At 36.3% G+C, this 576716-nt stretch overlaps 8 protein-coding genes, 3 long non-coding RNA genes and 1 other non-coding gene across 15 annotated transcripts in view; 5 read left to right on the top strand and 7 right to left on the bottom strand.

The window, feature by feature from the left end:
• Nucleotides 1–6929: 6929 nt before the first annotated feature.
• On the top strand, nucleotides 6930–11347 carry FABP2 (fatty acid binding protein 2). Its single transcript, XM_026697967.2, has 4 exons — nucleotides 6930–7794; nucleotides 9372–9544; nucleotides 10207–10314; nucleotides 11085–11347. Exons 1-4 carry the CDS (start codon nucleotides 7728–7730, stop codon nucleotides 11133–11135), a joined length of 399 nt encoding a protein of 132 aa, XP_026553752.1. The 5' UTR covers nucleotides 6930–7727; the 3' UTR covers nucleotides 11136–11347.
• A 3076-nt stretch (nucleotides 11348–14423) lies between these two features.
• Nucleotides 14424–18271, top strand: LOC113434678 (uncharacterized). The gene is made up of 2 exons (XR_003373836.2): nucleotides 14424–14760; nucleotides 17411–18271. It is a non-coding gene; the product is annotated as an uncharacterized LOC113434678 (long non-coding RNA).
• USP53 (ubiquitin specific peptidase 53) lies at nucleotides 18125–43911 on the bottom strand. The gene is given in 16 exon segments (XM_026697964.2): nucleotides 18125–22562; nucleotides 22564–23523; nucleotides 27012–27093; nucleotides 29121–29197; nucleotides 29933–30650; nucleotides 30804–30950; nucleotides 32343–32483; nucleotides 33557–33728; nucleotides 34458–34607; nucleotides 35052–35198; nucleotides 36430–36535; nucleotides 38134–38216; nucleotides 38302–38415; nucleotides 38983–39117; nucleotides 40583–40675; nucleotides 43768–43911. Coding segments are annotated over 16 exon segments (3288 nt in total). The 3' UTR covers nucleotides 18125–22543.
• Nucleotides 43912–52432: 8521 nt separating this feature from the next.
• On the top strand, nucleotides 52433–148088 carry LOC148125447 (uncharacterized). Its single transcript, XR_015744133.1, has 6 exons — nucleotides 52433–52654; nucleotides 56612–56763; nucleotides 87150–87309; nucleotides 142401–143097; nucleotides 143831–143852; nucleotides 147234–148088. It is a non-coding gene; the product is annotated as an uncharacterized LOC148125447 (long non-coding RNA).
• MYOZ2 (myozenin 2) lies at nucleotides 58209–85305 on the bottom strand. Of its 2 annotated transcripts, none has more exons than XM_087936209.1 (7): nucleotides 85134–85305; nucleotides 84440–84541; nucleotides 81849–82018; nucleotides 78386–78515; nucleotides 72542–72725; nucleotides 62171–62408; nucleotides 58209–60240 (listed from the first exon to the last, which is right to left on the bottom strand). In XM_087936209.1, the coding sequence occupies exons 2-6, from the start codon at nucleotides 84513–84515 to the stop codon at nucleotides 62174–62176; spliced, it is 795 nt and encodes a 264-aa protein (XP_087792335.1). In that variant the 5' UTR covers nucleotides 84516–84541; nucleotides 85134–85305; the 3' UTR covers nucleotides 58209–60240; nucleotides 62171–62173. The 2 variants fall into 2 exon arrangements, with proteins under 2 accessions (XP_087792335.1, XP_087792334.1); XM_087936208.1 differs by having other exon boundaries at nucleotides 58209–60473.
• On the bottom strand, nucleotides 108532–205040 carry SYNPO2 (synaptopodin 2). The gene is made up of 5 exons (XM_026697962.2): nucleotides 204765–205040; nucleotides 138801–138952; nucleotides 134994–135772; nucleotides 128169–130405; nucleotides 108532–116889 (listed from the first exon to the last, which is right to left on the bottom strand). Exons 1-5 carry the CDS (start codon nucleotides 204867–204869, stop codon nucleotides 116317–116319), a joined length of 3846 nt encoding a protein of 1281 aa, XP_026553747.2. The 5' UTR covers nucleotides 204870–205040; the 3' UTR covers nucleotides 108532–116316.
• Nucleotides 205041–210265: 5225 nt separating this feature from the next.
• On the top strand, nucleotides 210266–266962 carry SEC24D (SEC24 homolog D, COPII component). Of its 2 annotated transcripts, none has more exons than XM_026697956.2 (23): nucleotides 210266–210382; nucleotides 215568–215735; nucleotides 216223–216352; nucleotides 219807–219931; nucleotides 221777–222043; nucleotides 223186–223307; nucleotides 224302–224413; nucleotides 225100–225227; nucleotides 239546–239684; nucleotides 242713–242828; nucleotides 245933–246057; nucleotides 247235–247423; nucleotides 247695–247788; nucleotides 251427–251543; nucleotides 254007–254177; nucleotides 255901–255997; nucleotides 256568–256713; nucleotides 258149–258287; nucleotides 258800–258918; nucleotides 261869–262048; nucleotides 263389–263580; nucleotides 265506–265595; nucleotides 265757–266962. In XM_026697956.2, exons 2-23 carry the CDS (start codon nucleotides 215585–215587, stop codon nucleotides 265895–265897), a joined length of 3090 nt encoding a protein of 1029 aa, XP_026553741.1. In that variant the 5' UTR covers nucleotides 210266–210382; nucleotides 215568–215584; the 3' UTR covers nucleotides 265898–266962. The 2 variants fall into 2 exon arrangements, with proteins under 2 accessions (XP_026553741.1, XP_087792336.1); XM_087936210.1 differs by lacking the exon at nucleotides 210266–210382 and adding an exon at nucleotides 212351–212501.
• A 671-nt stretch (nucleotides 266963–267633) lies between these two features.
• On the bottom strand, nucleotides 267634–293085 carry METTL14 (methyltransferase 14, N6-adenosine-methyltransferase non-catalytic subunit). Of its 2 annotated transcripts, XM_026697960.2 has the most exons (12): nucleotides 292941–293085; nucleotides 281597–281807; nucleotides 281262–281350; nucleotides 280220–280307; nucleotides 278809–278889; nucleotides 278091–278178; nucleotides 276867–276957; nucleotides 275603–275744; nucleotides 274056–274148; nucleotides 272596–272712; nucleotides 269006–269216; nucleotides 267634–268131 (listed from the first exon to the last, which is right to left on the bottom strand). In XM_026697960.2, the coding sequence occupies exons 2-12, from the start codon at nucleotides 281756–281758 to the stop codon at nucleotides 267827–267829; spliced, it is 1467 nt and encodes a 488-aa protein (XP_026553745.1). In that variant the 5' UTR covers nucleotides 281759–281807; nucleotides 292941–293085; the 3' UTR covers nucleotides 267634–267826. The 2 variants fall into 2 exon arrangements, with proteins under 2 accessions (XP_026553745.1, XP_087792338.1); XM_087936212.1 differs by lacking the exon at nucleotides 292941–293085 and having other exon boundaries at nucleotides 281597–281753.
• On the top strand, nucleotides 291921–333043 carry PRSS12 (serine protease 12). The gene is made up of 13 exons (XM_026697958.2): nucleotides 291921–292623; nucleotides 301470–301608; nucleotides 304571–304749; nucleotides 306747–306897; nucleotides 313910–314088; nucleotides 315054–315195; nucleotides 316454–316650; nucleotides 322830–322971; nucleotides 326306–326505; nucleotides 326678–326756; nucleotides 328359–328481; nucleotides 330394–330671; nucleotides 332210–333043. Exons 1-13 carry the CDS (start codon nucleotides 292200–292202, stop codon nucleotides 332515–332517), a joined length of 2541 nt encoding a protein of 846 aa, XP_026553743.1. The 5' UTR covers nucleotides 291921–292199; the 3' UTR covers nucleotides 332518–333043.
• Nucleotides 333044–333745: 702 nt separating this feature from the next.
• Nucleotides 333746–336738, bottom strand: LOC113434671 (uncharacterized). The gene is made up of 2 exons (XR_003373835.2): nucleotides 336602–336738; nucleotides 333746–334139 (listed from the first exon to the last, which is right to left on the bottom strand). It is a non-coding gene; the product is annotated as an uncharacterized LOC113434671 (long non-coding RNA).
• On the bottom strand, nucleotides 336000–336133 carry LOC113434886 (small nucleolar RNA SNORA24). The gene has a single exon (XR_003373864.1). It is a non-coding gene; the product is annotated as a small nucleolar RNA SNORA24 (small nucleolar RNA).
• A 124265-nt stretch (nucleotides 336739–461003) lies between the features above and the next one.
• The window catches only part of SGCZ (sarcoglycan zeta), a 562549-nt gene continuing 446836 nt past the window's right edge, over nucleotides 461004–576716 (bottom strand). The window contains exons 3-8 of the mRNA XM_026697804.2: nucleotides 575960–576061; nucleotides 529071–529158; nucleotides 493720–493842; nucleotides 479437–479509; nucleotides 465530–465653; nucleotides 461004–463115 (exon numbers count right to left, since the gene is read on the bottom strand). Of these exons, the coding sequence (XP_026553589.2) occupies nucleotides 462918–463115; nucleotides 465530–465653; nucleotides 479437–479509; nucleotides 493720–493842; nucleotides 529071–529158; nucleotides 575960–576061 (708 nt within the window). The 3' untranslated portion in view covers nucleotides 461004–462917. The remainder of the gene's footprint in view (nucleotides 463116–465529; nucleotides 465654–479436; nucleotides 479510–493719; nucleotides 493843–529070; nucleotides 529159–575959; nucleotides 576062–576716) is intronic.

Consider the following 576716-nt stretch of genomic DNA (forward strand, 5'->3'; position numbering starts at 1 on the left):
TTGCAGCCGTGAAAAAGTTTCACGAATTCCTTTTTGGCCATTTCTTGAACTGGTCACTGACCATAAGCCCCTCCTGGGCCTACTGGCCGCGACAAACAGACACCTCAAGTCCTCTCCCCTCGTATGACAAGGTGGACACTTTTCCTGGCGGCCTACTCATACAAACTTATCCACCGCCCGGGCAAAACTCTATCCCACGCTGGCGCGCTCAGTCGCTGCCTTACCCGCTCCGGCTGAAGACCCAGCTCCTGTCAATGCCATTTTTGAAATCACTCAGTTGGACCTGCCCATCGCCGCCCTTGACATCGCCGCCAAAACCAAGGCAGACCAAACGCTCGCCCAGGTGCTCGACTGGGTGAGGAGGGGTGGCCGGGAGGCAACGTTGATAACAAATTCGCACCCTTTAAGACTCGCATGCAGGAGCTGTCCAGTTTGCAGGGTTGTCTACTGTGGGGCACTCGGTGGTCATTCCGACCTCGCTGCGTACCCGAGTCCTGGAGGCGTTGCGAGGACACCCGGCATTGTGAGAATGAAGGCGTTGGCACGCAGCTACGTGTGGTGGCCGGGTCTAGGCGAGGACATTGTCAATTGGGTAAGTTCCTGCAGCATTTGCCAGGAATCCCGTCCTGCTCCCCCCATCGCCACCCCTACCAGATGGGAGAGCGCCAGCGCCCCTTGGTCTAGAATCCATATCGATCTGGCCGGCCCGTGCATGGAAAGATGTTCCTAGTGGTCGTGGACGCTTATTCCAAATGGATAGACGTGGCACAGCTATCCACAACCACCACACCAGCAATCACCAACGTGTTAACGCCCTGTTAGTTACACATGGACTACCCGACTCCTTGGTCTCCGATAATGGCCCACAGTTCGCATCAGTAGAATTCAGCCGTTTTGCAGCCAACCTAGGCATTCGCCACATTTTCACAGCCCCATTTCACCCTGCGAGTAATGGGTTGGCTGAAAGGGCCGTCAGGACCACCAAAGAGGCCCTCGCTAGGTTTGGCAGAGATGACTGGCACCACAAACTCTCACGGTTCCTGATGAGCCAGCACTCAACCCCTGTGCAGTCACCAATAAGTCCCCAGCGGAACTTCTGATGGGCCGGCGCCTGAGGACTGTATTAGATAGACTGCACCCACAATACTGCCCTGACTCTCCCTCGCTTCCACTTGGGGTTAGACATTTTATGTTACAGGGCCCGGTATTCGCAAGGAATTTCGCTGGGGACCCACTTTGGATTCCGGGCGAGGTCATCGCCGTCACCGGGCCGAGATCGTATAGAGTCAGGCTGGAGGATGGTCGCGTCTGGAGGAGACACATAGACCAACTCAGAAGGCGCCTCAGCAACCTCGCAAACAAGAATCCAGAGTCTCCAGTCGAAGGGGAACCGTCTCATCCGCCGCCCAGCCACACCGCACCCAGCGACCAGTCTGCGCCAGCGTCGTTCCGGTCATCCCAAACTCGGACAACAGCGCCCAGAGAGTTGACCAACCTGATCCAACCCACGAGAGCTCGACCCCAGAAACCAACCCGGTGGTTTCTGAGGATGCCAGTCCAGAGAGAGTGTTGGCGACACTATGCCAGCTCAACCGTCACAGACTGATACCGAACAGTCAGACAATGTTCCCGAGTTGCGCCGCTCCGGCGCCAACACAAACCCCGTCTACCTCAAGGACTATGCGTGTTCGCATCTGGGGGAAGGGTGTGTTATGTCCTGAGGACTCAGGGAGTTCTCACTCAGGTCCACTCACTTTGTGTGGGCGATATTCCCCATTCCCATTGGTTGGGTCTCCCCAGCAGCCAGCTATAAAAGCAGGCTGCAGGGTCCAACTGGTTGCTGATTGCTGCGAGCCAGTTCCAGGCGTGGCAAGCACGGTCAGCCCTTTATTTGTTAAATAAAGTACTGTTGCACTCATGCTCTGGTCAGCCTCTCATTGCTCAAACTTAACAAAAACCTTCTACGCACCAATTGCACCTGCACTTTCTACAGTTTTGTAAACAACAAACTAAAAGACTCCAGATCCATCCCACCCCTGAAAGGACCTAATGGTAAAGACTGCAACGATGACACCATTAAAGCCAACCTCTTTAACACATTATTTGGCTCAGTATTTGTAAACAACAATGGATCATGCCCAGTATTTCCTAGTTGAACCACAGACAACTACAATGATCTAATACATATCGATTTTACAGAAAACAATGTTGAGAAAGCACTATGCAATCTAAAACCATCTCTATCTATTGGACTGGATGGAATATGTGCCTACTTCTAAAAAAAGCTATCCACTGTCATAGCTGAACCTCTAAGCATGATCTTTGAAAAATCCTTCAGGGCCAGCTCCTTGCTAAACCTATGGTCACTAGCCACGGTCATCCCCATGTTCAAAAAGGGAGATCCCAGCCTAGTTGAAAATTACAGACCAATCTCTTTATGCTGCATCACCTGTAAAGTTATGGAATCAATTATTATCCAATCCATTATCCTCCATTTAGAGACAAACAACCTACTCTCTAATAAACAATTTGGTTTCAGAAAAAAACTATCCTTTAATCTGCAATTCTTACATTGCAAAAACATATGGACTACACAACTCGATCAGGGCAAAGCAATAGATGCAATCTACATAGACTTCTGTGAAACTGTTAATTCAGTGGTACACGACAAACTACTCCTAAAACTAAAATCTTATGGTACCTCTGGACACCAGCATAACTGGATAGAAGCATTCCTGTCAAATAGACAACAAATGGTCAAAATTGGGAGCGTCCTATCAAATTCTGTACCTGTCAACAATGGTGTCCCCCAAGGCAATGTTCTAGGACCAACCCTCTTCATATTCTACATAAATGACCTCTGTGATCATATTAAGAACAACTGCATTCTTTTCGCTGATGATGTAAAGCTATTCAACACCACCAACAATACTACTAACTTTCAAAAAGACCTCGACTATGTATCAGAATGGTCAACCAAATGGCAACTTCAAATCTCAACAAATAAATGCTCTTTCTTACATATTGACAAAAAAAAAACCAAAAAATAAAAGACAAGCTGAATAGTCAAGACCTTGTTGATGATCCAAACTCTGTCAAGGACCTTGGAGTACTCATCTCTAATGATCTAAGTGCTAGAGCCCACTGTAACTACATAGCCAAAAAGGCACTAAGAGTTGTTAACCTAATCCTGCGTAGTTTTTTCTCCAGTAATATCACACTACTAACTAGAGCATACAAAACATTTGCTAGACCAATACTTGTATATAGCTCATCAGTCTGGAACCTGCATTACGTATCTGATATTAACACAGTTGAGAAAGTCCACAAATATTTCACAAGAAGAATTCTCCACTCCTCTACTTGTTGCAGAATATCTTATGCCACCAGACTTGAAATTCTAGACCTAGACAATCTAGAACTATGCCGCCTTTGGTCCGATCTAACTATAGTATATAAAATCATACATTGCAATGTCCTACCTGTCAATGAATACTTCAGCTTCAACCATAACAATACAAGAGCAAACAATAGATACAAACTCAAGGTTAATCGCACCAAACTTGATTGCAGGAAATACGACTTCAGTAACAGAGTGGTCAATGTCTGGAATACCTGACTCTGTGGTTTCTTCCCCATACTCCAAAAACTTTAACCTTAGACTGTCTACTATCGACCTCACCCCTTTCCTAAGAGGTCTGTAGAGGGCATGCAAAAGCGCACCAATGTCCCTGTCGTAATGTTTTTTTATATATATATCCCCTTCATGTACTCATAACTATGTTTATACTTATACCTGTTATCTTATAATTGCTTGAATAAATAAATAAATAAATAAATAAATAAATAAATAAGGTGAGTCTCCAAAGACCTACTACCTATGGAGACCTGGCTAAGGGGGAATAGGTAGGGTGAATGTTGCAGTGCCTTTGCGGTCATTCGTGTGAACAACTGCCATGGTGCTGCAACATTCGTACCTTTGGGACCATGTCCTAATTACATGGGGTGGTGGTGGTGCTATATTTTAACTTCGATTGGTCGCTAAATGAACCATCACAATTTGAGGATTACCTGTATAGAAAATGCACTTCTTTCTTTGCCATTCCCAGAAGATCAGTTGGAAAGAGCTATAAAAGCCTCAAAATAAGGAAAGCCACTGGTTTTGATGGGATGTTCCCAGAGTTTATTAAATATTTATTACCATATGCTGGAAAATAAATCCTTAGTAAGACTACAGCTGCAATACTGCATCCAGTTTTGGTCACCACATTACAAAAAAATTGTTGAGACTTTGGAAAAAGTGCAAAGAACAACTAAGAAGATTAAAGGCCTGGAGACAAAAACATATGAAGAATGGTTTCAGAAATTGGGTATGGCCAGTCTAGTGAAAAGAACGATTAGGGATGACATGATAGCAGTATTCCAGTATTTGAGGAGCTGCCACAAAGAAGAGCAGGGTCAATTTACTGTATTTTCCAAAGTACCAGAAGGCAAGACAAGAAACTATGGATTGAAACTAATCAAGGAGAGAAACAACCTAGAATTAAGGAGAAACTTCCTAACAGTGAGGACAATTTACCAGTGGAACAGCTTGCCTTTAGAAGTTGTAGGTGCTTCATCACTTGAGGTTTTTGAGAAAAGACTGGACGACCACCTATCTGAAATGGTATAGGGCAGTGGTAGCTAACCTTTTTGGGCTCCTGTGCCCAAAATTGTGCACATGTTTGCATGCTCGTGCTCCCGTGCCAGCACCCAGAAAGCAATGCACACGCCCTCATGCCCCCTACGCACGCACGTGCAATACCCACCCACCCCCTTACCTGCACTGCACCTCACAGCTGATTTTCAGCTGGTTTGAGGCCTCCCAGAGGCTTCTGCAGGCTTTGCAGGCCGAAAACTAGGCCCGTTTCATCACTACTGGTATTTCCGGAAAAACAGGAAGTGACGAAACGGACCTAGTTTTTGTCCTGCAAAGCCTGCAGAAGCCTTCTTCAAGCCCCTGGGAGGCCGAAGAAGGCCTCAAACCTGCTGAAAATCAGCTGTGAGGCGCGCGCATGCCCAGTCAGGTAAGTTTGCCTGCAGTTCGCGTACTGGCACAAATGGCTCTGTGTGCCACCTGTGACACGCGTGCCATAGGTTCACCATCATGGGTATAAGGTCTCCTGCTTGAGAAGGGGGTTGGACTAGAAGACCTCTAAGGTCCCTTCCAGCTCTTTTCTGATTGATTAAGATGGCTACAATTTTATACAGAAATTTTAAACAATGGAAAAATCTGCAGTCAGTTCAAGATATCCCAAACCCTTGCCATCCTAAAACCCAGAAAAAAAACACACGATGATCCAGCAAGCTACTGCCCTATAGCTCTGTTGAACATTTGCTATAAACTTCTGGAACTATTACTTTATATCAATGTATACATGTTGATCGAGTTGTCCCTTCTTTCCAGACTGGGTTCTGCCTGGCTGCCAGAGAAGCTGCTGCAAAGCAAGTTCTGGCTCTTACTTCATTTATCAAAGCTGGTTTCCAAAAAAGGACTGAACATTTTTGTGGCTTTTGTTGATTTGACTGTAGCAGCATATGACCCGTTGTGGCTTGATGGTTTGATGTTCAAGCTGAAGAAAATATTCTGTGTCTTAAAATGTCAAGCCTTCTGGAAAAACACTGTTTTTAAAATACCGATACTTTAAAAATCATTGTAGGAGGTATCACTGGTAAATTCTTTTCTATTAAAAATGGCTTGCCACAGGGATCAGCTCTAGCCCTATTTATTCTATGTTCTAGTGATTTACCAGAAACCATCTCTGAAAATTTTTGCTATGCCGATGATATGCAATAGCTATCCAAACCAAGGATTTCGAGGAAGAAAAGAGGAAGTAAGATTGTAAGTGCAGTCATTGTTTAATGATTGAGTTGCCAGCGCCAATTATGGTTACTAAATGAAGTCTACATTTACCACAGGACTTGATTTGCTACTTCCATCTATTTTACCCACATTCTAAATCATTTTAAGAATTTTTAACAAATCATTAAATTTAACAATTTAAAGAATTGAAGAGTTAAAGCATGCTGGCTGAGGAATTCTGGGAGTTGAAGTCCACAAGTCTTAAACAGGCCAAGATTGGAGACCACTGAATTATTGCTTCCCTTTCATTCTATTGCCTGCATATTATTCTCCAGGAGGCTTTCTTAGTTCTCTAGAACACTTCAAAGTAAATGGAAAATTTTTTGTTTGTTTGAACCAGTCATAAAATTATCTGCTAATATAATGCACAATTGCAAAATCATTACAAATTATTGATATTCTCTCCAGGGGTGGCATTGACAGTTTTGGCCATGACATTAGCTGTATCAAGAAACTGCAGAAAAAAAAGCTCATCATTTTATCATGCTCCCCAAACTGTTTATCTAACATAGTTGATTGCTGCATAGTGAAGATGTTATCTTATCTGTGATAATATAGGTTGTGAATTGTAACTGAAAGATACCTAAGTCCAGTTGGGCAATTTGAAGACATCTGAACAGCCCAGGACCATAAATTTATGTAGCCTAAATATAGTCACCAGACTTCATTTTAGATTTGTGAAGTAATGTTAAATTTGCAGCAGTAATAGGAAATTAAGAGGAATTAAGGCCTCTGTTCCCACTCTTCTCCAACTATCTACATCACGGGTGTCAAACTCGTGGCCTCTCATTGCCATCATGTGGCCTTTCATGACTTTTTTCCCATTTGCAAAGCTGGGGTGGGCATGATCTGTGTGTGACGCATCCACCCAAGTGGGCCACCAGTTTGACACCCCTGATCTACATAGATATGGTTATTTGCATTTCTTAGATTTTTAACTCTTAAAATTAAGTATAATTCTTCAAACATGATGCTTAGATATTCCACTGCTGTTTATATTAAAATATTAGATAGGACATCTGTAAAATAGATTATGCAGTTATTGTGAAATCAATCTTCTATTAAGGTGGGAGAGAGGTGGTGGGGGGGCGTATGAACACATATGTTCAAGCAAACAGTCCATTGTTTCTCAGCTCCATGTGATTTGGTTTGATTGGCTTTCTATATTAAAATCACTTTCTGCCTCAGATCTATCTCCTACATTTCAGAACAGAAAAAGTAGGCCTCACATGATTAGGGTTGAAGGGAACTATAATCAATTGTTCCCAGAGTAAATAACCTGTCACCCATTATTTATATCTTTATCTTACTCGGTGAACAGTTTCCAAAGAGAACACATATTTAAAGGGGAAGGAAGAGTTGTCCTTGCTTGAGCAGATATAAGGAATAAAAGGAAGCATGACAAAAATCTTACAGTACAGAACATTCGCTACTTAAAATAAGTGTTGCTTCATTTAAACAGAGCACCATTTTCATTTTCATTCTTTCTCCGTACTAGTAATCATCTACGCTTTTTTTGTGTGTTGTCCATCCTATTCCGAGTAAAAAAGAGAACTTAGTAATCACAACTTTACTGAACAATACAGGCAATATTTTTAAGAGATAGGATTAAATATAATAGATTTCTTCTAATTATAATGAATTGTATACGTTGTGATTTAAACTTGTAAGATCACCTGACTGATTGCACTTTAGTCAGCCACATCAGTGTATGAATTGCTTTCAAGATAAGTAAAGATATAAATCACCCCTTCAGAAAGCTTTACTCTAGGTTGGATAGGAAACCTTCTTTTAGTTCTACGTTTTGTTATAATACCTAACAACCATGGCATTTGATGGTGTCTGGAAAGTAGAGAAGAGTGAAAACTATGACAAGTTCATGGAAATAATGGGTAAGATCTGTATTCCCTTGCTTAAGAAAAACAAATTGTTGATGTAATTCAAGATGCTTGCTACCAATCTCTGGCATTCTTCTTTATTATTCACTGGATTTTCATGTCAGTTTTTTTTTTTTAATTTTCCTTCCCTCAAAGACTTACTGGTTAACTTACATACTTTCAGGTTTGTACATTTCTTTCTGTGACAAACAGAAATGTTGACAAATGATTTTTTTTCTTCATGACTAAAACCACTTAAACCAAAGCCCACAAGGCATCCTCCTTTTTTTCCATGTTGGCTCTTCAAATCTTAGACATTTGATTTTCCTGCTTCCAAATATATACAATTCCAACCCTTACTTTCTTGTACACGTCCACTCTATAAGGCTTTGCTTTCTTTCTCTTTTTTCCGTATTTAATTTATAGTGTCATTCTGCTGTTTATTGGTAAGAAGTCATTGCTGACTTTCATTTTGTCAAAAACTAGTTTTCTGAGACTCTCATAAACTTTCTGGCTTCCTAAGACTCTGAGACTCTCAGAATCTAACCTAAGTGGCTTTACATTCTACAAAATGTAATGATTTTGTGATTTCTTAAACATCAACTGCACCCAGGGATCGGTATCAAAAAATGTAGCATTCTGGCAACTGTAGACTATGAACATAAAAATCAGACAATGAAAGCATTAGTTTCTTTAGCAAGTTTCAGTTATCAATTCCTTCTCACATATCATCTCACAACCAGTCTGGGTAGATTCTGCTCTGGAATCTGGGCAAGATGGTGTGCAGCAGATGGAGAGATGAGAGTCAGAAGTCCTCCAGCAAGATTTTTTATTTCATCCTCTGTTTGTAACATTCTCATTATTATTGTCTCAAACATGATATACGTTATTTCCCAGATTCTCCTCTAGTCTGTATTTCCTTTTTCAATGGAATTTATTATTTATTTTCACATGTGCTACTTCCCATTAGTTATTTGACTCTAGAATGATCAGTTTTCTATTGTTAACACATACTAATTGCACTGATGTCTAGTTTTCCCTTGGTACTTTCTTTAGGCTTTTTATTACAAAGGTAAGCTAAAGTAATTTTAATTAATTCTATACCCAGAGCTTCACCTTCTCCTTTTCAGTAATGTTATTTTCCAGTTCAGAAGTATCAGATCATGTATATTTAGCTAATCTACGCAATTTGACCTTTGACAATATTTTGGCTTCTTTGCATCAAAAAGGATTTGACTATTGTTAAGTGGGGGGTTGGGTTTATGTGCTTATTCATCACTCATATTTTGCTTGATTTTGTGAACTCAGCTACTGGCAGATATGGAAAAGAGAAGGGATGCCACATTAGTAGTCCGAGATGTATATCATGTATAATTCCACATTGATTAAAATCCCTAAAGAAACCATGAACAGATCCTTGTAAACTGGTTGTTTTAGCCTTTAAAACCAAAACCTAGACAAATAAGAATTACAGAGGACAGACTCAAATTGTCCAATTCTAGCCACCCCATTTAGACAATTTATTTAAAATAAGTATTTGAAAAGCATCTGTCTGCTGTGCAACTGACTCACACTCATGTTAATTTTCACAGGTATTAATATAGTGAAGAGGAAGCTTGGAGCCCATGACAACCTGAAGCTCACAATCAAACAAGAGGGAAACAAATTCACCATTCAAGAAAACAGTAACTTCCGCAACATAGAGATAGTGTTCACTTTGGGAGTGAATTTTGACTACAGTTTAGCTGATGGAACTGAACTCAATGTAAGAAAACTTTTTCTTCTTCTTAGTATTATAGAGTTTTCCTGTTGATGTGGGCTACCATAACCCACCTCAATTACTGTTCTCATGGATAAAGATTCCTGGTTTCCTTAATCTTTTCTCATAGGAGTTAGTTTCCGATCCCCTGGGTTAGCTGACAAGATGGTTGAGAGGCTATACAGCAAAGGGTTCCAAAACACACCCACTTTAGTTACAAATATGTTCAACCATAATAAAAATCTTCCTTCCTCTCTTTTTTCCCTCTTTCCTTCAGCTTCAGTCATAGCAATACAAGAGCACACAATAGATACAAACTCAAGGTTAACAGCACCAAACTTGACTGCAGAAAATACAACTTCAGCAACAGAGTAGTCAATGTTTGGAATACTCTAACTGACTCTGTGGTTTCTTCCCCAAACCCCAAAAACTTTAACCTTAGACTGTCTACTATTGACCTCATCCCCTTCCTAAGAGGCCTGTAGGGGGCGTGCATAAGCGCACCAAACATGCCTACCGTCCCTGTCCTATTGTTCCTTTTTATTTTTCTTATAAGTATCTATCCCCTGTATTCGAAACTGTTTATTCTTATACCTGTATCTTGTAAGCGATTGAAAAATCAAATAAATACTAAATAAATACTAAAATATGCATGTCGTGTACTGTAGGGAACCTGGGACATGAAAGGAACCCAACTGGTAGGTTCATTCACCCGGAAGGATAATGGAAAGAAACTTGACGCACTGCGGGAAATTGTAGGAGACGAAATGATTCAGGTAAGTGTATCATAGATATTTTTTATATACAGTAATCAACAGCAATAGAAACGTATATTATCTTACCAAGGAACTGAGAAGATTTAACAAACAAAAAAAACCCACTATTAAATATTTACTTGCAGTTGTAAGAAAAAAATAGTTGAGAAGCCAGTTATGGGGCTAAAGCAAAAGAAAAGAAAATCAGATCGCAACCTGAAATAATAACCTCTTCTTAAATTCAAAACATGAAAAACCAATTGTAAAATGTTTGACAATATATTAATCATAAGTGGGGCCTTGTCGTGAACCCTGGCCACATGCAGTGCTCCTTGCAGGATTCCATTCCACAATCTGGTTTTGCCTACATTTGCTTTCTCCAATGGTCTCATCTCTGTCTCTTTGCTAATATGGGCCCTACCACAATAAACAATGTCCTGATCCAAGTGCTTCTTGGGTTTTACTGTAGCCCAACTTGGGAATGAACTTAACTTCTGAGACAATTTAATTAATAATTCCAGGAGCATTTCTCTTTCTGGATGCAGTGGCTGTATTGTTGAGTAAATACTAGGATTAATCAAAACTGTTCAAACAGGACTATGTGTCATCTATTTTTGGGTCATTATTTAACAATAAATATTTGATTTTAGCCTATTTATGCCACTTTAAAAAGAGCTGGTTTCTGGAATATAGAATTAAACTATTTCTGAGAAAATAAGCACTGTAGATCCAGAAAAATATTGCTGATATTCTGACCTGTTTTACTTATTTTAAAAATAAAATCTTTTCAGACTTATACCTATGAAGGAGTAATAGCCAAAAGATTCTTCAAGAAAGCATAAACAACTATTGCTGAAGACTGAAAACTATCAGAAGATCACTTGTGTTTTCTTTATATTTTCTTAACCAAATACAAAGTAGCTAAATACTAATATTCACTTAAGATATATTTATCTTTTATGCACCATGACTATTTAGCTAAATGGTGTTGCTGTATCAATATTAAATTTACTTTTTATAAATGGGAAAAAATAAACCTTATTTCTATTCCATATTCTAGAAACATTGTCTTTCATTGTTGCTGTGACTTAAGTGTGGATAATCGTTTATTTAACTGAATATTTAAAATAAATTATCACTCTTTTATAAAACACTTATAAGAATTATCTAGTCTGACCCAAATACTATACAAGTATGTTAGTTTTTTCAAATTCACTTAGTTCTATTATTTTTGCCATATTAGTTTTTATTTTTGTGATTTCTTAAAAACACAACTATTTTTATGTAGATTTGGAAAGAACAAATTTTGTACACACCTTCTCATACACTTTCTCAAAATGTCACTTAATATAATGTATCCTAATTACTGTCCTGTCCAAATTTAAGTCCAAATTTAAAATTTATAGTACACATTAAAATACAACTATAAGAAACTCTATCTCATCTGTCTTGAAATTAATCTGCCTTTAAAATGAAGAACAAGCCCAGACAAATGTATTCGTTGACCAATTTTCCTTTAAATAAAAATTACTGGAGCATCTATTAATACGCAGATCTAACTCAGTGTATAACCAAGCCTATTGCCCCCATATCATTTAACAAATAATATCCACATTAGACCACAACAGAGATTCAGTGTCGTGTGATTTTTAGTATTTGCCAGTGAAATCCTAATACAAATAATTAGAAAAGATAGAGAATTTCAGCTGAGGCCTTCTTGTTCAAGATTATTTGCTGTTAAATAAGTGTCAACTTTTAATTGTCACATAATTAGATTTTCTATAGCAGGCCTGTCAAACTCACAGCCCACAGGCCGGATGCCTCACGCGCTGGCCACACTCACGCCCAGTTTAGCAAAGAGGAAAAAAGACAATATGTCACGTGATACCATCTTGACGATGCGAGTTTGACACCTCTGTTCTATAGGATTACAAATAGTCCTCAATTCATTGGTGACTGTTCAAAATGAAAACATTGACTTATGACTGTTTTTCACACTTAACAATCCTTGCATAGTCTTGTGATCAAAATGTGGATGTCCTGTAACTTTAGTTATGATGGCTGTAACATCCAGGGGTTATGTGTTCACCTTTTGTGACCTTCTGACAAGCACAATCAATAGAGAAGCCAGATTCACTTAACAATTGCAGCAAGAAAGATTGTAAAATGAGGCAAAATTCATTTAACATCTGTCTTGCTTAGCAAAGACTATTTTGGGCTCGATCGCATGTTGAGGTCTATCTATATTTTCAGCTTGATCTTTCAAATCTTTTTAGTCTATGTCTGCTATACTTGAGTCTACCATCTGTGACTGGCTATCCTGTTCTTTTTTCTTCCACTTTTCCCAACAACAGCGATTTGTCAAAGAATCTCAAAACATTATTTTTCATAAATGAGTTAAAATACTTTAACTCAAAGAAATACATGTAAAACTGTTCATAGAGACAGCATTGGCTCCACCTGTTGATAATCTTAGCTGGAACCAGGATGATGGTAGTACACCCATTTTTGTGCTCCTTGAAGCTCCCAACGGTCAAAGCTCTTTGACAGTTTTTGATACTATCAATCAAACTATCTTTCTGAACCAACCACAAAATTTGGTAGGAGATACTGTACTATTGTTGCAGGAAATTAAGAGACTCAGACCTTGGACTCCAAAAATAAATTGGTTTTATTTCCGCAAACAGGTTCAGAATATTTAGTAAGAGTCACTTCCGAACAAATTTCTTACAGAACAGCACATGCCTATACGCTTCTTCAGAAGGGGCAAAAACATAGAAATATAACTTGTCAGTCATTCATTGGTTACTTGAAACACAGCTCTCCCCCTCCCTGTTGCTAGGCTAGGATGGCTGGATGTCACAAACCCATCTTGCTAAACTCCCTAGCTTGTGGTTTTGTTACAGGCAAGACAAGGTTTCTTGGCAAATATGACTTTGTGACCGATAGATGAACCTTGTGGTTTGTCATTTCACATTTCCTTGTTCTTTCTTTTGCTAATAGCATGTATTTCACCATCTATATTTCTCTAAAATTAATATATTTTTAATGCCCTGCCTTATTATGGTTTATTTATTTGTTAGATTTTTATCCTACCTTTACTATTCATAAGAAACTCAAGGCTGTGAATATACATAGGGCTCCATCTTCCCCTGCAATAACCCTATGAAGTGGGGTGGGCTGAAAATGGGAATACAGAATATGAGTTGCAGAATTTGGGAGGTCTTCTAATCTCTCCTCAAGCAGGAGACCATCCCAGGCAAATGACTGTCCAATATCTTTTTTAAAATCTCCAGTGATGACCCACAACTTCTGGATATAAACCATTCCACTAATGTTTATCCTGCCTTCAGATGCTTTGGAGAATTGAAATCCCAACACGATTCAAAAGCAGATACGCAACTAAGGAGGGGACTGGAACTTAAGTGTCCTTGTTTTTAGGCCAATACCTTTACCACTACACCACATTGATTCTCTTTCCTCTGTGGCTTGTTACAATTTCTGTTGACAAAGGGCAGAGATGTGTTCCTCTGTTTCTCCCTGGGACCTGCCTCAGAGCTCAATGCCCCCTTTTCTTTTGCTATCCATTTGAAACCATTGGGTGAAGAGGTCATCCCTTAGTTGGGAGTCTTGTATCAATTGGTCAGCAGACGGTAGATGCGCTTGTATCCCTCCAGCATTCTGACTAGAGCAGGAGTCTCCAACCTTGGCAATTTTAAGAGTTTATCTTACTAAAATTCCCAGAATTCCTCAGCCAGCAAAGCAAGTTGAAGTCCACAAGTCTTAAAGTTGCCAAGGTTGGAGACCCATGGACAACTCTGCTAATTCCGCACTTCTTAAAAAGTTGCCAACTCTGGGGGAGGGAGGGGGGGGGCGACGGACGGGACTGTAAATTAACCTCTACGGCGAGAAAAACGATTGCTTCTTTTTTGAGCCTAAATGAAAACCACACAACTTTTCAAGGAATGTAAACTCCTTATTATCTGTATGCACCGCCGCGGACATCCAAGCCCACTACCCCGCCCACCAGAGCTTCTATGCCGTACAGAATTCCCCTTCGCAGGGGTCAACCACAGGCTCCTCCCCCTGTCTCAACAGACATAAAATGGCTCCACCTCACCGGAAGTCTCTACCGGAAACTTGACTATTGCGCCTCTCCTTTTTTTTTATCTCTATGGTGATAAACTGTCCTATGTACGCCGGGCGCGGTTTCGTAGAATAAGTCATCCTTTTCCGTGTGAGGGGGGATAATGGAGGCTGCGGAAGGCGTTGAGGTACGAGGCCGCCGAAAGGCTGAACATGAACCGGACCGGCTCGCAGCCGAGGTGGCCGAAACAAGGCAGAACATCTCCTGCGGGCCCCCTCTCTCCGGGACGTCCTACTGGCTGGACCTCTGGCTGATGATCCTCTTCGACCTCGTACTCTTCGTCTTCGTTTATTTGCTCCCTTAGCGGCAGCATCGGAGGGGTGAGTCGAAAGTGGGGTGGGCGGCGGCGGCGGCGCAGGAAAACGAAGGAGACGCCTTGGGGACACGGGGGGATAACGGAGTCCCAGGAGTTCAAGGTTTGAAGAGAAATCGGCAGGATGCCGTTTGAGCGCTTTGGAGTTTCGTATAAATCGAGTGAAGCCGGCGGTGTGGGCTTGGGATGTGCGGTCTCACATCTTTTGGGATGTGCGGACACGAATTGATGTTAAGTTGAAGAGCCTAATAAGTCTTAAACTGCCAAAACATTTTAATGTGGTGGATGAGAAATTATGGAATTCACTATAGTTTTAATAGGAAAATGATCAAACAGAAAAGAGTTAGAGGAACACATTGCGTAACACTTAAAGAAATACAACCAATGCATTTGCCTAAGTCCAGATGCTGTCAGGTTTGTATATATTGGGACAATGGTAATTTTGGGGGGCATTTGGCCTCCGTACACATTGAATTTGAAATGAAATGGTCAAGATGTGAGTAAAGTGGAAGCAGTCAGCTTTAATTCAAGAGATTTGACAAAAAGTGTGGCGTTTAACATTGAGGAATTACAGCCATTTTAACATTTAAAGATGGAACAAACTAACATAATTACAAATATAAACATTGTTTTTAATAGTTGGATGAAAATCCTTTGCAGTCAATGACTGCATGAAGTCTATAACCCAAGACCATAACTACTGAGTTTGCTCATTTGAAATGCTTTGCCACACCTTTATTGCAGCTGCTTTTATCTGTTGCTTGTTTGCAGGTCTTGTCATTGTACCAACATGTACCAACCTGATTATAATTCCCTTTTCCTCAAGCTGGAGCAGGTAGTTCCCTTTCCTTTAATACCGATGCTTTTTGTGCTCCAAAATATTCAACCCCAGGACCCAGTTTCCTTTCCCTTCTTGCTAAGAAGCAATTTAATTCTTAAGCATTTTGCCACTAAATAGCTAGTCCTGTTTCAGCAGTATGTGTAGCTCAGGGTTGAACTGTGGAGTTCTTGGTGCTCCATAAGCTTTTGTGTTTATTTGCATGTTTCTTTACATGACTAGGTAATACCATTAGTGTCTGTGTGGGGCTTTCTTGGTGATTTCTTGATTGGTTTTTTTTTTTGCCTGATTATCTGGTGTTAATCCTTAGTTATCTAAACATTGACTGCTGGAGGGGATAGTTTGTAGCCTTTTTGTTTCTTTCCTATGTTTTCATAGGAAGAATACAGCTGCCTGAATTTGCATCTACTGGAAAGTTTTAGATGGTATCTAAAATTGCTGAGGCAAAGAATGAATGAAAGTGATTATGAAAGTTTGATATCCAAATATTACTGTTGTACATTTCAGGACATAGTGTAGCAACAAACAATAGTAAACACTGTAAATATATGAGGGAGATAAATATGTCTAATTCTAAGGAAGCGATATGTTTAAAACTTTTTAACAATTGTATTTATGAAGTATCAAGTTTTCAAAACAGGGATTTTGTGTGTGTGTTTGAAAAAAATCAATTTTAAATGGTTTGATTTTGGAGTTATTGATTGAGAATGTTGGACTAATTCAGAAAATAGATTTTTTTGCAATTAAAAAATGTAATGCCATTTATATCTTAATGGATATGATTGTTTTTTACTTGTTGCAATCAAGACAGACCAAGTAAAAATGTAAATCACTTTATGCCATAAAGAAAAAAAAAATGGCTGACTGGTTATGTCTTCTTATGGCTCCATAGCATTATACCAGGGGGTGTCAAACTGGCGGCCTGTGGGCCGGATGTGTCACGTGCAGGCCATGGGAAAGAAATCAAGCTCAGGTCGGCCCGGCTCTTTTGGTTGGCAGGAGGGCGCACACCCGCAGCTCGCTTTCCCGGATCTGCCCAGCCCGCCCGGCTCTGGCGGGATGAGCGGAGGGTCTGGCAGGGAGGCGCTCGCTGCCTTGGCGAGAGCTCCACCACTGGACAGGAGGGCCCGCCTGCCGGCTGCGCTGGGCGCTCCAGGCGAAGCTCTTCATGCTCTGCCCGGCACCAGGCAGGGATGGCAACTGGGCGCTTCTCCCAGGGTGGGCTGTTCCTGCGCTGCGGCTCCGGGAGATTCGCCTCCCCATGTGGGGTTGGGCTGCCCTCTTGGGCAGGGGAGTCTTTTTCATACTGGTAGTAGGGCGTCATTTTTAAAAGAATTGGCTTTGCCTTCGATGGTGAAGGGAAGGCAGCGACAGGAGCGCCTGAAGCTGAGTGTTTCCGCCGGGCTCCGGTTGCAGGGAGGAGCCCTGGCTGGTCACACGTGGTTGTGCGAAACGCCACGGCGTTGCTCTAAACGCCGCGGCAGCACGGGGAGAAGGGAAAGCAACGGTGGTGGAAGGTCTCCCGATACGAAGTGCCCCACCAAGGCCAAGTTCAGCGCAGGCAGCACCATATCTGGGTATGCCACAAAAGTACTTCCTAATGGGAAGCCCCCCCATTCCCCCTCATTTCACATGTTTAATATAGGCCTTAAATTGGGGGGAGGGGCGTAATTTGATTTTATGCCTATAAAGCATGCTGGGACTTCCTATTGGGGGAGGCCGTATTGTTGGAGAAACACGGTTAGAATTCTGATGCACATTATATTGGGTACAGGTTTTTTCACTGATTGATTTAATTTTTGTTTTCTTTATACTGCAGACAATCAGACTGCCTTCAAGAAAAACCAGCTAATGCTACTCCTTTAGCTGCTCTTGCTTCACGACCAAAATAAAACAACACTGGAAAACTCTTTCATCAGAAATCTCAATAATAACTGCTCTTTCTATATTTGAAGTATTGACATATTTTTGATGAGCAATTGGATGTGGTGAACTTGCTCTATGATGAACTGTCATGTTTCACATTATTCAATAAGTGCAAATTGTGCCTTACATTAAATATAACACTATCATTGAACTGTTCAATTAAGTTTGAAGTTATCTATTTTCAGCAATCAACTCTGTACTACCATCCAAGTGGACTGGAGAGGAATATCTCTGTAATAGTAATCTATGAACTCCTAGCATAAAATTCTGGTCTGCATTTACAAAGTACAGCAATAATAGCAATACAATCATTTTCTTCACTGAGAAACTGAATATTTAGAATTTTTCTCCTCAAATTCTGAACAAGCAAATAGGAATGTGCCCCAAAATACTAAGTTCTCAATTTTCTTAGTTGAGAAAGTCAGTGTAATATGTAAGAGAGTTATAAGGCGTATGAATAGAACTGAATTCACCGCTACTTGCTTTACTGTTGGGTCTAATACTATTCAGAATGGATAAGTGTCTTAAAGAAATGGGCGATTCATAGCCACACTCTGAATGAGAAAACCATTACATGTGAATTCAAGTAAAACAATCCATACTATGATTTACCTAAATTTACATATTTATTAAATATATCTAGTAATGTTATTTAGAATCTTTTATACTGATAGTATGTCCATCCCTATCCATTTAAACATTTGGAGTCTTGGTAAGCTTAGCAGTTAAATAAAAACCGGCTTATTTAAATGCATAAGGATTTAACAAGTATTCATTTGATAGAATTTCATCTGCTTTTACAGAAATATAAATCAACTGCAGTTAAGAGGTGATACTGAATATGATACGGAGCAGAATGCAAGTGTTATATTTTTACCAGGTGTTTGGTCACTATTATTTGCTAGCAAATATTTACTCTCTCAAACTGAGCAGCACTGTATTCTTAAAACTAAAAAATAATAGTGTGCTCCTGATTCACAGAAAAATTATACATATGTAAACTAAGCAGAGAGATATTGGATATCTTATTTTTGTTTTATCAGCAGGTACATGCAGGACAATTTTAAACAGTGTTAAATTTTTTAAAAGTTTTAAAAAGATATTCCTCTATATCACGTTAAATGTATATAACATTACAAAAGCCATACAAATCTATAGTCTCAAGGGAACAATTATAAAAATAAAGTTTAAAAAATCAAATATTGGAAGCAAATATTAAGACTATATAGCCAGTTGACCAAGTTCCCCTTATTTGATAGCAATAAATTTGTGCAAAAATGGTCTATTAAGACTTTTATATTTCTTTAAAGCACATATACTCACAAATCCAACATTTCTCATTTATACAGAAATGAACATTTGCTTTACATTTTTAAAATACAGTAATAGTCTTAACAGAGGTAATTCACATTAGTGTTTACATAAATATTACAAATTCAAATTACTTCAGTAACAGTTTTCAGTTGAACACTTTGATTCCAGTACTTATAGTTCCATTTTTACCTATAAAGGCATTACATTATTACTTATTACCTGCATATCAGGAATGAAGTGACTTTTTTAATTTAAAAAAACTTAAAATATCAAAAATTAATTTTATAGTTACTCTGAGATGAAGTTACTTCTGTTTTATTTGTAATCATGAATATGCTAACTACATGCTTTAAACTAACCAGTAACTTCTGAAACAGCACTCTAGCATGATAGATACCAATAAGATTAAAAGCTAAGTCATAACAAGAAACCAACAATGTGGAGTAACATTCATAGTTAAGACAGTCAGTTTGGTGTGGTGGTTAAAGCCAGACCAGACTAAAAAGCAGAGTTCTAGTTCCACCTTAGGCACTAAGTCAGCTGGGCGACTTGGACCAGCTTACTCTTTCTTAATCCTAGGAAGGTAATGGTAAACTACTTTTAAAAATGTCAAGACAGCAAAGGCCTTGTCCAGGGACTTGTCAGGAGTCAAGACTAAATTGAAGATATGGGTAAGAAAATTTGTTTGGGGCCTTCAACTTAAATCGTGATTGCAATTTTCTAGAATATTTTGCTAGTGCCTTCTTTCTAAGGCTGAGAGACCACTTGCCTCAAAGTCACTCAGTTGGGTTTTGTATCTAAGGCAGGACAAGAACTCCAGGCCTCTGCCTTAATCTCATCTCTTAGTCACTAGACCTACTGGTAGTCTTCAACTTAGGACCACAACTGGAGCTGGAAAATTTGTTGTTAAGCAATGCAGTTTTAAATGAGACGTGGCCTGACCCAGTTTTATGAGCTTTTTGCCGCTAAGCAAATCACTAGTTTTTAAGGAAAAGGTGACTGACTTGCAACTTTCCCTACCATCTTTCCCATTGACTTTACCGGAAGCTGACAGGGAAGGTCACAAATGGTGATCCCATGACACTTCAACAGGGATCAAATACTCAGATCACAATCATATGATAGAGCAATTTTTACAATGGTGGTTAAGTGCCAGACGTGGTCACAAGCCACTTTTTCCAGGGCCATTGTGACTTCAAAGGGCCATTGAACAAATGGTCGTAAGTCAAGCACTGCCAATATTTTTCAGACATTGTCCCTGAAAATTTAGAGAGCAGGAAGACTCCTTCATTAACATAAATGTGGAACTTTAACATAATCATATTCCTTATTGAAGGGAAGCATGCAAGTACCACTATTTTACACTACTAATAATGTTCTGAATAGGCCCAATCACCAATTGTAATAGCATTTTCCCCATTTGGCCAAAGTCACAATTTGCATTTGTATTAATCCAATTATAGTGCAAACTTATAATGGAGTATTCCAAAATACATAGCAGCTATCATGCTAAAAACTAAAACATATTTACATTTTTAGGACCATCTTTGTAGTCAGTTTAATAGAAAATCCTTATAATTTTTTTTTTAAAGTTACAGTGTCATACATTTTTACCTAACAACTGCATATATATTCCATTTCAATCTTTAAAAAGGAATATCTTCGGCCTGAATTGATCAGAATCCATCTTTGTGCCTCTGCTGGTAGTATCAAAGAAAGGTTTTAAGAAAATCAGAGTACTTTTTATACATGCAATGATTTAAATATTCTCTACAGCAGCTTTAATATAAAAATATATTTATACAATTTATCACATTTTTGCAGCCCAACAATATACTTAAATATTTTTATTACAAACAACTGCTATGCATAATTTTTGTATTTAAAATACTGCACAATGCAAGAAACTATTGTTTAAAACTCTAGCTACCATAATATATACTGTATATTAAAATAAAATCTAAGACTTCATTAAGGCATTATTTCAAATATTTAAAAGATAATGAGATCCTGCATAACTGATTCAAGAAAATAGATAAATGGTTAATATTTGTCTACAAAAAATGTAAATTTTTAATGATTATATATCATTCTGTGCATATTTCTAATATCAGCATATGCTTCCAGCATTTAACAGATTATTGATTTGTCTAACAAGGAGTTTTAAAATAATTCTGTCATAAAATTTCTTATGCTGCTACTCTCATATGGCAAACAGTAGTGTGACTATTAAATTTCTAATTAAGAGTACCTGAATATAAGGGGAAGTGAATACCCATTTAATGCACTTTTTCACTTTCTTACAAAAGTTCTAAATATCTCACAACCAGAATTTTTAAGTATTTCATAAATACTTTCCTTGTTACTCTCTGGCTATTCAGTTCATTAACACGAATCATGCTTCTTAGGAAGCCAATTTAATACACTTGTAACTGTGTAGAAAATGCAATATTTCACACTGTGAAAGTTTTGTCCTGGAGCTAATCAGTTCACAAGGAAGTCATAACTACAAAATGAGATCAGACACAAAAGCCTGGAAAATTGCTACAACATGCAGCCCATCTATATCAACCAATAAGGCTCTCTCTATATCTTTCACTTGAAAGGGAGCATTTCAAAACTGAAGTGTTTGACACACTTCTGATATATACACACATGACACACAACACATACTTTGTGTGTGTGTGTGTATATATATATGTGTGTGTGTGTGTGTGTGTACATACACTAAGCATAATATATACAGTACGCGTGTGCATACACACACACACGTATGTGTATATATAAATATATGCTATACATACGTACTAAAAATAATCCCATATTGTCATACTGAGGTAGTACAGTGTATGTAGACTATATTCAATTTTTACATAGCAAGCTTGAAAGTGCCTTTACATGAAAAAAAAAATGCATGTAAACATTTCATATCATTAAAAATCTCCTTTTGTGGCAAACTTTTCATAAAGAACACAATTTTCAAAAGGAGACAAAAACTCTCAAGGCCATTATAAAGATCATACTACCTTGTTATTGCATGTATCCTTTGGTGCATAAGAATAATCCTTCTATTTCAATCATGTTTCTTTAAAGCAGTACAAATTACTTTACACACTGGTGAGGGTCAACTTATCTGTAAAAGGGCTTCTCTGAGATGATATATCACACTCTCCATTTCAAATTTTGTGAAATATTTTTTCATGAGAATTTAACATTTAAAATAAATTTAAATACTTAAAAATGTTCTATGGTCTTCATATGGGAATTGAAAATGGATACATGATTTAGGTTTTTATAACCTATAAAAGTGCTATAATTAGTGTGAAATTTTAACCAACTATGGAAATCAAATCCAAAACCTACTTTCAAATGTATTTATGGTATTTTGAAATGTTCTAAATCAAGTCATTTTTAAAAGAAATGGTATTCAAGCTTTTATTTTAAAAAAGCTTCATCTATTTATCATATGAAAGCAATTTAAATATAAGTTCCTCATTTAAAAGAATAGCCACTTTAATTGAACTTATGCAAAACCAGCATTTCCACAAGATAAAACCATCTTTGATATTTCTTGATCCCACATGCACATGCAAGGGACAGTTCATTAATGTGTACTTTCCAAATGAAATGTAGCTAAAGTATGTAAACTTAAACATCACATTAGGTTGGAGTTCTAAGGATTTATATTCATCCCCAAATCATTCGTATTACACTACACATTTCCAATATTATTTATGCTTTTGCTGAGCTGTGGGATGGTTTGATTCAGAAGTGTGGTGGTAAGACGTGTCCAACTGCATTCCAGTGGCTAACAAAGATCTCTCTTTGTTTGTCCCACTAGTATCTGCAAAATACAGTTTTGGTCGCTGGTGGTATTTAATTCTATAGGTATCGGTCATACAGTTATCAACTGAGAAATAAGTAGTAAGTGATATAACATCATTTGCATTTGCATCCAGGGAACTAGAATTTGGTTCAATAAAACAAGTCTGTTTGTTTAAAGGATTACTGGATATGGTGCATAAATCCTTTCCTAACGAACTTGGTGAAAAACTCATCTTAGAGGACTCATTGCAATGAAATGCTTTTAATCTTTCTTCATTTCCAAATGAACTTGTTTCTGGTATACTTTTTGAAGTAGCAATAGCAACTTGCTTTTCAATTTTTGGATGATCTCTAAAGTTTAACTCCACAGTGGATTCTTGTTCTATGCCATGCAAATGGGACAAAGTATATTTCTTTGGTGGTAAAGGTGGTGGAAGATTTTGGTAAACTGTTTCTGTTGCATCATCATACTTGTTCCTGTACATGCTGGTTTTATGTCCAGTAGAGGGAGCAGATTCAGTACAACAAGGCTTGGTTTTATTCTGTTGTAAGAAAAATGCAAGAGCAGGAGTAGAATTAACGGTCTTTGTATGAGATACTGGGCAGGGGACTGGCAAACTGGTAGATGAAGATTCACAGTTGTTTTGAACTCTTTCAGAAATGATTCCATGCTCTCCAATATAAGAAAAAACTGAACTGTCAGCACTATAAGTATTTGTCTCAGTAGGTACATTTTCACCAGACTGTGGTAAAGAGCTTTGCTCATTGATTGTACTGTTTCTTATTTCTTTTTCAATGTGATCTTTTAAAGCTGTCTGCACTGTTAACGTAGGTAAAGACTTCTTATTGCAATCTGGTATGTCAGTCCTAGAAAGCAAAATATTTACGGATGTAAGTATTAATATAACTATTGCAAAACAGTAAATATAATCCAATTCTATTTGAAATCACTAAAATAAAATAATCTTTGTTATTTCATGGTGGGGTTGAGGTAAGCCTGTAAGTTTTAAAGAATCTAGTCAGATGCAAACATGGCAATATTGCAGAATCCAGAATTTTGTAAACAAGTATACAGGTATAAACAGGCTTTATATTCATGACTTAAATCAGTAAAGACAGCAAACACTCTTGGAAAAAAAATAAATCAGCCAGAAACTACGATAGACAATAAACTGGTAGAGGGAAATTATGGAAGAAACATTCAGATTGTCTGTCTCCATTAACTATGCATTAATGTCTGTCTAGTTGCCAGACAAAGCCAGTGCTTTAGGCTCTGAAAATATAACATTTATAAAAAATAAAAAGATTGCAATGATAGTTGATATAAAGAAAGTCATCAAAAGATGGGAGTGCTTCTCCCTTTTATTACATGATGTCAAATATATGTCTACATGACATTTGACATAAACTGATACAATAAACCAATGATTTTCAAACTATTCCATAGAACTCAAGAGTTTTGTGAGAGCCTAAGATCAAAAGAAAAAGGGGGAAAAAAGTTCACTGAAACAGTCAATTTTCTATCATGAGAGCTTTAACTTTTGATCAGTAGTTCCAGGTTTAGTTTTTTAGCTAAGTTTCTATAACTTGAAAAAATTTAAATCCCCCTGAAAAATAGTACTGACTTTAAAACCCCTGAATGAATTGAAAATTCTAGAGATATCTAGAAACATGTTTTAGGATACAATACCCGATTCCTATTCCCAAAGTAATAGATTCTTTGCTGCCTCATTTTCATATGTATGTTTAGCCATCAGATATAATCTGCATTGTCCAATGGCCAATTTCTAATCTGTTTAAATAACAAGGTTTGAGAGTAATCTCACCCTTACAAATTAACTCTGGGACAATACAAGAGCCGTGATTGGTAGATTTTCCTGAATTCATATTCCATCCATCCAGGGTCACCAGCCAACAGGACAAAAATCATCAATTGTTCTATTTACTGTGGGGCAGGACAGACTGCATAATCTCGGGCAAGAGTCAGAGGATTTTCCTTTTTGTAGTTTCCTAAGTGAAAGATTGCTGCTGGTAGGTGTTCAGTTCCAACAATCTGTCACTTGTGTTATTTCTGAAAGTGTGAAAGCTGATAATAGGGGAACAGTTCTGTGAAAACTACAGGCAAGTAGTCTGAAACCAGACTATCTCGGTTTCCAAAAAAACAAAAGACAGATGGAAACTATCTGTTATGCCAAAAATAGAGTAACTTCAGGCCCATTACACTACACAGGCAGGAGAAAAGGTCCAAGAATATGAACATTGTTTTTATTGTAAGTGGAACTTGCATTTGATAAATAGCTGTTGCTGGTATTCTTTCATAATGGTTTCATTAATTTACCAATGCTCAAATCAAACTCGGTCCCAGAGGTGTAGAAGCCAGCCATTTTTAAAAGGAATTATAAGCCAGTTATATTAGCAGTTGTTTCAGGGAAAGGAATCAAAGGAATTAAGAACAAAGAGGAAGATTTGCTGAATAAAAATTGGCATGGATTTTGCAAGGATATAATAAAGGATATAATAAAGCAGGAAAAGATACAGAAGTGGAATACCAAAATAATCAGGAGTTCAAATATCTTCTCTGTGACGTAAGCTACTATTAGCTTGGAAAAACAATGGATATGATCAAGTTTATTGAATCATACATGACATGGACAAAGTGAACAAGAAAAAGCCCCCCCCACCCCCAAAAAATTACTATGACCATGGGCTACCTAGTCAGAATAACTGGAAGATGATTTAAAGTATACAAAAGGAAACAATTCTTCCTCTAAAACAGCGTCCCCAACCTTTCCACTTTGTGTACTGGTGGCGGCAGCAGCAAGGGGGGGGGGGGGATGGTCCTGGGTGAACGGCAGACGAGTACACTTTTGCACGCAGCTTCATTTGCATAAGCAGCAGATGTGTGTGCCAGCTGCTCAAACAAATATAGCTTCACTTGCAAGCACCCATGCCTGCTGCTCACTCAAGTGGAGCTGTGCATGCACTCATTGTGCAGCCCAGTTCCAAATGGGCCACGGTCCAGTACCAGTGTGGTCTAGAAGTTGGGAACCCTTCCTCTAATCTAAAACATAATTAACTTATGGAATTCATTTCCACAGGACATGATGATGGCCACCAATTCTGATAGTTCGTAAAAGGGATTAGGTAAATTCATGGAAATTTTTCAAAGGGTCTTAAAGAGTAAATGTTATCTCTAAGATAACATGTCCCCAAATACTAAATGTAGAATAACAAAAGCAGTAGAGAGATATGTGTCTACTTTGTGAGCACGGGCAGTTTGACCATTATGAAAAACAAAATGTGGGATTAAGATAGCTCTATTTCAAAGGAATTGTTCTTACACAGATATAAATCCCATGCTAATACAGCACTTTAGTATAATCCTATTTTTTTCTGAACAAATAAAAATAATAGTTCATATTTATGGAGGAAAGCAATAGAATGTAATCAATCTTAGATCACTAATGAACATAAGCTGCTCCCTATCTGTGAGTCTGAATGGCCTGGATAGTAACAGAAGAGTGCAGCATGTGAGCATGAACATAAAAACTTAGTTTTTCACAGATTTTGTCATAGTTGAAGAAAAGATGATATAGATACCACATTCCTTTTTTGACAATGTATTTGACATCTCTAAAATGGTAAGTTATAGTACTTAATCTTTTTCTGTTGTTCAAATATTCACCTGTGCAATATTGATTTTATCTGGCATTAGAAAAATAGAAGACTCCATATAACACAAGTAGACCTTGACTTACAACAGTAATGGAGCCTGGTTATTACTGTTTAAGTTGTAAAGGTCCTAACATTTGACCAACCAGATTTTATAACCTTTTTAGTGGTCATTAAGCAAACACTGCAGTCATTAGACGAACCCATTTTTCAGTATGGGATGTTTTTGCTAAAACCTTGAAGTAAATATCAGGTTTTTCAGTTACCAGAGGACACTGTCAGCAAGCTGTAAATGAAGGTTGGTTGATAAGCACTCAAATAGGGTATTGTGGTGGTGGTGGGCAGCCCTCAGAACTTTGGAACTAGGTCATAAATATCTTTTTTTTGGGGGGGGGGGCATAGCAACTTTGACCAGTCATAAGTGGAGGACCGCCTATACCTATTTACAGAAGTCATTGAAACCCCAATGCATCCCCAATGTGAAAATTTGCTACCAATCTAAATTGAAAGCAAGGTATTTGCCAGTAGTCTTAGTATATGGCAGTTGCAAAAAAAATAGGACATGCTGTTTAGAATTGGAGAGAGTAATTTCAGAACTCCAAGGAATATCTGGAGACCTATAGAGCCATACATAATATAACATATCCCTGCTACACATTACAAGGTGCATAGGTAAAAATTACCTTTGTATCTGCAGATGAGAAGTTGATGAGAAGTTAGGTGGCTTGTAGTTAACATGCGTATTAACTTCATCTTTCCTCAGTGCTGAAAAACAATCTTTGTTATTTACTTTCAACATATTCCTTCATAGTTAAGATTTACTTAAGTTAGACTGGTACAGGCAAATCCTTCCATCATAACACTCATAATTTTAAAATTCAAGGTAAAAGTATCAACATTTGTTCATCTACGTTTTTCAAAATTATCCTTTGAAATGCCATAATTAACAGTGAATAACATTCAAGATATTCAAAAGATCCTTTCAGACCCTAAGGAAATCAACCTAACATAAACTCCTTCAAACCCAGAGTTTTCAACACAAAAAATATGTATGCATTTGACACAGATATAGGCCAACAATAATATTTGGCTCGCTGAACATTTTCAGTGCCATGTTCTACGGAACTTTTCAAACTGGTTGCTCGTTTGTCTGCTGTTGACTTACAACTGGACTGGAGAATCCCCACAAAAGATCCTGCCAAACTACAATGTTAGCATTCCTTCTCATTTAGCCCTGTTGGCTGGAACTGCTGAAGAATTTTAAGTCAGTAACACCTGCAAGACTATGGGTTCAACATTCTTAGATTATTATTATAAACACAGCTAGATTTGAAGGAAGTTAGGAAATTGGAATACTAGAAGAAAGAATGAAAAGCAAGAGTTCTCAATTTCAAATGTGTACTGCAATATGTATCCTAGACTTAAAAATAAAGAAAAGACAGTTATAGGTAGTCCTTGACTTACAACAATTCATTTAGTGACCGTTCAAAGTTACAGCGGCATTGAAAAAAGTGACTTATGACAGTTTTTCACACCAATGACCATTGTAGCATCCCCATATTGTAATACTGTTATTTGGTTTCTTAAATTAAGCAGGGATTATACTACAGAGCTTAATGGTCTTTTCCAACTCCAGCTATAGGTAATCCTTGTTTAATCAGTTACAATAATAATGAAAAAGTCACCTTATGATCAAGTCTCACATTTATGACCGTATAAAGCAAAGGAAAACTGAAGTAAGAAAAACTGAAGCACAGTCTTGGTTTTACTTAGCAATCACTTTGATTAATGACTGAGTTGACGGTCCCAATTTTGGTTGCTAAGTGAGAACTATCTGTATAAACATCAATATGAACCTACCATGATAAACAACATGTAAAATTAATGTTAAAAGAAAAAGGCAAGATAGCTTAATCCTACATCTGCTACATTTACAGATGTGTGATCTGAAAGGGTATTTCTACTATTTGTTTTCCCTGACTAGATAATGGTAATTAGGCATAAATAAGTAAATGTTTAAAGGGCCAAATATAATTAAATTATCCTATGAGATATTGTTTTGAAAATATTTTCTAAATACATTTTCAAGCCAACATACATTTTTTACTGGTACTGGTACTATTTTAAATTAGATAAAAGTAACAAAGTATCTTGAAACTCCATGAAACATTATTATTATTATTATTATTATTATTATTATTATTATTATTATTATTATTATTTTATTATTTATTATTATTATTATTATTAAATTACTATATATCTTCAACAGGAGGTGGCAGTGCAAGCTTGCAACCAAATACTCCCAATATAGCAGCACTGTGGCAAACATTCAATGAGAGCAGCTCGCTGCTGTGCCTTCAGAATTCCAACTAATATAAAAATAGATGTGTTATTTTTCTCTTCTGCTGACATGAAGATCCATGCATGGTTAAAATCAGACACAGCTCAAAAGGAATTTTGACTCTATGTTCTAGTCATATTAATATGTCTGATGTTAGAACTGCACTTTTATTGCCACTATTAATGAAACATTAATATTTTAGAAGTTGAGAATAAATCTCATTTATTTATTTTTTAATTATTATTTGAACATAAATTTCCACAAATTGGGTACTAGTTTTTTTTCAAGAATTGATAAGTAATTTGCTAGAAAACCTGCCAATTTGTATCAAGAAAGAATTTGTAGATAGTAAGTTATAATAACCCTAACATTTAAACAATACATTTTTTAATACTCAGAAATCAATTAACAATTCAATAAGATGACGAAACACATATATTAACTTTACCTTCCAAAGAGTTTTTGTTCAGCTGGGAGAAAGACTGCAAGACATTTCCAGAATATCTAACTGATAGATTTTGGTCACTATGAAAAAGGATACACTAATTATCAACTGCCTGTACAAATAGTATAACAGAATTCACCAACCCTGAAACATTCTACTGAAACTTTTAAAAAACAGCTAACTATTTCTACACAGCAGTCTAGAATTTCAACAAAGAAATGTATTTTATATAAAGTCAAACCTTGTTCCTCTTTTCTCTCACCCCTATTACCCTCTATTATAACTGGCAATATAAAGCAATCATCAAGAGAACATACCCAACTAAAGAAAAATTAAATGGAAAAAAGAAAGTGACAATATTTTACATGATTATAATCTTAATATTTTACAAAACTCAGTGTCGTTATTCTATTTAAATAACTTAAATACTGCCATCTAAATATAAGTAATGTTACATCTGGATCTTAATAAAATGTGTTTAACTCCCCCCCTCCAATATAGGAAATCTACATAATGTCCATAGTAAAGATTTGATTTGATAAATTAGCAAATATTTTCTATAATTTATACTCAAATATAAATAGAAAATCAATGGAAGGAATTCTACTTATTACACAATTGGTTTTGTATTTCTTTTCTCTCAAGCTTTTAATTACCAACAGAATTGGAATACCATGAAGTCTATTATTATTAAAAAAGAATGTCTATTTCATTTTAAAAGTTAAAATTTGGTAGGGTTGTTTGTATTCTGGTATTCTTATATAATAATGTATATGTACTTTGTACAATCACAAATACATATTTAATATCATTACCTGCAGAAAATGTTTTCTTTCAGATTGTTGGGATCAACTGAGCTGTTTCCTTCAGCAACTGGTGAATCCAAATTAGCAGATGCATTGCTGATATGATCACTGCTTTCATAGCCAGATTCAGTCCTTTGTGCCTGCCAATTATCAGGATGAGCCTTTCTCTCTATAAATCCTGTTGTTTTTTCTCTATTTCGTTTCTTTTCCAAATCCAGTGAATTCTGGCTTCCTCCTTGTTTTCCTTCATCTTCATATATAGTCATCAGACCCTTCAGGCTCTGAATTTCTTTGGGGCAGTTGATTGAACTCTGCTCCTTTTCATGTTTTGGTTTATTGCTTGCATTTAGCTTGGATTTTGAGCTGTGCTCTCTTTTCTCTGAATCAATAAAGATGCTATCAACATTCAGTGTTTCTCGCATGGGTTTCCAGCCTCTGCTTCGACTTCTGCTGCTACTGATGCTTCCTTTATCTTTGGAATCTTGGCTACTATCTGTTTCATAACCAGCTGTGTTGTCAGTTTTCATACGGTTCACCTTCGCTCCATCTTCTGTTTTATTTGAGTTGAATATCTGTACAGTGGATCTAATTTGATTGTGCACCTTTTCATGTCGATAAGATCCTCTCCCTTGACTTCCATATAGATGTTCATTGGAATGATGCCTAAATCCAGTTCCAGAAGGTGGTGATCCTGGTTTAAGATTAGTGTGTATTTCTCCTGATAGATCTTAAACAAAGTACCAAAACAGATTTATTTATAGTATTCACATTTATACGTTCTTCTTTATATAAAATATCTTTCATTTCCTTAGAATTTCAAGGCAAAGATAGATTGGTTTAATGTATATGGGAGGAATTAGCCAGAGGAAAATTCTGTTACCTTTTTGTTTCCCAGATTCTCTCCTGGATCCTCTGTCAGGATTTTTTCTTAATGATGATGGGTTACTTTTCATCTCAGCTGCCTTTTGAGCACATTCTCTGGAAAGATCTTTTGTTTTTTCCCTATGATCATTATGTCCCAATTTACCTGCAGCAATAAATGAATTATGCTGTTCACATTTACAGTAATGGAAGAGACAAGAAGACAATCTAATTCAAATTTCTCTAAACTTTTGAACAGAAAATAACCTCAGCAGATATAAAGAAGTTTAACTCTTGCAACCTATAATGCTTAACAGATTACAATCATATTATTTAAAAAAAAACAGTGGGTTATATCCTCTATTTTGGGGGGATTCTCTAATTTTTCTTCAGAAGGTATTGGAAAAATGTTGGATCTCAGGTTTCTTTTTTTTTCTGAAGAAAGTACTGAAAATGATAAATCTTAAGAAGTAGCATATATAGGTTCATTCTCATACCTTCCCTTTTCCAAAGCTTACTTAGACCAGGAATGAGAAAAGCAACAATAAGACTACTCCCAGAAATGATATATTATAGATTCTGGGGTTAAGAACCCAATAATTCTAAAAAAACCCTTAGGTTTTTAAATATACTGAGTATACCCTCCATATTCAACTGGATTTGGAACAATCAGACTGGATTTGGAATAATCAGACTATTTGAAACTACAAGTAGTCCTCAACTTATGACCACAATTGGCACCAGAATTTCCACTGCTATGCAAGGTGGTCATTAAGTGAGTCATGCACAATTTTTTGATCTTTTTTTGTCCTGGTTGTTAATTACCACAGTTGTTAAATGAACCATTCAGTCATTCAGCGAATCTAGCTTCCTCCACTGACTGCTTATCAGAAGCTAGATGGGAAGGCCGCAAATGGTGATCACGTGACCTCAAAATGCTGCAATAACTGCAGATACATGCTGGTTGCCAAATGTCAAAATTTTGATCACATGACTATGGAGATTCAGCAATGGTCATAAGTTTGAGGACCAGATCTAATATTCTTTTCAGTGCCATTGTAATGTTGAATGGTCATTAATGAATAATTATAAGTTGACCGCCTGTAATTTCAAATATTGTTTTTGATTCATTTGTTTCATTGGATTCTCTTTATCTAGTTTGAAGATTTATGTCAGGGGTCTTCAAACTTTAAGACTTGTGGACTTCAATTCCCAGAATTCCTTTTGCAGTCACGTTAGCTCAGGAATTCTGGGATTTGGTACACAAGTCTTAAACTTGCCAAGTTTGAAGATCCTTGATTTATATGGAGAACATATTATATTTTAGGTCATGTTTACGTAGAAATATTGAAATTTCAAAAGGATCTGATTCAGAAAATTTGAGCAACATTGTACCATGGTATGTTGCTAGACATTTTATATAATTAGCTTATATAATGTTCAATCACTTGTAATGATAACATTTTTAAAAGCTGAACAAAAATTATGTATGGTTAACCTTCAATTAATCTAACTATAATTCATCCCAGAAATTAAAAAAACCATGTATGATACATACTCGACCCCCTGATATTAGTAGGTTGAGTATAGTTCCTAGTAAAGTTTTCTAGCTGAACTTTTTTACTCTTCTGGTTAGAAGTTTCTTCAAATCCATTCTCCTTTACACAATCTGATTTAAGAAAAGTATATTTCTCAAATCCTAGAAAAAAGAAACATTAAAAAACATTACTTTTAAGAAGAAAAAGTTTACTCATTTTATCTCTGAAATTGATTTTCTGATGAATAGCCTGCCTAACAAATTAAAAATAAATGCCTGAATAAAAACTATACTAGGCACACTACATAATTTAAATTTAATAGGAAAAATATTTGAAGAATGATCAAACTTCATCGTTTACTAATAAATAAATTCAAAGTAAAATTCCATTTCAGACTTAAAAAACCCCATGTTTTAAAAACATTTAGTTATTGGAAAAAAAAGAAACCACAACCAAATAAGAGAACAACCAAGTTTAGAGAGTAGCAAGGGCTCCACAGTTCAACAATGAACTACATGTATTCTCTGATAGAATGCTAGTATCTGAGGTTTTTTTGGGGGGGGCGGGGGGGGGCGGAGGGGAAATCATGTATCTATCTTGCATATACTCCATCCAATGTGAAAAATTAAATACGCCTCAGACTCAATTTCTTAATAACGAAAGATCCCACAACTTTTCTATCCCTAGAACTGACAGCAAAAAATTATGCATTAATACATTAATGTTAAGGGCACCAAAGTTCATTCAATCAATTGCCTAATTTTATTAGCGTTTCAGAGAAAACCTGTTTTAGCAGCCTTGGGAATCCCATGGGCACAGGAGGTTCTCAAGTGATTATATTGTATTTAGGATGTTGGCCCATTCTTAGTTATATTTATGATTAATTGTTTTAAAATGATTGTATATATTTGTTTAAAATGTTTATTATATGCCATTTATTATAAGTCATGTTTGTAAGATGGGTTGGTATATAAAATTGCTAAATAAAATAAAAACAAAATAAACATGCGGTCAACTGGAAAATTTTGGGAGAATTACTATCTTTACTCCAACTTGCCACACAGTCAGTCTGAGGATAAAACTAGAGAAGACTTTCATGTATAATGAGCGGGGAAAAAAGATGGCTTACGGATATAATGTTGGCAGGCCAATTTTCAGTTTATTCACACCATATTAAGCATCTCCACATCTTACTAAATAAATATGAAGTTGCAAATATTCAAATTTCTATTACCAAATTCTTCTCCATTTCCTGCAGAGGCTTTATAATGTGACCAATGAATTATATGCTGAAGTGCATCTTCTGTTGATACCGGCGTACCATCTGGGTTTGCATAAAATAATAGCAATGGCTGAAAGTGACACCGGATGCACTTGGATACCACATCTTTCCATTTTGTTCCAACCTAAAAGAGAAGTAATCAGTTAAAAAAAAGTAGCAATCCAAACAAATCAAAACTTCTTTAAATAGTTTAGATATGTGAAAAATAACTCTACAGCCCTTTTGTGTAATGCATGTTAGTGAAGCAACAAAGTCCTGCACGACTTAGAACAAACCTAAACCTTTCATTTGCAATAGTGGTGAATATCTGTAGCTCGGGTGTAGGATGAGGATGAACTTTCACTGTTGAGCTTGTGGATTGGTTTCAGAATCCAAATCAACTGCGCAGCCAACCAGACACAGCACCACCATCAACCAACCCAAGTGACACCCCCCAGTTCACCTCTCAATGACTCTGACCTGATATAATTTCATCACAAGACCCACTGATGACTCATAGCTGACCCATCACAAGATGCTCATTACACACCCACACCTGAAGCCCTTATAAACAGAAAAACATTGACACAGACGTCTCCTAAACTCCGCTGAAGAGGTTACCTAGCCTGGTAATTAAATGTACAGAAACCAACCCACAAGCTTGGAGAACGAACCTTCACTCCCATCCAAACCTTTCACCTTAGGTCATGTGCATTATAAAATATTCTGACTGCCTTAATTTTGATATCAAGACATTACTTCATGTCTCAATATCAAAATTAAGGATGTCAGAACATTATATAAAATATGTTTAACTATCTTTAGGAGCTATTTGGATGCCTCTATATAAAATTCAATACCACAACTAACTTACCTCTTTAACATTAGCATCATCAAATAAAACCCATTTACAACTCTTCGTGTGAAATGCGAAGGCACAATAATGTCTGCTTGCATAGCATATCATCCCCACAAGAAAAAGCTCACTGTTTTTGGCATGTTCATCAGTAACCCTATAAAATAACTGTAAAAATGATAGGTAAGCAAGTAAGAAATAAAGCTGAGAATTATCACAACAATTTTACATAGCCAGATTGAAAGAGTTCACTCAGTTTATTTAGCAAACCATGTACTGTAAAATAAAGCATTTGAATCCTTTAAACTGTAATCTGAGAGATGCCTTTTTCAGAATAAACCATTATAGAACCGATTCCCTCATTAGAAGTTTTATGTTCTACTTGAGTCATATACAATCCAGTTATAAAGTTTTTTTAAAAAAATCCTTTAGCATGGAATACTATGTATGCTTTTCAGGGAGAAATTCCAACTTCATTTGATTGAGTTCCTTCTGAATATAGGATTGTAGTATTAGACAAGACACAGACAGAACTCTGTTCTCAGTAATTTCAAAGTTCTTTTAATGTGTTCAGAGAACACAGAAAATTAAATATGTTAATATGTTCAATACCCCTGGAAGATAAAGTTGTGTTGCCAGATTTCGGATGACATCTTCTGTTAGGTCAGAATGTTCAGAATCCCAAACTAATCCAATAGTAACTATTTCTGGAGAATTCATTAGAACACGGCGAATTTTAATTCTTTGGCCACAGTTGCTCTACAAAAAAAGAAGGGACAATGCTGTACATGCTTTTGAATGTCAAGAGCTTTATATAAACCGGTTTATATAAATTCACTAAAAGACTATGTTCAATAATAGACAACATCTCCAATTTATTCACATCCCAAATTCCATTATTTCTGATCTAAATAATCAGTTATAAAACTTAAATATGCTAACAATATGTAGCAATTCATCTGAGTTTCCTACCACTTTTCTTTAAAGTAGATTTCTTTAGAGACTAAAACAAATTACCATAATTTGATTTTTGGTCACTACTGTTGCATAGTGTCAGACATTTCTGCAACTCTTATAGAGGCATAATGGAAAAACTACTCACAACAAAAACTAATTTTGAAAACTAATTGTTAAGATAATCTAATTTAATAACTATTAAGATATGCCATTATGTTTTCTAAAAGTGAAGTATTTAATTGCAATTAATTGTTCTGTGTATCAATAAACTATATGATTTTTCTAAAACCATGCAAATCACAAGTTATTTTAAAGTCTCCAAAATGATAATTTTTACACTTGATAATGTAAAGACTTTCTGTACAATAAATTTTGATATATTATTTTAAAAACAGTTAACCTTGTTCTTTTTTCTTTTAAAAATAAACTTTATTAAACATTTAAAAATATATACATAACACAAAATATTTCGTAAAATATAAAACCAAAAAGTTATACATAACCAATAAATGTAATAACATAAAATATTTCTAATTGCTTAGACAGTGAGTTTTTATCAAACAATTTTCCAATACTTAGGTCCTATATCTGGTATATACTCCTATCATGACCTCTTCATATTTTCCCTTACCTATCTGTTTATTCACAGGTTTCTATCCTTTCTATATGGATAAACTCACCCAAAAGTTAAAAGATAAGGAAGACTCAAAATGTTTTACAGTTTGGGAAAACTGGTATAATTGGATAAAGGATAGAAAACAATTAACCTTTTTCAAATAGCTATTATTTTATCTGAGAGCCAAAACAAAACAATTATTTAAGAATTACTTTCCTGGGATCTTGTTTTAACTTTGTGATAGCAACATGTGTTCATTTAATTTATGATTTAAATTAAAGGCTACATTGAATTGGCTACATTAAATTAAGCTACATTGAGCTGCCAAGACAGACTTCACTTAATGTTTGAATTTATCATTATAAGGGGGGAAACCCCCACCAAAATAGAAGAGCACTATTTCTTTGGTAAACTTACAGGACAGTTTCTGAAGTCATCTGTAGTATTTGCAGCCTGAAGCAGCTGAGCAAACATTTCTGGCTTGAGTCTTTCATGTCTTTCCACCATTCTATCAATTTCATTGCTGCAAATGAAAAATTTGATTTAGTCCATTTTATTATTGCAATTAACAGAATGTTCTTGTATTTATTAGATTTATATTCCAATTTTCACTGAATACAATATAGCACAATAGCACTAATTCATCCCATTCTTCCATATAATAACCCTGTATGGTAGATTGAGATGAGATCATGATTAGCATTTCCCAAGTGAATTTCCATGGTTGAAGGTGAACATTTTAATATTTACATTAAAGATGGTGAGCAAAATTAGGGCAAAAAACATTATTTCTTTTACAGATATGGATCTATGTAAATCTTACAGGATATTACACATACAAAAGGGTTCAAGAAAAGAAAATATATTATGGAAATATGAATATAAGTATTTTCAAGGATGGAAAAAGCAGATGCTTAAAACCAGACAGGGTACCTTAACAGCTTATGAACTGAGCTCTGGTCCACATTACAACGGTTTGCTATTGTTCTTATGACTTAAAAAATGCTTCTGGAAAAAAAATGCTTTGACCATTTCTGATCATATGAAGCAAATATACTGCAATAATCTTCTCCATTGTAATTAAAAATATTGGGCTATATAGATGAAATAAAACATTTTGCTATAATTTCAACATTCCTAGACATTTCATTTGTAGAAAGCATTATTTATAGGTTTAAAATCTGTAGTGATGTCTAAAAATTATGTTTGTTATTCCATTCCATCACAATAACAAGATTATACTTGTTAAATGGATACATCTAGCTTACCTATAAATGTCCATTCTACTTGGAAGTAGGATTACAGCTTGGACTGATGGGAAATCGTTTATGTAGGAGAATATGATAATTTATTCCAAGGAGAAATTTCCTCTGCTGTGCCTTGTGAAATACTTTAGTTAAATTCTCATTTCCACCATCTGGGAGGAAGCAACTTCCTATTAGTTCAAGCTGTTATTTTAGTTCCCAAAGAAGTAAGATAAAGGCTGATCTAATAACCCTAAAAAAGATTTGATCAGGTCAGAAATTGCCAACTGTCACAACTTCTGAACCTTAAAAACCTTTATGTCTGTGATTTTTATTTGATTGTTGTGCACCACACAGAATTCTTTTTGTAAGATGGGTGGCTATTTAAGTGTAACTAATAAATACTAAATAAAAAGCTAAGCAGAATCAGATTTAGTTACTTCAATGGGAGACTGTCACAAGAAAATCCTAATGCTATAACGCCAGACAGTTGGAAAAACATCCAAGAAAGCAATTGCAAAATGTTTCTGCACAACTGTGACAAAAACTATGTAGACTTGTCCATCAAGTCACCAGAAGCTGAGTGTGTAATATATGTAATTATGTTCATATCACCCAAGGCTACTTAGAGTAAATATTTCATTCTCATTTAACAACAAATACAATGGAATTTCAGAACATAAATATATCCCTCCCCAAGAATTGATTACACTTTCAGATGTGAATATTCTTCAGCTTCAACATGATAAAGAGTTAGGTTATTCATCAAAGCTAGTATTTTGTTCTAAGCTGCATCTCACTATTTACACTAAAATTGTTAACTTATGAGAACAATGGAGGAAAAAGGACAAAGCACAATAAAAATACATTTCCTTACCATAATGCTGTTGTTGAAATGTAACGTACAAATTCTGTAAAAGGTAAAGGGTCTGAAGATGCCCCACAAGTACAACATACACACTGTAAATAAAACAAAGGGTTTTTAATTTTTTTTTTAGAGATTTCAAATGGCAAAGAGTAAAATAAACATGAATAAATATCTTACCTGTTCATATAATGTCATAGCAAACTTTTGATGTGTTATGCAGGATTTGGAAGTGCACATATCTGTTCCATTGCTTGGTACTATGTGATAGTGAATTCTCTCAAGGATATTTTCCTAAACAAGTAAATGTTTTATTTTAATCATGATAATGATAGGCAATCAAGTTGGAGTTGAGTATTAGAGATTTTATATGCAAACATTATCTGTCCCCAACCTGCTCTTTCAGGTAATACATTTCACCAATTGAATCTTCAAAATGGCTTGTATATGTTTCAATATAGTCATTTTTATCTCACAAGAACAATTTCTGTTTCATTCTGAAATAAACCAGGCTCCTTTGCTCTATGTTCTTATCCACAGAATAAAGGGACAATAGCGATTTGAAAAAAAATTAAGGGAACCCTCCCCATTGTATTCAGAATTATAATCTTTGTATCAAATGAAATGATGACCCAATTCTATCTATCTGGGTATATATAACAGCTCAAAAAATTTTAATATTGCAAATTACCTTTATTTTCAATCTTAAAAAAAAAATGTTATAATCCTTTTCAGAATCCAAAAGAATATTGCCCTAAACTGATTCATCTTTTGAAATATCAAATATGGTTCTTCTGCAGTCATTCCAAGAATCAAAACAATACCTAAAATAAATGTTAAATACTATAATATCATACTTACAAAACATTCTGCTGCATCATCCATAAAACCAAGCTGAAATCGCTGTTCATCTTTAAAACTTTCAGCCAAGGCATGCCTCATGTTATTTGAAGGAAGAGCCTTTTCTCGACTGTGTTGGAATTGGGAAAATATTGTCTGGAAATCAATAGCAATATTTATACATTTTATAAATGACTGGGAACAGTATAGCGTACTTGAATACAACAAAACAGGGAGACCAGCATTTGGTGGTGTTGAGAATTTGTGATTCTCCAGATGTCATTGAACTACTGTAGAACAAAGATTTTTCGCTATTAGCTGGCTATGACTTCTGGAAGTTGACCTTCAGCAACTGTTCCTTTTCTGATATAGAAACACAACTTACCCTATACACAATACCATTTACCCATGATATGCCATAATTCACTTCTGCTTTATTCCTCATACAAATTGATAGGCTAAAAAGAACCCAAAATCTATATCCTTGGCTGTTTACAATATGCATGAATTGGAATCTGCTGCTTCCTCTGCTATCAAATCTCATTAATAAGCCAAGAAGCTGGAATCTGTAACAAACTGGAATACACAATCATGAACCATGGTGGCACAGTGTTTAGAATGCAATATTGCAGGATAACTCTGCCCATTGCCATGAGTTTGATCTTGACTGGCTAAAGATTGACAGCCTTCCATTCTTCTGAGATTGGTAAAATAAGGACCCAGACTGTTGGAGGCAATATGCTGATTCTGTAAACTGAGACTGCAGTTAGAGACTGCTGTAAAGCTCTATGTGCTATTGCTATATTTGTGCTTATTCCTTTCAAATAAGAGATAAATATGTGAAATGGATTATAGTATTATCATGATTAGAAATATATACAAAAAATTCAGCAAGAGAAGAACTTTCTTGACATTTGAGCTCATTGAAAGTCAGAAAAGTTGAGCCAGAATGGCAACACAGTTTGCTTCTGCTACAACTATAATAATAAAAGGCTAAAATATCAACATTCAGTACTACAGCAACTCAATTCCCACAATGGCTAAACATGGCATGAAAGCTGTATCTTTACCCTCTCTAAACAAAGAACAGCAACATGAGACAATGTAATAATCCTAGTAGTAAATGAAGTAACAACTGTTATCCAACAATTACACTTGTTTTTATTATCTAGTTCTTTTCCTTAATTAAGCTACATCTGTTTTAGATAAAGAGCACACAATTACTATCCTTAAGCCAATTCATGTACTTCAGTCTAATTCCAAAACATCCATACAAGGAATCAATCCAAACATTGATTATTTATTTTTTAGTTGGGTCCTCCAGTTTTGGGGAAATAAAGAGCATCATAAAAAAATAAATAAAGATGTTCTAATCAATTTCACAATGCTACCATTATTATATGGTAATCCACAAATTTTAACAGAAGGAACAAGTCCTTTCAAAGAAAAAAAAAGTCTATATCTGCTTTAGGGTTTATGCACAGAATATTGATCAAAACCAATTAAAACAATTAGCAAATCCTACAATTTATTAGATGTGTTAATGAATCAGAGATTTTTATGAATAGTTGCCAGAATTAATTTCCATTAAACAAAATAAGTAAGAAAATTATGAGGTTACCTTCAAAGCACAAAATATGCAGGCATCACCTTGGCAAACATGTCCCGTGAGACCTCTTAAACTTCGACGGAATATATCAAGTTGCCATAAAACCTACAAAGAAGGAAAAACTAATATCCATTTTTGCCAAAGATTTATTTTTATTCTAAACGTCAATTAATTGCTACAGATACACCACGATAACATGAAATACTATATTTACATTGCTTTTGAGAGGATGCTCTTTAGTAGAACCTGCAATAATTCTGAATAGATATTAAATGATAATTGTTTCCTACCCAACTTGTTTTCTTTCGTCTATTATTGTTTAAACCAATGTATAATTTTACGCTATATTTTACCTAGTAATTTTCTTGAATTGTTATGGTTATTCTGACAGGATATAGGACATGGCTGTATATATTATATGTGTGTGTATGTATATATAATTTTATTTATCATAGTACTCATAAATTTAATCATAATCATTTCACTGAGCATAAAAATGAGCACAAACACTAAAATAGTTATTGTTATATTAATATGTCACATTGCAGCAACATTCTTCAAAACTGTGATTTAAAAAACAATGGGCATTACTTGATCACTTCATAAAGCTCAAAATAATTAAACCTATAATTCCACACAGTATTTTGTACTGTTTGGAAAAGAAACAGTAGTTAAGCAGCCTTTTAAATTAAGAACATATCACTTGATAGGACAAAAATAAACCAGATTCCATTTAATAAAAAAAACTTGTCATCACTTCCTGCTAGGAACAAATATGGTGTACATGAGAATATATTAACTCTCAATTAGAATTCATATCAAATAACCATATATCCAGTCATTTCAATTTCTAAGAAAAGAAAAAAAGTTTAATTTTAACTTTGTATTATTTCAGAAACAATTCCAATTATTAAATATATCTCATAATCATCCATCATATCATATCATGTAATTCTCTCCATGAACAAATGTCAAATTGTCATATTTTAACCCAGTGCAGGAGGAGAGATACATGTAAAAAGCATGCTTAAAACATTTACGGAAACCCTTGCCAGCTTAGTTAGATGCACATGCTTTCAAGGCAATGTATACCAATTATACACTTCATTCATATATAGCACTTTTCAATAAGAGTTTAGGAAACATAGGTACTAATGAAATACAAAGAATTTCAATTGGAGTATCTGAAGTGCTTATGAGGTTGGTCATAATTCAATTATTATTCTATGTATAATAATTCTCTGGAAAGGATATTGTACATTGGAGGATGTTATGACAACAACACAGCTTTGCATTAATAATGTTATATGAAAAATTTCACTAATAAATGAATATTAAAGCATAATTTTAAAATATCATATATTATCAATAATTAAAATCCCATTCTAATTTTATATATTATCCAAAATTCAAAGATATCCAACATACATTGACATACAAATTCAGTACCACAGAATAAGGGTATATAAACAAATAAACTATATAAACATGGACCTTTCAAAAATATCCAGTCACTTTAATGACATTGTTACTTACTTACTTACTTACTTACTTACTTACTTACATACATACATACATACAACCATACACACACACATAAATATATAAAACAAATGGGAAGTTTCAATATTGTTATGTTTCCAATATTCAAACTGCAATCATTAATTTTTTGATGTATTAGCTAATTGTTATTACAGTTTACCTAAAGAACCTTGTTGGAATTAATATTCTACATCTTTCTGAAAGGAGCTCGTTACCACATACTGATTAATATTTATTTCAATTACAATTGTAAGAAATTCCTATTTTGGGAATGGACTTTGAAGTATATAATTAATAGGGATTTGTTAAATTTTTTTTTCAATAAACGTTGCATCAATTTTCAATATTTTTATATGAATTATTTTATTTACTCTTTGTGATCAGTTTGTGTCAGAAACAGATACTTAGAATGGCCTTTATTAAAATAGATAAAATTATAGCAAAAAAACATGTTTGAAGAAGCAGTAAAATGTCCAAACATGAATTCTTTTATTGGAAGAATTTAAACATAAAACCATTAAAAACAATCTGGCTTCTTTCTTGATCAGTCAAAGAAACCTTTCACAGAAGTTAAAGTTTACCTTGAATGTTTACTTTGAATGAATACTTTGAAAATGTTATGCTTGTAGAATTGGGGAGTATTATGGTATAGAACAGGCTTGCACAAATTGTAGAGGCAAAAGGGCACTGATAAATTAAAAATCACTGTGCACCACCTGGTGTGTCAATCAGTGGCAGCAAGGCATAGAAGTGCTTGACAGTCCTTTTTCAGGTCAGAGATGAATTTATAGCAGTTTCAAATAATGCTAGCAGGCCGCTTGGAATTCTGAAAGAAGCCTGAGAGTTGAATGTTGCATAGGCCTGGTATAAAGTATTTTACATCACAAATTTAGTTTTAATGTAATAGAAGTATTGAATATAGTATTGATTTCAATTACTATAATTTTAGCAGTTTTTATATTGCCTTAAAGAGCATTTGGCTATATTTTGAATTTTATGTAATCTTTATATATGAGAGCCAGTTCAGTCTAGTGGTTAAAGCATCTGGTTAGAGGTTAGGGGGCTGTGAGTTCTAGTCCTGCCTTAGGCATGAAAAACCGGAGCCAGTCAGTCTCTTTTAGTCCAATTCACCTCACAGGATTGTTGTTGTGGAGAAAATAGGAGGAGAAAGGAGAATTGCATGTGTTTGCCACCTTGAGTTATTTATAAAAATAATAATGGTGGGACATAAATAAAATTAAGCACTGCACTGATGAAGAACGTTGAAATCCATTGTACTATTTTTTTTCCAAAATAAATTATCTTTTTAGCATCCTATAAAATTTGTCCTTTCATTCTGGTATTTTATCCATCCTGTTTTGATATCTTGGTCTGGTCTATAATTTTTCCCCTGATTATCTTGTCTTAACAGACAATCAAAAATAAACTGTACTGGAGTTTATGACCAGTCAGAGTAATAATTTACTCTCTGTTGCCACTAGAAAGACTTTTCTCTTAATAAAGGTTATCAAAACTATAAAAAATATGAACTGGAATAGTTTACACATATACATATAGTAACAGGAACATAGATTAACATATCTGTAATACAACATGTTTTCAATGCTTTCACAACTCATGGAGCTCTTTGGAATTGATGTGTAGTTCTTCCTTACCTGTACAGCACTGTTAAGAAAGCAGCTGTTTTGTCCTGGTTCATTTAACAAGCCTTTGGTGGGAGCCAGGGACATCACACTTCCAGGCTGATATACTTTTCCAAGATTTCCTCCAGGTTTTCTCAAGAATTTTACCCATGCCATTATTTAGGAAACAAATATAGACTTATATAAAGGAAACTGTTTGTAATCTGAGCTAAACAAAGGCAATTCAGACAATGGGCTTTAAAAAATTATGGCACTGTGATCCTGCTTCCAAGTCTTCAGCTTGCACTTAAATAATGTGGTTATGCTCTATTTGATTTATGAAAATAGTTTTTAAAATCTGGTCAAAATAGAGCATAAGAATATCAGAAACTCCAGTGAATAAAGTTGATGTAATTTGAAAAACTGTAAAAATACTTATAATGTTCATCTTTCTTTTACATTCTAATGTAGTATCATTGTTAAAAGTTTTAAAAATAAAGTCGCAACTATCAAAAATCAGGAGTTCTTAGCTCGTATTGTATGCAGGTATTTTATGCTGATTCTTCTTTCTCAATATTGGCAATATATCACATTTCTTCTTTTGTGTTGCCGCAATAATTCTATGCATACTTCATATCACCTTTCAAAATCTGAAAGAAAGGGGAGGGGAATTATAATTATACACTTTCTTCACCAGTAATAATTTTCTCTGCCTCCACCCAGAGAAGAAAAATATACAAGACAGAAACAACATCAGGAGGCCTGCACCAAAGTAACAAAACACAGGAGCAACGCTTCTAGTTACAGCCCCTGGGACAGACTCTGCTCGATACCTCCTACTTAGTGAGCAAAAGAAGAAAGGGAGTGGCCACTAAGCATATAAATAAAGATACTGCCTGCAACAAGATGTCAAAAACATGCTTCAGGTTTTGTGTTGCTGTTTATTTCACAGGTCAGGGTATCACCTAAACACAAGCAGACCTCCCCCCCAATACTAATTTACTTCTCATTCTTTCCCATTACAAACTGGCTTAGGTATCTTTCACACCCCACCCTCTCTCTCTCTCTCTCTCTCTCTCTCTCTCTCTCTCTCACACACACACACACACACACACACACACGGTTTTACCTTGGGGAGACTTTTGATTTCAGACGTTGTTTACACAGAGACTTGTGATTTGCTAGGAATGCTGCTTTATTGGGACAGATACTTATAATTTATTATTACACTGATTTAAGTAACACTGTGATTTCATATGAAATGTATGATATATAGTAAATGTTGGTTTAGCAATGGATATGTGATTTCATTCATATTTTTGTTTTGGATAAAAATATTAAACTTTATTTAATACGCATAGGGAACCATTATTTTTCAAAAGCACCATTGCAGCTAGTGTTTATAATTTTTTTGAGTGGTTTAGAGAAGAAAACTGTTAGCATTTAATAAATATACTGTAGCTTCATCAGAAAGTGCCTTGTGTTTTCATGACACTGACTTTATTAACAAAGACATGATTTCATAGAAGAAACACTAACTAAATTGCAAGAGACATGTGATTTCATATCACATACATTGATTTAATTGGCAAAGAGGCATGGCACACATTCTCTCTCTCAGTAGATCTTTTAACAAATACTTGTTTATTGGGAATGAGCTTTACAATTTTATAAAAGTTCTTGTTTATGATTTATTTATTTTTTCTTCAGAGAAATTTGTTAGAGACAAATCACTTAGGACTCGTTTATTAGGGTGGGTACCTTGTAACTTAGTTAGAAACACTGGTTTACCAAGCTACAGACTTATATTTTCATATTTATATATTTCATATCATATGAAGAATGTTATATTAGACTAGAGTCTCATACTTTTGTGCCATAAAAGTATAGCAGCTCAGAAATCAAATTGTGATTTCAATTTCTGAGAATTTGTCACAAAGATAGAGAAAAAATGTGTGTGAGAGAAATTATGTAGAGATTATTTAACAAGCAGATATAGATTATCAGGGGAAGAAACATCAGGAGGTCAACTTTCATTGTTTGACAAATTTAATATTTTCATTTTATTCTAAAAAAAATGATGTCAAGTCTAAGTTGATATGGTTGAAAAAAATAGGAAGCCACATGCTTGGCATATAGAACTTCTAATCAATAAATGAGTGGTTTGCAAAATCAGTGGGGTATCACTATTTTAATTCTTTAGATTAAGGCAGGATCAGAATCTTTAAGAAAAGATGCTACTAATCTGCAATAAATTAAGAGGCATGTTCAATGTCAGTAATATTGTGAGCGTGGTTTGACCTGACTGACTTAACTGTTTCTAGTGGTAGGAAACTTTGAATCCATAAACACTGGTTGACTTCTTACAAGTAATGGCATATAAGAAGGAGAAATGTCTGAATTATAACAGACGGTGGTTTGTAAAGAGCAAAGGATACTGATTTTAAAACTTCATGCTCAGTCAGCCCTATTGGTAGTCACTAAAGAAATAGTTTGAGATATGTGCAGATTTTAAAGTAACAAAAATCAGGAAAGTACAGTTCATTATATTGTATTATTTTAATAATTTATGGGTTTTATATTGTCTTTATAATTATAATCATCACCCGCAGTAATGCATTTAGGACAGGTGATTGTATGAATAGTATAAAATTAAAAAGTATGGTTTAATTACATAATAATCCCATTCTTAGGTTTCAAAAATTAAAATATGGAAACCTTAACATAAAGCAAATGTGCAAGGCTGAATATAGAGCAATGGTCGCCAACCGATGGGTCACGGCCCACTGGTGGTCCGTGAGAAAATTTTGGTGGTCCACAGAGAAATGTCACCCCCAGAGCACTCCCCAAAGCAATTAATCCAGACTGCGGAAACACAAGGCTGCACTGGAACAACACGAGGTAGTGAGGGGAGGGGGGGAAAGGGCAGAGGGGGAAACTTGCCTGGCCACCGGGCTGCTTTTTTCCGCTTCTTCTTTTGCTTTTGGCTGCATGCAAGGAAAGCAGCAAAAGTCTTTCTTTCTGTCCCCTAAACTCCACCAGAAATGAGTCTTGCACCAGCAAAGACTCATTTCTGGCAGAGTTTGGGGGGAGAGAAAGGAAGACTTCTGCTGCTTCTGCTGCTTTCCTTGCATGAAGCCAAAAGATCCCAAATAAAGAATGATCGATCGATGGGAAAACAGGGTGGGGAATTTTCCTGCAGACTTTTTGGGGGATTTTGGCAGAGACCCAGGGAAAATCCCCAAAAAAGTCTGCAGGAAAATCCCCCACCCCGTTTTTCTACCTATCACAGAATACTATCTCTCTCTCCCCTGCCAAAGAATGGAGCTCAAAATCAGGTTAGGAATGTGGCTGCCTTGGAGGGGGTGGGAGTGTGTGAGGGACCTGTGTGTGTGTGTATGTGAGAGAGAGAGGGCGGGAGGGAAAGAGAGAACATCACCACCAGCCCTCTGAGGTTCGATGAGATCTCTCTCTCTCTCCCTCTCCAACGTCAGCAAGCCACCGTCAGTCAAAATTCATATTAGTGGTCTGTGGGATTTAAAATTATGAGTGTGGTGGTCCCTGAGGTCCAAAAGGTTGGCAACCCCTGATACAGAAGACACAGAATATACCTGTAGCAAGAAATCTAGGAAAAATGTGCAGAATATTAAGAATCTTTTTTATAATCATCAAACTAAAAAAATGCTAATCAGCTTTTAGAACTGAAGTGTGTGAATTGTTCCAATTAAAGAGGCTTGTAGTTTTACATAAAATCAATAAAAGCAATTTGTAATCCATCAAAAGAAAAGAAATTGGGAGAGGACTGTTCCATAACCTATAAAGATGGGTGTATTTATTATGCTCTTTTATCAAAGCACGGTATAAAAGAAACAGTAAGAAAATCATAATGATTAAAAATAACTCCAATGAAATTGCTCAGAATCAAATAAAATTGAGACAGATCCAGTCACAGATACACATTTTGGACAAAAATGTTCATGATGGTAGATAGTGGGGAACAGACAAGGGTATTATTTATAATGTATAATGTTTTCTAAGGTGAGCAGATGTAAATGGCAAAAAATTATTTTTGGTTGCATAATTATATCATTATGGTCTTGAAAAAACGCTTAAGATCTTTTGAGTTGTTAGCTGTATTTTCATCCATTCTTTCATTCTATGGAAGACAAGAAAGAGAAGGAACACCGTAACTCAAGGAATGAAAGAACTAGGTTCACAAATGAAGTGAATGGAGGGATTTGAGTCTCCCTAAATTATGACTGGAATTATTCAGATGGTATATTATTGATAGTAAATACACTATTCCTCAGAAGGCTTGGAAGAAATATTTTGTATCACAGCATGGTAATTTTCTTTAGCAAGACTTGAAAAGGCTCAGAAAGAGAATTCCTCAAATGATGATCTTGGATAAAGAGCTGTTTGCTGTAGAAAGAGAAGGTGTTGAAGTCTATAGAGATTCTCAGTCAACCAGGTCATGGTTGTCCCAAAGGTGCTTTTTCAGGAGGCAACTGGACTTTCTTGTTTTTTCTTTGAAGATGTTTCACTTCTTATCCAAGAAGCTTCTTCAGCTCTGACAGGATAGTGGGGAATAGAAGGATTTATATTCCTTGAAGACAGCTGGTCATTTGCATCCTTTTATAGGGTTGTTGAAGCACTTGGAGGTTTATGTGTGTCTCAGGGTCACTTGAGTAGAGCTCCTGATTACTGTAGTCTGCAATTTTTTCGCTGGCAGATCCCACACCATTGAAAGGATGTTCATTCCAAATTGTATAGCTAAAAGTCTGTAGAGATTCTCAGTCATCCATGGTTGTACCGAAGGTGCTTTTTTAGGAGGCAATTGGACTTTCTTGTTTTTTTCTTTGAAGATGTTTCACTTCTCATCCAAAAAGCTTCTTCAACTCTGAGAGCTGAAGAAGCTTCTTGGATGAGAAGCGAAACATCTTCAAAGAAAAAACAAGAAAGTCCAGTTGCTTCCTGAAAAAGCACCCTTGGGGCAGAAGGCGTTGAAGTAAAAGCTCTTAAATCAGTAAAAAAATACATATACTGTATGAATATTGATGGATAAAATATGCAACCTTTATTGTCTACACATTTAATATTTAAAGATAAAGGTTTCCCCATTTCAGTCATGTCTGACTCTAGGGGGCAGTGTTCATCTTCATTTCCTAGCCAAAGGATTCAGCATTGTCTGACAACGCTTCTGTGGTCACGTGGCCCGCATGATTACAATTCTAAGGCGCACAGAGCACCGTTACTTTCCCACTGAAGAGATACTAGCATTTGCATGCTTTTGAATAGTTAGGTTAGCAGGAGATGGGGCAAGATGGGAGCTTACCCTGTCACACTGTATTTAACATTTTAGCATCAGTGAAGCTTCTCAACCGGTAGGCCACTGCACCCTCCCAGATTAATATTTACAATATGAGAAATACGATGATTTTAGGCTTTGTTATAGAACATAAATATAATAATGGATACCTGGTAGAATGGTTTTCATGACTAGATTATAGTAACTAAAAGATGCAATTTGTTCAGAAGGAACAGAAACAATAGAAATAGAGAAGGAATTGTACTATTTGTTAAAAATATCTCAGGAATCCAAATTAAACTTGATAAAACTATAAAATCAACTGAAAAAGATAAAGAAAAGTACTATTGGCATCTACTATTGCTTGTCTCCGCAACAAGATATGGTTGAAATCTTTATAATGCAAATTGTAGATGTTTCAAACAAACATAAAACTGTAGATACAGGAAGCTCTATCATCTGTTGGAAGATGATATCAGCACACTGCTTCCAGGAATCTGTGAACTTTCTTTATGATAACTTTCTCTTGTAGAGGAAGGAAGGCACAAGAGAATCAGCCAGCCTTAACATGATACTAATCGATACTTAGTTGATTAAGTGGAAGTGAATGAACAAAAGCATATCTTACACTTCAAGAAAGCAGATTTTAATAAACTCAGAGCATTGCTAAATAGGGGACCTTGACAAAAGAAACTAAGGGAAACCAGGCTTAAAGTTTCAAAGTTTCTAAATAAGAGATACTTAAAATACAACTGCAAACAATGTGGTAAAACTGGAGATAGCAGAAACAGATAAAATATGAAAATCTGAAACAAAAAAGTTCATAGGAAACAAATGCAATGTGAAATCAACAAGAAAACAAAGAGGTAACCTGGAATTTCCTGGTCTGAGAACCTCTACTTTTTAATATTTTCATGAATGAGTTATATGAAAAGTTAAAAGGAAGTTTATGAGATTTGGAAATGATACAAAGTTGAATGGGATATGGTAGCTAATACTGTAGAAGACAGGGGGAAAAAAATCAAAATTATCTGGATGAGCTACCAGCTAAAATAGTGATATTTGATAGAGACAAATGCAGAAGTTTAAAAAACACAACTCAAAATGTAGAATACTTAACCTGACACAGTATTTCTGAAAATGACATTGAATAATAGTAATTATTAGTAATAGTGGAGTGCAAACTATTACATGAGTATGAGCTAGCAGAATAACATGCTAGAAAAATAATAATTGCAGCATAAATATTAGCCTTAGTATAATTTCCAAATCAGACATTTTTTCTCCTTTGGTTAGACTTGGGCCCAGGTCTGAAGGATTTAGAACAAAATGGAACTGATTCAGAGAAGGAAAAAAAGAGAATGTTCAGGGCACTACACTACCTAAAAAAATCGTATTAAGAAAGATTGAAGAGATGGATATACTTAGCCTTCAGAAAATGAGTGAAGACATAATGACAGCACAGCTGTAAATAGGAGCAGAACACTGCAGAAAGGCTTTTGCCTATAGGCTTTTACTATTAAGACTTCCAGGAAACACCTGGTAATTACATTTGAAAACAGCATGCCTATAAAGAACCCTTTCTGTGATTAATATAACTTTTATAGCCTTAGATAGTATTAAGCCATCCCTAATGTAATCTCTGTGATGTCAGTCATTATTCCACTATCAATAATAAAAGCAATCCTGATGGAGGCGTCCCATTCTGGAGATAGCTAATAGAACAGAAAAGATTTCACCTCTAACCTGTTTATACATTAGTCTTTTTATCCACTTTGTTATTAATTTTAATATTTTAACTTTCAGTGCCCAATGTTTTAACCTTTTAATTGTTTTATACTGTTATTTATGGTATTTTAAACCATGCAATCATTGGATAGTGACATGGGCACCATATAAATTTAATAAATAATACTATAATCATCTTGTCTAGTATGAAATGTATCAGTATTATCTTAGCAATTTCCACTAAGAGAAGACTGAAATGAACTCATTTTCAACTCATGTATATCTTTTCAATCTGCCTTTTAATTCTAGGTCCTGTCCTTTGCTCTTTAATTGCTACATTGTAGTAAAATATCTACAACAATGCATTATTATATTTATTAATACTTGAAGAAAAATCTTGGTTATTTTACTATTATTTTGAAAGTGCTTTTTTATTTTAAGATATTTTTTACATGGACATGAAACACTGATGCTTGAAAGCATATATACACATACACAGATGCCCACACACACACAATATCAGTATACTCACATACATGATTTTGCAGATAAATCTTAATCTTCTCCATATAATGAGAATGAAAATGAGCCCTTTTGGTTATTTCTAAAATAATTTGTATCTGTACATTATACAGAACATGAATGTATCAATAAGTGATTATGCATCCATCTTTCAAATGATAATTAATTTAATTTAATTTAACTCCCCCCACTCCAATTTCAACTCATGTTTCCAGGGGAAACCAATCCCTAATTGAGAAGCAGCTGAATAGTTTTATTTAATAATTTGTATTTTTATTAATTGGATAGAGGAGGTTATAAGACTAGAAACAAGTACAGATAACCTAAGTATTAAATTTAAATTTACAATGACAACCGTACATCAAATGCAAATTTCATCAGGCACTAACATAATGCAAATTAACAATCTCAGCTAACTATTCTTAAGAGAAAAACATATTTTGCTAAAATATTTTTCATGATAATGAAATTAAAACATGCACTTCAATTTAATTTGTATTAAGTTGTAGGCTTAAATATATATTTATACGTTAGTTCTAAAATTACTCAAAACATATTTAGATTTCATTAAAGTCAGTGTCTTAATCCTATGTTATAAGCAACAGCATTTTAAGAAATTGATAACTATCAAATCTATACCTACTTGTATTAATATGTACTATTTTCAAGAAATACATAGAACAGGTTTCATACACTTCCCTTGAACCTGAATATAGACATACATGGTTAAAACGTAACCCAGTTACATAACATTCCAAAATTATCATTAATTTTGAAACTTGAATTTTGTTAAACCTTTAATGCAAATATTGATAGATATCCCAAATAGTCTTTACACAAACCAAGTTTATTATTTTTCAGCGCCCATAAAATTTCAAAATGCTAAGTATCTAACTTGAAATACACACATTTGTCTGACTATTCTATAGAATCTCTGCTTCGGCTTAAGCTCTGCAAACGGAAGCGAATCACAAATAATAGAACATCCGATCATTTTAACAATCTTTAGGCTTTGACGGATCTCAATTCCTTACTGTAAATAAAAACTACACCTTCCGGTACTTTCCTTCCTCTTTCCCCTATTGAGGTAGCCAAAGGTTGGCGAATGTTTGGAGGCGGGCATTGGGAGGGATAACTCCTCAGCCTCCCCTTACAAAAGCCTCCAGGTTAAGATAACCTTTGTTGTCATTTTCTTACGATGAGCACATTGGCTGGCACCCATTAAAAAGGAAATTGTGTTGCCTGCTCTCAAGAGAAAGTATATATCTACTTTTGAAGAGCCAGACCGGGGGGTCATCTTCCACGTTGCTTAAGAGTTAAGGCACTAATTGTGGAGCCTGACGGAAGAAGTCGCGCACGCAGGTAAACAAGAAGGAGCGGAGTTAATTAAGGCGGCGGGAAGGCGCAGCAACCAGAACGGAGAAATGGGGGGGTGTATAAACAAAAGAAAATGCTTCTTAGTTGCCCTTCATCTTTTCCTCTCAGAGCCCTCAAGGGACTTCCACCAAGCACCCCGCGGGCACTTCCAGGAGGCTGGGTCCAAGCGAGCCAGAAGCAAAAGCCGCACCTACTCCAAGCACCCTCCACTCTTCACACACACACACACACACACACACACCCCACCCCGGAGGTTTTCGCACCTGCCGCCCCAAGGAAAACCTTTCCGCTCCGGTTGGTTTGAGCACGCAGGCGGGCAAGGCACTGACCCCCCCCTTCGACTCCCTCGCTCCCACTTCGCGACTCAGACGAAGCAGCGGCGGGGCCCTCCTTCCCGGCCGGGCTCTGCCCTCTCGCTCTTCGTCTCCGTTTCAGAAGAAGCCGCCCGAGTCCCGCGGGGGAAATAATTTGGCCCTCCGTCCATCCGCCCACCCGCCTTTCGCCTTAAGATAAACCTCAATCTCCGCTTTCCCGCGGGGGGGCTTACCTCCGGCCGCCTCCACGGCTGCTCTTCCCCATCCCGATCGCGACTCCTGCGGACGATCCGGCTGCGCCCGAAGCGACCGAGCTCCTTCCCCCGCCCCCATCGTCCTGCTCCCGCCCACCTCGCTTCTCAGTAACTTTCTTCCTCCTGCCTCCAAGCGAAGCACGCGCGCCCGCGGCTGGGAAGGGGCGGGGCGGAGAAACAAACCGTCCCGGAGCGGCTCGAGAGGCGGGCGGGCGCGCGCTCGGTGGGGGAGGGGGGCGTGGGGGGGGCGGAGGAGCAGCTGACTCGCTGACTCTCGGGCGGGGGGGGAGGAGTCAGGCCTCCTTCAGACGCCAGCGAGAGGGCGGCTTCCGATTGGAAGGAGAGGGAAAGCGCAAGGAAGGTACGCGGGAAGTGATTGGAAGTGCGCGGTTGGGAGGACCCTGCCGGAAGAGCCAATTCGGATCTCTCTCTGGCACCTGCCCCTCCCCCGCCGATTTCTGTTTTGGGCGAACGGGGCGTCTGGCCCGGCGGAGAGCCTGCTGGGCGGGCTGGGCGGGTCCGCGTGGCGGCTGGCGCGTGGAGCGCTCGAAGGAGAACATGCGATATGGCGGGGTGTGTGTGTGAAGAAATCAGATTGGGCATGTGTGCATAGACAAACGTGGCTGCTCTGCTTAAAATTGTTTAACCCGAGTTGAATCAACAACGGATTAGATTCCTGCAGTGTGCCTAAGCATCATGATTGTAAACAACCCACTAGCCGGGATAATACAACATGCAAACCCGCGAACAGGCAAACTTTTGGGTTGGCTTTGATGATGCATAAGCTTCAGGCTCTCCAACCTTGGGCAACTTTAAACCTGGCGTACTTCAACTCCCAGAATTCAGAATTAAAGTTGCCAAGGTTGGAGAGCCCTGGCCTAAACGATCCTTTCCTTCCTTCCCTGATTTAGATGTATGGTTGCAGCCTGTCTTTGCACAATGTGCTTAATGGATCTGGAAAGCATTGAAAAGAGATGCTTCACAAAATATTTTTGCATCAGTGAAGTTTAATGTCTATGGAGGTTCTCAATCATCCAGGTCATGGTTTTCCCCAAAGGTGCTTTTTCAAAGAGGCACCTGATTTTTCAAGAGGCAACTGTTTCAAGCTTAAAACATTAAAATAGACCATTCCTAGCTGATCGTTGAGTCACCCAGACAAACCTCCATTGGAATCTATAGTGACTAAACACCTTTAGAAGCAACTTCAAATTTCCAAAGCATGAAAGTGCTTTAGTGTTTTGAGCACAGGTGTTTTGCTTTTGCTGACTTGCGTTATATGGATCTACTACTGACCTATCGCTAATTATGGTTCATATCAATTTCTGAGTTTTGCCACATCAAAAACTGTAAGGCCTGGATTCACACAGGCTAGATAGTTCGGCTTCAGGATTTGAATCCACAACAACTTTTTTGGGGGAAGCAGAGGAGAACAGTTGTCCACCACAACTTCTTGACATTGTTCTGTTGTCACTGAGTCAAAACTGAGTACGTAGTTAAAGGTAACAGTTTTCCTTTATATCCCACACTTGCTCTACTACGGGGGAGTCAAACTCACGGTGTCACAATGGCATCACGTAACATATTGGGACTTTTCCCCCCTTCGCTAAACCAGGCATGGGCAGATGACATATCCAGCCCACCAGCCGGGAGTTTGACAGCCCTGTTCTACTATCTCTATCATTGCCTGAACTTAGGAAGCTTTCAGCAGGGCCGTTCCATTTGGAACAGTGTTGGGAAAGGCAATAAATATCAATCCCTAATTCACTGTTACAAAATAATAGGAACTATCTTCACTGGTCAGATAATCTGAGTCCATGTACCATCAATGTGAGCTACAGCACATGCATCCCCAGCTGAATGCATGGCTGGAGTTCAGAACAAGCGCCTTGCCAGCTGTATGAGATGGGGACTGGAACCCCACATTGTTTCCAAAAGTGGACCTATACATTATGATGGCGGATAGAAGACATAGCCTTCACTATTGTTTTCTGGGAAATATTTGAATTTGGCTCTGCCCCCTTCTCCACCATTAGGTGTTACAAATACATATCTGTAGCAGCATTAAAAAAATAGCTCTTTCCTTGAAAGATTCAGCAGACAGAGTATGACTCGTGACTCTGCCATTCAAAATGCTGAGATGGATACTACTGCTCCTGGTGCTGCATTATCTATTGCTTATTAGTGAGTAAGTTCTGGAGGCAGTGATGATCCTTCCTTTCTCTTTGGACAGTGGAAAACATTGATCCTCTTGGAAGGTTCATTTTCTTGACCCATTAGACATATTTTTCTTTTTCAAAACATGGAATAAAACTCAGGAAACTTGTTCTTCTCATTTGTAAATACAGGCTCAAATCTAGATATGTGTACTCATTGTGAAGTAAATACAAATTTCATCATGGAAATTTGATGAACATTCCAATGGCTGTGTAAATGAATCAGTATTTTTTTTTTAAAAAAAAATTAAGCCACTGTGAAGAAGACAAAAGAGTGACTTAGCCAAAAATCCTAGACCTCAGGCAGAAAGAACTGTGGAAAGAATGCTGAGTTGAAAAAAGTCTCATGAGATAATTCAAGACACAGAAAACTCAGATATGCATTGTTTTATAGGAGAGAAAACAGGATTCATTTAGTTATGGATCAGAACCTTGAACAAAGGCATGTGTAGAATATAGCACATAAATTAATAAGGTTTTTAAAGGAGGGATATCTCAGAAAGGAAAATACAGGAAGCTCATAATGCTGAAGGCCATTTTCGATCTATGGCCTAGCCTGCCTGCATTCCAAAAAGTGGGAAAGACAAAAGATGCAAGCGGGGCATATACTATAGTTAATTTTAGATCACATGTAAACATAGTTACTATTTGTAACAGTATTGGATGGATTACTCCCTGTGCACTTTAAAGTTTGTAGTTCAGTCAGTGGCAACTTCTGGAGGAAGATTTTTGCCCTGCCCTCATTTAATGGAACAAAGACATTTTTATCATTATTTCATTTAACTCCCTTTATAATGATGAATGGCCTTACAAGACTCCATTATTATATATGCATTGGGGCGGGGGAGCTGTATACACACACCCATATATATACTAATTCTATTATCAAAGCTTTATGAACTCTATGGTAAAATGTTTTGGGACCTTTTCCTGCATCTTTCCCCACATTCCAATACAGTTAGCTCTCAACTTACAACCATTCATAAATTTTAACAACTGAAGTAACAACGCCACTGAAAAATTTACAATAGGTCCTCACACTTATGACTGTTGAAACATCCGCATAGTCCAGTGTCAAACTGTTCTTCCAGATGAAAGACTTGGCTTGCCACCAGTGAAAACACCTGAACTACACTGTATTTTGTTTTTGTTTTTTAACAGCTTTTTCCCCCTCTAAGGATGAGGGGAAAAGAAGAAAATTGTGAAGAACACAAGAGAGTTACAAAGAGGAGATGATGCTTGCATTCCATTTAAAATTTTGAACATGAACTTAGATAATTGAAAGAAGGAAGGCCCTGCTGGATCGTCAATATGTAGTTGAAATAAATTGCTGCTTTGAGAGAATAATTGCATTAACTCTTATCACCTAATAATTGTATATGTTTGCAGTTAACCTCAATTGCACTAACTTATGACATTAAGATTATTTCTTGGCAGGTACTCCTAATATTAATCAATATTTTTTTCCTTTTCTGATGTAAACTTTAAGAAATATATATATATATATATTTATATTGCTTTATTGGGAATATTACTCTTTCTGTAAGTTTACCTTGCTCTGTCTCAGTAACAGTTACAGTTATGCACTTGTGAGACCAGTTTCAGTTTGGTACATGTTTAGTGTAACCATGTTTAGTTTAGTTCCATGTTTTTCTTTGTGTTCTAGTAGAGAAACATTGGCCATTATCTAGGATTGAATTCTCAACCTTCTGAGTGGGAGCTGGGCACTAAACCACCAAGCTTCTCCCTCCCTCCTTCCCCCCCTCCGTCTCTGTCTCTCTCTCTCTGTATGTCTGTCTCTCTATACACACACACACACACACAAATGTTCACCTTTTAATACATTGGAACATAAATGATAACCATTACAAATTACAATGGATGAATACTGAATAGTGTTACTTTTTAATTCTCACTATATATCCTTTGTATTTAAAAAGGTAGAAGCATAGAGTGGGTCTTTTGTGTGTATGTGTTTGTACAGTATTTTATATACATTGTATTGTATTTTATATAGCATAGTGAATGAACAAATTATGGCAATTTCAGTCAACTGTCTAATGTAGAAACAGCCCAAAATTCTTATTAATAATAGGGATGTCACACTGGAGGTTCTATTTGTCACGGCTAATTTAAGGATGAATCTCAAAATATGTTCTACAGTAGGGGTGTCAAACTCAAGGCCCAGGGGTTGGATCTGGCCCGTGGGGTGCTTAGATCTGGCCCATGGGGCTGCCTGGAAATAGCAAAGGACCAGCCCGTGGTGCCTCTGCCAGCAAAAATGGGGCGGGTGAGGGCCATGCGTGGCCCTCCCGAGCTCCGTTTTCACTGGAAGAGATTGCAGGAGGCCATCTCAGCTGAAACAGAGTTCACGTGCCCTCCCGAGTTCCATTTTTACTGGCAGAAGGTTTCAGGAGGCTATCGCAGCCAAAAACTACGCAAGTGTGCGCAGGCCACTACAGGCGCTACCAACACAAGTAACTTCATGCTGGCCATGCCCACCCTGGCCCCCTGAGGTCAAACACAACCCTGATGTGGCTGTCAATAAAATAGAGCTCGACATCCCAGTTCTATAGAGAGGGGTCTCCTATTCAGTCAAATGAACTTTTTGTTTATGTACAGTTTGAGATTTCAAAGGAAAGACTGGAAATATATCATAGTTTGGAATACTTATTATTTTGGAGGAACACTCACATCTTTTTGTCAATTCCAATATCTGACTTTAGTTTTAGCAACTTTGAATGAAACAAATTTATGTGTGGAATGGGAAAATATCTTTATTTTCATAACCGAACACCAAAGATGAGTAGAAGAATTAGATACATAGAAATAAGTGGAACATGAGCACAATGTGCATGCGATTATTGAAATTATAAATAATATGATGGGAAAATTATTCAATGTACAACACTGCAGTTAATATTATTGAACAATATTTTATAAACACAGCAAAATAAAGAAACTACCTTCTTTTTCCACCAATTGAAGCTTTTGGAAAGTATTAGTTACTCTGCAGAACATATAATAGTTTATTATAGGAAATACATTGTCAATTTTGTTCTGCAGACATGTAGGAAGCTCTTTTCATTATAAGATCCTTTCATTACATATATTTCAATTTTCAGAACTTATGTCTGAAAAAAACAAAAATGTCAACTATAACAGTGAGGTTTCTACTCAAGAAATACACTCCATTGAGATCAATAGGATTCATTCTCAGGGAAGCATTTGCATTGTCTATATAAGTTACATTACATATTCAAGATTGAAAATAATTTTTAAAATGGTATTTCAATTCATTTTATCATAACTTTTAAATTATTTAACTTTTTCATCACTTGGCTTCATTATCAAACAGATCATAAAATGTGTATTAAACTTGATGGCAAATTTTATATTCAAATTTTCTATATCATCTGCAAAAATAATAAACATATTTAAGGGCATCTTTTATAAAGAATCTTCAGTCTGCTAGAACAAATTGTATTACAAATAGTGTCTAATGAATATGCACATAATTGTATCTTTAATATTTTACAAAGTGAGTCATTTAAATGCTGCTTGGAAATCACCATTCCCCTCCCATTCTATCCTGTAACTTTGAATTCATACATTGCACTAAACCAATAACATTAAACTTGATTGTGGTTTAGTGCAAAGTATTATTCTAGTCATATTGGTTTGTAATCAAGGACTTGTGACCTGTTCTATATAACCCAGTCAATTATGGCTTATTCTACAAATCAATTGCTAGAGTCACAGTGGTATGCTGAAAAAGTAGTGAACATAACTGACAGTTTAACAAACCAGCAAGATGGAGTGTTTGTGCATCAGACAAAGAAATCTTCAATATCTCAGAAATACTTCTTTAGGGTTTAATATCTGACAAAGTGCTACACAAAAAAGGGGACTTATATTAAATATTACGGTAGCAAAAAGGAAAGAGAAATTTGGAAAATAGCAAGAAAGACCTTGTACAGCTTGATCTACAAGGAACAGAGTGACTGTTCTCTACAGAAGGGATCAAAAGAATTGATAGAAACCAGTAGAGCAGCTCTGTTGATACACCAACAATGTGTTTTTATGAGATGTTAATGAGCTCTTGCCAAAAGTAGGCAGCCACAGGGCAGTTTCCCATTGAATATTAGGATATTGGGGAATTTGTCCTAACTTGAGTATTCTGTTCCTCTCTTCTCACTATGTGATATGTTTTCATTCCCCAAATGAAAAACTTTTTAGATGAAGCCTGTTGAATTTCTCAGGACTAATCAGGGAAGTTTTACTTCCTAGATTAGGTTTAATTTTTTATGAAGTTGATTCCACATCTTGCAGCACAGATATTAAAATATAGCCAATACTAGCAGTCCCATTCTTTCCTTTTCAAAGTGTTCTTGTTTGACATGCTCTGTTTCATACATTAGTATCAAATGATGTCTGCCTTAGAACCTTTTCCCACTGCTTTTGAATACTATCTACACATCCTTAATTTGGGAGAAAACTATTTTCCACTCAGGTTGTTGACATCTATCTTGCTCCTTTGCAGGGGGCTACAGGCACCTGACTTTGTTCCAAGATAATGTAAAGTTAATAGACATATATGCCTTGTGGCTACCCTTTGATAGTATCAGAATAAGGAAGAAAACAACATTTTAACACCAGTACATCTAAGGTTGATTCAAGCTTGCTCAATGGACTGGGGATGAGATGAATGTGTTGTCCAAGAGACTTGACATTAAAAGGAGATTCCCAGGGCATGTTTGTAGTGTGATTAGGTTCAAGAAGGAGATTGCCTTTAGATAAGCAGATTATGAAACAAAGCTCCTGTCAGAAATGCATCTGATGAAATAGTATTTGCAATATACTATAATAAATCATCTCTATCCTATTAAACCCTTGTGACTAATATTTGTGGATAAATGAATGTACATAAAACAGCAACGCTGGTTGTGAAAAATTTGCTTAATTCCATCTATCTTACAGTTGATGCATTTTGTAGTGTGATTAGGTTCATGAAGGAGAGTGCCTATAAATAAACAGATGGATATTTCTTGTATGAATCTACAGCCATAAAAGACATTAATGGGTCCCTGCCACGAACAACTCACATATAGCTCTGTGCATAGATTCACAGGAGTCATGCAACATGTGATCATAACATTTGAAAACATCTCAAACAATAAATGACATTGTGTCTTACATATACTTTCAAAATTGAAATTAGGTGCATAAATATATAGGCCTATTTAGGATCAGTTTAATACAGGTAGTTCTTGAATTACGACCATAAGGGAGCCTGCCCATTAGAGTCATAAATCGTGACAATTGTTAAACAAGGTGCCCACATGATTGCCTCACTTAACAATCTCAGGCCCTGCTCTCACCATTGTGGTTGTTAAACAACCATTCTGGTTCAAATGAACAATGGGGGTGCCTCAGTGGTGGTGGGGTCACCTTTGGATTGACTCCTTGGGAGTCCTAATGCAGTTCCAGTCCTACATTGCAGCACCTCCTCGGTTCGCACATGGCCTGCTCCCACTTCCCAAGGTCTCCCACATCCCTACAGCACCCTGTGCTCTGTTTCCCTCTCTACTGGGACTCCACAGCCTTGGAGGCTGTATGGGGAAACTGATGGGGAAGAGCTAGCCCTCCTTCCCAAACACAATTGCCCCTCAGCCCCCGCCCCATACAGTACTGGGACCTCATGTGCCATTCCAGAAGTGGGCACCATTTCTGAGTGGCCACACATCGCAGCCATTCCCCAAATGGCATCTGCTGTCCGTATGATGCCATGTGGCTTCCATGGAGATCTATGGAAAAAGTAAGAAACTGAGTCATTATGAGGGTGGAGAGGACGGTGTAAGACCAAGCAGGGTCAGAAGCAGGCCCAAGGCCTATAGGAATCCAACTAGGTGTGAAGTGGACACAAAGCCTAAGAGGACCAGAAGGGTGGGTGGGGAAAGCATTCAACATTTTTTCACTTGACCTTAGGCTTTAGTGGACATAACTAGGTAGGGGTTGTAAGTTCCTTTGTTCAGCTTTGTTATAATTTCCAATAGCTGCAGAAGAAATGGTCATAAGTCAAGGACAACCGCTAAACTGAAAGACTTATATTAAATTGCAACTTCCTTATGGTGTTCTAGAAAATACAACATGCAAAAATTTGATTGTTTCCAAAAATCATTTTTTACTCAGATTCCTAATGGCATACCTACTTAACAAAAGTACACTCTTTATTTTGGTCAGTTTAAATCTGCACATAAATATGCCATCAGATTCACAAAATGATGTCATTTTAATTTTATATGATGTACAAATTGGGTCAGTTCATAGAAATATATAGTTTAACCAAGAGTACGTAAACATTTGCCACTATATCTCAGTAGGAAGCCTAATCAAACTAGAATTGATAGATAAATTTTGAAATTTTAATCATTATTCTGATCTCTTAATATTAAAATTGACCAATGAGAATCAATCAAGATTATATTTAATATGTAGAATGTAAAGATTGAATTAAAGAGTCAAATATAGTTTTTTTAAAAGATGCTTTGGCCACATAGTTTTATTTGTATTAGCAATCAATTGCAATATTAGTTAATCTCAGAATACAACTGCATCATCATATCATATTACATTTCAATATAACATAAAATAGGATGTTGGAACAGATGTAAAAGATTAAAACACTGCCAGGCTGAATTTGATGTGTGAGGCACTTACTTTTCACAAATCATCTGTTTCTGGAACACCATTGACCTCTGTAGGCTGTATAGTTATCATTATGGGAATATTCTCAGTTGTCCAACCTTTAGGAGTCCTGTTGAATGATCTCCTGGTAGAAAGTGGGTTGGCAAGGACCATAAATCGTGGATCATTTAGCAGCAGAAAATTAAAATCTGGGACTTTGTACTTGATAAGTTTTGACGCTCTTTCAAAACCACCAAAAGGAGTGGCAACTCTGTAGATGATGGGGAGGGGGGGGACAGAAATAAGACAAATGCTTATTCTTCTTTATCATTTGCATCTGAAAAGGGGATTTCAAAAAAATTGTTATAAAAACCTTGTCCTTCTATTTACAATGACCAGCACAATTTAAAACACATCAAATTTCTTCTAGATGAAGAGTACCAAACTGCAACCTTAGTATGCAGGTTTAATTTCACTTACTATATCTCCATAAAAATAATCTACTTTGTGATTTATATTTCATTTTTGTGGTTTGTAAAACCAACATCCCAACCATCATATAAAAAAGAAGCTTATCATATTTGAGGCAAACTATAGATTTCTTGATTACTAGTTCCTCTGGGAATGGTGCTCATGTCCATTGGGATTATGTACCTGTCTTTCATTTTTTAACAACCAAATGCTATAGCCAACTGATTGCTCCTTTCTTATCATTCTTCTTCAAGTAGCCATATCTATTTATTTTGAACATTATATGAATGTCAGAATATTGTTGCTCCAAGATTTTGGACTTATAAAGGAAGCCATTATTAAATCATCACGATCATCATCTAGCCTTTTATAACAAAAGCCAAGAAGGTAACTCTGGTAGATCACAAGGAGCTTGTTAGTTGGTAACAGTGAGGCATGATGGAGCTGATTACAACATAATATTTTGGTAGCTTGTCATTCCAATGCACAAATATAATAAATATTCATACATTATTTTACTACTTCTTACATACATGAGAAAGAACAAAATGAAAACTATGTTTGACATCAAGCCCTCTTAATTCAAATCTATGAATATCATGCTATGAGAAATCCACACAAGTTATTTCCTATTCTGTGTAAACAGGTTTCCTTGTTAAGATGACCAGGGCATGGGAGAGAAATTGAATGGCAATAAAATTGTTGATGAAAGGATGGCAATGTTGCCTGAATAATCTATTCAAGCTTTCTATAACAAAACACACAGATTGTACATTAAAAGATGTGTTTGGGAAGGGCAATTGGCTGAATAACAGTTATTACTAATAGGTTATTATAATTCTTACATATACTAAAGGTGGTAAAGAAACTGATCTCTCATAAAAACTAATGATACTGAAATCCTGCCATAGATCATGTCAAGAAATACAATATTAGATTGTAGTTTGTTTTTTCATTTCAACTAATACTTATTTAATACAATTACAATTAAAAAGCAAATAGTGAATACGTGATTACAGGGCACTGCAACAAAAATGTGAACCAGTTGCAAAGTGCCCAAATTGTGATCACATGATCACGGTGTACTGTATAACCAGAACTTCAAGGACCAGTTGTAACCATGATTCTTTGAACACACAATCATAGCTTGATCTATAAGTTGTCTGGCTCCAAATAATTTGAGTATGAACAAGATCTCTAATCTCTGATAAAATGAATAAATCTGGCAAATTTATGAAAGCCAGTAAATTATATTTTAATACACTAAAGTAACATTATTGACTATATGAATAATACATATGATTTGTATGCTAGTTTAACCAAAAAAGGAGTAGTACAGTTCAATATGGCAAAGTAAATTTCTTGAAGTAATCATCCAGATGATGTCAAGAATTGTAATGCTTTATACTTCTTTAAACCATGACATGAGGTCTGACTCATTTTGTACAAAGACAATAAAATCTCATTAACTGAGTTCAGGGAAGTTCAGGTATTTTATGCAAATAAAATAAAATTAGCCTAGATCTTGTTTCCCTACCCCCTCGAGTTTTGTGATTTATGGTAGTGGTACAACAATACTTTCTGTTTAGAAGGTGAATGTATTCAGGTGTAGTAATCAATACATAGATGTAAAAGGATCTGTTCTAGAGAAGGAATATTACGAGTAATTCTAGAATATTTTGTTCTTCCAGACCATGCTGATCCTATTATTCTGGGAGTGGTCTGGCTGTTTAAAAAATGACCAAATCAGCCCCAGAATATCTGGATCCATTGTTGTCTAAGGTAAGCAGGACCCAAATATAAATATTAATGATATTGACAACTCAGAGGCAACATGTACTTTAATTGCAGGTTTACATATTCCCACCTACTTTCCACCCTACGTAGGTAGTTGATTTGCAAAGCCTATTGACCTATCTAAAATTTGATTTACAAATCATGCTAAATGATTTGGCACAAGTAGTGAATAGATAGAATCAAGCCTTAATATACCTGGAACTGCTATTTCTTCAGTGTACTTGGCAAGTCTTTTAATTTTAAGTAAAGGTAACATATACCAGGTTTGCATGTTCAGTTGTAGTAACAGTATCAGAGAAATCCATGTAAAATCATGGATTTTGAAGTTTGCATAATTTCCAGAGCTGACATTGTGGTTAATTAAAATCAAAAGTGACATTTTTTTTATTTGCAAACTGCAAATGACTTAATTTTAATTAATATTTAAATGCAAATAAACTTAGTTTTCACTCTGACTGCTTATTGGATTGGCTCCCTCCCAAACCAGTCTAAGATAAGTGGGGTCGTCAGTATGAAAGTGCACAGCTTTATATAAAGCATGATTTAACAGGAATTGCACATATAGCCAGAGTGGGAAATTTAACCCTGCTGGAAGGAAGAGATATTTGAGTAATAACAATTAGGTTTCAATCAGTAAAGAAGAGGGAAAGTGACATTAATCTTCTGCATAAAGACCTATTGTTTTTTGGTTTCTTTTTCTAATTATATGCAAGAAAGCCAGTTTATATATTACACATATAGAAAATGTTTGAAAGGAATTACTATATCTAATTTGTTGCAATTTTGAATTGCAAGGAGAAAACTGGTTTAATACTTTGGACATCTATAGTATGTATCCACTGATCGTCTTAAAATAAAAATTAGTTAAAGCCACCATATTGTAATTGTTTAAAATTAAATACTGATGAAATTGGCATGCTTCAAAGCAACATGATAGCCTCTACTATTATCTTTACTTCCAAGAATGTCTGTAGATCCCACAGAGGCGCCATAGGAGTCTTAGGATGTATAAATGGCTGTGGCTGCAGTCCAGACCTTTGTTTAGAAATTTCACCTTCCCAGAAAAACAAACAGGCTGAGATTAGCTGTAGGGAGCATTCTGGGGCAATGGGAGTTTAAAAACAGCAGCAGAAAAACTTTCAGTTTAGAAAGAAAAGAAAAAAGAGGCAGCACCCAGTCAATCTCATTTGGATTTGGAAATTAAACAGTATCAGTCCTACTTAGTCCTTGAGTGGACATACCCAGCAGAAACAATGACAAACTTCTGACAAGATTTATCTGGACACATTAATAGAGTCATCAGACAGTTGGACTTAAAGGACAAGCTACCTTTTAAATAAAGAGTTCTGTTAATATTGTAGCCATTTTATGGGAACTTAATTCAGAATTACAGCAGTTTACCTTGTTTAAATGGGGGCTGGGGTCTTAGATAACATTTTCAGGCTGCTAGAGGATAATTATACTGTTAGTTGTTTAATAATTGTTCCAATGGCACTCAGTAGGAGATGCTTCATGTGTTACAGGATTGGGCTTGCTATATGTAGATTAGTAATACAGACCTACATCCAGATGGATTGGATTCCTTTACTGCTTTGAAAACAATCCATTCAGGAAGGGAATTTGACTTATTTAACAAGATAGGAGGCATAACTAGTCAATCCAGTTTACTGTTACATCTAGGCATCCTGCAGTGCTCCACTTCTGATTGGAGTTCTATTTAAGAGATTATATTAACTAAGGGGGGAAATGGCTTAGAATTGGGGAAAAACAGGGCAGAGGAAATAGTTTTGCAGTTAATTTCATCACCCCGACCTAAATAAATAGGCTAGCAGTTTTGAAATGTATTAATCACAGAAGTGAGTTGTGGTGTTCTTCCAAGCTGACTCAATTTATTCTTTATGAAATCCTAGGACATTTCCATGGCAAGGAACATATACAAGTAGTCCTCAGCTTACAACCAGAAATGACCCCAAAATTTATGTTGTTAAGTGAGAAATTTGTTAAGTGAGTTTTGCCTCATTTTACTACTTCTTGCCACATTTGTTAAATGAATCACTGCAGTTGTTAAATTAGTAACAATATTGTTAATTGAATCTGACTTCCCCATTGCCTTTGCTTGTCAGAAAGTCATAAAAGATGATCACATGACCCCAGGACACTGCAACCATCATAAATATGAACTAGTTGTCCAGCATCTGAATGTAAATCACATGACCATGGGAATGCTGCAACAGTGATAAGTGTGAAAAATGGTCGTAAGTCACTTTTTTCAGTGCCGTTGTAACTTTGAATGGCCACTAAATGAACTGTTACAAATCAAGAACTACCTATAGTTATAATTTGGAGGGGGGGAGTGCTGTAGTCAAACTGAAGATGCAAAGTCAGTGAGAAGACATTATATCCCTATTGGGGTTTTTCTTTTCCTTTTTTTCCTTTACCCAAATGTATTAAGCTTATTTTTACAGTTTTCTCCCTCATACAGGGGTGTCAAACTGGTGGCCCACAGACTGGATGCATCACATACAGGCCACACCCACCCCAGCTCTGTGGAGGGAAAAAATATCATGTGACGGCAACATGATGTCGTGAGTTTGACACCCGAGCAGAGTAAGAAACCATGCAGCTGTGAATTCACAATTGCAGTCCAAATTGGTCAAAGAGAGCTTAGAGGACTCAAAGCAGGGGTGGGATGCTACCGGTTCTACCTGGTTCTATAGAGCCGGTAGCTCTGAAGAGCAGCAGACACAGAACCGGTTCTGTGTTGGCTGCTATTCGGCCCACCCGCCTGCCCGGGCTCTTACCTGTCCTTTATTTCCTGCTTTTTCAACTTCAGCTGCTTTGCGCGGCACAGCTGAGGTTGAAAAAGCAGGGATAAAGAGGTTTTTTGAATGCTGTGCACCTGCATGCAGCGCTTTTCAGCTGTCCGGGTGGCATAGCCTACGGTTATTATATATGTGCACATGCATGTGAAGCGGGGCGCAAAAAGTAATCACCAAACTCCGGTTGAATCCCACCCCTAATTCAAAGAATATATTCCTTTGCTTTCTAGGGACTTTAGCACTAGTTTTCAATGTTATCAAGATGATTTTTTCCATGAGGAAAGAGGTTTACATTTCAAATAGTTAAGATTTCCATTTACAAGTTACATTGTGAATGCTATTTACATGGCTTTTCCTCCCTTCTGTTAAATTTTGTCAATTCTCAGAGACTGCCTGGATAAATCACAAAGCTGGCATTTAATTCAGTTAGATTTCCTGAATAAATAGTCTTAATTTAATAATATATTCAATGAAAAACTATTGTTTGCAGAACCGTAGAAGGTAATAATAATATTTCCAAATATTGTATCCCTTTTGGAAATGGAGTGATACAATATGTCTCAGAATCTTTCCTCCACTCATGAAGCCTCCTTTTCCTCCTCCTCTTCCTCCCAGTGAACATCAGATTAGAGAGGTATAATTTTTATCTCATTAAAGATTTAATTAACGATTAGAAGTTTGGTAGAACATAATCTTGCCTTTCTATAAGAAATAAAGCTTCTATGTTATTTTCAAGTGACCAACAAGGCAACAAGGATTGACAGAAAGTTGGGAGTTATTGTGACACATAACACAATATATTGTGCAATATATTGTGCATAATATGGTGTCTACTTGCTGTAGGCAAGCTATCACACCCTTCTCTAGAAATTGCTAGTTTTGTTCCCCACTCCCTGCTCCCTCCAATTTTCTTCCAAATCCTGAATATTTTTTGGCAGGGGTGTCTCTAGTTTTTTTCTTAGCACAAGAGCTCTAGTTCCCAAAATCAAGGAATCCAGTCAGTCAAAACAAGGGAGAAATGACTGTGGAGTGGAAATACAATTTTAAAGACAGTTTGGAAAAGAAAGTGAATTGGGAGAATAGGACACTCATGAATTCCCGACTTCAGAACTGTATCTTGTGTGGGTCATTTGGAACAGGTTAGGGATTGTTTGGACAAGGACTCACCGCTGAACTGCCTCACTATTAGAAATAATGGAGATTGAGTTGGGTTTGATATGTGGGTCCCATTAGGATTTTAATATCCAGGGTACTGTCAGAGTAGCTGCTGGTTTCATGGTCACCATCAGATTATGGTACAGGAACATGTTTGCAGACTTGAATTACTTGGTTTAGTTCAGTTTTATGTGCTTATTAGTTTATTATTCGTTTACTTCAGTTTGATCCCACTTATTAGGCTTAAATCTAAGACAGACAGGATAGATACTGTTTTTATCAACTACTGTTTCATATACATTTTTAAAAAATACTGAATTTTATGTTAGATGAATTTTACTCTAATTAATGTGCTATAAGACTTATTGCGACAGCAAATGACTCATACATAAAAAACTAAAGCAATGAAATAATAATAAGTAGCACTTTTCTTTTATGCCCTTTAAATCCTTTTAGCTGCTTTCTGAATCCATTCCAGCTCCTTTTGAATTGTCACAGCTAGACGTGAAAATATTTCAATGTGGTTGTGCCTGATAACTAAACGGATGTTGCAGCTGTATTCAGTCTTTTTATCTGAGCTTGTTCTGTTACAGTTGCAAACAAAAAGGAGTTAGGTAACACAAAATCTTGGTTGGTGAATGGGGAACATGGAAGATAGTCAACCTTTATAGTTCTTTGATAGCAATAAACATGCAGCTGAGGTATTAAACTCAGAGTTATATTTCCGTGATGTTCTTGCAATGACATCATATAGATGTAAGGGTCTGACTCACTCAGAGACTGATCTCACAGTTTATGTGACATCATTTGACTTTGACCCCAAAGTTGTAACCTCCAAAATAGGAAATTGACATAGATATAGAAAAAATAGAAAGGGGAGTACATTTTGTAAGATTGTCAGTTTATTACTAAAGTGTCATTCTTACCTAGTTAAATCTAATAGTGTTTTCTGAATTGTATAGAGTTTCAAAGTTTAAGTCTTGGGTGCTAGTAAGCCATGATGACATTGCATGTGTCATGATTCACTAATACACATTGCATGTGTCATGATTCACTAATTATTTCCTAATGTTTCTATGATTTAAGAGCAAAACCTCATATTATTGTAAATTCATTAAGAGACCATCTTGCATACAGGCTCCCAACAGCCCTTTTCATTTTTATTAGGGCCCATGGGGTATTGATTTCCTTACTATTAGCTTAATTATGTTCATGGTTGTAAATATGGGATTTATGACAGCACGGGTGTTCTAACCAAGGCTTCCTGAGACAGTAACAATCACACACTGTTTTCAAAAATCTTGTTTTTATTTCAACAGCTGTGAATTATATGCATTCACAGCCCATAATGAGTCCCAAACAGTTTGTGAATAGTCCAACAGAAATCTGCCACAGTCTTTTTGGGATAAGGCTGATAAGCACCCACCTTTATCTCCCTTGAAGTGCTACCAACGACTAAATTGCCAATTAGCTGTACAAGGCCAAACGGAGCACAAAGTCAACACGGAGCTTCAGATTTTAAACCAACCAGAACGAACAAAGTTGGTTCCTGCAAAGGCTCATGTCCCTTTGCTCCTCTTTTATGTCTTATTGGAGGGACCAAGCCTTACTCCTGAGTCACTCCTTTTGTCTTAACTGTTCTTGCCTTCTGGCAGCTCTGCGCAAGCAGGCACTGGGAACAAGCTCCCCTGTTCCTCTGCTTCACTGATGTCAGATTCTGGAAGCTCTGGAATCAGCACGTAACTCTCAGATGGCCCTGTCCCTATCTCTGTGTTGGACACAGATCCCTCGTCTGAGCCCTCCCCAGACTCCAGGACTGGCCCATGTTCCTCCCCACTGTCCAATTCTGCTGCCAGCTCCACAGGCTGCCAGCGGACCACAACAACAGGTATAGTTGAAAATAATGTTTTTTCTTAAGAGAATGACACAACAGTGATATTATCTTATTTTTTCCTTGTCTTAGTTTTGTAGGAGAAAAATACTGAAAAACTTAAGGTTCTCCACATGAATATTTTTTGTTTTAAATATTCCAAAACAATCTTTGCCTTTTTTATTTATAACGTATAGTAATCATGAAATCATATCTGTCAATGTCATTCTGTATTTTCCCAGGATGGGCAAATCTTCTTGAGAAAAGGATCATGCATGGTCTAGGTACAGTATTTATATACATTTATTTGGCATATTTATTTATCACATTTATATAATATAAACATCTGCTCAGATTATCCTGCCAATTCTGGTTAATTTTGAATAAGCTCCTTACAATAACTAATGAAAGGGGATTTCTGGTGGTATCTGAAGAAATAATAAGAGATTCCTTGTTGATAATACATCTGTTTCATGTGTCCATGATAGCTAGGGTTATGCATACAGTACCCTGAACTATAGTTAGTTTTTTTTAGTTCAAGTTTCATATGTTGAATGAGCTTAGCCACTATGTTTTGTACATGTGATTCAGTACATTGTATGATTCCATGCAAATGGCTTATTAAGCAAACCATGATTTGCTTAAGCTTAGCATGATGTGTTAACCCTAGTCTGGATGTGTTATCAAATCTTTAGTAATCAACCATAATTTTTTGTTAGTTGTCTTAAGAGATATTTGTGATGTCTTATTTTGCAGAGCAGAAAACCAGTCCTGACCAGCTGCTAGAAGCATGTTGTGTCTGTTTCCTGTTTTCAGAAGCAGTGAACCTTTTGATAGTTTTGTCTGTGTGTATTTTGTGAGTATGATATATTAGTCACTCAGCATTAGCTACAAGCTATTAAAAACAGAGACAGTCTCTTAATAAATGAGATTACTATATTGAATATGAATAAACATGATCCACAACCTGGATATTTTATAAAAACACTCCCAAAATATTTTGAGTCAATGTCAACATGTTTAGAACTTTTGCTAAAAGCTACAGATTATGATTTAACTGATGAATAGTGGTATTTATTTATTTATTTATTTATTTATGTCAATCTCCTTAACGTATGTGCTGCATTTATATGACACTTTCATTCTATTTTGTATGCATTATCCATTTTGATTGTTTAAAAATCCTATCCATCTAATTAAAAAAAATTGCAAGAGTCAGTTTATTACTAAAGCAAAAGTTCCTTTTACTGCCGAATAAGACTGATTGCAATATTCTGAGTCTCCAGTTTATACAAAAATGTGTGGCAATTAAGTAAGATTACATCTCAACCCCTAAACTTCAAAATGGTTTAACATGGAACCTATACATCTATAAAAGCAGAGGGAGAGAAGAAATAGTAACCTATATATTTCTAAAAAGAGCTTGGGCAACCATTTGGTGGTTGAATAAATATTTAACATGTAGATGGTGAAGTTTGCAGTGGGAATCATGATTGTGATGTAAAGTCAGAATTGGGATCATGTCATATATATGGGCAAGGTTTTGTGCTTTTTTCCAGGGGTTGCTTGTTTTTGTTTGTGAGAATTATGTTTAATTTTTAAAAAAAATAGAAGAGATTATCTGTAGCTGAGTTGAACTGTAGAGTCCTTGATGCTCTCTGAATTTGGTTGTTTGGTTGTAGTCATTTCATTACTCAACTGGATAACATAATTACAGAGTGCCAAGAACTGCACATTCAATTTGTCCTCCTGGAGCTCAAGATGGTAAACAGTGCATGCCTTCTCCTTATATTTTTCCCACAAAATCAAAATGTACAGTATTTGGGGGGTATAAAAGAATGACTGGCTCAAAGGTAATCAGGAAGTTTCCATGGCTGAGGGTGACCTAGAACCTCAGCTGCATGCTTTCCTGGTCCAACAAATTAACCATTCCATTAAAGTGATGATGGGGAGGGTGATTGTTGTTTTTTTAAGAAGAGCAAAGTGTATGTTTAACTTATGTTAGGGCCAACTGTGGAATATGGAAATATGGATTCTCACAGCAGCCTTCACCAACTACATGTTAACCTCCACACATTTCATTTCAATGAATGATCCAAATTTTATCCTACCTTTTATCCTACCTTTATCCTTACTGGGTAATTTTATGCACTTCTGTCATATTATCCCTAACTGTTACCCAAATCCGTGACATAATTTATGTAGTAATGAATTGCTGCTAATAACTATTTTGGTCGTACTCTTTTTGCATATTTTCCCATTCTGTAACATCTTCTCTGTGATCAAAATTACCTGTTAAAACTCTTAAAGCTGGGTAGTTCTGGTATTTCTTCTGGCATAAACAATTTAGGATACAAAGCTTCCAGCAGCTCAGGATCATTACTGATGGCCTCAATCCAAGGTGATTGATAGTATTTTGGTACAGATGTAGTGTTGAATTTTTCAGGAGGAATTGTCTTCAAAGGTCCAGAGTAACCTTTAGGACAAGGAGGATACTAACACATTTGAATTTGATAATAGCAATTTCCCAATATATTTAGACAATTCATTGTTACTACATCTCCAGTGACTCTGATACAACATTATAACTACATTTTAATAATATTTTAAAAATAGGTAGCTTTAGGTCATATTCTGTACCCTGTACCTTTAAAGTATTCTTGTTGAATATCAGTGGCTTTGCTCTGGAAATAACAATTTGGTTTTACATTTTCATGTATTATGTACCAGATATTATGAAGAAAAATCATATTTGGAAAGGATGGATGGAAAAACGCAAAAGTTAAGCTTTAGATTCAAAACTTGTAAACATGAACTCTCCACCCTGTGCAAGATTTACAGCAGCTGTACCCTCCCTATAATAATATGAAACAACTTAAATATCTTCAGTAATACAGGTACAGATGGATATATAGAAATGTGAACAGTCAAGGAATTGAGGAGCAGCATGTCAGTCAAATGAGCAACCTACCCTGAATGACCCAGATCAGGAGAAACCAGCTTGGCTAATTTCCAGCAGAAGTGAGGCATGCACTAATTAGCTGCCTTTGCGGCATCATTCCCCTTCCTAGCATGGTTTTTAAGTAGGTTAAGAAATAAAAGGATTTTAAAAATAATAAAGTGACAAGTAACTTTAATAGAAGATAATCCACTTGAACCAGTTAAGATCAAGAAGCCCTTATTAGCTTATTATTTTAACAAAATATGTGTGATGTGTAAAACCATGGGAAGGGGAGACAAACTTGTACTAAAAACTAGGCTATACGGATATATGGGGGCACTTTGCTTCAGTGAAGCAATACTATGGATCTACAATGTGCCTCAGTGTTAGAACAGGATGGACAAATGGAGTGAAGCAGCTGACTGGATTGATTCATCTTCTGGGAATGGTGTAGCTCATTTTTTTGAGTCAAGAGTCACTGTCTTGAATTGGATTCCTACAATGATTCAAAACAACATATATGTAGCCTCCCTTTATTTAAAGCAAGTACATCTTGGCTATTTAATGGAAATGCTATCATTTAAGAAAACAACAAGTTGCAACTAGCATGAGAATACAGCTGATCCCATGATTGTGTGCATGTACACACACTATCAATATTTATTCAGCAGTAAGTCATGCTGCGTTCAATAGTTTACAATTTCAGGAAATTGTGATGACAGTTCCAGCTTTAATTAAATAAATCTCCTTTGAGTCAAATCCATTATGTGGCACTCATAAAAGAAAAAAAATAGACTATGATCATTTTATACAGTAATTTATTTCTTACAAATTAGACAGCTCATGTTTTCCAAATGGTAAGAGAAAGATTTTTTGTGTCTTGATGTTTCTGAATAAATAAAACAAGTTTTCTTACAGGAAGAGGTTTTTAAATATGTCAGCAGAAAGTGTTTTTGCTGCCAGAAAATTAAATTATCCTCAGTAACGCTCATATAAAGGTTCCTTTAAATCTTTTTATTTGATTTAGAACAGGGGTAGGATTCAAATTTTTAACAACCAGTTCTGTGGGCGTGGCTTAGGTGGTGAGCGTGGCTTGGTGGTCATGTGAGTGGGTGGACATGGCTTGGTGGTCATGTTATTGGCTGGGCCTGGCCAACTCAATATCACTCACATCGAGGCACGCAGCTCCTTGCCTGGCCTCTCATGACTGTGGGGATACTGGAATAGTCGTAAGTGTGAAAAATGGTCATGTCACTTTTTCAGTGCCATTGTAACTTTGAATGGTCACTCCACGCAAGCAAAGTACCAGCAAAGTAAGAAAAAAAAACTCCAGATAAGTTCCTGAGACAGGAAGTCTAGCCCTGCCAAGAATGTAATAAGGGTTAACGGAGAGGCAGTATCTGTAAGCAACACCAGAATGTTTCCTTCCTGTCTTCCTTACAGGATTAGGCCAGTGATTTCTTCTAACAACCGGTTCTCCCAACTACTTAGAATGTTAACAACCGGTTCTAGAGAATAGGTGCAAACTGGTAGAATCCCACCCCTGATTCAGAACCTGCATCTTCTAGGTAAACATGATAATACTGTGTCCATCTAGAAAATGTTATCAGTAACAGCAACCAGAACAACAAAATGCTAGTTTTATATAGCTTCCTTATTCACAAAGAATGCTCTGTGACTTCTCTTAAACCTAATTTTTTTAAAAAAAAAATCATGAAAATTAATGCCTGACATTTATCAAAACAAATTGCATGAAGTGTCATCTTACTAAATTCTAATCCAAACACACTTAAAATAAACATCCAACTAAATTAAAATCTTCCAGGTAATCCACAGTAAATACACAAAGGAAGAATCAGAACTCTTTCCTCAAATCAAATTGTTGTTTTGGAACTATTGTATTTTTAAAATATGCATAATATTTTCATTTAAAGTATTATTGTGTCATCCTCCCAACCCACACAGAATATCAGTTTCTACTGTGAAGATTTCATAGCAGATAACTGCATTCAGTACGTGTAAATTAACAGATTATCTCTATTTCAAAATCTCCCACTATATATCAATGGAGACTTATGGAAAGAGTTCATAGTTTTAAATTTCTAGGAACTCAAATTTCTGACAACCTTACTTGGTCAGTCCACACTATGGCCACTGCAAAGAAGGCCCAACAGTGCCTGCACTTTCTGAGGCTGCTGAAAAAGAGTGGTCTGGGTGAGAAGTTGCTGGTTACTTTTTACCTTTCTACCATCAAGAGCATTTTGACATACTGTGGAACAGTGTGGTATGCTGGATGCTCTGTAGTAGATAAGAAGATGCTCCAGAGAGTTATAAACACAGCACAAAAAATCATCAGTTGCTCTCTTTCTTCTTTGGAAGAGATTGCGAAGACCAGACTCTTCTCTAGAGCACTAAAAATCTCCACAGACCATTCTCATCCTGGAACATTCATATTTCGAACTGTTACCATCAGGGAGGCATTATAGGTGTCTTAAAATGAGGAATAATAGACTGAGAAACAGTTTCTTTTCCAAGGCAATAATTGTCTTGAATCAAACAATGCATATGTGATTTAGCCCTATGTATATAGTGGCATTTTTAAACTATCTAACTTATTATATGTTTTGCATAGGTTTTAGACTAGGTGTTAAGTTTGAGCAATGAGAGGCTGAACCAGAGCATGAGTGCAACAGTACTTTATTTTACAAATAAAGGGCTGACCGTGCTTGCCAAGCCTGGAACTGGCTCGCAGCAATCAGCAACCAGTTGGACCCCGCAGCCTGCTTTTATAGCTGGCTGCTGGGGAGAACCAACCAATGGGAATGGGGGAATATCGCCCACACAAAGTGAGTGGACCTGAGTGAGAACTCCTTGAGTCCTCAGGACATAACACTAGGGTTTTAATTATTATTGTTTTAATTATTTTAATTTTTAAATACTCTGTAGTGTGATTGTGATGTGGTGTTTGGGGCACTGTGCTGGAGTAGCTTTCAAATTTCATTGTATTTGTAGAATGCAATGACAATAAAGGTATTCTATTGTATTCTGTTCTGTTCTGTTCTGTTCTTTTCCATTCCATTCCATTCCATTCCATTCTATTCTATTCTATTCTATTCTATTCTATTCTATTCTTTAACAAATGAGCATCCATTTATAACTGCCATGACTTATAACTGAAATTCCAGGCTTCACTGTGGCTGAAAGTTGAAGACTATTTATTCACTTCTATTATATTAGAAAAAATAGAATAACAAAATTGAAGGGAGCCTTTGAAGTCTTTTCATCCAACCACTGTCAAACAGGAGATTCTATACTATTTCAGACAAATGGCTGTCCAGTTTCTTCTTAAAATCTTCAGTGACGGAGCACCCACCACTTCAGGAGACAAGCATATTGGAGTTCTTTATGCCTATTTATTGCTTTTAGATGCTGGCTTAGAAACTAGGAAACTGATTTCTTGTCCCATTTTAGACATAAAAGCCAGCTGGGTGACGTTGGCCAATCATACTGTCTTGGTCCAACCCACCTCACAGGATTGTTGTGGTGAAAATTAGACTCTTGATTCTTTTCCTAGAAGCTGTATTCCAAATTTTTTAAATCTACCTTATTTAAGCATTGTATATTTATAATATATTTGTATTTATATTTGATATATTAAAGTCCTACTTAAATTTGGTTATATTTCTGTTATACATATGTATGGTCAGTTGTGCTATTGCTACATATTCAACTAATTTGAACACCCTATCTTTGGCAGATTTTCACTTTTCCAATGTTATTCCAGGTTTATTCTTACCGTGGTCAGCATACAACTTTAATAGTTGGGATACCCTTCATTTATGTGAAAATTGTGAAATTATTCCCAATAATATAGCTATGATTTTAATTCAGATTTAATTTTTAAAATTTTCAAAATATTGCAATATATTTCTTCTAATACTTTAGAGTTGTTGTTTGCATAAGTCCCATATTTGATAAAATGCCATAGTCAATTCCACCTACAGACCATTTTACAGATTTTTTTTCCATAGTTCTTCCCATTGTTCCAGTGTAATTACAACTTTGAAATTTTACATCTACTTTATCATGAAATGTTCAATTTATTTACATCTTTTTATCAAATTGCAAATTCATCTCCAGTAAAGATTCAGTTCTTCTGGATTGAGGGCTTCTAACAAAAAGTCCACTCTAAATTACCAAAGGCTTTTCCTTCATTCAACCTGCCTCTCTGTCCATACTACTTTTGCCTTTTTTTCTTGTTGTTAATATATTCTAGTGTATTTATTATTAATCTAATATCTGTCATCTTTTTGGGAGGAATTTAATCTATTTTGCCTACATGTATACTTTTGGAAATATATTACCTTGTATATTCAATTAGTACATTTCTATCCAGGTTTGGATCAGTTTCATACTTGCTTCAGCCAATATATTCAATGGGAAATTTATTCTTACAATACTGTATTTCTATAGTTCTGCTTTGTTTATTATTGCAGTTTATGAATCTCAGTACATGCCTGGCTATAAGTTTAATTTACTGAATTAATGACAACATTAGTTGCCTCCTCTTACCTAATACCAAGAAACTTACATTACCTGCAAAATTATTTATTTATTTTGACATAATCAAAATTATGAACCTGTTTATTATTGACTTAAAAACTACAATTTATCTAATCTAATAGTAATTGGAACTTCATATCTGATCTTATCCACTAGAAGTTAAATGTAAGATCTGTATTCTGCACTGAACTATAATTCTTCCCCGAGTTTCTAAAGAAAGCACTGTGATTGATTTGTTTAGATGCTAGTTCAAAAGTTTTACTTACAATACCTGTAAAATCTCCTAGCTGGAATGTTTCTATCCCAGTCACATTGTAGGATTGCTATTTTATCTATTATATAGCTATACTAGAAATTGCATCACTAAGAAAGCTAGATGGATTACTATCCTATAAACAAAATCTAAAAATGTTTTATTTATTTCAACTGTAGAATAATCCTTAAATGTAAGATATAAAAGTTCCATTCCTCTCACAGTAACTATTATGATTCACCTGCATCATTTTGATGTGAATATAGACGTTTCATTATCTTTCTGGAGTGGTATTTAAGAATAGTTGTCCTAGAGACTAATTAATTCTTTGTGATTTTTTAAAAAGATTGTTTAATATAAAAGCTGTGCAATAGCTTACCTGGGGCAATAGTTTCAGGATTGGGTGGACCCCTTGGATCAGGTGTATTAGGAGGTGTCATTGGTGCATTTAGATGACTAGGTTCCATGCCATGAGCATCCAACTGGACACACTGTATGATCTCATTGCGCTATAATTGAATAGGAATAAGAATCACATCTATTAACTGCAAAAGAGATGCCAGAGTGTGTCTTGGCTAATCAGCTTTCCCTAACTCGAAAAGTGATAGTATAGCTCAGGGGTGTCAAACTCAGGTCATCATGGCAGCATCACATGATGTATTGGGACTTTTTTCCCCTTCGCTAAACCAGGTGTGGGCATGGTCAGTGCGTGACACATCTGGCCCATGGGCCGGGAGTTTGACAGCCCTGGAATGTAGCTGGTCTTTTTAATTGCTTTCTAGCCATTTTTTTTGCCTCTCTCTCTTTTTGTACTTTAGTGAGTATGTCATGATGATCTGGATGAACTGGTTAATTACTACTAATGTTGAATGGAGGCTGGGGTAGGGGGGAGGTGCACAGGGTTTAATTAGCTTGCAAACCTACAATGAAAACTATCTGACATGCTGAGAATGATAGGCTTCTAGTGCTCTAAGCAAATAAGTTTATCAATAATTTTCTGAATGAAATATCTATCATAAAAGCATAATCAATAGCCTCAATTTTAGGACCTTCTTCATAGAGATACTACAAAACCACTAATAGGTGAAATGAGAGAACCACACAGTGGTTTCAGTGAGGTATTGGATTCTAGACCATTCAAGCTAAGCTGATCAGAAATCTTTAGTTTTTTTATGCATAAGGGAGTTTACATTTTCCAACAATTGAAGTCCAGACTAAATATAATGCAAAGGATACATAGTTTTTTAAAATATCATTCTTCTAAAAGCAGTTGTAAGTGGTCTGATTTAATTTGGAACTAGATTATTGGGAATAGGTCTGTTTTCTGTATATCATGGACTTGATCAAAATTGCTCTCTTGAAGTTAACACATGCACTTCTCCTTTCACATTACATCCTGATCCAAAATTATACCCCAGAGTTTGCTTTTGTCTAAGAAAAAGATACTGGGAAATTCATTTTGACATCTCACATATCCCATTTAAGAGAAAGTCATATAGAGCTCTAAGCAAGGAAATGTCAACACTTACAGAAACTGAAAAAGTTGTTACCATACTCTTTACAGAATTATAGTTCAAATGCAGCTGGAGATTTACATTTGGCTTTAAAAATTAGGACATTTCTATTGATTTTATTTTATTCAACATCACATCCATAAAGAATTTTCTCAACATTGTTTCAATTGGCAATCATAATAATAACCTTAGTTCTGGCTACCACATGAAGATTAAAAGCAGGGTGGTATTATCCACTCTTTCTACTGGCTCATTAATTCCAATAGTGCATCCCAAGCCTTATTCATTGTTTTGTTAACATAGAGTTATAGCAGTCTAAAATGTCAGATGCTAATTTTAGCTATGACATTGAAATGAAAAAAATATTACATACAAGACTGTGTTAAAGTACAATTTTCCATGGATAAGGGGAAAAACTAAAACATGAAGAAACAGAAGATTTAAAAATAAGTCTTCTATGGAAAGGCTGACACTGATTCAGGTATTTCATTTTTTTAGAATTCATAGACTAAGAGAAAGTATTAAGATATGGGTATCAGAGTTTTAAAAAGGAAAGGAAATGTTCACACACACACACACACATCACACACACATACACACACACACACACACACAAAGCAGTGGTAATCACACCACCCCTACTGCATTAAGATTAGCATTGCTGCAATCATATGTCTCATTAGTTTGGAACAAGCATCATTAAACTCTCTGGAACTTATTTCTAAGAACATACTTCTTTAAAACACACAGGGAGATAATTGTGATCAACTGCAAAATGAACCCCTGCCCTCTGATTCTCTGATTTCTTCATACCAAATCTTGATTATTTTAGATCATAGGTTACAGTTTTCCTCCCTAAATCAGAATCTGAGGGCTAAAAAATGTTCTAGCTTGATTATGTATGATCTTTAGAAGTTTCCTTTTTAAGTTGTATCACAGCATACTTCAAATATGCACCCTTTATTTTGAATTTGGTTTTAGTATGTCTTGCTTTTCATATTCTGAAAATATTAAAGACATTGCAAGGTGAAGTAGAGTATAGAATTCTGCTATATGTATATGATATTTTTACGGATGTCAGAGACTTTTTTTGCTGTTTGGATTTGAATTTTGATTTTTTTAAAAAATGGACTTTTTGACCTGACACTTTACTGCTGGAAATTCCATAGCTATTAATATTGAAAGAGTCAGTTATGTTTCCTAGGCATTTTTATGTACATTTTTATTAGAAGTAATTTTATTAAAATTGTATTAATTATTTATCTGGATTTGCAATAATAAAATTCAATGTCATTTTTTTCAAATAAGTAAAAGTTTACTTAAAATGATATTTAATTTTATTTTGATCTTAAATAAAAAGTTAGTGCAACATAACATATTTTATATATAGGTAGTCCTTGATATATAAATAAAAGATTGAATATGAGAAGAAGAGATCATTTATTGTATTTTAAAATAAGGCAATAAGTTACTAAACTTATTTATACTTGTTGTGATGGAGGGGAAATCATTTCTTTATATATATATTTTTTCTTTCCATTTTCCTATATTTTTCTTTTCTGAGCTTTCTATTTTTCTTTTTATTCTTTTAGTTTGTATTAGTTTTTATCTTTGCAATTATAATTTTTAATAAAATTACTATTAAAAAAGTAAATGCTAGTTTCAAGGATTATCCCAGAAAAATATAGAATTCAATCCCAGAATATGCTTGTAAAGAAGCTCAGAGGTATAAGACTATCTACATTTTATTATGAAATCAAAGTGCATCTGTTTCTCATTTGTGGTCTCAGTCCTCACATTTTTGCTTCAATGTTTGCTTCTGCTTAGTGAGATTGAATTTCCAAGTATGCAAAGAATAATATTTTGTAACAGGAAAGATAATGTTTCTTTTCGTCAAACAGAAATATCAGACATGATCTTCCCTGAAATAATGAATGTATACAGTAAGATGTGCTAACATTTTTGTAATTCATCTAGAATTCAAGGATTCACTCTAAGAGCCAAGGGTTAAACTAGATGTTTACTTGGCAAGTAACTGTATTCAAGTTTGGTGATGGTGAATACTCTTTTTTGCTATTGACCATTATTTTGAATTAAATGTCCTAAAACTATAGGAAATCCTTTCAAAGTAAGTGATGCCTATAAGCCGATCTACTTTCTGACACTTGGAGCTAAGTCAAATTACTAAATCTAGAAACTCACCAGTTACTCAATAGTATTTTGACAAATTAAGTCCATAATCAATCAGCTTTACTGAGTTTAGGAACTCATGAATTTTCCTAGGACTCTCATGCTTCCTTAGAACAGAAAACTAAATAAAATACTCACATTTCTTGGTTTGCTAGATAAAAAATGAAGATTTTCATATGTGTACTTGTCAGATCTCTTTTGCCGCATTTTGAACAGCCTTGCTCCTCGATTACTGAGCAGTGATAGTTCTTCCAGCATGATATCCCTGGGGATGCTAACCTTTTTTCCAAGATCCATTTGAGGGAATTCTACAAAATAAACATATTTCTATGAGAATTCTCTTAAAATATTGAGATGATTAATATGATAATAAGTCAATTTCAATGGTAGATTATTTTTTCCCACTAATAAAGCTGACTAATCACCTTCAGATAAATCCCAATTCAAAAGACTACCTTTAGACAGATGAATAAAATAAGATATTATCTTTGCAACAATATATCATGTTAAAGGTATAGAAGGCAATTATGGCAAGGACAGAACCTTAAATTTGAGAGAAGAAATAGTAACAAGGTTGCTTCTTACATTTATGAAATCCGTTCTTTTCAATATATCAAATTATTGCTAATATACATCAAAATCATAATTACATATATCCATACCAGTAAGATTTGAGGTATAGGAGATGCGAGAATTTCATGGAGGAAAGGTCCATCACTGGCTATAGAAATTTGTACACTATGGAATTTTATGTTCAGAAGTATGTAACCAGTTATCGGGGGCAAACTGTCTAAGAGGATAGTTATGTATTTCCAGAGACATCTATTTTATCAGCAGGATAATGGACTGTTTGAATATCCACTGACTGCTGCAAGGGTATTTGTGGATATTGAAATGAATGATTTTTTAAAAGCGTTCTCTTTATCATGTCTAATATTCTAAAGCGAAAATATACAATTTCTATTACAGGTTGACCTATTCTCCAATGTAATGTATTTTATTGCACAATACAAACTCTTTAAGCATTCAGACTTAACCAGATTTTGCAAACAGACTTAAAGTGATATTAATATATCCTTCATTCTTGTTTCCCTCCTGAATCAAAATGTGGAAAATGGCAACTTTTTGATTTTACTCTGGTAAACTGTTTTCCTGGGTCAAAAGTGGCCCAAAATTTATTAAGTGCCTATTATTGTTCTTACATTAGGCTTAAAAACAATTCCACATTGAGAAAGGTCTAGCAGAAAATATGTGGATTTGTCTGCCTTCTAGTTGTACTACTTCTGTTGTAGTATGTCTGTTCTGTAATATAAGGATTGGAAAGGTAAATCTGGCCAATGGAATTATTTATTGAAGTTCCACATTAGAATGTGGATGTTGTAAAGTATATTTTTTTCTCATCAACTTAAAAACCCGCTTGTGAGGTGAAATGAACAGGACAAGAGTTGTTTATAAAATTGAATTATAATATATTTGATGCAGTGGAAACTTTTATAATATATCCACCCACCAATCAAAACCTTACAAGTGTAAATGGAATTCTTACATTAAAATACTATCATGTAAAATGGTATGGAATTTGAGAAGACGGAAAATCACATTACCAGCATGATTTTATCATCATATTAAATCAAAAAATATGATTCCAGATCTTCTATATCACATCTAGCACGGACCCCAGATTTGTTTAAACACTACTACTGATATTAAATAAAGCCTTGGGAGTTGGGTCAAGAGCTGGTTGCCCTAGATAAAATTTTAACTTTGCAGACAACAAATTATTTCAATTTTTTAAGAGAAATATAATATAAATTACTTATTTTTAATTTATTAATAATAATGTTTTAAGTTATAAGATTCAATTTCACTTGTAGTGCAGATGCAAGTTTTTTGTTTAATGTCTAAAGGTTAAATTCCAACAGTAACTTGAACAGTGTTAAAGCAAGGTAAGAAATTTTTGAAATTTAAATGTACAGGTATATTCATTTCTATTTGAACATGTGCACATATGTTTTAGGACAAGTTCCAAAATCAAACCTTAGTTCTGTTTTTTAACTTGAGAAGGAAGAGTAATATTTGGACTATTTATTCTGAGGTACACAACTCCCCTAAAATAGCATTAAATTCAGTTGAAGATTGTGTCATTCTTTGCTTTCAGAGAAAAGAAGGCCAGTCTTGATCAGCCAAAGACTTTCAGAATGCCATCCTTGTGATGGGAAAAAAAAGACTATGTTGCAAAATATTTCTTAAAATAAATTATCTGGGAAGTATGCCTTCTTGTTGTTGGATATAAGTACAAACGTCCTTGAGTGGGAGAGGCAGACACTGAAAGATAACAATGCATATACTTTGCTTTTTAATTTAAAATTGCATATGTTTACACCTTTAAAGATAGTTTTAAGTCAAAGATGGAAACATTTTTTCTAGGAATTCTATAATACAGTGTCCAGACATTAGCCTCTCTTCAAAAAATATTCCAAAAGTCAATTCTAGGCAGAATATGCATCAGCTGTTGAGTTACTTCATTCCTCCACAACAGTTGTTCATCTGAAAATAGCTTTCAAATGAAAAGAAGCCATTACAAAAGGATTCGTTACCATAGGCAGTGCAATAGCTGCATGAGATTATTTATGGCAACATACACAGAGGGAAAGCTATAGGAGAAATATTCTGTAAGATTAAAAAGAAAGATGTGACACTAACATGGTAGCAGGTATTTAACTATGTACCATTTAGCTGGATCTCCTTCATGATGGCTGATGCTTGCTGTTTTCTCTCTTTGATCATGTCAGAATGTGAGAGCATTGTTGTGATCAGCAAAAAATTTCTTACTAGAAAAAAGAGAAGATAGTTAAATGTTATACCAACAAGTACATCTTCTAGTTTGTATTTTAAATCCCTGCTCCAGAAGTTTACAAAGGCTGTAGTTCTAATCTGAGTTCTTGGCAAATTATACAAAGTATATTCTACGACGCTGCATATACACCTCAAAGCATCAACAGTTCCTTGTTAAACTAATTATGTGACAGGGTGAGGATTGGCCTTCTTATTTTTTTTTTCTGTAGATGTTCATCTTTGCTAAAATATAGGTAATATTACCAAACTAATATTTACCAAAGTGTATTTGTTGTCTCAATGCTGCAGATATATCCTCAATTAACTTCAGTGATTTCCCTCCCTGTTGTCAGCCTTTAAAAAAATAAAGTCTTTTGCAATTTCTATTAGGGGGCTCCTAGAAAATTAGTGAAGGCATCAATCTCTGAATTAGCCTCTATTAATAAGCAACAATATAGACAGAGAACCATCTTTGTAATGCCGCAGTACCTCTCTACAGTAAATTGCCTGTTTGTTTCTGCAAGCTGAAGCATTGTACTCATAGGACAATCAAAGTCATTTATTCCAGGAAACAATATGCTCACTTACCTTATTGTTCAAGAAAACAGTGGTCTTGATGCTTTGAGCAGGGTTTATGGAACTTGGTATGAATGGGGATGACCTATCCAGTCCTAGGAGGTTTCTATGCTTCTTCTAGGGTTTGCATGATGCCTAGTACCAAGACAAACTGGGGACTGACCCTCTTCAAAAGATTGGCATCTAGCTGACATAAAGTAGCTATTTATAGATGCAAACATCCAGCCACTCATATCTTCCTGGCAAAAGAAGAGAACAGAAATGATTCTGCTCCATGCATCACAAAAGAGTATGCATTTCTTCCACATGTTATTGAAATATTTGATAGAACAATTATACATGTACAGCTCATCCTGTCATCACCTTTGAGAATACTATTCTCTATGTTTTAAGTAGGAAGAAAGACATGTAAAAATAAGATCAACTAAGTGTATAGCAAGAACTAAATGAATTGAAATGGAGTAATTCTTAGCTGACAAGTATAAAATGTTCCTGTAGTAATAGCTAAAGTTAATACTTGGACAAAAACCTTGCTAGATATTATTCAGTGTTGTCTGTACTGAAAAAGAATTCTCACACCTAAAAGTAAGATCCCACTTGTAATAGAGAAAACTGTAATGTTAGTAGCATTTGACAGAGCATCCTTTCCTTTTTTTAAGGCTAGCTGTGCCACAACTTCAACATTAATGTGGAGGCTTACTTTTGTAGCTGATGTTCATTTCAGGTGGAAAAAGGGAGATATTTATTCCCAGATATGTAATAGTGTCCCAGTATTACGCAGTAGTAGTTTTAAAAATTAACATATCCGTTTCTGGTCTGTAAAAACTGGATTGGATCACCTCCAGGTGAGGAGGGTGGCATATAAATTGAATAAATCAATAAATAGATCCAGAATATCCAGATATGCTCATATCTGATAGAATATTATTACAATAATGATACAATAGCTATATAATATCGCCTAGAGAGAGGAAAGTATATGATTTAGTATATAAATAGTGCACAAATTGCTACACATCTAAAATAGCTTTACCAAACTTCGTTCAATCATCTGCTGCATCATTATTTTCATCACCTTTCATAAAATTAACCACCATTCATTGTGTTCTCTACTACTATATAAATTCCTGATATTCTGTACTATAAACATAATAATTTCAAGTTGCTACATTATTTTATGAAGCCACATATAATTTAGAGATTGATTCTTGCCTTACGCTGTATAACTTTATTTGGGCTAGTTATATGTATTTCTACTAAGATCATGTAGTTCTAGAACAAACTGGATAAATTTCACATTTTATGTAAGATTGTAAAAATTTGAAAGCTATAGAAACCTAAAGTTAATGTTTTACTTCTCTGCCTGTGTGATATGCCAGTCCCATTTTAAAAAGTAAGCTAATTATAGTTGACTGAACTTTCCAATATGCCACTTACATTTTTCCCCCTATGCTATAATCCTTTAACGATCAGAGGTGTTCAATGGTGCTAAAGATAACAGTGCATTGGCTCAAGCTCATACAGAAACAGCACAGATCAGATGTAATGGTATGTGGGAATGACCTTGGGAGAGTGAGGGGGAAGAGATGCTGAATGATCAGGTAAGGGCATAGCCTGCAGCTGCATAATGCGCAGAGAAAGAGACTCAGAAAGGAACATCCTTAACTTCTTTGGTAGTGAAAGAGAAAGCTGCCAGACTTGCATGATTCTATTAATGTAGCTTTACAATAAAGTAAAATTAGCTGATCTAGTCATGTTTCCTATCTGTTGTACTTGGGAAGGCTGGTAGATATAGCCCATTGATTTAAGATGATATTGCTATATAATTTTTCTGCCTTCTGGAATATCATTCCCTCTATCTCCCAAGGGCCATTTACCCTGACCCATTTGTCCTTTAGGAAGCTTTTTAAAAATGTCTTTTCAAACAGGTAAGCTCTTTTGACTGATGATGGGTGGTTGGAAATGTCTTGTTTGCATCTTTCCAGTGGTGCAATTCAACCTGTGTAACAACCTGTTTTCTCCATCCAGACCCTTGAAGCCTGCAGGCACTCTGTCAGCATCACAACAACATCACCTGTCTGGCTAGTGGTGGAGATGTCTAGCAAGGCATCATCAGCATACTGTTGTTACTATGCTATCAGATAACCTCGCCCAGAAATTGCATGTGGATGTTAAAGAAGAAAGTTAAGTCCCAAGCTGTGGAGCACTCCACGTTGAAGGCGTAATGTGGAGGGCTTGACCGCTCTTCTTGAAACTAGATTTCTTCTTCAAAATCTCAACCTATTCACCTTATTTTTTTATCTTTCCAATTTAATAGAATGAAAGAAATTTTGTTCAGTGTCTCAGAATTCTTTCCATCCATTAGCAGGATAACACTCAGAAAATAGAAAAGAATGAGGCCAAGTTCAGTCTAACGGAAGAAACTGGCACTCTGAGTTCAAAAATGGGATGGATCCGACTGAATTGTGCTGGGGGAAAATATCCAGAAAATTTTCCCCTTGTATGTGGGAACAGAATGCTGGACCCTGCTTTACTCTTATACCTTTCCCTCCAAAACAAAGAATTGGAAAGAATTTTAGAAGCCATGCCTTACATCCCTTTCCTATCTTTTTGCCTCCTCCGGCATGCATTAATTCAAAAAAGAAAGGGATATCCATTAGGCACAGAGAACTTTTACCTATAGACTTAACAGTATAAATGTTAATCATTAAACAATCTCTTGTGAAATGCCTCTAAGAATCTTTTTTAAAAAAACAAACCTTGGAAATAGAGCCAAATTTAAATAAAACAAGATTTGTTCAGCCAGGTATTTTCTACCCAAGTGCTCATGAATCCAAAGAACCCTAATTAAATGTTTGTTCACCAAGAGCTGAACTCTAAATTTGTTGCACTAACCTTCGAAAGCTGCAGAAAGAATTATTATTCCAGTTCAGAATGAGCTCAGTGGTTGAGAGAGACAGACAACCAGCCTAGAAAAGGAGCTTAAAACTAATAACTCTCATTTGCAAGTTTTTATTAATTATGGTGTGGTGAAGATATGCTAAGACTGAAAGGGTAGTCAGTGTAAACCAGCTATGGCAGATATTTATGTAGTAGTGTTATTGGCTAACATTAAATATTTCAAATCTGACAACCTTGAATATGGTGATCTGATCCATTTTCTACCTGTCCAGGTATATTCTCCATACCATAACTTCTCCATACCATACCTCCATACTCCATATCTTCTGATCTTCTGAATATTTAAGCCCTCTTTCTCTTGAATTACAGAGAAATGTGTTCATTATAAATTATTTTGCGACTAATTTTTAAAACATATTTTAGGTTTCTTTTAAAGAAAACACTAAAGTAACCTATCAAAAACAATTTCTCTAAACATTGTTGCTTTGATCACAACAGCAGATAGTTCCTGGTTGGTGCAACAAAAATGACACATTAAATATTTAACCAATTTAACCAATTTCTAATTTTATTCTGACTTTTAAAAAGTTGCCAACTTGTTCCACTTGCTAACAAGTCTTAGTTGCATATTAACATTCTCTACAAAAGCTTTGGGTTTTTTTGGCACAGCAGGAAAAACCATAAATGAATTGGATTGCTGTGAAAGGAAATACTTTTCTAGATGGCAGACATCTGTCTATCTGGAGGGCAGGGCAATACTGACCTCAGTTCTTCCTCTGAAAAGTTATAGCCTAAATGAGCCAACAGTTTCCACATCTGCTGCTTATGGGATGATCTTCATTGCACAGTTTGCAGAATTAGTCAGAATGGAAAAACCAGTTTGGTGAGAAATAAACATAAGGACTATAATCTCTTCTTCTTCTTCTTCTTCTTCTTCTTCTTCTTCTTCTTCTTCTTCTTCTTCTTCTTCTTCTTCTTCTTCTTCTTCTTCTTCTTCTTCTTCTTCTTCTTCTTCTTCTTCTTCTCCTTCTCCTTCTCCTTCTCCTTCTTCTTCTTCTTCTTCTTCTTCTTCTTCTTCTTCTTCTTTTTCTCCTCCTCCCCCTCCTCCTCCCCCTCCCCCTCCCCTCCTGGCTACAGCCTTGCCTTCGTAAAACATAAACATTCAGGGTTAAAAATAAACATATAAGTGTAGTTCGATTTTAAGCTTAGATTGAATCCCCATCCCCACCTCAATATTTCATGAAACTGGTTGATTTAATGAATTTATTCATTGGTATTCACTTAATACCAGACATTATCTTAATAAATGCAACAGTATCAAACTGATATTATAGACTTTGCATGAAGAAGATGAAGAGTTTCCTTTCAACATTGTGGGTTCTAGTAGTGTTGAATTCTTTTTTGAGGAGCCATATATCCATTATAAGATGTATAATGAGCCATTAATTTGAATTAATAAATACAATAAATATAACATTCAAAACCATTCTGAAAAATAAAGAAAATTTTAGGACTCAGAGTTTTGCTTTGCATCATGTTTCCTTATTAAATTTTAAATAAAATTAATATTTGAAATATTTGAAAGTGAAGAGAGAGAGTTTGTCAGGCATAAATACTGTATACATATAGAAAATCTAGTGCCTAGCAGTTGTAGGGTTTGCTGACTAGAAGATGTGATTATTAAAATGAGTCTTAGAATTCTGGGTAGATTTAGGAGGTCTAGTTCCTAACTTTGTTACAAAAGATGAATATAGGCACTTGCTTAGTGCAGATTATTATATTTCACACTCAATTCTCTCTTAATAAAATGCAGGTTACAGACATGGATCTTTAATCAGCCATAGTGCTGTGCTAAGCCTTATGTAACACAGAGAATGCATAAGACGCCATCCATAGCTTCTTCGTTTATGTAATTCCATTTGTAAAAACTCCAGGGAAACAGGTTTCTCTACTCTCCCAAGCACTATTCTATTGCATAGTTACTTTTGTAGTTAAGATTTCCCATCTCAGTCTGAAGCAATGCAAGGATGCCCTTGGTACACCATCCTTTCATATACACCATGAAATTACTGGTCAGTTTTTTTGCTTTGTATCAGCAAAGTCTTGAAATGTTTGGTATTTGGTTACTGTTGTCATATTTGTTGTAGCTCAGTCACTATGATAGTGTCTGATTCTTCACAACCAGTGGTGGTATTCTACCGGTTCAGCCTGGTTCTGCAGAGCCGGTAGCCATGATGAGCAGCAGAGACTGAATGAGTTATCTCCGCCACTCTGCTGTTGGGCCTATCCACGTGCCCGGGTTCCCATACTCACTTTTATCCTTTAAATTTGAACTGCAGCTGCTTTGCAGGCTTGCAGGAGGTGAGTTAGAACACCTCTGCCACCTGCGCAAACGGCTCTGCACCTTCGCAAAGTGCACATTTGGCATGCACATGCATGCAAAGTGTGTGCATGTGTGGAAAGCGTGCCCACCAAGCCACGCCCACCGAACTGGTGGTAAAACTATTTGAATCCCACCACTGTTCACAACCCTATAATCATAGCATGCCAAGACCTCTGCCTTCCATTGTCTCCCAGACTTTGCTGTTGTCATATATTCATTTGTAATTAGGATATATTTTTGCCTTTTTCTAATCTTACCCAAACGTTCTTGTCTACCTTATGTCTGCAAAATGCAAGAAATTCTACTACTGCTCTCAAATTTCTTTTTTTTTTCTGCATATACATTAATGGTAAACGTAGGTTTAAGTTTGCAACAGGCTTGCATTCCATTCATTTCCTTTAAAACAAACCAAAAAAGGCAAGCTCAGTAGGGCAGGAAGCCTGGCAGGTGCCAAAGGAAACACCTGTAAGGCAATCAGTCTCCATGAATGGCCTTTTGACCAGCCTTGTTTAAAAAGAGATGACCCTGTGCTGCAATATTTGGTGCAAGACACTATTCCATGGATCTATTGGTTAAGGTACCAGGCTAGAAACTAGGTGACCCATGAGTTCTAATCCTGCCTTGGCCATGAAAGTTGGCTGACTGACCTTAGGCCAGTTACTTTCCCTCAGCCCAATTTACCTTAAAGGGTTGTTGTTGTGGGGACAATGTAAGAATCATGATTATATTTTAACAGTTGTGACATGAGAGGAAATTTTCATTTATTTGCTTTTTTACTGATCAACATATAAATACATATAAATATTAACTTCACAGTGATAATATTGCTCAGTAATAATATATGCAAGAGTATTCAATGTTAATAATGAATCACCATGCCCTTTAAGTACAGTTGTGCATTTAAAACAAACCTGCTGTAATTGTAATAATTTGATATTACATATTGCTGTTATTACTTGATTATCACATATATATTATCTTTTCTTGTTATATATGAATTTAAATTGCTTTTATATTCAGTTGAGTTTTTATGAACCATTTTAGGCCAGTATTGAGTTAAGCATATGTGGATGTTATGAATACATTGGCTAATATATACTAAAAATTAAGTTGCCAAAGTCTGGAAGTTTTTGCTTCCAGAACTTTAATAAGTAGTGAGGAGAAATGAAAATCTGGTGTCTGGCTTGTGAAAAGAAAAACCACTTTCTGTTGAAATCCAGCACTGTAAGAAATTTGTCATCTTAAAATGCCTCTTTTATTTTGCCTTTAATATTGCAAACCTGTTCCAAACAAAAATAAAAAATGCAGTTTTTGAAGGAATCAAATACCTGCTTATTATGCAACAGCTTTTGATATTCCATCTTTTTGTAGTATTTTTTTAAATGGTTTCCGTTTTATGTTAGTTTTTCTAAACTCTCATTCCCCAAGGAAGTAGAAGTTCAAAGGAAAGTTTCTCAGAGTCAGCATGTTCTGCCAAGTATTCATGCTTCTCTTTAGAAAGAACTTGGCAAAGTCTCTGCCTTTCAGTGGAGGTAAAATGTCACAGGAAGAGATCCTGTTTGAAATGTGCTTTTAAGGGCACTATTAACTGCAGGTTGTTTTCTGATCCTTGGAGTGGCTGGTTTAAAGAACATAGGATGGGCCATTTTTGTGAAGAATGCTACTGGTATGAAAAATAAACCTACTTTGTTTGTTTGTTTTTCTTGCATTTATATGTTCTATAGAAATGTTTACATAATTATTGTTTTACCCATTCAGGGACATATTCAAAGAAAACATGGAAGGGTGGACCAAGCCATATCAGCTGGCTGTGGTTGTTATTTAATGAGTTCTTATATTGCTCATTATGTTGTAGCGTGCATGGGTTTAAATGTTACATGATAAAAATTCATGACCAAAGCACTACAGGTTCTTTTAAGAACTTTTAAAAACAATATGAACATTTTTTATTGTGTCCTAAAAATACTGTCTGAAATCTATTTTTGTTTATGTTTCTTTAGATGTTGAATGAGAGTTACTACAATGAGTTTTAGATTGTTGCTAGTGATTTGACGTTATCTGTATTTTATAGAAATGTTTTATTCTGAATGTAAGTCAGTTATGATATACATTATGTTAAGCCACAAGCTTTAAACTGTGGCTATTTAATAAACCACAGTAGCTGGGCTCACATGTAATGCCACATGAATGTAATGAGTGGGTAGATTCATCCATCTTGCTGACCCAAAACTAAAAAATATTTAGCTTGATGGAATCACCTAGCCATTAAAACAATAACCTGTATAACCTAGAAGAAGCTATACCTTCTATAGTGTATGTAGCACAGCTCTATCCCATTCCCATCATCAAATTTACTTAAGAAGAAGATATAAATCTATCTGCTTAGCATGCCTTCTTCGGAGTAGGAAGTCTCCAGCTTGCATTCTGTAGTGTTTATTCTATAAGAGAATAAATTAACAAACTATTATGTAATTTATTTTCCAGATTTATTTCCCATAATTTCTGAATTGGCCACAAATTGATTTTTAGAAGTTTAAAAACTACCCTGAAATAAACATAGCATTTGAATGGCCATCACCCCAGAGAACAACAACATTATTCCACAGATGAGATACTAATTTTTGAGAGAAAGGAGGATGGAAGAAGTGCAATTCTTAAATAGTCAGGGTGAGATATTGATTATATTCCTGGTAATCCAGCAGATGCAGATCCTAATGATAGATATAAATTATATCTTATGTTACAATCTTTTGTTTAATATTTAAAACTTCTCCCAAGGATTTTATTTATGATCTGCAACTCAGTTTCATATTTTGCTGGGCTGCCAAAGCATGGGGTGCGGTTTCTGGTGAATGTGGGATGTGTTATTGAGTTCAGAAAATCAAGGGTGTGTCATGTTTTTTAAAAAACAAAATAAGATATTTTGGCCTTAGAGAAAACCACTTGGACAGTTGCTTTTCATAACTAGATGTTTTTTCACTGCATCCCAAATTACTTTTTTATCTATCATACTGCATTATTGACATGTTTAGCATTTGGGCTACATGTGCTGACTTCTTATACTTCAGTCCTAGGGACAATGCCCAGGAATCCCCATATTAAACCTTTACTTATCTTTATTTAAAAATAATGTAAGTAGTAATACTACTAGGGTTAGGATAAAATGGGAAAACTACTACATCTATTGCTATGAATTTGTTGGAGGAAGACTTGGATGTACAGTATATGGAATATTTTCCTTGAGAATGCAGTGAAATAGTTCAATAATTTTTCAGTTTTTTTCATAAACTACTTCTATGTGCCATGTGTTTGTTATTATTCACATATATAAATGACTAAATACTAATAATTACTCAATAAGTGAGTTCACTATTGATGAAGCAGCATGGGGTGGTTTTACTGTATTCATCCCAACTTGGAACAAGCCCTTATCAGAGATATCTTTGCTTGTAGAACCGAATGAGAAAGCACTGGTCTGTGACCTCAGTGAATTGCATAATGCTCTTTACTGCTTTGGTAAAACTATTTGGACAAAGTTACACTGGAAGCAATGAGCTGGCTGAAACACAATCTTATTTTTAAAACACATACAGGATATTGTTAATTATATATCTATATCTATATCTATATCTATATCTATATCTATATCTATATATTAAGTTGACAAAGAAGGGCCTTGTGTTATACATGTCAATTTCCCCACTGTGTGAAGGGTGTACACATTGTACCACCAAGAAGTCAACAAGAAATGCCCTCTCCTTTTGAATTGTTACATTGTTTCTAGGTATGAATGATTTTTAGAAATACATGTTCATTCATCATGCTGATCTTTCTCTTTCCTCTATCTGTGGTGAACAATTTACAATACTTTCCAAGTGGGATTTATAATAAATAAATATTATGGTGGAGACAGGAAAGGAAAAGTTGAAGAACAAGAATAGAATGGACGGACAAGGTTTCTGTGGGATATGAAGCTACGTTGAATTTCAGTGCTCTCAGCAGAAGTAACTTACCAAAATACTGTATGTATCCACTTCTCAGTAGCTTTGTGTAATGTCTTGAGATGAAATTTAACTGGAAGTGTGTGTGTGTGTGTGTGTGTGTGTGTGTGTGTGTGTGTGTGTACGCAAATACATAAACACACATATTTAGCAACAATGTAGAGCCAATTCATATCTCACTAAAAAGTTGACATTCTATCCATCTCTACTAATCTTTGGGGACAGTGTAATGAATACAAACCAAACTAAGAAGTAGGCAACAAATAAAGCTGCACTTTAACTTCACAAACAAATACCTAAGAAATCATCTTTTGAAATGCATCTTTGTATATTGGTGTCTCTCCTCCAGTTCATGTTAGAAATATCTTTAGACATAAAATGCAATAAGCAACATCGATTGGGCTTTGAAATTGATAGATATTAAAATATTTAACTGTCATTATCAAGCCCGAAATATATGATCCCCCAATTATTCAATTTTAATACTATAAACAGTGTTCCATACATACATTTTCATGCAATATCCAGTCACTCAAATCACATAGCTGAATTATTCTATGTCTTATAACAATAGGACATTCTATTTTAAAAGAAATCTAAAAGAAAAGGAACATATGGTTAGTTTTATTGTTTACAACTATGTGTCATTTCCTAATTTCTTGTGAAAAGAAAAGTAGATGTAAGATTCTTAGGAATATCTGTTTCAGTAAACATTTTTTTAAAAAGCTTTTACAATTTTGGGAGGCAATGGTGTTGACAACTGATAAAATTATTTCAGTAACACTCAGACTCTTCTGGATAACATGTCTGCCCTATACTGAAGAGGTCTATCCTATTAAGTGCTTAATTTGAAAGCTTCAAAGGAGAAATGAAATATTACATCTCTGCCAGTGCTTCCATCTTTGTGGAAAAATAGATTCAGTAGCTAACCTGTACTCCTGAATTACTTCTAAGTAGCTAAGCCTCATTTTTATAGGCTTTTGATGATGTGAAACTTAGCATGTTCCTGTACTTCATTTTATTAGCCTTTTTTCAGATTCTGTTTTATCTTCCCACAGAAAAGAAAAGGATAAACATGTTACATTAGTTAAGTATTTCACCATCTGAAGCATGTTCTTTTCAAATGATTAACAGAAAACAATGATTTCATTAGCTCAGGCTTTCCCATTTACAACAGAAGTGCCAGAAATGCATTCCATTCTTAGGTCCTATCCCAAACAATTGCATAATTAAACTTGGCTTAAGATCTTGAAGTTTATGATAGTTACTTTTTTGTGCGGAATTATATAATATATATAAACTAACTTTTGCAGTGGTTGAAGCAAGATAGTATTGCCTGAATTGGTTGTGTCCTTAGGCTGCTCTTTGCCAGTGTGACCACTCAGCACAATGAAGGTGCCTAAGGATTTAAGAAAAGCATCTTCAGATGGATCAAAGATAAACTGAGTTTTGTGTGACATGTGAAAATCCTTGCTTCAAAAGTCAAGAAACAATTTAGAGATGGAAGGCTAGAAGAACAGGAGATGAATGCATGATATAAACATTTATAAGGCTTGAGAAATGTTGTTATCTATGAATACACAAAAGTGCAAAAACATAGGCCAAAGGCTTGTTTCTTCAACTCTAGGAAGATATAAGGGTCCTCAAGACAGATTTTGTTGGGCTGCGTAAAGGTCCCAAACTGTTCTTTTTGCCCTGCTGGCTTAATAAGTTGATTTCTGCTTTCATAATTGTACCCATACATGTTCATTAAAAGGACATTTTACACAAAAATCTCTCAAGAATCAGACATCTCATGACATTTGATGTCAATGATGATGTCCCTTCCAACTCTGTTAATTTGTAATCTGAAACTTACATATCATGAAGTGGTTGCTGACTCAGTGACAACATAGATTTTCTCCATGATGACTCCATCACATCTGTAGCTGAATCCATCCATCTTACTACTTGTCTTTTTTCTTTCATATTTACTACCCTCAAAACCTTCTAAGCTAAGTTTTCACATAATGTGTCCAAAGTGAATAATTTAAGCCATTTTTTTTCTGAGCACTTTTCAAAGCTAAATGTGATCAACACAATCAAAGGCCTTTCTATCAATCAAGCACATAATGAATCTCCCTCCCTCAATCTCTCTGTGACTGTGTGTGTGTAGTTCAAACCTGACAGGACCCAGATCGTTTGTGGCAATATGTTGACATTGGTAAACTGCTCAGAGTGCTGTAAAGAACTATGGAGCAGTATATAAGTCTGAGTGCTATTGCTATTGCTATATATACATATACACTTATAGACACACTTTCTCAATTTTCCAGCAAGAGAATAGCTCAAGATATTTGGAAACTATCATCACTAATATACAGTAGAAATTGTGCAATTAAAAATGATCAGAGTTTTCAATTTAAAACTTGATTGAACATTTCAACAGCTAAAAGCCAACCATGTTATAAAATCCCATCATGGAGTTTAGGAAGAGGAAGTACATTTCAAAGCTCAGGAGCAGCTCCTGAAAGGGTCAGATTCTAAGTCAACACCAGATAAGTCATGGTTCTTTCATGTTAATTCTAACAAAAGGTGGACAACATGTTCATATCAAAATTATACAGAAACAAGGCATGGTGTGTTAAAGACTTCAGATTGGTGTTATTATTCAGATGAACCTCCATCTGCTTCTTTATACTGTTTTTAATATGTTTTTTTAAATCATTTTACATCTTGTCTTTCACCACAAGATGTCAAAACAAAAGAAACCTGCAACTGAAAAGTAAACAATGTAATTGATAATTGAAAGGCTATCTTATATGACTAAAATGTGTTGGTATATGACAATGATATCTGGCAGCAGTGAAAAAATAAAGAAAATATTTCTTAGAGGGAGGTATTTTGCTATCACTACAGAGATCTTTTAGCCAACAGGACTGTGTTTTGAAAGCTGTGTTTTGGGCAAGAAAGCAATCTGTAAAGGCGCATGCATAAGCACACCAATATGCCTGCCGTCCCTATTCTACTGTTCCCATTTATCCATTCATTCGTACTGATTTATTATGTATATATTTATACCTGTTTATATGTTGTGTTCATACTTATACTTGTTTTCTCATACATGCTTGACAAACAAACAAAATAAATAAATAAATATCCACCCTCCAGTTCTTTAAAAAAAAGTTTGGAAGATATAGGTAAAGAGTTCAGAAATAGGGCATTTGCATTCAATTTTGTTTAATTAAATAGTTGGATTTTTTTTAAAAAAGGATTTAACTCAAAATGCTTAAGACTCATAAGTTTTATTGCTCTGTAAATTAAAAACAACAACAATATAGTATCATTAGAATAAGCCTCTTCAGCAAAGTCTGCAAGGAAGTTATTATAATAGTTGTTGACTGCGTGTCCCAAGGAATTCAAGAGACAGAGGCAACCAAGGTGATCACAACAGCAAGGGATTGCTTGTAGAAAAGAAACTGTTCTTCAGGTAATAAAATTACACCAGAATAAAATAAAAATAAAAAATGATATTATTACAATTGTAAGTCTCCAGCGACTATGTCATCTGATCACAATCTCCTCACTTGGAAAAGGGAACCACTTTTACTATTCAGGAAAGGGAGATGTAAGTAAGAAATTCTATGCCTCATATTTAAATAATTTCACTTGCCATTATTGGCCAAAATGGTGAAAATGTATCTTGACTGGAATGGAGAAGAAGTCAGGGAAGGTGACTTCTCTTGGACCAGCTCTGCTTTGTCCCTCAGCTAGGAACAGAGTGATTCCTTGGCAATGCCTAGTTGTTTTTGACATAAATGTTAACCAGATTGTATTGTCACTGATAGGTATATTTTGTCCTTGTGGAAGCCTTTCTGTTGAAACATGTTGGGCAGGATTTTTCTCCCTAGCAATTCATCTTTCATTCACTAATGTGGGATTTTGCCTCTGCTTTAGCTATCTTTGCTAAATTACTAAAGATATAAATGTATAAGATATATTTAATACATTGTCCTTGCTCCAAGTTACTGGGGTCAAGGGTCAAGCACAACTCTTTAACCGCAGCCCCATTATCTGAATTAAAAAAGCATTGATTCCTTTGAAAAATAGCATGGCAGAAAAGTTGAAATAACCTTACCTAAAAACTAGTACGGGGCAGAAAGGCTCTAAGAATTTGTTAGCTACAAGTGCAGCCCAGCAGTGAAAGGCTATTTGCTTACTACAGAACACTTGGTAATTTTAAAATTACCAAGAGGCTTACTTGATAAATAAGAGATGGGTGGTTCAAAACTGAAAAACAAATAAAATAAAAGTGAGGAAAACTCATAATAGGTCCAGGAAGAACTGCATAGAGCGCATATTGGGCTTGTTATTAAAACAGAAGCATGTTTGTACAGTTTTAGCTTAAAATACTTAATTTAACAATAAATAAAGTCTATTGGTCAACCATTATAACAGGGTTTACCGCCTACTTTATTAGAGTTGTACAACTGTAATTAGACATTAAAAGAAAACTATTATTGCCATTTTTTCTCACTGTTCTTAATAAGGACAGCACTATGTATTTTATGCAGCTCCTGAGGTGCAGAGAAAGATGCTGTCCTATCACATCTGCCTGGGACTTGGGATATGGTACCTTATTCTTGTTTCTGGTTACAGAATGTCTTGAATAAGAAACAGAAGTATGAATATTAAGTGTATTAAGTAAGTGCATATGTATGTATAATGGTGACACTATTCTCTTTTGGGTAAGCAACATCGTATAAACTCAGAAAAGGGATAAGAAATGTAAATCAAAGGCATGAAATAAAGGGAAAAAAGGAAATAGAGCTGTAATAAATGTAGTTTACACCATCATTTTTTCACCTCCCTATCTCCCCCTCTATAAACCATCTGTTTATAGAGATGGAGTTTCTATCATGATTTTGAAACATTATTTTGAAACATTATCTACAGTGCTCATTCATCATATGATATAATATTTGCTGTTAATTTCTGATTAACAACATGAATCAACTTGCATACTTCTCTACACATTATATTCTTATCCCTAAGTACCATCACAATGACACTCCATGTATAGTTTTGTATACATAAGTAAGGGGATGTCATGCTTTTGTATTTTATTCCCACCACGTTACGCAACATCTTTTTTCTTTCTATTAGTATTACAGTCGTATCTACACTTTTCCTTGATTAGTTATTTCATGCTCTTTATTGTTTAATCTCTTTACATTCCAAGTTGCAGTTCTTGTACACCTGCCAAATTCCTCACCCAGAGTACCACAGATAATTGTATCTGCCTTTCATAATGGTTGGTTAATTTTAGGGAGACGAAGATTGTTGACTTCATTACCAACCATAGTCATACCTGAATTACATGCAGCATTTTGTGATAACAAAAGAAGAGCATTTATCAGCTTATATTTACAATGTTACCGTAAATTTGTATCTTTGTTTATAATTAATATTAATAAGTTATTAAGTTAAATTAATAGAATATGTTTTATTAAATCCTAGCATGATTATTATAAACAATAATAATCAGGACCTACTAAAACTCAGAATTCAACTGTCACAAAAATTGCATATCTACAGCATTGTTCATTTGATATGTGAGGAGTCCCTAATTCTCTAAATCATTCTCACGATGAACCATAAATGCTACACAGTCATCTGCTGGTGGAAGTTTTTACATGGTATGAAAACTTCCACTTCACCTGAAATTCTGATGCTATGCCATCTATCATTCCACTGATTTGGAAGGGTGATTCATTCACTTTGCAGAATGCTCTTCAAAATATTTGCGTGGTCTCAATATAATTAAAACTTGAATATTTGAAAAATACATGGAAACTATTGCATTATATACAATTGAGCTTTTAGGGGCCATCTTACATAGGCATAGGAAAACAAGGATGCCCATTTTAATTAGTTCCTTGGTGAATAGATGCTTATTCCCAAGTAGATGCAGATAAGATTACAACCTTAATAAATTATGGAGTTTGTAAGATTCAGATAGTTTGCTTGTAACTTTTTAGTTCTGGAACACTTTGTAACTCAGATTGTGCTCAGGACTGAAACTTAAATAATTATGTAAGAAATAAAATAGTACATGCTTTAGGCAAGGAGTGGCCTAAGACGTGGGAGTGGAAAAAGAATGCACAGCACACCCTCTGTAATGACTCTTTCTTAAAAGCAAAACAGTCTAGCAGAATGCTAATAGACTATGCACTTTGGCCATGGAAATTCATTGCTTGACTAGTAAAGTATTTTCATTCAGAGACAATGACTCAAAGTGCTTGAAAGAAAGGATCCTAGAAGAGATAGACTAGACTAGAATATAGAATAGAATTCTTTATTGGTCAAGTGTGATTGGACGCACAAGGAATTTGTCTTGTTGCAGATCGTGTAACAGAATGGAGCTGGAAGATTAAACTGAATATACATTAAATTACACAAGTAGTGTTTCTCGTTTAAGCAAGCTTCTTGTTCTTGGCTGCAAAAGAGTTAATCCAGCATTGACCTGAGACATAACTACAACTCTACTCACATTTACACTTAACTTGTGTAGTTAGTCGCTTCCTGTACTGCGCCTTGTCTTAATTTTTTAACAATTCATACTTGATGGCAGTAGACGGAAAGTGCACCTGGGGAGATATCCTTTCCCTACAGAGAAAGAGCCAGTGGTTTCATATGTATCAGGGACAGGTACCTGAGAAAAATCATTGTATGATCAGAAACAGTGCATTTAGAAACATATACTTGATTAGAAACTTGATTTTAGCAATTTTGCAGTGATTCAGTTTATGTGTATGTGTGTTTTTGAACATGTCATATTTACGTTGCATTTTCATATTTCAATTTACCTTGTACACTTAAAAGTCAACATAAAGTCACTTAGTAGCGAACCATTTCATCAGGTCATAGTAGAAGAAAAGAATGAAAGAAAGACCAATCTATCTACTCTGCTGATATACCTTCAGCTTAGGGGTGGGATTCTACCAATTCGCACCTATTCGCTAGAACCGGTTGTTAACATTCTAAGCAGTTCAGAGAACCAATTGTTAGAAGAAATTGCTGGCCTAATCCTGTAAGGAAGGCAGGAAGGAAACATTCTGGTGTTGCTTACAGAAACCGCCTCTCCATTAACCCTTATTACATTCTTGGCAGGACTAGACTTCCTGTCTCAGGAACTTCTCAGGAGTTTTCCCCCCCTTCTTTGCTGGTAGTTTGTTTGTGTGGAATAACCATTCAAAGTTACAGTGGCACTGAAAAAAGTGACTTATGACCATTTTTCACACTTACGGCTGTTGCAGCATCCCCACGGTCTTGAGAGACCAGGCAAGAAGATGCGTGCCTCGATGTGAGTGATATTGAGTTGGCCACACCCAGCCAATAACATGACCACCAAGCCACACCCACCAACTAAGCCACACCCACAGAACCGGTTGTTAAAAAATTGAATCCCACCCCTGCTTCAGCTCTTAAAAAAAAGCTTCCTTTTATGATAGAGTCAGGGTGACTGGATGGAACTGAGTGTTTACTGGCTGGATACCCCTCCTGATGCCTATGTAGAGTTTGCAGCAGATATTTTCTCTTTGCATCCTTTTTGCATTTGCTGCTACTAGGATTGAGGATCTCAACCTTCTTAGTGGGAGATGAGAGTCTTCACCACTAGACCACTTAATCATCCTAAATTCTATTTGATTGTTGATGTTTAATAAATGTCATACAACTTTTAAAAAGTGGTGCCAAATCTGAAAATTTAGGTTTGGTTTAACATACTGTACATTTTTATTTTCTAAATTTTTGTTTGCTTTGCTAAAACGAATTATTGTGAAGTATCATTTGATTCCCAATTCATACTCACTATTCTTACTAATCATTAAATATTTATTTGATTTTAATATGATCTGAAGCTCTACATTAATGCAAAGTTTAAAAAAATGTGGGACAAAGCAAATGTTTCTTTAAAAAAAATCTTTTTAGCTAACCATATACAGGTGAAACTCAAAAAAATAGAATATCATGCAAAAGTTCATTTATTTCATTGATGCAACTTAAAAGGTGAAACTAATACATGAGATAGACTCATTACATGCAAAGCAAGATAGTTCAAGCTGTGATTTGTCATAATTGTGATGATTATGACTTACAGCTCATGAAAACCCCAAATCTACAATCTCAGAAAATTAGAATATTACATGCAATCAATAAAACAAGGATTGTACATAGAACAATATTGGACCTCTGAAAAGTATAAACATGCATATGTACTCAGTACTTGGTTTGGGCTCCTTTTGTAGCAATTACTGCCTCAATTACTGCAGCGTGGCATGGAAGCTATCAGCCTGTTGCACTGCTGAAGTGTTATGGAAGACCAGGATGCTTCATTAGCGGCCTTCAGCTCTTCTGCATTGTTTGGTCTCATGTCTCTCATCTTTCTCTTGGCGATGCCCCATAGATTCTCTATGGGGTTCAGGTCAGGCAAGTTTGCTGGCCAATCAAGCACAATAATCCCATGGTCATTGAACCAGGTTTTGGTGCTTTTGGCAGTGTGGGCAGGTTCCAAGTCCTGCTGGAAAATGAATTCAGCATCCCCATAAAGCTCGTCTGCGGAAGAAAGCATGAAGTGCTCCAAAATCTCCTGGTAGATGGCTGCGTTGTCCCTGGACTTAATGAAGCACAGTGGACCAACACTAGCAGATGGCATGGCTCCCCAAATCAACACAGACTGGAAATTTCACACTGGACTTCAAGCATCTTGCAGTGTGTGCCTCTCCATTCTTCCTCCAGACTCTGGGTCCTTAGTTTCCAAATGAGATGCAAAAGTTGCTCTCATCAGAAAAGAGGACTTTGGACCACTGAGCAACAGAGCAGTTCTGTTTTTCTTTAGCCCAGGTAAGACACTTCTGACATTGTTGGTTGTTCATCAGCGGCTTGACAAGAAGAATATGACATTTGAAGCCCATGTCCAGGATCTGTCTGTGTGTGATGGCTCTTGATGCGCTGACTCCAGCCTCAGTCCACTCCTTGTGAAAGTCCCCAACACTTTTGAATGGCCTTTTCCTGACAATCTTCTCCAGGCTGCAGTCATCCCTGCCACTTGTGCACCTTTTTCTTCCACACTTTTCCCTTCCACGTAACTTTCTATTAATGTGCTTTGATACAGCACTTTGGGAACATCCAGCTTCTTTTGCAATTACCTTTTGAGGCTTTCCCTCCTTCTGGAGGGTGTCAATGATGGACATAATCATTTCAATTATGCCACATCACGGCTTGAACTATCTTGCTTTGCATGTAGTGAGTCTATCTCATATATTAGGTTCACCTTTTAAGTTGCATTCCTGAAATAAATGAAATTTTGCACGATATTCTAATTTTTCGAGTTTCATCCCTAATGCTTGTAAATCCCCTTCCTGGTTATCTTTCTTACTCTTTTCTTTCTTCTTCGCCAATGTCTTAAATATCTAATCAAATATAGAATACAAAAATAAGTACAAGATAAAATAAAATAAAGATGAGTACCTGAATTACCCTGTTTCTTCTGTTCCCCACACCCTTTCTCTCCTGTAGAATACATTAAAAGTTTTAAATTTAAAAGCAGATTTTTTCCCCCACAGATTGCATAAAGCATCTGAATATCTTTTCTGGCCAAGCAGCAAAGTAAAATAAAAATACCATAAGTAAACAAACAAATAAATAAATAAATACATCTTTCAGTTTTAGATTCCAATGCATATTCCCAGTTACTTTGAGTAATAGAAAAATAGTCTATGCCATAATACAATGGATTAAAATGTGAACAGGTACAAAGAGAAATAGTCTATGGAATAAAACTGTTATATGGGCTGGTTTGTTTCAGAATGAAGTCTTGGTGTCTGTTATTTATAATATTTTAAAAAATATTACACATTGATCACTGAAGAATTAAATATATCTGTATGACCATGGTTATACGCAGTATTGTCTTTGAAAGCACTTCATAGGTTAGTTTACAATATTATATAGCAACCTCTTCACAGTAGTATCTGTCTCACGGTATTTCATCTTAATGTAACTGACTCCATTTGGCTGCCCTTAAAAAGTTTTTAAAAGATTCTTGTTCTCTCTGGTTATTAATTGAAATGATTTTGTGGCATTTACTGATATTTCTATTTCTTAGCTTTAAATCTTAAGCCTTATAAAGATATACAATAGTTCTGAATGGGGTCTACCTGGTATAAGCAACAAGCAAGATTTCAGCTAATGTAGCTTTAACCAGGGAGAGGAATTAGATAAAGTATGATCTACAAGTCATTGAAATGCCATTAGACGAGAGTTTGTCCACCACTTCTTAACGGTAGCAATAACCACAGGCAACCCTTGAGACTTTTAAAATATCTGATTGGACCTGGGAATATTCCACTATAGATGACTAATTTGCTCTTATTCATCTTGTCTCTTAGTCATTATTCATCTTGTTTGTGGACTCTCAAGCAACCAAGCAACAAACAAAATAAGATGTTATAAGTAGCTATTGTTTTAGGAAAAACAAAATTCTTCTGAAAGTCCTATAATCAACTCAGCCAAAGTCACAAAAGTGAACTATCATCATTTAAAATGTATTTAAAATATCCTTCATAACTTTCAAACAGAAAACTTCATAAAACAGGTCTGGATGAAGATTTATATCTTATTGGTTTTTTCCTTATGATCAAGAGAATGGAAATTTAATGCCATTCCTGTCAGAGGGGTTTCTCCAGTAAGAATGGTGCTGGTGGACCAACTAAAGCTGCTTTAAAAAAGTAATCAAAACTAGTCTGTATGGCCCTGTAGCATACTTGAGTGCCTAAAAGAGGCCAATGCCAATTACTTCACTTCCTTATTTTGTAGAATGAAGGAGTAGCTAGGACAGAGTTAAACTGAGAACCCACAGTGGGAATCTTGTTCAAAGGTATGCAAAAATGCCTATACTGTTTACATCGTTCCATGTGTTCTTTCAAAAATAGTTGGTCGTAGCCCTTCCTTGAACTGAAAGCTACACCTTCTGATTCACAGTCACAAGAATTCTGTGTAATATATTAGACAGATCTGATTCACATTAACAATATAATCTTACCTTAAAAGCTAACAAATGACTATTGTAATCAAAACAAAGGGAAATAATGATGTAACTATTTCAAATGATTACTCAAGGCTAAAGAATGCATAAATGCCAAAAATAACTTTGAAAATTAGTTATAATCTCATAGTTAATTCATACTGGCTTTTTTGGCCTATCGTAGATATCTAGCAATTGCTCAGAACTGTTGAAGGCAATTGTCAAAACAACAACAACAACAACAACAACAAAAGATAATATAGTGGCATTCAAAGTGGAACAGCCTGACAAAACCAGTGTTGTGATACAAGTCCCACCCCTTCTCTATGTGAAATATGAAGTCTCATTTATCATCCATCCCCTCCCACTTGTGACTGTATGACTGTAACTTTGTTGCTTGTATCCTTACGATTTACATTGACTGTTTCCTAATATGATTTGATTGCCTATTTGTACCCTATGACTAATATGTTGTACCTTATGATTCTTGACGAATGTATCTTTTCTTTTTATGTACACATATTCACCAAGACAAATTCCTTGTGTGTCTATTCACACTTGGACAATAAAGAATTCATTCATTCATTCTTATTTAAAGACTGCCCATTTCCCTCATTGAGTGATTCTGGGCAATGTTGTGTACATTTCATTTATCTGTATCCAACATTTATTATTTTTACAAACAATTCAAGGCAACAAACATATCTCGTATAACTTCTTTCTCCTATTTCCCCTTACAACAACAACTCTATGAGGTGGGTTGGGCTGAGAGAGAATGACTAGCTTAAAGTCACCCAACTGGTTTTCATGGCTAAAGTAGGACTAGAACTCACCATCTCCTGCTTTCTAGCCTGATGCCTTAACTGGACCAAAATGGATTTTAAACAGGCAGAGTTTATGGCATGATGCCGCTGACCCATTCGTCCACAGAAGACAAAAGGAATGGATGCTATAATTTATTACACAAACATGAGTTTACCAGGCTCAAAGTAGTTACAATCTGATAAAGCAATCTCTATTGGATCACACAGGATTTGTCAGGTGCCAAGAATCAGGACCGTGCATTAAGTTCCAGTTAAGAACATTTATTACTTATGCCTACACACAAGAATATGGCGCTAGATAAGAGTCAACAGAATTCAAGGATGGTGGTGGTTGGACTTGAACTACTTGTGGGGATGTAGGGACTCCAGACTGATTCCCCTCTTGATTTCCCACCAGGCTCTGCCTCTTCCTCTCCCACAGTATTGGAAATAACTGAAAACAATAGTCAAAATACCTATACCTCATGTTAAATAGATCAATGAAAGAAAATGTCATCATTAAATTATATGAAGTTTCATCACTAAAGTATTAATACCACAAATTCAAAGGACTATAAAACTACCATGAGAACTTTAGAAAATAAGCATTTTTAGTTTAAAATATCAGATGTTTCCCAGTTAAAATTTAAAATAGAAATATGTTTGTTTAGCACCATTTCAAGGTGGTAAAGCTACGTGTTCTTTTTAAATGTATGTTTCTATACTTTTCTTCAACCTATCACAATCCAACAAAGTTGAATTAAAATCATTATTATTCGCAATCAGGAAAGCTAAGGGAAGACTAGTTGGGTGGCTTTCATGAGTGAAGATAAGTTTAAGATAAGATTGCCTGAAGAGAAACAACAACAGCCCTTGAATAAGCAAATTCTTCTGAGGCAAAAGCATTTCACATAATCAATGGTGAGAGAGAAGGAAGAAAGAAAGGAAAAAGAAACAATGAACCTCAACCAGATTCCTTTCCACTTTAGTCTCTTCAAATATTTTGCCTGTTGGACAGATTACAAGTATCCTTTCTGGCAAAAATCAAAGATCATAAATATAAGAGCTGACATAGGGCTACATTACTTAAATTGGGTGTTAATATGTTTTAAATAGTTTTAATATAGTTTATGACACTAAGATATTGCTGCCCTCTCATGGGCAAACATAGATCTGCAATCAATATTTTGGCCACTTAATATGAATGGTTCCCCTTCATACTTAAAATAAATTTATTAAATATATATGTATGAACAACAGAGTTAGTAAATAAAATATGTAATACCCAGTGACATATTGCAAACATAGCATTGGTTCATATTTTCTCAATAAAAAGAAGCTATTAAGACATATTTCTTTATTTGCCAATGTAACTTAAGCAATATTTCAATGTAGTAAGTCAGATTTTAAGCATATCAAGTTTGACTTTTATATTCAGGCAACCTATGGACATAGCAGTTGATAACAAGAGAAAGAAAAGCCAAAGTTGATTGTTAATATGCCAGAGTACCTGATTAAATATAAAAGAGCTTAGTATATTGAACAGCTTTAAATATAATCTGCAGTCCTCTAAATGTAGTGTTAATCAAGGAAATAGTCAATGTATTCACAGTTAAGGAACTAATTGATTTATGGCATACATTTCTTTTGGAGAAGTTTATATTATTTGGCTAACCAATAATTAATCAAGACAGATTAAATTATATCTTGCTTGATCCTGGCAGGAAAAAAAAATCAGTTCTCAATTAAATGAATCGAGGTTTTTGAATATTATACTAAATATGTAATGAAGAACTAATTAATATTTTACTACCTGGAGAAGTAACATTGGAGAAGTAACTAAAATTGCAATAGTTATCTGCAACATCCCAGTTCTTTCCCTCCTCACATAAAACCTCAAAATATGTCTCAGCTGAGACTAAAATTCACATCTCCTAGGTTCTACCCTGATATTTTAACCATTATACCATACTGATTCTAATGTAGAAATATTACATATGAACAATTCAGAAAAGTACAGAATCTCAAAAATAATCCCTTTTAAGTTGAAGAAAGAAATATTTATATGTGTTTTAATAATGGTACAGAAGTTATGATGCTGTGCATTTTCTCTAGTGCATAGATTACCCTTGTTGTACTTGAGGACTGAAAACAGAAATGGATTAAAGACATATGGAAAATATGTGGGTCAAAATAATGAATTCAAATTATGTTGAGAAAAACATGAATTATGAGAAAATAAAATTAGGTCTTTCATCCGATTGACAAAAGTATTTTTATTAGATGATACAGTTTTACATCTCTATCATGCATTCTAATGAAGTGTCTTCTTATTCAATCTATCAGTTTGTGAAATTGAGATACAATTATTTAATAACAGCATAAAAGTTTCCTGTTACATAGAGGCAGTGGCAATAAGTATTAACTTGCACCAAAGCTAATAAAAATAAACACAAAGATATCTCTATTTTTGTATAAACTCTCACAATCCATGGGATGATTATACAGAGATCTCTGAGATATTAGGATGTCCATAACAGATACCTGAATGCTGACTGTCATATTTTATGATATAAAGTGAGGAAAAATAATACTTTGAGTGTCTTAAAATTCATATAAATCTCATGCTTATTTCAGTAGAAAAGTATTCATTCAAAAACAGATGGAAAGATATATGTGTGTGCAAAACAAACAAAAAATACCCTTAATGAAGACTTAAAACCATGTGTTTTCCAACCCTGATGACTTTTCTGATAGTCCTTTTAAAGAACTTTGCATCATCATCTTAGAAATGTGTAAATGAATGCCATAGTTTCATTTGGATTTATTTCTAGACATCTATGTTCCTGTTTTAACAAAGTGTAATGAATGAACACTACTGTAATTTTCAATTTTCTAACCGCTAGCTCTAACAAGTTTTAAATTTATTTTTATTTTCATTACTATCTCTTTTAATTAAACATGAAACTCAGTCAACTGAATATTTTAAAAAGTATCACAAATAATAGTGACTGATGCTAATGGTTGATACCGGTTGCTGCCAGCGTCCTAGGTATCAACCAAGTATCTTCTTAAAATATACAATGTTCCGAGTAGCGCAGTTTTTTTGTAGTTCCACTAGTGTTATCGCAGGGAGCTGCCTTTTCTTGATGTGTTTTGTAAAATTCTTGGACATGTAAAATTATTATTATTATTATTATTATTATTATTATTATTATTATTATTATTATTATTTTGCCCTTTTCTGGGAACTTTGCTTTTACTCTGATAGTCAAACTGTGCATTGTTGGAGACTTTAGCAAATTTTGAAAACAACTGAATGGCCACTCAGACCAGTGATATGCAGTTAATCATTGTATGTGCAGTCAGTGGTTCATACGATACACAATAAATATACAGTATCATTGATTCAAACTATACACCACTAAAATTCACACCTGTTTACTCTTTAAGTGACAATGGCTCTTCTCAAGTGAGGACTGCTCTAATCTGTGATTGGTGCCCTTCTTTCCATAACACTGGAATTTCTAAGGCTTGGAAAGCCTAGATCCTGTTTCAGAAGAAATGTTGTAAATACAGCAGATCCTTGGAATAGCAGTGTGAGGCTTTCAGATTAGTAGGAACTTCAACCTTCTTTACTCTCCCAGGATTTCCCCCCTTCCCCTAACTGCAAAGCACCAACACATCCTACTATTACCCCCTTCTCTTCCAAAGTTGCATCAACAAAAGATTTGACACATCTTTAACACAGTGGTTGGTAGGATATTTCACTTTCCCCACTTAAAAAATCTTCAGCATGGAAAAAAGGAGGGCTGTGGGGGTGGGAAGAGCTAGCTCCTGATTTTTGTACCCTTCCACTGACCATGAAAGAATCATGACAATGAGGACACTTGCTGGTTTTTGGAAGATAAGAGAGGTGAAATCAATATGCTCTCAAGATAAACATCTGTTTTCTGTTTTAAGCTAGCTTTATGGTACCTTCCAGGTCTGGGAATTTAGGGAGTAGCATTTCAACATATCTGTAGAGCATCAGATGGAGAAACTCTATTCTGATTAGATCTTACATATATTGCTTTTGTCTAGCCTTTTTAGAAAATGCTACCAAGGTATGTTTTTCCCCCAGCTAAGTACTAAATTTAAGGAGATGTAAATTTATCAGATCAGATCTAGGACTCCTACTTTTGTATTGTGAAATTCTAGGCAACCACAGTAAAATTCCAAATAAACTCTATTTGTGCCATCAAATGGCAGCTTAGCTTTTTGCAGTCCAGTCTGCTATTCCTAATCAGAGAAAAATATATAGTAAATCCCAGCAAGCAAGTTAAATTTTTACTAATGTGATTTCTTAGATGGAAATTCCTTCTGAATCACAATAGATATCTTACAAGATGCATTTCTATATTTTTGTCAGCAGATGGATGAGATCTAGATAAGAGCTTTTACTACACTAGAATATTTAAATCAATTTCTTTTTCATATATAAAGCACAACAGTAGAAATTGCCTCCATATTTTTGCTTGTATGCCATACAAATGTATTACCACACATTTTAGCAAAAAATATAAATCAATGCAAATCTCAAAATACTGCTTTTTTTTGTAAAGAAAAGGACTGGCACCGATAATATTCAATCTGTACAAAAGTATAATGGACAGAATGTAAATAACTGGTTTTTACATCTCATTTATTTGTATTTTCGGAAGCAGGGTAAATTTACCTTTTGCTTATATGAAGAAAAATAGACATTATTTCCTGTTTCTGATAGAAATATTTTTCTGCCAAGAAAGAAGTAAGACACTAAGAAATATATTTCTAAAGTTAATGGAACTGTATTTACACTCAAACCAGCATTGGAATATTGGTAAGAATCTATCAATATGAAAAGTAGGAATGTTTATATGAAATATCTATATGTATATCCTCATGGAATTAAATTACACTTCAGATTGTAATCTTAGAGAGTTCTATTTAGTTCTGTATAAAGGTAAAGGTTCCCTTCCATACATGCTAGTAATTTCTGGTTCTAGGGGAGGTGCTCATCTCCGTTACAAGCCGAAGAGCCAGCGCTGTCCGAAGATGTCTCCCTGGTCATGTGGCCGGCATGACTAAATGCTGAAGGCACATGGAATGCTGTTACCTTCCCATCAAAGTGGTTCCTATTTTTCTACTTGCATTTTACATGCTTTCGAACTGCTAGGTTGGCAGAAGCTGGGACAAGTAACAGGAGCTCACTCCTTTATGTAGTGCTAGGCATTCGAACCATTGAACTGCCAAATTTTCTGATCGACAAGCTCAGCATCTTAGATACTGAGCTACCGCGTCCCTCTTAGTTCTATATATGGGCTCTTATATAATTAAGTACATTGGTTTCTGCATATTATTTTAGTATTGTCATCTTCTATGGATCTTCATTTTTATTCTTTTAACTTTAAACGAAACTGCCATGAACAAAATGCATTAGTCTGCAGCTATAAATTTTTTTATTTTTTTTAACTGTTTAAATTTGTTTTAGTTTGTCTTAATAAGGGTTATTCCTGTCTCAAGCTTTTCTGTCATGGCATAGTGACAATAGTTGGACTAACTTCTTAGAATAGAGCTAGTTCTGATAGTCTTAGAGCAGGGGTCTCCAAACTTGACAACTTTTAAGGCTTGTGGACTTCAAGGCTACCTGGGGAATTCTGGGAGTTAAAGTCCACAGGTCTTAAAGTTGTCAAGTTTGGAGGTCGCTGTCTTAGAGAAAGAGAAGAACAATTTCAGTTCAAACCACAATATGGTCAGAGTAGTTTTGTTAGAATAAATGAAGCAAAATCTCAATCTCATCCTGTCACATGATACTTAGAAACACACAATCCTCTGCTTATCTCATGACATTCTTTGGCCTGCTATAGTCATGGTAGGCTTAAATTTCAACACCCACAATCATTGTTCTGATGATGGATCTAATAATCAAATGCATTTGCAGACAAATATAAAACCACCATTGTGTTCCTTTAAGGCACAACAGAAAACTCAGTCTGGAACCAAAAGCTACACTGATCCTTTAATTCCTAGCAAGAATAAGAAATTGAGAGCTTAAGAAAAGTAAACTGCATTGCCTGTTGTTCTTTGGCAGCTCTCCTTCCTTTCAGATGAATGAAGAAAATAATTATTTTCTTCCTTGAAATCAAAACCATATTAATCTATGTTGAGATCGGATATTATTTTGTGCTTTGAACCATCAAAGCTAAATTTAGAAATATTTTTATTTTCACACAATGATTAATCACAGCCAAGAAAAAAATAAAATATTGCAATCAGACCTGATGACTTAAAACAGAACACATTCCAGTGAGGTCAATAAAAAAGTAACACATCATTTATATGGTAAAAGTAGAATTACTGAGTAAAACAAATTAAAATTTCTGGAAATTCTAGGGTATACATATCCCACAAATTCCTTGTTTATCTTCTGATTGTGAAAAATTATCAGAATTCTAGGGATCGTACTGTCACTTAAAAATGATTGCCCATATTTGCTTTGTATCAAAGAGACTCAGTTGGTTAAAACCAAATCTTTTGCTTAAACTAATCTATAAGTTATAGAATATATGCTTTTCTAATGAGTTTCTCTAAACTACCCTCAAACCACAGAACACTTACTTTTATCCAAAAACATATTTCCTATAAGCTAAACCGTTCTTGTTCTATAGCTTCTGCTCATAAAACTTAAAAAAAAATCAGGCATATGACAAACACTGATCTGCAGTACTAGGGACCCAGGAGAATGTGATTCACTGCATTACAACATAAGTATTTCACAAAAAGCCTGCAACTTCCCTAGTCACCAAAGAGATTGCATATTTCATAAGTATTGCAACATATGTCTCCTACTCATTTTACTGAAATCCATGCCACTGTTTTCCGCTTATGTTACCTACTAGAACATCTTGAAGTCATTCCCTCCATATGACACATAATTTCTTCGTATACCAAATCTTCCATACCGTTCTTAAACAGGTGATATTCTGAAAATAGCCTACCATGTTTACACTTTAAATTAACATTTCTCTTTTTCTGCTATTAAAATGAAACTAAGTCACAATGGTTTAGCTCTATAAGCATTGCAAATGTTTTTAAACTCAGTGGGTTTCATTAAAAAGAACATTTTTATTTACCTTTCTGAATATTGTGAGGTTTTGTTTATTATTTATTTATTGAATTTATATAGCTGTCCATCTCATTGCTGTGTCTCTGGCTTACAAAGTTAAATGGTATATCTTACCATAATAAAGGAAAATGCTGTATTCTGAAGTGCACATTTTTATTCAAACAAAATCCCTCTTCGTGTATTCGGTTTTGAATATGTAAAGAGGTTCCAGGATTTGGAGAGTTCTACACTTACTGGATGATATTCTTTGACATTCTATATTGTATCAAATATCTAAGCTAACCCAAGATGGCCTTGAGGCCAAACGCAGTTGCTCTCGGGATTGATATGGTGACAGAATTTTGATTAGTCAGGAAAAAGAGCTCATTTCATATATTCATCAAACTCTGGCTTGCAACCCATTTAACTGGGGTTCTTCATGCAGAAGCTGGTGGGAAACTCTTAGCTAGGGAAAAAAATCTGTTTTGTTTTCCTATGTAGGAACTTTACTTTTCTTATATACTGAGGCATGTAACTTGTTTATATCTACATCCTGAATGGCTTTTCCCCTCATGCTTCAACTTTCTTTGTGCTGGTTATGAGAATAATGTTTTTCAGGAGCCCAGCATGTCGGTCTAGCCAATTCAGTGTCTTAATTTAAAAAGCCAATATCTTTACTGAAACAGTATTTCAGATACTGAGCTAGAAAAAAAGAGTGGTGCACAAGCTGCATAACCAATTTACAATAAGGTAAGATTCCTTCTTTTTAGAAAAGTTGTATTATTCTTTGGAAAGGAATGACTTATACCAGACAATATGAAGATAGGCTGTAACCTTAATCCTTACCAGAAAGTACCATTGAATTTAATGGCATTTGTTCCTGAGTTAACATTCATGAGATACTAGCAGCGGAAATGAAAAACCAATACAGTTAGTCCTCAATTTATGACCACAATGGAGCCCCCCAAATTATGTTGTTAAGTGAGAAATTTAAGTGACTTTTGATCCATTTTATGACTTTTCTTGCCCACATTTATTAAGTGATATCTTGTAGTTGTTAAATTAGTAACATGTTTGCTAAGTGAATCTGATTTCCTATTTACTTTGCTTGTCAGAAAGTTGCCAAAGGGGCTCACATGACAGTGCAACCATCATAAATATGAGTCAGTTGTCAAGCATCTTGTTTAGCATCATGCTAAATCATGTGACCATGGGGATTCTACAATGGTCGTAAGTGTGAAAAATGGTCAGTGCCAAAGAAGCAAATGAAATGAATTTTAATTTCCAGGATTATAGTATATCGTACTGCAGTCAGAGTGCAATCAGTAATAATATATTCCAAGGAAGGGATACAGAAGTTGCTGATTTATAATTCACAGCAGCTCGCGTGACCAGTGTGAGAGATGCTGGGATTGGAGTGTATCACTCTCTAGAAGATACAAGTTGTCCATTTACATTTGTACATTTGTACTGGACTAGGAGGGACATGATAGCAATATTCCAGTATGGAAATATAGATGGAAACTAATCAAGGAAAGAAGCAACCTGGAATTAAGGAGAAAGTTCTTAACAGCGAGGACAACTAACCAGTAGAACAGCTTGCCTTCAGTTGTTGTGGGAGCTTCATCCCTGGAGATTTTAAAGAAGAGACTGGACAGTCACGTTTTCTGAAATGGTATAGGATCTCCTGCTTGAGCAGAGGGCTGGACTAGAGGACCTCCAAGGTCCCTTCCAGCTCTATTCTGCTTCTGACTCCCTCATGCTCTGAAGACTGATTTACATCAGAAACTGAGTTGGGGGAAATATAATGTCTTTCCATTTCTTGTCATCTGCTATGTGTTATTCATTTCTAATTGCACTTTTGTTGTTATACCTCTAGTCATAAAAATGATTTTCTGACACTGAGGGTATTTGTGCAAATGTGTTTCCCCAATCTAAGCAAAAACAATGTAGAATGAGTGAGTGTAACATGAGTTTGTAGATGCCTTCAAGAAGGTAATTGTCAATTCAGATGACAGCTTCTTTTCAGAATCTCAGCAAGAAGACTTTCCCTTCAACTCAAATAATTCATCTAGGACAGGAGTCTTCAAACTTGACAGCTTTAAGACTTGTGGATTTCAACTCTCAGAATTCCTTCTCCAGTCATGTTAGCTCAGGAATTCTGGGAGTTGAAGTCTGCAAGTCTTAAAATTGCCAAGTTTGAAGATCCTTGATCTTGGACCTTCTGAAAGCAAAATCTGTGTTCATTCACTGAAGTGTGTTTCTCCATCTAGAAAACTTTGAAGTATCAGCTTAATGAAACTTTAGACCCTATTACAGTATCTTTCCTAAGCAGTTAAGAAAAAAAAATCGTATTTGAGTCTCAGAAAGATAAAAATAATGCAACTGAACTCTTTAGGTTAGGAATAATATTTGCATAGTCAATAACAAAGATCAAAACACAACATGTCACAACTTAGCCGGTGGTACAAATAGACACTTACTGGTAGTTAACCATAAGGTGGCTTGTATAAGAAACAGCAGGAAATAACTGCTTTCATGTCCCCTACGATTACATTTTATGATGATTAATTGGATAACTCACTGGTGTTGATATTGCACAATTATAACCTTCCCAGTTTAAAATTTCACATATGGAAGCACATCAAAACACCATGTTGTGATTTGCTTTTATATAAACTAGATTTCATCTTATGTTGATTATACATGTTTCTCTCAAGGACACACACACACACACACACACACACAAGGCAAAGAAAATCTGGGATCAAGGTCTTATAATACTGACAAATCATGAGCACTGGGTCCCACTCTAGATAAATCTTGATTTTTACCAGGCTAGAAAACATCTATTCATACTTATCATTCTCATTCTAGACCTTCAAGGAAGGAAACTACAGCAGACACATTTGCTTTTCATGTTTGACGTCTCCATCCTTTTGGATGTGGATTATAATTGGAGTCAGACATTGATACGCAGTAATCAGACCTGGACTCCATGGAAATCATACCAGGATCAGTTTGGGCACGTTGGCTACAATATACAGGCTGCAGACGGGAACCATAATGGCCAATGGAGCTAGGAGCAGACATTGAGATCTTGGCAGGTAATGTGGCCACCGAATAGCTCCTTCCAAGTGAAGCTAACTTAGCATGGACACTTGGAGCTGGATGCTCATAAGCCACTTTTCTCTTCCAGTCATCAGGTGGTGTAGATAACGTTTTCCTACGAGCCGCTGATATGACGTTTGTAACAATAGATTCTTGAATGGTTTGGGGACCAAAAGCGTCATCCACAAATCCAAGGGGAGATTTAGCTGCTGCTTCCCAAGGGGTCAGCCTCTTTCCAGGTTTGTCAATTGCTGCTGGTGCTTTGGTAATATAATCAGGAGTGGATTGGGACATCACAGGAGAAACCGGGGACATGGATCTGGAAGAGGTGGTAGGTAGCCATCCAGGAACTGATAAAGATCGTCCACTGCCCCTTTCCTAGAAATAGTGAAGTCTTAGAGTTATTACATTCTTGAATATCGGTGACAAAAATTACAAAAGTAGAATGAAAATAAATAAATAAATATATATATATATATATATATATATATATGGATATATATATATATATATATATATATGGGTTTTCTCCTCGCATAAGATTTGAAGTATCTAGGCAACGTTTCGATGAAGTCTCATCGAGCGTTGCCTAGGTACTCAAATCTTCGTGGAGAAAACCCGACAACCAAAGATCCACATACAAATACCATGAGAACCACAGAAAACATATATATATATATATATATATATATATATATATATATATATATATATATATATATATATATATATATATATATATATATTTTTCTTAAGTTTTGCAGGTACTTATGTATGGTATTCAGCTTTGTTCGGGTATTTTCCCACGTCATTGTAGTTGTGCTTTTAAAGTTGTAGCAAAATTTTGACAGAATCTCATCTGCCATCATCAGGCTTCTGTTCCAGACAAACACTATACAGAAGCCTGATGATGGCAGATGAGATTCTGCCGAAACATTGCTACAACTTTAAAAGCACAACTACAATGATGTGGGAAAATACCCGAACAAAGCTGAACACCATATATGTAAGTACCCGTGAAAACTTAATTATATATGAAGTAGTAAGATTGCTTTTATAAATACTTAAGTAGCTTTTCAATGTTATAAAACAAGCATTCTGAAAAACATTTTAAAAAGCTGGTGCATTTTTGTTGAAAAAATACATTCAAAGGAAAATATAATTTCATATTTTTTTTCTTTTTTAATGAAACTATTTCCAGAACCTGTGATCAGCTATTATTAACAAATTTTAAAAAGCATTAAAATAAGAAATCCAAATATCAGTGTCAACAACAAGTGCATTTTGGGAGATAGTCTAAGGTTTTATACTATCTGGTCCATGGCAGTATCACATTTAGTCAGGAAATAAATGAAGAGCAGAGCTGCACTAACAGTAGTATATTCTAACATTAGAATGGTAAATTCTACTATGATGTACCATAGATGCAAAGAAATCAGTATTGATGTGTCTCTTTCTGTTGTTTGATTTTTGTTTTGTTTCTTATGCTAGTCTTTAATAAAGTTAGTCTCTCTAATAAAGATGACTGAATGAATTTGTGTAGCATACTACAGAGTTTGTCTGGTTCTGTGACCTTTTTGCTACTATGGAAGCAAAGAAAATACTGGAAGGAAAGAATTATTGTTTGAAATATCAAGCTATGAAAACCTAAAAATAAATTGTAGACGCTATCTGCAATCTAAAATTTGAACTGAACATTGCACAAGCATTACTGTTATGGTGCAACATTGCCAGCAGATCATAACCCAAGGTCATCATGGCAAGAGATGATGATATCATGTTATATTTTTGTTGTACTGTTGCATCAGCTTAAAGCCACAATTGTTCACCAGACTGCTTTAAATTAATTGTTTAGTAACGTCCCACATTTACTTGGGTAGCTTTGCTATTGCTTGGTATGAAGGTAATATTAAGAAAATGGCAGCTGTTGTGCTATAATGGTCAATAAAGTCTACAGTATTACGCCTGTTCCAGTTTATGTGATCTTAAAACAAAAGGCATAACTTGTTAACCCAGTTTGTAATCGGAAGTATCAAGAATCCTAACAAGAGCAGTGGGAGGTTTAAAAAGAATATCAAGATTTTCCTAGGTATTTTGCTGGTGATGATCATTTTCTAATATATTATTTCTAAATAAAAATTTGCATCCAACTTGCCTTTTGCTTGTCTCAGTGCCCTGAAAAATCTGCTCTAATGTTCTGTACTTCTAAACTGTTATATAAGTAGCCCTGAAACAGAAGCACTTGCTTATCCTGGCTTATTAATGGACCCCAGCTTCAGAAAACCTGCAAGCAATTCTCATTCTGGTCTGATGTCCCATAAACCAAAATTTGCATCTTCATTGCTGATCTAGTTCTTAATCACTATAGAAAATTCTCTTGGCAGGGAATGCACCCTTGAAAGAAAGAATTGTCTTATAAATAATGGCAACAATCCTTGTAAATCAGGTTATTGGAATGAGAGCTCAGCGAAGGATCAAAAGGATAAAGAAATGCCTAGCACCAGAATAGTCACATTTTCATGGAGGTATCTACCTGAACCAAAACCAGTATAGCATGATTTGCAAAAATTAGCTGCATTTCTTCATCCTTTCAAACTGATTATAAAAGGCAAAATAGGCAAAAATTGGCAACCTTACAATTTCTTAGAAATGTTAAAATAAATAAGCCAGCAAATGCTAATACATAATTAAGATAGCTTGCTTTCATTGCTTTGTTTAGTCCATAGTCGTAAAGTAGAATAGTGGCCATACTTTAGTAGATTTCTATGAGAGAATCTTGGGCTTTTCAATGCTTTTCCCTTCATGGTTGAAAAATGGTTCTCTTACAATAATAATGCTATACCAAGTCCAAACCCAATAGCTGTTCTTAAATAAAATAAAAAAGAATTATTGGCTTCAATCCATGGTTTATTATTCAGATTTTTCTCTTAAGATTAATCACAGCCTTGGGTATTCAGCAGGTTCTGACCAGTTCTGGAGAACCAGTAGCAGAAATTTTGAGTAGTCCGGAGAACCAGCAAATACCACCTCTGACTGGAGATTTTACAGGATCCTTCCCCTGCCACGCCCACAGAACTGGTAGTAAAATTTTTTGAATCCCACCACTGGAGTAAACATTTAGACATAGTGAAAGGAGGAGATAGAAAATGGAAACACAAAACCTGAAGCTTATATATGTAAACCCAACATGGATTAACACTAGAATTACATCGAATTATGCCATTACTAGTTTAAAAGACCACAAGCTTTCTGCTTGTAATAAATGCATTTCATGATAGTTCAGTATTACTCCCTTGAATTCTGTTGTTTAAAACAACAGACTAGGTTGTACAATAAAAAGACATTCAGCATAGCCACCCTCTGAAAACCAGGAAAAATATCTCACAAGAATGAATTACCTAGGACAAGATGCTAAAGAATTTCGCAAATGGGTGCAGTTATTGAGATTATTTATTTTTGGTCCAAAATTAATTGGCAGATTATGTCAATTAATATAAACATTAAGGCTGTCATAATTCTTTCTCTACGTTTTAAAAAAGAATCTTCTGCAATGATGACTTAAAAGACACACAGCCATACCATGAAAGCACAGAGTCAGCCTCATATTTCTTAGAATTGCATGATTCTTAATGATTGCATAAAACAGTCTTGAAGCATTTCATAGAAAATGATCTTGCGGTATTCTTGCCAGCACCAGCACCATTGTCTGATATCCTGGCATTCTAACGTTTTTTAGAATATACTGGGAGATTCCTCTTTGAAAGGCCCCAACAGCTGAGCATCTCCGTAATTCAGAGAGCTCATTAGGGTAAGGGAATGGATACTGTATGGAAGAAATTCTCTCTAAGGGCCATCTTTCTCTTTCAAAGTTGTGCTCTTCTCTCTGCCTGCAAAGAGACCTTGCAAACAACCATTATTTTATTTGCAAGACCTGATGGAGAAATGTCCACACAGTATGCACATATAGCTTACCAAATAGAAAGAGCTAAATTTCTCCTAGATGTTATGGTGCCCTCTAAGAATTGTGGTGATTTAAATCTAAAACATCTGTAGAAATTCTACTATCATAGGGAATAAAATAAATACTGCTGTGCAAAAATATCTGTAATTTCTAACATTTTGCACATCTCAATCTAACTAATTTATTCAGAACAATGGAATTTCTTTTTTTTAAATATTTGCCTATGCAATTTAAAACCAGAATGTGGTATAAAGGTAAACTAATTTGAATTCCCCTTACCCAAACCACAAATAATGATCAGTAAAATATATATTTGTTACATAACTTAATATTTAGTAAGTAATAGTATGCTTCTTTGGTAACATAGCTGAATGTATCTGATCATTCCATTTACCAAATTAATGTTTACTTTTGTTTTATTTCAATTTTTCTTCCCACTGATTATCTATCTTTAAAAGTCTCTTCTAAAAATTATGAAACTGGATGGATGATTGATAGAAATTTTATTTATTTTAAATAACTAGCATAGCTGCTTCTATCCATCCTTTCCCCTGTTCTTCCTATTTGAATTAGACTCCTGATATAGCAATAGCACTTAGACTTACAGTATATATCACTTCACAGTGCTTTTATAGCCGTCTCTAAGCAGTTTACAGAGTCAGCCAATTGCCCCCAACAACCTGGGTCTTAATTTTACCCACCTTGGAGGGATGGAAGACTGAGTCAACCTTGAGCCTGGCAAATTGCAGTCAGCCGACAATCTGCAAAAGTAGCCTGCAGTACTACATTCTAACCACTGTGCCACTACTAATATGACACATTATATTATTTTAACTTTTCCCCCCCTGCTGCAACTCTAATCTAGATTAGCATTCTCTATATCTTCACATATCTTCTATATCTCATGACTGTTTATACCTTCACAACAGAAAAGAATATTAGGATTACTGTCATTTAGATAATCCTAAAGAGGTTGGAAAAGTATGGAAGATTATATGGGCACCAAAAAATACCACTGAATTCTATTGCTATAATTTCTCTGTTAATTAGAATTGTGCTTTTACAATGAGAGAATTATTTTGGAAAAGTGCACCATGAATACATTCTAATTGTATTTCCAAATAAATATGTGATAGAACAGGTGACTCTTGGTCCATGGACTGTTGAGAACTGGGCTGTGCAAGCAGTGGGCAAGCATGTGAAGCTTCATTTGCACATGTGCAGGATCTAGACTGCCCATGCAGTGCCCTCCTGCCTACTGCCGCCACCTTTCCATGGAGTCAGAAATGTTGGGAACTACTGCTAGAGAAGGTAAATGTTTCCCCTATCCAGTTGTTTCTGACTCTAGGGGGCAGTGCTCATCTGTTTCTTAGCTGAAGGAGCCAGAATTGTCCAAAGACATTTGCATGATCATGTGGTCAGCATGACTATATGCCAAGGCACACGGAACACTGTTTTCTTCCCACCAATGTTATATCTATTTATGTACTCTCATTTGCATACTTTCAAACTGCTAGGTGGGCAGGAACTGGAGCAAGTAGTGGAAGTTCACCCCGTTACCTGGCACTCAAGTCTCAAACCTGGGCTGTCAACTTTCCAACTGACAAACTCAGTTGCTAGCCATCACTCCCCCTCCTATGCTGTATGCTATAGAACAGTTGGGTAATTTGAAAGAAGATGATGATATGTTTCTAAAACATAAACACACTCAGTTCAGTGTCACTGAATTCAGTAGCATGTTTTTACTTTTTGGGTTTGTCAAGAAAAAAATGTTGCTCTAAACCCAAAGGTGTTTTTTCAAAAGGCAACTGGACTTTCTTGGTTTTTTTTTCCTTGAAAATGTTTCACTTCTCATACAAGAAGTTCAGTTGTTGCTCTAAAGCTTTCCTACTTCCTTAGTGAGAATCTATACAAAGCACTTATTTCACAAATTCATATTTGTCAGGGACTGCAACATGAATGTTGGGACTGCAAGAATTTGATGAGGGTGGCTATCTGGAAGGTGTGTACCACTTTCCATAGGCCATTCTGCCAATTGGGTCTTTTTGTGTAATAAACTTGGGAGATAGGAAAGAGAAGCATCTGAAGAAGCAGCTCTAGTAGGAAAACACCCACTGCTTTGTGACTATATATATCCTTTCACAACATTCATTCTTATAACTTTACTTAAAAGTAAAGTCCTGCACTTAGTCAAGAAAAACCAAAAGTACACATATAGACTGGGTGAAACCAAGCTCAATAGCAGTAACTGAGAGAGGGATCTTGGAATCTTAGTGGACAACCAGCTAAATATGAGCCAGCAGTGTGCAAGCAGCAGCCAAAAAAGCTAATGCAATCCTAAGTTGCATTAACAGAGAAATACAATCAAGATCAAGTGAGGTACTAATACCACTCTATAAAGCTTTAGTAGGGCCACACCTAGAGTACTGCATCCAGTTTTGGTCACCACATTATAAAAAAGATATTGAATGCTAGAAAAAGTACAGAGAAGAGCAACCAGGATGATGTGGGGACTGGAGACTAAAACATGAAGAACGGTTACATGAACTGGGCATGGCTAGTCTAGTGAAGAGAAGGACCAGCGGAGACATGATAGCAGTCTTCCAATATTTGAGGGGCTGCCACAGAGAGAAGGGGGTCAAGCTATTTTCTGAAGCACCTGTAGGCTAGACAAGGAATAATGGATGGGAACTGAACAAAGAGAGATTTAACCTGAGAATAAGGAGAAACTTTCTGACAGTGAGAACAATCAACCAATGGAACAGCTTGCCCTTGGAAGTTGTGGGAGCACCATCACTTGAGACTTTCAAGAAGAGATTGGGCTGCCATTTGTCAGAAATGGTATAAGGTCTCCTGCTTGGGTGGTGGGTTGGACTAGATGACCTATAAGGTCCCTTCCAACTCTGATTATCTGTATCTGTTATCATTCAGAATAATATCCAACTCTGATTTCACAGGTTGTCCTTATGTCATACCAGCTTTTGTAAAAGTAGGATAAAAATATATATTTCTGCATTTAACAATTGAAGCTTAATTATGATTTGGAGCATGAAAGTTATGTAGAGCATACTTTTAACAAAGCAACAGTGGCAAAATTCAGTGAAGTTTAATAATTTCCACAACTGTCCAGAGTTTTGTTTTCCTTATCTTATTTGCTGGCTTCTCAATGTGTCTCTTTTCTAATGAATGTTTTACAAATTTTCCCCCAAAAGTGAAAAAAAACATGGGTATTTCAAAAATAAAACAAAGCATGGTGATTCCTTGACAATTCAGACTGGCTTGAGAATATTCTACAAAAACTTAAGTCATTATTTCTATTTTTCCTTGATACTTCTGTGCCTTTCAATAAGAATGCCAGTCAGTGCTTATTAAAGTTGTGGGTTAGGAGTGATAGTAATTGGTTTATTTAAACAGTAGGAACAGATACCATTCATTGAAGTCACTCACACTACTCAGCAGCTGGCCGTGGCTTTCAGTCATTCCTATCCCTAGGCCATATTTGACCAAGAGGCGAGAAGCACTGTATTCTATTACCAATCCCCTTTGGGAACCATTCCCTGTGAAGTAAAATATGAAAAGCATTCTAAAGCTCTCTCCAACTCAGGAAGAGAACATGCCTTCCCTGGGCCATATAGGGGGGCATGGTAGTGTTTCCAGAAAATGCTCTTTAAAAGTAAACATTGAAGTGGCACCTTATGCAAATCCACAACATCTTCATAAATAAATTTGTAGGTGGTTATTTTTGAAAAGAGCACTTAATAAATGTAAGCGTAATATTCTTTTTTGGGAGAAACCTGGAGAGAGATTATTATAAAAGATACCTTTACATAGAAGCAATCTTTGATTTGAATAAATATGTTCAACAAGTTAAAACTAACATTTATTTTGCAGACTTCTTTGTAGACAAATCATGCTACATTATGAATGCTATGAATGAAGTTATGTCAGAATCGTAATTCTCAATAACTTGGTCAGTCAGTGGGCAGTGGGGGATGGGAGCCAGGGTAAAAAAAAAAATCAAGACAGTGATCATAATCCTTTTGTATATTTCTTCATATCACACACAAGAAAGGAGTGGAGCTTTGGTTATAAGATCATGGCTGCTGTTTTCACTTTTTTTGTTCAGGCCCCAAAGCATTCATTAATCTACTTTAGAAAGCATAGATTTCAATAAAAAGCAAGGATCCCACCCTATTAGTTTCAATTTATAATCCAATCCTGATGCATAGGATAAGAGTCAGTCACCATACTTCAAGCTGAGGAATTCTCTAGGGGAGAACTTGAGAAGAACAACATAAATATGAAATTACAGAATAATAAAAGATACATAGAAGCAGAATAACCATCCTTGGGAGAATAAGCCACTGAAACAAAATGACATTATGGGTCAGCAGAACTGGGAAATGATTCCAATTAATTAATTCCTAGGTCCAGCATTTGGTAGAAAGACATAAGATTATGTTAATCTAAGAGCCAGTTTGCTAGTGGTAATATAGTTAAGGGGCAGTCTATTCATTCAAGAATATGGATTCAGTGGAGTTATTGATTGGATTCAGTGGAGTATTCTGAGTTATTTTAGGGAAGGAAACAAATTAGGAAGAAAGAAAAGCTAATATTTTAAAATTGCCGATCAATATTTGGGAAATGAAAGAAAATAAAAACAAAGAAGAAAGGAACAATTTTAATGTAAGGGAAAAATACAGCAAATTGCAATTGGAAAATGAACAAAAAGATCTCAAGAGGATTAAAATATTGGTACCATATAATCTTAGTTTGTGTTGAAAAGAATCCTTTGTATAGATTTCTGTGCAGAATACATTGAGTCATTAAAAAAACCAGTCACCCTTGACTTCCAATATTGGCTAATTCAGATAAATAATTTATCTAAAGCCAACTAGCACTTGAACACCAGACACAGGTCCTGTGGTAATTAAGATAAATACTTGTTCAATATATTTAAGACCGAGGTGCTAGTCTAGCAGTTTTTTATGCAATATTGATAAAAATATGTATTGTCAAGGAATGCTTGATCTGCATATATAAAACGTTAAATCTCTTCCAAACACATAATACTATAAGGCACATTTCATAACTTTTTCCTTTTTAAATTTGACCTTCAACGTGCCCAAATCTTCAACCTCACAATGACCCCAAAAAAACCCCATCTATATTATAGAGGAAATACTATTCTCCCTTGTCTTGTGTCCATAATTTCACAGTCTCCAGCAATCTGTTCATATAACATATTCTATGGCTTCTCTTACATTTTTCTTTTTAATCATGATGTCATGCCATAATGGTGGAAATGGAAACCAGGAAATGATGCTTTGGTTTATGTTTCTGTGTATCAGGGCATACATTGTCTATAAAGACATTTTAATTATGATTATTGGTAAAGGTGAGTAGGTGCATGTATATGATTCACAATCATTTATATTTTAGTAATATTGAATCAGAAGTTTCTGAAATTAATTTCATATCATTCTTTTAATGGCTGGACAAATTATAATATGTCTCTTTCTTGGGTTGCCCTAGCCAAGTGATTATTGTGAACAGAGTACAAGTTAATTTCATTTTCAAAGAAATATAAGAAGTCAAGAAGTTTCAATAGATGATTGACAGAAGAGCTCCTTGGCATCTCCAATTAACAGGACAAAGTAGCAGTGTTGACAAAGATCTTATCCTGAGCTTCAGAGACAAAATAGACAACACTAAACTTGATGGGTACTGTGCAGTTCCTAAAGCAGACTTCAATATGTTTTTCCCGTCAGTAGTACATAAAATGTCTTTACATAAAATGTTATTATTCAACTGTTTCACTATATTTGCAGCTTATCGCAAATTAAGACTAGAATTTTCATAGTTTTAAATTAATTCATACTATTTAGGTACAATCCTACGGGAAAATATTCTGAAGGTAAATTCTTCAGACAATAGTAGGAATTACCTTGTAAAAGACATAGGACCATGCTATTGGTTTGTTGTACTAGTTTGACTAATTATTAGCAAACAAATTCAGTGAAAGAACAGGAAAAGTCCATCAATTAGTTATTTCATGTGAAAATAAACTCATCTGAGTGCATTGATCTGTAAATATCCACCTACTGATTGAAACATTACTGGACATAAAAATGTTGTCCGTTTGTATGCACAGACTGAAATAAGCAGGTATAATCTTAGCAGAAGGTGGCATGGTAACAGTGTCTTGATCCTCCTGGTCCACCACATATTAATTAAAAGAGTGAGAACAAGAATATAATGAAAAGAAATACAAGTGAAAGAAGCAAGATTAGAAAGTCCCAAGTGAAAACAAGAATGTGCCCCAGAGATGAGCAATGAGGTGAGGAATCAAGCTATATCATATTTCAATCAGGTTTTAGGCACATCACTACTCTGGTTGCAAGACTGATATGTCCTTTCAGATTTTAGTCACTCTGCTTTCACAATGACATATTGCACCATTTCCAAAGCTGTAGAAGCCAGTTTATCTTCTTGGCTCTTCAAGAGCTCTAATAGTTTTTTTCTAATGATACATAATATGACAGTTGTAGAACTATGCTAATGTTGAAGAGATCAACATTATTTAAAAAGGGAAACACCCTAAACTTCCTTCCCTAATGTCCTTCTTTTTCCAAAACTTGCTATAATCTTCCTTAAAAGATATTTATAGTTGCAAGAAGTCGGAGATCAGAGGTAATTCATGACAGTGTGTCATATTTAATCTACCCTGAAGGCCCCATTCTATGAAAGTATCACAACTGAACAACAACAACAAAAAAGCAACCTATCTGTGCTTAATGTATACAAATTATCCTCTTACGGTGATAGGAATTAAATGAAACACAGCCTTATTATCTGATTGTCTGCACAAGGATTAATGTTTACATAGATATATTCTCAAAATCATGTACTTCTGCTGGCCTATCTGTAATCTTAGCTGAGAATCAAGGAATTGCCACTTTGATTTTACAATTTTGCATATTCAACTTTTGATTGTGGGAACATAAAAAGAAAGTTATACATTCCCACTCTCATGATGTAATACAAAAAGTTAACAGTAAGATTCACCCCATTATAATGAGGAGGCTTAACAGAATTTTTATAAGGATTCAGTTGCAGAATTGAGTCAGATCTATATTGTATACACAATGAATTCATGAGTAATAATATTGCCATTTTCCAGAAATAATTGGTTGGCTATACTCAGGCATTTGGATTAGCATATTTTCGTTCCCTAACAGTAGAACTTTATGAAAACTACGTTCTAATTGATAAAATGCAGGAACAGAATCCACTGAGTATGTGTGTATCAAAGCACTGCCTACTCACTTTATACTAGTACATGACTGTGATAGAATATCCTATGTGCCTACTTGAATAATAGTAATAACATTATTGTATACATAAATGCATACAATTTTTGCAAGTTAATATTCATTTTAATTCATGTAAAATAATTGATGTATGCACAGTTACCTGAAGTAATTATCTCTGAATTTATTACATCATGATAAATGTGCATAAATTTTCAGGCTTAAGCCTTTTTGGGACCCCAATTTTATGTGATATATTTGAAAATTATTAAGTAAGCTGAGGATCATTTTTGGCTGTCAGGTTATGATTATAAAGAATTCATGACAAGTGAATAGTGAGTTGTATCTATGTTTTACTCTTCAATGACTGTCGGTTTCCACACCTGTGCTGTGACACCAACTTTCTTGGCTGAGAATTTTGGCTTGGGAACAGAAAATACAGGAGATGCTGCTGGTTCTTGCTTCAAAAATGTAGGACAGCCCATTGATGTATAGGGCTCAATTACAGGACTAGAAGCACTTGATGGGAAGAATGGTTGTGAGCTGTAGGCTGGTACAGAATATACTGAAGAAGCTTGAGCATTAGAGGGAGAACCAGCATTGAGTACCCTTGATGGTACAGCTTGTTTCAAGGCAGACACTGAATCGATCTTTGAAGGATGTTTGGGAAGGAGATTTTCCTTAGTATCAAATGGAGGTTGGAAAGTAAATAAAGATGCATTAAGCTGGTATGGCTGATGCTTCATCACTTCTAAGGAGCTTAATTGTTTCTTAGATTTTTTCTTAGTAGTTTTGGTAGCTCCAGATTGCTGTGACTGAGACTTGACAGCAGCAAGAGGATAAGATGGACACTGAATGGGATTATAAGCTACAGGAGGCGGTGCTCGGACATTAGATGAATATTTCCAAGATGCTGGTAATGAAGGAGTTGGGGATGAAGGCCGGGGCCGATTGGCCTGCACAGTTTCTGAGTCTACTACATACTTTTCCATCCGTGATTGCCTTTTAGCGAAGAGCTGAGCCCCCTTACCACTCATAGCTGGAGGCATCTCAAAAGCTGGCCCCACTCCACCAGCAAGGACAGCATTTCCTAATGGAGTGATGGGTGTTGTTTTGGGGGTATAATTTTGGTGGGGTGATGAAACTTGAGGACCCTTAAAAGAAGATTCCAGGTGAAGAGTACCAGGAGGCTGTGGAGGTTGTGGAGGCTGTGGAGGGGGATAAGCTGGTTGTGCTACTTTGATGGCTGCTGGGCTTGCTACTTCTGGAGATTTTGGAACCGGAAAGATGGGAGCTTGAGCAACAGCAACAACTGGAGGTGACCAGACTGGTGAAATAGGTGTTGTGGAAGTCGGAGAAACCTTTACTGAGGGTTTGGGAGCAACTGGGGGTGGGATCTTTTGTTTGGCAGCCTGGATTTGCATGAAATTGCAGGCCTCTGCTCCCAAACTGAGGTAGTCTTCTTCAGGACCAGATTCAAAGCCACCAGTGGCAGGTTTTTTGCCTTCTGTATTCTGTACGAGGGACAAAAGAGCAGGATTTGGACTCATTTTGGGGGCTTCTTTAAATGTAAACATAGGCTTTGCAGTGCTTCTTCTCTTGGCCTCCTGTAATATTCCAGTTCTTATTGCAGGCACAGCAATCCGTTCATCCCTGGATGCAATCTGCTCTGTTGATTCTGTTGGAGACCACAATGTTGACTGACTCATGCTTGTGGCCATTGGAGTCAAAACAGTTCTATATAATGTTTCAGGTGGTGGGCTAACTGAAGTATAGGGAGGTGGGGCAGGAAGATCGGAGGGAAGAGCCACCATGCTTCTTGGGGGTGAAAAGGGAGCCGCTGCTCTGTTCTGAACACCAGGGAAAGGCTTGGCTGTTCTGTTTGAAGTAGGTAAGCTAACAGCTTCTGGAGGGGGATGTATCATATTTATCTCTGGGACAACCCTGATGCCATTTTGCTGAACTATTGTTCTAGGACTATGGTTCATTTCTATGTAGCTTTTGCTGATGTGGCTTTTCTGCATTCTGGCAGATTCTTCTTGTTTTGCTTGATAAAAGGAAGAACTCATATTTTGGATGGTGTCTGTTGAAGTGGCCTCTTGGTGTGCCTCAATTCTATGCACACTCTGCATCTTCACTGCTTCTTGTTCAGCAGTGACCTGGTCTACCCTTTGACGTCTTTTGGCAAACATGAGTGCCCCTTTGCCCTTGGTCTCTGGAAGCAGCTGTGACATCTCGTCCCCACGTTTGGGTGTTTTTTCAATCTCAAGTAGTCCAGTATCCCAATCAAATGTCACAATGCGTTCTTCTTTATCCAGGTCAGAGAAGAAATCTTCATCAATTTCTGACTCACTTGTGCCAAATAAAGTTACTTCAAAAGTGTTCTCCTTCTCACCTTCTTCACCCTCGTCTTCTTCACCTTCGTCTTCGTAACGTTCTAGTTCCCCAGTGCCGTAGCTAACTAAAGTGTATTTTCTGGCCCTTTGGCGACGCTTCTTAAACATCAACACTCCTTTGGAATTGGGATTTGGAGCTGCTGTCAGTAAGAGAGCAATACTTTTACATTTAGACTTGGCTTCCTTCACCTGCTTCTCTGATAGGCTCTCACTCCTTCTCAGCCCTATAGGAAAAGAGTAAAGAACATATTTTAGTGCATAATATGACAACAATTTTAACAATAGCTATGTGGGTTATAAGACTGTAATACAATTCTTTCTTTCTTTGGAGCCTGATTCCTCTCCCCTACAAAGGAAGTATGGGCAGGGCATTAAGATTAATCTTTTCCCACAGTTGCAACCATGACCATTCCATAGCAAGCATTCCTTCATTGGTGACATTCTTTGATTAATCTTTTCTTCTCACAGATTTGCTATCTCAACTTACACAAAATTTCGATGTTATATATTCACCCAGAAAGAAGCAGATATATGGACCAAGTAAGAGAGAAGATAAATAAGTGGGCCATATTTTTATGATGGATATTAACTTGGATCTGCAGAGCTTTGAGAGGTTTTAGGATTTAGATATACTAATTCAAAGAAGACTCATTTATGTAATGATTAATAATTCATACAGGAAATTTTCTTGCTGAAACATTAGCTGGATGGAAATAATCACATTTAAGTAATTTATTACTAAATTTTAATCTAGTACAAGTTCTCCTTCTCTCCAACTTTGGGCTAGTAGGCTTTAGGATGAATTTTTTTTTTTCTGGTATGTGCACTATTAGAATTTGATTTTTAAATTTTAGTTTAAAAAAAAAATTTAAAATGTAAATTATTTTGTTAATTTTTATTTATTTTGTGCCTTTGGGTTGGTTTCTGACTCCTGGAAACTGGTTGGACAAGCCCCTGCAGTTTTATGCTAAGATTTTAGTTGTGGTTTGCCATTGCCTTCTTCCTAGGGCTAAGAGAGAGGGACTGGCTCAAAGTCACCCAACCAGAAGGGTTTCATTGGAGTCATTTTTTAAGGAGAAGAATCCTACAGTAATCTCCATGAAAGTACACTGTTTAATAATTATCTATTACCAACTTTTGAATAAAAGGGAGCAGAATATAATAAATCTCTTCTAGTAGAGACTGCAGAGGTAATAACATAAATATACTATGAGATCAGACCACAATATATAGATTCTAAGTGGTAGCAGTGGTAACAATGGGACTTAAAATGTGTGTGAGTGTATGTATGTGTATGAATACCTAAAATAAAGTAGGAATATTTTATGCCATTCCTAACCAATAAATATAAAAAATAAACCTTGATTATTTGGAATTTTGAGAACATGTGGGATTTGGAGAGGCAGTTTGTTTGTGTGTACGTGGTATATGTATATGTATGTGAGTTTGTTGATAAAATTCAATCATGTGAGAATAATCAGCCTCAAGGCATCAATTGATCAAAATGCTACCTGTCAACTCTTCTCTGCTTACTTGTCTTCATTTTCTGGATAGTATGCTACTTTTTTTTAAATGAAGGAATGGACTGTGGCCACCCACAATTTAAATATTCTTACGGGCCTGATGTATATCATAGAAGCATTCTTCAATTGATCCTGAAACTGCATAGTTGCATATTCCCCTTCTTTTAATTTTTAAATAGTATGAAATATCTAAAAGGCCAGGAGGGAAAAGGAAGCTTGCTAACACCAATGGTTCCATACTACGTCTCTAGGTGACATGTTGAGGTTTCCAGACCTAGGGCAAGGAAATGACAACACGCAATGGATCCTTCGCCATTTAGTCTGGCATTTTCTTTAGACTCTAGAGAGAATATTTTTGCCAACATGTATTCTTAGAATGAACAGTATGTCCCTGTCAAGAATATATTCTGGAATACCAGATGGCTGACAATGGTGGACTGGAAGACATGTAAACTAATTGATGCTTTATTTTCATAAAATTGATTTATTTTCATTTATTTTCATAAGCAATGTATTTTATTTCACCCCCTTTTTATTGAATAATTGCTATCTGGTTTGAAATGGATTGTCCATATTGAGCATTCAGGACAAGCAGGTCACCAATTCATATAGTTAGCTGAATAAAGTCTAATGGATGCAGGCTATAGACTATATAGGCTACAAAGTATATATATTATGCCCAAGTTGTGATATGTTGTTCATTCAAATGAAAAGATCAGATTCAAAGGGAACAAACAGATCTAACTTATATAATGTATTATTGATGACATGCAGATACTACAAGAAACCATTGGCTATCTTACTATCAAACTGTCTGAAAGTAATAATGAAAGTAATTTAAATTAAACCAAGGGTGAAAAATAAGTTGATGTATTATTGGAGCCCAAGCAGGAATGAACATCCAAAGAGGATTTATGTCTGTGTAGCTTTTCATAACATGTAAAAATTGTGTTTGCAATTGGTTTTAAAAGCAGTTCATTATAAAATAGAGTAACCTACTGAGCTCATAGTCCAGTTTCAGATAAAATCCTAAAATATTATGAACACCTATTTTTGATTCCCTTTGCTCCCTGAAAGTAAGACTTGTACAAATATTTACATGTTTTCTAACACATTTATTTTTAAATTAGAACACAAATCTGTCCAAATGCTTTATGAATGCAATGTGATTGCTGATTGGAAATATACCTGACTTTAGAAAGTTTAAAGCTAAACTAATATGGAACAAAAATACTAAATAGTGTGGGTTTATAATCTAAAATGAACATAAATTTTATATATAATCAGGCTGCTAATAACATTTTTAAGAGCTGAAGAGGATAGAAACTTGATCCTGTTTAAATCATCCTGTTTTAATCTACATTGCCTGTTATACAGTATTACATTTTCACATTTTAGTTCAAGTATCGCCCATTCTGCAATGCAAAGATATTTGTCCAAATATTAGGAAATAGAATCTAAGCTGCACTACCTGGGAATCAGTCCAATGGATAGGAACATACTTTTGAGAACACAAACAAAGGACTGGCTCATAAAATCCCCATATATTTGGCAAAAAATAACGGAAGCAGATAATTGTAATGTAATTCTTATATTAGAGACATATATTATATTATATTAAATCAGAGCTCTGTCAAAATTATAAAGTGTAGGATAGTTATTTATTTGATTTTATACTGCAAAACATGTAGATGCTCTGTTGGTTTATTCGGCTGTAATCTGCTTGAGAGTTAGACTAAGGTTAGAAGTATAAAATGGCACCAGCTCCACCCCAACCGGTTAGGCTATTTCGGAATTTGAATCTTTTCCATGGTAGTGAAAATGTAATAATAATACATTATAGGTAACAATTTGCTGTTGCTTCATAAAAATAAAACCAGTTATCCTAAAAGTTAGCTCTTATGCTTCATAAACCATCTCTATTGTTACATTGCTATGTTATAGGTAGAGCCACATAAATATAATCACTTGCAAGGTGTCCTTGAAATTGTGAGTACTTCCTAAATTAATTTGTGACATGGAAATCTATCTTTATCTTTTCTCTTTTCATGTTAAGTTTTGGAATCCTAAGTGCATTCAAGCTGAAGTAGCTCCACGTATCAGTTGAAAAATATTAGTATGATTGCTTTGTTCTACTCATTTCTCTTTAAAGTAATGATGTAATCTGTCAGGCATAAGTAGGCCAAAATGCCAAGGTTGTGTGCTCTTCCTTTATACATCATTTAATATGACATAAATATGTGGCTCACATATGGACACGTTATATCTAAGCAACAGTTTAATCCACAGGTTACTACAAATGGCTGTTTTCCTAAAAATACGCATACGGAGGAATTTGCAATGGGTGAACATGCCTAACCTGGCATGCTCTGTTAAGATAGTTCAGGGCTAGAGTATGTCATCATGCCTTGGCCATTTTGCAATGAAATCCTTTGATGGAATTCTTGAAATAGTCAGAAATGATTGCCCAGATGCCAACAATAGAATTGAAAAAACAAGCAGATGCTCTGACAAAATATTTTTCAAGTAAGTCTTTTCAAATTTTATTACTGCTTGGTCCTTAGGTTACTTCCAGTTGCAGTCTTTGCCTAGATTTTCTACTCATTTCCAGGTATACGAAGCAGAAGGAATAGTCAGTTCACCTTACAAACTGGGGAAGCCTTGCAAAACTGAAAAGATCATATAACTAGCCAAAAATACACATGCTGGTGTCTGTCAAAGTAACCTTCAGCAAGCATCATCAAACCTCACTACTTGGTCCTTTCCTTTCCTTTCCTTTCCTTTCCTTTCCTTTCCTTTCCTTTCCTTTCTTTCCTTTCCTGTCTTTCCTTTCCTTTCCTTTCCCCTTCCCTTCTCTTCCCTTCTCTTTCCTCTTTTCTTTCTTATTTTCTTCTGGGATTTTTTAAAAGTTAAGTTTTAAGCCATTCTTAAATTATCTAATAGCCTTTTTATACAAACATATCCAGAAGAAAAAAGTTAGTCAATATCTCAGACACAAACAGGTTTGTGTTACAAAACGTGCTCTGCAGTTAGAGTTACAAAGCTTATCGCCTGCTTGTCATAATTCATTTTAACTGAGTTTGCAAAAACAGTTTGAAAGCATTAATAAAGAAATAGCAGTTGTTTAAGGAAGAGTGAAGAAAGAAGAAAATGAAGACTTATTCAGGTAATCCCTCTTTGAAATATTTATTGCTGCTAAGCAGATGGTTGCAACTGTTCTCTGCCAGATTGCCTTTCACAAAGTATAACCCTCATGCTCTGCCACCCAGTTTAGCCACGCTGTACTTACTGGCGTGCCTTGCCCGGTGTTTGTGAGGTCTGCTGGGTTCCTTCTCGGAGGGCTGTTCGTCTTCCCCCTGCTCTGTGCCTTCTGATGAGATTCCAAAGGAGACTACAGAAGGAGGTGCTTCTGACTGCCCTCCTTCCACTTGAGACTCTACACACCCCTTTTCGGCCAGAAATCTGGATGCTTCTGTTGCCTGGTCAGAACAGTCCAGAATCACTTCAACCTTAGTTAGAGAGGGTTCCTTTCTCTCACCTTCATGAGTCTCTTGGATCTCTTTGCCACCAACAATCTGGACTATCTTGCCTGTCCACTGGGCAGAGGGCTCTTTTAGCCAGCTAATCGCTTCTTGTCTTAGGACTGATCCTGTCTCCAGAGGCTTGCTCTCTTGGACTTCCACAACAGTCAGACCAGACCCAGTGCTGCTGCTTTTATTCCTGTCAGGTGGAAAGGACAACTGTAACTCAACTGTAGAGCCGGGCTTGCCTCCAGTGAAGGCAGATGCCTCCGTGCAGTGTACTTTAGGGGCTTCAATCACTTTGGGAGGGATTTTGTAGCAGGGGATTATTTCTTGCTTTGCTTCAGAAAAATCCACAGTAGTTTGCTTTGTATTTGTTGGGAGTGTTTCCTCAGTTGGCACTATGATCTGCGATTCCTGGTGGGGACTTGGCATTGCTGTTCTGATTTGTAGGGTTGTGCTTTCTTTATATTCCTTATTTTTAATGTCAGTGAGGTTTTCGTTTTCTAGTTCAGAACTTAAAGTTTCATTTGCCCCATTGGAGAATCTGCAGATATACAAACATACAACAAATTGTACAAAGTGTGCATAATTTGATATTCATGACCTTGAAAACCATTTTATCTATTAGTATTATATATAGAAAACTGCCAGTTTGGTGTAGTGGTTAAAGCATCAAGTTAAACCTGGGAGGCCACATTGCAATGGCTAATATAAATATCATCTGGAAAAGCAGATATATTGATATAAATATAAAAAGCAGGCTAGTTAGAACAATGGTCTGTAATGATATATGGGAATGAGAACTGGACATTAAGAATGGCTGATCGAAGAAGTGTTATTGCAAATCCTATTACAGGCAATGCTAATCTTACTATACATCTAAGGCTACAATTCTGGATGATAATGTGCACATATTCTACCTGTCTACATAGATTTTTTTGCCACAGGTGAATTTAAAATAAAATTAGAAGCGGGTCATAAATCTGGAGAATCTACAGCTATTATATTACATGGCACAGTCATTCGAAAAGTTATATATGATATATGAAAGGCACGTTGCTCAGTATTGCTGTGATACTTCACAACTAGTTTGCACCAGTTGCTGGAAATACAATTTGGCTTTGGACCAATCCATAACATTTATTCAAACATGACGGAACTAGCATGAAAGACAAACATATTAATTTATGAAGTCCTGTGATTGTAGATGGTTTTGATCACGTTATATTACTTGGACAATCAATGCTTGAGCTCCATACTTACACATAATAAATTCATAAACATTTCCTTGTAAGAAGAAAAACTGGGTATAAGCCAGATACTTGTTAATCTTTATTGGTAGCTTGGGTTCTTAGGTTGTATATGTGCAGGGAAAAATCAAGAGAGAGAGAGAGAGAGAGGGAGGGAGGGAGGAGGAAGGGAGAGAGAGAGAGAGAGACAGACTGGATTTTGAAAATCTCTCTGTGTGTGTGTGTGTGTGTGCGCGCGCGCATGTAGACTTATTTTCTCTACAGTCTCACACACAGTAAGGCCGAAATATTTGGATCTTATTGGTAAGAATCATGTACTTTCATCAAATAATTACTTATCCTGTAAGGAATTTGATCAGAAAACCCAACTTGCTCAATTCTCCACAAATTATATTTGCTATTTGGTAAAGATGACCAGGAGATCATTTCCAGTTCTTTTACACTCATTATTCTCTCTCTGTCAAAGTGTCTGGAGCCTTCTTATATGAAGGCTGCACCAATTCAAAACAGTGGTGGGATTCAATTTTTTTTACTACCGGTTCTGTAGGCGTGGCTTGGTGGGCGTGGCAGGGGAAGGATACTTTAAAACCTCCAGTCAGAGGTGGTATTTGCTGGTTCTGCAAACTACTCAAAATTTCTACTACCGGTTCTCCAGAACTGGTCAGAACCTGCTGAATACCACCTCTGGGTATCACCCATGAGGCCCTGGGCTTTTATTAAATTCAGAAATCTACCAGTTCAGCTCCTGCTGCAGAGAAACTGCTAAAAACAGTTTTGCAATATCTCCTTTGTAGTTCTGCAGCAGTTTCCCCTCATTCTCATTACCTTCTGGCTCCCCTGAAAGAAGCCCATACAGAAGCCCATTTTTAATTTGTTTGGGTACTTTAAGACAAGAAGAAATGTGCATTAGCACAAAAGTCAGCTTAGAATTGGGAAAAGGCTATGTAAAGCCATTCTGTGGAGAAGACTTTAACGTAGATTTCCTAAGCACCTTTTCTCTGTCCTGACAATATAGGTACTAATATTTGGCTAATATTACTTTGATTATGCAATACAGTAGGAATTAAATTGGCCAAGAAGACATGGGTAATTCTTATTTCTCCTCCCCTGTTATATAAATTAAGTATCTGCACAATACTTAAGATAGGTGCAATTGAAATGCAATTATTGAACTGAGATGTAATTATTGAACTGTTAATGCTTCAATGGGAGGGAAGGAGGAAGGGAGGGAGGGACGAAGGAAGGAAGAAAGGAAGGAAAGAAGAAGGAAGGAAGGAATCTAAGAACTGTAATTTAGAAGAGAAAACCAGGAAGACTTCATATCATGATACATTACCTTATGATTAGCTGATATAATTTCATTAATAAATGTTGCATTACAGAAAAAACGTCTATCTCTACAAACTTGATTTTGAGGAATTTAAATTCTATATAACATAGCTTTGAAATATCATTACACAGAATAAAGTTCCACACAGTAATAACATATGAAAGAACATTAATCTTATTAATCATTGCTCAACCTGACATTTATTTATTTATTTGTTTATTTATTTATTTAGTAGTTACCCACCACAAACCAGAAACCTGAATAACAAAAGATAATTTAATTCTTTTGGTCCCATGTATGGAGAAAAAGCTTTGCTTTTAGGTTCCCAAAACTGCCTGGTCTAGCACATAAAACCTGCAAATTACATAAACTAGTTTGAAATTTTGCATCTTCTCAATCTCAAATAATTTTATGTTGCAACTGATAGCACAATCAGTCCTGCTCATGTTTACTCAAAAGCCATTTGGTAGATTTAAGGCTACAAGCTTAACTCTTTTAGTTAATTACCATTTCATTATTCATGTAAGCACGTTTGCTCTAACAAATATGTAGTCATTGTGGTAAGTGAATTTATAGTAGCATTAGCATAAAAAAGGAGTGTAGATTGCATAAACTTCCATAAGGGTCTACATCCCCTTTTCTCTGAAAAAATAAACTGAAAAATTGTTAGTGTCTTGGGTGATGGTGCAAGTCAAAGAAACAGAACTCATATCAACAATTTTGTGTTGAAATTGTTTTCCAGATGTGTTTCTGGATTTAATTCAGAATGATTGTGACTAGCTACTTAAGAATCTGCTTACAAATATCTAAACTTTCCTGGGAATTATGATCTGTTAAGTTCACAATCAAAAAAATCACCTCTAGGCAAGATGGGTGGCATATAAGTTTCATAATAAATAAAATTAAATACATAATTAAAAGAATGTAATCCATAGGCTAATGGTTGAGGTTGTACTATATCAAGATAAGAAATAAATCTGAATTCCTTATACCTTTTGATAAGCATTTGAAGAGTGTCAGTCAGGCCTTCCATCAGAAGAAGAACTTCAGAATAAGTCAACTCAGCGCAAGGTTTGCCGTTGATAGATATCACTTCATCTCCTTCACATAACCCAGCCTTGGATGCTTTACTCTTATTTCGAATCTAAAACAGATTTGAAGTTTGAAAAAAAATGAAATATTATTAATCAACCAGTGTGTTTGGCTTATTTAGAGAAAATAGACCTGTCAAAACATCTGAGTTGATGTTTTTCTTTATAGCGATGAAATAGTTTCCTTGTACATTTTTAACCCATAAAAATACTTTTGTTACAATTATCAGTTTTAAATTTAGATTTTAACAATACATAATTGTGCAGGATTTTTTTTTAACAAACCAAGAATCTCAGAATGTATTTCTGCACTGGACTATGCTTTGTCCTGCATTCAAAATGCTAATGAGAGATTTGTCATATGAATGAACAGATGATTCAATTAGTTCATTAGTACTTCAATATATATTTAAATTCAGCTACATATAAGAAGACTCGGAGAATGGACTATGAAGCTAACTGGTCATTCACATAGCATATTAATCTCACCATTGCAAGTTAAAGAGAGATGTAAATGTTAATTTAAAGAAATAACTGAATATTTGAATATCACTTTAATAGTACAATAGGAATATCTGTAACCAGTTTTTTTTCTATCTCTAATGCATCTCATGAAATCAACAATAATTGCACTTGAGTGTTGATAATACTGCATTAACCAGAACAACAGAATATATATAAACATTTTTCTTTGTAAGTTACTATAAGCAGGGAATACTTTCTTTTTTTCTGTAATTGTATAATGTGTCTCTGTGTGTTCTGAAATTCCAACGTAAAATGCTAAAATGCAATATTCCACTTTAATCTTCTATTTTATCCTGTTGCATATGTAGGCCTGATTTGGTATCAATGGAATTAATGTGAACTTAAGAGCCTTAGAGAAGGGGGGAGCTTTCTTCCAAATGTAATATCTCCTGCCTTACCAATATTCAACATTCCTGCAAGATTCGCTAAGCATGAGTCATACTGAGCTGCATTAAAAATAACTTTAAAACCCAAACTCTTGGCTCATTGGAAACCCAGCTGCTACACAGACTGGGTTAGAGATAGATTGGGATTTTAGTGGAATTAAAAAGGTACAAGTCTTCATCAAAGCATTTCCATCTTTAAATGACACCTAAAATGTTTAATAGGTTCCAAGACCAACATTAAATCTACATTCTTGTATGTTTGCATAATAAAAAAGTATAAAATTTTGATATGAGCTACATACAATATTAGCTGGACTGTTGCATAAGCACTAGATATATTATCAAGTATGGTCATGTATAGTTGGAAAGACTCGGATAATAGTTTTAAGAGCACTCAGCAGTGCAGTAACCAAGGCTTAATAAAAATAACAGTTTAAATAATGAAAGAACCTTGGATTGCTATGCCCCCTTAACATTCTATATGTGATGCTACTTTACTAACAAGTCATACTTTAGGCATTATCTTTAATAGGGAAGGAACTTTTGTGCATATAGTTCCACAAAAACAGGCAGCCCTGAAAATTTGGAAAATGATATTTGGTGATAAATGTATAGGCAAGTGAGAACAACATTGAGGAATGGAAGATCTACATGTTTGCTCAATTTATGGCATTGTGCATTGCGCTTAATGGCATATCTGAAACTATGTGCAATGGAGCTGAGGCGCATGAATATGCATAATTGATTACACTAGAATTACTTAATAAAAATAAAGCACATAATAATTGCTAAAAAGTCATACATCAATTCAAGAATGAGGTTATCACATTGTTCATTGTATCACTCGTTTTTTGATATCAGGTATACTTTCCAGAACATTGAATTCAGTTAGATTTTTGCTTCCACCGTGCAACTTTCCTGTGGTGACCATTGTGGCAGCCGAGTCACATCAATACTGAATCCATTTCAACTTGTTTAAAAACTACAATTCAATTTTCAGGGCTGCCTGTTTTTGTGGAACTATATGCACAAAAGTTCCTTCCCTATTAAAGATAATGCCTAAAGTATGACTTGTTAGTAAAGTAGCATACCATTTTACCACCTTTACAATGCATTGGAATCAGACCTTGGCTAAGCATGCTTTAAGCTCTCATGAATCTGTCCTTAAAAGAAACTGCAAATCATTAGTCTCTTGAGAACAATTTCCAGTTAGTAATGCTTGGCATTATTGTGGGCCATTCATCTTAATTGTATAAAATACCAGGCGTTCATTAGGACAATAACAAAGCACTCTGTAGCTTTTTGTTCCTTCCATAAAAGATAAACATTTACAAATATGGTGTGGTATGCTGCGAATGTGTTTCCTTGAGGAAATACATAAACATTTGTGCTGCCTTGGAAAAAGCAAACTTTGGAACTGTTTAATACCAGTTGCTATTAAATACAATGTTTGTTGCTTGGAACATCAATAGAATTCGTTCCCATTTTGCACCTTTCAGTAGTATTGCATTGTATTTGCCATAATTTCTAGCCAGCATGGCATTTGAACTGAAATCCACTCTAGTTGAAGACCTTGTATACCAGGGGTATCAAACTCACATCATCATGGTGGCATCATGTGTCATCTTGGGACTTTTTCCCCCTTTGTTAAACCGGGCATGGGTGTGGCCAGCACGTGACATATCTGGCCTACGGGCCAGGAGTTTGACAGCCCTGCAGTATACTATCCAGTATGATTTAAAATAGCCTTATACGTGGTAATGTGATAATAGATAGGTGATAACATACTAGTATTTGTTCTCTTACAACAAAGAAGTATGCATATTTTACAAAATAATGAATATTAAAGGAATATTTCCTTCTATAACATGATATAAGGAAGGAACAAATAATGTAGAACCATTTTGGTCTAGTGGTTAAGACACCAGGCTATAAACCAGAAAACAGTGATTTCTAGTCCTGCCATAGGCATAAAAGCCAGCTGGATGACCTTGGGCCAGTCATTCTCTCTTAGCCCAATCCACCTCAAAGAGTTGTTGTGGGGAAAATAGGAGGAAAATATGTTGGATATGTCTTTGAATATTAGTAGCTCAGGTTGGTAGTAATGTTATTGGTTTGAGTTCTGAGCTTGGCAATTTGGCTGCAAACATTTCATCCCCATTTGAAGAGACATATTCAGTGCGCTTTGGATTGTGCTTGTCTGTAGGAGCACTTTTGTATCTGTACACAGTTGTAACTGTGATGGCCCGGGGCATGGCACAATGGCAACACAGGCAGCTGGCAGTTCAAACCACTCCTTTATTGCTCCAAATTTCCCAAAATGCTCCCATGTTTCTGGGAAATCCCAGAGCAAGCCTGACTTGGCCTGACTTGGCCTGGTCTTCCCCATTTTCTTCCAAAGCCAATGAAGCCACCCCCTTGATCTCAGTTCTGGCTCATCTTCCTCCGCAGAATCAGGTTCTGACGGGGGCATGACAGTAACCCAGGCAAAGTCAAGGAGGAAAAGGGAATTCCTGGAAGCCTGGTTTTCTACCAATAAATCAATAAATAGACACATTGCCATTGATCCCTTCTTTCTTTCTTTCCAGAGAAAGCAAAGGCTGGAGAAAGTATTTGGATAATTCTAAGTGGAGATCGACCCACCACTTAGAATGAAAGAACAACACCAAGCACCATCCTGAAGGCAGCATTTAAAGACCAACAAATGGTCACACTGCAAATAAAGTTATATCTTTACAGATCGTAAAAAATCAGACCACATCACACACAGCCGATCAAATCAACCTGAAATCAGACCATGACATCATCAGAAGACATCTGAAGAACAACCCCAGCATTAATTTACATCACGCAGATGGTACTCAAAACCAACAACTATGACTCAGCAACTACAGCCAGCCAATCATACAACCTGAAATTAGACCAGGACTCAGAAAGTATTTAAAGGCCAGTCTCCCCAGATAAACACAATCCAAAGCGCACTGAAAATGTCTCTTCCAATGGGGATGAAATGTTTGCAACTAAATCGCCAAGCTCAGAGCTCAAACCAACAACACACGTTGGATATGTTTGCCGTCTTTGTCTTATTTGTAAAAGTAATAAAAGTGGGATAAAAATAAATAAAGTAAAGAGAATATTCTAGTTTCCATATCCCATATAATTAAAGACTATGATGGAAGACTGGTTTTAAGCAATTTCCCCATCTTGTTTTCTCTGGTGGATTATAGCTCCCAGTGACATTCAGCAAAAAGGACGCTGAAAATAAAAATTCTACCATGATTGAAAAGGTAAACCCACAGCCCTAATTCTCTATTTCCCACTTAATCCCTTCTTTCTTTCTCTCCAGAGAAAGCAAAGGCTCGGGAGAAAGTATTTGGAGAATTTAATATGGCTCAATAAGGCTTTTATACTTCGGGGCCCTAAAGATTGATCCAATAGTTTGGATTTGATAGCACCACTTAAAGAGAGTTGTCTGAAAACATCAAGTTATGAAAAGATGCTTTAAAGGGATAACCTCAAAATGACTTCCTTTCAGTTTTATAAACTTTGACTCCCAGAATTTCCCACCTATCATAACCATCAATGAGATTTCTGGGAGTCAAACTCACATCTGTAAGGCCATCAGGTTTGAGAAGTCTTTCTTAAAGCATTTATTTATTTATTTATTTGTTTGTTTGTTTGTTTGTTAAATATATCATATCTTATCCACAATGACTCTGGATCTAGATTAAACAAAAATTTTCATAATAATGATGAGGATCTTAAATTCATCACAGTAGCTGTGCCAGGAATACAGTTTTGTGCAAGTATATCAACATTTTGTTTTGATGTCTTTTTTAACAGAATTCTGGAAAAGACAAATTCCCTTCATTTAAGATACCATTATCTTTCTATGCTAAGTTCCTTCTGACAAGCAGGGTACTTTTTGTGTATCTTAAAATATCCTGATGTTTGATATGTCTAGATAGCAGCTGCCTACTAGAACTCTCAAAGGTTTCCTCTTCTTTTCCTCTGTTGCAGAGAATGTTGTTCCCCATGAAAGGTGAGTATCAGAAGATAAAGTGTTCTTTTAAGCATCTTCAGTCAGTCACAAAGTATTGCACAGGAATATGTTCCATTAATGCAAGGCCAAATTATCTGGAACATAATGTCTATCTTTCTTGAGACTACCTTTCTATCTCTCTGTGGTCCATTCTATAATCAGAGCCTTACCTATGCCTAGGTATACACTATACTGCATTTGGCTAAATACAGACTAATAATTGCAAGCTAACAAAATATATACCAGCAGACCTTAGAAATCATGTCAGTAATGGACTACGTTCTTGTGATTAACCAGTGCTGGTTTCCATTCACTTTCAGTTCCAATTTAAGTGGCTGTCTCTTATTTATAAAACTGAACTGAAACACTGACTCAGAGGCATTCCAACAGGGTTTTCCAAACCAACAGTTGTTATCTTTTTTGTTTACATCTTACCAACCATTCTATCAAAGAATCTGAATTTTACCATGATTGAAACAAAATTCCCACTTACATCAAGAATTTCTAATTTAACTAGCATTAGTCAAAAAGCAGTTATTTATACATCTGTTCTCCATCTCTCAACACACATTCTCTCAAGTCTTAAGGGTTTCGAAAATGAATATTGCCCAAATGCAAAAAAACATGCAAAAAAGTGCTCCATGTCTTTCTTCCATTGCACATGTTGCTGACTGTAATCACCTCCGTATTCCCACATTTTCAAGTAGGGAATCCAGAAAGTTGTTACTGAATGCACACATTTCCTGATTGACAACTAGCAAGTGGAACACAGGTGTCCTCTTTTCCCTGCCCACCCAGTTTTATTCTTCCCATCATGCCTTGCAGTTCATCCCTCAGCCCATTCCTAAGTATTTAGCCAGCTGGAGATTGCTTTCTGTCTTATGCAGCAAAGGAGTCATTCTCTCACACATTCTCTGCCACTAAAAACCACAAATTCTATGGCAGTTAGTAGGATATCATTTAAATCATGTCTGCATCCTACACATGGTACACCAGCTATCTGTTGAGAACCAGTCTTCTATATCACACTCACTTGAAATATTTTCAAAGGACCAATACACATTTAAAAATAAGAATGTCTTAGCCAAAAGCCTTGACATTGAGTAGAAAGGTCTAAATTGTATTTAAGATAGAATTTCACCTGAAGCAACAGAGCAGTAAGTCTTGAATTCACTGGGTTAGGGTGACAGTGAAAATCTAGCTCTGCTAACAGATGTTTGAAAAAATGATGAGCTGCTTTGGTTCTTCTGTATATTTTCATTAGTAATTTCATATACTGAGATCATGTGGAATGTTTATTTTGGAAAATAATTCTACTTCTTACTTTCAGATAAATGCTTAGAAATGAATTCATATTGAACAATTAAATTGTTCTGCCTATATGCTTCAATGCTCATCCATTTCAATTGAAAAATAAAATTAAGGATAAATAAACCTAGGCAGTTTGTGTTAATATTTAATTGTATAAATATTTTCTTTAGAACAAACTATGTTGGAAAACTGCAGAAATCATCCTAGATAACCTGTCAAATCTGTTACAATAATAACATACTGAATGATAACAGAAATTGCTTGCACTATTGAATAATGCATACCATGCCTCAGGAAATACTGTACCTAAATCTGATCAGTGGAAGAGTCAAACTCACTTATTTTCTAATCTGAAAATAAGAACTTTGGTAATGAAATTCTAGATTAAACTCACATCATAATATACCAGATATAGATTGCATGAAAAGTTCCATCTATATATTAGTAAATGTGGTCACTTTTCATATGTTACCCGAATAGACGAGAGTTGCTTATGGCTAAAACAGATGTTTGCTTTAATAATAACAATACAGGGCAGAAGTGAATTAACAAACATACCATAAGGGAAGAAATTTACATCTGAATCTACATGTCTACAATTATCATAGTACATTAGTACATGCTAATGTACTAATTGACACCTATTCTAGCTGCCTCTCCATTTTACAATGACTCAGTTACTTTGGGTTCTAAATGGGGCTACTAAAATACAAAACATGCTATGTCCCAACAAATAAACCACATAAAGGCTTAACTCAATGGCCTAGTTCACACAATATGCCAAGGCAATGGTTGACTTCTCACAAAATTGCTAAACTTCAAACTATGCAATCACTCTAGCATGCTACTGAATATAAAATCACCTTGTGAGTTTTGTTTTTCAGGTATCTTCCTAATGCACCAAGTGAAAAGTGATGGAAACTCTAACAAACATTTAATTCAATTTTACAGCTGAAATGATATGCAAAATAATATCTCAGGGCTAAAATATAAGAAAGAAATTTAAATTGAACTTCTGATTGTTTTTCACTACTATGAATGGGTTTGCAATTCTGGCAGACAAAAATCTACTCATAGTTGAACCAGCTACATCCATCCCATAAGCCCAATTTACAGTATGGGACTAACTCATTCAAAAGAGGTTTTTCTAAAGTACTGAGTTCAGTTCCCTGTTTTGTAGAAGGAAGTGAAAATATTTCAGGCAGATATAGGTCCATCTCTTCAGAAGATGGTCCTGTGAATATACTCCTCCATCTATCTGGGTAACTGATTAATGATCAATATGACTTCAGGTACATGTGTTTTTTCCCCTAAGTGTTCTTTGATCTATCTACAGTATGCTACTAAAACTCTTACGGTGCAAAAACGGTGCATCATAGCACACAACTTACACAACTAAATGGGCTAACTTACAGATTGTGTCCAAAAACTTGGATCTATAACTCCTGTGGAAATAAAAATTTGGCAAATTTTATAGAACATTTTATGACATAAAACATCATAAAACATTAGCTTTGGTCAAATGCTAATGTCTGGTTGTGCTGTACCATTCAACATGGGCTCTTTCAGGGCAGATACATCTCTGAATATCTTACTGAATTTTAAAGAATTTCTCCAGTACATTAGAAGCTGTCCCATTGTTGAAGGCCATAGTTAAAGGAATACAATAAGAAAATATCTCTGAAGAAATGACCCAGTAGATCAAGGGTTGTCTTATCAAATCTAAATATGCCCAGATCTTTTGCTCTCTCTTCATAAATTTAGTCTGAATTATAATTGAGATACCCAGAATCTGAAAAGGAGTCTGAATAAAGCAGAATAAAAACCAATTTCCTATTATTTGGTAACCATCCTTTCATTAACGTGCTTACAATATGTAGAGCACAGTGCAGTAATCCAAACAGCAGGTGACTAAGCCATGAGTGACTATGAGCTTTTGATCCAGGACTTGTCCTTCTTTCATCTCCAATTTCAGAACTTCACCAGTTTTTTGTGCAGTCATGTTGTTTCTTTAACTAGCTTTTTCTTTATATGGATTTTAATTGTCTTGCTGTCATGTAACTAATACAGGATGGATGGATGGCTGAAGATCACACCTAAATACATGGCAGTGAAATGGGGTAAGACATAGTTCTGGATCCTGCACAAACATTACCTGGGATAATTGATACTAATCCACTTTGACATTAATAGGCTATTTCTAGCTGAAAATAAAGTGTCAAAGGGATAAAGATTCTTGAATAATTTAAAAAATTTCTTTAAAAAATGAAAGAAAGCAGCGGAGGGAAAAAGGAAAAAAGAGGGTAGAATCTGGAAAATGGAGGAGACCACCTGGAACTTAAAAAAAATGATAGTGGAATTTTAACAAGGCTTGCAAAAGATATATTGTAGCTGAAACTTTGTTACAAAAGAACAAAGCCCCTGGAAAGAGAAAGTGAGAAAAGAAGCAAGAAACAGTTTTGGATTATTGGATGATTCCTGGAATTTTGGATGGAGGATCCTAATGAAATAAAATAAAATCAATTGGGGGTTGTTTAAAATTTTTTCAAATGGCATCACTCCTTGAAGAGTTAAAAATGAGACTTAAAGAACAAAAAGAAGAAGCACAAGATGGAAGAGGATCTTTTGGCTTCGTATTTCAATTTTTAGAAGATCCTGAACTATGAAAAACAACAAGAAATGCTAGCAGAACAAGAAGGGTGGGACAACGAAGAAGCCATCTTCAATGACCAAGCAATTTTAAGCGGGGTAAAAAAGGAAAAACTTCAGTACTGAAGCAAAACCAAAAAAAAAAATTGAAAGTAATTTAAGTAATTTGAAAAGTAATCATAATATCAGGAAGAAGCAGAAGGGAGGATCACAGAAGGGAGAATCAGATAGAAAAGGGAATAAAAAGGGGAGGGAGAAGAAGAGAGGGAAGAAGGAAAGGAAAAGAAGCTACAAAAGACAGAAACAAGATATAGAGGTTCAGGAAAAATGTACAAGAATTAAAGGAATAAACCTATTTAAAAGACACAGAGACAAAATTTAACTTAAGGAGAGGATTCTGCAAAGGTGCATGGGATAGCATTTTTATATAATATGTTAGATGATTAAAGTGATAGAAAAAATTTATATTGATGTGTAGTGGAATATTTATTTGTAAAGAGAATAAGGCTCTCAATGATTTAAAAAGAACGTTTAAAAAAAACTGAAAAGAAACATGGAAGATTTTTATCAGTTGATAAGATGAACTTGAATAAGAATAATAACTTTATTGACTACTGTTAATAACTACTGTTTGGTTTTTTATTTAAAGACAGTAATAAATAAAATATGAAATATAGATGATTAAAATGAAAGACAACTGATATTACTAGGTAATGTTTGTTAAAAGAAATAGAAATGTAAAAGATTGTTATTAATATTAATGGCAGAGCTGTACTTGAATAGAATAATTATTCCATTTACTATTGTTATACATATATACACAGATATATATACATACATACTTTTTTCCTTTAAGAATTTAGTGTGTTTTTAATGGAATGTACCAAGCAGAATTCAACTGAAAATAGGTATGTGTTATAAAATAGAGGTTAGAAAATGAATGTTATAACTGTACAGATGTAACTTAATTTTTTAAATAAGATTTGAAAAAAGATACAAAGGTGTTACACTCCAGTCTAGTAATTACAGGGGAAAATTTGTTTTATGAGAAAAGATAATATGAAATTATAAATAGGACAGATGAAAGTATAAAAACATTGATTTGAAAGATTTTAAAAATTAGAAAAAGATATGTAATTGAATTAAGAAAGGAATGAGATAATTTAAAATAAGGCTATAGGAAGTAAAGAAAGGGAAAAGCTATTGAAAAAATTGTGAAAATAGTTATAAGATATGGATTAGAATGTATAAGATAAATATGTATTAAGTTTATGTCTGTATGGAGAAGTGATAACCTGGGGCCATGTTGTTCTCAAAAAAAGATATTTTATTTGTATGTTTTGTGAAAACTTAAATAAAACTTTTATTTAAAAAAACCCACATTAGCTGGGATGAATGCATTCTTAGGCCCTCTGAGCAACCTTATTTTCCTTTATTCTATTTACTACATACTGTGTATATACCTTTCCTGGTCCTCTTCTCTATGATTCTAAATATATGGATCAGTGTTCAAACATAGGGCAAAAGGGGTCTTTTTGACAAAGGCAAAGAAATAACCGATTGCTTGAAGATTTGCTTGAGTTTCAAAAGTTATATCTAAATGGGTACTTATTATCATCATGTTAATGAATGCTCTTTGGCAGGAGTCCAGGATGAGCAACTGAGGAGGGATGAAGTAATGATCCTCAAAATATTATCTGGCAAACTGACGATACAGCACATTTCCAAACAGTGAGCACCATGCATCATACTAGAGCTTCATGTTTTAAGAGAGGATATTGTGCCAGTCTCTATTTCTATTTTAATGGCGTTTGTTCTTATTTTCTCTACTCTCAAATATCTTCTATAGAAATAACGTTTATATCACCTCTCTTGCTAATGCTTTCAGTATGCCTGGAAAAAGAATAACATATAGTACTACTCTTAAGGTACCACTATCTACTTACCTAATACAGCCTTTATTATTGCTGGATCTATGCACTAAGATACGCTTCTTAATAAACCTCTTAGAAAAACATTATTTTGGGGTACTAATGGAAATGAATTATTTTCTTCCTTCTTTTTCACAAAGGGCAAATAATGAAAACAAAATGTCATGAAAGCCTGACCTTGGATTATCCTCTAACTGCACAACTGGGACCAAGGAGATCATTAAAGCACCTTCTTTGTACGAAAAAGTATATATTTGTACACTCCTTCCACACAAAGAAGGTTCCTGTAATAAGGAAATGCTGGAAACTTTGTAGAATTCAAACAAACATACTTGCTTTTCCTTAAATGCATTTTTGCTTTCTATGCAGCATCAGGTCCAAAATTGTTGGAATTGTATTCACTATGATTTATGCTTGATTACAATCACAGTAGAAACAAGCTTCAGAGCAGCTGCTAATTGTACCTTCAGCCCCCTGGGTCTAGTTTATTGCTTTCCTGTCCATAGTGACACAAATAAACCAGGAAGACATACTTCCTTTTGCCCAGGGGGAATACTGGGAGCAACCCAAAGTGAAGGAAATATATTTTATAAGGATCTTTTTCACTCAGTGTGCAATTATCACTCATGGTGATGTCACTTGTTAGTGCTGAAACAAGCACTCAAAGTGGTATTTTTTGTGACTTGTCTCATTGCTCGAGTAGCCTTTCAGTTAGCACTAGGAGCTACAAAGCAGACAGAAATCCAGTTTGTGCCTAGCTTGTAAGTAAGGCAGTTATATCAGGAATTAACACAGTGCTCAGATTTCTTGGGAATGGCTTAGTCTCTGTCTGCTGCTTCTTGCGACACTTCCTTTAGTTGTTCTTCTTAAAGGCAAGTTTTTTTAAAAAGAATAAAATAGGGGGTAGGGTGTTTTTTTTCACCATTTACTATTAGTATCAGATTGAAAATATTTTTACTCTAAACATGCTACTAAATTCCCTGGGGCTACCAAGAAAAAAAGAGACCCTTTCATTTTCAAAAGAACACTTTTCATTTTAAATGCATGACAAACATATTGTTTTAAAGTCAAGACATTGGAGTCCCAAGTTCCAATCCAACTTGATGAATGTTTCTCCTAAGTTACACTTTTTTTAGTGGAACATAAGAAATGCCCATTTGTTCACAATAATTTTGTTCTCTTTGTGTTCTTTGTTTTTGGACTTTTGGCCTGACAAATGTTGATTTGGTGCATTAAGGAATCAATATTCACTTTCCAGGACTAGATTAAAGTTGGCAGAGGCCCAGGACAGATTCACTTAGAAAATTCTTCAGAATACTAAGCACTTATTCCTCTGTTCATGACTCAACATTGTTTGTTCAGTGTTTAGGTCCATGTGTGGGATTCAGATTTCCCAAATATTTGACCTTGTCCCTTCTTTGAATAGGAAACTCAGCTGAAATTTCCGGTATTTATTCATTTAGTATATCTCCAGGCAGCCTTTATTGAAAAAATAGAAGAAAGAAACAAGTACTGGAATATTGCTCAACAGCTCAATCCAGAATTCCTAGATTGTACTTCTAATCTATTTCTTTTGGTTGGCTTTGTCTTGCACTGCCCTGCCCTGCCCTGCGCTGAGCTGCCCTGCCATGCCCTTTCTCTCCTTGTAATTTATATGAACTGCTTACATTATCCATTTTCTGCCTATTTTATCCATGCAAAGCCTGTTTTGACTTGGAAAACAAAATTTAGAAATGTGGAAACAAAGTTTCATAGCTAATATGATTCTCCCCTTTTATTTCTCTTCTGCAGAATGAAGTAACTATTAAATCCATCTTGACAAATTTCCAGAATAAGTTGGCCTGGTCTTTTTTCTTAAATTACCCTGCACAAATAAAATCAGATCAGTGCTCTGGGGTAAAAGTTGCATCCATAACCAATGCAATCCATTTCAGTGCCTCCACTGAGGTGGCTTCTGGGGATTATAAATTGTACCCAAGAAAAGATTTAACCTCCAAAATTGTAACTTGAGAAGCCTCAAATCAAAGTCATTCTCTGTTGAATCACACCAAATAAGAATGTTTCCACTTGTGGTTACCCAGTTCCACAAGGCTTCATTGGTCAGCTCGTTTATTTTATTCTGTTGCCAGACAATTAAAATAATCCTGGGAACATATTCCAAATGTCAGCATGAAATATAGCAGTTTTCATGTTGCCTGTCAAGTCCAAGCCAAAGACAACACTATTTTTAGATGGGCATCCCATTCACCCACCTATATAAGGCTGTGCTAGAGCGGTTGGTGCTTTTGTATAATACATACAAGTGACAGCTATTTGAAAGAAAAAAGAACTGGTTTTTCTCACAGGAACAAGAACGTAATTAGAGGATAGCTTACTGATATTGATATCAAATCTGTCAATATAAATTAGCATTTATAATAGTGTTTTAATCTTACAAAAGTATTTGCATATTTGTTTCTTTTAGACTATATGTATCCTTCCTATCTGCCTAGTGCCACATATTTTTTTCTCATACATTAATTTAATTGTTTTAAAAACTAGGACCAGGCAAAGGATTTTAATGTAAGCGTGTCTTCTATTTTGTTTTTTTTACTCTGCAATATCTGAAACTAAGATTTTTTTAGAAAACAGGTAATACTCACTGGGGGCATTTCTCTGCTGCTCACTTGAACCAACAGAAAACTAAACCAGCATAAAAGCTGCTGTTCTCACTCCTGATCCCTACCTGGTCTTTATAACTACTATTCCAGTTTACATGGGTTGCTGGTGTCCTCATTTCTACTGTGAAGACAGGCTAAGCAAAGCCAATGATTAAAGTATTCTCTGTATTGAATACTATGATGAAAATTTATGTGGCAGTTGATTGCAGTTGTCTGTCCAAATGAAATGAAGCCACTTCCTTTACCTGCAGTGATTTAGCTATTACGTTTCTTTTTCCTGTCTATCCTACTGCTTAATTGAACCCTTCCCTTGTGCAGTCTCAGAATTAAGTAGCTGTTGGTTGCTGACATAACCAACATTTTAGCCCTGAGAATCGCTAGCTCCAGGCCAAGCTCCCAGCATTGTTCCTACAAATTTCACAATCAACACCCAGCAATCCCAGGAAATTGCATTTGTATATCCTCTTAGTAGAGTTTCTCCCTCTTTTTTAAAAAAAATTCTGGGGCTCTTATTATTTTATTTATCTTTTGTTTCATAACAGTTATGAGTGCAGTAAATTTCCATAAGATTTTATAGGAAAAAGAGGCTTTGACCATTAGATGGTGTTCTGTATCACTTTCCACTTTTCAAAGTTCTTTTCTTTTCTCTTTTAATTATGTTAAACATTAATTTCCAGACATTTCCACAGTTAATTTTCTTAATAATAACCAATTCCAGGCAGTCCAGCATTTTATCCAATGCCTAATTAATGCCAATTTATATTATTCAAGATTTAGTCTCTAATTTCATTGTAACTTTTTATACTCCAGTTTTGTTTACTTTGTATTTTCCTCTTATTTTCTGTTCGCCGCTGTGGTACTCTTCCAGTGACGGGACATCTGGTGGCATTTCCGTTGATAACGGATAGAGACCGCAATCATGCGTGACTTTGATCCATGTTTCCCTTGTTGGAAGGGTCCCCACGGGACCGGAGTCATCTGACCCACCTTGGAGGCGTGGGAGACCACCAGTTGGGTCAATGGGAGCTGCATCTCCCCTCCCCAGATAGGTATTAATCCCCTGGAAGTCAGGGAGAAATGGCAGTCTAAAATGGCTGCCCTGAAGACAGAAAGTTGCCGGGACCCTAAGTTTTGTGCTGGAGCAGTGAAGTGGTAAGCGACATGTAATGGGATAGTTTTTTCAGTTGAAATTGCAGAAATCATTATTAGGACATAAACCATTATTAGGAGTTTGAAGTGGTTTAGTAATCTTGACTAATCTCCCCAAAAGCTAAGCAAGACTAGATCTGGTTAGTATTGGAATAGAAAACAACATTAAAATACCAAAGTTGTATCTAGAAAGTCAAACAAGAAGATGTCATTGGCAAACCAATTCAAATTGTTACCAAAAGAAGTAAATGGACATGAAAATGTAATCATCCAAGAGCCAAGCTTCATATTTACTAAAATAAAGTGGACTGAATGATATAAGCCCTAGCAAAAGATATAACCCCCCCTCCCCCCAAATACAGTACATTGACTCTGAGAAGGACGAAAACATCTGGACTGGAATTTGATTCAGATTCTTTGTCTGCCTTAATCTTTAAGGAATAGGATTGGTTTTGAATCACTGCACATAGGTAAGAGAACAGTGCAGCAGCGAATCCACATCTAACAGCCTGGGCATATGCCAAAGCCTCACGTAGGCAAAGGAGTTTTGATATATGCCAAAGCCTCACGTAGGCAAAGGAGTTTTGATATATGCCAAGCCTCACGTAGGCAAAGGAGTTTTCGATACCTGCAAGACCTCACGTAGGCTGGAAGCAGGTATCAGGAACAAAAGGATGCTGCCCACCTTGGGCTACTGGCTGGACTGCAGGCGCGGATTGGTTACTTTGCATCCCTTAAGCACTGTGATTGGGTGCTACAATGTATCCACTGAGACCCCCTACTCTTTTAACATGTAAAGTAGACTGAACTCTCTCTTTTGTGACGTTTAACAATGTGTGTTCAATAAAAGAGCTTCCCTGAGCGCATGCTCGGGGCTGCTCATCCAAGACTGAACCGGCTTGGTCTCTTTCTTGATGCATTGGACTCAATGAGAAGCCCTCCTAATGCGGAGCAAAGCCGCAGAACAGCCCCAAACCTTTGCAGCAGCAGTAGGATCAATAGATCACACAGCAGACTTCAGAAAGCCTCTTTCCTTCAATACTCAGGGTTACATAGAACACGAAGGCTAATTTAAGGACAGAAATTCCATGCTTTCCATTAATGTTGTATGAATGTTATATCAGAAGGTAAAAGAAGAATAATTTTTAGCCTAGGGGCAGTTACTGGGCTGTATAAAATTTCAAACCCCTAGAAGTCAAAGTCTGGCTCTAAAATCATGGCACTGAATATTGTAGATTAGGATTGAATTAAACCCCATGCATAGCATTTTTATTCCTTATTTTCATAGCACCAGAACAAGCATGTATAATTTGACCTGACAAGTACACACATACAAAGTGATATATATTGGTGCTATTTAGTTTAGTATAGTTTGGTCCATAGTATCTTTAGAGGTAAAGGTTTTCATGTCCAATCATGTCCGACTCTAGGGAGCGGTGCTTATCTCTGTTTCTTGGCTGAGGGAGCCAGCATTGTCCGAATGCAATTTTCTGTAGTCATGTGACCAGTGCGGCTATATGCTAAAGGTGCACAGAATTCTGTTACCTTCCTACTGGAGTGGTACCTATCTATTTGCATTTGCATGCTTTTGAACTGCTAAGTGGACAGGAGCTGGGCAAGTAACGAAACTCACCCCAATGCACGATGCTCAGTTCTGAAACCTAGGCTATTAGCTCTCCAGCTGACAAGTGCAGTGTCTTTAACTGCTGAGCCATCACACACACACACACATGCGCGCGCGCACACACACAAACACACATGGTATCTTCTTTGCTCTGCAGCTAATATCTTAAAATTCTTTGTATGGATTTAACAATATTCTAAGTAAGCACAACAATTTAAAAAAAAAAGATTCGTACACTGCTCTTTTGTAAGTATGAGCTGGACTGAATAGTCTTTTCCCTGAAGTTATACTTAAGTTATACTCCACTATGTGGAAGACTCAACCAACTTTTGCATTAACTAGTCCCCCTGTATAAATGGGATTAGTGTGCTGTATTAACATGAATAATAAAAACCAAAAATGACTTAAGAAATTGAAGAACTGAACAAATGGCAGTAACAAATTAAAGCATGAATTCTCAGAATTCATTCTAATAAGAGCTGAATTTTACTTGTTCTCCTTTATTTTAGTGAGTACCAGTGCAGCTATGACTGTTGGAAAGAAATTTTTATTGAACTAAGATTAGAGCAGTAAACAGAAAATCTCATTTCCCCCCATGTAATTTCTTTCACCTTGAAGGAAATAACCACGTCTGGCCTTCAATCATTCTGAACTCTCAATAAGTTTTCATTAAGTAAGGGCTACTAAATCTGAGCTTCAAAAATCCAGATGTCAACTAGATTGCAGAAAAGAGATACATAAAATTCTAATATTTTGCTTCCATCTCATTCTCACCCGGACCTTACTAAATTGAACAGCTTTTCCTTTCTTCAAAGAAAACTTTTGGAAGGTGGGGGGAGGGAAACTCTTAAATCCGATAATATGATTTAAAGATTACAACCACCACTCCCAAAGTTTTGTTATTTTCAGTTAATGTTTTCTGAGTGGGGAGGGGACTGAATATCATAACACAAGAGACTATCAGTCTTCAGTAACATGTGCAAGACATCAAGTGAGAAAATGAAGGTTAAGATATAGAATTATAATGTAAGCCAAACGCATTGTAAAATAAGACAATACTGCCACCCTGTGGTAATGTCATTCAATTCAAACTTTCTCCAGGATGGAAAGAGAGAAGGAATATTCTTAATGTCTTGAACTTAAATCAATCAAGAGTCAAGTAATGTAAACACCAAATAATGTATTATTTCATCAACTTTCAAGGATGATAGTCCTTTTGATCAAATATATAGAGCATATTCCTGAGAAAACAGTATCATATCTATGATACTCATTAAAAATGAGACTTTTAAAATAATACTAGAAAGAATGACTGATATCGAGAGGCTGCATATTCAAAATTAGCTGACAGACAAGTGCTCTAAAGCACACTTTTTTTACTAAATGTGATTGCTCTCTGTCAGTTTTTTTAGCTCCATAAAATGTGTCCCACCTAATGGACTGGGGTGGCCCTACAATAGCATACATTAATAAGAAATTGGTGTGAATGGGATGGTATAATTCTGGCAGATATCTGTTCCCCTGGATCTTGGGTCTTACACCAACTTTGACATTAAGGAAGACGTGTGTGAGAGAAGGAGTAGGAAAGAAAGAGTTAAAGAAAGAAAAATAGAAACAGAGATGGTTTTCCAGGACAACTTATTAGTGATCTGTTATACTTTCTTAGTTTTGTTTTCATCTATCCATTCATGTTATCAGCTTATTCTGCTAAACTGAATTCATTCAGAATAGCAGAGATTTTCCAAATGTTGAGATCCTCTATTATCACAATTCATTGGAGTGTAAATGTACAACTATCGCCCTCAGATGGATTCTTAATTTGCACCCGCAACAACATAGATACTGATTGGTATAGTCTAAAATATTTTTGATCTCTTCTTTACAGATAGTACTCAACTTACAATTCCAATTGAGCCCAAAATTTATGTTGCCAAGTGAGACAGTTATTAAGTGAATTTTGCCCCATTTTACAGCCTTTTTTGTCACAGTTGTTAAATGCATCCCTGCAATTGTTAAGTTAGTAACATGGTTTTTAAGTGAACCTGGCTTCCCCATTTGACTTTGCTCATCACAAAATCACAAGATGTGATCACATATCCCTGGGACACAGCAACCGTCATAAATATGAGTCAGTCGCCATGCATCTGAATTTTGATCATGCGACCATAGGATGCTGCAACACAAAAGTGTGAAAAATGGTCATAAATCCCTTTTTTATGCCTTTGTAACTTTGAACAGTCAATAAATGAACTGTCGAGGACTACCTGCAATTATTAAATATAGACTTTCATTTCCTTCAAGCATCTATTACCAGCCATCCTCAGGATCAGGTTATTTTCCTTTAAGTCTATTACAAATCTTTTCCTTTTTTTATTTTTACACATACACAAATAATTATTTTTCATTTATTTTTATTCCATGTTTATTAATTCATGCTCCTTACCATTTGTTATTTGATTCATATAAATGAATCCAAGGATTCTAAACCATGTACAAGAGTAACAGTGTTGGAAACCAATAAAAAAGTTTTTTTTCCCAATCGTCTTGAGTTCTGACTACTGCCTCATGGGCACAAAAATGCCTGCAGATCTCCCCCTCAATTAATGGTAAGCTTTCTATTCGAAGTTCTCTTTGAATGTTATAATTGTATGGATTCCTTTCATGGAAAACCATCCTCAATGCCTGAATATACTTCCTAGCTAATGAGATATAAACGTGTTCTAGATTAGAAATATCCACTTGCATAGAATGGCAAGTTGGCTGGAGATAAAACTGGACTTTTGCTTGTGGGACACTGCATTGGCCTTGTTAGCAGCAAATTCTGCATGTAGCAATTGAAATATCCAGGAAAGGAATTCAGTTACATAAATTACAAGTTATCTAGTTACTGACATAAACAAGGTATTACATTTTAGTAAATCATCTGGACCTATTTATTTTCTAATTTACTTATTTCATTTGCCTGCTACTCAATCCTAAATGCTAACGAACTCAAAATAAAATGTGAAAGAAAATATAACCCAACACTTACATGAAAAAAAATCAAAATCAAAAAGTAAAATAAAAATAAAAAAAATACAGAAAATGCAAAAACTCTCCCATTGTGAATGCTACAGACAATTATACCAGACCCTTTTCCTCCTATGCTAGGTATGACGGATAAATCTTGACAGCATTCTGAAAATCCAGAGATGACAAAATTTCTATATAAAAATTTGGCTAAGAAGCAGGAGACCATATGTTCTGATCCTTCCTTAGTCATGAAAGCCAGCTGGATAACCTTGGGTTGGTCATTTTCTCTCTCAGCCCAACCTCCCTCAGAAATTTGTTGTTGTGGGAAAATAGGAGGAACAAAGTAATAAGATATCTTGGCCACTTTGAATTGTTTGTAAAAATATTAAAGTTGGAATACAAATAAATAGATAAAAATAAAATATAAAGAGAGTTCCAAAGGTGGGGGTAGCCCAATGACACCTGAAAAAAACAATGTGCCTATTTGATTTGGTCAGACAGAGGCACTGAAAAAATGACTTATGACCATTTTTCACACTTATGACTGTTGCAGCAGTCCAATTCAGACAGTTGGTAACTGACTGATATTTATTACGTTTGCAATGTCCGAGGGCCATGTGTTAATATTTTGTGACCTTTTGAAAAGCAAAGTCAATGGGGAAGACTGATTCACTTAACAACTGTGTTACTAGTTTAACAACTGCAATGAATCACTTAACAACTTGGGCAAGAAATGTCATAAAATGGGGCAAAATTCACTTAACAAATGTCTTGTTTAGCACCAGAAATTTTAGGCTCAATTGTGGTAATAGGTCAAGAACTACCTACATATAAAAATTATATAGGGGGTGAGCACAGAACCCTAGATCATCCAAGCTATAATTATTCATTTAGAGAAAATAAATTTATGAATTCAGAGGAATGGAATTTATAAATACAGAGACCCTTGTTTTCAATTGACAAGTAGCCATTTGATGTTGTTCTTATTTATTTGTAAAGAAATCTGCATGTTTTTCTGGAATTGCTTTTATTAAATTGTAGGCAACCATCCTGTTTTATACAGATAATATTTTGGAACAGCATTTTTATGTATGTGTTATCTTGATTCTACAATCTCTGTGCTAATATGAACCACACCAGCATTGGATTGAATATGGTCTTCTAAGTTTAAATAATTCGTATGGTTCTTGTTAAAGTTAAATGGGTAACCTGATATGAAATCTGAATTTTAGATAAGAGAATCCTGTTTAAAATGAGTTGCAAAAAATCTCTTAAGCTGCTATTTTCTATAAGTCTATGGGCAACATAATGTTGGTGAGTTAATATAATGTAATATAATATAATGAAATGCAATTTACTCATGACTGTCTAGATGTATAGATATGTTGATGCTATTAGTAGAACTGTTGTCACTATCATATTGCTTCTAGCTCTTTAAAAATGTTGAATATATCAGTGACAAATTAGCATTCCCATTCTTGTATCTGGTCATGAATTCTAACAGTTGAAACTCCTAGCACTACTAAACTGAATACATTTGTATTACATAGCTGTAGATATATTAAGATGATACTGTTGATCTGAAGAAATGAAAGCATCACTGATATTATTTCAGCTAAATTTATATTGCACCTGCAATCTTGGTTCTCCTGCTGAGGCATTAAATGGTCAGTTTAACTCTTTTCTTCAGATTCAAAGTTCTTGTAGAAATATCAACAGCTCTGATGTTGATGATATATTAATTGTATGGATATATTCATTATGCTTTTCTAAACTAGATCCTCATGTATCTTTACAATACTAGCTCAATACATTTTTAGCTTGTGTAAGTCCTAAATAGTTAATCCCTTGTACCCCAAGACTTTAAAAGTCTTGCAGAAGCAGTAAGGAAACATTTTTTTCCTCCTAATGATGCTGCTGAAGCAGAGTTGCTTTGTAAGTGATGGTTTTACATCATTATAGGTTCTCTGAAATCAACAATTCCACCTTATTGTTTAAACAGGCATAAAAAACGAGTTGGATCCAGGTGGAGTCATAGTCCCATTGAAATTAGTTAACCCAAAGTAGTTCTGACTAGTTGGCATCCTACTTGTTTCAATGGGTCAAGAGAAGCTTATATATTTATCTTCTCTCATTTTTATGGATCCATTAATTCAATTCCAAATGTAAAACAATAAGATACAAATAGATATTTAATTTATCAGTCAATGTGTGTTTCTGGCCTGGATAGAGAATCTTTAAGAAAACTTTATTCTATGCACCTTTCAAGCTTTTGGACTCCAGCCCACCAGTATTTCTAATTAATGGGGGTTCTCATTACAATGTGAACATTTCTTTTATCAAACGTAAAGACTCTAATAGAGGTCACTGGACAGCAGCCAATATTTTTTGCTTTCAAATTGTGTTCTTATTCAAGTATGTTCATTAGCTTTCCTTGAAATAGAATCAATGTGTCTTGCTATTTTCTTTTCTTTTCTTTTTTTAGCTTACCTACCAGAACATGGACCCCTATGTGAGAAAATTGGAGCTCGTTTTCTAATGAAAATAAGAATTGTTTGGAAAGTTCACAATCTAATTTGAACTTTAACTCCCATAAGCATCATATTAAATAACTAATAGAAATACTAGCTAAGATTTATGGGCACTGAAGTCCAGGAGAGGGAGAGGTGATATTTTTCCAACTCTCAAAAGCTTTTAGTATTTCAAAGTTTTGCCTTACCAGTAGTGTCATTTTGGGTGAATAGGAGGATAGACTTTAACAATCTACCCTGGGATTATAAAGAGACCATAGTCGGGTCTCTGTTCGGATAAATTTCCTACTACCTATCTGGCATGTAGATTTATGAAATCATGTGTAAGCATAGCATACAATTAATTGTTAAAGTCAAGTATAAAGATGAGTTATATTTTGTTACAGCAACCTTTTTTTTTTCTTAATCTGCTTTTGCTGTACTGTATTGTCAGAAAAGATGGTTGTTTTCGTTTGGCAGTCATGATGATTTTTGCAACTCTGTTGAGTGAATAAAGTTGATACAATCCAGGGAAAGATTAAAATGTTAAGAATTTAGGAAATAAAGATTCAAACTGGGATTCCTTGTTGTTTGACCAGTTGCTAGATAAGGTAGCTGCAGAGATAGAAATAGAAATGAGAGAAAAAGTTAGTTGTGGAATAAGCAGAATTAGTTCAGGTATAATATTAAAAATAGCAGGGCAGAATAGCAGGGCAAAAAAAAAATAAAGAGAAAAAGAGAAAGAAGAAAAGAAGAGCATTCAGAACCTTCTACTGGCAGAAACAAAAAGAGAATTAAGAATAAGCAAGAGATGAGAAAGTGAGCCCAATGCTTTTTCCCTGTAGTTTTTTTTTTTCTAATTGAAATTCTACTTTTTGCAGCTAACAAAGGCAGAGGATTAATCTGGTCAGCATGCAGAGGTACCCAAACCATTCATAGAGAAAGTGAAAGGCTAGCAGTTTTCACCTCTAAGGAAATTGCCCAGAGAGTCAAGGCTGCAACTGACCTTATCAGTTACTTGTGATAACTGCAAGGCCGTGAGCTCCTGGCCAAAAGGCTGCAAATTAAGTTCTGGCAAGCAGTTTCTGTGGCATGAAATGAGCAAAATCTTCAGAAAGAAAAACTGTTATCTCCTATGACAACTACTCCCCTTTCCTTCTATTTATTCCCCAGTCAGGGAGGGGCCATTCAGCATCCATATGTGCTTTGCTTCCTGAGTCGACTCCTTGTCCTCCATTGTTCCCCTCTCCTAACAGCTCTGCACATACATGCATCTGAAACAGGCCCCAGCTGTTCTTCCTCCTCACTCATATCAACCTCCACAGGCAGCTGCCTCTCTGGTGGCTGGGAAACGTCAGATGTCCCTGGCTCTATCTCTGTATTTGATGCAGAGCATCCATCAGAGCCTTCCCCAGACTCCAGTACTGGCCCAAGTTCCTCCCCATTCTCCTCATCATCTGAGTCTGCCGCCAGCTCTGCTGGCAGCTGGTGGGTCACAACAAGTTCAGAGTAGGCCACACTGCATAGGTTAGTACATCCACCAACAATGCACAACTGATTTCTGGAACTTCTGAGCAGCACAAGAAGCAGTGAATACCACAAATTCACCTAAGGTTACAATAATGAAGAAACTTGATACAGAATAAATCTCATTAAATTCCACAGGTTTATTTTTAAGCAGATATTTATGAAGTTCAATCTGGGTAATTTTGAAAAGAACTAGACCATCATTTTCCAACCTGGTGGTCTCCAGATGTGTGGGAATATGACTCAGTCTGCCAAATACTGGGGTTGCGCTTTAAGGAGACTGGTTTAGAAAACTGTAGATTTCGAGTTACTAGAGACCTGATTAGCCAAAGAATCTCAAAAGTATAAGTTACACTGAAACGTCTAATTACAGTCTTGATGAGGAGCAAACATCAAGGAAGAGCATTCAGGCTTTCCAGTGGAATCAGCCTGATCTCTTAAAGCAGAACTGATTTCAAGGGTATTCAGGTGATTCATTGGTTGTACTCTTAAGTAAGGAAACAGCAAATGTAGTAATTAATGAACATTTAATGTTTAATGTTTTGTTATATTTTAAATACCTTCTTTTTAAGATATTCCACGTATTTTTCACTCATGAAAGAAAAATATAGAAATCAGACTTTAAGAAGAGCAAAATATTTTTCCATCTAGACAGCTATTCTCAATCATTTGCTTTCTGTTTGTGTACATACTGTATAGTCCTCGACTTACAACAGTTCATTCAGTGATTGTTCAAAGTTACAACAGAACTGGAAAAAAAATGACTGTTTTTCACACTTACAACCCTTACAGCATCCCTATGCTCACTTGATCAAAATTAGGATGCTTGGCAACAGATTCATATTTATGACAGATGTCCTGGGATCCTGCAATTTCTTTAGCAATCTTCTGATAAGTAAAGTCAATGGAGAAGCCAGAAGCACTTAACAACCATGTTACCAACTTAACAGCTGCAGTTAAGCGATTCACTTAACAACTGTGTTAAGAAGGATTGTAAAATGAGGCAAAACTCTCTTAACAACTGCCTCATTTAGGAACTGAAATTTTGGGCTCAATTGTGGTCATAAGTTGAGGACTACCTGTATTAGGTTTGTAATTTCCAAAATTTCCACCCGACATGAATTCACAATCTGAGATTAAATCAGATTAAATAAAGTATTGTGTAGGAATAAATACGGAGTTTCCGAACTGTCTGAATGGCAATGACATAACTTAGTGCTAGAAATAGCAGAAATCACCTTCAAATTTTCTTATAAATGTAAACCAATTGTTTTATAGCCTATATATGAATAAATGGCACCATTGCTGCTCTTTCTGCTTTCTACCATCTTGTCTGTATTACTGCTTTTTATAGTTGTAAACTATCAGCCTAACATGGCTTTCCTGATCTTCACTGAGCACTACTTTCTAGGACCTGGATGAAATCTGTGTCCTAATGTATCTAATGTGTCATTTGTCAGCATTATACTCTTGGTACGTGTTCAGTTCATTAGCTACAATAACTCCATGTCTTCTTCGAAATGCTACTGCCTAGGCAACTAATACCTCTCTATGTGTACTGGTTGGTCTTGTCTAATATTTCAGATTTATTGCCCTTTTGAATATGAGTAGTGCTTTCTAGTTTTATGAGTTCTTGCAGAAATTGGAAAAGAATGCATTTCCTTTCTGATTTAATTCCTTTAAGTTTACTTAGGCACATGATGGATCATTTTAGCTAGTTGAGATATGCATAAATGAATACATAGATAAGCCCCCACCCTGCTGTATTATTCAGTTCAACATTTTTGGCAGAGCATTTCTTCCCATGTGTCTCTATCATCTTTCTCGCCCGTTAATGAAATCATCCAATTGACATCCAGCTAGTGTTGTGAAGAAGAAACAGACGATTTGCTCTGTGCTTGAGACAGAGCTTGATTGGAATGAAAAGTGTCCCAAGCTGGTTTTTCTCTTGAAAAAAAAAGTGCTGGGTTCAGGTATACGTGATTCAGGTATACAAAAATGTATCTGAATCAAGTCACTATTTTAAGAGACCTGAAGGATTGTATAAATACACACGTTTATATTACCCTTGAATGTAGCCTTTCCCAACATGATATATATATATATATATATATATATATATATATATATATATATATATATATATATATATATATATATATATATATATATATTTGGGCTTCAAAAATTTCAGCAACCGGTTCCCTGCCTGATTGCTGGGTGGGCATGGCCATGGCGGGCGTGGCCTAGCTGACCTCCTGCACCACAGTGGGGGGCATTTATCATCCTCTCCAGGCTCCGGAGGCTTTCCTTGAGCCTCTGGGAGGGTGAAAATAGCCTCCCAGGGCACCAGAGGCCCACTTGCGGCCTTTTGGAGCTTCCGGGAGGCCTGTTTTTTGCCCTCCCCAAGCCTCCTCATGGGCCCTGTACTTACATGGCATCCAAAATGGGCCACTTGGGGACTCCTGGGAAGGGTGGGGTGGGTGGCGTGGTGTGAGCCAGGGGTGGGATTTACCAGTTCACCGAACAGGTAATTAAAAATTGTAAAATTAGCTGCCATTTTGCCTGAACCAGGGCAAACCGGTAGCAGCCCACCCCTGGATATACTCTAGTTGTGTTTAGATTATAGATCCTAGCATTTTCACTGAAGATACAGTGGTTGTGCTAGCTGGGGATTCTAGGAATTGTATCTTAACTACATCTAAACAGATGAGGTTTAGATGAAGATACAAGATTACCCCAGTTTTCCACCACCAAAACAAAAAAACAAGCTGGTACAAGGTCTGTATCTCATCACTGAGATCATGATATTCCCCGACTCTGATTTTTTTTATTTCTAGCATTTTTGTCTGTAAATTCAGGGTCCACTTTTTTTCCAGATCTACAAAGTATTGATTCATTGGTTGCAACAGTAATTGACTAACCATCTTATCACCTGACTTTGACACTGTGGGCTGAAAAAGAATGACTAGACAACTTTTCATGCCTAAAAAAGGACGAGAACTCACAGTCTCCTGGTTTCTAGCCTGATACTTTAACCACTAGACCAAACTGGCTAACTTGCCTGAGCCAAATCCAGGGTATTTTTAGACTGTATGGATGCAGTTTGTCTTAACTGTATGTTCGTTACTAGGGAAAAATTGTTTTTCTTACATTTGGGTTTAAACAGCAAATAAATCCCCCCCCCTCCCAGTTTCTCTAGTTCAGAACTAAGCTTGTGAAGGAAATCTTTATTACAGATAACACAGAGAATTGAAAAAATAATATCAGGGAGAAAGACTTTGGTTAAAGCTATACCTTTATTTAGCTTAATGTCACTTTCTGTTTCCTTCATTGTAATGCATATGCTTTTGATTATAAAAGAAAGAACTTGTTGAATTTTGAATTGTGTAGAGGAATTGCATTGTGGATGGAAAAACTAATGTCAGGCACAAAAAACCAAGAGCCAGGATAGAGTTCAAAAGTACCATAAGTTTATTTCATGGTACTTATGCAGACATGCTATTAATGGGCATTGCAAATTGGCAAAGAGTGAACAGAATTCACAGAGGTGAGGTAGGGAACGGGATGACTGGACTTGGATCTCTTGAGCACAATGACTCCAAACTGATGGTGCATTTGACCCGGCCTTTGGGCACAGCCTGGTCTTCTTCTACAAAGGATTTCTCAAAAGTGAAGCCCAATGAACTTGACCTAATTACTGTAAATAAATATGCACCAACATACTGTATATTGAAAATTACTTTTAAAATGTCATCTGTGCATGTCTCTTCTAAAACGGGTCCCATTCATTTCAGTGGGATAACCCTAAGAAAGTAGGCCTGGGAATATTAAATGCTGCTATGTCTGAGAGTATCTGCCATGTCATGGATTCTCTTCTTCTAAAATATGCTTTTTCACTTGATGACAGGAAGTGTCATCAAGGAGGAGTCTGCGTCTTATACTGGTAGTTCTTGTGGTAGGAGCCTGCCCATCACAGTTGTAACTTGTGGCAGTCATTAAATGGTTGGTCCTGTGACCAATCTGGTTTTATTGCTTTTATTGTGTTGGTTGTTAAACAAACCAATGGCTTACATGGGTGCAGTTTTATCAAAAATCAGAAGTAAACGCCAGTTTTTTCAAGTGCAATCATGTGACTATGAGATGCTGCAAACAATCATAAATGAGGTCTGGTTATCGATGCCCAAATTATGATCATGTGACTGCCGGGAGGATGTTGGTGGCTGTCAAAACTTCAAACCTGGGTTGCAAGACCAGATAGGTCTATTGAAAATTTGAATGGTTCCTAAGAATGGACTATATGTATAAAAATACAAAGCCTGTTTTAAAATCAAGTTCCCGAACTACAGTTTTGATAATCAATTCAATTTATAATAATGTTAGGAATCTGCTGCCTGGATAATTCTGTTGGCATACAAACATATTTAATTTATTGGTCTAACTGTTCAATTAACTAATAGCACTAACCCAGAGCTGCTTCATTCTGTGGTGCTAACCCTTAGATTAGGAAATACGTAGAGTGCTGTGGGCTATTTTATATGCAGAGATATACGGATATTTTGGGGTTATTACAAAGTACCATATTAAACTAGAACACTTGGATGTAGAACATTCATTCACAATGTTTTTATGAACATTGTGCTAACTATTTCTTTACTGGTTCTCAAAAAACTGCAGATTAGAAGAAGTTATTTTAACTTGCATGTGAGTATATCATTGTGCCAGGTCAAAAGTACACATTGTCCTCCTGCTATGCCTATCCATTACTTTAATGGGAATTAACAAAACCCTTTTTGGTATTTTAAACCTCCTGTCTTGATAATTCCCACTCTTCAGTAACTTTGCCATAAAAGGTGATTCATAAATGGTGCCTACAATTTTTTGACAAGATAAGCAATCTGATGTTCTTCAAAGTTTTAGACTGCAGCTCCCAATAAAGTTCGTTCTCAGATTTTGTTTCTGTCTGCCTATAGATTATGGGAGTTGTAATCCAAACCATCTGAAGGGCTGCTTATCCATCATGCTTATCCTTGATGAACACTTGTGTTACTGTAAGAGGAAACTGTTATTTTTTTAGCACCAGGGTCTCTGTAAAACTGCCATAAGCATTTGATGTAAAAGCCCAGCCAACTGGCAGCATCTTGTGGATGTTATTTTATCTGAAAAACAAACAAACAAAAAACCAAAACAAAACAGGATCTGGATGGTCCTTGGAGATTACTAAGAAATTCCAGGATTGAAATAAAACAAAAACAAAAAAGCAGTGGCAAAACACTTCATTATTGCTTTTAAAAATCCATGCATGTACCTATCTCATTAGGTTTGCTTCAAGGGATTCTTTATACCTTATACAAAAAGTACACCCTGTATACTTTCTTATACAATATATTAAAAAATGCATATCTCTCTCTCTCTCTTCCCTCCCCTTTTCTTGTTGGGTCTTCTTCCTGACTTGTTCATATCACGACATAATTATGTCCTAGTAAAACCTTTAAATTAGTTTTTGCTGTAACCTTCACCCTATCTTCAGCCCATGAGTGGAGGTTTCGGTTATCCTTTGCTGAATCAGTATTAAGGGGGCACTTCGACTTTTATTGCATTGTTTTCAAAAGGTTACTTCAAATTGAATAAAATCTGTTTGGCTTTGTTACAGGAGCATTTGAGTCAGTGGTGGGATTCAATTTTTTTTTACTACCGGTTCTGGGGGCATGGTTTGGTAGGCATGGCAGGGGAAGGATATTGTAAAACCTCCAGTCAGAGATGCTATTTGCCGGTTCTTCGAACTACTCAACATTTCTGCTACCGGTTCTCTAGAACTGGTCAGAACCTGCTGAATACCACCCCTGATTTGAGTGCCTTGAAATGGAGACAATAGAAACAGGATAAGGATCACCAATGGGGATAGGAAATGTCATGCTTATATTATTCTCTCTTTACTCAAGTTACCTCTTCATCAAACAAGAGTTACAAAAAGACAGTGGACGGTAGAAGGAACTGTGTGGGTGTGTCATACAATTGTATAAATTGCAGCCATGCAGTTGTAATTTAGAAGATTCCTCTTCATATTCTAGTTTTCCATTCTCAAGATGAGAGGATCAGGAAAGGAGAAAGGGAGTCTTATAGAAGAGAATATATATATACAGGTGGTCCTCTACTTACCACAGTTCATTTAGTTACCGTTCAAAGTTACAATGGCAATAAAAAGTGACTCCTGACTGTTTTTCATATTGATGACTATTGCTGCATCCCTATGGTCACATGATCAAAATTCAGATACTTGGCAACTGATTCATATTTATGATGGTTGCAGGGTCCCAGCGTCTTGTGATCCCTTGTTATGACCTTCTGACAAGCAAAGTCAATGGGGATACCAGATTCATTTAATAGTCATATTACTAACTTAACAAATGGTAGTGATTCCCTTAGCAACTGTGGCTAGATAGGCTGTAAAATGGAGCAAAATTCATATAACCACTGTCCCACTTAGCAACACAAATTTTGGGCTCAATTGTGATCAGAGGTTGAGGACTACCTGTATAGAGGCTCTGGGTTAAGCTATGGAGTTTCGTTCTGAGCTTGGGATCAACACCAACAAACAATCAGGCAGAAAAACATTGCTCTCAATGCTCTACCAAGGAACCACCAGGGAGGAAGCCATGTCTTCAGTATGCAGTAGCATATAAATCAGCAACAAACTCAAGACTACTTGAATAGGTTTTATTGCTATTGCTACTGCTACTGGGCTTGGATATTTTCTTTTAATTTTCTGGGAACCCAGTCATATCGATTCCCTTCCCTTTCCTGTTGCTGTCCTGAAAAAAAGGTATTAAACTGATATTTGATTTATATTTGGTAGGAGATCAATACCAAATGATACCAATTTCTCTCTAAAAGAGAAATGAACCATTCCAATCAAGAAAAGAATTAAATTTCCATCCTTGCACATTAAGATGCACGTGTAATCTAGCCTTTTCTCCAGTTTCAGTCGTCTTTCTTGGGGGTTGGAATATTATCCAGATTCCCAGGAGGGAGGGAGTGCACTCCAGAAAAGCAAGAGACAATGCAGTTTAGATAGTTTGTGTGAGAGAAAGAGGATGAAGACAGGCCTTCCCTAATAGTTCCCAGAGTGTATAAGGTGCAAGTAGCTTGCTTTAATTTGGCAAGATTTTAGTCGATAGTTGAGAAACAATAAAGAAAACTGCTTAAATGAATACCAATATGTCTTTTTTGGTTTTTGGAAACCAATTTAGTCCAAGCACAAGATAAATCTCACTTTTTTTTTTTTACAATGTCTCTCCATGGAATAATTACAACCTGAAAATGAGTCTCTCCCATTTTCTATATTTATGGGAATGTGAATGTTATGGTTATTTCTTTTTACTCAAATGTTCCTCAGACGAAGCATGTACAGCATCAATTCGTTATGTGACATGAAGCAAAGATGCTTAAAAGCACATCTGCCAATCATTCTCTAAGCCAAATATTTTTAAAGTAAAAATACCCATATGTTCTAACATCATTCTTTTTGCTTTTCTTCTCCCCTCGCCCTATGGGGGACCCAAGAACTAGGGGGAAGAAGGATCCCTAAGATGACCGTGCATGTGCAGCTGGTCTTCCTTAAATTCAGATTCCTGGGGGTAGCAACCCATAGGGCAGGCAAGAAGCTCTGAGGAGGAAAAGATTGGCTCTTTATGACAAAACTCAACAGTAACCCTACACGTCTTTCCTGTGCTCAGTTTCACTGCTGAGGCCACACAGGTCTAAAAGCACCTGAAAATGATTTAGCAAATTCCTTAGACATTACAATCTTGGATTGCATTTAGGCTTCGAGATGTCAGCATGAAAGAGGCTCAGTCCATCAGTGACATATGAAACTAAAGATATGGGGAGGGGGCTGGGAAGGGGGCTGGGAGCAGATGCTAAAAATGTCACCAAGAGTATGTGATTTTTTTTTTTTTTGTAGCTATGGGAAACTGCTTTAGGTATAGAAGTGAATTCCTTCAACTATATCTTGGCTTCTGCAGATATCCCAGCTCCAGCTTCCCTGAAGCATATCTAGGGAGCTTATTCATATGCACTAAATGAAAGATATGGAAGAGTTGACAGACCATCATTATTTTGGATTAATCACTAACCAAGACTAGGACTTCATGCTACTTTATATGAACTGGAAATATAGACCATTAATATAGTTTATGAGTTACAGATGCAGCTCTTTAACACTATATTTGCTTTTTTTAAAAGGAAAAGAGACAGACTAGAATATTTGGATCTTTTTGTTACAGTACAATATGTGAGAATGGCTCTAGGAGGAAAGATTTCTGCTGTTCATAATTTTTCATTGGTAATAACTAGAAATGTATAAATTGTTCTGTATAGAAATCTACATACTCGAACCGCAACCCGGATTGGCTAAAACGCACTGCCACCGGATTGGCTGAGTGCGGCACTGATTGGTCGCTCGATTGCCCGCGATTGGCTGAGCCGATCGCGGGCGATTCAAAACGAATCTGATTGGCCGCAGCACTCAGCAGAAGGTCTTTTTAAGCCGTGCTTCTTCCCCACTTTCCCCACTTGTGTTTTACCCGAATAAAGAGCTGAACCAAGTCACTGCCTCGCGTCCTTTGTGCGTATGAGATATACGACACTGGCGACGAGGATGGGATTCTAGCAAATCCCACACCGCACGGGCCCACGGAACCGCAACCGGCAACATGGCCAGCGGCAGCGTGCCACCCGCTCCTTTCAACGCCGCTACTGAAGAATGGGAATCTTACATCGACCGATTCCTCATGTTCTTGGAGAGCAACAATCTCAAGGACGCGAACGGACAAAGAAAACGGGCCGCTTTTCTCACGCACTGCGGCCCGCGGTTTTCAAAATGGCAAAAGCCCTTGCCAAGCCGCTCGATGTGAAGGTCATGGACTGGGACGACCTCGAACCCTGCTGAGGAGCCACTACGCACCCGCTGTGCCCACCCTCATTCGTCGGCACGAATTCTACCGCCGCGACCAGAAGCAAGGTGAGAGCGTCAGCAAGTTTGTGGCAGAGCTCAGGGACCTCGGAGGGCTATGCGGGTTTACCGATCTAGACGAAGCCCTGAGGGACCGCGCTGGCGTCCTCGGCCTCCGGGATTCCGTCCTGCAAAGCCGGATCATGGCAAAAGGCGACATCTCCTCGCGGATGCCCTCGCAGACGCCACGGCAGCAGAAGCGACCCGGAGATCCGCAGCCCAACTGAAGCAAACCAGCACCGCAGAACGGACCACCGCAGCCGCGACCGACGACAACTACCGAACAGCCACCTCCACGCACCACGGCGACCTCGAGTCCTCCTCAGGCTCGGAAGACGACGAGGAAGATGTCCATCGCATGCAGACGGGCGCGACCGGCGCGACCCACGGAACCGAAGATCAAAGTTCCAGTGTGCCGCTGCGGGGTGAGCACCCAAGGTCAGAATGCCGCTTTTTAGACGCGATCTGCCGCCATTGCGACAAACGGGACACATCGCAAAGGTCTGCCGCCTAAAGAGGAACCACAGCCCCGCCACCGAGACACAACCCCCGAAGACGCGACACCACCAGGCGCAACAACACTCCACCAAGAAACCGCGATCGGGACAGCGAGAGCCGCTGGAGCCGGGAAGCGAGGAACCGCCGTTTACACGAAGGCCGCCAGCGTGAGGAAACCCACCAAACGGTCATCGTCGGCCATTCCTCCAACTGGGACAGCCGGAAGGTCCACGTGGAGGTCGAGATCGAGGACCGCCCTGCAAAATGGAAGTCGACTCCGGGTCGTACCTGTCCATGGTCGCATGGCGGAAATTAAGCGACTAGTACCTTCCATGAAGCGGCACGAGCTGGAGAGCCAAACACTCGTCCTCAAAGATTACCAGGGGAATCGCATCCCCGTGGTGGGGACCGGGCACTTCAAGGTCACTTTTAAAGGGCGCACCGAAATACTTCCGCTAACAGTCGCCGAGCGAGACCGCCCCAGCCTATTGGGACTACAATGGTTTGCGCCGCTGGGACTAGAAGTGACCGGCACCAACCACATCGCCGAAGCAGACTGGGAGGAACAGCTCGTGCGCGACTTCCAGGAGGTCTTCGACGGGAACCTAGGCAAGTACCGGGCCCCCAATATCGTCAGCCTAGACCCCACCATTGCACCCATCCGCCTCAAACCCAGGCGAGTACCTTTCGCCCTCCGACCCAAAATCGATGAGCAATTAAACAAGCTCATCGAACAGGGAGTCCTCGAGGCCACAGATCATGCCCGATGGGAGACCCCATAGTCACCCCGATAAAGCCAGGCGGGTCGGTGAGAATCTGTGGGGACTACAAGGCCACCCTAAACCGCGTGCTACAACAAAGCGCCTACCCGTCCCAGTAGTACAACACCTCTTGCACTCACTGGGAGGAGGCAGGGTTCGCCAAACTCGACCTGGCACAAGCCTATCAGCAACTGCCGGTAGACGCAGGAAACCGCCGAAGCGCAGACAATAGTCACACACCGGGGCCTTCCGCTGCAAGAGGCTGCAATTCGGAGTCAGCGTAGCCCGGGGTATTTCAAAGCCTGATGGAAAGACTCCTCCGGGGCATAAAAGGGGTGGTGCCGTACTTTGACGATGTATTGGTAGCCGGGCTGATCGGAAACAATTAGAGGGCCGCCACGGAAGTACTGAGGAGATTCCAAAGCGGGCTCAAGGTTAAGAGAGAGAAGTGCCAACTGCACACAACAAGGGTCGAGTTCCTGGGGTATTTACTAGATCAGCATGGAATCCACCCCACCGAGGGCAAAATAAAAGCCATTAAAGAAGCCCGAAGCCCGAAACAAAACGGAATTACAAGCGTTCCTGGGGTTAATAAATTTCTACAATGTTTTCCTGCCCCAAAAGGCGACCGGCGGAGCCATTGCATAGGCTGCTCGACAAGGCAGCCACCTGGACGTGGGGGGAGACGAGAAGAGGACGCCTTCAACAGAACCAAGGACCTTCTCACATCAGACGCTGTCCTCATCCAGTACAGTGAGACACTCCCCATCACGGTAACGTGCGACGCATCCCCTTCGGAGTAGGAGCCATCCTCAGCCACACCTCGCAGACGGAAAAGAAGCGCCCATCGCTTTTTCTCGAGGACCCTCTCAAAACCCGAACGAAACTACAGCCAATTGGATAAGGAGGCTTTAGCCGTTCGCGCGCCGTAAAGAAATTCCACGAATACCTTTACGGCAGGACCTTCACCATAATCACGGACCATAAACCACTGCTGGGAATACTGGCAGGAGACCGGGCCACACAATCATCCTCTCCCCAAGGATGACAAGGTGGTCCGAATTTCTTGCCGCCTACAATTACCGACTAATCCACCGCCCCGGCAAAACAATTCCGCACGCAGACGCCCTCAGCCGCACACCGTTGCCAACCCTGGACGACGACCCAGCACCAACCACGTCTACCCTGAGCATCGAGACCTTACCCAACCTACCCCTGACCGCGTCAGACATTGCCCTAGCAACCAATAAAGACAGATGTCTGGCGCAGGTCCTGAGATGGGTGGGGAAAGGCTGGCCAGAAAAAGAGGAAGACAGCGAGTTCAAAGCTTACCGGGCCGACAAACAGAACTGTCAACACAAAAAGGTTGTTTATTGTGGGGGACAGGGTCGTAATCCCGGAAAAATTACAAAAAAAGTCCTAAGCATGCTACACGAAGGGCACCCGGCATCGTTAGGACAAAAGCCCTGGCCAGAAGCCACGCCTGGTGGCCAGGGATGGACAAAGAGATCGAAGCCTGGGTAGCCTCCTGCAAGCAGTGCCAGGAATCAAGACCAAACCCACCCGCCGCCCGAGCCGAGAGTGGGAAACCCCAGGGGTCCATGGTCCCGAATCCACGTAGATTTCGGGACCAACCAAAGGACACACCTTCCTGATAACCGTAGACGCTTACTCAAACTGGCTGGAGGTAAGCAACATGAAGACGACCACCACAGACTCCGTCATCAGAGAACTCAGCAAACTCTTCGCAACCCACGGCCTCCCAGATGTCATCAGATCGGACAACGCCCCCAGTTCACCGCACTACCGTTAGAAAATTCCTAGCAGAACGAGGGATCCGACACGCATTAACAGCGCCCGGCACACCCGGCGGCGAACGGTAGGGGCGGAGAAAATGGTCCAATTCACAAAAGACCATCCAAAAAGATCGAAACCGGCGACATACAGGACAAGATAAATCGAATGCTCCTAATTCAACACATAACCCAGTACCACAACAAACAAGAGCCCAGCGAGCTATTAATGGGAAGAAAACTGCGATCCCGCTCGACCGCCTGCACCCCACATACAACCCGGAAAGACCCCTGATTCTACCAGCAAACACAGAACATTCTCACCGGGAGACAAGGTTTACGCAAAAACCTCACCGGAGACCCCTCTGGGTACCGGCAGCGATCACCCAAGCAACAGGGCCACTCTCGTACCGCCTCCAAACAGCTGACGGACGAGCGTGGAAGCGCCACATCGACCAACTGAGATCAAGAACCACCGCGGGAAACACAACCGACACGCAGATACCAGGTACAGAAGGGAACCGGCAGGACACCAACCAAGAGGGGAGGGAAGACCCCAAAGAACAAACCCACCCGAAAAGGAACCAGCAGTACTCACCACCTGAAGAACCGGAGAGCGACCCACTCGAAGCCTCGCCTGGAAGGAGCAGCCGAGCCAGCTCAACCGACCCCGGAAGCCCGAGCGGGAGCAGCCAAGCCAGCTCAACCAGCCCGGAAAAGCCGGCGGGAGCAGCGGAGCCAGCAGCTCGACCGACCCGGGAAGACCAGGAGGGAGCCGCGGCGAGAGGCCTGACTCACCCTTCCAGGCGGTTCCATCAACGAGGCGGAGAGCGACAGGAGTCCCACCCGAACCGGCCAACAACCAGATGACAACTGACCAACGCAAGTCAAGTAGGAAAATACGGAGCCCGCCTACTTACGGGACTACGTCACGTAGGACCAAACCAAGAGGGAGGGTGTTCTGTATAGAAATCTACATACTGAAATCCGGCAACCCGGATTGGCTAAAACGCACTGCCACCGGATTGGCTGAGTGCGCGGCACTGATTGGTCGCTCGGGATCGCCTCGCGATTGGCTGAGCCGATCGCGGGCGATTCAAACGACTCCGATTGGCCGCAGCACTCAGCAGAAGGTCTTTTAAGCCGTGCTTCTTCCCACTTTCCCCACTTGTGTTTTTACCGAATAAAGAGCTGAACCAAGTCACTGCCTCGCGTCCTTTGTGCGTATGAGATATACGACATAAATGATATGCTGATTTTTGATCCCATTGCTCTTTAAAGTTACTTTTACTTTTTCCTAATTAAACATTTTAGTTACTGAATTTCTGTTGGATACAGTTATTCCTAAATGGTCTCAGTTTTTTGTGGTTTCCAAGTATTAGCCTCTACCTAGGATCAAACTCACAGCCTCCTGATTGTGAGGCAAGAGTTCCACTTCTAGGCCACGGCACTGGTTTTGTCATCTTCTCAAGAAAGGTTGTAAAATGGGGCAAAACTCTCTTTAACAATTGTCACTGATATATAGGGAGAAGACAAGTGGAGGAAGCACACAGCCTTGGGAGGCCCTGGGCTAATTGTTCAAGTATCCGATGTGATTCTGCCTAGCTTCACCTGCTGCCTCCTGTCTGTTAGTAAGCTTATGATCTTACTAACAAGTGTGTTCAGGTACCGCTAATTGGTTTACTTTACTTAGAAGAATGTCTGGGCTGATGGTATTGAATGCTGAACTGAAATCTACAAAGAGGACCCTTGCGTAGGTATTTGGAGATTGAAAGTGTTCTGCAGAGCCATATTAACAGCATCATCTGTTAATCTATTTGCTCGGTATGCAAACTGCATGGGATCTAACAGCGGATCCGTGATGGATTTTAGGTGGGACAGCACTAGCCTTTCAAAGGTTATTCTGTAGTCATTCAATTCCTTAATGGAGGGCTTCTTTGGCACTGGGATGATAGTAGAACGTTTGAAGCAGGAAGGAACATAGCACATCTCTAGTGATTTATTGAAGATTTGGGTGACGATGGGGGGCCAATTGGTCAGCACAGACTTTTAAGCAAGAATGAGTTATCTCGTCTGGCCCTGGTGCTTTTCCTGGCTTTTGTCTGAGAAATAGATCTTGCATTTCTTTTTCTGTGATCACCAGAGGTTGTGAACCCAATGAGTTGGGGTCAGTTGTAGGAGGCTTGGCTGTTATTGGTGTGTTTGAGATGGGGTTGTGGAGATAGGTGGCTGTAGTTTCCTTTCAAACCTGCAATAAAACACATTCAGGTCATCTGCTAGTTGTTGATTTCCTTCTGCCTGGGAAGGAGGTTTGCTGTAGCCAGTGATGTTTTTAAGAGTTTTCCACATGTTTGCTGGTTCATTTGTTGAGAACTGACTCCTTAAGTTTTCAGAGTAACTTCTTTTTGCTACTCTGATCTCTCTTGTTAATACATTTCTGGCCTGATTGTATAGCATTCTGTCACCTTTTCTGTAGGCTTCCTCTTTGGAACAATGTAGCTGCTTAAGGTTAGCTGTGAACCAAGGTTTATTGTTACTATATATTTGCAGGTTCCTTGTTGGTACACATAAGTCTTTGCAGAAGCTGACATATGATGTTACAGTATCTGTGAGCTCATCTAGGTCTGCAGAGGTATCTTCAAAAACTTTCCAATCAGTGCAAGCAAATCCAAGCAAGACTGAAGCTTCAGCTTTGCCTCATCAGTCCAAGTCCTCACTGATTTAGCTAAGCAGAGAATCTAGCTAAGCAGAAAAGTCTTGCTTCTTCATCTAATGAATAAAACTTGTTGCTGTTTATTTTTTCAGTGCTTTTCATGCTAAATTCAATGCAACATGAGCACACAATAAAAATGTCCTAAATAGGACAAAACACGAGTCTTGTTCAGATCAGCCGTGCTCTTCCAGGCTAAAATGTACATTATTTGTTTTTTTGCATTTTGACAGTGATCTTAGTTTGTGTGGGTAAATGTGTATGTCTGTGCATAAACATATGCACATCGCTGAGAGGCAAGCCATTTTTAAAATGCCATGATATAAACTGGAGAATCAACAACTGCACCATTTATAAATGGTGGGTAAATGTCTTCATGCTCCAAAATTAGTCATATTAGTTTTGGAGAATGAAATCTCCCAATCTTAGTCAATGTTGGCACTCATATTTTTGGCAGTTGGAAAACTGATGATCATAAGTCGCATCTATTGACTCTCATTTGTGGGTCTACCCAGACGTTTCCTTAGTGATGTGAGTGTTGTTGGACAATTAGGCAATGAACCTAGAACAATGTTTTTCCTATCTGATAGGAGGAAATTTTATTTGATTTTAAAGGAACCAGCTGTCACATGGTTCTGAGCTTCTTTTGTTGTTGCTACAGTAATGTGGAAAGGAGAAACTTTCAAGATTTTTTTTATATGGGTAAGGCTTGTTAATTATTTATCTTTCCTGCTGTCAGTCTGATCCATCTGCCTATGGTCCAAAATTGGGGTTTGATTTAGTAATAATTTATTATTAGTTTTAGTTCCCTAAAACAAGGCAGCTGAAAATAAAACACAGATAGGCTTTATTATACTGTAAATCATAAAATGTTACAGCTGATAGCAGGACCCAAAACAAATCTTGTCTATTAGGACAGGAGGGAGGGAGGGAGGAAAGGAGGGAGGGAGGAAGAAGGAATTTCAGTGCTGTAGTTGAAAGCAAATCCAGGAGAAGACAATAGGAAAAAACTCAATTTTGTTGCCAGGAACATGAATATGTGTATATAATTAGCAGTTTGATTTAAGAAGTTTTGAACTGGCCTTAGACAGAGATCAGCCAACAAAGCCATTAATGAGCAACTCAGATATATCTTTAAAAACATAGAAATACAATCCTGGCTATCACCAAATGTAGGCACACAGGTTTATTTTTGAAATGTTGAATATATCAGAGTAATAACATAAATCACCAAGGAGAGTAACCCAAAGGGTTCAAAGAACCCGTAGACGCTCAACAATAACCCTGTGTAACCTCAAAATCTTTGCCCCAATAAGTCATTGTATGGTCATGAAAGGAACTTACAGGATTTTGAGGAGACATCCTGCTTTAATAAAGGATTCATCTAGGCAATGAAAGTATTAAGCAGTGGTGGGATTCAAATTTTTTTTATTACTGGTTCTGTGGGCATGGCTTGGTGGGTGTGTCAGAAGAAGGATACTGTAAAATCTCCAGTCAGAGGTGGTATTTGCTGGTTCTCCGAACTACACAAAATTTCCGCTACCGGTTCTCCAGAACTGGTCAGAACCTGCTGAATACCACATCTGGTATTAAGTATGCCAATAGTGCCAAACAATTATATATAAAACTTTTGTTCTGCTTTTCTGGTTAAAACCATTCAAGCTCCTAATGGATTTAATGACTATAAATCAAAGCAAGCACATTTGAGTGCAAATGCTGTCCAGAATATAATCACAGAAGTCAATAATCTTGTCTCCTGTAGTTACTTTCTGGCTTAAAATGTGGCCACTGATTTGAGTATTCAAAGCCATGCCTCAGACAACTCCCACTCTCACCCCTGCTCTCAAGTAAAAACTCAGGAAGAATTGTGCAGCTCAGTTCAGGAAGAATTGAGCAGATATTTGGTTGTAATGGGTTAACCCTACCATATTTTCCAGCTATTATGGTCATTTGCAAATATATACCTATTGTTTTCTAATTGCCCAACCAATGGATTTAGTTACCTGACAAATCATAAAACTTAAAGGCAGTATGTGGTTCTCTACTATCCTTAAAATGAAATCTTTAAAAAGATGATATTATTTGAGACTTGCAGCCAAGCATACTATTATACCATTTTATAATATAATTAGCCATAATTAAAAATCATTCACATTTGTTTTTGAAAAAAATATCCTGTTCCTTTTTTTGGAATGCCTACATTGTAAAATCTACTTTGCTTAGCATCAAATTTTCCCAAGCAATTTTCCTAATGAAAGGTTCTTCCAGTTAGTTAACTACTACACATTTTGGGGATATAAGTTTTGAATGGAGAGCTGATCCATGACATTTGGTATGATGAACATTACAAAGATTCTTGAGCTTCGGATTGTGCATTACTCTGAAACTGAAAAATTAAGTATATTCATCTTAAGATGCAAACTGAACCATATTTTTGTTTCCCTGAGGGATTCTCCATTCAGACAATAACTATGTTTAATCAGAAATAAACAGTTAAAACGTGAACTCATAGATGATCTTCAACTTAAAATTGACTCCATTTGAAGACTCAAAGCATGACCTCCTGGAGAAACTGCCTCTCAAATGAACACACTCTGCACCTGGAGGCTTGGGATTGTTGCCAACTACATTAAAATGCATCATTTATCATCTAAGAATCTCCAGTATCTTAATCTTATATTGTTCAGCATAGTTTATGGCCCTGTTCATCGTGAAGAGGCATTGTATGTGTCTTCTGAATAGTCACACTACAAATGAAAGTGATTTGAATAGAGTTAGGGAAGTTGGGGTTTTCATATGTTTTGGACTTAGAGCTTTCATAATCCCAGTTAGGGGCTATGCTCTCTGGGGCTTAAAGGAGCATTAACTCAGTACATTCAGAGGGGACTTGGTTACTTGGATTTGAATAACTTCTTTATGGAGAAATGCACTGAAATTTCATCATCACGATAAATAAATAAATGTAGGATATGGAAGCAACTGCACTTTCATGACCTCTTCTGTTTTCAATTATTGTTTTTTTTCTTCCTAGCATTTCCCCACAAATGCAGGCTTTTTTCAAGTGTTGATCCATTGGTTGTGACAGGAATTAACAAATTGGCTTGTCACCTGAGCCTGACATTGTGGACTGAGAGAGAGTGACTGGCTCAAAGTCACCCAGCTTGCTTTTATGATTAAGGCAACAATAAAACTCACAGTCTCCTGGTCTCTAGCTTAGTGCTTTAACCACTAGATCAAACTGGCTCTCTTTCTGTGTACGTTAAATGCACTTTGTCATTTACATTTATCTCCTCTTACTTTTCCAGATATTATTGAGAATTTAAAAGTGCCATGCAGCAGGCAAATGCCAGCTCCCGCTGCAACTTTTCACTATTAGAGGTTTCCCTATGCTTGGAGGCCCCCCTCAACACAGCCATATGGATAAACAAAGTGAAATTGGCAGTACTCAGAGCTGCTTCAGCTAAGTAGTATTACTCAGGGCATAAGAAATCAGCAAGAACAGAGGCAGAAGCTGGAAGCAACAAAGGTGCAATGTCTCTCAGAAAACACCAGCTGGGAGACGAGCAGACTTCACTGTGCAAAGGAGAAACACCGTCCCTGCCAAGAAGCGGGAAGATGGAAGGGCTTGTATTTATTATATTTTATTTATTTATTCAATCGCTTACAAGATAATAGATATAAGAATAAACAAGAGTATGAATACAGGAAATAGGTACAAATAAATGGGGATAATAGGACAGGAACAGTAGGCATGATTGTGTGCTTATGCACGTCCCTTACAGACCTCTTAGGAATGGGATGAGGTCAATAGTGGATAGTTTGAGGAGTGGGGGGTTGAGCAGGTAACAACAGAGTCAGGAAGTGCATTCCAGGCATTGACCACTCTGTTACTGAAGTTGTACTTTCTGCAATCAAGTTTGGAGTGGTTAACATTGGGTTTGTATCTGTTATGTGTGGTTGAAGCTGAAGTAGTCATTGACTGGTAGGACACTGTAGCAGATAATTTTGTGTACTACACTTAAGTCCAACCATAGGTGGCATAGTTCTAGGTTGTCCAAGCCCAAAATCTCAAGCCTGGTGGTGTAGGGTATTCTGTTGCGAGTAGAGGGGTGTAATACTCTTCTTGTGAAATACTTCTGGACTCGCTCAATTGTATTAATGTTTGATATACAGTGTGGATTCCAGACAATTGAGCTGTATTCAAGTATTGGTCTAGCAAAGGTTTTATATGCCCTAGTTAGCAATTCAGTATTATTGGAGGCGAAGCTTTGCAAGATTAGATTTACAACTCTTAAAGCCTTTTTGGCAATATTGGTGCTATGAGTTCTGATGCTTAGGCTTTTCAGAAATCTATATAAATTGTATCTATTGCTTTACCCTGGTCGAGTAGTGTAGTCCATATGTTTTTGTAGTGTAGGAGTTGAAGATTGCAGGACATTTTTTTTCTGAAACCAAATTTTTTTCTGTTCTGATGTGACACCAGAAAGCTATACTGTGCCAAGGAGAAGAAGCTCCCCATCTTCCTTGTCTATTACCCAGAATCTGTGCATAGATATGGGAGAGTAGCACATTTAGTTACTTTCTTCCTGGCAGTAAATTACTCCCACCTATGTATCCCCCAGGGCTTGTTCCAGTTTTTGCTCCTTGGCTGATTTCATCAGGTAACAATCATATTAGTTGGGTGAGTCTTAGCAAAAATCTTAAACTTGGTGCAAATCACCAAACCTCCATGCTTTCCTATTTAGTATAGCAGGAGCTATAAATGAAATCTGAAATTAAGCTGTATCTACTGGAAATATTCCCTCTTGTGAGACAAAGATCTGCCAATTTGAAGGTAAATCCTCTTTTTTAGAACTACTAATATAATTTTGATTTGGAGGCAGAATTTGAAATAACTTTCTGTGAATGTTACCTCTTCTGAAGGAATAAAGTCTGTCTAGTTTCCGATGATTAGGTTCAAGAGTTCAATGTTTTTTAACAATAAAACCAAATAATGTTCTGGATAATAAGCAATGCTGCCAGATAAGGAGCCAAAATGAAATAGTGATAAAATAGCTCTTTTTCACAGTATTGTTTTACATCTAGGTTTAATGACCCGCTGTGATATTCTTCATTTCATTCATCATTTCCTTTTTTAAAATAATTTGTATGTCATCTACTTGTCAGACTCTAGGTGGCTTACATATTAAACCATAAAACACTTTAAAACAAAATTCAGTATTAAAAAATATCATGTTTTGACTTACTACAGACTTTTGTATTACTGCAGCAAAAACTTTCAGAACTATAACCCATAAAATAATGAACTGGCCTTCACAAGGATAAGTTATCCATGCCTTAAATTATTGAAAAATTATCCTCTAGTAAGATTTCTCACAGAACTTACTATCCCAGATACCTGTCCAATGTACATTAATTATGTCTGATTCCTAATAAACTTTAGGGGAAAAAATCTTTTTTAGTAAGCAACATGAACTGACTATCACATAAAGTAGGCAGGAATTGGAGAACAATTTATCTTATCAAATACTTCCACTTATTTCAAATAATTAAGAATTATTGACACAAGTTTTGGAATCTACCAGGATAGAAAATCATTTTCGGGAGTTGTTTTTACATGACTGCTATAATTACACTGATTACATACTCATGGCCTTTTCTTCGACTTACAACCATTCATTTAGTGACCATTCTAAGTGACAATAGCACAGAAAACAGTGTCTTACAATCAGTCTTCACATTTAGAGTAGGACCATTGTAGTATCCCTATGGTCACATGATCAAAATCCTAGCACTTGGCAACTGGCATATATTTACAATGCAGCATCCTGGGCAGTGGTGGGATTCAAAAACTTTTTACTACTGGTTCTGTGGGCATGGCTTGATGGGTGTGGCTTGGTGGGCATGGCGGGGAAGGATGTTGTAAAATCTCCAGGGAAGGTTACCACCAGTTCTCCTAACTACTCAAAATTTCTGCAACTGGTTCTCTAGGTATTCAGAACCTGCTGAATACCATCCCTGATCCTGGGGCTGGATGATCATAATTTACGACCTTCCCAGCCAGCTTTTGACAAAGTCAGTAGGGGAAGCCAGATTCACTTAAAACCATGTGATTCACTTAGCTGTAGTGATTTGCTTAACTATGACACAATGTTATAATATCAGGTGTGACTCATGTAACAATCAGCTTGCTTAGCAATGGAAATTCTGCTCTCAATTGTAGTCATAAATTAAGGAATATCTGTATATGCAATGGGTAAAACAGGAGGACAAATCATGTTGAGAGAAAACGTTGCTAAGAATTTTATCTACTAAGAAATTACAATAGGATAAACGATTAAAGTCTTCTATAGACTGTAGAACTTCATATATCTATGTAATTTGCAAGCATATAAAAGAAAATGACAGAAGAAATAAGAACAAGAAAGAGAAATGAAGCAAAATACAAACAACTCCCTTTGAGCTTTTTGATCTGAACTGTTTGGTTTCAATCCTTGGATTAGACGGGGTATGTTCTTAGACCTCCCTTTAAGTTCACGTTTATTTTATTTATTTTGGTTGTTTTATGATAGTTTGCTGCCTGGGTCACTCTATTGTGAAACAAGCAGCTATAACAAACAAATAATAAGATTGCTTCATGTCAAATAGGAACAACATGGTCCTCTTCATGCATCTAGCTCTCTGGTGAAGTTGAATAATCCAAATGGATCAGATTTATTTCTACTTGTTTCTGGATAATAACTTCAAAATTTGAAAATGTCTTCAGAATAGCTTGCAATTTTTAAAAGACTTATTCAACTATAGTTAAACGAATCATTCCACTTCACATCTAGGAAAAATGAGAAACTTTCCTCAGAACTGCCTTTTCAGATAATACCACAACTCCCCCTGTATGCTTTAAAGCTGAAGTATGTTAACACACCAAACATAGGTCAACTGATCATATCTTCTTAGTTTAATTGCTTTGCTCACAGCTTCAATTACTGCTGGGGGGGGGGGGGGTTGTAGTAGGATGGGGGTGATTGTCCATGCATCACATTCCTATTCTTAATCCATAACAATGTGGAAAGGACAGCTTGGTTTGGTTAAATGGGAGAAGGATTAAGCATCTTTCCCAAGTTTTGTGCAGTTTGGTTTTCTGGCTGTAAGCATCAGTATACCTCCACTCAGACTAATCATTTCAAAAGCACATTTTTAAATCTACAAACACCACATATGGAATGCATAACAAAAGTTTGGCACATTATATCCCGTATATTTCTTCACCTTTGCTTTGCAAGCTATTTCTATAAAGTATAATTTTTTCAACATACTGTATTTCTTTCCAGACAATTGCTCCACCATTTGGCAATTATAACATCAGGGCCTGTTGCCTGTGGTCCATCTAAAGTCCCAAACAGATTCTACAAATTGAAATTCAAATAACAACAGATGCAACTAACTTTCTCCATACATTGTGTCTCTGTTTATATGACACACCATTAATTAATTTAACTACAGTGGATAAGCTAAGAAGACTGGCTAGTTTTATACATATTAGGTTAAAATGTTGGTTAGTGGCGGTTTAAATGATTTATGATCACAGTCAATACCTTGCAAATAAATTACAACAATTTAATTATGTTCATCTCTTCCAATGGCCAAAATATGAGTCTCCAGTTTTCTCTCTAGGTATCTGACATACTACAGATTCAAAGATGTCAAATTCATAATATGTTATTTAGTTCTAAAGTAGGTTTAAATATGTGCATTTGTTATACAGTACCAAAAATAATGAGCATAATTTATAATCTCATTCATATACTCACACATTTTAAAATAACTGACATTTTAAATAAGCATTTATCTTAGCATAGAAGGGAAAACTGGCAGATGATTTTGGTGTCATCTGAACCTGTTGCCCAGTTGTTAATTCTTGCAATCAATTTTACTGTTTCTCTTTTGACTCTCTGTTTAACTGAATTCTGTTAAGTTGTTAGACCATCAATAAGAAGATTGTCTTCTGCAAAACAGAACACACAATCACTTAGTTATTTGCCTTTGTCCAATTAAATGATCACCACTCTTGTTTTCAAGCTCTCACATTTCTGGGAAATGGGGCTTTTCAATAAAAAAGGGGCTGAAGGAGCAATTGATTCATGTTGTTTTCAGTTAACAACAAATTTATTTAAAATAAGATTACCAGATTTGAGTTTCAAAGTTCAAAGAGTCTTTGGCAGTTCTATGCTGTTATCTAAAGATGCTCTAAATTTTTGCAATCTAAATCTGGTTCCCTTAATCTAGTGGCATCAAGAGAATATATTTAGATATTAAAGAAAAGTTATTACTACAGCAATTTCTTTTCCTACAGCAAAATTGGCCTCTGGAGAAGATTCAAACACTATTGGGAATTGTACAATTTGTGATTTTGCTCATGAACTAATTATCCCTGAATTCTGCATGAGCAAGGTTGAAATGATGCAATAGCTTAATTCAATCTACTATCATTGTTGATTCAATTCTGTGAAACTTTTTGAAGTCCTTAAAATTTACAACACTTAGGCACTTGCAAAATAACAATTCCTCCAAGACTAGATTCTCTTTGAGGCTGACATAAAAAAAAATAAACTAGACTTTTATTGTCTGTTTTAGATGAATTTTATTATTATTTCATAAGTATTTTATATAATATTGTTTAATTCTTCAGTTAGTACATTGCTTTGGGATTAAAAAAAAATATGTCGATACTCTTCCCCCTCTTAATATTATTAAGAAGATAGCAAGCAAAGGAAATTACAGTAACAGCAACTGTAGCATCTTTAAACTTTGTCTGACTAGTAAATGCAACACATTTTACTATTAATTCTTTGTGGTTTGCAAACTTTAAAACATGGCCATCACATTTGTTTCACAAGAAGCAGATTTTTTTGCAGCAAGGTCAACACCAATATTTGAAATTTAACTCCATTGCTGCTTGTCCTGAAAGATAAACTTACTGTGTTGCCTTAAAACCTTTTGAAAGTTTCCTCCTTAAGAAAAAGTCTGCCTTTCAGTATTGTGGGGTCTGTTTTATTAAAATCCTATCTGAACTTTGTGTAGCTATGGTCCCTCCAATGAGTCATACAATAACAATTCCCAGTTTGTAGCCAGTTCTCCAGAGAGGCAGAAGAAAAACGGAGCTGCTTCCTTTTAAGGGAATCAGATCTGTTTGCTGTGATAACTTCTTTCCAGTCCTATTTGAAGACATTCTCCATACCCTAACAATTAAGACTGATAAAAATACAACTTTTATTTAGAAGGCATATAGATATAGAAGAATATTTTATTTATTTATTTTAATTTATTTTTCAATTTGTACATGCAATGACTTACACGTTTGCTTTGTATTAGAATTTTTTTTGTGTTTTTTCCTTTGGTAAAATTAGGTTGTTATCTAGAGATGTCTTAAGTTTTCTATTATCCCATATTTAATTTATATAAGCATGCAATGTTGTTCTATAAAACTATACGACAAGCTATCTGCACTTATCATGACTTTATTACTCGAAGGCTGGATTCAAATAGTTGTGACTTGGAAGAAGAAGAATTGCCAAACCCTAGTGCATAGAAGTCTCTGAGAAGCCTTTTGCAAAAATTTACTTACAGTTATAACAGTTCTCATGGTTAATCTCTGCAGGTAACATTTTTAAATTTTAGTTTTTGCCTTCTTTGCAGTTATGAAAGGGGCAAAACCATGTTACAGGTTGCAAGTGTACCACTTGATCCAACCTATTGTTCATTTAGATTCCACCATCAACTTTAAATATTAGGTGCAGCTCCATCAATATTTGGATCAAGATCATGGTGTTTCATTATGATTCCATGAAAATATAAGAAATATAGGTATATGCCCATAGCCTTTAGGGGAAGTAAACACAACATCCAAGGAAAACTGAAGGTCTGACTTCAAAATAAATAATAAATATCAATTTTTTGGAAAATATTATTTATTCTTATTTATATCCCACCTTTATTATTACAAATAGTAATGAAGTATATTTACTAAAATGCAATAAATATACTTTATACTCCTTGTTCTTCTTATTTTCCCCACAACAACCCTCCTGTGAGATGAGTTGGGCTGAGAGACAGTGATAGACATAAGATCACCAAGTTGGCTTTCATGGCTAAGGCTGAACTAGATCTCAAGGTTTCTAGCCTAGTGCATTAAAAACACTATTTCAATCTGATATAGAATCTGTAATCACCTTCATTATGGTCTTCCCAGAACGTTTGTGGATTCTAATATAAAATATGCAATGACTCTGGGGATATTAATATAACAATTTCATTTGACTTTCTTCTGATCAGGAAGGAATAATTCACAACTTATATTAAACAGTGTTCTTACCAAGTTTGTTGTATAGCAGTTAGAAAGCCCACTGTCATGCCCCTGTCAGAATATGATTCTGAGGGGGAGGCTGAACAGATGACAGGGAGTGGGAGTGTGGCTCAGGTGGCTGTGGAAGAAACTGGGGAAGGGCAAAAATCCTGCTGGGCAGAGCAAGGCAGAGGGAATTCAGAGGAAGATCCAGGCCCAACCTCTCTTCATCCAAGGGCACGCAGGGAGGAATGGAGAAGGGAGCAATGTGAGTTGCTTGGCTTACAGGGGAGGAAAGGGCCCTGATTCCCTTCATTAGCTGCAGCTGGGAACACAGTGTTTAAAAAGGGAGTTTGTGCACAGCAACTCATGGGAAGCAAATCGTAAGTTATCTTTAATGATCAAGGCTTATCTGGCATCTGGAATCTTCCCAAGTGTGTGTGTTTTGTTGGCCTTTGAAGCCTGCAATTCCTTATCCTGTCCTATCCAGTTAATTGCTGCAGCATGGTTTGTGTGGATTTTTATTTACAGTTTATATGTACTTCGTTTTTGGACTGAATTTCCTTCATTTAAAGACTGTTCTTGGGAGAGTTTTTTTCTCCAGCTGAAAGTAACTGGACATTGAGGGCAATGTTGGAGATATTAAAGAGACTTTTTTAAACTTATGTGACTGTGTTGCCTTTGTGCCATGCCCTGGATCACCACACCCACTGTATTCCTTAATAAATTATCTTTTTCTTTTAATTTCTGGTGTTCCTTCAGAATCATCCTCTGTCCTGTCTCGGGCTTTAATTGGCACTCCACAAATATTTATATATTCTTAAAATGTAAGTTCTGTCTTTATCTCAGTACTTCAAGGTGATGTTTCTCTTCCAATTTTAATTCACAAAAAAGGTAGTATGACAGAAGAGAGAATGTCTAGTTCAAGAGAAACCCAGTGAGTTTTGATTAGTGAGGGTGGATTGGAACTGGAGCTTCCACATTTGGTCTCTGTAGCTAATTTTTCTTGTGCTTCTCTTCAGGCTTTCTCCATTGCTGCTTTGATAAGTTTCAGAAGTCCACCAGGAGGCTTCTACCAAGAGTCTTCTTACAGCTTAATTGCTCACAAAGGAACTCTATAACTCTTTTAATTTTTCTGCCATGATCCCGGTGGGTGGGTGCATGTCCAGTTAATAGTCAACAATAGCATTCATCTGGTTTGGGCATTCCAGTTCTAGTGACAATAAAGAAGGTTTATTTATATCTAGGAAAACAAAAACTGCACTATTGGAAATCTCCAGGCTGCTGAATCTCAGAATCGTCAAGCTGAGAATGTCTTCCTTTGTCCTGTACTGATTTTTACATTTATCATTCATTTCAATATTTGCAATGGAAGCATGCAATTTTTGTATATGTTTTTTTTAATTTAAAGTAATATAAAGAGTGTAAAAATTGGTGCCTCTCTTCCTTGTCCTCCTTTTGTTGCCTGAAATAATTTTCAAAGAGACTTGTCAAAAACTTCTACTATTTCATCTATTAAAAATTTACATGATAAGATGGGAAATGGCATGTCAATATGTATATAAGGTTATTTTACAGTCTGTAAGCTGCCTTGAGTTGCCATGGGTGAATAGGCGTCAATATAAAATAAACAAACAAACAAATAAATAAATAAATATTAACTGGAGCAGGTGGCTTCAATTTTGTGATTGTATCAATCAATGAACAGAACACACTGTATCAATTAATGAATAGAAACTACAATTCAAATTAATGAACAGAAAATACAGTTCAAATTATATGTGCAGGTCAGTTTTTTTTAAGTGTTGCTTTATCTTGGCGTGGAAGTTGTCCTCATTCTCACAAGGTTAATATCAGTGGCACTATATGACATGATTATAGTCACTGGACTGGATTATACCAAATCACTATAATTCCGTACACATTTCTGAAGGCATATGTTTGACTCAATTATCAAGTTCTTTTGTATCCGAAGTGGGGTGAGGAAGATCAAAACAGAAAACATGGTAGTTGCAGCATCATAATTATACCCTTATCTATTTCTATGTGTATCTGATATCAACCAACCAACTGGCTGAGCTGAAGGTATCAGGGCTCAAAAGTCAGAATGAATGAAAGAATGAATGAGTGAGTGGGTGAGTGAATGAATGAATGAGAATTTAAGAATCCAAATGTGTATTCTTCAGTGTTACTACAATGGCCATTGTTTATATTGCCATGTATTAGTCTCCTATCATTTTGGAATTATAAATTGATTGTAACATAAATTTAACAGAGGCCATTTCAAGTATGATTGTCCAGAAGAATTATTTTCTCTGCCCTTGCAAAAACATTTCTTAATAAGCCATTATTGTGACAGCATTATTTGTTGAAACTCACATTTGACAAATTATTTGTTAAAGATTTTACTTGACAAAATTAACTTTATCAATTTTCAGTTTATTGCAATAAAGTTATTTGTATACTACTTCTAAGCAAGAGTTTAACCCATTATATCATTTTTATTTCTTAAAATAATCAAGCTATATAATATGATATCATTTTAATTAATTAAATGTGAAGGAAAAGTTTTACAGCTAACTACAAAAATTACAAAAAACATAGTTCACATTTTCCCATAAAACAGATTTTAAAGGGCTGGAAAGTCTTTAAATAAAAGTCAGAAGTAATTGCCACTATAAATGATGGTAAAGTTAAAATGTATGCTGTTTCCTGTTTCTTTTTATAATTCTGAGCTGAAACCTACCTTTATCTAGTGAATCTGTATGGAATTATGTTAAAAAAGAATTCCACCCCAAACTTTCTGTTTCTAAAATGTTAATTTTATCTAATTCTTCTAATCTTTCCATTTTTTAGTTCATAGGGAGGTCTAAAACTTCTGGTTTCTAGTTTTATTTTTCTTGATTACATACAGAAGATTTGGTATAAACTGTTTGGTTTGCATGTTTGTAACTGTCAGAGTAGAAAGAACTACAGAGCTGGAAGTAGCTTCAGAGGTCATATAAGCCAGAGCTCTGCTTGGTATAAGGCACTGTGGTTAATGACAATACAGTGAACACTAAGCATTTTGTTGACCTGTATTATCTGGCTTTCCTGACTTTCAATTTGTTTGGTGCTGTATATTCCTTTCACTGTATGACAAGCCTTTTGTTATTCTTATTTGCAAACTAAATAGTTCCATCTCTTTTAACTATTCATCATAGGACTTGGTTTATAACTTTTTTAATATTGCTTTTCTGAATATATTCCATTTTGTGATCATCCTTTTATACAGTGGTGAGATTCAAAAATTTTTTACTACTGGTTCTGTGGGTGTGGCTTGTTGGGCGTGGCAGGGGAAGGATACTGTAAAATCTCCAGTCAGAGGTGGGATTTGCCGGTTCTCAGAACTACTCAAAATTTCCGCTACCGGTTCTCGAGAACTGGTCAGAACCTGCTGAATACACCTCTGCTTTTATACTGCAGTGGGCAACATTGGGGGAACTATTCCAGTTGGGGCTTGACCAAGGTAGCTTGGAGTGGGACAATATATTCACTTGATTTGTATTCTATGCTGCATTTAATAGATTTCAAAATAGCATATCTTTTTCTCCCTAGAGAAGAAATTAGGATGTACACATCCCCAAATTCATGTTTGCAAAAGTAACATAAATATTGAGAAGAAATATTCATTGGGAGAAATAGTAGCATTTCCTCTACACTGACAAATGCATTCTTCTTTCTTCCTCCATTTGCATGACTGATATTACTTCTGATTCTATACAGTTGTTTCAGAAAATAAAAACAAAGCAAAGCAAAACTAATGTAGGGGGATATATTTACAGGTGAGAATTAGAACACAAGAAACCATTTATTTTGAATTTTCACTAGAGATTCTCTGAGCTTTACACTATATTGCTTCCCCCCAAAACATTTTCTTCCCAATAGTTAATATTAATCTTTTGGAATTCCCAGTTAGTTCTAATTTAAAATAAATTGCTAAATTAGCAAAGTTGGCCTCCTATATGTATGTTAGTAGGATGTATGCCACAAAATAGCATGTTGATTAGAGGTCCTGTCCTTAAAAAAAGCATAGGAACATCCTTGTGGGGAAAAACTGGTCTTGATTGGACTTGGGATCTACTCAGAAATATGGCAAAAATACCTAACTAATTAACTATTAGTAGAATAGTATTATTATTCCCCTTTCCTTACCACTTTCTATAGAGGGACAATTGAAAGTATCCTCTTGTTTTGTATTGCTGTTTGGTTTGAAAGTATTTCTGTTTTGGACAGGAGAGCTGTGCAGAAAAGACAGCAGAAAAGATTATTGAATGTTCACTTCCTTCTATTCAGGGCATGGCATATATAAACCATAACCCTTGATCAAGGTCTGCAGTATTGGCAGGGAAGCTACACATCCTCTCTATGATCAATTTTCATTGTTGCCTTCTGGAAGGAGGCTTTGTGGTATCCGAAGCAGAATAACTAGATTCTGTAATAGCTTTGTACCGTATAGTATCAACCTTTGTATATGTATGTGCATGTGTGTGTATGTGTATATATTTATTTTCTTTTGAGAGCGGGCATCATAATTTCATTTTTAATGTGTTTCAGTGTATTCACAGGAAAAAACTGACAAAGGTTATCTTGTCCTGTCCTATCCTGTCCTCTTTTTATATATCCTCCTTGTTTATGTACCAGCAAGTCTGTCATAACTGTTAGCAACCACATAGAAAGATTTTCTCCTGGCAAGAACAGTTCTGACCTTAATATAAATAGGGAATCTAGACAGAAAGAAAGAAAGTGATGAAATACTTTGAATGTGGGACAAACTATCATTTGGTATTGCGAAAATAGTTGCTTAGAAAAAAAATGAGCTCGAAGTAAAAGAAAAATCCAAGAGAAATTAAAGAGGAACTGCAGATCTTAAAAATCTGGATGGTGCTGACTTATTTATTTCTTCATCTCATTAAATATAGGTACTGCCTGACTCCAAAATTCTGAAAGACACCAAACTTTTAAAGAAAAAAAAGGGCAATATATGAATTGGTGTATGGAATGTTTCCACATAGTGGACATAAGGATGGTTTATAAAGATAGAGAGAGATATAGAAACATAGTACGAATACAGTTGGTATAAATTGTAGTTAGCTATATTGATTCTTTTTATTGCCTCATGTTCTTAATTTGTTTGGCTTTTAATGTTTATTCCTTTTCTTCACTTTGCAGTATGTTACTTACACCAACATGGTATATATGTATGCACAGCAAATAAACAAAACATTGTAATGGATGTGCCTTAAAGGCTGCTTATAATAACCTGTCTTACACATGTGTAAACCAGAGGTGGTATTCAGCAGGTTCTGATCAGTTCTGGAGAACCAGTAGCGGAAAATTTGAATAGTTCGGAGGAGCAGCAAATACCACATTTGATTGGAGATTTTACAGTATCCTTCCCCTGCCACACCCACAAGCCACACTCACAGAACCAGTAGTAAAAAAATTTGAATCCCACCACTGGTGTAAACTATTTAATTGTGAAAACTGAGTTCACTTAAAAATCATTAAGGTTTAAGAATGGTCAGGTATTTAAATTCTATCTGTCCCATTTTATTTAGATTTCACTTCAAAGTTACAAGGACAATTGTGAGTTTATATCATCATTAACTTTTTATGTAACATAGAATGTATGTTTGTCTTGTTCTCATGTTTATAGGCTATATGCCCAGTTACTATTCTACAAATACAGATTCATCATAAAACATGTTGTTTTTCTAATATGACAAAGATTTACCTAAAGCTGCTTATATTTTCTTAGACAAATCCTGTCACAATTTCAGTTGTGCTTAGGTGTCTCATCTTTCTTTCATCCAGACTGGCTAAGTAACAATCCTGAAATCCAAATGTCTTGGTCTTGTTAAAAAAGTTTACTAAAATGTATTTTTAGTTTCTCAAATGGTATCACCAGTATGCTTTTGTTCAATGTGATCACTGGAACTTTTTCTAAAGCAGATAGGCAAAGCAACAGCTGATGAAAGAGCAAACAAAAGATTTAATTTATTTAAAATTAATACATTAATTATATTATTAATTTTTATGCCACCCTTTTCTTCTATAATCATATATGCCCATATTCATATATGCATGAATATATCTTGTTTCTCAATTATTCATGTATTTTTAAGGCTAAAGGTGATAGCCTTCCCAGAATCTGGGACTTAATAACAGGTGTATGCATTCTAATAAAGACTCCATCAGTTCACATTCAATAATGCTATTAATTTTTTCACTCAGAGTGGTTTTAACCATTATCACAAGAAAGGAAAGATTATTACATGTTTCCATTGTAGAGAAATTGAAGCCTGAATTTCAGATTGATCTTTTAGCCAAAATTGTTCACACAAGATGCTGAAAACCACATAAGCTATGCTGAGGATATTCTAGTCATTTTCTTTGCCTACTGTTGAACATTAGTTAAACACTGAGCATTTGAACAGTCAAGACTGAAAAATGTCCTTATTAGTCTGATACAGATAAGTCATTTCAGTATTTTATTCTGAAATGTAAGTAAAGTGATATAACTATGTTTTATTATCTTTCAAGGGATGATTTAATCCAAAGCTTAACCATCAATAGTTTATTTTATTTATTTATTAAATTTATATGCACCCACCTGCCTATCCAAAGTGACTCCTAATATGCAAATAGAGCAGACACTGTTCTGACCGAATTGAAGCTAGATTAGAACTCCATTTAATTTTGTTAATTTTTCAGAATAGTTCTGTTATGGAAAATAAATCTTGATCCTGATTTTTATTACCTTAGTTTATACATGAAATATAGGATGATTATAGCTTGCTTAATACATTTATTCTCACACAATATTTGTCTAAAATGAATATTTGTACCAATCTTCCAAATATTTTTGATGTAATCAGTTAACAGAGAATTAAATTAAATGTTATTTAGTTGCTAGTATTTTACTTTCACTACCAAGTTATCAATTTTGCCTTTCTATGTGATTTTCTATGTAAATAAACCAGTTAACCCTGGCCTCCAGTCTTTGAAATCATTAAAAAACAATGCATGAAAAATACACCAACATTTCACTTCAATGTTTCATTTCACTTCAATGTTTCCCAACACAAAGGCCGATCTTCAAACACTAACACTGAAACCACTGCTTACATCAAGGGTGCATAATTTCTGATAGCTCCAGAAATCACCATGTTTTACCCAGAAGTTCAAGAGCTGTGCATTTAAAAGTGAGGCCGGTTGAAGATTCCATGTGGATCCAAAGCTAAAATTGAAATGATCCATTTTTCTTGAGAAAATTTTCCCTATCCTGGCAAATTCTTATTCTGGAGTCACACAAGGCTACACATAATTCATTGTACACCTGCCTTGAATAAACACAGTGATATGTTATGTAAACACAGGGAGGGTGGAGATTTCTCTCATTCCAAAATGCACACAAAATAGGCAAGAGAACTTTGGACCAACATGAAAAACACAACAGTATAAAAAAGGGCAATATCAATATCTATTTTGCTGGGATACTATGACAGTAATGAAAATAGATAGGGATCTATTCCTAAAATATCACAACATAGGTGCAATTATTTTAAGTGTGAAACCTGAAGAACCAATACCCCTTTGTGACAGCTGCCTTAGCAAACTGACATAAAGGGTACTTATGTAATCACATAGTAATGGTTAAAATTACAATATAATTGATACATTCAATAAGATTTATGTCTTATATCAGTAATATGTTACACTGGTCTTATAATACATATAATTTTTTTGCAAAAAAATTAATTAAAAATGTGTCAAAAATGGTTTTCAGAAGTAGTTTGCCATTCTTCCCAACAAGTCCAGCTGGCTTTGCGCCTAAGGCAGGACTAGGATTCATCATCTCCCATTTCTGATCTGATTCCTTAATCACTCTACCAAACTAGTTCTCTGTTGATTTCACAAGTAGGAGATATTTCCATAGGAATAAGATTTTCATTATATATTTTTTTATTATATGTCCTGACTCTTCACCAAGGAGATGGTGGTTCTTCCTGCAATAACATATTCTCGAGGTTATAATTGTCTTAGAGAATAAATGGCTACATTTAGAATGTTGAGAAGATGGGATGAGCACTATCATGGAGAGAAAGTTATCTGTTCAAAATGGTTCTTATTTTAGGGGTAGCCATTACAGTGAATCATTTAGGAAAAGAAATGCTGGGAAAGTAGCTCTACACTAAAATCTCTGTACCCTGCCTCCATTAGAAGAAAAGAAGAGTTCTGGTGGTTCAGGCAAATGGTCTTCATAATCTGCTATTTTCATACAATGATCAAGAAGATACATTCAGAAAATTCATAAACACAGGCAGGGGGAGCATAATTCTTTTCTATATTGCTTCCATTATTCTACCTATGATATTGGAAAGTACCAAACAGTTATTAAGATTAATAGCCACTGATATTCCAACCATTTCATAAATGTTTCCCGTCCCTCATTATGAACAATAGCCACCCCCCCTCATTGAATTTCAGTAAATTCCACAGCCATTATAAAGAAATGGTTCCGTTTATTGATCCTGACTCTTCTTGGAATTTATTTCTCTAAACTTATTAGCACATAAAAACCTCTCTAAGCCATATTCCATAACATACTTCTGTGTATTCATGTTTCTCTTACTATATTCTCTATGTCTTTTATCAAGGTCGGGGTGTCCAGCCTTGGTAACTTGAAGACTTCTGGAATTCCCAGAATAGGCTGGCTGGGGAATTCTGGGGGTTCAAGTCCACAAGTCTTAAAGTTGTCAGAATTGGATACCCATGATCTAGGCAATTACTATCACTTTACATTCTTGTAAATATAGCTGGTTTCAACCATACCAGCTTTATACATAAAGATGTTTGAAATAACCATTTAAACAAATTACATACTGAAATGAGGTTCAACATTGAATTTGGTTGGTGCATCTATCTCACATGGAGAGGGAGGGGAAGAGGGAGAGAGAGAAAGAAAAAGAGAGAGAATGAGAATAAAATCCATCCAATGCTATTGTTGAAAAGAATTCTCTTGGAAAGGAGACAGAACTACCTACATTCCTGTTCCAATTGCTTATTTACAGTTCCGTAGGGCAATGACAATGACTAAAACTATCTTTACCTTTTGGGCTGAATCGCCCAAAGGCCTGAGAATGTATATTTAAAAGAGTATCCAGTTTCAGTGAACACTGTAAAACAAATGTACACATTTGCTCATCTTTAATCATGTTTCAGATTTATGTTTAAGCAAGGATTTACATATTTCTGCCAAAATATAACAGAGAGTAAAAAAAGTAATTTCTCTTTCTATGATAATAGATAACTGCAATAGAAAATGAATATTGGACATGTTCTAAATGTTTAAAAATATTACTTGGTGCTGCAGTAATCTCCATTTTCCAAGATGTCATAGGAGTAGCTCTCTTTTGACTCCTATTTAGCATCCATGTCTATATGAAATGCCTGACTGAGATTCAATATAATGATGATACTCAGTTTTACATGTCTGTCTTGGATGGCCCAAATGATGGTGGTGAGATACTTGTTCCATGTCTAGAAACTAGATAATCTGGATGGGAAAGAACCAACTGACAACACTAAGGGGCTGTAAGTTTTAGGGTTACCCTCATCTAATGATTTGACAGCTTTAGTTCTTGCTGCAATTATACTTCCCCAGCAGAGTTTGTGAACAATCTTGGTTCTTCCTGGACTCTCAGTTCCTGCTTAAACTTGCAGCTGCAGCCAAGAAAGCCTTTTGAGTCTGCACAAATACATTGGTTTCACCCATTCCTAGATTAGCAGTCACTTCTCTCACTCACACATTAGTCACAATTAGATAACTGCAATGACCTCTACTTGAAGCTTCAGCTGATCCAGAATGCGGTGATGGGTGCTTTACAAAATACCATTGTAACAAGGGTGTCAAACTCAATTTCATTGCGGGCTACATCAGAGCTGTGTTTGATCTCAGGGGTCTGGGGTTGGGTGGGGTCATGGTGGGGGCCAGGATGGGCATGGCCAGCTTCACGTCACTCACCAAGGTTCCATTTTTGGCTGTGATAGTCTCCTGCAGCTCTCTGCCAATGAAAACAGAGCTTGAGGAAGCTGTGCATGGCTGGCCAGGGCTCTGTTTTTGCTGGCAGAGGGCTGCAGGAGGCTGTCGTGTCTGAAAATGGAGGCTGGGCAGGCTGTGTGCAGCCTCCTTGAGCTCCATTTTTGTTGGCAGAGGGCTGCAGGTGGCCATTGCGGCCAAAAACGGAGCCCAGGCCACAGGCCAGTTCTTCGTTGTTTCCAGGGTGGGCCCGTGGGCCAGATCTAAGCACCCCATGGGCTGGATATGGCCCCCAGGCTTTGAGTTTGACACCCCTGCATTACAACATAATTGCTATGTGAATTGCACTGGCTTATAATAGGCTTCCTGGTACAAATCAAAGTACTAGTCATCACTTGCAAAGACCTTCATGGTGTAGAGCAAAATTGTTTGCAGGACCACCAAAACCTGGTTTTTGCATGCCTTACTAGCATGGGCACAGTCTTGGTTCCCTTTGTGAAACAGTGACACCTGATGGGGCCTCAAAAGTGTGACTTCTCTTCCATAGCACCTATGAAAATGTTCTCTTGCATAGCACCTACCTCAGGGAGCAGCCCCGTTCCTGAGATCTAGATGATCCCAATCTTATTGCCTTCGTAAACACAGTGAAGACCTGGCTTTTTGCCTGAGCATTGTACCCAGGAAATTATTTGACTTATGGATATGACATTTTTATGGGGCTTTGACTTTATGGGTCTTTTAATTTTTTTCCTCTTTGCCACTCAAAGTTCCCGTGGTAGAGGAGCAGCCATATACATTTGTTTAGCCAACAAATAAAGATTTTGAAATCACAAAGAGTATCTAAAATCCAACTTTATAGGAACTCACAAAACATAATACCATGTTTCTCCAACAATATGGCCTCCACCAATAGTAAGGCCCAGCATGATTTCTAGGCAGGAGGTGAAATTAAGCCCCATCCCCAAAATTTAGGCCTATTTAAACCATGCGTTTCCCCACCATTTCTCACATCATTCGTTAGAACTACACAAGGTGAAGAGAAATGGGAGGGGAGGGTGGAGGGTGGGGAGAAAATTTGCCTTTAGGAGCGCCCTGCAGGTAGCCTAGGCTAGAATACCCCGATCTACTACTGATAGAACATCAGCTGATAGAAGCTTCCCGAAGGCAGAGTCACGAGCCACTTCGATTGGCCGGTAGAAGTGGCCTTGAGGCAAGCGCCCATGCACAATTCCCACTCCACGAGGCCATTTCTATCAGCCGACGAAAGCTTCCCAAAGGCAGAGTCCCCAGCCACTTCAGGGTGAGGCGTGGCTGCCCGTGTCCCCTCACCATTAGGCAGTGTCTTTCGGGTGATGGAAGCTCCCCAAGGGCAGTCACCAGCCACTTCAATCAGCTAATAGAAGTGGCCTTGTGGTGAGGGGAGTGTGCGTGCGTGCTCTCCCCGAGGCTGCTTCTACTCGCTGATTGAAGTGGCTGGTGACTGCCCTTGGGAAACTTCCATCGCCCAAAAGACACTGCCTAATGGTGAGGAGACATGGGCAGCCCCGAAGTGGCTGGGGATTCTGCCTTTGGGGAGCTTTTATCTGCCGATAGAAATGGCCTCATGGAGAGGTATGTGCGCATGGGCCATTCTAGGTGGGGGAGGAAATTAAGTCACCCCCGAAAAGATGGCCTATCTGTTTTTTGGGGGGTCAAAAAAATAAGACCCGGCCTTATTTTGTGAGAAACACAGTAGTTGCACCAGCAAAGTATTACTTAATAGAACATAAATAAGCAGTGAACCCATTTATTAAAATGGAACCTCAGTACATGTCTACTATGTGAATAATGGGTTTTCCTATGGAAAAGAATAGGAATCCTTATATTTCAAATCTGTAGTTATGTTTACTGTGAAAAATGATTCTAGCATTATCTTGTAATATATGGAAAGGTTGTAATAGGGCTATGTTTTTAAACATTAATAGTGCTATGTTTTTAAATGTTAAGAAATCAATAGACTCTACTGGAATAGATTATTTCTTTGATATGCCAAGCAGTTAATCTAGTCTAAATTCTGGATCAGTGCCCAAACTATGACTGATATATAAATCTAGCTATAAAATAAACTCATCCCATAATGCTGAGGAAGCATGAGAGATTCTCACTCTTTTCCTGGGTTGATCACATAAATATTTCCCATATGAACTGTATCATCCAAAATATCAAGACAAGTTACATGTGATCAGTGTAGACATCAGGAGAACCATGAAGGAAAGCCCTTCATAGTTTTTTGTTGGATGATTTTTTTCAAATCTATAATACAATATGCTGCATGTTAAGATCCCATTTTAGTTTTAAAAATTGCTTATCTTTAAGACAGCCTCTTATGTCTTAATAATTTAAAACATTGATTTGCTAAAAATGATGAAAACAAAATTCTTTTAGCAACTTAAATCAAAAAGTGATGAAAATCATCAAAATCTGTGCCAAAATAAAAATGTCTAAACAATGAATTGGAATACAACTTAATATCCTTAGAGTACGAATTAATGGACTTAGAAGAGTCAGAGTTAATTGAAGTTCAATTGATTATTCTAAGTCTGGATCAAAGTATTTTTCCTTTCATATCTAAATACTTTGCAGGATCTTTCTTGAAATATTTATATGTCTTATATGTCATGATATCATTAAGAAAGCAAGTTCAGAAGTTCATACCATGTGTTCAGATCTGCCTTATTCCTATTGTATAATTTTTGGTTCGCGAGAGTGTAACAAACAGAAAATACTTGGCAAAAATATTCAGACAGGAAACGTTAAACTAAAACACAAGACAGTTAACTCATACACTCCCATATTCCATCTTCTAGCCCTTTAGCTTACTTCAGTAGACATTCAAAAATAACTGGCCTTTAAATCTGTCAACTGGTTAAGCTGATCCAAATGTGATATGCAAAATGGGAAATTTAATTTATCTATTTAAAAATGTATTCTTAGTTTCACAATCAGTCAGATTGCATTTATATAGTATTGTAATTCCTACATTCACAGATTATTCTTTATGTCTAATTTAGAAAGATGATGGATTATGACCTAGGTATGATACATTCAGTATTATACCTCAATAAGCTTTGAAATAGCTATTTTAAAAAGCCGAGATCTTCATTCAAATCTGTTGTTGTTCTGCAACAAAATTTACTTACAAAGCAAAAATATTTATTGATTACATTCTTTTGATATTACTTAGACTGGTTTCATTAAGCATTTATTGTCAATGGTTAAAAATAATTTTCTACTGTTTTTGGTTATACTAATGGAAGATTTCAAAGCAATCAGAATTATTATATGATCATTGTTATTTTGTTTTTATATGCAAAATACATATTAAATAAAAGATGCATCCCATCAACAGTGTTTAAAATTGTTCGCTTGCATAATATGCCCTCATGATTGAGTTGTCCAAATTAAATGAAGTGATTTTTGGTTGCATGGTCAGCCAGGTGTTTTGATAGCATCTGGCATTTTTATCCACCTATCAACCTGGGATAAGCAGATATTGTCTGATAGTGTTAAAGGTATTGAGGAGGATGTAAGCTGTTGTAAGTAAAGCTGTCTTTTGCAATTTATTGTCAATGTTTAAAAAGGTATATATGCTTAATATGTGTGTATATATGTATGTATGTATGTATGTATGTATGTATGTATGTATGTACACACACACACACATACATACACAGAGAGAGCTTTCCCTTGTCACAGTTGTTCCATTTCTATCTGCAGGACATTGGATTTTCTCTTTCTCTTTTATTCTGCTTTCTCCAGGAACTGCCACTATCCAAACTACTTTATGTTTCTTATTGGCGATTGTTAAGTCTGGAATGTAATGGCCAATTGTTAAGTCTGAGGGGTAACGTTGCAGGTGCTTATCTCTCTAAATTCTAAAGTCCCAGAGCACTTATCATTGTCTATTACTTGGTGTAATTTAAACTCCTATCAGTTCTTGCTTTCTGATATTTCAATGCACAGTCGTTGATACTTTGACATGCCTTACTTGTAGTTCGTCTGTATAATCACCTTGCAGCAGCTAACTAGGTAGTCCACTGCAACAATATATATTCAGCAATGTTTAGTCTGAAGACAGTAGAAGAGTTTTTCAACTGGTACTCCAAACTGCAATACCATATTTTTTCATATCCAAATGTGGCAAATGCTATGTAGTTTGTTTGATTATGTGAAGGCAAGCATAAAATGATGGTGTGTCACTTAGTTCAATGCATAAATTCAGTCAGTTGGGATTATAATCCGAATTATGTCTAAAAGAAAACATAACCTCCCACAGTGTATGAATCCAGCCAGTAGAAACTTAGACCTGGAAATATAATCTCAATTATACTTCTTCCTCAATAGGGTCTGATAGCAGAACTGGAAAACCACATGAAAGTTAGTGAGAATCCCATTAGATTCTGGAAGGCTCTTAAATATGCATTTATAGGGAATGTCTTATACAAATCAAAGACAAAAATAAGCTTTGGGGGTCACATTCCCCCCCAAAATGGAGACTAGTCACATAAATCTAAGTTTAAAAGATGCAGAGCAAAATAGATAGAAATAGTTCAAGAAGCTTCCAGTACCATCCATGCCTGAAGCCCCAGAATTTTTCAGAGAGCATAGATGTCCAAGCAGGATGCTTAGAAGATCTGCTGAATCACCAGTTCTCTTGGGAAATTTAGATAAGAGAACATGCTGGAGATTTGGCAACTTTCCTTCTCACACAGGCCAACAGTGTGCTGGGAAAGATTCTAAGCAGATGCAGTCCCATGACTGTCATGAAAAGTTTTATAAGGGTTTGTTTCAAAGCTTGCTATCTTTAAATAAAAAAAAAAAATGAAAATATCTTACTACAGTTTTTTCTCATCCATACAAAGGTAAAGATATTATAGTAAGTAATGTTTCACATTAAGCAGAAGGAAAATTACTGGAACAGGCATTAGACTGCATTCTATATTTATCAAAGCAGCTATCTTATTGTGCCTTTTGCTCTTTGTTTTTACAACTGTTCTTCCAAAAATTACAGGATCTTGAGATACCTCACAGACTGACAGAAAATAATTGCCTACATTTTCATGGATTAGGATTCCTTTCATCCACAACTTTATGACTCCATTTTCACTTTAAACAGCTACCATAGATAAGTGTTGAGACATTCATTTCAGCACAGTTTGTTCTGTAGGCTCATCACCAAGAACTTGAATATTATCTGATCACTATATAAGCAGTTATTCATTTGAAAGAATCATCATTAATACTTTGGGAAGAAAATGCAATTATATGAGTTATAACTAACTCTGTTCAGTGACTGGCTTGAAGTCGCTGTACATATTTTTCTGTTCCAACTTTCTACTTGTGTTATGTAGTCCTTTAATTAATCCTTTGTTCTACACATTTGAATAAATTAATCTTTTTCTATCCACAAGATCTCTTGTGGATCTGGGGTTCTCAGTTCTCCTTCTGCTAATCCTATTGATACTTTGTCAGAAAGGATCACCATTGCTGTTACACGATTACACGAGTTCATGAAACCAGTGTGATGAAACCAGTTCTATCAGGAACCTCAACTTCAAGTCTATCTTCTGTCACAAAAATTCACTGTCCAGTCACCCTTTCTTAGCTTGAACACTACATGTGCTCTTGCACAGATAAAGCTGAAAGAAGCTGTGACACATGTATAGGAGTTCTTGGAGGAAAGGTGAAATATTACTGAACAATCAATGAAAACAAGAGGGGGCTAGCAAAGGAAGCTGATGCAAGACTTAAAAGGAAACACCATATGCAGAGGTGCTATATCACTGAAAATCACATGCCAAAAAAAAGAGCATAAATGATAGGCAACTCCTTTATCACCTGCTGGACTATATATATTTACTTTGAGTCAGCAGGACAGTTTTTATATTTGCAGCGATAGATATCTACTAACCAACCATCCCTAATCTCTGCATACAATGAACGTAGCTTCCACTCTGATAAGAATGCACCATTAAATCCATGTTGAAAGAGACATAGCTTTTTCTTTTTCTTTTATTCACTGGATTTCAGCCAGCAATGTCTTTCAATAATTCTAATGCATGCTATCAGCTTTGCCTTGCATTCGTCCTACAACTGTGCTCGTTCCGTTAATTTCTATAGTTCATTTTCCTGTGTCACTAGGTGGCAGAATTCCATTATCACAGCTGTGTTCAAACTATAATTACATTCAAAATAGAAAGCTCTTTTTTATTGGTTTTCCAAAAGAAAATTTACTTCCAGAGTACAAAATACTTAATGATAACATTCTTTTGATATTAGTACACTGATTTCATTAACCATTTATTGTCAAAGTACCCAAAGAATTTGCTGTTGGTCTTTCAAGATACAGGAAGAACATGAAAGACATCTGGTCCTTGACTGAAATAAGGTAGTTGCTATAAACTTTATTTTATTTTAAATACTAAAAATGAACTGATAAAAATGGTTCAACAAAATATTACAGTAAACTTTGGCAGTCCTCCAACTACTATATCATATTCATAAATCAATGAAAATGTCTCCTTGTTCCTTATTTGTTTCTTAATAAAAGCAAGCTGTATAATAAAAATAAATTTCAATGAATCAAAGTATCTTTATATATGCACAGGATAAAGAAAGCATGATCTTTTTTGATATTAGTACACTGATTTCATTAACTACTTATTGCCAATGTTTTTTTTTAAAATACTATTGGTTTTGGCTATGCTATTGGAGGATCTTAAAGCAATTAGTTAGAATTCTCATATCCTTGTTATTTTGCTTTCACCAATAAAATACATAGCAAGTAAAAGACATTTGTCATCAACAATATTTTAACACTGTCAGTTTACATAAAATGAGACAATAGCCTCATGACTGAGTTGTCCAAACTAAGTGAAAGGTTAGGTGCAATTTTTCCCTTGCAGCCATAAGTTTACTTCTTTGTCAAAACTGAAGAAAAAGTATCACAAATCTCTCATCAAATGAGGTTCTGCTCATTCAAAGCCTAGTGCTTACTGCAGAGTGTCTTTTTAATGCCATTCAACAAGTTCAACAGAAGTTAAAATTAATGAACATTTCAGAAGATACACATATATATGGGGAATCCCTTTGTACTTTCCAAGATATTAAAGTAGGAATGTTTTAAAATGATAGTTTTCTTAAAAAGTGCATCTGATAATTCATTTGAAGAAGTTCTGTAAGTACTCCCAAGTGTTCTAACTATCAAATTATACTATACATAGCTTTTATTTCTTTCTCTACACACATGTACAAATTCATACACTGATTAAAACAGGAAGGAAGATACTCTTATTTTCTTACCTTGGCAATCTGCAAAGGCTGCTTTTCTTCCTTGCCACCCTGAAGTCTGAAACCCCAAGGTGCCCCTCCAGTCATAGTGATGCAAATATAATCCTGCACACCCATTATCTTTCTGGGAAAATCAGTCAATGTTCATTTAAAAAAAATGTATCTCTAAAAAATCCTGCAGCTGGAGATTTGCAGCTGGACTTTGCCTTCTAGATGCTGTTAGCAGAGGAGAGTCAGGATCACTGCTGTTGGCACTGCCTGTGTTCTGCACTTGGTTAACACAATCATTGACTGAGAGCAAGGAAGTGCTCCCAGTCCAAGGGATCAACCCACTTTTTCGTCAGATTTGCTGTGCTCAGCCCACCTTCGTGGTAATGTCAGAGGAACACAAATGAAAAGCACTCGGCTGTGAGGGTAAAAAAGGGCTATATTTAAATCCAAGAGCATTTGCCTATGACAGCTAAATCAAAACAGCCAGGTCAAAGGACTTGTTAATCTCCCTGCAATGATTTAGGACAGAGAGTTTACTTTTGTAAGTGTTACCAGACTTGTTAAGCTATAGTTGCAACAAGTTCTGTGTTCTCATAACCCAAACAAAGTGTAGGAGGGGAAGAGAAAAAACGTTGTCTTCCTCCCCAGTTCTTCATCAGATACCAGCATGAAGCATCCCACTGAGACTTACCCACAGACCTGCTGTGATAGGATGTTTACAATTATCAAATGATAGCCTGAGTTTTTGACATATGCCTGGATCTTTCTGGCATAAATTTTCCAGTGCCTGGATTCACACCCCACGTGTTATGCCATGATATGCTCAAGTATTGGCTGGTTTTGAACTATGAACTAAGCAATAACTCATGTTTTATAAAACTCAATTCAATGCAGCAAATCAAAACCAAAGCAATATGTTGCATGAATTGGGCATATGTGTTCTTTTTCCCATCGTTATGTGTAAAAGCTACAATTTGTATTTGCTTCCTTCAAAAAAAAATTAAAAATTAAAGAGCAAACAGCAAGACTTAACTTTTACATTTTAATGCAAATGGAGGAAGATCAGTTTCATATCAAAGGAGGCAATGATTAAAATGACTGAAGATCATACCTGTGGCCATTCAGATCTGCAATTCACAGCAGCACAAGAGAGAAGTAGCAATGGTGAATTATGCTGCAAACTTTGGTTCAGAATTTTTTAACAAAGAAATAAAATCTGGGGGAACCTCAAAATTGAAATTAAGATTAATGGACAGGAATTTATACTCATTCCTTAATTCTTGTGGCAAGTCCATATTCCTACCTGATGCAAATACATGTACTGTGACGTCATCGTGCACATTTTGTTTTGTTTTTTAAACATAGTAATGGACATTTGTTTTTGGAGAGTTGAATTACTTCAATATTTGTTGGAAGACAAACGGCCAGGCATGTTCATGCCAGGAAATTCTTGACTTATGTTACTGACAAGTTTTTCCTTTGGAAGAAAAAGGAAGTAACAAGGGAATCAGTTGATTTGATAATAATCAATAGCAAAGACTTTATTGAGGAAGTAAAAGTACCAGGAATTTTGAAATTCTGTTATGTAATGCTAAAAAGAATTTAAAATGGAGGTCAAGGTGAATAAATTAAAAAATGGTGTGGAGGGATGACAAGGAAGAAGAGAAAGAGATGCTAAAACGACAACTGTAAACAAACTGAATGAAAGAAAAGGTGGAAAACAACAGGCTGGAAAATTAAGATCTTTTAAAAAATATTTATTTTAAAAAGAACATATGTAATTTGAAAAGGTGGACATATTACTATATACAAAGATGCTTTTTCAGGAGACAACAGGACTTTGGTTTTTCTTTTGAAGACATTTTGCTTTTTATCCAAGAAGAAAGTCCAGAAATATTTCACAAGAAGAGTTCTCCACTCCTCTACTCGTTGTAGAATACCTTATGCCACCAGACTTGAAATTCTAGACCTAGAAAACCTTGAATTATACCATCTTCGTTCTGATCTAAGTATGGTATATAAAATCATACATTGCAATGACTTACCTGTCAATGAATACTTCAGCTTCAACCATAACAACACAAGAGCACACAACAGAAACAAACTCAAGGTTAACCACACCAAACTTGATTGCAGGAAATATGATTTCAGCAACAGAGTGGTCAATGTCTGGAATATTCTACCTGACTCTGTGGTTTCTTCCCCAAACCCCAAAAACTTTAACCTTAGACTGTCTACTATTGACCGCACCCCTTTCCTAAGAGGTCTGTAGGGGTCGTGCATAAGCGCACCAACGTGCCTACCATTGCTGTCTTATTGTTTCTTTTATTTTTCTTACGTGCACCCATTTCATGCATTTATAACTATGTATATACTTATACCTATTATCTTGTAAATGATTGACAAATCAAAATAAATAAATAAATAAAAATAAATAAATGATTTCTTTCAACTCTATGATTCTAGACAGCTGCTGCTTCCTGCTCTTTATATATGTAAAATGGGAGAAAACCAAAACACTGAACATAACGTCAACATCTTATCTTAGAAGGTATTTCCTACTTTAAAAGAACCTCTAGTACTAAATTAAACTAGCTTTCTGGTCATTACCAAGTCAAAAACTACAGGAATTGAAGGAATGCCCCTTGAAATATGACAAGCAACAGAGAAAAACACCAGTAGAGATTTTAAACAAGTTAGTCAGCAAATCTGGAGAAACACACAGTGATCAGCAGATTAGAAGAGGTCAACCTACATTACCAATTTTTTAAAAAAAGACAGAGAGTCTTAACATATTGTGCAAATTACCATAAAATATCCTTAATTTCAAATGCTAGCAAAATAATATTTAGCCTATCCAATACAGTTTAGAGTCCTACATGGAAAAAGAGATGCCAGATGTTTCATCTGGCTTTAGAAAAGACAGAGGAACATAGACATAGCAGATGCATGCTGGATAATTAAGAAAGCCAAAATAATATGCTTCATTGATTGTAGAAAAGCCTTTGACTGTGTCAATTGCATCAAGTTGCGGAATATGCACAGAAAAAATGGGAATCCCAGAACATCTGTTTTTATGAGAAACCTATATAACTCATGTTTCCCTGAAAATAAGACTGGGTTTTATTTTCTTTTAGGTCCCATAAGAAACACTAGGGCTTATTATTTTGGGGGGTGTCTTATTTTTCCCCATGTATGGGAGGCCCACTTCTGCTTGCTCCTGCTGGTGCAGGATGCCATGCAGCATGTCAGTGCTGCCGCCTTGAGGAGGGGGATGGACCTGTCCATGAGCCCCACACTGACTTACCTCAAGACCCTTGCAGTCAGGCCATCTACACTCTGACACCTGCCTCACCTTACACCACTCAGCCTCCTGCTCCATTGCAGCCAAGAGCAAGCAGAAGAAGTGGGCCAGCAGCCACGTGGGCTCCTGTTGCATGGCTGCCACCTGGCTGCCAGTGCTGCTGCCATAAGGCAGATGTCAGGTCATGAATAGCCTGGCTGTGGGGGCCTTGAGGTAAGCCTGCGCAGGGCATGTGGGGCAGCTTCACCCTTCCCCTTGCTTTGTGATTGCAGCACTACAAACAACCAGACAGAATGGGCAGGTGGCCGGCTGTGCAGGCTCTTAAGTGGGGTTTAATTTGGAGATAGGGCTTATATTAGGCACACATAAAAACATGCTAAGTCTAATTTTCAGGATAGGTCTTAAAACATTGAACAAACAAAACAATAAGACAAGTAGAAATAGACTGAGTTCACATATTATACTGAATTAGTTTGGTTAATGTGCTTTGTTGAGTCAGACAGAATTGGCTAGGTTTAAGCAGTGCACTAAGCCAAAACCTATCAAATCACATTATCATTAGGTGTCAAGAAACAAATAAGTCCCACATCAAATGAAACCCATACCCATGAGTAATGGGAGATATAAGAGCTTTCTGGGAACCACATAACAGACGTTTAACAACTAAAAGGAAGTCACACCTGATTTTATTGTCAGATGAAGTGTGGCCAAATTCACACATCATAAACAGCAATATAAATGTCTGCTTGTGTCTTAGTTGTTGGTTATGATAGGTGTTTGAAATATAATATCATGAACATCTTCCTAATATCATTGTACAAATATGAATTATTTTGATGCTATTAATGTAATCATTCAGACTATACCTCTTGCTTGCTTGACTTGAAGAAATTGTATCCCATCTTTCTTCCAGCAAAGAAGATCTTTGGTAGAAAAACAAACAAACATATGATTGATGGACCTTAATTTCTAATTTTGTCTAGTGTATCCAATTCAGCTTGCGACCAATCGATGAAAGCTGCAGACTATCAAATAATTAGAACAGTTGAAGTATTTGTGGCTTTAATTGAATTGAATTTTGTTTTTAAACTATACCAGAATAATTTTATATGATTGGACCAAGTATTATTTTACTTGTTTGTGTAGTAAGACAGTAATTCTAAGCGTTTGTATCTTTTTCTGGTACCAATTGTCCCATTTCCATTCATTAGCTGTATTCTTATTCAACAAGTATTTCTCCTCCAAAGCAACCTCCAAAGATATACATTAGTAGAATAGAATAGAATAGAATAGAATAGAATAGAATAGAATAGAATAGAACAGAATTCTTTATTGGCCAAGTGTGATTGGACACACAAGGAATTTGTCTTGATGTAAATACTCTCAGTATACATAAAGGAAAAGATACATTCATCAGGAGTTGAGAATCATAAGGTACGACACTTAAGGATAGTTATAGGGTACAATAAGCAATCAATCATACTGGGATACAGTCAATATAAATTGTAAGGATACAAGTGACAAAGTTAGTCATACAGTCACAAGTGGGAGGGATGAGTGATAAGGAGTGATGACAAGATTTAACAGTAATAGCAGTGCAGACTTTGTAATAGTTGAACAGGATTGAGGGAATTATTTGTTTATTATTTATTAAAAAGGCAGACAATATTTGGCCCAATGTTTGTAAATTGAATGCTCTCTAAAGGATGGTACATTTGTTCACTCCATTGAAACGGAAAACATTCAACCACATTTTAACAGATCACATTGATCAAGTTCACTGTATAATTAAGATATAGTTCCATGTGACATGTAAATCCGTAAAAATTGGATAAACCATGGTGGGTTAAACAGGTACTATGAAGACAACCACCGTTGCTCTCTTCAAATGGCGGAATTAAATTTCCCTGTCAATCTTTCATTCCTTATTAAAACCTAGGTGCGTTACCTTTTTCTCTTTTGCATGCTATTTTTACAAGATGCGATTACTGGAACGCAACCTAAGGGCAAAATGCTTCACTGCAGGCAGTACGCATGCTCTCCTTCCTTTCGGGTTTTTTTTTTTTTTTTTTTTTGGTGGGGGGAGCATGCTCGCAGCCTGGCTGGCAGCTTAGAGCAGAGCACAGCTTGCGTGGCGGCGGCAATGCGCGCTTCGAGGCCAGCTGTGGCCTCAGCGCGCGCTCCCGCGAGCGCTGTTACACGTGGCAGTTCTGTGAGCGCTCCCGGGGAGGGAGAGCCTGAAGGCAGCCGGCTTGTTGCGCGGCTCTCTGACAAGCGTCTGCGGGACCGGCTTAGAGCAGGGCGAGGTAGCGAACTGAAAGCTGGGGACGGCCAGGTAAGAGGAACGACCTTCGGTAGATATTGGGGGGGGGGGGGCAAGAGAAATTAGAAGCGTTTTGGGACGTGCCGTCTGGACACGAGAGCGCCTCTGAACGTCGTCTGTATTTGTTAGGTAGGGCAGTCAGGGATGATAGCATCCTTTTGAACCAAGGGGCATCTGGGGCTGGAAAAAAACTTTTGAATTTCCATAGAAGAGGAGGAAGAGAAGATTTATCTCGGAGCAAGAGATGCAGATGTCAAATTGGATGTCTCATAGGCAACATTGCTAATGCAGGGGCCAATCTGTCTATCCTTAGGAGGACTAGCTGGATTTGCTTTAAAGGGCATCCGGTGATTTAGTCTGCGACCTCCTCAGTTATCCTGAAGCTGTTCAGGTTCTAAATATGTTTAATTCTTTTAAGAAAGTTAGATTCAAAACAATTGAAAAGCCCAGTCAAGCCCCATCCTCCCAGCTTGGGTGCAACTAACCTTAATTTTATTGCAAGACTGAAGGATTTGTAACATGTTCAAAAACTGTGAACAATGGGCTGATTGCATGCAGTGCAAGGTTTTCACACTTAATGTTGAAATAGTAATTTTTAAAACGGTTTTCTGTAAATACTATATATTAAAGATATTGGCATTGATTTTTGGATTGGGATGAATCGTCACTACACACAAGCTACCTGAATCCACAGTGTGTTGTGGTGGGGGGTGGGGGCAGGGAGAGTGACCCTGCCATATTGTATGACAAGAATGGGGAAATAGTTATTTTGACATATGTGCTGCAGTGGTGGCATACATCTTTTGTCCTTAACTTGCATCCCAATTGTCACCCTTTAATTATGAGCTGAGTAGATTGTGATTAAGCTCTTATGTCTTCATATATTAAAGAATACATGGGACAATCGTAACATATTATCTCAGTTATAGGAATATGGCAACTTGACATTTCAATACTGTTTTATCTGCTATCATTACAAAAGCATTGACTTTGTTGATTCAGTGTAATGTAGTGATTATTTTTATTTTATATCTTCTCTGGTTTTTAATAGCTAGGTACATAAAATGTGCATGTTTACTGTTAATTATGATTCTCATCATCATTAATGGGGGAGCCTTAAACATGTAGTCTGACTTTCAATCAAATTTTGGTTGGCATCCTGGACCATGCTCCATGTTCACAGTCTTCAATTTCATACCAATGTTTCCTGATTGCAGCGATTGTTATTTGCTGGGGTGTTTGGATTGGCCAAGCTGTCACAAACCAGAGATCACTTCCAAACGAGACTTAGGGACTATGACTCCAACTGGATTTTCAAAACCAGTTCTGTCATATATCATGCAGCAAATAAGAAAGCGAGAGAAGTCAAGAGTACTGCATAATGGGACCCAAAGAGGTTATAGCAAAACAGAGGAGGAAGTCATCCCCTGTATTAAAGAAATTAAGCTCCTCCTGCTATCTGTTGTTACCTAGCATCAACCATCCCATTTGGCTATATAATAGAATAAAAAGGAAAAATAGGAAGACATTCTGCTGACTTAGTTAAGAAAGTGTTTGTTGTTTGGATCATTTTCTATGTAGGTAGTAATTAATAGCTATACAACTAAGCCTTAAAATCTGAATTACTTTTTTTTGCGTCTTACCTAAAAATGGTTTTCTTTGACCTCTTTTTGGAAAGTCTAATTGCAGGGATGTTTTCAAACTAATATGTAAACTACTACATAAGTATGATTGACGGATTACCTTCTTAGTATTGAGATGCTTTATAAAATAGGTTTTAATTTGCATCTTGTTGATACACATTGTTGGAAGGGAAGAGAAGAAGGAAGGGAGATACATTTATTAGGTTACTTTGTTTATCATGAAAGTGAAAGTAGATTGAAGTCATTTAAGCACAGTTATGTTTGCATTTCCTTCTTGGCCTTTGGTTTACGTAAGATGTTCTGATGTGGCACATTTTTTTTCTCTCTCAACTGTGCAGGAAGTTGTTTTATTGGCTCAGAATACTATCAATTGTAACTGGCTAGAATGCTGACAATCAGCATGGCTTTAATATCAAGCAGTTAAATGCACCTGTTGAGATGACTACAGCTCTAAACTGCCACGTTTCTATCCACGAAAGAAAAAGGAAGTATGTGTCTCTTTGTGGGGGGAGGAGAGGGAAATCACTGGCAGCAATCTGATCCTTTCATAGAATGTGTTTAATTAACAAGTGCCACCTCACCAAAAATAGTTTTCTCATTTTATGTGCATGGATGGCAATTGAAAAATCACAATTTTAAAAGTTCTAATTTAAATTACAAAAAATATGTGTCTTCAAAATATGAAAAGAAATAGCATGATACAGATCAGATGTACACGTTGGCATTCATAATTAAGAATACTGCTGATTGGTTATCATTTCTTTCAGTGTCTACAGTTTTAGTAAGTTGTGAGTAAGTAGTCATGGATACCTTTCCGTCTGTATAAATGTTGTTGTAATCAACAAAGCTTACGTTGTATGTGTGTGTGCAATCTGTGTTTGTTCTTATGATGTACAAGATATACAATTTATTTGATTTTTATATACCTTTTATGCATTTCATATTTTTGCATAAATTCATTTCCCAGAAATTTGATAACTTTATTTGGTACATCCAGTTATTGCAAACAACAAATGTACCATTTTGTTAGTCATGCTGATATAGGACCCACAGTGGTATGTCAGAGAAGAGAGCAAGGTTTGTGTGAGCCTCTCCTAGTTTTGCACATACGAATTAGTGGTAAAGAAATAAAGATTTATAATTATTTTAACTGAACCTGTTTACAGGTCTACTGTAATTTTTTCTCTCACTTTGTCCTGTTGTTTTCTCCTGTTGTTTCAACTTGGCAGTGGAAAAATTGAGAAGTGACTGGGAGAAATTTTAGACAGCTGCTCCTTTGACTGCATTTTTGTACATATTTACTTAGCATTAAAGGCATTAGCCTTTTTGACATTTGTGGAGCTTGTTTCTTGGTAAACTTTTATAGAATCTAAATTTGCATTTATGAAGGTAGAGTGATAGATACAAATTCTTGTCTTTCCCCCTTCATTCTAGTTGTCTCTCCTGGACTCACACCTTTTGCGTGAAGAACAGTTGGCAGCTACAGCCAGAGGGGCTCTTTAGAACTGTTTCTTGTGCAATAATTATTCCCATACAAGAAGCAGCTCATGGTTGCTCACACCTAGTCATGTCCTAATTGTACCACTGCAACACACTCAAGGTAGGGTTGCCCTTAGAGAGTATAGGAAAGGTTTAGTTGGTCCAGAATACAATAGTATGGATGCACCTCAATATGCTCTGTAATACTGCTATAGTGTTGGTCCAGAATGCATTGGTTTCCGTTAGTCTTCTGGATGTGATTCAAGGTGCTGCTTATTACCTTTAATGCTTTACATGGCACAGGGCTGGGTTTTTTTGTTGAAGGACACTTTCTTCCAAGAACATCTGCCTGTCCCACATGCTCCCACAGGGCGACATGGTCCAGGCTTCTTTAAATCTTGTCGTCTTCTGGAACCTAGGAAGTGTGCTTTTTCTGAAGTTGCTTCTGTCCTCTGGAATGAAACCTACCTCCATCTACCGTATGATAAGGCTTCTGCTTCTGCTTGACTTTAGGAAAACCATTAAGACTTGGCTTTTCCCCCAGGCATTAGTGGAATCCTCTTTTTTGGGGGGTGCTTGGTGATAGTTTATGTTTTGTATTTTACATTTTTATATCACATAGCTTTTAATGTTACTGATAGATAGATATGCGTAGTAGTTTTTGTTGTGGTTATTGTTGTATGATACCCAAAGTCACATTGTCTGATTTGGATATTATAAATCTAATAAACAGAAAAACACACTGCACAGAAATTTGGGAACTCTTATGAATTGAAAACTTCATTCTTTCAAAGAGCATGTTCTTAAATGTGAATCCTATTATTCTTTTCAACTGTAATTGCCACTTTAAATAACATCCTCATCAATTATAAATTTTAACACATCAAATCTTATATGGTTCTTCTAATGAGTAAGTAATGTAATGCAAGTAAATAGGATTTTCTTGCAAGTAGTGAACCATAGAACTGCAGAAGTTGATATTTTGTTTGTACAAATAGGAGAAATATACATGTGAATTTTACCCATGTCAGAGACTTATTTATTTATTTAAAAGATTTAGAGGCCCCTGCCCCCTTCATAAGCAACTCTGGGGGCCTTCAAATTAGGGTCTTCGCTTCTCTATGAGTTGAAGTAATGCTACCTTTGAGTTGGCACAAAATTCATAACATTTGTTTTTTCCTTTACCAATTCTTACCAGTTCTATTTTTTTTTTATTCCAAGGCTTGGTTGGGAATTATTTTGCACCACTCATTGCTTAGGCAAAATGATTGCTGTGTTTTTCTGGCTTTGATGCCATCCTTTTCCAAGCAGCCAGGGCAAATACCTACCAGTGAGGGCTCTGCAGCAGGATTTGAGGAATTCTCATTTTTTGGTTTTTTTAATCTTCTCTGGGCTGGTTTATCCCTTCACCCAACTGTATTTGGGCATTCCCCAAATTAAAAGAATATGATGTGCAGAAATATGGAAATATGCTGTGCACCAATAACCTTATAGAGAATGGAGGCAGACCCTTTCACAGCTAGTGAGCTAGCTAATTCTTGTAGAGCAGGAACACTAAGAAACTGACTGCTAAATAATTCGGGGCTCCACCCCCCATGGAATTAGGAGGATTTATTTAAAAGCTACCCAACTCTGAGCATTCATATTTTAAAAGCAAGAAACACTAAAATTAGGGATGAAATTGATAAATACCAGGAAAAGTACAAATAAGCATTCACCTTAAATAAAATTAAGATGCTTTGTTTTCTTGTTGCTGAATATCAGTGTTTCTTAGTGTTCACAACTTTAAGGTGTTTGAACTTCAACTCCCAGAAGTCCTTAGCCAGTATTCTGGGAATTGGTTGAAAGCCTGTAGAGATGCTGTGGTCAAAAACAGCAGATCTAAAAAGAACTTGATTTGAACCTGATTCTGTTTCTTAATAGTAAGAAACAGGATCAGAGCCCTTCCATAATATAATAGTAATATATAATATATATTATATATTAATATAATAATATATAGTATAATAATAATTCAATTCACATTTTTAGTGCATGAAAATTATAATTTTACTATTTATTCACATTTTTATAAGGAAAAAATACTGCTGAAATGAATCACCAAGGATATGTTGCAGCACCTCCATATTCCCAGGCCCAGCCAGGAATGGGTGGATTTTCTTCTGGCTTCGGACAAACAGTTTCTTCATCTCTGCATGGACATTATAATGATCCAAATACAGTACCTTTTGCATCTCAGTCAGGTATTGTTACTTCATGTTTACTTTATGGTCTGTTGTGTTCTGGTTCTTTCTCACAATAATGGGTTGTATTTTTCACATTCTCAGCCAGGACAATGTTTCAGGGGAATTCTGGATGTAATGAGTTGGGAAAAAGGGGGTTCATTATCATAAAACTAACTAAAATTAGAACAAATTATCATGGTCTGTGGACTCGGGCTGTATGTGATTCTGGATTTAAAGCCTGGGAAAAAAAACAATACTTATGAACTTCTTTCACTGAGGTCTTTCTTCCTTTTAAGTATAGCTATAAAGTTAACTTTTAAAAAGTTTATTGTTTTCTCTTCTTTCCTGATACTGATATAAATGGAAGACACTGAATAATTTGTAATTTAATTCAGTTTATTAATGTATTTCTTTGACATCCATTATTTTCACTTTGACTTTTATAGTGTACTCCTTTAAATGCAATGGTTTTCCATTGTTATCAGTTTGTTTACTTTTACTTTAGGTATATTGAAAACAAATGTGCCTTTTGGAGTTCCTCCTGTCATGGGATCTCCACCTCAGAACCTCCACTCACCTAAGCAGAGTAATTTCCAGAATGGACCCAGCACTGCAGCAGCTCCACAGGCAAACAGGTGATTTGAAACAAAGCAGAATAAAACATTAGGAATGTTCCCAAAGGTGCTTTTTCAAGAGGCAAATGGACTTTCTTGTTTTTCTTTAAAGACGTTTTGCTTCTCATCCAAGAAATTTCTTCAGTTCAGTACTGAAGAAGTTTCTTGGATGAGCAGCAAAACATCTTCAAAGAAAAACAAGAAAGTCCACTTGCCTCTTGAAAAAGCACCTTTGGGACAGTCATGACCTGAATGACCTAGAATCTCCATAAACATTAGGAATATTTTTTATGCTTTTAAGGACTGCGCAGAGCCTTTGATGAAATTCTTTGCTCATGCGACATGAAGCAGGCTCAGAAGGGACATTTCTGTCCTTCCAGAAATGTCTTTTGTGCAAACACATACATGCTCAGAAAATTTGGGGGTAGGTGGGCTGCAGAGGAGGGTACACTAAACCTACAAAGGACTTGTGGTTGCTTTGTGTTTTTGCACGGTAGATCTAAAAATACTTTTAAAAAAATGGACTTCTATGATACATCCATTCCTGAAAACATTTTGTTAATATTTATCAGGAACTTGTTTTGTAAATTCAGTAGGCCGTGCTCAGTCCATGATATGATGTAAGCAGCATCTGCTTTCCTTTGGCAGTATGCACAATTTTACAAGCTCCTTAGTCTGACAGAAGTTCTATGGATCATATGCTGTATAAGCAGCATGGAATCATAATACTGGAAGGAACTAACCTATGCTCAGTGCAGAATTCCAACTTAAAGCAGTGCCCCGAAAGGGTAATCCATCCCTGGTTCAACATATAGAGGAACCACCTCCCTTAATGATTGATTCCACTAAAAAAACTGCCCTAATTGTTATGAAGTTTTTCCTAATATTCATCTGGAAGCTGCTTAAAAACATTATTCCAAATTCAGGCACAACAGAGTATAAGTCTTTGATTTGTATTGTATGATATGGCTTCCCCTATTAGAAGACTACTGTCGTATTTGTTCTAGTACTTCACTTCTCAAGGCTAAATATAAACAACTCTGTCAATATTTTCTCATTGGATTTGCTGGATAACTTTTTCACCATCTTATTACTGTTTTAAGAGTTTACACCAGTTTATCTCAGTCTTACGATGACCCAAATAGAACAGAATACTTGAAGTAATATCTGACTGATGAGAACACAATGGAGTCATTACTTTCTGTCATTTGGAAGCATACTTATATTGGCTATCACTAGACTTTGATTTTACAAACTTTTATGCAATGAAATTTGAATATAACAATCATATTGTGTTAGAATTCATGTTGTGTGTATAATATATTATGTATCTGACATGTATGGTAACGTCAATATACATATGACATTTGTGCCAATTGATACCATTTGCATAATGACAACGTAAGGCAGATAATGTAATCTGCATCACTATACTGACATACCTGTTGATTTACTGGACTTTGGGAAAAATCAGACACTGTCCTCCCTGATCAGTTTACTAAAATGAGATTTTTATTATATTGCATATGCCAAGGACACAAAGTAACATAATCTTTTTCAAAAATAAATCATTTTTGTACTGAGTTCTAAAATATTGATAAATAATTTGGTTAATTGGATTAACCAAAAGGAAAAGCCTAATTCTTTTACTATTGTATCAAGCAGTTATTATAATTAGAATCCAAGGCCTAATTCAATCCATATGTTTTGAGCATCCATAATGCAGAACATATTCTGTGGCCAGAAAATCGCCTTTGACCTTTATGTCTAACTTAAAAGATCAGAGCTGAAGGTCGGTGCGCCATGAGATGAGATTTAATCTATTTCAGTTCCTTTTTGTTTCTTGGTCATTAAATAAGCAGTGTATGCAGGAATTAATAATGTCATATTTTGTAGAAGTTGTTAAGTTACTTATGCATGACTTTGAGAAATAATTTTTGAATAAGGGCATATTATTCAGATTGAGCTGCTTACCAGTTGAAATCATTCTTCTATAACCCTATTAAGTTTTGCTTTGTTTAAGTTTTAAGAAAAAATAGCTTAGTTTATATGTTGTATTTCTTTATTAATTAATTCATTTATTTTTGTTTCAAGATTTGAAGAGAAAGGGAGAGAAAATTCTCTTTATTAAGAGAATTTAATAAAACATGTTTGCTAATATGGATTAAAAGAGAGAAGGAAAGATTTTTAGACTAAGTAAAATCCACACTAAGCACAATGTTACTAAGTAATCTTCATGATTACTCAGATTTTGGACTTCTGCATCATGCAAAGTTACAATGTAAATGTTTGGTCTTAGTTTAGCAAATTCTATAAATCCTGTCATTATGGTTTGTAAACCATAGTTTAGGGTTTAGTCCAGTCTCAAACCAGCCAAATTGTGCCTGACTTGTGTGGAATAGTTCTCACTTTGCACACTCTAATGCCTTCTGTATACACACGGTTATGTGTTGCCATTATAAATTAGAAAAAATATTGCAAAGGAAAAAGACCAAAATGAAGGAGTAGAAAGAATAAGGAAAAAACACCCCTTAAATACAGAATTATCCATAATGCTATTTGTAAGTACATGGTTGTTTTTCCTAGGGAATATTAACTTTTTGCAAACTGAGATCATTTGTGTTAGATTACATTTAATTGCAAAGCACCAATTTCAAGTTAAGTTTTTTGCAATATGAAAAAAGGTCAATTTCCAAGGATTCTTTTCCCAGCTGTTTAGGTTGGAAATGAATTTTGGTAAGACTGCTTCCAACTATTTAGTCTCCTAATAAAATTACTTCTAATCATCTCAGCTCATCTCTATTGTGTTTGTAAAGCATAATGTCACAAAGGAAACCCTTTTTTAGAAGAGAAGTTTCAGTTGTGCAAAACGATTCTAACAATTGAAAGTGTCTGTGTCTTCATAAACTGTATTTTATTATCCGGAGAATGAGCCTTGGTCAATTTAGGACTTACACTCTATTACTGCTGAGCAGTCATATGAAGAAGAAATTGGAAACTTCGACATTTGATTAGCTGCAGTTTAGTAATAAATAATTTTTAAAAACTGGTTAAGTGCTTTATTGAAACAACCTGGCTATATTTTTTTTCAATAAGCTACAGTGAAAGCTAACCATAGTATTTATGGGTTTATTCATAATGATAAACTGTTATTAGTAGAAGTGGAAGAAAACCTCTTATTATGAAAGTGCCTGAAAAAAAATACAAGGGACAAATAATATATCTGAGGATGGCTCATCTGGAATTGTTCTCCTATAAATAATAATTAAATACAAAGTTGTGGTACAGCATGTGATGAATAAACCTGCTACAGACAAAGCCTCTTTTTAGTTTCCTGGACATTTTAAGTGCAGTATTTTCTCTGCAGAGTCTGTAGGAGTGATTCATGTGCATCTTGGCTGATATGTTTTATGAGCAAAATAATATACTGTATGGTGATTTCCTGAGTTTCCATAATGTTATTTTTTGTTTTCAGATTTCCAGGTCCTCCAGCTTCTTATCCTTCCAACCATCATTCTTTACATTCTGGTCTTAACAGCCCCCCTCTGCCTGCAGTACAGCTGACAAATCAGCTTGGCAACATGCAGATAAGTAATTATGGTATGAATTGCATAATTCATGCATAAAGTTTTTTCTTTTCTTTTTTACTTTTTGTGATTCAGTATAAAAACAAAAAGGAGAAAAAATAAAGGCAGAAAGTCAAAATAAAATAAAATCTTTTAAGAAGAATATATATTAGATATATTTATTCATATTTATACAAATATAAAAAGTTCTATGTTAGCATTTCAGTGAAGGATAATCATATTTCATTATAGGCATCCATAATCTATCTATTCCTTTATAAATTGCTAAAACATCAACTTGGCAAATCACCGAAAGATTAGAATTTTAACTATTGGTTTGTTTTAAATTGAATTGGATTTAAATAATGTTTAGTGTTTCTACACTTAATGCTTAGAAACCAGGGGTGGGATTCAAATTTTTTAACAACCGGTTCTGTGGGCATGGCTTAGTTGGTGGGCGTGGCTTGGTGGTCATGTAACTGGGTGGACATGGCTTGGGGGTCATGTTATTGGCTGGATGTGGCCAACTCAATATCACTCACATCGAGGCACACATCTTCTTGCCTGGTCTCTCAAGACCGTGGGGATGCTGCTACAGCCATAAGTGTGAAAAATGGTCATAAGTCACTTTTTTTAGTGCCATTGTAACTTTGAATGGTTATTCCACACAAGCAAAGTACCAGCAAAGGAGGAAATAAAACTCCAGAGATGCTCCAGAGACAGGAAGTCTAGTCCTGCTAAGAATGTAATAAGAGTTAATGGAGAGGCAGTTTCTGTAAGCAACACCAGAATGTTTCCTTCCTGCCTTCCTTACAGGATTAGGCCAGTAATTTCTTCTAACAACCAGTTCTCTGAACTGCTTAGAATGTTAACAACCAGTTCTAGTGAATAGGTGAGAACTGGTAGAATCCCACCCCTGGTAGAACACTAATTTAAATTCCATAGAATTCCATAGAGATTCAGTGATTCGATCCAAATTGAATTAGCTAGAAACAAAGTTAATTCAATCTGAAGAACCGCTACAGGAACTGGGCATGGCTAGTCTAGTAAAGAGAAGGACCAGGGGAGACATGATAGCAGTCTTCCAATATTTGAGGGGCTGCCAGAGAGAGGAAGGGGTCAAGCTATTTTCTAAATCACCTGTAGGCCAGACAAGGAATAATGGACACTGAACAAGGAGAGATTTAACCTGGAAATAAGGAGAAACTTCCTGACAGAACAATCAACCAATGGAACAGCTTGCCCTTGGAAGTTGTGGGTGTGCCATCACTTGAGACTTTCAAGAAGAGATTGGACTGCCATTTGTCAGAAATGGTATAGGGTCTCCCGCTTGGGTGGTGGGTTGGACTAGATGACCTATAAGGTCCCTTCCAACTGTGATTATCTGTTTAGCCAGCTGGTCTTCTCAGCTCTGCCAAATATGCATGGGTGGTGGTGGGGTGCATACAGGGGGATGGGACACGTGTGCGGAGGACACACATGCTGTGCGGGGGGCAGGGCACATGTGCGGAGGCATGCTTTGCATTTTGGGGCTGCATGCACACTTTGGGCACCCAGTGCTGAAAAGATGAGCCATCACCAATCTAGACTACGGATGAAAAATAAAACCAGAAGAAAGCAGTGGCAAACCACTTCTTTGTTGTTGCCAATAGTACTATATAAATATATCCATGAAATCACCAGGACTCTAGTCTTACTTGAGGTGCACCATGCCTCTGTGCAGACTTTAAATATAATTAAACGTATGTAATTCATTGTAATCTCATATTCATTAACAAAAAATATTTATTGTAAATGTCTAGAAGACAAATTACTCAGATGTGATTACAAGACAATTTTGAGTTTTAGACGCATAAATCATAATTGTATTCTTGCATAGGTCCCAGTAATGCTCAGAATTCACCTTCTTCTGGGCCTTCAGGCCTACCATCACATTTGCAAGGTCCACCACTTCAGCCACATCAAATGGCTTTGCCAACAAGTCCTCCTGTTTCTCTACCAAATAACTTGAATAGTCACTGCACTCCATCTTTACCTCCTTCAATGGCCAGGCAGGAGGGAATCCCTGGCCCAAATCCATTGAACACCAACTTGCCACAGCAATTTGCAGGTGAACCTTCAGGTCCTGGGTTTCCTTCTCAGTATGGTAAGTATAGATGTACCTATAGTACATTTCATTTCATTTCATTTATTATTAAATTTCTACACTGTTCATCTCTCCTAAGCGACATAGGATTAGAAGGCTGTAATTTCTGTTTTGAAGATAGAGAAGGGAGTAGCATGTAATGAGAAATGAGAGAAGCATCCAATGCTATAATTAAGAATAGACAAGATTTAAATGGGGGGTTGGATTAGATGACCTACAAGGTCCCTTCCAACTCTGATTATCGGTATCTGAACCCAGAGACAAAATGCTTGAGTGATGCAAAATAGGACATGATTTTTTTCACCTTTTTCTAAGCCTGGCAGAAGAAGAATTTTAAAAATAGGTATATGTAACCAATGCCTAACTGGACCATCACAGAAGGTGTAGAAATGTTTAAATTGGGTCTGTGATGTAGATTTGTTATCTGCAGATAATTTATACTGTCTTTGAATGCCATCAATTACATGTGTTACCAATTACTGTATTTGAGCTTTTAAGTCAACATGACCCACCTAGAGTTGCTTTTGCAAGATGAACCCCCATATAAACTGGTTAAAATAATATTTTTAACAGTATTACAGTAAAAATAATTGTTAGGGAGATAACAGTTGGCCAGTTACCAGAATATTGCTGATCATACACTAAGAAAATGACCTTTGTTTTCTGGATTATCTAAATCAGATGTCCATAGGAGGAATAGTTTACTGATAGACAGCATGCATGTTCAGCAAACACACTCACCAGGACAAAGGAGAGAAAACAACTTTGAAATAGAAAATTCAATAGTCAGCAGGATTACCCCACGTCTTCATATTTGGATAACATATACTCCTCACCGTTTCGAAAGAAAACAATAGAAATATTTGGAAAGCATTTTATTTTACATATGTTAAACCATTCTCTCCTTTGTTTTTCACCATTTTCCATGAAATATTCCCAACATATCTTTATTTATAGAGATCACTCTTTTTCGTTCCCCATCATATGAGAGAGAAAATAGCTATGTCCTGTTTGGAGTATAGATTTTAAGCAGGGAATAGCTTTTTCACTTCTTTAAAAAAAAAACAGATAGAAAACACGGGTTATAAAATAAAGTTGTAATCATTGGTGAGATTATTACATTTTCACCTTTTTTTTTGCAGGAAATTATGGTCCTCCAATGGCAGGGGCACAACTGTCTTATCCAGGTGGCCTCCCCTCAGGTCCAGCACCATTAGCTGGACCACAGCAAAGAAAACTTGATCCAGATTCCATTCCAAGCCCAGTGAGTAAGAATTTCATCCTTTTGGTTCCCTGGATGTGGCATGCAAGCTGTATCATGCCCCAAATCTCCTGAGCCTGGGATTTTCATTTAAGTGCTTAAAGTAAAAAAAAAAAGTAACTGAAAACAAAATCCCATATTATTTTGAATAGTCTGCTCAACAAGCTCTTGCTTCCTTGGTTTTTTTTTTTTAAATCTTAGGACTACAGATGTAATTTGATTGCTGATACTTACCATCAAAAGCACAGGGGGTAATTTAATAAATAAATAAATAAATAATTCCAACAACTATGCAGGCAGACGACAAAAAATGTTGCTAAATTTCTCTGGAATAATTCCAATTTACTTTCAGGATGAAAAACAAAGCAGCAATCATTTTTACTAGTTTTCTTTGCTTCTGAGATAAGACATTTGTTCTAATTGGCATTCTCTCGCTTACTTAAAATGTTCATATGGGATGTTTGAATTAATCTAGAGAAATTTTCTTGGTTTATTTCATTATAAACGTGGAAATGTAATTCTTATTATTCTTTCTTTTTAAAAAACAAAGTTCCAACTTTCCTTTTTTAGCTTGTGTTAAACTTTTTTTGTGTGTCATTTATCCGGTCATTTTATTTTGGTTATTGTAATTTTGTGATTAGCTGCAGAAAATCCATTCTTTGGACTGTCCATACTTTGTAGAGCAGAGAACAACAAAAACCGTTCTGGAATAAATGCTTGAATGTTAGTATCATGGGTGAAAGATGGGAGAGAGTTTGAATCAATTATAGTACTATTCTAATGCTTAAAGACATTTTTGAGGCATATAAGGTTCTTCATTTTTTTTGAAATTGTATTCTAAGATTTCTTCCAAGCAACATCAAAACCTATTGCTTTCTTGATCTACAAAACCTGCTTTGATTTTTGAACTATGATAACATGTCTGTAAACATTAATTTTAAAAAATTATAAAGTCTGCTTCCAATTCTTATATTGTTTATTTACTTTTATCCATAAGATTCAAGTAATTGAAAATGATAAAGTTTCCAGAGGAGGTCAGACCTATGCTACTAATATCAGAGGTCAAGTCCCTCCTCTTGTTACAACTGATTGTTTGATCCAAGATCAAGGTAAATATCGGTGAACTTCAATTATAATTTGTATTGATTTGAATATTCATATTTAATTTCTCTAATATTTGTTAAATTGATCTAGAAGTCAAAATGACAATGTGTTAAAGTGTTTTTTTTATTGGTGAACTCATAGAATTCTGCCACACTGAAATTAATGTAGCTTCTTCTGGAAATAACTTGTGTAGTTGCATAGTAACTTGGTTAAAACTAAGCTTTAATGGGAGACAATTCATTTTTTTTACATTCCTTTAGGGATTTAATATTTTTGTAAACTTCTTAGTACAAAACTTAATATTTTCTTGGTTACTTCTACCTTGGAAAGGAGCTCTTGGGCAATTCCTCTTTCCTATGAGTGTACAAAATCTTCTCTGTGGAACTGAAAAAAATTCTGTAGCTTATTGGGATAAACTGTACCAGGATTGGAAAGGGGGAGAAACAACACTGAAAAAAAGGAATTTTTACTTACATAGTTCTGAGTTTCACCCTATTAGGATTTTTTGTTTTTGTAGATAAGCACTAGAGATTTCAATGAAAGGAACAGAACCTAAGTGGCTTTATCATTAGGTTGAACTCAGTCAAAATATATTTATTTTTCATTCTTTCTGAAGGAATATTATCTGATTTTAAGATCCAAATGTATCTGTTTTTATCATCTAACATTGTCACTGTTTGAAATTATTCAGGTAATTCCAGTCCTCGTTATATTCGATGTACCTCTTATTGCTTTCCTTCAACCTCAGACCTCGCAAAACAGGCTCAGATTCCACTGGCTGCTATCATCAAGCCTTTTGCCAATATTCCAGCAAATGAGGTAAGTGAGAAAATTGACAAAACATACATTTGTTCATAAATTACATTTTTAGTTATTTTACATGTAAAGAATATGCATCTGTTTATAGCAGAGCATAATATAATGCATCTGTCCATGGCAAAGCCGTGTTACAGGAATGAATCAATAAAATCAGTCAAGTCCAGCGATGGTTCAATTATCATGGAGCAACTTCAGGACATTGTGAAATTCTCCCATTATCATTGTGAAGTTAATTCACTATTCAGGATTTCAACCTACTGATAGTGTGAATAGAACTCTTTAGTGTAAAGCTTTACATCTATAACCTTCGTTTTACAACTTTTATATATATTTCAAGTACTGGATAAAACTGAGAGCTATTTTTCTGATTAAATCGCTAAAGAAAAGGAGTGAACATCCATAATAGTTACCAGTACTTCTTTTATGCATAGCTCTTGGTTCTTTTGTATAATCTGATTAATCTGGAATGTACAGTTTAAAGAGCTGTTTTACCAACCATTAAGTTTTTATTTAGCTGATTAGTATTCAGCATGAATCTTATATATGTGAAATACCACAATACATTTATCATTTGTAGGAAAGCCTACATTACTAGAATGGTATGAAAGTTCTATATCTTTATTACAAAGAAACAGAATTTTTAGGTTTTTAAATTCCATTTTTAAAATATTGGACAATGCATAAGTATTTAGGTAGTTACAGATGTTCCTGGATATTTTTGATGAGTTATTTTGTTTTCTTTATTCAATTTGAATGAACTCACATCTTACCTAAATAATTCTGGGTGGCTCACAGCCATTAAAAACAACAATCTGATCAAGTTAAACAAGCATATAAAAATAATATCTGCTTTGCACAAAAATAACCATAATCAGTGGAAAAATCCATCATTATATCTCACAATAGTGTAAAAAAGGTTGGGACAGGGACCAATCTAAGGCCAAGGGGATGATATCTTACATGAGCACCGTTGAAGAAAATACTCACTTCCTGCATCCCCCACCCCACCAGTGTTACATAGACAGGATCCATAACATGCTTCTCCTGGCAATCTTGATGGAATGGGTAAATGTAAATGGAGAGAGCAATTGCTCAAATAAATCGGTCCCACATCATATAAAGCCATATATTACCAGCATCTTGAACTGAACCAGGAAGCATAATGACAGATAATCCAATATGAGAACAAAGGTGTAATATGCACTGATTAAAGAGTACACATAATGCCAACACTGCCACATTTTATGCTAGTTGCAGCATTTGGATGCTCACTAAGGACAGCACCATGCATTTTATTAATTCAAGAGTTGACCAGGGTAAGAGTGACTATGAGCAGGGCCTCCTAATCTAGGAATGGGCACAACTGGCACATAACACAAAGTTGTGCAAAGGTTCTCCGAACCATAGAAGCTACCTGCTGTCTGAGCAGGAGTTGTGAGTCCAACAAAACCCAGATTGCATATGCTACTCCATTAATTTCAGTGGAGGCTGCATTTTTTTGGCAGAAATCCTTCATATTCACATCCTTGTTAGTTTAGGAAGATACATGCATAATTCACACTTGGTCTAAAGAATCATTTCACTGTTATGTGAAATGTATTCCACAGGCTTATATATTTTGGGATTATATTGGAAGTAGTAATTATAATTTAGCAAGAGATAAATTTATCAAAAACTCATAAGCATTGAATTACAGTTAAAACATCCTCAGGTTCAGAAGAAACGGAGAAGGGATTTTTTACTGAAATATTAAGATTTTCAGTGTATACAGAAATCAGTGAATACCATGTTTTTTCTTTTACATGTGCGTTTACAAACTAATGACAAATATTTGAGCATAGCTTGGAGTAGGCAAGCTAACAGAAATTTTTTAGGAGAAGATGTTATGGCAACAATCAGAGCATTACATAAAGATATATAATTCTGTAGTTTGGGAAACTATTTGTAAATATTTTGCTGTTAGGAAATGTGATCTATGATATTGCTTGTTACCATCCAAGGATGTAAAAGTCTAGGGACTATTGAGGCTTTTATAAGTGTATGAAGAAAAAGAAATCAGGAACTGATTAGTTCTGAATATTTTGGATAAGATTTTGTCCCAGATGTTACTTATCTGTTGGCTTCAAATTTTGGAGGTGCTATGTGAATGATAACAAATTTAATCAACGGCCAGTTTTAAGACAAGAGAACCTTAATGGGACAACTCCACCCATAGTAAGGTCATCCAAAGGAACCTATTGAAGTGATACAGATGGAAAACCCAAGTAGGAAAAAAAGTTTGGTATCAAGCCTCAAGATCTATTTGCTGTGGAAAAGACTTTTACTTCCAAGAGTTCAACTATCTTGGCATCCCATAAATGGATGTGGAATGAGTCCAGAACCATTCGCAGTGGAGCTTATTTTGAAAAATAACTTTCTCAAACCTATATTTGACCAAGGTATTTTTTGGGCTTGGATTAGCACCAGCTTTATTTTATGAACTGATAGAGATCTTGTGTTTTTTTAAAAAAACTTTTTTTAAATAAAAGTTTTTCAAGACTTATCAAACCACCAACTGAAACCCTGGTGCTGACATTCAGTGATGTCAGTGATACAGTATACTGTTGTAACCACTGATAGTAGCAAGTATAAAAAAGGTAGAGTTTTGCTTCAGGATCATGAAGGGATGTTGATGCCAATAGTTCACAATTTCAGAATAGTCTGAGATCCGTATATATAATATGTCCAAACTCTTAGTATATTGCAGTGTGTGAACAATTCTCAAAGTATCTTAATGGACTGGAATAGTAACCACAATATACAGACCAGCCTTTCCAAGCAAAACATTCAATTTGAAAGTTTCAGACTGGCATCTGGTAGTCCTCTGAGTCCACCAAAATTTAGAACTGGAGTCTCCCTACATTAATTGCTCAGTGCCTGCTCAGTATCTTAGCTGCTTTTCTTTCCATTCATCACCAATCAGCTGGTTAGATCAGACCCTATTTATTTATCCACAACCTACCACAATTGTTAAATAAATGTGTTTTTTCTAAGAAATATTAAAAAGACCTTTTGAAATGAAATGGTATGGGAAGACATGCACAAATAATTGTCGTTTACTATAGTTACATTATTTGCTATAAGGAAAACAAACAGGAATTTTAATGCTTTTAAAAATAAACGTGAAGGGTGGAGATGTTAGTTTAATTGGATAGTCACACATTTGTTAAAGTTTTATTTAGTAACCTATGATTGTGGAAAGTTTGAAAAACACTGCTTTAGAAGAAGTGGAAAGGGACTAACCATCAAAAAATATTGTAGGCTTTACCATGTTCTTAATAGATTTTTTCAGTGTGTACACACATTATTGCTTCTTATCCAGGACTATAAACAATGTTCAACTTTATACACATTAGTTGGCTGTCACACATGCAAACATCTTGCCTACCTCACTCAATCTATTACTGTTTCTTTGAAGAGAGAAGATTTATGGTATCACAGGGACTATTTCTCTATGGTAACAGAGTTGTTATTCCAGCTGAGATGCAACAAGAAGTACTGAAAAAAATCATTTAGGCAGCTCCGAATGCACAGAATGGGCAAGAATATCTCTTTTTGGCCATAGATGAGTGAAAATCTTGAACAGATTATAGTAAGTTTTGTTTTTTTCCCACAAAAATTACTTTCTCCTCAGAAGAAAAATGTGATAATTACAACAATGCCAGATAGAACCTAGAAGATAATTAGAGCTGATGTTTTTGATATAGGAGGTTGTAATTATTTAGTTGTCATGGCCTGTATTTTTCACGAATCTATAGATTGCAAGTACCAGCAGGTTTAAAAACTAGAACTCTAGGCAATGAACAAGAACAAGAACAATAGAATAATAAAAATAAAGATTTAAATGATAAGTGGGTGAGACTATTCTGAGGGAGGAAAGACATTTTGCCTAGGCCACAAGAATTTCTAGAGATAGGTTGTGAGATAAGCTAACCAACTGACAAAAATTCCAAGACTGAGTTATACCTCTATCCCCTAGAACAGTTATTGTTCTCAAGTGAATTCTAGAACAGAATGACCTGAAACTCTACACATTGTGGAAACTAGTTTATGTATATTATTTATTAGGTCAGAATGCTGCTCAAATACTGTTAGAGGTGACTGGAGATCTGTACTGCAGCGTTATAGAAAGCATTAATATTTATTTTTGGCGGGGGGGGGGTTACACATAATTTGTGTCTTAAACAAAGGAAAATAAGAGCTGAGAAATACAACCTTCTACTGCGAAAAGCAGACTAAGGATTGGATGCAATTTATATGTGTCACTGTAAATAAACCAAATGTTGTTTAACTAGAAACCACAGGGAAGTTTATAAAGAACAGGGAAAACTGAAAAATTGAAGCTGTCCATTACAGACTTTACTGTAGAGTCCTGGTAGCCAATGAACAAACCTTTTCCCTGTTGGTTGACTGCATTGTCAAAGCCTTACCCACTGCTGCCTGTTTGACTACTGATGCAACAAACCTCACCTGGGACAATGGCTTTAGGATACATGCATACCCTGCCAGAAATAAGTGAGCATTGTATTCCCTAAAACAGCAGGTTTCAAAGCAGTTATCATAATTGTTTGTTTCTAGAACCCACTAAGAAGGAACTGTTGCCAGAATAATGGCTGATTAGCTTAAACATTATACTAACAGAGCCATGGAATAGTAATCAAAACCTTTAGTACTTAGCAGTTGCACTTATTCTCAGTTGCAATATGTTCAGAACAAAATGCAAATGATCAGTTTTATTGGAAATACAAAGCAAACGTAAGACAATAGAATACATATTAAGAGATACATGGTGATGATCTAACAGTCATCAAATACCATTATAAATTCATGCACCCAGATATGCAGAGGCTCTTCCTTGAATAGGATAGAAATAATGTATAGACTTCTAGGGAGAAATGGAAGTTTATAATTTTATATATCATTATTTTATCCCTGTTGATTTCATCTCCATTTTGACAATTCAAGTTGTTTTTCTTTTCTGTGATCCGTGAGGAATATTCATAAATCCTTTCCCCCTTTCCTCCTTCCCATTCCCCTCTTTTGCCCTTGTTTTCTTTCCCCTTTCCCCTCCTTTACTTTTCCCTCCTTTCCTCTTTCCTCTCGTTAATGCAATATAATTGTTTGACATAATGTATTTTTAGCAAACTTTTGCTTTAGCAACAGATCATGGAAACAAAAGCCAAAAGCTAACATGGTCGTCCAAGCATTTTGCACGTTGGTTTTTGGAATGTATTAATAATGGCCAGGGTTGGATAAACTAGATGATCTTTGTTTAACATTTAATGCAGCTTGTTATTATTATCTTGGATAGATGATCTCTTTTTATATTTTTAGAAGTCTCCCTGACTTTTTCATCTTTGCAGTGTCTAGAAGAAATTAGTTCCTAAAAATTACTATTGCTGAGTGTAGAAAATTTAAGCAGATGCTTTATTTAAAAAAAAAACTCTTTAAAAATATGGCTATAGTAAGAATACGGTTGCAGGTATGTAACTGTTTTTAATTTTTAACTTTTCTCAGTGGAAACTGGCAGGAAACTGGCACATTTCCCACTGAAAAAAATGAAAAGTTAAATACATGGAATAGAAATACCTGGTTTTAAATGGGTTATGTTTTGTTCTAAATATGTTAGACAATGGGAGTTTTGCAGGGTTGGCAAGATTTGGTTAGCAAGAAGAATTAATATTAATGAGAATTATAATAGTAATTGAGAATCATTTTGAGATAGTTTCCATCTAACTGGGAAAAGTAGACAGATCATTGTTATTGTGGGTCAGAGTTGATGTATTGTGGGATACCAGGCAGACTGTTCTAGGGAAAGGAGGCTCAATATTATACCATCAATTCCTACTTCCATGTGGTGGATCCAACCCTGTATCCTTATTGTCAAGTTGCTGGTGACCTTAGCCTTAGTTTTTTGATTAACAGTGCAGACTTCTGATGGAGATATGGCAAACCGAAATTGGTTCTGCAAAAGTGGAGCCAATGGCCTCAGTCAAGACTGTGGAACTGGTGGGCAGACTGGTTCCTGGGAACCACTCTGGAAAGGGAGAGAATGGGAAATCATGGTGCTCAGATGGTGCTATCCATGAGGAGGTGCAAGACTGTAGTTTTCCTCAATTTTAAGCACCGAAACAATGAGATTAGCCATCTTGCAACTCTGGAAACACTTTTAAAGGACACTAACTGTCCAGTAGAACAGAGTTGGTATTCAGCAGGTTCTGACCGGTTCTGGAGACCTGGTAGCAGAAATTTTGAGTAGTTCAGAGAACCGGTGGTAACCTTCCCCCTGGAATGGGGTGGGAATAGAGATTTTGAAGTATCTTTCCCCTGCCACTCCCACCAAGCCACACCCACAGAACCGGTAGTAAAAAATGTTTGAATCCCACCACTGCAATAGACACTTAATTGGGATAGTCTGTACCAGGCATCTCATGGATCCAGATAGTTTGCTATGGGGAACTTCCAAGTGACTTGGCAAGGAATTCTATTGATTGCCTCATTGCAACTGTCAACAGGAGAGAACTTGGTTTCTCCCTTGGAAATGGAGGGGCATTCTGTTCTCTAGTTGCCAAAATTCAGTAAACACAATCATTATGAATATAAGAACATGGAACAGTGCAAACTTTGACTTACAACCTTAAGGGACTTGGTGCAATTTCTTAGGTAGAGTTCATTGAATAAAATTTAATGTTTTGATTTTAGAGAAATCATGACAATGTTGTTTTAATAAAGGAAAACTGTCCCAATTATTTTATATACAGTATATAGATTAGCATTTTAATTTAACTCTCGTTACTTCAGTAGTTTGGATCAAAAAGCTATTTAAATGAATTTCTATAAAACTTAAATTGATTTTATGGAAGTGATACCTTTTTAAAAACAAACAGTTTTTAAAGTGAATTGATTCCTCCTCCTGTTATGGCAGGATTGGGCATTTCACAAGTCTTATGCAGTGCCTAGGACAGTGGTAGCTAAACTTTTGGGCTCCTGTGCTGAAAATTGTGCCCACGCTCACATGCCAGCACCCAGAAGGCAATGCACACAGCCCCCCTCATGCCCCCTACACATGCGCACTCCCCCCCGCATCTTTGCATATGCGTGTGGGTCTCCCACGCCCCACACCCCCGCGCATGCACTCCAGATACCCAACAATCAGCTCAGTGGTGGGATTCAATTTTTTTTACTACCAGTTCTGTGGGTGTGGCTTGGTGGGCGTGGCAGGGGAAGGATACCGTAAAATCTCCAGTCAGAGGTGGTATTTGCCGGTTCTCTGAACTACTCAAAATTTCCACTACCAGTTTTCCAGAACTGGGAAGAACCTGCTGAATACCACCTCTGAATCAGCTGTTAGGCAGGTAGCATGCACGCATACGCAGCGGGGCTCTTCCAGGCGACCTCTCACATGCTGGCAGAAGTGGCTCGGCATGCCACTTCTGTCATGCATGCCATAGGTTTGCCATCACAGCCCTAGGTTATCTTGATGCTCTATTAAGTGTCCCCCTGCCATGGAAATTTATACTGTGCCTGAACTAACCATTTGTCTGAAATGATACAGAGTCTTCTGCTTGAGCAGGCTGTTGGGTTAGAAGACCTCCAAGGTTCCTTCCAACTCTATTACTCTATTATATCACTAAATTGGAATTGTTATTTGGAAAAATAATTGTATTTACATTTCCAGTGAGGGCAAAATACATTGCATCTTCTTTCTTTTGCTGGGCAGAAAATGCAAATTCACAACATGTCGCTGTCAGGTTCCCATTGGAGCTTGGCAGTAAATCACAGATTTTCTATTACTTCTTGGTTAACTTGTCAGCTTGACTTTTATAAATCTTAATCATTTCCCATAAATCATATTACTGTTCTCTTTTTACTAACAAGAAACAAAGGAGAATATGATTGTAGAATTTTAAAGCCTTGTAGTCTAAACGTGGTGCTAGATTGATTTCTAGAATGGATCAATGTAGCCCATAAAAGTTTCCCTTTTCTCCTCTTTCATTCTTGTAAATTAGCCAATAGGGTGCATTCAGCAAAAACTAAATATTTATTTTCCAGAGCTCACAAGAGCAGTTTATAAAAGAAGCCTTGCCCAGATACATCAGATACTATCTCTATGTATGGTCTTCTAAATGTCAGTAATCCAAATGTCAGTTCAGTGCTAAGTGAAAGCTATGAAAGGCAGAAGATTAGCATGAAAAAAGCACTTTGCAGTCAATTATTTTCATGACCTTCTAGCAATAAAGTTAAAACTACTGTTCTGATATTATGGCAATTTACCATATGTTTTGCATATTAGGTTGTTAATTTTTTCTTTCCAGTTCCTTTGTTCTGATTGGTTCTGCTCCCTGACATTTTGGAAATCCATTGTTTAATAGAGACTTTTAATTACCATGATGTGTTCTGATTTGATATTTGTGTTTTTATCATTGGTTAATCCTGATTACTGACCTTCCCTTGATAAACAGCACCACCCAACTGCCATATAACAATCAACATGTCAAAGTAAGGAAAGTCATTGGTATTGTAATTTGAGCACACCCTGCTTAGTTACTACAGTTATTAGAATGGGTGGGACTCTGAATATGTCATACTTTGGCTGAAGGAAACTGGAACTAGAACTCTTGAAATTAATGAACCCTATAAGATGTCAGGATAATTGTTGAAAATGAACTTTATTATTTATTTATTAAATGTCTGTGCTGCCCCTACACGGTGACACCTGAACTTGCATAAATGTGCTGCAGGCAATTTGTAGAATTCTTTGGCCACAAGTCATGATTTGATAGAGGAGATCTAGAAAAGATTATAGTGGGCAATGTAGTCTTTCAGAATTTCCGAGGCCAGATAACCCATGCAGGGGCAGCGCTAGGCTTTTATTTTTAAATTTAGATTAAGGTTAGTTGTGGTTATGCTTTAGTTTTATCTGTTTTATGCCACAAATTTTGCTAAATGAAATTGCCAATGCCAATATAATTCTTGGTCATGCAATAAACTGCGCATTAGCGATCTACCAATAAACACTAATCTTGTGATGTAATATTGCTATTGACTAGAACCAAGCACACTCCTTGCTTTGTTACAAGATAAAACATCCATTAATTACTTAAGTAACTACTTAAGTAACTACTTAATTACTTAAGTAATTACTTGCTGAATTCAGAATCTGAATTTGAATATTTTACTGTAAAAATCTTTAAAAATAATGGCATCTTTATTATCTATCTATCTATCTATCTATCTATCTATCTATCTATCTATCATCTATCTAAGAATTCTTTATTGGCCAAGTGTGATTGGGCACACAAGGAATTTGTTTTAGTGCAAATGTTATCAGTGTTCATAAAAAGAAAAAGAAAAAAATACATTCATCAAGAATCATAGGGGGCGTTCGAGGTGCTGCAGAGCCGGCAGCACTTTGGGAAAGTAGAGCAAAGCCAGAGTGGCTCTACTTTCCCAAAGTGCCTCCGCTGTTACATTCTGTCTGTCTCTCTGTATGTCCATCCATCCATCCATCCATCCATCCATCCAAAAGGTTTGCCTGCCTGACTGCCTGCCTTCCTGCCTTCCTGCCTACCTACCTACTTGCCTGCCTGCCTGTCTTTCTGTCTACCTACCTACTTACCTACCTACCTATCTACCAATATAGATCGATCTATCTATCTATCTATCTATCTATCTATCTATCTATCTATCTATCTATCCTTCTATCCCTCCATCCATCTAATTTTTATGCTGTGCATCCCCTTGATGACTTTGGGTGGATTACATGTTTACAGTCCATACTACAAATGGACGACTGCTGAAAGTGACTATAAATATATTCACATTCAATATTTTGTTCTTCTGTCATTTTTTTTAGCAATAAAACTGCAGGGGTGGGATTCTACCAGTTCACACCTATTTGCTAGAACCGGTTGTTAACATTCTAAGCAGTTCGGAGAACCAGTTGTTAGAAGAAATTACTGGCCTAATCCTGTAAGGAAGGCAGGAAGGAAACATTCTGGTGTTGCTTACAGAAACTGCCTCTCCGTTAACCCTAATTACATTCTTGACAGGACTAGACTTCCTGTCTCAGGAACTTCTCTGGAGTTGTTTTTTTCTTCCTTTGCTGGTACTTTGCTTGTGTGGAATGACCATTCAAAGTTACAATAGCACTGAAAAAAGTGACTTATGACCATTTTTCACACTTACGACTGTTGCGGCATCTCCACAGTCATGAGAGGCCAGGCTAGGAGATATGTGCCATGATGTGAGTGATATTGAGTTGGCTACGCCCAGCCAATAACATGACCACCAAGACATGTCCACCCAATCACATGACCACCAAGCCATGCCCACCAACTAAGCCACGCCCACAGAACCAGTTGTTAAAAAATTTGAATTCTACTCCTGGTTAACAGATAATGGAATGTATAACAGTTTCATTTTAGTTAATAGCTAATGTCTTCATTGATTTGGCTTTGTTGTGTGGCTTTAGGAGAACCTGGTTTTTTTTATACCTTTCTGATTTTATGATATGTCAATAAATATGATATGTCAGTAAATATTTTATGATATTTCAGTAAATATCCTTGACAACTACAAATGTGTTGACTGCCCTGGTTTGCACTTTGTTACTTGTTGAATGATACAAATGCAGAGAACGAACATATACTATTCATAGGAAGAAATTATTTAACAGTATATAACATTATCATTGGTCTTAATGCATACACAGATACAGATGCACACATAAATATATACCATACATATCTATATATTGTATATAACACACACATGTATTATATTGTGCTACATACAGTACCTGATTCCGGATACAATTTTCACAAATCTCATTTGATTTTCTTAATAAATATCACATTAATAGAATATATATTCTGTTTATTCAATTGCTGCAAAACCACAGTAGAGAATAGATCTTAAATTCCAATAATCTGTTAACATAACTCTATCAGAAGAATATTTGATAAATAATGCATCTAAAATCAGCTTAGTTCTTACTCTGCCAAGAGTCAAATGCTGCTTTTTTGCCCAAGAGTTTACAAAATGCTTCCACTAGATTATTCTGATTAAATGTGTCAGTGTTTTAAATGATACATTAAATAACTTTGTAAAACACTAACATCACCCACACTTTCTCACAAACAACAGTCTAGTGAAATCATAACATGGCCATTGGAAAATCTGGCATAGCAACATTATATATCATAGCATTTCATTGCCAGTTGCTTTGATAGTAGTTTTGGTCTTCATTAGGAAAAAAATTGAATTAATTAATGTTCATATTGAACACGTTTTTCAGTTATTAACCTTAGCACATTATTTTATTGGGAGGCAAATGAATAACATTTGTTTGGTCTTTCTCAATCTCATGGGATTTTAGCATTTACAGAAATTGATCTGGTACTGGAGTCAGGACAAATCTGTTGCTTATTATGAGTATTGTATCTCTATGGGCACAGTGACCTCTACAGATAGCACACAGCACAAAGAAGGTTTTGCTCAGCTGACTCATTGTCTTTTCTTGTAGGCAATTATAGATGAAATCATACTTGAATGAACTTCTTAGTTTTATTTTAGATGAATGGAATAAAATATTGCATTTAAAAATAATAAAATTACTGCGTATAATTTAATGTTAAATTGGGTATTAAAAAACCAAGATTTCTGTTGTTTTCACTTTGAAATGAATTAATAAGCGTGTTTAGAAAATGAATGGCCATAAATATAAATAAGTGAAATTGTTGGAAAAATTATAGTAAACAGTGCTAATTTAAAATTATAGAGGCATTGGGAAAAAAATGAGAAAGGAATGACATTTCAGGCAATAAGAATTTTCTCTAACTATAGTAGTTTTTTTCTTGAAGAATGTGGATTTGATACAAATAGGAGAATACCAGAGAAAGCAGTGTGCAACAACATGCATTTCCTTTGAAATTTATTGTTTTTTTGGATAAATAGATGATTTCTGCAGATTTTGGCATTTTAATCAATTCATACATATAAACCAAATAAAATAGTTGAAGCGGGGGTATCAAACTTAAGGCCCATGGGGTGCTTAAATCTGGCCCATGGGGCCAGCCTAGAAATATCAAGGGAACAACCCATGGTGCCTCTGGTGGCTAAAATGGGCCACGTATGGAGGCCGCATCTCATTTTCACCCTCCATGGTCTCCTGCAGCACTCTGCTGGCCAAAAACAGGCTGAAAATGGGCCCAAAATGGTCTGAAAATGGTCTGAAAACAGCTGAAAAATGGGCCCAAAATGGGCCACGTGGCTCATTTTTGGCCACCAGAATGCTGCAGGAGGCCATGGAGGGTGAAAATGAGGTGCAGAGGGGCTACGTGCAGACCCTTGAGCCCCGTTTTGCCTGGCAGGGTTCCCCCTGCCAACCCCCACCCTCCTGCTGCTGGCCCACTGAGAACTACAATGTTGAGCTGGCCCTCAAAGAAATCCAGTTTGATACTTCTGTAGTAGTGTGAGAGGTTTTTCCCCCTCCAAAGTATTAGTTTTAATTATATTTCAGTTGTAATATTTGTTTGCAACAACTGTATTTAATTTGTATTTAACTGACAATTAAAAAAGCAAGACAATTCTTAAAAACATTCAGTGTGAAGTCAAAATGATATGTTGCTAACTTGAGTTTTTTATGGACATCAGAATAAGTATAAAGATAACCTTTCTACTTCTAATAAGAAATCATTAGAAAAATCTATTTTGTTTTGATTTCATTCAGTGTGTCTCTAGTGACATATTAGATACAAGCAAGCAGATTAATATATCTGCAGCCTGTTAACCTCAACCAATGACTTTTTTGAGCATTTCTTTTGAACTTGCTTATTTGAAGAAATAATTCATGGACGATAAATTGCTCACAAATTATTTTTCTTAACATAGCCATGTTTCAATACAAAACAATTTCACTGAAAGACGTGGTAGATTAAATAATATAATGTTTATAAATCAAAGCAAATAAATAATTGTGTTAATGACTAAACCATTTAAATGCTGTAACCAAACTACTAGCATATTGGACACAATCCAGCTCAAACAGTCCAGTTTCATGTATTTTTATTCAAAATAATTCTTGCTGAGTTTAGAAGCCTTTATTCCTTACCCTGTGAGTTTCAGTAGATGAAATTATGTATGTTTATCTCTTTTGTTAAATCCTATAGATTTTGAAGTGGAAAATGTTCAACATTTAAAAATTTAAAAATTAACTTTATATCTCTTGCTTTGAGATAATAACTTATAGTTGCTATCTATTGTGGTAACCTCAATTGGTGTCCTTATCTTTACACTAGTATGTGAGAGAGACACATCCTGTCATATAGAAATGCACTGGATGTCTAGTGATTAACAATGTAAATGAAAGGGGAAAAAGAATTTTAATGATCCACAAATTGGCTGACTAAAATTAATCTATTGAAATAAGATTTTTACTGTTTTTTCGTGTATTTAATGTGCTGAAGTTCATATTGACAAAAAATTTCAGAGCCATTGTGACAGTGACAGTGGTTATAATGCAGTGTTGCAGGCTAACTCTGTCCACTGTCAGGAGCTCAATCCTGACTGATTCAAGGTTGATTCAACTTTCCATCCTTCTGAGGTTGGTAAAATGAGGACCCATATTTGTGGGGACAATATGCTGACATTTGTAAACTTCTCAGAAAGTGCTGTAAAGCACTATGAAGTGTTATATAAGTCTAAGTGCTATGGCTATTGTATTTATATATTCATAAGTACATTGCACATTCTTAGTAGAAACCTTGTCATTATTACCGGTATGATAATTATTTCCGAATAAATATTGTCACTATGTTATACTATGCAATTATATACAATTAGGTGCTCTAATTTTTGTTTAGAATGGAGAGATTTAGCCCCAAATTAAGTACTTTCAAATCCCATTCATTTTAGTGGGAAAGATTTGTACTGAACTCTCCCATAAGAAAAGCTTGAGTGATATATGATTAGTGAACTACTTTGTGCTAGTTAAGGATAATGTAATTTTTTTAGAGATACTTTTACATTGTGAAGTATTGATGCATGCAGTGATAGTTCATGTTGATTCAATCAACAAGAACAGTACAGTAAATTACAAAACATTAAAAAATACTACGTGGAAGAAAGCCCACAGGATTCAAATTCATTTAGAAAACTGTTAATTTAAATGTTCCCTCATAACCATATGAAACCAGTGACCCTTCAGGTGTAACTATCTATAGTCAGGGCACTGACCTATTCAAGTTACATCACCATTTTTTTCAAAATCTCTGCAGACACCACTTTATTTGGTAAACCTTGGGGAAAATGGACCAATTCGATGCAATCGATGTAAAGCTTACATGTGTCCTTTCATGCAGTTCATTGAGGGAGGAAGAAAATATCAGTGTGGATTTTGTAACTGTGTGAATGATGGTAAGTTGCGTTGGTTTTCTGGTTGTTGTTTTTGAAATGATAGAAAACTCATTCTCCAAATAAATTTTAAAATAGTTAAATTAATTTTTTTAAAAACACATAATCTTTCACATTATTCCAACTAGAAATACTGTTTCTTAAAAAATGTGTCACTTATGTGGAAATCTCATCTAGTGTAAAAAAGAATGTGTGCATCTCAGTTGTTTCCAGAGACAGTGCTGAAGAGCAAAGGAAGTTGTGTGAGAGCAAAGAAAATGTGTTTTGATGCAGCTCTTGTCTTTTGAATAAAGCTATTGCTTGCAAATTATGACTATTTCTGAGTTTTGCAATAGTTATTAAATGGAGCACCCCTGACTAAAGAATTGATTTGCATTTATTCAAATACTATATATATATATTCAAATATAAGCTAGACAATATATTTCAGGGATTCTTATTTTGGATTCTTGAACTGACTACAGGGCTGGACATGATGACATAATAGGCCCTTTCCAACCCTGTGGTTTCAGAGAATGAAGGAATGATCAATTTAAAAAGACCAAAGGAAATGAAGATTAGATGTTCATGCTAATCTTCTACTCAAGGGCCATTGGAAAACTCTGCTGAACTTTCTTCAGTCTCTGCCCTATTCTGTCTATTCAGCATCTTTTTTATTTCTGTTCCAATATGAAAATACACATTACAGTCATTTTTCAAATGTGTATTCTTGTGTATTATCACAAGACATGTAGGTATAAAATTGCAATATTGAAGTAAGAGTCTGCATCCTGCCAGGACAAATTGGTATTTTGCTTAATCATTTTATTTCATATGAACTGGAATTTTGAATTTGTCAATTGAAAAGATTCCAGCATGCTCCTTCATGCATTGCCTCATTGAAAGTAGACTTCTCAAAGCCTTGTATTATCCTGGCAATTGAAAATGTACAATGAAGTTGTTCAATCTTTGCTCTAGGAATTATCTGGAAATATTTCATATTGAAAAGACAAAAGACAAAACAGCTTATCTGTTTTCTATAAGGTTAAAACGACAACCAAAGCTAAGCTAGAAACCTTTGTAGAAAGACTTTCCCTAAGATATATATGTAGATACATGTACTGGGTATGCTCAGCAAAGATTAACAGCAAGAACAGTTAATCTTTCTTTAGAAAAGTACTTGAATTTTTCTATAAGACCACTTTTGTAAATAATAGCTGTGAATTTTATACTCTGTGTAAAATAGGCAAGGAAGGAAGGAAAGATATAATAATTAAATCAAACTGTTTTCTATATAGATTTAAATACATTTTTGAACCGCTTAGCAAAGAATAAATATTAAGGACTTTGCCTCACTTTATATCAGAGGACTACCATGGTTAAAACATCCATTAATTTTACTAGGCTTAAAGTTGCTTTGAACAGTAGATGCCATGCCATATTTGTCCAAGTACAACTGCATGTGACTCATAAATACAAGTTCCTGGACTTCTGGGTGAGTCCCAAGGCTTTGCCAGAATGCCTTTTTCAAGATGCTTGCATCTAGTTGGATTTCCTCAGCTGGATCAAAGTGCCACAGAGCTTTCCCTAATACAGTAATCTTTTCAACTGTGAAACATGAACCTTAAACATGAACTTATGCCAACTCTTATTTGCCTCAAAGCTTAATCTGTGGAAAGAAAGAGAAGGCAGTTGGCTGCTGGGACTGTTTATTCAGCAGAAAGTTCTCACAAATGTATATAACAGTGAGCTATCAAACATTTAGACTGATATTGCCATTTATAAACAGAGTTGTTTGCATGCCTGCAATATTACTTTTGTGTGATTTTTTTTTGCACTCTGATTTTCATCATAAGCATGAGGGCAATGTCCAGTCTTGTGGAGAAAATGATGGCCATAGTAAAATAATAGTGATATTAGTTCCAGGTTCACAGTAGCCTCCTATGCAGCAGCTAAGGTGATACATTTATACTCTCAAGTAAGGTTTTAAAACTGAAACTTTGCACGTGCAAAATATTTGCTGGGTTCATAACAGAAAGGCTACTAATGAGTATTGTATGAATGTTGGAAGAGGTCAGATGTTTCTACAATGAATAGTTGTTTGAGATCTGAGAGCTGCTGCATTTCACAGCCATTATTTATCTTTGTTATTTACACACATGAAATAGTTCAGTGTAAGATATATTGTTCTAGTATATTTTTTGCATTTGTCTGGTGTGCTGATTTTTTTTTAAATTGCTGTCTACTGCCAGAAAGCTGCTTTTCCTCAAGGACAGATCTAAGGAAAGCCCTTTTTCTTTTCAAATCCTTAAATCTAATTGCATCAGATAAGAAAAAATGTAGAGGCAGCCCCTCTTTGCTTTTCCCACAGAGAACAAAAATCTCTTGGGTTCTTTTGAGGTGCAGGATCAGCCTTTTCCGAATACTTTTATAGGCAATCCAAGCCCACCCCAGTTCTTTTCTTCTTCCCTCCCTTTGCATTTTAGCATACTCTAAAGCAGAGGTGTCAAACTCACGTCATCATGTGATGTATCTGGATTTTTCCCCCTTTGCTAAACCCAGCATGGGCGTGGCCAGCATGTGATGCATCCGGCCCATGGGCTGAGAGTTTGACAGCCCTGCTCTAAAGGAAATGCCCTTACCATGTTGAAAGCTGTGCAAAGGATATTGCAGTTGTGTAACATGCGAATACTAGAGTAACCAGTAAGACACCTCGCTGGACAAGCAGCATATCAACAGACTGAAACTCTCTTAAATCCTAAAACTGAAAGATGTGTGATTAGATTGACAGAAAGAATAGGGATGACACAAGTAAAAGAAATCTCTTTAAGGTCGATATATTTGGTTGTAAATGTGAACTTATATTACAAGTGGTTTCATCGTTACCAAAAATTGTAAAGCAAAATCAATACAAAGAGTTCCTTGCATCACTGTTCCTTTCATGTAAAATCTATTGCATATCAGGTATTATCACTTTCAGAATAATACCCTGAGATTTTATGTGGTTATTTCTGTTGAACAAAAGGAGAAAGTAATCCCTTCTCTTTTTTAGTTCCTCCATTTTATTTTCAACATCTGGATCACATTGGTAGAAGAATAGACCATTATGAAAGACCAGAGCTATCACTTGGATCATATGAGTATGTTGCTACTTTAGATTATTGCAAGGTAAGTCTGATCAGCATGGAAAAAATTGCAATATGTGCTAAATCAGAGATTTACATGTTGTATCTGTAGAAAGAATGCAGCCCTATCTATTTAAAATTAAAATGTACACCTAGAGCAATATGAAATATAATCCAATTGAATTGTATAATTCATCTGCTCAGGTTACATGCTTAATATGATTGCCAAATTGGTTCTTTTGGTTTTTTTTTTTTTTGGTATTTGCACAGAACGCTATTATAAATTGTCTCACTTCACAGAATATACTAAGTTTCATAAAATTGCAACCTGATAACCTGGTAAGCTGAGTTCCCCCACTGATTTCACTTGGAATCTCTAACGTTTCAAAGCACATCTGTCTGGTTCTCCTTTTTGACCACATGAGTCAAAAAGTTAGTATGAACCACCTGTGTGATATGGCTGCTAAGAGCTAAATCCTGTGTTGGGTTCCTTAAACAGGACCATACAGTTAAGAACAATGTAAATGATTGTTTCGCTCTGCTCAGTTTTCAGTTCTGGGCACCTCAGTTCAAATAGGACTGTGACTAGTTGGTGAAAGTATAGAACAGGGTTGTCAAAACTCCCGGCCCATGGTGGCCTGGATGCATCACGCGATGCCCATGCCCATGCCTGGTTTAGCGAAGGAGGGGAAAGTCCCAATATGTCACGTGATGCTGCCGTGACAACGTGAGTTTGACATCCTTGGTATAGAGTAGGGCTACTAAGATAGTGAAGAGTCATGGGGGGAAAAGCCATTAAACAATGTCAGTTCAAAAGTATAGGGCAATAGCTATATTGTTTGATGGTGTCACTTCCCACTGATGTGGAGATTTGGATTTTTAGAGTGATTTGGAAGAAGGAGTGGCATTGCCCACCCCCTAAATTTTATAATCCTGAGCCAGTGCCTACCCAGCCTTAGCCTTAGCCTAAAACCAGTCCAGCCTATTAGGAACAGCTAAAGGATCTGGATATGTTTAACCTATAAAAGACAACTGAGGAGAGATACAATAGCAATTTTCAAATCCCCATCACATGAAAGAGAGAATAAGCATGTTCTCTATTGCACCAGATAGCTGAAACTGGACCAAGATTGGGATCTGAATCAATGGGTTAAAGGTACAATGAAGTACCATACATCAACAGGAAATTCCAAAATATAGAAGTGTCAGTCTGTGGAACAGGTTGTCACATGAAATGGAATGTTATCATTTGCTAGAAGTCTTCAAATAAAGTCTGGGTAGTTTTCTCTTAGAGGTACTGTAATGAATCCTCCACTGAGCAATGAGTGGATCAGATGACCTCAAAATTCTCTTAGGCTATAATTTTACATACTGTGTCTTGTTCTTGACCTTGCATGAATTTCTGGATAATCTTGTGGATAAAGTGTAGGATTAGCAATAAGATAATGTGTTTGTTAGTAGGAGTCACTGGGTTAGGGACTCTCACAATAAAGGTTGATTTGATTTGATTGTTTTTTTCTGTCTAGTTTGTAAAATGTTCATAATTAAGCTAAATGACCAACTGTCCATGCTTCTTTTATAACTGGTATTTCATGCTGAAACTTTCCCACTAGTGTAGAGCATTTATAATTTGCCGAAGATGTTTGAATCCTCCACCTCAATATCTCAGGAAAAGAGAACTTTCTATTCTGTTTATTGATGATAAAGATGTAGAAATATTAGCCATGATGATAAATATCTAGGTAGAATTTAATATACAGATAGGTGTTTTGTGGTAGTATTTGGGGATTGATTAGAAAAGCTTTTAAAAACTCAGACTTTATAAATTTTTGTAGTTCTCTTATTTCTCTGAGCGACATCATTTTCTCTACAACTGAAAGGAGAAGTAACGGTTGTTATTGTTAACATAATGACTTTTGTTGCAATTTCTTGGAGTTGCATTCCTAATTGACTTGTTGTTGGTTTTCAGCAATTAACCTATGAATGTAAAGAGGAGCTTTATGAGTTACTTATGGCACAGGAAGTACTTTTCATAAAGCATTCTACTCCTGCTAAGAGTTCAGGCTCATTATTTGAAAGAGGAAACAAGGGAGTATTTTCTAACTTTATATTTGGCTTCAAGGGATAGTCTGTGTTAGATTGGAGCAGAGGAAACGTTTTATCATTTTTATGTTTCTGGAGCAAAGATGACTTATGAGTGCTTGCAGTGGATAACTGATATCCTTAAGCGTATTCTCATAAATTGTCTTAATGCTGAGTATTTTCTTCAGAAAAGATCTGACAAACACATTTTTGCCTGCTTAAACTATTGATTAATATTATTACTACCTTAAGTTCATAAAATACCTGATCATTCTACTGTCAGAGTGAAGTAAAATTGTGGAACATCAGAATATTTTACAACTCCAGAATGTAGGGAACATATGTACATGCATATATAAAACATGAAAGGGAATAAATATATGAGAACATTCCACATGTAGGAGGAGGAACAGGATATTATTATAAATGTATTTTTCACCCTTCAGTCCCTTGTGCCTTGTAGCTTAAACAAGGTGGTATTAGGGAAGTGCAAATGGGATACAGTGAACATTATATCCCTTTATTATATCCCTAAGCATATATTCTGCATCCCCATGTTACACATCGTACTGTTTATATCTTTTCACTTTGCATCATCATCTTGATGAAAATTTCCCACTCCTTTTTCTTCTGCATTAGTCACTTGGCAGTCAAAGGATATGCCTGACTTTTAATGATGTCACAGTACAGTTTGAAATGACTACATCATGTTATGTGGTTAGATCATATTTTCATGCACTAGCTGCATAATTATAAATTTCATGACAAAGAAGAGTGTGAAAACAGAATAATAAATAAAAGATAGATTATTAGTAGAAAATTAGTCCAATATATTGTGCTTAGGTTTTATAATGTTGCAATACTTTCACTGAAATGAATCTTAATATCAGAATAGATTGAGTCTTAAATTGGCTATAAGTAGTGTATGTAATAGTAATAATAGGAGTACAATAGTAGTAGTAGTAGTAGTACAGTATTTGTACTATTTCATGGTTGGTTTGAGAACCTTGGAAAAATAATCTAATTTGTCATACTACTATTGGTTTTTCCCCTTCTTTTTCATAGAACAACAAGCCTCCTCAGCCACCAGCCTATATTTTTATGATTGATGTGTCATACAATAACATAAAAAGTGGTCTTGTTAAGCTCATTTGTGAAGAACTAAAAACTGTACTGAACAGACTTCCAAAGTAAGAAAAAAGTATAATAAATATTCAGCAAATATTCTTAATTTAGAAACAACTGAGGGGTAAAGATGAATTGAACAATAAATAAATTGTCTTCTGCTTTCATTTCTGTAATGATGCATAATGATGCACATCATGTTGTCATCTTCAATTCCCTGCCCTCTGTTTCAAGAAAATATTTAATGTAATAAAGACGACCAAAACTGCCACATGTTTATAATTTGTTTGGATTTTCCTTCTCTCTCTTTCTTAAGCCAACTTAAGAGGATCAAGCTTATCTCTGCCAAACCCCAAAAGCAAAGCAGGTCTGCACCTGAATAGAGCTTGGGTGGGAAGCCATCAGGAAAGTGCAGGTCTAAAAGCAAATAGCCTCTATATTATGAGCAAGAAAGTGGCATCCCCCCACCCAATAAAGCCATCTGAGGTTTGAGTCTGAATTAAGGAGATTCTAGTGTTATTTTGTCAGTAGGAGCAGTAGGAGTGTTTAGAAGGCATATAACAGCGATCCAGAATAGTTCATAGAGGTACCTGTTCTGCCCTTTAATTACTGACTGAATGTATAAAGGCAGACACATAACTCTACAAAGCATCTATACAAAGTTTCTTTATTGGTTCATCAGGTATCCTCATATATAACTCATGGTTACGTTGAGATTCATCTCAATGCCCAAATCTGTGCATAGCTGAATTCATAGTGTAAAAGGATAGTGCTCTTTTCATTCCCATAATGAAGAATCAAGGGAGTGAGGCACCAGCATGCTCAGCGCAGTACCAGTGTTTATCTCTTTGGTGTCCACCAGGCTACTTATCCAATCTAACTTGGTTTTTTAAAGGTAGCTTTAATTAAAACAAAATAATTAAAAATACTTCTGAAGTATACATGATTTATATAGTTACCTTTAAAAAAACAACAACCCATTGGGTGTCTAATCCAATGCTTGCTTTAAAAGTCAGTCAGTGTTCTCCATAGTTGATTTATTCTTTCTAACTCAGACCCAGATTCTACCTCATCTAACTGTCCAGAAATGTCCTATACACATATGTATCTGTCCTATACATATGTGTGGATGAAGTCTTTTATCTAATATGTTCAGATAAAATTCAAATGTTTGGGTAAGATGAAGATAAAGGGCTAAAAAATTTCCTGTAACTATATTTTCTAAAACTATTTCTCTTCAAGAGAGGAACAAGACGTTTCAACAATTCGGGTTGGATTTGTCACTTACAATAAAATCCTTCACTTCTTCAATGTAAAAAGTTCTCTTGCACAACCTCAAATGATGGTAGTCACTGACGTCAGTGAAGTGTTTGTACCTTTGTTGGATGGCTTCCTTGTCAACTTCCAAGAATCACAATCTGTTATAAACAAGTAAGCAAATATTTTATACGTTTTTATCATATTAATATCTAATTATATTTGTAAAAAAACCCACCATGCACTAGTGTTGAAAAGACTGATAATGGGGGAAAAATGGATGTTTATAATTTCCCAGCTTTCATAAACATTTTAATTGAAAATAAGTCCCATAGTAGGCAAGCTACTTTTTTATTATGGGACTTGAGCACCAGAGCTGCAGAAGGATTGTTTCTTCTGTCTAGTCCAGTCTTTTGAACAACCATTTTTTTCTTCCTTTCTCTAGTTTGCTGGACCAGATTCCTGAGATGTTTGGAGATACAAATGAGAGTGAGACAGTCTTTGCTCCTGTGATTCAAGCAGGCATGGAAGCACTCAAGGTTAGACTCCTTTTCACCATAGAGCCTCGCTAAGCTATGAAAAGCTCTCCTTGACAAATATTGATCACCATAAAACTACTGCTGTTTTCTATCAGTAGGATTTTGTACTATACCTGCGTGCTGCCTTATACATGGTATTTTCCCTAATAGGGACCAAAAAGTAAACATAAGTAAATGTTTAAAATTTATTTGAAAAAGGGTAAAATCTCATTTGAGTTGATCACTTGAACAGCGTTGACTTCATGGATGCATCCCTGTGGTATTTCTTGATGACTACAGAAATTGATTTCCTGTCAAGATAATTATTCAGATTTCTTTCAACTATTCAGTCTAGCCTACAATCCTGATATTTTTCTGGTGGTTTATCATTGAGCTACCAACCAGGTTTGACCCTGATTAGCTTTTCAAGATTAGTCAAAGCTGGTTAGGCGTTGCCACAAACTACTATAGAAAACCATAACTCTTTTACTTGCACATATACATTACCATTTTCAGCATTCCAATGCATAATATATAGCAAGATACTTTTTACATATTGTGCATACTTCTAGTTGACACCCCTCAAAAAGGATATAATGGACATGAGGAGATTCAGAGGGACAGCAACTAAGATGATGAAAAGGGCTGGAGTAATTTCCCTCAGAGAAAAGCTTGTAAAATTTGGAACGTTTTACTCAAGGAAAGAAGCAGATAATAGGGAATGTGATTGAGTATGCAAAAATTATGCATGATGTGGATAAAATTACAAGGATAACTTATTTTCTCCTTCTTAAAATACTAGAATCAGATCAGCCAATGAAATCCTAAAAGAATCAGGAGAAACAAAAGGAAATATCCTTTTTTACCCAATGTGTAATTAAACTTTTTGGAATTTACTACTGTGAGACATGATGCTATCTACTAACTTGCCTGGCTTCAAAAAAGGATGGAGCAATTCATAGAACTCATGGGGGTCCTTGGTATTAGACTTGATGACACTTTAACCGCCTCTGAAGGCCATCTGTTCAGAGACTACTGGGCTTCCTTGTTGCAGTTGATTGGCCACTGTAAAAGACTGCTGGACTTAATGGGATTGAGGTCCAGTCCAACAGGGCACTACTTATGTTCTTAAAATTCCCACACAGAATCTATAAAATATTCCATCTAGCATTATTCCCTTCGGTTATATTCCACATTATCTCACTGCTTTTCTTTTTAATGCCATTTATATGCAGGAGGTCTCCTGCTTAGCTCTCTTCACCCATTTTCAAAACATGCTTATTCACAAGGAAATTAAAACCAAATTCCATACACTGAATACATCATAACTTCAAAGCGGATTCATCTGGAATGGTGTGTATGTGTATATATTTACCATGAAAGTGATATCAGTGGCTCAGCAGACTTCTAGTCTCTCAATTTATTTTCCTTTATTTTTTGCTCACAATGCCAACTGTGAACAAATTCAGTATCACATGCTTTGCTACATAAATCAAATGATCACAGCATTTTTGTGTTTCACCATCTTCCCAGGAAAAGGAAATTTATGTTTGAATAATAATAATGTCTGTTTGAAAAGATGTGGTGGTGGAATGAAAAATTACAATTCAAACTGTTTATAAAGGTACTAAGTATCAGATAGGCTTCCTCTCATAAGAAATTACTGAAACTCTTGTGTGGGTGGATAAATTAATGGTCTGTATGTATATACACACACACAACTATCATACTTCTGTGACAAATGCAAAATTAAATCTTAAGAAATATGAAAAGGATTGATGCAAATTTAACTGCTTTCTTTCCCAAGTGATCATATATTTTTAATGATAGCTCATTTCTTTGGTTTTTCTGATGTGAAACATTTTTATTACCTCTTTTTTCATGCTTTATGTTAGGCAACATGCTTGGTTCACTATTTCAATGTAAATGATTTAGGAGGTAATTCATCTTAAATATGGTGAAACCATTATGAAAACTTAGTATTTTTAATGCTACTGGTAACTTCACTTGATTCCCAATAATTATTCAGGATGCAATTTACTTATGAAGGACAGCCATTCAACAATGTACTTTGAAAGATTGCATTCACATTCAGTAGAATGTAATGATGATTTAAGTAATAATGCATCATACATTTTTTGGATTTTCCATATTTAAATAATCAGTATTTCAGCCTCAGTGGACATTTATATTTAAATAAATACATATTTCTTTAGGCTTCTTCACTGATTTCTGAATGACATGAAAGAACCAAGTAAGCTCCAATAATCAGTGATGGATAGCATATGTCTATGTATTCCAAGGGAAGTGGAGACTCAGTGGCTAAGACGTTGACCTTGTCAATCAAAAAGGTCGGCAGTTTGGCGATTCAAATCCCTAGCACTATGTAAACGGAGTGACTTGTCCCAGCTTCTGCCAAACTAGCAGTCGAAAGCATGTAAAATGCAAGTAGAAAAATAGGGACCACTTTGGTGGGAAGGTAGCAGTGTTCCATGCACCTTCAGTGTTTAGTCATGCTGGCCACATGACCACAGAAGTCTTTGGATAGTGCAGGCTCTTTGGCTTTGTAACAGAGATGAGCACTGCCCCTTAGAGCTGCCTAGCACCTCTGTGTGAGGGATCTAGCACGTATGTGTGAGGGAAACCTTTACCTTTATGTATTCCAAGTACTTTGGGAAAGTATCTCTGAAGTAAAATTTATTTACTTCACAAAAATGTTGTGAATTTATTTTGCTTCTTTATTTATTCCAAGTGTGGCAATCTGTAGAGAGAGTCAGAGTTAACATTGGTGAAAGAACTCAAGAGCTGTTAACTGATAAAAGAGACTGTACAAGAAATCTTAGCCCTGGGAGAGTAGGAAGCACAGAAACTGAGTAGTATATAAGAGGACAAAGGAAAAATTGGGAAAGCTTTCAAGATTCTATTTATTATACTTACAAAAATAAAGCCCCACTAAATCTTGTGAATTCTCTTCCCTGACCTGGCCTGTACAGGCAGCTTAAAGTGTAGCTTTGCTGCAGTTGAATAAACTTCGTTATTATAGCAATATACTTCAGCTAATTTCATTATAAAGATGTTTAAACTTGTACATCCACTCTAACAGTTTTTAGATAAACCTATACTGTTTTTCCAGGCTCAAGTAAACCCTGTGTAAACCCTACTGAATCAATAAAGGAGAATATTTGTAGCACAGGTTGAAATGGGGGGTGTTTGGGTCCTCTCTGAGCTTGATTGTTTTCTTGCAGACTTTTCATTATCCAAACTAGATAACATTATCAGGGCATTCTAAGGCACTCAAGTTTAACTGTATTGAACTTTGCATCTGGACAGTCTTGGTTTTCCCAGTGTGCCTATTAATGCACAGACTACACACAGATGCACAGAGAGAGAAAGTTTTAACTGCATAGATGACCCAGATACTACTATGTTAAGTATTTGTGAATACTAGATCTTTTCTATTCTTGTGGTGGTAGAGGTGAAATTTTAGTGTATCAAATAAAGTTCAAACTATAAACAAATGGACTATTTAGTTTATAAAGTCGCTGAGAGTTTATACTGGAATAACAGAACTGTATAAGTCTCTATCTCAGAAGTTTATATCTGCAGGAGAATAAAAGTCATTTTTGTTTCTTGCTTTTTTTCCCCTATTTTTGTTACAGGCAGCGGAGTGCGCTGGAAAACTGTTTATCTTCCACTCTTCATTGCCAACTGCAGAGGCACCAGGGAAGCTGAAGAACAGAGATGATAGGAAATTGGTCAATACAGAAAAAGAGAAGGTATTCATTAAAAAAGGAATAATTCTACAACTTGCTGTATAAAAGAGTAAACACGTTTCTGCATTTCATTTTTACCAAGTTCACAGAAATCATACAAATAGATTTAGCGTAATATAGTCAGTTTAATTCTCAGTATAGGAAAGACAGTTGCAATCAAGGTGCTTTCACTATTGAATTCTGACTCAATAGCACTGACACAAATTCCAAGGGAAGCTTCCGAGGTATGCAAGTCATCCAGTTAGCAATGATAACAAATTATGAAAATAGCTCTGGATAAATGTTACATAGTAATAGTTAGGTAATAGTAATGAATATAAAGCTTAACAACTGATATGAACCTCCAGCATTATAATAGTTTTGAACTCTGTTTTAAGATGTATTGCTGTCAAGTATATAAATTAATCTGTTCAATGTTTTTCTACTAGTTTTCATTTAGTTTGATCAAATCAGATTAGTTGCAGAAATTATTTTAAAAACAAAAAGAAGAAAATTTTGGAGAAAGTCCTATGGAGGTGGTGGGCTTCTTTCATTTAGCTGGGAATATTACAGTAGATTAAAATGCAGATGAGTAACTTGTGGTTCAGCATGTCATATTAATTCAGCCATTGGTCAATATTTTATGAACTAGACTATCAGGTTAAGAGATGGGTTATTTATTTGGGCATAAGATGTTATATGTATGTTGTTAACTAAGATGATAGATAGATAGATAGATAGATAGATAGATAGATAGATAGATAGATAGATAGATAGATAGATAGATAGAAAATTAGAGATAGAGAGATAGATAATCAATTAAATGTATAACCATATTTAAAATAAAATGTAAACTCTATAAAATAGCTAAAAGAAAACACAATAATGAAATACATATCTGGTGAAATACAAAGAATTAATCTTCGAATAAATATACTGCCTTTACATTATACCATGACTTTCAATATAACACATTCTTAGCTCCACTGCTTTGTCTATCAGCTTTGCAGTTCTGCTAACAACATATATATTAGAGTCAAAGAGGAAATAGGAGAATCTATGATTCAGGTCCTAGTGAGCTATTCATTGAAGTAGGAATTTTAAATATCTAACTCGAAAAGTAGCATACAATTGATGATCAAATAAAACATGAAAACATATACAGATCCTCTCATAATATGGCAGATGAAGGAAATTCCCATATTAGGCCATGGATTCCAACAATTCAATTCTTCCATCAGAATAGGCCCTTCTTAGGAATTGCCTCTAATTCATTGTCTGATTTTTTTTTGGCTTGGAAAGTGAGTTTTTTCCCCCTAATCAACCAGTTTAAAGATCTGTTATTTTAACCAATATCTCCATATCGGTTTGGACACTGATATCTAAGATCCTCTTTTTAAAAAAAAAATCCTTTGCTTGGAAGGCAGAAGAAAGTCAATATTGGGTGGGAAACCCCTACTGTAAAATGAGTGATATGAAGGTTTGGATCATTTGCCTTAATGAGCTATCTCAATTAAAAATGATCACCCTCTTTTGTAGTAGTTGGAGTTGGGCAAGGGTTGGATGCTTAGTGATACTAAGAATTCTCTGGTAGAAAAGTTCTTCATCCAGAAGGCTATAAGGAGTTTACAAGGAGAAGGGAAACCTTAGCAGAGCTTTCAGCTTTCTCTGGACTTAGCATCCTCTGCTCCCAGAAGAGTGTCAGTTGCGTTTGTGTGCCACAAAATTTTTGTTTCAAATAATTAATTTGTGTCAGTCATATATACAGTAATATTCACTTAATATCCACTCATTCCAGCAAAGAAAGTTACAATGGCACCAAATAAGGGAGATTTATGACAGGTTCTCATTGTTCCCTTCTTCACAGCATCCTTGCAGTCATTAGATCGCAATTCAGGTTCTTGGTAACCAGCTCACAATTACAACAGTGCAGTATCTCACAGTCATGTAACTGCCATTTGTGACTTTCACTGCAGGCTTCCAACAAGCAAAGTTAATAGGGAAGCTGGCTGGAAGTAGCAAATGGCAATTGTGTGGTTGCAGGATGCTGTGGCTGTATGGGATTTGCTTTATGATGGCAGCTGGGACTGTCCAAACTTCAGTCATAAATCGTCGCAGTCACATTAACACTGTACTTTACAATCTCAATGCTTAGCAACAAAGTTAACAAAATTAGTAGGCAGAGCGAATTAGTAACCAATGGTAAGCGAAGACTACTTATTCCAGTTAATGAACATATTTGTGCATGAACATATTTGTGTAAATTTTTCTTAATACATTTATATATTTGATTAATACCTGAAATAGATAGTATATTCTTGTCAAGAAAACCTGCAGCTGCCTTTTTGGTTAATGCTTAGCTCTTAAAACTATAGTTTAATTTCATATATGTTTTTGTTTGCCTCCTTATTCTTTGCAACATCTTGTTCTTTTGCTTGCTGGTTACTTAAAATGCTTAATTCTTTTATATTCTTTTATATTCTCCAGACACTGTTTCAGGCCCAGACAAATATTTATGAGGCCTTAGCCAAGGACTGTGTTGCCAACGGTTGCTGTGTAAATCTATTTCTTTTCCCAAACCAGTATGTAGATATCGCTTCCATGGGCCTTGTCACTTTTCATACTGGAGGAACATTATACAAGTACAACAATTTTCAGGTAACTGTCAAAGGCTTCTTTTTTTGTTTCAGTAGTTTGCAACCTGAGGTCTGTAGATATTGTAGATGGTGTCAGTTGTCCTATTGGCATATATAGCAAAAGAAACTTCTGGGACATTATTTTACCAAGAGTATAATTTTACTGATAGGTCCATACAGGGACAGAAGAAGCAACAGTAGCTCTGAGGTTTTCACACAAAAACAGCACAGTTAATTGCCCCTTTTTCTTATTTGAACCATCCATTAACCATTGTCCAGAAATCCAACACTTTCTTTTTATTTTGAGAAAACATTCTATGCCTTCAGAAGGTTCTTATCACATGGCCTTGAAGATCCGCAGCTTCTCAGACTGCAAACAGCTCACATAAATTCCTCACCGCCCTCCCAGCTCCCAATATATTCCAAGAATTGTCCTCTCCCTTCCCTTTGTTTCTGTTGTCAAGTTGCAAGTAGAGGTGTGTTATGAGTCAGCCTTGACAGATGGTTTATGTAACAGCTGCAAAAATAAAGTAAAAAATGTAAGTGGCCAAAAATGGATTCTTTCCTGGAATCTCATAAGATTTTTCCAGGTTTTCAAGATTTCAGTGCATTTTAAATGTATGTATGTATGTATGTATGTATGTATGTATGTATGTATATGCATGTATGCATATATTAAATTGAAATGCATACATAGTTAGATAAAAGAGTCATAAATTCTACTGTGTAATCTGATGACAATTTGCTAACACTGGCCATTTTAGCTAACTCTTATGGGACATATAGATTAGCAACTCACCTACAATAGGATAAAAGTAATGTGGTGTTTGGGCAATGGAAAATCTTATGATAAGACCTCTGAAAATGTGATGCAATGGTTAAGATGTTGAATAGGGACCAAAGAGATAAAGGTTCAGGTTCACGTGCAATCAGAGGATTAGGGTTGAAAATTTGTCAGGACATAGTCACTGCCTGAACTATTTCACAGTGTTCTGTGGAAAAATATGAGGAATTTTGAGCACTTATAGGAACAAATAAAGAAGAATGCAATACATATTTCTCTTAGCAATGAGTAAAAAACTTTGTTTTGCAGCCTTTTATACAACTGGAACTAAAATTTTAATCTGATTTTCTTCTCCATTCCAAATAGGATAAAGAAATATATGGATTATGTCCCTCTCTGCTTATTAGTGCTAGACTCCCACAGGAACCATTTATGTTTAGTGGCATTTCAGTCCTTTTTCTGATATTAAATAATTATAAATCACACTGTTATTTTTGCATTCCTACACGTCCTCTAAGTTTATGATGACAATGAACAACATAATCTTGTAAGATTATGAAAATCTTACAATTATTTTATTAAACTGGGAATGTAATATGTAGCCAACTTCTAACATAAATACATGCTTACTCTAATGTTGGCTTGTTTTTTAAATAATAAAGATAACCTATTTTCTAAATATCTGTTACTTTCACACATATTTTAAAAGAATAGGTTTTCTTTACTAATATTGTATTTTTTCTATGTATAACAAGCAGTTTGATTTTTCTCTTAGTCTGCATGACCATGTGAGAATGTGAAAGATCTGCAAGTATTAACTAAATAAATTCTTTATTTAGGAGTGATTTAGTGCTATTAATTCCTAACAGTTTATATCCTGAAACAATTTATGTTGTGCTGCTGCCATCTAGCGGTAGACATTATTTATTCAAGTTTTTTCCAATCTCTTGTTTTTGTTTAGATACATTCTGACAGCCATCAGTTTCTTAATGACCTGAGGAAGGATATAGAAAAAAAAGTGGGTTTTGATGCAATTATGAGAGTTCGAACTAGCACAGGTAATAATGATTACTATAGACATTTTTATTTGCTTGTTTTTACATGGTTTAACAGGTAGTTTTAATATGTCTTTTTTTTCCTGGAACAAAATGTGAAGCATTCGGAATTAGTAAACCTCGATGCAAAATCTGTAAAATCTTTCCAAATGCATTCTGGATTTGGCTTGGTTTATAGATGAGAAACCACCCTGGTTTCCTCCTGAAACATTCAATTACATAGCGCAGAATAAATCCATCATTGTTGGCATAATTATAGTGGAACATTTGAAAAAAATGTCATGATTATCAGTCTGAATTTCAAACACACTTTTCTTTTTGAAAGTAAGTTTTCTGATTGCTGCTTCAGCTACGAATAATGGGACTTTTCACTGGTTTCAGGTTAATGTTTCTTATAAGTAAGGTAACTATAGTATTTATTATTTAACAAATCAGCTTCTCACATTAAAGAGGATGCAGATTGTCATGGGTGGGTGAATAGTGAACTATGTCCTTTGAAGTAATCAGCTATCTTACCTAGTGCAAAAATGGTGCTGGTGGCTTTTATTAACTGTATAACTTATCATCTCTTAGGTTTTAGAGCAACAGACTTCCTGGGATCTATTTACATGAACAATACCACAGATGTTGAACTGGCAGCAATAGATTGTGACAAAGCTGTGACTGTGGAGTTCAAGCATGATGATAAATTGAGTGAAGATGGTGGGGCTTTAATCCAGGTAAGAAGTTCCTAGATCCCATGCCTCTTTGGTGTCTTTCTGGATGACCATTACTGTACATTGCTATGCATAATTGGTACATACAGGCAGTATTGAGCAACCTGCACACTGTCATATGACTTCCCTAACATATGAGCAGTGATTTACCTCAGGAAAAATGCCATCATTCTGGCTACCTTTACTGTAATTGACATATGCCAAATGCAGCATTGGAATTTTCATTGGATCATTGTGTGTGGCTGACCACAGTCAACACTAGCTGTTGTGTTCATGCAGCGCTTTTCTGTTTTCCTGGTAGAGAGCTGAAGCTTAGCTGTTTATGACAAGACTATGAATAGCACAGTAGAGAAGCTCCCATCCACCTTCAGTAAACTCCTGATTCAGATGACCACATGTTGTCTTAGCTTATTTCTTAGTGTCTTTATAATATTTGCTGCTTCAGCTGCTGTCATAGTAGGGAAACACAGCAGCATTGAAAGCAAATGTAGGTGGGCCTTTTATACATCCTGATTTGTTATAGTTATGGTTTATGGGCTTTTTGATCTTAGAAGTGATAAAGACATCCTTTACTTTAAAATATAGGCAACATGTAAACCTTCATTTGTAGTGAAGACTTATTTGTCAAGACTGCATTCCTTTTTTCCTGCCAGTTATAAGCAATTTCCAAAGTTATTTCAACATTTTGCTACAATTACAATTATTCACATACCTTGAAATATCAGAACTCTTCATGTAAGTGTGGTAAACAGTGATTCTTGGCAAAGAAAGCCCCATTCCTTAGTAAAGTATGCCCATATTTAAAGCTCCAACATACCAAAGTTATTAGTGTCTTTCTTCAGAATAAAGGGCACAGGTACACTAAATGAAAGTGAGTGTAAGTCATGAAAAATCTATAATAATTTTTAAAGAGACATTTAATTTTCTAAGTATGGGAAAATTATTACAATGAACAAATATTACAATTCATAGGCTGTGGTTATATAATTTTGAGTATAAAGTACATGTGAAGAAGAAAATAGTTAAGTCCCTGGCATGTCAAATTATAGGGGTAGGGAGGACCTCTGTGAAGTACCTTGGAAGTCAGTTTAGCGTTGCTAGCTTAAAATGGTCCTTGGTCCAATTCGTTATAATGTGTTACTACGTTTTGGTTCATTTGGACTCATACTCAAAAGAAAAGAATAAAACTCTACCTGAATTTTTCAATATTTCACATCTTACTCTGTTACAGTGCCAACCCAAGTCTAAACCCTGTGTGTGCCATTTAAAGTTGTAATGGTGAGATAGGTGGCTGCATAAATAAACATAATAAATAAATAAATCTTTTGAGTCAGTGTCCCAAATTACTGTTTTAAAAACAAGTTGAAATACCTTTGTAGAAAATGCAAATAACTTAACCATTTTAACTTATCTATCATCTTGATTTTTGTCATTGCAGTGTGCAGTCCTTTACACATCCATGAATGGTCAAAGAAGACTGCGCATACATAACATTGGACTCAGTTGTAGTTCCCAGTTAGCTGATATCTACAAGAGCTGTGAGACTGATGCACTAGTAAATTTCTTTGCAAAATCAGGTCAGCATATAATATGTGTTTTGGGAGTGGGGAGGGAGGCTGGAAAGTGATGCTGGACATTTAAAATCCGATAAAACACATGGTATTAAAAATCAGAAATAACCAATTCCTGTCATAGATATATAAGAAATTGCCACAAGACAGTTATGTAAATTAGCAATAGTTGCTGAATGCTTTTCATATATCTAATTTAAGTTCCTGGATAAATCATAAGTTCATACTTCAGTATTTCTGTGTATCATAGTAATATTAATAGAGCACTATGGTTAAGCCACTATTATAGCATTGGAGCAAAAGTATAGGCCATTTTTGTTGAGGTTGACCATAGATGCCAGGTGAATAATTTTCTCACAGTTTATTAATTTAATCCTAATATACAAAGTTTTATACTCTGTTTAGAAAGAGTAGATAGATGAAACTTTTTCAAATATCTGAAGTCTGAATTTTTTTCTTCTGTGAAAAGGTATAATGGTTAACATAACATATTTTATCACTTCTTTATATAATGATAGCTTATAAAGCCATTCTCAGCCAGCCCTTGAAGACTGTTCGTGAGATCCTGGTGAATCAAACAGCTCGCATGTTGGCATGTTACAGAAAGAACTGTGCTAGTCCATCTGCAGTGAGCCAGGTATTTCACGTTTCCAGCCATAGAAGTTTTATTTGGGGATTATTTGGGTATTATTTTCACACGTAAGCAAAAATTATCTGATATCAGGGTCAGAAATACTGCATTTCCATGTGCAAATTTTATTTTTCCCTTAAGTAGACTAGGTGCTTGTAAACATTAGTGAGCCTTCTGCCCCACTGCCTACAGTTAAATGAGTTTAGGGACTGAAATCTGATATGCTGCAGAAGTCCATTATAGAATATAAATTTATTTCAAGAATATGCTGCTAAATTTTCAAAATGATGCTGTCAAGTCTTGTCTCAGCAAATAGAGGGGCTGCTGGGGTCTGGATGCGAGAAAATCACGCTTAACTCTAGCAAGACCAAGTATTAGCATATCTTTGGATCTCTTAGTTCTGGATTTTCCATCTTTGGTCTTAAATGGGATAGCTATGTTAGAATGTATCTACAAAGAAGGAAGCAATGTGATGAACTATAGCAATACCAGGAAGAAGGGAGTACATTCCTAGGAGGGGGCGGGGGTTGAGATAAGAGACAGCACAATCCAGAGCTGAATTGTGAAGAAAGAGAGATTTAGCATAACCACCCTCTAGATCAGGGGTGTCAAATTCAAGGCCCATTGGCCGGATGTGGTTGGATCCAGCCCACAGGACCACCCTGGAAAATGTATGGGGCTAGCTCGTGTCACTTCAACCTGGTCTACCCAATGTGAAGAGAAAACATTGGGCCAGCGTGACTTTAGCCCAGTCTATCCAATGCGAAGAAGAAATATTGGGGCAGTGTGGCTTCAGCCTGGTCTACCCAATGCAAAGAGGAAACATGCAGTTTGGGGAGTAGCATCAAGCTAGCCATGCCCACTCACCCAGCTGGCCATGCCCACTCAGTTGGCCATGCCCTCCAGCCCTCCCAAGATCAACCACAGTCCTAAAGCGGCCCTCAATAAAATTGAGTTTAAATCCCTGCTCTAGATTATCCATTCATTTAGGATAGCATAGGTGTAGTCTGGCAAGTTTCAATCTACGTGGTGTAAGCAAATAAAGAACTGAATCTGGGCTGGATTGTTATGTCCCTTTTGGGACTTAGCCTAACAATAACATTCCCCCATTTGAAAGTAGTGTGCAATGTAGGGGTTTTTCTAGACTTTTTGGGCATGTTGTCTGGTTGGCCATTCTAAGTTGAGGTCCTCAGTTAATGACTACTTATACAGCAATGGTTTGAAGTTACAACTACTGGTCCTCAAAGTTCCAGCCATCCCAGCAACCCCAGTAGATGGAGTTCTGGGTGCTTGGCAGTTACAATGATTGCAGTGTACTGTGGTCATGTGATTGTAAATGGCAATCTTCTCTCCCAGCTTTCTGGCAAGGTCAATAGGAAAACCAGCAGGGAAAGTTGTATCCCCTTCCCAGTTCACAAAGGCAATAGCGATTACAGAGATTGACATTACAATGCAATGCAGTCATATTATGTTGTATTCTATATAATATCAAAAAGTGTTGCCTAATGATAGAAATGTGGGTCCCAATTGTTGTAACCTGAGAATTATCTGAATAGTATATTTTTCTGTTGAGTGGCTTAGAAATTGGATGAATGGATGGTTGGGTGGATGGATGGATGGTTAAATAAAGCAGCAAGCCGAAGACAATACAGATTTTCTCAGTGTAGACACAGCCAGATAAAATTGTAATATAAAAATTTCTCATGGCACTATTCCAGTTATTGATTTTAAACTAGTGGATATGGATGGTTTGTGCTCCATGGATTTTTTTTTTCAATTCAAAGAACAAAATATTTAGAATCCAAGTCAAGATTATAATATTTTGTGCTTTGTTTCCTCCAAATGTTAACTGATTTAAGTTAACATGTTTTCTTATGCTGATTTTTAATAAGCTTACAAAGACATAAATTGCAATCTGAAATAAACACCCTTCTTCACCTATTTTTGCTCAATTATTTTGTGGCCAGGACTGTAAATTATGCAATATAAAAATATAAAACCACAATACAAAAATAGCACTTGCCTAAAGCCTAATTATTCAGTGAAGAAGCACAGCGAAGAATTTAGCATTAACCCTTTATTTTTCATCTTTAGCTAGCACCTTTTATGGTCAGTATTAGCCCAGGCTGACTATGAGGAAAGATTTAACGTATTTATCATTCCCATATGTGCTACACAGTAATGCTGCATGTTCATTGGATTTTGTAGCAACTGCTTGCTTAAAAACTTGGCCTTCAACAGTCTTGGCATCTCTGTATGTGCAGGATAAGATAATCCCTAAATGTCATTGTGCTATAAATAATGCAATACAGTTTTTAACTACATGCAATTTTGTATATATATCTCAGAACAATTTTTGCTTTGTATGGTATATGGCTAACAGAATGTTCTTTCATAAAAGGAAACATATTTTATTGTCCTATAACTGAACTGCAATTTTGAATTTATACTTCTGTATTTTTAAAAAAGCACAACTTTCAAAAATTCGGACACTTTTGTTCAGACTCAAATCACTTGATAAATTTATCCTTTTCTAATTACCAAGATCCGATCATAAGAGCAGTTATAATTGGGCAGGCTGGATTAAGTCCCAAATCATGTGATCCTTGATTTGTAATGTGTGTATATGATACCAAAAAACAGATTTCACCTTTATATTATAGGTACAAAATAAGAATGTTTAGGCAGGGAGAAAAAAAATCAGAAGTTGAATATATTTCATATTTGTTTTATTTTAATTATTGAATATACTTTTTCTCATAACACTGATTTATGGATTGAAATATAAACAGAGTTGTGACATTTGAAGACAGGAAAACCATTTAAATTAAACTAATATTTGTTTATAAAAGTCTATCAGACAAAAGCAGTTGATTGTGGGACTGATCAGATGCAAATTCTGCTGGAGAACATGAACGACAAGACACTTTAGCTGATGCCTTTTCTTCTTTTTCAGCTTATTCTCCCTGATTCAATGAAGGTATTTCCTGTCTACATGAATAGCCTTCTGAAAAGCTGTGTGCTGTTGGGCAAGTCAGAGATTCCCACGGATGAAAGAACTTTTCATAGACAGCTGGTCATGTCAATGGATGTTGCTAGCACCCAACTTTTATTCTACCCACAGCTTTTGCCAATTGTAAGTGTTTTGCTATCAGCAGATATTGGGCAATATCACAGGGCAGTTGTTGCGACATGGAGAATATGGTACAGTAGGTTAAGGCACAAGGCTATCTCTAGCATAGTCTTGCAGATGCTGGTCAGTCCATTTGTCTGAGCTAGTGGTTCTACCATTATAATTTCTTCAGCTCCCAGAGATTGTAAAAAGCCAATATAAGTATGATAGTGTGATGGCACTGAGGAAGCACAGTTCATGTTGCTCAATGACAAATTCCTCTGGATCACTTGTAGCTATTGTCAATAAGCAGGTAGTTGGCGACCCTCTCACTCCCTTCCAGTGGCAAAAACGGACAGACAGTAAGTTGTGTAGTATTGTCCGGTATTGTTGAGCAGAGAAAAATCAGAGCAACTTTTACAATTTGTTCCCTTGCATAAACCTGATAATTGCAGGTAGATTTTCACCCCAAAATAAATTATTTTGCAAAATGTATTAATCTTAAGAATATTGCACTCATTTTTGTGCCTAAATCATTATTCTTTGTATATACCGCATAATATGTAGAGTTGCCAATGTAGGAATAGTCTCCTAAATTCATAGATTTACAGTCATCATTTGATTGATTCAGAATCTATGTATCCAAGCTTATTAGGAAAAGGAAAGTTGTATTCAATGAATTATATTTGTCCTGACCAGCAAAAAAAAGCATATATTCTGCTGAAATGTCGCTACAACTTTAAAAGCACAACTATAAAGACATGGGAAAATACCCAAACAAAGCTGAATGCCATACATATAAATACCCATGAAAACATAAGAATGTATGTATGTATGTTTGTATGTTTGTATGTATATTTCAGAAAAGGTTAAATATAAATTTAGAAAGGTTAAAAGGTGTAAAGAGTTAATAAAGCTGTTAATTGTTCAGTATTTTATGTTAATCTTAATCTGTTAATCTCAGTGTAGTCTGTGGGCTGCTGCTGATCTTCTCAACCCTCCTTTGGTTGTGTCTCATTGCTCTGTCTCTCAATATTTTTCCTACGTACCAATACAAGATTGCCTATTCCAAGACTAATCACAGTATTAATTATGTGGTTTTTATGTGTACAGGTGGCTTCAGGTTGCTGGCAACTATCTGGACAAGTCCATACAATGTCATTGGTATGCCATTGCCTGCTTCCTAGGGCTGAGAAATAGTAACTGGCCTAACGGCATCCTGCCTGCTCTGTGTATAAAACTCATGGTTTCCCACTTTTGACCCTCGTGCTTTAAATCACTACATCAAATTTACTCTCATAGTTATTTGGATTTTTATTTTTTAAAAATTCAATGAATTTAAGAACTTAAATTTTATCCCACAGCATTCTATGGATGTAAATAAAGATACAATTCCTCCTGCTGTTCGCTGCTCAGAAGAACGTCTCTCCGAAGGAGGAGTATTCCTATTGGCAAATTCTCTACAAATGTTTCTATGGCTTGGAGTCAGTGCCCCACCAGAGCTTATCCAAGGGATATTTAATGTGCCTTCCTTTGCACATGTCAGCACTGAGGTTGTGAGTATAGTGTTATGTATTTGAGAAAGAGCTGCTGAATGCTTGCTTATTAATACTTCATTTCCAAACTGCATTGCAAGTGTCAGATGATATGATACGAACCATGCAGCCTTGACATCATTGCTCCTTTATAAAGATGAGAATGCAGATGTGTAGGAACAGACACAGAAAAAGTGGGTAGTTTTCTATACCTAAGTTATTTCACAAGTCTATTGATTTCCCAAAACAATGCCTCTATTACTTTCTCCCTGAAACCAGTCTGAATTGCTAAGATGCAATATGCCAGGACTGATTAATGTATAGGCAAGTTTTCAGAATGAAGCACACAAATTTAAAGTAAAGTGAATTGGATTTACTGTATTTTTCAGAGTATAAGAGGCTCCAAAGTATAAGGCGCACCTAGCTTTTAGGGAAGAAAACAAGAAAAAAATATCTGCCTCTGCCTCCCAGCAATTTGCCTCCTTGCAGCCAACAGCCTGGTCAGCTTCAGGACAGCCTGATTAGCATAAGCTGCTGATTGTCGGTTGGATCAGCCTCCCGACGATCAGCTGTTTCAGGCTGTAGGAATCGCCATTGCCTATTGCTACCTCCGCATGCCCCATTTTCAACTTCCACGCGCCCCATTTTCTGCCCGTTCTGATCCTTGCTGCCCAAAATGGGTCGAAAATGGGGTGTGCGGAGGCTGAAAATGGGGCTTGTGGAGGCCGGAAACGGGATGCAGAGTCCAAAAATGGGGGGCACGGAGGCGGCAATAGGCAATGGCGATCTCTGCAGCCTGAAACAGCTGATTGTCGGGAGGCCGGTCTGACAATCAGCTGCTTGTGCTAATCTGTCCTGAAGCTGTCCAGGCTGTTGGCTGTTTGCTGCACAGAGGCAAACTGCTGGGAGGCAGAGGCCAAAAGGTGGGGGTCGGTGGGTGGGCGGGGCATCAACATTCGCTGTGTAAGACACACAAACAGTTCCACCCACTTTTTTTGGGGGGGGGGAGTGCGTCTTATACACTGAAAAATATGGTATATCATTCCATCACAAGGGTTGCAAGGCACCTCAAAGATTGCCTAGTCCTATCACCTTCTTATTGCAAGAACTGCTGAAACATTCTAGAATCTAGAAGACAGCTAGTATCCATCCTCTGAATATTCCAGCAAAGGGAAGTATATCATTTCATATTTATCTCACTGGTTGACATCTATTAATGTGAGGAAATTGCTTATAGCTAACCTGAAACAAATTCCCTGTATATTTCAAACAGTTGCATCCTAGGCAAAGGGAACAATGCCATTCAGTTCTCTATGTGACTCTTTAGATATCTGAAGATCGCTATCATATCTTCTCTTAGTCTTCTTATCTGCATGATAAACAACTCTTTAACAACGCTCATAGGAATTGGTTTCCAGTTCCTTCATTATCTTGGTAGCCTTCCACTGAATTTGCTTCTGTTTGTTAACTGTCTTATACTTGCCTTTTAATCTGGCCTTTTAATGATGCCTTTATTAATGGCTGTGTCAAATTGTATGTGAATATTGTCCTATTAACCATATGTCCTAGATTACCTCCAGATTTGCTAAATACAGTACTTTTCAATTATCATTTCTTATGGTGGTTCAATAAGACCATTGAATAGTTGTTTTGATGAAATTCTATTTTAGCTTCCAAATCTTCCTTGTAATTTATCTCATCTTTGATCATGAATACAATATTTATCAATGATCTTGATGAATTTGTCAATGAAATTACATTCACAGAGAATTTTAAGGAATTTTTTTTCTGTAGCAAATAATTTGCTCTTTTCATTGTTACAAGTCAGCAACTTTTAGCCTTTCAAATCCATTGCAAGTATCCATATGTTGTACAATCTTTGTTTTTCCAAAATAGCAATTTTCATGTGTGCTAATTCTGTATGTGTATTTATTCATTACATATAGTCACGTCTTCCAGAACTGGATAATCCCTACTCTTCAAAACTGAGGTCTATAATAGATCAGCTCCAAAGTAGAACACCTTATTCCATGAAGGTAAAAGATTACTTAAAAAATTACTTATGATTGCCTAATTCCCTCCTCTGAAAACATTTTAATATAACCTTAAACATTTTTTGCTCTTTAATTAAGCTGAGAAATAAGACTCAAAGCAGCATTTGTACATTTCATTCATTCTTAAACCATTTTTTTTAAAGATTCTGATTGTGAAGCAACGAGAACAAACAGAGATGGTTTTCAAGCAGTTTTTGATTGAAGACAAGAACATCTACGGAGGAGTTTCTTATGTGGACTTCTTATGTTGTGTTCATAAAGAAATATGTCAACTTCTCAACTAATGGATTTTAATTTTGTTCTCTGTGCATTTGTTCAGAACCTATTCAAGAATGGCCAACCACCATCACAAGGTGCTTTGTATCGCTACCTTATTGTACAGTTTCTAATTTTGTAGATTAGTGCTTTGTTTCATAATAATGTAGCCATCTATAATTATGTAAACTAGGCAAATATTTGCTCAGGTATAACTCCTATGGGAGAGCCTTTATCCTTCTTTAAAAGGAAGTTTTCTAATGGCAAGGTTTGAAATCCTGGAATCTGTGTAAAACATGCAATTCTCACTTCACACATTTAATAAATTACAAAGCATTAAGCCCCGTTATATATAATTTGTATTACTCATATAATTTCCAATCCTTTTTATTGTACATTTTGACTTAATAACTTTTTTCTTCTAGCTTACGTTTAATTTAATGTTATTGTGCCTTTTATTATTTTGCATACTGTGATACTGTCACACAGCTAGAAGACTATTCAGCCCCAGCAAAACATCCAAAGACTGGGGCCACTGGAGATTGTGCCTCTCTAGATATAATTGGCCCATCTGTGCCTCCCAATCATATGTTCATTTTGTAAATACTTTAAAAACTAATTATTTCTTGGGTTTAATAAGGAGAAGGTGTAATGAACTCAATTGGGCGGGGGGGGGGGGTAATTCTTTTACATGCAATTTGTAGTTAGGACGAAACTATTTTGTGTTGACCATGTCCAGAAGCAATCTCAACATATTCACATGGCTTCTCCACCAAAGGTTTGTTTAACATACTCCAAACTCTTGTTATTGTACATGAAAACAACTGAATTGTAACACTTTCTCTATGAGACAGTATTAAGGAATTTGCGATAGTTTTGTTTAGGTCATAGTAAAATTTAATGCCTTGCAAAAAGCAAAGTAGAAATTGCTATTACTGCAGTTTACCTAAAGAATAATTATTGGAGTAAATTAACATTTAAACATTTAAACCTGTTCAACATACTAACTTCCCAGACCTGGAAAATGTATTATTACTTGAAGGATACTATTGTTAATTTTATTCCTAAAATAAAAATTCTTTATTTGACTAAAACCACACATTTATATGTAACTCTTTTAATGGCTTTAGAATTATTAGACCATTATCTATTTTTTTTCAGGTTTTACACTGTCATATTGGGAATCACATAATCTGGACATTAATGGATGGGTTCACACTATACTAAGCCAGTATAATGTCCATTTCAAAACAAAAGTACTTTACTTAAACCCCCTTTTTAAAAAAACCTATGTTCTGTTAATAACATATTACTGAAATTGATCTGATTTACTTAATGATGTTTTATACATACATACATACGCTTTTATATGTACATACATACATACATACACACATACGTGTGTGTTTGCATTTTTTGTGTTTTTGGAAGATTACTATGAGACTAATATATATTTGAAATTTCTGTTAATAAGAGCATTAATTTTCTATTATTGGAACCTAAGTTGTAATATAATTCAGTTGCCTGAAAAGTAACAGAAAGAGCAATATTTGTCCTATAAAGGTGTCCTAGAATGATATTAAAAGGGTTTTTTTAAAAAAAAAATCCACAATATTGGAAAATAAAAAACATGATTTCTTAAAATTAAAGCTAAAGCTATCAAGTGCAAAGTCAATTTTGATAGTAAATGTGCTTGATAGAAAAAAGACTCATGCTACCAGTGAGGTAATAAAACAACTGCAACAAAACAACCAAGTTCAGAGAATTCAATTGTAAATGTGCTTTATTGTAAGATCTCGATTATTGTACAAGACTGGTTCATAATAGGTACAAAAATATTTTGGTGAGTAGATCTTAGAGTGAGCTGCCAATAAAGGTAACTGGAGAACTAAGACTGTATTTTTTAAACAAAAACTCAGTAGGATAAAGGCAGGCAAAAAGATGAAGATTCTCATTGCTCAGCGAGGGGGAAAGCCACCCCGGTGAGTACCTCCCCGTCCCCCTCTGAATCCCCCTCTTTCCCCCCTGAAATTAGTTCGGTTTCTCTCTCTGCCTCTTTCTCCACGACCAGCTGAAGTCCCGCCTCTTCCTCCACCCCTTGGTGCACCACCACCTCGATCTTTTGGTGGTGGTGATTTTGGTCTGAGTCTCTCAATCTCTTCTGTACAGCCAGTCAGGTGGGAGTTGGGAGCTGTGAAATATGATGTATATGTTTCAGCATTGAAGTTACTATTTGTGAGTGTGGGTCCAACAGTTAACCAGCCTAAAGGGAGGGAAGGGAACAAAAGGGGAACGTGAGCTGCATATAAAATTGTACCCCTTAATCATTTCCTGATTGGTTCTTTTAATACTACTTAAATTTTGCATAATTTATATTGTCCAAGTAGAAGCACAAGCAACTATTCCCATAAAATAAGAGCAGGTAGAATTATTAATAAAACTCTACATGATGTAGCTGAATGTCATTTTTGGAAATTATAGATGCTTAAAATTAATCCATTAGGACTATTTCAATGATATCAGACATTTACCTCTTTAGCTTTTAAAACACATAGGAGAATAATCACTCTCAATTATTAATAAAATTATTGAAAGTCAGGTATCATACCCAGAAGTGATACACTTGTTTCTGCCTTTCATATTTATTTACTTAGATGTCAGTTTCATACCCATATTTCTGCCTTAACATCTAAATACTGTAATATACAAATGGGAAATTAATTTCGTTTCGAGTCCTGAATGAAACAGCTCTGGGGTGGCTAGTTTTAAGGATGAATTTTATGATTGGAATGCTTGAACTGCTACTATATAAAATGACACAGTTGAGGATAGAGAAAAATTCTAGAACGTTTGGAACGCACAGCAACCATTCTGAGCAAAAAACAAAACAAAGCCCAACCATTTGTGCCTGTATGCTGAATGCATACGTCCTCATTATATCTACAGTCATTTAGTAAGAAAATAGGCTTGGTAAAGTTGTCCTTTATGCTCAATGGGACCACTATACTGCGCTGAAAGCCATAACTACTCCTTTAAAATCTACATTTTTCTAAAGCACACAAATTAATGTTATGAAATTTTCATATTTACTGTAAAGTTTTTGAAATGATATAGTACAAAACAAGCCTGAGAATAACCTGGACGAATGGTGCTATCACGTCCAAAAAGATGAAGCCGCCTTCTTCCAAGACAAAAATGTTCAATAATATGAAATATTTCCACAGGTTTTTCTATGTTACCAATTTCTGGCTCTTCTGTGATAATTAAATCAATGTCAACGTTAGCATGGATAAAATCCCCATCTGTACTACGGCGGACAGTTCCTTTAATGCCCATAAGGCAATGTTCCTAAAGAGAAAACAAAAACATTTTTTTCTATCAAAAGTATATAAAAATGATGGGAGAGATGGGAGAAATTAAAAGAGAATGTGACTTTTTTGTAAGTTCAGTTATGCAATTCATTAAAAATGTTCTGAAATAAAAATATTTGCTATAAAATCAGTAATGCCAAACTGCAAGGTAAAGAAAGAAGAAAGAAGTCTACAATTAATACTATATTACATTGATACTATAAGATACATATTTTGCCTTTGCTTTGGAGAAAAGGCAAAATATGTATGTAACATGTATATCAAAATATGTATATCAATGTAATTTAGCTCAACAGCATTCCTACATTTTCCCCCAACAACAACAAACCTACATGGTGGGTTAGAAGAGAATGATTGGCCCAAAGTAATGCTTGTTTTACTGCCCAAATTACTGCTCTGAATAGAATTAAATCATATGATACATGTTATCGATCAAATTACTCACATCTGTGTCAACTCATCATACTACTCAACCCATACTTAGCATTTTGTGTGTGTGTGTGTATGTGTCCACATAAATTTCAGCATAGTATATATTATCTCTAACAACTCTATGAAACTCTTTTTTATAAACTATTTTCTAAGCTCTGCATATTCCTTGTATACAGTCATAAATCACAATTTAAGTAAACATTTGAAGTCTAAAATATCCCCAGAAGTATCATACAACATGGATACAACATGAAATTTGAACAAACTGGTTTTAGCATCCATTCCCCAGCCCAAAAAAGAAAGAAAAGAAACAGACAATGACATTTTATATCTTCTTTTTAAAGATCATATTGGGATGCAATTGTATAAGAGGCCTCTAGGTGGGAAGTCTACAGTTACCTGGGGGTGGGGAAGATTTATCTTGTTTCAGAAGAATGTGATCCAAAAGGGCAATTTTCCACAAATTATTAAATGCTGCTTTACTAAAGCCACCTGATGGTTTTTACAAAATTGTGAGTAAAGATGAATAATAATTTCCAGAACTCTCCAAAAAGCTGTGTAAGTTCCAAATTCTGAAAAAGCAGGGAAGGGAAAATGTCCCTTCAGATATAGAAAACAGTTCACTTTTACTGTCTCTGGCAAGCAACACTACTTGGATTAGGCAAGATACTATCTTAAGCCAACTTTCTCTCACCTGGCAACTTCCAGATGGATTAAACTTCGATTCCCATAATCCCTAAACATCATAGTAACACATCTGGAATCACCCGTTTGAAGAACGTTGATATTGTATGTCAATCCTAATATTTCTAGACCTTGATTTACAAAAAAAGACTAAACCACTGTGGAAGTAATCGATTAAGAAGAAGAAAAATACAGCACACAAATATCTAGTTATTACTTTTTCTTTATGTTTTGAGACTTGCAGTCTCTAAAAAAATCCATAAAAGTAACAAATATTTTTAGACACAATCATTATTAATGACTATGGAATACTTTATTTCTATGAGACTCATGATATATTTAAAAATGTTAAATTTTGTTTGGTGACATACAATTTACTACTACCAAAAATGATACGGAGTATTATCAGGAACCTAGTTTTTCTTTTTTCCTCTAGGAAAAAGAGGTATTTTATGCAGCAGTTTGGAAGTCTTGAGGAAAATGCTCCAATAGCCCCTGAAACTATTTTCTAGGGAGTGATTTTCTAAGTGTGGCTGTAGATCATCACTTACTGCAATCTTCTCACAATCATGGTCCACAGCCCATTTGTCACCTCAATCCTCTCCACAAATGATGACATTTAGCCACTGAGCCTGCATATTTACTGCCTCAGCCTTCAATCCACACAATGAATCTTTACACTACCAAACAATTCTATAAACAATATTAGCCCTCATCAGAAACACATCAAAAAACTGGCAATAGTAAACAAGTCTCAAATTACCAGCTGCAAGATCATATGCATTCTGTCAAGTGGAATTGTGATTTCACACAAGCAGTCCTCCAAAAAGTGCAAATAGGATATAAGATGAACGTCTAACATTGCGATTTCATTAGGGTAAAGATCAATTCACTCTTTCATCCACTTTGTTAATGCTCAAACATTTTGCGCTAAACATACTTGACCAGCAGATTTGTGTTTATGAATTATTATGGCACAAGGTGTATACAAATTTTAAATAATACTGACAATTTTGTATTAAACGTTGTGATAAAAGTTTGAAAATGCTTTAGAAATAGCAAGAGTAAAAGGAAATACACAAATATAGGTAGTCCTTATCTGATGACCATTTGATCAGCAATCATTTGTAGTTATGTCAGCCCTGAACAAATGCTACTTATGTCCAGTCTCCAAAGTTACAGCCATTGCTGTAACTCCACAGAATGTCCACAGAATCAAAATTTGAGCATTCAGCTGCCTGCCTGCAGTTAGTAACTGCAGAAGTACTTCCTCCAGCCACTTCTCTTCCCAACATCTATGCCCTTTTGGCCACCTTGCACAGTGACTCTCCTTGACAGCACTGGCAATGCCAGCAGGGCCTGGTCTGAAGTAAAAGCTCGGGGCCTTCAGTCTCAGTCAGCCACTACTACCCTGGCCAGCCATTGGCAAAAAGGCAGGGATGTTGAAGATAGGTGGGAGGAGCTTGAGAGGAGCTGGTTTGCACTCATGTTGATCATGTGACTACGAAAGTGTGCACACATGAGGACCAATAAGAAGTCACTTTTTTCAGCACTGTTGTAACTTCAAAAATTTGCTAAACAAATGTCAAGGACTATCAGTATTTATTTTATGGTCCATGATAAGGTAAAGAGTGAGGAAGATTTCATGAATTTCTGTCAAACAGAAATATCTCAAAATCTGCTTTTCTTACAAAATAATTGGTCTAGCAATAAGTATAGTTGTCAAAGCAATAGGCAAAGGTTCAAATATTGCTGAAGTACTGAATACCAGAAAGAAGTTAACACAGCCCCAAACTATTCTAAAGAAAATCAGAATAATTCTCTGTTGCCTCCATTTAATTTATATCTCAATATAGAACAAAATGACAGCTAATCATGTTGAACTCCTAACTACAGCAACTGTTCAGCAAAAAAAAACCTATAAAAGATATTCTACAGCTCTTCCATCATCTCTCTGAAAGGTGAAAAAAAGCCTACATTTTTCCATGATACTTTGATTTGCATTTCAGTAAAATAAGTGAGTCAGGTGTTTCCCAGAATTAATGTTCCAGAGTTTCCTGTTGTAGACAGAAGTTCAATACCGTATTGTATCTCTCATTTGTAAACACAAGTAGTAAGTGAATACATTTGTTCTGCAAGTATTTTCATAAAACTAAATTACCATCAACAGCAACAGAGCATTTAAAAAGCATCTACTGTCATAACGCAGGGAGAAGACAAAAAGAAATTCAAAGATGTACCTTCGTTCTTTGAAAAACAGCTTTGGGATCCAGAGTCTTGGTCTTCCCAGGATTATTTTTATTTGTTTTAATCCAACATATATCTTCACATCTTCTGTATCCCCATTTGCGCAAACACTACCAGAGTTCAATAAAACAGAATTATTGTACAATACAGCAAAGAACAAGAACAGTGCGTTGGAGACAACAAGGCTGCTGAAAGCAAATTCCTTCTTTTCATTTTTCATTCACTAATTTTTCCTGAAGAGAATGCTAGCAGATCCTATTGAATGGGATAGTGCATCGCTAATATACCTCTGGGCTCAATATGAGATCCCCTTTTTCCTGAACTAGCCTATCCCCGTGATGGCGAACCGATAGCACACGTGCCAGAAGTGGCATATAGAGCCATTTCTACAGGCATGCGAGAGGTCGCTTGGAAGAGCCCTACTGCACATGCATGTGCCCCCGCCAGCTGATTGTCGGGTATCTGCTGCGCATCTGCAGGGGGAGATGTGTGCGCATGCACAGGGGGTGGGGTGCGTGGTTGCACACTCATGCACAGAGCACAGGGGGGTTGTGCACACATGTGCAGGGGTGGGAGTGGGGGGTCACGCGCGCATTGCATTTTGGCACGCAATGTGGAAAAGGTTAGCCATCATTGGCCTATCCCATTCAGTAGGAATTGTGATCCTTTTATAGGAAGACTGAAATACAAGTACAAGGAGGATGAAACTCCACTATTGTTAACCAACTATGTAAGCTTAACTCTAGATATAGTCCAATTTATTAATTCAATTTTTTAAAGAAAAACCTGAATTCTTCTATAATTTTCCTTCAAACTTCAAGCAATTAACAGATTTTCAAGCAATGCCTCCATTATAGTATATATTTATTTGAACCCCTTCAACATTTTAAAAATATGTTGCATATCAGCTCATATGGGTGATTTATACATTATTACCTATGGCATTAAACACACTGATGGCACAATTTTATGTATATATGCCTGCATGTATGTATGTGCGATGTCTCAGCAGTTAAGATGCTGGGCCTGTCAGCTTGAAAGCCGACAGCCCAGGTTTGAGACCCTACATCATGTGACGCAGTGAGCACCCCTCACCCTAGCTCCTGCCAACGTGGTTCGAAAACATGCAAATGCAAGTAGATAAATAGGTACCAGTTCGATGGGAAGGTAATAGCACTCCATGACATTATCATGGCCACATGATCTCAGAAAGTGCTGACTCAACAGTCCTTGAAATGGAGCCCCACTCACTATAGTCAGCAATAATTAGTGGAGTAAAATCTGTGGGGACAAAAATGGACTCTACAAATATATGTAGGCCTTGGCTTTCAAGACTTCCTGTAGTTGATTCTTAGTCAGAGACTCTAGACAGATACTTTTGTATATGCTGGCCTTGAAAACTTCATTGAATAAGTTGTTATTATTCTTAATGCATAGAACTACATGATCTTACCACCCTGCCGAGATCCAGGCCCTCACCAGAACCACACCAAAGAAAGACAAATGATCGTGGGGCAGCAATTTCTTCAATGTCCAGTTTCATAATCTGCAAAAAGTAGAAAATGTGTAATGTTTTAAGCAAAACCATTTGCACAGCAGAGTGCAGCACACACCCTGGTCTTTCTTAAATAATACACAATTTTTAGCTACAACTGTAGAATTGTCAGTGTCAAAAATAAAGGCAAAGAAATACAATCATGCAGTCATTCAGTAATGCATAAACAGCTCTAGATATAGAGGCAAAGATAAAAAATAACTTTTTAACATAACTTATCAGAGATAAGCGGTTTTAACATATTATATCCAGAGATTTGATATAAGAAATTCATGATCGAAGGATACAAAGTTATTTTTATTATGAAGTTCAACCAATATTTCAAATGCAAAATTTTAATAGCTTCTTTTCTATTATCTTACCTGTTCTCCATAGCAACATACTGTTCTGACCTAGACTTCCTTAGAAAGCATAAAACACAATCTTAGTCCTGGTAAAATCTTTTATTTCCACGGCTGTGAATTATGTTCATTCACAGCCTGCAAGGCTTCACAAACAATCTTTCAGGGGAATGTTTATAAACACCCACCTTATCATACTTGGAATGCTTCCAGAGAACTAATTGCCGAATGCAGGGCAAGGCCAAACTTGACGCAGAGTCAAACAGAACTTTTCGAAACTTGAATTGACCAGATGAACTAATTGCTTTCTGCAAAAGCTCACATCCCGTTCGCTCCTCTCTTATGTCCCGGAGGCGGGGGGGCGGCAATCATCTCCGAGTTGTGGCCTTACTCCTGAGTCAACCCTGCTTTCTCAATTGTTCTTGTCTTCTGGTAGCCCTGCGCATGTGCAGGCTGGGAACCGGTACCAGAAACTCCCCCACCTCACTGCTGTCTGAGTCTGAAGGCAGCTGATAACTGCCAGCTTGCCCTGGCTCCATCTCTGCCTCTGATGCAGAGCCCTCGTCCGAGTTTTCCTCAGCCTCCAAGACTGGCCCAGGTTCCTCCCCAATCTCCTCACTACTGTCTGACTCTGCTGCCAGCTCCATCAGGCAGCGGGCCACAACACATACAGAGTGATTTATCTGGCACATGTTACTTAGAAAACCTTGCTTTTTTAAAAAAAAGTCTCCTTACAATTACCACCAAAGATTTAAAGTTCACTTCTTTACACATTTTGTTCCAAGAAAAGTGAAGGATTCTTCTGGTTCATATTATTTTTATGCAACAGTTCTTACTTTATTGCTTCATAACTGCATATTGTATAAATTGTAAATACCAATTAGAAATAGATGATGGTAGCTGCAGCTGCAATTTTAAAGTTAGCTAAATGTTAACATGACAGAATTAATAATGATCCACAGTTTTAAAAATTGCTCATCTTTCATATTTTAAAGGATGAAAGAGCATTCACGGGAAAAGCAGCTAGATAGAAGGCATTTCAAAAAAACAATTCATGTAAAACAGTAACAAGACATGTCTTAATGTTTTCTATAGCAAACTCACATCATCCCATGTCCAGCATTTCTCATTAGCAGTAATGCCAGTCTCTCTATAGTATTCTTCCAATGGTGGTTCTAAAAGTATCACATCAAACTTAGACTTGAGTTCACGAAGATCAAAAGCTTCTAGTTCAGCTTGTAAATACCTATCATACAAATGAGAAATACATCATTATTTCATTAGTTTTATAAGTTGACAATTTCATAGTGTCTATTTTTCAACTGTGATATTTAAAACAAGTTGTCCAATTGTCCTAGATTGAGATATGCTATTTACACATGCAACACACTTTGAAAAAATAGTACTTTGTGCACAAAAGCAGTTTTATTGCTTTGAGAAAGCAATTCACATTTGTAGAATAATTTGTAAATAAAATGCTGGTAACTGTTTATCTTAGTATTCACAAACTAAATTCTGAAAGATAATCTGGTTACCCTTACCTTATTAAAATTCACAAATACTGCTATAAAATTACCATTCAAATTAATAAAAATTAATTTGTGATAAACAACCTCTGCACTAAGCACCAGTTAAATTTAAAAACCGACTTCCAAAATTAATTTAAATGGGCTGTATCCAATAATTGAGTAGTCTATCAGTGTTGAAACAGCATCTATTAGTTGAACAGATTATTCCTGCTTCACTTTTGCCCCATTACCTTTAAAATACTGTACTTTGTGAAGCAGCTGGAAACTTTCAAAACAAATGAGAACCAAGAGAGAGGAATCACAAGAAGAATTCTAGCTATGGAAATGCAACCTTGCTGTTCAATATGGGATTCAGTCCAATGATTTGTAAAGCGTCTTTACATCAAAAGTTTTTTAGACTATGGTAGGCAATCTGTGGGCTAATTGATATTGCTGAACTACATCTCCCTATCTATTAGCATTGATCCCAAAGAATGAGGGAGTGGCACAAGTTATCTATTCCTGGTTTATTAACAAGAAGCCTTTACGCCAAGAAAATTATTCTTATTTTAATCCATTGATGTAGTAAATGTGTGTTATTTACACATTTCAAACTAAGGCTTATGAACTGTAGATATTTGCAAACAGCAGAAGAAAAAAACCTGAACAAATGGTCAAGAGCAAAAATTCACTAAGAAAGCACACCAAATAAAATTGATTAATAATTTTGAAGTTTATATATACAATCTAAATATAAACATTCCCACTGTCAACAGGTGTTCACAGAAAAATCTTAATTTGCAGTCAACTAAAGATAAGCCTGTCTGGACAAAAGAATCCAGTTTATTCAAAGTATTTACATTGGAGGGGTGTTAGATTTAGATATTAGCTCATCTTTCAGCCTGATGAGTTCCCGGAGTTTTGGATATTCTTCAAATCTATCTGCTAAACCTAAGAGGAAAACACATACACGTTATCCTACAGAAATAACTTTCAAATACATGTATCACAAAATAGACACCTTAACATATTTGATTTAGATCACAGCTTATTATTTATTTTCATTATGATTTGAGCTAGCACAATTAGCCAAGTACTTAATAAGTTTGTCTAGTGTTAGCACATCTTCTAAACCCATTTATTATTTTGCACAACTTCTAAACCTATTTATTATTTTGAACCATGTGCTTAAATTAGTATGAAATGCAATGCATAGGCATAACATAAAATAAAACTTTTCATATTAATTTTCAGAGTTTAACATATCTCAATGCAAATTAATGTCTGTGTCTCTGGATTTTTAAAGAAGATTAATAAGAGCTCTTACTTATTTGAAACTCTTTATGGCATGACTGGTATTATTTTGGCCGTGTACAACTCAAACAACTGTTGATACTTCCAGCTTGCAGATTTAAAATGCTTAACTGTGATGGTTTACTGTCTTATTTTTATATATAATTTTGATTATAATAACACCTAAAACAAACTGTTTACTTTAGTTTCAGAGGCTGCTATTTGAATTGAAATGATTATAGTCTTTATGAAATTGAGTATACAATATCATGATGGCTACAATGTTTACAATGTTTGTTGGAGTGAAGGTTGTTAATCAAATACTGCAACTGTAAAACTAACACCATGGTTATTAAGAAAACTCATTGTTTACTATGGGGCAATTTTTGCCAAAAAATTATGGTCACGTGATGTGTTGCAAATGTCCATAAATGTAGGCCAGTAACCAAGCCTTCAAAATGTGGTCATGTGACCATGGGGGTAGATATCAGAACTTCAAATTTGGATCATATATATTACAGGACTATATTACAGGACTATATTACAGGAACAGACCTCTCTTCTAAAACTAGGGAACTTTTGACCATGCAATTGATAATCACCACACCTATTAAAATCAATTATTACTCACATCTAAACATAATTCCCAACTCCACTGTTACTTTTCATTTGGCTGATAGTTCAAATACATCTATGAATAGAAAATTGAAAGCCTGTACTTTTCTAAGAATAAATAAAACCTCTTACAACCTGTACACAGAAATCTTATATTATAAATTCCTTTGACATACCCACATCTCTGATGAAATTTTGAGGTCTGTGTCCAGTGTCCACAAAATGCTGACAGTAGTCATTATGAGGATTTAAGCTCTGTGTCCCCTAAGGGAAGAAAATCACCTAAGAATAAACATTAACAAAATAAGGCAGATCACTGACACACTGATTTGATATTATTGCCTGCATATGGAAACAATTATCCATGTCTCCTAGATTTTTCCAGACTGCTTATACAATAATTTATTGTAATGATGACCTCTGGACAATATATTCCATTTCTCTCTTTTTCAACAAAGAATGTGTTACTTATATATTCAAGATAATGCATTTTTCTTTAGCATATAATGCCCAAATGAAACAGCTATTTTGGGGTGAGATGTTTCCTCTGCTTTCCATCAAACCATCATTTGGTACAGCAGATGCAACCTGGAACTCTGAAATATTATTCAAGTTAGCTACAGTGAAATAGATAAATAAAACACCCGTGATCAGATTTGTTAAAAGCATATTCGAATCCTAAATTTGTGTAACCAGAGATCTCAATAACATCCAACTGGAAGGTAGAACATTAAAGCTGAAATATTCTGTAAATTTATTTTCAGCCCTTTTCGGTCATACAAAATCTAAAGACCTCTGAATGTAAAAATAAGCTATAAAATGCAAATAATATAATACAAACCAATAAGTAAATATAAAAACATAATACATTTAAAAATCGTAACAGCTATTTACCTTAAGAAAAGTACTGGAATCTTTGTAAATTTCTTCTTCGTATAATACATTCTCTTCATCTGGCTGAAGCTCCACTTCATCCTGTGAAATAAAGCACATTTTATATGTGGGTAGAAACAGGGTGTTTCTCGTCTCATTAGCATTCCGCTTCTTAATGAAGAAAGAAGACAGCTGTCTATGAACACTGCCTCCCTGAAACAGTAGATCATGAGTAGCCCCAGTGTAAGTCTGGGAAAGCAGTCAGTGAACCAATTACATTTTCCCCAAAACACTGTTTAAACAACAAAAATAAAATTTAAAATGATTTTAAAAACCCAGATGCTTTAGTATCATATATACCTTCTCTTTTGGGTGAATCACTCTATCAGAGATATGTCTTCCAAAATTGGTTAAGAATGCATGTAACTACTGCTACTTAAGAAGGATTTAGCCTTAAGATTTATCCCCTGCCCCTTTTTAAGAGCTCAAGGCTGCATGTGTTGCACCCATCGTATTTATCCATTCAATTCCTCAATACTGAGTGAGAATAACAACCCTAAAGTCATCTGGTTAATTTTTGTAGCTGAGAGTGGGCTTCCCTAGTGATAGTCCAATGTCCCAGCAATGATACTACACTAAATCTCATAAACAGTATGTCAGAAGGCAACTGGATCTAACTCTCCATGTATCTTCTTGTGGTTTTATTTGGTTCCATATCTGGCTGGGGTTTGCTTTTTCTTCACAGTACTATTACAGGTGGTCCTTGATTTATGACCACAATGGAGCCCAATGTTTCTGTTGCTGAGTGAGACAATTGTTAAATGAGTTTTGCTCCATTTTACGACCTGCTTGCCAGAGTTGTTAAATGAATCACTGCAAATGTTAATAACAGAGTTGTTATGCGAATCTGACTTCCATACTGTTTTGTCAGAAAGTTGCAAAAGGTGATCACATGACCCTGGGACAATACAACTGTCATAAATATGAGTCAATTGCCAAGCATCTGAATTTTGATCATGTGACCACAGGGATGCCATAATTGTCATAAATGTGAAAAACGGTCATAAGTCACTTTTTTCGGTGCTATTGTAATTTTGAATGGTCACTAAATGAGCTGTTGCAAGTCAAGGACTTCCTGTATTTAAATCGCCTAGAATCTCTATTGTGAATGGGATGCTATTTTTTTTCTATGTAAGTATATACATATAAATCAATATATTTTATTTTCTCCTTATAAAGAAAACATACCTATTTATAAGATTCAAAAATATTGTCCTTTCTAAAGAGAAAACACTTTTAAATATACAGAATAAGATCTTTTAATGTAAGTATTAAGAACAATTTTACATGCCAAAATCTTTATTAGAAAGATTCAAATCACATGTTTCTATTTTAGAATCAGATTTGTCCTTTTTTAAAGCCACTTTCTTACTTTATATTCTTCTATTTCTTCTTCATCAGCTTCTCCCTCATCAGGATATCTACGTTTAGAATTTGGAGCAGATGTATCATAAGCAGCCCTAGAAATATGAATATTGAATGTATGTTAGCTTAAAACAAATTTCATAAGATGCTGTGAAAAGTTAATTTAAGATGTGCTGATCCTTGTTATACTGCCTCGGTCATCTTTTTATAAAAGTATTGTAGGCGAACTGCCAACAGATTGGAGTTTGATCTCGAAAGGACTCAAAGAGCTTTACATCCTTCTGAGGTTGATAAAATGAAGACACAGATTGTTGGGGGCAATATGTAAATAATGCTTCTACATTATAAACTGCCCAGAGAGTGCTGTAAAGCACTATGGAGTGGTATATAAGTGTTAATGCTATAAAAAGAAGTATTTTGGGATTCAGTAGCTTTTTAGCAAATAAAAAAGGATTGAAGTAAGGCAGTCCTTTCAAAGAAATCTCAGTGCTGAAAAAGGTTCTCCCTTATTTCACTAAGATTTCAAGAAAATTGATTGGCGTTCAGGAATTGAAATAACTCTGAAAAGAAATGACATTTTAAATTCTTTATATCATTTATCTTTGGCTGGAAAGAATTTAATTTCCTTATATATATGAATTTTCAATATGTACATGGTCTTTTCTTCTGTATTGTTATATATTAATGATATTAACCATTGTAATTCTGAGTAACTTTCCATTGCATGTCTGATGATACAATGGTATTCCTACATAAATCCTTATCACAGATATATTAAATATTTAAATATATATAGAAAATAGGTCTAGATAAAATTATAAGATTCAGATCACTATGCATTACTAGCGATACAAATTTCCTAAATAAAGTAAATACTCAAATTCTAGGATAGAATCTGTTTTCAAATATTTGGTTGGAAATTGAAAACTCAGTTGGGTTAAAATAATAACAAGTAACATGAACAAGCAAATTTAACTAAAGTTTCTTTGCAGCAACTTCAATTCTCTCTGTGATGTTTGCATGATTAAAAAAAATCGCTTAATGCAAACCTGCATGTTTCTCTCGTTTCAGCAATTTCCCTTTGCTCGTCCTTGCTGTTTAGTACTGCACCAATACTATCTGCATTTTCAGCTCCCAGCTAAAATATGGAGAAGAAAGAAATAAGGGAAGAGAAGATGATCACAGGGGCAATATTATACCATACTAACCATTAGCATTATATTATACACTGCGATTATATCCACGCAGCCCCGGTAGGTCTTTCCATCACAACTGTGCACTAATAGATCCCCGCCCCTGAAGCCACGGGACGCGCACGAGCAGCCTCCCGAAGGCCGGACCTTTCCTCCCAAGCATGATCTCTCGGTCACCGGGCGGCAAATACCTGCTGAGCCAGAAGCTGCCGGCGTAGTTTTTGCCGCTCCCTGATCTCCAGCAAGCGGCTGTTCATCCTCCTCCGCCAAAGTCGCCGCCTTGCCGGCGCCCACTTCGCGCAACGCTGCCCGAATCGCCGACCGGAAACAGAGGCGGAATTTAGAAGCGTCATAACTCAGCGGTGACGCCGCTTCTGCGCTTCTGGCGGAAGACTGGAAGGTCTGTTTCCGCGTATTTGAGGAAAGTAATAATTAATGCTTCCCAGGAGGCATGTAAATATTGCAAATAATTCTTACAAATTAAGCTACAATGAACAAGGTTTATTAAAAGAGCATGCGTTCTTTGTTTTTCCAAGATGAGGATGGACTACATTGCGACTTATATTAGCCTACTGACCATTCTGTTTTCAAAAAACTTGACTCTAAATATCTGGTAGTGTTAAATATTTATTTAAACACGGAAGGGAGGGGAAAGTACCAATGTTTTGCGCACAAAAGTTATACTATGCCTGTTTAAGTTTATTTCTGACGGTTGAGTCATTTGCACTGTTCCGTCATTCAGCTTGCAGTGAATAAAAAATTCATTTACGTGTTGCAAAAATTAAGAAAAATAATCAAGAGTAAACATATTGTGAAAAAATAACTTTTCCTATAGTGATACATTTCTGCATGAACTTTATAATAGCAGATTTCAGCAAGCTTATGCAATAAATACAATTTTAGAGGTCCTAAAAATGAATATTACCTTAAGCTTCTCTGTAGATAAATAGAATAAGAGAGATTTCTTAGAAAGATTAATAGCTTTAAAAGGAGAGTACAAGAAGGTATTTTAGAAGTAGAATTTCGGGGTTCCAAAGGAGGACACCAAAAAGAAGGGCAGACTTATTGAGCTATTAATATTTGCTACATTCATTGAAGAGGAAGTGAGCAAACATGCATACAATGGAGCCTGCATACTGAGGAATGGACTAGTGCCAACTGATTGCCTAGCCTGCTGCCAGCCAGCTGGTTAAAAAGCAAAAGCCTCTAGCACTTAGCCAATTAAGGTGTTTTCAATATGTGATAGCAGTGCAAGACAGGATACTAATTAAGATCACAGCTGAGTTTGTTAACTTGCAGTTAAACATTTATTAGGGAAACACTGCATGTTGGAGAAAAGCTATTCAGTAATATTCTTTTAGATGCTTGAAAAGCCAGGCAATATTTGATTTTAAGGATATGTCTGCCAGAGAGAGAACATGGAGATAAAAAGGGGATATATGCTCCTTTTGCTATCTGATAATCCTATTTAGAAGAAGAGTCTTCAAGAATGAACTTCCATGAATTTGATGTGAGTTGATAATTTATATGTAAATATTCTACACCAAAGATACATCCTGCAAAATTTCAGAACTGGTATATAATCTCCACTATTCTCAAGAGTAGTTTAGAAAGCTAACTGTTTTGTTTTTTCTAAGCACAAAGTATTGGTATCATAAATTTAGGTTTTACATTGTTAGTTCTGTTCTATCATCCTTATGATGTAAGGATGAACTGCAATGCTCCATTCAGACCACAAGATGGCGATGACCTATTAAAGTCGGTTCTTTCTATTAAAAAAAATAAAAGGAGATTGAATGGAAAGCTTTGAAAGAGTATCTGGATGAACATGAACAGCTTCAAAGATTTAGATAAAAATTGCTTGCAAGTTGTGAAAATTCCCTTTTTATGGAAATGCTGAAGAGGTTCCATTGATGTCAACTGACCTTTGAAGCGTCTTTCAAAAAGAACATGGAACCATCGCTAAATGAAAAACAGAATTGTTTGAAATAAATGAAGATTACAGCCTCAGTGAAAAAGGAGGAACTGTAAGAAGTACATTGTGTTCCCTGATACTGGCTTCACACAGAGCTATATGGCCTATGTTAGGAGTCAGCAATTTAAAACACGAAAAGAGAGATTATTCAAAAAATAAGAAAAATTGAACAATCATTATGTATTAAACTTACAACAGCGATAGTTCATTTTTCAGTTTTTTAATTCTCAGAATATTTAAAATGATGTGTGGCTTTTGGCGATGCTAACTTTCTTTCCATCTAACCCAGACAATAACATAAACATAATTATTTAACAGAATAACACAGTTGGAAGGGACCTTGAAGGTCTTCTAGTCCAAACCTGTATGTAGTATTTTTGGTTCATAACTAGCTTTATAGATCAGTTATAATTTTGCATAAATGAATGTTAGCATGCGGGTGAAAGCATACGGAGTTCTTGGTACTCTGTGAACTTGGTTATTTGCTTGTAGATTTCAGTATATAATTAAATAACGTCAGGGTGAGTGAGTGTGGGCTTTGCTGTCTATTCATATGCACATATAGTAAATTGTCCTGCCATTTTTGGCAGGGTATGGTTTTTCTCCTTGAAGAAAGAAGGTAAGGGAATGGAGGTTGCATACTGGTGTATGTTCTTCAATCCTTAATTATTGCAGCCTCTACTGACCTAGGGAAATATACCTTTGACATACCAAGACCTGAATACTTGGAAGTATCACAAATCCTGAAAAGAAATTCTGATGGTTCCATCTACAGAAGCCACTCTTATCTTTGGAATACCTACAGTGTCAAGGTTTTTTTAATTGTAAAATTATTTCTAACTTTCTGCACTGACCATATTGTTATCTAAAAACTGATATACTGGATACACGTTCATTTTTTGGCACATCTGATTTTGTTAAGACAGTTTTATGTCCATATACCAGGTAGAAATCTGCTCCAGGTATAAATCTGGAATTGTCATCCATTTTAAATATTTTGGAGTATTAATTCTTAAGATTTTGGGTAGGATCTTCAAAATAAATTGGTAAATCAATTACTCAATCATGGTCTTATTCAGGAAATATGATACAGTTGTTAAGGCACCAGGCTGGAATCTGGGAAGCTGAGTTCTAATTATGTCTTAAGCACAAAGCCAGCTTAGTGACATTAAGCCAATCACTGAGCCTAGGAAGGAGACAATGGCAACGGCACTTCTGAAACAAATTGCCAAGAAAACTGCAAGGACTTGTCCTGGCAGTCATCAGAAGTAAACAGTAACTTAAAGGTGAACAAGCACATAAATAAATCTTTGGAAGATTGCTGTATGACCTGGATGCCACTGGTCATTATATTAATATTTTGTACAGTGAAAACTACGCCGCCTTTGGTCCGATCTAAGTATAGTATATAAATCATACATATATTATACACATATACATATAGTATATAAAATCATTGCAATGTCGTACCTGTCAATGAATACTTCAGCTTCAACCATAACAATACAAGAGCACACAATAGATACAAACTCAAGGTAAACCGCACCAAACTTGATTGCAGGAAATACGACTTCAGCAACAGAATGGTCAATGTCTGGAATACTCTACCTGACTCTGTGGTTTCTTTCCCAAACCCCCAAAACTTTAACCTTAGATTGTCTACTATTGACCTCACCCCTTTCCTAAGAGGCCTGTAGGGGAAGTGCATAAGTGCACTAAGGTGCATACCGTCCCTGTCCTATTGTTTCTTTTTTATATTTCTTATATGTATCCATTTCATGTATCCATAACTATGTTTATACTTATACCTATTATCTTATAATTGCTTGACAAAATAAATAAAATAAAAATAAAATAAAAGCTACTTAAATATTAATAGTAATTCATAAATATGTATGTGAAACAATCTGAATTAAATATAAAAGTTCTTAAGAAGTCAACTAGATTCTTCACAATATAAATGAGTTAACATCATGGTGATTTGCTGTGCCTGCAGGGTTAAAAAAGGAAGATCTGAGATTTCTAAGGTACCCGCTCTTGGTACTGCATTAGGGAGTATATGATCAAGTAAGTTTTCAGCAGCATGTAGGGAAAGACACAGAAGAAACAACAAGGGCATCATTTATTGGGGCAGCATTTTCTGCTGCAATGTCTGTCAAGAGTATGGCAAACACAGTTGCAATAACCACTCTGCCAGTTAGAAAACATGTTTGAAAGCACAGGTGACCACAGTTGGGATAACAACTTGGTTGTTAAGCAAAAAGATTGCTAAGTGAAATTATGATTGTGTTTATAATCTTACTTTAGCTACCCTGTGCTTAATGGATCTAGGAAGGTCATAACTATGAGGACTGGTTGTAAAGTTATGTTTAATCTCTGTCATAACTGATCAGTTGCTAAAGAGGCAGTTGTTAAATGAGGACTGCCTCTATGGAGAAAAAATAAATAAAAATCCTATATATGAATTGTTATGTCCTGAGGACTCTAGGAGTTCTCACTCAGGTCCACTCACTTTGTGTGGGCGTTCTTCCCCCTTTCCTCATTGGTTGATTCTCTCCAGCAGCCAGCTATAAAAGCAGGCTGCGGGGTCCAACCAGTTTCTGATTGCTGCGAGCCAGTTCCAGGCGTGGCAAGCACGGTCAGCCCTTTATTACTAAATAAAGTATTGTTGCACTCATGCTCTGGTTCAGCCTCTCATTGCTCAAACTTAACACTGGCGACGAGGGTGGGATGGCGACCAGAAGCACCATGCAACCGCTGAGTCACTAGTCACCGGTCCGCAGCCCAGAGAGAGCGATCGGTCGACTACAAGAGAAACGCTGACCGCAGCCAGAGAGAGCGGTCAGCCAACAAAAGAGCGAACGTTGATCCGCAGCCAGAGAAAGTGGTCTGGTTCAAAAGTTAGAAGCGTCTGTAGCCGCTTGTTAGCCCAGCTACGGGGAAAGTGAAGCGCTGCGAGCCGCAGCCGCTCAGTATTAGGCGCGAAATTCAAACGGGTGTCATTTGAATTTCAAACCAAGAGAGACACAGCCCAGCGCTGTAGTAAGTCACTAACGCCCACACTGGCGCGAATCTAGACACCTCCAACGGCTAACAGCCAACGTGGTTAACCCAGAGAGAAAGAGAGGATAGCAAAAAACCTCTCCAGAGCTGATTTCACTTGCAACCCACGAGCGCCCGTTGTCCCCAGAGAGATTTTTTCCGCAGGTAGCCCAGCCGTTCCAGCACCATGAGTTCCAACCCAGTATTCCCGGCGTTCAAACCAGACGAAGAGAAGTGGGAATCGTATAAGAACCGCTTCAACCATTACATCGACGCGGTCGGCCTGGCGGATGCGGGAGAGCATCGGAAAAAATCCTATTTCCTAATCTACTGCGGAGCCACCGTTTACGATACTGCCGCAGCACTTGTAGCTCCTAGAGAGTTGAAAAACGTTCCGTGGTCCGAGTTGCTTGAGATCCTCACTAACCACTACGCTCCCAGGCCTTCACAGATCGCCAGGAGGTTCACTTTCCGTATGAGGAAGCAATCGAGTAAGGAGACCATCAATCAATATATGGCCGCCCTCAGAACAGCAGCTCTGCACTGCGGGTTTGGAACATACCTGGAGGACATGCTCCTCGATCAATTAGTTTGTGGGGTCAAGGACCTCAATCTACAGAGGTGCCTTCTAGCAAAAAAGACCTCAACCTCGCACAAGCGGTCGAGGAGGCCTGGCAGCCGAGCTGGCAACGAACTCAGCCACCGAAATACAGGGCCCAAGCGCCAAGCTGGCATCGTTCCCAGTCCATTCCGAGGAGGTGGTAGCAGAGGAAACCCTCAACGACGAAAACGACGTCAACCGCCTCGCCTACGACAAACGGCCGCAGGTAGGGGCCAAACAAGAAAACACCGGTCCACCCAAGCACATCACACTGTGCCTAGCCTGTGGGGATCGCATCATAGGGCCACCTGCAAGTTTAAAGGAGCCACCTGTAACAACTGCCATAAAAGGGGGCACATCGCGAGAGTCTGCCAAACCCCCAAAGCGCTGCACACAGACTCCCTCCCTCGCACTCGGGACCTCAGAGGCAAGTATTAAACTGTCGCACGCACCACCTTGCCAAGCGAACTTGCCACACTGTTAGTAAAATTTCTCTCTCCGTTTCCCTAGAAGGTAAACCGTGCCACATGGAGGTTGACACAGGGTCAGCGCTCTCAATAATTTCGTGGAACACCCTCAAGAAACTCCACCCCGGCCTATCTACCACCCGGCTTCAAAGATGCGAGTTCGGCCTGAAGGACTACCAGGGGAAGACCATTCCTGTGATCGGCAGAGGCAAGTTCTTTGTCAGTTTTAGAACTTTTAAAGGTCACCTACCTCTAGTGGTAGTTAACGGCAATTTACCCACCTTATTGGGGCTCGATTGGTTTCCCCACCTCGGCCTAGGGCTAACAGGAGTCCATGCTGTCTCAACCTTAGACACTGACTCCTTATTCGCTGATTTCGCAGATGTGTTCAGCGAAGAGCTGGGGTGTTATAACGGAACCCCCATCTCATTCACAGTCGACCCCCAGGCAGTCCCAATCAGACTAAAACCGCGTAGAGTTCCATTTGCTATTCGACCAAAACTAGACGCTGAATTGGATAAACTATTAAAACAAGGGGTCATTGAGCCAACAGATTTCGCCAAGTGGGAGACGCCCATTGTCACACCCCTCAAAAAAGATGGTAGCCTGAGAATTTGCTCGGACTACAAGACAACAATCAATAAATATTTACAAGTTAGCGCCTATCCTGTGCCCGTCATTCAGCACTTATTGCACACATTCGAGCCGGGCAGTATTTTCGCTAAATTGGACATGTCTCAAGCGTATCAGCAGTTCCCTGTTGATAACCAAACAGCGGAACTTCAGACCATCGTCACTCACAGGGGTGCCTTCCGATGCAAGCGTCTCCAATTTGGCGTAAGTGTTGCCCCAGGAATTTTTCAGTCCCTCATGGAGCGGATTTTACAGGGCCTCCCTGGTGTAGTACCCTACTTCGACGACATCTTGGTCTCGGCCAGGGACAGACCCCAACTCTTCCAGAGAGTGCGAGCAGTGCTAGAGAGGTTCAGACAGCATGGCCTCAAGTTAAAAAAAGAAAAATGCGCCATTGCCACTAGACAGGTGGACTTTCTGGGTTATAAAATTGACGCCTCTGGCATTCACCCCCTGTTCAGTCACCAATAAGTCCCCAGCAGAGCTCCTGATGGGCCGGCGCCTGAGGACTGTATTGGACAGACTTCACCCACAATACTGCCCTGACTCTCCCCTAGACATTTTATGTTACAGGAGCCTGTATTTGCGAGGAATTTCGCTGGGGACCCACTATGGATGCCAGGCGAGGTCATCGCCATCACCGGGCCGAGATCGTATAGGGTCAGGCTGGAGGATGGTCGCGTCTGGGAGGAGGCACATAGACCAACTGTGGAGGCGCCACAGCACCCTTGCCAGCAGAAATCCAGAATCACCAGACGAAGGGGAACCGCCTCATCCGCCTCTCAGCCTCATCGCACCCAACGTCCAGTCCGCACCAATAGCCGTTCCGGTCAGCCCGAACTCGGACAACAGCGCCCCGAGAGTTGACCAGCCTGATCCAGCCCACGGGAACTCGCCCCCAGTATCCAACCCTGTGAGTCCTGAGGATGCCCAATCCGGAGAGCGCGTTGGCGACACGCTGCCGGCTCAACCGTCACAGACTGATTCTGAACGGACAGACAATGCTCCCGAGCTGCGCCGTTCCGGGCGCCAACACAAACCCCCCGTCTACCTCAAGGACTATGCATGTTCGCATCTGGGGGGAAGGGGTGTTATGTCCTGAGGACTCCAGGAGTTCTCACTCAGGTCCACTCACTTTGTGTGGGCGTTCTTCCCCCTTTCCTCATTGGTTGATTCTCTCCAGCAGCCAGCTATAAAAGCAGGCTGCGGGGTCCAACCAGTTGCTGATTGCTGCGAGCCAGTTCCAGGCGTGGCAAGCACGGTCAGCCCTTTATTACTAAATAAAGTATTGTTGCACTCATGCTCTGGTTCAGCCTCTCATTGCTCAAACTTAACATGAATATTTAAAATGTTTTTAATTACTGGTCCAGTGAACGTAGCCACAAATAAAAGCAAAAGCTATGAAACCTCTCTGGAATTTTCCCACTTCAATCTACACACGGTACAAACATGCCCAGGCAACGTCTTTCTGCTGTGTCCTCACAATTTAGCCTTCCTCTCACATACCCAGCTTATGAATCTATTAGGTATGTCGCCCATTACCCTGGAGGAAAGTCATGTGACTGGGAACAGAGTGAACAGAAGCAGGATCAAAGCACTGTGCAGACAGCACATGTCAGGCCAATTGTTTTCTGCTGATTCAGCCTTGGACGAAAGATGGCACTATTCCATTAATTGCAGTAGGTTTGCCACCCAAATCCTTTTAGGTCAAGTTGTCTTCCTGGAGACTGGATGGATAAACTTCCCATCGGTACCCATATTTTATTGAATCAACTTTGTTCTGAGTTCCTGGGTAACACAAAACCCAATTCGCCAGACAGGTGTCTCCAACATCCTTCACTGACTGGTTTGGGGGATCAAGGTCTGCAAATGCAGCCACAGAAAGACAAAAGCAAACCAATTCTTTCAAAAATACTGGTTCAGCGTCGTTTCTTATCAACGGCCAGCAACTTCAATCTTCCCTTGTTGGAGTGTCAGCTATGAGCAAAACCACTTCATAAACGCATGGCACAACATAGGAGAACAAACCTATCAGGACAAGAGTCAGCAGTCCATCTGCATTCAAAAGGCCACTCTTGAAGACAGCAAAGTCCACATTTTGGACAAAGGACCACTGGTTTGAAAGAGGGGTCAAAGAGACCATCTACGTCAAAATTGAACACTGGCCCCGCCCCCATCTATTCTCTGCCTCCCGAGTCCCAGCTGATCGGCTGGGTCTTCTTTGGTTGCCCTGCAGAGGAGAGGAGAGCTGGAAAGCAGGTTAGTGGGGTGGGGAGGGAATGGGATTTTGCAGTAACCTTCCCCTGCCAGGCCCACCAAGCCACGCCAACACACCTACCAAACCACGGTCACAGAACCAGTAGTAAAAAAATTTTTTTGAATCCCACCACTGCTCCACACCTATTTGTACTACTCAGGTGACCCCGAGGACACAGACACCCTCCCCAAGTGGCCTCAACGACTCTCTAAAAAAAAAAATGCTGCCTGCAAGGAATATACATCCTTTCACTCCCCACAATCCAGCCAGTGCCGAAGAAGCTTCTTGGATGAGAAGGGAAACGCCTTCGAAGAAAAACCAGAAAATCCTCCAGTTGCTTCTTGGGGGAAAAAAAAAAAGCACCTGTGGGACAAGCGAGACTCGGGCGCCCGTTGGCAAAAACCGTCAGCGCCCTTAAGCCGGTTGCGGCGAAAAGGAAACTGGGCGCGCATTCCTCCCGTAAGCCCTCGTTAAAAAGCTCTCTCTGCAGTACAGAATGAAATCCCGTCATGGGACAAAAATGCAGCTTCTGAGGAATTGAAACGCGCGCCGCTTCTGCCGGTTCGCGGCGCGCCAAGCGCTCCAATTCCAAGCTCGCGCGCGGCGTCGGGGTTTGTTGTCTGTCATCCTGGGCTTCAGCGGGGGCCCGAAGAGTCCTCAGAAGCAGGGGTCTCCAACCTTGGCAACTTTAAGCCTGGAGGACTTCAACTCCCAGAATGCCCCAGCCAGCTGGCTGGGGCATTCTGGGAGTTGAAGTCCTCCAGGCTTAAAGTTGCCAAGGTTGGAGACCCCTGCTCAGAAGGACCTCATTCCTGCTCCGCTGCCGGGCTCACGACGCCTAGTCACTGAGCGTGTGCAGTGCATTTGCTTCCTCCCTGAGGGACGCTCCATAAAGTAACCTTCCCAACGCCCCAAAGTGCGTTTTCAAGAGGCAGTAACTGGACTTCCCGGTTTTTCTTTGAAGACGTTTCGCTCCCTCAGCTTCTCGGGCGAATGAGAAGCGAAACGCCTTCAAAGAAAAACCAGGAAGTCTAGTTACTCCCTTTTGAAAAAGCACCTTGGCGATAACCGTGGCTTGGAGGACTGAGAATGAATCTCCATAGAAAAACCCTCCCAATCGCATTTCCAAACCGCGTAGGCTTTTAATAAAAAAAAGGGTGGCTGGGCTAACAGAGGGTAGGAGGCCAGCTTCCCCAACACGGGCGAATATGTGGAGGGGTGGTGGTTTTCTGAACGCAAAGGATCCGTTACAGAGAAACGGAGCTGGGCCAGCTGAATTTCTACCGGTCCTAAAGCGGCTGCGAAAAACTCCTTCACAACTGGGCTGCGAAAGAGAACCGAAAGAGCGGGGGAGAATGGCAACAACTGTAAGCCGTGCTCACCGGATAGGCTCGCCCACGGTTCATTTAACCTAATCCTAAACAATCCGGAAAACCTGAATAAAAGGTATCCCTCGCTCCCCGCGAGTTGACGGGGTGATCAGCTTGCCCGGCGCAAGCCCGGGTTGGAGGGGCAGGACAACAACCTACGTCCCTCAAGCGCAGCCGCCTTAAGACGGACAGCCCCGTGCGCTGAAAGCGAGGCGCGACCTCTTTCTCGGCTGCTGCGGAGCCAAAGCCTCAAAAGAGCGGGCGGCGGCGAGGGGTCTGCGAACGGGGGAGGGGGGAGCGAGAAGGAAGGCGGGGGTTGAGGAGCTGCGCGTTCACTCGGCGGGAGGTGGGAAAGGTTTGGCGGGCGCCGTGTGCGGCTCCGCCCTCCGCCTTCCCGGCCGGGCTCCGCAGCTGAGAGGCGATGGAGCAAACCGCGCGCGGTTGGCAGCATGACTTTCGCCCGTCTCTTTCTGGCCGCGGCGCTTCTGCTCGTCGGGCCGCTTCTCAAAGCCGCCAGCTCCGCCACCAGCCGCTTTGCTTCTCCGTCTTATTTGTCGGCCGCTTCTCGGGGCCCGGGCCCGGCGCCGCCGCCGCCGCCGCCGCCGCCGCGCTCCCCGCCAAGCCACCCTCAGCAGCCCGCCGGCGGGGGCGGCTGCCCGAGAAACGGAGGGCGCTTCGTCAACGTGACAGAGTTCGGCGCGAGGTGCTTGCCCTGGCTGGAGGTGCCCACCTTCCTGGACCGGACGCCTCAGGGCAAAGAGCTGCGCGGGCAGCGCAACTTTTGCAGAAACCCGGACGGCAGGAGCAGGCCCTGGTGCTTCTACCGAAACAACCGCGGCAGGGTTGACTGGGGCTACTGTGACTGCAGACAAGGTGAGGTGGGATCTCCGCGCCTGCTGTCAGGTCTTGCCGGGACCGGACGGGTGTTAACGTGTGAACTGCCCTTGCCTAAACGTCCGGGCGCCGAAGGGGCGCGCGGCGCTCAGGCGAATCGATATTTCATGCGCTCCCCCCTACTTTGTCTCTGATGCATTTTACCGAATATATTTTATTGGAAAGCGTGCGGCGTGATTCGTGTCAATCGGGTTAGCGCGTCTCAAAGTTAACACGCGCAATTAATTCTGCAGACTTCATAAGGAATAAAGGTAGAAATAAACGAAGCAAGAGAAACCACGCAGATGCAAACTTACCCGTTAAATGAGGACATCCTCTAGTCTAGTAGTGTGCATGACTGTTTTAAAGCTCCGGTCTGATCACTGAGGTGAGAGCAGAAGTTTGGTGCAGTAGTCCGTAGGAATGTCCTCCTTTTCATCTGTAAAACGTTGCGGGATTATGAGTTTTATCAGGAGCAGAATTATGCTTGCCTGTCCTCTCAGTAGTGCAAGAACAGTTGCCTACGTTCGCATTGCTGAACACGTGGGTTAGAATAATTTAAAGTGCAAGGAAAGATTTCCAGGATAGGAGTGAATGCTTTCACTCTAATTTTTTTTTTGCTTATTTCCTGTATGTGTTTGAAAGTGATTCTGCTTAATCTCTGTGGCTGTCATGTCTATGTTGGCTAGGGAGTGAATATAAAGATACAAAGCTCTGTTCATAGACTCTGAAGTGTCCTTTGTGCTGATGAATTACGTGCATCAGGGATGGGGAAATTATGGCCTACCAAATAATGTTTAACTATAAGTCCCAGTTTTCCCAACCAGATTGGCATAAATGAGAGATATTTGGAACTTGCTTTATCAGTATCTGTAGAATTGGCTTCTGATTTACAGTACTTGACTATTTTAGGCAGTGTTTGCTTGTGATACATTGTACTTACTATCATGTATTTTGGTAAAGTTTAAGTAACATTTTTGTCTATTTCATATGTCAGTGGTTTACTATTTCACATTTCAATGCCACTTGCATGTGTACACATTTGTGAGTTTGTATGTAAATCATAAAGTTTCAAAATGGGACATTCCAAACTAAGTACTCACAGAATAAGGCTATATACAATTTAGTTATTTGAATACACATACAAGTTTCCTCTTAGTATCAAGTAACTCACTGTCCAGGGAATGATTAAAATCAGTCTTGCTTTCCTTCAGAAAGGCTACTAGATTGTGAACCTTTACAACATGCCACAAGATACAAAGTAGAGAATACAGAACTGGTTGGTTCCTACATAGTGGAATAAGATACACATCTGGTAGTGTGACCACCACCTCTCCTCCCTCCTCCCACTTGCTTTAGATACATTTAGTGGTTGGAACTGAGGGGACATTTTTTTAAAATTATTTAATTGCCTAGGATCGGGATGTATATATTATGTTTGAATGCAATTCTTCCAAAGATTATGTGATGCGATGTAGATCTGTTTAAAATTTGACAGCTTGAAGATGGATTGAATGTTAGGCACACATGGACACAGCCATATTTTTAAAACTAGAAAGCCTGGGATGGGGTAAAAATAATTTTGGAGAACCCCAAAAATCTTTCTTCCTTTGGCCAGCAAGTTTGTTAGATACTTTCCACTCAAGATCAAGATGTTTAGTTGTGCCCACACTGTAGACTTGCCTTCTAGATCCTAATCAGCACTTTGTTGATTAAAAAGCTATTCCACATTGAGGCTTTTATATGAGGATCCTGCATCAGGAAATGTCTGAAAGATATAAGCAACTATTTGGTTACTCCCCCATCTTCTTGGCAGCATCTGGTTTCATTTGGTTCATCTGGTTTCTTGCAACAGCACCAACAAACCCCAAAATTATTGCTTGTTGAGGCTTGTTTATTTATTACTTCTGGTACAGTAAGATACTAGAAGGAGGATGAGTGAGCGGGAGGGACAATAGCGATTTGGCTTTAGTTATTATGGTTAGCTGGTGATCTGTTGCCATATAAAGTCAATTCTTTTTAAGCATTTAGTTCCCCACAAATAGACTAGCTCTACATTTTGTCAGCTGAACAGTCATCAGCCATCTCATTTATTTTTAATAAACATAACCATTTCATTCTTTACAGGGTTGAAGAAAAGTGTGCTTCCATATATATTTTAATGTAAACCTGTAAGTCCCTTGTATATCATAAGTAAAGTTATTGTCTCATATCACTTGCCTCTGATGTTTTACAAACACATTTCCAATAGAAAATATGTAGCTCAGTGGTAAACTGTGGTGCCATTGATGCTCTCTGAGCTTTGTGCTTGCAGACCTATCCAACTAGGTAACATTATCAGTGCTAATTAGCATGGAGTTCACTCTGTTTACAGTAGCCTCCCTTGCCAGTTTTGAAGGGATGTGATTTTCTCCTTGGTAGTTCCTTGAGTAGGGTATTGTTTTCTGCTTGTTCTGGTGCTAATCTCTACTTTCCTGAATGTTGACTATTGGAAAGGATGTGTTGTTTTCTTTTTGGCTCCCCCCCCCCTTTTGAGTGGTATGTTCATGTTTGTTGAGGGCTGGTTTGTCTGTATGTCAAGTTTCCAGAGATTTTCTAGTTTTCTGGATTTATATTTTACCATTATTATTTTACCTTAGAAAGGATGCTCAGTTTCCCACTTGAAATTATGGATGCATCTGTCTATGTGTTGTGATGTCAAATAAATCTCATTGATCAACAAAATTATGATCTGTTTAACACTATAAAAATACCATAATTATACCAAGGAGATATTTGAAATATGTAACACTTGGAGATTTCCATGAGAAATGAATGTGTAGTAATTCTGATGTTTTCATCCTGGAGAGAATCAGTAGCTATGTCATAAATAAACACCAGTGGTTTCAGCATGCTTAGAAAATATCAGAACCAGCTGCAAGTTTCTTCTTGTACATCTTTTCTTGCCTATACATACGGTAGTATTTCATCTTGCCTCATCCAGAACACTTGGCACTTAAGTGTTAACTGAATAAATCTCATTTATGCTAGTCTGAATTCCCCTTCCAGCTTTCATTAGAAAGTGTAATAAGAGCTTCTCCAGAAGGTAACAGAAGGCATCAGATGCTTCTATTTGGGGTTGATCCAAAGGAGCTCTTATTGCAAGGCTGAATATACTGCATGAATTGGCTCTTGATCATGTCGAGTTTCAGTTTGGGTTCAGTCCCGGGAAAGATGTATGTAAATCAGATATAGAGAAGCATGGTTACTTGAAGTAACTTATGTAGCATTTTTTTCCACAAGCCCTTTAGAACAACTCCTTATTCCAATATTGGTAAAACAAAATTGAAGTCGAAGTCATTTCTTTCCTAAGCTACTTCAGTCCCCTGTTCATTTTGTTTTTCATGTTTTTTTCCCATTTTATGTGAATATTAACTAGATAGAACTGTCAGACCTCTGTAGGATTTTCACTGGGATTCCTTTGATTTGCATCAGCACTTTTTCAATATTTTTTTCAAACACAACTGTTGCTTGGTGAGCATGCGTTTATATAGTACAATATTTTATTGGCTTATAATGTATAATTAAGGAATATGTGTTGACATATTCATAGAGTTGACATGTGTTCCATAATCACTGGTTGCAGAATGTACATAATGCTGCAAGTGGCAACAGAGCAGTAGAAGTGTGAGAGATAGCCTTGCAGTTTCATTTTAAAACTGGTAACTTAAGTTATTACTTCGAAACTATATTGCTTAGTATTCATGGCTATGTATCATGTAAGTAAGTAAGTAAGAACAAGAAGTATCACTACTATTAAGGAGATTTCCTTTCAAATAGCATTTTATTTCTAGGCTATGTATTTGCCAAAGAACATGATATTTTCTACATTTTTTTTTCAATCATTGCAATCCAATGAAGTAGACTGGGCTGAGCAACATCACTCAATGAGCTTCCATGATTAAGAACCTAGATTTTCCTTGTATCCTCTCTCCTCTGCAGACTTCCCCTCCCTCTGGAAAACAGAAACGACACATTTGAAACCATTCCCACTGACAAGGGAGATGTTCCTGTTTTAGACATGATCACTACTGAGTTCAAAGAAATGGTAGCTTATGGGAAATAAAGTGTAGAAGCGGTCTGCAAAAAATTTGAATATTTTGAAAGAAAATATTAACATGAAAATAGGGATGAGTGGATCAGAAAACCAAAGTGCTAGTATTAAATGCTCTATTATGCACAAGCGATACTGTGAATATAAACAAATGGTAAATATAGAATTTTGATCAGTTTGATAAGTATTTCACTGAGCAATTTCATTGGTCCTTCTGAAATCTGATGTTTATAAATCATGTCAATGTATTACATACAGATTATTTGCTTTGAAATGGTTGTACACCTAGAAGTATGCTTTGCACTATTTACAAAAAGTGCAATTCCTTTAAAGAGTTGAAGGCATGTAAATTGCAGCAGGCCAGGCTATGAATGAACTATTCTGTATCTTGGGTAAGGAGCATGCAGCTGTCTCAGCTAAAAGTCATTTTGGGTGTAAGAAATTGCAGTGAAGGCAAAATTTATGGCTTGTATGCACCGAAGTACCTTTTCCTCTTCAAGTCCAGTACATAGTTGTAAAATTGAGTATATTTTAAAACTCATTTCGTCACACATTTGAAAAAAGTTAAAATGGAACTGAAAATCAACTGAAAAATAATTAACATTTTGATAAGGATTGTTTTATTCATCTAACTTTCAGTATGTCACAAGGGATGATATTATCCACAAATTATCTGTTGTGAACAGAATGTACAATTGCATATGATATACTTACATTCTTTACATAGTCAGGAAAGGAATGTAGTAAAAAGTATTTTGAAATTTCTTGTTTGCATAGTTAGGAGCTGGTTAAATCAGTTTAATCTAAGACCTAAAATAATCCCTAAATCTTTATTGTCCAAGCAAAGCCTAAGGGCTAGAATAAAGTAGTCTGGATTTTTTTGTGTTGCAACTTTATCATATTTGTATCTTTCTTCAAACTCCAGTAGTCCCATGACTTAAAAAAAAAAAGATCACACCAATACTAGCCAACACACCCAGCATTAATGATGAAAATAACATCTAGTAACATCTGAAAGGCTACGTCTTGCCTGTATTTTATATAAAGGAAATATAGCATTGGTCCATCTTTGAATTATAGGAACATGTTGCTGCTGGAAACACCTACTCTAATTGGTATATTATGAGCAAAACAGTGCTAAAAGTGGCCATAGATTGATGGGTGTACGTCTTAAAAGAAAAAAAAAAGTGCTAGTTACAGATAAAAAAAGAAACAAATCTAATGAAATGCACTAGCTTTAAGATACTTGATGTTTTAGGTATAAAAATATTTCTATTGTTGCCAATTATGACAATATCATGGCCGAAGGATAGGAAGGTCTTAATGAAAACCATAAGTCACATAAACTGTAGCTGTCTCTTTTCAGATCTCACACTCTCACACACAGTTGCTAGGTGAGGAAAACAATTTAATCAAGGCTGAGCAAATAATAGACAAGAGAAGAAATGTAAAGTTTCTTGGAAAGAAAGCTTGCCTGGGTGGTTTTGCTGTCAACAGAAGTCCACAGAAAAGTAGTCAAAATCCATGCCAAAATTCAGAGCGCTAACTCAGCCAATCCAAAGTCAGAGTTTCATGAGCACGATTCACAGAAATAACACACCAGAGCAGGAAATCAGAAAATCCAATTCAGGAACATGAATCGGGGCTGCCTCTTAAAGCAGGCTACAGCCAGCTGTAGATTTACTTCCTTGCTTCCTTGCTTGGCAAGGAGCAGCACTGAGCATCTTTGCTGTGCTGTGCTGAGCATCACTGTATTCATAGGAAAGCTTGGTGCCATAATCCGACTAGTTCAACTGTTATAATAAGTGCCTGTAATCTGCCTAGTTCAATTGTTCTAGTAAGTGCCTATTTGATCAGGCAGTTTGACTCCTGGCTTGGCATCTCCTGAGTCTGACATTTCACTTGTTCAGTTGGAACAGCTTCTACACTTCACTATTTGATACACACAACAAAGCAAAACTCCAGAAGCACCCTAAAAATACAGATGGTGGTAAAGACTGGTATTTTTCATTATTATATATCAATTTCTATTTTTTATTCATTTAGCAGAACCTTTTAGAAAGGTAAAGCCAGCTGCAGGAAATAGCCAAGATTGCCAAGGATATCTAAGATTACAAACATCTAATAGGCATAACACTACGGGTCCTAGTGAATGCAATTACTTCCTAAAACACTCATTGCAGTCACTTACATATAAAAATGGCATAACAAAATAATAACAGACAATATTTAATAAAATTAGTAAATGTCTTATGGAATAAAATTATTCCACCAGGCTCAAGGTTGATTCGGCCTTCCATCCTTCCGAGGTGGGTAAAATGAAGGCCCAGATTGCTGACTCTGTAAAACCGCTTAGAGGGGGCTGTAAAGCATTGTGAGATGGTATATAAGTCTAAGTGCTGTTGCTATTATATCCATAAATTAGGTTAACCACTATTGAAATATGGACTTGTTGCAGAAAATGTATTGTTTATAATCTAGCTACTTTATTGCTCCTATTAGCTAGACTGAAGTTCAGAATAGCGTAGCCTAGGGATTTCAAATAGGAACAGAGTTATCCTTGATGGTATTTCTCTCTAGTCCCTGTGTAGTAATTGTTGTGATTAAGGCATACAGACAAAGAAATACCAACTTCATAAAACTTCCTTTCTTATAAACGTTTTAAAAGTCTGACTGTGTATGACTACTTTGCCTCTCATTTGTTTCCATTAGATTTCAAGGAATTAGAAAACAGTTTACAACACTTTTTCAGTGACTCAAAATTATACACAACAGACATACTAGGAGTTTATTTCAAGCAAAACAATGTATTTATTCATCACAAACAATCACTTTACTCAGATCATGTGAATTTATGGAATTTATAAATTCTTAGAATGAACCAAACAAGTGCTTCACAATGGAAGGTTTATATGATTGAATAAACAATTGCCAAATATGGAAAATACAGTACTCCAAATACAGTACATTCAAATAAGTACTTAATATTTCAGTCTGATATTGTGGGATATTTTCTAAATTATTAACATTTTTGATTTGTGTTTTTAAATATGTTTCCCTTGATAACATAGACAAGTATTGTCCACCAGTCTCATTTGGAATGGGCATAATCAAATATTATTTTTTCAGAATACTGTACGGCAGATAAAATATGAATACCTCACCATTAAATGATTTAGTTTATATATCACTTATCAATGTTAAAAATTATCAGAGTGAACTGAGAAAAAGGCTGAAGACATTTAGCCTTCTCCCTTTTTATGATAGATACAAACTGGACACATATAATTCGCTAACGTCATGGCCCAGGAGTCAGACTGTGGCTCTGAAGAAGCTGTTCCAACTGAACAAATGAAATGTCGGACTCAGGAGATGCCAAGCCAGGAGGAGTCAAACTGGCTGATCAAATAGGCACTTACTAGAACAGTTGAACTAGTCAGATGATGATGTGTGGCACCAAGTTTTCCTGTGAATACAGTGAAGAGCACAGCAAAGATGCTCAGTGCTTCTCCTTGCCAAGTGTATCAAAAATATAACAAAAACCAAAACATAAATAAAGGTCCTTTAATGCCTTCAACTTGGCTTCACTGTTTAATTGTTCACAGTTGAAGATTAAACTATTTTCAAACTAATGAAAGAAACACAATTCAAATTCAAAGAGCAGATAACAAACCAAAAACCAAAAACAAACCACACTGAAGAAAGTTCCACAACAGACCAGGATAAATAATTACAAACTTCAGGAAGATAACTAGGTACAGTCCATTGGAAGAACGCCAACCAAGATAAACTTCATCCAGGAATAAACACTATTGTCTCCAGAATTTGTTAGCATGCAGGTCCAAACTCTTATGCAGATCTCACACCTGCATGAAGAGGATCATGGCCCTCTCCTCCCGAGTAGCCCTAGGATGGATAGGGGATGGGCCTGGGTCCTCCTCTGACTGCTCAGCTGGCCTCTGCCCTTCCCCAGCCTACTCCACCACCTCTGGAGCCACACTTCCATTCCCTGTTCGCTGTTCCTCCTCTCCCTCAGAGTCAGTCTCCACCAGGGACATGACATCTGTGCTATGTTTGGGAATATATCCATCTGCTCAAAAGAATGCAAGAAATAAGACAGAATATTGAGTCTAGATGGGTAATATGAGTATCATCAATTTGCTTTCTGATAAATTGGTACTATTTGATTGACCTACTAATCTTTGCATTCATTTGTGGAATAAGCAAGTTTCATAATAATAGTAATCTTTTTGCTTAGTGCCTACAGTAACGATATGGTACTAATTTTGTTACTGCTCTCCAAATGTAGAAAATAAATCTATCCATAGTGAACACATTAACTGCAGTTGTATTAAAATATTTCTATTAGATAGATTGATTATAAAACATATCTTAAGTATCATTCCAGTGGCCTGACAAGGAAATGATAAAGGTGCTTTTTTGAAATGGACTAGAAGAATCTTGAAGAACTTAACCGAATGACTTTGGATGCTCATGCAGTTCTAATGACAAACCAGAAAGGGAACCTAGTTTGACCATATCAAAAAGTGACAAAAACCATCCTAGAGCAAGGGAATGGCTGTATATCTGGTTCAACATGCCTCTTTCAGATCACTCCAAAGATAAATGCCACACAGAAGCTATTTCTTTTTAATGGAAAAAAGTGGCATCATTTTATTCATAGTTCAAAATGACTATATTATCATTATATAATCTCTGAAATAAATTTACCTTTTTTGACAAAAATAAACAGGATCAGTAAGACTTAAAGGTGGAAGAAATGAGTTTGAAGGCACAGTTGAAATATATCTAAATGGAACATGGGGAGCAATCTGCAGTGACCACTGGGATAATGCTGACGCTTCAGTGATATGTCAACAACTTGAACTTGGGTAAGTACGTAAATGTTCACTAAATAACACTATTCTTTTTCACATCATTTGTGAGCATAGTGGCAGTTACCTTCCAAATTTCTCATCTGTTACAGTGCCTGAAATATAGCTTGCATCATTATTTAAGATAAATGGATTATTTCTTTTCTAAAACGCTAATGACTAATATTACATTGATTACTTTAAATTCATTAAAAATAATCATTACTTTTAACAAAATAATATGCTACATACGATTGTTACCAAGAAAGGTTAAAATGTAATTCAGTATTTCTTCAGAAACAGAATATTAATTTGAACAGATGTTACCTTTTTTTTTAGTTAGGGTTAGCCTGTGGAATTCTACTAAAGATAATGAGTATGACTGCAAGCTTGCTTTGTAGTTTTTAATTTTCATTTCTTTTTCTTTAGTAAGTGGGATAAACTGCTTACATTTTAATCCTGAAGATTTACATATGTGTCATAAACTTTGCTTCTTGGCAAGGGAATATCTATCTAGATGAAAGTAGAAAATTAACATTTTATGTATCTATTTGTTTTTATGAAATTATATTCCAGATTTTTGGAGCCCAGTTCGTTCGTTCGTTCGTTCATTCATTCATTCATTCATATATATATATATGGGTCCTGATGTCCTGGTGAGGAAACTGTGTGTATGTATGTATGTACATGCGTACGTATATACACACACACACACAAACACACACACACACAGTTTCACCACCAGGACATCAGGACTCATCTTTATGCCCTTACAAAAAGTTAGGAGGGTTGGGGCCAACTTCATATCCGGTGTGGGGGGAGATGTTTCAGACAGCAGGAACAACAGCAGTGAAGGCCCTCCTCTTGGGCCCGCCAGTCAGGATAATCAGGCTGACGGGACTTGCAGCATACCTCCTCTGTTGGCACATGTGGTACAGACCAGTCCCAGTGAGGTGAGATGGTCCCTTAAGTAACCTGGACCCATTTTAAGTTGATCACCAGCACCTTGAATTGCACCTGGAAGTAGACTGGTAACCCATGCATCTCGCAGAGCAGTGGTGTCCCAGCGGCCATTTTTAGGGGCCCCTAAACTACCCACTCTGCCGCATTCTGTACCAGCTGTAACTTCAGAATGCTTTTTAAGGGTAGACCCACATAAAGCGCATTACAATAAGTCCAGCCTTGAGATGACTTGGGACTGAATGACTGAGCTCTTGGAATTCTGTCTTTTGCATTTTGATGAAACAAATGCTTGAATTATCTTCAGATCCTTGTAAATATCCTTCCTTTTTTCTGCATCTTCATGCTGGCACATTTCTTTTTCATTTCAATATCTACATTGCACTGATTTTAGTTCCCTTTAAGATAGATTATATTTAAAGCAAAAATATTGAAATGCTTATCTGGATCTTAGGGATTACAGAAAAGGTGCAGTCTTGTATGCATGGCTAATTTCCTACATGTGCAAATTTCTATATAATAGCATGATTCCTGTACAAATTAATCTTGGTCCATACATATGTAGTTAAATATATTATTCTATATGATACACAGCAATATATATATATATATTCCATTTCCTGCATGGATATGATTCCAATGTAAGAATTTTGTAATTTATTAAATACACAAGGCTGTTTATATACCAATCCCATTTTAATTCATGTTACTAGTCAAATATAAAATAAGACAAAATAGTACAAACAGTTCTATACTTTTTCCTTTATGATCTTGAGTGGTAGCTTGGGTCTTACAGAGTTAAATTGATTTATCTCTAAAATAACGTTAATTTTTGCTTTATTTGCATAGAGAATGGCTGTTTCAAACAAGAAGTCCAGTGTTTGCAGACAAGAAAAGATCAAAGTACATTATAAATCAGAGCAAAAAAAAAAATTCCACGGGGGATATTAAACAAAATACATTCAGAGTTCTTAAGGGCTGTGGTTTAAAAGGGATGGATCAATACTTGCCAAGCTCAGCCCAAATCCAATCTCTATGAAGACACTTCCTGTTACTGAAATTTAGCTACTGTCATTCTACACTGTAACACTTTTGTTACACCATCTTGTTACTTTAACTTACAAATGTTTTAAAGCCTTCCTAAATTATGTAGCAAATTTATTTTTTCTCACATAATTTATTTTTTATATTTATATATTTAGCTAGCAGCATTTTTGAATACTTCTATAATTTAAATTTTTAGTCAATTGTTTAATATTAAAAGCTGAATTAATTTGTAACATAATAAATACTATTATCCTAGCATTATAAATGCTTACCGAAAAGCACATTTTGAAAAATATACAGCTGCTGGATGTAATAGGCAGGTGCTTGTAGGTACGGTATTTTATGAGGATATGTCCACTGCTGTTGTATAATTCTCCTAAAGTGGGGGGATCAAATTTGTGGCTTATGGGCCAGATACATCAAGCACTGGCCACGCCCAAGTCCAGTTTAGAAAAGGGGGGAAAGTCACAATACATCATGTGACAAGTTTGACACCCCTGTTCTAAAGCAATTAGTTGTAGATTGTCACTGGGTATCCGCCATGCTGATGGCGATATCTCTGTTCTCCCATCTTTCCCTGTGTTAGCTCCAGAGAGTTAGGTCTTCACATAATGTGTCCAAAGTAGGATAATTTGAGTTTAATCATTTGTACCTTGAGAGAGAATTCTGGATTTGTTTGTACAATAATACATTTGATTATCTTCTCAGCTGTCAATGGAATTGACAGTGGTCTTCACCACGCAGTTTTAGAGCTCGCTAAAGAAATTAGTGTTTGGTAAATTCAGGAAACAATTTAGTTGCCCTTTGATCCTGTACTTTGGTTTGAATTGGTCCCATAGTTACTTGATGTTTCTCTGATATTTTGTGGATCAGGAAAAACATGTCATATGTAGCATGGAATAAAATACTAACAAAGAGTTTGTAATTATCTTGGCTTTCTTCTTCATTATCTATATTTTTGTTATTTCCATAGGGAGAGAGGTACAGCAAGGCACACCCTATTTTCTGGATCAGGCCTTATTCCTGTGCACTGGAGCAATGTGCATTGCCATGGCAATGAAGAAAACCTCATGCTGTGTGAAAAAAACATTTGGCAAGGTCGAATGTGTTCCCAGAATATGGCAGCTGCGGTCACGTGCAGCTTTTCCCATGGTAAAAAAGAAAAAAGAAACATCATTTAGTCTTAACAAACAGCAGTTACATACAGGAAAACTGTTGATAATACATTGATTAAGTCATTCTTGAGTATGGTGCCCTCTAGATATGTTGGAGTTAATAATTATGAAATTTTGGGGAATACCACACCAAAAAACGTCTAAGATAGGTTAATTCTGAATGATACCATCGGCAGGCACTCCATGCTAAAATGCAATTATACTACAGTGGTATAAACAGTGATTTGGGGATCAAAAAGAAAGTAATACAAAATTCTTACTTTGTGAATTGCATTCCAAGAGCAATGCAATGAGAATTACCATCTCTTGCCTCATATTTTTCCTTGCTTCTTTAAAAAAAGTATCTGCTACTTGAAATTTCTCCTTCAAACTGGTTTTGAAGACTTCCCATTGGATTTATGCAAAAGGTTAAGCAATAAGAAAACTTTCTTTGGGAGTGGTCTTATTTTTGAAATTCAAGGCAGGCTTCCTCTCCCAGTAATTTTTAAATTTCAGTTTGATCTTGAGTGCCCACTCTGTTAAAAAATAATAGGCTTTATATTTTGTGTGCTATTTACTTTTAATGTTTTCTCATCTGGAGAATTCGTACTTTATTGTTACTGTTACTGAAAAACCCCTCTGTTGTGCAGATGTTGGTGCTTTCCACTTTCTGTTAAAGAGTTGTTTGTCCATCAACATACTTGATTGCCTGCATTTCTCCCTCACATTTTTATCATGACATATTAGGGGAAAAATGTCTCACTAGTTGACATTGTTTAGGTGCAGTGATTCAGTATACATCACAATGAGTCTCCTAATTAGCCATAGATTCCTATAAGAAAAACAAATTGTGATTACTACTGGATTTTCTTTTTTGATATCTAAAAGAAAGAAGTTCAAGTCAGAATTCTATGGGATCTCATAAAAACAAAACCTAGAATTTACAAAGAAATAGGGTTTCTCACAGAATTCTGAATTTACACACTATTATTCAATGGAAGGTGGAATTCTTGTGAAGCTGATAAAAGTATGTGATCATGTTTCCCTGAGCAGCTGCTAAAAGGCATGCCTATCATTTGACAGTGATAGTCAAGGCATGTAACATGGTATGTATGCGTTGGCCAAAAATACTTGCTGGTGTGGTAATGTGTTACCTTTTGCAAAAGTGCATACCGTGTTCTTCCTAGCTCTCAAATGAAGCATGTTTTGTCTGCTGGTTGATTGTTGATATTTAAAATATCCAGTTGGGAGTTTTCATTAATCTCATGCTTAAATTATATTTTTGTACAGAAGCTGCAAAGAGATTAAAAATGTTACGGATCTGCTTGTATTCCTTTCCTTTTTATAAAATGATGCTACAAAGGTTCTTTTTTTAAAAAAAAATCTCCTTTTATTTGTACATGGAACTAGAAAAACATATTTCAAAAAAGCTTCATTGTTCTTTTTAAGAGGGCTCTTTTAATAGAGTGGAATTAAAAGGTCACTTGAGGAAGGCTAGAGTGAAAGATACATAGAGCCCTGTAGACAAGTTTATTCAGTTGTTTTTTCCAGCCTATTAGCTATCTTAAAATCTTGCTTATTTTCAGATGTAGCTAGCAATGAATTCCGTCATATTAAAACAGGGTTCCATTAGAGATTAGAGCTGCTTGCATGTGAGGAGAGGGAATTGCATGAAAATAGTTTGGTACATGGTGTGTGTGTGTGTGTGTGTGTGTGTGTGTGTGTGTATAGCCCCCCAACAATCTGGGTCTTCATTTTACTGACCTTGGAAGGATAGGTGGCTGAGTCAACCTAGACCCCGTTAGGATTGAACTCCAGACAGAGTTTGCCTAAAATGCTTCCTTTTAACTATTTGCCACTAGGGCTCCCTAATCTAATAGTTATTAGATTGAGAAAAGCAATATGTTAATTAATTAATTAATAACACTTTTTTTCTATTCTGTTCTATTATTTGTTAATGAAAACTGATTTTTCTCTTTATATTTTAATTTTCAGCCTCTGATTTTATTTCAATCCGACTGGTGGATGGGAGCAGCATTTATGAAGGAAGAGTTGAAGTCTATCATGCTGGCCAATGGGGAACCATCTGTGATGACCAGTGGGATAATGCTGATGCTGAGGTAGTCTGCAGGCAGCTTGGCTTTGGGTTAGTTTGTATTAGATATGCTATTTTCATTTGTAAAATCAAAAGCAGCCAAAATGTTTTAAGAAGCTTCAAAATGCTTGTCCTTTATGGAATAGAGCTAGTCAGTTTTTGAAATCTAATAACATCATTTTAAACAATAAACTTCCTGAAAAATCTTAACTCTCACCAATCACTTTGTTAAATAAACTCATTTCCCCAAGAAAGAAACAAAGGGCATTTTTTTCTTTAGAAAGGTACATATATATCTTTTCAGACATTTTGTTATAGCATTTGTTAGTTACAATATGTTTAAAGTAATAAAAAGTGTAGTAATGTTGAAGACACTATTTTGAATTAAAGATAATTAAAGCTCAAGTGTTATTTGCCAATTTGAGAATAGTTTTCCATATATCCAAACCAAGAACTGCATTCAAATAATGATAGAAAGAATTGACTATTGGAAAATGCTGTGTTAGGTATTTTATTTTTGGCTTTGAGAAGCTTCTTCCCTACCCCCCCGCCCCCCAGATAATTAGTCCCCCTGGCAAAGCACCTTTGGTGGGAAACTGGTGGCTCTGCACTTCCTCTTGTTCCTCTCTCTTTCTATTGTGGATTTTCTGCCTGATTTGAGGAGGAAAGTCAAGCCCACTTTGTCTACATCTGTATACTTGGTACATATACCACAGCTTGAGAAACACAGTTTTAGAAATGGGTCAGTGGTTTGGGAAAAACTTAAGCGAAAAGGACTTTGCTTTCTTCTTTCCTGTAACATAAAGTGCTGAAATGGGAACTATTTATTGTTTATTAATGAATGTAGCAGAATATAACCCTTTTGGTTAGTTGATGGTTTTTAAGCAGTTACTGGACCACGTTACCTTTGTTACATGAGCAAACATAAGTTATCCTTCTCCAACTGGTGCTCTCCAAATTTATTGATAGAATTGCTTTTAAAACAAATCCAAGCTACTTATAGTCTCAGTAGATCTGGAGGGCTTCGTATTAGAACCAGGGAAGTTCAGAAACTCATTGTAACTTGCAGTATGTGTCCCAAAGGAAGCTGAGCCTGAATTTACTGTAAGCTAATTTTCACAAAAAGGAAGAACAAACCAAAAAGAAAAAAAAACACGTAACTCCACGCAATATAAACACAAATAAAAAGTCCTGCACAATGTCCAGATCTTTCATCCTGCCAACAGAGGGTTGACCAATCCAGGATATTTCCTCCTCCTGAATAAAAATGTAAATTTATCTCTCTATCAGTGTCTGTCTCTCTGACACACACACACAAACCCTCTGCCAGAAGCTGCACTATAAAGAAAAAGGTTCAAGACAAAAGATCAAATAACTGCCAATTCAAATTAATTCCTTGTAAAACAAGATACAGAATTTATAAAATTAATATTCTTCATTTACTGTCCTGGACATTGTTTCTTGTCAAAAGTTACTTGACAAGAACATTAACTGATTCCTACCCCAATATACAAATCATTGTTCTCATTTAGATAAGCTATGTGACACACTGGGTGGAAAAATCCGCCCCCCCAAAAAAAACAAATCTGGAGAAGATCCAAATGATCATTTCATAGCACATTATAGTGATTCACCTTGGTACTTGCACTCAGACAAGTCAGAGCAAGAGCTCCAAGGTCACCTAGTTCCCATATAGGATGTTCATCATAAACAGCTTGAACATGCATGTCCATTAGCAAAAAATACCAAATACAGACAAAATTGACAAAGAAACAAGATCATCCAAAAGGAAGGTGGAGATTTCCCTTCATACTGTGAAATCATTACTAGAAAGGAAGCACAGTGGGCTTGGGGTAACTGCTGCTCCACAAGCTGACAATGGAAGAAGAGAGAGAGAGAGAGAAAGTAGCATGGTAGAATGTAACTTTGAATCATCCCTCCTCTCAAGCCATGAACTCTTCAACCAATTAGTCACTATCAGGCACAGGCTGGTACAAGAATTCCATTCCTAAGTATGCTGCTAGAGCTACACAATAAAGAAAGTAGAAATAAACATGTGCAATACTATACTTATATAAGCCAAATATGATTACATCATTGAATCCTCCTGAGGTCTTATTTTCACACTACATACTCACATGGAAACACATGAGTATACAAACACACACATTCCTGTTTCCTCTTTGCAGCAGGAACAACAAAATGCGTGAAGACCAAGATATAGATGATAAGAAGGAAAAGAAAAGAGCACAGTTATAATTGTGTCTTTCTTTCAGAGAGGGTTAATCTATCTCAGTAAGATTTCAACCATGGTTAATATTCAAATTAATTCTAAAAGTCAGCAGATGTATCAGCTTGGAATCAGCCAGCACCTAAATTATGTCTATTCCAGTGGTGGCATTCAAATTTTTTACTACCAGTTCTGTGGGTGTGGCTTGGTGGGTGTGGCAGGGGAAGGATACTGTAAAATCTCCAGTCAGGATTTGCTGGTTCTCTGAACTACTCAAAATTTCCACTACTGGTTTTCCAGAACTGGTCAGAACCTGCTGAATACCACCTCTGGTCCATTCCTTTACTTTCAAAAGTTTCTTCTATTCTTATCAGCTAATGTATGAATCATTCAGTTAACACAAATTGTTGAGGTAACAGGAAATGATCTTTTTACCAGTCAAATACTTGGGATGCTCCTGGTGGATAAAGTTACTAAGATTTATTTTGTCGCAAATGTTATAGGTCCTGAACCGATTAGCATCTATTATTTCTTGTTTGCATACATTTTTCTTGAATGAGTTTTAGCTAGCAATCTGAATACATTTTTGTAGATGACTGTCTTACGTCATGATCCTTGTCCCACTTGTCTAATTAAGTGTAGATTATGAAGACTTGACAACGTTATTTAGATAGTTTAATCTGGAGTATTTATTTGAAATTGCAAGCCAGCAGTTGAAGAGCAAAAATACTAGTATAAAAGTAGCCAAATTAAGATTTAATTAAAACTAATCAATTTATGAAAAGGCCATACCTGTAAATAGTGTTGTCTTCATACAGTATAGGAAATATTAGTGGCATTAACATCAAAATATGTACAGAAAATTTGAATAGTTTTGAAATCTTTGTGACAAGCTTCAAAAATACTTTGCTTGAAGTAGCAAAATAGATACTGACAGGCCTCACTAGAAAACTAGTTCTACTTTCATTGTTTCTCAAAACATTCTCCATGTTGATGTCATTTTTTTTCTTTCTCTTCTGTCTGATAAGTTGTGCATTCTCTGTACAAGCCTCAAGTATTGGTAATAAATAGGATAAGGTTAATAAGCTTAGGTCACTTTGCTTTAACTCTTTAACATTGTTTTTAGTTGGAAGCTGCTTTGTAGACCTGCGAGAAGAAATATTTACATGTTTGGATCAGGGGCTTTGAATCAGTCTTGACTTCAGTAATGTGTTAAAAAGAATTTTCTAGGTCCCTTTCTCAGAACTGGGAGAAAGGCAGGCAAATAAGACACAAGACAGGCTGCTGTAGAAAGAAGGTTGATCCATTTATTTCCCCACAACAAAAAGGTTTTTTCTTGGTGGCAACAATTTGATAGTACATTGGTCAACTTTGTATAAGGTTTTGAGCTTTTTATGGTAAATTTGTGGAGTAGGGGTGTGTGAGTGAGTGTGTGTGTGTGTGTGTGTGAGAGAGAGAGAGAGAGAGAGAGAGAGAGAGGTGCTTCCATGTCTAGAATAAACATTGTATTCCTTATTTTCTATATCTATAAGTTTTCTTTTTGTTATACCTAGGGATTTTGTAGTTGCCCCTTAGGGGTGTAGGAAATGTGGGCAGAAGTGTTTTTGTCTTTTTAATTTGTTTTGGCTTGGGCAATCAGCTTCTGCCTATTTCAGTTCTTTGCATAATCAACTTGTCTCAGGCTAAAACCAGCTATGAGCAATCAGGGGGATTTTCTTGTATTCTTATGGAGTATTTCTTCTTATTCTTTGGGAATTTATTTCTAATGGGGAATTTCCTTCCATTCTTGAGAGATCACTTCCAGAAGTATTTTGCCAATGCCTCTTTCCAAGGGCTGAGAGAGAATGAATGGCCCAGAGTCATTTGGCTGGTTTAATTTGTTAGCTAAGACAGAACTGAAAGTCATGTTTTTCTGGTTTCTAGCCTACTGCCTTAACACTACATCAAACTGGCTTTCTAAAACATTCAGCTAACTGGTTATAAACGAATGAATGATTAAACAAACAAACAAACATTACAAATAGAATATATGTGTATACACACACACTTTTTGGGCTACTGGAAATAGACATGTAAATTAAAAAGAAAACACAGATTGAAGAATGGATGCTCAGAGATTAGTTTTTAACTAAATTGATCTAGGTGTTTCCTTTGCAGTAATCTTAATCAGTGTGCATTCAAAATATGTATGCTAATCCTCCTTGCATTTATAATATTCATATCTTATGAGAACCAAAACTAAGTATTTCAGACTGTTCAATTCTGTGGATTTCAGTCCAGGATTCTTATGTCCAAACAGAATGTCAGACTGCAATTTGAATTGCAGCTTAAATTTGCAGTTTCAAAAACATTTCACAAGCTGAAAGGAAGTTCCACATGCCTTATTATTATTCATGTTTTAAATTAAAAAATATGCAAAGCTGTAATGTAAAAAAAGCACAGAAGGATACTTTGGCAAATAGACTCATTTTCTAAGAACTGAAATCTACCAAGAAAGGAGAGATAAGAGATATAATAGCATGGGATGACGTGAGAAAGAGATACTTAGCTATGTGGATCATCTCAGTAAATCCAGCTGCAGATTGTAAAGTAAAACCTTTTGGCAATAACCTTCCTGCTTGTCATCGGTTGCCTTTGGTATTACTGTGCAATATGCTTTCCAGGATTCACAAACAGGGAACATGAAGTCTTTGTTCAAGACTTCAAATAAAGTTGTCTTTTATTTGAATTCCTAACCTCCAGGCATTTGAAATGCAGTCTCAGCACTGTAAGTCTAAATATAGCTATAAGAGATCTTTTCATATAATTCCTTGCAATATAGTAACTCTTTTGCAAACCAATTTATTTCCTGGCCATTTTTGGTCTGTTCCTCTTTTACTTACTGAGTAATGAATAAAAGGATTATCAAGGGATTAGGAACATTTTTTTAAAAAAAAATGTGTTTATTATTAATTGTGCTTGCTTGAAAATTCAAATGTTGTGAATGATATTAATGTTACGAAACCTATTTTAGAAAAGTGTATAAATTAGAAATGAAAAGGATGAATGGAGAGAGACTTCTAGTTTTAAATATCATCACTCATATATAATAATCTCTTCCAAACCCCCAAGAAAGCTTCTTGGTAACTAGTTCAAAGAACATAGCTAGGGCAAAAAAATGGATACATTAAACATGGATAATCATTTAATGTCTATTTATGCTTTTTTGAATCCATGGAAAAGAGATCCCCCCCCCCCAGCTTCAGTAATGAATAGAGTGACAGAAATCCAAACCTCCAGTGGACAGCAATAAGAATGAGTATTTTTGTGCCTTTTTGCTGCCATTTGACTGTTGCAGTCCTTAGTCTTGAAACAATCCAGACTCATTGGATTACTCTTTATATTGAACCAATAACAATGGTATCAACGAAAGTTTCCTGCTATTATAAATAGCATCTTAGAACAATTATAACCAACAAAAAGGAAAGGATTATATTTTACTTTCTACTGCCATTCTCCTGATTATTAACCCCCAACTCCAACAGCTATCAAAACTGCATATTAAACATATGCATACAACCATTTATAGTTCCAACTAGTTTAACTGATAATTCCATTTTCCATGATTAGGCTTAAAACAAGTTAGATGGCCATAAGAATTGGCTGGTGACTTGTATTGCATGTGGGGATTTGCCCAAAACACAATGTGAAACAGAACAAGTATGAAGAATCATTTTCTGTAAACCAAATCCACCGTCTTTACTTCTTATTTCACCTTTTCCTCCACTAAATGGAAATTTTAATCAGTTGAATGAATTGCTGAACATAGGGGCAAAGGGCTAATATTCATGGGAAGATGGTTCTAGGGTAGAACGTTGTGTGAAAACATAGTTGACTGCCTGAGTAAGTATGTACCTTGGCAACAGGCAGTTGAATGCCCACAATGTTCCCTGCTGGGATATGTCCCTGATAGGTGTGTCTGAATGCCAGTTTATCTCTTAGCTGATAAAGGCTATTCCTGATGATATCTTGGGTAACAAAAAAAAAAAGACAAATATTTTGTTCAGAAAATACACTCTTGTATTTGATTGATTTCTTAAAGAAATCATGTCCTAAAACAGTAGTCCATGCTTCTATCATTTATTCTAGGTTAATTATCAGGAGACTTTTAAATATTATTTATAAGCAACTATCATAGGAAAAATATTCCTTTCTTACTCTAGGCTATAATTTATTTCTGTTTCAATGGTTTTGTTTCTTCATAGCTGGCAGCCATCCTGATTATAAGATTCAGTTATAAATTCACTCTGCTCTAGACAAACATTTTAAAAAATATTTTATTAGTCATGAAGGACACTGAGACTTACATTGGGAAAATGTGTTGAAAATAAACCAGGATGCATAAATCATTTAAAATCTAAGCCTGGATTTTTCAACTGTATATACTATGACTAACTGGCTTTTGTATACAAAATAGGCTCTTGTTTCAAATTTTATTCCCCCTTCCTTCTCTACTTATGTTTATATTTTCAATTTGGGGTCCCCCCCATATCTCTTGTACCAGTTTATTGCATTTTGAAAACAAATAGCATTTGAATTTATATTTTTCTCTCCTAAGCTATTATATGTTCATTTAAATAAAAAAATAATAGGTTCTCTAGTATATTGTATTTCCCAAATGAAATATGTTTATTTAAAAGGCTATAGAAAATCAGAAGGTCTCTTCATTCATGTAAGGCCTTAGTATCATTTTGAATGGTAGGATTGCACAAGTAGTATAGATCATTTATGCAGTTAAACTGCAGAGTAGCTTGTCTTTCCATCAGTTTTCCTCTGTTTATTATGTTTGGACAGTGGAGTTGCCAAGTCATGGAGCCAGGCTTATTTTGGAGAGGGCTCAGGTCCTGTGCTACTGGATGAAGTACGTTGTACAGGAAATGAGTTGTCTATAGAACAGTGCCTAAAGAGTTCCTGGCAAGAACACAACTGTGGCCATAAAGAAGATGCAGGGGTTTCATGCACACCTCTGGCAGGTATGCAACAAAGGAATCACTTTTCTGAATCAGAATTACTGCATGGGTTAAGATTAACTGACACAAAGTGGTTAAATATTTTTTTTAACATCTTTCAACAATAGAGAAGATAACATTTCTTGATGCAGACCAAAGGCCTCATTCTGGCTTCCAGGGTGCATTGGCCATATTTAAAAACAAACGTGAAAGGAAATGCCTATGACTGATAAGGGAAGAACTAGCCATGCAACATAATTGCAGGGAAGAAGAATGGAAGTTAAGTATCAACATCTATAAACAGCTGTGCAACTTCTGTTTATCTTCTTTTTAGCATATCCTGTATTTAACCTAAACATTTTCAAATACCTGTTGACTTTTTAAAAGGATGATTTGCTTCCCTAGAAGTTTTCCATGACTTGAAAATTAAATTGATTTAGTAATGGAGTAGTTCTGGTTCTGTGAACTATGAAGAATGTCAAAGATTCAGAAAGTCAAGATTCCATATGAAGACGTTCCTGCCATTTATTCTAAAAATATTTGGGTTTTTCCTGTTGTGTGTCTTATTTAACCCAATTACAGTCCTTAGGCAGTGTAGAGTATGGAATGAAAGGACATTTGTTTGTGTGGGATATAACAGAAAGGCACAAGTTAAGGATATAACTTATCCTCTCTTTTACTTTTGTCTATACAGTTTTGTCCCATAAGCATCTGGGATGAGGAATTACACAGTAATAATAATAATAAGAACAACAACAACAACATGCAAAGGTGCCTGGGTAGATACAATACAAATAAAACCAATGCACTCCAATTTTATTTAAACATTTATAGCAGGAAATTCAATATCAGTGTTCCTTTAACATTCTGTTTTCCATTAAAATGATGCCAAAAGTTATTATCTAGCCTATAATTGTTCTATTTTGTGGTGAGTTTCTTTTCTGCAATAGCTACCTACTAAAATACACTCTTTATTTTGAATGCCACAGATGGAGCAGTTCGACTAGTTGCTGGAAAAAGCAATCACGAGGGACGGCTGGAGGTGTTTTATAATGGACAATGGGGCACAGTCTGTGATGATGGATGGACTGAATGGAATACGCAGGTGGTTTGTCGACAACTGGGCTTTAAGTAAGCTCCATTTATGTGAAGCTACTAATGATTATGCACAGCAATGCTGATAATAGTTCAGTAAATCGCACCTGCTATGCTTCTTTGCTTTCTGATCAAAATCTAATCGTTAAATACTATGTCCTTGTAATCATACAACAAAGAAGAGGGAAAATTAATTAAAAAAACGCTAACCCTGGTTGGGAAAAAGGGAAAGAATTATTTACTTATTTTTGCAGCATGAACTATAATTCAGTTTGACTTTTCTGTATTAGAAATTGTAATAAATGAACAATTTGTCATGAGAATATTCAGATTCTAAAATTAATAGGTAGAGGAATATTAACAATAAAGGAGCTACCTCAATAATTCACTCATCCCTTGGGGTTCCCCGGCCTGCTGGCATAACTAGGTCTTGATGACCTTCAAAAACTCCACAGTGATGAGGCCGACTTTTCAGGGAAAAGATTCCACAATGTGGGCACCATAGTAAAAAAGGCCCATTGCTAAATGAAGCTTGGAACCCTGACATGCCCATTCTATTGGATCTGGTTGGGCAAATTGAATCAAGAAGTGACAAATAACTTTAAATAACCTGGTCCTGTGCCATGTAAGTCTTTAAAGGTCAATACCAGGACTTTGAATTGAATCTGTAAATAAAATTCTTACAATCCATACTTCATATTAGATATATTCTAAAATGCTGAACTCTCATTCACCCTTTCACAGTATTCATACATTGCTCTAAAGCATAACTTGATTTATTTCATTTGGACTTAAAAGCATAGTATGTAATCCCAGCTATTTTCATTTGAAAGTCCTGGTTTATGGCTATGCATGATGTATGACCCCAGCCAACTGCAGTTTATTCAATAGATTGTTGTTAGCAGTTTGACTTTTGGCTAGCTGATTTAATGCTTATATCTTCTTAGACCCTGCAGAGAAAATTCACACTACAGAAGGAATGAGGAGAGAATATATATGTGGTTAATGTATTACATTTATGAACATAGTTTAGTTAAGCAGCCAGTAGCATTATATTTATAGCAGATGTCAGTGATAAAATATGTCAGAATAAAATGTTGATTTTGAGCCTTAATACATATAATCATGGATTCTATCAACAAGCCTAATTGAAAATTGAAAAAAAAGAAAAAAAAGAAAAAAAAGAAAAACATTTATTCCAAATACAATAGATTTCAATGAAATCAAGACTGATCACGGAATATATTTACAGTATGCATTATAACTGTGTAAGTGCTAATGTCTATGTAAACAGGAATGGGAAAATTGTTTCAGAACGCTTCTTAGAAGAAAATACAGGACCCATTTGGCTGGATGACGTTACCTGCTCTGGAAAAGAGTTTAACATTCTACAGTGTTCTAAGGGTGACTGGGGACAGCATGATTGCAGCCACCAGGAAGATATTAGTATAAATTGCTATCGAGACAATGACAGCCACAAAGCCTTGTTAGGTAAATTACCTTTTATTGTATTTATTTATTCATCATATATGTAGTGCTGCCCATCTCACAAGAAAGGAATCCTTTTTTACATGGACATCTGATTCCAGAACATTAAAGGATGTTTTGTTGTGTTTGGGACATTGGAAAATTAGTCCGAAAATCAGATATCCCCCAATTGTATTGAAACTTGGAATTCTCATTCATCATGGAGTTTCTTGTCCTATTGCATTTGGAGAGCACCAGCTGGAGAAGCAAATGGTTAGCAAGTAGAGATCTCCATTTCCATTGATGGATTTTCCAATTAAACAAGTGAGTCCCTATTTAGCTCATTGGAGATGTTGTTTGATAAAATAATCCAGGGCAGAATGGATTCAACAGTCTGGGTTTGATTAAAAAAAAATACATGTTGTCCTTGCATTAGGAGGTATTAAAAAAAATTACATTCAAGCAAAAACTATGTAAAAAAGGATGTTGAGACTCTAGAAAAAGTACAGAGAATAGCAACCAGGATAATTAAGGGACTGGAGAGTAAAACTTACGAAGAACGGTTACAGGAACTGGGCTTGGCTAGTCTAGTGAAGAGAAGGACCAGGGGAGACATGATAGCAGTCTTCCAAGATTTGACGGGCTGCCACAGAGAGGAAGGGATCAATCTATTTTATAAAGTACCTATAGGCCAGACAAGGAATAATGGATGGAAACTGAACAAGGACAGATTTAACCTGGAAATAAGGAGAAACTTTCTCACAGTGAGAACAATGAACTAATGGAACAGCTTGCCCTCGGAAGTTGTGGGAGCATTGTGACTTGAGACTTTCAAGAAGAGATTGGGCTGCCATTTGTCAGAAATAGTGTAGGGTCTCCTGCTTGGGTGTGGGGGGTGGTGGACTAGATGATCTACAAGGTCCCTTCCAACTCTGATTATCTGTTATCAGTTAAACAGCAGTCTCCCTTCAAAATACGAAACTCTAATCCTAACATGACTTCTGGACAGAAAAATTGCTCTATTGGAAAAAAGGTTTCATAAAAATGTTTATTTTAGTCTTTTTAGAAAACTGGCAATAATCTGACAAAGTTCAAAGGCCAGGCACTGGGAAAAAAATAGGGTAACACTGAAAGCCAATGTGATGTGATAATCAAGTGCTGACTGTAAACAGGAAGGAACTATGTTTGAGTCTCTCTTATACACAGAAACTTGATGACTTTAAGCAGTCATTTTAGCCTATGTCTCAGTGTAGTTATTGTGGTAAAAATGAGGAGAGAGTACTGTGTATTGGATATTGAACCCTGAATGAAACATCTGATATGAATCAAATACAATATAGAGTAGATTTTCTAGTCCATTCTAATTTTCCTGCAGCTCATAAATGTAGCAAAAGACTAGTTTAAAAATGTACACAAACATTTTTAAACAGTTAGAGCAATTTAGTCTGAGCATCTCTTACTGTAACAAAACATCTGTTAAATATTTCTTAACCCCACAGCTATATCTTCAAGCATATTGTTAAAGAATTAAGTCTACTGTAAGATTAAAAACCTGAAATAAAGCTTCCAATTTATTTCCATAGCTGTGTTTCTTTGTCTGCTCCTGAATCTCTTCAGTGATTTCTTTTTATACTTTCTAATATCCCAAATGTGTAATTATCCAATAGCATGTCTATGTAGGGGAGACAATGTGTATTTCCAGGAATGGAAAATTTAAACTCAGAATACAGGAATTCACATTTTAGTGCCAGTTTACATAAACACATGGATTTGTGTTGCAGTGCTCATAATACATAAAACTGAATCTGTCTGGAAAGCAAAATGATATGTTATCTTTTGGTTAAATAGATCCATATGGTAAAATTCCTTCTTCAGTATTGAGGCTTATACTACTTTTATAGTTTTCAAACAATATTCCAAGTAGTAAAAGTCAGTTCACCAAAGCTGAACTTTTCTATATTCTTTTTTTTTTCTTCATATATATAAATTTTATTGAATTTACAATTAAAAAATAACATAACAACATTACATATGCAACAGAGAGAGAAAAAGAAGAAAGAAAGAAGAGAAAGAGAGAGGAAAAAAAAAAAAAACACTCGGTCTTGCGACCGAAAAAGGAGAAAAAGAAGTATAAAAGAGAGAAAAAAAACAAAGAGACGGAAGAAAAAAGAAAATACGTTAAAACCAGACAGATATTCTTTTTGACAGTCTGCAAGATCCAATTCTCCTACCTTACTTTAAATATACACATCTTATCACTATTTATGCTTAAATTTCCCATTATTCATTGAACGGTTTATCTCTGATATAACCAATTATACCACGCATTCCAATTATTATCAAATGCTGAAGACTCTTTATTTTTAAGAGCTATGGTTAAATTGTCCATTTCTGCGCAGTCACATATTTTCTGAATGACCAATTGATCTGTAGGTAAACAGGATGATTTCCAGCACTGGGCAAATGCTAATCTGGCCGCAGTTAGAATATGAATTATTATATATTTCGTCTTTTTAGGAAAATGTTTATCAGAGATCCCTAGTAGGAAGAACTCTGGTTTGTATTCGATTTGTTCTTTGGTTATCTCCTCCAGCCATTTTCTAATTTTTTGCCAGTATTTCTGGGCTTCTTTACAGGTCCACCACATATGAAAGTAGGATCCCTCTATGTTTTTACATTTCCAACATTTTGGACTAGAGTTTGGGTTCATTTTCGCTAACCTCGAAGGGGATAAGTGCCATCTATATAACATTTTATACATATTTTCTTTGTACGCCGCAGATTTCGTAATCTTAATGATTCTATTCCAGATCTTTTCCCATTCTGTTAATGTAATGCTTCTTCCAATATTCCTACTCCACATTATCATGTTCCCTTTCACTATCTCTTGCTCTAATTCTACCTCCAATAAATATTTATAAAATTTAGAGATATTCTTTTTATTTGATCCTAATAAGATTTTATCTAAGTGTTGTAATTTGCTATAGATTCCAAACTCTTTGATATCTTGTTTGTATCTACTATGGCTTTGTATATATAACCACTGATCAATTTTAAATCCCTGTTCCTGTAAGTCCTGTCGAGTTCTTAATTTTCCTAAAGAGTCTAATAAATCTTTATATTTAGTCGTTTTTGTTATATCCAAATTGTTGGGATGAACCATTGCCTCCATTGTTGAAAGCCAAATCGAATTTTTAAATAATGTTTTTACATATTTTTTCCAATTAGTTAATAGTGAATCTCTAATAAGATGTCTATGAAAGTACGCCTGTTTAGTTTTCCCCACATCCCATAGAAATGTGTGCCATCCTCTCTGAAGGTCGTGCCCTTCCAAGACTAAAGTTCTTTTGTTCCGTAAATTGACCCAGTCTTTTAACCATAATAAGTTGGCTGCCCAATAATATAATTCCCAGTTTGGAAGCGCTAACCCACCTCTACTTTTTGCATCTTGTAAGGCCTTAATACTGATTCTAGCTTTTTTCCCTTGCCAAATAAATTTAAGAGTTACCTTATTTATATCATCAAAAAAATTTTTTGGTAATTTTATTGGGATTGTCTGGAATAAGTAAAGGAGTTTTGGTAAGATGTTCATTTTGATTGTGGCAATCCTGCCCAGTAGAGAAAGCTGCAACTTATTCCAAGATTCTAGATCTTTCTTAATTTGCTGTAACAGTTTATCATAATTATTCTCTTTGAGTGATTTACTATGTGGTGTTAACCATATGCCTAAATATTTGACATTTTTTGTTGCCTGTATCCCCATGGTTTTTTCTAATTCTTTCCTCTGGTTCTCTGTTAGATTTTTAGTCAGTAATTTCGTCTTATTTCTGTTAATCTTTAATCCTGCTACTGAGCCATATTGTTTTAGTTCTTTTATTAGATTATGTCCTTTTTCCATGGGATCCTCTAGGAAGAAAACCATATTGTCTGCAAATGCCTGTAATTTATATTCCTCTGCTTTGACCCTAACTCCTTGGATTTCAGAATTTTGTCTTATCCGCGTTAACAATGATTCTAAAGCAAATATAAATAAAAGGGTGAGAGAGGGCAACCCTGTCTAACGCCCTTTTCAATGCTTAGTGGGCCTGTTTGTTCACCATTAATTAGTATATTGGCTTGTTGGGTATTGTAAATTGTTGTGATAATATTCTCGAATTTAGTGCCCAGATTCATGTTATAGATTTTTTGTATTAAAAAGTGCCAATGTAAGTTATCGAATGCTTTCTCCGCATCTAGAAACATGAGTGTAAATTGTTTCTCTGGATGAGCTTCATAATATTCTAAGACGTCAATAACGGTTCTTAAATTGTTTTTAATTTGACGGAATGGAAGGAAACCATTTTGGTCTTCATGAATGTATAAATTTAAAACTTGTTTTACTCTATTCGCTATAATTGAGGTAAATAATTTATAATCGGCGTTTAAAAGTGAGATTGGTCTATAATTGTTGATATATCTGGCATCCACATCCTCCTTCGGAATTAACGCAATCAACGCCTCCCTCCATGAGTCTGGCATTTTGGCAGCCAAAAGTACTTCGTTAAACACTTCCAGCATCAGAGGCCCTACTAAATCTATTGTGGCTTTATACAATTCTACTGGAATCCCATCTGGACCAGGGGATTTATTATTACATTGATTTTCCATTGCAGATTTTAACTCAGACCATGTAATATCCTTATTTAGTAATTCTTTGTCTCCTTCCCCTATTGTTTTATCATTCGTATTCTCCAGATAAGTTCTTATTTTATCCTCAATTCAATTGGGTAAAAATAAATAAAACATTTACAAGAGCATAAAGATTTCCAGAATTAAATTGAAAATATTCACCATCTACTTCACTCTTCAATTAAGGCTGATCAGTTTCGCTCTGCCTTAACATTTATGAACTAGGTAAACAGTTGCTTACTTATTAAGGTTGGTTAACGTAGTCACTTTAGTGTGTTATGATTGCAAGTATATTTGCATTAAAATTATGTATAACCATAACTGAGACCACATTCACCATGGTCCCATATGTTGGCATGCATAAATGTTGTTTGAACAGTGTAAAGAGCAGTCAGTCAAGACATTTTAGTATTCCAGGAGTGACAAGCTTGGACACTCAAAAATTATTGGAGTCCAAATATCAAATCAGTCAGCAGGATTATGATCAAAATTAGGAATAATGGTCAGGAGAGCTGAAATCCAGCAGCCTCTGAAATTTATTCACAGTCTCGGCTATATGTATTTTATCACTAGAAATTATTTTTAGTAACTGTGTATACAATTATAAAATATATGTAACAAGTTTCAGGGAAAACATTAAAAGAGAAAAAAACATTAAAAGGTGAGAACTGTATACCCTTGGAAAAAACATTAAAAGAGAAAAAAACATTAAAAGGTGAGAACTGTATACCCTTGGAATCTCAGTAAATAGAAAATTCTTGGTTGCTTTTGTTTGTTAATGCTCTGTTTAAAAAGTTGAATTTTTACTTTTCTAAATATAATAAAATCTTAGTAGTGGAAGACTTTTCTATAATACTTCTAGGTTTTGGAGGAAAAGTATAGTATAATGCATTCATTTTGTTTAATAGGTCATTGCATAACATTGATAACTTTGACTATTAAAGTTCACTGAAAGAATATTAAAGAAATAATAAATTTCTGACAGAGAAAATAAATTGGAACCCATTTTTAAAAATTTTCATTAAATGTTGAAAACCTTTGTGAGTGAATGTTCAAGGCCATTTAGATGCTGAGGCAAAATGCAAAATAAAACAATTTCACCAAATCATAGATATGAAAGTGTTCTGGTTAGAGTAAATGATCACAATATGCATATATTTGCCTGATATGGTGATTATACCCATGATAGTTGGGAACAAAGTTTTGATATATGTTATCTAAAAAAAATAATGTGTGTGCAATTGCTGATCATATATTATAATTGTTTTAAGTTTCCCACGCCTTTATATTTATTTGTGCACTCTAGTTTGCAACCTTGTATTTGAAAGCAAATATAACATTCATTTTTGTTTTAAATGAAAGTTAATTCATTTGTCAAATTTCAGGGTTTTTTCCCCCCGCAGATTCAGAGAACATATTTTTCCCATGTGGCTGTATTTATTGGAATGTTTATTCCTAGTTAACAACTTTACTTGAATATTTTGAGAGTATTGCTACTGGTTCTGCTATGTCAATAGTTATTAATCTATTCCCAGGGCCTCCTATCAGATTGATGGATGGTGAGAATAAGAAAGAGGGGCGAGTGGAGATCTATATTAATGGCCAATGGGGCACAATTTGTGATGATGGATGGTCTGATAAGGATGCAGTTGTGGTATGTCGACAATTAGGCTACAAGTAAGAGATCAGTTTTTCAGAGATCAGAGTATAATCTATTCTTTGTGCCAGATTAATAGCTTAACATACTGATATTTTCATATACTAAGATAACTGCTGTGTTTTTCCCTTTACTGTTTTGTTATTTTAATATTATCTTAATAGTAAAAATAAGAAATAGAGATTCTTGAATATATGTATCTGCCTATCACCACACAAAATCATCAGCAATCCTTTTACCTCTCACCCATTTACAGTATGCCCTTCACATTTTTACATACATACATATAGTATGTGTGTGTGTCCAGAATTAACTGAAGTTAGCAAGAACACACAGAGGAACTTAATTACAGTTTAGTCAATTGGTATTCCCAAAGAGTGTGATCCAAGTGGCATCTAATCTCCTATCAATTTGTAATTTCTTCATCTGATATATTATGCATTAATTTCATGAAAATGTTATTTAAAAGGGAGAGTAGTGCTGAGTGATTGCTAAAGTAAGAATTATACGCCCACACACCATATCAATGTTATTTAACCCTCTGAATATTTTTATAAGCTCCTATAATAGATGGCTTGATATAGAGATAGGTAGCATATAAATTAAATTAATAATTAATATTTCTTTGTGTTAAAGATTCTTTCTACTAAGAAGGTAGAAAAGATATCTAAATTAAACAAGAAGAAAAGAACGTCTATTTAAAAAAAAAAGACTTCTCCCAAACTATGTTGCTTGGTTTCTGTGCTTGATCTGTTAAACTAATTTCTTACTGATTTCACATTGTAATGATTTCTTAAATGTGATTGGGCTGCCTCTAAACTGAATACAACTTGCTTCCCAGAGTGTTTTAATCATTTTTTTTTAAATGATAGCTTTTCCTGTTTCTAAAAGTGTCGCTTAATTTCAAAACACTATTGTCAACATAGAATAATATGTGTTGAAATAAAACAAAAATATTTTATTTACACACTTTTTGTTGTATGTCTAGCTGGCTAAAGAATTGCACATGGTTTTGCAATCACAAAGGTTTGAGTTTAGGCAAATTGGGCCAGATGTCCCTACTCAGGGGTGGGATAATTCAGGATAAATCAGGATAATTAAATATTTTATGTGGAAGCTAACCCTGGTCACATAATCTGCTGAAAGCTTTGCTTCTTGGTGCATTAGGCCTTTGAGGTAACTATGTTCAGACGATTAGAAAAGGGGGCAGTTTGTCATGAGAAAAATGTTTGGTTACAAGTAGGAAAAATTAGTCATATGTGATCCAAATAACAGAGTCAGAAGAAATATATACACATAATGTATAAACACAGTAACAAAATGTATATGCTATTTCCATCAGGATTGTTGTAATTTAATTCTATTCATGAAAATTCCCATAGCTTACTAACCATAATTTTAAGAGTTAAAGATATATTGCAGAGTTTATGATTTTGAAATTTTATGGGGAAATTTTATGGGGATTGAGGCATATGGTCAAGTAAGAGATTTCTGTTGCGTATTAACTAAGCCACGTGAGAAACCAGGTAGAAATTCAAGAAAATTATCTTTAAAAGATTGATTTTTGTATCATTTTATTGCTTATTGAAAAATATTGAAGCAGTGAATGAAAGGAAAGTGGGGGACCTGTAAATCTATTTTGCTTGCAGTAAGTATTTAAAAGTAACAAGCAATGCTTGTTCAGAATGAATAACCTCCCTTTAAAAAATTGAGTAATTGAAGCTTATAAATGTATCATAAAAATATTTAATTACTTTTAACACACACACACGCACACAAACTCTTACATTGCTGCCTGCATTTCATCAACATCTTTTTAAAGTCTACTTTATATACAATTTTTTTTAAAAAAATGAACAGCTGTAGGGAAATTATACAGTTGTATTCCATTATACAATCCTTTGAATATCTGCAAACAGTATAAGATTAAGTGTGGAGGGAGAATTTTCCAAACAAGAAAAGATCTGCTGTGTATCTGTTTTAGAGTCTATAAATGCAGATCATACAGATCAATACATGTGGGCAATTTAGTTTTGGCCACTGAACTACTGGAATTTCACTGAACACTTTTTTCTTTATTGCCTCTATAACATCAGCCTTAAATAAACATAGTTGACTAAATTGCATAAAATACTCACGTTAGTAAAAATATTTGAATTATAAAACACTGTAATGCCTAAAATGTTAACATTATAATAAGCTAGTAATTACTTTTACTATCTATTTTACTCTGGCATTTTAATTTTCTTCACTGGCATTAAAGCATAACAGAAGGGCTAAAGCTATGGGATGTTTAATTCCTTTTTATTTTAATAATGTACTTTGCAAACTATATGTTTAAAAGGTTTCTTTGAAAAATCCTCAATTAAAATGCTTTATGCATAAACCAACCTGTCTTATGAGATATGCTTAGTTTGTAAAAGATAGATAGCATTATTTCCTAACAGTAGCTGAGAAACTAGTGATAAAGCAGGCCTTATTATCTTCCCAATTATGCCACCTATCCTTCATTTACAAATAGTGTTACTAACTTGATATTATTGAATAAATAAATTTCTGCAGATACAGTCTTAACTGAAATATAATATTGGATCAAATGACTAGCATGGCGTTGATGAACCATACCATGTTACCAGATTATTTATAGCCTAGTTCTTATGTATAGCAAGTAAACTGATGAGTATTTTTTCAGATCCACAAAAAACTATTATTATTTCTTGCAAAATAAAGTTACAATTATAATATATTAATTAGGCATTGAACAAAATGCCTAATTTTCAACAAAAACTCTGATCTAATAAGGGTAACATGAAGTTTCACTTCTTTCTCTTTCCCATTCATGCTACCCTTATTAGATCAGAGTTTTGAATTGTGTGGTTCAAATTGAATCTTGAGATGGGAGCATATGTAAGATATATTTGTTAATTATTATATCTGTCAGGTTTCGCTCTGATTTTGTCAGATGAAGAATTCTAGTTTTGTTTGGGTTAGTATATAATATAGTTTGCTTTCTTTGTGAGGGACAGAAATAGCTGATTACTCTTAGTGAAAATTGCCACTAATTTTTGTAGTCTTGGATTATTTTAAAAATGAAGTTATTAGCAACAAAATTATTAAAAATCAACTATTAAGTAAAACTTTATATGGACACCTATAGCCTTTGAAAATTATTAACATGCTACAGTAAATAAAATAACAATTTGAAAAATAGTGCTGTAGTATGTCTTCTAACAGTCCTAGCAGAGATGGTAGAGGAAACTTACTGATGTTTATTGATTCATGTGAAATAAGAATTCTGTATCTGTTGTTGCCATTATGATTTATTTAAAAAGTTGCCCAATTTTTTGCCTCCAGAGGTTTATCACGAGCAAGGACTATGGCGTACTTTGGAGAAGGAAAAGGTCCCATCCATGTGGATAACGTGAAATGCACAGGAAATGAAAGATCCCTTGCTGATTGCATTAAACAGGATATTGGCAAACATAACTGTCGTCACAGTGAAGATGCTGGTGTCATCTGTGACTATCTTATCAAGAAAGCATCCAGCAGTAAAGGTGAAATGAATATAAACTTCAATAATTCTCTTTTCTGTAAATTGTAAAGGAATATCGGGGAGTATTTGGGTTGTTTTTAGGAAGAAATTGTTTGATCACTTTGCTTGCCATTTGAAGTGCTCTCTATTTACTGGTTGGAAAATCTAACTTCTCTGCTTTGAGCCCTATTCAGATTCTCTTGCTTCTCTATGTGGTTTAAGAATATTGCATCGTCGTCAGAAAAGAATTATTGGTGGAAAAAACTCCTTAAGGTAAATTATAGGTACCAATTTAAAATTACAAAGCCATGCTTCCCTCCCCTGGCTCGCCTGCACTTGTGTAATACCACACCATGCTTTCCCCTGCCTCCCTTCGCTAGCACACAGATTGCACCAGGCCTGCCTAGGGCAGGCTCCCATGGCATTGTCATTGTTCCCAGTTTAAAGGGCGTGCCTTCCATGGAGTGCAGAAAATGTGTTCAGCCCATCAGGATCTGAGCTCTGTTTCTCCACCCAGTTGAAGGCATGCAGCTCCCCTCAAGAGACAGTTCTTTCATCCAGTTCCCAGAGACAAGGGAGAATCCTCTCAGCAGGTAGCGGCAGCTTACAACTTTTTTGCTGGTTTCCCCCATTGACCTTCTGGAAAAGTCAGCAGAGAAGATTGAAAATGTCTATCATATGATTGCAGGGTATTTGGAAACCAATCATAAATGTGAACAGGTTGCAATGCTCCTAGATGACCACAAGTGTACGTGATTTGATATTTTGAATGGGCAAAAGTGCTTATAAGCCATAAGAAATATTTCTAAGCTGGCCATAACTTTGAATAGTTGTTAAACAATCAATTGAAAGTCAATGACTACTTGTGCATCAATGGCGGATGCACTGTTGGAAGACCAGAAGGATCAGGTTAGGGACAGATGATCCCAGAGAAAATCTATGTGACGTGTTGACACCAACTTGGTGAAACAAAATCAATCAAATATAAAATAAGAGTCTAATTCATTAATAGAAGATGCACCTGGCTGATACATAAAAATCTGAGTGTGTGGAGTTAGAACAAACCATTGCTAGCTAAATACTTAAAATTGCTAGGTATCTTTTATAATTGCTAAAAATGAGATTTTTATAATTGAAACAGTCATGTATGTAGTGTCTTAATTTAATTTTGCAATGGTATGTTGAATTGCAGTTTCTCTGAAACCTGATTGTGGAGAGTCCCCAATTTTTGGTAAAACATTAGGTGCAATGGAAGAATTGCAGAGGCAAACAGATATGAAAAGTCTCTGTTGTGTGAGCAGAATTCCATAAAGTTTTTTTTTTTTTAAACGCAACTCCTTCAGAAATATGCCTTTTAAAAAAAAGATGGGACATGGAGAAGAAGCTAAAATTAACAAGGTTTACCTTGACTATGAAGACAGCTGTGCTTATCAATGTCTATTCTTATGCATTATATTAATGATGATGAAAACCAGTAGAAGTGTACACTTTTCTATGTGGATTATTCTCAAATTAAACAAATGTGTCATATATTAAAAATAATATTTTTAAATTTATTTGTTAAATTAGCATGAGTTTTCACATATGCTTCAATATCTGTCACTCATTGTTTACACAGATCTAAATCCCCAAATGACCATAACCTAACTTGCTAAAATGCTCCCCCCCCTCCCCCCCAAGAAGTATGGATATGTAGAATGAGGCTGTCTGAATGCTTGGATAAATTCAGAATAAAGTGGTTGGACAAGTTTGTATGTCCTGTTTGATGAAAAATGACCTATGACACTTTTTTTGCACTCAGACAAATACATAAACATATTTTTATTTTTAACTTTGGGGACTTTCATACTAATCATATACATATCTGTTGTCTAGGGGTGGTTGGCCCTGGCAAGTAGCGTTGCGCATTAAATCATCCCATGGAGATGGAAGACTTCTATGTGGTGCCACTCTTATCAGCAGTTGCTGGGTGCTTACTGCAGCACATTGTTTTAAGAGGTATTGTTGCAAAAGTTACAAAGGAGCGTGTTATATAGCATGATAATGCAGAAAGACAAAGATAATAAAATATATGGATGATTCTGGATTTGCTCTGAAACTATGCTGTAAAAAACAACAGCCACATTCTTAAAACACAATTTATTAATATTTAATATTTCACATATATTTTACATTGCTTCTGTAATCTGGAATGCCTTCATTATTCTGAAAAACATGGATTGACTTAAATGAAAATGAAAACATGGAAATTGAAAGGCAAATCAAAACATTTGTCCTTCGATATAAATCAGCTTTTCCCAACCAGGCACTCTCTGGATGTCTTGTGAATACAACTCCCAGAATTAAAAGACGGAAACCTTTTAGAGGAAGACATGTACTCATCTAGCCTGGAATGAACAAACATATGATGTACAAATCTATAACTCGATTAGTGTATAGGATCAATCTGCAAAGAAGCAGAAAAAAGGAGAAACACCCAAGCTTTCCCAAGCTATGTTATTTGTCCCTGAACCTGAATGACAATATGCTGCGTAGCGCTGCAGTGGCGTTTATTTCTAAATGTATCTTTTAAGTTTCAAAATATATGGTCAAGCCATTGATGATACTTGCAGAATTATGCTTCCATACAATCAGTTAGTTGAATCTAAGAACTGTTAGCAAAAGGTAAATGAACCTGACACTTTCTACATGTGGCAAGCAAGTGTTAAAGAAATAACTGTATCAGATATACTGTATTGAATAATTGTCCAGAACAAATGGTCAGTTTTTGAGTTTTTCCTCACACGATGCTCCAGTGCAGAGCTACAAACTCCCAGCCCCTGGGCCAGATGTGTCACACACTGGCCACACCCATGCCCCATTTAGCGAAGGGGAAAAAAGTCCCAATACGTCATGAGTTCGACACCCCTGCTCTCGTCCTATGTGTAAAATAATTTTATGGGAAGATTCATTCTTTATGAAGAAATGCGGAACAAGTATTATGAAAAAATATCTGTCCATTAAACAGCAGTAAACAGCCAGTTTAATTCATTACACTGACACTGTTCTTTGGTTAAATTCACGACCTCTTCATTAGCATGAGAATCTGTTTATTAGGATATTTCAACATAATTAAAAAGGAAGATTTTATTTAATATGGATTGTATATATTATTACACAAGGACATTTTTTAAAATGTAAGTTATTTAAATGATAGTTGTTTATCTTTATTCCAAAAACTCAGAGAAAGAATATATTTATGTCTACGTTTTTTTCTCCTTTACTGCTACAGACATATCTACCTTTTCAAGGTGCTAACATTCAACATGCTAATTCTACCTAAATAATATCTCTACCATATTGCAGAATGGTCAGGATGAAGCAATTTGAGCATACTAATATTTGGCACAATATGCATTAGTTTCACATCCTTCATCTTAGTCACCAAATTTGGGCCTGATAAGAGGGAACACTCCGAACAAATAATGAAAAGCTTTCCCAAAATTAGGGCAAAAATCCAGAACTGAATGGCAACAAAGCCAAACAAGGAATCAGAAAAGGAAATTGAGCCAATCTCCTTTCATATAATGCTTCCCTGCTTGTATTCAGTGATCATCTTAGTCTGTCACTGATAGACTACAATATTAGCCTTGGATTATTTTTCTCAAGAAGTAAATTTTAGAAGTATTAGATTCATTTAACTAACTTGTTAAATAACACATAACACATTTTAGGCCATATTTTTGCCAAAACATTGAAAATTCAAAAAGATTTACTAACATTTAAACGATTGTATTTTACTGAGTTCCTGAATTGTTGCTGAACTGGAAATGTAAAATTCTTGCTTGCTCATTTTCCAGAGTTCTTTCATCAATGCTATAATAAAAGCATAATCCTACGTCAATTATCTCCTTCCCCACTTTTTTTTTAGGTATGGCAACAATACTCGAAACTATGTGGTACGTGTTGGAGACTACCACACACTGGTACCTGAAGAGTATGAAGAAGAAATTGGAGTACAAGAAATTGTGCAACACCCAGAATATAGGCCTGATAATAGTGACTATGACATTGCACTAGTGAGGTTGCAAGGGCCTCATGAACAGTGTACTCGCGTTAGTGCTCATGTTTTACCTGCCTGTTTGCCATTCAGGCGGGAGAGGCCACAGAAAGCTTCTAATTGTTACATCACTGGTTGGGGTGATACAGGTAAGATTGGGTTTTGTTCTTTACTTTTAATTGCTTAGTGCACTAGGTGATATGCTAAGTCGAATAAATATATATTATTTCTGGTGCCCTGGAAAAACGTGATTTAAAGGAGCAAGGGGAGGAGGGTGATTGTTCTGTTGAATCACATTTGTATTAATGTGTCCTACCTAAAATGGAAGGCAATAGTTGGTTAAGCCAAAGTCTTTATGGGTGTGTTGCTAAACTACTTTGAAATTGTTCTGCAGCCGTTTCTTCATTGTTGCTATCTCAAATAATTCTATAGGATAGCTAAAAATGTATTACAGATAGTCCTTGCTTAATGACCATTTGTTCGGCAACTATTTGAAATTATGGCAGTGCTGATTGAATGGTAGTTACACCAGGTTCCTGAAGTTACCACTGTTACAGCATCCCGATGGTCAAAATTCAGGCTCTTAGCAGCCTTGCTGCATTTACTACTACAGGAGAACCAACTCCCTCTACCTGCCTATTGCCATCTTCAGTTCTTTTCTTTTGGCTGCTTCTGCAGTCCTTGCCATCCCCAGCTTAACCATCATCATCTTCTTCCTGAACTGATTAGGCACACTTAATCTTGTGCTAACGGGCCTTCTTCCCAAGGCCACATGGCCCCTGGTCTAATTTGAAAGTCTTGTGAAAGTGGGCACAGCAGGACCAATCTAGAGCAGGGCAAACAAAAGGAGAGAAATGGAAGGGGAATAAGCAGGCGGAGTGAGTTGCTGAGGAGGCAGTCCCTTGCCTTGCAAGGCTGAGCTGGGAAGGACAAGGTTGGAATGACTTGGATCAGACTGAGTCCTCACTTAATGAAAGTTGGGATTTGGTTAATGAAGAACTGCTAAGATGCTAAGCAATGTATTCATGTAACATCACACTTTATGACATTGCATAGTGATAGAAATTCCAGTCTGAATTACTGTCATCAATTAATGATTTCCTGTATGGTCAAACTGAACCCTGGCCAACTTAAAATTACCTATTTTCGTCTACCACCCCTGCTTCATTGCATTCTGCCGCAAAGTTAAAACACCATCAGGCATTTAAAAGCTTCTTTATAATCCATGCGTTCTTCAAATTAACACTTGAAATGGAACATTTGCATTGAACCTTGAATCAGAAACTTGAATTGCAGAATTCCAACTCAAACTGAATCAGAATTGACATAACTAGATAAAAAATGCAGATGGAAATATTTCCTAAATTGTGAAGATACCTGTACCTACTAAAAAGGCATGCTATACAAGATGGCTATAAAAGTATAACTTCCTATGAAGTTTATGTGTTACTAATAAGGAACAGCAAATAAGGAACACCAGAAAAACTTCATCTTTCAAGCCATTTTTAAATGTTCAGTAAATATTGATTTGTTTTTGAAGGATTGTGTATTACTATATTCTTGATATAAACAAAGACCTTAATGACCTGATGTCTGATCTGTTTGGCTAATATTTGTTATTTGATAAGTTTTAAGAATAAGCACTTGCTTAATATTCGGTATTTTAATTTCAATATTTTTCCATCAGGGAGAGCCTACTCAAGAACATTACAACAAGCTGCTATTCCTCTTATTCCTAAAAGAATTTGTGAAGAACGGTATCACACAAAATTCACAGGGAGAATGCTATGTGCCGGTAGCCTCCATGGACAAAAACAGGTAGACAGCTGTCAGGGAGACAGTGGTGGACCATTAATATGTGAACGGCCAGGAAATATCTGGGTTGTGTATGGTGTGACTTCCTGGGGGTATGGGTGTGGAGTCAAAGACTCTCCAGGTGTCTATACTAAAGTTTCCTTTTTTATATCTTGGATAAGAAGCATAACCAAACTATGAATGTCCCTTGTTGCACTGGGGAAATATTTTTTTTTTTCACGGATGTAAAACTTTTTGGACATTAAAATAGGTCATCCTAGAAGTAATGTTGTTTGAACATGTAATTCTACCAAGACAAAACAGTAGATAGCAGCTGCACAAATCAGATCATTCTATATGTAAGATTATCGCATATAGTATTCTTTTTGTATTGTGACAAATTTTCTACAATGAACTGTATACCCTACTAATTTCAAATAATGAATTTTTAACTGACTTATACCATGTTTTATCTTTATGAAGTTATCCTGGCTTTAGTACATGAAAGAAACAGTTGAATAAAATATCTTGTAAAAGTGTCAATATTGTGTAATATTGATGTATTAAGTTATGGTTTTTAATGCGGTGGGTAAAGGTAGGGTATAAACAGTCTTAAATATGTGCTTTATGACAATTCATTTATGTATCTACTAACATTTTATCATGCTGTCATCCTATAGTTTTCCTTAACTTCTCTGCTATTGGAATAAAAATCCTAGATTTTTCAGCCACTCTTTCAAGTTGTTTCTCAGTATGCTAACAAATAATGTTAATAGTGGCATTCTACTATCTCAGCTTTTTACAATCGTAAATTACTTGGCCAATTTTTAATGACCAGAACTATGCCCAAAGTAAATGCATCAAATACTTAACACATCTACAAATTAGTTTTAGAAAGTACATTTAACCCTGCAATTCATGGATTCTTTTCATTATTTTGTGTAAGTATGATTGTCTAATATTGTCTAAACTTAAATAAGGCCTTAAAAAAAAAACTAGACAGCAAAAAGTAATTTCTGTTCTTAAGTTAGGAAGAAGTACTTCAATAAGTACATGCTATATTATGAGTTTGCCATCCATATACTGCATTGTTAGGAAAAAGCTGTTGCAGTTTTGACTTAAATAACCCCAAATGATATTTAGTTTACTACTGAATGTAATATCATACCACAGTGGGATTTAGAAACCATATTTCAAAATATTTTTATTTGCTGACAGAATTATTTTGCTTTTTATAATTTTATTTGGTTAAGATATAAAATATTCAATGTAATGAAATATGCTATTTATGGATTTTTTTTAGTTTTCAGTATCTCAATATTGATTTATCTTAATGATATATGCAACAAGGAAATCAGTGCACTGGTAGGGATAGTTTTTCAAATGTTCACAAAAACAGTTGAAAAAATTTGTCAACTTAACAAAGTCATAATTTATAAATATAAATATTTATTTACAAAACATACATCATAATTATCATTTGTGAATTTACAACAGGAGTCACAAAAGAACTGTTTGCTTGTTCCCACTTTTCAAGCACTTTTGAATATATATCTCTTGCAAGAGTGGCTGCTGGGTAGTTTCTAGCATCATCACTACTTTGTTCTCATAACAGTAAGCCATATCTGAGAATGTCTGCAGTATTGGGAGTTCAGATGGCAACAAGTCTCTGCCAGTCCCAATTAGGTTGCTCATATGAGTGAATGTTCCCAGTATCATTTTTTAAAGAAGCCATTACAGATCAGTTATCACACTCACAGGAACGTGGCCACTGTATTAACTCTCAGACAAAATAACGTTTGACAAAGAGAAAGCAGCTGAACCTGTGAAATGAAACAAATAAAATGTCAAAAAGTTATATTTATGTAGTTATTTACCAAGAACATTGAAGTAACCAAAATACCTTTACAATCCCCAAGACATGATAACTTTTGAACACCCCTAATGTTTGGAAATTTTGACATGCCCTAAAAAAAACTTGGGAGGCATCAAACCCATACAATACCTGCAGCAAAATTACTACTTTCTCTTGATTTATATACATCCAAATCTATATTTCTTTCACAAGCCTCTCATAACATGATCTACAGGAATATTGGATTTTATTTTATGTATAATAGTCCCCAGAAAGATCAAACCAACTTTATGGGTTCACTTGGGATGTCCCACATAATAACCCACCTGGAAGAAAAGATTTAGGAACAATTCTTAACTTTTTGCCTGTACTAAACAAACCTATTCTGATTAGATGAGAAATGAAACCACCCCAAGAAGATATATTGGGTCCCTCCAACTTTATTATTGAGATAGAATTCTTCATTGTCTACCGATGATATACTCAATGTGCATCAGTGGTTGGGGTAGACTTGATTTCACAGGTAGTCCTCAACTTAGTTCATTTAGTGACCATTCAAAGTTACATCACTGAAAAGTGACTCATGACCATTTTTTATGCTTCTCATTATTGCAGCAGCAGCATGGTCACATGAACAGAATTTGAACAGTTGGTAACCAACTCACATTTAAGATGGTTGCAGTGCCCTGGGATCATGTAGTTATCTTTGGAGACCTTCTGGCAAGAAAGTCAATAGATAAACAGACTCACTTAACTGCAATGATTCACTTAACAATTGTGGCAAGAAAGGTCATAAAATTGAGCAAAACTTCACTTAACAAATACCTTGCTTAACAATATAAATTTTAGGCTCAATTGTGGTCATAGATGCACTGAATCCAAATACCAGCGCAGCTATATTTTTTACATCCTGATCATGGCTGAAAATGTCCAGTTCCAATAATTTCAATTCACAAAATATCAATATTTTTCAATTTACAAAAATATCGATCTTTTGTCATCCATTTATTTGTAACATTTATATAATACCACATCTTATAACCAACTGTGGGCAGCTCCCACCAAAAGTAAAATCTTATTCCAAGTATTAGGGTGAAAAGCCAGGTCAGCAAAAGCTTTATAATGCTAGAAGGGTAGGGGCTACCAAAAATCTGGGAGCAGGGCAGGATTGCCATTGAAAAGGCACATTTCCTAGCTCCCATCAGATGGCAATGTTTCAGGAAATGAACTAGATGTTGCCCAATTGGACAATGAAATACACTGGTCTAAAGGAGAAAGCCTCTGAAATGAAAGTAGCTAAATTTTACCAAAATTGGGTCATTAATAAAGGAAAATTAAGTCCCGAGTATTAATTGGCTCCAGTTTCAAGATACAGCTTCAGGTCAAAATTTCACCAATTCAAAATTACTGACTCCTAAAACTTTTAACGTCCAAAAGTATAGATTAAAATTATTTTTCATAAATCCAAGATACCAACTAGCAAGGTTAAACTGATTTCAAAACTTCAAACTCTTGACAAACTGCCAATTAAAATCCCCCAAAGCTCTCTTTAAAAAGATCAGTTTCATATTACAGAGCTGTAGGCCTCCCCGGAACACTTAAACTCCTTTACCCAAGTTTAACCTCATACGGTTTAACGGTATTTTTAGAACCACTTTTCAACTTTAAAAAACATGAAAGGCGGCTTTGTAAGGTATTTGCAATGACCACCATCGGTCCCCAGAGGAAAGCTCTCACGCAGGCCTCCGTGTCGTTTCCAAAGCGCGCGCGCACGGACACACACACACACACGCGCGCTCCACGAAGCTGCCTAGGGTGACACAAGAAGGAATGTGACTTGCCCAAGTCAGAGTCTCCCCCCAATGAAATGAGGGGAGCTATGCCAAAAAGCAAGGCGACGGTTGCTCTGCCATGAGTAGGAAGGGAGGCTGCCACCCTGGCAGGTCCCATGGAAGCATGGCGTCCCGAGATACACGCGCGCAAGGGGGGAAAAGGAAGCGGAGACTCCCGCCCTTCACAAGGTACGGGGACACGTGCAGCCTTCGCTGCTTCCTGAGGAACCGACCGTTAATCTGCTTTGCCAGTACAAAATCAAGCGGCTCCTCCCCATTCCTTTAGTTTACCCCCGCCCCGTCTCCGCTCCCGTCGTGCTGGGGCGCCTCTAGATCCTTCACTTTACCCTTCCTCATCCGTCGGTTGGGAAGGGATTCTAATAACCGCCCGCCATTTTACCAAGGATTTCGCCTCCTTCTCCCGCTCCAGCCCGCTTGTCAAGCTCACCCTCACAAATCGAAGAACCGGCAGGGCGCATGCGCCGCAACTCTTCAGCTGTCCCTGCTTTTGTAATAACTCTAAAAAAGTTCCAGCAAACGGCTAGTATCTTACTACGGCGACGGCCACTTACTTAAAATCAGAAATGAACAGCCTTACCAGTGTAAAACTTATTCCTCCAGGGAACAACATTCTTCATCATTCCCTCCCTATCCCCAACAGCAGCCGCACGCCTAACTCTTCCTACAATCGAAAAGAAGGAGCCAATGGCCGTCTTCGCACTTTTATCCTTGAAGATAAGCCACGCCCATCCGGGGACGTGGTGGAAAAAGGGCGGGACTGCAGGTGCTTGTCAGCGTTCTAACTCTGCGACCGCGTGACTGGCTCCAACTGCGGTTCTATGCGTCCCCTTCGCAGTACAGTAGTCGGTTTCTGCGCTTCCTTTCCCAAAGCTTGTAATCCTCCATTTAATACCCTGCCAGCTTTCCTCTTATTTATTATTCTTTTGCAAATCCTCTTGGTATTCCTACTGTGTCTCTTTCTCAGCTTTACATACGCTCCTAAATTAAATGATGCGCAACACTGCTTCAAAATTTGTTGATTCAAATGTTTAACACTCGAATTTAAAGCTTTTGATCACAAGAGGAGGTTGACTTCATATGGCACAAATAAAGTTATCACTTAGCCTTGGTTGGCAGACTTGCAAATGAAGTGATAGCTTGTAGATGTATGCAGCAAAACAGATTTCCAACTTCCCCCTGCAGACTTTCATATGAAATACATTTAGATGTGTCAGGACCCAAAGACATCAGGGACACTGATAAAGTTTGGACAACGAAGTTACGTAAACTTTATTTCACTATCAGTGAAGTTAGCCCTCCAAAACTATTGGGGGAAAAGAATTGAAGAATTCTACACTTACACTAAATGATGTGGTGTAAGTATCTCACTGGTTTGTAAAAAGGGGCTTGACTGCTCAGAAAAATGTTCTGGGTGTCACTACGCTATGAGCTAAATTGCAGAACCCCTAGATAGAATCTCTCCAGCTGATCTTAGTGCATAAGCTGAAAGAAAGTTTTCTGTTAAGTACTTGGGTCAAATCCATGTCAAAGTTTATTGGTTAATGTAAACTCCTTGAATTGGCCTAGTTCATAACAGAAGCACCCTGTAGTGCTTCTGGGAGTGGGCTTATTGGCTATCCTGATTAACAATCAAATAATATTCTGTAAATGTTTACAATATGTTTACAAAACATTTTCAAGGATAGCCTTCCGTAGAGCTAGTGACATCTTCAGCAAATTTAAATGATACCAAGTGATGATAATACCAGAAATTCTATGATGGTGTTCTTGTCTAAATTACAGCACGTGAAAACTGACTGAAGTAATTCACTTATAATGTTATTAAGATACATATTCTTCAGGCTAGAGTTGTAACTGAAAATGGGAAATGGGCTTCCTTATCATACTATGGAATTAGGGAAAACCTTTAAGTTATATACCTATTCCTTCAGAGATAGTGTTCTAAGTTTCAAAGCAAGTTCTAGTTCTTAGGCTGGGCAATTTTCTATCACTATTATATTTAAATTGAAGTTTAATTTGCTAGCTCTCTTCTAGTCCATCAGTGCCTCTAGATCAAAAAAAAGAGATAGACTTCAATTTATCTGAGGAACTGTCAGTATTACTTTAATATAGGAAGGCTCATGCTTCTAGCTCAGCAGGAAGGAACAAAAATACTAGGGAGAAAATCCCAGCTATAGGCATTATTATTAAAAATGTACTGTTTTTTCTTCCATATTATCTGATTTCTAAAGCTCTTGGTATGGACATCAGTATCCACAGGACCTCTGGGTAAAAAATACCTCTTATGCAAATTAGCAAGAGAGAAATAGCATGACTTTTTTTTAGCTGAATGTAAAACTGAATATCTAGGAAATATATTTTATTCAAGGACATAAGAGTCATATTAAATAAATGATTAAATAACAGTGAGAGCAACAACCAAACCAATATTAAGAATATCTTTCTGTATCCTGCTGATTTTAGTAGTTTATTGTTGCAGCTTAACTTTGATTGTGATGGTGAAATTATAAATTACCAATTATTGTATTAAACTGAAAAACTGTATAAAAATGTTTTAGCTACAGCATTTTGAGTTCACCTGAAAGGTAAAATTATAAAATTGAATCTAAAATTGAAAACACAGAAAGCTGTCAATTAAGTACTGGCTTAGATAATTGCAGTTTTAATAGGGAAATCAGATTAATTAAAGTGACATAAATTGCTATTTTTGACAGGTGACATAACTTAGATTAGAAAATAAAATGTGGAGAATGATGTGTCACAGATACCTAGGATTCACACCATGTAAAGTTTTAAGATAATTACCAGCACCTTAAATTGTACTTGGAAGCCAACTGGCAAGGAAGCTCCCACAGCAAAGGTATTACCTATATAGAATAGACAGAATCTGTCAGCACATGAGTTGCTGAATTTTGAATCAGTCGCAACTGCCAGAGAACTAAGATAGGAGATATAAAGGGCACAAGACATTGTCAACAAAACCTTTTGTTCCAGAAGCAGTTCAAATTGGAGCACAACTGGTCTCTTCTAGCGACCCATTCATCCAAGGTTACATGCCTGGTAGCGGAAAACTACTTTTTACTGCCTGTAAAATTTCCCAAACATATATTTCCTTGATCTGGGGTCATTGCTGGTTAAATTTCAGAACCCAGATGAATGTGTTTTAGAAAAGGGAACATTTTCCCATTCACCCTCTTAAATCTTGCTAATAATCCAAGGCATGTCTGTCCTCTTATCCACAGTTATAGATAAACTTGGCATACTTAGCACCAGACATAACTTGATGGCCTAACTTTCTGGATCCTGAGATTAAGCAGCTGACTCAGAAAGGAGATGGTCGTCAAATAACCAACCTTTTTGTTCCTTATAAAGTGTCATTGCATGCTTCTTATTATCTGTCATCATCTTAATTCTGTTCCCTCCCTTTCCATTCCGTGCAGCCCACTGCTGACAGGGCACATTTCAGAGCTAACCGTATCTTCCCTAACAGACTCCAAAACAGACTCAGTATCAGTCTCTCTATAGGTGCACTTATTGAACACAAAAGGAGAAGAGGACAGCAAAGGATGAGATGCTTAGATCAATGCAGTGTGTGTGTATTTGGGAAGGCTTAGGAAAACAGTAGAGGACAGGGGTCTGCCATGTTATGGTCCATGGGATCTCAAAGAGTTGGATATAACTTGTGACTGAACAACAACAAATAGGTGCACTGAATGACATCCCTCAACAGCCCATAAATCAAAATTCCCTGTCCCTTTCATCTGCTATATTCCTATGCTATAATCATCCCTGTCCTGACCTCTCAACCCCATCATGCCCACTCTCATATGGAACCAATGGGAGAATTATGACATCACAGTGTTTGAGAATCCTCAGCTTATAGTCTACTTCCAGGTGTCATGTATTCCCCAGCTCAAAATGACAGGAAACTATACCAGCCACTTTCAAGAATTGTGGCTAGTGGTATCTCCAAGAGCTGCCAAAACAGCACTTGTCCTTTTCATTGTCCATCATGGCAGGGAAGCACCAATATAGCCAAGACCATGGGCACAAATGCTTTCATACAAAAAGCAAGTCTTCAATCATGCTGTTGCACCTGCTATCTTGCTCTTCTGGTCATGCCTTGCAGATCCCCCTTCTGCACGCTAAACATGTCTCATACTTTCCTATGCAAGGCCAATTCCAGAATAGTATCACCTGAGCTGATAAGCCACCTGGGAAAGCCAAGGGAAATCATCAAAACTCTAAAAAAGCAAAAATTAAAATACTTTGGACAAAATGGCATACTTCAACTTAATCCTCCAAGGAAAGATTGAAGGCAAACGAGGTCCAGGCAGAAGAACATCATGGCTTTAAAATCTAAGGGACTGGTTTGGACAAAACTTAACAGCACTTTTTTCTGCAGTTGTTGATAAAAATAGGATCGCCAACATGATCGCCAATATCTGATGACGGATATGGCACAAGAAGAAAAAGAATCACCTGAGCAACATAATATCTCTCTAGCTCAGAGGTCTCCAAATTGGCAACCTCAAGACTGGTGGACTTCAACTCCCAGAATTCTCCAGCCAGCTATGCTATTGAAAGTTGAACAAGGCTATTACAGCTGGAATAGATTTATTAACTTTACCTTTATAATCTTTGTATTATTCTGGTGGGTGGGGGGGAGGAACCCTCTCTAATTATTCAGGCAGGTTAAAGGGCTTTACTGTCAGTACCTGTAAGTTTTAAAAATCAACTATACAATTCTAATGTAAGATTTTATTTTACTGTTCTCCTAAATGGTAGTAAATAGCTTTATCTGTGACATATTGGTTGCACTTGGATTAAATTATTGTCTAGCTGTCCTTTTGACTTCTCTCTACTTTCCAGATTGCTTTAAGAGATAACATTACAGCTAGAGATCATTTTTCCTAAATTAAATCTGTTACAGACATTCCACTCCTAATTACCCTGAAAAGATATTGAACCTTCTGTCAGTTTCTTCTTTTTCATTTAAAAGCAGTTTGGACTGTTAGTTATCTTTAGTCAGTATATACCTTATTGTTGGATGTACTGATTTTAAAATGAAAAGTTTTAAAATAAAAATGAATTATAAAGCTTCTTGCCGAAAATTAGAAATATGCTGAGTTCCTTCTAAAGGATAAATATATATTGGGGAAATTTGGCAATGATAACCATAGGGTACATTAAGAAGGGACAAATTATGAAATGAGTCGTACATCATAATTTCAGCTCCACCTCCTTTGCTCTTGTATGGTAGTATCACTTTCTATACTATGTAGGGAGAAAAACTTATGATGCCATGATACTTATTTCTTTGATTCTGAGATGACTTTTGATTGTAGCACTGATACTCATAAAGGCTCATCTCTCATGTGCCTTTCAACCCACTGCTTTGGTATGTAACAATAATAGAACAAAAGAGGTTAAACAGAGCTAAGCTAAAGAAAAGAGATTATTTTTCTCAATAGAATTTACAAAAATAGTCAATTAACCAAGGCTGTTTAGAAAGCAAGCAAACACCAAGAAATATAAAAATACCCCCCCTCAAAAATCACATCATCAGACAATTGCTATAAAGCAAAAACTATTTTAGATTACTTCATTAATTGATGTGATGTGTCAGACATAATTAAAAGCACCTGGTGTCTTTTTGGTTTTATCAAACTATAACATTCAAATGCAACAGTATATATAAAACAATCTTGATCTTCAAGATGATGGATTATTCTTGGCATGTTAGATCTCCTGAACAAAGGAAAAGAGAGCTTGAACTTTATATATAGGAAATATAAGTGCAAAATCCTATGGCAAAATGTCTTGGTTTTCATTCATTGTACAAAATCTGTACGCTGACAAAACATGAATAGTGAATTTCTAAATCTGATTGGACTTCTGAATCAAACCAACAGTCCTGTTATAATCATTGAGTGGATTATTTATTTATTTATTTAGATGACTTTTCTGTATGTGTAGAAATAGGATTCTTTAAATTGATCCAAGCTCAGATTGAATCAGAACAATTTATCCTGTAAGAAACTTTGGGAATTAAAGGAAAACCTTTCTTTTATAGCTAAGGATGCTGTAAAAGGCTGTCTTAGATAAGGGCTAGAGTGTTTTTACTGGGTGTAAAGATATTTAAATAGTTTCTGGCATGTGCTACCAGAGGATGGTATTCTTTTTAGTTTCTAAAATCAAAATACCTGTTATGGGTAGCAGATAGGCATGATGGTCCTTAGATTTTTATTGCTTGACATTAATCATATTGATGGGAATATTTTATAAGCCTTTATATCAATTACATGATTACTATCTGTTGCAACAATCAGAACACAAATGGAGAAGCTATTGTGTGCTCTGGAATAATAGATAATTGTCAGGGCAGTTATGGAGGAGAAATGTATATTTTGGAAATGAACCACTCAAAAAGCCTCTTGTGGTTTCATTCACAGTTTTTGTTTTTCTAGTAAGTTTTAAATCCCCTGAACCAAACAAACCTTTGCATCCAAACAGTAGGCAACAACAACAACAAAAAAAATGACTGAAGAAATGGAGACATCTTGTGGCAATAGTATATATTGCACATATAAAAAAATTGAAGGAGATGAAACAAAAATTAAAGATTACAGGTTTCTGGAATTAACGGCCCATCTCTCTAAGAATATGACATTTCTTCACTTTGCTTAGGTTTTTTTTTGCATAAGATCTAAGACACAATACATGTATTTACTGTCATCTTTTCATTCATTTTTTAAAAATTATGAGACATTGTTGCAGGATTACTGTTGTCGATCTTGGCCTACTCAATTGATGGTAACCCATGTTCTCAAATTAACATTAGCTTTGTGACAGTTTGAGTACTTCCACCAATAACAGCAGAAAACATCAGTTTTCTCAAAAAAAGTTTTTTCAAATATACCTTGAACATTTAATTATGTCAACACTAGAACTAACTTTAGACTATATAAATGATGTTGTGCTTCAGTAGTTAGATGGCCTAGATATTGATATTTGAACACAGATCTCTTTACCATTTATATTTTATTGGATTCTACTAATCTAGCTGAAATGTTAATATATATTGTCTGTCCGTATATGATATGCCATATGCTAAACGAACAAACAAACAAACTATAGAGTCTTTTTCACTATAACATTTTCAGTTTGCTGTTTTTCCTAAGAATTACACAATTCATCATGGCTGCTATTTACTTTTGTTTACCTATTAGTTACATTTGACCATTTATTTTAATTACTTTGAAAAGACATATTCTATAAGCTGTGATAGGAATGGTCAGGGGTGGGGCTGCTGCTGAGGGTTTGCAGGGGTTCGGGAGAGCCCCTAGCTAACATTCTGTGCAGTTCGGAGAATCCCCCAAATCCCACTTCTGGCTGGCCACACCCACCCCACCCCGCCCCTCCCAGGAGTCCCTATACAGCCCGTTTTGGATGCAGGGGAGTGCAGGGTGTACACGGAAGCTTGGGGAGGGTGAAAAACGGGCCTCCCGGAAGTTCAGGAAGGCCAGAAATGGTCTCATTTCTGGCTTCAGGAGAGCCTCTGGAGCCTGGAGGGTTGTTTTCGCCCTCCCGGAGGCTCGAAGAAAGCCTCTGGAGCCTGGGGAGGGCAAAATCCCCCCCCCCCATGGTGCAAGAGGCTGACTAGGCCACACCCAACATGGCCACGCCCACCCAGCAACCGGAAAGACAACAACCCTGAAGCCCACCCCTGGAATGGGGAGAGAATATGTAATAAAAGACTCAAAGGTGCTTTTTCAAGAGACAACTGGACTTTCTTATTTTCTTTTAATATGTTTTGCTTCTCATTCAGCTGAAAAAGCTTCTTGGGTGAGAAGCAAAATGTCTTCAAAGAAAATAAGTACCTATTCAAAATATTAACTAGATTGCCTTTTGTCGTTTTGCTTGGTTTGTAAAATAATTACTGAACTTCAGGGTTTGGTTTCAAAGACAAAATATTATTACAAGTGTTTGTTGGTTCAATGAACAGTCTTGGGTAACCAAGTCAATCTTGAATTAGCAATTCTTAATTTATGCTATCTGTTAGTTGTAGATGTTAACTAGAAAGCAAGAAATAAATGAAAGGTCTTAAATCAAGAGTTATTAAATTTGCTTGTTGGTCACTCACATTCCTAGTTGGTCACATTCCTCAGTTTAGGAAGCCTCATTTAAGTAATTAGGTGTTCTTCAAAAATGAGATCTCCATCAACGTTGCTTCCTAGTAACTTCATGGAACTCTTGATGTAGTTTTCATAGCCAAAATATGACAAAAGTTTACAACTGAACAAGCAAAATTGTTGAAAACAATTGTCAGTTCTGATCTACTGTAATCAGATCACAAGGGTCTCAAAGGGCTGCAGACAAGCAATTTTTAGGGCTGCAGAAGGGCTAAGGCTGCTTTAAAGAGTATTTGCGGTCCAAAAAACAAAGCTGGAAGCAAACCTGTCAGAAGCCCAGAATTTAAAAAGCAATAGCTTTATGTTTATTCTGCATTGGTAAATAAAAAGTATTGCTGAATGATCATGCTCCGGCTTATGTTCTGATCGAATCTGCTTTCAATGCGTACAGTTAATATTAGCATCTATGAAGCTGTTAAAATACTGTTAAAGTGAAGTTAACATTCAGTGCAGTTCTGTTTCTGTGCAGTTATCTTAGCTCAGTATGAACTATAGACACCTGACAAATAAATAAGGCTCTGTTAAACTAGAAAAGATACTTTTTCTCCCTTATATTTAGCATCCTGTGGCATCACTCCTAGGATATAGAAAATAAAGCTCCTTCCTCCCATATTGATTTTTTATTTACTAAAGGCAACGGTTTCCGCCAGTCCAATTTAAAACTCACCTAAGGGCCTTATTCTACCAAATGCCAAATTCCTTCATCTCAGAGTTTAATCAGCTGCATTGCTAATTTTCCTGTAACCTGAACTATTAGGCATCAGCCATGCTCAAGCTGGTGCTTATGAATATCCCTGAGATGTCAGCAGGAATCCTCCCACAAAATGAAGTTGTCTTAGGGAGAAAATAAATACTATATGTAGAAGCAACATCTTGAATATTATGCTACATCTCATCATTTTTGCTTGGGATGTGCAAATTGTTGTGCCTACACTTGATTAAAGATTCCATGTTCAATTCTCAACATTGGTAAGCAAATTAAAAAAAAACAACTATGTTAACTCTCAGAATGCCTCTGAGTTTTCCCGTAGTTTTCCTGTAGTGTAACCTTTGCTGGCTACACTAGCTGTTGATTTTAGTGTAGCATTTCTTATTTCTTATTCTTCTTATAGCTAATGAACATCCAGATGTCTAGCGTCCTGATTCAATATAAGGAAGATTTTAATATTTCTAATAACATCTGGGATTATTTGTATTAAACCATTTCTTTGAAAAGAACTGGAGTCAACTACGGACTCAAATGCAGTGGCTATACGCATCTCTACTGTTTTGAGCAAGTCCTGCTGACTTTGGAGCTCAGTTAGTCTTGATTCAGGACAGTTGGACTATTGCCTATTCTCCAGCTAATCCCATTTGTAATTCAGATCAGCATTGTTCCATCATCAATGATAGCAAGAAGAGACAAAATCATCCTAATATAATTTTCCTCAAAGGGCAATTTTTCTCTTTATTCCATACAAAGCTGCCACTGAACTATATTTCTTCAACATCAGGGACTGGACACATTGAAGAACTTTTAAGAGGCCCAAGAGAAGAAACTGGCAGAATGGAGATCAGGAAAAGCTGGGAATCTGCCATAACTGCTCTCCAGACTGTCTGAGAATAAAAACATAAATTGATTCCAATTTTTTAAGTCAAAGGAATGTTCTATTAACCTATTTAACATATACAAATGAAGGCACATATAAACCATATTTGACTCCCTGCCCAAGCAGTGTTGTTGGCAATCATATGACAGTAGTTTGCCATTGTCTTCTTCTGGAATGTTTTGTTTTTTTTACCTTATTCTAGTTTATAGCTTTGGGATGCCCAGATGGTCCCTAAGTATTCCCAACTTTGATCCAGTTTACAAACCTATATAAGGTTGGCCATGTGATGCTACCTGATAATACCTGGCTAATGTGCCTTGTTGTCTTTATATCAAAATCCAACTGCTTTTAGCAAATAACATATTCTTATTGAGAAATTCTTTTTCTAATTTCAGTTTTATGAAGCCAGCTCAGATATTTTCATTTAAGTGAAAGCACTATCAGATCCAGCAATGAAAAGCATTCAGATTCAGATTTATTATCTAAAATAATTCTTGCATTCATATATGAAATGGATATGATTTGAATGTGACCAGTCATATTAACCACCTAAAATATGAAAAAGTGATCCAGTTCAAATGTTCCAATAATTAAGTCCAATATTTTCAGACTGCTCTGTAATCTGCATGCCAGCTAATGCATTTACAACAGGGGTCGCCAACCTTTTGTACCTCAGGGACCACCAAACTCATATTTTTAAATCCTGAGGACCACTAACATGAATTTTTTAAAAAAGATAACATATTTAACATAACATTTGAAGACTGGTGCTACCTCCTGCCTCTTTCCTCTGTGGATTGAGGAGGTTGAGTGGCTGCCAGCGATGCCCTCGGGGAGGATGTTGCAAGAGGAAGGCTCGACCCCTCCCCCAGGAGCTTCTCTTCCTCCTCTCCAGAAGCATTCACATGCAAAGCGCTCATCCTCCTCTGGCCTCCGACAAGCCTGCTCCTTCCCACTGAGCATGTGAGCACTTCTGGCAAGGAAGAAGAGAAGCTCCTGAGGTCAGGGGCACACATGGAAGCCCTTCCCAGGTGTTTCCTGGTCTGCGAGGGGAGGGTGTGATCTCCTGCTCCCCCCAGGAGCTTCTCTTCCTCCTCGCCAGAAGTCCTCACACACAAAGCATTCACCGCCCCTCTGCCCCCTGACAAGCTGCCTCCTTCCTGCTGAGCATCTGAGAACTTCTGGTGAGGAGGAAGAGGGGGTTGAGCCTCTCCTTCACATTATCTTCACCTGAGGGCAGCTGCTTCCTGCAGCTCAGGAGGTCCGTGCTCTTCCTGCTGCTGCTTGGCCTCCTCGATGCGCTGAGGCAAGAGCAGCAACTACGACACGGATTTGCTAGGGAGACTGCAGGATTGCCCCACCTCCCCCCCCGCATGCTGCGGCCCACCAACATTTTCTCATGGCCCACTAGTGGGCTGTGGCCCAACAATTGGCGACCGCTGATTTACAAGGCTAACTTGCAAGGATTTCTGAAAGTTTTAATCTTTTTCTTCTTTTGTTCTGAGAATGGCATGGGACTCTTTTCACCCTGGATGGTCCTTGATATTATTTATTTATTCTGAATTTTGTTCATTCTGACTGCAATAATTAACACTAGTAAGACATTTCTTTTCAATTCAAAAGCCATTTGGAATTACTTTGGGTTATATAGATTAAATAATTACTGCAATTATATGCCTAAACATGTAGTAAAATTACATTTTTTACTCTTCTACCATAAAATTGTTGCCTTTCATCAAAGAGCACAGAAATGTAAAAAGTCAATTGCTTGTTTCATGACTCACCCAAAATAATATCTTATGACAAATAGATAATGAACTAGTTATAGGTCTAGGCCTATGAGATCAGAACAGAAAATCGTAAAAATAAGCCAACCTTAAGGACAAATCAAATTTTGCAGTTTGAAGCTGTGAAACCAAATTTAAGGGTACAGAAGAAGAGCAGTCAAAAGGGCACCAGAGTAGATTATATACTGACTATCTAATAAATTACTCTAGGTGTCAGAAAAGGTACAGTCTGAAATTTCTAAAAGCTTAAAGCAAAGTTTTTCAGACTTGTCAACATTAAGATGTGAGACTGGGATATTCTGGAAGCTGAACTCCATACATTTAAAATTTGCCAAGTTACTGTCCTATTAGGATAGAACAGCCTTCTGTATGGCTTACTTCCAGCAATTGGTAAATTTAAAAATACTGCTACTGAACACAGGTTTTAGGCTACCATATCTAGATAGAAAAAGTCTGAATTCATATTACCTGAAGATAGCAAAAAGAGTAAGTGATTTGAGTCTTTTACTGAAATTTATAGATGTTATATAGATTATGATTCTTCTGGAAGAAGTGGTGGCCGTTCTGATTTAAGTCTTAAATTATTCACCACCATGACCACATTTGAGCACACTAGAAATACAACTTAAGCATCTTCATCTTAATTTTCTCTGTATTTGGGTAACCAACCTATTCCCTCTCATATGATACCATCATTCTTGTCTGGACAGAGTAGCTGGGAGAAAAAAGTGTGTATGTTGGGGAGAAGAGGAATGTTAACTTATTTGCATTTTTGTATATAAATACTTGCCAACTACTTTTGGGGAAGCTTGGAAGAAGTTGGGGTCATTATTGTCTGAAAGTTTCTGGAAAACTGTGAAAATGCAATTTTGACAACAATGTGCAAATAAGAAGTCTGTTTTTTCCCTTGAAGAAATGGTTTGGTAGAGTCAAAACCACTGTGGCTTGAAAAAAGTCCTGGGAAAAATATTTGGCTGAGGTGTGATGCTCTTGAAATAAAAGCTCTGACTTCTAGGGCACCTAGAATCTGTACAAAAGCTAAAATGTCCATACAGAGTAAGTTGGATGCAGCTGTTGGTTCTAAAAAGTAATAAGTAGGATGAAGGCGCAGTGCAGTCTTGCAATTCTTCATTATGCAAGCTTGTTTCTTAATTTAGCAGCCCTGTGTCCTGGACCTTGTTCTGTTATTCATATCTTGGCTTCTAGTATTATGGTTTTCTTTCCAAATCACTTGGAAGTGCACTTCCATACTATTTTGATTGTCTGCCTTTAAAGGCTTATTGCAGCTGTACATTTTTTAAAAATAAAAAATAGAACAACTACAAAGAACCCATGGCAGGTATTAAATGAGCTCTGAGTAAATGGATTGGACCTTGGTTGCTAATGCATTTGTTTAAGGCAGTTTTGGGGGTTTATGATAATGAGTCTTGACAAGTGAACATTGATTTTAAGAAGTCAAAAGTTACTGTTTTGGAATAAGGAACTATGGCTTAGCTAATAGCTACAACTAATAATAGACCAGGCCCCAAAAGCTTGTTTTACACCTTTTGGGAATAGGGGACATAATTAAAATTGAGCTAGTTTGTTATACAATTTCTAAAAATAATAGGTCACATCTAACATTATGCCTGATCTCACAGGTTTGTTTCATTCCTTCTGGGAACAAGGGACCTGGCAATTAGCATTTGATTTTTCTTTGATTTCTACTAAAGGTATAAAATTAATCTCAACATGGAGTAAAGGGATTGACCCTGAATGTCCACTGATGCTGTTAATGAAGAGACATGGAAACAGGTGGAAATAACCCTTAATTATTGCTATTAGAAGGCTATGGGTTGTTGATTCTTCAAATGCAAAGTATGATCATGGTTTTATCAAATGTAGACCACTTTTCAGAAATTAATTACTACTTAGAATATAAAAAGTTAATCGGTTGGATGAGGAAACCTGGCTTAGTTAATAGCTTCGACTACCATAAAGCCATACTGCCAATTAGTACATTTAAGCCACCCCTTCTAGATCCCCTTTCTGTGGTCATTATTGCATTTTTGCCTAACTGGGTTGTTGACCATAACTGTGCAATACAACTATATAGTACATACTGTACAGGAATGCAATTAATTTCAAATTTCCTGCTCCTTCTATGCCAGCCAGTCTGTTTTGGCCCCTAAGGTTGTTCTTTCCTTGTGTTGGTAATCCTCCACTAATTGACCTTTGTCACAAGTTAACTGCTTGCCAATTACCACAACTCTTACCTTTTATTCTTCTCAGACTGCCTCGTTTGCCAAAGCCTGCCAGCCTGCCACTTTGCCTCTATCTGCAATAAGCTTTACTAGGTAGAGCAGCCCCCTCAAGGCCAACCCTTTACATCACCAACACCGAACACTGGCAGCAAGTCACAACTTTGGTAGTTGAACTTAAAGATTGAAACATGTCCCTGGCCATCCACTTTGGTCTTTTTCATAGGGAACTATTTAAAGAAGACATGGCTAATCCAGCAGCCAAGAAGGCAGGATGTGAAAGAGTAGACTTCTAATTTTAAAATATTGATTCTGGAAAATCCTGGGAGACTTCTCATTTCAAGCAGGTGTGCAAAATTGCCTTCCAGTCCATATAAGGCACTGACCCCAGGAGGTTGAATCCAGCACATTTGTAGGTTAGTTTTAATATTCAAGTTCACATCATTTGAACTGGGCAAGCCCACATAGCTAAGCACATCACCTTTCGCAAAGCCTATTAGAGTTAGAGAACAGGTTTGCAAATGGATGCGCTCTTCACATTAGAGATTGGCATTTGCCAATTGTTTTAATTTAGGAAGCAATCTTGTTCTTCCTCACTTTTATTGCAAAGCAAGGTTGCGGATGGGAAGACAAAAAGGTGAATTCTGATTTAATTTCAATTCCTTCCTTGCTCTGATTTGCTTTAATGGGGTCATCTGCAAGTTTTCATTCTGCTTTCTCTTGATCTAATGGGATATTACATTTCTACGCTGTTCCTGGAGGTGCATGTCAGCTCTCAGTATTCTGAAGGAAAGTTCAATTCCAGGACACCCATTTGGATCAAACCATACTTTTGAGTTCTACATCAATTTGAACAGATTTCAGCATTTTGATGCCTCAGCATGGCTGTTCTCAGCTGACCTTGACTGTTCCCAGATGTTAAGCCATGTCAGCCCTGGTTAGCGTTTGGATAGGTGTTGGCTAGATTGGGAAGCAGAGGTGGTGTTCGGCAGGTTCTGACCAGTTCTGGAGAACCGGTAGCAGAAATTTTGAGTAGTTCCGATACCGCTTCTGACTGGCCTCGCATCTATCTATTCTCTGCCTCCCAAGTCCCAGCTGATCAGCTGGGACTTCTTTTGTTGCCCTACACAGGAGAATGGAGCTGGAAAGCAGATTAGTGGGGTGGGGAGAGAATGGAGATTTTACAGTATCCTTCCGCTGCCATGCTGACCAAGCCACACCCACCATACCAAGCCACACCCACCAAGCCACTCCCACAGAACAGGTAGTAAAGAAATTTGAATCCCACTAGTGCTGGGAAGTGTAAAAAAAAAAACTTGGAAGAAGGCTATAGCAAGGTGTTTTCATAATGCTGCCAGAAATACTATACAGATTCATTCACCAGGAGTCAAGTTAAATTCAGAGGCTACATTTAAAGCTCTTTACAATGAGTGAATGGTATAAAGCCAAAACTGACATATATTGTTCCAAAAATGTATTACGTTGTGGACAAACTACAAATGCTACTTTCTCTGTGGTCTACCTGTCTTTATGGTAGTGAATTTCACTCTGCTAACATGCTTCTTCTGCACCTGCTAATTTAACCAATTGGTGTATAGTAGGGGCAATATGTCCCAACTTTGATGATCACTGAGTTCTGCCAGGATTGATGAAATTCTTTTCAGGATGAACCAGGCTTGCCAAACCAGATATTCCTCTAGTCATGCCGCATCCCCCAAATTCAGGAACTAGAAGAAGCAAAACACACCCTACAAGGAAAAGTCAACAACAGTCATTGTTCAAAGTCCTGCCAAGGAACTGTTAAACTTTGCCAATGTGTGACCTATAAAATTTTGCACAACCAGTAATGCTGGTTGGCAACTTTCCTGGCACCCCCCAAAAAACAAGCAATCAGAGGCAGCCTAGCCCTCTGTGATGGAAACGCAACAATCATTTTTTAATATCATGTTCATTCTTGGCTTCCATAAAAGCAAGTGGAAAAGTAGGGCCTTACTTTTTGAAAGCATTATTTGAAACACAGCAGGGTGAATACCTGCAAAATGGTTTGTCATCCCTGTAATTTTCATCCTATTCTGCCCCAAACAATGGGGCAGCTTCAGACTAGTTGATATTTTTCCCATGGTAGCTTATAGACAAATCTTCTTTTAATAGACTTTCACAGCAGCTTGAATTAAGTCAGTTCACCAAACTTGAACTAACTCATGCCCTCTTCAAATCATCAATCTCCAATCTGAATCAAATCTTTTCAGGTTTATTATCTCTCTCTCTCTCTCTCTCTCTGTTTCCTTGTTGCTACATTTGACTGGAGTGAGCTGCTTTAATAAATTCTATTAATTCACAGATTTCAATAGATATAAAAGAGGGTCTTGATAATTAACTGGAATTAACAACTTGAAATATATCCCTGTTACTGTGTTAGAATAGTTCAGAACAACCAATTTATATCAGATCAAAAATCTATCACACTCAGCATTTCTATTCTCATAGTGGCCAACCAGTTATCTAATGGAAATCCAATCAGCACTATTGTGGCTTTTCTGTGGTTTGCTGAATACAATTTAAAGACTTTTTTTCCATTTCAAATTTCCCATTATTGTCTGGTCCTTGGTATCTGTCAGAACTTCTGCTATTACATAATTTATAAAGAAGATAATCTTCTTATTGATCCAGTCTCTGATAATCAATTAATGATGTGAGGGTGGGGGTGGGGGTGGGGGGGCATTGTCTTATATATATATTCCCAGAAAAATATGATGCCAACTCTTGCAATTAATGTCAAGCTATACCATGTATTTTCTTTCAAGTTTGTAATTGAAGTTTATTTTCCTGTTATTAAATTCCTATTAAATTCTTCCCAATCTTTTTTTAAATGTTCTTTTGCTATGCATCTTTTTGATTTGTTAATTACTCATTTCCTTATTTTACTTTTCTTTCAAATATATAAAATATGTTTAAAGGGGAAACCTTTAACACAGTTTTTAGTCAACTGAAAGGCAGGGAATTAATTAAATCAACATGCAAGGAAAAAGTGAATATCTTTTTTAAAATGAAAAGAAGTGGGTGAATATTGTCAGGTTACTGTATTTATAGAAAAGCTTGAGCCATATGGACAGCACCAGGTTATGGAATGTCTCTTATCTATTTTTTAATCCTTTTTTATATTTCATAAACTAACATGGAATTCTGCTGCTGCTTTATAAATTGCAATGAATAATAAATGACATTATAACTTGCTGGCAACAAAATGTAACCATGTGTACCTTTTGTTTCTTCTTATCTCAAGGGGCAGATCTGAGTTAAAACACTTTGCTCAATCATCAGTTAAATTTTCCTGCATGCGAGTAGCAGTTTTTGAGAATACTTTTTGCTTCCCTGCAGACTTTATAAAATATTTGCAAACTGCTTCTTAAAACAACAACAGCGTGTTTCAAAATCTATGTAGGTTCAAAGGACAGCATTACTCTTTGTTTCTGGACAAAATATATAATTTGGCATGAGCCCATTTTCCCCTGCAGGTGGCACACTAACACTATGTGTGGACTGTTCTTTCTGCATATTTTAAACATTGGAGAAAGTAAAAAGTTTTACTTTGACCTATTCGGAAGAGATATTATTAAACATAAATATTATACACAATGTTTTCCTCCACAAAGAGCCTGTGCTTTTCCTGGCTGAGTTTCAGGGCCTGTAAATTCTTCATGGGGAAACTGTTCATGGCTTTGTATACCAACACTTCATTACTGATGTAAAGTCATGGTTTATAAAAGTATGCCTTTCCTGTTGCTGTGCTAAGGCAGAAGGAAGCATACTGTAACTTGGTTAAATGGATGGACAATCCATGAGGCTTAGAACATGAGTGGGCTTCAAAAATTTCAGCAACTGGTTGTCTGCCCAGTTGCTGGGTGGGCGTGGCCATGGTGGGCATGGTCTAGTTGGCCTCCTTATCCCGGCAGGAGGGGGGGCATTTTCACCAGGCTCTGGAGGCTTTCCTCAAGCCTCTGGGAGGGCGAAAACGGCCTCCCATGGGCTTCGGAGGCCCTCTGGAGGCGGGAAACAGGCTCATTTCCAGCCTTCTGGAGCTTCCGGGAGACCCGTTTTTTGCCCTCCCTGAGCCTCTGCGTGGGCCCTGCACTTACCTTGCCCCCTAAACGCGCCATGTTTAGACTACTGGGAGGGGCAGGGTGGGTTGGGCAGGGCCAGCCAGGGGTGGAATTTGGTGGTTCGCCAAACTGGCCATAGCATTAGCTGTGAGTTTGCCTGAACCCGGGCAAACCTGTAGTAGCCCACCCCTGGCTTAGAAACATGTGTGATCTATGAGTCCTTATTGCAGTCTGCTTTGTTTGTGATTGTTGAAAACAAGTTTCTTGTTACAGATGAAAACTAAAAAAAATGTTAAACAAAGAACATCATTTTTAAGATATAAAGAAGAAGCCCTCTGCTCAAATTCCTTTCCTTCAACCCACCCCCCCGCAGCTCTTATCCCCATATAATATGGTTCATAGCTCTTCTCCTAATTTAAGCATACCCCTATGTCACCAGAAGACCTACCACCTCCACTTAAAACAGGAACAGAACACCTAATGCTCAAAGGCAATCTGCAAAGTTTAGCCTAATTTAATGAGTCCATCAGTCTATTTTCATTAATTGTATTACATTTTCATATGCAAGTCACCAGCTGAGAGTGAGAGCAGGCATGCTAGAAAGGAACAAAAAAGAAATTCTCTTACTTTGGGCTTTGCAATATCCTTCTGCTTGCTTTTATCGTGTGAACTCCTGTCAGGGAATTGCACAGCAGGAAAAAAAAAGTTTGTTCTGATCAAGAGAGTTATGAAAGAGAGAAGCAAAAAAAATAAATAGATAAAACAGTTTTGGGAAGATAAGTAACACTGGGGCGGGAACACCATCTCTCAGTTTTGAATTCCTTAGTTGAAATATACATTTTGGAGGTGTGTATGGATAACTAATGCTAAAAAACTCTGGCAAACCATTAGATGGCAGCAAAAAAACCCTAGCTTTTTGCAGCCAAGCCGGTTGCTTAGGTTTCACAGTTTAGATCTGGCAACTCTATTTAAACACTAGATGAACACGATAAAAAATTTGTTTTCTGCTTCCTTAGTCAGAAGAGACTTTTTACAGCCCTGACCAGCATCCCTGCTTATAACTAGAATACTGCAGTAGCAAAGGTTAAGTCTCCAGAGTTCTCCCAGGATGACATTTTTCCAGGGCTTTTCCCCAGTGGTTTTGCTGTTTCTAACAGCAGGGAAAACAGAGGACAGAAAACTCTATCGGAGGCTGGCAGAGTAGCTTTCCTGCCAATGAATTAGCGGAAGGGTTTAAAAGTGCCATTCCAAGGTTGTTAGAAAGAACACAAGTCACATTTTTTAAAACAATGAAGTGAGTTTTCCCTGCTGCCTTAAAAAAACCCCTCTTATCTATTAAACTCTGTTGACACATCAATCCCAGATGTATGGGAAGAAGGGGAATTTATGATGGATCTAAACCCCCCAATTAAAGAAATTATTCATCTTATCAAGCAATATTTGAAATGTAAATGTGAAGCCTTTAAATGCATATAAAAGCTGACATTACAATAGTGTATTTCTTTTGTGCATTTTTCATCCAAGTTAGGCAATTATCTTAGTCTATCTATTAATATTATGGCACAGCCTCACAACTTCATATCACACTCTTCTGATCGGCCAGTTTGGGTACAAATCTGAGATGGGAGGGAATTTAATTGCTGGGACATATATCTAGATAGATTGCAAAACAATATGGGGTACAGAAAAGAAGTAACATCCTATAAATGACTTAGACGAGGGGACTGAAGGGGCACACATCAAATTTGCAGATGACCCCAACATTCATAATCTTGACAGACATGATCATTGGGCTCTATCCTACAAGATACAGTTCTGTGGTGAGAAAAGTAAGGTCCTGCACTTAGGAAGAAAAAACCAAATGCACAGGTAGGTGTGTCCTCTATACTATACTAGTGAAGCCACACTTGGCCATACAGTATCCAGTTCTAGTCATCACAATACAGAAAAAGATGCTGAGGCCCTAGAAAGAGTGCAGAGAAGAGCAACAAAGATGATTAGTGGTCTAGAGGCTAAAGCATACTAGGAACAGCTAAGGGAATTAGATATGTCTAGCCTAATGAAGGGAAGACTTAGAAATGACATAATAGCCATCTTCCAATATTTGAAGGGCAGTCACAGGGAAGAGGGGGTCAATTTATTCCCTCAAGCATCTGAGGGCCAGACGAGAATCAATGGATGGGAGTTTGTTAAAGAGAGATCCAACTTGGAACTAAGGAGGAAGTTCCTGAAAATCAAAACAATTAGTCATTGGAACAGCTTGCCTATTGGAGTTTGAGTGCTCCATTGCTGGAATTTTTTAAAGAAAAGGCTGGACATCCACTTGTCCAGGATAGAACAAGAACTGTTGCCTTGGGCAGGGGTATGGACAAAAAAAATTCCAAGATCTCTTCCAGCCCATAATTATATTTCTATTTTCTAAATTACAGGAGAAATAAAAGAAAGAAAACAATATGTGGGTAGTTGATATTTTCAACTACATATTCACTGTAGCACCAAACTTTTCTTTCTTTGGAAATTGTTGTTTTTTTCATATATGACTTCATACATTGCTTGTATGCTTGCCTTTCTCAAATGTATATGTCTTTTGGCAAATGAAAATTTGGATGGTGAACCAAGTAACCACTATCAAATCCAGAAAACTGTGACATACTTTCTTTATAAATAAATAAGTAAATCAAACAAATAAATCTCTTCCAAAAGACAAGAGCCATTCTCTTGACCAATTTCCTTTTTCTACATATTTAATATATAAATATATTTGCTTTTCAGTTTGATCTTCATTTATTTTCTCTGGCGGTAAAGTGGTTAGAATGCAGCATTTCAGGCAGATTCTGCCCACAACCTGGAGTTTGATCTTGATGAGGCTCAAAGCTGATAAAATTAGGACCCAGATTGTTGGGGGCAATATGCTGATGTTGTAAACTGCCCAGACAGTACTGTAAAACTATGGGACAGTATATGTCTAAATGCTATTGCTATATGATTAAATAACCTGTCAGTATTTATTTCACAATGCTCACTCACATTTTCTATTCAGATCATATTCATTAAGCACCTGTTCATTTTTTGTACTGAATTTCTTCTTGTGTTATTATGCTTACTTCTTGAGTATCCTGTCATCACAACATTCAACTTATTCTTTGTTTTACCTGAGACAATTAGATCTCATCTACATCTAACAAAATAGTCAGGGTTACACTCCTATATATAAACATTTTTAGAGCTTTCAACAAACTTCTACTCCTCACAATTGAAATATACTGCCCACTACAAATTTTTAATGTGTGTGCATCTAAATGTTTTTCTACTTTATATTTTATGATAATCAAGAACTGCTTTTCTTAATATTTGTCCAACTATTTCCTATCTATCATAAACATTCTACCAAGGCATACAAATTATTCTACTTCATCTAGCTTTTTTTTTGCTATTTATTAATAATTTTCAATCAGTTCAATTTTCCTTGTCAAATACAGCTACTTTGATGTTTGACATATTAATTTTCAGATATCTGCTACTCATTGCCCATAAAATCTAACATTTACTGCAAAATACCACAAACATAAAAAGGTGCACTGATATTCCCAACTGACACACATCTGAGATAACCACAAACATTCCTTGTTCATTTATGAATAGATACATTAAACAAAGAACATATTAACATTTTTACCTGCTCTGGTCACTAAGCAGTCCATTGATTTCCACATATTATTTACCTCTGTCATATATGACTGATTGTTTTCAGCAACTAAACTTCATCTTCATGTAAAACATTCCACAATTAAACATTGGTTTATGAATAATAATAATAATGTTATAATTTAAACCTATTCACTTTATCAAATGCTTTATCTAAATTTCACATTCATAACTTTCTACCGTAAATAGTCTGCCACAGAGCATAAGCATGGTTTGTATATCATCACCCTAAACTAGAACAACTGCAGTTTATTCATTGTCACCTGTAACTGCCTGTGATCAATTAATTATAAGCACCACTGAAATCGGACCTCTCAGATATTTCTGAATTCTGAGATTGAAAGTCTTTCAGAATTCTGATCAGTACTTCCCAGGATTTTATGTAAGGGGAACAATAACTACATTCCTCTTAGTGCCAGACACAGTTTCTATAAACACATTAAATGTCATAGAGCCACTTCAAACATTTCTTTCATAAGCAAGCCACATCTCTGATCGTTCCATTAAACTTTCAGCCTCACATTTTTAACGTTTTGCAGCATTTATTACTTCCTTTTTATATCTTTAATTATATATCAACATATATAGTGTTTGTTTCAAAGCTATTTAACAAACTATTATTTCTGTATGAATCTCTAAAATGGGGCTTTCAGCAATCCATCCTTTCAGTTTAATCCTAAATTATTCCATCACTTTTATTTTGAGTACCATCGATTTAAAAGGAGATACATCCTTTAATCCTCCTCATCCATTTTGAAACATTTATTTTTTTTAAAAAATGTGCATTTTTTCTGACTTTTTAATATTTAATCATTCTTTCTGACTGAGTGTATTCTTTGCAACTGATCCTTCCTCTAAGTACATATTGTATTTCATTTTTCCAACAGTAAAATGTTCATTTTTTGTTTCATTTCATTTCATTTTCTTATATGAACTTTTTCTTATATACTACATCATTCACATCATAATTCCATCAAACACTCTTTTTTATATTTAATTATTACTTCTCTGGAAGTTTAGTTCGTCTTGTAATGTTTTTTCATGCAATACTTGTATTTCCCCTTCCTGTTGTACTTTCATTTTCATTTTTTAGATTAATTTTCTTTTTTGCCATATCCATTGGAAGATACTCTTTAGACTAGTACTTAACACTCTTACTAGTATCTAAAAATGATCTGTCCTAAATTAAGAACCTCCTGTTGTGCTATTCCCCTCACTAATTCTCTCAATCTTCATAATCAGACTTGTCACATCTGATATTAAATCCTATGCTTTGTATGTATGTGTCTCTATCTCTATTGGTATTCATATATTTCCAAGGCAAATGCTACCATTCTTTCTCATTATTAGGTCTCTAAATGACACAATAACTTCTCTGTCTCTCTTTTTCCACTTAGTCATTCATGCCACCAAACAGTATAATTTTATCCTGCATCATATTCATTCAGAATCTGCATAACTTATTTGCAAATGTGTATCTCATTCTTCCAAATGTTACTGTTCACTGGAGTGTAACATGCAATTATCAGCTTCCTATAGATTCCGACTGTCCTACACACCCATAATACAGGGGTGGGATTCAAATTTTTTAACAACTGTTTCTGTGGCGTGTCTTAGTTGGTGGGCGTGGCTTGGTGGTCATGTGACTCAGACATGGCTTGGTGGTCATGTTATTGGCTGGGCATGGCCAACTCAATATCACTCACATCAATGCATGCATCTCCTCGCTTGGCCTTTCATGACTGTGGGGATGCCGCAACAGTCATAAGTGTGAAAAATGGTCATAATTCACTTTTTTCAGTGCCATTGTAACTTTGAATGGTCACTCCACACAAGCAAAGTACCAGCAAAGGAGGGAAAAATAACTCCAGAGACGTTCCAGAGACAGGAAGTCTAGTCCTGCAAAGAATGTAATAAGGGTTAATGGAGAGGCAGTTTCTGTAAGCAACACCAGAATGTTTCCTTCCTACCTTTCTTACAGGATTAGGCCAGTAATTTCTTCTAACAACCGGTTCTCCAAACTGCTTAGAGTGTTAATAACCGGTTCTAGCAAATAGGTGCGAACTGGTAGAATCCCACCCCTGCCATAATAGTTTAGATGTTAACCATTTATAGTCCCTGACATTTAATTATTATCACAATTTATATGGCCAACCATCTCAGATTCATGACTCTGGATGACTAACAGTTAAAAGAAAACACTTCCTCAAACACTCATATTCTTTCACGTCCTCCACATATTCATTCAACTTCCAGAAGAGCACAATATTTTTATTCAGAATTGGGTGAATGGTTCCAGAGAACAGTTCATGTGCCCATCAACTCTGGAAGATATGAGTCACTGTGCTAGTGATAATAAAAGTATTATATATTTGTTTAACACTTAAGAGAAAATCATATGTTAGAAGAGAATATCTTGGCAAAAAACCCCAATATTGTTCTTTTGTTAAGCCTTTGTATTTGCTCTGAGACACTACTGGAAAAACCTTGACTTTTTATTGCTTCCATGTTTATACAGATATCAACCTGATTTTTAATTTCTAGACAAAGATATGAAATTTTAATTTTGATTTTAACTTTAAAAAACACAGATCAATATGGGGGAAAAATGAAGCAAGCCTATGAAAAAGTATGTACAGAAAAAAAGGTACAGATTTTTGGTCAAAATGGCAACTTGCCTCTGTTAATAATATGCAGTTCAAAATGATTTTCTTAGCATGCTTGTCAGAAGTCTCCCTTTTGCCATCTCAGTAAAGTTTCTTTCTCTCCTTAGAAAGTCACCTTCGAGGATGGAGTTGATTATGCACTTAATTTAAAGAACAAGGACATAAGTATCACAAAATTCTGCCCTCCATTGGCCCTCTTGGCCCTATTTTTAATATGTCAAGCCTTTCGAGTGACTACATTTTAAGTATCTAGCAAAGAATCATTTGTGTCAGATTGCTTTGTTAACCTTATCAGAGTGCAGTGATGTTTTTACTGAGGTTGCTAACTGATGAGGAAACAAATGGCTTTGCCTGCTTTTTAACCTTTAAAACCAGCTTTTTCTGCAGAAATTTTCATTTTCATTACGGGTAGGCAATATTTTTCTTCCTATACGCTGCTCTTCACCATTTCTCCTACCCCTCTTTCCTTTCCTATACTATATTGTTTCAATAGGAACAGAATGGAAGTATAGTAATAAGGAATATTATATACAAATACAAGAAGAAGTTAAATATGTTTGTTGTTTGGGTTTGTAACCTGCTAAATTCAAACAGACGTATGGAAACTTACAGCAGTGTTTAAGATATGTGGACTTCAACTTCCAGAATTCCCATCTGATCCACACATACGTGCTGACTGAGGAATTCTGGGAATCAAAGTCCACATATCTTAAAGTTCCCAAGGTAGAAATCACTGACTTACAGATGAAACCCACTTCCCGAGACAGTGATTTTTATCCATTTCTCATCATCAAAAATAAGTGAATATGCCACTTCCATGTCAGCCATTAGCCCATTTTTCATGACATTAAAACATTGTTTTCCTCATAGGATCAGTGGTGAAATTCATTTTTTTTTTTTACTACTGGTTCTGTGGGCATGGCTTGGTGGGCATGGCAGGGGAAGGATACTGTAAAATCTCCAGCCAGAGGTGGTATTTGCCGGTTCTCCAAACTACTCAAAATTCCTGCTACCAGTTGTTGAGGTATTCCCCATTAGGAGAATGAGTGCACTCAGGGAAACATAGTGAGAGTGGTGAGGAATAACACACAGCCAGCACACAGATACACTGAATAGTAAAATACAGGTTTTACTTCCTGTAAACGAAGTACAACAAACAGTGCAAATCAATACGGTTAAAGCAGTTAGTATCAGTCTAGGGATAATCCAAAAACAAAGTCCAGTATCATAAACAAAGTTCAGTAAATGGAGTTTGCTAACAGTTTGCAAGACTCACAGCAATCCAAGCAGAACCATGATCAGGCAAAAGGCAATAGGGAAAAATGCAAGAAGAGAACAAACCAGGTTTCTGGCTCCATCTTATGGCCACCAGAGGAACCTCAGCCAATCACAATTACAGCATTCTCTTAAAGATACAACAGTATTAAACAACTATCCTGGTTTATATATTGCCAATCCAACAGTTAGGTGACTGTCATTCACACCGGTTCTCCAGAACTGGTCAGAATCTGCTGAATACCACCTCTACATAGGATATTTCTCCAGCTCTCCAATTTTTTTATTATTGCTTTTAATTTATCTTGCATTTTTGTTGGTCATTGACTAAATATATAAATGCTTACTACTATCTTTGTTTTTGTTCTTTAGCGTGCCTTTTATAGCATGGTAACTCAAAGGCAAGCTAAGACTGTTATCTTATGGCATAGGAGATCAAAAATCCTTATGAGATTTTGCTCCCACAATTGTCACATCTTATGTCAGAGCCCAATCTAAAGCAACCAAAGGAAGGCAATAGATGTTTAGTAACAAAAGTCTTCTAATTCTAATGAACACATTACAAAAATCTTACAACTATGGCAGCATTGCCTGCAATGTTTACTCAGAATCCAAAGGGGATTGCTAAAGCATATGATCTGAAAGTCATTTTATTAAATTTACATTCACTAAATTGTCTTTGAGCCAGTTTGATGTAGTGCTTAAAGATACCAGGCTAGAAAACGGGAGCCTGTAAAATTGTGAAATGTTCCTCCTTAGACACAAAGCCAGCTTGGTAACTTGAAGTCCTAGGATAAGCTACACCCCAAAAATATTTAGAAGAAAACTGTATGAACTTGTCCATACAGATGACCAGAATCAAGTTTGACTGGAAGACACAACAAGTAAACAAAATCCCCATAAACCTGTTTCAGATTGAAGCAAAGGATTTTGTTCCTTGCTCTTTTTTGTTGACCAACAGCTTCATTTTTTTTAAACGATAATATTCTATTTACTTATGAAGATACTGCATTTATAACACAATTCACTGGCATATGTAGACCAATGACCATAAATAGAAGACAACATAAGTTTTGTATCCCCTTTCTTCTTTCCTCCCTTCTATCCCTTTTTTAAAACATCAAATATTTAAGCTGTCAAAGGCTGTGAAACTAGTTTTCTTTTCTGTCACTACCATTATTGGCTCTCTGCCCTATTTTATATCATCTCTGAGCATCTATTCATTTTGGATAAGCTTCCTATCGCTGTCTGTTCCTGAATATAACCTGTTCCTGGTTTTGTTATTATTTTTTAAATATCTTCAATTTTTTTGTAGAAGTCTTTGAAATTTAAAATGAAGATTTGATGATCACCATAGGAAGGCACATACTGGGGAAAATGTCAGCAATTAATTTATTATCCAATTAAACAACAGCAAGAAATATTGCACATCATAATATGCTGACATAAAATTATCCTAATCCTATAGTAAAATGGAAATGATTATCCTTATTACAATTTTTGCTATGTACTATATTTTAGGCAGGGTAATTTGAAGGTAATTTGAAGGAACTGAATATATGTATTCTTCAGAAACCCAAAAGGCAAAAAAGATTTTATTGAATATTAACATTTAAAAGGTCAATATGGTAGGTTTGACTTATAAAAAGGAGGCACAGCTTTGACTGTGTGGCCACACCTGCCATCTTGAGTCCCCCCTCCGTATACATGCTAGAATTAGATTTAATGAATTTCATTTATACATGAATATATTTACAATATTCATATTTCTAGATAGGAAGAGGATATCAACAACAGAATTAGTTTCCAAGAGGAGTAGTTCTTCACTATTTTTTTTCAAGCATTCTGTCTATGTTGCCACAAAGATGAGGGGCCAGTCTATTCTCCAAAGTACCGGCTCTGATCCTGGTCACTACACAGACATACCCATAATCTTTTCTTGGCAACGATATGGCAACATTGCACTTTCCAGATCTTCTCACTGCAGTCTACAATTGTGGAATTTCTGATGGATTTTTATCCAACTGCTAACAAGATCCAAGCCTGCTTAGCTTTAGTGAGATCTGCCAGGGTCATTTAGGTGCTGCTGTAACATTAAGATCACTAGTTACAAACATATATAAAAGAAATGAGGCATTGTTTATGTTTTTCAAAAAAAGACACAGATTTGATCCTTTTATATCTGAGATCCACATGGAATATGAATTGTCTACTGACTTCGTCTGTAATAACATTTAAAAAAAGGATTCCCACTTTATTGGCAGCCAGATCATCTTCAGGAAATAGGTAATCTATAGTTGGAGAGAGGAGTTTTTAAAAAACCCTCAAGATGGCAGTCAGACAATCCAAAGATTGCAGCTTTCCATGTATGCTACATGCAAGTGGAGTGGGGTTTTGCTTTCAAAGCTACTTTTTTTTTTACTTTGTAGATCCCCCACTTTATAAGGAGATTCATATTAATCTCTGCTCAAATGGGTGTTGACTGATGGTAAGGAGATTTTGTGAATTCCCCCCAGCTTTTTGATTGTCCCTTTTGAATGTTATGTACAATAGATGTTGTTTATCTCCATGTGACGATTGATCGCTGATTTATATGAATACCTGGCTCCTAGGAAGTCTATAGCATTTTTGCACTTGGTCTAGGATGCTTACAGTTTCCCAGTTGAAATTATGGTCAAGTCTGTCCACGTTTTGTGCCATACAGTGTGAGGAGTGTAACAGCCACTATGTAAGACAGATAGGCAGAAGATTAGCAGAGCATATCCATGAATATGAACTAGCAATCAGAAGTCATGATGAAAACTTCTTAATTGAAAAATTCACAGAATTGCCCAAGCTGACTTTTCAAGGATTAAGGTGTCATTGCTTACTCTCCATGTGTAGATCTGTTATGAAACTACTCCCCAAGAAGCAGCCCAGGGAAAATCAAGAAAAGATATTTAGCTATGCAATAACTAGGCAAGAACAATGTCTTTGCTTGGATTGCTTTAATCAAGAACAGTTTGGAGCCATTGCAAGAGTCCAGCACCAGAAGCTCAGCAAAAGCTTTCCATGTGTATCAGTATGAGTAATGGAATATGTGTAATGGATTATGAGAATGACTTTGGAAGATTTTTTTGGGGGGGAGATAATGGCTAGGGAATAATCCAAAAAAGGGACAGGAGCCCATAAGTGAACAATGGGCAGAGAAATAAACTTAGAAAGGATCTGCCCTAATTTATCAGGCTATGAAAAAACATGGTTTGTACTCTCAGATTTGCCAGATTCTGTTAATAATCAAGTAGAAATAGTTCAGCACATCATATTTACTGTTTGGCTCTACTTGGGAAGCTGACACCATTTCTAGCAGAGACAAACTTCCTGAAATTTGCTGTTCACTACCTGGGGGGTCATGACCTACAGTAACATTTTTCAAGCTTTAACACAACTTTAAGATGTATGGACTTCAACTCCAAGAATCCCTGGTGTACTGTGAAGAAACTGACAGAAGAAAATATTCATAGCTGAACTGTGGGGGTCATAGGTGTTCTGACCTTGTTTATTTCATTACCAAATTAGATAATATCATCAGTGCTAGTAGGGACTAAGGTTTGCTTTCATTATATATATTAGTGACTTTCACTGTCAGTGTTAGAAGGAGTGATCTTGGTGTTTCTTTCAGTATGAAGAAACTGAATATTTTTGAATAACTCAGGACTTCGGATTCCAGAAAAGGTGAAGACAGGAAATGGCTGGGGAAAAGTAAGCTATTTACCAGAAAAATATTGGCAATCCTATATATATTCTTGTAATAGGAATGTAGTTGATCCATATCTCTGTACCTATAATTTTATTTCTTTCAAAATAGTAACGTTAGAAATACAAGATTATATTTAATCAATTTTTGTTTCTCCATGAATCTATGAATCATAATTTTTTCTGGAGCAATTTTTGCTGCAACACATCATATTTACAACTGTTCACAAATGGGAGCAATGGGAATGAAATTCCCATTTTTTGAGTGTTTCCAAAAAACTAGAGCATTTTCTACAGTTTTCTACGATATACAGAAGTACTGCAACTACTGTATAAAACAGACTAAATTTTGTGGTTTTTACACTGGAATCCAAGTCAATTCAGTCACATTTCTCCCGAAAGAAGACACTGTTATAGAAAAAATGTCAGCACTGATAGACAGTAGACTGAACAATGTTATAGTTAAATGAACTGACTAGGTAAGGTAAGAACAAAGAAACGAGTGGAACAAAGAGCAAAGGAGAGATTAGTGTGTAATGTTTCGCTTGTAATTTTTTTAGATGCCTGATTTCCACATATTGTGATTACTTTTGCCAGATTACCTGCTTGTATTGCACCAGTATAAAAGCTCATTAAAAGTTATGTTCATTAAGATACTGGCTTCTGATTCATGTGCAACAGATCTGGAGATCATTATTACTCTATTTATTACTATACTTTAGTTGGGTGAAATAATATGTTTCATCCAGAGTATCCTTGTTCCAGGCAATAGGTCTTACAGTGCAATAAGATTATAGAGTTTTGCATTAAGGATAGCCCAGACAATACAGGTAGAATAGTGCTGATATCCAGCCTTGTTGCCAATCTGTATGGAAGAGCTGGGGTAATCTGAGATTACTGTGGTAGGATTAGGACATACAATTGAACACTAATAAGCTTCAAGTCTTGAGCTCTCTTATTTTAACAGTATAATTTGCTAAATGAGACATTGGATTTATATTTATTGATGGGGCAGGTTTAAATATTTGTGCCTAATGGGCAGCACAATGAGCAAGTCTGAGACATTGATATAATAATAATTATCCCTTTAGATTTTTTTACACTTTCCCTATTGTATTGTTCCAAGGGTTGATTATTTTAGTACGTGGTGTATGATATGATGGAGTTCAACCATGGCCAATATTTACATAAATCTTTTAATAATTTACAATAATCTTGTCTACTACTGTCATATAAGTCTCCCTGTTCAGAAATGCTGACATGTTAAAACATGCAGTTCTTAAATTAGCAAATATTATGAATATCAACATGAGCAAGACATTTGAATCAATCTTATTTCCACCAACATTTTAAAATAATGCAAGATCCTTCTCCTTTCTTTTCAAGTGAGAATGGAAAATGGGTAGCTATTTCTTTTCAACAGTCCCTACTTGGGAGATTCATGGGACTATGAGAAGTTAGAGGAGGTACAGAACAATCACACTGGCAAGATTATTTTATTACAACCAATCTCTACAAAAGTAGTCTTAGCTTGCCTGTGGAGTTGATTTCCTGAATGAATTTGGTTTATTTAGTGACATAAATAAACACATATAAATATGTGACACATCCACATATTCTGCATAGCTTGGAAATTTACCAGTTTGTCTAGTCTGCTTCCATCTGTTCATCTTAATACAATGCTTTGATGCTAGTGTTTTCTGTTTTTATTGTTTTCTATTTTATTGTTCAATGCAATCCTCTTCATGGTAAAATAAAACAAGAAATCATTTTTTCTAAAGTAAATATACTAAATAAACTGCTTTAGATTCTTCAGAAAAGATGGTAAACATTGGCATACAACTTACATAATTTTTGAGTGTTAAAATTGGTTATTGTTTGCTATGCGGGGCAATTTACCAGTTGTCGCCATGGCTCAGCAGTAGCAATCTGCACTCATTATATCCTAAAGTTAACAGGAATAAGTTCACACACATGAGATGCTGCAAGCAAAGAAATATAGTTAAGACACCTATTTTAGTGGATGGAAGAAAATTTGTCTATAGTTTGCGTTCTTCTTCACATATTTCTCCTGTTTATGGATCTCATAATACACTTGGAGGTATTTTATGTAATATCATTTGCAAACATAAAACAACATTGTATAGGTAAGAATGGCTTTTTAAATCAAGTTCATTATGCCTTAAGTCATTTCACTGATACAGGCAACCGTCTGGACTTTTATCCCATCAGAACACAACTGCAATTCCTACATCTGTTGATGCAAATAATGTCTTGTTAATCAGGCAGTCTTTTCCCAAATGAGATTCTGTGACAAGAAAAACTCCTTAGTGACAGTTTCCTTTTCAGGTTGACAAATGCTCTTTTAGAATGAGTTTATATTCAGAAACCCAAATGTTTGTAATGTTTGACTTTATGAAAAGAGGAACCAACAATAGTTTTGCAATGAAGAGTTGACAAATAGATTGTCTCTTCGTAATTTCTGTCTAGACAAGGACAGGATTTGAGATTGCCCACAAGTACTCCAGACAGTTGTTCCTCACAAGGAGACTGGAAGACAATGATCTTTTGGCAGGTTTAGAGGTTGTGGAGGAGGGAATAATTATTTAATTCAAACTGTCAATAGCTTGTCAGCTGCTTTTCAGTTATTAGGAAACTATTTTTTACATCAGGTAAGTTTACTTCAATCATTAGTAAAACAAGTTTTAAATGTAAGTTTAAGGGCTTAGATTTTGTTTAAAACAACAGCAAAAACATGATTAAAACTGTGTCTTTAGAAAGTTACAAATGGATTAAAGGGCTAGAAAAAAAACTGAAATAAGATTTTGGAGTAAAAAACTGTCAAGCATTCTTATAATTGTATTCTTGTTGCGAAAGTATTTGGCAATGCTGTCTTTGGAGAAAGCAAAGGTGTGAAGTCTAAAGCTTTGTATCTATCCTGTATGCTGCATTGAAATCAACAAGTTTAACTATTTTGAGAACAAAATACGTGGAGATGAAATTTCAACTTCAGTGCCCAAATTATATTGGCAAAATCTGACTACATTCATAAAGTCAACACTTCAGAGAACAAATGGACCCAAGCAAACAATTAGTATGCTCTATTTTGTTTAAATAGATCTGTTATCCTTTCTTTCTCTCTCTCTTTCATATATTACAGATAGAGAATTGTCCAAACGAAGCACAGTGTGTCTTTTTGGATATTAATTTGGCAGATTTCATATACCTATTATCCTAGTTGTTGCACATAATTAAGAAAACTCTCATTCATTGATGAGAGTGCCAAACAGCTATGGCTTCCAAATATGTTGGCATTTTATTTTGCATACTTCATTTTAGCACATGAGCTATTTATAATTTAAATACACTGAAAGGATCTTTGATATGGAAATATTAAATTGGATCAATATACCTTTCTTTGCTTTCATACCTTAGCTTTTTATTATCTGGGTTTTCTCTACAAAAGTGAGTTAGATGGAATTGGAAAAAGCAGAGTCTTATGCTCTTTTGTTTTATTATTTATTTAACAAACATTACAAGCAATGAATCTGTTAGTGTCTCTGAACTGTTCATAGGGCAATGAATAGCAAGCTTATATTCATCCTGTCTACCTGCTGACTCAAAATCTATTTTTATTCCAGATTCAGTGAATATGGCAAGTCTGGAAGTATTGGATTGTGCAAAGAAGATTTGTTTATTTTAAATCTTTGAGTGAAACTAGGGTGACACAGGTGATACAATTTTTTTTGTCTCAAACTCCCCCTTTGCTAATGTTTGATGTGCAAATTGATGCTAACACTACAAACAGAAATCCAGTATTAAATGACCTTTCAAGGTCCTCTAGTTATAGTTCTCTTTGTTTAGATCTTTTTAAATCAAGTAAGCACTCACGAAGAAGACAAAGAGATGTGCCCACCTTAACATTTGATTAAAGAGAACCATCACATGGTCACCAAGAGTCACTATTTGTAACTTCTTACTGCCATCTAGTGATTGACCAGATTTTTATAGACCAGTTCTTAACACCACAGGGCAGCAGAGATTTAAATTAATGATATAACTGAATTCAAGATGAAATTGCAAAAACTTTTTAGACATGTTAGAAAAGTTATATTGTATGTATTTATATGTTTATTGTATGTAAGCATCATTCATTCATTCATTCATTTATTCATTCAAAAGCAGAGAAGTCTGGGATCAACTGATATATTAAAAAAAACAAAACCCACTGAAATTGATACTGCAGGACTGATTCTTCTGTGGGTTTTTTTCTTGCTAGACTTAAATGCAAATGGCAAAAAGACAAAATACATAAATTAACATAATTATATCTGAAACTGATACTAAGGGAATTTTCCCTTGCCACTCTTCATCATTCTTCCGGGGACGGAGATTCCATTAATAGTGCCAATATTCAGAGTTGAATGTTGGACCCAATCTATATTCAATCTATATTCTGTATTCATGGGCCATTCTCTTCATAAAAAACAAAGAAGATTATGACAGATCATAGGAGGGACCACAAGACCAAAGGACAGCTTAAAATATAAGTAGAAACTATGATAAGCAAAAGCAATTCTACGGTAAAGAGACAGAACCATATATGTAAGCCAGGGCCAACCAGGGAAATGCATTCAATTTTTGAGCTGTCAGAGGCTACAGGGAAATTCTGACTGGACAAAGAAATAAGTGGAGCCAGGGGAAAAAGTGGACTTTGATTTTATTAGATTTAGATGAATAACTCATATATAATTATCCTTCTTTATTCAGTTGCTTTTCTTTTCATTTCACATTAAGTATTACAGTTCAGAGGGAACTTGAAGGGATTCTTGTGTTGAGCCCAAGGCTTGGAGAGAAATATGCTTCTCTGGATTGCTTGTTGTATGCCAAAACCAATTATATTTTAATACTCCTTTGCGTTAGAGACAGTATCACACACAATTGTTTTCAGAACAAAGAAAACAAAAGCTAAAAGTTTTTGGCAGTTCCAGAAGTAAAATAATTGATTAAGAAAATGATTTTAAAAATGCAATGTTTTGTTAGATTCCTGTGCATCAGAATGGAAATATTGAAGTTTTAATGGCCTTTGAAACATAACTGTCTTATTACTGAAAATGACATTAGCAGTTCTCTTCTAATATTGAAAATGGATAGGCCCATTGATGTAATCATTGGTGCAGTTAATGGCTGCGATATTTTCCCAGCCCACAATAGGATTTCATTCTTTCTATAGTCTTTTTTAAATCTATCATTTCACCATGCTATATTGTTTTATTTTTGTAGAAGGTTTGGAATTGGAGATGGGAGCGTGGCAATTCTTCATGAAGACAGTAATTTCTAGTTCAATGACATTTCCATTATCAGCAGTTGCAGATTATTATTTACTTTTCCTACGTTTTCTGTCAACCCTTATCGGCTACAATATAGTCTCTAGTTTGGCCTGACCTTGGGTTTTGTCAGCCAGTAAAATATAATATGAAAGAAAGCCAAAACAAATCACCTTAGTTATTTCTGTAACTAATTTAAATAATGCATAACATTGCTTCACATGTGTTGATTCGAATATTAACCATTCGAATCAACACATGTGAATCACAAGAGAAAGTTGGCTTCATTCTTCATTCTCTGTTTACAAATTTGAAAGGATTGAGCTAATAAATAAATTCACCATAATTTTGACAATTATGGAGTTTATAAAGGTGATTAAAACTACTCCATAACTTTTAATAGTATTTTTTAATTTAAATCACTGTGTATTTTATCTTTGTTTAATTTCACAGTAATAAATATAAGAATATATTGCAAAAATATAAATAAAATATTCTTTGTTATATAGTGACTGGCCACTAAAGAACATCAACAGTTACACAGAAGTCCTAATTTTTGCTGCCACTAGCCATCATATGGATTTTTGAAGTCAAATTTTGTATAATCATCATTATATTTCACCTTTATGGCTATATATCCTCTGGATTCTTTGCTGTAAAAAGTGGAATGTATTAAGTAATGACATTAAGTTTTCTTTATTAGAAATATCCTAGATGTATATCTAGAAATAAGAAGATTCTGATTATCACAGTTGTACTATTCAATGGAATTACTGTGCCTTGGATTAATACCATTTTGAGCAAATGCACAATGTCTTAAGGCATGTCCTCCTCTACAAATAAATATTTTGGAATATATACTTCTAAAGGAGAAAATTATGCAGAAGTATGAGCAAGATTATACCCACTGGCCTTTTCTATAGTTCTATTGCCCAAGAACCGTTAACCAAGTATGTGAATCACCAAAGTACATATAGAAAAACATAACAGATAACACTGAAAAAATAAAATATTTTTTACTAGTATTTGTATTAAAGCTCTTAATTGTAACCCTGATTTTAACAGATTAAACTCTTTCATGATTATAAAGTTGCTAGAATCTCTTGTTCAGGCAAGGCTAGTAAAAGGATTTATAGGTAGTCCTTGACTTATAACCATTCATTTAGAGCAGAGGTATTCAACCTTGACAGCTTTAAGACTTGTGGACTTCAACTCCCAGAATTCCTCCTCCAGGCATGTTAGCTCAGGAATTCTGGGGGTTAAAGTCCACAAGTGTTAAACTTGCCATGTTTGAATATCCTTGATTTACAGACTGTTTGAAGTTGCAGTGGCACTTAAAAAAGTAACTTATGACTAGTACTCATATGTATGATTGTTGCAGAATTCCCATGGTCATGTGATCAAAATTTGGATGCTTGGCAACTGGCATGTATTTACAATATTGCAATGTACTAGGGCAGGGGTGTCAAACTCAAAGCTCGTGGGCCAGATCCGGCCTGCAGGATGCTTAGGTCTGGCCCATGGTGTTGCCCTAGAAACAGCAAAAGACCGGCCCATGGTGCCTCTGTCAGCGAAAACGGAGCTAGGGAGGGCCTCATGTGGCATACCTGAGCTCCATTTTTGCTGGCTGAGGGTTGCAGATGTTGCAGCCAAAAACAGAACTCAGGAAGGCTGTGGGTGGCCCCTGTGAGCTGTTTTCACTTGCAGAGGGTTGCAAGAATCTGCCACAGCAGAAAATGGAGCTTGGGAGCCCGTTTTCACTAGCAGAACGCTCGAGTGACATCAAGCTGATCACACTCACCCTGCCCATGCCCCACCACCTCCCTGAGGTCAAACACAACCTTGACGCGGCCCTCAATGAAATTGAATTTAACACTCCTGTCCTAGGGAGTCTTTTGATCTCCCTTTGTAAACTTCCCAGCTGGTTTCTGACAAGCAAAGTCAATGGGGGAAGCCAAATTTGCTTAACCACCATGTGATTCACTTAATTGCAGTGGTTTGCTTAAGAATTGTGGCAAAAACAGCAAAAAATCAGGCACAACTCACTGAATAGCCATTTTGCTTAGTAATGGCAATTGTGGTTCCAATTGTGGCTGTAAATCAAAGACTACCTGTATAGATTTGGGGCAGATGAAATGTTGGGTTTTTGTCTGCTGCCTCTACAAGGATCCATGACTGATGTGAGTAAAGGGCATTCTTGTCATGAATAATACAGCAGTGCTGGGATTAATTGCTCCAGAGATCACCATCCGCTGAATACCTAGTCCTAGTATTTCACCAATAAGTACTTAACTATAATAATGAATGCATGTAAACAGGCTTGCTGTTAAGTGGGTGTTCTTTTGTATAACGGAGAAAAATCCACGAATCCTGAGCATTAGTTCCTCTCAAGAGAAAGGCTGATGAAAACTTTTCCCTCTTATGTAATTTCATTAGAGAAAAGACAAGTGTAAATTCCTCATGCACAAAGGCTCCTAAAATGGCACTTTTGCACACACAATCTTATATTACAAAAGAAAAAAAATGTATAGTTGTTTATAATTTCATTTTTTAAGCTCTGATCTGTTGAGGTAAGTGGCTTGATGGAGTATTTTGGGAAAATATATTGAAATGAGTGCTTATAAAAGAAGCATATGAGTGGTTAGCAAGTCATCAGAATCAATTTATATCCAGGACCAATAAAAAGTCAGAGGTATATTATTATCCTTTACAGAAATTAGTAGTTGACCCATTTGAGGACAAAATATTATTAATGTGGTACAGCTTCAATAAAGTAAAACCATAGAATCATTTTGTATTCATAAAACTAGAGATTAATGACTTAATATAATTCATCGACATATATTTCGATTAATTGTTATCTCATTAAGAATAGTGCTATAACGTATATAATGATTTCATATTAAAATCTGCATTACTATTTTAATTTTTTTAAATAGCTTTAGAAAGAGTCAAATGCTTTATAATGCCTTGCTAAGACCACACTTGGAATATTGCAATATCCAGTTTTGATCACCACAATATAAAAAAGAAGTTGAGAGTGTAAAAAGAGCACAGAGAACAACAAAGATGATTAGGGGATTGGAGGCTAAAAAATACAAAGAAAGTTTGCAGGAATTGGCATATCGAGTTTAATGAGAGGAAGGACTAGGGGTGATGTAATAGCAGTTTTCCAATATTTGAGAGGCTGTCACAAAGAAGTTGAGTCAACTATTCTCCAAAGCATCTGAGGTCAGGGCAAGAAGTAATGGATAAAAGCTTATCTAACAGAGATCCAATTTAGGATTAAGGAGAAATATCCTGACAATTAGAACAATCAGTGGAATGGCATTTCTCCAGAACTTTTGGGTGCTCCAACACTGGAAGTTTTTAAGAAGAGGTGAGACAACTATTTGTCTGGAATGGTATAAAGTTTCCTGCTTGACCAGAGCATTGGATTAGAAAATGACCAAGGTCCCTTCCAACTCCATTATTCTGTTAAATATTGGATTTTTGTGGATTAAAGGCTATGGAAACCAATTAAAATCACACCATCTAGTCTTCCCAAGAAATGGATTAAAAATAATGAAAACATGTATACTTACGGCATTTTCAATATATCATACACTTACATATTATAGATGGAAAACACCGCATCTCATCTGCCTCAGTACTTTGTGTCTTTTAATGAGACTCCAGAAAGAGGGACTTGGTAGATGATTCATAAGACTATGTGTAAATTCTTAAAAGTATAGTCAACTTAATGGATTATATCAAACATGCATCCACTTCTTGCAGTATCATTTTGCTATAGAATATAGAATGAATTTTCTCCCTTCAGGGAATTTTGGGAATTATACTTTTCCAATTAATTAATTAATTACCTTTATTGTCATTGTACACATATGTACAACGAGATTGGCTGAGCCTCCCTTCGTGCACCCTCCCAAAACAATTCACAGTGAGAACAGAAGTTCCTAATCCAGACCCAATCTTATTATCCTATGTGACCTTGTTGCACAATGCGGCGGCCCCGCGAGTCTGTCATACTATGTTGACATTAAGTTATTTTCCGTTCAGAAGTCTGACAGCCCATGGATATAAACTCTTCTTCAGCCTGTTGGTGTGGCTGGCTATGCTTCTATATCTTCTACCCGATGGTTGGAGAGTGAAGAAGTGCTGACGGGGGTGTGAGTCATCCCTGAGAATTTTCCTCACTCTTCTAAGGCAGTGAGCCCTAGCAAGGTCATCTAGTGGTATCAGGGAACAGCCCACGATGTTTTGTGCTGTGCTCACTGTGCTGTTTAAACCGTATATAGTTAGTTTGGGAATGAGAGCTGTCCCCTTAAGGGAATGCCTCATGGGAAATGTAGTTAATGCCTCATGGGAAATATAGTTAATGCCTCATGGGAAATGTAGTTAATGCCTCATGGGAGATGTGGTTCATGTCATGTGGTCACATCTGTAATCCTGATTGGTCACTGAATTGACCTCTGTTTGGGTTGGGGGGAGTTTGGTCATTCTTACCTGGACCCAGCAACGTGCTAGAGTCTTCCCTTGCTGTATCATTAGGGGATGAAGATAACTATCTTGTCACACTATGAAGACAACAATGCAAAGATTGGACATTAGATGAATCTCAACATAACCGTGAGTTATACCTTGAGGATGCCTGATATAATCCAATAAAGAAACTTTGTACAGAAGCCTTTGTAGTGTTTAACTCCTTATCTCAGGTATTTTGGGAATACTCACCACACTCTGAAATGACTTTCTGTCCGTGGCTGTCAAGCCAGCATACCACACCATAATGCAATAGTGAGGAGGCTTTCTATTGTGGACCAGTTAAAGATCATCAGTCATTGTTCCACTTTATTCTTTCACAAAACCCTAAGGAAATGGAGTCTCTGTAGGGTCTTTCTGACCACCTGGGTTATGTTGATTTTCCAGGTGAGATCTTTGCTGAGGTAGACTCCAAGGAATGTCTACCAAAATCTCACATATAACATTTGAATATTCTTCCATATTTCTTTAGAGATATCTTCTTTACAAAATAACAGAGTTGGAAGGAACCTTGGAGGTCTTCCATTCCAACCCTCTGTTCAGGTGGGAAACACGATACAAATGGCTGTCCAAACTCTTATTGAAAATCTCCAGTGATGGAATGCTTACAACTTCTAGAGGTAAGCCTTTAATTGTTCTCTCTGTCAGGAAATTTCCCCTTACTTCTAGTTGAATCTCCCTTTTATGACCTTTTTCCTTTACTTTTTTCCCCTGCCCTCAAGTGCATTGGAAAATAAATTGACCCCCCCACTTCTCTGTGACAGCTTCTCAAATATTGAAAGACTGCTATAATATCTCTTGTAGTTTTTTTCTGTTAGGCTAAACATAACCAGTTCCTGAAACTATTTATCATATTTTTTAGCCTCCAGATTCTTTATCATCTTTGTTGCTCTTAGTTTACTTTATTGTCATTACACCTCGTACAATGAAATCAAACATCATCTTCAGTGAACGTCATGACCATGACCATGAAAATAAACACAAACACACATCCTTCACCCTCCACACATTGAACCAAAAACCCCCGACACCACACTACACTATACAGCAGAATTCAAAAGAGCTATTGCCCTGGGATAGAAGCTGATTTTCAGCCTATTTGTCCTTGTTTTTATTATTCTGTACCATCTGCCAGATGGTAATTGTTCAAAAAAAGGGTTCCCAGGATGAGATGGATCTTTGAGAAAGTTTTGAACTTTCTTAAGGCAGAAGGAGCTATAAAACTCTTCCAAAGAGGGGAGAGGGCAACTAATGATCTTCTGGGCAATGATGTTAACCCTCTGGAGTCCTGTCCTATTTACCACTGTGCTATTGGCAATGAGTGCAGTATGTTAAAATACTCTTTATGGTGCAGTGGTAGAAGGTCTCCAGCAGTTTTTCATTCAGTTATTGTTTTCTGAGAAGTCTCAGGTAGAATAATCTTTGTTGGGCCCTTTTGACTAGGGCTACAATGTGAGCACCCCAGGTCAGGTCTTCTGTTATGGTAATGCCCAGAAACTTAAAACTGCCCAATTTCTCCACTCGGTCTCCATTGATAAGCAAGAGCTGGATGTCTGATCTGTTTCTTCTATTGTCCACTATAAGCTACTTGGTCTTATTGGTGTTGAGGACCAAGTTATTGTCTCCACACCATGAAAGCAACTGGTCCACCTCATCTCGATAGGCAGACTCATCCCCCGCAGAGATGAGTCCTACCATTGTTGTATCATCTGCAAATTTAGCAATAGTATTACTAGCATGAGTGGGAATGCAGTCATGCACATAAAGAGTATAGAGTAAGGGACTCAACACGCAACTCTTCTCTGCACTCTGAGTTGCACATCTTTTTTGTATTGTGGTGACCAAAATGGGATGCAGTATTACAAGTGTGGTTTTACTTGGTACAGTATAAAGTGGTACTAGTACTTCGTGAGATCCTATTCCTTTGTTAATACAATCTAGGATTGCATTGGGGTTTTTCTTGGTAGTTACAGCACATTGCTGGCTCATACTAGATCCCTCTCACTGCTGTTGAGCTACATACCACCTAGATAGTAATCTGGTATAAAATCAGTTATGCTTATGAAGAGAACTCCATCATAAATCCATGCTTCAGCTTTTACTTCCAAAAATTGGTGAAAAAAGAAAAGTATAAAAGGCAGTACCATGGATGGAAAGGGAACTTCATAGTTAGGCTAGGAGATCTAAGACTGAGTCCAATTTTACTCAGAGTCACATATTAAATATCAAAATCAAATTTTAAGCCATTATTCTTACTATTTAAACTGTGAGTCAGGTAATGGTTTATTTTATTTATTTATTTATTTATTTATCTATTTATCTATCTATTTATTTATTTATTTATTTTAATCATCGGAGTTGTATTGTATTGCATTTAATTTATTAAGCTGTCTGTGATAGGTTTCAGGCAGCAGGAACATCACATCAAGAAATAGCGTAAATATAAAATGCAAAATAATATAGGTCAAGGTCTGACAAGAGTAAAATTCATACATCTATTACCTTGCCTGGATCACTTGGATCCTTATTCCAGTTCTTAATGTGCATACAATTTGACATAGTGGTAAAAATGATGGGAAGTATTTTGCAGGCCATTTCTGCTTTTAGTTTTTACCTAGTTGTCCATTGATTTATCAACTCCAGTATTATCCTCTGATGGTTAGCAGCTCTGAAACTTTCTCAGGGTCATATGCAGCTCAAGCTCACATATTAAGCTGAGAAACACCAGAAAACTATGGCATTAAGCTAAATGTGGGAGCTCTTGAGAGTGCCTAGCTATCAAAACTTAGTAATATATATATATATATATATATATATATATACCTAGTATGTGATGGAAGACTACAAGGATCCCCTGGGCTGCATACTAGATTAAGCAGAAAAAAACATTCTGGAGGAAGACAGGGAAAAAATGGTTGCATAGTTGTCAAGAAAACCAGACTCATAATTGAGGATGTCTTTACTTAACTCTAAAACTATTACAACACAGCAGTAAGTAAAAGCAAACAAATGAATCACAAAACCATCCATCTCTTTGCACTGTTTTATTCCCCAAATTATTAAGATCAGTTTTGTAGCCACCAAAATTGCTTTTCCTACCTGATATTAACGGTTGAGCATGAGATATCTAATCTACAAAGAATGTGATTTATCACCATGCAATTTTTTTAGAGTTATGGCATGCATGCTCTAAATTTCAGGAGCCTTAGTTAACATTTGAAAGGTAAAGAATCTGGTATATAACAGACTTATTTTTGCTAAAGAATACCAACAAACCAAAACAAACCGCCCTACTTTTTTTTAAAATAAATTTTATTTGGGTTTTCACAAAAACATAATACACATAAAACATCTTTTTTTGAGAATAGCATGATCCCGGGTTATCACTTCTTCATACAGACACAAACTCAATTTCATATTCATCTTTGTGTTCTATTCCATATCTTAGTACTGTTTTAATATTTTCTCCATAATTTTTCCCCTCCCTTGATTTTCTCAACTTTATTTTTAATTATTTATCTAAATTCAATTATATATCTTTTTCTAAGTTTCAATGTCTTTCCAATCATTATATTTATACTTTTGTCTGTCCTGTTTCAATTTCATATTATCTTTTCTCATTGAACAAATTTTCCCCTGCAGTTACTAATTGGAGTATGACACCTTTATATCTTTTAATTTTATCCATTCAACTCTTATTTAAACTTCAATTTATGCCTTTAAAATTATAACATACAATAGATTTTTTTATTGTTTTTGACATACAAACAAACAGACAAAACATAAAAACATCAGCTCCCCCATATTTATATACAAACAGTGAGTCGGTTGGTTCATCAGTTTTGTGCACTCATCTCATAGTCACAATTACAATTACCTTGTATAATAACTCTTATTGTCAATACAAACTTATAAATCATAATATCACTATTAAAAAAAGAAATTTGACTAGACTTTTGTACAATCATGCCTTTGTGAGATAACTATATTTTAAGTAATTCTAAAACAAATCATATAATCGTGCCAATTCTATCCTAAATAAGAGAGAAAAAAAAAGAAACAGAAAAATATTATATAAATATAATATCCAGTACCAAAAAAGAGAAAAGAAAAATAGAATCAATATTATTCCTTATTATCTAACATTTCTATTTTTGTATTTCATCATTCAACCATTGATAGAAAAGATCCCAAACTATATAAAATTGTTTATCTTCTTGCTCTCTGATTTCAAAAGTCAATCTACTCATCTCAGCACATTCCAATATTTTCTTTATAACTTCTTCCTGCAATGGAATTTTCTCATTTTTCCAATTTTTTGCAAATACAATCCTAGCCGCAGTCAATACATTTACAATCAAATATTTCAGCTCTTTACTATAAGCATCTGGTAAAATTCCCAGTAAAAAAAAGCTCCGGTTTCAAGTCTATATGCTTCTTTGTCATTTTCTCCAGCCACATGTGGATTTTAGTCCAATATTTTCTAGCGTCCTCACAAGTCCACCACATATGATAATATGAACCAGGTTTCTGATGACATTTCCAGCATTTTTCGGATTTGTTCTTGAACATTCTTGCTATCCTCGTTGGGGGGAAATGCCACCTGTAAAACATCTTATACAAATTTTCTTTAAAGGCTGTAGACATTGTCATTTTATAATTTTGCAACCATAATTTCTGCCATTTCTCTAAGTCAATCCCATATCCAAAATTCCTCCCCCAAGCAATCATAGTTTCTTTAACTTGTTCTTCCTCCAACTTAATTTCCAATAAGTAACCATATAATTTTTTAATCACCTTTTCATCAGTACCCATCAAAATCTTATCTAAATCAGTTTGTTTATCATAAAATCCCTCTGCTTTGGAATCCTCATAATACTTTGAATGTATTTGCAAATATGAAAACCAATTCATCTGTATACCTTGTTCCTCTAATTTTTGCATCGATTTAAGTTCACCCTTTTCATCTAGTAATTCCCCATAGCTAACTGTTTGTTCCTTTTTATAAATTATAGGGTAAGAAAACGCTTCTATCGTCAATAACCAAACTGGAATTTTCAAATAACATTGTTTTCTTGTCTTCTCCCAATTTAACCACAGAGACTCCCGTATATAATGTCTTCTAAAATACCCTGTGTTTTGGTTCCCTTATACCATAAAAAAGCATGCCAACCCAACAACAAATCATGACCTTCTAATGTCAACAATCTAGTTTTCCTTAATGTTATCCATTCTTTAACCCACATCAAATTTGCAGCTTGGTAGTACAACTCCCAATTAGGCAGGCCAAACCCTCCTCTAAATCTAGCATCCTGTAAAAGCTTTAACTTTATCCTTGCTTTCTTGCCTTGCTATATATACTTCAAAACAATTTTATTTAAATCCTCAAAATATTCTTTTCCAAGCCTAATTGGTATTGTTTGAAACAAAAATAAAATTCTGGGTAGAATGTTCATCTTAATTGTTGAAATCCTTCCTATTAATGACAATTGTAGGTTTTCCCACTTTTTCAAGTCTTGAGCTATCTGTTGTTTAAGTTTAATATAATTGTTCTCCTTTAATGTACTACATCTTGACGTCAAGTATATCCCCAAATACTTAACCTTATTTGTAACTTGAATTTTTAACAATTCTGCCAGTTCTTCTCTTTGTCTCAGCAACATATTCTTTGACAAAATCTTTGTTTTATCTTTGTTTATTTTCAGACCGGCCACCTCCCCATATGCCTCTATCTTTTCCAACAGCTTCAAGGCTGTTTCTATAGGGTCTTCCAGAATAAAGACTAGGTCATCTGCAAAAGCTTGTAATTTAAATTCTTCCTTTTTAATTTTCATTCCTTTTATAGTTTTATCTTCTCTGATATTTCTATTCAACACTTCCAAAGTCAATACAAATAACAAGGGAGAAAGAGGGCAACCTTGTCTTGTGCCTTTTCTTATATTAATAGGATCTGTGTGTTCTCCCTCCATCATTACCTTAGCTGTTTGTTCATTGTAAATTGCTTCTATTGCTTGAATAAATCTTCTAGCAAAGCCCATCTGTTCCATTAAAATAACATAAATCTCCAATTTACGTTATCAAATGCCTTTTGAGCATCTAGAAATATCAAAGCCATTTGCTTTTCAGGATGCGCCTCATAATATTCCAAGGTGTCCAGAATTACTCTCATATTGTCTCTAATTTGTCGTTTTGGCAAAAATCCATTTTGATCTGAGTGGATAAAGTTATTCAGATATTTTTTAAGTCTTTCTGCTAATATTGAAGCAAAAATTTATAATCTGCATTTAATAAGGAAATCGGTCTATAATTCTTGATTTGAAGTAGGTCCGCCTCCTCTTTTGGAATAAGTGTAATATAAGCCTCTGACCATGTTTTAGGTATTATCTTTTTTAGCATAACTTCATTCATAACTTCTAACAGTGGAATACACAATGATTCTTGAAAGGTTTTATAAAATTCTACAGGAAACCCATCTGGACCTGGTGCCTTTCCATTATTTTGTTTCTTAAGTGCTTGGCTTAACTCCATCATTGTTATATTGCTTCCTAACATTTCTTCAATCTCTTTAGGTATCTTAGGTAAATTTGCATTCTGCAAGTATTGTTTAACTTTCTCCTCATCAATATCTTCTTTCTTATACAAATGTTTGTAAAAGTCATAAATAATTTCTTTTTTTCTCTTTGTTGCCATGACAAGTTTTACCTTGGTCATCTATTAACTGCAATATTTTCCTCGACTCTTTCTCTTTTCTCAGCTTATATGCTAGCCATCTACCTGGCTTATTTGCATCTTCAAAATAATTCTGTTTGGCACTCCTAATTTTCTGTGCCAGTTCTTCTTTGTCTATTAAGTCCATTTTATGTTTAGTTATATCCAGTTTCAATTTAACGTCTTTTTTCTGTGGCATTTTCTGCAGTTCTTTTTCGAGTCTTTTATATTCATCCTCCAAGGCTTTGAAAGCTTGCCTTTTCCTAATATTCTTTTTTCTTGTATAGTCAATTATCAAGCCTCTGGCATAAGCCTTCATTGTATCCCAAACATTCTGTATTGAAGTGTCTTCTTTTCTATTTTCTTTAAAGAAAAAGGCCAGTTCTTTCTCCATCCATTGTGTAAATTCTTTCTCCTTTAAAATAGTATTATTTAACGTCCATCTCGATCTTTTTTTTTGTCCCTTCCATTTAATTGTCAATGGGTTATGATCCGCCCAAGTACTTGTTTCAATATTTACTTCTTGAACGCTAGATGTTAAGTCTGTTGATATCCAAATCATATCAAGTCTGGACCATGATAAATGTCTATTTGAATAGAAAGTATATTGCTTAAGTTTAACATTTCTTTCTCTCCATATGTCTTTTAGAGTTAATTCCTCTGTCATTTTAAAAAAAGATTTAGGAAGAGTTTTTCTATTATACTTTGCTGCTGTTGCAATATAATCAAGTTTATTATCCACAATTCCATTAAAGTCTCCCATCATAATTATATTAGCATAGTCCAGTCCAGCCATCTTAGTATGTAATTTTTTATAAAATTCTTCCTGTTTATCATTCGGGGCATAAATTGCAGTCAAAAGTATCTTTCTATTATTGTCCATTATTTCCACCATTAATATTCTCCCATCATCATCTGTATAAATCATTTTTGCTGGAATAACCTCTTTAATATATAAGACCACCCCTCTTTTCTTACATTGAGTCAAAGAGGTAAACAATTTCCCTAATTTTGGTTGTAATAACAATTGTTCATGTTGCTTTTTAATATGTACTTCTTGTAAACAAATTATATCAAACTTTAGTTTCCTTAATTTATGGAAAATCTTCCTTCTCTTAGCAGCTGAATTCAGTCCATTTATATTCATTGTAATCAGTTTTTCTCTTCCATGATTATATTTTATATTTAGATTTAACCACTCTCGTGGGTCTTGATTCACGCTGATCTTTAATATCCACTTGTCCACCTACTGCACCTTCTTCTTTTCCAATCTCCATTTGTTCCTCTTGGGATTCAGTTAATGGAACCTCCTTTTCTGCCTCTCCTTCTCTCTCTCCAAAGACTTCTGCATAGAATAGTTCTGCTTTCTCAATTGAATCAATTCTATGTCTCTGTTCCTGCCACGTAAACATCAATCCTTCTGGGATCAGCCATCTGTAAGTCACCTCCTTTTTCAATAACATTTTGGTCAGGAATCGATATTCTCTTCTCATCTCTCTCACTCTTCTGGGTATTTGTTTTAAAACCAAGATTTCTTTACCTTTGTATTTCAATATCTTCTCTCTTGCCACTTGTAATATTTGTGTCTTCATGGATTTTTTAGTAAATCTAATATGGACTTCTCTGGGCAGATTATTTCTCATCGCATATCTTGTAAAAACTCGATATATCTCATCTATTCCATCCATCATCTTCTCTTCTGTTATCTCCAACGCATCCGCCAAGATTCCTACCATTATCGCAGCCAAATCTTGTCCTTTTTCTTCTTCTATATTTTGGAATCTAAGATAGAATTCTGATCTATCCAACTCCCACTTCAACATCCCACTTTTTTCTTGTTCAATCACTGTTAGTCTATTATCAATATTTCCAATCTTCTCCTCTCTTCGTTTGCCCCCTTCTTCGACTTTTTGAAGTCTCTCCTCATATTTTGTCATCACCTGTTGAATACTTTCCACTTTTTCCTCCGTCCTCCCTGTTCTTTGTTCAATGGTATCTATTTTTACCTTAAGATCTTGAATTCCTTGCATAATCATCTGAAAAGATGCTCTTTCTTGTTCTTTTTCTTTATCTTGCTTTAACATTGTCTGAATTGAACGCTGTCCAGATGGTGGGGAGGCAGAGGTGGACATAGAGGCACCCGAAGATATAAGTTTCTTACTCATTTTAAATGGTTCCAGCTCTTCAAATTCTTTCAAATTTTAATCCAAAAAGAGTAGCCAATTATAATCCAAAATGAGAAGGCCAATAATAAAAAAAAAATCAATAATGAGAGAAAAAGAAGAAAAACATGAAAAAGAAAAAGGAAAAGAGCAAAAAGAAAAAATTCTTCAAATTCTTCCTGACCTTAATCCAATTAAAAAAAATAGTCCACAAAAGAGAATAAAAATAAAAATAAAAACCCAGTAAAAATAATAATAAACAAAGTCAAAGCCAAAAAGAAGGAAAAGAGAAAAAGAGAGAAAAAAAAAAAAAACAAAAAACAAGAAGAATAAATTTCTTCAAATTCCACACCTTAATCCAGCCAAAAAAAAAAAATCTCAATTGAAAAAAGAAAAAAGAAATAGTCCATTGATATACATTAAAAAAAAAGCAGAATCCAAATAGAAAGGAGAAAAAATAAAGTAAAATAAGTCAAAATAAAGTAAAAATAAAAAAAAATTCAGAGGCTTCCCTTTGAAAATAAATCAACCTTAAAAATAAAAATAAAGACCTTAATGCTGGTGGAGGGGGTGGCGGAACTAAAAAAAAGAATTAGAAAAGAAAGTAAACAGCAATACACTGCACTCTATTTAATTGTCCAAGGCTCTAATTATGACTCCCTTCTCTTTCCCACGAGCTTCAAAGCTAAGCCATAAATATCCAGAAAGACACCTGTAATAATATTCTACAAAGCGCTTTCCTCTATCTTATCAGAAGATGTCCTTGGGAAGAAGTATTTCGTCTTTTCACAGTTCAAGTAAAATGTTTCCAAGCCTCTAGTTGGCAGTGTTACAAAGTTTCTTAGTTCTCACTTTCCCCCCTCCTCTCTGAACAGCATAAAAAAAAAAAGAAAAGCCGGCAAGGAATACACAAACATATAAAAGCAAAAAAAAATAAAATAAAAAAAAATAAACAAAGGGAGCCTCTAGCCTAAAAATGAAAAATCCAAAGGAAGAATATAACGTATAAATATAAAAAAGAACAGTCCAGTTATCCCGTAAATCACAATAAAGTCCGGAAGCAAAGAAAAAAAAAAAGCAAATAAATTCTCTCTTTGACGTCTCCCTTAAAAAAAACGCCGCTTAGTCAATTTTGTCAAAAAAAAAAAAAAATCACACAGATTCCTTCTAATAATCAGAGCGAACTTTCAAGACTCAAAAAATTAAATAAAAAAAAAGTTTCTCACCCAACCGACAGACTCTCTCTCAGACCCGTTCTTTCTGGAGCCGCCCCGACTTCAGCAGCATGGGGGCTGCCTCTCCGCCGCCAGCAAAGAGAGCTTCACCCGGGTCTTCCAGGGATTTTGCGATATCCCCGGAGTCCTCAGGGTACGCTCTTCACGATAGCTGTCCCTACGGGACAGCATAGGTCCGTTTGGACCGGCCGGTAACGGAGATATCGGCTGCAATCAAGGAGCTCGATTGCAGACCATATCGTCACGGTGCAAGCTCCTCCCTTCTCCCTTTGGAAAAAAAAAATGTTAAAGCTAGTTTGAAATTTTATTGTTGTTCTTGCTTTTGTATAGTATCTAAGATTTCAAATAAATTCTACAATATCCATCTCTATAAAAAAAAAAAATTATAACATACAATATAGTACATAACTTCCAATCGAATTCTGTTTGGTACATTCTTAAAATACACACTATGTTCTTAAAACAATTATATATATATGACAATAGTAAATAAAACACTCATTTCATTCCAATTCAATTCTATCATTAATATTAGTTAGAAACTTAACATCTTTAACATTTCTTTTCAATTGAATATCATACTTCCTTGTAAACACTTATAAACTTTCCATAATTAATTCTTCTTTTTCAAATCATTAATAATAATTAAAATGTTCCCATCCTTTCCCAATTTCATTCTCTCATTCACTTTATTTCATTAATTTATTAATTTATTTATTCCACTGCATTACAATAAGTATTTTATCCATCATTTTAATCATACATTATTTCATATTTTCTAAAATTATTTCTATTTCTAATATAACAATACTATCTTATGTACCTTTGCAGAATCCCTTTTTCAATTAAATTTTCACCCATTATCTCTAAATAGGCTTAAACTTTCAATCCTTATACATTTTCCCTGCTTCTCTATATTTTGTTTCTGTCTTTTATAACTTCTTTTCCTTTCCTTCTCCCCCCACTTCTTCTTCCTCCCCCTTTTGCCCCCTTGTCTCTCTACTTCTAATTCTCTCTTCTGTGATCCTCTCTTCTGTTGCTTCCTAATATTGTAATTATTTTTCAAACTTCTTCTTTTGGGTTGTTTTTTCAAATCTTAAACTTTTCACTCTCCCCCCCCTTTCCTTTTCTTCTCCCACATAAAATTACTTGATCATTAAAGATGGCTTCTTCTTTGTCCCAACCTTCTTGTTCTACAAGCATTTCTTGCTGACAAAGCCCCCTACTTTTGATCTTAATCAGAGGGCCAAGACATTTTCCTCCATAGCCCTTTCTGGTCCACCAAGTTCATTACAACATTCCATCTGCTACTCATAAGCAAAATGTTCATAGTTGCAAGATTTAATGCCTTCCGTAATCTTGATAGAGGGAAGATTTAATTAACTTCTACACAGAATATTTTTGCATTTTTTTTATCCTGCCACTGAGTCAGCAGTACAACTTACTCTACTCGTGTCCTTGTGCATGGCTTGGTCAAATTTAGAAATTACTACTTACTGGCAGACCTATTTCCTGGATTCTTCAGGAATATAGCAAAATTCTGCTCCATTGCTATGTCTTCAGGAAGTATTGAACCTAAGCACTATCTGCAGAGGTTTACTTATAGCTGACTTAGCATCCTGCTGTTAACTAGCCTTGCCATTTCTTTTATATATGCATTGCTCTCCTGTTTTATATTCTATTTCTTCATTTTGTCTCCAATTCTGAATCAATAAAGTAAATTAGAATTATTCATAATCTGGGATGTTATAATTTAAATTGCTCTTAGTCCTATAATACAAATACATGTATATATTATAATGCATAATGCAAATGCAAACATACAAATAAATATAGATTCATTGCTAAACTGTGAGGTCAGATGGGTCATTTGTAACTTCAGGTACCAAGTTGCCTTTTGAATAAGATATATTGAAAATATTTGAAAGTAAAAGCACAGCTTAATGTTTCTCCAGCTTTAGTAGGTTTATTAAGAGAGAGAGCATTATATAAAATATCATGGTGGCATATCATTTTAATGCCTCATTTCGTTGCATTTACTTTTGCCTGTTTCTATCATTACTACCATACTAGTTTCCATATTTTCAGCTGTAAATGAATAATCAATAAAGGAACTACTGCTATGGAGAAAGTTCTTTCTGCAGTCCTCCCCTCCCCATCTCACTGAATCTGACTTGAAATAGCCTGTTTTCATTAGGAAGGCTGAAAGGAGAACAGAAATGTGATGGCATTTTCAGGGTAGGAGCATGCAAAATGGTTGCTACTCATCTTACTAGAGATGGTTTTGCAAAAAATACATGCATACATGCATTTATTTATTTGCTTATTTGCTTTTAAATCACAGTTACAGGCCACTCAAATTCACAATATCATAGGAATTCTGTGCACAGAATGTGTTCTACAGAAGATTAGATTGTCAGTTTGGAGCAATCCAAACTGATAAAATTGCTTGGCTATAAAAATTTGCAGCTGGTGCCATTAGAAACTACTGGAAACAGCAGTACTAGCGAAATGATGTAGCAGCATTCTGCAAATGCTTAGCAAGAGAAGAGAATGATGGTCAAGGCATCAGTCATTAATTATTTTTAGTTGCTACATACCATTCCCACATAATAAGAATTTACTAAACTACTATGCTGCACAACTTTCAGAGATGCTGAGTGGCTCATAACAAAGAAATTACAATAAAACACAAAAAATAAAAATAAAAGATGGCAAGTGCACTTACATGAGGGGTCTCACTTTCCCATGGCAATGGCTTGGGTGAAGAGCCAGGTCTAAACAACAGCAGAATGGGTGTATGGCAGTGGTGGGATTCAATTTTTTTTACTACCGGTTCTTTGGGAATGATGAGGGTTGGTGGGTGTGGCATGGCATGGCTTAGTGGGTGTGGTGTGGTTTGGTGAGCCTGGCGGGGAGAGGATACTGTAAAATCCCCATTCCCGCCCACTCCTGGGAGAAGGATACTGCAAAATGCCATTCCCTCCCCACCCAACCCCACTAATCTGCTTTCCAGCTCTGTTCTCTTGTGCAGGGCAACAAAAGAAGACCTTGCCAATCAGCTGGGACTTGGGAGGCAGAAAATAGATGGTGGAGAGGCCAGTCAGAGGTGCTATTTGTCGGTTCTCTGAACTACTCAAAATTTCCACTACTGGTTCTCCAGAAATGGTCAGAACCTGCTGAATACCACCCCTGGTGTATGGGTATCATCCAGACCTTAGGAGGAACCACATTTCAGAGGGAAGGCACAACTACAAAGAGGAGGGAGAGTCCTGAGTGATAACATTGTTTAAGTAAAGGAGCTCTGTTGATTTCTACTGTATAGTGCAGTGTTGGTGCAGTGTTGGGGGGGGGGTTCAATTCAATGTGTGGAGTGTGAAGGATGTGTGTTTGTGTTTATTTTCATGCTCATGATGTGCACTGAAGATAGTGTTTGATTTCATTGCAATGTCAATAAACTAAACTAAACTAAACTAAACTAAACTAAACTAAACTAAACTAAACTAAACTAAACTAAACTGGAAAGTGCCAACCCTGCAGAATGGAATTGGCTGGACAGATGTAATGGGATACTGGTAGCAAGTAACTAGGCCATAACCAAATGAATTGAGTGACTATTAAATGAATAGTTAAATGTATTATTTCTGTTGCAGTGGTGCAGTGCTTAGAGTGCAGTACTGCAGGCTACTTCTGGTGACTGCTGGCTGCCTGCATTTTGGCAGTTCAAATCTCACCAGGCTCAAGGTTGATTCAGCATTCCATCCTTCAAAGGTGGGTAAAATGAGGACCCAAATTATGGGGGCAATATGGAGACTCTGTAAACCATTTAGAGAGGGCTGTAAAAGCACTGAAAAGTGGTATGTAAGCCTAAGTATAATTGCCATTTTCACTTCCTTGTTTAGTGTCTTTTCTGGCTCCCCTAAGTGTTTGTGGGGATACACATTTCTTCCAAAAATGTCTCCTCTTCACATTTTATCTTCTAAAGACCCACAGCTAGGAATGTTATGACATCAGAGAAAGGCTTGGATTGGGGTAATTAAGTGGAAAAATGAGTCATGTTTTATTTTAGATTAAACACGGGTAAAATCATATCATTGAAAATCAACATTTTCTCAGTTGAGATTTAGCAGTATGATGTAAGGATGCTCTGGAATCTATAAAAATAGGATTTGGGGGCCATGAAGCTATACAGCCGTAAACTGAAGGTTTGTCATTTCAGTCATGGACAAGGGGCCAGATTACAAATGTTATTAATTTCAAATAGATCTGCCTATGAATGAATCCTTATATGTTGAGAATCATCAAAATCAGCAAAGTGCTTGAACAGCTGATTTCCCTTGGAATGTTGATGCTTCACATTAATCTCCTTTAAAGTTTATATTTAGGAATCATATACAACATATTTCAAATATTTGAATAAACTGTCACTGTTATTTTTTTTATTCTATCTATTCAAATAAAATATGTGAGAACTGCCAATTTAGTTTTGGCAGACAATACTTAACTGGAGTCCCAACAAAGAAGTTAGATTTTTTGTACAGGGTTGCCAATTTTAAAAGCTTCTACTGGTCAGTGCCTGGAAATTTAAAGGTTGGGATAAATGTCCAAGTCATATTTAAAATATTTTTAAACTACCATATCTTAGCAGATACTACCATTTAGTTTCATTTTAAGATCTAAGCAACTGGGGCTAACAGCAATCTTTAAACAAACCTGTTAAAGTTACAGATATTGGGAAAAATCACCATGAGATTACTTTCCAAACATTCTTTCTCAAGGAACATTAGCTCTGTTCCTGAATTCACTGGAAACAGGATAGTCAAATGTAAAGTTTAGCCCAAGATAACTTATGTTAAACCCTTGTTCAATGATAAATGTCATTGGATATATTTAGTGTATCCATTGCTTCCTTCTCCCAAAGGTGCTTTTTGAAGAGGCAATTGGACTTTGTTTTTCCTTAAAGATGTTTCACTTCTCATCCAAGAAGCTACATCATCATCATCAACAATTTTATTTTGTTATTGCACAAATGTGAGTTTGCAAACCATTTCTTTCTTAAGGCAATTGTCTGTACTTGAACTCATACCTATCAATTCCAGCTTAAAAACTGGGGTTAGGTTTCATCAACAATGTTTCAGTCTTAATTATTGGCACATGGGAACCTGATCAGTCCATCAGTTTCACATCTCTGAAATGTGGGTGGGAGAGGGGCAACCTAATGTGGTTGGTTTTTTTTGCATTATTACTTTTTTTTGCTAAACTACTTGGAGATATACTATTGTCAGCTGTGCAATTATGATTTTCCCAAATACTCTTTCTTTGGGGAACATATAACACTAAGTATTACTGTTGAGTAGTAAGTATTGCTGTGACTAAATAGAAAAAGGATTAGACCCTTAATTTCTAATGCCAAAGCTTAATTGGTTTGCGTGCATAAGCGCACCAATGTGCCTACCGTCCCTGTCCCCTATTTTTTTTCTTATATGTATCCATGTATTCATAACTATGTTTTTACTTATACCTATTATCTTGTAAGTAATTGAAAATAAATAAATAAATAAATACATAAAAATAAAATAAAAACTTGGCACTGTCTGGCCAACTTGCTGTGGAACAACTAGCCACAGGACAACTCATTGTGGGTTAATTCAACAATTCAATTCAGTTTGTCCAAGGATGCTTAGGGCTTGGCCAGATAATGGGTCAATTTTGAACTACAGCTAAAAAGATGTAAATTACTAATACAGTATAGAGAGGAATAGCTGCTACAGCTGTCACTGGACCCCAAGAATTTATTTTACTCCTTCTGAGAATAGGGGCTAGTAATTAGCATTAGATGTTTCTTCAGTTTCCCCAGAGCAGATACAAAGTTAAATCTTGATGCTGAGTGAACAGCCTGGCTGCAAATGTGTACAGCTGTTGTCAGGAAGGAAACTGACCAAGCTGAGAATGGCCTTTCAATGCCAGTGTCAATGTAATTAATGGAAGAGGACAAAGGCTCTGTTTTTCAGTGTGCTATGTTGTTGTTGGAGTTCAATAAACTTTATAGCAGGCGGGGGGGGTAATAACCCTCTTAACTCTATGGGCTGACACTTTTACTTCCTGTCAATAAAATATATTTACTTTGTGTCCTGAAATATATTTACCTGTCTGTCAAAAGGACAATCCTTTAAATCATTAATCCAGAAATTGCTGGCAAGCTAAAGCCTGATAGTTAAATATACATTATTTGGAAACTTCTGGATCATTCCACTAAGGAAAGACAAGCCAAAGCAAGGATAAAAAGGGAAGAGGGAAGAAGACTAGACTCCTGGCTATAAAATCCAGGGCTTAGACACACTGGGCATTGCATCATAAAAATAAATCATGCAAAGATATTTTTCTGGACGCACAAGGCATTGATCCAGTCCAGGACTAATCCTATGGGCTTGAGTGAGTTTAATTCAGCATCAACCAAATGGGCAGGCACACAATAGGGCTTTTCATAAGCATGTATTGGGGTTAAGGATTAGTCGGTAAGTAGGTGGTTGGTGATATTCAAATAATGAGATTGCCATTAGGAATGGCATTTAGCAATTGCCTGACACTGCTCCAAATAATCCAAATTGTATTACCCAGTAATGCTGCAAATGGAGTTTGATTGCAAAGTTGATGATTCCTTCCTCAGCTCTTCATTTGAATGATCAAGGCCAGTTATTCTGTAGTAACCTGTGGCCTCAATGATATTATATCTTCTTGCAACAGCTTGTTTCTTCTGCCTCTGCTGTCTAATCCTAGCAATTCCATCTGATGTTATCAAGTTGTACTAGTAATCAAAGGGACCTTTCCAAGATAGGCCATGCTGGAATCTCGGAAAATTAGTGATAAAGCAGCAAAGCTACATGACCCCAAATAAGGGTAAGTCAATCATCATTTTTCTGAATTCTTTCTTGAGGCACCATCATTTTCCCTGTTCAGCTCAGCACCCCATTTGATACTATGTGAAGAAATATCCATCTGGTTCAGTTCCAATCTGGGAGAAAGGCACTGGAGACAAAATGGAGGCTGATTTGAAAGATGGTTTAATGATAAAATAGAACCACATGGGTTCTGGTGCAGCTGATCACATGGAGTTGAGAGTGGGGGTGGTAATACGTTATCTTGGGCTTTGCATGAGCTTCCTGTTCCTGTGTACGAACATGTATTCTATTGGCTGTTGTAGGGGTTATGTAGGGGTCATAGTTGGCTCTATAGATTGTCTGAGCTCCCAGGTTTGGTTGAAGTTGGTTAGGGGGATGCAATGAAGGGCTTGTGTTCTAAAAGGGTATTGGGTAATTCCTATTGTGGCTTAATGGCTTTCGTCCTGTTTTGGCTCTTGGATGAGGATATTTGCTTAGATACTTGGTTTCTTTCAATAAGCTCTTTATTTCTTAAATGCTGACATCTGCTGAGGACTATTAAGAATGGTGGTGGCTGCTTTCTATCTCCAAGAGCATGTTTCTCCATTCTTCTTTTAGGGAAATACAATATTCTGTCTTTTTAATATTTTCTAAAACATTTCATTCTTCTAGGAGAGGGGTGGGTTACAACTTTCCACAATACCTTCAGTGAGGAGATGCTTCCCACAAGGGTCAACCAACTATGCCAGTCCTCCTGGCACCTTATAAAAACCTAGTAATGAGAATGCTTCACAGGAGTCTTTTCCCTAGTGGAAAGACAACAGTTGTTCTTCAGTTGCACACTAAGCCTGCAACTAGAGAAACAAATGGAAAAGTAAGAATTTATTTTTTAAAATAGCATGTGAATTTTTTTAAAAAATAAGAAGATAACTTTCTGCAATGGTTCAGCCAATTTCTCACTAGGCACCTTGTTAGACAATCCAGAGTTATTGTGTTGTCTTTTCTTCATCCTGTTATTTTTGCCCTAAATAAAGATAGAAGCCTGGGATATTTTAGTGATTTATTGAGCTCAATCCTTGAAGCTATTGTGCTGAAAATTTGGCAGGATTACTGTCCTTTAAATGTCTATCCCTGCTGTTTTTACCCCATTTTCCGGAAAGGATGTAGCTCCAGGTGTTTGGAACTGTTTCTATTACAGCCTATGGATTATTCTTTTCTTCCCAACTCAATCTGGAAGCAGTTTGAACCAAGTCATGGCCTTTCCACATTTTATATTCTCCTTCTGATTCAACTAATGACTGATTTTCACAGGCTTGACTTTAATATCTTAACAAAGTGAAATGTTATTAAAAACTTGCTTCAACATCAGATTAAATAAATGAAAATACCCAATTTTCATAGCCTTCATTCCAACATCACCAAAGGCAACAGTCTTACAATCTTAATTGTTATATGTGGGGCAATATAGACATTAACACCTTGTCGGTCCCTTGCAGTTTCCTTAAAAAATTAACAACAGAGAGTAAAATTTCAACAAGCACTTCACACTGAATATTATGTTCATGACTCTTACAAACAAGTCATAATTAGGTTCAACAATTTTTCTTTGCTGAATATTTCTTGGTGTAACTCTCTATATAGGAAAAAGTAAATTTAGGATATTGTGAGCACCAGTTTTGTGAAAACACCTATGTTAGAATGCCAGTGTACCTAATGAATTAGTTTTGCCTGCTTTGCTCATGTAACTATCACCTGCACCAAGTCTCAAGCAATTACACTAGTGAAAAAGGAAAAGCAACAGCAGCAACAGTTTGTTCTTGCAGGGCACAAATGGAGCAGGTGTTCTCTCAAGGGATATGACTTGGGTTGCTCTTCCTATGGTCCCTATTGAGAAAATGATGTAAAAGGATCTTGACAGACTTGAACATTGGGAGCTATCTAACAAAATGAAATTCAATGGTGAAAAAAGAAAGTTTCTACATTTAGGCAAGAAAAACCAAACGCACAGGTACAGTATATGTGGTACCTCGCTCCATAGTAATAACTGTGAGAGGGACCTTGGAGTCCTAGTGGACAATCACTTAAATATGAGCCAGCAGTGTCGTGCAGCTACCAAAAAAGCCAGCACAGTTCTTGGCTGCTTTAACAGATAGACTCAAGATCATGTGAAGTGTTAATACTATTATATAATATCTTGGTAAGGCCACACTTAGAATACTGCATCCAATTTTGGTTGCCATGATGTAAAAAAGATGTTGAGACTCTTGAAAGAGTGCAGATAAGAGCAACAAAGATGATTAGGGGACTGGAGGCTAAAACATATAAAGAATGGTTACTGGAATTGGCTATGTCTAGTTTAATGAAAAGAAGGATTAGGGGGTGACATGATAGCAGTGTTCCAATATCTCAGGGGCTGCCACAAAGAAGAGGGAGTCAAGCTACTCTCCAAATAGCTTGGAAAAGGTCAGGACAAGAAGCAATGGGTGGAAACTAATCAAGGAGAGAAACAACCTAGAACTGAGAAGAAATTTCCTGACAATTAGCACAATTATTCAGTGAAACAACTTGCCAAGTTGTGAATGTTCCAACTGGAAGTTTTAAAGAAGAGATTGGAAACCATTTGTCTGAAATGGTATAGGGTTTCCTGCCTGAGCAGGCGGTTGGACTAGAAGCTCTCTGTTAAGTTTGAGCAATGAGAGGCTGAACCAGAGCATGAGTGCAACAATACTTTATTATACAATAAAGGGCTGACCGTGCTTGCCACGCCTGGAACTGGCTCGCAGCAATCAGCAACTGGTTGGACCCCGCAGCCTGCTTTTATAGCTGGCTGCTGGAGAGAACCAACCAATGAGGATGGGGGAATAACGCCCACACAAAGTGAGTGGACCTGAGTGAGAACTCCTAGAGTCCTCAGGACATAACACCCCTTCCCCCCAGATGCGAACATGCATGAGTCCTTGAGGTAGACGGGGGTTTGTGTTGGCGCCCGGAACGGCGCAGCTCGGGAACATTGTCTGTCTGTTCGGTATCAGACTGTGACGGTTGAACCGGCATAGTGTCGCTAACGCCTCTCCGGACTGGGCATCCTCGGAAACCACCGGGTTGGTTACTGGGGTCGAGCTCTCGTGGGTTGGATCAGGCTGGTCAACTCTCTGGGCGCCGTTGTCCGAGTTCGGGCTGACTGGAACGACTGCTGGTGCAGACTGGTCGCTGGGTGCGATGTGGCTGGGCGGCGGATGAGGCGGTTCCCCTACGACTGGAGACTCTGGATTCTTGTTGGCAAGGGTGCTGAGGCGCCTTCTAAGCTGGTCTATGTGTCTCCTCCAGACGCGACCATCCTCCAGCCTGACCCTATACGATCTCGGCCCGGTGACGGCGATGACCTCGCCTGGAATCCAAAGTGGGTCCCCAGCGAAATTCCTTCGAATACTGGCTCCTGTAACATAAAATGTCTAACCCCGAAGTAGAAGCGAGGGGAGAGTCAGGGCAGTATTGTGGGTGCAGTCTATCTAATACAGTCCTCAGGCGCCGGCCCATCAGGAGTTCCGCTGGGGACTTATTGGTAACTGCACAGGGGGTTGAGTGCTGGCTCATCAGGAACCGTGAGAGTTTGTGGTGCCAGTCATCCCTGCCAAACCTAGCGAGGGCCTCTTTGGTGGTCCTGACGGCCCTTTCAGCCAACCCATTACTGGCAGGGTGAAATGGGGCTGTGAAAATGTGGCGAATGCCCAGGTTGGCAGCAAAACGGCTGAATTCTACTGATGCGAACTGAGGGCCATTATCGGAGACAATGGAGTCGGGTAGTCCATGTGTAACGAACAGGCGTGTTAACACGTTGGTGATTGCTAGTGTGGTGGTCGTGGATAGCTGCGCCACATCTATCCATTTGGAATAAGCGTCCACGACCACTAGGAACATCTTTCCATGCACGGGGCCAGCCAGATCGATATGGATTCTAGACCAAGGGGCGCTGGCGCTCTCCCATCTGGTAGGGGTGGCGATGGGGGGGAGCAGGACGGGATTCCTGGCAAATGCTGCAGGAACTTACCCAATTGACAATGTCCTCGTCTAGACCCGGCCACCACACGTAGCTGCGTGCTAATGACTTCATTCTCACGATGCCGGGGTGTCCCTCGTGCAACGCCTCAAGGACTCGGGTACGCAGCGAGGTTGGAATGACCACTCGAGTGCCCCACAGTAGACAACCCTGCAAACTGGACAGCTCCTGCATGCGAGTCTTAAAGGGTGCGAATTTGTTATCAACGTTGCCTCCCGGCCACCCCCTCCTTACCCAGTTGAGCACCTGGGCGAGCGTTTGGTCTGCCTTGGTTTTAGCGGCGATGTCAAGGGCAGTGATGGGTAGGTCCAACTGGGTGATCTCGAAAATGGCGTTGACAGGAGCTGGGTCTTCAGCCGGAGCGGGTAAGGGGCAGCAACTGAGAGCGTCGGCGTGGGATAGAGTTTTGCCCGTGCGGTGAATACGTTTGTATGAGTAGGCCGCTAGGAAAAGTGTCCACCTTGTCATCCTAGGGGAAAGGACTTGAGGAGTCTGTTTGTCGCCGGCCAGTAGGCCCAGGAGGGGCTTATGGTCGGTGACCAGTTCGAAGAAGTGGCCAAAAAGGAATTCGTGAAACTTTTTCACGGCCACAACAGCTGCTAGGGCTTCCTTGTCTATCTGGCTGTAATTTCGCTCCGTGGCCGAGAGCGTCCTGGAGAAAAAGGCGATGGGGGCCTCGGCGCCATTGGGGAGTCTGTGACTAAGGACCGCCCCAATTCCAAAAGGGGATGCGTCTGCTGCCAGTACTAAAGGAAGGTTGGGGTCGAATTGGATGAGCACTGCCTCTGATGTAAGTAGTGATTTGACGGCGTTAAACGCCTGGTCTTCTTTGTGCCCCCAGTGCCACGGTGACTTTTTGTCTAGTAATCTGTGTAGGGGTTCGGCTACTGAGGCTTTATGGGGCAAGAAGGATGCATAAAAGTTCAGCAGCCCCAAGAAAGCTTGTAGCTCCGTTTTGGAGGTTGGTGTGGGAGCTTCATGGATTGCCCTAACCTTGGACTCCAGGGGGTGAATGCCAGAGGCGTCAATTTTATAACCCAGAAAGTCCACCTGTCTAGTGGCAATGGCGCATTTTCTTTTTTTTTAACTTGAGGCCATGCTGTCTGAACCTCTCTAACACTGCTCGCATTCTCTGGAAGAGTTGGGGTCTGTCCCTGGCCGAGACCAAGATATCGTCAGTAGGGTACTACACCAGGAGGCCCTGTAAAATCCGCTCCATGAGGGATTGAAAAATACCCGGGCAACACTTATGCCAAATTGGAGACGCTTGCATCGGAAGGCACCCCTGTGAGTGACGATGGTCTGAACTGCTGATATGCTTGAGACATGTCCAATTTAGCAAAAATACTGCCCGGCTCGAATGTGTGTAATAAGTGCTGAATGACGGGCACAGGGTAGGCGCTAACTTGTAAATATTTATTGATTGTTGTCTTGTAGTCCAAGCAAATTCTCAGGCTACCATCTTTTTTAAGGGGTGTGACAATGGGCGTCTCCCACTTGGCGAAATCTGTTGGCTCAATGACACCTTGTTTTAATAGTTTGTCCAATTCAGCGTCTAGTTTTGGCCGAATAGCAAATGGAACTCTACGTGGTTTTAATCTGATTGGGACTGCCTGGGGGTCAACGGTGAATGAGATGAGGGTTCCATTATAACACCCCAGCTCCTCGCTGAACACATCTGCGTAGTCAGCGAATAAGGAGTCAGTGTCTGAGGTTGAGACAGCATGGACTCCTGTTAGCCCTAGGCCGAGGTGGGGAAACCAATCGAGCCCCAATAAGATGGGTAGATTGCCGTTAACTACCACTAGAGGTAGGTGGCCTTTAAAAGCTCTAAAACTGACAAAGAACTTGCCTCTGCCGATCACGGGAATGGCCTTCCCCTGGTAGTCCTTCAGACCGAACTGGCATCTCTGAAGCCGGGTAGTAGATAGGCTGGGGTGGAGTCTCTTGAGGGTGTTCCACGAGATTATTGAGAGCGCTGACCCTGTGTCAACCTCCATGTGGCACGGTTTACCTTCTAGGGAAACGGAGAGAGAAATTTTACTAACAGTGTGGCAAGTACGCCTGGCAAGGCGGTGCGTGCGACAGTTTAATACTTGCCTCTGTGGTCCCGAGTGCGAGGAAGGGGGTCTGTGTGCCACGCTTTGGGGGCTTGGCAGACTCTCGCGATGTGCCCCCTCTTATGGCAATTGTTGCAGGTGGCTCCTTTAAACTTGCAGGTGGCCCTTTGATGCGATCCCCCACAGGCTAGGCACAGTGTGATGTGCTTGGGTGGACCGGTGTTTTCTTGTTTGGCCCCTACCTGCGACCGTCTGTCGTTGGCGAGGCGGTGGACGTCGTTTTCATCGTTGTGGGTTTCCTCCGCTTCCACCTCTTCGGAATGGACTGGGAACGATGCCAGCTTGGCACTTGGGCCCTGAATTTGCGGTGGCTGAGTTCGTTGCTAGCTCGGCTGCTAGGGCCTCCTCGACCGCTTATGCGAGGTTGAGGTCTTTTTTTGCTAGCAGGCGCCTCTGTAGGTTGAGATCCTTAACCCCACAAACTAATTGATCGAGGAGCATGTCCTCCAGGTATGTTCCAAACCCGCAGTGCAGGGCTGCTGTTCTGAGGGCAGCCATATATTGATTGATGGTCTCCTTACTCGATTGCTTCCTCATACGGAACGTGAACCTCCTGGCGATTTGTGAAGGCCTGGGAGCGTAGTGGTTAGTGAGGATCTCAAGCAACTCGGACCACGGAACGTTTTTCAACTCTCTAGGCGCCACGAGTGCTGCGGCGGTATCGTAAACGGTGGCTCCGCAGTAGATTAGGAAATAGGATTTTTTCCGATGCTCTCCCGCATCCGCCAGGCCGACCGCATCGATGTAATGATTGAAGCGGTTCTTATACGATTCCCACTTCTCTTCGTCTGGTTTGAACGCCGGGAATACTGGGTTGGAACTCATGGTGCTGGAACGGCTGGGCTACCTGCGGAAAAAATCTCTCTGGGACAACGGGCGCTCGTGGGTTACTAGTGATATCAGCTCTGGAGAGGTTTTTTGCTACCCTCTCTTTCTCTCTCTGGGTTACCACGTTGGCTGCTAGCCGTTGGAGGTGTCTCGATTCGCGCCAATGTGGGCGTTAGTGACTTCCTACAGCGCTGTGCTGTGTCTCATACTGGCTCGAAATTCAAATGACACCCGTTTGAATTTCGCGCCAAATACAGAGCGGCTGCGGCTCGCAGCGCTTCACTTTCCCTGTAGCGGGGCTAACAAGCGGCTACAGACGCTTCTAACTTTTTGAACCAGACCGCTTTCTCTGGCTGCGGATCAGCGTTTGCTCTTTTTGATCGCTCGTTTTGTTGGCTGACCGCTCTCTCTGGCTGCGGATCAGCGTTTCTCTTATCGCCAGCCGATCGCTCTCTCTGGGCTGCGGATCGGTGGCTAGTGACTCAGCGGTTGCATGGTGCTTCTGGTAGCCATCCCATCCTCGTCGCCAGTGTTAAGTTTGAGCAATGAGAGGCTGAACCAGAGCATGAGTGCAACAATACTTTATTATACAATAAAGGGCTGACCGTGCTTGCCACGCCTGGAACTGGCTCGCAGCAATCAGCAACTGGTTGGACCCCGCAGCCTGCTTTTATAGCTGGCTGCTGGAGAGAACCAACCAATGAGGATGGGGGAATAACGCCCACACAAAGTGAGTGGACCTGAGTGAGAACTCCTAGAGTCCTCAGGACATAACACTCTCCAAAGTCCCTTTCAACTTTGTTATTCTATTCTATTCTATTCTATTCTATTCTATTCTATTCTATTCTATTCTATTCTATTCTATTCATATACTGTCTGACAAGAAGATTCTTAGAGGATGTTTTCTCTGCAAAATTGAAGTAAATATTTTCATTTCCTGGGCTGATCTGGGAAACTTGTGTTGTTAGCTGGGGAACAGGGAACCAGTAGTAACATAGAGAAAAGTTTTGCACATACAAATATCTAGGCTTCCATGTCAAGCTATGGAATGATCATGCTGGAGGAGTCCAAAACAAATCTTATGAAAAATAGTTAGATGAGAAGGTAAAACAAAACCAAAGAAGTTGTGTTTGACCATTTATATCCTTTCCTCTTCATCTCATGCTCTGAATAATTGAAGATCCTCCTGTTTCTTTTTTTAAAAAATGTTTCTCTCTTTTCATGGACACCCTCTGTTTGCATTCTGGAGCTCTCTACACCCTTGGCTATGGTCCCCACACTCTTCTATAGAAGAAAGACTACTTAGGCATGAAATTATCAATGCATATGCCACTTTTCCTCCCTCCCTCGTTGCTGATGTGTCCTGATATTCAGAGCAGTCCGTGCACTCTAAAAGATTTTCAGAGCTAATTCTGTAATCCATTAGCAAAGCTTAAATAGTGCAGAAGATGCTGAAAGCTTTTCTAGCTAGTACAAAAAGCATCCTTTCTCAAACAGTTGCAATAAGAATTATCCAAAACAATTACGAAAATGACAGAAATCTATAGAAAGAAATTGTTTTAGTGATTTGAAGGTTGACAAAAGATCCATATATCATTAAAACTTATGTTACCATCTTGGATCATTTGTATTCCTATATTGAGTTCTAACAATGCAAAACACAGCATCTTATTCCTTTCTTTTCTTAAAAACGAAACAGAAGTTTATTTTAACATTAAGAAGTAGTGGTGGGATTTAATTTTTTTTTACTACCAGTTCTGTGGGCCTGGCTTGGTGGGCATGGCAGGGGAAGGACACTGCAAAGTCTCCAGTCAGAGGTGATATTTGCCAGTTCTCTGAACTACTCAAAATTTCCGCTACCAGTTCTCCAGAACTGGTCAGAACCTGCTGAATACCCTCTCTGGAAAGAAGGTAAAGAAGCATATATCCAAAAGAAATTATGTTTCCCTTCCATTTCTATTGGACAATATTTTAAATTTAGCTTAGTTATTATTAATAATAAGTTACTTAGTCATATTCGGAGGTTTTTTTTCATAAGGAAGATGGAATAACTTGCTTTCAAAGATCACATATAAGGGGAAGCAAAACTGATGGGTCCACTTTTTAATTAGATTTTGAAAATCAAAGCCTGATGTTCAAACTCTGTGTTTTCAGACACAGTTCATATGCTGAACTAAAGACACCATCTTCTTTTCCTGTTTGGCTCCTCATCTGTAAAAGATAAATCATAGGCAGGATACAGCATTTTCTGTCCAGGAGGAGTCATTTCAGCTTCCACTGTTGCATTTTAGCAGTCTGTTAAGACATAGTGTTAGTGGTGAAATCTCATTAGAATTGGGTGGGTTGGAAGCAATATTGCGATTATTTTATTAATGCAGCCAGAGAAAATTTCATAGTTTTCATTGGGATGTTCTGTCTTGAAGATATTTTTCACAAGGACTAATCTCATCTCCTGGGTTTTTAATGAAATATATGGGAGTAGATTAGCATTTCTGGCTGATTTATAATTAGCCTGCTGATGACATATTAATGACTTCTACTTCCCTGAAAACAACTTGTGGCAATGTTCTTCCTGATAATGTCTCTTTGGGAAATGAGATATATGGGTTTGAACTATTCGACTATTAGCCTTCTCTGCTGATTAGTAGCATCTTTCTATACTTTGGACCATAATTTTTTTTTTTCTCAATCTACTGAAAATGCCAGCAAACCACACCTTTTTGTATCTCAGCTATGGTATTGTTCCCGAAAAATCAGCTATGTGACTTGAACAAGCTTTTTTTTTCTTGTCTGAAAGTGTTCTTTTGACTTTGGCTAATAAGCCAACTACACCCTTCTCTGAAAAAGATAGAATTTGTCATTCCTTTAAGCCCACTATTGGATTACAGCAATACATTGTGAGTTAAAAAACATATAATTTCCCAATGGCTTTTCCAAAGACAACTGATTCAAAGTGTAGCAAAGCAAAAAATCAGTCCTACAGAAGCCATTTCAATTTGTCTTTGCTAATTCTGTTTTTGATTAATAGCCATAAAGTATTCTTTATTCTAGCTCTGTATTTTTTATTTCAGCTCTTAGATTGCTGTTTGTATCCTCAACCATCTGGGTTTAAAAATGGAACTTCATTGCATTTGGATTTTCTTTCATAGTTTACATTTCTTATAAAAAACAGCATAACAGTTGGTTAAATAAATAACAATGCAATTATGCCTTGTCCTCAAAGATTAATCAAAAAGCATTTTTTCACACCTGATCTTTTGTGTATGATTATTACTGCAATTTATCTTATTTGGGAGATAGGCTCTTTTACATGAATAATAGAAATACTTTTCCTAAGTGTGGTGAAATGGAAGTTGATCTATTTTGTTTTCCTTACAGGTAAGGTAAAACTAAATTTACTTTGCATCTTTTCTTGGAGATTTTCATTAATTTTTTTGTTTAATGTTGCACTCGGAGGACTTATTTGTGCTGGAAAGAAGACCAGAATGGAATGGTTTATATACAAATATGACAAATAGAAAGGGATTCATTTTCATGACCAAGAAAAACAAGGCATCTGAATTCCAAGCTCACGAAAGAGTCACCAGAATACTAACTTCCTGGAAATGAGATTGGAGACAACAGTATTAATGCAGTTAATGAGTTGCCAGTAAAACTCAAGAGTCCAAACCATATCCAGACATTTTTCTCTCAGCACTGGGAACTCAGTCTTACGGAACTTTAATTAAATTGGATATTGTGAAGCAGTGGGGTGTTTTATTCATGCATTTATATCCCACTTGATTTCTCTTCAGTGAAAGACCAGCACTGATAGCATGAATCAGACTTTGGTGGAAAATGTTACTAAGGAACATTGTTGTGATGTGATATAAGAGGCAGTGTTCGGTTGTCCACTCATCCATTGAAGCAGGAAATCATTTGAATCTGCAATCATGAGCAAAGAGCATGCACTGAGAATCAAATCATGAGAAACAAGTTGCAAATATATGAATTACCTAATAAAGTCCTTGAGCATAAGATGAAAGATCCATTACTCAAAAGTTTTGGCAGGGAATGTTTTCCCTCAAGTCATACTTAACATCCTTCAGTATTTAGATATCTTTTACAGTATATATATATATATTAGTTTGGTGATGAACTGATATATTGGCAATTCAAAATTATAGGCTATTAAGCAGAGAAAATAACTGCAGAGTATTTCAACATGCCTAAGAATGAACTGCAAGGATTCTAGTGTTGGTTTTAATGAAGAATAAAAGCCTATTATGGGGATCACTGAAGAATAGTTATAGAAATTGTTGAACTTGAAACAGTGTTAAAGTGTCTTTTATATATGTTGATTGCAGCTGTATTAGTGATGAAGTTATTTATATTTTCAGAATTGTACTTCAAATAAAACAACTTTCAAGGTGACCCCATCCTCATTTATCGTATACAAAATGAAATGTTATTTTCCTTTTAGAAAAGAAGACTGAAAAACAAACTGGGTGGATTGGGAGTAGCATTCATAGATTTTCATGTATCAGTAAGTTTCATATTCACTAAACATGATAGATTTCCTATGGTAGTTGGGAAAAATACATGTCTTTTCATTCATTCATGAAATATCAATTTAGTCCTGAAGAGTTGTGATAGTGATTAAAGTGCTATATTCCACTGCTCTATAGAGCAACAACAATATACAGTATAAAGATTGTACAGTGTGGCATGACATATATTATTGACATTCTTTGGATTAATGGTTTTGATCACTGAGGAAACTGTGTCCTTTCAACATCATTAGGAACTCTCCCTTTCACATATATACAATTTCAAATTGACAAATTCTTTCTATTTCTGGCGTGTGTGTCTAGTACTACTCTAGTAGTGCAGCATCCACCAATATGTCTTGCCACTAAACCATGATTCCAAACTCTTTCTTTAGCAGGTATCATCCATTTTGTGTTTCACTGCTTATTAATAATTGCAGATGTGCATCTTGATTGATGGAAAAACAAAACATGTAATTGTATGCCTGTGCTGCTGTTGCATCTGTGCCTAAGAAATCCTAGAATGACTGGCTAATAATATAAAGTCAAAATGCCTCTCTGGCTGAGTTCCCAAGAAAACAAAAGCCTTTGCTGTTCTGGTAGGAAAACAGATGAGAATGCACAAGCTTCACGATTACATAACACAAAGAAGAGGCACACCATCCAAACCCTCACGCTGCAGGATTTGACATAAAACCGTGTTAAACAAACACATCATGGGTGGATTTTGCCAAATGCTTTGCAGGCCAGAATTCTTGCCAAGTCTTGCGGAGATGCTGCAAGTGGAATTGTTTCATCTTTCCTCACCACTAACTCCCTATAAGAACAAAGAAAGAAAGAATATTAAACATAAGCCCAGCAATATGCTTCCCCCTGCACCGACAATGTACTCAGTGGATGTTTAAAACAGAGGCCATGAATCTACATTACTGCGAAAAATAATGCCTTTGATGATGGAGATGATGACACTGTTGGTTCCATTTCAGGTTATATCTTGCTGCCTTCTTTCAATGTTTCCCTCCCTTTACATGCAATTTTGGGGTATTATCAGATCTTGATTTTGGACAGTGAGAAACATCTGTATTTTAAAACACTATATGCTGTTGATCAGATTAGCCCCAATCCTCAGGTCAGAGACATTTTATTGGTCTTTGAAGCAAAGGAGACTTTTCCATATAGCTATTTTTTTATTTTTTTCAACCAACCCTGCTATAGTTAAGTCATTAACTGTAGTCATTAGTTTAGCAATTTAGCACCTCCCTGACAACACCATTTTCCCAAGGGATCCACAGTAAAAGATAATTATTACTCACTAATAAAGCTGAACTACCAAAATACTCTACCTGCATAATCTAGTTTATTCTGCTTGAAAGTTCTTAGCTCTGAGGAGATTCTTATCTTCGTAACCCAGAAAGAAAATAGGATGGAAAATAGAAAAAAGTCCAGAGTTACAGTCAATTACTGGAGCAACTTTGCCATCTTGCTCATAAGGTAACTGAATTGAAACATTTCCTTCTAAAACCAATGAAGCCAGATCTCTATGTATATTAAAAAGTGTATTGGGAAAATATCTGGAAAACAAAAGCAGGCAGCAATCATAGACATCATCCTGAGGGTGTTTACTGATTTTCTCCTTTAGGGTTGTACCACGTGAGCACTGAAGAATGGACAGCTGGACTCATTTGGCCTGTTCTTTTCTGCCCATCTCCTAAACACTTATCTTAATTTTTACAGAAGGTGAACGCTAATCCCTTGGAAGAGATGAGACGATAGCATTATTCCGTTAACTATCTTAAGGTTTCATTTTTATTTATTTCTTTTGTCCAGAGACAAAGCACACCTTCCTTGATGGAATTATAAAGGGATAGTTTGGTTTTCACCTGTTGTATCTCTGCATAAGTCCAAAAATATGAGAGAAATGAAAGATGAAATTCATTTCTTTACTTGTCTCATCTCACCTCATCTCACCTTTATCAGGTGTTTCAGAAGGCATAGTCAAACACTAAACCTGTTATAGAAATATATTTACATTTTTGAACTGTGGTTTAAGATATCTCTGTAATATGTGTGTCAGGGATCTTAGTCATATAGTATTTTGTTAAATTACTGAGAAATGATTTCATTCTTAAAATAATTGAACATTAAATAATGTTCTGACTAAAAGCACAAATATTGTACTGAATCAAAGCTGTCTGTAATAGAATCAATATTAAAGATTACATGAGTAGATCAGCATAACATAGCATACACATACTCATATATTTCTAGATAATTATATCAATATACTATAACTGCTGTATCTGAGTCACTCAAGGGGAACTGAGGTACTTCAGTGGACAGGCAAATGTGTTAGATATTTCCAGCCTAACTTTTTGATTATTTCTACTTCACAGTTGGGAAGATATTCTTAGACAAATTACATGAGCGTATTTTTTCCTGAAATCCCAAAGTCTTCATCTTTCAACTATTTGTACATTAATCTGTATACAGATTACATAAAATTATTTTAAAACTTGATAGTTTGGTGTAGTGGTTAAGGATTAAGCTAGAAACCAGGAGATTATGAGTTTAATCACATCTTGGACAAGAAGCCAGCTGGTTGATCTTGGGCCAGTCACTTTCTCAAGCAATGGCAAACCACATTGGACTAATCTTGCCAAGAAAAATGCAGGAATTTATCTAGTCTCTGAGAGCTGACATGATTGAACAAAAGAAAGTAAGTCTTAAAAGTATTGTGGACTTGTCTTGATATAAACTCATAGAGTTGAATGTGGCTATTTAAATTATTGGGTCCAGCTCCCTGCTCAGGATAATTATCTAATTTAAAATATTTTAGATTGCTCTTGAAGCTTTGATGCATCATATTTAGTGTGTGTGTGTGTGTGTGTCTATGTGTGTGTGTGTATTACATTTCTGGCTAGCTGGTTCCATTGCACTTTCTGCAAGGAAGTGCTTTCTGGAATTTAGTTAAAATGCTTTTCTAAAGCCATTATTATGATGTATTATGCACCTTGGAACAATTGAACAGGCTGTACCTTCTTCTATGTGACTTCCCTATGAGGATTTGAAGAGCATTGTCATATCTGCTCAGTTTCATAACTTTTTTCAGGGCTACTGTAAATTCACCAAGCTTCTTCAACCTCTCACCACAGAGCTTAAATTCTGAGTCACAGACTGGTTCAAGATTAGAAAAAATGTGCAACAAGGTAGTATTCTGTCACTAATTAAATTTAGTTTAAAATAAGTTACACTAATTTAGTAAAGGCAGTTTGGAGAGATATTAACTGAAATGAAAGAAAAATAAACATTGGTGGTATGAATGTTAACTTTCTAAGATCTGCAGATGACGCCAGTTTACTACTAAAAATGAAAAGGATATAAAACAATTTATCTAAAAATAAAGACATAAAATAAAGCTGAATTGCATCTAAATATCAAGAAGACTAAAACAGCTGGAGATGATGACATTATGATGAAAAATAACAATTAAGAAATTGAATTGGTCCATGACTTTATTTTCCTTGAAATAATGTCTCTACGCATGAGAAATTGGACTTGAAGCTAGATGCTGAATATCCCTTGGGTGCACAGTAATTACTATTATACAGAAGATCTAGAAAAGCAAGGACATACATTTTAATACCAGGTAGAGAATAGTACAAAATTGTTTTTGTATAAGCAGCTATGACAAAAACCAGATAGAAAATAGACTCATTCGAATTATGATTTTATGTCTACTACACATACTATGGAAGGCAAAAATAACAATGAGATTTTAGTATGCATCAAGACAGAAATTTTACTGGAAATTAATATTAACAAGCTAAAACTATTTTGTTAGGAAAAGTTGGAGATGCTGGAAAACAAGGCTAGCAAAGAAAGATAGATATTATATCATCAAAGAAGTTAATGATTTAAACCTAGAATATACACAGTAATAAAACACTAATAAGAATGGAGAAATTATAAACTCTGAAAGGCAGATGTGACTGAAAACACGAAGAGAAAGAGAAGAGATTTTGGTAATTATATTGTTCTCATGGTGCATACAGATTAATTATTTTATTATTTCTCTGCAACCTTTCCAGGAATTCTAAATTTATGGGATTTTTAAAAAGACTTTGAATTTGGCTTGTATTTCAGTTGTGACTGTCTTTTTTCAAGATGCTTTGCCAAGCTGCTTGTCTTTCTTTACATCTTCCCAGAAGTACATAGAACTAATAGTTTCCAATAGTTTCTGCATAACAGTTCACACATTTAATAATGATTCTTAATAATACTTGTTCAACTGTCATTCCTGAAACTTTCTATGCAGTTATTAGCCATTATTTATCACAACCAGAGTGAACAATCAGCAAATCTAGAGTTTTTGAAAAAAAATCTTAATTCTTTGAGAAGATGAGTTATTTAAAAATTCCAAGGTGAAGAGAAGGAAAAGGAGGAAGAATTCAGTGACTGAGAGGCTTATTTTAATTCAACTTGTTACATGGTCTTTGTTGGTCCTTTCTTGGTCTCATCTGGGCAGGATAAAATCAAATGATTTGGAGAAGCCAATATTCTTGGATTCATGGTTATTTCCTATATTTCCAACTAATCCTTATTTCAATTTCCCAATCTTTCTCTTATATATATTCCACACCATTGATTTACAGACTGACTTTTTTCCCTTTAGGACTCCAGTTTCATTTATTACAAGTTATTCCCAGTCTCTCAACCCTTTCTCACAATCTTTTCCACTTCCTGAACTAGTAGAAAAAGGGGCAATGGAACGAAACCTTTCAAGTTCCATGGAACTTGAATGGAACGAAACCTATCATTTGATACTTTAAGACAGATGCTCTTATGCCTATTCTTCAGTAATTTGACAGGATTCTTATCTGAGAAGCCTTTTTGCATCAACCTAAAAGTATAATTCTACTGAAATGAATAGCATTAAAATGATTTTACTGTCTGTGGATATATTTAAAATATATTGACTTCAGTAGAATAGTATCTTTAAAGATAAACTTGTTCATGAGGAAAGCAACATTTAAAAAAAAAATACAAAGAACAGTCTCTTTTCAAAATGTGGTCTTTTTCCAGTGCAAAGAAACAGGCATGCTATTATTTGCTGCTATTTTTAATGATTTCTAGATGACAAATATAGCTTCCAAATTCAGCATCTTTCAACTGTAGTAGTAGATAAAATCTGCTTTACTGTGACAAACAAGCAGATGCCAAACAATTCAAGCGTACTGAGAAAATTAATGATTTGAGAAAATAAATGCCTAGAAAGAAAGAAAAGGGAGGATTAAAAAAAAGATTGACAACTTGGCACATCCTCTTACTTGAGCAAAACTGGTATTGCAATTTTGCTATCATGCTCAATGCAAATTAGGTAATATTTTAGCAATAACTTAATTTGTGTAGTTCTCCAATCAATTCATTCTTTGCATGTATACAACTGTATAGACACTAATATATATTTGTGCTGTCAACTTATTGCTGGATCCTGGTGACCTGTGCAGTTTTCTTAGCAACATTTTTAGAAATGCTTTGCCATGTTCTTTTTCCTGGGGCTGAGAGGCACAGATGGTTATGTGCCCAATGCACACAAGAATTCAGAATTTCTAAATTTTTAGTGCAGTGCCTTTAACCATTACACATACAATAGATAATTCAACATAATCCATATGATAGCTGAAATAGATACAATACAGTAATATACTTTCAACAGAATGAAAAAATGTAGGATATTTCTGATATAAAATCCCAATAGAGAGGCAACAACTTACTTTGTGGTTTGCTTAAAATGTTTGTCTTACTTCTTATTTTCAGAATGACAGACACCTTTCCTACTGGACCCACTGTGTTTCTTTGAATTCCTCCAGCCCTTTTAATGATATATCAATCATAGATACCTTCAGCTTGCAAAAGTAGTTAACCTTGGCTTATAGAACAAAGTCTAAGGCTAGCTAACCTGAGTATACTTGGATAGAGAACACTAGATAATCCCAAGATGTGGGCTAGATGAGTAGAAAGGAAAAATAACATTTTGGAAGATGACAATGACCATCTGCTTCCATACTATTGTCAAGAAAGCTGCATCACCAGGATCTGAGCTTTACTCAAGAGAGTCTTTCTCTTTTTAATCAATCTGTTATTATCATGAATACACACAAACTGCAGGTTTTTCCCCCCTGAGTTTGTTTTGTTGTGTAATTATAGAATTGAGACATAATGTTTTATTTCTATAGTGCATGTGAAAAACAGAAGTGATTCACTTTTATAACCTACTCTACTGTCTTCCTCAACTATTCATATTACTTCCTTATGCTCTTGTTATTACCAAGAGTTGTTTTATTAGTGAAATGGCAGCATAGGAATTCAATAAAAAACAAATAAAGATACAGTACATACAGTATACACCCCCCCTCAAACTGTTGATAAGCAAGAATTACGATATTTTAATTTTAATTTTTCTTCTCTCAGGATATTTATTTAAAAATGTTAATTCTAAAGATACCATAGATCACAGAAAGTTTCAAATAGGTTTCCACACATTATTTTGGTGGACAAAGACCATACATGTCAACACTATTCTGTATTATTTTTGAAGAAATTCATGTACACCATCAGTGCTCACTGGCTGTCAAAATATCATTCTGATGTATTGGTTTCTTATGTGCCCACAGAAAACCCTTGAAATTAAAGATGTAGCTCTCAACTATTCCCCAAGCTATCATCTCCTTCATAAATCAAAGCTGTCATGCCATTGTCCCCTGGTGTGAACCAAAACTCTTTAGATAATTTCTTTCAACAGCTCAGACAAGCTGAGTTACATAGTGGGAAACTTAAAGCATCTTCTTTGCCCTTGGCCCAGAATGAGTAACAAACCTTTTGAAAGGATGCATATCAGAGGTTCTGTTTTGTTTCTCATATATGAGTGGGTTAAAGAATCTCTTTTTGTATTTTAACTTGTAATTCAACAGAGAAAGTTAATCATGTTGTTCTTTTCAACTAAGTAAAAAAGAAGCTGGAATGAGAGAAATACATAGTTACCATCTGATGCACTGGACTACATCACCAATAAACCTCAACCAGTGTAGACAATGAGGAAAGATTCTGTGAATTGCAATCACAAGTTTATGGAAATGATATATTGCCTACCACCTGCCTTAAGATAGACCACACTTCATTCAAAGGAAAGTGAATTTAAAATAAACCATGCTCTAGGAAAATTTGTGTGTGTGTGTGTGTGTGTGTGTGTGTGTGTGTACGAGAGAGAGACAGAGAGAGAAAGAGAGACAGAGACAGAGACAGAGAGACAGACAGACACAGACACAAAGAGACAGAGACAGACAGATAGACAGACACACACACACACACAGAGGCACACACAGAGAGATCTTATGTGCAGTTACCAGCTTCCTCACTTTGTTAGTCTAAATAAAATATCCTGACAGATCAATGTGCAAATATACAGTATATATAACACACTCTTAATGTTGGGCTTTGAAGAAACAGGATAAAAAGAATATTGGCACTTTTAAACTTTGGTGTTGGAAGAAATTTTTGAGATTACTAGAAAACAAATGAATCATCAAAGAAATCTATTCAGAGTTCTCATTTGAGGCACAAATGACCAGGTTCAAATTATTCTGCTTCAGACGCATTGTGTGAAGACCTAGCTCTAATGCCAGAAAGATGGACAGAAAGAGAAGAAAATGGCCAGCAGCAAGGTGGTCATCTTGGTGGTCAGTTACAGTGATGATTGGAAGACCTGAAGGACCAAGTAGGTTGTCATGGAGAAAATGTATTTATGTGGTCAAGTCAACAATGACTTGATGGCATATAATCAATCAAACAATATCAGCGTGTATCTGCTAGGAACATACTTCAATAATGAGGTTGGGCCATGACAAAATAATAAAATAATAACATTAATGATGTGAGTAATTACAATATTAATTAGGTTTTTTTATAAGTTTTTATTGGTTTTTAAGAACAAACATAAACAAACAAAACATAAAAACATCAAGCCATCCTCCATATGCATACATACAGTGTGCTGGTTGGTTTACAAATTGTTCTGTGCTTCCATTTCGTAGTCTTCAATTACAATTGCATTGCATATAACCTCGTATTTTCAATCAAAAATTAAATACCTTAGTATCATTATTAATCAATCATTTGACTATACTTTTATTCATTCATGTTTTACAAGATAATCATAATTTACTTAGTTTGTTTTATAACAGTTCATATTATCATCCCAAATCTATCCTAAGATCATTTTGTAGATATAATAAGAAAGAAGTGCATCTTTATATATTTATTATTTTCTAAAAGTCTATATATTTTATTACTGTATTTTATTGTCTAACCATTGATAGAATAGATCCCAAATTTTATAAAATTGTTTATCCTCTTGCTCTATAATTTCAAATGTCAATCTATTCATTTCAGCACATTCCAATATTTTCTTAATGATTTCCTCCTGTGATGGTGTTTTCTCATTTTTCCAGTTTGGCAAATACAATCCTAGCGGCTGTTAATACATTTACAATCAGATATTTCAAGTCTTTACTATATATTTCAGTTAAAATTCCCAATAAAAATATCTCTGATTTCAAGTCCATGTTTTTTTGTCATTTTTTCCAACCACATGTGGATTTTAGTCCAGTATTTTTTAGCATCCGCACAAGTCCACCACATATGGTAATATGAGCCAGGTGTCTGATGACATTTCCAACATTTTTCGGATTTATTCTTGAACATTCTTGCTATTCTTGTTGGGGGAAAATGCCACCTGTAAAACATCTTATACAAAATTTCTTTATATGCTGTTGACATTGTCATTTTATAATTTTGAGACCACAATTTTTGCCATTTCTCTAAATCAATCCCATATCCAAAATTCTTCCCCCAAGCAATCATAGTTTCTTTAACTTGTTCTTCTAATTTAATTTCTAATAAATATCCATACAATTTTTTAATCACCTTTTCATTAGTACCTGTCAAAATCTTATCTAAATCAGTCAATTTATCATAGAAACCTTCCATTTTAGAATCTTTATCATATCTTGAATGTATTTGTGCATATGAAAACCAATTCATCTTTATACCTTGTTTCTCTAGTTTTTGTATAGATTTGAGTTCATCCTTTTCATTCAATATTTCACCATATCTAACTGTTTGTTCCTTTTTATATATTATAGGATAAGAAAATGCTTCAATAGTCGATAGCCAGACTGGAATTTTCAAATAACATTGTCTTTTAATCTTCTCCCAGTTTAACCACAGAGACTCCCGTATATAATGTCTACAATATTAACTAGTTTTAATTACTAGAAAAATTAAGTACCCCAATTTTTAAATTAATAGATACCCACTTGAACATAGTTTGAACAATAGTTCTGTCTCACAAACTGTTAGACAATGATACTTAAACATATACAAAGTCTCCAGTCAGAGGTAATATTTTCCAGTTCTCAAAATTTCCACTACCAGTTCTCCAGAACTGGTCAGAACCTGCTGAATACCACCTCTGAGGATGGGGTCTTAATGAGTGGAAGAACTCTACCTCATCAATTCACAGGTAATTATTTGGGAAGGATAGAATAATTTGCCTTCTTATAAATGCTGTGAGGTAGCAACAGTTTTCAATACTTTACAGCTATTTTCTCTATAAGAATTACTTTCACCTGAAGGAGAAAACTTAGTGATACTGCCACTCAAGGTCTAATTTATAATACAGTATGTGAAATGATGAACTCTCCTTCAGGCTTGGATACCAAAGGTGATGGGATTCTCGTCAACCTGCTGTTTTGAAGATACAAGGACTAATTAGTCTTAGAAGAAACCCAGCTATAGGTACGAAAGATGAATATTCTACAAATAAAAATGGGATTTGTGTACTGCAATTTGGAATATTAATCATCCTAGTTAACCAGATAATTTCATCAACTCAGCATTTATTAGATCTGTGAGCATCTACTGTAGAAAATAATAGAAATAAAGGTCAAATTTGGAAGTCTGAAAATATAGCATTTAAACCTATTCACAGTAGGTTTTGTGAATAAGCAAATAGAAAGGATGCATTTGAAAGTGGCAAAAAACCCATCTATGATAGTGGGAGGGAAATCTTTGGGTCCTCAGTCCTTCTCTTCATTAGACTAGACATACCTAGTTTTCTTAATTGTTCATCATATGGTTTAGCCTCCAGAGACTTTATTATCTCTGCTGCTCTTCTCTGCACTCTTTCTGGGACCTCAACATCTTCTTTTTTTTAATATTTTAGTGACTAGAATTGGATGCAGTATTCCAGTGCAATACTATCACTTGATCTTGAAACTATCTCTGATAGGGATCTTGAAACTATCTCTGTGTTGATGCAGTCAAGGAATGCATTACTTTTTTTGGCAAGTGCAGCACACTGCTGGCTCTCTACTAGGATACCTAGATCCCTGTCATAGCTATTACTGTTGGGCCAGGTACCATCTATTCTATACCTGTGAATTTGATTTTTGTGCCTATGTGTAGAACCTTACTTTACTCACCAGTCAATTGCAGTGTCCAGTATTAAGCCTGTCAAGATCCTTCTGAATCTTGAGTCTACAGGTGAAACTCGAAAAATTAGAATATCATGCAAAAGTTCATTTATTTCAGTGATGCAACTTAAAAGGTGAAACTAATAATAGACAGACTCATTACATGCAAAGCAAGATAGTTCAAGCTGTGATTTGTCATAATTGTGATGATTATGGCTTACAGCTGATGAAAACCCCAAATCCACAATCTCAGAAAACTAGAATATTACATGCAATCAATAAAACAAGGATTGTACATAGAACAATATCGGACCTCTGAAAAGTATAAGCATGCATATGTACTCAGTACTTCGTTTGGGCCCCTGCAGCAATTACTGCCTCAATGCAGCGTGGCATGGAAGCTATCAGCCTCTGGCACTGCTGAGGTGTTATGGAAGACCAGGATGCTTCAATAGTGGCCTTCAGCTCATCTGCATTGTTTGGTCTCATGTCTCTCATCTTTCTCTTAGCAATGCCCCATAGATTCTCTATGGGGTTCAGGTCAGGAGAGTTTGCTGCCCAATCAAGCACAGTAATCCCACGGTCATTGAACAAGGTTTTGGTGCTTTTGGCAGTGTGGGCAGGTGCCAAGTCCTGCTGGAAAATGAAGTCATCCCCATAAAGCTCATCTGTGGAAGGAAGCATGAAGTGCTTCTAAATCTCCTGGTAGACAGCTGCATTGACCCTGGACAATGAAGCACAGTGGACCAACACCAGCAGATGACATTGCTCCCCAAATCAACACAGACTGTGGAAACTTCACACTGGACTTCAAGCATCTTGCAGTGTGTGCCTCTCCATTATTCCTCCAGACTCTGGGTCCTTGGTTTCCAAATGAGATGCAAAAGTTGCTCTCATCAGAAAAGAGGACTTTGGACCACTGAGCAACAGACCAGGTAAGATGCTTCTGACGTTGTTTGTTGTTCAGAAGCGGCTTGACAAGAGGAATACGACATTTGAAGCCCATGTCCAGGATCCGTCTGTGTGTGGTGGCTCTCGATGCATGGACTCCAGCCTCAGTCCATTCCTTGTGAAAGGCCCCAACACTTTTGAATGGCCTTTTCCTGACAATCCTCTCCAGGCTGCGGTCATCCCTGCTGCTTGTGCACCTTTTTCTTCCATGCTTTTCCCTTCCACATAACTTTCTATTAATGTGCTTTGATACAGCACTTTGGGAACATCCAACCGCTTGCAATTACCTTTTGAGGCTTTCCCTCCTTATGGAGGGTATCAATGATGGTTTTCTGCACAACTGTCAGGTCAGCAGTCTTTCCCATGATTGTGATTCCTACTGAACCAGACTGAGAGACCATTTAAAGATTCAGGAACCCTTTGCAGGTGTTATGGCTTAATTAGCTGATTAGAGTGGGACACTTTGAGCCTAGAATATTGAACCTTCTCACAATATTCTAATTTTCTGAGATTGTGGATTTGGGGATTTTATGAGCTGTAAGCCATAATCATCTCAATTATGACACATCACAGCTTGAACTTGCTTTGCATGTAATGAATCTATTTCATATATTAGGTTCACATTTTAAGTTGCATTACTGAAATAAATGAACTTTTGCACGATATTCTAATTTTTCGAGTTTCACCTGTATCTCCTAGAGTGTTAGCTATTCCTCCCAGCTTGATATCATCTGCAAATTTGATCAGTTCCCCTTCTATTCCATCACCTAAATCATTTATGAAGATGCTGAAGGGTACTGGGCCTAAGACAGAACCTTGTGGTACCCCAGTGCTTACTTTCGCAATGTAGATATCGTTCAATTGAGGACCATACAATAAGTGCAGATTGTGAGCCAGTTGCAAATCCTTCTGGTGGTGGTATTTTACTTACCAAAAAGTAGGTTGAGGTCTACTTTGTCAAATGCCTTTCTAAAGTCTAAGTAAACTATGTCCCTAGCATTTCCCCAATTTGCTAATTTAGTCACTTTGTCAAAGAAGGCAATAAGGATTGTCTGGAATGATCAGTTTTTGACAAAACCATGCTGGCTTCTAGTAATTGTTTTGCTCATTTCCAGGTGTTTGCTGATTATCTTTTCCAAGAAGTTCCCAGGTATTGATGTTAGGATGATTGGTCTACAGTTTTCTGGATACACTTTGCTCCTTTTTTGTAGATTGGAACCACAACAGTTCTTTTCCAGTGCTCCACTATTTCCCTAATGCCCCAGGAGCTTTGAAATATTTTGTTCAGTGGTTCTGAGATCACATCTCCAGCTCCTTCATAACCCTGGGATGTAATCCATCTGGTCTTGGTAATTTGAAGTAATCTAGATTTCACAAGTGTTCATTTAGAACAGGGCTGTCAAACTTGTGGCCCGCGGCTCAAATGCATAATGCGCTGGCCATGCCCACCCCCAGTTTAGCGAAGGGGAATAAAGCTGTGATATGTCATGTGATGACAATGTGCCACAAGTTTGACACCCCCATATTGATATTTGTAAACAACAATCTGGGTTCTCATTTTACCAAAGAAGAATGGAAGACTGAGTCCCCTATGAGCCTCTAAGGATCAAATTCCAGACCATTGGGCAGAGTTACCCTGCAATAATGCATTCTAACTACTGTACCACCACAACTCCTATTCTGCATTCCTATTCTATCTCCTATGCTGCTGCTTTTGAAAGGTTGAACTATTTTTTCTTTTTACATGAAGACCAATACAAAGTTTTGTTATGGTTTTGATACAGAAGATAGAGAAACATATAGTAGATAATGTCAATTTTTCTTTGTTTTTCATGTTTCTTTTTCTCTGCTTTTTTTGACCCACTTTACCAGTTAAATGTTTCTGATCTTTGCTGATGTTCAATAAATAAAGATCAAACTAAACTTTTTGCTAGTTCTACCAAGAGGGGTGTATGATTGTTTTGATCTGAATGCAGGGATTGACTGACAGAATGCTAGATGGAAACTAAACTGGAAATTACTTGCAGGCATTTTCCAGATAATTATTCTCTCTAAATAATGTAGAAAAAGTTGTCTCTTCACACTTAAACTTTTACTCCATTCCAGAGCCTCAGTTGCATTGGATTTTGTGCTAATGGGAAACTAGAAAAGTTAATTTAAGACATTTTGAAGATACCAAAGTGGGGCAGGAAGCCTTTATTCCTCTCTGGCCTGATGTCTTGTAGTGTATATGTTCCAGATCTTTATCTTGGCAACTAAATTCTCTGGCCTAGTCATTATGTGTGGTTTGTGTGTGTGTACAACATACATACATACATACATACATACATACATACATACATACATACATAAACTTAGACTTTACAAACACAATTTATTAGGCAGCAAAATATTTTTTATAATATTCCTTTCTTTTCCTGCCCCACTGTACCCCACCACTAATATCACCACTAATACTTTTCTTCAACGGGCTAGACTTACCTAGGTTCCTTAACTGTTCATTATCTGGAGTTTAGCCTCCAGATGACTTATAATATTTGTTGCTATTCTCTGCATTGTTTCTAGGGCCCCAGCATCTTTTTTCATATTGTGATGATGACAATTAGATGCAGTATTCTAAGTAAGGCCTCATTGTTGCAGCATGGAGTGATACTAACACTTCCTGTAATGTTGAAGCTGTTCATCTTTTGATGCAGCCCAGAATTACTTTGGCTTTTGTGGTAGTTGCATCAGATACTTAAGTTGTGGTCCACTAGGACTCCTAGATCTCTCTCACAGTTGCTACTGTTGAGCCAGATCCTACCTATCCTATACCTTCTTTTCTGCCTAGGTGCAGGATGTTACTTTTTTACCAGTGAACTGCATCTTGTTGGATAGGGTCCAATGTTCAAGTCTGTCACATCCTTCTGAATCTTGAGTTTATCATCTGTTGGCAATTCTTTGATATGTCTCCTTCTGTCCCCTCATCTAAATCATTTATAAAAATGTTGAAGAGTACTGGGCTTAAGACAGAGCATTGAGGCACGTTTCTGTTCATGTAAATGTAGTTCCTTTGAATGTTTTTAAGAAACACAGGTTGGCTTTTAGTAATCACCTTGTTCATTTTTAGGTGCTTGCAAATCTGCTGCTTGATTATTTTTTCCAGGATTTTCCCAATTATTAATTATTCTGTAGTCTCCCCCCCCCCACCCCCGGTTTGAAGATTGGAACCACATCAGTTCTGGCAGTTCCTGGAGCGTTGAAAGATTTTGTTCAGTGGTTCTGAGATCACATCTGCCAGGTCCTTCAGAACCCTAGGTGCAAACCATCTGGTCTTGAAGATTTGAACTCATTCAGATTGTATAGGTATTCTCTCACCACTTTCTTGCCTATTTTGACTTGTGTTCCTATTCTGTCCTCTACTGTACAGTTTTTGACACATTGGACTATTTTTTTGCTTTTTTGTAAAAGCAAAAAATGTAAAGTAATAATTAAGTCTCACTTTTGCATTGTTACCTGTAACCTCCTTGCCATCTTCTCCCCTTAGTGTTTCCTTAACTTTTTTTCTTGTTTTTTACATGTTGAATTTTTTTAAAAAAATTTATTTTGGCATTTGTTACAAGTCTTATTTCATTCTGAGCCTTAATTTCCCTGACTTTGTTCTTTCAGATTTGGAATATCTGCTGGTATTCTGTTTTAGTTTTGTGTCTCCTTTTCCATTTTTTATACTTGTCCTTTTTGTCTCTCAGTTTATCAGACAGTTCTTTATGCTGATTTCATCTGGGATCTCCTGTATTTCTCTAGGGTATTGTGTTAGACTGGGCTTTTATAAATTCACATTTCAGAGATTCCCAAGCACCTTGAGTTGTTTTCCTTTTTAGTTTTCTATCCATGGAATCCTTCTGGAATAAACCATGGAATAAACTCTCATTAGGCTTATTGAAGTCAACTTTCTTAAAGTCTAAAATTTTAGTTTGATTTTATTCAATTATTTGTGACTGCATTATGTTGAATTCCAGTATTTCTCTACTTTTCAGTGTCTATCTGGAACTAAGCAAAATAAATTTAAATTTTATCTGTAAAACCTACTGCACAAGAAATAATGTGGGGCAAAAATGTATTATGTAGATCGTACAAAGATCACTGGTGCCACAGTGAGTGGATGAAAACATGAAGTTTTCTTCCTAATGTTTGTTTAGATGTTCCCCAGTTGCCATAATTGTAAGATGATCTTTTAATGAGTATTAAAGAAGGGTGGTTTCAAATTATTAAAATAGTTTATTCCTCTCTAGGTTCCATGTAAAGATTTAGAATAACCTCTTCAAATGGTTCTGTTAGCCTTTATTTCACTCTTAATATTGATGGCAGTTATGACTTCCTTTCTTTCTTTCTTCCTTCGTTTTTATTTTTTTGTAACCAATCAGGAAGAAAAGGGTGAAACATTTAGGCGAGCTTTTAAAAAATCAGGAAGAGAGAGAAATAGTCAAAGTTCTGGCTGTTTGCAAGATTACTTATGGGTTCAGACACCATAAATTTAGAATGTTAGGTTTATTTTAGAACATCTTTAAAGTGACCACTTGAGATCTGATAAATTAATTTACTATTTTATTTACTACTTAATTTATAGCCCATTGAATTGACAAACAACTAAAGGCAGCTTACAAAGGGTGTTAAAAACATAAATTTTCTGCCAGGATTCCCTCTCTTCCAGAAGGAGATAATTGTTTGAAAGAGTTGTGTCTTGTGTAAGATATTAAAAACACAGAGTAGGTTTTCCCCACTTTCCTCCCAGGTAAAATACCAATACCTCCAGGGCAAATATTTAACCTCTGTTTGAGGATGACTAGGGCTGCAAAAAGCTGGTCAATCATTAGCTTGCAGGAAAGAAGTCAAGTTTTCAGTGTATTTTCACCTCCATCTAACAGACTTCTTGATTTTTGCAGCTCAAATCTGATAGCCCTTTGAAAAACAGTGTTCTCTAGTTTTCTCCATAGCAGAAAACAGCTTTTAGAAAACAAGACATATACTATTTTTCTACCAAAAACCTGTATTAACTGGACAAAATTCTATTTTTTCTGTACATTCTAGGGCTAAAGAAGATGAGAGATGCAATATTATTGCACCAATATTTTTTGTTCTCTCATTGTCACTAGGGGCTAATGAGGCAACTACTAAGAAACAGCATTTCTGCTAAACAGGAACATCTTTGCAAGTAAGGAAGCTGACTTGGCGAAACGTCCTTCCATTCCCACACCATCATTCCTTTCAAGTATTGGTCTCTGTGGTACAGACAATTGTTTGTGATACAGGAAAAAAGAACAGACATTTTCCTCTTTTGCCAACTTTATCAGCAGAGAGAGCAAGAAAGCATCTTAGCATGTCAGCAGCTTTCTGACTTCTGACAGTTATTTGGCCTTAACTAGTACAGCGGTGGCTAATTTAGAAAGTCCCAGATGTGAAGACAACAAGAACAGATGTATTGTGGGAAATTACCATGTGCCATGGTAGCTGAAAATTACAGAAAGTGATGGTAGCAGCAGTTCAACAGCTAGGTCATTACCTAGTGGAAACATTTCCAGATTTGCAGATCATATCTTACGGAAACCTGGGGATGCTATGAAGGAATCTTCATTTTTAAGACTCCACCATTACCCCAGTCTCTAGTCATCGCTATGTCCACTGACCTATCAATCACTTTTCAAAATGAATTGCTATTATACAATTGAAATTTGCAAAGGGCTTCATGGTTGAGTTACTGTGTTGCCTGTACTTTAAAAAAAAAAAAAAACTGGTTTTCAGCAACAGTTCTGTAATTTCTTCTCTTCGCTATTTTCTCTTTATAAGCTTACATCAGTTGTGTAGGAGTTGTTCTGTGTTATCTTATATGAGTTGTCTGTAGAAAATAGTGACAAACCATACAAACCCTTTCTTTTTCTAGTTGCATGGAATATAAGGGGCAACATGCTTTTCCTTTGGAAGGACATTCAAATCTGCCTGACATTTTATTATAATTTCTGATGGGCAACATGAAAGCCTTTCTTGTATTGCTTATGAATCTGTCATTTAATCTTTTAATGGTGCATTCTCTACTGACTGAGCTGCTAAATGCTTCTAGAGTTGTGGCTGGATCAGGGAAATATAGCCACATCAAAATAGAAGACACGAAGCTTTTGACCTGTGAAAAAATAGTGATAAGTTATCTGGGAATAATGGATGCATAAAAATGTATGTGCTGGGAGGATGTGCCTCACAAAGTTATATTAATTTAATAGAAAACCTTTCAAGACTGTTGCCTAATCTCTTTAAATATTAAGGCGTTCATGTTCATTAAAGAAATTTTTGAAGAATGGATTGTCCTTTAGTCTGTTGGACCTGTTTAAGTTTTAATGAAAGTATGCTTAAAGTTGATACTAAATACTACTCCTTCCTAAGAAGATGCAGAATTGAATTTCCATTCGAATTATATTGATAGTATAGAAAAAATAAGCCTCTCTGATAGTCTAGAATAGGGGTCTCCAATCTTGACATGCTGGCTGAGGAATTCTGGGAGTTAAAGTCCACAAGTCTTAAAGTTGCCAAGTTTGGAAAGCTTTGGTCTAGAGGAGAAGGTGCCAATTTCAGACCAAATTCTAATTTTGGACTGATTCTATGTCTCCATGAGGTGAAGTGGAATCTTTCCCAAGGGAACATGCTTTATAATGGACATTAATACAATTGAGCAAGTCCACAGGTATTTCATGAGAAGAGTACTCCACCCCTCAGCTCACAATAGAATATCCTAGGCCACCAGGCTTGAAATGTTGGACCTAGACAACTTAGAACTATGCTGCCTATGGTCTGACCTAAGCTTAGTACATAAAATTGTCTGCTACAATGTCCTACCTGTCAATGTCTACTTCAGCTTCAACCACAATAACACACGGGCAAACAATAGATATAAACTCAAAGTAAACTGCTCCAAACTCAATTGCAGAAAATACGACTTCAACAACAGAGTGGTCAATGCCTGGAACTCACTACCTGACTGTTGTTACATCCTCAACCCCCCAAAGTTTTAATCTTAAACTGTCTACCATTGACCTAACTTCATACCTAAGAGATCTGTAAGGACGCATGCATAAGCGTACCAGCGTGCCTACTGTCCCTGTCCTACGGTTCCCATTTATTATGTATATACTTATACCTGTTTATACTTATGTTTATATGTTGTGTTCATACTTATACTCATTTTCTCATACATGCTTAACAAACTAACTAAATAATAAATAAAACTGAGCTTCTAATATAATGAAATGAAGCTTCATGGATAATTTGATGTATCAGAGCACAGCAGAAAACCAGGCAGAAGTTTTTGCAAACGTGTTACTTTTAGGATCTATTTCTACATAATCTGTCAGAGTAGGAGCAGGTGAAAAGACAGGTTCACTAAAAAAAAGGTAAAAAAACCCCATTGATGGTTGGCATTATGATAAATCTAATATATGAAAGAATTAGCAAAGAAGTTCATCAGAACTCCCTGAACAAAGGACTTTGGGGACAAATGTTGCAATATCTAATTTATTTTCTCATTTGACTTATGTAGTTTTCATATCATCAGCTTCAAACAACTTTCAAAGATTTACAACCATTTCATTTGCACCAACAAAGATGTGTACATATGTATATGCACAATCCCCACCCATCCATATTGATGAGATGGGCATATATTAAGAACTAAGTTGCAGAGAGTAATTATTTTTATTTCCAAAGATACTTTGGGGGTTTAAGTGGGTTTTTACCCATCTAAGTTTTTGTTTCAGGTGAGGGCCACATTTAATTAATAAGAATAGAGATGGAGGTCTTCTAGTCCAACCCCCTGCTTACGGAAATAGACTTTTCTATTGAAAAAGAGCAATAACAATTCTGGTGGATAGGTAGGTTTTCTGAATAAGGTAAAACTTTCATTAATAATTTTTTTTCTTTTTACAATTAAAAGAAAAAGCTTCTTTCAATGTCTTCTCAGGCATTATGTCTTATAGTTTGGGGAAGTATATGGTGGAATAGTAACTTGCAGAATTATAAATGACCCTGCAATTTAATTATCACAATCATTACAAAAAGTATAATTGATAGTAATTACATTAAGTATGACACTTCTTCCTATTTTATTAATAACCACCTAGGATATAAAAAAGTCTATGACATAATGGAACATGGTGGTTTTATTCTTTTTCTGGGCTTCAAGCTGATAACAGTCATGTCTAGTCCAACATCCTTGCTGGGTGACCAGATGGCACGGAAAAGAGGACAAGGTGTCCTGACATCTTTAATATTTGGTAGAACAGGAAACTGAGCAGATATCTTGTTTTACCTCCTCGAGAGCCAGCTGTCTTTATGTTTTTTCTTCCATAAAACTCTTAAAAGTTCAGGCTGTCTGATTTGGAAACACTATTTTACCTCCATTTTAGCTGGTCTTTTGTTATTATCTTTACTCAAAATAAAGCTTGCTTGAAAGGTAGGCTTTTACCAGGGTAGGGTAAAAGTGAAGTATTATTGAAACTGAAGGCATAACCTTTGTACTGAAAAAGGTAATAACAACGGCAATAGCAATAGCACTTACACTCTCTGGGCAGTTTACAAGGTCAGCATATTGACCCCAACAATCTGGATCCTAATTTTACTGATCTTGGAAGGATGAAAGGCTGAGTCAACCATGAACCTGTCATGACTGAATTTCAGCCTGTGGGCAGAGTTAGCCTGCAATAGTGCATTTTAACTACTGCATCACCAGGCAAGAGGGTTTCTATCTAAATTCAATCCTTAATTGCATATTGAGTGGCAAGAAGGAACCCTGAGATTTTAGATCTTCTTTCACAAGAAGTATATTGAATTAAGGAAAGAGAATGTAAAGTTCAGCTATAACTTAAGATCACGATGTGCCAAAAGTGAACTTAAGCAGAGGCTTTGAAGAGCAAAATCTAACTTTTATTGATCAATAAAAGGGTAAGACCTCTCCTCGCATACACACAGATCTGTGAGGAAAGTTACAAAGCATATAGGTGAAAGTAACTCTTCTAGATTCTTTAGAAGTGGAATAATTGCATTGTAAAACACTCTAAGTTAGATTTACATCTTTTTTTGCAAAAAGACAAATGTCCTCCTGGCACTTGTTTATCTTTCAGTATCCTTTCTCCTATTTTCTGTTAATCGATCACAATTTACCATTTAAGAGGGCTATTAACAGCATACTTCAAAAGGTGTATATTGCTCCAGATGTAGGGAGTTTCATTTTCATGGGGGTGAAACAAACCAGATGGATTCAGATTGATTTAGATGGGGCAATCATATATCTCAATAGGAGAGGGGTGTAACTGATTGTATTGGTGTTATTACTAGTTTTACAACATGTGAAAGGTTAAAGAAATATTTTCTACAACAGCAAGATAAGAAATGCCCATAGAGATAAATACTTCTACATATATATATAAGAAAACAACTGCCTAACATCAAGATAAGTCATGCCTATAGAGTGTTAAATACTTTTACATAAAGCTATAATATATTTTACTTCTTTCATTTATTTATTACCCTAACAAGAAGAAACTAAATCCATTTTTCAGCCACATAGATAGCTTTGGAAATAACCTAAGCATAAATCTATCCCATCTATTTGAATCTGAGTGTGATCAAGAAACATGAAACTCTGATTACCCGTTATGTCTCATGTTCTATCATTGGGAAAATGCCTATATCTTGTTTAAGACAGTTAGAAAATAATGAGATGATGAAACAGCCATTCAGTATAAATCAGTGCAAGAGTTTTCAGCATACTGGACCTTTTGATTGTAGCAATTACTAATTGAGATTACTTTAAAGGTTACTGCAACCCTATGAGAGGATTGATCCTAGACCCTATTTCCATCTTTCCTTAGCAATCTCTCCGGTGATTCTGCCTAATAGACTATTCATGTACACCCATCAAATTTACAGTTCTATTCAGTAAAAAAAGGAGGAGGAAAGACGGCAAGGTAAAAATTGGTGTGGGTGGGTCTGTGTTGGCAAGAAATGGATGGAGAGAAAGAGAGAGCAAAGTAGAAGAACGAAAAATGGGATAAATTCAAAACTGGAGGAAGACTTAGAACTGAGCCAAGCAAAAATAAGAAAAGAATTGAAATAAAGAAATCAATGGTTGTTTGCAACTGTGCAATCAAATATGCAAACCACCCATTGTCATTTGGGTGGCAATGAAGTGTGATTGTAGTAATGTAAATTATATACATCTTTTCTCTCTAATGTTCAGTCACTTGCTCCCTTCCCTTCCTCATGGCATTTTTTTCTTCTTCAGCAAGTACCAAAAGCCTTTTAAATTGGATCCATGGCATTGAAAAAAGGCAATAACTCATTAACTCATGAAGAATCTATTGAAGGTGAAGCTCCACAGAGGATTTTAAATCAAGGACAGGGAATATTTGTTAGATGCCTCTGTCCCTCAAGTTAGACGCTGAGGTAGAAATCATTTCAAAATATATTCCTGACCCCATGCTGGGTTTGGACTTTGCATTGAAACACAGCAGAGAACTATCTTGATCTGTGGCTTTTGCTCGGACTGTCTCTTCTTGGTTAAGCAGGCACAACTCTGTCTTGTATTAATGAAATTGCTCTTTTTCACACCCACTGCCTCATTTGTTGAGACTGCCTCTGAACTCAAGAAGCCTCCCCAGAGTGTTTCAACTTTGTCTTTCATAGAGTTACTGACAGTCAATTTGCTGAGGAAGTTTTTTGGGAACCTTTTAGCTGGGGCGCCTGTTGCTGCACAGAATCTCCTATTTCAAAAGATTCCTGAAAATGATTTTGCAGTGACAAAGGTGAATGCTCCTTTTTAAGCAAAAATTTCTACTGACTTTACTGTGCCATGACCAAGAAATGTCTCTTCCTTATACTGCTTTTTGATCTGATGCTACAAATCCCACGTGTTTCCTCTCCCCACCCCCCATTTTCTAAATATAGTTCACTCTTCTTTTACTTTTTCAGAAGTCAAATATTCTTGGGCTGGCAGCCATCTTAACATTCTTTTCTCATGTTTTTTTGTAGAACTGCTTTCTGTAAATAAATATTGAAATTCCCATAGTTTCTCAATCAAACCTGCACTTATAAAGGCTCTGATCACATCTCTATTGGTCCCCAGATATATGAGCAGTCTGCTGCTTTTTAAAATAGTCTGGTTTTTCTCAGGCTGTGCTTCTTTGTGTTTTGAAAAAAAAAAGAGAAGTTATTCTTTTCAAAAACAAGTCTGAACAGATAGTCTCTTATCTATTTAAACAGAGCCAGAGCCAACATGAGAAATGATTCTTGTAGCACACTGCAGCTAATCCTCCCACCTCATCCAACAGTTATTCATATCTTGGTAGGATGTATCAGCTGAACATGGAGATGCTTTATGAAATACGTCATGCATGCAGCTCTTAATGTCTTTTCAAAATGCAAATATTGCACATCAGAGTTGTGGTACATGGAAAAGCAATTGCACCCTCCTAGTAACAATCTAAAAAAGATCAAGAATACTTCAGATCAGAATCAGAAACTAAGAATATGTTTAATTGCTGCATTGGGTGCAACTTGGAGAGGAAAAGACTAAATTCATCCCATTTAAAACATAGAATAATAGGATTGGAAAAGATCTTGGAGGTCTTTTAATCTAACCCCCTGCCTATGGTAGGAATTCCTATGCCATTCCAGATTTTCTTTGGGTTTGATGGGATGGATAAATGTGATCATAGAAAGAATTGCAGAATAATGCAACAGAATAATAGAGTTGGAAGGGACCTTAGGGTTCATCCAGTCCAACACCCATCCAAATAGGAGACCTTATACCATTGCAGAGAATGTGCTGTCTAATCTCTTTTTAAAACCCCCCAAAAACTTCTGGAGCCAAGCTATTCCACTGGTTTATTGTTCTCACTGTCAGGAAATTCCTCCTAGATTGCTCCTCTTCTTGATTAGTTTCCATCCATTGCTTCTTGTCCTGCCTTCAAGTGTTTGGAGAATAGGGTGACCCCATTTTCTTTGTGGCAAATATTGGAACACTGTTATTATGTCACTCCTAGTCCTTTTCACCAGACTAGACTACCCAATTCCTACAACTGTTCTTCATATGTTTTAGCTTCCAGTCCCCTAATCATCCTTGTTGCTTTTTTCTGCACACTTCCAGGGTCTCAAAATCTTTTTATATTGTAGTGACCAAACTGGGTGCAGTTTTCCAAGTGTAGCCTGACCAAAGCATTATAACATGGTACTAACACTCCCTGCTACCCCTCAATTCTTTGCCATCTTATTCCATTGGTGGACTGATAGTTTCCTTGACCTTTTTCTTGTTTTTAGATATTGAAAGAATATTTTACATTATTTTTGACATTTGTTCCAAGTCTTAGTTCATTCTGAGCTTTAGCTTTCCTCATTTCATCTTTGTACATTCGGGCAGTTTCTTCTTGGATTTCTTATTTTTCTTTGTCAGTGATTTTGGACTAGGCTTTTATAATCACGTTTTTCAGTTTCCCAAGCTTCTTAAGTTGTTTTCCCCTTTTAAGATTTTCATCCATGGAACCCTTCAAAATCTGTCTCTAAAATCAGCTAAGACCACTGTTCTGATTTTGCTTGTGTCTGCATTATATTGAATTCCAATATGTCATGGTCACACTCTTCTAAAGTTCCTGCTACTTCAAACCCCTCTATAATTTATTGTGTGTTTGTTCAGCTATCACAATTCTTTCTGTGGATTTAAACCTTGACTCAACTGCCAGATTTAGACTGCTTTTTGGCTTGGAACTTTCCTTCTGGAATCTTGGACTCAAATTTTGGCTGTGGTGAATTGGGCTTGAACCATAGACTTGCTCTGACTTTGAAGTTGGGAACTTTATGAACTTGTTCTCTGTTCCCAAATTTGAGAGTTGGACTCGCTGAGGTTCTGCTGGTTCTTCTGCAGGGTGAATCCTGGAGAATACTATTTGGAGTTGATGAAAGATTTCACCCTTTGAGGTGTGTGTGTGTGTGTGTGTGTGTATGTGTGTGTGTGTATGAGCAGGACAGGACAGCAAGTGAGGTTGCCCTGCAGATATAGTTTATAATGCTCAGATGTATGTAAAAAAATGACAAATGAATAAAAAGAGAAAACGAGAAATAAAATGTTAGCTGAAAAGAAAAAATGTATCTTAACTGAGAGTAAAAAATGAAATATCAGCTAGTAGTTAGTGTAAAAGATTATAGAAAAATAGTTGTTTCTATTCATACTGAAGATGTTCTTTTAAAAATATTGTAGCTTTTATAGTTTGTAATCCACAGAAGAAGGTAGAATGATAATTGCAGATAAATAGAATCTTCAGTGTTTTATTGCAGTTTAGAGCAGTTTTATAATCCTCGTAAATCAGTTTACAGTCCTCATAAATTTACACTCTTGCTTTGTGGTTAGTGTAAACAAACCATGCTTTGTAATAGCCAGAGAAACTATACTTTAAGTAGAGCCTTGTAGTGTAAACAAAGTCTTGAATAAATGATCATTCCGTTTTCTCAGGATCATTCAATACATAAATATTCATATTCACTTCATTCAGTATCATTGACTTAATCTAAATTCAGTTTAGAGATTATAATCTTTATAATATGCACTATGTACAGTATGGTTGGAGAAAAAAATCATTTGCAAAATTCATTACAGAATCCATTTTGCAATTATAATCCTTGAAAGGATGCACCATTAATGGTAAAAAAAACCCTATGCAGTTAATATTGAAAAATTAAAAAGAGTAGTTGATATATGACAAGAGATAATAAATGCTGAGTTGCTATGATTTGTTCTCTCTCTCTCTCTCTCTCTCTCCTCCCCCTCTCCCTCCCTCCCCCCTCCCCCTTTCTCTTCAGCCTAACAAAGGGAAGGGCTCTTCTTTCCCCTACAAAGAATGCCATTTGTGTACCATAATCCTGATTAAGATCTCATACAAAGAAAAGCACAGTTAAGATGCTATACATCTTTGTATTTGAAAGAATGTAGTCTGGCCATGAGATATTCATCCCAAATGAATGCTGTAACAACAACATATGTTCACTTGCTGTTGATGAATTATTTACTAGGACAATGTTACCAATCCTGTTCTATCCAACTTTGAACCAGGAGACTTCTGATTAGGAGTTGTCTCTCCAAAGGAAAAAAAAAATTAAAGATACTCAGTACATTTCCAACCTAAATGTCAGAAATAGGACTTTTTGCATAGCAGCATTGAAAGTGCTGCTCTTCACTAGGTGGGGCAGCACAGAAATGTTCCAACTCAAAAGAGTGCAAACCAATCTTTGGCCTTGTCTTTTGACTTGAGAATGAAGTGATAAAGATTCTGATCACCATGCATGAATGGGAGAGGGCAGATGGAGTAGCCCTTGATGGATCTTACTGGTAGAAGAAGATGCATATCCCATTAATTTTCCTTCCTCTATGTTTAGGAAGAGGAAAACTTCTCCCTCCCTCCCTCCCTCCCTCCCTCCCTCCCTCCCTCCTTTCTTCCCCCTGCCCTCTATTTCTTCTCTTAAGTGGCAGATAAAGAGAGAAAAATAAGGTGGAAAAATATTTTTTTCACTTGATCCACATCACCTCAGGCTCCCCATGCAGCTTGGGGGTTGCACCTTACAAGTTAGGAAGGTGGTGTTTTGACCAGAGGTGGTACTCAGCAGGTTCTGACTGTTTCTGCAGAACCAGTAGTGGAAATTTTGAGTAGTTCAGAGAACTGGCAAATACCACCTGTGACTGGAGATTTTATGGTATCCTTCCACTGCCATGCCCACCAAGCCACACCCAGAGAACCGGTAGTAAAATATTTTGAATCCCACCACTAGTTTTGATATATTCTAGAGGAAAACTCCTTTGCAGGCATCACTCTTGTGGGAAACAATCTTTTCATTGGGGGAAAGCAGGGCTTTTTGATTCAGGAACAGCTGGCACGAAATTGACCTTCCTCCTCTCTTTCCCTTTTCAGATTTCCTGTCATCCATGAATTGGCAACAGAAGTTAGGCAAATAGTTCGGAAGGACCAGAGAATGTAGGTTTTAATAAGCTCAAATAGATAAGAGTAGATCTCTGCACTCAAATTTATCTCAGAGCATTTCAACCATGCCCATCATGGTTGGGATGTGGCAGAAGCTGAAGTCATCCTTGAAATCATTTGGCTGTACACCAGGAGAAGATGAGTGGGGTTGCCTTCCTAGTAGACCGGGGATGGTTGAAACACTTGGATGCACTCATTCCTAAACCAGCAGTCCCCAACCTTTCCAGCTCTATGGACCAATGGTGGTGGTGGGGGATAGGGATGGTTTTGTTTATGAGTGTGCCACTTATGCAGCTTCACATGCTTGCCTGCTGCTTGCACAGCCTGATTCCCAAGGAGCTGTGGCCTGATACTAGACTACGGACTGGAGACTGGGGACCCCTGTCCTAAGCAAACTTAATGAAGCAAGCAGGAGGAAGTTTATTTATTGTTTTGATTTTTCTCCATCATATTCAAAACTATGAGACTCAACATTAGACATGTCACTAGAAGGCAAAATCATGAAACTGCATCTCACTTACTTTGGACATGTCATGGGGGAGAATTCAATGGAGAAAGTAATTATATTTGGAAGAGTTAGCAGTAAAAATAAAGCAGGGCATCAAAGAACATGGTGCTGGACACTATCAAAGCTGACACCAATCAAAGCATAGAAAACCTCAAAGGAATAGTGCAAAATCAGAAGATATGACCAGAAGAGAGACCTAGCCAGTAGAATTGTCAAGAGTTGGACTTGACTGAATGGATATCATCATCATCATCATCATCATCTTCATCATTGGATTGGAATAAAAGCAATCATGATAATCCAAGGCTATTAAATTTTCAGACATTTCAGGGAAGAAAGATGCCTTTTCTTGATGACAATGAGAAAGCTGAAGGTTCTAGTTTTCCTTTTTAGTGGCTGATGGACATTGCAACTTATAACACAGCATTCATTTCCCAGGAAGATAGATTTAGTCTTAATGTAGAGTCATTTCTAAGCAATCACAAGGTTTGCATTTGGAACTCAAATAAGGCTAAAGTTACAGGTGGAGTTTTTTTCTGATAACAAAAGAGGATGCAACCTTCTCCATCATGAAAAAACCTATCATTTTCTTAAAAATATTAGCATCGTATCTAGCTTCAAAACTCTGAATATACCAGATCTTCTTGTGAGAGAATGCTAAGAAGGTGGCCAAGTTTAAATATCTGTTAAAGCTGCCTTTAGGGTTTAATCCAGTTTGCCTGTTGGGAACATTTGGGAGAACAATTTTAATGGTTTGTTTTTATTATTGCTTATTATCTTTAGATGCTTTTTCTTAGCTGCCTCTTGAGCACCATTTTGGCACTCACTGACTTCAATAAATGAAATACACTTCACTTAGATTAGTGAAAGTCCCAGGAATAATTCCACTTTTCTTTGTTTTTCCCCTTCCCTTTTCTTTAGAATCTAAAGCTTGTAAACAATAGAGAGATGTTTCCTTATCTTTTGGAGAGCAAGGGAGTTCTGGTTTCTTTGTTCCTACTTAAGCCTTGCACATAAGTTTGCATCATGCTTCTTACTTTTATCTGCCTGTACAGCGAGGCAGTGAACAGTGGAAGACTGAGCAACCCACTAGCAACTGGTTATTTGCTGATATTGGTACAATGATTAATATTTAGTGGCTAATTTTTTTTCATTTACCTGACAAGGGTTGTCCTGACATACAGTTTTCAAAGACAGTACTGTGCACAGTACAGCCATACTGTGTCATATGGTTCAGGTAGGTCCACAAACACAATCCTGTTTTTAGGCCTCATTAGAATCCAGCTTCAATATGGACTATTAGGCTTAATTCCTGATCTATGCAGCTCCAGTTATGTTGGAAGCTGGCTTGCTCCACAAGCAAATGTTCATGTATTATGGGACCTATACTTTTTATAATTTATCTCTCCAGGAATTTGTAGCAGAAGCTCCAAAGGTCAATTAGGTGGTAGCTTTTTGCTCTGTCTTTGTGGTTTTCCAGGTTTTAGAAGCAAATTATGTTGGGAACCACCAGAATTAAGTCATTTGGGTCAGATGTGTGTGATGTGGCCAATATGTATTACCTAATCTTTGAAAGCTGAGAGGTATTATAGCCAAAACAAGTTTACTGTGCTCTTCACTTCTTATGTCTCCTGAAAAGGAATTGACATTTAATGCAAGTAGCAAAAACTTATAGTCCACCAAGTTCAACTGCTTCATGGACAACACCGAGAACATATATCTGAAAGTCAAGATCTATATAACTCAAGCAATTTTGAACAAATCAGAAATGAAACAGCAAAGAATCCATCTCCATCCTATTTAAAAACTATTTGTTCTTTTCACTCTCTTTGAAAGAATAGAAAAAAAAGGTTTAGTGAGGATATCTGCTACTCTGCTAAATGAGAAAGTTCAGATAGGCATCAGAATCAGGAAAGGACAGAAGTAGAACAAGAATTCACTTACCAGGGATCACAAGGCCAATGAAAGATTTGAAATGAGAGTGCTGTGTCACTGAAGAGCAAAAGTGTCAGATGTTTTTGGTGACTTCAATAAAGTGTGTTAATTAAAAAACTTATTGGAATGGTGGCAGGAGTTTGTTAGCTATGAAAAACACCACCACTGAGATGGTTTCTGCTGATTATATTTTATTTCATTGTCAAGAGCAATCAAGAAGTTATAAACCTCCAGCCATTGCTGATGGAAATACAAAGGCTAATTCTTCCTTTTTCCAGGGTATTGCAATGCAGTTTAACCAACAAATGTAAGTGAAAAAATGTTGGCAACAGTTTCACTTATTACTTGTAATAGAGCACATTTAGCAATGCTGTTTTCTTTTAGAAGTTGTGTCACCAAATAATAAAATACATAATTTATTATTTTTGATCACAGAAAGAAGAAAAAACAGCACTGTAGCATATTTATTTTATTTATTAAATTTATTTGACGCTCTTCTCATTTAGAAGCAACTCAGGGTGGATCAAAATATTAAAAGCAATGAAATCTTAAAAGATAAACATTTCTGAAAGTAATAAAATATAATTCCAATCTAAAATAAAGTTACAGTTAAAAGATGGGGAGGGAAGGAGCAGGATGCACAGGGAGGGTTGGTTTTGATCTGGGATCTTCTCTTAATTCGTCAACCACCTCTAATGTGATGGTCTCCTGTTGGGACCCCAAGCCAGCTGTCAGAACCAGGTCTTCAAGCCCTTATGCATGTTAGAAAGGTGGGAGCTGATTTTACCTGTGGGAGTTAAATGACCCAAAGGGCAGGAGTCATAGCAGAGAAGGCTCTTTTCTTGAACCCACCAGCCAAAATTCCCTGATTTATGGAACCTGCCCCCTCCGTGTCAATAGTGTAGGCCAGTCCCATTTTGGTAAGATGGTTCCTCAAGTAATCTGGACCCATGCCATTCAGGGCTTTAAAGGTAATAAAAACACCTCAAGGTTCCATTTTAGGTCCAGTAATCTTCAATATTTTCACAAATGATTTAGATGATGGAATGGAAGGGGAACTCCTCTAACTTGCAGATGACACCAAGCTGACAGGAATAAACCTAACCCCAGAAGATAAGCTCAGAAGGATCCTGAAGGATCTTGACAACCTTGAAAACTGGACCCTATCTAACAAAATGAAATTCAGTGTGGATAAAAGTAAGATTGTACACTTAGGCAAGAAAAAACAATTGTACAGCTACATATCAGGTGAAACTTGGCTCAATCCAGTAACCATGAAAGGAATCTTGGAGTCCTAACACACGATGACTTAAATATGACCTAACTGTGTGCAGACACCACCAAAAAAGCATTTTTTGTATGTAGGCTGCATTAATAGAGAGACAAAAGGTCAAGATCACATGAACTATTAATACCACTTTGTAAAGCCTTAGTAAGACCACACTTGCAATACTGCATCCAGTTTTGTCACTGCAATGTCAGGGTTCCAACTGATGCCCTAATTAAATCATGAGCCTCAGGCCAAGCTTCAAAAGAAATCCAGTTATTTATTAGGAGCTTCATGTTGGCATGGACCAAATGGAGCCAACTCTGACCTTACTTAATTCACACTTTGGCTCTGACCCTGTTGCCCCCCCCCCAAGATGTGTCATCAGTCACATTCCCCAATGAAGCAATTTTGCAGGTTTTAGAAATCACTCCCTCCAGCCACTGTGGGTTCCTGTGGAGATGACCTTGACATTGCCAGCTGGAATGTGCTTTGTTTTCACTGAAATTCAAAGTCCTTGATGCTTATGGCAACTTGAGAGCAGGTCATGGATGCTTCACGAGTTGACATGCAATATATAAAAGAGAGACTCTGGATAGAGTGCAGAAAAGAGCAATGAGGAGGATTAGGGGGCTGAAGGCTAAAACTTATGAAGAATGATTGCAGGAATTGGGTATGTCTAGTCTAGTGAAAAGAAGAACTAGGGGAGACATAATAGCAGTGTTCCGATATTTGAAGGGGTACCACAAATATGAGAGGGGTCAACCATTTTCCAAAGCACCAGAAGGCAAGAAGAAAAAGTAACAACGGATGGAAACTAATCAAGGAGAGAAGCAACGTAGAACTAAGGAGAGATTTCCTAATGGTGAGAACTATTAACCAGTGAAATGCCTTGCCTTCAGAAATTGTGGGTGCCCCATTACTGGAAGTTTTAAGAAGAGGATGGACAGCCAGTTGTCCAAAATGGCATAGAGCAGGGGTATCAAACTTGCAGCGACACAATGATACACAACGTGATGCAACAATACATCATGTGATGTATCACAACTTTCCCCCCTTCGCTAAACTGGGTGTGGTAAACATTTGATTCATCTGATCTGTGGACCATGAGTTTGACAACCCTGGTACAGGGTTTCCTGTTCGAACAGGCTATTAGAACACTTCCAGCATCCCTTCCAACTCTATTGTTGTTACACCAACTGAAACATCTTAACATTCTTTCTAGCAGTTACCAACAACGTGATTGCTGATATAGTTAGGTATGGAATCTGCTCAGCTCCAAATGGCTGTCTTAGGCTGGTTCAAGTCACTTTTCTTGGTCATTTTGGTTTTCGCTGTAGGAAATTCTTGAAATATATGCTTTCCAAACTACTCTTGAAAATACTTGAAAAAAGAGACATTGGTTTTGCCAATTCTGCATTGCTGTTTCTATCATTTCTGGCTGAATTTCAGGGTTTCTGCTGCTTTTACCAGCATGTGGGACTATACTTTTTACTTTTAATATTTCAGTGAGGTGCAATTTGGCTTTCCTCATTCTGTTGCTTTTGGTTGCTGCTGGCACCTGGACAACATTGGATTTAATGCCAAAGCTGTTAATTCCTTATATAACTTGTCAAGGGTAAAACTCTATTATTGACCATTCTTTTCTGCTTCACTACAAGTTGTCCTTCATGCCTTTAAAAAAATAATTTTATTAAGCTTATCAAAATATGAAACACAAATAAAAATGAAAATAGTGGGAAAATGGGGAAATGAAAAGGGGAAAAAAGGAAGTGTGGGGTAAAGGGAAAAAAAGAAAGAAAAGCATTTACTTACAGCTATTTTTATGGCAGTAGAATAAAATGATAAAGTAATAATATCACAGTCTCAACCTTTTACTTTTAAATACTCAATTTAAAATAAATACTAGCCATTTCTATAACAACAAATTTATCTAATCAGCAAATCCCAAAACCAAGGTTTCATTTTTCCCACCTTAAGCACAAAATCCAGAAGTGGTTTTCAAGTGGAAACAAAGTTGGATGTATTGTTTTATTTTATTAGAACAGTTAATTTAGACACCTCTGCTAATTCCACCAGTTTTTTGAACCATTTATCTATTTAGGAATTAAAATATATTTATGTTTTATGCATAAAGCATTCTTGCTGCTGTCAACATATATAACAACAAGGTTCCAAATACTTTTGTTAAGTTTTTTTTTAATCTATTAAGCCTAAAAGAAAAGTCTCTGATTTAATTTTTATATTTACTTTAAGAATCTTCTGTTCTAAAATATGAATTTCCTCCATAGCAGGATAGGTCAGTTGATCTCTATCTGTTTAGGGATTTTTAAAAGAAGAGCTCTGCATCCATGTTCAGAAACAGCCAAACTATCAGATCACAGACACAGAGCAATTCCATATCCGCAACCTGTTTGTCCTGTAAGCAGATGGAGGTAAATGGCTAAATATGCTTTTCAAAATTAGTCTATGCTCACCCAACCTTGCCGCCTTTTCATGTGAGGGACAATAACCTGTGTGGTTTATCCAGCAGCAGGTTTATCTAATTTGGAAAGGAGATGAATCCAAACTTCCCTGAACTTTCTTACTTAGAACAATATGGATAGCACAGATTTTAAAGATTTGTGGCTGTTTCCTTAGAGACAATGAATAACAAGCAAATGAGGGCAAGGAGTCCTTGGTGCTCTTTGAGCTTGGTTGTTTACTTGAAGAGGTTTCATTGCATGACTAGTTAGCATCATCAGGTATTAGGTGATGTGCTGATGATATTACTGATTTGAATAATGAAATGTCTTCAAGCAAATAACCAAGTTCAGGGAGCACCAAGGACTCCACATTTCAACCCTGAGCTATATACTGTATATTCTCTTCTATGGACAAAGTTATATCTTGGTACACACACCTGAACTTTACAAGACAAGAGTTCAACAAAACTACTTTTTGTTAATTGGGTTAAAGAGATTTATCTCTGGGATAAATAGAGACTGGTGGGAACCGTGTGAATCATATCACTTTGCAGTTCCCATTTTCAATGGAAAGAAAGACGTACACTTTTGGCCAGAAAGAATAGAGTTCTCATTATAGATCTACCCAATATTGGCTATTCAGAAATGCTCTTTTCTTAGAAGGAATGTTCCTAAAGCCTTCCCAGTTCTGAATAAAATATTTCTTTTGTAATGCATTCAAGGTGATCAGTACTGATATAATTTGTAATAAAATCAGTCTTTCAACAAGATACCTATGGGTTTACCTCATCTCCTCACAGTTGTTGTTTTATCTCTATAAGCAACATAAGCATTAAACCATGGCAAAATCAATTATATATATTTTAAGCAGAAAGGAAATAAGAAAGATTTCTGACAATGACCTTGGGGTAACCTGTGCCTTTTTTCAGAACCAGTCTTTCTTCTGTACAAGCTCAAAATGGTACACAGTATTAGGATTTTCGAGTGAGAATATTTCAAGACATGTGGAAGGAGAAGGAGTTTTTGGTGATTACACATATCAATGCTTCACTCTGACTCACTGCAGGCTGGTACAATAATTATCTGTACTAAAGTTCTCCCCTAAAGTTTTAATCCAGTTGGCTCTAATCCAATTAGTCATCAACCAGCACTATAAAATATTTTAAAGTTTGATAATACAGTTAAAATTTCAAAACTGTAGTATCATCCACAAAGATAATATCCATCAAGATAATATCACTCTCAGGATAGGTTACAAATTTGGGTCACACTGTCTTTTCAGTCTTGAAATAATTTTTTTGTCCTCATTGTTAATATTGTAACTCTTCACATAGTAGTAATAAGTACTGATATTTGGGTATATCATTAAAGAAAGCATCCACATTATTAAACCATACTGATTTTTGTAACACCATATTAACAAAGCAAAATGGTAAGAGGATGACAAGCCTATATCACTGTTCTATCACTGATATATATATATATATATATATATATATATATATATATATATATATATATATATATATATACACACACACACACACACACACACACACACACACACACGTGCACATACACACACACACACACACACACACACACACACACACACACACACATATATATATATATATATATATATATATATATATATATATATATATATATATAGACAAACAATACAGAAGCCTGATGATGGCAGATGAGATTCTGCCGAAACGTTGCTACAACTTTAAAAACACAACTATAATGATGTGGGAAAATACCCAAACAAAGCCAAATACCATACATGTAAGTACCCTGAAAACTTAAGAAAACAAATATATATATATATATATATATATATAAATATATATATATATATATATATATATATATATATATATAAAAATCAACCCACCCCCCAAACATATCCTAGATCTGAGCAACCTCTGCCTAACCAACACATACTTCATCCACAATGGACAAAGATACGAACAGATAGAAGGAGCACCCATGGGATCACCCCTCTCCCCCGTCATCGCTAAACTATACATGGAACACTTTGAAACCTATGCTCAAGACAAATCCGAACACAAACCCAAACTCTGGCTCAGATATGTAGATGACACTTTCGTAATTTGGCCACACAGGAAAGAAAAACTGGACAACTTCCTCACACATCTTAACAACCTACACCTCAAAATACAATTCACCACGGAAACAGAAACCAACAACCAACTTCCCTTCCTGGACATCCTAATTTACAAAAAACCCAATGGCTCACTAGAACACACTATTCTACTGAAAAAAAACCACACCAACTGCTACCTAAATGCACAATCCCATCACCACCCTGCACAGATCAACTTCGTAGCCAAGACCCTCATCTCCAGAACCAAATGCCTAGCTGACAAAGACCACCTGAGAGCAGAACTACACACCCTCCCTAACGTATTAATTTCCAACGGATTCCAAAGAAACACTATCACCAATCTAATCCGAAAAGAGATACCCCCCCAAAAACAAGACACAGAACAAGACAAAGGTATTGCACTCCTCCCCTACATCAAAGGCACCATAGACAAAATCAGCAAAATTCTCCACAAACACAATATCAGGACAGCCTTCAGTACTGACCCAAAAATAGCCAACATCCTAAGAAACCCCAAAGACAAGATCCAGCTAGAAAATCAAGGAGTTTATGAAATATCATGCAACAATTGCCCAGCCACATACATTGGACAAACACAGGAGAATAAATGCACACATAGCAGAACACAAAAATGTAGTCAGAAGAGAAGAAAATACTTCCTCCCTCTTCCAGCACCTTAAAGCCACAGGACATGAAATTAATTTCAAAGGAACCAAATTAATATCCAATATTGAACACTCCAGCAAGAGAATAATCAGGGAAGCCATCAAGATAGAGAAACACCCCCATAACATGAATAGACGGGACGATACCTCCTGCCTACCAGACATCTGGAAGCTAGCCCTCACCAACAAATGAGTCCCAGCCAGGAAAACCAACACCAGACACAAAACAACACGGGACACCACCACCAATCCCCCTCATCAGACCCAGGCCCATGCTATAAACGAAGGATAACCACCATCCAGAAAACAGACCATGGCTGCTTCGCCAGCTGTCACACACCCTGACCCCAAAACCAAACAAGCTGACACATGCCAAGAACATAGACCCAGACCCCAAACTCGAAGCCAGACTAAAACCCAGAATGCTACATCACAGCCACTCGCTCAGGACATCCAATTAAAAAACTCAGGAAATTACACCACAAGAACTCAAGAAGTTGCAACACAGCAAATGACCCAGGATATCACAGCACAAGACCAAGGATACCACAGCAATAAATCTCACAAGGTCATCACACAACCCATTACCCAAGCCGTTACTACACAGGAGGCTAATGGAAAAGAGATCAAAACACAAACGACCCAGGAGATTACAACGCAGGACTCAGGATACCACAACAACAGAACTCACAAGCCCATCACACAACCCATCACCCAAGCCGTTAAAACATGAGAGGCTAATGGAAAAAAGATCACTACAAAACAAATGACCCAGGAGATTACAGCACAAGATCCAGGATATCTCCACAACAAAACTCACAAGACCATCACACAGCCCATTATACCAACATCAACTCCATCAGCCAATCAAGAGGCAGCAGCGCAGCCAACCAGCCCAGCACACCAGCCCCCCCCCACCAGTATTTATAGAGAGATGGCAGCTCCGATCACATGCTACTTGCACTGGCACAAAGCCGAAAGCACCAGCCTGAGGATGGGGAGTGGGACCTCGCCGAAATGTCACCAAGATACTCTTAAACTTACATGGGAAAAGACCCGAACACACCTAGACCTACATACTTACGTACCTGTACCCGTGAAAATCTACGAAAACATTTATATAACATAAATGTAAGAAAAAAGATAGATAGATAGATAGATAGATAGATAGATAGATAGATAGATAGATAGATAGATAGATAGATAGATAAATAGATAGATCAATAGATCTATCGTTGGTTATTCGGGTTTTCTCCCGCATAAAATTGGAAGTATCTTGGCAACATTTCTATGAAATCTCATTCGTCATCTTCAGGCTTGTGTCTTTGGCTTTGTGCTTCTCGGAGTAATGTGAGCTTTCAGCTTCTTCTTCTTTTAACTGCTAGTGGGGGTGTGACTTGATTGGGTGGGGGCTTGGCTGTGTTCTGATTGGTTGTGGGGTTGGCTGTGTTCTGATTGGCTGGGGGTATGTTCTTTTCAGGTGGGGGCTTGGTTGCGCTCAGGTTAGTTGTAGTTGCCGGGGGATTTGAGCTGGTGAGCTATGATCCTGTTGTTTGGTCGTGTTCGTGGTCGTGCCAAATCTTCATGGTGGGCGTCCGTTCGCTTCATGTATGGGTCAGAGGGGTTTGAAGCAGGTAGTGATGCAGCTGTAGTACGGCTTCTGGTCCGTGGTCATACCACAATATAACCATATGAAGCAGTATCAATTTAATGGCCTATAATCAATCCACTTTGAAATGGAGATGAACAGCACCTCCTATAGTTGGAAATGACTATTGGAGTAAAATTTTCAGGGACTCCTTTATTTTCAATCAATCAATCAATCACCAATAATGTGATAATAAAGGCTGTTCAAATGAAATAATAATTTGGTTATATTATGCCTATAGGAAATATAAGTAGAGAGTTTAAAGTGAACTGCAATGGAATGAAATTCCATGTCCCAGCTACAACACATTATAACATTTTGATAATGCAGTTTTTGAAGGTAAAAGATTTCAGCTAAAAGCAGAGTAAAATCCTATAATAATTTACTGTTCAGACTGTTTAATCTATATAGGTTAAAGAGTATTTCAACTGTCAATGAATCTGCACTTTATCCAGTTCCTTGAAAACAGATGACAGATGATTAACAAAAGTATAATGACAAATAAGGGGAAAAAACCTTCAAGAAGCAGAAATGATTATGTTAGAATTAATTTGAGTAGGGAAGTATAGTATTTATATGGTTTTGCTTTCAGCAAAATATATTTTAATATTTTTGAGATTTGTTTTTCAAAACTTGAAGACAGTTAAGTAGATTGCAAAGCACACTGATGATTGCTTAGTCATGCTACCTTATTTTATTAAAATTGTTTAGTTATCCTTAGCTGACATTATAATATTTTTAGATAATTTCATGAAAGTTAAGCATGGAAGTTTAGGTGATGGCGATAATGGTAATGATCTAGTGCAGCTCCCAGGTGCTGCACTAGTGTTCTCAACTTATGGCCACAATTGAGCTCCAAATTTCCATTGCTGAGCAAGATAGTTATTAAGTGAACTTTGCCCCTTTTTATGACTTTTCTTGCCCCACTTGTTAAGTGAACTTCACTGCAGTTGTGAAGTTACTAACATGGTTGTTAAGTGAATCTGGCCTCCCCATTGACTTTGCTTCTCAGAAGGTCAAAAAAGATGATCACATGACCCTCGCTGGGGCACTGCAACTGTCATAAAAAACATACCAGTTGCCAAACATCCAAATTTTGATCATGGGACCACAGGGATGCTGCAATGGTTGTAAGTGTGAAAAATGGTTGTAAGTCACTTTTTTCAGCACCATCTTTGAACAGTCACTAAGTGACTGGATGTAAGTTGAGGGCTATCTGTATTGACAATTTGTGCCATAGATGTGTATATGAACACATTTCCTTCTCTGGTCCACTGGGGCATGAAGTATATAACTTAGCTTATACTTAGGGCACTTCCAACAGCTTCCTCACTCTAAAGAAACAACATTAGACTGTTGTCTAGCTTCACTGATCTCACCATACAATATCTGAATCTGCAGGTTCTTCAGTAGAAGAGAAGGAAAAGGCTTATGCTACTGCAGCTTTCTGTAGAGCGGGTTGCAATGCATTCAGAACTCAGAAACATTTAAGACTGGAAAAATTTAAGATCTGATTTCCAAGTCATTTTTACCACATGTACCTGTGCATGCAATTTGAAGCATGTTCTCTTTCAAATTGGTAAGAACATTTTAAATTATCAAATGATATACAATTTTACTTAAAACCCACAAGATAATTCCACTAATTGTGGTACAGCATGATGCGGTGGTGAAGATACTGGACTCCAGATGGGGAAATCCAGGTTTCAGTTTTTCCTTAGGCATGGAAACCAGAAAGACCAGTCACTTTCTCTCAGGCCTAATCAGTGGCAGAAAACAGCAACAACAACAAAAAACCCGATGAAGAAATCACAACGTGTTGATTGCTTTGCTGTAAGAACTAGGTGACTGCTGTTTGAAAATAAGTGAATTCTACATTTATGTGGAGAAATGTTAAAAACAGCAACAGTGACAATTGTAGGAGCTGTGACTCAGAATTCATTTTCTTTTGAAAAATGAAAAAAAATTGTGACTACACAAACCCTGCAATACCAACTTATCATAAGACATATTTGAATTTTTATAAGTGATATACTTGTAGATCTATTTTGGAAGCTTCCATACATCTACATTTAAATTATGGACTATTTATTAGACAAACTCAATATTCTTTTAGGAATTAGGCTTTGATCATTTATGCCATAGCCAAATATTCATTACTGATTAGTCTGCTAGATAAATTCTATATGTTTTGCCTTTAAAGGCTAAGAGATTTTAAAGGGATTGATTTTGTGTCTATGTGATAAGTTAGGTTCCAAAAATTCATCTGATGGTATACTTTCATTTGGTTGGTAATGGCAGCAATAGCAAGCTCTAAAATCATTATGTAAAAACCAATCAATCGAGACAAATTAAATGATCCTATTTCCTCATTATTCATATTTTAAAAGAAGAACAATCAAGTGATGTTGTTGCTGCCTTCAACTTGTTGGCTATTTAGAAACGGGGTAGCAATGAATTGGAAATGTTTAATTACTTTCATTGTCACTCAACAAAATTGATTTTTATCAAGGGGAATTAAGGCCTCAAAAAGTGATACAGGAGCAGAAGACTTGGTGAAACCACATGGTCCATATAACAGAGAAATGAGCAGTTGACTAATCCAGACTCAGTAATGAGGAAGAAGGAAAGAAGTCATTAGTGAGCTGTTAATAATGGCTTGTGTATGCAACCTTTAAGCAAATTGCCTGCTTTGATTGACATTGCACAAGTGAAACTATCCCACCTCAATTTTTCTTACATAATTGTAACAGAAAGATTATCACCCTCCCCCTAAATCAAATCATTATTACATCCTAGAAATAATTCTGCTATTCACGTTTGCACAAAACCAGTCAAGTTTTAAATTCATTTTAGAAAGCATTAGCTTTGGTGAAGTAATTTATGTAACTCTTTCAGGCTTAGTTCCTAAATCCATGAAACTAAATCCTATCATCAAATCCTGATAAAGAAGTATTTAGCAATTATAAAAAGATGGAAGGAAGCAAATTAATCTAGACTGGCATCCTCTCTGGACTAGTCATACTGAAATACTCATACCCACAAAGATTTTCTTCAAAGCTATAGTGGTATCAACATGTTGAACATCAAAATAGTAAACTCTAGATCAGGGGTCTTCAAACTTCGCACCTTTAAGACTTGTGGACTTCAACACCCAGAATTCCTCAGCCAGCCAAATATTCTTCCCTAAAATTATGGTAAGGGAAAATCTCCCTGGAATCTAACTTGACTCCTAGCAATTTCATAGATTTGTCTGCCATTTTCTTTGCAACATTGTAGAAGTGGACTGCCATAACCAGCTTTCAGATTGCTCTTTGTGATTTCCATGACTAGCTTGTAGCCTAGGATTATCAAGCTATCTTTGGCTACCCATCTCTCACTACCCATTCTCAAGCTATCCATCTTTAGCTTTGACGCTACTTAGCTTTTTCAAGATCAACCATGGTCAGGGAGGTTATGCTACCTGCTCTGTTATTTGAAATATCAGCAGTAATTTAATGTCTGAATGAAAACAAAATGGTATAAAACCAAAGTTCCAGTGGGAGAGAAATTGTTGTTATGAGTAGTTTTCCACTGCTTTCCAAGAGAGGCCATGAACTGGAAGAACTGCAATAAAGACATGAATTTTATCCAGCTTGACTAAGGGAGATGTCTTACCCCATCCTTTTTTTATTTGTTCTGACATTTTTTTTAAAAAAAGAACCAATCTGGAGCAACCAACAGGGTTGTCTCAAGATGGTGTGAAACAGCAAATAAGTTTCCTCCTCTCTCTCCTCCACCCACAATATTCCTAAGACTCAAGGCGATCCATGTGACTGTGACTCTTGTGGGGTTAACAAAAAAAGAATGCACATGTACCTCTGCTTCTCTCAGTCAATAAAATTACAATAACAAGGTAAGGAACCAAATTTTTTTGCTTGTTGAGGAAACCCCATCACCAGCTGCCTCTAAGGTAGCTGGCCTTGCTCTGCTTAATAGTAAGTCAGTCCTTATCAGCTAGTAGCATATTCTGAGAATACTTTTCGATAAATGTAGCCCTCAAGGCTTTATACAATTAGAACAGTGTGAAAGGAGATGAGAAATAATGCACTCATCCTATGTGAAGCTATTATGGACTCCAGAGCTTTTCATCTACTGGAGGGCAAACTTCATCTAATGCAGCACTGACTTTTCCTTCTGGTGGCAGGGTCTCAACAGAAATCAATGATTTCCCCCAGTACATTATAGAACACAACTGGAATTCTAACTGGGGCAAATATTAGATTTCAACCCCTGCACCCCATCTCTTCCTGTTCAGCTGAAAAGATAGGTTAGGTATTTATTTGGGAAGAAATCTCATTGCATTCATTCAGAATTATTTTTAAGTCAACATGCATAGTAGGCACCTTTAATTATCCTTCACTTAGGAGCAGTTTTATTATGCCCACTCTAGTCTTTTTCAGGTGTTATAAAAAGCCACTTGGTTAAAAGAGAAGCAATAAGAAGTGAGCTAGTCCATTGGCTAATTTCCTTGTCCCTATGTAGTGAATATCCATTGTGGAAAATGTTAATCATGTTGAGAACCTCTGCTGACAATTAGGTATTGGCTGCTCTTCAGACATGGAAAATGAGGCTTGCTCTTGATAAATATTCTGGGACACTAACTGAAACCAAAGTACAACCTGCTAATTCTCCAGTGGTCCATCTTACATAGGTGTCTATTCTACCACTCTCTTTCCACCTCTTCTCTCTGGCTTCATATTTCCCATGTAATATGGTGGCCACCCTAATTCATATTTATTCTCCAGCATCATACAATACTCTCCAGGCACACATACTTCGACAATGGGAACAAGTTATTCAGCTCTATTTCTCATAATGGGGTTAGACTGCAGCTGCATTTCCTACAGATTGAAATCAAGTGCATATCTGAAACAACTTTTTTCTATAAGCTACATTTGCCCTTTTCGTTATGGGTAGAAAGGAATTTATAAAATAGTTGTCTCCTTTTGAAGTTGGAAAAAAAGATAATAAGATCGTGGGTGGAAAAGAAATAAAATCTCAGCTTGCAATAAAGATTGTTGTTCTTTAATTGGAATAAAAATTACAAATCCTTTTGATTTCACTGTTGTATGCCACAGAACTTCTCAGATTTCCAAAATCATTTTCCTTGGCTGACTTAGACTCAGTGATAGCACAAAAAATTGTAAAGCTGGTTTTTGTGAGTTGTATTTTTTTCTTAAGGTTGTCACACTGGTATTTGAGCACTTGCTTTTTCCTTTGCCAAATAAGAAAAAAGAAACTCTGTATATGAAAGTTAATTTGTGTTGTATGGTTGCATGTTCCAATTCACTAATGAGAAACTCAGTCCAATGTTGAGTAAGCTAAGTTAGAAGGTAATCATTTCTCTGTAGATGAAACAAAGATGATCCCTGGTTAAATGTTCAGATTGATCAGGTAAAAACAGAGTAGAACAGAGTAGAACTAGATTCAATTTTACATTAAGCATTGCAGGCACCTTTTCAAGGCCATCAATAAGTATTATGGGCCATGATTGTGACTTTGAAATCATTGACTTTGTCATGAGAAGAGCACACTCCTTTGTGGTTACAAAATATTCTTGATCACATATTATATTTGGGGGGGAAGCCAACCTATTCATTTTACATGATGATGATTATTTTTCCCTTTAGAAGTATCCTACATCAAAATGATTCTCTCAAGAAACGTTTATTTTTTGGTGTGCTAGATTTCATAAAATAGCTTTAAACACGCATTCTGAGCTAAAATTCACATTGAAAGGATGATGCATGCATTTAACATACAAATTTAGGTTTACATATTTGAGAGTAAATGCAGGTAGTCCTTGACTTATGACTGTTGTTTAGCAATGGTTCAAAGTTACAACAGCCTCAGAAAATATGATTTACAGTCCATTCTCAAAGTTAGATCTATTGCACCATCACACCAGTTAAGTGATTGAAATACATGCACTTGGAAACAGGTTTGCATTCACAATGATTGCAGCATTTTGTGATCACGTGACTGTAAATTGGGGAAGCTGGATTTGCAGCTTATAAAGCTGGACTGTGGTGACTTGCTTAACGACATGGTAAAAATCAATCTGATAACATGATGACTCATTTAACAACTGCATTGCTGAGCAACCAAATGTTCCATGGTCATACATTGAGAGTTACATTTTAGCTGAGGACTAACTGAATTATGGGAGGGGTCTAACACAGCTAGAAAATTTTGATCCATTGGAAGCTTTTGAGAATCATTGTGAGAAATAAGTTGTATGAAATCCTGGTTCAATTAGTTAATCCATTTTTCATTAAAGAATTTCTAAAGCTCCTATTGAAGAAGCTCTGGGTTCTGTTCTGTTGGAGATCCTGTTTCCAGCCTATCCGTAACAATAATTTGATGGCTATTCAACAAAATAAAAAGTATTTGAAGCTAGGTGGGTTCTTTAATACTTTACAACAGTGATGGGATTCATTTTTTTTTCTGCCAGTTCTATGGGTGTGGCATGGCTTGGTGGGAGTGCCTTAGTGGGCATGGCAGGGGAAGGATACTGCAAAATCCCCATTCCCTCCCCACGCCACTAACCTGCTTTCCAGCTCCATTCTCCTGTGCAGGGCAACAAAAGAAGACTCAGCCGATCAGCTGGGACTCCAGAGGCAGGAATAGATGGGAACGAGGCCAGTCAGAGGTGGTATTTGCCGGTTCTCTGAACTACTCAAAATTTCTGCTACCGGTTCTCCAGAAATGGTCAGAACCTGCTGAGTACCACTTCTGCTTTACAAGTATTGTAACTCTGAGCTTCAGCAGAGTTTGCTGTGTTTCAACAAAAAACAGCTACAGAATGGCAATCTCATATTGCTTATCTGTTCCTCCCCAATTATTCATTATTTACATACTAATTTTTGCATATTGTCTAGTTACAGGCAATGAGCAAATGGACAAATTTACTGGACAAATAATGTTCTAAATAATGATTAAAACAGTAACAGAAAAAAATATAAGCACAATAACAATTGCAATGTAAACCTGTAATATAGGTTTACAGCAAAAATATAGAGGCTACAAAATTTGAAAAAAGGCATCAGGAAAAAAATACGTAGCATAAAAAATCCCAGGACAAACAAATCCAAAAATATTAAGGAACTTGAGCAACTCCTTATGAAGAAAAAAAATGCAGTACTTGTGACTTTGTAGCACAGGAACAATGTCAAGATGGTATTTTTGTGGGTGTCTATTAAGAAGGGGGCCAAGAGAGAAGCAATGTAAAGCTTCTTGGTAGTGACACCAACTTTATGTAATTTCCAGCCTCTTGGAAGTGAATCTGAATCCATAATTTTGTTTGAAGATCCTTCCCTATATTTTTAAGTTGATGGCAATATACTATTTGATCCTAATTCAGCAATCCTGGATTCTTATACTAAATAAAAGAATTTTTAAAGAGAGTTTTAGGCTACATTTTGAAGATATTTTTTTAAACTAAATCTTTGTAATTGTGATTTTATTGGTAATGCTTTTGATTCACGTAGATAACCACAATAGGCTGCCATGATCTGATCAAGTTACTCATGCAGTAAAATATTGCACTTAAGGTAAGGAGTATGTGACAAATACAGGTTAAAAGAAAAAGGAAGCCTGATGGAGAAGATAACATCCAGAGAAATCAACCCGTGAACAACATTGTTAGAGGTTCAGAACAAAAAAAAAAAGAACATAATATATAAATTATTTAATTTAATCAAAATATTTCATTATGACTATGGTAAAAAATAATGATTTGGGCATGTTAAAAGAACTATGTATTCATGTGGACATCTTCAGGTCAGAAAGCATTCTTCAAGCAGCCGATAAAGAGGCAATTAAAGTGCTAACTGCTCTAGGCAGATAACTACCAGGGATGTCCACAGCAAGTACTCAAAAATCAAGATGTAAAAAAGGACTTTGATGATGGCTTTGAGGTTGCCTTCTTGACTTTTTGATCCCTTAAAGACTCTCTTGGTGGGAATCAAAACCGGAGGTGAAACCATTAACAAACTGAGACATGGCAGTGGCTTTGTTAAAGGAAACAAAAACCCACTATTGCTCATTATGGAAGTCAAAGGGAAAGTGGAAAATCTAGTGTGTAATCTAGTGTTAATATTAAAAAATAGGTAGCATTAATAAGCATGCTTACGAATTTGTGGTTTTTTTCCCCTAGTAGATAGATGTATTTTCTTGGGCTATATAATAAATAAAGGTTGATGTCCTTGTAAAGAAAAGAGAGGAATGGAAAGCAACGACAAACTTAAGCAAAAACAGAAGCAGAAAGGTTGCTGATCTCTTATGCAGGACCTTTGCTGCCTGATTAGAAGTATATTTCAACTAAGTGTGACGGGCAACTATAAGGGGGAATTTTTGCTGAATAAAAGAATAAAAGTCTGGGCTTTTTTATTTTTTAATAGTTCCTCATGAGCTAAATGACCCTGCTCCCAGGCCATAGCAGGCTGGCCATGAATCTGTCTTACAGAGGATAGTCAAAAGGCTGTCTCCTGAAGGCATTCTCTGCCTGAAGAGCTCTCCAGGGTGAATCCAATCAGAAACAATTGCTGCATTATTCTGCTCCTATCCTTTCTTCTAAAGGTACCTATTGTCTAGGTCAGTGTTTCTCAATCTTGGCAGCTTTAAGATGAGTGGACTTCAACTTCAGAAATGACCAGCCAGCACTGTTTTTGGTCAATCAAGAAAAAAAAAGCTATATAATATCATTTTCTAACTGTAAGGTTCAGCTATAACTTTAGATCATGATGTGCCAAAAATGAACTTAAGCAGAGGCTTTGAAGAACAAAATCTAACTTTTATTGATCAATAAAAGGGTAAGACCTCTTCTCTCATACACACAGATATGTGAGGAAAGTTACAAAGCATATAGGCGAAAGTAACTCTTCTTGTACCTTAAGATTCTTTTAGAAGTAGAGTAATTGCATTGTAAAACACTCTAAGTTAGATTTGCATCTTTCCTGCAAAAAGACAAATGTCCTCCTGGCACTTATTTGTCTTTCAGTATCCTTTCTCCTATTGTCTGTTAATAGATCACAACTGACCATTTAAGAGGGCTATTAACAGCATACTTCAAAAGGTGTATATTGTTCCAGATGTATGGAGTTATGTTCCCAGGGAGTACATTCCATTCAGATTGATTTAGATGGGATAATCATGTGTCTTCATATGAGAGAGATGTAACTAATTGCAGGCTAGTTTTATAACACAAAGGCTAAGAAATATTTTCCACAACCGCAAGATAAGAAATGCCTATAGAGATAAATGCTTCTATATACATTGGAAAACAACTGTCTAACATCAAGATAAGACATGCTTTAGAGTAACTCTATACTCTCTCTCTATAATACTTTTTATTTTTTTCCTTTATTTATTACCCTAACATAACTTTTCACCCAAATTCAGAATGTATACACTAAACCAAGGGTGTCAAACTTGCAGCATGGGGCCAGATGCATCATGTGCTGGCCATGCCAAACCCCATTTAGCGTAGAGGATACATCTGTGACAACAACATGATGCTGCGAGTTGGATACTGAAGTTTGCTAGATCTTATCAAGGGCTGACAGGTTTCATTTTATTAATTGAGGACAAATGATGTAATCACTGCCACTTTTTAGCAAACTTCATGGATGGTGCTTTGTAATGGACTCTCCTCTAATATGGGATGCTTGTTTGTTTGTATACGGCATCATTACTCTGTTCATTCCCCAACATGAATTGTTTACATTTCTTTCTTATTTTAGTTTGTTGTGTTTTTTTAACAATTATTTTTCATCTATTTCTATGGTACAATTGTTTTTTTGTTAGTATTACTTTGGCAATATTATTGAGCTAGCCACTAAATCTGATTTATCTTCAAAGTAAATGATCCCTAGCAGTTGACATTCAAAAATATCTTAATTTTATGCTTAAAGAATCCACTAGATGATTATGATTAATACATGATCACTCACAAATGTATTTTCCATGCACTTATCTAATTGTTTTCTCATATAGTGACAAATTAAAGCACGCTGCAACTGCATATACAATGAATCACCCTCAATGGATAACCCCTAAATTTTGATGGCATTGTGAAGGAAGAGATTTCCATACTTTCTCTCTGACTTTGCTATAAAATAAAGAACTTAAAGAGGCTTGAAAAAAGGACCTTTCTTACATATGAAAAGACATAAAATTAATGTTCTCCTACATAAGCTTTGATTCACTGAATAATGTATTTTATTATAAATGGCTTGGTATCAAGTTACCGCAGGGACTGTCTTTTTCCAAAAGTTTCTACCCATCAAATCCAATCCAACAGATTGGGCATGCTGCAGATCCTATCATCCAAAGTGTCAACTGGCAGGAACTAGAAGAAGGCCTTTTTCTGCTATAACCCTTGTCTTGTGGAGATTACAATGACCTCAACTCTGTTGGCTTTCTGCAATGCTTTAAAAATGTGGCTATGTACCCAGGCCTGAGGATCGGAATTTGTGAAGGGCTGTTACTTGACTTTCCTATAAGTTGATCAATCATCATGGTTACACATTCACGCTTATTTGTTTGGTGGATGTTTTTATTGTTTTATAATTGTAAGCCACCTAGAGTCACTGAGTTGGACAGCTACAGAAAATAAATAAATAAATAAATAAATAAATAACTCATTCGTTGCCATGGAATCAGCTGACTTGGCTAATGAAATAAAGTTCACATATAACCATTGTATATAATAAATAATTTTATTTACATATATTTTAAAATTGATATAACATAGCTCTTCATACTTCACAACATGGTCATACATTGATATACCTTTTTTTTAAAATCAATTCTAGTAATAAACAATTCTTTTGTTCTCCTAAAAGGGAATAATACACCATTTAGAAATTTTGCATTGGAATGTAAATATCACAATCGTTCTCAGTAAAACTTGTTAGGTGGACTGTACAGTATCAAATTTAGATTGGCTTCTATGGAGGCCTTTATAGGAAGAATGAATTACATTGCCTTGCCAAATGAGGCAACAGGATTTCAATGTATTTTTCCCTTTCAGTTATCAGAAATATATGGCCACTAGTAAATTTCTGTTGTTTAGATATATAATTTCAGTTTTCTAAAAAGTATATAATGTACTAGACTGAAAAACTAATCTCCCCATCCCAATGTCAAAAATCTAATATGTTAAGTCCATGCAAGATTTTGGAAAAAAGAGATAGTATAATGACTAATGGTCTTTCTGCAGAGTTGAATCTAGAAGAAGCTTTTAATGTGCAATGCTGCATAAAATCAGATTTTAAAATAATAGATATATTATCTTGAATGCAAGGAAACAAATGAGTCTGCATGGTTGCAGCTTTATATTAATAGCCTGCCCTGGGGTTAGAGACCACCACATTCTTGGGTTTGATTTTAAAAGACATAAACAAAGGAACAGACTTGTGTACATTGAGATATATCTTGGGGTAATATTAAACTCTGTACATGTGGTTTCAAAATATGTGCTCTTATTTCTGTTTCTATCATTTTCTTCTCTGATCCTAATGGATTTTTTTGTTCATTAATGAGGAGACTAAAAGAAAAAAGTGTCAAAACAAAACAAAGTAGAACAAATTCTTAAGGGACGGAATGCTTTTTTAAAAAAACACCCCTTTATTGGAAAATTTCAGCAAAGGCCTTTTGTTCTTAAACCCAATGTATCATATTTATTAGGACAAAATAATAATCATGTCTAAGGAATAAACAGATTTTTTTTGGAGTCAGTTTTTGATCTGTATGTTTATAACTGGCTAAATGTCTGAAAGTTCGACACAGTGTGCTATGTAGAGTTATCAATATCCTAAATGAATTGGATTGTAAACTACATCTGTATATATTCTATTATACAAAACTGTTGGATGTGTCTCATTCTATAGCCACTGTATCTCCAATCTATGTGTGGTGGGGCCTAAGACAGCTCTTGGACATTCATAATAAATTATAGTACATAGAGCACACTTTTTTTCTAAAATAATAATAATGTCTGAACTCAGTGTTGGGACAATAAACGGCCTAGTTCTTGCTGTCAGAATAAATTAGAAAAAATATTTAAATATTTCTTCAATAATTTCAAAATTTATGCAGTCCATGGTGAAACTGTCTCAATCAATTTCTTTTGTAATTTGCGCCAGGAACTTATATTTCAATTGGCTACAATCTTCCACTGCAGTAATATGTCAGAAATAATGCAATAGCCAATAACAAAACATTAAAACCCAACCATTTATTACCACATTCTAACCCAAAAGATGCATACTCTTGGGTTGTGATCAGTATAATGTTTTGGTTATCCTAACATTATTGTGTATGCTCCAGAACACATAGAGATGGTAACTTTTGGAGAAAGGAAGCATTCACTTTCATAGTTTGCAATTTAATAGTTTCATTATAGCAGGTGTCTACAAGCCACTGTGAGCCTAGCAGATAACATGCGATCACTGGGTTAAAAACACTATTAACTGTGTTCTCTGACTGTGAAATGTATTACAGTAGCAAATTTTTCTTGGCAAAGAATAAAGACAATTCAGTGTTCAGCACATTAATCCAGGGGCTGTATTGTTTATAAATGTGGCAAATAGAAGACAGAGAAATCACATTAATTTGGCTAGTTCAGATTTACAAATTCTTAAGCGTTGAGCTGAAATACTGAAGACCTTATATGAAACCAAAATGATGGAAAATTCAATTTCACTATTTTCTTGTTCTTGCCCCATCTTTCAGCTGAAACAGATGAAACAAGTCATTTTTACGAAGAATTAAGCATACAGTGCTTGGTAAATGTGTGATTTGTCTTTATTCTCCCCACCCCAGAAAACTTTTTAAAAATCACATAAATGGAATTTCAAGAAAGCTGGATAAATCTGATGCACATTGTTGAAACCAAAATATCTTTCATATGAGTGGCCAAGTTTTGTCCACTAGGAAGCATTTGCAAGAAGGAGACCAGAAGGGTGATGATTTGCTGGGACACTAACAATAAAGGAAGTCAGTTTATTTTTCCAAAGCCACCTGAATCATAATTTTAAGAATACATTACAGGTGCTTTTCTAAGTTGTACATTCTGGTGCATTTACCTCTATTGAACATAATTAAGGGGTTCAATGATTATCCCAAATCTGCCTGGAAAAGCTACAAAGATAAATTTATGGCTGAAAAAGATGAATTTTGGTTGATAACGTATTTGAAACTCTAACTTAACAAAGATTGATGATATCCACATTATGCACAATTTAGATTATGTATTATATGTAAGGATGCTCTTAAAATTATAAAAATGATTTGGGACTTGCATTTGGCCCAGAAGAGAGCTAAAATTTTGGAAAGCATATTTTGACTGCAATAAGCCCTGTGCCTCCTCAGCAGCACTGGCTGCTGATCTATTTCTCAGTCCAATTTAAAACACTTATTTTACTAATTAAACCCTTAGTGTCATAGCACAAAATTACTTTAAAGACCTCTCTCTCCCGCTCACCTCTATCTATCTTCAAAATTCTGCAGCCCTGTTCCTAGCTCAATTAGCCCCCACCTTTTCAGATTTTGATGTCATCTAAAGATCTTTAAAATTCAGTAGGCTTTTAAAATATGTATTTCCATCTAAATCCTTGAATGGGCAACTATTCAGAAATTGTCATCCATATAATCTGGGAAATTAGCAAACATTTTGGAAGAAGGTAGTGGCAATCTTATTCCACACTATTGCCAAGAAAACCACATGTGCATGTTTATGAAGTTGCCCAAGGTTGAAGTTAACTCAAAGGACACTTAACTTTTTATATAAATACAGAAAAATATTTTACCACAGATTACAATAAAGAGCTCTTTTAGACAGATGTTCAAGGCAGACTAAGCTTTTAATTTCTCTTGACAATCATTTATTTTTGTGCAAGGGTAGGTGGGTAAGAGAGGGAGAGAAAGGAAAAAGGCTGCTATTGAAGAAATATTTTCCTAAATATTCTTTGGGCTCAATAAATTAGTAGGCTACTTGTTGGTTTTTAGCCAAAATACTATAGACGATACTAAGGGAGCTTACAACATTGTGTCCCCCAGATTTGCTGGAAACGAAACTTCAAATTCCAAGATTCTCAGACAGGACAACTGTTGGAAATACAAAGTCCCAAGCTGAGAAAGATAGTGTAATGTGCCAGATTCTTGAATTAGAAATCCAGATTGTGGAATTCTCAGTGTCAGTATCAACAAGGAAGAATACAGCAAGATGGTGGACAGAACAGCATGATGCAAATTCCATTCCTTTCCTATATGCCTGGGGTGATCTGCCCATCATCTCACCAATTTTGACACAAACAACCCTTACCCCATGGACACTGCTGGTCAATACAGTGACATTGTAGTAGAAACTGTTGACTTCCTCACTCTGCTGTATGAACAGTGATATGTATACTTGGCAAATGCTGTGGCTATTTATCCCTTGTTGCCAGGTAGCAAAAGTAGAGACTCATTTATCCTCTAAAAACTCAGATTATTTCTAAATTGTCTTTAGCTTATGAAAAAATATCTCTTTGAGTAACAGCGAGACCTGGCAGAAAGTTAATAATACATCAAAAATGGCATGGAAAGGCTCATTTTTCTTGTCGTATCAGGGAAAAACCATATACCAAATACAATTATGAGAGAATCTCAATATTATAATCAAATTACCCAAAGTTCTGCTGTTCTGATGAGAAGACAATCCTATTTCCAAAACCTTGCTGTTAATTAGTTTAAGTGGAACAGCAACACAAAATCCAAGGTATTTATATACTGCATGGAAATTAATAGGTTATCTACAGTTTATAAGACAATCCATCCATTTAAATAGAAAAAAGTTTTGTTTCACATAAAGCAAGAGAGAATACAAAAGCACAGCTTCTGTAATTTGGTAATATTGCAACTTTACAAATATATTGCATAGTGTGTGTAAGAAAATAGTTTTATCTTTTTTATATAACTATATACAGAATAACATTCACATGAAAAAAGGAAAACAAAACACCAAAAAGGGAGCAGTTAGATTCTTAAAAGACAATGAAATAATTGGACATTTAAATATTAAACCATTTTCCAGGTATTACAAGCTATTTGCTTGAGATAGTGATCCTAAATAATACAATCCGTATTTGCCTATTGCCTTTTTTTGATGATTTTCTTTAATTCTTGTGAAAACAGATTTTTTTTTTAAAAAAGTTGAGATTATAAATGTTTACTCTACAGACTGAAAGATTTCTCATTTTACAAGACTTTTCCTTGCCAAAAGGCCCTTCATGAAAGCAATAGTCCATTCATCAATGGAAGCTCATTTTGTTCATAGGGGGAAAAAAGCATAAAAATCAAAATCATATTCATAACATTGACTTGAAATGAACAACTTAGAAACATATTTTCAAAACTTCAAAACCCAATCCTTATGCTAATGAAATATCTATGATGCATGCAAAATAAATGATTGGAGAACCCAAACTCTCTTTTTCTTCAAAACTAATAAAAATGAAAAATTCCAAAGCACATAGAAACCCTCAGAGATCTAATTTCTATCTCATACACCAGTTATACCACATAATTCATTCCATGATGGTGCATTGTCAATATGTTAATTATAACAGAAATATCACTCTTTGGTCTTTAATATTAAACCAATATATGAATTACAGTTAACAATGTATCAACCCAACATACAAGTAACAGTGCTCAAAGAGGTCATTATATTGTTTTATTTATGTATTTATTTATTTAAAGACAAGAAAGAGACAGTATCCACTAACCTTGTTGAATTGCATTGTGTGGGTGTGTTTGTGTGGGTGTAGGTGGGTGGGTGGGTGTGCATACCCTCCCACACTCCCTCTCTCTTTCTCTCTCTCTCCCCACCACACAAAGCTATATAGTAAAGTATGTCTTGAGTGTACAGTGTAGTTGGGATGATTCTGAAGAGACCAAGAAGTCTGGAAAAGTGAGGTACCATTTCCATACTTAAAGGGCAATATTTTTAAAATAGCCTTAATTGAAACTTGTAATCATAGCACCTAACTTCAGGTTTGCATTCCTTCTTCTTATATATGTATGTAATGTAGACTTTAACTAAAAAAGATATTCCAACCTATAGTTTCATTCAAAGTGACCATCTACTTACTTGCAAAGAGTAGGAAGATGACCTTGATTGAGATATGAAGGCTCTATTTCCTAAGAAAAAAGATCTAAAGCATATTTCTATCAAGCCATTTTCTTCTACCTTCTACCTTTTCTTCTACCTATTCCTAGATGCTATAAGAGGTGTCCACCAAGGAAGGCAAAAAGTCAAGATGGCAATCACTGCCCTTCTCATGCACCAGGTGCCATGGCTCTAAAAAAAGATAATGGGACACATTTGCTGTCTTGACTTTTTTTGAGCCATGCAGACAACCCTGGCTTGACAATTTCATACTGTTTTCTAGCTAGTAATTTTGGGGTCTATTTACTTCTGTTGAAGACCATATTTTATTTTGTCTTGCATCAGTGTAACCAAATGGTAGGCTGAAATACCCTAGGACAGCTTGCTGCACAGGGACTCTAACATTAGTAGCCTAGATCACACTTTGAAGGAGAAAGACCAGAATCCATGTAATAGATGTGAAAAGCCAATTTCTAGTTGGTTTACAATAGGCTTCTAGAAACCCCTTGCATTTGAATTCATTCCTCATATTGCCTGTCTCCCAGGGAAAGCAATAATCTCTCTTTTGAACCATTCAGCCAATCCACACCATAATTTTCAGGCTCCTGGTCATAAAAGAATACAACTGGAAGTGTAAAATCAGAAGAAGTCTGGCAGTAATTTTTCAGAGTAATATATTTTATTAAAAGGCATGAGCCATCATTACTCCCCCTGACTTTAGGCTATCACAGTCTAACATATTTCTCCTCCTACAAAAACTGCAAGCTAAAAATATGACAGGCATTATGCTTAGTTATTCTTTTACTTTAATGTGAGTTACATGTGGATCTGAATACTCCAGAGTCACTGGACTCAGGTAGCATATAAATTTAATAAATTATTATTCTTAATGCATTCCTGAAATGAAGGAGATTGGGGACCTTATAAGAAACAGATGTTAGAAGCTATGTGCATGCAAAGTGGTAGAAGCTTTGCATGAAAAAAAATGTGTTTCTTTATCATGATATATAACTAAGATGTGGGCATCCTCAGTTTTAAAAAGTGAAGCTGCATTAAAAGGTTTCAGAAAAATTAAAACTTTAAAATTCGATTGTGTTCCAATTTCTAAGATTTGGCATGAGAATCCTTTGAATGCTATACGACTTGAATTACATATTGTTACAGTATGTATCAAATAGTTAATGAAACACAACTGCAATTTAAACATAGAAAAGTCTTTATAATATCTTATTTTTAAAGAAAACAGAAGAGAGACAATTCAGTTAGGGAAGATTTTCCTAAACTTGTTCAGTGATTCCTCAGGAATAATATTCTGGTTATAATCCAGTTATTAAAAATAATTATGGTTTATTTTTTTAACATCACATGGGATGTTTGGCAGTGGAAGGGGGAATTGAATATATTAATGAGAGAATGTCAGAATCTTGATATCATCCAAAATCCTCAGGAAATCTGAAATGTCATCTGTAAAGATTGCTCCCAAATATTGTAGTTTTTATTTCATAAGTATCTGTATAAATGCTACATAGCTAGAAAATAATGCTAGTTTTACTTCCAAACCAGATCAAAATCCAATTCAGGCACAGGAAGGAAGTCTTTGCTCAAACATATTGAATCAAAAGGTAAAATCTAATTTGATTTAGAGATGAGTTAACGAATCTGAATTCTTTAAAAAATAGTTAAAACAACAGTTTGTATTATTACCCTCTATTTTCTGTTGTATCCTCTAAGAGTAATGTAAAATTTTATCTAGTACCAACTCTTATGCTTTTATCTTTTTATTTTGGAAAGTGGTATTTCTGTAATGGTTGTAATGTGATCCAGTAAACCTCATGTCCATAAATCAAGTTATTATTATGATTTGTTGCACAGTCAACCAGATGTTCAGACTGAATTTGGCATTTTTATCTATTTATTGGATCCTTTCCAAGGATCTGAGACAGGCAGACCTGATTGTTTGATGGTGTTACAGATATCATATCTATATATGCAGGTTTTGGCGTATTCAGGTCTTTTCCCGTGTAAGATTGAGAGTATCTTGGTGATGTTTCGACGAGGTCCCACTCACCATCTTCAGGCTGGTGCTTTTGGCTTCATGCTTGTGTGAGCTGCTGTTAAATACTCTATAAATACTGGTGGGGAGGTGTGGTGTGCTGGCTCTGTAAGTTGGCTGGTTGGCTGTGTTTTTATTTCTTGATTGGTAAATGGAAATAACAACACAGCCAACCAGCCCATGTACAACAGAGCCAGCACACCACACCTCCCCACCAGTATTTATAGAGAGACAGCAGCTCCGATCACGCTTTGCTCACACAAGCACGAAGCCGAAAGCACCAGCCTGAAGATGGCGAAATGTCACCAAGATACTTTCAATCTTACACAGGAAAAGACCTGAACACACGAAAACCTGTATACCTCTAACCATGAAAATCTACGAATATATATATATATATATATATATATATATATATATATATATATATATATATATATATATATGTGTGTGTGTGTGTGTGTGTGTGTGTGTGTGTGTGTGTGTATTTATATATAATTATTATTTCCCATGACATATAGATGCTGAAAAAAATAGCTGGACATTTCTGGCAGATGTACTCGCTAGTGCATACATTAAGTCTACTCTTGTTAAAATGAAATCATTTATAAATCACAGTGGAGACAGATTTAATAAACATATTGTTGTAAATGGTATATTGAAAAAAAACCATATTCAGAAGTTGTAGTGGGAAATTCACAAGTGCAAATTTTCAGAAGGGCACGAATTACTAGGTTTATAAGGGTTCCATGTGAGTGGAATATAATGGTAGAACAGCTATACCACTGTTTGAAAATATGTGGACTTCAACTCCCAAAATTCCCCAGTCAGTCTGGCTGGCTGAAGAATTTTGGGAGTTCAAATTCATATATCTTTAGATTCACAGTTGAGAGATGCGGAGCTACACAAACCAAATGAAGAAAGTTAGGTATCAGCTATAGAACCGATAACTTGGTTGTGTGGCTAAGCCATATGGGTCTCTTAAATAATATAGTTCTGATTTTAAGCTCTTCTATTTATGAGCACCAGAGGAAAAGAAGAGGGACTTTTCTGCTTTCCAGTGTAGGTTTGATTGCCTAGAGAAAAGAAGAGGAAAGTGGGGTTTTTTTCTTTTTACAGTATTTTATACCCACATCCATTATTTTTGGGTTGTCCATTTGGCAGTTTAAAATTAACAATATGAGCAAAATACAACCCATGTAAGACATTTCATTTACTTAGAAAATTTTCACAGTTTAGCTGAAATAACTGAGCACCCTAAACATTTCATTTTAAATGATTATAAAATTAAGGCTATATGCATATAGAGGGTATCGGGATGAGCATTTATCTCCCAGGAATCAACTGTTGTTCTGCTGCCCATTTTGGAAGAGCATGACGGCATTCTCACAAAATGGTTTTCTTTCTAGACTTATGGATGGCAAGCACTGAATGGTAACTACACTCATTTTTAATGCAGTAGAATATGCACTTAGTTTTAAACAGGATGGCTCATTCTTAATGTGATAGAAAATCATGATACATTTGTTCCTCCCATCCCCTGCCAATAATGTACCATATCCTGTAGCTTGTTTAAACTATGGTAAAAATAAATTTGGATCAACAATATTTTAAATTCTGGTTTGTCCTTAAAGTATAAATAAAACATAATAGTTTACTATTCAATTAGTTTAAAATGAGAAGTGCATTCTCATTCATACAATGGTATACTATTACTCCTTGCAATATGACGAGTACTTATTATTTTCAAATAGCTTTACTGAAAAAGTGATTTCTTTCTTTCTTTCTTTCTTTCTTTCTTTCTTTCTTTCTTTCTTTCTTTCTTTCTTTCTTTCTTTCTTTCTTTCTTTCTTTCTTTCTTTCTTTCTTTCTTTCTTTCTTTCTTTCTTTCTTTCTTTCTGTAGCAGAAAACAGACTAGGAATAGTCTTCTATTCCTTACACGGCAATATACATGATTATATTTTTACTCCCTGTACTGTAGCTTATATATATCCAACAGCATCTCATTGATACTGCTTTAGGGTTCAGTTTTCGTAAAACCTTTTAACTAGTTTTTGTAAATTCCAATGTGTACACTCCATAAATATATACTTGAGGGGCTATACATAGTATCAATCTGTTTATTACTTTTTTCTTTTAAAATTTAGTTGAAATATGTTTGTAGGGAAATTCAAAGAAGGAAAGACTTCCTCACTACCATCTAAGTTTCTCAGACAGGTTTGGTGATCACCATTAAGTAATGTGAAATGTATTATGAAAGCTGTTGGTGGAGGGATAATGACCTAATAATGGCTAATGAATTTGGGGCTATTCTGCTGCACCCATCACTCCTATATTCCACCTAGAAAATTTTCTGGGAGTCCTTAGAAAGATTTTTGGGATGTTTAGGAATGAAGGAAGGGAAGAAGTAGTAAATAACTACAACTGCCAACTACCTTAAGTTATCTTAACCTTTACATTACAACTTAAGTTATCTTAGCCATTACAAATAGTATGATCACAGTTAAAAACGAAGACATTAACATTCCAACTAGCTATCATTGTAGTTGTTCTGTATAACATTAATTCCCAAACCTTGTAATCTAATGGCTTTGTTAATATGAAACTACTGCAGTCCAATCCATTACTTCCTTAGGAACTCTGGCATTACTCTTTTGTTTTCTTCAATCAAAGGAATATTTATGCATGCATAGATTTGCCTTCTTTGCTATAATAAAATAGAAATTAGGAAATTCTCATTTAAAACCAGGACATGGCTCTTGTTCCCATTATAAGTCATTATATTCTGGGCAAAGTATCTAAGTTATTCTTTGGAGAAACACCCTCAGTGACCTCATCTTTTCTCCATCTCTAGACATTTATATATATTAGGGTAGGCTTCTTTTTTGAGAAGCAAAATGTATTGACATATGTTTATCTTGCTCTGTGGGACATCAGGTCAACAGACTTCCTTTTCTTTAATAGTGTGGCTGCATTAGATGCATTCAAATGATTGAGAGGAAAACTGTTGTTAAATGTTATTTCACATGCACAAACAAATCATTCAAAATCAGCACAGAAACAAAAGGTTTGGATAAGTAACAGTTCTGATGACTTGTAAAGTGTGTATTTAACTTACAAAAGCTGTATGAAGGAGACAAATAATAACAATGTCCTGAAGGGAGGGGAAACAAGATTATCACTCAGGGAGGGATTCTGTCTCTTGCTGTTTAAACTGTGAAACTGAATTTTATTTGTTTAGTAAAGCAAGTGTTACACAATGCTTTGAAGTCTTAAAATTCTGGGATAAAAGTTTACATCCAAAAATGATGGGTGTATGAAAATTGTGCTTTCAGACAGTATAGTTATTTGTCATACCAATTCATCTCAACTTAAGATTTTGGGCCAATTCTATAGTATTATATCTATCTCTATATAATTATGTATATAAGTGCAGTTTCTCGGATACAGTTCCTGCTCAAAAAAATTCTAAAACAATGTGCTTCACTTCATATATAGCCAAGGCACCTGTGTATTTCTCCCTTTTGGACAAAAAGTGATACGAAGATCCAGATTCCCTGGTGAAGACAACCATTTTATTAGGCCTTCTCTCTTCCATCATGGAGCTCCATAAACCAGAAGAGAAGGTTCTATTTGGCTCCTTGCTTGGGCTGGAAGAGATCCAGGAGGCTGCGTAGAGCTTCATGATCAAACGAGGGAAATCAAGCAGAACCGTGAAGCAGAGGGACAGTAACAAAAAGGCTATTCTGGTGTGAGGAGGAGGAGGAGGAGGAGGAGGAGGAGGAGAAAGAGGAGGAGGAAGATTCTGGTGTCTTCAGCTCCACAAGCAGATGTTGCCACTGGATTGACACGTGGAACCTGCTCCTGCAGGGGAAAGATAGAGCTTGCCATTGGGACAAACACAAATCTCATAGATAGTCTGTCTTGTTGCCGATGAACTTGGTGAGGAAGATGAGGGAAAAGACCCCAGCGGTAGATTCCCTAACCGGATTGAGTCTGCATTTAAAAATATCTAGGAAAAGAAAGGAGGAAAATAATTACTTTTACTGCAGGACTTCACTGAAAAATATATTATTGGATTCTCTAAAATAAACCTCTAAAATTGAGAAGATGCTACCCTTCTCTGTATTTCAGAATGAAATTCAGTTATTCCAAAATAGCAGAATCATGCTTTCCTGGTTAATTGGACTTCATGGCAACCCAGTGGCTGGCAGGAATGCCTTTCTTTGTGCAATTCCCGCCATCCTTATTTTTGATACCATACAAATTTTTCTTCAGGCATTTACATGTTGAAATAGGTCAGAAGGCTGAAGTAGTACATAAGAGTTTGAGCTTTGAAAAATTAAAAACATACAACACTATACTCTTTGGTGATTCCAATTTAACTGTAGCCATTCGTCAGTTCCATTTAGAGAAGAGATTATGCATATTCCCATTACTAATGTAGCAATTATGCTCCTACATTAGTGTCCATCAGCATAATGAAGTTTGAAAAGTGCACTGTAAGTGAGAAGGCAATATGTATGTAATTCCCACAACTCTGCAACTGTTTCTCTTTCTTCTTGTTCAGTTAATATTCTCCCAGTTGTTAATATCACCTAGGAAAAGAACATTCAGGAAAGGATTGCAATTTATGGCTACTGATATAGATTTAGATTGTTGGACAAAGAGACTGCTTATTTGAAAAATCTTGCAATGGTGAATTTCTATCTTTTAGCTGAGAACCTTGTTGGATAATTAGGAAGAGATTAGTTGGTAATTAATGATGGAGAAGAGATAAAAACATATCCAACAGCCCCAATACCAGCCCTACCTTCCCTAAAAATGATCAGCATTGTGGTGAAAGCTAGGAGAGTTAAACTGAACAGCTAATGATTATTATAATACAGTAATGTGGAATTCAACTTTTGTTTGATTCTTATGATTGTGCTTAATTAATATTATAAGGGAATCAAAACTTGAAAATAAAAAAAAAAACTTTGTGGGAGAACCAACAAAGAGTGCATAAATGGTATGAAGCTTAGAATATGGAATAGGAACAGATTATGATTATCCTAATAGTTGAAGAATTATAATTTATATAGTATTTGCTAATACCTTCAGTTAGAACACTTTTTGTCTTGATACAAAGCAGTAGCAAAAACGCTTCAGAATCCCACTTACTCCTAAAGGATTTAACATATTCTTTACAAAATATTTCTAGAAACAAGTGCTAGAATACACTAATTAAATGTTCAAGAACACAGAGACCTTTGGCGTAAGGATTTGGAGTATTTTATATCTAATATATCTCTTCCATTCATTCCACCATATATCTAATATATCTCTTCCATTCCATTAAGCCATGAAAATAAACTGGTCACCTATGGGCCAGATCCTTTCTCTCACTTACTTCACAGAGTTGCAACAAGCTTATGGAAACACAATATAAAATGATCAAGAAATTGAATATATAACGTCTAGTGAAGTTGGCGCGAGTCCAGAAGAGGTTAAAATGTATTTTGTTGGAACCATTGCAACAAAATGGCCTTCATGAGAGGATGACAATGAAGCCAAAATGTAGGAGGCATCCCTCCCATTTTATTCACGTAAGAGAAAAGGAAGCCATTTCCTTGAAGAGTTTCCTTGAGCTGGAGTCTTGGCTGCATGCCACGCTGCTGGAGTGCAGCTGGATCTCAGAATGTCGGTAGGAGAAAGATGAAGAGGAGTTGTTAAAGATAAGGAAATAAGGAACCCAAATATGCTGTAGGAGAAAAGGTCTTGCAACTGGAACCATGGGAAAGGTTATGCCTGTGTGTACAGCATGGCCAAATAACAGAGGAAAGGAAAAGGAAAAGGTCTTGGTAGCCAGAAAGGATTCTGGAATCTGAGTGGGTCAAATCAGAATGGAAGAGAAAAGAATGCGTCAAAGTAAGCCATAGAGGATGTCAAGTAGTGTGCACTTCAACCACATCATTTTACAGAGGTTCTTAGTAAACCAACATGCTTCCAGAAAGAAACATGGAACAATCATGCTTGCCTTTTATTTCCAATAATATATTAAGTTCTTAACAAAACTCCCTCCAGTGTCCATCTGGTATCTATCTGAACCCATTAGGTGTATAGAACAGAACATCTTAATGGGTTTGTCTTTCTTCCAGAGACAATAAGCAGTGACAAATATTTGGAGCAAGAACTGATGTGACCATAAATCTAATGTCCTCCAGAAACAGATCAAACATCAGCTGCTCAAAGGTAAAGATGTTATCAAGCACACAGATTTTTTTTTATGTACACATGTAATTAAATGTGATACACTTTATTGCAAGACAGAGAGAAATAAAATTAATTTAAGGCTCCAGTTCTAAGTAGCATATAATGGACTAGTGTCCAAGTAAACATGCATAGGATTTCACTAGATGAATATGGTTCTCTAATAAGGCTTACCTCCCCTTCTGTAGACTGCAAATGTAGCTCTTTTCTACAAGTTGCTTTCAAGTCCCCTGCGGCTGCACTCACTTGTATTCCCTTTGGAGCTTCCATTATCAAAGATCTGGTAGGTGATTCAAGCCTAGAAAATGGTGGGTGGGGATGGAAATGAGGAAAGTGAGGGAATTTATAAAATAAAGTAAAATACCACATGTCCTATGCATTGCCCATCAGCTAGGTATTTTTTTCCTACAACACAATAGAAATAAAATACCAACAACATTCCTAATTACACTGAACTTTCTTTTGAATATCAGTTCATATTTTGTAGAGTACAATATTATTTTTTCTAGAACAAGGTCTATTTTATTTCAAGTCAGTTATTTTGCAATGAATGGTCTATCGGGATATAATGTTTAACTATGACTAATAATTGTATATAAAAGTTGAAGCTAGTGGGTGCTGTTTTATATCAGGGGTGGGATTCTACCAGTTTGCCCCTATTTGCTAGAACTGGTTATTAACATTCTAAGCAGTTTGGAGAACCGGTTGTTAGAAGAAATTACTGGCCTAATCCTGTAAGGAAGGCAGGAAAAAAACATTCTGGTGTTGCTTACAGAAACTGCCTCTCCATTAACCCTTATTACATTCTTGGCAGGACTAGACTTCCTGTCTCAGGAACTTCTCTGGAGTTTTTTTCCCTTCCTTTGCTGGTACTTTGCTTGTGTGGAGTGACCATTCAAAGTTACAATGGCACTGAAAAAAGTGACTTATGACTCTTTTTCAGACTTATGACTGTTGCAGCATCTCCACAGTCATGAGAGGCCAGGCGAGGAGATGTGTACCTCAACGTGAGTAATGTTGAGTTGGCCACACCCAGCCAATAACATGACCACCAAGCCACGTCCACCTAGTTGCATGACCACCAAGCCACACTCACCAACTAAGGCATGCCCACAGAACCAGTTGTTAAAAAATTTGAATCCCACCCCTGTTTTACATCCATGTGTAGGTGTCATTTGTTGTTGCTTATGAAAGTGACCCTTGTATGGGCCAAACACATCAACTTTTTAGCAGTTGATATATAATTACTATCATAGTAAAAAGGAAGCTTATGTAAGTCCCAAAACTACTTTGGGTACTATTAGAAATATATTTACTTCCTCCAAATGAAGGGTCTAAAATTTAGGCATTTGAAAGATCCAGCCAATAGGCATGCCAGGAACACATTACAAAATCTGTCCTATAGACATCAGTCTTTTGGGTTGTCATGTTTATTGTCAACAGGCCTGCTTTGAATATTGGCAGAATATGGATTCCAATAAATAAATGCAAAAAATATTATTAAGCATGTATAGCCTGATATTGCCTGATTTAAAGATTTCTTATTCAAATTTCAACGCCATTTTTTCCAGGTGTTTTTTTAATCAAGATCTGCTACAGACTTACTTCTCTAATTGCATAAATAGTGCCATTCTTTTACAATAATTAATGACTAGATTTCTTTCTAATAATTTGTGTTTTGTTATTATGCTCAACTTTCTAAATGGTCTGTCATCTCAGTGGTAGATGGGGGCGTGTCTACACGAGTGGGATTAGTGACAAGCATGTGTTGCAATGCTGCAATGCAAAACCTGCCACTAATATATTGTGGAAGATTGTGCAGCACAAGTGGGAAACATTGGAGATTGTAATTTGTCATTAGCACATTTATTTTATTATACTGACACCATCATGTCTAGCTGGGGACATAAGTAGTTATAAACCTGTTTCCTTGCTTATACAATACACGGCATAGTTATAAAACAGCAAATATTAAACCAAAGCTGAAAAATATAATCAAAAATTATATCATTTATTGGTTTATTTAACTATGTTCCAAGTTAGGTTTAACATAAATAACATTTTAAAGCTCTTTTTAAACAGATTGTCTTATATAAATATTTATCAATAAAATTTAGGAACATTTACCTTTTATCTGATGTGGTTGCTTTAAAGAACTGTGATTTATGTAATAACTGCACCATCTTATTAGGGAAAGAATATAGTTTAAACTGCAGGAAAATTATATTTTTAACAGATATTATTTTAGAACCACCTTTCTTTCAAAAGAAAATTTCTAGACATCATAATTTTTAGTTGACTTCTACAAACTCCACTTTTTTATTTATTTTCCTCAAGCAAATGCTGGTATGTTATTGCATGATGAAATGGATCATATTTTTGTGTGCTTTTCTGATCCTCAAGAAATTTAAAATATATATGGTTTTTAAAATAAAATTACCCCTGGCTATATAGGTAAGGAAGACAAAATTACTTACAAAAGTAAAGGGTTTTATTGAATTTAAAGCTATTAATTCTAAGTTGGAAACATTAGGGTATATGATGGATATCATTCAGCCACTGTTTTGGGCATTCAAATTGCATTGATTGTAGCCAGAGATTTAAGAAGGTGCTTAACTTTCTACTGAAATCAATGGGGACTTGAAAGCACTAAAATTTGATTGACCGATGGTTGATATAGATCACATATTCTAATCTTATGGAAAAGATAATTTTAATTAAGTAGTAATAATATTAGTCCTGTTAATGTTACCTATCCTGCAAACCCTAGGTAACCAACAATTATAAGCATTCATAAAAAGGATCAAGTATTTAAGATCCAGTGAATAGTTGCACCTTTAAAGAGAGCTACTACTGTGTAATTTGCTGTATTGTATTGCCAGATACAGAATATGTCAGGGAACATGCACAGAAGTGCAAATCACACTGTCTTAAAATCCAAGTCAATCCATATGACATCTATCGGTTCTGCCTCAGACTCAGCAAATTTCAAAATTAATATTGAAAACTGATGTTCTGTTTCTTTAATGCTTTAATCTGTCATTTCTAAATTAATTGGATTGGAAAGCTGCACAAAATTTTGTAATCTTGCACAAATAAAGGCAGTTCCTGATGTTTCCTCTTGTACCAGGGTTTCAATTGTTTTGTAATTCTTTACATGCTCTGATAAAATTTGTGCAGGCTCCCCTAGATAACTTTGATATGCCTCTGATGCTTTCTGATATGATACTTGTTGCAATTTTCATTGATGAACTCTAGGGCTTGGCATAGCCAATTTCAAGATTGGCAAATTAATATATTGTTTTATTTTCCCCAAAAGAAATGGATGGATGGCTGTAAGGATGTAAAATTCTTGATATGTGTCATTTAAAAGACTCTACTAACCTTCCAATTAATTACAACATGAGCAAAAATAGGAAATATTAATTCACACATCTACAGAAGGGTGCTGGTAGTGTCAATGCTTGGGGAAAAGTTAAGCCTTTCTCAATTACAGTTCCATTGGCAAAAATATATGAGCCAAATTTAGCTTCAAAAGAAACATCAAATCTTTTCTGAAACCAAAATTGGGAGTCTTTTACATTCATTATTAAGTTTCATTAAGTTGGAGTGACACTTTGACTTGCAAAATGCCAGATGATAGTGGGTTGATTCTTTTTACATATATTTGCATTGAAAGCCAACAGAAAGAAATGCCACTCATATTTATATTTTTAATATAAATAGTACAGAAAATGGTCCTGGTGTTCTGTACAAAGCAAGCAGCTTGAACAATATATAGGGCTATTTTGAATCTTGAGAGCCTGTCCAAGTAAAGCTGAAAAAGCAGAATAAATCTCTAATTTTGGCTCTCTGTTTTAGCTATGTAAGGAAAGATAAATTATGAATAATCAGAAAGAAAATGAAGATTGTCAATTTATCACTGGACCTTGAAAGGGAACTCAGGCTAAGTATATCCTTAATTCTGCTGGAAATTTAAAAAGCTACCGTAGAACAGGAATGGAAAATGTCCAACCAATGAAGAAGCTTGTTTCATCTACAAAAACCTGTCTCTGATGAGAGATATATTTTTCCTGCATTGTATTACAATCAGATTAACTGATGTCAGAAACTTTTCAAAACATACTTGCTGATAAGACAGAGGAAGTTTAATCCCTTCTACTCATGATTTCCTCACAAGGAAATATAAGCTGCTTGTCTTTCACTAACAATTTTATTTGACCCTAGTAGGGCTGGTGGAAGTTTGATAGTGCTTTATGATAGCATGTGAGAGCAGAGGGAGGAAGCCTTGTTGGACAAGCTGTATGTTCTCTACAAGAGTTCTATATGGCAGGACAATGCATGAAAACAAATGTGTGGGATGTGCATAGGCACATAGGATGTGTTAATGAACAGATCCCCCCCAAAATATGGCCTGTGTCTACATACTGGCAGTGAAGGAGGCACTGTCCATTTTGGACATGACTTCAGTGTCTAATTCTGCTTTCAAGCCAGAAGGGTTCTCCATTTCTATATTAGAGCAATATGAACGTTAAGGAAAAGATGGGGAACATTCTTTTCTGGTTGAAGGATGGACATATCCCTGGAGAGTTGAACTCGGCATAATATCTCAGGTAAGGTGAGGAAACAGGCTTCTCACTTAGGACCATTATTTCTCTCTCCTCATTTTTTAAATTCCTGCCTGCCTGCCTACCTTCTGGGCTTAGCAGAAAACAGATATATTGATGGAAATCTGGGAACTATAAAATATAACGATAAAACCGACTGTTGAGTGTGAAAGATGCTACTCATCTTTCTGTTTCATACATCTAAGCAAGGACAAAAAGGTTGCATGATTTTCTTGTTGCTTCAGTTTTTGCAGATATTTTTTTCTCTCTCTCCTGGGATCTGGAGCCTGTTTTCTCAGGGAAAAGCAACCAATGGCAGAACTTGCAGGTAAGAAATAAGACCTCAGAAAAGGGTCAAGAGCATCTTTCTTGACTGCTTTGCCTTTTCAGAGTATAGTCTCTCACCAACCTAATGATGTGTTTTCTAGCTCTCACAAAACACAAAAACTATTTGCCATCCCAGCCTCCATGCCAAGTTATTTTGGCATCAAATATCTAGCTACTGAACATATTTTTCTCACCTTATTACGTGAGAAATAAGATGTAACAGTCAGCTTATTATCAATCTTAAAGCTCTCATTAACTGAGACATCTGAAAGCTGAACTTTAATTAAATAGAGCATGCTATTACTTTCAGTGTAGCTTGTTCATTTTAGCCTAGTAGGAGCTACAGAAAAGTAATGAACTCCAGTATTTGATGCTAACAGGTCTAGATAGGCAGTGAAATGAACGGTGGTGGCAAGCAATGATGCCTGAATTCTCCAAGTAGGGATGGAATTTCAAGATAAAAGAGCATTTCAGAAACTTCTGGAACTGTCACTGAGGTATTGTAAGAACTTGCAGCAGCTTCCACCCACAAGGCTTACTACATTTTGGCAACTATATCTTTAGACAAATTTACTCTAAACTTGTTTCTCAGCTTTCCAACTTAAGGATGTAACTCTTCTCTCAGTAACTATAGATAATTTCTCTGCAGCTTCTCCTGAACTTACACAGAATGTACACAGAATGAGACAAAAAGAGACACAAGCCCTTGAGCAACTATAAGCAACAATCAGCAATGGTAGAATAACTTTCAGTGAACAGTAGACTTTTAACATTTTAACAGTAGATTTTTAATCGTTTTCAGCTAACTTGGAGCAATTGGCATTTTGCCCTCTATGAGGTCCTCTCAGCTTCTTCACCATGAATCTTAAAAAAGGATTATGGTCCAGCCATGTAGAAAATCATATTTCATTTCAGTCACATTAAAAATTACAAGTTCTTGATAAGTTTATATTAACTTAAAACCCAAATATGCATTATTTAAATTATTATGTTGACTCTTTTCATAGTTTTGCTCCCTCCTCCCAGCATGAGATGTTTTTAATGTGAAGTGGGTGTGTGTGTGATTGGGTGGCAGAATCAAAGTTGGCGATTTTGAGTCTAATTTGAAAAAGTAACTTGTTATAGTAATATTCCTTCTTATTCTTCTTCTTTGTAAAGAAAAATTATGATTAGAGCCATACATTTACAACTTTACTATTACTATTGCCACTACTACTACTTTTGTTATTATTACTAATTCACTATTGTATTTTTTGAGGCAAATGAAAATGAAACTTCCTACAACTTTGCACTGCCTGATCAATTTTTTTAATCTCATTATGCTGAGTGTTGGCTTTCAACATTAGTTTATAGTTAATGGCACAATAGCCTTGACGATGACAGGGGAAAAAAGCTATTAAATTTGATCCTTGAGTTCTCCCAAAGGCAGAGAACAACAGCAAAGCAATTTACCTTTCTTATTAGGAAGGTGATTGATAGCACAGATTTTCACACATAGCTACAAATGCCTTAGAACATATTGAATCTTAATGGGTACCTTATGTATATTCAACATATTGTCCCTTAATAAGTAATTTAAAAGGGAATATTGAATAACTGTTCTTAATAAAATGGTTTTAATGGTACATTTCCACCATTAAAACCAGTATTTTGGAAGCTTAGAGGGTAGTCAACTGAGCTATAGTTTTTTAATTTTTGGAATAAAGATGGCAATAAAAGCCTTATGAAATAAGCTGCCAGTGCTCAGATTATGAATTAAACCTTTATTTTTAAACAATGTCATTCACACTACTACATGCCAGAAGTTCAACCAATTTTGCTAAGAAAAATTAACAGAAGAACTAATAGTAATAGGCAAAGATGTTAAAATTGCATATAATATTATTGCAACTTTTTGGTCATTTTAAGACATATTTTGACTGTAGTTCATTATTATATGCTTCTGAAATAATTGCACACTAAACCTCAGCTGTGAAAGCAGCACTGCAGTAAATTTTATAATGATTCAAATAACACGGCATGCAACGTTCAGTTTGGAGATTCAGTTCAATCAACATTGATTAATCACCCATTTAACAAAGATTCATGAACTGAAAAGGGCCCCGGATTCAAAAGACAAATGGAATTTGTTGGATCAGTATTTATTAGAATCCTTCTGGACTGAAAATTCAGTAGCTTTTCTGCTGCTTCAGAAACCCCATCAGACAAATACATAATGTTGTTGTTCTTTCAGTTTCTCATGAAAATAAATGATGTGATGGGCTCTCTCACATCAGTTTGGTAGTGATCAGCCAAAAGGCTTTATTACCTTATGAAACTCTCTGTCTTTCAGAATTGGGTGGCCAACTTCTTTAATTCAGCCAGCCACGTATCTTAACATTTTCTTTTTCTTATGACAATAGAAGGTTAATTTTTTTTTATGCTCTCCCTGCCAGCACAAGTAAGAATTCAACTCAGGAGTCAAGAATATGTGACTAGTCTAGAATACACTTTGAGTTCAAACCTTACTTTCATAATCTGCAGCAGATTGAAGTCACTTCATATTATGGTAAGTGAATGAATGTATGCCAAGTTTTCATTCTTCTAATGACTGTTTTTAAGAAAACGTGGTGATAATGGCAGCAGGAGTAGGAATAGTATTTGTTCTGTACCAAAATCCTTCTCAGCGGCCTGCCTGATTTTGTGGCAATGTTCCTTGCCTTGTGAGTTTGTCTCTGTTGACCTTGCGAATTAACTAACATGGACATTGCCAGAAAACCAATACTGTTTACAATCAAGCCTGGGTAAGGATAAGAGAATTTTGCCCAGGAACCTTGCAAATCAGCTAGGCCAGCTTCCTGGTACTCCAGAAAAACCAAGAACTTACTTTTTAAAGTTTGTATTTAATAGCTGGAGTAGAACACTGCATTGTTTCAGTGAACTTCACTATATGCTCTTTTAAATATATACAAACTTTTAAAACATTTGGTAGAATTCTTTCTAAGTTCTATTCTCTCAATACCCCAATCAAGGAACTACAAAGGAGACAAACAAGCAAGCAGAAAACAATACCCTAATCAAAGAACTAACCAGGAAACAAACAGCTCCACCAATATTGGCAGGGTAAGCAACTATTGTATATATAAATAGGAAACAAATCCCACACTTACTAGCACTGATTATTACTTACAATAGTTGGACAATGAAATGTCTGCAAGCAAAACAACCAAGCTCAGAGCTCATCAAGGACTCCACCAATTTTCTCTGCACTAAATGAAGTATGTAAGCATTTTAAAAAAATTTTTTGAAAAGAAATTGGCTAAAACCATTGAAACTGGTTTTTTGCAAGGTTAATGTCTTTGTATGGGGACAAAATCCCAACTTTGAGCATTTTGTGTTGTATTTGTTGTAGCCTACGTACAAATCTTATCTCTATTTAGAATTTTGAATCAGAACAACCTCAATTCTCATCCTTTCTGGAATGCCATGCCCAAATCAATTCAAATACTTTTTGAGCACTTGAGTACTACCAATTAAAATTTAATCAGGATTTATTTCTTTAGATAAAACTTTCATGTAGCTACTCATCCTAACAAAAAAGCCAGGTGGTTCCCAAGATTTACAGAAAGTGAATGAGTAAATCATGAAATTTTGTCTCATTATAATGATAATACATTTATGGTTTAGCCAATTTTTTATATATATATACACATAAAAAGGAAATGTTACTGCTTACTTCATTAGTATACCACTAGACCAAGAAGTAAGTTTCTCAGCATCATTGGAGTGAGACATGGGAATGGCCTTGAGGGACAGGATGAATCTTGCAAGAATGCAGTTATTCCCCCCCCCCGTCCCCCCCGCTTCTTTTATCTTTGTGACAACTAAAGAGGGCCTTGTCTGAGATGTTTTCTTAGGTTACAGTTCAGACTTGGGTTTCTGTTTTCTGATTGTCTTAGTAGCATCTTTCCCTTCTGCCCCTCAAAATCATTATCTTGGTGCACTACAATTACTGACAAAATAAAAAAAAATGACTAACTTTCATCAGGTTGTAAAATTGCCTTTCTGAAAAACAACAACAAAGGAAGATACAAGTATCCATACAGCACTATTAATATAAATATAGGGGATAGTTTTCTTTTGTAGTTTTCTTTTTGTTGGAAATGTCACCACACCCCAGATTATCATTAGAATATGATAGAATGGATAGTTTATTTATTCCTTTTTTATAATGCCCTTTGAAATAAATTGGTTTATTCTATTTTATTGTAAATTTACTAATCCTGGGCAGCTATGTGTAGGATATGTTATGATATACAGTATCTGTATATCATAATGAATAGTCAAAACCAATTCTCGGGATTAAGGAATTAAAGCAATATGTCTGTTCTTGTTATTTTGGGTATCTCCCCATTCCTTATGCTCTTGGCTGTCTTCCTAGATCCCTTTTGATTTATAGTAAGAAGTAAAAAATAGTGTCCTATAACAGCTAGACTGTATTTAATATGCTTTAGGACAATGTACACATATTCATATAGTGGATTTCAAGCAATGGTATATTTCTATAATGCAAAAAATATTTAAAAACCCGAATAGTCCAATTGTTTCATAGTCTAAAGTTTTCATTCTTTGATAAATACTTCATGCTTGGTTTTACTTTACTTCTTATTTAGTCTGCAAATTTTCTTGAAAAATCCCCAGAAGCAATTATATAAATTTCCTAATGTATATTTTTTACCAACCAATTTAAAAGGGCTTTATATTTTTACCAATATACCCATCTTTATGTGCTTTTATTTTTTTATTTTTTGCATCCTTCTCAGCAAAAATTACAGACAAATGAATAAGTTCACACTTATCGATTGAATTAAATGAATTTTTCTTCATGATTACATCCTTGGGTGTGATGTGTAAGGAATGCCAAACAACACCAACAAAAAAAAGAGAGAAGCACATGTAGAATCTGAAAACTGGATTACCAAGTCTTTGGAGATGGATTTGATATGGAACCTTAAAGTGAGATATAACCATTTGTTCAAGTATCTTTGATATTTTTTTTAAAAAAATATTGATTTAGACTCAGTAGTAATGTCAGATCTATACTTTACAAAAGGCTCTGATTGTGTTTAAAATCTCAGTTGGACTTAGAACACATCATTTTTTTGGATATGATATTTATTCTTTATTCCCATATTTATTGTATTTTGGGGAGAGCATACTGCTCTCAGTAGTAGTCCTAAACACTTTTAATGCATATTGTTTCATGGACTTCAAAAGTGAGTTGTTTTTCATTTGTTGCTTTTGAATAACTTTGGAGATTCAAATGAATAATGAGTACGGCTCAAGAAAAAAGAAACATACAAAAGCAACTTCCCTTTTCAAGGAGAAGCCTCAGCATATCTAACCAACTACTGACATTTTTAGCTGAAATAGCTCATAATAAGAACAAGACCTTTGTTCTGTAGGGCACACACAATGCTCAATAAACTCAAAAACTTTTCCTTCCATTATTTATTTAGTTTTAAAACCACCCACTTACTTGGTTATCTGAATGGTATTCAGTGCAGTTAAGCATACATAAAAAACAGCCGAACAAAACATTTGTGGTTGGAATAATAATAAAAATGTAACACATAAAATCCCCATAAAAACAACAGCAGAACAAACAGTATGAACTTTCCTGAAGCCTTTAAAATGGCTCTTAAATTCTTCCAAGGAAGAAATGACGAACGGATGAAAAGTGTAAAAAGTGGATCTATTGACCATGGTGAGCAGATTGGTTCTTTGTAAGTTCTTTCCAGATATAGCAAGAACTTGAGATCAGCCACAAGTACTTCAGACAATTTTTCTCCACAAGGAGATCACAAAATAGAAATATCTGATGAGTTTTGAGCTCTGGAAGATGTGGGAGTAGCGATCATGCTGAAACTGGAGTTGGTGTCTTTAAAAGGATGATTTACATACCTCCTTTTCTAGTCACTCTTGGAAGCTTTTCACTTATTGGGAACCTTTGGATGAACAAGTTTTATAGCACTTGATGAGTTGTATGCAATCATTAGAGAAAGAAGTTTTAAATACTAAATAAAAGTTAAAGATTTAACCTTTTTTTCTGAATAACCAGCAAAAGAGTGATGAAAATCTTAATTTTAGAAAGTTACAGCTGGACTAATCCTGTGGAGAAATGCTTTTGTTTTGAATTCTTAAAAATATCTAAGATTTAAAAAACTGTACATTACCAGGAATTAGAAGGAACTAAAAATTACAATGAAAGGAAAAGAACTCTCAAACTCAATTTACAATTACAGAATGAAGCAAAATATTTTAAAACTGAAGATGTTGAAGAATATTTTTGAACAAAACCCCGCAAAGTTAATTGCAAGAGTGTTTGCCTCTGCAGATAAACTGTGTTTAAGAATGCTATGAAAAAGAAGCAAGTTTTACATGACAACAGTGAGACTGTCTGGAAAGTGGAAATTAAAAAAAAAAAAAACAAAGGAGAAGAATGACATGGAAATAGATGTTACAGTGGGAAAACAAAAGAAACTGGCTTATGTCTTAATTCTAAAATGGGATATACAAATAACAAACCAAGAGAGTAACCTGAATCATTTTCTTAACTTTGATTTACAAAAGAGGCTTGTTAAAGTTTTGAAGAATGTTGTGAGAAGGGGGCAAAGGGAAAAAATGAAATCGAGTTCTAGAACATTATTTGAAGGATTAAAGATTAAAATTATTAGAAGCAATATGAAGTAATATAAAGTTGGTTTACCTCCATCTTCTCAAGTACTTAGCAGGGGAGGGCTTGGCAGCACAAGGAAATAACAGCCAATGCCTTAATAGCCAACTATCAACACCCCAATCTACATCTAAAAAGCCACACATAATGGCACCATATAAATACTGCATACAGAATTGCCCCAAACAATCTTCCAGGAGAAGTTCCCTAAAGATAGGCTCCAGTATCAAAGTTCAGGAGACTAAGCCTTTAGTCTCAGTGATCAACCTGGATTTGAGACTGCAAGAAGCCGCTGAGCTGCAGCCCAGAACAAAGCCCAGCCCAGAAACATAGGGTTTTCTTGATGCATTGAAGACTTTCACAATACAAAGCCCAGCCCCATCCCATCTTAGCAGCATGGTGCAATGCCACAGACACTCTACCACAGTTCTAGCTGCAGTTGCCCTTAAGTTAAGCTTTGCCATTCTCCTGTTGCTGTTGCTGAAAAGTGTGCATGTTAGATCAACTAATGAAGTTTCATTTGTAGACTAAATACTTAAAATAGTTTTGTGCACAATAAAATAAAGCTTTACTTTCTTCTTCTTCTTCTTCTTCTTCTTCTTCTTCTTCTTCTTCTTCTTCTTCTTCTTCTTCTTCTTCTTCTTCTTCTTCTTCTTCTTCTTCTTCTTCTCCTCCTCCTCCTCCTCCTCCTCCTCCTCCTCCTCCTCCTCCTCCTCCTCCTCCTCCTCCTCCTCCCTCCTCCTCCTTCTTCTTCTTCTTCCTCTTCTTCTTCTTCTTCTTCTTCTTCTTCCCCTTCCCCTTCCCCTTCCCCTTCCTCTCCCCCGTCCTCATCTTTGTCGTCTTCGTCTTCTTCAACTGGGTCTGATTCTCAGAAACTACCTGGACAAATCTCTGCAGGTTTGTTTTGCAAGAAATTTTCAGACATGATTTGCCATTACCTCTTTCTCAGGGCTGAGAAAAGGTGACTGGCCCCAAGTCACCAGCTTGCTTTGTGCCCAAAGCTGGACTAGAATTCAGAGTTTTCCAGTTTCTAGCCTGATGCCATAACTACTAGACTAAAAGGCATTTGAAATTGTACTGTGTGGCAATGATAAGCATATTATTGTAACATTTATAAATTGCTATTGAAATTGAATTTGGAGAATGAATATGTGGCGCATTGTATGATTCAATGAGCAAAAATTGCTGGATATAATGTAATGCTTGAATAATTGAAAAACATGTGGATGAAGGGTTTAAAATTTATTTTGGCTAAAATTTAAAGAAAAACTTTTATAAAATAATGTATGATGGTATTTAACACCTGACAAATTTCCAAATATGTATAAGATGTTTCAAAAGTATGTTGGAAATATAAATGCAAAGAAGGAACTTTTTATCAGCTTTGGTGAAGTTGTGACAAAGCAAAGAAATATTGCAAAAAGATTCACATTTTAATATATAAGTGACTCAAAACAAATATAAAAATCAAACCAGAGATTTTTCTTTTAGGTTTAATGGGCAAAGAACTTGAAAAACTTCATTTTTATACATGTTGAGAGTCATGAGAATGCTCTATCTGCAAAAATGGAAAGATACACTATTTCCCACAATGATGGCTGGAAAAACTGATGGAATTGTCAGATATGGCCAACTATTTTATTAAACAAAGAAAAGTACACATCCAATTTTACTTCTATTTGCAAACAGTTCTGGATTTTGTGCTTGGGATTGAAAAAAAATGAAACTTTGATTTTATGATTTTATGATTAGGCACATTTGTGCTTAAAGAAAAAGTCTAGTACATATTAAATATGGAAAAGTAAAACATTGAGGCTGTAATGCTACTATTTTTATTCTATTGCTCTGAAAATGCCTTCTTCCTTTATCCTGTAGTCTTCTCTCTCTTTTCCCTTTTCCCGTTTTCCCACTATTTACATTTGTATTTTATACTTTGATAGGCTTAATAAAATTATATATTAAAAAAACCATAGACAAACTTGCTCTCTATATAACAATATAACTTAGCACAAAAATAATAAAACAAAGTAACAATAATATTTTAAAAAGAGTAAAATGAATAGAAGATTTAAGATGACCAAGACGAGGATTAGAGATGAGAATCTATTTTTTTAATGACAACAAAGCAAAAATAGCAACTTGACTGCTGTAAATTGGAAACACATCCAGAATAAGACAATTCAATCATATGATCTGAGTCCTTGAGTTTACTTTTCATCATCAATTGGGCCATGATCTCATTGTAAATGGGGCAGTGAAGGAGCCAATGAGTAACATTTTCCATTTGACCGGCATCCCAGGGACATTTATTTATGTGCAAGGAATGCAAATAGGATTCAAGTTTTCCATTGAACAAATTAATAAAAATTGAAACTTCTCTTGCCTAATCATTTTGCAAAGTAATACCCCAAAACTACTTTTAAGGCACCTACTTGAGGTCTTGAGAAGGTTCAGCTCTGATATGTGGGGTTTCCACAGAATGCTCAAAAACAGCTCCTTCTGTGCCTACAAGAAATAATACATGAATAGAATACAGTATAGTTACATTCCATGTCAACATTTCATTTGAAAAGTAATGAACCCCGCTTTTCTGAGAAACAAACTTAATCAATATTAATAAGCTAAATTAATATTTACGAGATTTATTTCAATGAAATTTATTGTAGAATAATTTTAAGACAATGCAACACATGAAGAAGTTTTGATTAATCTCATTAAAAGTAACAGCCTTGATCCATATGCCTGTAAATAGGTAAAATTAATGGGCACTTGTTCCTATTCCAATATTTCCACAGAAGCAGGAGGTCCATTACAAGACCTGTTCAGGTATCTACCTTCTCTGCAGTTTTGTAAACAATCCTTTCCTTTCATGGAGCTATAAATCTACAAAGTATACAGTTGTTGAAAACAATGACTGAATTATCTTCTTAATAGGTGCATAACATTTATACTTATTTAGAAATGCATGAAACCATTTTGCACCCAAGCCTGGCTCATATTCAGATCTTCAATATCTTATAAAATACTTAAGTGAAGATAAACAACTTAAAGAAAATGCTTTTGGTATAAAATACAAATTGGTTAAATTACTTACAATAAAAATTATTCTCTTACATTATTAATTTTTTTCTTCTAACAATCTGAATTCTCCTTCTTATTACCATTTAATGTGCTGTAGAACAGTGATTCTCAATCTTTTCTTCACCATGAACCCTGTTTAAATACTTTTTGTGGCCATGGATCATGGCCACAGACCTCTGAGACTTAACACAAGATTTAAATCATAAAATTTCTTCAAGCCTTCACGGACCCCCTGTGATGACATCATAACCCCCTCAGGGATCTGCAGACCACAGATTGAGAACCACTGTTCCTGAAGATTGTTAAAAACCAATCACTGATAAGCAACAATCATCTATTTTCAAGCAGGTAGAAAGCAGATTAGAAGCATTGTTTTAATGGTTTTGGCAAACTAGAGTTTGCTTTTTTGGTTGTTATTCAGAAAAAGCATGTTGTGGTACTCATTAACTGTAATTTTCTTTCACCTAAGAACCCACACTAAGAACAAATGGTCATTAAAAAACCTGGAAGATTCTTTCATGTATACAATGAAAGAGGAAGACAAATCACACAAGCCCAGCAATTCATAAAGCTTGTTTCTGCTCCTCAGAGCTAGATTTTCCTCATGGCTGAACTGAATGCCACCATTTATTTTTCATTGGTAAATGGGAATTTTCTCCATCATGAATCCATATCCTGCCCCTGTTACCTGGTTCTTTCATCTGATATAAAGATATATGAGAAAGATCTTGTGAAGCCAGGGAATGAGCTTCAGCTACAGCTCATTCGGTCCAATAAGAGGCAGCTTAACCCTTAATATTAACCCATAGAAGGAATGTGGGCAGACCAAACCATCTCAGAAAGAACCCCGCCTTTAATGTCTTTAATGTCTTGGGCTATACAGGAAACAAAGCAGAAAAATACTTCCAAGACTGGTAGCCTTGCCAAGTAGATAGGAAACACACCCAGATGAATGAATTCTACCTTATTGTAAGATTAAATTGACAGAATTTTTCAAGTCGGGAAGTACATTTTTCCCTGTCACTGATAACAGCCGAAGAAACTAGAGAACGTCCCTTCTGAGTCATTTGCCACACTCCCACATGAAGGAGTGTTCTTTCTGAAACTGCCCACATTTCTTCTGTAGGATAAATTGCCTCTTATTTGATCATTCTCCTGGGGGTGGCTCTTTCCCCTGTCTCTCAAGGTCAGTCCTGCATACCATTACATCAGGTGAATGAGTAAATCTAACCCACTTCTAGCGGAATGGTAGGGAAACTTAATACATATTAAAGGCTACTCAAGAGAGGGAAAACTTCATTAATACTGAAATAACTAATGCGATTTTAAGCTTATGTCACTCAAAAACTGGCCATGTTGCAGAAAGAAGTCACCTGCACATGTTTATGCTTTGGTTAGGTAAGGTTCAAGTCAGGGATGGGATCCGACTGGTATAACTACCGGTTTGGTGATTTTACACTTTGTGCATGCATGCGCGCTTTGCGTGCACGTGTATATCATCATCAACTAGCTGCTGGTTCCACAGCAGTTGAGAAGGCACTTTTTCCTGAGTTTTCAACTGCAGCTGTGTCGCGCAAAGCAGCTGCGGCTGAAAAAGCAGGAAATAAAGGTCAGGTAAGAGCCCGGGCAGGCGGGTGGGCCTAAACAGCAGCAGCATACATAGAACCGGTTCTATGTATGCTGTCTGTTTGCTGCAGAGCAACCAGTTCTACAGAGGTGGACAGAACCGGTAGAATCCCACCCCTGGTTCAAGTCCATTGCTTGAATGCTAACTGACCACATTTCCCAATGAAAGCAATGAATCAATTTGTCCTTTTGACTAGGGATTTTGAGAAAGATTTCCCGATTCAGACTTCCATAACAATATTAGATGAAAATAGAACTTCCAATGAAAGATGAATTTCCCAAAGTCCCCAGCTTGAACCTGTTTGTGTGCCCAGTTCTTACCATGGTAAAAAACCTCCCTCCCATCCAATTCTCCCATCTAGTTGCAAAATACATTTCCTCCTCTCTTTATTTGATATTGCAAGTGACAGGAGCATAATCTGTGCGAGGACCAGACATGCTTCTCCTTTCCCTTTTCTGTCTTTACATGCACTTTAAATGCACTGTCATGTCTCCCTATACATTGGGTTTTGCTTTCAGATGTTCCTTAATCCATTATTAATCATCAATCATTATGCAGAAGGAAGAAGAGAGAAACCTGCTTCATTTATTCCCATTCAATATTTCAGTTTTCAATACTTCTTGCAATGTAAGTAAAAATAAGATGGGAATACACTGTGAAAGTAAGTAAAAATTCGAAAGGGCATTTAAGGACTGGGCCAATTTTTTCCCCTTCCAAATTTGGTGATTCCCTTGGAAAAAGGTTCATATTCTCTCTCCCTCCCTCCATCTCCCCCTCCCTCCCTTCTAATTGCATGCACACATATACTACACAGAGAAAGATATACACATACAGAGTACAGAATATGCATCACTGAAATTATTACAAACTACTAATTTGATTTAATTTTAGCTTCCCATATTAGACAACAACAAAAATGAAGGTGCAGTACTTTCTTTTACATTGCCTGACCCTGAAGATGGAGGGATCACCCATAAAAAGATTAGAGATTAGAGCAGACAGAGCATTGAAAATCTTCCAAGAGATATCATTCCAATAAAGCAAGCAATACCCTGCAGGATAAATGGAGCTGTTTTAAATGGCATGATTCTAAAAGATATTTATCTGATGCAAAGCTCTGTGTGCATGGCATTCATCCTAATTCAGTACAAACCACATCTAGTCATGCATTTGCAAATTGTCCTCCCTTGAAACTATGGAAACTGAAGATGTAGCGCTCTCAGACACTGACTGGGGTAAACTACTTATTCTGCTCAATTTACCAGTTACTGAGATCTAACCTTTAGAAAATGACAATGAACATGGTTTCATTAATATCACTGGAAATATATATTATAAATTACAGTGTCGAAAGCTTGGTGATAGATGTTGGTAGCTATGCACCCAGAGAATGAATAGAGCAGAAGGATACTTGTTATATAAACAGCAAATGAAAGAGTTTCTCTATATAGCATCTTGATCTCAAACAGAAAAAAAACACACAGAGAATAGTAGCAAATAGAGGCAAAATTGGGTAATTATGTTCTATTGAGAGAACTGTATATGCAATTTAAAAAAGAGCCTGTTAATTTAATTACAGCATTTGAGGCCAGAGTAAATGAATTCAGCTCTGGGGGAATGTATTGTTTATTTCAGATAAGGGAATTGAAAAAATGATTGCAGAGTTTGCTGAAATTAATTTACAATAACCTAGAAACCATGTGGGTTTGCTTCCCAGGAAAAGCAAAAGGAAGGGATTTTAGCCCCAAATCAGGTGGGAATTCCAGGGGTTCTTATCTAGCAAGAATTGGTCTCAGTGAAACAAAAATAATAATAATTAAAATGAAAGCTAAAAATTTAAAACTAAAAAAAGAAAAAGAAAAAAAACTTTAGTTGTTCATATCTTTGATGAAAGATTGTTAGACATGGTTGTGGAATGAAATAAGCGAAATTTGCCTTTAAGTAAATCCTAAATTGACTGAATTGTTTTGATCAGGTAGACCAGGGTTGTCAAACTCGTGTCTTCACGGCATCATCATGTGATCTATCACAACTTTTTCCCTCTTCACTAAACTGGGTGTGGCGATGGCCAGCATGTGATGCATCCGGCCTGTGGGCCATGAATTTGACAGTCTTGAGGTAGACTGATTAAAATGAACAAATAAAAACCATGAGATGTTTCATTTAAGATGATACTTTCAGGAAATTTTAGTCAGAACTCATTCCTCCTCCCCGCACTACAAAATATGGATAATGTTGGGAAGAAAATTTAAATATGATCTTAATTCCCATGACAAATTAATATTATGGAATAATAATAAACTGAAATAGCTGGAAAATCTTTTTCATTTTTTTTTTGTACAGCTTACTGTCAACCAATCCTTTACAATTTCCAATGTTTTGCAAAATAAATTTGGATCAACTAAAACTACTGAATGGAATACATTTAATATGTAAACTACTTTACATATACTTTATTTATTTATTTGCAAAATAAATTTGGATCGACTAAAACTACTGAATGGAATACATTGAATACACTTAATTAAAATTTCTTTTCATCTGACAATTTGGGTTTGATGCATTAACAGCTTCAAAACTTCCTTGCTATTAGTGCAACTGAAAGAGGTTTATGAGTCCCACATTTACACTCAATTTTTGCAGATCTCAATTTAGTGGACTTTGGATATAATGAGCAAAACACTTGTTTCATTTATGAAATGCTATGTTATTTTTCATAATTGCACAAATGATATAAAATGGCATAAGTGATGTAACTTATATAATGATGTTGCTATGAATGAAGTCCTCTCCAATTTAAAAAACATTTGAGAATCATAGACCTTCCCTTTCTTCCACTCTAATTAATTTGCAAAATCAAAGTATTATTGTACAATTGAAAACTAGATATAAATATGGAAATAATTCAGAAGAAAGAGTAAGAATATTCTATTTAAGCAATTAATAAGCTAAAGTTTTAGAGAATAATTCATTATATCTTATCAAGTAAGAATTTTTATTGGATATTCCAAGGCTTATGATAATGGTTGGGTTTCAACATCTGTATGTTAGAAGTATATTTTTGAGGAGACCTTAATTCATGTTTCTGGCTTGTTGTAAACACCATTCTGGTTTAGTATTCATAAGGTTGCTAGAATACTGGGGAAAAATACCAAAGATTGGAATCCATCAAATTATTAAGAACTTCTTTGTGAGTGGGTTGGAGTTAAATAGTTGATAGACTATTTTACACCTGACTTAACTCTGGGTAGACGATATGTGTTCACTTTGTATAAATGAATTGGATTTCTAATGATGTGGAATGATATTCCATGTAGTCAAAACTTAATTTTGTGTTTAAGAACTAAGATTTTTGGTTTATATGCATTTATTTTATTTTTTCCCCTCTGATGCAGGTTCACTTCTGTTTTTCCATTTTTTTTAAATTTTTTGATCTGGTTAATAGTTTTGTTTTGTATGTTAAAAGCATTGTTTTTCTTAAAGATGAAAAAGATTGGGCTGTATTTAATTGCTGTCATAAAATGGAATCTTCAAACTCAGTGGCATAGCTTAATTCTGCAAACATTACTTCTAATACAGGTAGTCCTTGATTTACAACATTTTGTTTAGTGACTGTTTGAAGTTGCAATAGCATTGAAGAAAGTGACTTATGATTGCTTTTCACACTTACAACCATTGCAGCATCCTCACGGTCATGTGATCAACATTCAGATGCTTGGCAATTGACTCATATTTATGACAGTTGCAGTGTCCCTGCAGAAAAAATCAATGACTCTTGATGAATGTATCTTTTCTTTTATGTATACTAAGAGTATTTGCACCAAGACAAATTCCTTGTGTGTCCAATCGCAACAGAAATTTTTGGCTCAATTGTGATTGTAAGTTGAGGACTACCTGTAATGATGATCTGCATCCCATAGTACTGCTTACAAAGCACTAGTAAAACATTTGGATTATTTTCTGCTCCACTGTTCCTTGATTTCTCAGTCTTTGATTTGAGATAGATTAATCTCTCATCATGCTCCCATGATACACTGTTCTATTTGATGAAAGTTTATGTATATTCTTTAAGTGCCCTTTGAAAACATATTTGTTGAATGATAAAGATTTTCTTAAGATAATGACAGAGTAAGTAGTAGAGATGGCATGGGAGCCCACTCAAGCATTTATTCATTGTTGTACATTTTTTGAAAATAAAAAGAAGTGCTTAAAGATTTAAATTTAGATGATACTGTTAAATAATTATTATTATCTTATGAACCCTATTCTTTTCTAGACTGCTAAATTAACAAGTTTTATAGTTGTAGAAGGAGAATTTGTATTACATTGCACAAGGCAACAATATCAGGAAGAAGGGAGAAAAAATCAATTATTGACTTTTAGACTTCATCAAATAGAGCAATATAATACTCTACTATACTATCAGTTCAGGATTCAAATGGGAACATTCATACAGGTTCCAAGTGTATGAATCTGCAATTCTTTTCAACAAAAATGTAAAAGCCCCACCCCCACACCTACAGATACATGGGCCAAATTTCATAGATTAAATTTTAATGACAATTTTTGGTTCCTGATCACTTCCTAATTTTTATTTTCTTGCTTCCAAAAATTGTCATTAAAATTTAATTTGGGGAGACTCTTGTTTCTGATAATTCTTATGTTGCTAGGAGGTTTTTAACCTCCTATTTCATTATAGGTTTATAGTAAGGCTTTTTCAAATATTTCACAGCTGGTTTTTAAACATTACAATTATTATTCCCCAGCTGACTAAGAACTTAATAGTGTCTTCTAATTATAGACCTATTTTTTTTTATAAATGCAGATGGTATAAGTTTAAAAGCTAAATTGATCCACAAATTGTATAGTACTTTTTAACCAGAATGGATGACAAATTTTGATCATAAAGCAATATGAGATTTTTAGTTGATGTTGTTTTTACTCAAAATAATCAATAATCATCCAGCAGCTCTGATTTCTTCAGTTGCTAAGCAATTAACCTATATGGTGTCTTGGCAGGTTTTGAGATAGGTTTTGATTTAAATGGACTTTCACAAAGTTTTTTTTTATACTGGATTGATATGATTTATTCAACTCCTAAATCATAAGAGAAGTTTAATGATATGCCATCTCTTTGTTCAAATTTATGTCCAAGTTGTGAATGCTTCCTTTTTCTTCTTATTTTTAAATTTGTCTTTAGACCCTTTGTTTGCATAATTAGAAGTTTTTAAAACTATCAATTGAACTACAAGGGGAGAAACAAAGCATAAGCTTTTATTATATAATGATTATATTTTATGTTTATCTTATGATTTGGGGATCCTGACTGGTTACTCTGTAAATGGGGATAAATCACAATGCTGAGACTGGTTCACATTACAGTTCAAAAACTTTTATGGATTTGGAGTTTAGGCTGTGTCTTGACACCTTTATGTTGTTATAAGAATTTCCAGAAGGATTAAAGGGTTAAATTGATAAACTTAATGTTACCATTTTTAATACAATGAAAAGTGTTAGATTGGATGGTCTAGAATATTTTTCAACATCTGGTGTAAAGTTAAATATGACAAAGATGAGTGCAATCTGAAAATTGATTTATTTTGAGGACTTATCCTCAATTATTTCTAATGCCACTGAATCCCTCATATGGGTTCCTCTTCTGAGTACCACGTATCTATATTTAATACTGCATGACATATATAAAAATACTGTGGATCAACCTATATACTCATAAAAATGCTTATATTATGAGACAATCACATTCAAATGTTATGTCTAAATTTGTTTGAGTGGGAACTTACACTATTACACTACTAGTGCAATAATGTAAGCCTATAGAAAAGAAATGTATTTCTGTTTCATTGGATGCGGTTTTTCTTCTTCTATTATTGTACATCAATTTTCTGTAAATAATTCTAGAGCGATGAAGAAATAAAATGGCAAGAGGTAGAATGAAGCAATGTGACAAACTCTAGCCTTTACTGTGATCCATCTGTAGCTCCTAAAGCACTTGATACACTGACCTTATAACTAAGAGATCAGAAGAGATGAATTCAGCTTTTGTTGCCCCTTCAAATTTTTCTCATTTAATTCCATTTATAGAACAGAGTGACTGGTGAAAACTAAATGATGCCTTTGCAATTCTACCTCCTTTTGTTAGAAAGTGGATTTTGTCATTTTCCTGATTTGATTTTACATTTAAGACCTCAGTGATGGGGCACTGTCCTTGACAGAGCAAAACAACAGTTACCTTACATTCTTTTATGTAGCTTTCATTTATTCCTCACATTTTACAGCTAAGATCAGAGTGCACCAAGGACCCCCTCAAATTATTCATCATGAATAGATTTTTGGAACTAATCTGTTGCAGCTAATTGTTGCTTAGCTATGTTTCACTATAATTCTAGAAGATTAGCTATTTTTTTCTATTTTCATATGGAGATATCAGATATGAAATGCACAAAAACAGAAATGAAACTGTCTTCTCAGTCATCTGATTATTATTGATTGTTCATTACTGCCTATCCCACTGGACATTTCCACCCAGCCACAATATGAGTTGCACTATGTCGCAAAAGCCAACAGTCTGGAACTATCCTCACTATTATTATTTCCAAGCTGAACAGTTTCCTTCCAGCTAGCTAATAAAGTAGAGTTTATCAAGTTAAGTTGATGGCTTTATGGAAATGTTCATGCTGTTGTCTTGCTAACTGTAGAGAAATGCCAATATCATTTTCTAGGATTTTATTTTTCAAAAAATCACAATGCAGTTTACAGATCAGTTAATAGACTGGATTTACTAATGGAAGAAAAACCCCCAAACAGAAATGTCCTGCTCATTATGTGCTCCAGACTGGAGAACTTATTAGGCCTTTGTTATGGTTGAGATAAGCTCCCAAAATTGATTAGTTTAAAAGATTTTATAAGGCATTGTTTAATTTTTACCCCAGGAAATTAATGTTATTTTTTCTAAAAAAATATGTTAATGTTATAGTTATTTTATTATTCTGTTTAAAATTTGAAGTCTCCGGATGTGTATGTGATTAAACATTAAAATCTAAACAAAGAAATAAATAAGCTTTAAAAACACAGGCTGGGATTAATCACAAAACTGGAGGCAGACCCAGATTCAGGTCCAGAGGCGGATTCAGGTCCAGAGGTCGGAGTCAGTCCATCTTAAAAAGTGCTATATTGGCCAGCTGATATTTGGATTTGCTGGCATGCTTTTAACAATGTTTCCCATAGTTTAGCAATGCTCAGAAATGAGCAAAAACATGACAGCAGCTTTTGATTGGATGGTTCAGTGTTTTCATGTTTTGTGCTGATGAGGGAGCCCAGAAAGTAAAATAGCTGAAAGGGCTTTACGCATATATTTTACGAAAAATATCTGGTGGGAGCAGAATGGGGGAAGAAGAGCAAAAATCTTGGCCTGGGGATGGAACCAGAGTTTTCTAAGATACGTTGCTTTAAAAATATGGCTATATATCTTTTGTGAATTGAGAATCTTATCAATGCTTGCCCATCTCCATGCTTCTCATTTACAATCCAAATGCAAAAATAAAACAAAATAAAATCCAGATACCTTACATAAACCCCAGGGCTTTAGATACTTAAAAAAGACTTTATTACATTTAGATTGCATTGGACTGAATTTGCAGAGGTCAACCAGAAAAAATATGCTATAATTATCCCTCACCAAGGAGAAATTCATTCTAGATGTGACCTTATGGGTTAATGTCCCAGTGGATTGAAATGGAAATCAGTCTCCCTCATCCCCCACCCTCCCTCAGGTTTGCTCCATCCCTGTTAATGTTTCTGAATTCACTCAAGACTTGGTTATATCACTAGACTTGGGGGTCCCAGGAAATCCTTTAATACACCTGCATACCTGCATTTTCATGCCTGCATCATGTTTAATAATGATCATTTTATATTTTTATAGTAATCAATTTATGTAAGTGTTCATCCTCTTTTCCCATAATCCTCTGTGGAATGGAGTCTGGGCAACTGAATAGAACTGAGTGTTTATTGGCCAGATGCCCTTCCTGTCACCAATGTGGGGTTTTATTCAGCAAATATATTCTCAGTGTGCCCACAGAAAGAAATATCTACCTTTATCTAGGATTGAACTCACCACCTCCCAATTGTGTGGTGAGAGTTCCATCTCTAGGCCACTGCACCACCCAATTTATGTAAGTGTTGCTTTTATTTAATTGTTGTATGCCTCCCAGAGTCACTTCTTGTGACATAGGTGGCCATACAAATTTGATAAATTAATAAATAAGTCACTTTTCTTGCATTCTCTTCATAGTCCTTAAATAAAAGCATGACAAGTGAATTGAACTTGTCTGAATAATATCTAATGTACATGACATGCATACACATTTACTGTATATTTTCTGGTCTTAAAACTAGTTTTACTTAAGACAGTTAAAAAGTTGTTCATTCAGAACTACCAGGATTCTCCTATACATCTGAATATCAGATCTGATTTGAAATGTTCAGCAAAGTTGAATAAAGTCATTTTGTTTATTCAACTCAATAAATGCGAGCTATGTATGAGAAAGACACCAATTCTAGAACATGTATCCTGTGACATAAATCCTTCTTGGACATTACACTGTATTGTACTTCTATGCTGCTTGGACATTACACTGTATGTTCAAAGTAAGATAATCCTTTAGAATGATACCATTTTAAAAAGGTAGATAAATGTTTATAGCATTAAGAAATAGATCTATTTGTTTTACATTTACATTCAATATTTTTTTAAAGAGAGTAATTGGCTTGAACATTTAGGAATAGAAAAAATATTGAAAATTGCATTTTGATTGTCAGTCAGAGGGGTAATTAATCCATACTTAACTAAACCATGTCTTCTAATTGGTAACAACAGAACATAAAAATTGCTTTTTACTTCAGATAAATAATTGGATCAATCTATTCTCATGGACTATAATACTAATACAGTGAAGGATTGATGGAAGAGAGAATGGTTTAAGCTTCCCAGCTCCACATAGCAATTATCCATAAACCCCATTGTTTTGATATTATTTAGGAATATTACATGGGAAATACAACAATCTGCTAGCAGATTGCTAAAGGAAAAATGATTTGTGTGCATGCAAAAGAATTAGGGGAATGGATAGATTGGTATGTAGATAAAAATACCCAAGCCTACATTTAAATGAATGTTTGTGCCACTCTGAACAAGCAACTAGTGTGAACTGAAGTTGCCATCCCTGGTCTCTAGCAATAAATGAGAACAGCTTCTACAAAGTGCTAACATGATGAAGAATTCCTTTGTTGGATAATTTGGATAAGTTTTATTACCCAAATGTGCTACCTGATCATTTTTAGTTAAAAAAGACATGATTTTTAAAATCCCCTCTTGAAGGGTATTCTTTGAGTTTGTATTGAGTTCTATTCTCAAATTCTTTGAGTTTCTTTGAGTTTGGATTTTGTTCTAAAACTGACATATTCCTGGTGAAAACATTAGTTGCAGTTGTATTTTAATGGTATTTTATTGGTGCCTTATTTTGGATACTGGAGGACAATATTTGGAAGTCACTGATCATATGTGGCTGCTTCCACTGCAGATGGAAGATTAAACTAAGAGGTATATTCCAACTTAGAGAATAAAGTGAGGCCTTTCTAGGCCTTCTTAGACCATCTTCTTTTTCTCCTGATCTTGTATGAATGATTGGCTGGGATATAAGCCATGGAGACATTCATCTCCTTATCCAACTCAAGACAATTTTCCATACACTTTGATTAAAACTTCTTTAATGATCTCAATCATATCCCACTGGAGGAAATCTGACTAGAAAGCTTTGTTCTTGTCTGATGTTAACATCACCAAAATAGTTGGACAGCATTTCTTTTTACAATGCACAAGGGCATCTTCTTTGACAGTTAAGGTTTAAAAAAGGTTAGCTTTTTTTGTTAGATTTGGGAGCAAAATCTTTCCAGTCATGTTGCTTAGCTTAAGTGTCCTAGAATATATTGAAACTAGATTATATAACTAAAAGTTCTTCTCCCATTGACATTAAATGATCATTCTTAATTGCTTGGAATTTTTAATGGAAGGCAAGATGTTAAAATGATAATATGTAAGTCAATTTACAGTCTGATGAAGATGGATTAACTTCAAAGGTTGTGACAGAACTAAAATCTTCTTTTAAATATGTAGAAGCCCAGCTGCTTAAGAATATATAGACAACAGAAATTAAGCAGTTTTCTACAGGGGATGAAACATAGAATTCCAGTTGTTGGATGTTGGCCTCCATTTTCTATAATGTGGCAGCTCTCTAGTGGTCATCAAGGGTTGACCCATGTCATGTAGCCTCTGGGTTACAAAAGAATGAATTACGATTGCAAGTTATAACTAGAACACTGCCAAAAGGCATTATATTCTCCAAGCCAAAAAGACAGATAGAACTGTCTTTGTACTCACCCTTGTGTATTGACCTCAAATTACATTACATATCCATGTCTTGCATCAGTTCATCTATAATATGTCCTGTGACATGACATATTGTCAAAAAATATCACTGAGGTTTTTTTTAAAGACTTCCATCTCTTTAGATACACATCTTATATGCTTATAATACAGAAAAACATACAATAGTTATTTAGTTAGACCAGGCCTGACAGGTTTGCTGTTTGATTCTTATAAATGTTTAATCTTAATTTATTTAATGAAAAGGAAAATAAATATTTAATATCTATATTTTTAATTTAATGGAAGTCTATGTAATTATAAGTTATGGGAAAGGCTCTCATTATGTCTCAACACATACACTTTGTTTTATTGTAAATCAACCTAATCTTTCTGCTAGACATTATAATTAATAATTGTATTCTTCCTCTACACCAGTCCTGTAAAAATATTTTACAGCTACTATGGGCAAGCACTCAACACAATTTCCTAAAAAGACCTGAACAGACTATCCCATGCAGAAGGAGTTTGCTGATATATTAGAGTTTGAAGCATTATGTAAATTTAAGTGAAATGTTTTTGAAAGTGGGAATCTGACTTGAGCAATGGTCAGTAGAGATTTTGAACTTCCAAAAGATACAATGATGGTCCTATTAAACCCTCTACTTTGGGTAAGAAGTTTAATATCCATGTCTCAATCATGGGTATGGAACTCCGATGATGATCAGCTGGGTAAGGAACTATTGTAACAAAAAGCATCCAATCGGTTTCGACAGAAAAAAAACGTACATCACCTGTACTATCAAGTTGATCAATATATAGCAATGGAGTTGAATAGTATGTCTGAACAAACAATCTTTCATTAGAAATAATTTAAAATTATGAGAGAAAATCATGCCTGAAATTCAGTAGTTCTGATTTTACTGGTTGAAAATTCTCCTTCCTTAATAATTACTCTTGTCTGAGAACTATATTAGTCTTAAACCACAGAGAAATTAGAGCTGACATTCAGAGTACATTATATAGTTGACTATATAATCATAAATTTTATGATGCCAAAGGGCAGTATCTAACTTAACGTTTAATGGCCAAAAGAACAAGAAATGAAAATTGTAACTTGAAGGATAAAATTTTACTCCTACAATAGAAGAAAATTACGGTTCTTAATTCAGAATCATGAAATATTATCTTTTGATACAAATCTTGAATGTAATAATGATGAACATTATTTCTAAACAGTTCCACAGATATATAGAACTTGCATACAATACATGATGTGTATGTGTGTTTGCATGTATATATATAAATATCTGTATATATGCATATACAGACGTGTGCATATGTGTATACATATACATATGCACATACACAAATAAATGTGTGTTTATGTATATACATAATACACATAAAATGTATGTGTATACATACACGCACACACACACACACACACACACACACACACACACACAAAATACATAAACACTTTATAAATTCATCTTCCCATCCCCCCCCACCCCCGGTAAGTGAAATGCATTCAGGGTTAGCAATCCAACTCTTACTACCTACCAGTCACCTTCAGTCTGTCTGCTCCAATGACAATCTCTTCTTCATCAGCAGAGAAAAGCACTCTACCATCTTCACTTGAGCTAACTTCAAATCTTTTACACTGGGCTTCTACACTTTCAGCACCTAAAAGAGAGAAAACAGAACACATTGTTATAATTTTCCCCAATATTCCTTTTAGATTCAGATTTGGAGAGACTTACATTAATTCTCTATATTAATTCTCTTTTACAGACTGTGCATACTGAGAATTGCCTTGCATTTGATCTTCCAGGGATAACCAAATTCATTGTTTGACCTATGTGACCTCGCTATATGTCATACCAATTTATTTTTACAGTTTTTACATCTACTTCAAACACTAAAAATTATTTTTACATGACATTTCATCCCCAAAGTTTAACACAGGATTATTGCACCACAAACATATGTATAATAAACATCTTGTAAAAACATTTAGTATAAAGGTTTTTCTGCAAGCTTAAGAACCATATTATTTTACTGATATTATTAAATTATCAACTATACTGTTCTTATTTACTATTATTTTTTGTTAAATTGCTACACACACACACACACACTTCTTTCAATTTACAGAAATACTGAACAAAATTAGTATAATGGTCCAAATAAACATTTATGTTTCAATAATGCATATTAGTTTGTTGAAAGTTAAACACTAGTTACAATAAAAATCAATGTTCTTTAATTGTGTATTCTTAATAAATTGCTCATTGACTCGTGAGCAGTGGGCAGGGCAATGATCTGGTTAAATTGCCAACATTTTTTATTTACTACACATATTAACTACTAACAAATCAGATTTCTCTCTAATATATATTTCAATTTACTGTATATGACTCTTTTTAAAATTTACCCTTTAATTGATTTAATAATTTGCAAATAATTTCTATGAAAGGACATTACACTGTTTTTTTCAAAATGAAGTATCCATTATTAAATGGAAATAAAGGAAGAGTGGGAATGTTGCCTTCCAATCACTAAGACATTATTTTAAAGTTTTAAAATTATAAATATAAATAAATAGATATAAGTAATTCAGGGCCGTAGCAGAACAAAAATTTGTAAGATTCCAAAAACTTTGGATTTAAAATAATAATTATTTATTGATTAAGGATTACAATCATTCAGTAATCATCTTACCAGGACTAAAACATGGTTAAAGTTTGTCCTTTTTCTGAAAACATCCATATCAAAGGGGCAGAGAAGCATAGAGTTTTATTTGAAATAGCCAGTGGATTCAAAAATCACTTGATCAGTTTAGAAAGTGGGTATGTTGTGGAAGGGGTGGGGAAAATATGGATATCAATTGGGCTTTTAAAAGTTGAGGAACAATAGAAGGTATAAACCAGGTATAAACCACCTGGTTTGCTCCTATGAAGTTTTAAATTGGAAAAATTTCCAGTTTTAGAAATTAGGCTACCAAATCCTACATGGCTGATAAAATCTAAGACCACATTTGCCAGGTGAGTTCATGTAGTTGAGGAAATCTAAGGATAAGGGTTCTATTCATTTGATTTATTGCAGACACTTGTGTTGCATTTCTTTGTACAATGGTTGTAGCCAAGGTTAAAGCTGTAATAAATTGGAACAAGTAAATGTTTTACTTGCACAATTTATTTGCACAGAAATAAACTGAAGCAAGTAAATGTTTTATTGGCACAAAGCTAGCTGGGTGACCTTGGCCACTCACTTTCAGCCCTACAAATGAAGCAGTGGCAAGCTACTTGTGAAAAACCTTACTTAAAAAGCTGCAGGGAATTGTCCAGGCATTCTCTGAGAATTTATCACAATTGAATTTTTAAAAAAAGGTAAGCCCCACCCCTAAGAGAATATCATCAAGGATAACGCAATGCATAGTAACACAAAGAATGTTACCAGAGTGGTGCTCTTCTCTTCATGTTGTCTGTTGGAGACAATGATTTCTGATGCACCAACTTCTGGCCATCACTTAAAATTAACTGTTTAACTATATTTATTGCTTTTAAGCAGCAAGCAAAATTGTGTATCCCTGCATCCAGTGAAGAAAGGCCACACCTGTGGAATCCATATAGATGTTGGTCAATTGGGAATTAATTTAAATTCTTTCTGTGGTACAAACAATGAAGTCCAACCCTCCTGAATGCCATTTAACTTCACCCAGTTTTACTCAAGTGCAAACTGTTAGTTAGTGAAGATTCCTGTGCTTGAGCAATAAACCACTAAACTGGAACCTTTACATATGGGTCTCATTGTTCATGACTGACAGCAATTGCTATTAAAGACACAGGAGCTTAATTTCAGACAGAAAATACTTGGAATCACCTCATCACAGAATTTCTTTCTAATCCAGAAAAATAATCCATTTGGGTTATTATTTGGGATAAGAATCCCATTCAGTGAATTAAGAGATACCAATTTCTGTCTACAAGTGTGTATGTGCAGGTGCTAAATAGGACTTCATCTAATAATTCCAAAGAGGATCCTGCATTAATCTTATCTTGATAAGAGAAAAATATTTTTGCCTCTTTAATATAACCTTATTATATTTCATTAACTATAATCTGGGATAGGGCTTTGTCTATGGCATTTGGAAATAGGAATATAGAGATTATTTTTCCTTGTTGGAGAATGGACTACACACGGCCCTCTCAGTTCCGTCTCTTATTAGATAATATTTCACTTCACAACTGCAGTTAGAACTGGAGTCCTGGAAAAAGGAGTTTATTTGCAAACTAAGAAGAGATTGTGTATATCCTACAGCCAATTTGATGTAGTGATTAAAGTGCTTCCCTAGAAGCCAAGAATGGTGGCTTCTAGCCCACTTTAGGCATGAAAGCCGACTGGGTGACTTTGGACCAGTGACTTTCTCTGGGATTGTTCTCTTTCTCTGGGGTTATTGTTGTGGTGAAAAAGAATAGGAGAAGGAGTATTAAATATATTTATTCCCTTGAGTTACTTAAAAATAAAGATGGGATGAAATTCAAACAAAGAAACATGTGAATGTAAACACGTATATCTATGCATTCAATAATCAAGAGAAAAAAATGCCAAGGCATAAATAAATACATATATGACAAAGAAAATGAAGTGACAGATCAATCAAAAGAAAACTTTCAAATGCCATTGCTTCAAATGCTTTACAAGCTAGCAAAACCAATCAACAGTAACATCGTACCAAAAAATGAAAAAAAAAAAGACAAGAAAAATGATGGCATGTGATTTTGCATGTTTAGATTATCTCCTTAGGCATTGTTATTGGAAGTGAGAAGTATATTTAAATTTGACACAGTTTAAAAAAATGCACATGAAAGAAAAGTAACAGGAATGAACCTTAAATCAAAAATGAAAATGCAAAACTGAAAATGTGTTACAAAAGGGGAAGTGAGAGCACACTAATCAAGAAATTGTAATTTCTATTTAAAAATCAACAAATTTCTCTGTAGGATTAATGAACTGAGAACTGTCAAGTAATTCCAAGTATGAGGCATGTTAAACATGACTTGTCTTAAGTGCTAGTTCACCATCGCACAGGCCAGTCTTTCCTAAAATTGTAGCCTATTTTCTAAAACAGAGATTGGGAACCTTGATTCTATGGCACCAATTCAACCTGGGAGATTCTCCCCAAGCCTACCAAACGTTGGCTAGATTCCTTTCTTCACAATGCTTCTTTCTCACCCTTCAGTTGTACAGGAACAGAAAAAAAAAAACCACCATTTTTTCAATGTAGATAGTTAGGAAACAATCTGTAGGACTGAGGAAAGTTTTACCTCTCTATTCTAAAGTGTAACCATGTAAAGAAATGTGTGTGGTGTTCAGTAACACTAGAGCATGAAAAATCATTGAGTTTATATTTTGGTGAATGCTTAGTAGATAATCCACTACAGAAAAGGATTTAGAAAATGTTGTTCTTATCTTGGTTCATTTCATGGAGTTTGGAATGATCTGGAACTCTGTTTTCTCTTGCAGCAAGAAAAGCATGAGGTCATGCAAGATCCAGCTAAGAGGTTTTTGTATACAGCAGGATCAATGATTATTACTTTTAATCTTTTCCTTCTCCTCCTTTTCCATTCCTACCTTTCATCACTGAGTTCAAAGTGAAGATTGGTTTTATTCTTATACCTAAACAAACTTGCTAGATAATGATATGCCAAGTCATTCAATAAGTTATGACTATGGATGGGTAGACTTGAATCTAGTCTCCTAGATGTGAGGCTCACAATTTACTTGCCTCTCTCTAAGATCTCTTTTCCCTTTTCTTTAAAAATTGAACAGGAAAACAGGAGTTGGTAGGAACTTCCCAATTTCACAAAAGTTATGAACTTTGAGGATGCTTTGTGAAAATAATTCCTCCCAAAGAAGATTTAGGAACTGACAATGCCAAAATGAAGGGAGAGAAGACAAAGCACACTTGTTACTAAAATTTTGCTGATCTGTTTAAACTCTATGAAATAGCAGATTGATCTGAAAGAGGGGCAATTTTTATTATTGGAATTAATATGTGATTCCTTTTATGTTGTGGAGTTATGAAACCAGAACATTAGTGTCTGTGGGATGTGTATGTGAAGAAGTCAAGATAATGGGCATGGCAACATGAACAAAAAAACCCTGCATACGTGTAATATTGACACACACATATTGACATATATAAAGAGCCAGGATTTGACCACAGAACCTAAACTGCTATTTGGAATAGTTTGGGAAAATTAAACACAATTACAACTAATTTTTTGTTTGAAAGCTTCAACTGAACATCTATTTACATTATGAGATACAGACTGTTCATCACCTCTCAATAAATCCATTAATTCTGATAGTAATTGTTTTGTAAGTGTTTTATGGTGTTACCAAGTTTCCTTTCGGACCAATTTCTTAGTGCTCTCTCCATTCAGATCTACTGATTGCAAGGCAAGGCTAAAAATTAAGCAACAGATAAGGGCTTTTAGAATAATTTATTGTATAGCTCTTGATAATATCTGCGGTATATATGTTAAATCCATAACCTTTCTCTATTTTAAAGTGGAAGTCTATGAATGATGATGGGTTGTTGCCAGATTCAGCCCGAGAGTGATATAGAACAATTTAATTAAAGTTCAGTTCTTTATTTGCTCACACCAATAGATAGAACCTTTCCAGATTCAACCTGTGCTACTTTCACCCCAATGGTGTACCCTGGGAGATTCTAAGGAGTGGCTATATCCTAAATCTCTTCCTCTTTCTATGATCCAGTCCCAGGCTGTGTTGTTTCTTGTCTCATCATCCTTCTTGCAATTGGCTCCCTCCTTCCCAGGAAACTGCAGTTTTACATAGTTCATCACCTCCCCTCCTCTTTTGTAGATGCAATCCATTACAGCTATAATTTGCATATAAAATCAGTCAATGTTCTCTGGATCCCTCTAAAATAATTTCAATTAAATTATTTATTTTTATTGATGTCGTCAAAGAGCTAATGAGAAGAAGGCAACATATTTTCACTTCATACCCTAAGTAAATATTTTGAATTTCCTCCTGCACCTTGACAGTGTTTCAATACAAGATAATTGAACTATGAAAATGCATTTACTGTTATAGCTCTCTATTCACACTTATATGCCATTTATTACATTTTGATGATGACGTGAGGTCAAGGACAATAAATAGATGTTCAGTAAGGTAGAAAAAGTTTCAAACTGGTTTTCTGTACTGTGACTTAAGAGTTTTACTCTACAAAGACCATTATGTTGCCTTTCCAAACAGACAAGAATCATGCCTGCTTTCAGCTATATTTGAACACCTTTATAGATAATTACCAGATAAGGTAATAAAATTTTCAGATAATGTAAGGGAACAACATGGACCCAACCAGCATTATAGATTACAGCTATACAAGGTGTGTGTGAGATGTGGCTCAAAATGGCACTTGAAACTTCAGAGACAAAGTGCTTCAATTTAACAAAATGCTTCATACAATACTCTTTGTTTTGAAGTGAGGGATAGAGCAGATATTGCTTTGTGAATTTACCTCAGATGGGCTTTAGTTAAATTTCATACATATACATTCATACTATAAGCATATACCAATTTACCTTCTTGGTGTAAACAACTGCTTCTTTAGCATCACAGAGCTGCTACTGGAATTTAATCCACTGTTAAGTGTTTGTTTCTGAATATGACAGCATCCTGGCCTTGTTTTAGTAAAATAATTAACAAAGAATGGAAACAATTTAAAAGACTCATTGGAGTGGAAAAATAATAGTTTGGAAGCATCACATGTAAAAATATCTGATACTGTAGGGAGTGGAAAAGGCTTCTGCCTGAAAGTGTTAAGAGATGCTACCTTAGATTCAAATGAGTGATATAATGCATTCTTAGACATTTAGCAGTGGATGATTTACACACTTCTTGACTGATATGGTTTCAGTGCAGTGGATTAAGTCTTTATTCAAGGATTGCCATTCCTATTCAGAGTTTTCTAACATGCAGTTTCTATTGTAAAAGTGAATACACTGCATGGGTGAAGCTATGATTTCATCATTTCCACTGCTGTAATCCATATGACTAGTGGCTAATGTGGAATAGAAGGTTAGATACACCAACAGTTAATAGATATTAATGACACATTTGTAGTACCCTAATGCAAACTGTGTGGCAGATGGTAGAGGCCATCAGGCCATGGTGACATCTCACCAAAGGGAGAAGTGCAAATGGAAGAGAGTGATATATCTTATTATTACGAGTCTTTACTCAGTTGAATATATACATGTTGTAAACACAGAAGTATATGAAGGAAATTTATTTCAGTAAGTTTATTATTGCCTACCTTGTTTAGTTCATAGCATTTTTAATTATTTGTCCTGAAATTTATTTACAGTATACACAGTATATTTGTATGTATGTATAAATGTATTATATATGTGCATGTATATGTGTGTAGGTATCAGAGGTGGTATTCAGCAGGTTCTGACCAGTTCTAGAGAACTGGTAGTGGAAATTCTGAGCAGTTCAGAGAACTGGCAAATACCACCTCTGACTGGCCCCATCCCGATCTATTCTCTGCCAGCCAAGTCCCAGCTAATTGGGTGGGTCTTCTTTTGTTGCCTTGCATGGGAGAACGGATCTGGAAAGCAGGTTAGTGGGATGGGGAGGCAATGGGATTTTGCAGTAATCTTCCCCCACGAGTGAGGAGGGAATGGAGATTTAAAAGTATCCTTCCCTTGCCACATCCACCAAGCCACACCCATAGAACCGGTAGTAACTTTTTTTTAATCCCACCACTGGTATGTATGTATCTATAAATGGCATACAGTAGTGCATGACAGTAAATTAATTTAGAGAAATTTGCTTACAAAATTAAGTTTTTAAGGAATATTAGGAAATTATATGCATTAAAGAAATGTTATAAAGAGGTATTTTCATATTTTTTTAGAACTGAGGTAGAAAGGAAATGGAATAAGTCTGAGGCTGAAAAAAAATGACAATGAGATAAAATAAAATGAAGAATTTTATCTAACTCTATATCACAAATATTGGCATGCTTTCAGAGTTTTAAAAGTGTTCCTGAAGCTTCATAATAAGCATAAGTACAGAAAAATGAATTATCGGGCACAATCTTCTAATTATGGTTTAATTAGTAGATCTTTCCCTTATAATAATCAAGTATTCAAAGAAATGCTATCTTCAAAGTGAAGATAAGAAGTAAACTATAAAGAATTGTCATAGATATTTAGGAGAACTGTATGGGAAGTTGAGTTGTAACAAGAGTTTACATACAGAAAATAAAAAAAACAAGGGACACAGTGGCTCAGTGGCTAAGATGCTGAGCTTGTCAATTGAAAGGTTGGCAGTTCAGTGGTTCGAATCCCTAGTGTTGGATAATGGGGTGAACTCCCATTACTTGTCCCAGCTTCTGCCAACCTAGCAGTTTGAAAGAATGTAAAAATGCAAGTAGAAAAATAAGGACATTTTGTTGGGAAGGTAATAGTGTTCCATGCACTTTCAGCATTTAGTCAAGCTGGCCACATGACAATGGAGACATCTTCGGACAGCGCTGGTTCTTCGGCTTTGAAAAGGATGCTCCTAGAGTCAGGAAAAACTAGCATAGTATATGTGCGAGGGGAAACCTTTACCTTTACCTATGAATTAAGCATACTTTCTTTCTTTTTGAATAAAGTATCTATATATTGGAATAATATCATTTAGTATTCAATCTTTTTTATCCAAATTTGTCTAATGGAGTTTGCAAGAAAACCAGACCAAAATTGTGTACTATACTTAAAAGTAGGTCATATGGTTCTATTAGATTAGGATAGCATTTCAGCAGCAAAAGGTTTAAGCAATTTTATTTAATTTCAGATTTATCTTTTTATACTTGTAAATCTTAGGGTTTTTGGACTATGAATAGGTTAGTAATTTTCTAAGCATGTGTTTTGAATTTCATTTGATTAATATTTAAATACATTGAAACACAGTGCATGATGAACACTATTTTCCTTTCATTTTAGCACAAAAATAAAATTCTCTGAATTTTTCAGTAGGTTCTGTAAAATACATCTAACAATTTAGAACAGAAGAAATTTAAAACTGAATACTTTTTAAACAATAAACATTTTTTTGGATTATACATGGATGCAAAAATGAGTGAATACAGCTGACATTTTTATAGAGGTAGATGATTAATTCACCATTCATCATTAAACTTTTCAGTCCTTTAAGATTTACAATAATGTGTAGAAAAATTATTGTCCCCCTACTGTTTGTAGAATTACTAGAATATATATGTATATGATTATATAATTATAATATATAATTAAAATAGAAAGTAGAACAAGCAAGTAAATGCCATCTGCTCTAAAAGCAATAGATTTAAGGAAATGCCTAAGACTAACATATTCCTGTAAGTATGAAATTGAATTTGTATTCCTATGTATTTCCTGAAAGAAAAAGCTCAACTGAGCTTAAAAGAATAGCTGTAGGCAACATGTGCCACTCCAGATGTTGCTGAACTACAAATCCCAGCATTCTTACCTATTGGCTATATTTCCTAGGGCTGCTGGAAGTTTTAAGTCAGCAACATCTGGAATTCAATAGGCTTCCAACCCCTGTAGTAGAACTTAACAGATCTTTTTCAGGTCAACACTGATGAAGTTTCAAATTTTACAGGCCATCAGAGGTGCAATTTTTTTGCTAAGTGGAAAAGTAATGAAATAGTGCAAGAGACACTGCATAAACCAGGGGTCGCCAACCTTTTGGACCTCAGGGACCACCAAATTCATAATTTTAAATCCTGCGGACTAGAGTTTCTGGGAAAATCCACCAAAAAGTCTGCAGGAAAATTCCCCACCCTGTTTTCCTATCAATCAATCATTCTGCAAGCCTTGTGTTCCCACGGGCCATGTGGGCGGCACAGCCTTGTGTTCCCGCACAGCCTGGATTGTTTTGGGGGTGCTTTGGGGGTGACATTTCTATGTGGACCACCCAAATTTTCTCTTAGACCACCAGAGATCCCCGGCCCACTGGTTGACGACCACTGGTATAAACTTAATATGTATGAGTAGAGTTGTAAGTTAGTTCATTAGCATATAGAAATCAGTGAGTATTTGTTTAAATTATAGGTGAACTAGATGTTCTTTTGTAATAGAACACACATATAGTTTGGGTGAGTAACATCTATCCATCCACAGGCAACATTTAGTGTCAAATTTTTGTGACTTTTTCTCCTTCGTCTAGCGACACTTTCCAGTTGCATGTCAAAAGACAAGATAACAGGTGGATACGTTTTTGTGATAGTCATAGCTTGCAAACAAAAACAAAAAGCAAACCACAAAAAACCAGGATGCAGGCTTGGGGCGTCAAATGTATTAAAGCCCAGTTTTCTGGTTATGTTAACATCTATGATTTTTTTTTCTTGGCAATATATACAGTATATTGTTTATACTACTTTTAACTGATTTTATGATTGTTTGTCATGTCACTTGTCTGAGATGGGTACAAATTGAATGAATGAAATGAATGAATGAACAAATGAATGCTTACAATTCAATAATTTCCTCATCTAGATGAGTCATGCAACATATCTTGCTTAAACAAGAATTACTGTAGACATTAATGTTGAACTAATGTTAAAACACGTGATTCTCTATTTAGGTCTTGCTCTTGAATGTACTGAAACTCCAGAATTCTGTATATAATAAGAAAGACATATACGTACAGAGAGAGAGAGAGAGATCCTAAAATATAGTAAACAATTTTTTAAAAAACCAATATATGGCAATGTTCCATAGAGCCAATAGCAAGGAAAATTGTCATGCCCTTGTCAGAATCTGATTCTGAGGGGGAGGCCCAGCAGCTGACAGGGAGTGGGAGTGTGGCTCTGTTGGCTGTGGAAGAAACTGGGGAAGGACAAAGTCTGGCTGGGCAGAACAGGGGAGAGGTAGAGCAAGGCAGAGGGAATTCACAGCAAGATCCAGGCCCACCCCCTCTTTATCCTAGGGCATGCAGGGAGGAATGGAGAAGGGATCAACTCGAGTTGTGTGGCTTATGAGGGAGGAAAGGGCTCTGATTTCCTTCATTGGTTGCAGCTGGGAACAAAGTGTTTAAAAAGGGGACTTGTGCACAGCCAACTGTTGAGAGCAAATGGTGAATTATCTGGTATTGTTGAGGCTTATCTGGGTTCCTGGTATCTTCCCAATTGTGTGCATTTTGATGGCCTTTCAGGTCTGCAATTCCTTCTCCTGCCCTGTCAAGTTAATTACTGCAGTGTGGTTTGCGTGGACTTTTATTTACAGTTTGTATGTACTTTGTTTTCGTACTGAATTTCCCCCACTTAAAGACTGGGAGAGTTTTTTTTCCAGCCGAAGGTAACCTGGACATTGGGAGCTAAATTGGAGGTACTAAAGGGACTCTTCTTACTTATGTGACTGGGTTGCTTTTGTGCTATGCCCCGGGTCATCACAGAAATGTTAAGGAGTGCCCCAAAACAATAACACCAAGAACTAGTAAATGAAAGGTCACTCTGTATCTCTGCTGGCCAATTTTAACTTTTTAAAGAAAAAAATATAATCAGTCTGAAGCATCAATGTATTAGATAAGAATAACCAACAGTAAGAATAAAAAAAAATGAAACTCAAAGTTCCAGCACCATCTGCAAGATATCAAACAGTGCTGTTATTTCCCTGTAAAATCTGTCCTTGAATGACTGAATTCTTTTTACAGCATTTATGATTTAGTTACATACTCAACAGGATTTGGAATATGGCAACTGCAAATACTTGAGTAAGGAACAGACAATCCCAGAAAGAATTCTGAACAATGCAGGAAGGGTATCACCTGTACATTTACAAGAAGTGCTGAATGCAGCAGCATCCCTGCCAAGTACACACATCCTCTTGAGATTGCATTGTGAAATCACAGCAAACACCTTACTATATTCTATGAATCTGTGAAGTATAGGTTGCATTTTCTAAATGTGTTCTTGAGCTTGTTTTGACTCCCATTCATTGCAATTAGATTTTGTCTTACAGTTTTAATAGATGTTAGATTCATCCTCCTAGTGCCAGAGCATCTGGAAGACAGCACTTCAGTGAAATTGGTTACAATTAAGAAATTTAAGAAGATACTCAAAAAATTCTAGTAGCATTGCTATTATAAGCACTAAAATGAAGATGCTGTAGATATAAAATCAAATAAATATGGTATGGTCTATATCTATATCTAATCTCTCTTCCTCTCCCCCTCCTCCCTCCTTCCTTCCCTCCCTCCCTGTGTCTCTCTCTCTTTCTCTCTCAAATTTTAGGTCTGCCTAGTCATAAGAGAATTCTAAAGTTCTAAAAGAACATTTCAACATAAAATCAATATATAAAATCCAAGAAAAAATCTCTACCATCTATTGAGGATCTTCAGTTCCCAAAGCCCAGCAGAAGAGGGCAATATACTAATTTATCAAAATTTAGCAATAGTGCACAAAACTATCATCAGCAAAACCAAACATCTCCAAATCCAAACAGACTAAATTAAAAAGTATAGGACTGCAACATTCTATTTCTCAGGAAGAAAAATGTATCAATGTAAGTCCCCCCCCTCAGTTTTACTCTAGTTGCTGATATAAATAGTCCACTGCATAACCCCCTTTGAAAATCAAGAAACCAGTACTCCGTATTCAAGAAGGAAACACCTACTGACAATGACATCAATTTGACAACCACCTGCCTTTGCAGATCAACTAGGGTTTCCAAAGGATCATCATGTTTACTTTTCATCTCTCACGAATAATCATTTTAACAGATCCTCTCCACTAATGTAGAAGTTAGATCTCCCAGTAGACTTAAATCATTTTAGGTCATGATATACTGCCAAAAATGGAATTCTTTCACATTTATTCTGACTAGCATAATATAGAATGACTGATCTCTGGCCTTTGAGACAGAGTGACAAAGATACATAATTGCTCAACTCCCAAGTTCCTAATAATGGATGGACATTTGAATATATATTTAATCCAAATACAGCATTGCAAACTCAGGAGAAAATGCCACATTTAAAAGATAATGATATTCTGATATGTACATTAGAATATTCAGTATACATAAGGTCAATGCTCAAGCATTATTATCTTTCAGAGAGGATTGCAGGTCCTTTGCCACAATTATCACACTACACAATGTCACGTGCCTCTTATTGAAATGATCAACAAGATTAGCCTTTATCACCCATAACAAATAATAAAATCATCTATACACTACACAGAATCAATGATATACATAGTGGACTGAAGCCTACAAATCAATTTGTCAAGATTTCCCTTCTGGGAAATGGAAGGTAGGAAAGTTTTTAAGAATAACCAAGGAAGAGAACAAGACAAATGTGTGTGTGTGTGCATAAAAATTATATGTGCATGTACATATTTAAAGAACTGTACATGTAACCAACACAGCTTGTTAAGAAATTTAGAAAGTAATATGCATCTAATAATTGTAAATAAATCACTGCACTAGAATACTTGTTTCTGTTATGGACATACACAGACACATGATATATCTCACAACCCTGGCTATAGCTTCTCAGAAGTTTCATTTCCCATGCTAAACCTTAGCAGATCATGGATGGATGGAAGAGATGAAATCTTTCTAAGAAAGAGGCTTGTGTGGCTCCTCTTTGCCATCCGAACATCTTTATGATCCTACTCTGTAATGTTAGCTGTCATCATCCCACTTCAAGGGACATTGTAGTAAACTGGCAAAACTGTGCAATAAACAGTGGGTCACCAACCTTTCCACTTTGGCAGCCCGGTGCAGGGAGCAGCAGAGGGGCAAGCATGCACATGCCCACTTCGTGCCAGTGGAATTAAGTGTGTGAATGCAAGCGCCAGCCACTCACACAAGTGGAGCTGTACACATGCACTCACCTGCTGTTTGCATGACCCAGTTCTGAATGGGACACATCCTGGTGATGGGTCATGGCCCAGGGGTTGGGGACCCCTCAATAAAACAGCTCAAGAAATGTTGATCTGCTCCACCTATTTTTAATAGATATGCCTGAAAAATAAAGACTGTTTTAAAATCAAATCGGAGAAAGAAAAGCCGACTATGCTATACTCCGTAGAACTTAGGTTTCCTGAACTAGGTACATTAGCCAATATCATTCAGACAGTGTTTAGGCTTCTTTCACAGCTGTGCAATGCAGTACATGATGGTATGTTTGCTAAAAAGAAATCTAACAAATGGTGTTTTTACATTTTTAAAAATCTTAGGCAGTATGAATTTAAACCAAAATGAACTAGGAGAAGACAAGGTTGTAGTGATCCAAAGCTACAGATTTTGGAGTAATTATTTGCTCATCTCATTTGATTGTTTAGTATATCTTTGGATTCCATTGCTTCTTCAGAAGTATTGGAAGCCCCATTCCAATTTACACAGAACCTGCTGTAATTTAATATATTAAAAAAACCTCCATGCCCTACAAAATTAATATCTCACTGATACTATAGTCAATCCTGAACAAAAAAAAAAGGGGGGGGGATTATCAGAAGCAGCTATAATACCCATTCTTTAACAAAGCTCAGCTCTATTGTCTTACTGTTTGTTCTTTATCTTATTTTCCTTTGGCTGTACTGTTTACTGATTGACTGCTCTATTAGTTACTCTAAAAACTTGCCAGGTGTTAAATTAAACTTACCTGAATGAAATCCCTGGATTCTTGATTCCCTCCCTTTCTTCTTAAAAATAGGCATTGAGTTTGACCTGCTGCAGTCCTCTGAGACCTTACCTGTCATCCAAGTTCTCAAAAATAATTGCTAATGGTGCCAATCCCTTTCCTCTTATCTGCTTTAACATTGGAAGATGAATTTCACCATAGAGCCTGAGGATTTGAAATATGCTTGTATGAAACAGTGTTAACTCTTGCTTTCCCAATTCTATCTTTTGACTTTTCCAATTGTAAGCAAAATCCTGCAATGGGACAAGTATTTATGTATTTCAATAATTGTTTTTAAATGGGCTAGATAGATAAAAGATAGATAGATAGATAGATAGATAGATAGATAGATAGATAGATAGATAGATGATACATTCAAATGTAAAAGGTATGTTATAACATAGTAGAATATACAAAAATAAATTGGTAAAATAGAGGGAACACTGATTTTCCATCTTGTTTGCTGTCCCTTTTTATCTATATTTTATTATATCTGGAACTTTATATTATTGTTTAGTTGTGCGTCTGTGTATCTTAATTCTTCTTTCACTGAGAATTGTTGTATGCTGCAGCTATCAAAATGCCAATGCAGTCCTAGGCTGCTTTCAACAGAGGGAGTAGCAAGATGATGTCAGTGTTAATACTGCTTTATACTGCTTTGGTAAGACAACACTTAGAAGAGTGCATCCAGTTTTTGGTCATCATGATACAAAAAACTACATTGAGACTCTAGAAAGAGTGAAGAGCAATTAGGGAGTGGAGGCTAAAACATACGATGAATGCTTGCAGGAACCTGGGTATGACTAGTCTAACAAAAAGAAGGACTATGGGTGTCATGCCCTTGTTGGAGTATGACTCTGAGGTGGAGACTGAGGAGCTGACAGGGAGTTGGAGTGTGGCTTTAGTGGCTGTGGAAGAAACGGGGGAAGAGCACAGTCTGGCTGGGCATTCAGAGGAAGACCCAGGGCCATCCCATCTTCATCCTAGGGCACACAGGAAGGAATGGAGAAGGGAGCAACGTGTCTTATGGGAGAGGAAAAGGCCCTGATCCCTTACATTAATTGCAGCTGGGAGAACAGGGTATAAGTGGGGCATTTTAAATAGCTCTTTGCTGAAAGCAAAGTGTGCTTTATCTTGGTCGAGGCTTATCTGTGTTTTGGCATCTTCCCAACTGTGTTTGCTGTGTTCTCTTGTGGAAGTCTGCAATTTATCATTCTGGCCTGCCATGTTAATGACTCCAGTGTGGTTTGTGTTGGATTATTTTTGGCTAAATATTTTTACTTTTGGTTTAGATTTTCTTCATAGACTATTTTTTTGGAAGAGTTTGATATCAGGTCAAGGATAATTGGACATTGAGGCCCAAGTTGGAAGCATTAAAGGAAATTTATTTTACTTTTGTGACTGTGTTATTTTTGTGTCATGCCGTGGGTCATCACAATGGGTGACATGTTAGAAGTCTTCCAATATTTGAGAGGTTATTACAGAGAAGAGGGGAAGGCTCAATCTATTCTCTAAATCAGGGATCGCCAACCTTTTGGACCTCAGGGACCACCAAACTCATAATTTTAAATACTGGGGACCACTAATATGAATTTTGACTGACGGTGGCTTGCTGACATTGGTGGGAGGGAGAGAGATATATATATATGATCTGACATCTCTCTCCCCCACTCCCACTCCGCCCCTCTCTCTCTCACGCACACAGAGGCAGGAGTGGGAATCAAATTTCTTAACAACTGGTTCTGTGGGCATGGCCTAATTTGTGGGTATGGCTGGGTGGTAATGTGATTGGCTGGGCATTGCTTGCATGTAAATATTATAAATATTTATGTAAATATTGAATTTTTTTATTAAAAAAAGAGCAACTTTTACCCCAAATCAGGCAAAGCAGGCAGGCAGGCAGATTGAGTTGCTCACAGAATCACAGATTCATTCAGACATTTGTGTTTCTGCTATTGGCTAGCTCAGTCTGTTGCATAAAATTTGCTTGCAAGCAAACTCACAAAATTAATTCACAACACACCATGTATGTAAATATTGATTTTTTTTATAAAAAAAGAGCAACTTTTACCCAAAAGCAGGCAAAGCAGGCAGGCAGAATGAGTTGCTCACAGAATCACAGATTCACTTAGAGATATATGATTCTGCCATTGGCTACCTGCACTGAATAATGGAAGCTTCAGTCCTAAGGAAGGTTCAGCTCTGCTTAAAAGCAGAGCCGAAGATCTAAAGATTAGCTAGAGAACAAGAAATCCAATGGTTTCCTACTTTCTAGCTAATCTCCTGGCACATCAGAACAGCTGATGGTCAGGGGAAAAAAAAGGAAAAATAAAAAACTTAGCAGGCAAGTTTGCCAGGTAAGAAGTGAATGGGCGGGAAGGGTTCCCGCAGGCCATGTGGGCAGCACAGCCTTGTGTTCCCATATAGCCTGGATTAATTGCTTTGGGGGATGCTCTGGGGGTGACATTTCTCTGCGGACCACCAAAATTTTCTTGCAGACCACCAATGTGCCATGACCCACCAGTTGGCGACCACTGCTCTAAATCATCTGAGTACAGGACAAGACATAAGAGATGGAAACTTATGGAGAGATCTATCCTAGAACTAAGGAGAAAATTTCTAACAGTGAGAACAATTAATCAGTGGAATGGTTTTCCTCCAAAAGGTATGGGTACTCTGTCACTGGACCTTTTAAAGAAGAGATTAAACAGCCATTTATCCAGAATGGTTCAGGGTCTCCTGCTTGAGCAGGGATGGACAAGAAGACCTCCAAAATCACTTCTGAGTCTGGAAAATGCAAATTGGGTCATAATTATTAATCAACAGAATAATGCATTTAAATCGTTCCTTCCAGTACAGCTAAAATGCAGTAAAATATAATAAAATGATTACAATGCTTTGTGTTTCAAGTGGGAAGAGTTTGTTCATAATACACAGAAAAGTGATGCAGCTGCTTTAATGAGTTTCTTTCAGTTGCTGCATTTATGAAGCATGTTTCAAAGGACAATTTCCTAAAAAAAAAAAATCAAAAGTACTGCACAGCCTTAAATAAACTTGATGAATGTGAAACTGAATAGTTCTATCTGGAAAGACTGATTCTTAATCAGGCAATGTAAATTAAGCAATCTTCACACACACACACACAGACACAGACACACACACACACATTCCTACTTAGATATGATATAGAACAAATGAATAAATACACGATTAGATGGATGCAAAATGTTAAAGAAACAGTCATTACACAACAATGGGAAAAACTAATGAATAAATGCATAAAATTCAATCCAAATTATAATCTTAAAGAAAACTGGTATAAAATGTTTTACAGATAGCATATAATTTCATTAATACGTTGGAAAAGTAGAGAACAAGAATGCTTCAAATTTCATATCTACCTACGCATCTTACTCTTTCTCCACTGAGAAAGTTTTCATGAGACTTTCCCACCATAGAGATTAAGGAGAAGCCACAAAAGTGGGGACAATGAACCTTATATATCTACCTCTACAGCAACAAAAATAGTTGGAGAAAGCAGCTAATTGTGATCAACAAAGCAAATCTGAAATACAGAAAATCAGTTAAGCATTTCAATATTTTTATTAATTTGCTGCTCCTTGAAACTGAATTTCAGCAACAAATGACACATGTGCATATATTGTACATATCCACGTATCATCAAATTTTGCCCTAGTTCACCTGTATATATTTAAAAAAGCATGGGATGCTTTTGTTTAAATCATTTAACATGTTTTCAGATGTTCATGTATTTGCATATATTCATTCACAATGATGAAAATCCTTGAAGCTGATAACAATATGTCATGAGCTTTAATGTTTCTGGGGAAAACAGAAAAAGATAAATGTGGATTCAATCCATATGCAGGAATTAATACCATGTCAAAATTGTCTTCCAATTTTCTGAAAGGTTTTGTTGTCTTTGAGAGATTTCTATTTAACTTTGTCTTCATGCCACAGCTATGGGATGAAAAAGAAGCTAATGAAGACAAGTTCTGAGCAAGTGTAGGTCTCTCTTTCTCTCTGTATGTGTGTGTGTATATGCATGCATGCATCTGTCTATTTATTTCCATGCTATGTGACATGTCCCAGAGAATTTGTCTTTTATTGATAAATACTACTCTCCCAAGTATTAAACACATGGGGAGATGTCATCAGCCTTATGCAGCATTCCTGGTGTCTGATTAAGCTTTTTGCTTAATCAGAGTTGATTGTCTATTTGCAGACTATACACAATGCTTTAAATAGTTAGCCTCCTATTTCATTATAAATAGGAGGGGGGAATTCAAATCAAAAAGGTTTCTGAATGACTATGAGATTTTCTCCTCCTCCTCTTCTTCCTCCTTCTCCTCCTCCTCATCAAAAAAATCTAAAAGTAAAGTGACTTTGTGGGCAAACTGATGTACAGTAGAATTTTGTTTTGGCAACTGTATGGAAGTGGCACACTATTACCCTGTTCCAATTTTTTTAAAAAAAGCTTTCCGTTTAAGATTTCCTGATGTTTCCCATTCAAATGCTAATCCAACAATGACATGGCCAAACTTCACTAGATGCTGCCATCTAGCCTAGCATCCAACACAAAGACATTTTAAAGTAACTTTTACAAAGCATACTTCCATATAAATTAGTTATATTACAGACCATCAGAGCATGCAAATATGACATTTATGAAGGTGAAGTTTAGAATACTTATTACTATTTGTTAATATTATTCTTTATCTCGAGTCAAAAAGGATAAGGAAAATATATCAGTTGAGAATATCATTAATAGAGTAAAATCAAAAGGAACACAGGGAAAGGGAAATGGGAAATGGGTAACAGGAAATGGGAAACGGGAAAAGGGAAGGGAAGGAAAGCTGTTTAAAGAAGATTCAAGAAATCAACAGAAAATACTACAAGTAGAAATAACAGAAGAGAAATAACAGAAGAGATGTAATAGAGACAACTGAGATTAAAGGAAAATGAAAAGGCTTTACTGAAATGGGTTATATAATGTCAGATGCACCTGCCGAGGCAAAATGTATTCTGGAACCAACGTCGCAGTAGGCAATGGTATCAGCTAGGAAATAGAAAAGCACCAGAGCAGATGATAGATCCATTGACCTGTTTAAAACTGCATGAGGAAATGCAGTTGAAGTGCTAACAGCTCTGTGTCAACAAATATGAATTAGGCTGAGTGTCCTAGAGACTGGAAAAGATTTGTGTTTGCAAATAAAGAAAAAAGAAGATGCAAGGAAATCACAAACAAATGCAGTCATTTCTCACTCAAGAAAAGTTTTACTATGAAGAATATAGAGAATAAGCAAAAGAACTGGAATGTTTTAAAAAAGACAGGTGTAAGTTCAGTTAGCTAAGAAAATATAAAGAGTGGACCATGCAACGGATGAAAAAGTAGGTTTCTCTTTGTTCCTTTGACTTCAGCAAGGCCATTGATTATGGAGATCACCACAGAATGTGGAACACAGTAAGGTTAATGGGTGTGCCAGAACCTCTGATTAGTTTTTTGAAAAAATCTTTCAAGGAATAAATAGCTATTCTAAGAATTGGAATAGCTCAGAATAAGAAGTAAGATATGGATGCATGTTATCCCATAGTTATTTAACTTGCACAACTGTTCTGCTATAAGATTGGAAGAAACAACAACTGGAATTAAAACTGCAGACTGATAATGTCTATGAAATCACCTTGATAGTTCAGGATATAGAAAATTTAGAAGAATTTAAAAAATAAAAAAATAAAAATCTAGTTTAATATTAAACATTAAACAAAGGTACTACAAAGAGGCAAAGAAATAAAGATGGTAGCTAATTTTGCTTACTTGGGTTAAGAATAAATAAAGTTTGGTCCAGTAGTTAAGGTACTAGGCTAGAAACTGGGAGACAGCGAGTTCTAGTTCCAATTCAGCCATGAAAGTCGGCTGAGTGACTTTGGACCAGTCATACTCTGTCAGTCCAACTTACCTCACAAGGTTGTTGTAGTGGAGTAAAAGGAGGAGGAAGGAGGATTATATTTGTTCACCATCTTGAGTTGTTTATAAGGATAATAATAGAGGGAAATAAATAAACAAATCATGCACTGCAGAAAAAAAAAGTGAGAGATTACATGTAGAGAGGAGGCCAATACAAACATCTGACAAGATTACAAAAAAATAAAGTATTGAAATGATAAAGATTAAAACAATTAAAGTAATGGTCTTGTTTTAAGTCAAGCAATACATGAATTCACAAGCTGGACAATGAGAAAGAGTGGAAGATTTATAGACTTAGATATGTTTACCATAGACTTCAAGAAGAACAACCAAGCAATCATGGACTAAATAAAACATGATTGTGTCCTTGAGGCAATGATCACTAAACAGAAACTTCGAGCACTTAATGGAAGAGACTGATGTACTAATGAAAAAAAACAGAATGTGTGTGTGTGTGTGCGTGTGTACGTGTGTGCGTGCACACACATATACTCAGGGGTGGGATGCTACTGGTTCAGCCCAGTTCTATAGAACCGGTAGCTGCAAAGAGCAGCTGACACCGTATCAGTTCGATGTTTGGCCCACCCTCCTGCCTGGGCTCTAGGCTGTCCTTTATTCCCTGCTCTTCCCTCCACAGCTGCTTTGCACGGCACAGCTGAGGTTGAAAAAGCAAGAAACAAGAGGATTTTCAAAAGCTGTGCATGTGAGCAGTGCTTTTCAGCTGTCCAAGCAGCACAGCTGATGATTTCTTGCAAACGCTACACACACGTGCGTTATGATTATTCACAGTTTGGAAAACTGGCAAATTGCTCCACTGGATGGCCCCTCCCCTCCCCGCCCACTTGCTCCTTACCTGGCATGCGAGCCCTCCAACTTGCCTGGTTTGGTAAGTTGATATTTTTCCTCCCCCTCCTCCGACCATCAGCTGTTCTGCTCTGCTGGGAGATTTAGATTAGCTAGATAGCAGGAAATCCTTGGATTTCTTGTTTTCTAAATAATCTAAAAGCAGAACCGAACCTTCCTTAGGACTGAAGCTTCTACTTTTCAGTGCAGACTCAGGTAGCCGATTGCAGATAGATAGATCTCTAAGTGAACCTGTGATTCTGTGAGCAACTCAATCTGCCTGCCTGCTTTGCCTGCTTTTAGGCAAAAGTTTTTCTTTTTTTATAAAAAAAAATCAATATTTACATAAAAATTTATAAGATTTACAAACAAGCCATGCCCACCCAGTCACACGACCACCAAGCCACACCCACAGATTAGGCCACACTCACAGAACTGGTTTTTAAGAAATTTGAATCCCACCCCTACATATCTCTCATTCACACATGCATACACACACACACACACACACACACACACATTTTATGTGTATGTCTATGTGTGTATGTGAAAAAACTAAAGGAAATTTAAAAAGGGGGGGAAATTAAGGAGAAGGATGGGACCAATAGGCTTATTGACCTGTCCCTGGAAGAACGATGAGTTATTTCCACCATCCAGATGCTAAACATTTGATTAAGCAGATACCAGGAGTCAGACTTCCTTTGATGACAACTAATTAAGTCTATCAAAATTGAAATAGTTTGTAGCATGTGTAATTATATATACATTTGACGGATTTTTTTAAAATGTCATTTTTCAAAATGTAATAAGTTCTAAAATGCAATTACAAAATGCATCTGGTTTTTTAAAATGCTTTTCCAACTTAATATGTTTTTTTCTGAGCCCTATTTTACAACATTTATACATGTACAGTCTTCTAAGACTATATGCAGCCTTCTAAGCCAAAAATCAAGTAGCCTAGCTGGTTTTTTATACATGATATAAAGCAACTTTTTTGGATTCAAGACAGCTTAAACTCACCCAATGTCATATACTGCTATCGAAACAGCATTCTTGCTGTGTTTGGAGAAAGCATCTATTATATTCATATCTCACCTTTTCTGCTTGAGTTAAAAATGGCCCAATTGTCTTATTTCATCTTGATGAAAACAACTCTTTATATAGGCTGAGAGAGTGAGATTTCTTTTAAAGTCAGTGTTATGTCTTTAGGACTGGTTGGAGTTCCCAACCAGGTCCGCTGTTTGAGCGGGAGCATCAGCAGCTCCCATTGGTTGGCTCCGTTTGACAGTCAGCTATAAAAGCCGGCTGTCGAGCAGAGCCAGTGGTTGTTCGCTTGCAGTCTGCCTTGTTAGCTAGCAGACGCGACAACCCTTTATTCCCTGAATAAAGACTGTTAGTTGTATGCTCTGGTCTAAGCCTCGTCTATTCCTTCGCTCCACAACACTGGCGACGAGGGTGGGATATGAACGCAGGCTAGCCAGAAGCACTCAAATTCAAAAAAGCTGAAAGTCACGCCAGCGAAGCCTCGGAGCTGAACCGCAACCGCTTCGCACTGAAAGCTCAAGCTCATCCGCTGCGAAAGAGCTGAAGTCACGGCACTGAAATCTCAGCCGCCCACGCCCCCGAGAGGGCGCGAAATTCAAACCGCTGTCGTTTGAATTAGTTACTCAAGCGAAGTACGGCACTGTAGCCACAGTCGCCAACGCTCCCCAGAGAGCGCGAAATTCAAACTGTTATCACTGAGCTGAAGTCAGTTAAGGCGCTGTTAGCTGCCGCCACCAACGAGCGCAGAGAGCGCAACGCAGGCTGCTCTTGCAAGGGCCGAGTCATGGAGCAAGTCGAGGGCGTTGTAGCCACAACCGCCAGCACTCCCGATAGCGCAGCCCCAGGGCCACGACCAACCTGAGAGATAGCCCGGTCTACCGACGACACCGAGGGGCCCAAGATGAACGCCAATCCGGCATTTCAACCATTCAAACCCAACGAGGAGACGTGGGACTCCTATAAAAATCGCTTTAGCCATTACATCGATGCCATTGGGTTAGCTGACGCTGCGGAACATAGGAAGAAGTCGTACTTCCTTAGCTACTGCGGGGCTGCAGTTTTCGACACTGCCACGGCACTTTTTGCACCACGTGACATCAAGAACGTTCCATGGAGTGAGCTACAAGAAACACTCTCGAACCACTATTCCCTAAACCTTCCCAGATCGCAAGACGCCACGCGCTCAGGATGAGGAAGCAAGCCGAGGAGAATCCATCAACCAGTACATGGCCGCCCTGAGGACAGCCGCTCTCCAATGCGAATTCAAGAATTACTTAGACGACATGCTTCTCGACCAACTTGTCTGCGGGGTAAGAGATCAGAGGCTCCAACGACGTCTGCTGGCCAGGAAAGATCTAAATCTTTCCCAAGCGATGGATGAAGCCCTAGCTGCTGAACTATCCGTCCAGTCAGCAGCTGAGATTCAGGGCACCGCACCAAAGCCTGGTACTTCCACCGTCCACTCAGAGGAGGTAATGAGCGAAGCTGACCCCTCTGAAATTTCAGATGTCCATCGCCTCAAGCAACTGAAACAGCCACAGGTAGGAGCGAGGCAGAGAAACAGCAGTGGCCCACAACAGATCCCTTTGTGCCTAACCTGCGGGGGTTCCCATTCCCGGGCATCTTGCAGGTTTAGAAACGCCAGTTGCCTAAACTGCCATAAGAAAGGTCACCTTGCAAGAGTCTGCCAGGCAGCACGCGCTCCTCCCCAGAAGTTTCCTTCATCTCCTAGCCTCCAAAGGCAAGTAGAAGACTGTTACACGTGTTACCACGCCAACCACACTTCCCAAACTCCAAATAAAATTAAACTCTCTCTTTCCCTAGAAGGTAAACCTTGCACCATGGAGGTGGACACCGGCTCAGCGCTCTCAATCATCTCCTGGGATATGCTGAAAAAGATTCAACCCAGACTGACCAGGAAGCAGCTGCAAAAGTGCCACCTCACCCTGAGAGACTATCAAGGCAAGAACATCCCTGTCCTCGGGAAAGGCAAGTTCCTTGTTAAATTCCAAACCTTCAAAGGCCATTTGCCTTTAGTGGTGGTTAATGGTACCCGCCCTAGTCTTTTGGGGTTAGATTGGTTCCCCTCTCTTGGCCTTAGCATAACACGGATTCATGCTGTCTCAACTTCTGACGTAGACACATTGTTCTCCGACTATTCCGATGTTTTCAGTAGCGAGCTGGGTTGCTACAATGGCACACCCATCTCCTTCTCCGTGGACCCCCAGGCAGTTCCTGTCCGCCTGAAATTCCGTAGAGTACCTTTCGCTATCCGCCCCAAATTAGACGCGGAATTGGACAAACTTCTCAAACAAGGGGTAATTGAACCCACAGATTTTGCCAAGTGGGAGACCCCCATAGTCACCCCACTCAAAAAGGACGGTAGTTTAAGAATTTGTGCTGATTACAAGATGACCCTTAACCATTATCTCCAGGTTAGCGCATACCCCGTTCCAGTCATCCAGCACCTGTTGCACACTTTCGAACCCGGCACCATTTTTGCCAAGCTAGACATGTCACAGGCATATCAGCAGTTCCCTGTCGACAGCCACACAGCAGACTTACAAACCATAGTAACTCATAGAGGGGCATTCAGGTGTAAACGCCTCCAATTCGGCGTTAGCGTAGCCCCAGGTATTTTTCAGTCACTAATGGAGAGAATTCTCCAAGGTCTTCCAGGAGTAGTCCCATACTTTGACGATATTTTGGTCTCAGCTATGGACAGACCCCAGCTCCTCCAGAGGGTTAGGGCTGTATTGGAGAAGTTTAGACAGCATGGTCTCAAACTCAAACGGGAGAAGTGCACCATCACCACTAGACAAGTGGACTTTTTAGGATATAGACTAGACGCCTTGGGCATCCACCCGGTGGAGTCAAAAGTAAAAGCCATCCACGAGGCACCCACACCTACCAATAAAATGGAACTACAAGCCTTCCTGGGTTTATTAAATTTCTACGCTTCATTCTTACCACACAAAGCTTCAGTCGCTGAACCTTTACACAGGTTATTAGATAAAGACACTCCGTGGCACTGGGGCCCCAAAGAATCCCATGCATTTAAAGCGATCAAATCTCTGCTCACTTCTGACGCTGTTCTAATTCAGTTCAACCAACGCCTTCCCTTGGTCTTGGCCACTGACGCATCCCCTTTCGGGATAGGAGCTGTCCTAAGTCACAGACTCCCCAATGGCACCGAGGCACCAATTGCTTTTTTCTCCAGGACCCTTTCCATGACTGAAAGAAACTACAGCCAGATTGATAAAGAGGCTCTGGCTGCAGTAGCAGCAGTCAAAAAATTCCACGAATTCCTTTTTGGCCACCATTTTGAACTCATTACCGATCACAAGCCACTTTTGGGACTTTTATCGGGGGACAGGCAAACTCCACAAGTGCTGTCCCCCAGGATGACTAGATGGACATTGTTCCTGGTGGCCTATTCGTTCAAGCTGGTCTATCGCCCGGTAAGACTTTAAGCCACGCAGATGCTCTCAGCCGCTGCCCCTTACCGACCCCAGTTGAGGACCCAGCTCCGGTGCACGCAATCTTCGAAGTCAACGAACTTAAGCTACCTGTGACTGCAGATGACATCGCGGCACACTCCAAGAAAGATAAAATAATCGCCCAGGTTCTGGACTGGGTGGGGAGGGGGTGGCCGGATACAAAGTGTTCAGTTGACTTTGTCCCATTTAAAACGCGTCAACAGGAATTATCAAAACTCCAGGGATGCCTGCTGTGGGGTACCAGAGTCGTTATCCCAACCACTCTTCGCGTGCCCATATTGAAGGTGCTGCACGAGGGCCATCCGGGTATCGTGCGAATGAAGGCATTGGCTCGCAGTTACGTATGGTGGCCGGGGATGGACGATCAGATCGCAGAGTGGGTAAGCTCCTGTAAACCCTGTCAAGAATCTAGGGCAGCCCCACCAGCAGCCTCACCCACTAAGTGGGAAAGCGCCAATGCCCCATGGTCATGGTTACACATCGACCTGGCCGGGCCTGTGCATGGCAAAACTTTCTTGGTGGTCGTGGATTCATATTCTAAATGGATAGACGTTGCCTTGCTTCCCACGACCACCACACAGGCAGTTGTTAAAGCCCTGACCCGACTTTTTGTAACTCATGGGTTTCCAGACACGATAGTCTCCGACAACGGGCCGCAGTTCACGTCCTGTGAATTTAGCATGTATGTCACGAATCTGGGCATCAGACACGTCCTCACGGCCCCCTTTCACCCTGCTAGTAATGGGATGGCGGAGAGAGCAGTCAGGTCGGCCAAGGAGGCACTGGCCAGATTCGGTCAGGAAAACTGGCATTCCAAGTTGTCCCGTTTTCTCCTCAGCCAGCATACAACTCCATGCACAAGCACTAACAAATCCCCGGCTGAACTCTTAATGGGGAGACGTTTAAGGACTACTCTTGACAGGCTGCACCCTCATTACTGCCCGGATACCCCCTTGGGATCAGACAGCCAGGTACGAGACTTTGCCTTGCAGGACCCAGTTTTTGCAAGGAACTACGCAGGGGATCCATTGTGGGTGCCAGGACAGATCGTGGCTATCACCGGTCCAAGATCCTACCGGGTCCAATTAGAGGACGGTCGCGTGTGGCGGAGGCACCTGGACCAACTACGCAGGCGGCGGAACGACCTGACCAGAGGTGAGCCGAATCCACCAGCCAGCCCTCAAGTCCTCGCTCAGGTTCCAGAAGGGAGTTTCCTGAGGGACCAGACATCCCCATTCAAACAGAGTGAGCCGAGAACGGACCCAGACTGCCGACCCGAACCTCCATCACATCCACCCAGCAGGAACACCAACCATCCAGACCGAGCCGTTCTGCCGAGCCGGCCCGAACAAAGGGATACATCTCATTCCCAGGATCCAACGCCAAGCCAAGATGACACCCCGGCGACCTCGGAGTCTTGCTCCATGGACTCGATGCCCACCAGCAGTCTCCCTGAGCTACGATGTTCCGGTTACCAGCGAAGTCCACCCTCATACCTCAAAGACTATGCATGTGCCCAGCTAGGGGGGAGGAGTGTTATGTCTTTAGGACTGGTTGGAGTTCCCAACCAGGTCCGCTGTTTGAGTGGGAGCATCAGCAGCTGCCATTGGTTGGCTCCATTTGACAGTCGGCTATAAAAGCCGGCTGTCGAGCAGAGCCAGTGGTTGTTCGCTTGCAGTCTGCCTTGTTAGCTAGCAGACGCGACAACCCTTTATTCCCTGAATAAAGACTGTTAGTTGTATGCTCTGGTCTAAGCCTTGTCTATTCCTTCACTCCACAACAGTCAGCAAGTAAATTTTGTGGCTAAAAGAGTTAAACCCAAGTCTTAATTCCTATATAACGGGATTTCAAAATTGAAACTCTCAAGTTCTATTCGAAAGTTGGCAGTCTGATCTCATGAAATGTTTTCAAACTTTAGTTCCTATCAAGGTTAAATAGGACGGATGCTCTAGACCAGTGATGGGATTCAAAAATTTTTACTACTGGTTCTGTGGGTGTGGCTTGGTGGATGTGGTGTTTTTTGGTGGGCGTGGCAAGGGAAATATACTGTAAAATCTCCATTCCCTCCCCAGCCCACTAACCTGCTTTCCAGCTCCGTTCTCCTGTGCAGGGCAACAAAAGAAGACCCAGCTGATCAGCTGGGACTTGGGAGGCAGAGAATAGATGGAGGCAGGGCCAGTTCTCCGAACTACGCAAAATTTCTGCTACCGGTTCTCCAGAACTGGTCAGAACCTGCTGAATACCACCTCTGCTCCAGACATCTAAGAATTTGTTTTATCTCGAAACAGAACTCTCACAGCTATGTTATGAGTATTGTATTTTTATTTATTGAGAGCAAAAAAAAAAGCAAAACATGGAGGAAGTGAATCCAATTTCAGTGCGTTACACATGGCATTAAGAGTTAATTTGCTTATTTCTAGTTCATTGAGTAAGCTGTAATAACAGATATTTGTAATCCTGTGGTATGTACAATTGTAAACAAAGCAAAAATTGTTGTATTCACAAAACATTTAGAAATAAAACCAAACAAGCTACATAATCAATTAGCAGTTGTGTGAGTCAATTCTTTTGTTTTGCACAAGTTAAATATGGGTACTATTTTAAGGTAGTTTCTCACAAAATTCAACTGTTACTCAGATTTATTTATTCATCATTATGCATTGAATTAGATATTTTTATGTTATTTATTTATTTGATTTTTTTAAAGCCCATCTTTATTAGTTTATAAGTAACTCAAGGTGGTGGACATACATAATACTTCTTCCTCCTATTTTCCCCACAACCACAACCCTATGAAGTGAGTTGGGCTAAGGGTGGGTTACTGGCCGCAAGTCACCCAACTGGCTTTCATGCCTAAGGCAGCAGTAGAAGTCAGAGACTCATAGTTTCCAGCTATCACTGAATCAACGCTGGAGGTAATAACATGAAAATATTGGCTCTATAAATATTTTTAACAGGGAAAACTTAAGGTTGAATGAAAACTTTAAAGAAATTAGAGGAAATTAGTTTTTTAAAGTAAATATTCCAAATTGGAATTGAATTGATTTTTTTAAACAAAAGCTTTACTGAGAGTTCACAGCAACACCTCCTTCAGATTCAGTTTCTCCCTTCAGTTTTTTATTGTTAGCACTAAGAAATTATGGAGAGATTGCTGGATTTTTCTGAACCACCCCATAAAAATCCAGACAGAAATCAGCATTTCAATTATAAATAAACCTCATCACTATGTACCGTTCTACTATCATCAGCACACTTGCTAATGATTTACAGAGGTAAGTTGTTTACATCATCTGTAATGTCAGCTGAGTGCCAGGTTGGGCAAATAATTACAGCAAGAAAAGCTTCTACTTTCTGAAACAGTTTTGATTACCCATTAAAATTGCGAGCCAGTGAATGTCAGGAAATTAGCAAAAATTAGCAAATTGGCTTACTTCATTTCCTCTTTTTTTTGCATTGCTATCAGACATCTTTAAGACAATTTATCTTGGTAACATTTGGACAGGTTGATACTTTTATAAATAATCTGATTGATCATCAAGCCCTAAATTAACAACCTTGAACCTTTATTGTTGCAATCCGATTAAATAAAATCTATTAGTGCCTATTGTTCCTGGCTGGTCACTAGTCCTAATCTAAAATAATCACATGGAAGGGCTTCCTGTGTTATATTTTCCCTTGGGTTTTAACTAAAACATGAAAAGGCAGACATGTTGTAGACTGGTTATATTTACAAATTGGGCATTCTCACCTGCCTATTATAACTAGAAGTGCATGTTTTCATGCTTCACCTAAGAAATTTCTCAAACATATTTTCTTCTCTGATAATCTCCTCCTCAATTATTTTTATTGAACTGAAGGATAACAGTTGAAAAATGCAAAAGACACAATCAACTTTACAATATTTTGCTGCTACTCTATACATTTCCAGCATAAATCTTAGTAATGCATAAGAGATATGAAATTACAGTTGTGTTAGACCAAACTTCTCTTCCTGAGAATAGACTTCTCCTTTCTATTCTTCCTGCAGTCTCTTTCTTTTAAATCTGTTCTTGCAAAGCATGTGCGCATAGAGTCACTCATAGAACCGGTAAGAAAAAAAAATTGAAACCCACCACTGGTTTCTGTCTGTCTGTCTGTGTGTGAGAGGGTGGGGGGGGGGGGTCTCATCAAAATTAGACTTGGTTTAGTACTTGAATGAGAGATCATCAAGTAAATCAGGGCTTTAGGCTAGACTAGGAATTCAAAAAGTTGAAAACTACTTTTATATTATTGCCAAGAAAACTTTCTTGATATATTCACAAAGTCCCAAAAATTGATGAAGGCTTTATTTTTATATTTCTTTTCTCTGATTTTAATATCATGCAGAACAATTTGCCAGTACAGATATGGTTAAAGCTCATGTCAGAGGAATGTGAGAATGTCAACCTATTTTTTCTATAACACAGGTTATAAAACACCAGTAAATTTGTTTGCCCTTCTTAGTGACCTTCCTATCCAGTCTGCATGCAAGATACAATTTAAAAAATAAAAATAAATTAGATATCTGAATGTCTGAAAGAGCAGGGAGAAAGCAAAGATAAAAATTTAATGTCCTATGAGAGATTTGTTATAAGGCCAGATGCTCCAAATGATGTAAATGTGCTTTGCAGCCAACAGCAGCTTTGGGAATGTCATGACAATCACAGAGCATTTGCTATAGTAGTGAAATATTATAAGAAAATACACAGTAAAATAAATAATGTATTAAATCATTTTTGAAAAAATAAGATTGTAATAACATTTGTTTTATGGGGTTAAGTAATACTATACAGTTAAATTTTACTTCCTTTCTCATTTGCCAACCTCATTTTTTAAATATTAGCCTTTATTAGCTGCTAGGGTTTTTCTTTTAAAGCACACATGAAAATCATACATGTGTTTGTCTGCATTCTAACACATGTCTTATATAGTAGTAATCATAATAATGCAATTCATTGTACATGATTCGCATTTAAAAGTATTTAAGAATCAGTGCGCTTTCTGGTTTGTGGTATTTCAAACCTTATGATGGAATTCTTAGGAATTTTTCAGTTCTCAGTCTGGAGGATTGTGAAATAGACAGGAAGTCTCTAGTCCTCATTATTGAAAATGTAAGTATCAATATGGTCGCTTACAACATACAAAAATGATGAAAAAAGAACAAATTGGATGTAATTAAACCACTGTCCACATGCTCAGCATGTGTAATATATTTTTAGCTGCACCTTGTCACATGTCATGTATAATATGTGCAGGTAAGTACAATGTAGAAAAGGGCAGATTTTTTTCCCCTCACACATCTGTTAAAATATTACCTGCAGAAATATGTCTTCAGGGTCATTTTGATATTTTTAAGTATCTGCTGTGGGATAACACAGATTACCACTTAATAGAAAATCTTTAAATTCAGTAGTCCTATGTATAATAAAAAGAATTGGTAGGAACCACATTATGATTCTTTTTCCGTTTTCTTTTTACGTACACAGCCACAGAGAGATCAATGGCTCATTCATAAGAGAATTGTTATTTTCCACTCACTCTCTCTGCCTATTCTGTTCAGTTGCTGCAACTAATCTCTGCAGTATTGTGATTTTTATAACACATATAAACTAAGTCACATTTTCATTATACAAATTGAAGGCTTCTTAAATACTTCAGAATTTTTAGTACTAATGCATAAAAATCAACACATATCTTATCTAAGACTGTACAACTCTGTTTCTTTATCTACCTTGCTCAAAGTAATAGGACAGATAGAAATTGGATGATAACATCAGGCCTCAGGCGATAACATCAGGTCATTTTGTATTAGTAGTGCCTTCCTGTGAGAGAGACCTCTTTTTCTCTCCCCCCACTCCCTCCCTCTCTCCTATCTATGATATCCCTATGATCTATCTATTTATTTATATCCATCCATCCATCCATCCACCCACCCACCCACCCACCCAATAAAAAAGATTCAACAGAATCTAGTATCGTTCTGTGTAGATGTGGCCAGTGTTTTAAGTTTAGGATTTTTACGATTAGAATTTTTCCATATATTTCAACAAGAATTGGAAATTAGGGAGATTGTAAACATAAAACATAAGATAATTGCTATGACCCTTCACAAATCTATAAATCATGTTGATTTTATTGGTATTTTACTAGAAATTCAGTAAAATTTATTTTACTGAAAATTCAAGGTTGCCTAACCCAAACCATGGGTAGGTTTCTATTCCAATAGGATTATTCCATGTATTTTACCAGGACTCGAAATTAAGGGATTGTAAATGCATGAGGCCTCCTAAACATAACAATCCTCTCTGAATTGCTCAGTGATATTTGTTTTCCGTTATGTATTCATGGGAGCCTGACAGTAACGCCAAGTAGATTTCCAAATCAGTGGGATTTTTCCAAGTATTTTATAAAGAATTGAAAATTAGTAGCATTGTAAATGTAAAATGGCTCTGAAACATATTGACCCTCTAATAATCTCTCCTCCATATTTGTTTTTCTCTGAGAATTCAAGAAAGCCTAATGTTAACACTAACACTAACACTAACTTTGAATATATTTACATCCCAATAATATCTTTCCATGTACTTTACCAGGAATCAAAATTAGTGGGAGTATATTGTAAGGGGCTTCCTAAACCAAACAAGCCTCTCTGAATCTCTTTGTGATGTTTTTCCTTTCCAAATTCGAAGTGAATTTCCACTCCAATAGGATTTTTCCATATATTTTACCAGAAATTGAAAATAAAAGGGATTGAAAATATAACACACCTACTAAGAATAATGAGCCTCTACAAATATCTTAGCCATGTTTGTTTTACTTGATAATTCAAGGAAGGCTAATCCTAACCCTAATCCCAATCCTAATGCCAACCCTAACAGTAACACTGAATAAGTTTCCATCCCATTAGGATTTTTCCATGTAATTTACTAGAAATTGAATTGAAATGTAAGAGGCCTCCATGCCTATCTAGTCTCCCCAAACCTCTTAGTGATGTTTGTTTGCCTCTCTGAATTTAAGAGTCTAATCCTAAACCTAAGTGAATTTCCACCCCTCCCTTCTAGCACTGAAGTCAAAAAATGAAACATCTGCAAGCAAACAACCAAGTTCATAAAGCACCGAGGACCCCGCAGTTCAACCCTAAACTAAATACGTTCTTTTCTCTTTTACAGGAAGTCAAGCTAGTTACTTTATTCTGTAAACAGGACATAAAATCAGTTAATGTAGGTTCAAGCTGTATTTCATTGTTAACAAGTAGACAAGATGCAAGGGAATCATGGTTTTAACTATATTTTGCTTTGGTTGTTTCAAATGCCAATTTATTAGTGTTTCCTGTCATCATTTTTATCTGTGGGCTGTCAGACTCCTGAATGGAAAATAACCTTACAACAACATAGTACGAGTGATTTGCAGGGCCTGTGTGATGTGCAATAAGTTCACATAGTGCAATAGGATTGTGTGTTTGTTAGTAGGATTCACTGGGTTATGGATTTACTGTCTTCACTGTGAGTTGTATTGAGTTGGGGGGGAAGTGCACGAAGGGAGGCTCAGCCAATCTCACTGTATACATACTGTATTCTGACAATAAAGATTTGAACTTTGTTGGTGGGATACCCATGTATATAAACTGAGAACAAACACCACTCACTTCTAGCACTGAAGATGTTATGTAGTTGGGTAATAAAATACTGTATCTGCAAGCAAATAACCAATCTCAAAAAGCATCTGGAAATCAATTGTTGAAATTCTTTATATTATCTTTTTATATATTTCACTAACTGTGATTTAAATTTGAGCAAAATAACTGTTCTAAAGAAAATATTTCTTATTTCACACGGAGGACACCGGATCTGTCTGCAAAAAAACTTACTCCCCCTAATATTTTTGTGAACACTTCAATTCAAAACTATTAATATATTTTGAAAAATATACAGTACTTTCCAATTAGAAAGTCACCTTTTAAAATGGGGGTGTCTGTTTTAGTTGAATCAGCTAACATGTCAATCTATTCAGCACAGGAAATCAAATATAATAAATCACAATATTTCTGTGGAAGGTTTTTATCATTTTTAAAAAGTGGCAGCTGAGCTAGTTAGGACAATCACAAATTTTAATTTGTAAAGAACATCTCAAGCCTACCAGTGAAGGAAGATTTATGACAGAAATTTCTAGGAATCACTGCAACTGACCCTGAACATAGTTATAGAACTGAACATGCTGTATGGCATATGCTGACGTGAGAAGCTGTTACCTAAGGATTATAGCTCCTTGTCTCTTTTTCCCTTCTTCAAGTTTGAAAGGTTTAACTTAAAAGACAACTGTGTTTCTTTTATGGAGAAAAACACTCTGCAAATATTAGTCTACATTGAACATTGTAAAAAGTGTGATCTATGTAAATTGTAAGGGGAAGCTAAGAGCATTTCAAGTGGAAATAGCTGATTCATAAGAAATTCATAATTTCTTAAGATATGCAAAGTCATGTACTGGGCTTTCTGTGATTTGTAGTCAGAGAAGCCTCAAATTAATAAACTACATTCTCCGCTACTAAAATATCTCAAATGTTGCAGAACCACTCTTAAGCTAAGGGTAGTTATCTTGAAAGCTGTTTAATTCTGTATTGGCCACAATTGATGAAAAAATGGAAAGATTATACTCTTTGTAATCTGTATACAGTTGATATTATTTTTATATCAAGACAATGAATGTGAAATTCTATGAAAATATACAGTCTATAAACCTACATGAATGAAATACAAACTGACCATAATATACAGAAATTCATAAGGTGACCAACTTTTTTATAATGAAAAGAACACAAATACAAAACAATTCTCCTGTGTGGAGCGCATGCATCTCATAATCGCGTCTCGCTGCCCTGTACCGAGCCTTGACGAATTGTCATGTCAAATACAAATATGTTACATCACACACAATGGATCGGATTGGCATTGATCAAATATGGAGATTTACAGATTAGTCTTCAAATATCAAAAAAGAGGACATGTAGGAGGACACTTATCGAGGGAGGATAGAACTTACAAAAGGAGGATTGTCCTCCCTAAAGGAGGACGGTTGGTCACTTTAAAATTCATTCAGTTGCTTTGAGTCTGAATCAAGTAAAATAATCCTAAGGATAAACTCCTTATCTCTTTCAGTATGATAATTTTTTAATAAAGTAAACCAACAAATATGAAACTAATTGTCTCAGATTTTGTGCCATGCAAGTTTATTAGCTGTAAAGATTAAAAGATTTTTTTTGTAAATATTTGAACAAAGGAGACACTCTTAAAATACAGATCGAATTAAATCTCATTTTATCTCATCAGTAATTTGTTATAATACATTATCCCTTTTATTAAATTGGAGCTAAATCTGGTAAACATGCAAACTGTCTCATACTTATGACATAGAGAGCAGTCTTCATTTTCCTCCTCAGAGGTTCATTTCTTCAATTTTTTTGTGTGGTTTAATGAGGCTTTTTATCAGTTTGTGTGCTTCAGATAATGTGTTAAGATTTTAAGATTGCATTTACCATTTTTTTTATTTGCCTTGTAGTTATTGTTAACTGCCTTAAGAACTTTCTTGGTGTATTTACTTAACCAATTTATATTTTGTTTAAAATTAACTTTATGGGCAACTTACAGTATAATTATTTGACAGGAAAATGTAGGCCATAGATCAGTATCATCTTTAATAACACAGCTGCAACCTATTTTAATACCTATATTGAAGGATTGTATTTAAAAGAATGGTGTTAAATTAAGAACACAAAACTTTCATTAAATAATAAGACTTACCTACAGTCAGCTGTCCTGTTATGTGTCCCATCTGATTTCTTGCATTCATGGTAACATTCCTATCTGACTGTAGGACCAGTGGACTCTCCTGGAAAAAAAATTATATAAAGAATAAAATGAGAAAGAAAAACTGCAAAGAGAGAATGGGAGTATTCCTGTCAAAGACCAAGTATCTTCATGAGATCTAGTTGAAGTTCATGCTTATTTTTTAGTTTAAACTGGTTGTTTTTAATGGTTTTTATAGAAGAATCTATATATTGTGCAGGTCAGAAGAATAAATAAGAAGATATTTGCAGACCTCTCAGCCTGTTTCAGTACCTTCCTTTGGGGCGGTGCTTATAGGATATTATATGCCAAGACACTGGGACAGTTTTTCCCCCTCATGCTGAACACCCAATTCACACAATTCTGTCCAATATATATGTATATCAACCCAAAGAATGTGCGGTTGAACCATTATTATTTATTTCTTTTATTTATTATCTTCTTCACTTCCCCTTTTATTGCTATTATTATTATTGTTATTGTTGTTATTGTCATTGTTGTCATTGTTGTTATTGTTATTGTTGTTGTTATTGTTATTATCATTAATATTATCTCTGTTGCCTTGCAAATACACTGAGTACTTCTGTACTGGAGAAAAATTCCTTGTATGTCTAATTACACTTGGCCAAATTAAGGATCTAATCCAATCCAATCCTACATTCTTGATTAATTTTCTATCTGCCATCCAGAGTCACCAAGTGAAATGCAATTAATAATTAAATAAATAAATAAATAAATAAAATAAAATATACAGTTTTGCTAATGGCAGGTACATGACAATATGTGGAATCTGAGTTTGGAATTACTCTATGAATCTAAATGTTTCAGTTACCCTCTCACACAACTTGCATCCCATGTTGGTGTAATAGGCTTACCAAAGGCAAGGTAATATGTCTCCATAGAAAATACATGCATACTGTAAAACTGTAATTTGGGTTTAAAGAAGCTGTACTCTTTTTTCCCAGCACATTTTCTTACACTAAAGGCAATGGGACTGCTAAAGATGATCATTAAGACATTCAGAGTGTGAAGGAGAGAATGATCAAAAATGCCCCTGAGTTACTCAGGATGAGGCTATTCCATTCTAAACAGCAGTAAGTGAACTAAATGGGAGTCTTTTCAAAGACGGAGTACTGGTTCCCAGCACTAAAGATAAATCCCAAAAAATGAATGATAGAAGGTTCTCACTTTGTGGGACTTGTGGATGATTCCCAAGTTTTATTCACAGAGGTTTTAGCAAAAGAATAAATAAATAATGGTTGCTAAGTGAAACAAACTAAGCCTAGCTCTGTTCAAAATATTTGTTTTGTGTATAATACAAATTTAGCAATTTTGACCATGTAATGCTACTGCCATCTTTATCCAAAATGAAACTCCCTTGGCTTGGCTTAAACTGATAGCTTTGGTTAAAATTCTTGCCAGTGTATGCTTGTTTCCTGTTAATTGTTTGCATTCTATTCCTTAATTCTTTGCTGGTGAATGCATTGTTTAGAAATTTAAATGCTATCTTTTGTCCAAGACATTCCACATGAGACTTCATCCCTTTTCCAATTTTGTCCTCACCTCTTCTTAAAGGACTGCAAATCTCCTAAGACAACCAAAGTGAACATTATGGCTGGCTGAGATTTAAACTTGTTTTTCTTCAGTTCAGGGTCAACTTTTATTGAGGTGCATTAGATTTAAGTACCCAGAAACCCCCATTCATCCCTGCTAAATGTTATGGACATTCATACATTCAGTGTAAAACATTCAACATAAATGGAACAATGTATGTGGAAAAAACTTTTCTAACCATTATACCAAATATGGTAATATTATGCCAAGGACAGACTAAAAATTGTTGTATGTATATGAGAATAAATAAGTTACTGTTACCTTGTTATGCAATACACATACCCCTAAACAAGTGCTTCTTAGAAACATAAATACAATAAGCTAAGAAAGGGATTATTTAAAAGTCAGGTGTCTTATTTGCTGTGATGGACTAATACATACAAGCTTAAGATGATACTTCTTTTACCAAATCTTCTTTCTTCCCCACAACAAAATCAGATATCTTAAAATAATATAGCAGATTACCTGCTCTTTTTGAATTTTATAATTTTTCTGTAAATACCAGAACTTTATTTATTACATTTTAAAACTGCCCATCTCTTTCACAGAGAGAGTAAACATAAAAACTGTATAAAATATAAAAGAGGCAAGGATGTTAAAAATGATATTTTTAAATTAAATTAAATCCTCATGAGGATTTAACCCTCATTAAATCCTCATGAGGTTTTTTTACTTGATACTCAAATTAGCATAAATTGTTTTTCCTTTGAGAACACATTTTAAAGTTAACATTTGTATATCTTATCTATTTATAAAATCAAGAATAGTAATTCATATGAGGAGAAAATACTTCAAATAAATAAAGTGTTCGAGCTTGTATCTGAAATAAAAAATGTTTCATATAAATCACTTTGGTTTAAACAACAAATTAAACATTCTGGCTTTCTAGTAGTACCATTTTAATGGAACCACCCTATACATATATATTTAAACATTAAACTGCTATAGTTAATTAGGCTTAATTCTTGATAAGAAATTAAGAGAATAAGGACTGGATGTACCATGCTTTTGAGTTTCTCCTATCTCTACAAAATCTTGTATTCTATGTTGTCTGTTTTATAATTATTCAAAGCTTTGGAAGGGAAGGGAAGCAAAGTTAAGGACATGTATTAGTCGATCAATGGAGGGAAAGTTGAATCCACTATGAATGATCCATCAAGTAAATATGAAAGCAGAAATTCTCTTGTGCCAGTTGTAGTTAAAATTAAGCCTACAGTAAATCGGTTTTTTAAATCTTGGAACTTCTTATCTACTAGAACAATGTTTCATAAACATCTTTGGAGGAAGTGATTAAGGACTTCATGTGGCTCTGAAGATTCAGATTTTTCTGAAACTGGAGGAAGATTGAGGTTCTGTTAGGTTTTCATTCTCCAGTCAGAGAATGAATCTGTTGTCTTGGAAGATCCTAAGTATGCCGAGTTCCTTTCTTTGAAAATGTAGTCTAACTTCATCCTCTGTAATGGAATGTGTGGATGATCTGAGGAAAATAGGAGAAGAGATGTCACCTAGTAAACAACCAGATAAGAGAGGCAGAAGTCCCCAATATCCTAACGGTCAGAGAAAGAAACTTAGGAAAGACCCACTCTAGTTATTCAGATGGTTAACAGTTGTGGCGAGAAGTTTGTCCTTTGAGACTTGCAATTGAGATTGATGTCAGCTCTCCCAGGTAAACCAGACAGAAAACACCACTAGATGAGCTAAATCTACTTAACTATAAATGGTACATTAACAGAATCTGGCAAGCCTCCCACCACCACTTGTAACCACTTGATCCATTAGCATATGTGCTTCCTAAGTTTCTTTCTTTAACCATTAAGTCATTAGGGGTTCCTAATGCTTGTCTGATTGTTTCCATCTCTTTCCCTCATTCCCCAAGGTCATCCACACATTCGATTATATCCTCTGACAAATCTAATAACTAACAATTATTAACCACTGCTCATTTTATACATGTGAGCATTGTATCTGATATACATACTTCATAGCTTGATAGCTCAGGAGCATTAACCCAAAGGTTTTGCCTTTGCCTTTGCTTAATACTGTAATGTGACCTGCAATTAAAAATTGACCTCCATTGTAGAGAATTGACTTCCACTGTAGACAGCTAGCGCCTGAGAAGATGTAATGCATTACTTGCTATTATTTTCTAAGAATGCATACCCCACTTTAAAAATTGGGAGATTATGAAACAAAACAATATTGAAAATATTGATAACAATAATAGCAATTTAATTTCAGGGTTTTGAAATCATAGATCAAGTATAGTGAACTTCTATTGAAATAAGCTTTCCAAATAATACAGTATATTAAAAGCCAAATGCTGATAGTTAAGTGAGGCTTAAGTGAGCAATGGACAAGGCAGAACCAATACAATGTCTACTTACTTCTTTTGTACTTCAGTTTCTAAAATTTTCTCACACCTTTCTTCATAAAGAAAGGAAAAAAATTGGATTTGACTGAATTAGTTGCTGAGCATAAGACTTTTAACATTATGTTAGAATCTGCACACAGCCCTAGGGCCAAAGGTAAAGTTATACAGAAGACTCAGTGAAAACATCATACTGTATACCACTTGTCATTGCAGCATTTAACACTGAGTACGAGTTAAACTAAATTTTGAGTAGTAGCTCCATGTTATTTTGTAAATTTCTGAAGCTCCCCTGATACCACTTTTCTAGGCTAGAAATTTCATATGTTGTTTCAGCTTGCATACAGGCAGATTTGAAGACCCTGAGATCTGACAAATGGTATGACAAATGTATTATGTACCTGGTTTTAGAAAATAATTTCCAATTCTCAGAGTTTGGTTTATTAAACAAGCCAATCAGCTTGTTCTCCTGTAGCTTGGCAGATGAAAGGTGATTCTTGGCTTCTCTCTTTCTCCAGCTGCAGAAACATGATTGTTTGGGAGCCATCATGTCCAAAGCAATCATTTTGGCTGAGGATATGAACATACCAAGGGATTTCTTGGCAACAAAAGCAGATGCTGGAGATATTTTTCCTAAGTAGTGATTAGTTTGTTGATATACCTTCTGGACTTCTGAAGATCATTAAATGCAGTACTACTGGTCTGGCAAAAGAGGCTGCATGGTAATAAAAGATTTAACAGCTGATGTTATAGAAACATCACCAAGAACTGCTTTCTTGTTCATAAGATTACTAGGAAAGTGTCTGTTTATAGCACCAATAACACATGTATACCTGAATTAGAATGATTCTCAGTAATACTGATGCAATTTCAAAGTTAAATTCATTTGTATTGTCTTTCCATTTTAGAAAACATTAATCTTGTAATGTACTGTAATTATCACACTCTGGAGTTTGTTTAAGACAATAGGTTTCTGGGCGTTAATTTAGATTCAAATCTTGCCTTTGATCTTTAATCTAGGAATGATTGTGTTGCTTTTTAAAGTTTCCTACTCTCCTACGTCTTCATATTTTTACTGTCATTCCCTTACTTAGAATCATAGGGCTGGAAGGGACCTTGGAGGTCTTCTAGTCCAACTCACTGCCTAAGGCAGGAGTCTTTATACCATCCCAGACAAATGGTTGCCTAGTCTTTTCTTGAAAGCCTCCAAAAATGGAACACCCATAACTCTGGGAGACAACACGTTCTATTAGTTAATTGTTGAACTAGTGGACTAAGGGTGACATGATAGCAGTGTCCTGATATCTAAGGGGTTGTCACAGAGAAGAGAGAGTCAACCAGAGATGGTGTTCAGCAGGTTCTGACCAGTTCTGGAGAACCAGTAGCAGAAATTGTAAGTAGTTTGGAGAACCGGCAAATACCTCCTCTGACTGACTCTGACTGACCCTGACCCCACCTATTCTTTGCCTACCGAGTCCCAGCTGATCAGCTGGGTCTTCTTTTGTTGCAATGTACAGGAGAACGGAGCTGGAAAGCAGGTTAGTGGGGTGGGGAAGGAATGGGGATTTTGCAGTATGCTTCCCCTGCCACACCCACCAAACCATGCCCACAGAGTTGGTAGTAAATTTTTTTGAATCCCACCATTGGAGTCAACCTACTGTAGCCTCCAAAGCACCTGGAAGCAGGATAAGAAGCAATGGATGAAAACTAATCAAGGACAGAAATAACTTAGAACTAAGGAGAAATTTCCTGACAGTCAGAACAGTTAATCAATAGAACAACTTATCTCCAGAAATTGTGAATACTCCAACACTGGAAGTTTTAAGAAGAGATTGGACAACCATTTGTCTCAAGTGGTATAGGGTTTCCTGCCTGAGTAGGGGTTGGACTAGAAGACCCCTTCCAATTCTAGCTATTCTGCACATTCCACTTAATTAAAAGGGAAAAATTGGAGAGAGAGAAAAGACTACCGTATTTCCCCATGTATAAGCACTCCCTTTGTATAAGCCACACCCCCCCCATTTTTGGACTGTGAAGTTTTGAAAAAAATATTTTATTAGAGAAACAAGTTATGAAGAAAGAAAATTTACAAAGAAACAAAATTCGACGTCTAGATCTACAACTTCGGTCATGACGCGAAAGCGGTACGGGCGACGCTAGCAATCTACGCATCGGAACGAGAGTAGGAACGAAGCATTCAGGCCGATGCCTAGCATATGCATTTCTATCGCGTACTCGCACTCGTAATCGTATCATCACGTACAATTTTTACAAAAAGTATAGCATACTGCTGGAAAACCAGTTTATTCCTACTTTATTATTTTATGCATTTTTCACGTATAAAAAGTGTACCTGCTTTGTATATGCCACCCCCCTACTTTTTGGGCTTGAAAATTTTGGAAAAAAGGGGTGGCTTATACATGGGGAAATACGGTATTTTAAGGGTTTTTAAAAATAGTGGTGATTTTCAGGCAACATTTTCTTTGGAAAAAGACCAAGTGGAAGGGGAAAAGAATGGGAGAAGCAAGCATTACCAAAATGGAAGGATTATTCCTTTATCCTCCTCTCAAAGGTCACCTGCTCCATCTTTTTTTACATGCACCAATGTCAGGAAAATGTATCTAGGAAATTAATAAACCAATCACTAAGGATGCTGGTTCCTCTTTTTTGTTAATCTGAAGGCATAGGTGTTTGGGGTAGACTGCCTCATCCTATAGAAGCTCTGCTGGGCTAGTTTCCTAAGCAGGACTCATTGGGGCAGCTGTTGGTCAACTTCTCATCTGATTCCCTTTCTGTTGCCATGCTGATTTTTTGTTTTGTCCCAGGATCCTTTGTCTTGGGTCAGCTCCCATATTGGATTTAAAAATTGAGTCAGGAACAGGATATAGTAAGGAAACTTTTATCTGAACGAAACAGCAGCAATCAGCACTCTTCACAGTCTGTCTGTTCCCCCCCACTCCAAATGCAGTTATAAAATGAGGACTACCTGGATTTTCTAATATAGCGACTTTTTAAAAAAAAGGTATTTACCATCAAATATCTCCTTTTTGAGATGCATCTAAGTGAAAATAATAGCCTGAATCCCTTAAAATGATCTATTAAGTCCTTTACTCTCAATGATACTTGATTTCCCTGATTCCAGATATGTCAATTATTGTGGAACATGGACAACTACCTGCACAAACTCTTATGTATATAGGTTTCCATGGAAGCTGAAACTCTGTGTATATAAACCTATTGCATAAAGATATATGTATACAAAAAAATCCCTCAGTCAGATGTTTAGCTCAATTTATATGCATTGTGTAGAAGAGAGAGGGATGTTTGGGGAGTGTTATGGGGTTGGACAAAACCGGGGCTATATAGACTCTTTTGATACATTATCCTTTTTGTCTGTTTAATACATGATGTGACTAGAGTGTTACAAAAATTATTTAGGATATGGTGTCATATTATAATATTGAAAATTATTCTCCTAACACAAAACCAAAGTGAAAGGGTATTTTTATTTAGCAACTAGTCTTTAATATCGAAGTAGTATTTCTTGAGACTAACCTTGCCTGACAAACACAAAAAAATTGGTATAATTTGTGTTAATATGACAAGAGTGACATTTTTTCTCCTCTGTGTTCATTACCACCCTATGAAAACACATCCAATAAGAGACCCTTCTCTCATGTGAACTTCCAACCTTATTCAAGAAGACTAAAATAGAATTTATTGTTAGGGGAAAAAGGAAGACTAGAGTCACTCCAAAAGACAAAAATGAGATAGAATATGGATAGATTTATCTAGTCCTGTTCATTGTTTTGATTTTAAACAGCTGAAAATGGTCCATCTCCTTCACATTTTTGGCCCTAATATAGCACTTCATTGTTTTCTGTTGGTATGTTCAGCTTCATCTAGTGCTTAGGTAAATGTGGCCAGCAGGTTTCCTAAACAATATAATTAGCAATTACGTTCCAAAACAGTCAAACTGCTATTTAGAGCAGGTTACATTTCAGGTTAGCTTATACAATTAGCAAAACTGCAGTTAAATAAGATAAGTTTTTGAAAACTTACTAACAGAACTAAACAAGTTATTATACTTGGTGGTTGAGATGCTTGTGCATAGTGCTATGAAGCATCTTAACTTCTTTTTTTAAAAAAATAAAGTTTTATTTAGGTTTTCACACATACAAAATACAAGTAAAACATCTTTTTTGAAAATAGCATGGTCCTGGGTTGAACTTCTTTATACAGACACAAAACTCAATTTCATGCTCCTTTTTGTGTTCTATTCCATATCTTATACTATTCTACATTTTCTATATAGTTTTCCCCCTCTTTTAATTTTCTCAATTTTATTTTGATTATCTCATCTCAATTCAAATCATTATATTTATACTTTTGTCTGTTCTGTTTCAATTTCATATCTTTTCTCATTAAACAAATAATCTCCTGTAGTTACTAATTGGAGTATGACACCTTTATATCTTTTAATTGCGTCCATTCAACTCTTATTTAAACTTCAATATATACCTTAAAGTTATGACCTTCAATATAATACATAATACATAGCTTCCAATCGAATTCTGCTTGGTACATTCTTATAATACACACTATATTCTTTTTAAAAAAAGATTATAAATATGTGTAATTATAAACCCTCATTCCATTCCAATTCAGTAATACTCATTAAAATCTTAACATCTTTAACACTTCTTTTCAATTAAATATCATACTTCCTTAAAGACACATATAATCTCCATAATTAACTTTTCCCTTATTTCTCTTCACATATGTTTTGTAAATCATTAAATACTCATTTTGTTACATTTATTTATTGACAAGCATTCCACTGAATTATGATAGCTATTTTATCAAACATTCTAATCATACATTGTTTCATATTTTCTAAAATTATTTCTGTTTCTAATATAACATTACTATCTTATGTACCTTTGCAGAATCCCTTTTTCCATTAAATTTTCACCCATTATCTCTAAATAGGCCCTGTTTCTCTATATTTTGTTTCTGTCCTTTATAACTTCTTTTCCTTTCTTTCTTCCCTCTCATCTTCTTCCTCCCCTTTTTACCCCCTTGTCTCTCTACTTCTAATTTTCTCTTCCTCATTTCCCTCTTCTGTTGCTTTCTGATTTTATACTTATTTTTCACTCTTTTTTTTTTTTTGGAGTTGTTTTCCCCAATCTTAAACTTTCCATTCTCTTTCCCCACTTTCCTTTTTTTCTCCACCTAAGATTACTTGTTCATTAAAGATGGCTTCTTCTTTGTTGCAATCTTCTTGTTCTGCAGGCATTTCTTGTTGTTTCTCATAATTCCAAATCTCCATTTCTAAAACTGAAATATGAAGCCAAAAGAACCTCTCCCTTTTTGTGCATCTTCTTTGTACTTTTTAAGTTCCCTTTTCAGTTCTTCTAAAAGTGGAGCCATTTTAAACAGTTTTAAACAACCACCCAATTAATTTTAGTCATTCAAATATAATAACCAAAAATCCAGAAATCATCAAGTAATCCAAATAGTCCCAAGTTATTTCTTCTTATTTCTTTTTCCACTTTCTCTTCCTGGGGTTTTTGTTGCAATATTTCAGTTAAAATGTATCTTTTGGAAGTCTTGTTGAGATTTTGCTGTAAGTTCTTTTTAATTCCAGGCAGTGTCCTCCCTTCCAGATCCTGCCCTTTTATTGTTTTCCTTTCCTTTCCTGTTTTCAAAAGCTTTTGATTATCCAGAAATTTTTATTATCCCTTTGACATTTTATTTTCAGCATTAAATGCCTATTAATGTCAAAGTGGATTTTTTTCCAATTTCTTGCTTAAGTCTCTTAGCTTAGTATAGGAAAAGGAGAAAAAAAAACCCAAATCTTTCCCCTTTACTCTCTCCTTCGCAGCTTAAAAATCTTCTTAGGGAACAATGTTATTGTTTTTTTTAATCGTTTCAATTCCAAGGTACCTTATTTGTTGCTTTTGCTGTTTGACCCAGTCAACCAAAACTTTATCTTCTTATCTTTCTCCTGCACATTCTTTTCCGGTTGAGTTCTTCTTTGTGGTGGCCATTTCTGACCACCACTGCAACCACCTTCGGGATAGGGAGTAATGGCCAGCTGGGGAGGAGAGATGTGGCTCTCCTCAACCCTGCAGGCAGTCTCCTCCTTCTTCACCACCTCTGCGGGTGGCTTAGTCCCAAAACCAGCCAGCTCAGGGCGCTCCAGCAGCGAGCACGGATTGAAGCCTCTCAGAGATGAGGTTTCAGTCTGTCACCAAAGAAGCTCAAACTGGAAGTCCCATCTTAACTTCTTCAAGCAGGCAGGGAATGTCACTAATGTAGTAGCTAGGAAAAGTTCCCTTAATGGCAGGTATAGTCACTGTTATCCTTATTTTACATTTTGCAAAATTGTGTATCCTGCTTCTTTTGTTTGAATGTGAACTGCTCAGCAGAGAATTGTTTATTCAAGATGGCAGGATGGTGGCAAGCATTTGCCAGGTGCTTGAACAGGTACATTGATAGGCAGACAGACTAATAAATCTATGAGCCAGCATTATGTAAGGAAAATGAAAACAACACTATCTATTTGAAAGGGTGGTTTGCTCACTTTTGACATCCAAAAAACTTCTTCATTCTAGATCAAACTTTCTTGCACTGTGTTAATTCAATACCACCCACATGAAGCAATAACAACGAATATGTGATAGAGATAAGATAAGCAATATTTTCAGATCAATAAAATGTGCGGTACCACATACTTTTTCTGCAGTTGCTTCTGACCACCTGTTTCCAATTTGATGGAAAACTAATAGTTTCAATTTTTTCAAAGAAAAGGAAGAACATAACTGTGAAATTCTCCGAGGTGGAACAAGATTGAACTTACCTTAATAATGAAGCTACCAAGGGAGATGTGAATGTACTCCTTTGCTATACAACCATCTTTCCAGCATCAGCAGCATCTCTGGCTTCTCGTGCTTCAATTAGATCCCAAAGGAAAACTTCATGGAGGACTCATCCTATAAGGCATTTTCAGATCTCTAAGCAGGAGAAGCCAGCAAATCTGCAGAGCAATGGAGAGATGTGTAACTGGAAAAAAGAAACATATGTAATCTTTGTTACTTTGTGCTACATTTTTTTTTGTTAAAAACCACTTGAACCAATTTGAAAGCATCCTGGGAAGGTGATTTAAGAAAACAGATTTTTTTCACAAGAAAGGAAAGCCTATTAAAAAAATTCAAATACAAGTTCAATAAGCACAACTATTAAGTAAAATATTGGTATAAAGAGAAAGATATGGAAATGTATTCATGAAAAATGAAACTAAAATGATCTATCCTTATTGAATCAAATAATAAATTTTGTTCCAGTCAATACTTTAATGTTTTGTCTTATCAGACATCTGGAAAGGGAGGATTTATATTTATTCTAACAAATGAACCAAATAAACAATCATTTACTTATTCATTTATTAAATGTATATGCTGCTCATCTTGTCCTGAAATAATAGATTATACTATATATCAAAAAGGTGAAAAGAGAAAAGAAAACTGAACTGAAAATGCAAAGAATGGAATGTTAAATATGTTGATTGGAATTCATATTTTAGAATTTCACTCCAAAGTAGCACGAAAATCCAACAAGCACCTTCCAGGTATTAGATATCTATTAGAATTATGTCTAAGGTGATTGACTTGTCAATGAATGAAATAATTTGATTTAAAAGTTAGATTGGCACTGATAGCTCACATGTTTTAACTCACAAGATGGTCAACAGTCTTGGACATGTTTCAGTGTGCTTGAGGCAATATTGAAATAAGGCAGTATTGAAAATACAGCTTCTTCTGTGATCTCTCTTTAAGGTTATAATGGGGCTGGGGAAAAGAGGTTGTATCAATGTACTTCTATTTGAGAAGCAGGGGAGTGTTTTGTACTCAGCACAAAGCTTCTGAAGCTCCTTTAAGTGGAGCAACTCATGACAACCACATGAAGATTTCATTTGTATTCCCTTTTTGCATGCCCAGGGCAGCCAATCACTTCAATGTGATATGTTCTTTTCTCAGGTGAATTTCCTCTTAATAGCTTTAAAGAGATTTAAGGAGTGGATTTCAGCAGGTGAAATTATTCGGGCTTTTATTTCCTCTTGAAATTGCTCTAGGATCTAAATAATTTAACCAGTATAAAAGCAGTGTGGCTATAAAAATAAAATGCACAATGTACAGATCCTAGGCTCTGAAAGAAAAATGACTCTTTTTAACTCAAATGTATAAACTGCTCAAATTTGCAAGGCCAAGTCAATTCAGAATTTTGTCTGTACAGTTCGATTAGCAATTCCTTGAAGTTTTGATGGATAAAGAAAAATTAAGGTATTTGGCTTGGTAAATACTCAGGATTTGGGGCATTATTGACCTTAAAGATTCTTGTATACTTTATATAAATATGGTCACCACCAGCAGAAAACATTATTTAGAAATGTCTAAATAATGACCTAATAATGATGAAATATGTTATTACTTGTATTTCCAGGACTTCATCTCAAAATTATGTAAAATGTAACCTGGGAGTTTTTCAAGAAAGGTGTGATATCAGTTTTATCAGAAATCAGATGTTCAAGTTACAGCAGTTCTACTTCACAAACAGTAATTCTGTAGTTTCTAAAAGCTATGCTTCATTATCTTTCTGTCTCAAACATATATATTTGTCAATCAGATGCATAAAGACCATCATTCATCCTACATATCCACATAAAAAAGGTATATTAAATTCATTGTTCCCAGTTATATAAATTCTGATTAGGAATTTTTCAAATGTGATATTTAATACACATTCAAATATATAGAAACAAATATTATACTATCCCTCAACTAAAATAATTCCATCAATGTACTTGTATTGTTAAATACTGAGCAAACTCTTAAGATTAAACTATCTTTTTTTTTTCAATTCTTCCAGTAACATTACTATATCATTGCCTCACAATCATATCAATATAAATAAATGTCCATTGAATATATAGAAATGAATATAAAGTCCTCAAACATAAAACTATTTCTTCCTTCTGCCAGAGAAACAGGAATTTTAATTTAACAGCATTATCTTGTCTTTCTACACAGGAAATAGAACTATTATGTAGCACTAAACTATTCCTAAAATATACAAGCAAAGGCAGAGTTGCTTCTACATGTTTGTAGCAGATAGCCTTATTTTAATTATATAAACAATAAAAGCCACTGGCAGAATGATTCAGGGTCACGAGGAAAATAGAAAGCCCCTCTTTATAATGAATATGAATACAAGTTCAACAATCATCTATCTGAGATACTTTAATTTGTACCACTGCACTGAAGAGAAGTAGGTTTGATAGGAAAAATGCTCCCTCAGAACTTGATGATTCTGTGATAGAATCACTTAATGCAGGGATCTTCAAACTTGACAGCTTTAAGACTTGTGGACTCCAACTCCCAGAATTCCTCCTCTAATCAAGGCTCCAGTCCAAATATTACATCGATGGTATCAATGCTGTCATGTAGTGGAAACATCTGGCTCTGATGTCTCAGTAAAACAATAATTGGGCTCTGATGTCTCAGCAAAATAATAATTGACTATAAGCCCCCCCTCCCTCCTGATTATTATCAGGTAAAAATTGCCACCCCTAAATCTTTCCCAGTTGGATCTTCAGCTCCTTCTGAGGAGGCTAAATCTTTTAATTCTCCATGGCTATTGCACACTCCCCTAATGCAAATATTAAAGGAACAATTAGAAAAAGGGGGAGATTCAAGCTAGAAACCCAGGACAGAGACACATAAATTTGTTTAAAAATTTTATTTTTAATCTTTTTAATTGTTTAAAGCTTAAAATAATAAGAACAATGGATGTAACTAGAATGCAGGCAACTGCTCTCTTCTGATGCACTGGATGGCAGAATTGAATGCAGAAGGCATGCCCCATTGAGTTCAATGGTCTACAGTTAGCTTTGCTGTTCAGAAGCATGGAACAAGACACAGATCTGTGTTTAAAATAGAGCCCCTCCATAAAGTACATTGGGGCTGATCAAATAAAATATGGATGATTTATGCTATTATATATGGTAGAAAGAACTAAGAGAAGAAGAAAATGTTTACTATTCTTTTCAGGATGTGATTTCCATTAAAACATCTTAGATGTGTATGTATAATAATGTATAATAATTGCATGCAGTATAGAGCTTAGTTGTGTATGTATAATAATGTAAAATAAGTGTATGTAGAATTGAATAGGCTTGAATTAAAGAAAAATTTTCTTTACCTGGTGTATAGCCCTAATTCCTTTACCTGGGTATAGCCCAATTGGAATTGCTGCATCTCAAAATAAATTAATTGTAACATGTTTAGCAGCTAGAGAATTAAATTGGCTTTTTGGATTGGACTTAGAGGTATGGGAAGCAGACAGACAGTGGTTTGGGCCCATAATCGCCTCCTGAAAATCTAAAGGCAAACAGGTTGACATTGATAAAATATTTCTGTAAATCAGAGAGCATAGCTGTTTTTAGGATTTAACTATATACACTTGTTTGTCCCTCGTGTTATGTGATTGTTGCTGCTAAGCTGAGCGCAGATCCCATATGAGGAGACTAAGTTCCTTTCCCATTTCCTTTTGCTGTTTAAGCAGCCATGTCCAATTTCATATTCTTATCGGCAGCATTGAAAGGAAAAGGGATGATTGAGAATTATGTACTAGATACAACAGTGCTCTAAATTGTCAGTAATCTATATTCAGGAGATTTCTTTCCTATACACAAAAGAGAAAGGCTCTACATTTGATCACTGACAAAAATCTTAAGAAGATACATGATAATAGAAATGTGTGCATTTCCCTAATCAGAGTTATTATATCTAAAGAGCCCTTGGTGCTTTCTAAGCTTCATTGTTTACTTGCAGCCATTTCATTGCCCAATTGGGTAACATCACAAGTGCTAGTGAGTGTGGAATTTGCTCTCTGTTTTTATCTTATTCTTCGTCTATTTCTTCTTTCTGTTTTATATCTCTTATATTGGTTATCTACCTCAATGTTTTTGAATCTCATCAACTTTAAGATAGGAGGACTTCAATTCCCAGAATTTCCCAACCAGCATGTTGACTGGGGCAATTCTAGGAATTGAAATGCATACATCTTAAAGTATGCTGGGGTTGAGAAACATTGAACTAAGTGAATAAACAAGGCATCCCTTTTATAGAATGAATAGTCTCAATGAATGACATTTTACATGATGCAAGCACCTGAAACTTCAGGTTATAAAACTTTACAAACCTACTAGTTCTATCACAATTGGGCATCTTTAGTTCCTATTGGTTCCAAAGGATTTATACATGTAATAAGTGGTGCCTCTGAAACTGAACGGTTTCTTACATGCATTCTCTTTAGATGGAAGGCATCTCTTTTGCATTTGGCAACCTGTCTGCTAATTCCTTGAATTCAGTTTAGGGCTTTTGCTCCCTAATCTTCTCTTGCACTACGGCAATAACAAATGTCCAAATTAAAATTATGGAACAGAGTATTTATCTTTGATTGAATCATTCATCTTTTGAAAATTGCATTTTAGTCACAGCTCTCATAATGTAAATAAGGCCTTTATCTCATTTCTGAAAGCCATTGTATTCTACTTCCATTGCTTACCCATCACCGCCAACTATCTCAAATAGTTATATCTGTGGTAGAATGCACTTTTAGGCAACTACATGAAAATATGTAAGTTTCTTCTTCATCGATGACTTTCTTAGAATATTTTAGCATCCACTGTATAAATTATGAAGTCTTGCTTGATTTGGAACATGGTTGTTGGTTTATAAACATTTCCTTACCCAACTAAATAACATGAGTGATACATAGAGGGGAGTTTGTCCTGCCACTTTTGATAGCTGTGGTTCCCCCCCACCCTTGGTAGTAGTTCCTTGATTAAGGAATTGTTTTCTCCTTGTTTTCCTGAGGTTCATCCCTGCTTGTCTAGATGCTGGCTTCTAGGAGAGGATGTGTTTTAGTCTTTTTGTTTCTTTTAGATTTTATTGTCTCTTTTCATTTGGGTACAAATCTCATTTATCTCTCTGTGTTTACAACTAGCTGATTTGTCTGAATGCCAAAACTCCAGGAATTCACTAGAATTTTTGGATTTAGCTTAATCTAGGATGCTTACAGTTTCCCAGTTGGAACTATGGTTGAATCTGTCTATGAATTGTGAGATTGAGTTTTTATCATATCTCCTGAGTGCTAGTAGTTCATGGAACTGCTCTACTAGTTTTCAGTCTGTCTGCTCTACATGGTGGTGGTTAGTTATAGTGCTTACATTGCATGTTGTAATGATTCCTGTTTTTTAAAACATTTCCTATTAAGCAGGGATTTATAGGAAATATACCCCATACTTAGTCACGCTGATGATGTCACTCAGTTGGAACTCCACAGTTCAACCTTGTGTGCCATGTATTCTCTTTCTATATGGAATAATACAAATTCTCAGATTTTTCAATATCTACAACTTAGTAACTGAACAGTCAAAGAGAGACATCTCACTTGCATGATTGAGAATGTTCCTTGGTGACCAGGTTGGTACCAATCAACAGTGTCCTGGTAAATAAGAAATGTAAAAAAATCTAAAATTTCTCAAGAAAATATTCACATATGTATTGGTTCCAGCATAAATTAGGATGACTAAAACCCAGAGCTCAGAACAAAGTTTATTCTCAGTGATTTGCTTATGTGTGATGGAAGATAGCATATCCTGCAACGTGGAGTAAAGGGAAGAGAAAAGAAACTAAGCAACAGTGATTTATGCTCTCATCCTAGGATTATTAGGTGCAAATTTAATCATTGTGGAATCTTCATGACCCTTCACTCATGTCAAGATTTACAAGTTAGAAGATAATATCATATATTATATTCAGTGAAGGCACTAAGGTCAAATGCTTCATCTCTGAGTGTTTTAACTTAGGCATTCACACTTCTAGTGATTATAATAATTAAAATTAAATACCAGTTTATCTAGCTGTGGATTTATTTCAGTGATATTTTCAGTAACTTTTCTTTTTTGTATCTACTGTAAAAACTGTATCAGAGTCATTTAGATTATTCTGATTCCCTTAAACTCTTAGAGATTTATGACTCATGAATGCTTTAGATCAGGGCTGTCAAACTCACGGCCAGTGGGCCAGATGCATCACACACTGGCCAAGCCCCCGCCCAATTTAGCAAAAGGGAAAAAGTCCCAATACATCACATGATGCCACCACGACAATGCAAGTTTGACATTCCTGCTTTAGATTATCATTAGCATCTACAGCACTTAATGCTCTGCTGTTGCGGTGTGGGGGGATGAGAAAATTGATCTTATTCAAAACTGGATGGTCACGTATATTTTGTCTCAACTGTGCTTTGCTTCTTTTTGACCTCTAAGGGTTGAGCCGTTAATTGAAGAAAAAAGAATCAGGATGATACTTTGATAAAGTTCTGTTCCTTAACTACACTTTCTGCTGCCAAATTAGCTTTAAAATCTGAGGTCGATGGAGAAAGAAGAGACAAGTAGAAAATGGCATAGGAGACTAAAAGGAGCCAAATTCAAGATCACCTGGATTTATGTGACATTAATTGCAGCAACAGGGCACATGGGACTCTCTCCAAAGTCCTTCCTAATGTTAGTACCAAATTATGGGTTTAAAAGGGGAGCTAAGTAAATGCAATTAATCAGTACCAAATGAAGTTATCTTCTGTTTGGGAGCCTACCACTAGAAAGCCAAGGATAATCCTACCAGGTCATGTACTCCAATCTTAATTATTCTGATTATTGAGCATACTTGGCCTAACTAAATACCTAACTAAGGCTTCTTTAGTAGCAGGATGTGGAAAAGCAGGCTGCTTAGAAAAACTGCAGGCACCCATGTGCTGCCTTCTTCCCCTCCCATTTGATTCATTTCTCTAATGCCAGCATAGCAGAGTTGTCCATAAAGCAGCAACCTTAACACAGGTGTGGTTATCTCTGCACCAGAACAAATTGAGAAAACACCACCCAAATACAAGAAGCCATTTTTCCTTCAAAGGGAAAGGGTGCACCAGAAGGTAAAGAAATACAGAGGTACAGCTAAGGAAAGCACAATGTACTCAGGTACAAGTCCTCCACATGCTGACCAATAACAGAAAACAAAAACAAAACAAAACAGAAGAAATTGCAGAGAAAAGATTTAAGGCAGACAGCAAGACAGGGTTTGTAAGAAGGAAACTTTGCTAGTGCTACTATAGAGAGTATTATAATAGTACTAAATATGGTGATGATAATTGAATAGTTATACTACACAATGTAGTAAGGAGAAACATTGCAATAGTAATTGAATAGTGGTATAACAGGGTATAGTGATTGTTGCATAAATGGTAATTAGCATAGTAATACAGTAATAGCAATTAGAACACTATATAATAGAGATAATAGAGAGCACTGATATATATTTGCATGTTTCACATTTTAATTTTTATATCTTAATTTTTCAAAATAAAACATCTTTCTGATCCTTATAGGAGATATAAAAGCATACTTGTCCAAGGTGCAGTGATTTTGTGGTTCCTCTGTGCCTGTATTAATCTAATTGGTCCAGTTTAAAAAAGACCCATCATACCAAGAAACCCTAAATCTTATTATAATTATGCCAGACCAACGTTAGTCGATAAAATCATTTGCTTGACAACTCTCATCTCACTAGTTTAAAAGGTATTGTAGTCACAAGCACAAAAATGCTCTGAAATTTAATTGATGATAAATTTCCTGCTAGGCATAGCTTTTACATTTTTTTTTCTTTTTGATGTGCGACCCATCTTTATGGATTATTCTCCAGGCAGCTCTAGAATAACATCCTTCTGAACAACTGGGACTAGCTCAAAGAATTAATGAATGTTCAAATGTCTTGTTTGAAGAAATACTGTAGGAATGATAAATTATATTGTACACATACACTTTTCAGCTGTCTTTGGGCCAGTGGTCTTGTACAGTTATGTGCATTTATATTTTGAAAAGTTCAACACAGAATTGGTTGGCACACTGACAGTTCATATTTATTCTGATTGCCATAATTTAGTAGAAAATTACTTTAGCTATTCAGTTATTTGCAAGTGCTGCTCCATAAAGCAAAGCTTGTTTTTAATCTGACAAACGGCAGTAAAAGATTGTTGATTTTCTTTGAAAGCACACAGTTAGCTATAAATCTAGGAACCTAAAGCTGTCCTAAGAAAAGTTTGCTTATTTGTGCATTATAATATGTACTTGTAAACTGCAAGCTCAAGTCCTCTAGGCAATTAAGAAAAAAATTAAATTATAGAATACTAAAAGCATCAAAATGGATTGATCTTCCTCACAGTATAGATAATAGCCAAAATAATATCATAATAGATGTTAACATCATCAATCTTAAAAAAGTAGTAAATTTAATCTAAAATAATTTTTAAAATCTGTTTTAATGATTTTTAAAATGTTTTCTATTCAAAGGTCAACAGTTGAGGCATCCTTGGAAAATTAGTGTGGCTACTGAAGGAACTGCCTGCTGAAATTGAATAGGGGTTTTCTAGTTTGGTCTAGTGGTTAGAACACCAGGCTAGAAGCCAAGAGACTAACCTTAGCTATGAAAACCATCTGGTGACTTTGGGTCAGTCACTCTCCCTCCCTCCCTTCCCAACCCACTTCACAGAATGGGGGACAATAGACGGAAGAAGGAGCAAAGTTCACCATCTTGAGTTATTTATTAAATAATAAAAGGCAAGATATCTGATGACTGCAGCGACTAGATAAAATGTAGGGTAATAAGGCAGTCCTTCAGTTAGCTTGCAGTCAAGATGTAATTATAAATACAATTTATTGGTGTGGATCTAGAAAGATAAACATAAAAAATATAAAAATATATTTTAGAAATATAAACATATATTTTTATCTCCTACTAATATGCATGCTTTAATAATACTCATCCTTTTTTTTCAAAACCAGTACCACTTTTACAATATTTCTAGTTTTAACATGAGAATTGACAAAAAAATAAAAATAAAAAAACATTATGAAACTGTATAGAAACAGTCAGGTCCATGACATTCCAGGAATCAAGCTTAATTAAGCTTATTTTCTTATATTTTGAATATGCACAAAACATAGCTCCTTTGAGAAAGGGATAAGAAATAAGTTTGCTTTAACTGTTTATTCATTAGATTTTTTGAATATGCCTGTCTCCAAAGAACACTTTGGGCAGCTCACAGTTTTTAAAACAATACATATTTAAAAATTTTTTTTAAAAAAACCAAGGAATACAATATCTGGATCTAATCCCATGAATAACATCTTAAAAATGGTCAGGGGACCACAAACATCCTACCCCAGGCTTGGACCCAGAGCCAGGTCTTGCAGACTTACAGAAACTTGAAGGGTGGGAGCCTTATATATCCTTGTAGGGACATTGCATAGGAGAAGACAAAAGGCCTTGGGGCAGAGTTAAGGGAGGAATCAGTGTACCATCATTACATTCCCTCAAGTGATTCAACTCCAGTCCCTCTTGAATTCTGTTAACTGTTATCTAGTGCTGATTACTCCTTGACCACTATATCCACCATCACCCAAGACTAGGCATGCACGCCCCCAGATACCTCAATTCAAACTACAACTGGCCTTAAATGCAAGCTACTCAATGCAAGAAGCCTTGTGAATAAAATACCTGAATTTCTCCTCTTACTAAATATGGCTAAATTCGACATTATATTTGTCTGTGAAAAATGGCTCAATGCATCTCTCCCTGACTCCATTACCTCAGTAAGAGACTATCATGTTTATAGATCTGATCATGAAATCCGTAGAGGAGGTGGTGTTGCTGTCTTCTATAAAAAGTCCTTACATCTAAAAAACATCCAAGTTACACAAGAGCTTGCTCTTCCTGAGACCATTATCTATGAACTGTCCTTAAATATCACATTTCGGTTCTTACTACGTTACAGAGCCCCTGATTATGACATTGAACATGTAAACAAGCTAAATACACTATTAACATGGGCAGCATCCTGCCCACATGCTTTTATCTTTCTTGGTGACTTCAATCTACTTCATATTAACTAGGTCCTAAATGAATGTACAACTGAACCCATACATGCAACCTTCTACAATTGCTGTAACAAATCTGGGACTGGAACAACTAGTAACCAACAATACTAGGCTTAACAACTGCCTTGATCTCATCTTCTGCAATAGTTTGATTTCAATTTATGGAATACAAATTAAAGAACCCTTTTCCAACAGTGACCACAACATGATTGACTTTTGTCTCAACACACGTCCACACAAAAATCACCACAATGACAAAATCCCCAATCATAACTTCAAAAAAGGCAACTATGATCTTATAATCAAAGATCTCTCTTTCCTTGATTGGCAATTTCTATTCACTGGATGCAATACTGTTGAAGACCATTGCAACATATTCTTACAAGAAATCAAAAGAGCCATCAAACTATATGTACCAATAACAACTCCCAAAACATGGAAAAATAGATTACCCATAACAATAAGGAAGCTTCAATCCAAAAAGAGATCACTTTGGCGAAAAAACAGACCTGGTCGTTGCCAACTTCAAAAGCCGATACAAAAATCTATGCCACCAGATAAAAACTGAATGCACCAATTAACACATTAAACAAGAGGAAAACCTTCTACGCACCAATTCCACCCACGCTTTCTACAATTTTGTAAACAGCAAACTAAAAGACTAAAAGTCCATCCCACCCCTGAAAGGACCTAATGGCAGAGACTGCAATGACGACACCATCAAAGCAAATCTCCTTAACACATTCTTTGGCTCAGTATTTGTAAACAGCAATGAATCAAGCCTAGTACTTCCTAGTCGAACCACAGACAACTACAATGATCTAATACATATTGATTTTACAGAAGACATTGTTGAAACAGCACTATGCAATCTAAAACCATCCCTATCTATTGGACTGGATGGAATATGTGCCTACTTCTTAAAAAAGCTGTGCACTGCCATAGCCAAACTTCTAAGCATAATCTTTGATAAATCTTTCAGGACCAGCTCCTTGCCAAAACTATGGTCACAAGCCACGGTCATCCCCATCTTCAAAAAGGGAGACCCCAGCCTAGTTGAAAATTACAGACCAATCTCTTTATGCTGCATCACCTGTAAAGTCATGGAATCAATTATTAACCAATCCATTATCCTCCACTTAGAGACAAACAACCTATTATCTAATAAACAATTTGGTTTCAGAAAAAAACTATCCTGCAATCTGCAACTCTTACACTGCAAAAACATATGGACTATACAACTCGATCAGGGCAAAGCAATAGACGCAATTGACATAGACTTCTGTAAAGCCTTTGATTCAATGGTACACGACAAACTACTCCTAAAACTAAAATCTTATGGTATCTCTGGACTACCTACATAACTGGATAGAAGCATTCCTGTCAAGCAGACAACAAATAGTCAAAATTGGGAGCGTCCTATCAAATTCTGTATCTGTCAACAGGAGTGTCCCCCAGGGCAGGGTTTTAGGACCAACTCCCTTCATACTCTACATAAATGACCTCTGTGATCATATTAAGAGCAACTGCATTCTCTTCGCTGATGATGTAAAGCTATTCAACACCACAGAGAATACTGCTACCCTTCAAAAAGACCTTGACTATGTATCAGAATGGCCAATCAAATGGCAACTTCAAATCTCAACAAATAAATGCTCTGTCTTACATATTGGCAAAAAAATATATCAGAAAATAAAATACAAGCTAAATAATCAAGACCTTGTTGAGGATCCTAACTTTGTCAAGGACCTTGGAGTACTCATCTCTAATGATCTAATTGCTAGAGCTCACTGTAACTACATAGCCAAAAAGGCATCAAGCGTTGTTAACCTAATCTTACTTAGCTTTTTCTCTGGCAATATCACACTACTAACTAGAGCATACAAAACATTAGCTAGACCTATACTTGAATACAGCTCATCAGTCTGGAACCCATATCATGTATCTGATATTAACACAATTGAAAAAGTCCAGAAATATTTCATAAGAAGAGTTTTCTGCTCCTCTACTCATTGCAGAATACCTTATGCCACCAGACTTGAAACTCTAGACCTAGAAAACCTAGAACTACACCACCTCCTTCAAATTCAGTGGATAAAACTTAGTATGGGAGCTCGCATAGGGGGGTGGGCCCAACAGCAGAGCAGCGGAGAGAACTGGTTCAGTCTCCACTGCTCATCGCTGCTACCAGCTCGCCAGAACCAGGCCGAACTGGTAGAATACCACCACTGTCACAGTTCTATCACATTTGATATATTATGCTAGAGAACATGGTTTGTACCTTAAGAATATATTCTAAGCACGTGAAATTATAATTATTTCTTAGTCCAGGCTATTGGCTGCTGTTTCTTTTGTTTATATGTTATCTATGTACATTTACCCTTGATTTCCTATATTTACATATGTACTGTAACTATGTCCATTTTTTTATAATTTTTGATGTTTTCAATTCTTTGTGGTCATCTCTCAAGTATATACTTGCTCACTTGTTTTCATATTTAAAATTATTTAATATTACATTGACTTTGATAAAATATTAACCCAAAAGTCATAATGTTCATAGTTTGGTAAACATTTCTGGCCATACTACATTTACTTAACCTCTTGGGGATCATAATTAGGAATTTGCAGATGAATAAACACAGCTGGCTCATTTGATTACAGCATTCCACCTAATTATAAATAGGTCATTTCTCACAAATGGCCAAAATGTTTACTGTGACAAAGGTTTTGTCAGATTACAGTGAATCAAAACTATTCTGTGGAGTTGGCATATGATGTTAAAACAAAAGTCAAAATACCTTTCCACCACATGGGTGCATGTTACATGACAACAAACTTGCTGAAGTAATTCATAGGAAGTTAACTGCTGCACAGTTATCAATTGTTTAATTTTTTTTAGAATGTCAAAATTTAATAATGTCAATAGTTTATTTAATTGCTCAAATTGTTATGAATTCTGGATTTTTTTAAATTTAGGCTTTTTGAGTTAAACATGCCTTTTAAAAAAAAAAACTATCTGCAGCTGCAGAAGGGCAACTACAGATTTGATTCCTGAGAAACGTTCAGCAATCATCTGTATTCATCAGTCATTCATAAAAACAGATAGTTAACATGCAGGATTTGAACTTTTAAACAGAAATAGTTCAAGCCATTTGTTATTTGATGGAGAAGAAATTAAATAGTTCTTTGGATATTTTTAAAGAATTATTGTACAATGCTTGCTGTAGGAAGTGGATAAAATCTAACTTGTGGTAGTGTTGGTGATCTTGCTTCTAACACATAGATGAGCAATTAAGTTCTGTAACTGTCTTTGCAAACTAGGGTTAAAGATAAAGCACAGTCCAGCCTTTGGGTCCCCCCTGCCATCCCAAGTCATTGATTCTTATGGACCAATATTCCCAACTCTGCTGGAAAAGCATTGAGTATTTACTACTGAGACTAAAATTCATAGAATTCTGACTCTGTATGATAAATATCAATCTCATCATAGTTGACTGGATAAAGTTATTGTAGAGACCCAGCCTTTCATTTTAAGAAAGCAGAAACCATGTCAAAAATCTCCTCCCCACATCAAAATTTTAAAACAAAACTACATTCACAAGATAATTCATCTTTGATTCAATTGATCTTGGCCCTCCTTGTCCCCTTGAAAAAAATTTCATAAAGCTTCATTTGATTGGCATTGAATATCATATATATCATATCATACATATTGGACTCTGTTTGGTTAATGATTAAAGGCACCCAGAAAAAAGGTTATGAGTTCTAGTCCTGCTTTAAGAATATAAGCCAGTTGGGTGACTTTGGACCAGTAACTCTCTCTCAGCCCAGTTCACCTCACAGACTTGTCATTGTGAGGGAAAAATAGGAGGAGGAAGGACTATGTTCACCGCCTTGAATTATTTATAAGGGTAATAAAGGCAAGAAATAAACAAAATCATATCTTGACATTAACAAAAGAGATTCGTATCTATCTGTCGATGTTTTTAAGAGCTGTGGGTTATTATTTTTTCTCCTTGTTATCAGCCCATTTTTCCTCTTTGCAATAGCCTATTACACCAAATCCTCTAATTTTGGAGATATGTTTGGGCCATGTGTAGAAAATGAGGTTCTCCACAAGCCCTTTCAACCTTGATTGTTATATGTTGGTCAACAAATGAATCTACCAATAGCTGTGATGTGGTCTAATAGCCTCTTTCATTGTTGGTAAAATCTGACTCGGAAATGGAAAATGAATACTCACTGTTGAATTGGTTTCCTGCGTTCTCCAGGTGCAGACAGTCCAATAAGTGAGTGGATAATGCCCTCCTTCTTGAACTGAAGGCAGGATCCTGACTGGGCAATGGTCTTTGGCCCTAGGGAGGAGTACACATATGCCTTACCCACCCAGACCAAAGGTCTGAACAATTCACTAAGAGCCCCCTATAAAAAATGACGATGTATTATGAAAATATTATTACTTGCATGCCTAAGAATATGCTAAAACAGAAAATATCATGGTTTCTAATTTGTAAAGAGCTTTTGCTTCCAATACATTGAACATAAACAAACCGGTTTAGGTTTATTGAATCTTTCAATAAACAAAAAAAATCTACAACATTATTCAAAACTAAGGAATGATGTTCAATGGATGAGGGTCTGGGTAAGTACTATAGATGGGTAGTAACTTGGAAAAACTGGTTTTCCTGCCTGTTTGAATGTATAAAGATTGCCCCTGGTAGAACAAATTTGATAAACTGCAAGTTTGGCAAGCTTCTATAATTTGGACAGATGAATACAGTTCATTGCAAGCAAGATGACTACTCTATTGGCTTACATTTCTTTCTTTATAGCCCTGCATGTCATACAGCTCATAAGGTATTTTCTCTGGCAAAACACAAAATTCAAAATGAATTGTTCAGCATGATATCCAAGTCAATGAATTCCAGGTGGTCATCTGCATGATACCTATTTATTAAACAAATTTGTCTAGCTGCCCAACTCACGCATGCTCACAAATTTTTGCAAAATTCTATGCAAATGTTAGCTATGAGCAATATTGTGACATTTCTTTGTCCCAAATTTTTTTTACAAAGCACAAAATATTGACTGTTTATAAGAGAGCTATTTTGTTATAGGGATTAAGGCACCATGCCAGAAGCCAAGAGACTGAGTTTTAGTCATGCTTAAATCACAAAACTGGTTGGGTGACCTTGAGCCAGTCACTCTCTTTCAGCCCCAGGAAGAAGATAATGGCAAATCATTTCTGAACAAAACAGAACAGCAACAAAACAGCAGAAACTTGTCCAGGGAGTTGCCAAACTCAATATGGACTCAAAGATACAAAAAAAGTATAGGGTTTAATATTAACAGTCAGACCAAAATAGATGTATTTAATATATCCTGATATAAAGTTTTAAAATTTAAAAAATACAAGTAGCATTTACTGGCAGATGGGAGCGATAATTATCAAGATTGCTGCAGGCAATGAAAGAAAATTTAGCTCTTTCTTTCTGTAATTCTAAATAAAAGACCTGCTTTGAAGATGCTACATGGAACTATTCAATGATTCATTTAATGTCATATCCAGTTTGATCCTCAGAGGAGCTAACAAAAGCCAGCTATTTTAGCACTGAACACTGTTGCATTTCTTTAGCGTGCTATAGTGTTGAAACAAAAGAAAAAGCTCAGGTAAAAATTGAACTGCAGCTACCTGGCAATATGAACAAAATGATATTTACATTTTAATGTACCGCTGAAGAAATAAATAACTAAAGCTCATTGCGTTAAATTTCCAAACACTATCAATTCACCTTTATTTTTCACATGAAAGATCTCAGGCATATTAACTACATATAAAATAAACACTATGTAAAGTAATACATACTGTAGAATTTCCTCCCTCTCTTTATAGTATTTATTTTTTGTAAAATATCTCAAAGAGGTCATGAATATCAAATACAGAAGACTATATTAAAATGTTGATATTAAATTTCTTTATTTTCTTATACATTTACATGTAATTATATATCCACCAGTATTACTGAAGTTCAGTAATGCAGGCTGAAGAATTCTGGGAGTTGAAGTCTGCACATATTAAATCTGCAGAGTTTGAGAAATGCTGCTATATGCCATTATTGCATTAAGAAATCAGCTTAACACCAAAATCTTTATTGTATAAAATATTCCTTTCTCCTTTCTTTATTTCCAATACTCTTAAGTTATTTAAATACTAAAATGTCATTATAATTTAATATTGTATAAATATTATTGTATAGGAACAATAAAAATGATATATTCTATGTATTGGATAGACATTTTTAATTCTTTCTACATCATGCTGCAAAATAGAAGATAAAATATTATTTCTCTGCCTCTTGTTTTTCATTGAAAATAGATGGCTGTTCTCACTAGACATGGGGAAGAGAACCATAATTTTCTTCCCAAGAATGACACTAGAATTATGTTATCTTTTGATACCCCTTTTGAGAAATTATAATTCAAATAGCATAATGTTATGCTGCTACATCTTGAAATGGCAGAAGTAATTTATGCTGTTTCCTCAGAATTAATCATGATCTCACCTCAGTCAGATTTCTCAAAATTGAAAAAGATGAAAGTTATTTCCTTCAAATGCAGTTCTTATTCTAGTTCTGACTACGATGGGTGTCAGCAACCCACATGTGGTTCTTTGGGCCTTGTGCTGTGGCTCTCTGTCCCATTGCTGGCTGGCCCTGCCCCTTGCCCTCCTCTCCCTTGCGTGGCCTGAGAAGGTAAGGGTGACAGCGGGGGATGGAGAAGCAGCCGGGGCTGATTTTCTGGCACCTCACTCTTGCTGGAGCTTCTTCTGGCCCTTGTTGGTGCAAGGTATGCTTTGGTCACTTGGGTTGATGTGCAACCTGGTCTCTGCCCAGAGACACTGGCCCTATCTGGCCGTGACTGATGCTGGCCTCACAAACACAAGGGCTGGCAGGGTAGGAATGGGATCTGGGAAGAGGGGATGACGGAAAGGGGGACAGGCCCACAGGACCCAGCTGTGGTTTAAGAAGCTCAGGACAGCAAGAAAAGAGGGCTGGCTCCAACAAACCTTGCAGGCCCACCCCGGGGGTCAGGCTCAGAGAAAGCCAGAGCCCTTGCCAAAGACACTCGCCCATCAGCCAGTCTCCCCCGCTGAGTATCTGTATCTGTCTGTTCCTCCCTCTCCCCCTCTCCCCCTCCCTCCCTCCCTCCCTCTCAGAAAGCCATGGCTGGGCCAAGCCAGCAAGCTCTCCTTGAGGCTCTTTGCTACTCCTTTTCTTTCTTCTTTTTGGAAATCCAGGCTGGCTGAGGAATGAGCAGGAGCCACGGCAGAGGCTTCTCTCCCCCCTCCTTCTCCTCTCGCAACCCACTGGCCAGTTGTGGCGGGGCAGGTATAGTGTGCACATGGAGGGAGACCCTCCTCAAGCAAGTAACCGCACACCTTGCATGCACCTTTAGAATTAGAAGCCAGTTTTGACTTTGATTAGAGAAAGACAATAGAAAAAATTAGTGACTACTAATAAACCTCTCATTTATCAACTAATAGATTGACTCAAATATAGTTAATAAAAATTTCAGGTCAAATTGTGAGTTCATAGACTTGTTCAATTAGCTTTCTTGGCAATAAATAAAAGGGTTTTGCTCTTTTGTTTTTTTAAATCAGTGTTGCCATGTCTTTGGAATGCAAATACATTCAAGTACTATGAACGATTATATGCAGATATTATGACACTTCTTTCAGTTATAAGATATATAACTGCTGAGAAGTACTGCAAAGGAAAAGAACATAGTATCAACTGTGCTAAAGAAAAAATATAGTATTTAAAAAATAGTAAAAAAAGAAAGATGTCAAAACAGTGCAGTAGGTTGACTGTCAGTAAAAAAATGTACCTTCACAAAGTTTTAAGAATTTCTGTGATGATGGGTTGTTGTTGTTTTTTTGTGAGTATCACAGCAACAGGAAGGTCTCTCTGCAACCAGACCCTCCCCTGATCCTAAGGATCTTTAACTGCCACTAACTAAGCACTGAAAGTGACAGACAGAATAAGCAGAAATGAAGATCTAGAAGAGGGTTCACAGCAAGCCACAGCTTGACATCAAGCCAAATGAAAGAAAGTAACAGTGGGAAGCTTGCATCTAACAACTGCAATTATTCTTATCCAGAGTGCCCATAGTTCAATGTTAATTAAGATTCATTAGGAGTCTACACACACAAAAAAACTAGACTTTCTTGTGTTTAGTAACTCCTATTCCTTTCTCTCTCAACCTTGTCTTTACAAACTTTGGAAAAGCATAATTTTTGCCCTCTCAGCAGAATTTTGGTTGACCACTCATTATCTATTGATACTGTATTAAAAGATATGGCATATGACATGCTTAGGCAAGTCCAACTTCATCTGGAACATGGTAGCGGTAGCTCCTTTAAGAAGAAAGTTCATTTTAAGACATTTCCCGTCTTTTGTGTGTGTGTGTGTGTGTGTAAAGCTGCCCTTGAAGGGTTTATTTACACGAAACACACAAAAACCTGACTATCAATCATTCTATCCATGGTTCTACTTAGCTACTGCTTGCTTGACATACAGATGTCTACAGCCAGAAAAATAATAGTACATTTTTTTTCAGAGACTGTGATTTGGCTCAGGGCCTAGCGTTACCAGTGAGCTTTGCTTTTTATGTGCATTTTGCTTATTTAATTGACCAGAAACGCAAATTGCTGGCACCATAGTACACCACAGCTCAGCCAGCAAGCTTCTTAGCTTGCATTGCTCAGATACAGATATGAGCAGAAATGTATAAAACGCAAACACTGTTTCTTAATACAATTGAAAAAAAGAAATTATATCAAGATACGATTTAGTTTTAGAGAGCTGTAGCAAGGATAATATTTAACAGTTTGTCCCATAATACTCGAAGGAAAAAAAAAGGTCATAGAAGGATTAATTAAAGCCTCTTTTTGCAGAGTCATAAAAAGGCTAACATGTAAAAAAGACACCTAAAGTTTTGAACCCTCTTCATTTTCTTTATAAGGTTTCCAGAAAAACACTTGTTAGCAAAATTACCCTCACAGTGTTTTATCAGTTGCTATGGAGAAAATGGCACAATTTTTGCTGTCCAAGTTAATTCAATGATCCTTGCATCCAAAATTGTAGTCATATTATTTTCCATGTTTCTTTGGTTTGATCAAGTAAAGTGTATGCATTTTCTTTTTGCTCATCATCAGCTAGTTTTTCAATTACTGTTACTGTATATAGTTTACAGTTTGAAGTGGCTTACTGATCTGTGCATGGGATGTATGATTTGATTTGGAATTGGTTGTGATAGTTCTCAGGCTATAATGTTGTTCTATAATGTAATAACTTTAAAAAACCTTTCAGTGTATAGATTTTAAGATTTTTTTAAAAAAAAATGTAATGATATCTATCTACTGTTAGGTGTTCTGTCCACTATCCACAATTGTAGTCCAAGATAAACTGACTTTGTATTGAAGATGAAAATACACTCTGATGGCTTCTTGTGGGCCCAATATCCTTTTTCTGAAATTGCATGATATTATCATGGTTTTAAAGTAGCTTAGTCAAGAAAATTCTCATTTCATTCCCCAAGGCATGCCAGGGAAGGCAACAGTAATATAATCATTTCTTTATCTTAGAAACAAATGAAGGCTTAATTCACTTTTAAATAATACTAAACATTTTGATAGAGAACCTGTAAGCATTAATTGCACATTGTTCATTGTGGATGGCCAACAGTGACAGATAAATCAGTGAAATTATTAGTTCTTGATGCAGTATGAACAATCTAACATAGCTTATGATGGATTTCAAAATATGGTGGCATAAATGGTTGAATGTTCATGCCTGTTATTCTATGTGACCTCCTTCTCACAAAATCCTTTCTTTTACACATTTGGAATTAACAAAATCTGTAACTTATCTTTAATTTCTGTCTTGTTATTCACAAATCTCCTTAGTATTTATGTAGCTTTAACATAAGACTGAATCCTAATTAACAGGCAATCAAGCCAGCCATCTGGAAAATCAGTTCATACTCACCCAAGGGCCAACACAGATGTGATATAAGATACACAGAGAAATAATTATTTGATTGTATTAGGGAGAGAGGAAAGTTTTGCTATCAAAATTCTATCACCAAAAATGTTCTTTTCCACACAAAGGTAGTGTTCATTGGTAGAAACAATTCTTTATTCTGTGTATTTATTAAACATCTTAAATGGTATAGAATTAAGTGTAAGGCATCCAGAAAGTATCCATGATATCAATCACTCTGAGACATTTTCTCTCCAATTGATTTATTTAGAAACAGATCTGGCATGTTAAAGGCAATTTCCCAAGTGAAATTATGTTTGAGTGTTACACAGAGTCCACCTTCTCTCCTCCCTTCTCTCCTCCCACTTCTACACTTCATAAATCACTGGAATTTCTTAATACGACATACAGAATAACCTTGAACTTTTCAACTCCTCCAACTCTCTTAAAAAATGTGGCAGCTGAATTTTAAAGCTGACATTAAGACCATATGAGATGAATAAATTGAAACTTTATTTTTTTTTAAAGAAATAAGAGCAATACAAGACAGATTTCAATTTCAGCCAGCCCGTGAATAGAGAGAAAAATGAATGTATCAGAGAGGTGTTTTTTTTTAAATTGTATCACTGAAGAAGTGGATCATCTCATCTCTCCAGGGATAAAATAAGATGCAGTTATTGAAGACCCTACAAATGGGACTTGTCAACTATATAATCAATAGAGATGGGCTGAATCCATGGCCTTTTGAAGCTAATCAAAGGCTTGGGCAGATTTATATCTGAAAAGACCATTTTAATTGAGACAACAGCCATGTGGGAATAATCTCTTCTCTCTATGTTTCTTTTCTATTCAGAATCAGAATTTCCCTTGATACTATTAAAGCAGCAAACAAAGAACTATCAGAAGTCATTCTACATCTTTCCTGCATCATTATGTCTATTCTGTCAGTAGTGTAGCTGTGCTGTTGAGCTATGATCGTCTCCATTCTCTCTCAGGAGTCACCAATATTTATCAAAGGGTCAGTTCATCTATTCTAATGTCTTAACCCCAACTTCCACAGAGCTGATAATGCTCTCCTTGTTGGGTTACTTCATGCTACAAATGACTGAACTTTAAATATTAAAAATTAGCAAAATTAATCCTCCTTTAGCATCTGCTTTCTAATATGCAGGCTGTAGTCTAAAATAGTACAAGTTAAATCTTTATCTGTCTCCAAAATGAAGGAAAGAAAAGCTGCAGTGGAGTAACATGATAACTATGGAAATCAGTTTCAAATATTTATTTTTGTTTATTATTTATTAATTGAATTATTTGCCACCCATCTTGCCATAAGGCAATTCTTTATTGAGCTTTGGTGAGTCAGTATATCTTAGTCCAACCAGAGAGTCCTTATTGTGAAGATAAAATGGAAACAGATAATTATAGATGCCATTTTGAACTTATTAGAACTCTTTGAAAAAAAGAGCTTGAATTTAATGAATTCACAAGCAAGTTTGACTTCCTTTGGTTAACTTTTTAGTCTTGTTCTGGTATTCAGTTATTCATACATATTTGAATATATGTAAAGGAAAAGAGTAATAATTTAACACTATAGCCATTCAAGCACTATGTCAGAAAGGGAAGGGAAGGAAAAAGGACTCCATGCAATATTTTAAGTCACTGAGGATCGGATATCTACAAGTAATCTCCTTTTTTAGACTTCTACTCCCATCACAGATATAAATGGCCCACCATCATCCACAGGTGAACTGTATGAATAATGAATATCGAAAGAGGCTTTTCAGTGACTTGATTATCTTCTATTTTCTGCTTCATTCTCAGGAGCTTTGAAGCCTATTAATCAGACATTAATTAGAACATTTAAAGAAAAGAATCTTTGCAATTTTAGTATGATCTTTGCCACAAATGAGGATTGGAAGCCAAATTCCTTCTAGAAAAGTTATATTACAGTACAAAGTAAAATACCATAAAAATATAACAATATAGTACCCAACTTACTATTAAAACACTCTACCCATGTGGCTTACATTATAGTTATGTGTTAGCTATTATTATTTATTATCCATCCTTTTATAACTTTCAGATCAGACAATGTTTCTTTTAGCATTTTGATTGTTCAGTTCTCTTCTACTACTTTCTTTGCCCATATATAATTTTGAAAAAAACATTTAAGATTGTACACCGCATACATTTCTAAATTCATCTCCCTTTTCCATTTTCACATCTGCACCTATATGTTCATTAAATTATATATTATATAAGTATGCATATAGCATTAATATCAAATATGGGGCTTCATGAACATGCATTTGTACGTACAGTACATTTTCTTCCATGTTTCTTTTTCCCCAACCCAGTTTAATTTTATCTATCCCTAACAAGTATCTAAAACTGCAGAAAGTCTCATCTTAATTTATTATATCATATAGATACATTATCTTATATTGGAATTCACTATACTTTGTGGATTCCTTATGCATCCCTATTTATGGCTTTGGAGAAATACAGAGTTTGAAATGTTTCAGTACAATGGCTCAGATTTTGAAGTGAAATGCAAAATGAAATACTCCAGCTATCCCAAACTACTCTGAGGCAAGCCCTTTCAACCTTGAATACTGACTTTGACATAGTGTGGATCTGAAAAAGTCATAACTTCATCTGATCTGCCATATATTTTTAGAAGCTCACCTGATGTGATAAAATTTTGTTTGTCACTTGCTAGCAACTCTGGCTGCACAGACAAATTGTTCTCTGAACTGAACAACAAATCCTCATTCTTTAAAATTATACATTCTATATGCATATTTCGCTAATAAATGTTTTTCCGATTTTTTCCCAATATGTTAATTTTTGCAATTTGAAGTTTTTGTTCTGTGAGTCGCAGTGCATACTTCAACAAAGTCTGCAGTCCAAAGAATAACCATATTCTGATTCTATGTACTGTATCTAGGAAGCATAAAATAAGGATCAAGCAAAATCATCCCCCTTGATTTTTAATGAGTTATCAGTATCTATATTACCCTATTTTCTAAATATTTTTAATTGCAGAAATATTCTTATTACCCCTTGTCATCCTGCAGAATTCCCTTTTTAATTCATCAACCTTTATTTCTGAAAAAACAATTTCTTTTCAACATTTTACTATTTCCGTATTTCTTTATTTCATGCACCTGTTTCTTACTGCTTCTCCTCCCCCTCTTTTCCCCATATCTTTTCTCATTCCAGTTTATATCCCTCTCTTTCTTAATATCTTCCTTTCCCCTTTTCTGCTGGGTCTTTCTGCCTTTCCTGGCTTCACAGGTATTCCCCCTTTTGATTGCCTTCTTAAATCTCAACTTTTTAGCCTTCCTTCTTTCCCCACTTCTTTGTAGTGTTCTTTGTGTTAATTGTCTATTTAAAATGTCTTCTCTTTGAATCGACTCCTCTTCCTCTGAAGCTCTTTCTTCTTGTTCTTCAAACGTCATTTCCATTTTTTCTAACACAGAGCAAAGTGATTTGCCTCTTTCCTGTAGTAATTCTCTCATATTTTTAACTTCCATTTTTAATTCCCAAAGAGATATCATCATTACACACTCTTATATTTTATGATCATTAAAGTCCACAAAAAGCCACTTTTACTTTCCTTCTTTCTTCTTTCAATTTCTAAAGTTCTCAGTTATTCCAGCCCAGGGTCTATACCAAAAACATCAATCAACCCCACAGTCAGTCTTTCCTTGCTTTTTTCTTTTTTCTGGTTCTGCTTTCAATTTCCAAGATTCTTACTTTGTTTCAATATTTCTTTAATCCACACAAGTTCATTCAGAAACAGGATGCTTTCCCTTTTGTTTGAGCTCAAATTTTTGTCAAAAGGTGGCACTCTCCATTATACAAAGTCTTCACCTTTTCCCCCTGTTTTTTTATTTAGAGTTTTTCGAATCTCAATATTCCAGCACAGTCCGGTCTCCAATTTGTGAACTTTATGATTATTTTTTGACAATCTTAAGTCCAGCTTTATTTTATTCCTGTTTATTCCCAAAACATTTTAGTCCAATTTAGTTAAATCTTTAGTTCCAGCTTCTTCCTTTCCCGGTTCGAAGCCCTGCTTAGCTGTCAAAAATATTTTCTTCTTTTTTGTTCCTGTCCCTTTGTAATTTCGCCGCTCACTTTTCTTTTCTTAAAAATTCCATGTTACCTTAATCCCAGGGTACTTTTGTTTAGTTGTATTGCCCAGTTGTCCTGGTTCAGATGTTATCCACCTCTTTCTTCCCTCCTGCACAAATCTTATTCCAGCTGAGTCCTCTTCTTCGGGTGGCCATTTTAAACCACTGCTGCAGTTGTCTTCGGGGGGAAAAGACCAAGCCCAGGGGGGGAGATGCGGCTCCTCTCAACCTGGCTTGCAGCTTCCCCTTACTCTGCCGCCACTCCAAGACAGCCTCAGCCCCTAATCGTAATGATCGGAGCTCTCCAACGAAAGAGCACAGACCATAGCCACAGAGAGTTGTGATCTATGGTCCATCAATGAGGAGGCTCCACCTTCTTCCAGCTTTTTTATTATCTCCTTTGAATGGCTGGTAAATGTGATTTATCTCTGTCTCTATTGATGATTTTTCTGAGTACCAAGTTTCCAGGAATTTCCTAGCATATTTGATTTTTGCTTGGTCCAGGATGCTCACAATTTCCAAGTTGAAACAATGGTTGAGTTTGTCCATATATTGTGAGATGTGTTGTGGGATTGAGAATCAGGGACAGTTCAACCCTGAGCTACATATATTCTTTTATATTAGAAACCATATTTTAATTCTGTGTGCCACTCCATAACTTTCTTCCAAATACTCATTCATAGATTTAACATATTAAATGTTTAAATGCAGATATACTATCATGAAGTTTTTATTTATTTAATATTTTTTGGTGGGAAAGTTTATCCTTCCTGGCTTCTCCAAATACCAGTAAATATAAAACTGGTTTTTTTGTTTTGGACTTAGTAAAGGGAGCCTAATTAGCAATCTAGGATGCCTGCAGTAAGAGTTGTTATTTTTTTAAAAAGGTGACACAAGTACTAGAAATTCTTCTTTCCCATTTCTGAGCTTGAAAGTTAATTGGATTATCCAGCAATCTTTACAACTAAATGGTATCCAGGAGTTTTAAAAAGAGATTTAAATTACTTGGCACCAATAGCACCTTCAGAAACAATCAAGATAATAGATGCCACCAATTTCTCTGTTATTGATTAAGTGTTTGGTTCCTATCTTTTGTTCAGACTATGCAACTAAAGCAGGATAGCACAATCTTCCCCCAATTTAGCAGTATATATAGTTACATATTTTTATCCTGTAACTTTTCTTAGTTCTGGAGACTTCCAAACCTTGGATCTCTTCTGAGGAACAATATTAGTGAATGTAGAAATATATTGTTTAGTCTGCATTTTTAAAAAAACAAATCAGCCTAATTCCTACTATGTGGCCACTATGTGATATTATTTCTTATATACATTTTTGAAATTTTTCGTAGAAGTTTTCAAAATCAACTATACAAACAAACACAGCTGAGAGTATATACTTAAAATACTTATGAACATGCATATTTCAGGCGACGGTATGTTTGTTTTTGTTACATCAAAACATACATGTGTTATCTAGGGTGACATAAAATACAACCAATGACATAAAGTGCTTAATTAAAATTAATGTATTGCTTTTTCTATTTTTGGCTTTCTGATTAATGTTTTCTTCCTTGAATATGTTTCTACACTTTTATTTAGCCTTATAATATAATCAACTTGATTATTGGCCATGAGGTAAATACTTTCTGTAGGGAATGTATCACTAGCAATAATATTCTATTCTATTCTGAGCAAGCTAAGAGGCCATTTCAAAGAATTATTACATATGCAGATTCAGTAAAGCAAGACAAAGAAAAGTTTCTCATTTGATTTAATATTTTATAAAGTTAAAGGAAATGGGAGAAGGAAAAATCCAAGTCTAAACTGAAAATGATGTGGTCAGAATGATATAGTTTTGAAAATGGATGGCTTCAAAAAAAATTTCATTGAGGGATAGAAAAACAAGGACAGCATCATGAATTACCCAGACCTATGGAGCTCAGCCAACATAATTTTGTGACAGATACTATAAAGCCCTCCATAAAAATACTAATGAGTGGTTCCTCGACTGCATCTGTGATAAAGACATATTAAACAGAATTCACTGACAAACAGCTATCTCTGTTGTATCTGACCCAGCTGAGTATTCTACCAATATGTAGGTCTTTGTTTTACAGAATTAATAAAACTCAGAGAGCTAAATGGGAAAAAAAACCTGTCTTCACTAGATGAAAATGCAATTTAATGATAGAAGTATTAAAAACTCCAAGACCTCATTAGGCCTATGATGAAATATGTTCAGAAGGAATCATACTCAGAGAAGACAATTGCATGGGAAAATACAAAGGATATCAAGAACAACATTTTGATTATGAATTCTTTACTCCTTTTGAGACATAACTAGGAAACTCATCAATTATCTCCAAAATAAAAGCATACCACAATCAAACTCAGAACACAAATTCTGGCCTAAAAGCTGATTAAATAAGCCATGGTCATAAATCAACTTTTTTATAACTCATGGTTGTTTTAAATCACAACAGATTTTTAAAAATATACTATACTAGTTTGTAATAAAATATGTTCAAATATTAACTTGTGCGCATAAAAGTATCATTGTTTTAGAATTTTACAAACAGAAAAATATTTGCTATTAATGAATGAATATCTATTATAGCCAAAGGCCAGATATAAAAGGTAGTATTTGGCTTTGGCTATAATTGAGATTTCCTTCCTTCCTTCCTTCCTTCCTTCCTTCCTTCCTTCCTTCCTTCCTTCCTTCCTTCCTTCCTTCCTTCCTTCCTTCCTTCCTTCCTCCCTCCCTCCCTCCCTCCCTTCCATCCATCCTTCCTTCCTCCCTTCCTTCCCCCCTCCCTCTCTCCCTTTCTTCTTCTATAAATAGCAGGCATCAGTATCCTGCTAATCTTGGCAGATTTTTTAAAAAACTAAGATTTGCATGTAGTTACTCCCTGTTTGGGAGACTACCATAAAATCCCATGGCACCAGATTAGATTGGGTATTTGGAAAAACAACCCAATCATAAAGGGCAACTATTTTCATATGATTGCCAAGAAATCTTGGACATGTCACCAGGAATTAAGCTCAGTTTGGGAGAGATCTCACCTTACCTCATGTTCTTTAAGCACATTTGGGTTAGAAAATTGCATCACAAGTTTTGAAGAAGTACAAAGTGAGATTCCTGTACAAATGCCCTCTGACCTTTGAGAAGAAGTGTAATACTGAGGTATTACTGTACAGGTACAAGATCAGATTTCTGATGTTGAAAGAGTTCCATAAAGCTGAAGCATGTTATGGAGAGCTTCATAACTGGCACGCAATGCAAGTACTGTCATTATAGTTATTTCATAACAAATAATGTTATGCTGCTGATAACTAAGCTAGAAAATCTGCATTTCTCTGTTATATATAATGGATAATATCCAAATGGATAATATGTCTTTTGGGAGGGCTATTAATTTAGAACATCATTCTATTTATAATCAATCGACAAAATCAATTACACTCATACAGTATACATTGGCACACCATCAGTTTTGTGAGTTTTGAATGTAGACTTACTAAATATTGATTTTCTTTTTTTTAAAATACAGTATAATATTATTCCAGCTCTAATATTTAGCTAGCTTTTTCTAGGAAGAAAAAAGGCCTTTTTGAAAGGCATTCAACAGAAACTTCATACGCTTATGATCTAATTACACACTAACATATTTTGTTCACTGTTGAAATATACATGTCATAACATCTAATTTATGATAAATGTTGAATTTCATCTGTCATAGAGTTTGTGAATACCAAGAGATAGGCAGATACATACAAACAGACCTGAAATTACATACACCGTAACTAAATAAACATATATATTTATCAATCTAGCTATGCACTCAGATGGGTTAACAGAAATAAAGGTTTCAGAGATTTATACCGAAATACTGAAATGCTTATGTTGCTGTCTATATTCACCAGCATTGACTCATAAATGTATCTAAGATTGATAATATTTTAAATAGAAGATGACATCTCATTGCATTCCATATTTTTCATGACATAAAGAACCAAAGACATAAGACAAAGTTATACAAAGATATCTGATTAAAAAGACCACCCAGGAATTGGAAATACTTGTTTGTAATGCTAATGGTGGCAGTTATTGTTGGGATATTAGAGGCAAGTACAAAGTGACCACTGTTTGGTTTCTTTAGCTGAGTGGATTTTATTTCTGTTCTTGATGTTATATTTTTTAATATTATCAGAAGAATATAGGGATACCTGTGTAAAAGATGCCTCAAGAAGAATCTGGATTTTTCTCTCTCTCTTTCCCTGTGTGTCTGGAACCAATGAATTAAATGCCTGTCTATATTATAATAGTTCAGGTATTGTTGAGTTGTGCTATTGTGCTTGAATAGAAATCTTTAACTGGTTTTTTTGCATTCCTAAAGGAGTTAAAGTCAGAGGGGTCAGCATAAGGTAAGAAAAAAAGTTGCAAACAGGGCAGCACTTTTCAATACCTTTTGGAGGAAAAAAAAGCTTTTAAACAAAGAAGCTGTCACTAATTATCACCAATTTAGCTTTGTGTGCTATGCATTAATTTTGTTGCCCCAAATAATGCAAAAATTCAGCTACGGTGGGGAAATATTTTTAGTTTAATTTTCCTTTTCCAGCATTTTCTTTTTAATGCTTTTTCATTGTCCAATGTATCATTTTCCATCCACATCTGTCCTGATCTAGAACACACTTTTTATCTTTCATTCTTGGAATTTGTCTGATCATATATATAAACATACGGGCAAAAGTGATCAAGATTTATTTCACTTACCATATTCTTCTTTCCCTTTAATAAAGCAGTAATTTAATCCCAACTTGGATATACAGTAGACTCAAGGGAACACATTCAAATATATTCTCCATTTTTCCAAAGAAGTCTAATTATATGAAGACTCATTTAAATACCCATAAAATCAAATAAATTCTATTGAGGTCATTTATGTAACTATAAACATTTGATTGTATCAAGTAGCAAATCAAAGCTATCGTATCTGCATTTTCTAAATACACTCAAGTGACATCATTACTGAAGATTTACTTAAAGATTATGCTTCATTAGTGCCCCTTAAGGGAAAAAAATATCTGAACATTTTCTTTGCACATTGGCAGAATTAAGAGGAAACATCAAACTATCTGTGAGCACAAAATATTGCCTATCGTTATTTACTAAAGACCTAATCCAGTGATGTCAGCATACAGTAGCACATTTTGAATGCTCCATTATCTATGAAGACAGTTAACAATGATTATTTCAGCATCTGCCACTAGATTCTAAATAGGATTACAACCAAATAATGGCACACCTTTCTCTTTCTTTTTTTTTTCCTACACACAAATATATAATTTGTGCAACCTATAGGCATATAGGTATGCAGAGAAACCAAACAATCTAAAAGTCTTCCATGCTTGCACAATTGTTTATCAATAAACATACTGCTAAAGAAGCAATATTGAAAATTGTCCCATGATTTTCTTGTATATCTCTTAACATTTTATACAGAAATTATATCCAACTGAGAAATTTCAATAAGCAAATTTTCAATGCATTAAGAAGGATGGACATACTTGTCAAGAAACTAACTTTTCCTGAAAAAATATCCTGTAAAAACTGTACCAAATTAATTCCAAGGAGCTAGAGAATCAATTCTTATTGTAGATTTTCTGGCAGAGAAAATTTTAAAATAGCACTTCAGTCCAACTATGCATATTAAAGTTCTCTACACTTCATTGATTCTAAACATTTTTGCATCACTCCTTGATTAATGGTTAGGAATGATATGCTACAAAGAACTCAAGAAGTGACAGAATGTAGAGAAAGAATTCACACATCAAGTTTTCTAAAAATGTACCTTTGATTACTTCATCCTTATCTTGCTTATTTCAGTTATTAGGTGGCATAGCCTAATTTAAATGATCAAACAATTCGATATTAAACAATAATATAATGTGTTGAGTTTGCTTTTTTTCTGATTTAACTTTTCAATCTCTTTCTGATTTGGTTTAAAACAACTCTGTATAAAGCCACGTATTGGCAATTTCAGTGTAACAACTGCCCTTGGCTAAATTTAAGCTTCTTGGCACAGAAGTTTTAGTAAGAGCTATCTCTTCCTTCACTTGGCCAGTTGCCTGGGGTAGAAAGACAAAATGTATATATGTGTGAGAAGATCCAAAAGAGAAAGAGGCTAACAGAAAGAGAGGAAAAGGATGCTCCAGAAAGTGAATATATTTTGCTTCTGGTCACACTGAGACCTGGAGAGCCCAAACTGGCCTATAAGAAATGTCGCCCAAGACCAGACTTATCCATACTACAAGGAATCCACTCCCGTGAACTCCACAATGAACTCAAAAAACATCTAGACAATGGAGAGAAGGATCTCTACATTGACTACCATGCAGATTATATCAAAAGTAAGGCACACAACCCACAACTTCACATCCAACTCAAAACTAGGCCTGCCCGCCCCTAACTACCTCAATTCCAACTACAACTGGCCTTAAATGCAAGCTACTCGATGCAAGAAGCCTTGTGAATAAAATACCTGAACATCTCCTCTTACTAAATATGGCTAAATTCGACATCATATTTGTCTGTGAAACATAGCTCAATGCATCTCCCCCTGACTGTGTTACCACAGTAAGAGACTATCATGTTTACTGATCTGATCGTGAAATCCGTAGAGGAGGTGGTGTTGCTGTCTTCTATAAAAAGTCCTTACATCTAAAAAACATCCAAGTTACACAAGAGCTTACTCTTCCTGAGACCATCGTCTGTAAACTGTCCTTAAATATCACATTTCAATTCTTACTATGTTAGAGAGCCCCTGATTATGACATTGAACATGAAAACAAGCTAAATTCACTACTAACATGGGCAACATCCTGCCCACACACTTTTATCTTTCTTGGTGACTTCAATCTACTTCACATTAATTGGACATTAAACGAATGTACAACTGAACCCATACATGCAACCTTCTACAATGCTGTAACAAATCTGGGACTGGAGCAACTAGTAACCAACAATACTAGACTTAACAACTGCCTCGATCTCATCTTCTGCAATAGTTTGAATTTAATTTACAGAATACAAATTAAAGAACACTGTTTTCCAACAGCACGATTGACTTTTGTCTCAACATACGTCCACACAAAAATCAGCACAACGATGTGATCCCCAATTATAACTTCAAAAAAGGCAACTATGATCTTATAGACAACGATCTCTCATCCATTGATTAGCAATTTCTATTCACTGGATGCAATATTGTTGAAGACCATTACAACATATTTTTACTTGAAGTCAAAAGAGTCTTCAAACTATAGGTACCAATAACAACTCCCAAAACCAGAAAAAACAGATTACCCATAACAATAAGGAAACTTCAATCCAAAAAGAGATCACTTTGGTGGAAAAACAAATCTGGTCATGTTGCCAACTTCAAAAGCTGATACAAAAATTTATGCCAGCAGATAAAGACTGAATGCACCAATTATCACATTAAACAAGAGGAAAACCTTCTATGCACCAATTCCACCCACGCTTTCTACAATTTTGTAAACAACAAACTAAAAGACTCAAGGTCCATCCCACCCCTGAAAAGGCCTAATGGTAAAGACTGCAATGATGACATCATTAAAGCCAATCTCTTTAACACCTTCTTTGGCTCAGTATTTGTAAACAGCAATGGATCATGTCCAGTATTTCCTAGTCAAACCACAGACAACTACAATGATCTAATACATATCAATTTTACAGAAGACATTGTTGAAAAAGCACTATGCAATCTAAAACCATCTCTATCTATTGGACCAGATGGAATATGTGCCTATTTCTTAAAAAAGCTATCCACTGCCATAGCTGAATCTCTAAGCATAATCTTTGAAAAATCTTTCAGGATCAGCTCCTTGCCAAAACTATGGTCACAAGCCACGATCATCCCCATCTTCAAAAAGGGAGACCCCAGCCTAGTTGAAAATTACAGACCAATCTCTTTATGCTGTGTCATGTGTAAAGTCTGGGAATCAATTATTAACCAATCCATTATCCCCCACCTAGGGACAAACAACCTACTCTCTAATAAACAATTTGGTTTCAGAAAAAAACTATCCTGTAATCTGCAACTCTTACACTGCAAAAACATATAAACTATACAACTTGATCAGGGCAAAGCAATAGATGCAATTTACATAGACTTCTGTAAAGCCTTTGATTCAGTGGTACATGACAAACTACTCCTAAAACTAAAATCTTATGGTATCTCTGGACACCTGCATAACTGGATAAAATCATTCCTGTCAAACAGACAACAAATGGTCAAAATTGAGAGCATCCTATCAAATTCTGTACCTGTCAATAGTGGTGTCCCCCAAGGCAGTGTTCTAGGACCAACTCTCTTCATACTCTACATAAATGACCTCTGTGATCATATTAAGAGCAACTGCGTCCTCTTCGCTGACGATGTAAAGCTATTCAACACCACAGACAATACTGCTACCCTTCAAAAAGACCTTGACTATTTATCAGAATGGTCAAACAAATGGCAACTTCAAATCTCAACAAACAAATGCTCTGTCTTACATATTGGCAAAAAAAATATCAGAAAATAAAATACAGGCTGAATAGTCAAGACCTTGTTGATGATCCAAACTCTGTCAAGGACCTTGGAGTACTCGTATCTAATGATCTAAGTGCTAGAGCCCACTGTAACTACATAGCCAAAAAGGCATTAAGCGTTGTTAACCTAATCTTATGTAGGTTTTTCTCTGGTAATATTACACTAATAATTAGAGCATACAAAACATTTGCTAGACCAATACTCAAATACAGTTCATCAGTCTGGAACCCACATTATGTATCTGATATTTATACAGTTGAGAAAGTCCAGAAATATTTCAGAAAAAGAGTTCTCCACTTCTCTACTCATTACAGAATACCTTATGCCACCAGACTTGAAATTCTCGACCTAGAAAACCTAGAATTATGCCGCCTTCAATCCGATCTAAGTATAGTATATAAAATCATACATTGCAATATCCTACCTGTCAATGAATACTTCAGCTTCAACCATAACAACACAAGAGCAAACAATAGATACTCAAGGTTAACCACACCAAACTTGATTGCAGGAAATACAACTTCAGCAACAGAGGATCAATGTCTGGAATACTCTACCTGACTCTGTGGTTTCTTCCCCAAAGTCCAAAAACTTTAACCTTAGACTTTCTACTATTGACCTCACCCCTTTCCTAGGAGGTCTGTAGGGGGCGTGCATAAGCGTACCAACGTGCCTACTGTCCCTGTCCTATTGTTTCTTTTATTTTTCTTATATGTATCCATGTATTCATAACTATGTTTTTAGTTATACCTATTATCTTGTAAGCAATTGACAAACCAAATAAAATAAAAAAATTAAGAAAAGAAAAGAGACAAGGCAAAGTAAAGTATCATATGGTTTGTAGATTTAAAAAAAAAGCAGGCAAAAGCAGATATTCATAAAAACTAGCAATGAACAGCAAAATTGAAGAATGATACAAAGGGGCTAATTCTGGGTGCATAAGATTAAGTCTTAAGAACAAAAGCATCCAGAACTGAGAACAAAGCAACACACAACAAGTCCTGCCATGTAAAGAAGTTGAAGAAACAGTGAACCATCTAGTTAGCTGTTGTAAGAAGATTGTGCAAACTGACTACAAATGAAGGCATGACAAAGCAAAAATGGTGCATTGGAAGATCTGAAAGAAACACCATTTGCCTGCAGGGAAGAACTAGTGGGACCACAAAATAGAGAAAGTCATAGGAAATGAAGAAGCTAAAGTGCTCTGGAAGGTACCAATAGTAATAGCCAATCCCCAAACACTTGAATACCATCAGCATTAACAAAAATCACCACCAGTCAATTGTAAAAGGCAACTTAAACCTCGTAACATACCTATAACACTAGCAAACAATATCTGCCTATCCCAGGTCCTTATGAAGGACTCAAGAGGTTGATAAAAATGCCAAATCCACTCTAAATATCTAGCTGACAACCATAGCAATGTGTGTATGCTAGGATGGGATAGGCTGAATGTGAATGAGGTTGGAGATGAGAGAGAACTCCTGACATTGATAATTAATGCTGAAATGCCACGGGAGCTTGTTTCTTCATTTTCTCCTGATTGGGTGATTGGGCTGGGACCCACAAGCCAGTATAAACATGGCCATGAACAGGGAATGGAGGAAGGCTTGAAAGTGATGGGAGTAGGGTAAAAGACTCAACTCCAGGCCCTGATTTTCACAACTATTTGTTAATATATATATTTTTAATCACACAGTAAAACATACTGTGAATGTTCTAAATGCTTTCGAACTGTAAAGTATGTACATGACCAGATTGTGTCAGGATATAATTGCAACAAACCAACCAACAAGTAACTCTGCATAATCTATAGAAAGTGTGAGCGATAGAAAAAGTTGTGAATTGCAATCCAAGTCACCTAGCAGATAGTAAAGCACGGAGTCTGTGACTACACTACAAAGATATATATCCTAGAAGGAAATGAATTGCAATCCATAGACATGGTCTATTCATGGTCCGTTTGTCCATATTATATAATCATCTTTTTAAAATGATCATTGATAAAGTGATTTGCCTGCTAAACTCACGTATATTCAGATTGTTCCAATTTTCACCACTAAAATTAGCGCCCATTTTTTTTCATAAAGGAAGAATACTAATACATTTGTCTGCTATTCTTGTATGAATAATGATCCTTGCTAGGGTACTAGTATTACCACTAATATTATTAACATTTATACCTTCTTTTGCTTATATAAGCACTCCCATTATCCTACAACAATAAAGTTAAATATAAAACAATCTTCACAACAAAACTATCCTATGTTCCAAATATATCAACTTTCTGTAATTGCAAAATGTTGCTTTGGAATCTCCCTAATGTTGAATTACATGTACATCTTATCTGCTGTTGAGTTACAAGGTTAAAAAAAGAGAAAACTTTTTTTTGGAATACTGATTTACAGAACACTATGTGTTTCTGTACTTCAGCATCTATGTTATAAGAACTGTAAAATTAAAGAAATGAATACCTTTAAAACCTACAAAACAACTGATTTCACTCTCTGTGCTTTTCAGAACTGATATTCAATTATATTTGTGAACTAGATGTATATGAAATTCGGAACTAGGAAAAAAAGGCTGTGTTTCATCATTGGAAAGAAGAAAGAAGCCACATTTTGAAATGAAAGTTTATAAACTGGATTGGATCCACATTGTTCATTTTTTTCTTCTTTATCACTCTAACAAACATGTTTGAAACATGGGAACAAATTCATCAACAGTCATATGAGAAATGTAAAGCCACCTTCCCAGAATCATGATTTTCATTGTGTTGACTATGTCAAATTCTGTCTGAACAATTGACTGAAGATGATGGTATAGTCAAAAGAACTGGAAATCACATTAAAATTAAACTTCGTGGTTGATTAGTTTGGAAACCCCTTTTAAAAATATCTTGTTGGAGATACTAGCCTGTATAACAGTTTATTCTTTTGAACTAAAACCTTTCATTTTTTAAAATGGTGATTGTAGTAAAACAGATGTTGGAACCTACCTTTCGGGAATGGATTTCTTTCACGTACAATGGAAGTAGAAATTCAGATATCCCTTCAAGTCGAATTCCTTTTTTGGTGACTCTGAGATTTCCCATTCCATCCTGGAAATGATAATACACAAATGTGTCTATTCATGGCTTATTTGGGAAGCTAATCACTATAAACAATGCACTATTTCCCCCCATTAAAGTTTGTCTAGAAGGCGAATTTTAAAAATAGTGTATGTATAGGAGAAATAAAAAACTTTGCTTGATAACACAAGATGCATATTGCACAATATTTATTGTTTGTCCATTGAATACAGAGCATAATTACAAATCATTCAGCAGATACATTTGGGGGTATAATTTAAAGAACTCATGTTCCTATGCCTTATCTCATCACAGAAGTAATGTGTATGGATCTATATGTGGATCTGTATGTATTAGCCACCTTTAGCCTGAAAGTCAACATTGAAACTATAAAAAAGGAAGGGGAAGAAAAGCCATATAAAACTCATCAGGCCTTAATGCAACCTTTCAGATGGATTCCTCATTGACACTGGGTCATCTTTCACTCCAGTAGTGATTTGGAGGAAAGTAAAAAAAATCAGGGCCTGAGACCCTGCCTTCTAGTTTACTGTGAAATATATCTTTCTCTGTACTTTGTACTTGTCCTCTTTCCATTTCAGATGTGGATGGAATACTTCTACTACTTCCTATCAGAAGAACAGCATTTTTTCTTCATTACTTCACAAATAGGATGGACTAAAAAGGA

This window comes from Pseudonaja textilis, chromosome 6, assembly GCF_049901715.1.
Source record: "Pseudonaja textilis isolate UNSWEBS1 chromosome 6, rPseTex1.2, whole genome shotgun sequence".
Taxonomy (NCBI): domain Eukaryota; kingdom Metazoa; phylum Chordata; class Lepidosauria; order Squamata; family Elapidae; genus Pseudonaja; species Pseudonaja textilis.

Coding starts and splice junctions, on each gene's coding strand:
- FABP2 (XM_026697967.2), top strand. CDS start 7,728: ATGGCATTTGATGGTGTCTGGAAAGTAGAGAAGAGTGAAAACTATGAC. Junction 9,545..10,206: donor CTGATGGAACTGAACTCAAT/GTAAGAAAACTT, acceptor CGTGTACTGTAG/GGAACCTGGGACATGAAAGG. Junction 10,315..11,084: donor TAGGAGACGAAATGATTCAG/GTAAGTGTATCA, acceptor AAATCTTTTCAG/ACTTATACCTATGAAGGAGT.
- MYOZ2 (XM_087936209.1), bottom strand. CDS start 84,515: ATGCTCTCACATTCTGACATGATCAAAGAGAGAAAACAGCAAGCATCA. Junction 78,516..81,848: donor TATCTAGCAAACCAAGAAAT/GTGAGTATTTTA, acceptor ATTCAATTATAG/CGCAATGAGATCATACAGTG. Junction 62,409..72,541: donor AGCTTTAAGAGTTTTAACAG/GTAATTTTGATC, acceptor CATCATCTACAG/AGTTGCCACTCCTTTTGGTG.
- SYNPO2 (XM_026697962.2), bottom strand. CDS start 204,869: ATGGGTGTGCAGGATTATATTTGCATCACTATGACTGGAGGGGCACCT. Junction 138,953..204,764: donor AGCCTTTGCAGATTGCCAAG/GTAAGAAAATAA, acceptor AATCTGTTTTAG/ATTCGAAATAAGAGTAAAGC. Junction 116,890..128,168: donor AAGTTGGTGTCACAGCACAG/GTGTGGAAACCG, acceptor CACTATTTCTAG/GAAAGGGGCAGTGGACGATC.
- SEC24D (XM_026697956.2), top strand. CDS start 215,585: ATGAATCACCAAGGATATGTTGCAGCACCTCCATATTCCCAGGCCCAG. Junction 216,353..219,806: donor GCAGCTCCACAGGCAAACAG/GTGATTTGAAAC, acceptor TTTTGTTTTCAG/ATTTCCAGGTCCTCCAGCTT. Junction 256,714..258,148: donor ATGGTGGGGCTTTAATCCAG/GTAAGAAGTTCC, acceptor TTGTCATTGCAG/TGTGCAGTCCTTTACACATC.
- METTL14 (XM_026697960.2), bottom strand. CDS start 281,758: ATGACGCTTCTAAATTCCGCCTCTGTTTCCGGTCGGCGATTCGGGCAG. Junction 281,351..281,596: donor GGCAGCTTCTGGCTCAGCAG/GTATTTGCCGCC, acceptor TCCATATTTTAG/CTGGGAGCTGAAAATGCAGA. Junction 276,958..278,090: donor AAATTTCATCAGAGATGTGG/GTATGTCAAAGG, acceptor TTTTCCTCTTAG/GTTTAGCAGATAGATTTGAA.
- PRSS12 (XM_026697958.2), top strand. CDS start 292,200: ATGACTTTCGCCCGTCTCTTTCTGGCCGCGGCGCTTCTGCTCGTCGGG. Junction 304,750..306,746: donor CACGTGCAGCTTTTCCCATG/GTAAAAAAGAAA, acceptor TTTAATTTTCAG/CCTCTGATTTTATTTCAATC. Junction 330,672..332,209: donor CACTGGTTGGGGTGATACAG/GTAAGATTGGGT, acceptor TTTTTCCATCAG/GGAGAGCCTACTCAAGAACA.